Source organism: Podarcis raffonei, chromosome 12 (assembly GCF_027172205.1).
Source record: "Podarcis raffonei isolate rPodRaf1 chromosome 12, rPodRaf1.pri, whole genome shotgun sequence".
NCBI classification, from domain to species: Eukaryota; Metazoa; Chordata; class Lepidosauria; order Squamata; family Lacertidae; genus Podarcis; species Podarcis raffonei.
Genome location: NC_070613.1, coordinates 14,284,675 through 14,861,390, shown reverse-complemented (window position 1 = coordinate 14,861,390; position 576,716 = coordinate 14,284,675). Strand labels below are relative to the sequence as shown.

Sequence of the window (576,716 nt, the reverse complement as noted above, 5' to 3'; positions counted from 1 at the left end):
AAAATTATCATAAAAATGCAGAAAGGAAGTAATAAAGTACTGTCACTACATGTTTTTGGTTGTAGGTAACACCAGAAGAAATTTTGTACTTAACCCGAATTCACTACAAAGCTCAGTCCAATGGGATCTGGGGAGAACATGAAATAGATTACATCTTGTTTGTGCAGAAGAATGTGACGCTGAATGCAGATCCCAATGAAATTAAAAGCTACTGTTATGTGACACAGGAAGAACTGAAAGAACTCCTGGAAAAAGCATCCCGAAATGAAATTAAGATTACTCCATGGTTCAAACTGATTGCAGAGACTTTTCTCTTTAAATGGTGGGATAACTTGAATAATCTGAATAGGTTTGTGGATCATGAAAAGATTTACAGAATGTAACAGCTTCTAGAATATGCTGCTCTAAAAACGATATAGTACCATTTAATACTGATAAATGGCAATATCTGAAGCACTAATTATAAGTTGACTGCAACACAGGGAACGAATTAGGAATAAGAAGATATCCTGTGAAAGGAATTTGATTTTATCTCTGGCTGATTGTTAAAGCTTGAGTCTTTTCTGCCTTTCATTTCTTGAAGTAATTATTTGGATTATTAACAAGCTTTCAATGGGAATGTATTTGTTGATATAATCACTAGAATCTGAGGTTTAATACTGACTAGGCTACCAGTCAAGATTGAAAGTTAAATCTTAGCCAGGATACCCCTCTATTTTTCAGGGTAGGCTGTTTGCTGTACAATAGGGAAGGAGTTAGTTATTTAGTCAGAAATCCCATTAGATACAGGCAAACCCAATGGAGTTCCCAGACTAGTTTTGTTCTTGGCTTAATGCAGGGGAGGGGGACGCTAACATGTGACTCTCCATCACTCCTAACTAGCATAGCTGTTGAGATTTCTGGTCCTAAAGGCTGCATCTTGAATGTCATACTAAAGTCCATGTTAGGGGATAAGAGAAACAGTACTTACATTCAAGAGTTGGCCTATTTCATCCACTCATTTTCAGTTTTCTGGTGCGCTAGCAGTATGGAGTATGTGGTGTAATAAGTAAGTGTGGTGTTAACTGCTCTAATAGTACTTGTTCACATGTAAACTGTGCATGATGAAAACTATTACAGGGCGGAACTAGGTGGTATTCAACATGTCAAGTGAGAATTTGTACTTCAGTTGTCTCCAAATGTGCCTTCCTTTTTTGAATTATTTGCTGTAAAAAGGAAAGGAATTCTTGACTATAAGGCCTGCCTAGTAACTCTTCACTTTACCTTGACTTAAGGGTGTTCCATTTTCAGATATAACTAGATAGTAAAATCTGTATATTCAAACATTCTGCTGTGTTCCAGAAAGCCGCTGGTGTATTTTTAATCATTAAAATGACTGAATCCTAACAACTGAACTTAATACTTCTTCATGAAAAAAATTAATGTGTTCCATTTTAATTTTCCATAACCTGTTAAATTTAGGCTAGTTAATAGAAAACCAATTTTTGAGGAATACAATATGACAAATGTTAATAATTATTGGACAGGCCCATTGAGCTAAATTTCTGATCTTAACAATGCTTGTTCTTGATCAGCATCCCACATCTTGGAAGTTGTTAGAAGCTCAACTGAAGTGTAAAATGCAGATTAAGGACGGTGTCACCAGAGCCAAGAGGACACCAGCACAGTTAACAACCAGAGTCAAAGAAGCTATTATTCCTTCCAAAAAATGGAGGTCTTGCCCAAATGAGGAAAACAAAAAGAAACACCAACTTTGGCAAATGAGACAATAAGGGTTCTTTAAAAAATGGAGCAGGACACTGCGAAAAACATGAACAACAAAACATTTAAATACCTTAGTAGCAGATGACCAGCTAGGAAGACTTGGATGACAAGTCAGAATCCGAATGAATTCTCTGCTTTTGTTTTCACAGCAGAGGATATAGGACAGATCCTGTACCTGAACTAACTTTTGCTATCTGCGGTAAATGAAAAACAGTTCTAGGCTTAATAGACCAAATAAAAACTAACAAATTGCCAGATTGAGATAGCATCCACCTAAGGGTTTTTTAAAAAAATCAAATGTGATTTTCTAACAAAAATTTGTAGCTTTAGCCTCGGATTAGCCTCCATTGCTGGGAACTGGAAAGTAGCCAATATAACACTAATTTTTAAAAACGGATCCAGGAGGAATCCTGAATTGGTCCATCTAGCTCAGTAATGCCTACAATACTAAGCCTAAGATATGTTTCAAACCTGCATATAAAGTTATGTGCTCAGCTTAGACCACTCTGCGTGTATCTTGATATTATTATAAATTGCAATGTTTTGTTACCACTAAATTTGTTAATATAGCTTTATGATAGAACTGCTGCTTCCCATATCTATTGAGATGTAGTTAAAATAGACCTTTGGGAAATGATACTACCAGACCTCCAGGTATTCAGTACAGAGGAAAAGTACCCCAGCAGATTGAGATATGCATCATTTGGTATGTACTTCTGCTGAAGTAACTGAATGAATGTTTGGGTTATTTATTTTATACTTCATTACGACAGAACTAACAATAAAACCACAACTTTACTGGAATAAATTCTCCACAAACTATTTCTTTTATATTATATATGTTGCCTTTAATTTGCATTGCTATTTTCATATTGTCCTTGTAGAGCCAATTATCTTCGTTGGTTTGTACCAGATTTCCTCTTGCCAGAAAACAGATGTTTGGGCTTAAGGTCAAAGACGTGCCTATCTGCTTCCCCTTTCCTGCCCAACCGGTTCATTTTCGTTTGAGCTTTCTTCATCATAGTTTTAGTCTTCTTCACCATCTATACAAATAAAAAAAAAATCATAAGTGAAGCATTCTTTCTCCACTTGAGGCTCATTCTCCACACCAATAATATGACCCAAATATTGCCTTATAGTCCCTTTGAGAAGTAGTGGTTAAGAGTATAAGACTAGTTTCTGAGATACAGCCATAAATGTGCCTTCTATAGAAGCAATTTAAAAATACAAAGGGATTGGTTTCTCAAACACTAGAAGTGTCCTTGCATATAAAAAGGCAAAGCTAAACAACCAGATGAATCCTGAAGTCATTTGGCTATTACACATCAGTATGTAAATTCAGCCATCTGGCCTGGCTGCCTGGTACCTACTTTTCCTAGGCCTTTCTCCCTCCCCTACCTGTCCAGTATTAACAGCACAATCCTACACAGAAGTATTATGTTCAGTGGAACTTACTCCCAGCTATGTTTGTGCATGGAGAGTCTTGGACACCTCAGCCAAATAAGTGACAAGCTGGCCTATTGCCATCACATCCCCTTAGTGTAGGTGTAGCTTACCTGTAGTCCCTCTAGATTTTGTTAGGCTCAAACTCCCATCAGCCCCAGGCAATATGGCCAAACAGGGATGGTAAGAGTTGTAGTCCAGCAACATCTGGAGAGCCACAGGTTAACCATCCACCCTTAGTACATGACGGTACAGATGATGAACTGAACACGGGCTGATTCTACTTCAAATGGCTTGCGCTAAAAGGAACCAATTGATCCTAACAATACAGTACTAAATATGCAGGAAGAGGTTTTTTTAAAGTAATGTAATTTTCTCTTGATGACACCAAAACGTATTACGAGTCAATTTAAAATGCTTAAAACCTCTGCTTAATTACAGTAGCTCAACGTGCAGATTTATAAATGCCTATTTGCAATACTATATCCTATAAAACCGTCCAGAACTCTTAATAAACTTAAGACAGACCTTTACGTCTCGAAGGCCAGATACATCGCGAGGTGTGCGGGAAGAACTGCGACTTCGTGCCACAGATGTAGGTGTTACAGATTCTTCTCGTTTACGTTTACGGGTAACACTCCGGGATCTTCTTGCCTGGGCTACATAATGTGCCTGAAAATTCACAAACCAAGAAAAGCCCAATCAGAACCCCTCATCTTCTAAATTAGTTATCGGGTGCTGCACACTGTTCCTCAGCATAAATATCACTTAATTCAGCTAACAGCTTATGAGTACAAACTTTATTAAATAATAGGATTTTTCGACTCTGAATTCCAGTCTTAATCCAATATTAATCGATTTCCTTAACACAGCTTTATTCCTGGAGCCAGCTTAGCCCAGCGGTTCCATCAACCAACACACTGCTTGGGTCCCACAATCGCCTCCCGCGGTGTGAGACCTGCAGGTGCCACCTGGCTTTAAAACAAACAAACAAACAAAAAAAGCCACAGCTTTATTTCCTGTGGCAGAAAAATGAAGTATAAGAACATTTAGAAATAATGAAAGTAATACCTACAGCAATCAGTGCAGAAAAAAGTCTGTCTTACCTCATTTTTACCAGTCATATCAAGCCCGAGATCAGTCATCTCCTTCTCTAATGTCTTCCGTTCAACCTAAAGACACAAGTCATCAATTATTTTCCCTGTTATCAATACACTTTTATATTGATGTGGCAGAAAGGAGCCTAAGAAGCAATCCAGTACACTGTTCAAAAACTACAAGAGAAATCCTACAGTGTACGTTCCAAATAGATTTCAGTGACAATTTGGAGACAGATAAAAGCAGGAATGGTCTGCTGTTCTCCCCCCCTCCCCTCAAATTAGTTTAGGTGTATTTTAACATGTACCAGAACACAGATTCCATGCATACAGGATGCTCAACACGGCAACACAGAGTATGGGTAGCAAATGAGCCTACGCTTCTGGAAGCAGGTAATAATAATAATAATAAATAATAATGAACTGTTGTGCTTAAGGCAGACATGAGGAACCTTACCCCAACCCCAACGGGCCAGATTTCAATCAGCCCTACGCCTTGTAGGAAGAATTTGGATGAAGGAATGCAACTTGTTCTGGCAAAGGAACAACAGGGAGTTCACTTAAGCTCCTGTTTGTTGTTTTGAAACATGCCAGTGCAGGCAGGTGTGTGGCCTATAGTAAAATTTGTTTGTTGAACTGCTAGAAGCTTATAATGTTGTGTGGGTGTGAGTGAAATAAAAAAATCATGTCTGAAATAGGGAAGGGCCATAGCTCAGACCTAGAGCACATGCTTTGTATGAAAAAAGGTCCCAGGCTCAATCCAGACATCTCCAGGTAGCCTGGGGAAAACTCTTGTATGAAACCCTGGAGAACCTCTGCCACTCACTGTTGACAGTGCTGAGTTGGGTGGACCAAAGCTCAGACTCAACAGAAGTCACCTTCCTACGTCCCAGTTCATTCCACAACTTTGTTCTGCTGACTGCGTAGAGCAGGCCTCAGGCGTGATCCTTGTGTTTCTGACAAGTCCTAAACTAGAACACACCTTAATGGAGATTCTCATTCTTCTCCTATTGCTTACAGGCCTGTTACTATTTCATCTGCCTAAGCCATTATTTTTAATCTGCAGTCTAACAGGCATTTCTAGCCATGACAACTTCGATTTTTGTTTTGTAACGAAAGTGAGTGGGTGGGAGGGAACACATGTAAATCCCTTAATCCCTTAACTGCAGTCAGGCCCCAACACATTCTTAACAAAATGTTTGAAACCTGCCTTTCTCGCCGTTCTCGGCATCCTGGGCCCCTGTGTATCTTTCTCTTTGGATGCCAACATCTTGAGTTTCTTTTTCTCTCGAATCTGTTGTGCCAGCTGTCTGATGCCCATCATTTCCTCATCTTCACTTTCTGAGTCGCTGTCATATTCTCCAGCTGCTTGCCTCAGCTCCTCCTCTTCCTCCAGTTGCTCCAGTTTCTTTAAAGACATCACACACAATGCATTAGAAACTTTTACAATATGCATGCTTCAAATATTCACCAACAGAGCCTTTCAGATAGTTAATGCTCAAACTCCTAACTGCCATATCAGAAGTTCTCAATTTCTGAACCAAGATTAAAGGCAGAAGCAGAGTGATGGTTTTGCGGAGTCAATCAATTCATTCTTCTTAGTTGTGATTCTTCTTAATAAGAGGCTAGACAAGAAATGCATAGCTTGACAGAATGTTCTGTATATTCATGTCATGACAAGAATGCACACATTTTCTGTACACTGAAGTGTGAGGTTAATGGGGGATAACTCCTACCTTCATGATATCTGGGTCAATATAATCTGCTATGTTGTGTCCTTCCCAGATTTCTGGCACCTTATCATATTTTTCAGATGGATTCATTAGATCCCAGTATTCTAAAAGGCGCGGAGGGGAACAACACACAGAATTATTAATTTGTGCAGCACAGAAGCTACTATTTCATTGTTACAGCAGGAAGTTACCTGATAGCAGATGATCCAGAGTTGATAAACCTGTCTGGCAACCAGAACAATCTTCCTTTAACCTTAGGCTTCGTCAAAAAAAACCTTGTAGTTTGAATTATTATCTGTCCAAAAAACTGACTGTCTAGAAAGGTCACTCACTTTCTGACACCTGCTACCCTCCCTCCACCCAAAGCAGCCAGTGGCAACACAGGAGAGAGTAATTCGGGAAAGGGATGCATGACATTAGACCAAAGGCTGCAGGTTGTTCACTCCTTATGCAAACCGACAAAGCCCTCCATCAACTTTAACATTTAGTCCTTGATGGAAAATTAGGTGAACATCAGTATTACCCAGTAGACTAAGAGCATAACGTAATAATTATGATTATGATTATGATTATGATTATTATTATTATTTATTGGTTTCCCCAGCCACTCTGGGTGGCTCCCAACAGAATATTAATAAAAAGCAGTAACATCAAACATTAAAAACTTCCCTAAACAGGGCTGCTTACACAACAGTTGAAGTTAACCTTGCAGTTTTCTACCTGAACTCTCTGCAAAATGGGAACACTACATCAGTGACACCTCTAGTGTGAACATTAAGATTACTGTTACCACTTACTCTTAAGATCCAAAACATACTCGTCTCCCATTTCCATTTCAATGTCTTTCTCCTGCGAACAAGCACACAGAATTAAAATGGGCCCTTTTTAAAAGTTTCACACAAATTTTGCTCTTCTTCTCCTGGGAAAATCTTTCAAAAGATGCTTACCAGTTTCTTTTTAGGCGCATCAACTTCCATGCGTTTTTTGCGGAGCAGGGCACCTTCAGGGATAAAAGGTGGCCTTTCCTAAGATTAAAGGATAAAACCAAGATGAGCTCAAGGAAGCAGTTTAAAAACAAAAACATAAAACATGCAAATCATAATTGCATTTATTAGCATGGGAAAGCAAAAAAAAGACCAAGACTGTTTTGATTAGATGCATGTGTATTATAATACATTGCTGAAACCTGGGGGGGGGGGGAATGACAGAGGTATAATGGGCACAGACACCAACCTTGTTGTCCCTTTTGGATGGGATAGCTAAGTGGAGCCTGTTCAGTACATCGTGTACTTTGTTTCCTTTCATTTTGGTATCAACACGATGGGCCAGCAACCTGTCACAGGCCTGAGAACATGCAAAATAGGAATTAAAGAAAAGCATGCTGATGAAAGCAGATGAATAACACGCAGACATAATGGTTCCCAATTTCTTAACATCAGTTTCACTGAGCAGGAGTACTCCACGGGCTCCCAAATTCCCTCCTTACTGTCAATGAAAAAACAGCAGGGGAAAGGAAACTGGGAGCACCCACAGGTTCACAGGCTTTCCATCTCATTACCACAGTGAAAAGGAAGCACTACATCTGCACCAGACTGGGTGTGTGTGAAATCACCAAGCAAGATGGCTGCCCTAATTCTTTAACTACTCATGAGCTATCAAACCTCCAATCTGAAATCCTAAAAAAAATGACTCTGCAGGGCAAAATCATTATAAATTTCCGGAATTTCTCTTTTACAATTTCCTGGTTTAATCCCATCTTCCCTAATATTAAGCTTAATGTCTCTGATCTAGAATTCACCTATAGAGCAAGCCAGTGCTTGCATCAACAGGCCCCTTATCGCCTGACTTGTCTGCCTTTCCACTAAGGAGGCCATTTTAAAAGAACTTCGCATACTTGTTAGTCTGGAACGGGAGGGCCAAAAGGTCCCCCCAGCACATATAAAACACTCCTTTCTTTTCAGATGACCCTCTCTAGTTTGTAAATTGTTTGGCAATCAACCACCTACGTTCCCTATTAGAGGGAATGGAACAATGAAGAAAGCCTATCATTAATGTTCCTCCTCTTTACAGTTGTCCAAAAAGGCTTCCAGTTCAGCTGCCAGCAGCTAACAGAAGAATAGGTTGGTCAAAACAACCATGAGCAAAAGGCAAAAGAGCTGGTGGTCCTATGCCATAAACATTTGCTGAAATAGGTAGGTTTTATGGTTACACAAGTTGCTTTTCATTGCCTTGGATAAGCGAATGCAACTAACAAATATAATAAATTATATTAATAATAATAATAACCTTTGAATTTGGCTTCACATTTCTCCTGCAGTGTCGAAGTGCAAGGTATTAAAGGTAAAGGGCAAAGGGACCCCCGACCATTAGGTCCAGTCACAGACGACTCTGGGGTTGCAGCACTCATCTCGTTTTAGTGGCCGAAGGAGTCAGCGTACAGCTTCCGGGTCATGTGGCCAGCATGACTAAGCCGCTTCTGGCAAACCAGAGCAGTGTCCTAGTGCAAGGTATTACTATTACTGTATTATTATTGTAGCCTTTCCCTAAGCAGCACAAATCTTTTAAATGTGGAGGAGGTCACTGCTGGGCCAGCCCAATCAGAGTGTCTGGAACGCATCTTATACAAAAACAAACATACATACGACTCACTTCTGTTTTAACTTGAATCACTCCTTCTTCGGTTAGGGTGCTGGTCTCAATGACAGGAAGCCCATCTGCTTCTAAATCAGCAAACATTTTCTAAAACATGACGGACACACGTGAATTTAGTAGTGAAACTAAATGCTTAAACCCAACAAAAATATTGCTGCCTTCTATTGCTAAGGTATCAAAATAAACACAGTATCTTCATGAACTGGAAGATACAACAGTTATGTTAGAATGTGTCACATCGGCCGTGAAATAAATTACACATAAGCAGTCCATAGTTCCATCTGTTTCCCTCCTCAAAAAATTCTGGGCATGTAATCTGTTAACTTTGTGAACTACAGTGCCCAGAATTCTTTGAGGGGGGAAATGTGCTATGGATGTGCTTTAAATGTATTGTGCCTGAAAAGTACAGTGTGTATACAACCTAAACTGTTGCAATTCAACTCATTATTTGGGTATGTCTGACTCCGATCAGTTAAATCCGAAACCACCATCGACTAAAACTAGAAACCGAAAAATGGATAGTGTTTTTCTTTTTTCTTTTTCACATGTGGATGAAATTTGCAGGCAAAGGAACCACTGCAGGTGGATTACACCTGCCAGTTTCAGGCTAAAATGCCTGCTAAAATTCAGGAAACTGGTCCAGGGGCTATCATGCTAGATGATATCACCTTTGGTATAAAAAAACTGGAACAGTCACCAAAGAAAGCAAGTTATGGTTTTGAGCTGTCTGTTAGGAAAAAAGATGACTGGGGGAAAAGCAGGCTACTTGTGCAGTGTAACTCTGCTGCTTACTCCCTGCTCTCACAGCCAAAATTCAGACAAGAATGAAGACCCTCACAAAGAACAACTCTTTGAAATAAACGAACTGCCTCCCCCAAATCACTCTGATTGGGGGGGGGGGAATAATTCACAGTGAATGGAAGCTAAACCTCTTCGTCAAAATGAAAAGATCTTACCAGAACACCACCTTGTCCCCTCTCAGGTTCTGGCCGTTTCCCCAGACCACTTGGTTTCGTTTCTCAAAATATGGTGAGGGTAAAATTGTGGGTTTAACTTTTTAGAAAAATGGAGGCGACGGAGCTACTCAGAAAATTTAGTTTGATCCTGATCCACTTCAACTTGCCTTGTTAATGGCATGACCTGACTCTGCAAAGGAGGAGTCTTCTCCATATCATCCTGATCTACCCCATTACTCAAGGTGCACTCCGAGCCAGTGTATAACCTTAAGACAGACGGACGAACACAATGTCCTACCTGGTTTTCCTCAGAAAGCTCAGAAATCCTCTTCACGTCACATTTGTTTGCTACAATTATTAGAGGCTGAAAGTTAAAAAGGGGGAAATAACAGATTGAACTAAGCATCCGGTCTAGATTTTATAACCAAGAAAGCAGCAGCTCGGCATCAGATATTAAATCCCAGCCCACCTTGTTGACAAACAATGGCTTGATATTGCTGAAGAGTTCGAGCTGCTCTTCCAGGCTGTGCCCACACTGCTCTGATATATCCATGACGTACAGGACAGCTGAACGAAGATGGGCAAGCGCTGTTATTGCCTGCATCTCAATGGTGTTTCTCTCTTCCAGGGGATGATCCAGAATACCGGGGGTATCCACCACCTAGAATGAAGACAGACAGAATTAAAGTTCTTGATCTCACATGCATTGACAAGCAAACCAGAAATTGGGCTAGGGAGGAAAAATAGCCCAATTTCTGGAACAGCGCTTCAAGCACCTCTGCAACTCAAATACTATTATCCTTTCCTCCTAAACTGCAAAACAGAAGGCAAGGATGCTGAAATGGTATCGCTCAGAATACCGAGAAATTCTTGCTCCTCCATGCAATATCAATGACTGCAATCCCATACCCACATATCCTGCGAGTAAGTCCCATTGAACTCAGTAGATTTACTTCTAAGTAAACAAGCACAGCATCTGGCTACAAGACTGCTAGTTGAATAATAATAATAATAATAATAATAATAATAATAATAATAATAATAATAATAATAATTTATTATTTATACCCCGCCCATCTGGCTGGGCCTCCCTAGCCACTCTGGGCGGCTTCCATAGAAACAAAAAATACAGTAAAATATCACACGTTAAAAACTTCCCTGAACAGGGCTGCCTTAAGATGTCTTCTGAATGTCAGGTAGTTGTTTATCGCTTTGACATCTGCTGGAAGGGTGTTCCACAGGGCGGGCGCCACTACCGAGAAGGCCCTCTGCCTGGTTCCCTGTAGCTTTGCTTCTCGCAATGAGGGAACCGCCAGAAGGCCCTCGGCGCTGGACCTCAGCGTCCGGGCAGAATGATGGGGGTGGAGACGCTCCTTCAGGTATACTGGACCGAGGCCGTTTAGGGCTTTAAAGGTCAGCACCGACACTTTGAATTGTGCTCGGAAACGTACTGGGAGCCAATGTAGGTCTTTCAAGACTGTTGTTATATGGTCTCGGCGGCCGCCCCCAGTCACCAGTCTAGCTGCCGCATTCTGGATTAGTTGTAGTTTCCGAGTCACCTTCAAAGGTAGCCCCTACAGTTGAAGTCACTGTAGTCATTCACTTGGACAAACTGAAGCATGCCAACTGATCTTCCTAGGCAGATTTGGACAGGTTTGTTTTACGGTGTTGGTACAGGGTGTTATGTCTTTTGGTAAAGCTCCAGAACATGAAAGTTACATTAATCAATGGCTAGGCAGCTAAGTACAGAGTGTCAACACCCTTCCAAGGGCTAAAAGCCCAGGACATTTTTTTGTAATAGGTTTATATTGCCATAGAGGATTAAAACTGTTTCATCACAAGCCTCGAGTCTAGAAACTGCAGTCGCCCACATTTCCAGACAGCCTGTCATGTGGTCATGTAGTCATGTGGATAGCTGAGCAAGAGTATCATCAGATGACTCAATAAGTGGTGAGCAGACACACAGGAGCATCACCCCAATCAGCTCATCTACAGAAGCACCAAATGAGCTGCATTGGGGTCCGTGGCCGAGACAAGACTGGGCAAACATTATTAAAAAGGAGAAATTCCTTTGAAAACTGCATTGAGACAAGGGCTCAATCTTCAGAGGGCTACAGCTTGGAAGGAGTGGCCATTACTGTAAAAGAAGACTCCCAACCTAGCTTGCAGTTTGTTACAAAGGTGAAGATTGCAAGCAAGGCAACCTCCAGGCAAACTAGTTCAATGCAGACATCATGAATCCTAATCAGCTAATTGGAAGTTCAGAAACTTTATAAGGAACTCTAGGAAGCCAAAATACGATTCACAACAAACAACATAAACACGATGACCAGTATACTAGATAGCACGGCAATTCTTATTGCATAATAGACATAATTTAGTACAACAAAAACAAAATGTAAATTCTCTAATATATTTGAAATCAAATGAACACCGTAGAAGTATAATAAGTCTAGAGCTGAAACAAAGTAATAGATGCTATCCTGTGGGCTAAGCAGTAAAACTTTTTAGATGTTCATGGTGCCGAAGTAGTAAGTGAATAACAACGTAGGACAGTGATCCCGGATAATCTGACTGTTTCGCTGGAATCTTCTTCAGCACAAACCATAGATTAGAAAAACGCACAGAGCAGTGGTCATAAGGATATGTAACCACGATTCACAGCATTACCCTGAAGGAGAAAGATCCGTCCCAACTAATTGCTACAGCAAAGTCCTTACCTGCCAACGCAGATACTTGTAATCCATGTGGCCCACAAACAGAGATTTTGTGGTGAAGGCATACGGCTGCACCTCTACATCTGCTCTCGTCACCTGAAACACAAGAAGTCCCAAAGTTGTAGCGTCTCTCCATTTATAAGACAATTCCATTTTTCAAACAAACAAGGGCCATACTTGGCTTCTTACAAGAGAAATGTCTGAGCCACTGCAGTTCAAACTAGAGCACACTTATTTAGGTGTGGGGTAGGAAAGAGAAGATATTTTCTGTTCTGGAACTCAGAATATGTAAAACCAAGTATCTTCTGTTTAGCACTCGGGGTGGAACTTCCAAGCTCCAGGTCTCTCTATCCAGACCCTGAGATTCTCCCCAGGCTACCCTCTTCCCTGGTCCTACCCCAACCTGAAGGATGGAATGTGTCCTTTTTCACACAGTGCATAGTTAAAATATGGATATTGCTTCCACAGGAGACTGTGATGGCCACTGACTTGGAGGGCTTTAGAAGAGGATTAAATAAATTCATGGAAGACAAGACTATCAATGGTTACTCTATCTACCATAGTTGTGTTCTACCGCCACTGTCAAAGACATTATACTCTGAATACCTCCTGGGAATCACAGGCTTGCAAAGTGCTACGACACTTGAGCCCGGATGGAGAGATTGTGCATAGAAACCTCTGAGTTTTGCATAGCTTGAATGCAGTACTCTGTAACACATGTTGATCTGGCCCTGGCCATGACCACCGCTGATATTGCAGCCCTTAAAAGGGAATGTGATCCTTTATCTACTTAAATATTTAAAATATCTATTCACTCATTAAGAGGCAGCACATCCCTAATTGAATATAAACTTAACTAAGGCTACCATCCTAAACACATTTACTGGGGAGCAGGTTGCATGCAACTCAATGGGATTTACTTCCGAGTAGTAAAAGTAGCTTATGATTGCATGGTACTTTCCTTTGGCTCCGAAGCCATACAAATATCCACAAACCTTGTTTATAAAGCTGGATTTCCCAACATTCGGGTAACCACACAGTAAGAGAGTCCGTGTGTTAGGGTCGATGGTTGGCAAGCGAGATAAATGCTGACGCACTGTAAAAAATAAAGACAACCTCTCATTTGTTGAAGTCTAAAAATGCTTAGCATCTGGGCACTGATGCACAATTACTAATGGCTGAGCTATGGATCTGATAGGCCCAGTGTAAGCAGAAGAGTCCTAAGCAGGCATTTTGAACAAAGAACAGTATCCACAAAGCAGTCCAATTGCACAACAGAACTTCCCTGCCCTCTCTTCGAATGTTCCGTCAATTTGTTCTGGGGCAGAAGAGTTATGGGGAGGGGACAGGGGCAGGCAGGAAATGGAGGAGGAGGGGATGTTTCATTGCACAATTGGAAATGTACTAACAGCTCCTGCTTAATATTAATTGGCAAAAAGTTCCACACCTTAAATGAAGACACACCAGGCTACCTACTTCTTGTAGAAGCAAGGCGAGTCTCATATACTTTCTCTGGCTGAACATGAAGATTAGCCAGGGATATTATTGAATGGGCCCATTTCTGGCAGATTAACTTTATTACTACTAAAGTTCATTGTCTAATGGCAGCCAAAGTGCTGCAATGATTATTGCTGCCAGAAGAGTACTAGAACCATCACTCAGCCATGGCACTTGGGTGATTGTCAGTCTGTCACTTTCTCAGACTCACAGGGCAGTTGTGAAGGTAAAGTTGGGACAAGAAGTTTGAGAGGCCGGTATGAACTTACTGACTGAAGGGTGGCACTGCAATAAAGTAGTAAGTCTGTTCTGCTATCACCCCTGATATACTCCACCTTGTTCTAAGTACTCCAGGCTCTGCTTCTGTCTTTTGATGATTGTACACATCCGTCCCAGAGCAGCCCGCTTCAGCTGCTTGCATCGGTAAAGGGAATCTCCATATTTCATCAGCCGTACATAATCTTTGGCAACGCTGTATTTCAAAAACAGAAGTCAAACCTGTATTGAGATTGCTAGAAGCTTGTTGCCCTCTCCACCATCCTAATACCTGAGCACAGAACTGGAGCGTTTGAAAGGGGGAAATGAAAGGGTAAGTCCCAAGGAAAATGCAGGCATTTCTTCATGTTTCAAAGGCATGGCTTTATAAGGAAGAACCGCAAGTAGAGAATAGGAAGCCTTTTCCAAACAAAATGTGTGTGTGTTAGGTAAGGGTAAAGGGACCCAGTCCAGTCATGGATGACTCTAGGGTTGCGGCGCTCATCTCGCTTTATTGGCCAAGGGAGCCGGCGTACAGCTTCCGGGTCATGTCACCAGCATGACTAAGCCACTTCTGGCGAACCAGAGCAGCGCACGGAAATGCCATTTACCTTCCCAGGTAGTGTGCGCCATTTACCTACGCCAGTGTGGTGTAGTGGTTAAGAGCGGTAGTCCCGTAATCTGGGGAACCGGGTTCGCATCTCCATTCCTCCACATGCAGCTGCTGGGTGACCTTGGGCCAGTCACACTTCTCTGAAGTCTCCCAGCCCCACTCACCTCACAGAGTATTTGTTGTGGGGGAGGAAGGGAAAGGAGAATGTTAGCCGCTTTGGGACTCCTGAAGGGGAGTGAAAGGCGGGCTATCAAATCCAAACTCTTCTTTTCTTCTTCTTCTTCCCGTCGGAGTGGTACCTATTTATCTACTTGCACTTTGACATGCTTTCAAACTGATAGGTGGGCAGGAGCTGGGACCGAGCAATGGGAGCTCACCCCGTCATGGGGATTCGAACCGCCGACCTTCTGATCAACAAGCCCTAGGCTCAGTGGTTTAACCCATAGGGCCACCCGCGTCCCTATGTGTTACAGTGATCCAAACAAAAGAAATGTTTTTTGAAGCATGGACAACAACTAAATATTAAGCTCTTACTTGTCAATCAGATTTTTTGCAATGTTAATTTGCCCCAAAGCCAACTTGTAATGATCTTTGTCATAAAGAACGTTCATCAAATCTGCATAAAATGGATGGATGTCCTGAAAAAAAAGAACGAAATTTATGTCAATATGCAAACTTCTTAGCAGATTGACCTTTGCCAAGGTCCAGAGGGCTGACTACCTCCGCAAGCTCAAGGGAATTTTGGGCCACAGTAAACTGATTTTGAAACTAGATGAAAGTTCAAAAAAGCATTCTATGATGCAGCATAAATCCAGGAGCAGCCCGCTCATATTTCTGTTTACATCTATTGTTTGTGGTGCAACAATGCAGAACAGGGCCTTCTCTGTTGTAGTACCCTAGATATGGAGGTTCCTTCCTATAGGGCAGGAGTAGGGAATCACAAGGCAGTTTTCCTCAACCACATTCACCTGCTGTGTGGCTATCCATTAGACAATCATCCGACATCAATATAATGTCAATGACCATAAAAAGACCCCCACCGCTGTCACAAAGATACTGCTGTCTCCTACACTATCTGTTCTTATGCACCAGATTAAGATGCATTTATTTCCCTAGGCTTATCATTTGGGCTGATGTAAAATGTAAACTGCTATGTGGTCTGAATTACTGATTTCTTGCTTTTTGTTTGGTTTTCATAATGGTTTTATGGCTCTTGTATTGGTTTGGGTAATTAATATATTGTTGAGTACCGCCCTGGGAACCATCAGGTTAAAGGATGGAAGACACACCTAATAATAAGGCTGTGTACACATTACCAGTTTGAAATGCAGCTAGGTTGTTCTTTTTTCTCAATTCAGATCAAAGCTGGTTTTAAGGCAAAACGCATTAAAAACAAAGAAATAACAAGATATATATGGACTGAGGCTAATGTCATCCGTACACCACTTCCCAAACCAGGAGTGGAAAAGTGCACTCAATGAAGAGTAAACAGGAGTGTGTACACAGCCCAAGAGAAAGAATAACCTGCTCTGAAGAAGAATGTCACACAATTCAACTAGGCCAGGGTTTCCCAAACGTGGGCCACCAGCTTTTTGGGGGACTACAGTTCCCATCATCCCTAACCACTGGGTCCAGCCACCTAGGGATGATGGGAGTTGTAGTCCAAAAATAGCTGGAGACCAAAGCTTGGGAAACTGAACAAGGCTAACACAAGCTTCTTGTATGAGTCTGTGGAGCTCACTGAATCCTAGGTTAAGGTTTTTGTATCTGTTTTGATGACCATTGAGAGCACAGACCTAGGCAAAAATGGAGGTTCCGCATCCATAATGCACTGCAAAGAAAGATATTTACTCTCTTTAGCAAGGTCTTTCTTGCTCAACCTAGCCTTCTCTTTGCATAAAAAGCAACTAGAACGATGCAACCCTAAGAAGAAACTGAACTATGCTACACCATTGACCATGTTCGAAACAGCGGATTTTTAAAAAGTGTTACAAATTAAAACAGCATTCATTAGCTCGGCCCAGGTCGGTGTAGGAGCAGGCAAGCTTTCAGGAGCCAAGGAGCAATAAATTCTACAGAATTAGAAACTTGCACACTCAATGATCAACTCAAGCTGTATCAGCAGGTGGCATCTTGTCTACTGTATAATACAGTCTTTAAAACATATGATTATTCATTTTGCCATAACGACTCAAACAAACCGTGCATATATTTTCACAGAACACTATCCAAAATCCTACATGAGTCTCTCCTTCTCAATAAGCAGCAAATCATAGTAAAATAAGGTTAACAGACATATCATGTTTTTAATGTCTGTTGTACAGGGCGAGTCCTTTAAAAGAGACCCCATAGATACAGAATACACATGTTGCACGGGGCCTCTTTTAAAAGACTCACCCTGTACATTGCCCTGAACTTTTCCAGAGGAAGGGTGACTTTTACGTATCCTAAATAAATAACTTTGTCCATACTGTACTTTATCAACATATGTTACATTGTTTTGGGGATTGATAGCCAAACTTCACCCTAAGCTGTCACAGGGCAAGTCGCAACATATGCGTTACATCAGTTTCATAAAGCAATAAAACAAATCCAGCAAACCCAGACTAAAGCTGATGCAAGTGTTCCCCATCTGTTATAAAAATGTCAGCTTGTGGGAACCAGGCAAAAGGGGAAGATTTCCACTTGGCACTAAAAGCTCATTAATGCCAGTGCCACTGTAAGGTACGGGGGAAGAGAATTTCACAACTGGGGGGGCAGCTATCGAGAAAGCCCTATACAAAGTTCCAGGAATCCAGACTTCATCGGGTGATGGTGCGGTCAAGAGAGACGTGCCAGCAGAACTCACCTTATTGGCAGGATACTGCAGGCATTCCCCAAGATAACTGGTCTCCAAACCATTTAGGGCTTTACAGACCAATTTATAACATTATAAAAGAACTTGAAGTAGTATTTTTCGCTCCATAAGACGCACCAGACCATAAGACGCACCTAGTTTTTGGAGGAGGAAAACAAGAAAAAAAATATTCTGAATCTCAGAAGCCAGAATAGCAAGAGGGATCGCTGAACAGTGAAAGCAGCAATCCCTCTTGCTGTTCTGGCTTCTGGGATAGCTGCGCAGCCTGCATTCGCTCCATAAGACGCACACACATTTCCCCCTACTTTTTAGGAGGGAAAAAGTGAGTCTTATAGAGCAAAAAATACGGTACATAACCTTTCTCTAAGAAACCAGATATGGTTTAACCCAAAAGACAGATTTTTGCAAGTTTTTTTGGCCATGTATCATGCAGAGAGTATAACACTGGGCTTAGAATAACTTTTTGTGTTCAACTGCCTCCTGCCAAAGCCACTTACATCTAGTTTTGGGAAATCCATGATGATCTGGGTGAGCCTGTCGTGGTAATTTTGTTGGGTGTATTTTACTTTTCTCATGTAAAAATGACGGATGCGGTGAATCTGGTAATGCTTATGAATTACTGTGGGTGTCTTCCGCTGGGTCTTGGATAACGTCAGGTCTATGAAGTCCTGCAGTTAAAAAACAAAGGGCAAGGAAGATGATGTGTTTAGTGTTTTCAAAGTCACCAACATCACGATAAAACAAGAGTCAAAAACTCACATCTGTAGCTGAAAGCAGAAAGGAAGAGTTTGGCCAAGTGCGCTGCGCCAGGGCAAATAACTCGGGAAAAGCCCTTAAGACTAGGGATCATGAGACATGCAGTCATTGCCTGCTTGCCTCTGAACAAAATGTTTCAACCCACCATTAAAAGAACAGCAATTTCACATAATTTTACTGATACTGATTGTGCTTAAAAATCCACCCCAAACCCCTTCATTGCCCTAACAGACTTGCTCTCTGTTCTTAAGCACATATGCGTCAAAGTTCCACTAATTTCCATCATAACTCATTTCAATATAAAGTGTCAACATCAATCAATCAATCAAGTATTTTGGGGATAAATTATGCGTTCTTCAATTCCTTAATAAAATCTACAGTAGAAAAATACATGAGAGACTGTTTCAAGCTCTCTCATGTTCCTTAAAAGGCTCCTTAAAGAGAACCATAGCAAATCTGCCATCTAGGATCTTGGAGGGTAAAATGTACCAAAAAACCTGATCTTCTACATGTAGGTACTGTTAGAAAATTTAGATACAATACATGTTTGTTAGAAGCTGGTCCACTCCGGCCCATTGAGATTAAGTATAGCTTTTAGATCTACAGACTTAGCCATGGAGAATTAACAGCAATTGGGAAAAATACAAAAAATTTAATATAACAAATACGGCAAGCATGCTTCCTGAGCTCCAGAAATAAAGCATTTTAGGCAGTCTTCACGAACTCAATGTCTTCCATCTGTTTTGGACTACAACTTCCACCAGCCTCAACCAGAATGGCTGTGCTGGCTGGTGGGAGTTGTAGTCTCAAACAGATGGAGGACACCAGGTTGCTTAAGGCCATCTTAACTGCAATGGAATAATGCTTCAGAAAGTTAAAATCTTTTTCTTTCTTTCTTTTTTTTAAGGAAAGCAAATGTTCATGTGATTTTAACAGCCATACAAAAACATGATCCTCCACCATGCTGCATCAGACTATTCCTCCATCTAGCATAGTACCATCTACTCCAACCAGCTACAGATTTCCAGGGTCTCTGGCAGAGATATTTTCCAGTGCTGCAATCTGCAATCCTCCTTGAATCAGAGTCAGGGTGGATAAAAATCAATGAATTTTTTAATGGATTTTTAAAATTTTAATTCGATTTTTGGAGGAAAAATCTTTCTAATGATAGTTTTCTATTTAAGTTACATTATAGTCCAAAGGCTATTCATCAGGAAATAAGGATTTGTTCAAGTTTTTCATGTGTGCTAAAACTCAGTCTAAGTTTTATTTTAAAAAATTGTTTAACCACATCAGTTAACAAACATGGAGGCATATGCTATAATGTTGTTGTTTTAGTCAAATGAATTGTTTATTTTTTTAAAAGATATTTATTGAAATTTTCAACTTTAATACATTAAGAAAGAATCAAAAAAGAAAAAACAAAAAGGTTTAAAAACACAATCCTTATTTTTCTATAACATATTTCCCTGACTTCCCCACACCTCCCCTTCTTATATTCCAATTCAAAATGTTAGTTCAGCAAGTTCTTATCCCTAATTTTAACCTTTTTCTATTTAGTTCATTTTAAAAAACCAATTTTGCCTTATCCAAACTTAAACATCAATACTTATGCATCAATACTCATTCTTAAAACATTTTTCTAACGTCGACCCAAATTCCCTTCCACGAATTCCCCAATTTTCATACAAATAACAAAGTAAAGTAAAAACAAAACAGATTGTAATTATACACCCTTTGGATTCCCAAACTCCACCCCCCCTTTCCCGGTTTGAATCCCCAACAAATGTCCATCAGTCTTAGTCTACTATCAGCCTGGAGATCTCACGTCCGAGGCTCTTAATTCTCTCTCAATTCCTCTCTGCCGGTTTTTTTGATAGTCCTTAATATTAAACACCAGATCTCGGAGAAGCTCTGGCCCAACGGGATCCATGTTTCTTCCAGCCAGACCTCCATACTTAAAAGTGGAGCCCGAATCATGTTTCTTACTCCTTTCAAGTCCAAATGTCCCCAAAGCTCCAACTTCCACCTTAAGCAAATTTGTAATCCTTGGGTCTTCAGATCTCCACATAAGGAGATCTCTCCATTCTTCAATCTCCAATTCAGACCAGATTTTTGACATCAAGTTCTTATTTTCCTTTGTAGCCATCATGTCAGGCCTCTGGCTCTCCTTTATCATCTGCAAAGTTACAGCTCCTCCTTCCTTTTCCTCAGGAACAACATATATCTCCTTCTCCACACTCTCAAAACTCTCAAGTTTCTCTTTTTGTCCAGCTGCACGGGCTTCCTGAGTCAAATACTTATCAAATTCAGTGATGTTATTTACTGTTAAGTTCAGAGTTGCAACGTTTGTAGCCAAAACATCAATTTGGCCTTGTAGCTTTCCCAAGAGAACAAAAACTCTGTCCAACCCAGCCTGAGTTTTCCCTCCTCCAGCCATTCTTGTAATGTCCCAAATCCCCCTCTAGAGGGATTTTGGTAACTTAGTATTCTTTCCAGTTCAAATCCAAAAATCAAGTTAGTTTGTAACAGTTCTTCCTTGTTTTCAACAAATTATAACCAAATTGTAACAAATATAGCCAGCAGAAGCAACAAAAACAAAGTTCTCTTTTCCCGTCATGACAGCTAATTTGACAGCTGTCAAACTCTTCAATACCTCATCAGCAGGCTCTCTCGTGGGGTACTCCCGGGTCCGGGGAGGGGTGGCACTTCAGCTCCCAAAATTAGCTCTTTATCCTCCAGTAAGATTTCTTATATTGCCAAATCGTGAAATTAATGTCTTTTACCAAGTAAAAAAGAAAGGGTTCTCTTGACCTTAGTTAGCAGGTCCTTGCTTTAGATTATTTACAAGACAGGGAGACGGACTTCCTGTTTGCGCCTTCCCCGATCGTGCCTAATTCAAAAGAAAAAATTTTCTTTCCAATTTCCGTACTACTCACGGGTTGTTGCTTTAAAATCCAATTGCTCACAAGAAGAAGTCAGCGCTCTCCGACCATGGCAATGCGGCTTCACTCCACAGAAGAAGCAGTCGACTCTCAGCACCGCGCCGCTCACCCCGTCCCCCGTTCCGAAGCCTTTAAAAAGGCTCCTTCACAGGTCGGGGGGGCGTAAATGGTGCCCACCGAGTCACCAGGTTCACAGGCTTCACCACCTGTGATTTTTTAGGGTCCCCGCGTCGCTGCAGCGGTCAAGACCCAATCCTGCGGAGCCGCTTCCCTCCGGAGCCCGGAGGGAATCCGCCATTAGCCGATGGCGCTAACCCGGAAGTCCCTCAAATGAATTGTTTAAATTGTTATTAATGATTATTTTCCTCCTTCCAATAAAGTATAGCAGAAAAGTTGTCCTAATATATAAACAGTTAACTTATTAAACCTTACAATAATTTCATAATTATCGGTCTATGTATTTCTAATAGTACAACCAAATCAGTAATTTTTTATATAACTGTAAAAACTACAGCTATTATTCCAAAAATGAAACCGTCATCTCTTTGTAAATATTAAGATTATACCAACAAGAATGAGTCTTTCTGCAAATAAAAGATTTAAATCAAATCTTACTGACTAGTAATTTAAATTGTGATTTAAATTGATTTGATTCACCTTATTTTTCGCACCATAAGACGCACCTAGTTTTTGGAGGAGGAAAACAAGAAAATAAATATTCTGAATCCCAGAAGCCAGAACAGCAAAAGGGATTACTGCGCAGCGAAAGCAACACAAAGCCTCTTCAGGGCAGGGGAACGTTCCTCCTGCTGCCCTGAGGAGGCTTCGCGTGGCTATGCACAGCGAAAGCAATGATCCCTCTTGCTGTTCTGGCTTCTGGGATAGCTGCGCAGCCTGCATTCGCTCCGTAAGACGTACACACATTTCCCCTTGCTTTTTAGGAGGGAAAAGGTGAGTCTTATAGAGTAAAAAATACGGTAAATCAAATCTACCCTGATCAGAGTAGCTGGAAATTGAACCTGGGACCCCCTGCGGTGGTTCATGTATGGCATCTCAGCCCCATGACAGATGCCAATTCCTTGCCATTTTTTGTCCAGCTGTGAAATTGCAACACCTCCCATGAATCTGGCAAACCAAGGTAATAGTGAGATGGAGCTTAGGACCCATCCGAATAAAGAGTGCAACATCTAAGAAAAATAAAGAGAGATCATCTGGATGGTGATGCTTGCTTCTCTGCTAGGCCTGGGAACAAGCAAAGGAAAGGGCGCTGTGCTCCTGGCTCCTGGCATTGTCTACCAGAACCATTTAAGGACATACAATGACCGGGGAGAATTTATCAGAAACTGAAAACACATCAAGTACTGATCCTATAGCTTCCAGCTCCAGAACAGAGTCCTCGTTTCACTTCCAAGAACCATGGGTGCGAACCAACACAGAAACACCCATACAGTTTAATTTCTCTCATGGAATGTTACAAGAGTAATTCAGATAAGCATCACCTTGTACAAAAAGCAGCCGCTAGCAGTATAGGACTATTCTCTCATCACTCGTTTCTAGTGGGAGGAAGGAAAGCCATTTGCACTGGGCAAAACAATATTGGAAGAAGGGCAAGTAAGCTGAGAATAGAGCTGCAAAAAAATAAAATAAAGGCACCACCTACAAGAAATATTCTGTGGGGGTGGAGACAGGGAGTGGTGCTATATTAAGACAGCTGGAGTCTTCTGCACACATGGAGAGGTTGCCCAGGAAAGTGAGGAGACTTCACCAATTCACAGTGAGGACGCACCTGCCACATTCATCCAAGACTGTCATCTGAAGTGCCAGCAGGTGATGATCAAAAGAAGCCCTTCTCAATGGTGGCTTCCTTTGAGCATGACTTCCAAGGAAACATGCCTGGAAACCCCTCTGCTATCATTTAAGCACAAGGCAAAAAAGAAAAAAACAGTTCTTTCCCCAGACTTAAAAAAAATAAATTAAGAAAGTCAGCCTTTTTAAAACCAAGAGCAATTTTATTTAAATGTCTGTCTGAATGCAGCTTTTTAGCCATTACGCATGCTTTCATTTGCTTATTAGCCCGTTTTTTAAAATGTATTTTTCTTCGTTTACAAAAGTATGTGCAATGTCTCTCTCTCTCCCCCCCCCAAGTAACATTTTTTACAGATCAGTGTCATTTGTTGAGACATTATTTGCCCATTTTTGTTGTTGTGCTTCTGTCTTAACAGCCACAGGTGTGGGGAATCTCTGGCCCAACCAGACATCACCGAATTACGACTCCCCCCCACCCCTCTCTGCTGGCCACACTTATGGGGTTGTGATTCAGAAGCATTTGGAGGGCCAAAGGATCCCTGATTCCTTGCTTAGCACATTAGGAACAAAAAAAACACATCAATAATTGAGGGGTTTCTGGCAAAACCATTCCTCTGAAATCAGGCCTTTATCTGCAGCCTTTTAGAAGTAGCAGGTGGGAGGTTTTCTATGCGTTTCTCTTCCCTTTAAGTTTTAACGTGGGGTTTGCTGCCTATTTGACTGGTTGTTAAGTCGCAAGATTAAAGCGGCTGACAAGGATTTTGCGTTGAGATTCCTGCATGGCAGGCGGAGGGACTAGATGACCCTCGGAGGAGCCCTTTCAAAACTCTATGATTCTGTGACAAATTTAATACATAAACAGTGTCACTATTAGGGTCATGTGTTTTTCAGAAGGCGGGGAGAGAAGAATAGGATTCCTACCTATTCTTATCCCTCCCTGGCACCCAGGGCCAGATTTAGGTTTGATGAGGCCCTAAGCTACTGAAGGTAATGGGGCCCTTTATATGTCCAGCTGTCCTTTGTCAACAACAAATTGTCGCTCTTTTTTGTGTTGAATATAAGCTATATGGTAATTTATGAACCTAATAGGTATCTAAAGCCATTTGCTCATAGCAAAATATGTATTTTATCAAAGTAACTGATACAGAAATGAGCAAAGGAGTGATATTTTAGAGAACAGGCGGGGCCTATTACTTACATCATAGGAGCCCGCACAACCCAAAACACTGTTGCTGTATGCAGGTTTTATTTTATTTGGTTTTTAAACATATTTTGGAAATCTTTGTCCATAGCGTTTTCTTGGCAGGGATACTGGAGAGGCTTGCCGGTTCCTGCTCCAGGTGGATCACGTTTGGTCAAAACTCTCCACTATGACCTGTCCATCTTGGGTGCCCTGCTTGGCATAGTTCATAGCTTCTCTGAGTTATTCAAGCCCCTTTGCCACGGCAAGGCAGTGATCCATGAAGGTCCGTATAGCTACGGTTTTCCCAGTAGTGATGTATGTGCCTGGCATGTTCTGGTCCATGGGGTCAAGAAGAGTCGGACACGACTAAACGACAACATTTTGGAAATGTATATCCAGGGTTTTTTTGCCTTTAATTTTTTTTTTGGGGGGCCCCAAGAGAGTGGGGCCCTAAGCTATGGCTTGTTTAGCTTACACGTAAATCCGGCACTGCTGGTACCAGATGCAGCAACGCTACAGGCAGAAATTCAACAGGCACAGCTCCCCCCCCCCCAATAAAAAAACACAGTGGAGTAGCGCAGCCGCGAGAACAAGAGAACCAATGAGTGGCCAGGCACATCACGTGGCTTCCCCCTTCTCCGGCACGTGGCCTCTCCCTCCCCCCCCCCCCACCTCTCCCGCCACGCGCTAACCGGGGCCGCCGTGTTCCCACAGAAACGGAGCAGCCGCAGTCAGAAGCCCCCGCGCGCCGGTCGAATCCCGAAAGAAGGGAGCCGTCCTCCTTTTACCTTGGCAGACGGAACCACCATGATTTTCTTGAAGTTGTAGAGCGCCATGGTTGCGGCGTGTCCGTCCGGCCCCTTTGCCGGAGTTAAAGAGAGAGGGACCGGAAGGGGAAGGCAGGACGTCCGGTTTCGTCCGTTCTCGCGAGAGAGAAAAATAAACGAGACCCGAACGAGAAAAGCTCGCTGCGCACGCGCAGATACGGACTTGAGCGTCAGTTACTTATTGGAAGTTATTAATAGGGAAAAACACTGTAGTAGAACGGAAGTGACTCTTCTCTTTTCCTAGGTCTAGAAAGCGCCGTTGGGAAAAGCTGCTCCTGTTCCATCGCCAGTAGCGGTCCTGTGGCGCCGCCTGGACTTCAAAGGTACGAACTGCAGCGTTATTTGCCAAACCGGCATGAAACCCAAGCAATTATATATAGCACGGATCACATTTGATACGTGAAGGTGGGTGTACGTGTGTACGTAACGCCACGTATCACATTACATACATAGGCTACATTTCAAAAACAACGCTTGGAACCTTATGAGTAGGTATCAAACGTACTTCAAATGAAACTAAACAGCAAGGATTACTATGAGAGTCAGGTGGGAAATGGGGAATTGGCACGCTAATATTAATTTAAGGGCTACAGAATTCTTATTTCAAAAACTTATTTCCTGCTGAGTTTTCAAACACAGAGCAGCTAATAATGAATCACACAATATTAAGATGTATCACAACAACAGGACATCTGGAAGGGCCCTTAGAGGAATACAGTGGTACCTCGGTTTACGAACTTAATCCATTCCAGAAGTCCATTCTTAAACCGAAACTGTTCTTAAACCGAGGCGCACTTTCCCTAATGAGGCTTCTGGCCACCGGTGCCCTTCCACCATTCGGATTCTGTTCTTAGACCGAGGTAAAGTTCTCAAATTGGGATGCTATTTCCGGTTTTGCGGAGTTTGTAAACCAAATTGTTCTTATACCGGACTGTTCTTAAACTGAGGTACCACTGTACAACTCTTATGGAGACCAACTGAAAGGGGGTAGGGAATTCTGGACTGGGCAACCTCTGAAATATCATTGGGGGGGGGGAAAGATTGGAGATCTGAGGAGTTAAAATACACATTTGTATAACTCCTTAGCAGTATCAGAGACATATTTTATTCTTGGTTTCTTTTGAATTTGCATTGTTCCCTGGTCCTGAACTAAAATTGCTATACTAAAGCAGTGGTCACATACAAATCTTTATTGAAAATGTGTGTGTGAGGGGTGAACCACTCCCTTGTATGGCAATTCTGCTATGTTGAAGGATCCCTTATTACACAAACAAAATGTCAATGAGCATGCCTCCAAGTCAGCATTGTGAGTCAGTGCACTCACACTGCTGGTTTGTGAAGCTGTGTGCACACAACGTTAGCCACAAACCACATCTTGAGAAACACTGTTTTAATGCATTTCCCCCGGAAACCATCTGATTCTAAAATCTAAGCCATATGAAGACATCTTTCCCACCTAGTTGTGTGGACAGCAGCTGATCTGGAAACATTTTCAACCCATTCTGACATGTAAAAGTGATCTGAAGTTTATTGGAGGTGGGTAGGAACAACCTTACTGCATTATAAACTGGTGATGTATACACAGCCAAAGTGAGTCGGGGACAAGGCCATCACATTGTTTCATTGCATGTGTTTTAACTTATAGGGATATAACTTTCCCCTCCTTTCTTGCCTGCCGTTAAAAAATTATCTCAAGCCCAGTATTGCTGTGTGTGTATGTTGTATGTTAGCTGGTTCTTACAGCTTTAAAGGCCAGTATTGGTCCCTGTGACTTGTCTACTGTTGTGTGCTTACTTTAGAATCATAGAATCATAGAATCATAGAGTTGGAAGAGACCACAAGGGCCATCGAGTCCAACCCCCTGCCAAGCAGTTTCCAACTGCAAATTTAGCTGCACTGTATTTTTGCCTTCAAATGGAGCCCAGGTAGACAAAATCATCTACCGCCCCAAGCATGTGGTCATTAATGCTGATGCGTGGAGTGTGGGTGATGTCCTGATCCAGGATGTTGGTCTTCACATGGCAGGACAGTCTCTCAAACAAGGATGTGCTCTCCCAAATCCACATCTCCAGCATATTTGCACTCCTGTCTCTGCAACATCTGTGCTTGTAGAAATAACGGAGCCGACATGGGAGTTGGGATGCAAGTGAGCTGTGCGGGAGCAAGCTGACTGCTAGCTTAGTGTGGTGCCACACTGTGCCAGAGCCAGTGTGGTGTAGTGGTTAAGAGCGGTAGTCTCCTAATCTGGTGAATGGGGTTCGCGTCTCCGCTCCTCCACATGCAGCTGCTGGGTGACCTTGGGCTAGTCGTACTTCTTTGTAGTCTCTCAGCCCCACTCACCTCACAGAGTGTGGGGAAGAAGGGAAAGGAGAATGTTAGCCGCTTTGAGACTCCTTAAAGGGAGTGAAAGGCGGGATATCAAATCCAAACTCCTCCTCTTCTTCTTAGTGGAGGTATGCAAGATATGCAAAACCAGGAAGATACATTCAGGGCTTTGCCCTTTGCACTTCTCCAATCCCGAGCCCCCTGGGTGTTGCCTAGTTATCTACGCAACTTGCTCCACCACGTCATGTTCCCATTACAGGGGGAAATGAGCAATACTTTTGGCAAAGGAGATAAAGGTCAGGGCACTGAACACTGCTGAGGAGACAAAAGGTCAAGGAGTGGGCATGGCAGCTAGATAGCTGTGGCTTGTCTTATGCTGCGGGGGAAGGTGTGCCATCAGCCTGCGATGCCATCCCTACAATGCTGGCTTGATCATGCCTACGGAATGGAAGATGGCAGGATCCCCAAGGATGTGCTCTATGGGGAGTTGGCTTCCAACTTCACCACCAAAGGTGCACTCTTCCATTGCCTCCCAAGACGCATGGATGCTAACCAATAGGTATCAAGTGTTTAGGAAGCATGGAGGGTGGGGGGCTGCAAGGACCAGCACTCATGCTGTGCCCCATTTCTATGCTCGTCACCTTCCACACCGCCTTGGAATCCTCTCAATAATGGGTGGTTAAGAAATATTCTGAATAAATGAATTAAATAATTTTGTAAAAAAGCAAATTTTGTAAAAACGCTGTGTGTCTCCAGTACTATTCCTCAAAAAGAAGCCTGATCCAGACAGAGCTGCCCCTGGACTCTTTCGCTACTAGGGGGCCATGCGTATGAGAGTCTTCATTTATTTAGACAATTTATATACCAGCTCATTACAGTTGGCTAAAAGGGGTGTTCATAAAACTCAACAAATGCAGTCAAGATCAGTTGCAAACCAACTATAAAATTAAAAATTTAGTTAAAATGCCTGCTAGATTTGAGAGAGAGAGTGAGTCTTCAGCAGCACATGCTGGAAGTTTTGTAGGGAGGGGCTCGTGTCTGATATCAGCTGGGAGTTCCAGAAAATTGACCCTACAATACTGAACACATGCTGAACATGGCTGCTTTGCAATATGATCTGTACATCTGAGCTATGGGCGGGCCCACTAACAAATACCTCAGTGATCGGACAGGGATATAAGGAATCAGGCGTGGACTCAAGTCATTAAGGACATTGTAAATTAATCCAAGAACTTTGAACTAGGCTCAGTAGCATATAATCAGTCAGCACAAGATTTTAAGTACCACAGGTATGTGCTAGCAATAGTGCATGGCAAAAACTCAGTATTATTTGTATTGGCACATGTAGCAGCCTGGAAACAACACTGGCTGTCTGAACAAGTGTACAACATTCTTTTGAGGACCACAACCCTTTAGTCAACCACTAGGCTTCAAGAGTTGTGGGCAAGGGCCTCCAACCAAACTTCTCCTCTTTTTACATAGCAAAGGATCACCTCCACCACAAAACCAATGAAAGAAAACGTTAAAAACCCACAACAGTTTATTCTGCCGTTTCTCGACACCCCTGTGGTATCTTCTCAGCTGCTCTGGGCAAATTATAACATCTTGGCAAGTGTCAGTGTATTTGAACAGCATTTATATTCCAATCAGCTGGGCAATCAACTAATCCTTTTCGCCGTTTAATTTCAGTAATGAATAAATGAACAACACTTATCACAAACAAGGCTGATAAAGCCACAAGAGTTATGGTCCTTGAAGCCTATTTATGACCGGCTTATTTATCATCCTGGAGAATGAATGTCTTTATATAAAGGCTTTTTAATTCATTCACGTCCTTCAGCCTGCTTTGTTGAAAGCGGTGTGAAGATTGAAGCGTCGTCAAGATAAGGGTTCGGGGTTGCGTCTGTGCACCAAGAGGCTGAGCGATGTACATAAAAGAATTCCGTTTTATATTATGAACACAAAGGTGAGCTTGATGGCATGCGACAAGTTAATAATCACTTGCAAATCTGCAGAGGCATTAATGTTACTTATTGAGCTAGAAGCACAGTTCTAAAGGCTTGCACTCCTTTGTTCAATAATGCCTTCTCCCAAACCCAGCTCCTACAAGTCCCCTTCAACTGAATAAATTGGGGTGGGGTGGGGAGGTTGTAGGGTATCAAAGGCACCTGCAGTCAAGTTGGGTAAGAGAGGGGAGGATTCTTCTCAACACAAGTAGTATCTCCAGGTTGCTTAGTCCGTTAGGGGACAAATACATTCTAAAAGGACAGGTTTTATACTGTTTGGTTTGACTTTATTGAACATACAGCAAAATCAGAAGATCCTAACACTATGCACTTGTATATGGAATCAATAAGGACCATCTTGTCCTGGGGGGAAGAAGCAGTAACAACTTTTTCTAAGGTTGTCTTTTCCATTCTAAAGTAACTTTAAGGAGGGGGATATGCTAATTTTAGATTTTATTTACTATGTGTTGTTGCTAGGATTAATGTTTGTACCGTGAAAAATGGTCCAAGGCTGTTTCTCTCTCTTCCCCCCCCCCCCGGTTATCTGTAACCATATATACTTAATGTTTTACTCAATGGGAAAAAATTGAGAAGAAAAAAAGAAACTCTGGTTATTCAATGGTAGATATTCCTTTATTCACCATGTATTCATGGGAGGGGGAGTAACCATGGAAACAATGCCATGATATCTTACCTAGTGGTAAGATTTTCCTGGGAGGGAAAAATGAAAAGTGACCAGGAGCTGGGTAGAAAAAAAACTTATTTTCCTATTATATATATTTTTCCTCATTTCTCTGTGAAAGTAACCCTGCTCAACATAAAAAGCTCATGAACTCTACCTTCACCTCTCCAATAAATTTACATATGGCAACGAACAATTTTAAGCATCATAGTTTCTATTCAGCCAGAACCAATGACAATGCAATGAAAAGAACGATAAAGAACTCAAGCGAGTGCCTTCCTGCTGCAAAAACGCAACAGCATTCAAAAGGCACCTTCTGGGTGACTTGCCGTGCTCCCTTTTTGTAATCTGTCATCTTAATGCTTTAATGATTTTCTCCCCCAGCCCTGTTATCAGAACAGACCCAGCCAAAAGATAAAGAGCTGGATCTGACTCCGTAAGCAGGATTTCAATCAGCTTCACCTACATATATTATTGACAGCAGCCAAGCTGCCTAGGGCTGAAGTCAGGTGCAAGAGCTATCGCTAATATCCAGTTGTACTGCATACCAGAAAGAATTCAAGCCCATCTCCTAAGTCTCATTTGGATTACTTCACTTCTGGGAACGATGCCAGAAATTATGCTGTTATGAGAAACAGTGCAACAGAGCGCTGAAATGCAAGACCAGGAAACCCTGGGTTCAAATCCTCACTCAGCCATAAAATCATAATACTAATTACAAATATTAATGTTATTATTTGTACCCCGCCCATGTGACTGGGTTGCCCCAGCCACTCTGGGTGGCTTCCAACAAATATAATAAAACAGCAACCATTTAAAACTTCCCTAAACAGGGTTGCCTTCAGGTGTCTTCTAAAAGTCAGATAGTTTTTTATGTCCTTGACATCTGGAGGAAAGGCATTCCATAGGGTGGGTGCCACTACTGAGAAGGTCCTGTAATTTTGCTTCTCGCATTGAGGGAACTACCAGAAGGCCCTCGGAGCTGGACCTCAGTGTACAGATTGAATGATGGGGGTGGAGACACTCCTTCAGGCATACAGGGCTGATGTGGTTTAGGGCTTTAAAGGTCAGCACCAGAAAATCATAAATTGTGGAGCTGGAAGGGACCATGAAGGTCTTCAAGTCCAACCCCCTGCAAAGCAGGAATATTTTGCTTCCCATGCAACAGATAGTTAAAAGCCAAAGGCCTTATTAAAAAAGGAATGTCTTTGCCTGGCAACTAAAGATGTGTAACGGTGCACATTAGACCAAAATATCTGCAAATCTTAAAACAATGAAGAGATGCAATTTGGTAAAACACAAACTTATTTTGTTAAGTGATCTAGATTGCCTTGTTTTCTCGTGTTATCATTTTTAATTGCTGTTATGGCTAGGGGCCTCAAAAGCTGGAAGTCACTGGACCTCTGAGAGAGCCCAGTTCCTGCACCTTGCTGGCTAAAGGCTGGTAGATGTTTTCTCAGTGGGAGCTGATGGTTTAAGAAACCAGGACATTTCACACTGCTAGTAACAAGGGCAGCCCTGGTAGCAAACTATCTGGGAACCTCCAGACTTTTTTTGGGAGGTAGGGATTCAAGGGCAACCTGTTTACAGTTTGGTAAGTCCAGGAGGAAATGCATTGAAACGTGTGGGATGAAAAAAGACTAAAGAGAAGACATACAGACACCCAGCAAGCAAATCCGGCCATCAGTATGCGGATGATACCCAGCTCTACCTCTCTTTTAAATCAGAACCAGTGAGGGCGGTGAAGGTCCTGTGTGAGTGTCTGGAGGCGGTTGGAGGATGGATGGCGGCTAACAGATTGAGGTTGAATCCTGACAAGACAGAAGTACTGTTTTTGGGGGACAGGAGGCGGGCAGGTGTGGAGGATTCCCTGGTCCTGAATGGGGTAACTGTGCCCCTGAAGGACCAGGTGCGCAGCCTGGGAGTCATTTTGGACTCACAGCTGTCCATGGAGGCACAGGTCAAATCTGTGTCCAGGGCAGCTGTTTACCAGCTCCATCTGGTACGTAGGCTGAGACCCTATCTGCCTGCGGACTGTCTCGCCAGAGTGGTGCATGCTCTGGTTATCTCCCGCTTGGATTACTGCAATGCGCTCTACGTGGGGCTACCTTTGAAGGTGACTCGGAAACTACAATTAATCCAGAATGCAGCAGCTAGACTGGTGACTGGGGGCGGCCGCCGAGACCATATAACACCGGTCTTGAAAGACCTACATTGGCTCCCAGTACGTTTCCGAGCACAATTCAAAGTGTTGGTGCTGACCTTTAAAGCCCTAAACGGCCTCGGTCCAGTATACCTGAAGGAGCGTCTCCACCCCCATCATTCTGCCCGGACGCTGAGGTCCAGCGCCGAGGGCCTTCTGGCAGTTCCCTCATTGCGAGAAGCAAAGCTACAGGGAACCAGGCAGAGGGCCTTCTCGGTAGTGGCGCCCGCCCTGTGGAATGCCCTTCCAGCAGGTGTCAAAGAGATAAACAACTACCTGACATTCAGAAGACATCTTAAGGCAGCCCTGTTCAGGGAAGTTTTTAACGTGTGATATTTTACTGTATTTTTGGTTTTTATGGAAGCCGCCCAGAGTGGCTGGGGAGGCCCAGCCAGATGGGCGGGGTATAAATAATAAATTATTATTATTATTATTATTATTATTATTAGTTAAACTTGCTTCCTTGCCAAATGTCCACCCCTCTACTAGGCCATTTCCCACACACTTGTTGTTGTTGTTTAGTCGTTTAGTCGTGTCCGACTCTTCGTGACCCCATGGACCAGAGCACGCCAGGCACCTCTGTCCTCCACTACCTCCCGCAGTTTGGTCAGACTCATGCTGGTAACCTCGAAAACACTATCCAACCATCTCGTCCTCTGTCGCCCCCTTCTCCTTGTGCCCTCCATCTTTCCCAGCATCAGTGTCTTCTCCAGGGAGTCTTCTCTTCTCATGAGGTGGCCAAAGTACTGGAGCCTCAGCTTCACGATCTGTCCTTCCAGTGAGCACTCAGGGCTGATTTCCTTAAGAATGGATGCGTTTGATCTTCTTGCAGTCCATGGGACTCTCAAGAGTCTTCTCCAGCACCATAATTCAAAAGCATCAATTCTTCGGCGATCAGCCTTCTTTATGGTCCAGCTCTCACTTCCATACATCACTACTGGGAAAACCATGGCTTTAACTATACGGACCTTTGTTGTCAAGGTGACGTCTCTACTTCTCAAGATGCTATCTAGGCCTGTCATTGCCCTTCTCCCAAGAAGCAGGCGTCTTTTAATTTCGTGGCTGCTGTCACCATCTGCAGTGATCACGGAGCCCAAGAAAGTAAAATCTCTCACTGCCTCCATTTCTTCCCCTTCTATTTGCCAGGAGGTGATGGGACCAGTGGCCATGACACTAGAGTAGCTAAAAAGGTAAAGGACCCCTGACAGTTAAGTCCGGTCACAGACGACTCTGGGGTTGCGGCGCTAATCTCGCTCTACAGGCCGAGGGAGCTGGCGTTTGTCCGTAGACAGTTTTCCGGATTGTGTGACCAGCATGACTAAGCTGCTTCTGGTGCAATGGAACACTGAAACCAGAGGAGTGCACAGAAACGCCGTTTACCTCCCCGCCAGAGCGGTAACTATTTATCTACTTGCATAGGTTGGCAGGAGCTAGGACCGAGCAATGGGAGCTCACCCCGTCGCAGGGATTCGAACCGCCGACCTTCTGATTGGCAAGCCCAAGAGGCTCAGTGGTTTAGACCACAGCGCCACCTATGGCCATTTCCCACACACTAGAGTAGCTGGCTTTTACTTATTTCCTTATTCCTGTGCCTTTAACTGCACTTAATGTGATCAAGCCCCTCAAACTTTTCCCTTCTCTTGATCCCTAAGCCAGGAAAGGCTTCACTTGACTTTTAAGTCCATCCTGTCAGCCCTTTTGTGTCTCACTGTTTTCTTCCTAGTGAGGGAACCACCAGCCTGCCTTCCTTCTTAAAAAGTTTTCAGTACAATTCTCCAGCTAGAGCCCTGGGCTTTTATGCTGATTGAGGTCAACTGGGATCCACCAGCTACGAATGACCCCAATCAATTTTCTCTTAACTCAGACTATTGCTTTACACTCACACACAGTTAGCTCAGAAGTCATTTCTATCTCCCCAGATGCTCTCAAAGACTTTTACACTGACAACAGGACTTTTCCCTCTTTCTCTGTGCTTAACATCCCTGAATTTCTCAAGTGAAAGTCATTATCAAAAAATATTTCTACTAATCTGAATGAGAGCTCCTGGTGACTGAATTTTTAAGCCTAAGGGATATGCTGGTATAATTCAAATTGTATTGAGGTTTATGTTAGAGTTTCTGCAATAGAACCTCTGGTCAGGACCTTACGAAGAGTCGAAAAGTATTTGCTCCCTACCACAAGAATGAATTTCAAAGCTTTACTGAGGAACAGTTTTAAAATAGTTGCAAATAAATGTTTACAAAATATTTAGTAACACATTGCTCTTAAGCAAGCAAGCAATGTGGTCTTGTCTTCTTTTTAGTCCTGAATACAGTTCAGGACTAAAATAATTTTCCTCTCTGTGCTGTCAAAGATAGATCCTAAGCAACTTGCTTCTTCATCATCCCACAACTGAGATTCTGCTGCTCCTGGCTCCATTGCTGACAAAAATACTGAGTTCTCAGGTCTCATTTCCCTGTTGTAAGAGATCTGCAGTTCCGTTTCTGGATGAATCATCAATTAACATAAAGGCTGAAACGGAAACATACAAACCTTTCTGCCACATTTTCCAGAGTGAAACCTCCCATGCCTAATGAAAATGTCTCTTTGCGAAATGTTTTCAAACACAATGCATAAAAACTTTACATTTCATGCATATTAAACTTATATCTTTAACAGTTTCTTACAACCAAGTGGTATATCATTTTAATAAAATAGATCAATAAACAATCAGGAGATCAAATAATTGGAAGGGACTCAAAGATATAGCCTACCCCACACCCCAAACTCACAACAATACTTTGAATTTTATCCCAAGAGGAGAAAAAAGAACCCAACATTGAAAGAGCAGAAGCAGAAGTAAGTTTGAGAATATACACTTGCGAATAGCTCATAGCCTTGACTTGGAGGATAACATATAAACTTTTACTTAAAGATTTATTCCAGTTATATGCCCCTGATATATGCCAAATGTTGCTTCCCTAAGATTCATCTCTGTCCTTGGCATTTTAAGAAAAATTGTTGTGGGGTATTACTGCATGTTTTTAAATTTAACACCTTTGAATTACTGATAAAAGCTGAGGCTGAAATATCTAACAAAATAATTATGTCCTTACCTGATTTGTCAATCACTTCTTTTCTCAGAAGTTTTCTGTTTCCTCCTAAGGATCCAGAGCTCATCTGAATGCATAACCATTCCACCGTTTTTCATTCCATTTTTATGTGGATAAAGTTCCTGTGTACCAAAGAAAGTTACAAATCCATCGACAAGCATATGCAGCTGCTTCTACAGAACAAAAAAAGCAGGTATTCAGCATTGTGAATTTAAAGTAGCTATCACCTTGAGTTTATTAAGGACAAATCTACAGGGGGCATTTGTCCTAATGGCTTGATGTGGAATCTGTTCCATACATAGGAGTTAAAAAGCTTAATTGGGCAAATTGAAAGCTTGATCTTTGACTCTAGACATCTGAGTGCAAGTAATGGCTATACAGAGGTTAATTTTCTCCATCTCATAGGCAAAGAGGCTTTTCTATCTATGTTGTCTCCTTTAGATGCAGAATGTGAGCTCTCTATATAGGATGGCAGTTTATATTTTTTGAAACCATTCCAGCTGCCTGCATCAGTATGTATGGGGCAGTGGTTCCTAAGTTATTAAAAACCAGATTCTCTCATTTGCAATTATCGTTACAAAAAGGCATCAATACTAATGAGCCAAAGAGCTTTGGAGTGTAATGAGTATGTCACTCAATGGATTATAATGCACTTACGGCAGCCTGGCTACTCCACTCTCAGGAACGCAAAGCATAACACACATCAGCCAAGGATTATTTCCTCCCCAGCTCTGAAATAACTTCCCACTTTGACAAAGTAGAGATAAATGCAGATTGTGCTCAAGGCCTGCAAATCCTACAGGCAGGGGATTGTCCGTACCACGAGGCAACCCTAGGCAGCTATGCAGAGACACACTTTTTTAGAGAGAGAGAGAGAGCAGTGTTTTTGTTGTTGCCAATGCACGTGACAGAACAGACAGGGCAGGAGAAGGAAAGATGCTACCGGGCTAGTGGTAGAAGGAGACAAGTAAAAAATTAGGTAACAGAACACTGAGGCTGTTACCAGCTTAAAATGCAGCTAGGTTGCTGTTTTTATAAATTCAGATCAAATCAGGTTCAGGGAACAAACGCATAAGAAATGGCAGGATAGAAACGGGATAGATGTGGGGATTGTGGCTAATATCATATGCACACTGCTTCTCAAACCAGAGGTGGCAGCGCACTATGTGAAGAGTAAATGGGAGTGAGAGAGAGGTTCATTGTGTTGTGGGCTGCAGTCAGCTTCACCACCCACTACATCACTCAGACATAGGATTGCCAGAGTTCCGGGTCTGACCTGAAGTCTACAGGTTTTTCCTGGCGTCCTCCAGATGGCAGGTGGAAGGCTTGCATGTCCAGGAGTGTGGGAAGGACAATAATAAATGATGAAAATAATAATAATAGTAATAGTAATAATAATAATACTGTACATGCAGCTCACAAGCTGTAGAAACTACTGTGTCAGCTTTGACAGTAAAGAGTTAACTATCTGCCATGTCCATTCCTTTGGCTGGGAGGCAGTGCCTTGATAATGGATCACTTGAAAACCAATGAGGACCTTGAAGGACCACTTAAGTGATTTTTCTGCCTCTTGTAGCAATTACAATGGGCTAGATGCTGTATGATTTTTAATTGCATTTTTACAGCATCGTTTATTCGTATATATAGTACCCTGCTGCATTAAAATTTGGATTCCATGGAATACAATAAAATGCAATATAAGAAATAAAAGAAGCAATAGAAACACAATTTAAAATCAATATGAATATTTAATGTGATGGATGTGCTGCTTCCAGTCTTCAACCTCAAATCCACAGACATGTCAGAGACTACCTCAAAGAAGCCTGTGGACTGAAGACAACAAATTGGGAGCCCCTGCCATATAGGCTTCATGCTACTTATCAACTTGTTTCAACCCTTTTGTCTTGAGAAGATTAAAACATTGATGAGTTGCAGAATGACCTAAATTGGTTGCAAAAAGAATGTTAGCACCAGGCAAGTAGATGGTGAAAAGTTTAGGCTTAAGGTAGGCCCCAGGTCTGAAAAGACTGACGTTTCTAGAATGGGGCTTGTAGTATTCTCCTATCCTGGTTCCAGTCAGATCCAGATCTGCTTTGTTTGATAATGGCTGAATGATATAGATACCCTTTGACCAATTAATAAAAATGGGAACTTCATGAAATGAAAACAAAGCACAGCTCTAATAAGAGGTATGACAAGACTCTTGAGTCATATGGAAACGCTGCTATTAAAGTAAATTCAGCAAGCAGTGAACCATGTTATACCGTATTTTTCGCTCTATAGGACGCACTTTTCCCCCTTCAAAAATGAAGGGGAAATGTGTGTGCGTCCTATGGAGCGAAGACACCATAGCCCCGCGGCCCTCTCGTGGCTGGAGAGGTAACGCGCGGCTATGGCAGGAGCCTCCATAGCCGCGCGTCACCTCTCCAGCCGGGAGAGCGCGCGCGGAGCTAAAGCAGCCCCCCGCGACCCTCTCCCGGCTGGAGAGGTGACGCGCGGCTATGGCAGGAGCCTCCATAGCCGCGCGTCACCTCTCCAGCCGGGAGAGCGCGCGCGGAGCTAAAGCAGCCCCCCGCGACCCTCTCCCGGCTGGAGAGGTGACGCGCGGCTATGGCAGGAGCCTCCATAGCCGCGCGTCACCTCTCCAGCCGGGAGAGCGCGTACGGGGCTAAAGAAGCCATAGCCCCGCGACCCTCTCCCAGCTGGAGAAGTGACGCGTGACTATGGCAGCAGCCTCTCCGCTGCGCCTTTCCGCTGCTCCCTGACCTGCTCTTTGGGGCTGGTGGTGGGCTTCCCCCCGCCAGCCCCAAAGAGCAGGTCGAAAGGAACCTGAAGCCTGGAGAGCGAGAGGGGTCAGTGCGCACTGACCCCTCTAGCTCTCCAGGCTTCCAAGGTAGCCGCCTGAACGCACCTTAAACGGCACCTTGTTTTAGAGCGGGAAAACAAGAGGGGGGAAATTCTCCCACTCTCTGCGCAGCGCTTCCTGCCGCTTCGCTGAAGGGGCGCTGGGCAGAGAGCGGAAGAATTTGTTTCCCTTGTTCTCCCCCCTCTAAAACAAGGTGCGTCCTATTGTCCGGTGCGTCCTATGGTGCGAAAAATACGGTAATTTGTACTCTCATCCTCTGCAAGTAGTTCAGCTGCTGAGACCTTGACATTTTGGTGAGATGAGAGTATCAAGCCTAGAAATATAGGAAGCAATCAATAAACAGCCGCAGCATGCTTGACAGAAAGAGTTGAATGTATGAAAAAAATGTTCCCTTGTTGCAATTAAACATCAAATTGATGGGCATCAGTCTCCATAATATGCCCACCATAAACCTATGTTACGAACAACAGATCTCCCTGGATTAATGCAAAAGAAGAGTGTTGTTCGCTTGAAGCATATCCATAGTTATTATCCATAATGGGATTTGGGGCTGTTAGGTAAGCCTGTGAAGCAGTAGGTGGATTACTCACTTCCTTGTTTTCTGTAACTCTTTGCATGGAAATGGGGGGGAAATGGTCAAGGTCTGCTATGGCGTAAAATCTTCCTCCTCCTCATTAGAGGTTAAAACACCAGCCAAGCAGAAAAGCTGAATTAACAAACCTTCCCTTGACGCATATAGAGAGACATGAGCTGGTCAGTCAACTCATTTGCTCAGGACAGAGCTGTTGTTGCTATCAGGTCAGATGCTGGTCTACAAGTTGGTAATCTAAGGGTTTAGCAGACAAAGCAGCAGCAGCTGGTGCCCATTGGCACTGGTAGGGTGGAAGGTAGGGAGGCCAACAGTAGGTGGCGCCAGAGTCAATGAGAGGCAGAGCCAATCCATTCTAGTTTTCTCCCCATCCACCTCCCAGCTCAGTTCTACAAGGGCAACACTGAGTCTAAGGAGGGGGAAGCTGACAGCCAGAGCCACCCCTTAGACTGGTTATAGGAAGGCAGGAGGCTGGTGGGGCAGAACCCCATTTGCCATAATGGAACATCCTCCACTGAAACTGTTTCAACCTCCAAACTTCCTCTGATGAACTGACAGATAGATAGCTACAAAGAGTGCAAGGGCACGCTATTGAGAGAGCCACATTAAGCACATCCAGCACACATTTGAAGAGTGCTACTTCCCCCAAACAACCCCCTTCACAGAGCTACAATTCCCAGCAAATTCCCTTAGCAAACCACCGTTCCTGGGATTCTTTGAAGAAAGTAATGAGCTTTAAATGTATGGTGTGTACACAGTCACTTTTAGGTAAGAAGGAAATAGGAATGCTCAAGGCCAGGAGGAAAAACTTATCCTTAAATAAGGAATACAAATTTGTGCACAAAACAAATCAGGAAGTGGAACGTAAGTGTAAAAGAAACAAAGGCTGTGCACCCACCAAACATTTAAAGCACTCCACCTTGAAACCTGGGAATTGTAGTTTGCCCACCATAGAGCTGCAATTCCCAGCACCCTTAACAAACAACAGTTCTCAGAATTTGAGAAGGAGGAATATTCCTTAAATGTATGGAATGTATGCAATCAAAGGTTTTTGTGAGATGTAAGTGGCACCCTGTTTGCATACAAATATCAGTTGCAGACTTAGGGCAAATCACCATACAGTACTTCAGCGTTAGCTTTCGTTACCTATAAAATAAATGCTTACATACTTCAAACCATTAGTTGTAAATAATGATCATAAACCAGTCTGCGCATAAGAAGCAGTAGAAAACATTTAAAATTGTTATGGTCATTGGTTGATAGACAGGACTGCATGTGATGGGTAAGGGTTAAACTCACTTTGGGCTGTTGTTTTAAACAGAAAAACAGCACAGGCACCTTCAAAACTAAAACTTGTTGCAGCATGTACTTCTTTAAGTAAGATCCTGCTTCATCAGAGGTAATGTTTAACCTGGCCATTTCCCCCGGATTTATCCTGCTTTTTGAGGGAAGCACTTTCCCTTCCTCTGACCGAAAAGCAGCTGATCCTTTGCTGAATCTAAAGGGCATAAAACAGTCTCTAGATCAGCCTGGGAGTGGATCAAGTCTGGCAGTTCAAAAGCAGATCGTCCCAAGCAAAGCAACACGGTTTACTCACGAGTATATATTTATTAAGATAATGCTATAAATACACGCCACTAGTCCAGTCTGACAGCTCTGGCTCAAGAAGGTGTGACTCTATTGAATTGCTGTCATGCTGCAATTAAGATGGGTGTGCTTTGCCCGGCACACCACTGTGAGCTTCAGTGCTTTGGAATGTCTCCTTGCACACTCCTCGAAGTGTCCCTTCCGCTTGGGAGTATGAGATAGCAGCCTAGGAGTGAGCTATCAACTGACGGACCAAAAAATGATAAAGTCAGCAACCTCCTTCTTGAGGATTGTGAAGTGATGGGAACAGCCATTATTGGATTCCCCTGAAGATGCTCAACCCCACACTGTCCGCATTAATATACTACAGACTAGCTGACGGTGCACTCCGCTCTGCTTGCTTTTATGGCTCTCCATTTCATTCTCACGCTGCCAGGCGGCTCTGCTGTCAAAGCAGAAGATGGTCATCTCCCTAAAGCAGAGAAACCAAGAGGGTCCCAATAATCAATATCCCTCTTTCAATCGTAGCTATGAGTGCATATCCCCATATTTTGCCCTTCAATCTCAGCCAACACTGTTCCTTCCTCTAACCTGGGCTGCAGTTAGAACGTCATTCTATGTCAAATGTCCAGTATGCATCTAGAAAAAAATTATATTTTATATTCCACCACCACCACCCAGTCTGGTGGCGACACCTTAAAGGCAACAAATTAAGAGACATTTCTGGGAAGGCAGCCAATACTGGTGGAGGCCAAGGGAGGAAATCAATCTCCAACAATGAAATAAATTAAACACTGCCGCTATCTATCAATATTTGTCTCTGGCTCCAGCCAGCAGTGTTGAGAAAACAGACGGGCTTGTTTTCAAAGATAGCAGCGAGCTGGAAATGGGACTTTGCCTGTGCGACGAAAGGGCACTCGTTGCAGAGAGAAGTTAGTCATCAGATAGGGGACAAGCCTTGCAAAAGAAAAGGACACACACACAAAAAGGAGGATTGGAGATCTAAGGTGGAATTGGGTCTACAGTAGGAGAAAATATGAGAAAATGAAGATTGGCACCTGATGCTTGGAAAAAGATGAGTGGGTGCCAAAAAAGCGAGAGAACCCCCAGAGAGGAGCCTCTGACTGGGATCTCAAAGTGCAGGCAGGTACCCTTTCTTGCTTTGGGTGGGTGCAAAGACAGGAACTATCAGGGGTCAATACAGGGAGCATGGTCTGGAGGCAGGTCGAGGTCCAAACATGTGGCATGTTGTGTGTGTCAGTAAACAGCTAGGTGGTCAGGGGATACGCTAGTCTGTAAGGTAGACACTGATCCAGCACTCTGTCTCTGGCTTTTAAGTCAGAGCACTTCAGAGTCCCACCCAGACCACAGCGGCTGGTCATCAGCATTACCCAAGGGATTGTCCACTTGCGAGGAGCTGCTCCCTCTCATTTAGTGTCCCCTGTCTCCGTGCTGTTTCAGCAATGATTTGACAGTTGTCCTCTAAACTAAAGGATAGTGAAAAGCAAGTCCAGTGAGAGGCATGGCCTCGGGAGAGTCCCAAGAGGCAGACAGAAAGGTTTGGCCGGCTGTATTACCTGTTGTTGGAAACCACAGAAGAGGAGAGTGCTCTTGTGTTTGAATCCTGCTTGCTGGTTTCCCACAGGCATCGGGTTTGGCCACTGTGAGAACAGGATGCTGGAATAGGTGAGCCTTTGGTCTCATCCAGCAGGCTCTTCTTATCTTCTTAGGTATTTGGTCTCCCATGCCTAAGGTTCCCCCTTTATACACTATGTTGGATCTCTTTGTAAAGTGATATATCCTTCCTGACAGTGTTTTGTTGCATCTTGTAATTTAATTAATAAAAATATTTAAGGAAGATTTCTTAAATGTCTTCCATCTCCTCTCTGTCCATCTAGAGCAGTGATGGCCAAAGCTTGGCCCTCCTGCTGTTTTTTGGGACTACAATTCCCATCATCCCTGACCACTGGTCCTGTTAGCTAGGGATGATGGGAGTTGTAGTCCCAAAACAGCTGGAGGACCAAATTTGGCCATCACTGATTTAGAGCAAGGGTAGCCAATGTGTTGCCACCCAGTCATTGTTAGATTCTAGCTCCTATCAGACACAGGCAACCTAGGCACTGGTCAGGGATAATGGAAGCTGAAGTCCAACATCTGGAGGGTACCACACTAACCATTTCTGATCTAAGAGTTCATTGGCTGCACATCCCTAAAACCCTGCCCTGCTATGATCCATTGGTTTCTGTGAGACCTGCTTTCAACTAATTGTGCTTTGCATCACAGCTAAAGGAAGGAAACCCATAAAGTAAGGCAGAACAGCTCCCAACTTAGCCGCTGACATTCCACAACTTTTGCTGACACACAAAGACACTCGAGCATGCCAAGTGCTAGCAAAGCCTTCGCTCGCTTTTAAAAATAACTTATGAGCGATTCAGTGATTAAAGCACAATAATTTTAAAACGTAGGTTTTCAGCACACAAACATACTTTTAAAGTGGGACAAGGTTGTCATTTCAAGCAATTAGCTCATTATTCTTGTGACAGATTGACGATGACCTTTTATATGCCATCACATTATGGAAATTAGTATCTTCATTAAAAAATGTAATAATAACCCCCCTTTAGGAGCTGCAGAAGTCACTTGTTCTCAGTTAGCACAGGCAACATCTAACAGCCCCGTCAGATGAGCAACGCAGAGCTTTGTTAAGTGGTCTTCTGCTCCCGTTCCCTAGAGCAGGCCACTCAACCAGAGGTACACATCATACTGATGACTCCAAGGATGTGTGTCATGCTCTCGTGGGTGTCTAGGGTCCCTGTCCCAGGTGATACAAGCCTCTTAGCAAAACACTCACCAATGAGGGCAAGGGTGCAGCAGAGTCCCAACAAACCAAGGTCAAGCATGGAGACTCAGTCTAGGTCCAAAACATGATGCAGAGTCCAAGTCAGGCAACAGTCTAAGATCAGTATTGCAAGGTGTTCAGGCAAGGTACAACATTGCAAGAAAGGTGGGTGGGGACAAGAATCAGGTACAAGGAGCCAGAGACCAATGTTGTTCTGAACAACTAGAGGACTCAAGAGGGAGGACCTGATACACGCTGGCCTCCTAGCCTAAAGCTACTGGCAGTCAATGGGTTTCAGGGGTTTCTTAATCCTGAGTCTCATGACGACTCTGGGTTTGTAGATGCATGTTATGCCATTACTGTTTGGCTTGGATAGGGACCTTTTGGCACCAGCATTCTTGAGTCCTGTGGGGCAGGTTTGGCTTCACCTCCTCTTACATCTCTTCTCTGTTCAGAACAGATGTGAGGGTGGGATCCAATGAAATGTGGGCATTTAAGTGGAGAAGGGGGGTAAATGTAGGAGGGGCTGAACCACTACTGAGCAGGAAAAGCAAACAGTCCCTCGTGCATTATAGATTTTTGAGAGGATATTTACTACCAACCTTCGCTGGGGCCATAGGAAGTACCAACAGCACACTGGCACCCACAGGGGCCACACTGCTGACCCCATGACTTAGGTCAACATCTGAAATGATGCTTTTCCTTTTTGGGAACTCTCCTAGGTCCTGCAGAAATCAATATCCACCCCATATCTGTTATCTGTTGCCTAATACTTGCTGACTAGCTCGAGATGAATGTGGCTCAGCTGGAATAGGCATCCAGTCTTGCTCGACACTCCATACATTTTCCTCCCAGCTGCCACGGTTCATTCATCTGACAACAGGAGTTGCATGCAGCCTGGCTCCATGGAAACATGGTCAAACACCAGGCCAAGTGACAATCTATTCCCTTAGAAAATTCTTTCCTTAATCAAAAAAGAGCTCTTTCATGTATTGCAATATTATAATCCCAAACGAGATTAGGAAGTGCTCTCTGTAATTGTTTGAAGTTAAAATTAACAACGAAAACTCATTAAATGTTTAAAATGTCAAGGAAGGGGAATGGCATTTTGGAAACTTTCTCAGAGTTAGCCAGTATGGCAATCAAACTTTACATGGGTCATGGCCAGGAGCTTCCTCAAGACCATAAGGGGATGCCATGACATAGCTGCAGCAATGGGAGAAAAAAATAAATTTAAGGAGAGAAGTTCAGAACAGGATGACAAAGGCGGATGAGAGGTATCCTACGCAGGGCTTAAGTACGCTAACATTCGCACATCTGCAGGCTGAAATAAACTGAATAACAGGTTTTCAAATAAGAACACTCCATGATTTTTATACATTATGGGCTACTGGCATTCCAGTCATTCATCCACGTCTATCACTACAGAACAAATTCCACACTGCACTACCGTGCAATCCAGCTCTCCCCATGGACATCTTTTTTTAAGTAGAAGTCACAGGACAAGCACTATTGATGCTGCTGAATGGTCCTCTATTGTACTGTGCTTTTGCTCCAATGAAGCAGAACAAACCCTTATTTTTCTTTGTTTATCGGAGGTGGGAAAAGATGGGGGCAGGGGGGAAAGTAGCATAATGGTACTGCCTGTCCAACATAAAAACACAATCCATGCAGCTCCTGCTCACTTCAGACACACCAGGACTAATAAGGCAGGATCGGAATTATGTTAAATGGAATTGAACTCCTACGGAGCTCATCAGATTCTCTTAGCAAAGTAAGCTGATAAGGTACAGTGTCCAGATTTTACCAGCTTTGCTCTAGAGCCACGAAGGCTGGAATCTCTCACTCTCTGGTTTGATGAAAGCTTAGATCCTGCTTCAACCTAAAGGCAGTCTCTTGAAGAACTTAGCAGCTCATGAGTCACAATCGCCCTCTACCACAGGGTAGCCTTTGGGTGCTTACACGCTGTTGCTATTTTCGAGTGAGATTCAATCAGATACTGGAAAATTGAGGCTGCACTATTAAGGTTCATAAGTGGTCTTCTCCCACCTCCCAAATAATTATTTTTTTGGACTTTTTGCAATATGGAAAATGACAGGAAAATTCACTGGGAAGTGTAGGATAACGATTGCTTGATGCAACATCATCAAGAGTCAATGTCATGTAATCTCCTTGCAAACAAATCAAGATGCCCAGTAAAATAAGTTGCCTGGAGACACCATTCATTCATTCAGAATCATTGTACCTCACACTCTTTAGCGCCCCAAAGGCTCCCAGAGTGACTTACATACAATGACCAACTTGCATAGTTCTGGGGTTGGAGTTGCCTGATGGAGCTGGGCTTTTAGCTCTGCTTCCCATCTCCCCCACTGATTAAAGTGGCAATATCTGCAATATATACACAAGGACATGCAAGTAATACACGGATCTCAACTCATCTGATGACCTTAATAGGTGGGACAGAAGGGCCCCCAGAGTCAAACTGTGACTGTTTACAGATATATATGTATTGCACAAGATTACTGAACGGCAATATTTTGTCACTCTAATCTGCAGAGAAAAATAACTAAATGGCTAGCCAAGGATATGGAAGACTTAGGGCCAATGCGTACCATCACCAGGCATGCATATGACCAAGCTAATTGCTTTCTCACTCCTTATATATCATGGATCCCGTTTTGGTCTCCCCTGTAAACCTTTCACGTGTGGGTTGAATAATGTGCAGGAATGATAATTGGGGGTGGCCCAGGAAGCCTGAGGCATGGGTCTTTTGAACTGGGCCCCAGACATTCTGGACCATCTTAATTTGCTCAGAGGCCTAAATTTGTATCTATGCATATAAAGCAAGAGATGCAAGTTTTATGCAAATAGGCTGTGCCCTGAGCTGTTAAAGTACCTAGCAACATCTCTGGTTAAGTGAAACAGAAATTGCTCATAGCAAACGGTGGTGATAACCCATTTCTTATTACTGTGGAACCAGAAATAAAAAGGGACTATCGCAGAGGGACAGATACATCTGTCAATTTTGGTTTCCAATTTTTCCAGTCTTAAATTCAGTTCTCCACATTCTCTCATCAATTTGTGATCTTAGAAAAAACCCTGCATTTTTGTGCAAAGTGCTTTGTTTGTATGCAATGTTCTCGAACACAGTGCCTTTTTGTAAGCTATTTGCACAAACATATATGCATATTTATGGATATTTTTACCATAGTAGATACACTTTTGTACACATTACTCCACTGGGGAACTGAATTGTAAAATTCAGAGAAGTGAGAATTTCCAACAATGGCTATGTTTTTGTTTGTATACTGTTTTGGAAAGGTGAACTTTATATGCAAACTGAACTGAATTTCTTCCCTATACCTATCCTCACATGCAAGCTTGGTCCTGTGCTCAAATTTGTTTACTAAACCTCAAGGGAAAAAATGTACTGCTAAAGTCATGTTACATAACACAACTGGAAAAAAGTTATGCTTCCCTAGGTGGGACCCAACCTCTGAGACTGAGCTAGTATTTGTTTGAATATTTAAAAAATGTAACAGCAATGTCTGTGAGATGGGATTATGGTCTGGGAGACTTTTTTCTTAAGAAGAATGAATCAAAGCATCATTACTCCACGTATAGCACAAGGCAGATATTACTTAGGAAGACACTGATAGCTAGCTACATACAATTGACTGTCCCAACCAGGGATGCGTGGATCAAAAGTTGTGTGTAGACAGTTCAATGGTGCTCAGATGTGGAGGCATCTAAATCCACATGTAGCAGATGTATTTGGGCACATAGATGTTCTCTGCTAGACCAGGGCAACTAACTATGCCTGGCATAGTTGAACAAGGGCTGGGTAGAGCACTCAAATTAATAAAAGGGCTGGGTAGAGCACTCAAATTAATAAAAGCTGGAAGTTGGCTGGCAGGCAGTGAGGAATAATCATCTGACTTCCCTACAGCTGATGAGCAAGAGCAGGCCCTGTGATTTAGACAGGAGGAAAAGGAGGAGGCGTCAGATGATCAGAAGGAAACCAGACCTCCCACCCAGAAGGGTTTTCTACTGATTTCTGTGCTGGTTTGTTTTCATATGTGTTGTTTTAGTTTGGGACCATAGCTATATTTTATTGTTTCTAAATTTATGAACTGCCCAGTGGACATTGCTAATTGCCCATCATATCTAAATGCTAAAAATAAATAAGCCAAGCTCACTTCTGGTACTGGATACTAGCGGGGAGAAAATCTTATGGGGGGAAAAGACTGGAAGGGAAAGATCACGGGCAGGGAAGGATTTACTACCCCAACTGCACAGTCTTTTTGCTTCAAAAATCAGACCTCCTGATCCTACTTTATGCATGACTGGGAAACAACGTTTAAATATACAAAGAGTAAGTCAGACCACTAATATTTGTCCATTTTTGAGTGTCACATTTTAAAATGGATGGAGACAGCTTGGAGAAAATATACACAGAAGCGTAAGAAAATACAGTCAGGATGTAAGCTGGGAAATGTGTGTTTATTATTGAGAGCAGAAGATTAAAACTGCAAACATTTATAGCTATTTAAAGATGGCAGTATTTAATGTAGAATGAGAGGCAAAGGTCACAATCCAGCACAGATTTGAATCAGTTGCCTTACATAGCCCCTACCTATGCATTTTTACTTGAATGTCAATCCCTCTGTGTTCAGTGGCACTTACATGCTTTTGAATTATGGTGCTGGAGGAGACTCTTGTGAGTCCCATGGACTGCAAGAAGATCAAACCTATCCATTCTGAAGGAAATCAGCTCTGAGTGCTCACTGGAAGGACAGATCGTGAAGCTGAGGCTCCAGTACTTTGGCCACCTCATGAGAAGAGAAGACTCCCTGGAAAAGACCCTGATGTTGGGAAAGATGGAGGGCACAAGGAGAAGGGGACGACAGAGGGCAAGATGGTTGGATAGTGTTCTCCAAGCTACCAGCATGAGTTTGACCAAACTGCGGGAGGCAGTGGAAGACAGGAGTGCCTGGCGTGCTCTGGTCCATGGGGTCACGAAGAGTCAGACACGACTAAACAACAACAACACACACTTGGAAGTTCGTCTAGGGCTGCGGTCAGAGACTGCGGTTCTATGTGTGAGACACGATGGCAGGGGTGGGGAGTTTGTAGCCCTCCAAATGTTGCCGTACTCCAACTCCCATGATCCCTGGCCATTGACCATACTGGAATGGGACAGGCGGGCGTTGAAGTCTAACAACACCTGGAGGGCCATGGGTTTTTAGCAGTTTTTGTTTTAACTTTGTTCACCACCCTGAAATTTTATGATATGGCAGTATAGAAATACTTCTATAAAAAGGTACCAACAAACAACTAAATAACTGAATATGAGCTGACTTAGACCCTGCAATCTTCACCTGAGGTCCTTCTTTGTGTGCCTCCTCCATGAGAGGTCTGGAGGGTGGTAACCTGAGAATGGGCCTTTCCTGGAGTGGCTCCATGCTAGTGGAATGCTCTCCTCAAGGAGGCCCGCTTGGTGCCTTCACTACATATCTTTAGGCGCCAGACAAAACCATTCCTCTTCTCCCAGGCCTTTGTTTAATTAGCCAATCTATCTCAAGAGGCAGCTGAACCTATAGAGAACAGCAGGCAGGAAGACAAACCACTTTCCAAACTTCAGCTAGTCTAAAACATTAGGGTGGAATTGCTTGAATTATCAAAGAAACCCCATTTCTGAGAAGAACTAAAATACAGCTACTTGGCATAACCAGGAATTTTGGAGACTGTTGATAGAGCTGGTTCTCCTATCCTGCTCTTATTCTCAGACTTTGTTGCTTTTGCTTTCGAGTTATTTTCTATTCACTGTCTTTTCCAGGCAGAGCTAGGAGAGACTGCTGTCTGAAATCCTGGAGACACACTTGCCATTTAATATGGACAGTACTGAGCCAGATGGGCCAATGCTCTGATTCAGTACACGACAGATTCCTATGTGAAAACAGCAATAACTATTAAAAGTAATAACTACAACAACTGTCAGCTCTGCTAGAGGTAGTCACCATATTGTATTGCAAGGATTTCCCTATATTAATTGGGCACTCAGGATATGCCATATCCAGACAAGATAGAGGTCCTGGTCATTGGGAGTTTCAGATGTTTGTGGATATTTAGTCAATCAGTTCTGGAAGATCATGTTCACAGTTGGGGTGGGTGGGTCTTCTTTTATCCACGGATATATTTTGTAGATTTGGACTTGCCTAAAGAGAAAAGATCAGGCTTTGGTCAATCCTGCATTATATCCTCCAGTATACCTGAAGGCACGTCTCCACCCCCATGAGGTTACAGGGAACCAGGCAGAGGGCGTTCAAGGTAGTGGAGCACGCCCTGTGGAACGCCCTCCCATCAGATGTCAAGGAAATAAACAACTATCTGACTTTTAGAAGACCTCTGAAAGCAACCCTGTTTTGGGAAATTTTTGATGTCTAATGTTTTACCATTTTTTATGTGCTGTAAGCCACCCAGAGTGGCTGGGGAAACCCAGCCAGATGGGTGGGGTATAAATATATCATCATCATCATCATCATCATTAGCTGGAAAGTGCTCTTCCTATGTCTGCCTTTGGAGACAGTCTATAAATTTCTTTTGCTTCAGATTGTGTCCACCAGAGTTCTAACTTGAGCCTTCAGATCGGATCATACGGTGTGATTCACACTACTCTCCTATTATGTCGTCTTCACAAACTACCCTTTTATCCCTGGGCTGAATTCAAAGGCCCATTTTTCAACCTTTAAAGTCATGAATGGCCTGGGAGTGGGGTGCCATACAAAAACATTTGAGATCTGAGATTAATGTCTAGGCCCTGCTGTCTATCTGCATCACCACTGTTTTGTTTGGTGGGTTATGTATGAAATACAGGGCCTTTTCTGGAGAGACACTAATCTTATGGAAGTTCCTTCCCAGCGGAAATCCGCCTTGCTCCATTTTTGGTTGTTTTTCAAGAGGCAGTTAAGAGCCAATGTTTCCAACAGCTATTTTGCTGTTGATTTGTTCATGATTTGATCTGCTGCTCGTGATACAGTTTTCTTTACGCATTGTTTCTTTTTTTATTGTTCATATTAATTTGTCCTTTTATGTATGTTTTATTTTGTTTTACAGTTGCTTGTAAGCCACTTCGATGATCCCACAGAGAAAAGGAGGGTAAAAATTGCTGGCTCTCAAATCATGTCAACATTTCTAGTTTGAAGTGTGTCACTGCTCCATGTTGACACAATCTACACACTACAGGAAAAAGCTAAGTGGGGAGGGACAGCTTCCATTATATCTGCACTTGAATGGGCCTTCCTTCCTAGTACACATTTACTGTTATAAACGTCAGCACTTCTCAGTGAGTCACTGGAGGATATTTGATATAAAGCTAAAATAGGAAACTGTATATTCTTCTGATTAAATTGAGGATGGTCAGAGAGGTTTGCGATTTCAGCTGCATCCAACAGGAAAGCTTGTAGGCCACAACAGATAATGCTTTGGCAAAGAAGGAGAGGATAAGGAGAAAAGGTGAGAGGTCAGTGGAACAATGAACTATGTTTTTTTGAAAACAGCTACCGGTAATCTGAAAGAACTCAAGTCATTACATTCACCACAGATACAATGATGGCACTTTGCAAGGCACATTTCAAAATCATTATGTCATTATTTATGTGAGAACATTCAGAACATTACTGAAAAGCAAAAATAAATAAATAAATTTAGATGGAAGAAAGTTATATTTAAAGCACCCTCCCAAAGAATCCTGGGGAATTCTTTGTCAAGAATGTACAACTTGCTGTTGAAATGGAATACACAGGATGAAACGGTTAAATCAGCTATGATTAAATGGGCACAAGATATTGGTCATGACATTATGTTTGCTGACTGGGAACAGTTATGGACCACCGGTATAAAGTTCACGGCATGTAATGCCTTAAGAGAGAATATTATGAAAATGATTTATAGGTGGTACATGACCCCAGTCAAGCTTGCAAAAATCTATCATTTGCCCAATAATAAATGCTGGAAATGTAATGAAACTGAAGGTACTTTCTATCACCTTTGGTGGACGTGTCCAAGGATTAAGGTCTTCTGGGAAATGATCTACAATGAAATTAAGAAGGTGCTTAAGTGTACCTTTCATAAGAAACCAGAGGCTTTTCTCCTGGGCATGGTAGGCCAACTGGTGTCAAAGAAAGATAGGACGTTTTTTATGTATGCTACAACAGCAGCAAGAGTTCTACTAGCAAAGTATTGGAAGACACAAGAACTACCCACGCTGGAAGAGTGGCAGACGAAGGTGATTGACTATATGGGACTGGCGGAGATGACGGGCAGAATCCGTGACCAAGGGAAAGAGACGGTGGAAGAAGACTGGAAGAAATTTAAATTTTATCTTAAAAACTGTTGTAAAATTATTGAGTGTTAAAATGTCATGGGTAAGGTAAAGCAGATTTGCAGCGATAAATGATTGGATAAGAGAAAAAAGGTTAAAGAAAGGGAATTATAAGTAATTTAGATCAGGGGTTGCTGAAAAAGTTTAAAACAGGGATGCAGAAAAGGGAGGCATGGGGAAGTCGTCGAAATTGGGTATAAGGAAAAAAGGTTATGAAATTATACATGTTTATATGTTTGTTTGTTTTTGTATTGTTATTTGTAATGTCTTATAATATATGTTGGAAAATCAATAAAAAATTTATAAAAAAAAAAAAGAATCCTGGGGAATTCTAGCAAGACCAAGAAAGCAGAACCCTCTGCACACTTACTTTGGAAAGCCCCATTAGTGGGGCCATGCAGGTAAGAAGTAGAGTCACACAAAGAGGAACAAGCATGTGTGTATGGCATCAGATGTCTACACTGACTGGCAGCAGCTCTCCAGATGTTCTGGCAGGAGTCTCTCCCAACCCTACCTCAAGATGCTGGGGCCTTCTGCTTGCAAGACAGATGCTCTACCACAGATGCCTCTATAACACCCACAAAGGCATCCTGTCCAAGTGTTTTCTGCTTTTAACTCTTACAGAGTAATGCCTTGCTGCTGGGGACCATTCAGTATGGGTTAAATCTCTCTCCAGAAACACTGCCTGAGTGCAGAGTACGTAGAGGTGCACTGCACCCCTATAAGGCACATACATCTTGACTGTCATAAAGATAGGCACTTTAATAGTCTAAGCACTTTTCTTGGCAGTTTCTGCTTTTGTCATACTAGCTGCCATACCCCAGGAGTTGAGTGTGCCCAGGAAGATTTTGGACCCCACCCCCACATCAGTAGACTCTACCCACTCTGGGCCATATCAAAAACTGATATTAAAAATCTCCCTATTTTCAGTCATGATTTGGCATGGGGCACAGGAAGGCGCTGCTTTAGGAATATAAACCAATGCTCCATTGGGGTGCAGAACTGGTTGCACTGTTCTCTGAATGCTGTCCAAAGTGAATAGCTGAAACATTTGTCAATAATGTAAGCTGCAAACAAGATGTCTCCAGTTTGTAGCAAATGCCATGGAAATGCTGGGTGGTCTTCATTTCTCTTCCCCATCTTTCCCGCGGATAACATGGCGATAGCACAGTAGCCTAATTTACAGGATTGTTGGGAGGGTTGCTCACAGTGAAAAACTTTGAACGCTTAAGGGAAATGCTACACAAATATAGAAATAAATTACACATGCTTGTTAACATAAACTGTAACTCCATCCAAGCTGTTTTTCTCAGAATAGACTTTAATAGCTGTTACCAACTCCCTGTTTCCTCCAGGCGCCACTGCTTCAATGACAGGGCAAAAAAGGAAAGAAGGTCGTGAAGGCTTTCCTCATAAAAGGGTCATTACTAACAGCATCTTGACCTTTGTGTACAAAGGTTTCTCAAGAGTGAATGAATAAAATCCTTCTGTCTTATATTGTGACTAATTAGGCAACGCTAGCAAACTCATTCTTAGCATCTTCTTGGTTAGTGGGTTAGTAATTTTCTCTTCCAAGTGAGTAAAGGAGAAACATTTAACCAAAATTTGACTTTTTTCCTTTCACTTCAGGTTAGGGCTAGTAAAACATTTGTAGGGATTACTTATTCTTTAACATTTATTGTATGGCTGAACTAGTCTGCTTATTTTGCAGGGTGGTGGCAGCAGCAGAGGAACCTACTATTTCATTGAGTTTGGCTTTTCTATTATTACTTTGGAATTTAACTACAATTATGGAAGACAGACAAAAAAATAAAATTTAAAAACAGCCTCTTTATTCATATGGCCATACCATAAACAAGTTATTCTTTAGTAGGTTGTATAGCATCTCATATTGCTTTAGAACCTTTCAACCCAATATTCTTAGTTCCATCACATTTTAGGGCAAACGGTGCCAACAGTACACAGTTTAATTTGTAACAATTTCCAGAGAGATAATTTAATCTAATCTGTAGCATTGCAATTTTAAGGACATACACCTGTATTAATTAGAAAACACTAAATTTATCTTGGAAAATTATAATACCTCAGTATAATTTTTAAAAAAATTGTAAGTGTGAAAATGGTACGAGACACTTGGAAGAGAGATTCTTACTATCTCATAGCAGAGTTGGCACAATGACGATTGCTCAAAGCACATTAAAACTTGATTAGACTTACATCTACCCATAACCACCTTCCCTAAAACAAAACTTAGGCTAGAATAAAACAGAGACACTTAGCTTTGCAAGTAAGTGAAGATTGTACTCACAGAGTTTCAGGAGTTACAGCAAACAACTGTTGATAGTAGAATAAAGAAGGAAAGGTTCCAAACAACTTAAGAAAACAAAAGAACTTGATTTCCTTACAGAATAATCATGCAGTCTGCAAGCTGTAAACATCTCTTATTTTGCTGACATGGTTTTCCTTCAGCAGGGAGCCATCTGCATGACTCCCTCCTTCCGGGAAGGCAGAGGGAGAAGGGAAAGGGAGGAAGAGGCAAAGGCTCCTGGGATCCTGTTGAACCCTTCTCAATGGGAATTTAAGCTCAGTGCTTGGGTTAACTCTTTCATGCAAGTCAATAACTGTGTTGTTGTTTAGTCGTTTAGTCGTGTCCGACTCTTCGTGACCCCATGGACCAGAGCACGCCAGGCACTCCTGTCTTCCACTGCCTCCCGCAGTTTGGTCAATAACTGTATATTGCAACAATAACAAATCTTGTCGATCTCTCGAAAAGCCAATCTTCAGGTAGCAGATGGTGATAATGCTGCGGGATGGGACAGATAAGGTTGGCAAGCTAAAACACTTCTGTATACCAAGAAGCAAGTTCCACTGAGTACAATCTATTTTAAAAGTTTATTATTTAATTAGTTTATGAATCACTTCCCATGAATTTAAAAAACAGTAGAAACCCTACATGAAAACTATGATAAAATATAAACGCAGTGAAAAACAACAACACCAGCACATACATAAAAATCAATCCAAACCTAAAGACAAGATACTAACTTGGATTAAGGTTTTAGAAGGCTTTCTCTCAGGACATGGCCAGTCTACAACTCTCACTGCCCCTGACTATGTTCTCTGGGGCTGAGGGGTGTCCAGCAACAGGCTCCTTGCACTGCAGTGCAGTATTGACAGCATAAACCATTTAAAATCGGAGAGAGCAGCAAATCATCGCCTTCTCTAGAAATTGGGCCTAGTCTTTCCTGCTCATAGTTATGCTGGGGGGGTGGGGAAGCAATTTGGTTCCAAACTAGGACTAACTAGGCCCCTTTTCTTTTTCTAGTCGTTACTAAAGGGGCTACGGTAGAGTCCTAGAAAGGGAGATCTGCTGTTGCTCATTGCTCTTTTTAAAATAATTCTTTTATAAAAAAAAACCCGAGGGAAATGTGTGACAGAACTTATTTATTTGCGCGGGCCCAACACCGGCCCTTTCAAACCACCCTTTCCTACGGAAGCCGCATGGAGGACAACCTTCCTGCATCAGCGGCCGTAAATGGAACAGCTCCCAGAGAGAAAGAGAGAATGTGCTAACCGCTACTAGAGCCTTCTGCGAATTCCTCCTCCCCCCCTCCCTTCGCTCCCCCCACCTTCGCTCTCAACTCATGAAAGGGCCACTGACGTCACCCGCTCACTCTCCGCGCGGCTCGCTTCACGTCACGCTGCGCCCCGCGCGCCGTCCCTGCCGCCGGGCCAATCACACGCGGAGAAGGTTACCGGCCTATTTCCACCCCTCCCTCTCTCCCTCCCTCCCCCTTCCCACAGCCTCTCTCTTTCGCCTGAGCGGAGGGGAGGAGATAGTGCGCGAGGCGTATTTCGGAGAGGGGGGAGAGGGGGCGAGTCTCCAGGCGTCGACCAATATCTTCCGACGCCGGGGGAGGGACTTCCGCCCGGAGCCGGAAGCGGGGCTCGTGGGTCTCCCTGGCGCTCTCTCTCTCTTTCCCTCGCGCTCCGTCTCTCTCTCTCTCTGTCTCTCTCTCTCTCATATGCGAGCGAATTGTCTCCGCTGCTTCTTGGCGCCCAGAAGCCCCGGGGCCCGGACACCCGCCGCCGCCGCCGCTCTCTCTTCCTCCTCCCGCCTCTCCGCGCCCTTCCCTCCCTGCTTGTCGCTCCTCCTCCTCCCCGCCGCCGCCGCCGCCGCCACTCCTCCTCCTCCCCCGCCTGGGCCCCGCTGCCGCCCCCCGCCGCCCTCTCTCTCCGTCTTTCTCTTTCTCTCACCCCTTCCTGGGATTCGGCAGCGGCGGCGGCGGAGGAAGAACGAGAAGGAGGCGGCGGCGGGAGACGAAGACGGAGGCCGAGAGAAGCAGCGGCGGCGGCGGCGGCAGCAGCGAAGGATCCCTCAGGCCGGCCTCCGAGCGCGATCCCTCCCGGCCCGCCGGGGCCTTGCTGGCTGTTGGCTTGACAGGTGAGTGGAGGCCGCGTTCAGTAGCAGTCAAGTGGCGGCAGCAGGGCCGCCGCTTCCTCCCGTCACCGCCCCGAGCCGCCGCCATTTTCTCACCCGAGGCCGCTCGCGGTGGGGGGCGGGGCTGGCCGCTGCAGGGAACTGGCCCCGGTTTCGTGGCCTTGCTCCTGCCGGGAGCTCCGCACTGCGTCGGCTTCGGCCTGGTCGCCGGCAGGGAAGCGCTGGGCCCGGCGGCAGCGGCGGCATCTTCACGTGTTTCGTTTCCTTCTCCCTCCTACACCCTCGGATTTGGTGTGGGGGGGGGGAGAGAAGGAGGGAGAGATTGCCCTTTTAAGTTGATCCCAGGCTGGCCGAAAACGGAGGACACCCCACCCCCATTGGGGACCCGCCCCAAGCGGCAAGCCAAAGCTCCCCCTCGCTTCGTTTCCTCAAGCTCCCCCCAAACCCCCACCGCCATAGTCCTCCTTGACTCACACCCTTATCTAAAGTTAGGAATTCAAACACACACGCCCTTCTTCCATACTTGCAAAGGGTTTGATTTAAGTGTGACAGGAGGGTGACTTTCTACTGCTTTCTCAGCGTCTCCGGGCCGTGATTTTGATCATTTGGTGACTTTTGCCGAACTTTAAAGCTGGCAGTGAGTTTGCTGCAGTTCAGTTGAACGCGAGAGGTCTAGGGGGGTCTTGTGTCTAAATGGTTGGCTCTCCTTAGTTCTGCATTTGAAAACATGGTGTGAGGTCGTCTGGGTCTGAAGTTCAGTAGCTGAGAAGGTGGGAGTCTGAGCCTTCCTGATGGACTGAGGAAATATGTCAGTTCCGTGTACTCACTGCGATGAAGTGGATTGTGTGCTGCTGCTGCTTTTCTTTTTCTTGCAAGTGCCATACTTTTTGTGCCATTTATCCTAACCTAAGAGTGAAATGAGTTTTGGAACTCTTATGTTATGATGATACTTCATAACTGCTCCATTCCTGCCAACTTTCATCACTGCACAACCAGCTCAGCCTTTTGCTGCTGAGGATACTGTGTGCTGTATAAGAGCTGTAATAACAGAGCCATTTAATAGCCACTCTGATAGGTTTCCTGTTACGCCATTTCTGGTTTCACTCTAGTTTCTCTAATTTAGCTATTTCGGGTGGCAACTTAGGTCTGCGTTGCTGGATGCTATTCATTTTAATAACAGTTTTGCCTAATAACATTGACCACTGTGATCAAGAAACCTGTGGCCTGTGGTGACTTGGATTGATGGGAGTTGTGGTCTTCCAGATATTGATGGGCTACTTGTTTCTCTTCCATGACCTACAGACATTTGCTGAAAGTAAACTTTATGCAAATGCCTAGTCAACTGGTTACTCCTTTGAGGTGGTTGGGAGTTGTGACTTCAGCTTTTGTGTATAGATATACTAACAGAGTACTTTGTTAAAATGCTTTTTGGACAGTAGCATGGTTGCAATCACAATCTAGCTTGAAAATATGAGAGTAGGCAGTATGTTGAATCCGGCTCATAGAGAGTAAACTAGATTTTTTTCCAAGGTATATAAAGGATTTCCTGTTTTGGTGTAAACATTCTACCTTTGCATCATGGGGTGGATCCAGAATAAGTTGGTTTCATTTTGTTCTCAATGAAATCTGGGACAAATTAATAATGACTTTACATATGTCCCTTTGATTTAAGTGCCACTCAGGCTGGATTTAGCCTTTGTGTTGGACTGCCTGTATACAAATTCTCTGCTTTCTATCAATTGTGAAAGTTTATGAAATAGATCCTTCTATCACAAGGCCAGAATTTTGGTTCAGGACCAAAGCTGCAGGGACAGCGAGATTGAATTTTGGCAACCTTGAGATACAGAAGGTGAAGCCTGAATATTTTAGCTCTTGGTTTGTGGCTCATATGGTCTGGTTTTGTTGGACTTCATCAGAAGACTAAACAAATTTGTACTAAAAGCCTTTAGTCTGTTCAGAGAAGGGAGACTACATGTGGCATCATTCCAAAGACATTTGCAAACCACTTCAATACAATTCTTGCTTGTCTCTTCCTTGTGTCTCCATGGCTGGTGCTCTCTTCAAACTTTTCAGTGGAACCTAGAGGCTTTCTGGGTATCTTTGCCAAAAAAAAAAAAAAACAACAACCCTTCAGTTTAATGTAAAACACCTGCTTATCTATTGTTGTTGTTGTTATTATTATTATTGTTATTATTATTATTATTAATCACCATTATTATTATTATTATCACCATCATCATCATCCCCACCCTCTCTAACGTAAAGCTGATAAGCCATCTAACTGTTGGACTTAAGTAGTAAACACTTGTTCTGAAGCATGGACAGATCTCATTTGTTGCACCCCCCTTAAAAAAACAAAATCAGTTGACAATCTTTTGGTTTCATTTGTGTTTATATTCATGCAAACACCAAAATGCTGGGAAAGTATGGCTGTTAAGGGCCACACCATTAAGACGCATTAGGCAATATATATATGGTATGGTACCCTTTTATTGTCATCTTTCAGGCTTCACTACCTTCAAGCTGGATGGTTAGTGGCCAGGACCCTGAAGATCATCAGGTCCGAGCCCCTGCCACAGATAAAGCATTTTGATGCATATTTCTTTTAGGTAGTTTAAGTGAGAGAATGGTCAAGACGAAGATTGCAGTTGTGCTGATGCCAGTATAATGTGGCAGAAGCAACATAATATTGTGTACTCCAGATTGAGAGCAGCATTGTGGCAATACTTTTCTGTGGCAGGGCTCAGCTCTGTAATATTCAAACCATGAACAAAATTACCTTTGAACATGTGCAGCGTGGAATTTCCCTTTAAATGAGTTACCAGAACACTGTTTGATATGAAATATTACTTCACGGGGTGTACTTTCCTTAGAAAGTTTTGAGCCCTATTTTTGTAAAAGTGTAGATACACCATTTAAGAATAGAAAATCATTTCTGATGTATGCATATTTACTGTACCTTTTCATAAAACTTGTGAGTGCTATATCTCTTTTGTCAAGTTTTCCCCCCTTCTGAGAATAAGATTATGATGGATGACAGAATTACAATGAGACTTAAGGAAGAGAAGTACGTATTAATTACATAAAGTATTGTCCAATCCTTCATATACATTGTACTTCCTTAGTTACTTTAAAGACAAGAGTTTTCTAAGGGGACAATGATACTAACGCTACAATATAATGGAGAACTCTACTCTTGAGTTGTGTTCAGCTGAGTAATTGGAATTCATGTGTCTTAAATTATGTCTGCTAATTTCATTAGGACACCTCTTAGTTTGACTCAACTTGGACACGACCCTTTGCCCTAACCGCATATAGTTCGCATATAGTTACAAAGCAGTAAAGCCTGACTCCTTCCTATGCCATAAACTCATAGGTAATTATGGAAAAAATGCTTTCTTTTTTCTCATTCTGCACTTTTCAGAAATATTAGCCTACCATACAGGATTTTTGTTTCAGGATTGTAAAACCAGCCCATGTGTAGGAGATGTACAGAACAGAAGGGTTAAGAATAGAATTTAGAATAGAATTTATTATTTATACCCCACCCATCTGGCTGGGTTTGCTTCCCTTGGGGCTGCCCTGCGCTAGGAGAGGGTTAGAGTAAATGACCTCCAAGGTCCCTTCCAACTCATATAATCCTTTGTGGATATGATTGGTTGCCAGGTGGGTACTTATAACCTGGAACAGTAGCCTCAGTTGCATAGACTCCCATGTTTCTAGTCCAGTGAATAAACAGATCTGAGACATGGGTCCACTCCTCTGTCACTGAAAGCCATCCAACTCCAAGATATGGTGAAGCTTGAAATGAATCATAGGATACCATACCATATTGCCTAAATAATGCATCTGTTGAGGGTTTGGCCCCTTACATTTGCACTTGCCTGAGCGAACATGGAACGCCCTGGTGGCTACTGTTGGTTGAATTTGATTAAATTTTGAGAAACCTATACCTTCAACTCTCTGATCAAGCAACTTGTAATTGAACATGAGAAATATGACGGGAAAAGGAAAGGAAGCAATGTGACAGCACACCATTTAGAAATATAGGACATCACCTGAAATTTACATTACGCCTGTTTGGGGTTAATTTGTTAAGTGAAAAATGCAAAGTAACCAAATCAGAAAAAGATGTTCAAAGAAATCTCACCATAAGCATAACTGAGGGGCTAAACCCAAATCTTCAATAGTGGTGTCTACGATTTGCTCTCTGTGGCAAAAAATAGTTATTTCTCATTTTAAGGTTCTTTTAGATTTACTAACGGTATATACTAGAGCTTCTTCCCACCTTTCCTCCAAGAAGCCTTTCCTCTAGTTGGCCTACATGGTGGTTCTCCTGCTTCATTTTACCCTTACAACAACTCTGTCAGGTAGGTTAAGCTAAGAGACTGTGTGCTTCATTGCTGAGTGCAGATTTGAATCCTGGTCTTCCATATCCCAGACCTACACTCAACTACTACACTGCAGTGGCTAGCTTTATAAATTCTATTCTTTATATGTTATGTGTTAGATTCTACACGCCCAGTTTATACTAAGTGAGGCTAGTTAATGTTGTATTTTGGTCTTTCAGGTGGACATTGGGCCAGATGTGTACATGTGTGGGAAGAGATCCAGGTAGAAATTATTCAGATGCATTTGTAGCAAGTGTTTGGGAAAGCTGTACTTGTAGAATTTCTGACTGGATATTCACTTCATAATGCTGTGATGGAGCTCCACACATTTATAGATGCCAAGCAGAATTTCTTCGGTGAGGACATCACAAGTGTTGGGAGAAGGTGTACCTGTAGAATTACAGGTTTCCTGCTTAATACACATATTAGCTGTCTGTATTAGTTACCTATTTTAGGAAGAATCTGGTGATCCAGAAACTTTTAATGCCTTCATTGAGAAATTTTATTTATTCCTGTAATTGCTCCTCCCTGTTTCCTTTCACCCTTAACTTCTGTCTTATATTCTCCTCCCAAACCGGCACTTCCTCTCATCCCTGTCCTGAATTAAAGAATTTCCTGGAAAATTACTGGTGCTAAACTGCAGGAGAGTTAACACAAAATATTTAGGACAATTCTTGATAATAGAATAATGGTTACTTTTACTAACCATTTTAGCTTTTATTTTAAATCTTAGGTGATAGAGTACTGATTTTGTTAAATAGCAGTAATATTACATGGTATTGACCCAAAACTCTGGTACGAGCAAAGTCATTAAAAGTTGCTTGTTTTACTTGGCTCCAAATCGGAGAGTTTAAAAAAGGTTTGGGCTCTTACGTTACGTTTTATGATTGAGGATATTTTAATGAATACTTCCTGGTTCAATGCTGCTGGACTATTAATTGTTTCTAATGAAATACAGCAACTGAGATTTCATCCCTCTTTCCAAATATATTGTTCCTTTTTCTAGATGTCTGCTTTAGCCTGTTGATACCCATAATTATTTTTTGCTACTTGAGAAACATTGGAAGCCTCTTCAACCCTTAAAGTGAGCAATGGCTATCTATTCTATCAGTGCAGGAGCTATGGTGACTACCAGTGTTAGAAATAAATCAGGCGCATTTTGCGACTCACGCGTTTGCAATTGTAACCACATGGAGATCTCTGGGTGCCTGGTTGGCAACCAGGGAAAGCAAAATGTCACTTAGAGAAGCATTTGAAATATTGTAATTGAAGCTTGAATTTGTTTTATTCTGGATTATTTTATTTGATTTTTTAATGTGTTGTAAACAATTTTGATATTCTTTAAAAGATAAAGCGGTGCAGAAATGATGCTGCTGATAATGATAATAACAATTAATAAATAATAAGACATTCTATTGCAGCAACTATAACCCATCTGTAAGGTACAATTTAGTGATTATATATTTCTAACATTGCTGACTAGGTAGCGGGGGTATTGTTTGATTCAGACTCTGTGATGGAGGCCAAATTTGGCTGTAAACAACAGAAGTACATGGGTGCAATTTGTTTTGTTTTGTTGGAAATTTAAAATGTAAGAGTTATTTGTGAAGGACTGTAGCTCAGAACATCTGCTTTGTATGCAGATTCAATCCCTGGCATTTCCAGTAGGACTGAAAATTCCTCTGTTATTGAAACCCTGCAGAACCAGGTCCAGTCAGCATAGACAATACTGAGCTAGATGGACCAATGGTCTGGCTTGGTATAAGGCAGCTTCCTATATTCCTGTGTCTTAAGTAAAGCATAGTACAGTCATACTTTGGTTTCCGAACAGCTTCGTTCTCAAATGTTTTGGCTCCCGAACGACGCAAACCCAGAAGTGACTGTTCTGGTTTGCGAACTATTTTTGGAAGCCGAATGTCCAATGGGGCTTTCGATTGGCTGCAGGAGCTTTGGTTTCCGAACGTTTTGGAATTTGAACAGACTTCCGGGATGGATTTTGTTTGACTTCCAAGGTACGACTGTAGTATGAATATCTTTTTTTCTGGACCTGGCAAAATAAAACAAGTAAAAGTGAATAATGCAGTGAATATTATGTGATTTCAAAATATTGTTTGAGATCCAAAGAGCTGATTAGGCTCATGCAAACAGATTGTATTAGCCGACTGTTTTGTTTTTTACTTTCACTGGCTAACCCCATGCCTTGTTAAAAATGTATTTTGAGGTTTGCTATATAGTTTGGTGGGAGTAGATGTTTGTGGGGAGAAGTCTAAAGTTTCCCTTCTTTGGCTTCTTTGGTTACACCTTCAAGTCAAAGTTAAACAAAAATTCATCTGCTGTTCGGATTGCTATAGTTTTACTCTTTGAGAGCTGCTCTGTGTAAATGCAAGTGTTGGGTCATCGTGCTTAAATCACTTGACTGCTGAAACTGTTGCTACACCAAGATGGAATCCAGAGTTACAAAATGGGAAATGCAGGCTGGGAAGAGTGGCATGAGGATCTTTGACAATCATGATTTATTTATAAATACATGCTTGCACAGAACGGATGTGCATGGCTTGTATTGGCCTTAAGTGGCAGGCAAGCTAGAACATTTAAGAAAATAGGCTGAAATTCTGCTTCAGTATGTGTGACACTGGGAGCAAGTACGTGAAACATGAACAGTCATTGGTGGTGGCAAACTAATTACCAGAAATACTTAACAGAGGAAGCTGTCTTTAAACGTTAGACTTCTAAGGTATGTGTAATTGAGAGAACGTATGTGTCACCCAAACTAAAACTTGGTTTAGCTTTTGACAAAACATGTTAGTCAAATGCATAACACATGGAGCACTGTTTTCCAAACTTGAAGTCTATGAAAACATCCAATTGTGCAACTTGTATGCTAAATTATAAATGTTGGTCCAGGCTACTGCCTCTCCTGTACAAAAGTCTAGGTAAGTTTAGCACAAGCTAGAAACTTTGTATTTTCATATGCACAGTAATGTCAGCTTTATATACTCTGTAATCAGACTGTCTAGAGTAAGGTTCTGTAATACTAAAATTTAACCTGATCGAAACAGGCAAAACTAGAATTCTGAACATGTATGACCGTTATTTAACACTTGTATAAAGGACCACTTTGTGTGTGCTTTTAATTGTGACATTGCCTTAGGTGCCTCTAATGAAAATTTATACAATAAATGAGTTGTTCAAAATATCAAAAGCCACACTTGTAACTTGGTAGGCAAATCTGAGCATGGCAGATCAAAAGTCAGACCAGTGGTGACCCTGTTCATTTTAAGTTTACATCTATACTTTCAGGAAGTTGCTCTGATTTATTGGCTACAGCATGATTTTGCTGCTCTGGTGTGCTGCATGGCCAAATGATCTGCAGTGGACATACTAAGCTCAAACTTTGAGAACAAGCTGTATAAGTCTGCGGAAGAAATTGGTGCAGATTTTAGTTGACTAACATAAATTATGTTTCGGAGCCTGAAAGTTAGACAGCCTTTTATAGTAGGCTTACTGGTATTTCAGAGACACGTTGTTAAAATTCTGTAGTGCATATAAATCTGGATAGGTAACTTGAACACTCTTTTGACCCACCATTCATGTTTTCTTGCTATTGTGTCATCCCTGCAGTTCTCCAGCTCCTTTTCGTATCTTCCCTCTTTAAACCAAGAAGCAAAATGAGCCTTTTCTAGTATTGTAGAATGATTTCCACTGACAACACCATTCCCTTATGTTTAAACAGAAAAGAACAGTGATTTCCTTGTTAGCAAATCTGTTTAAAGCTTGACACCAGTTGCCTGCATGGTGAGGTTCCAGCTTCATGTCATAAACAGCTACTTGCTGGTGAAGTATGCTGAACTGAATTGTATTGAGTTGTCCTCCCCATTCTCTCATTGATTAAAATTAAAGGGCAGGGTGGTCTGAAACAGGGCCTGACCAGGTGCATGGCCCTCTGCAACATTTGACGCTCCATCCCTGCAGCTGGTCTTCTGCTGCCTTCCCAAAGGCAGGTAAGTGAGTTGCTGGGCTTTGGGGAGGAAGTCTGAGGGCTCTGTCAGGGTGCTAGAGTCCTCTCCCCTCTTTCCCAAAGCTCAGTTAGCACTTCCCCAGCTTTGGGAAGGAGATAGGAGGCCTCTAGGACCCTGCCAGAGTCTTGTGCCACTTTCTCAAAAAAAACAGTGACTGACTCACTTACCCAGCTTTGGGAAGGCTGGGGGAGGGGCATCAAATTTTGGGCTCACTTCTCCACACCCCCAACAAGCCAGTGTGCAGCCTGCAGGTTCCATGTAAGAGAACTCTTGAGGCTCACTTGGTATGAAAATAGATATAGGGATTTAGATTTAGAACCCATCACTCCACATCCTTAATGACTACTTGACGTGTGATACAAAACTTTCATTGCTTCATAAGCTGATGGTTGTTGCCACCATTGTGCTCCGTGAACACTGCAATAAATTTAGCAACAATATAAAGGACAGGCTTTTCCTTGGTAGTGAAAAACAAAGAGCTCAAGATTTCCTAAAGGCTACTTAAAGCAACTGTGAGAAAGATATTGCTAGTCAGTAGTGTGTGAGCTCAGGCAGGCAATCTGTAAATGGACAGGGCCTTAGCATAACTGGAAATACTGTGGTTGCATGTTGAAAACTCAGTTTCAAATACTTGGTATTATAACTAGTCTATCAACCTCAGTTGACCCAGAACAGCTTGATTAGCCTAACTAACCAACCCTCTCCTAGCATGCTACAAGGTTTAGTCACTTCTCAGTGCATTAGTGAAAAAGGTATACAAATGTAACTAAAATTTGTGTCCACAAAGGAAATTGTTGCATCCTGCTTGGAGGGTAAAGTAATTTTCTTGGAGGATGATATGCTTCCTAGTTTGCTATTTATCTCCATGAAATAATTTCCAACCAGTTATTAGTACAGTGGTCCCTCGGGTTAAGTACTTAATTCGTTCCGGAGGTCTGTTCTTAACCTGAAACTGTTCTTAACCTGAAGCACCACTTTAGCTAATGGGGCCTCCTGCTGCTGCCGTGCCGCTGGAGCACGATTTCTGTTCTCATCCTGAGGCAAAGTTCTTAACCCAAGGTACTACTTCTGGGTTAGCAGAGTCTGTAACCTGAAGTGTATGTAACCTGAAGTGTATGTAACCCGAGGTACCACTGTATAAAACACTGTCCATCTAGTACATGGGTAGGGAAGCTTTTCGGCTTCACGGACCAGATCCTGCTGGAACAGGATTGCACAGCCAATGCAGGATTAATCTCTTTGCTCACATTTACAAGCCGGCGTCGCCAGTGATGTCTGCTGGTGGGGAGGTGCTTTTGGGAAAATGACCTCATGGGTGAAATTGTACCCTCTAGCAGACCAAGATTCTCCCCCAAACCTGGAGGTTCCCTGCCTGTGATCTAGCAGAACATTATAGTTTGAACTTTAGGTGCAGTGCTAATAGCAGCAAGGCACTTTTTATGTTTTTAGCTTTAGGAAACCCCAGATGAGCAGGCAATCATTGGAAGTGTAGCATGTTAGTAATGGCAAGATACTTGTTTGAAAAGCAAGTACCGTATTTTTTGCTCTATAAGACTCACTTTTTTCCCTCCTAAAAAGTAAGGGGAAATGTGTGTGCGTCTTATGGAGCGAATGCAGGCAGCACAGCTATCCCAGAAGCCAGAACAGCAAGAGGTATTGCTGCTTTTGCTGCACAGTGATCCCTCTTGCTGTTCTGGCTTCTGAGATTCAGAATATTTTTTCCTTGTTTTCCTCCTCCAAAAACTAGGTGCGTCTTATGGTCTGGTGCGTCTTATAGAGTGAAAAATACGGTAATTCATGACATCCTGCCAAGCAGTGGTGCAAATGTTTGCTACAATGGTCATAATTAATCATTCCCAGTTCCATAGATGATTGATATACCACTTTTTTACCCAAGACATTAACAGAAACAAAGCCTACCCTGTTTGTATTGCCACACGCTGCTCATCGATATGCTATTCCTTAAGATGAGATCAAGCTGCTTAAAGTCACAGCCTTATTTCAAAACCCAGTAAGGCTCAAGAGCTAATTATGCTATCACATTAAAAGACCACTTCTACCTTTGAAGTCCAGCTATTCCTCAGAGTGCCTTTTTATCATCTTTGTCTGCTATACCTGCTGTGACTCTACCTGGCTGGAAGTACACTGGCCACAGTTACCTATGCCCCAGTAACTTCTTGTTAAGCCTTGCTGTGTTTTGTAATTAGGGCTGCCTTTGAAAATAGCCTGCAACCTAACTCGTCCAAAGTATGACTGCAAACTGCAGCTGGGAGATTTCGATCATATTCATACCAGTGCTTTATCAAGTGCACTGGCTCCAGTCCATTATGTGGCCAAATTAAAGAGGGCACCTGAAAGATTGCTGCCTTCCACATGTACTCCCCTGAATGTTAATGTCCTCTTCACAGACCTTCTTTTGGTGCCCCTGCCAAATAAGTGAGCAGAATGACTAGCGGTGAGTCAGTGGGCCTCCTTGGTGCTGGCAACCCAGTTGTAGAATGCCTTCCCTGATGAGGCTTGCCTGGCACTGCCTTTATGGTCACTTTGGTGCCAGGGGAATACTAGTTTAAAAGTTTGTACATTGTAACACACTGTTTATTTGCTTCATGTTTTTATCCATCCTGTAAAACTGGCTTTATCTGGAACTCCTTTAGCTGTGTTTGGGCATTGTATTCCAAATCAGTGTTAGAAACTCAGATATACTGTATTTTTCGCTCCATAAGGCGCAACTAGTTTTTAGAGGGGGAAATCAAGAAAAAAATATTTTATCTCCCCCCCCCCCCCCAGCCCCAAAGAGCAGCGGACAGGTCTTGGCTTCCTCTTTAGCCATGCAGAACCTCTCCAGCCGGGAGAGGCTGCGTGCGGCTAAAGAAGCCAAGACAGCGAGCGGGATCCATCCTTACTTTTTAGGAGGGAAAAAATGCTTCTTATGGAGCGAAAAATATGGTATAAGCTAGGTGCCAAATGGCTCCTTAAACCAGGGTTACAGTCGCCAATGTCTGGTTGCCATTTTGGGGCGAGATGGTTTTTCAAAAGACTTTTTAGTTCCTGAAATTCATTCTGATTGTACAGATAAAATATGATGGATAGAATTCTACAGGACATGGTATATTAGTGTGCGAAAACAGTCAGGATCCAAGGATCCCCTGGCATGCACCTCCAGATGGTGGAGACGTCAGGCACCATCCTGGCCCCCAGGCATCTTCACCGGGTCGCAAGTGGCTGATAGCCAGGTGCAAAATGTGCCTGGCACCTGGCAAATATCAAATGCTGTTCCAAATGTGTGAAGAGGCCTATGCACCAACCACACGTATGCAGTGAGCACATGATTGGCGTTGGTCTGATGAGGGTGCTTCTACATACCACTCCACTTGTTTAATTCTGTGTAGCATCTTGCCTGATGAAGAAATGTAGAGAACTGACATTTTGGTTGATCCCAATGAAGGTATTGCTCAGCTGTGGATCTTGACCTGTAAAAAACCCTCCTCACGGGGTTCTTATCCCTAGGTTGCAAATACTAGGCCAGGCATCCCCAAACTCAGCCCTCCAGATGTTTTTTGACTACAGTTCCCATCATCCCTGGCCACTGGTCCTGTTAGCTAGGGATGATGGGAGTTGTAATCCCAAAACTTATGGAGGGCTGAGTTTGGGGATGCCTGCACTAGACGCATAGAAGTTGTCCCCGTTGAGGGGTATGGCCAGCACATTCCTTGCTGCCTAGCAACCTTTCACATGTTTGATACTCACAACTCCCTATCGCCTGAGCAGGGCTCTTTTTCACTGGAGCTGTTTTATAATATTATATTTTACTATAACGGTGTTACTAGGTGGCCTACATAAATTCCATGAATAGAATAAAATGATAAATATAACCACACTGTGAAATTCCTGTATGATGAAGTAGTATAATTCTACGAGGCACCAAAAATTTCTCATTTCTTTCTAATTTTACACTAAATTCTTATAAAAGGGGAAGCAGCCTTGACTCTCATTAAACATCCATGGAATTGTTAGAATTTTTCTGAATGAGCAGAAAAGTAATTCAGAAACTGGTGTGGTGATGCTAGAGGGTAAATGCAGAAGTTGTCCTGCCGTGTTTCCTGTTATACCCAATCTTTTAAATATGCAGTCAATGGGAACAAAACACTTTCATTCCTGCTTCTCAGATCTAATGAAGTTTGTGAAACTCATACAGCTGCTTGGCCTTGCCTGGAACAAACACTATACATTGGCCTCACTATGTGGTTGAACTTAGATTAGCACTCTCATTAACAAGTTGCATGGCTTCCATTGCAACCCCATAGGGGTGGTGACTCACAGCCTCTGACTTGCAACATATTCTCCAGCATGCGTCTACTACGTCAACATTAGAAAAATGTTCATAAGAGATTCTCAGATCATTGCTGACTGAATTTTTGTAAACGGTTCAGCCCGGTACGTTTTCAGGAAATTTTAAAGGTTACTTCTGTTGGTTGGTTATGTTTGTGATCATTATCACTGAAAAGAGCTCTTGCCTCTTACACACCTACTCCTTGCCCAGAGGCTGATTCAAAGGGGAAGATGGAAGTGAAGTTTAATTAGTCATTTGCACTTGTAGCAGCTGCCAAGAAGGAAAAAGCCACCCTGGAAACTTCTTTCTTATGGAGTTCATCTGGGGGCTCTGCAAAACCCGGGGGGGGGCTACTGTTTGAGGGGTTGTGGGATTCAGTTTCCTAGTACTCAGAGAGCAGCCATTACTTCACATGTTCCTGAGTTGATTCTGGGTAGCATAGAAGAAGTTCTGCCTAAGTTTACAGCAAACTCTGTTTTATATTAAAGGAAGTAAACTTGTGCAGAAGAGACATGGGTTTTGTTAACTTACAAATCACCAACATAGTTTTGTGATAAATGGTTGCCAGCTTGAGGTTTTTCTAACATTAACAGTTAAAACCTGTGAAGAGGAATCATTGATGAAAAGGCTCCTATGCAATGTTTTCTGTATGCTCTTTTTTGCCTCTTCAAAGTTATGCCAAAAGGATACCCAAATATTCATTTCCTTTGGGGGTTTCTTTACTGCTTTTTATACTTGTAACCCCAGCATTCCTGTGCTTTTTCCTGTTTTACAGTGTAGTTCTGTGCATGTTGACTTGGAAATTAGTTCTTCTATATTCAGTAGAAATTACTTCCTTATAAATCTATTAGAATTGAAGCCTTGAGGTCTAAGTTACGTTGATTTTTAAGAAGTTTTGTTGTGCACTGTTTTTGTTTTATTTAAAAAATCTAGACTATAGCGTAAGTGGTGTATAAGATAAAAACAAGTTCTAAAAACAAAGCATTTCAGAAAACTCTGAAAGCAATGAAATCATTTTTACACATTCTAAAAACAATATAACAATTTGTTCAAATATATGATTGCATATAGATATTTGGGGATTCCTTCTGTGAAGAGGTGTTCGGTTGTTTTGTAGTCTTGGATGGTACTGAAACAGGCAATTTGCAGGTGTATGTTCCAGAGAGATATGGGCTAGTAAATACTTCCATCCTGTTGACAATGCTATACTGAAATATATATTCAGAATTGTCAGGCAAAATAATTTAAGTTCAAAATACAAAGTTTTTTGTGACATACCTTTGAAATTCATAGGTAGTTACTATATTCTGATTTACTAGGTTATGGTAACTTTAGTTCCAGGAGCTGAGAGTGTTCCAATTTGTTTTGGGGGGAAATTAAGTGGCTTTGTTTGTGTGTTTTAAAATCAAACCTATCCATACAGCATCAAATTACTGAACTTTGTAACCATAAGTAGGGTAAATGAGTTGGAAACCGTTACAAAATTAACACGTTATGTGTGGAGTCTGGTAAAGTTCAGTCTGAAGATATAGAAATTGATTCTTTGTGTTATAGAAACTAGGACAGGATACTTCTTGTAACAAACATATCAAACCCTTAACATACAGCTAGTCAAGCTCTATAGTTCAGTTGCATTCCTTTCTTCTTGGGCTCGTTTGATCTGTGTTTCATTAATGCGCTCAGGATTACCGCTTAAAACCTTAGTTTCCTTAACCGCTGTATCAAAACCAAAAGAAACACTACCTTGAATAAATGGAGTAAAATGAGACCAGCTTTTACTTTAGATGACATCACCTGAAGAAGTAATAATAAAAAAGTTAATGGTTAGTGTGATAGACAATTGGGCTAATGTGCAATTAGTCTTGAAAATGTTTGGTTATGACACATTGCAGCTCTAATAATTTCAGGTGTCTTATAATAAAATCAGTAAGATTATTCCTGAAAGATGACTTGCAGAGGTACCTGTCAGATTAATTGTTGTAGGCCAGGAAGAGAGTGTGTGCGCGTGTGCCTATGTGTTTTGAAAATGAAAGTTTGCTTTTGGTATATATTTCAATATAGAAATTAAACTTTGTAGTCCCTACACTAGTGGTGAACTCAAGTCACTTGGGCAAAAGAACTGCTGGGGAGACCTTTCTGTTGCACATTTTCTTGTGTGCAGAGGTCTTTCCATTTCCCTTTTGGTTTCAGCCTCCTGTGCAGCTAAAAGCACTCTGAAAGATCTCCTGATCCTCTGGAATCATTTTTGAATGAGGGATTAGAAGAAGATAAATTATTATAACCCTAGCACAAGTGCAAGCACCCTCTGCTTCTGCAGCTCAGTCATTTTGGAACTAAGACGTCAAGTTTTAAATTTATGATTTTATAATTGAAAAACTTTATTGTGAAATAAAGTATAATAAAGTTGAACATTATTTATAAATTTACATAATTCATAAGATAAATAAAGTTGCATTCTGCCAGTGAACCTATTCATCTGGAGTTTTGTCATGTTTCTTTCCCGTATGTTAATCAAACTTTTTCAGCTGAAAAGTGATGCGCTTCTCCAAATGGGTCTATTTTTAGAGCAAACTTTGTATGAATGTTTCATCTTGTGTTAACATTGAAAATGTGGTTTAAATATTGGGTGTGATTAAGCAGTGTTCTCTGTACTCTTTATTAAGGTAAGCAGTTTCACATAGTGGTGCAGGAATCCTTCAAGAGAAAGTATGAATGAAAACTTTTCAAAGAGCGGGCTTTAGAGTTTTCAACATGTTGGAATCCTTTCGCTTGATCAAAGCTGCATTTTAAAATCCTTCGTTAATACCTCATTTCAGGTTATACCACCTTCCCATGTAGTTCCTCAACAGAAACTTGCTGCTAATGACAGTTCAGCAAAACTGATGAGTCACCAAGCTAATGCTCTCCAAAACAGCTTGATTATTAGTGTTGAGGCATTAAGATTTTATGCTTAAATGGGTAGCCGTTCTTGGTTGGATATTTCAATTTATCCCTTATTGAGGAAGCAGAATAGAGCAAAGCTAAACAATGGTTGACCTGAACCTTTGAATCGGTGCCAGAATGCTAGTTCTATTATTTGCTGCCTTAGAAGTGTTGAGCAATGATGAAGCCCCTAGGAAATGGCTTTACATTGGGCAGTAATGCTTGTTGAATCTGCAGCTTGTTTTCCTGAAATAAATACTATTTTATTAGAGGAGGAAGACATTAAGAAGCCCTTTTTCATAAGGGACTGCAATCAAATTGGATTTGGTTTAAGCAAACATAAGAATCTATTTGGCATTCTTGCTTCACTCCTGCCTTTGGCTAGTGTATGGTGAGGGGGAAGAATGGGGATAGCTGGTTATAGCAAGTTTCTTGGATTAAACTTCCCTCTTCTTACCTTGGAGCTGATTGCAAGGGAAATCTTTTTTGAAAACTTTATTTATCTAATTCAAGCTCGTTCAGATCTTGTTTTCCAGAGATCCTTGTTAGTAAGGGTTTGTCCCTGTGATGAAATCGCTTTCAGTAATTTAACTGTACAAGCCAAGGTGTCACAATACGCAGTTGGTTCCTGCATCATGGATTTTACTGAAGTTGCGCAATAATGACTTAAGAAGCAAGTATGTAGTCCAGTTTTGTCATTGGGATGTCTATAAATGGTCCTCTGCTGCAGTCACTCTGAGCCAAAGGCTTATGATACTTAAGTTGGCAAGTAGTGTTAGCATAGTTTCAGGCCCTAAATAGCAATCAATGTGCTTAATCATAAAACACAATGCAGTTAAGAATATAAAAATAGCAATTGCCTATCATGCCTAATGGCTGATTTTTAGTACTGGCATCCTAATGCATTATTGGTAGCAAACTGGACTGGTAATGGTTTCTTAGAAGGGACTGTGGTGGGGTAACACTGCAGCTTCCCTTCTCACCAGATTTCAGCCCCATGTGATGGGAGATAAAAGCCAGGCTGCATCATGAAGGGTGTGAGGACACAGCTATTAAGGATCTTCCTGGACTTTTGTGACTTTCCATTGGAAATGAGGGGTAGTGTTTGTCCTGACAGTGAAGCATGGACAATGGAGGAAGGGTACTGTGCCAGCAGCCGCTACACAGACTTCTCAATTCATACCATTTTACCTTACTGTGTTTGGGCTTCCCCCAACTTTTCTATCATTGACAGTCCCCCAGGAAAGGGGCAGCGGGGGGGTTCAGCATAAGTTGATCATTAAAAGTGAACTATGAGACCATATCTTTACTACTTACAAGTAAAGAAATACTACATCATCCCCCAGACAAGCAGCAGCAGATGCACATAAATTGCCATCACTTATAAAACAAAAAACTGGGTCTCATTGCCATGCATCAAAAGTGATAGACACACTACAGTAAGCTGAATTCCCCTGGGAACATGACTCTTGAATGAAGGTCTTAATTTTGCACCTGGGTGAATGTCTGAAATGGTTGAATGGAAACTCATAATTCTTTAATTTCTAAATTTTCATTGATCAGTTTGGGAGAATTTTTGTTACTGCCACTGTCTTTATTTTAAAAGCTATCTGAAACATTTTAGTCTTTTTCTTAACTTTGGTGGTCTCCTAGCCACTACTTTGTGATACAGTCAATGAGTGAAGAGCTAATGAACATCAGTATGTGCTTGGTTTTTGTGTTTAAAAGAAAAATCCTCTGGGGCTGCTTCTTGAACTTTGAACCAGGGCAACAGCCATTAGACTTTGTCTGTTGCTATGCATCTAGAATGCTGAGTTGTCTTTGGCAAAACCACAAAGCTGTTGGATTGTTCAGCTCTGTCGCAGCTATTTGTATTGTCCAGAGCACTCTGACCGTGTTCAATTAAATGCAAGTCCTGTACAAAGGTGATCCAAAATGGATTCTTTGTTGTTGTTCTCCTTCTTCTTGTTTTTGGAGGCTGCTAAATGTATTATCTGGAGTAGCTTGGAAGGCCCCATCCCTTCAGATGACTTACTATAATATGAGAATATTTTAATTAAATACAACCAGTAACGTGACGATAGGAGCTTTGCTTTGGAAGCTACTGCAAGCCTCAGCAGTGAAAATTGTAAACTGTAGAGACATCCATTAGGCGTCCAATGATTATATTATCACCAGAGTTAGACTGTCATCTATAGAGGCTTAGCTTCTGAAGCACAGTTCTTATTGTCACAGTACTGACAACATCTTCAGTAAGCTCTCTTTCCTAAAAGATAGTTTAAACCAGGGGTTGTCAACCTGGTCAACACTAGTAGGCGTTTTAGGATTCTAGGTGAGCGGTAGGGGGTTCTACGGCACAAGCTGAATCTTTCTTCTATTGAGTGCTGGTGGGCGGCAAGGAAATTTTACCATCAAGAAAGATGCTTAGTGGGTGGTAGGTATAAAAAGGTTGACTACCCCTAGTTTTAACAGTTAAATGAGTCTGCTTCCCTACCTTCTCTCTCAGCTTGAGGCCAAGGATGAACTAGAACTGGGGGCCCAGCCAGATCACCATAAGAAGCTAATGTTCCTGCCAAGACTGAGCATGGAATAGAGTGGCAATGGCTGGTGTGAAAAATAGAGACCTCCATCTATTGCACTCAGCTCTCAAAAGCTGAGTGCTGGTAGCTTAGCATCTGTCTGATCCTTACTTGAGGCAGGGAGGACAACTGCAGTGCCAGGTTGCTAGACGTGGAGATGAAAAAAAAAACTTAAACCAGTAATTCCAGTACTAAGTGGTAGAGTGCACTAGTGTGCCATGACAAGTTTGTTTGTTGGTATCATGTAGCATAAGGTTTCCACCCACTGACCCCGAGAGGTGACTGTCTTCAGTCACTGTACTTTCTGAGTTGGTTATGGCTTTTTCTGAGAAGCTGCCATCAAGGTGGGTATTTGTGTCATTCCCTTGCATAAAATGGCATTTTTTAATGTGCATGCCTCCAGAGGAAGGGCCCAGAACAAGTAAATTTTTAGAAAGGAATAGTCTTAACATGTTTAAGGGATGGTTGCCTATCATTGATTTTAAAGGCAACCTTTATCTTTTTTTATTACACTGGAAAAAATAACTGAGAATATTAATTTCTGCAATAGGCAGTTCATGTTGTGCTACTAATGAATGGAGTATATTTTGTGATTTTACTATTTTATATGGTTTTGGTTTATTGTACTTTTGGTTTATTGTACCTTTATTTGGTACTTTGAGTGCCTTTGGCACCCAAAGCAGTATATCAGTAAACTATAATGGAACACGGATTTCCTCCATGTAACTAACTGAACTTTGCACGAGTCTCTGACAGCTTGGGAAGTCTTATCCAGTAACTAAGGAGCAACTTATAATTTTTTTTAGAGAAAGAAGTGAAACCTACTCCCCTTTGCAACAACAATGCAGGTGGGTTGTGCCCACCCCCCGGAGTTTTTAGGAAAACTGTTCTAGATACAATCAAAATTATATATTACATATCTGTGCCATGTAAAAGTTGCAGGTGGATTTCAGATTTCATCATAGGCAGTACTTGATTGCTGCCAGCAGTTTGTCATGTCCTGTACATGTCTGTGCAGTTTTTTCAGCTTTGAAGATGGAAAACTGGGTCACAACCTATAGAAGCCCTTCCAAAATATCTGCTCTTACAGGATGTTTCCGTGAATATGAGGAAGGAACCACACTAAGATGTCTGTAACTCTGAACTTTTATCCTGTTTAATACAATTTGCCAGCTACAGTTTTTTGTGGCCATTTCTGAAAGCTGCCATTTTGAAGTTTTCATTATTAAGTACCATTAGCTGACATCTGATCCTGGAGCTTAGAACAAGCAAGCTGAAAGGCCTAGCAAAGTGGAGTTAAGTAGTAGTGACCTAGGAAAGAAGGGACGGTGGACATGAAAGAAAGCACAGCAAAACAAGCGATTGGATTCAGAAGAGGCAATTGTCCAGAGGAAAGATGATAAGGGTAGAGGTGGGAGAGAGAATCAGGATCTGAAAAAAGTGAGGAATCACATATCTGAAATACCTAAGTAGATCTTTGACTGCAGGCCTCTTGTACATTTAATGTTTTAGTAGTTGTTAGTAAGGGCAGAGCGAAAAGTATTTCCATATTGGCCTTAAAATGGACAGTAATGGTTTTTTTACAGCACTGTCTTGGAATATGAGAGAAAATCTTCACCTCCTGAATCTAAACATTTCTTGGCTGCTGTGTAGCAGCTGAAAACAGATGCCTGCTAGCTGTGCAAGGTGTAATGTGGTCTCTTAATGATATACAAACTGCTAACATCAAAAGGGAGAATAAACAGTACTCTAGTGCCGCTTCCTATTCAGAGATGCGCTTTCTCCCTAGGCAGAGGGTGGTGAGAATGAAAGAGTTGCTGGCATCTTTTCAGTAGCTTATTAACCAAAAAAAGCCTTTGCTGGCAGGATGTTTACCTCTGTATAGCAATTATGATAGTGAAAGGGAACATCTTAAGTGGCAAGAGCATGGTGTTTTGCCTGCATCAGTTTGTCTGTCTGGTGAGATACCTGCCTGCAGATAAGAATTTTAGGACTGGCTGCAGTGTGGAGTGTTGTTTGTGTGCTGGCTGAGTGGATACAGCTGAGGTGTGGGTGTGGTCCAGAACTTGATATAAGGATAGGCTCGTCCACAGATGGTAGGGTCAACACCAAAGGAAATGTTTCGAAGACTGACAGGCCCTGGATTTGCTTCCTGGTGACCCAGTGATCAGCTAATCAGGAGAGAGAGGAATTTAAATTAGATGCTGACAGTTCACAGTCAGATAGCGATAGGGACTATCTGAGAGAGTGCAGGCTGGAGATTGTCTGTGGGTTAGATGGGGGCCTGGAATTAGGGATAGAGACCCCTTCTGCCCACCCAAACAGAAAGTCCCTGACTACCTGAGTGGGGTCAGATAGTGAACTGGCAGAAGGTAAGACGGGATTGTCTGTGAGCAGGCAAGGTTCTGTCTACATGAGGAGAAGGGAAAGATTCTGGAAGGGACTGGGAGTGTTAGTTAGACAATAGCTATCCTAGAAAGAATTTTAGCAGTGACAGGTTAAAAGCGTGAAGTTACTTAAGAAAGATCTTAAACATCTCTGTAAAGGGTGTTCATTTGAAACAAAGTGTTGTGCCTTTCAAAAGTAACAATTAAGCTTTAACCTCTTTAAATGTAAGCAAGTTCTTGTTTTGTTCTAAAAGTGCTTCATCCTTTCATAGATCCTTTGGGTGAAAATTAAGTGATCACACGTTCCCCTTCACCTAATCATTACACCTTGCTAAAAATAGTAAATTGAAAACCTCTACTATGGGAATACATTGAGCAGTCTGATTTGGTAGTGCTGGTCAGTCCAGAATAAGACACTGCTTATTCACAACTTGATTGTGGATGAAGAGGGCTGACTTGGCATGTGTTACCAATGCTTGGATGGATGAGCTGGGTGAGCTTCATCTAACTCAACTGTACCCTTTTGGGTCCTCAGTACAACACCAGGCTAGATGGAGGATATGTGTGTTGTTATGGTCCATAGAAGCACCATCTCCTTTACCAGAAAACCTCTTGATCTTAGGATGGTTTAGGATGCTAGTCTATCAAAAATCCTGTTGTCCACCAACATCCCTGATGAGGTGACGAAGACAGTCTTTGGCATTGTTTTTGGCACTTTCTGCATGCATGCGGAGATTGCTCTTGGACCGCCATGTAGCTTCATGGTCTCCATGACAACCATACAGCTAATGGTCATAGAACCAACACATGAGGCAGGGCATGCCCTTTATGTAGTCTTTGACCCAAGTGATATGAGGGAAGGTCCAGATGTAACCGGGTGGGGTGTGGGTGTGCAATGCAGTCCCTTATCATGGTTGGAATGTTACCTGGTGAAGTTTGGACTGGTAGTGGCAGTTTCCCCTGTATGGGTGATGGACCCATTTGGATGCCCTTCTCTCAGGGAGTTGTCCCTGTTGCCTTCAGATAGGGGTGGTATGGCCACTTCTAAAGAAATGATCCCTGAACCCTTTGGGCTGGAGTAACTATCAAGCATTCACAAATACCCCCTTCTTGAGGAAGGTGGTGGGACATCTGCAAGCATTCTTTGATAACACAAGCATTCTTGGATCCGTTCCAGTCTGGGTTCCAATCTGGCCATGGTACAGAATCACGTCTTGCTCTGCATGATGGATGACCTTTACAGATAGTGGGACAAGGGGAGTGTGACTTGCTCTTCCTTCTTGATGTCTCTGCAGCTTTCAGTGCCAAATCACAATAGTGCGGCTATCTGGAATGGGAATTGGGGGCATTGTGCTACAGTGGTTCTGGTCTGCGCAGGGTACAGAATGCAGAAGGTAGTGTTGGGAGAGTGTTTTTCATCCCATTGGCAGTGGCATGAATGAGAGACAAGAAGCTGAACTTGAATCCTGATAAGATGGGCCTTGCTCCATTGAATGCTTTCACCTTATGCAGCAGAGTCTTTAGAGCCAAGAAGTTCGTTGCTGAAAATTCAAAATTAATGTGTCTTCAGTACTGCACTAAAATCTGTGATTCTGAATTATCTGTCTCTATTTTTTTTTAACTGGCAAATTATGGAATGGTCTTGATCAGGAAGAAAGGAACTCCATGTTGTCTTCTGCTATAGTAGATTTGACCAGGAAAGGAGAATGGATTCTCCATCATTGCAAGTAAAAGTTGTCAAGTTCAAATGCAAAAATGACAAATTTCATTTAAAAGAATTAGTGTGCTGGTTTTTTTCACAAGATGAAATGAGATAAGTCTTCTTAGCACAAACATCTGTGAAGCAGAAATATAGTATTCACCATACACAACAGTTTCTTTGCAATTGATTTTATTTTGTTTTCTTGGGGATTGTTCTTGATTATTTAAATTGGCTTCAGTTATTGCTTTTTGTGATTTAATATTTAAGATATGTTTTGTTATAGCTGTAAAATGCAATACAAATAAGAAGCAGCAGCAGCCTGGGAACTGTGATAGAGAAATGTGATATAGCTATTCCCCTATGCATAGAGCTAAACACAGCTTCATTGGAAAGGCTGGGGAAGATCAGTGAAACCAGCATATGTTGTATGTTGCAGTGCAGCTGTTCATATTAGCCAACAGTGCTTTCTTTGTAAATTTCAAAGAGCTGGTGTTTCCTGCTGAAGTGGGTTTCAGGGTACCGAACCAGGAGCATTGGTGAAAGGCTTGTGTGTTCCAACGTTTTTTTCTATAGCACTTTCAGTCATGCTAAATACTTGTTGCAGCAGCTGCCTCAGAAGGTTTAATATTGTGTTAATCCGATTTTGCAGGCGGCAAAGTCATGATAGGTACTTCATTTATTAAATTTGAATTATGAATAATTTCTTATGAAGCCTCTCTCCAGCCAAGTAGCGATCTTACGGCTGAGCAGCAATTTGACCTCCCTAGTCTACGTCCATCATTGTAACCCAGCCTTCCTCCACTTGATGCCAGACATTTTAGACTTAAAACTGCCAAAACCTCTTACCATTAGCTATGCCATTTGTGGTTGATGAGAGTTTTAGTCCAAACATCTGAAGGACATTAGGCTGAGGAAGACAGCTCTATCCACCACACCACACTGTTATCCTAGTGCTTCATTCAAAATCCCTGTGTGGGATAGATACTTGGCATTTGTGCCACCCATCTTCTATGTCATAGGGTTGTATAAATTGTATAAATTGCAACGATGCAGCTAAAATTGTCTAATCTGAATGGCTACATGAAAAATAAAAATCAAGATATGCTTAAAAAAAAGGTAAAGGTACCCCTGCCCGTTCGGGCCAGTCTTGCCAGACTCCAGGGTTGTGCGCTCATCTCACTCTATAGGCCGGGAGCCAGCACTGTCCGCAGACACTTCCGGGTCACGTGGCCAGCGTGACAAGCTGCATCTGGCGAGCCAGCGCAGCACATGGAAACGCCGTTTACCTTCCCGCTGGTAAGCGGTCCCTATTTATCTACTTGCACCCAGAGGTGCTTTCGAACTGCTAGGTTGGCAGGCGCTGGGACCGAACGACGGGAGCGCACCCCGCCGCGGGGATTCGAACTGCCGACCATGCGATCGGCAAGTCCTAGGCGCTGAGGTTTTACCCACAGCGCCACCCGCGTCCCCAAGATATGCATAGCATTGTCAAATTACATTTTGAAAGTCTTTATGTCTGCATAGGCCGAAGTTTGATCATGGGGTGATTTGCAGTAGACACACCAGTTGGCCAGCAAGGATTTGACTACTAATAGCAAGACTAGAGGCTCTTCTACTTAAATGCAGTTTTGCACTATGTATATGCAAATTATCCCAGTCTTTGGCACAGTGAGGTTCAGCAGACAACTGGCTCTGACCCGCCACTATTTTGAACTAGAACCCTAGAGTTCTAGTAAAAAACAAAAAGTAGATCCTACAAAACTGAAGTCTGCCCACGCCTGCTCTATATAAAACACTTTTGCGAATTGCAGTTTCTCAATCCTTTAGCAATATGACCAGTCTGTTTTGGTGATACTTCACACACCTAACTAGGACTGTATTTGTTTTCAAATATGGAGACACCCATGTATAAACATTGCTTACTAATCAAACATGTTTAGTCATCTGTCCAGTCTTTATTGCAAATGCCAATTGTTTCCATGGAGTCAACTGGCCAGTCTATCAGCTTGGTGGGCACGGTTCTATTTCTTCCTTCCTTCCTTTGCAACATCATTCACAGTTACAATCAACTTTACAACCTTAAATTTTGTGTCCCCTTGTTCTTCAGAGAGTAACTTGATGAGGTAATAAGCCAAACTAAACACACAAACCATGATGGAGTAGTTTGGACATACTTTTTAGAATCATTGTGGTAGCTCATCACGTATTTATACAGAAATTTTGTCTTTGCCAGTGAGGCTATGAATCATGTTTTTTAAAATTGAAGATCCAGTATGAACCCTGGACTTTTCAGTGCAGTCTGTAAACTGTTATTGAGTGGCATTGCCTTCTGTTTACCACAATTAGCAATATACAAAATAAGCTATGCATTCTTAATGCCCTTTTTCTTCTATCCTGCAGCTTAGGTGGTGATCAATACAGTTCTCTCTGAGGAGCCAGAAAGCAGGCAGCTCATGACTTCTGATCAGGACCCTAAAGTTGTGGCTGAACCGCAGGTGCAGCAAGTACAAGAAGTTAAAGATAGTTCTCATCTAGTAAGTATCATGGCAAAGACTTGATAAACCTGAATGCATGAAAGTGTGGTTATTTTAGCCACTGTTCTATCCTATGAATCTTATGCCTGCTTTGGGTAACTTGTGATACAAGTTATTTTCTGTATTGGTTCTGCAGCAAATAGAAGTCTTTTCTTGGCTCATTTCATTTAGTTGTGCTAAGCATATGAAACAGAAAGCAACCTTTCAGCTTTCTGGTTCTGCTAGTTATATTCATTCAAAGGAGAAGTTTTGTCACAGGTTCCCTTAGTCTAAAACAGGAATAAGCTACTGTGTGTAACAATTTTTTTATATATATGCTTGCTTTTTTGACTTTCTGCTGCCACACACAGGGCTTTCATTTCAATAGCAAACAGCGTTAAGAGAGGTCTTCTGGAATAGTAGAGTCCACAAAATGAAATTTGGATAAATTGAAATTATTATTACTACTACTATTATTACTATTGATTGATTGATTACCCACCCTTCACTCTAAGGCTCCAGGGCGAGTTACAACATTAAAACACAATATTAAAAACAGTTCAGAGCACAGGCACAGAAACAAGGTGGGTCCGAAACATATAATCTCAACTGTCAAAAGCTGTATATGGGAAGCTGTATAATGAAGGTGCCAGATGCAGCTTTTTTAGGAGGGAGTTCCACAACTTAGTTGCTGCCACAGAGTTAACCTCTCCTGGGCTCCGTCTGCCAATCTTAGCACCCAATAAGGTTTAAAGGGAAGGAGATGACTTTTCGGGTATTGGGGGCCTGAGTTGTTTAGGGGTTTAAACACCAACATAAGCATTTTGAAGTAGGCTTGGAAATGAACTAGCAACCAATGCAGCTGTTTTAAAACAGAGGTATATCATCATCATCATTATATTTATTAAATTTCTATATAAGGTCTGGTTGCTGCATTTGGACCAATTGAAGTTTCCGAGTCTCCTTCAAGGGCAACCCTACACTAAGCCTGTTGCAATAATCCAAACTGGGAGTTACCAGAGCATGGGGTACACCGGCCCACGTCATCTCTGTCCAAAAGGGGCTGTGGAAGGGGAACCATTCAGACCTGGAAAAAGGCAATCCTATCCACTGAGGCCACCTGAGCCTCCAGTGACAATGATGAGTCCAGGAGCATCCCCCAAGTTTGTGAACCTGTGAAAATGGGCATGCTACAATATTCTTGTACTATATATCTGAATTTCAGCACAATCAATCTTGGCGTCAGCCTTTGGGCAAGCAACCTTTTCTTTCCTATGTGCGTAGTAGTAGCAGCAGACTGAATTAATTCAGCAAGGGCAGCTACTGGTGCAGAGAGGTGCTGGATGATATTTTATTGCTGCACAAGCCTTGTCGAGGACATTTGCAAATGGCTTGCCCAGCAGTGGGATTCTTTATTAACAATATCCCACCAAAAGCGTGGTGAAGAATATCTTGTGGTAATGGCAGATATTGGCTCAGCCAAGGGAATTACCGTATTTTTCGCTCTATAACACGCACCTGACCATAACACGCACATCGTTTTTAGAGGAGGAAAACAAGGGAAAAAACATTCTGAATGAAACAGTGGATGTATCATTTTTGTGCTTCATGCTGTGGCCACAGACATGTGATCTGATGGTGAATTTGGGGTGACCCAATGCAAAAATCCTGAGAATTCCTGTGGATCCATGCTTTGTAACCACGTTTTTGCACCATTGCAGCCCCAGGCAACAGTGGGTGCGTGATTTTTCTGGTGCAGGCTGTAGCCATGGACATGCTATGTGATCTGATGGTGAATTTGGGGTGACCCAATGCAAAAATCCTGAGAATTCCTGTGGATCCATGCTTTGTAACCACGTTTTTGCACCATTGCAGCCCCAGGCAACAGTGGGTGCGTGATTTTTCTGGTGCAGGCTGTAGCCATGGACATGCTATGTGATCTGATGGTGAATTTGGGGTGACCCAATGCAAAAATCCTGAGAATTCCTGTGGATCCATGCTTTGTAACCACGTTTTTGCACCATTGCAGCCCCAGGCAACAGTGGGTGCGTGATTTTTCTGGTGCAGGCTGTAGCCATGGACATGCTATGTGATCTGATGGTGAATTTGGGGTGACCGAATGCAAAGATCCTGAGAATCCCTGTGGATCCATGCTTTGTAACCACATTTTTGCACCATTGCAGCCCCAGGCAACAGTGGGTGCGTGATTTTTTTGGTACAGGCTGTAGCCATGGACATGCTATGTGATCTGATGGTGAATTTGGGGTGACCCAATGCAAAGATCCTGAGAATCCCTGTGGATCCATGCTTTGTAACCACATTTTTGCACCATTGCAGCCCCAGGCAACAGTGGGTGCGTGATTTTTTTGGTGCAGGCTGTAGCCATGGACATGCTATGTGATCTGATAGTGAATTTGGGGTGACCCAATGCAAAGATCCTGAGAATCCCTGTGGATCCATGCTTTGTAACCACATTTTTGCACCATTGCAGCCCCAGGCAACAGTGGGTGCGTGATTTTTTTTGGTGCAGGCTGTAGCCATGGACATGCTATGTGATCTGATGGTGAATTTGGAGTGACCCAATGCAAAGATCCTGAGGATCCATGTGGATCCATGCTTTTTAACCATGTTTTTGCACCATTGCAGCCCCAGGCAACAGTGGGTGCGTGATTTTGGGGGGGCAGGCTGTAGCCATGGACATGCTATGTGATCTGATGGTGAATTTGGGGTGACCCAATGCAAAGATCCTGAGGATCCATGTGGATCTATGCTTTGTAACCACATTTTAAATGGGGAGCGAAGGAAAAACAAAGAAGGGACATGAGGTGGTGTGCAGAGAAGCAGCTGGCTAAGAATGCAGGAGAGGGATTTAACGGGAGGGAGAAAAGAAAGGCAAAAGTTTCCCCCCACCCCAGCCATTTCTCTCTCTCTCTCTCTCTCTCTCTCTCTCTCCCCCTCCCTCCCTCCCCCTCTCTCTCTCTCCCTCTCCCCCAGCAGCACCGGAGCACAGAGACTACACTCTGCTTTCCCCTCTGCTTGCCTGGAGGGGAGGGGCTTTCCCTGCTCTTTGTTCCGTTTCAGCAAACACAGCAAGGAAACAGAGGAGGGTGGGCAGTAAGACCCTGAGGCAGAATGCAGGAAAGCAGCCACTTCCTCTTTTCAGATTTCCCTTCTCCGTGAAGCGCGATTTGATTTTTGCCTGATTTTTCGGCTCCAGGGACCACACATTCGCTCAATAACACGCACAGACATTTCCCCTTCCTTTTTAGGAGAAAAAATCTGCGTGTTATAGAGGGAAAAATACGGTAATGTAGCCTGATTATCTTTCTCAGAACAGGCATCATGGTTCTCTTGGTTTAGGAAAACATAGGCTGGCCAACAAAGCTTTAGACATCTGAACCTGCACATCAGGAAATGAGGATTCACATTCACACCCATCTGTCAAATTTGGCCCATCGGGCAGGGCCAGATAAAAACCTGATCCCCAGAGCCAAAAATGTTCCCCATCCCTTCTGTAACTTGTGGACATTCTCTCTTTAGCCAGAATGAGGCAAAACCTGTTGGTTTTCCTAGTCAATGTATGCCACATGGAATGGTTTTTCTTTTGTGGACTTTCTCCTTTTGTGGGCAGAACTGAATTGTTTCAGACACATCCCCCCCCACCTGCCCCAGTTTTGGGCAGCACATCGAGAAATTGAGGTGAATTGTGTTAGTGCAAATGGTCATGTGAGAATAGTATGTAAATTACATGTTGGAAGTGGGCAAGCAGGATGGTCTTTATTGTCGTCTTCTCTCTCCTGCCCCGCAAAAAATTTAAAAAGCGAGGAATTATTGGAGCGGTTTTAATTTGCAGTACCTTTAGAATGAACTCTGAGGCTTTGAAGTGTACTTTGGATAGAAAAATCTTGTTGAGTCCCTAACAGAGTTTCCTTGTTCTATCAATTCCTAATTATAGCAAATTAACATGCAGTATTGCAGTAGGTTAGGATGCATATGCACCCTTTTTTGTTATTCGGTTCAATATGGGAGTGGCTGTTCTGACAAGGCATTCTTACATTTAGAAGGAGAGACAGACAGCTAAAGTTCTGAACACTTTCATTGTTTGGGAAATGAAAAAATGAAGAAAATCCTCCAAATACCTAGTACAAGCCAGAAAAATAGATAGCTGAAAGTCACATTGTTTAGCATAATGCCGGCTTTACATAGAGGCATTTTAGGAACTGGGCTTTGGATTTTGAGTGGCAATAGCATATGAACCCCCTGCACTGTTTAAACAGTGCTATTTTTGGCATCTGGGTGTTGGCTTGTCTGCCCAGCAGCCTTGAAGTGAAGTGGGTATATGCAGTAAAGAGCTCACAGTTCCGGGACTTGTAAAAGGCAACATAAAAATGGGTTGCTGTTTCAGTAAAGAACTCAACAGCAAGAATGAGAAGATGAGTCTTTTGCAAAAATCAACTGAAGAGGAGACGTCAGAAAACGGGATAAGTAAAACTTTAACTTCCATTTTGGAGACCATGGAAAGAAAGGAGCTGCATGTAATCCAAGAGGCAGTTTCTGGAACACCTGCTATTCATAATAATTGCGTAGAGTCAGTTAAATATCCTTCAGGCCATTGTGCGGGGATCGCTGAAGTTGGCCACAACCCCAGTAGATCTTTTAATCTTTATCCGTATAATGCAAGAAAGGTCTTGAATGGGTATGGCAGTTTACAAGAGTGCGGACGAATGGAAGATATGGATGGTGCTGAAAATCTTCCAGAAAGTAGCAGTAGTAACGTTCAATGTGTGAATAATGCAGGCAGCTACCATATTAATAGCAATAGTGAAACAGGATCTACTGTAGCTGGAAAGCCATGCCGTTCATTTGAAAGTACTTCTTCATGTGTGCCGGTGGCTGTAAGCCAAGGAAGCATCTTCCCGAAAGCCTTAAGTACATGTGGAATAAAAGGCAAGCCAGTTATGGGTGAGTGCTTATTAGTGCAGGATAAAGTAGATCCTGTTAAAAGTAATTGTAGTGCAGTACGTTCAGGTAGAGCAGACAGAGAAACAGCAGCTTCAAGCTTTGCTTATCTTGATATTGACAGGCCCCGTATAAGTACCAGAGATGAATTCTACAGTATTTGTATAGTTGATGATGATCTGAGAATGGCTCTAGAAGAAGGGCAAGCTATTGTGCACGGAGACACTGCTTTAGAGGTAGAAAGTTCAGCTGTTCAGGAGATGTACGGTATGACATGGCCTGGGGAAAGTGGGAAGGAATTGTTAGTTCCGAAGAAGCCGGTTCAGCTGCCTGTTGACTTCAGTGCTCTGAAAGATGAATCTCCCAATATAATAAAGGATAGTTTACTGATACCAAACAGTGAAATGGGGGTAAAAGCTCCAGTTGGCTTAGTGAATGGGGATCACAGGTTAAATACTGACAGAATAGCAGCAGATGTGTTAAGGGCACAAGCACATGGGGACGATCTTACTAAAAATAGAACCCAGGAAATCAATATGGTAGATAGTAGTAGAATCTTTGTGAATGAATCCCTTGGTGAAAACAATAATTCTCCAACACCTGTGCATTTGGAGAAAGGCATGAAATATTCTCTGCAATTAAAAAGCAGGACTCATGCATGGACTTCCCTTTTCAATAGTGAGAACAAATGTGTCACTGAAGCTGTAAAGTCTGAATCTAATGAAAATCAAAATACCGAAGATGAAAACTCTAAACAGTTGTTGGGAAGCCTGAAGTTTTCATCAGAGTTTGAGGACACAACTGGTGATTTCCTCTCTGTAAGTCAAAATAACACAAAAAACCAAAGTCAAGTGAATAGGCAAAACTTTACAGGAAGCACAAATGAATTTTGGAGAGTATCTGCCTGCAGTGATAAGAAAGCCCCTAACTTTTCTGAACAGTTTAATCCAGAGCTACTCCTGAAATATGAAGATGTTTCTGATCTTGGAACATTCTGCTCCCATGAGGATCTGAAAGAAAGCACCATTAAAACACTTCCAACATCAGAGAGTGTGGCTTTTGAAGCGGAAATACCCCATGTTTCAGAGTTTACCAGTTATGAAGATGGCAACTTTATAAGGGCTGCTCAGCAAAACCTTCATAACAACCTAGATAACATACCTTCAGAGATGAGTGATTTGACAGAAGGATCATGGGGAAGCGAAGAGACATTAACTTTTTCTAAGCCTCTTAATGTAAATGTAAATGAATATGAAAGAATCCAAAATGAAAATTGCTTGGAAGTTCAAGTTCCACACAACCTCTCTAAAAAGGATGGCAAAACAAATGACTATTCCAGTTCACTTAACGAAGATAACAGCTGCTGTGTCTCTTTAGCACATTCTGAAGCGAGTGAGATGGATTTGAATGATGAACAATGCAAGCTATGGAACAAATGTACATTCCATAGACTGGAAGATCAGCTGAGTGCAGGGACTGACCCTCACAAATTAATAGCAACTGCAGAAGAGCCTCTAAATGGGTTGAAATGGGAAAAACACCATGAAAGGAAAACACATAGTGAAATAGAAACCAAGGCAAATTCTGAAAATTTCACTGTTCAAGATGACTGTATGTTAAATGGCAATAATGATCTAATGCAAAAACTTAGAGTATCTTCAAATATGCAAGAGAGGCCTTTAGTTCTGGAGGAGTCTTTAAGTATCCTGCAGATTGATAAAGCTAATAGTCAGCTTGAAACAGAGAGACTTCCTGCATCAGTTGATGAAAGCGATGCTAGAAATGTAAAAATAGAAACTAGTCACACTGAGACATCTACCAGATCAAGGGGAGGGAAAACAGGATTCTACAAAAACAGCTCTTTACCCAAACAAAGTATAATGGAAACCATGTGCCCTCTTAGGCCTTTAAATTCTGAAGCTTCAATTCCCTGTGCAGATATATTAACAGAAAATGCAAAGGACTTTGCTCCCCAAAATGGCCAGCTGAACGTTGAGGTGGAATGTGCTTCCAGATCAGATGCCGAAGACTCTCTGACTTGTACTGATACAGGTGGGATTTGTATTGACCCCAAGCAAGTAGACAAATATGCCGCTACTCCTTCGTACGAAATACCTCTGGCCTCTGTTAACGATCAAGAATGTGACCAAGGCAATGCAAAGCATGTATTGGATCTGATGGAAGATATATTAAAGGAATCTGATAACACACACAAAATGGATATAGGCGATTCTCAAGGTGATCCGCTTTGTCCATCTGCTCCACTAAGTAGGTTGTTTTCATCGGCCAAGTTTACAGATGATCAGGAATATCTGATGGGATATTTGTGGATTAATTCATCTTTTAACAAAACGGATAGCTCATGCAGTGCTAGTGAGGCGCTCCAAAATGAAACTGGCGACGTGACCATTCCTTCTTTTGAAATGGGAGGATACCCTTACCAGTTGCTAGTACAACAAAACAGTGATATCTGGGGATGGCAAGATAGAGATGAAGGATATGTAAGTATTTCACCATCATAATTTGATTCATCAGGCACTTTTAAAAAGAAAGTTGCTGTAATCCAAGGTGAAGATTTTGATTTGATGTATGATGTTCTAAAACTCCAGCAGTGTTTCCATTTGTTTGAGTTAAGCCACTGTCAATTGCTAAAATGGAGGCATACATAACAGCACATCTTGGTGCCTGTGTTGTGGCAGGCATACACATCTCTTTTGTTGCCTCTCACCCATCCCTAAGCCTCTGAAGGTTGCCACAAAGTTGATATTTACATCTTACTGTAACATTCTCCCTAAAACAGATTGGAAAAATGCTTGGGTTAATTTTTTTTAATAAGATTTTTATTAAGATTTTTACATTACAAAAAATAAAACAAAAAGAGAAAAAAGAAAAAATACAGAATAAAAACTGTTAAAAACAATCAATCTTTCCATTACATTATTTTTCCATTTACTTGTTTCTCGGACCTCCTCATACCTCTCTTTTTTGTATTCCAATTCAATTTATTAGCTCAGCAATTTGTTTCCCTCTTTATTCTACCCAAATCTTTATTCTTAAATTGTTCTGATCTTGAAATTTTACTTATATAAACCCATTTTTTCATATTCTTTTAACTCATTACAGCTAGAAACCACTTAATTTCAATCCAACATTATTCTAAAGTTCATTAATTTTACAGTGTCTCTGTAAATAATCTTTAAATTTCTTCCAGTCTTCTTCCACTGACTCCTCCCCCTGGTCTCGGATCCTGCCGGTCATTTCCGCTAATTCCATGTAATCCATCACCTTCATCTGCCATTCTTCCAGAGTGGGCAGATCTTGTGTCTTCCAATATTTTGCGATAAGTATTCTTGCTGCTGTTGTAGCGTACATAAAGAAAGTTCTGTCCTTCTTTAACACCGATTGGTCGACTATGCCCAGAAGAAAGGCCTCCGGTTTCTTCAAGAAGGTATATTTGAATACCTTTTTCAATTCATTATATATCGTCTCCCAGAAAGCCTTAATCCTTGGGCACGTCCACCAAAGGTGAAAGAATGTACCTTCAGTTTCTTTACATTTCCAACATTTATTATCGGGCAAATGGTAGATTTTTGCTAGCTTGACTGGGGTCATGTACCACCTGTATATCATTTTCATAATATTCTCTCTTAAGGCATTACATGCCGTAAACTTCATACCTGTGGTCCATAACTGTTCCCAGTCAGCAAACATAATATTGTGTCCAACATCTTGTGCCCATTTAATCATAACAGATTTCACCGTTTCATCCTGAGTATTCCATTTCAACAGCAAATTATACATCCTTGACAAATTCTTAGTTTTGGGTTCTAACAGTTCTGTTTCTAATTTTGATTTTTCCACCTGGAAGCCAATTTTCTTGTCCAAATTATATGCCTCCATTATCTGATAATAATGAAGCCAGTCTCGCACTTTGTTCTTTAGTTTCTCAAAACTCTGCAGTTTTAGTCTATCTCCGTCTTGTTCCAAAATTTCCCAATATTTCGGCCATTTAGCCTCCATATTGAGCTTTTTCTGAGCTTTCGCTTCCATCGGTGACAGCCACCTTGGAGTTTTATTTTCCAATAGATCCTTGTACCTTATCCAAACATTAAACAATGCTTTCCTAACAATATGGTTTTTAAATGCTTTATGCGCTTTGACCTTATCATACCACAGATATGCATGCCATCCAAATACATTATTAAAACCTTCCAAATCCAAAATGTCTGTGTTTTCAAGAAGTAGCCATTCTTTCAACCAACAGAAAGCTGCTGATTCATAATAAAGTTTAAAGTCTGGCAGGGGCTTGGGTTAAATTTTAATACATTATTGATGAGCCGATTTTTATCATTGCTCTCAGAAGTTTGAACTGGGAAGTAAATAATTGTGTCCCTATACCTGCACTCTTATCTGAGAGCTAAAGGACGAGGATTTGAAAAAGCATCTTGCTACCATTACGTTGTAAAATTGCTTTTAGCCATTTGTGAGCGGTAGCTTTGTAATGGTGGTCGGGGTCTAATTGAGGGCACGTAAGGAGGACTTACTTGTGAGTAGGCTATATATGGGATTACAGTGCACATGTCTAATCTGGGCAATTCCCTGCTCCCCAAGCACTGTGTGTAGAGAATTACTGTAATGCTAACTTGGTTGCTGTAACTGCTTTGAGCTTGGGCTGTTGCAGGATTTGCTGCCATGTTTCCATGTTGAATAGAGGGGTGCATTTCATTCGTTTTTTTCCAGAGTTTCTTGGGGCACACCTAACTGTTGGAAGCTGGACAGCACCGACGCTCTTTCTCTTAATCCTTTTTTGGATTTGTGTTTTACTTTTCGTTACTGCCTCTGGCAGTGGCAGCAGAGCTCCTCAGTGGCAGTCAGCCAGCAATATTATGTCCCTGGAACATTGCTAAGCAAGAGGTAGCATTGTTTGATTGAGGCTGGGAGGACTATAGGGGGAATACTCCCAAGGCTCAAGTCTTATGCCCTGCCAGGAATAAGCTCCATCAAACACAGTGGGATGTGCTTCTGAGTAGATGTGTGCAAGATTGCATTGAAACTGAGGAGGAGAGTCTTCATCATCACAAACTTGAGCTGTCTATCAAGGCCAGCCAAAACTTGGGTGGCCCCTGCCCTTTCCTAATGTAAAGGAAGACATGACTCATAGAGTTGGAAGGGACCCTGAGGATCATCTAGTCCAATGCCCTGCAATGCAGGAATATGCAGCTGTCTCTTACAGGGATCGAACCTGCAACCTTGGCATTGTCAGCACCATACCTACTGAGGTGTCCGAGCTTAGATTTGTTTCTAGGTTTGTTGCTTAAAAACTATAGAGCAATGATGTTTGGAGTTTTGCAGCAGTTATTACTGCTAGGGTTGTTATTAAGAGAGATACCGTATTTTTCGCCGTATAAGACGCACTTTTCCCCCTCCAAAAATGAAGGGGAAATGTGTGTGCATCCTATGGGGCGAATGCAGGCTCTTTGGCTTCAGCGATAGCAACGCGAAGCCTCCGAAGCCTGCGCTCCGGAGGCTTCGCGTTGCTTCCGCTGAAGCCAGGAGAGTCTGCTCTTTGAGGCTGGCAGTGGGGGAAAGCAGTGCTTCCCCCATCGCCAGCCCCAGAGGATGGGGGGCAGCGGGAAGGCGCGCAACACCTTCCTGCTACTCTCCAACCCAGCTTTGAGGCTGGCGGCGGAGGAAAGCAGTGCTTCCCCCATCGCCAGCCCCAGAGGATGTGGGGGCACAATCTGGGTCGAAAAGCCCGCAGGAGCCGCGCTCTTTAAAGAGCGCGCCGCTCTTGGGGGCTTTTCCCCAAGGAGGGAGAAGGGACTGACTGGCCGAGTCCGTCCCTTCTAGCTCCTGCGGGCTTTTGCGGGAGGTGGGGGAATTCCGCCACCTCCCGCAAAAGCAGGGAGAAGGTCTTGGAGTAGCGCACAGGCTGCGTGTAGCCTGTCCGCTGCTCCCAGAGTTGCGGGGGGAAATCATATATTTTCCCTTTATTTCCCCCCCCCCCCCCTGAAAACTAGGTGCGTCCTATGGGCTGGTGCGTCCTATAGGGCGAAAAATACGGTAACACTTGTCTTGTTATGTTTGTGGTTTTGTCTTTATTTTGAAAGGCAGGCAAGAGCCAAAATGGTCACAATTTATTGTGGAAATTATCCTAGACATAAATTGCTCATAACGATACCAATCGTGCAAGCCTTAATCCTTCAAGGGAATTATTGTGTAAGGGGAATTGTTGCACAAATACACCCATCTTATCATAACCACATGATTAGAAGATTGTAAAGCATGCATTGCGATAGATAGCTAGTTCAATCATTTATGACATGATAGAAATCTAATCTTATAGTGCCATCATCTTTGAGGACATTTTCATAGTTGCACAATATAAGCTATGAATCCTTCTTCATACCTTGCCTCAGCCCATGGGCTTGCTAGGGGGCCTTAAGAAAACTCGTATCAATCACTTTCTTTCCCCCTTCCTCTGTAATAAGAATATGTTTGGACATGCCCTTACAGAACTGGTTCAAAGATTATGGAGTTAATATCCGCTTTTGATCTTGCCAATGCTTAGATTTACTTTTACCTATGGCTCCTTTTTTTTTATAATGTTTGTTTACTGCTCTGGCATGGCAGAAGGAACATTGCCTTCTATTTTTGCCTAACCACAGCTTAGCCTTAAGTCTGAATCTGGACAAACTGGAGTTAATCTTAACTATGAAGCATTGTTTTAGTAAACTACAGTTAAAATTAACCACAGTTTAGGGCTCAGATATAACACTAAACTGGGATTATTATTATTATTATTTATTATAAAAAACAGATAGAAGCTGCCAGTCTCTTCATACCTACACCCAGGTATGGGAGAGTGTTCGGATCCAAGGCTCACACAGGCTTCTCCTTCTAATGCTAAACCATGGAAGGAGGTAGCGCATGAATGTCAGACTTGCACAGGCTCATATTGGTAACACTAAAATGTGGTTTAGTGTAACCATGTGAATGCAGCCACTGTTGAAAATCAGTTGGATGTCTCCATTTGGTGGGAAAAGTGGAGTATAAATCTGATCATAAATATAAATGAAGCCTGAGTGGTAACTTTCATAAATGGAGCAGAGCTTTCCTGACTCCTGCTACCTCCTGCAGCTTCCTGTGGTCCCATCCCAATTGAGTTGGGTCCTTTGGGAAAGGTGTAAGATTATTATTTTGGGGGGGGGGACTGCCGATGGAGGAGAGACTTGTCGGAAATACCTCCTTACAAGAGTACAACAACTTGGAATCTAAGACAACTGATGTCACTTCTTTGAATATTCCAAAGATCTATACAAATGATAAATGTGGATGAATTTGCCTTGACAAGTAATGTAGGTTGAGTTTACATAAGCATCGAATGGTCTCTAGCCGCAAGAACTCTTATTCCACTGCTGTATATCTTTTAACCATTTGTGGGTTGCATTTATAATAAGGAACCACGTAAAATGACAGGCATTTAGTTAACAGAGCGTAACTCAATTGTTATTTCCTAGGAGTCGGCCAAGGTTTCTGAACTAAATCCTAATGCAAAAGTATGGGGGAATCATATGTTACATGTGGAAGCAAGCGGGGCTAATGATGGTGGCGTGAGCAAAACCTGGGAAGAAATAGCAGATCATCCACCAGATTCCTGCAAAGAAGGTACGATTCTAGCTGAGTGTGCTGGTCCTCTGAGCCTTTTCTTTCTAATTTAAAGCAGATAAAGAATTTCTTGGTTTGTGACTCCTGCAACTTTTTCTGCAGGGTTGGAAGCCAACGGTGATGGTGACAAAAAGCACCAGAATGAATCGTTAACAGAACTGCAAGAACCATCACTGACAGCTCCACTGTCAGACCAGACAGATATGAACCCTTTGGCTCTAGATCATTCAGAGTATGAATCTATACACGAAAACACTCAGACAGGTAAGAAAGAGGAGGCTTCCTTATATGTCTTTTAACTTACAAAATGACCCCCAGTGTTTATCCTAAATATGTCTTTGACAGGAACTTATAAATTACAAGCTACCGAAGAAATTTACCTGAGCAACACTGAATTATAGGCATTTGCTACAGAATAATAAACAGGAACAATAGTTGCTCGTACGAATCCTTAATGCATAGTCTGAAATAAGTAGTGCCTATTAATGTAACAATTTTACCAGCACATTTGCATGTATTTATATGTGGGGCTCAGTCTGCTTCATTTAGGACAAACCACTGTTTGCCCCCGGGCTTGTGACTACAGTACATTTAAAGAAATACCAGATTGATCATATGTACAATATTTCAAATGTTCAAACTCGCCTCCGTCATTAAAAAGCAATCTAAACTTTGAAGTCTCAACAGCCCAGACAATGCCTGAACCTTCAATGTCTTGGTTAGTGAATATATTTACTAGATGAACTGAGTATTTTATAGGATCACAGGTTGTAGTGTTGACATGTTATCTTGGAAGTCTAAGTTGTATAATGAAAAGTGCCTACCGTGCATAATTCAGGAGTAGTGCTCGCTAGTTCCCACCATCCCTGACCATCGGCCATGTTTATTTTAATTTTTTTTTAATGAAGATTGTGTTCTTTGGCAAAGGCAAGAAAAGCTGAATGATTCACATTATGCACATTTTATTTGCTTAATTCAGTAATTCTGCTTTTGCTGGTTACAGAGAAAGACAAACTATGCAGGGCATTAAATCTGCTCACTGTGCAACCCACACATGACATTGCCTACATGGTATCAGTCCTCCACAATCTCAGGGTCAGAAACTTGTTCTGCAGACTTCTGCAGATAGTGTCAAATACTGTGTTTGCAGGGTGTGAACATAGGATTTCAACCAATGCACAGCTCTACCATTTTTATACAGTATGTAGACTGAGGATAGATACCACCTGCCTGGGGTACTTTCTGTTTTAAACTAATGTTATTGGGGAAACCTAATAACTCGTCTAGGGAAGTCACATTGCACAAGCATTTTTCTATTGAGCAAGCAGGCAGATAGCATTGGATGTTGTTCAGTGCAGCCTAACACTATAATTCTTGTGTCATTGCTTTTGAGTCCAGAAAAGGAACTTTTCAAAACATTATATAATTCTCTTATCCATCTTAATCAATTTGGAGCTCCCTACTGCTTTTTTTTTTCAACTGATAATCTAAGTTTTTACTTAACGGAATATAGCAAAAAGAATTTAGCTCTTGTGTCTGCTGCAATGTCTGATGGCAAGAATTTCCGTTGTAGTACCAAACACAATGCTGGCTCATACACTTGCTGTTAAAATTATAATGAATAATGCAACTTTCTTACATAAGAGTTTCATGTTGGTCTTTGTACTTTGAAGCTAACAAATGAATATTTTTTTCATATTATATCATAGTGCTGTGTACATATTTCAAGCTGCTTTCTCCACCGTAATATATTTCGAGTTTCAAAGATGACGTTTGAGATACTTGTCTGCATTGAGTGTGTAAAGGGTGTACATAACAGAGCAGAAAAAATAAATACTAGAGGCCTTCTTGATAGCTTCCAGATATATAAAAATCTATTCCTGTTCAAATATTTACATATTTTACATCACCCTTATTTCTTAAAAGCTATTGCAACTGGAAAGGAATCCTAACTAATTTGTCAGTTGTTTCTGTATTGATGGTAATATAAAATGATTGTTGCTTGGCTTTTCAATGGAGCCAACCTTTTCTAATGAGATGGGGTGGGTAGACTGTGGATGCAAGCAACCCTTATGTGTGTCTAAGCTCCATCAAAGTTTCTGCTGAGTCCGTATATTTAGGATCAGGTGCAAGATACTCTTTGTGTCATGAGTTGATATGAAGGGTACTTTATTTAAACTCTTGCCATTGCGAATAAGGTGACATTTGACACTTGAAGGAAATGTCTTTTTATGAAGGCTAGGTTTCCCCCCTGACTTTGTCAAACTCATGTCTTCCATTTCTAGGAGGTAAAGAACAGCTGCAGTCAGAAGGTCAAGAAGACTTGCGAGAAGTACTGAAAAAAACACTGGAGTTCTGTTTATCTAGGTAAGCATAACATGTATTCAGTAGTGACCACTCATGCTGTATTTATTTAAAGCATTTTTCTTGGTAGCAAGGAAAATAGAGATATATACAAAATAGAATTCTTAGATGCCAATATCCAGGTTTGGGGAAAATATTCTTGCAAAATATGCAGCAAAGCAAAGCAAAATCTGCATCATAGAGAGAGACTCATTTGATAAGTTAAAAAAGGTTGATTTATATACTCACAAAGGACAGGTTCATGTGCTTTTCCATGCAGCATTCAGTAAAGGTTGCACAGGCAGTAAAACGTGGCTTAGTTATAGTGGTGAAAGCTCCTAAATTATTGGTGTAGGAATTTAAGAGAGACCTGTTAGAGTGATGTGGTCTGCGCTTGGAGCAAGCAGCTCAGATCTCACAAATTGAGCTTCTCAAGTAGACTGTGAGGTACAGCAATAAGACTTGATTACCTTCCTCCCAGGTTGGAGGGCGACATAGCTAAGCCTGCCGGGGCAGCTTACTCTATGGCATCAAACCCTTCATGCATTAATTAGACTTAGGCATGTTGGTTATCCCACATTTTATCCCACTCTTCATAATAGAAAAGGAAAAAGGCTTCCAGAGCAGCTTACAGATATTTGCCTTTTAGGATGATAGGTTAAGTCATGTGTGAGGAACCTTTGCCCTTTCAGATGCTGTTGAGCTACAACTCCCGATCAGCTCTAGTGAGCATGGCCAATGGGCAGCGGTGATGGAAGTGCAGTGCAGCAATATATGGAGGGCCACATGTTCTCCATACCTGGCTTAAGTAATCATTACTATGGAATAAGTCACTACCCATTTTCACTGCTAAGTGTTAACGCAGGAAAAAGTGTTGTGGCATCTGGATTTAATAGAAGTTCATTATCCATATATGAAGTGGACTCAGACCTTGAGAAGCATGGGAAGGAACCAAAATTCTACAGAGTATATCCATATGGAATCTATTAATTTTTTTGTCAGTTAAATATGTAATTTGTTTTTCTTCTTGCTTTGCTAATTTACATACTGAAGATACATTGGTTTTTTTAAAAAAACAAAGCTGCCACTCACTCATTCTATCTGCAGCTAGGTTTGTTTTCAGTGCTTTAGAAAACAGTAACTATTGAGAATAGATTTAAGTCAATTGTGGCTTGTCATCTGTAGCAGGAAGGTGGGTTTTTGGGGGGGTAGGGTTGGCACTGATATCTCCTGTATGCTGATTGTTTAATGTACGGAGCTGCTTGGCTTTTGGAAATCCTAACTGAGCTATTTTCAAGACCAAAACTTCAAATACTATCCATGCATGAGCCTCTGTGACACCATACTTAATTTGATGGGAGATAAAATATACCTCTCAACATCTGGAGATGACAGCTGGATAGCTCAGCTGGTTAAAATGTGGTGCTGATAACACCAAGGTTTTAGGATTGATCCCAATAAGGGACAGCTACATGTTTCGGCATTACAGGGTGTTGGACTAGATGATCCTTAGAGACCCTTCCAGCTCTACGATGTTTTGAACAAACCTTGTCTGTGTGTGAGCTACGGAGCTAAACTCAGCGCACCAGCTACATAGATTCATAGAATTGTGGAGTTGGAAGTGACCTCAAGGGTCATCCAGTCCAACCTAAAGTGGCCTATTATGGACTTGATGGATCTTTTTGCTGTTCTGTTTCCCTAGCGCTGTAAAACATAGTTTTAAAAGTACCTGACAGGTGGGCTGCATCCAGTTTGGTGCACCTTATGTTGAAAATCCCTGATATATATTCATATTCTCTCTCTCTCTCTCTCTCTCTCTCTCTCTCTCTCTCTCTCTCTCTTTCTCTCTCTCAACCCAGGCAACAAAGCTAAGATAGTTTCATAGGTAGCTGTTTCCTTCACTCTAGTAGCAAAGGGAATTTAAAGTAAATACATGACAGTTCCTTAATACCGCGGGTTACAGACGCTTCGGGTTGCACAATTTCGGGTTGTGCACCACGCCGAACCCAGAAGTAACGGAACGGGTTACTTCTGGGTTTTGGTGCATGCACAGAAGCGCTAAATCGCGCTTTGTGCATGCGCAGAAGCCCCGAATTGCAACCCGCACGTGCGCAGACGCAGCACTGCGGGTTGCAAATGTGCTTTCCACACAGATCACGTTCACAACCCAAGCGTCCACTGTACATAGATGTTGATCGATAAGAAAGTCAAATGCAACTTTTTTGCTTGTGTATGAGTTTTATAATGAAGACTCTGCTTTCCTTCAACAGAGAGAATCTTGCCAGTGACATGTACCTTATATCTCAGATGGACAGTGATCAGTATGTGCCAATAATGACAGTAGCAAACCTTGATCACGTCAAGAAGCTGAGTACTGATATGGATTTGATTGTTGAAGTGCTGCGATGTAAGTAATTGACAAAGCACCTATTTTTGACTTGAAGATGAATAGTGAGTTTTTGTTCTGTGAGGTGCATAGCATTGGGGGAGGGTTGAAGCCAGTGGGTGAGTGCAACATTTAGAAAACTGTACTTAAATGACAATAAACTTGTCATAGCAGTAAATTCATGCTGGGGGGGGGACCTGTCATTTAATCCTCTGTTTTATACAATAGATTTATTGGAGAATGCCCCTCTGTCAAACTGTCAGACTTGGGTATCCTAATGATACTGCTGAGGCTTTCTGCATTGTTGCAGTTAAATGTATATTCAGTATGTGGCTTGTTTAGCTTCAGCCACTACAGGCTTTTCTAAGTGGAAGTTCTCCATGGTTGGTTTCAAAAGATACCTAACAGGTTTCTGCTCCAGCACACCATTTGCAATTTTTATTTAGCAGTTTACTAATTAAACCTGTCAAACGTAATATTTTTGTACCATGGCTAAAGTATTTGAAAGTAATTACCATTGGTGTGAGGCAGTTTGGAATCTGATAAGTGAAGGGCTTGGTTGTCACTCCTGGTGATTTGTTTAGTATAGTACCAAAGAGTAGTATTGGAATGTACACTCTTTCATTTCAAAGTGGGGAAAAGGGCCATACAAGATGGACTTTCTAACAGAATAAAACTGGTAGGAGTGGGTTTCCCCCCTCTGAAAGGCTTCACTAAGAGGTGTGGTGAACACTCCAGGAGCCAAACTGGTTTATTTCAATTAGGGGCTTGAAAGATCTTTCCCAAAGTAAGTTGTTTGCTTGAGAGACTTGACTGGCATGTGCCACATTTGTACACATTTATTTACAAACTGGAGATGAATAAAGTAACAGATCTTACTCTAGTCCTACAAAACTGCAGTGTGTGCAAAACAAAGCCTTGCTTAACTGGTTGAATTCTAAGCAACTGTGTTGTATGTGTCTTCCCCTAGCATTGCCTTTAGTCCAAGTGGACGAGAAGGGTGAAAAAGTCAGGCCAAACCAGAATCGCTGCATTGTGATTTTACGTGAAGTACCTGAATCTACTCCAATTGAAGTAAGTTCCATATACAGCAGTCAAACGATTTGCAACATGCTTAAAAAAAATTCCACCCACCCTATACCTTTGCCATGGTGCTAGGTGGCTACAGCTTTAATTGTGATTCTCTCGGCAACCACTTGTGGCCAAGTAAGCTTTTCTTCCATATAATATTTTCCAAGTAAGAAAATCTTCTTCCATATAATTGTGTATTCATGATATCACTCACAACTTTATAAAGCATACTAGGAAAACAATCCCACACGCAACCAATAACTAAATACCTGTTTAAAAGAAAATATTGAATTGCCATTGAGATGCCATTTATACCTTGTCAGAAAGACGTTTCTGGAGGTTTCAGACAGTGAGTGCCTCTCTACATGCTTCCACCATAAAGTTAAGGCTGCTCCTGGAAGACAGATTCCAAATCAATAAACGTAGAGCAATGGGCAACATTTTGAGTGAGGTGTTCTAACTAGCTCACTGACAGCAGAAGAGATCAAGGAGGTTGAGTAAATGCTCTTTGAATAGAAAGATGTTTTAAGAAATCAAAAAAGTAATATTGGTATTCATATGCAGAGTGATATTAACAGGAAAACACAATTTCCCGAGTCATAAAGTTTGACTTAGGAACATCAATCAAGGGTGTATCTGCTGTTAATCTGTTAATTGAAGGTGAACGCAGTATGTCTTTGTATTTTCAGTTCAGTAAGTAGTATTTGAACTGTACTGGAATAGACCCAATTGAAATCAATCGACTTTAAATTAGTCATAGGTGTGACTTAGTCAGGTGCCACCCTGAAATTGTTTAGGCACCAAAATCAAACCTTTAGGTGGCAGCCTTTGCATAGTTGAAAAGAAATCAGGTCCCTGGAATGATGGGACAGCGTCAGTACCCTGCTCCATAGCCCTTTCTTGTTGAAATTAAGGTTAGTCAGTGATATTTTTGTGCCTGGGTACCTTTTGCCATCAGTTCTAATGAGGCCTTTACATTGCTTGGTCCTAAATGAACCTTCTGTTGTACTTGTCAGTGAACCCTCTTTCCCACCAATCTTTCCTTAGGAGGTCGAAGCACTCTTCAAGGGAGATAACTTGCCTAGGTTCATCAACTGTGAGTTTGCCTATAATGACAACTGGTTTATTACATTTGAGTCTGAAGCAGATGCACAGCAGGTAGGCTCTCACTTTTTTGTTGCGCATATTTAGTTTGTGTCAATTATCGGTTTTGGAGATTGATTACGGTGACTCTTGACTGAGGTGGTGTGAACAGACCTCCACAAACAAAGTTGGTCCATAATAGTTCATGTAAGAAATGGCAGGAAGACATCATATAGTTGCACAGAACAGCAGCCTTCATAATTCAGAGAAATTCATTGTTGTCTAGTCATGGTTTCCATAATTAAGTCTAGAATACATGTGCTTCTTGGAAATTTTAAATCCTACTAAAAGGAGTGATTCAGCCAACTGCTGTTGTGATTACGATAAGTCTTAATTGTGCCTTTCTTGTCTGGGCTGCTCTCAAAAGCTGCTTTAGACCCTAGAGTGGAATTTTTGAAATGGAGTAAGTAGCTTCCTGCTGCCATCTTTACTGTGATTTTAGTACCACATATGATCATTGCCAAGCAGGGTTAAAATGAAACCTGATAATGCCTCTGACCATATCCTGAGGACCTTTCTATAATCCAGTATAAACCTGAATTGGACCCAAGTATTCTTAAATAGGGAAAAACTGATATTGTTCGTTTTAGTATCTGTGTGTGCATAATGATATACTTTTTCTTGTTAACTTACTACATCTGCTGCCTTTCACACAAACATATTTTTCACTTTTAAAGGCTTATAGATACCTTAGAGAAGAAGTGAAAACCTTCCAAGGAAAACCAATTAAGGTAAATAGGTTTTGTTTTTAGTGTTCACTGAAATACTTCTGAAAGTGGTCGTCATTCTCTAAGGCTGATTCTTCTAAGAGCATGCTCTTCTGTCTTCTAGGCAAGAATAAAAGCAAAGGCTATAGCTATAAATACATTTTTGCCAAAGAATGGATACAGACCTCTGGACATGAACATCTACACACAGCGTTATACAACATCATTTTACATACCTCCAGTATACAGCCCCCAACAGCAGTTTCCACTGTACAGCTTAATTGCCCCACAGACGTGGTCAACAACACATAGCTATCTTGATCCATCACTGGTAAGCACTTCAGAATCATTCGTTTGTTGCTTTTTAAATGTTCATGCTGTTGCTTAGTCTTGAATATAACCAGGGCATACTAGATTCAGTTTATAACTCCATAATAACTGGCGTACTTCCTGAATCTGTTTTACGTACTCTTACTTCTCAGCCCATATATTAGCATTACACCGTGTTCCTCATTTTTAGATAATTTTGTAGCAGCAAGTCAGAGTAGCTAAAGACAATGAGAAAGAAGGCCTCTTGAATTTTTTGAATTTTGTTAAATCCCCTTCAGTGTAAATTGAAGTGATGATAGGAACTAAGGACTTGATTATTTATCCTCATAATCTTAAGACCAGGTGTTATGCTCAAGCTACATATTAAGTAAAATTCCATGGCAGAATCCTCCTTGCATTTCAGATTTCCAAACTACATGCAGTGCATAAGAGGTTTTGACCTCAGCCTCTCCCTTACATGCTAACTTTCTGCAGACACAAAAAACTTTTTATGTAAAGGAGCAATTGATTTGAGACATCCTGCCCCACAGCAGTTGACTGTACACCCAGAATACATAGGTCTTACGAGGAACTATGCTTCATTCTCCTTCCTTTTTGCAATCCAGTGGCCCCAGGCACATGTTGAATATTCTCCATGCAAAAGGGTAATTTGGAAGAGAAAATTGGTTGAGACACAGGACTGGGCTGTTTCTGATCATAACCTCACTTCTGATGAGTCCTTCAGATAGTTTCCTTGGAATTCATGAAAACTGTCCAGAATACCTATATTTTTTGAGAAGCCATAGCACAAGCATAGTACTTGGGTCAGAGATAAAAGGCAAAAACATAAAATAAAAATGTTAAGTATGTCTTTTTGAATGCCAGTTGCTGGGAATCACAAGTTGGGGGTGGGATGCACTCAGATCAGGCTTTCAGGTCTCCAAATGCTTCTGGTAACCTCTAGGTTAGATTACTGCAACACATTGTACTTGGGGCTGCCTCTGAAGACAGTTCGGAAACTTAAGCTGGTGCAGAACTGCCTACCAGAGCAAGACAGTTTGAGCATATTACACCAATCCTGGCCCGACTGCACTAGCTGCCAATTATTTTCTGGGTCCAATCCAAAGTGCTGGTTTTGACCTATAAAGCCTTAAATAGCTCAGGGCCACAATTATGTCAAGGGCCACCATCCTGGACCTTGCAATCATCATCTGAGGCCCTTTTTTGATGCTCCCCCTCCATAAGAGGTCCAGAGGATGGCAACACAAGAGCAGGCCTTTTCTGCGGTGGCTCCCCATCTGTAGGATGTTCTCCTCAGGGAGGCTTACCTGGTGCCTTCATTACATATCTTTAGATGCCAGGCAAAAACATTACTCTATAACCAGGCCATTTAAATGTGTGTTTGGCAGGGTGGTTATTGGTTTGCTTTTGTTTTATTTAGTATTTTGTGTTCTCATTTTGTATTTTTATGTTGCGAACCACCCTGTGATCTTCTGAGGAAGAACAGCATACTAAATAAATTAACTAACTGAAGTGGTTCGCCACTGTGAGGACTGGATCCTGGTCTAGCTGGGCTATACACCCATGGGCCAGCGGGTGCTGATCTTAATGTAAAAATCAGTCCTGTGAGGTCATTTCAAGAACTCTTGAGAGTCTCTTAAATCTACAGCTGTGTAACTTGCAGTACTTCTGTTCCATAGGTAACACCGTTTCCAAATACTGGATTTATCAATGGTTTTACATCTCCTACTTTCAAGCCTACTACTTCTCCACTGACTTCACTCAGGCAGTATACACCCAGAAGCAGGCAAGTTCTGGAGATAAGTTTTCATCTTTTGCGCTGTTAAGTTATATCTGTCGTGGGAATTGTTGGAATGGCATTTGCCAGGAGTATGTCTCACTTTGGGATGTTCACTTCTCTTGAATACTATGGCCTCTCCTCACTTTATAATTGTATAAAGAACCATTCCAGTGGTACCTCTGGTTACGAACTTAATTCGTTCCGGAGGTCCGTTCATAACCTGAAACTGTTCTTAACCTGAGGCACCACTTTAGCTAATGGAGCCTGCCACGCCGCCGGCACACGATTTCTGTTCTCATCCTGAGGTAAAGTTCTTAACCTGAGGTACTACTTCCGGGTTAGCAGAGTCTGTAATCCGAGGTGTTTGTAACCCGAGGTACCACTGTAATTGGTTTTTTATTTTTTTAAAAAAACACAGACCTTAATTACAACCCTGGGTTATGTTAATGTTACAGTAGCAATTTGAACAATTGATTAAGGGAAGTGGCCTACGTGACCTCCCCAAATGGAAATCTATGCTGCTAGGAGGAATAATAATTTTACAAGAATTGCAGGCATTGTGTCTTCATGAAGTGCTGTGGCCACAGATCTCGGTGTGATGAGGCAGGCTTCTTCTAAAAGAGACATTGTTGGCTTCTAGAGCCAGAAGAACTAAACTACATGAATGTGAAGCAGTGGGAGGAGAGGGGATGATGGCTGGGAGGAGAATAGAGTCAGTCCTGGAGCTGCAGGGTATTTAATATCCCCAAGGGCAGGTACGTATAGAATGACCACTCTCTCTTGACTGTGGTTAAAAGATGGGAACGGAACGTAAAATCACATACAGTGGTACCTCGGGTTAAGAACTTAATTTGTTCTGGAGGTCCATTCTTAACCTGAAACTGTTCTTATCCTGAAGCAACACTTTAGCTAATGGGGCCTCCCACTACCGCTGCACCGCCGGAGCACAATTTCTGTTCTCATCCTGAAGCAAAGTTCTTAAACCGAGGTACTATTTCTGGGTTAGCGGAGTCTAACCTGAAGCGTCTGTAACCCGAGGTACCACTGTACCTCTACTCCCATCTTATCCACTGGTCCAGGCTAACCAGACAGAGAGTTAACCACGGTTAAGATTGATGCCAAGATCTCCGTCGTGGTTAAGGTGGGCGGAGCGCACATTCTCATGATGGAAGCCATTGCATCTACAGAAGCACCAGGCCTTTCCATAGAAATAGACTTTGTAGAAGTAAATGTATCTTCTTTGTAGAAGATAGATTTTGAGAATAAGACAATTGTTACAACTTGTCCTGATAAAATTACAGACCTTTGTCATGTTATGTAATAAAGTTTCCTTTGATTGCTCTAAAAGATCACGCCACATTTTCCCATGAGTGTTGGGTGGATTCCCGCAACAGCATGAACAATTTATGTATTCGGTAAACATTTGCCTTATGCTATAAAAGGAATAGCCTTTAGAAAGTTCTTCAGCGCGGTTCTGGAAGTTGTCTGCAGATTTTGCACGATGGTTTAAATTACGTCTTTTGTTTCTCCCCCAGAAATCCCAGCAAATCACATCTACGGCATACAATACCCAGTGCGGACAGAGGGCCAGGACTTTTAGAGAGCCCTACAATATTCAATTTTTCTGCTGACCGCTTAATCAACGGCGTCAGGAGCCCGCAAACAAGGCAACCAGGGCAAAACAGGACACGGATGCAAAGTACGACAAGTTATACCAAGCGCGAAGTGGGCAGTGGGCGAGTAGAGCCTGCTGCTTTAGACTCATCCCCAAGCTTAGGTAGAGGAAGGTGAGTCCTGGAACATTTATTAAGCACTTTTGTTGACTAAGTGCTGCTCAGAGCTCAATTAAATCATGTGTTTCCACCATGTGGGAGTAATGAAAAGTGGAAGATGAAACCCCAGGTGAGGAGGGAGAGTGAATTGCGGGGAAAGAGAAAAGAAAATAACTTTTAAAAGCATTTTTTAAAAGGGTTTTTGTATAAATGAGAGGCTGGGAAAGAAATTCCACAGATGAGGTGCATCTAAGAAAACGGGTGTGCAAGAACTGAGAAGATGCTTACTAACAAAAAGATTAGAATCTGTATTGACACAAAGAATTGGCAGACTGAAGTGAGTGGGAAGATTTCTGATGGCTACATAAAGAGGACTGCAACAGTTTGGAATGCTTCTAAAGCAATGAGTCCAAGAGAGGGAAATAATTGCTTGTAGAAAGAGGCATTAACATGGTGACAAGTCGAAGTGAAGAAGTACTGAACTGAAAAAGAAACATCTGATTGGGAAAGTGTTTTGGTGTTAAACTAGGGTCCATATCAAAATATGGCAAACCATATTCAATCTAATAACATATTTCTGTTGCTTTAATTGTTATGTAACTAATTACAATTTGGAAGTTGCAATTTAGCTTACTTATTTATCCTGGCTGCCTTCGGTTATGGAGACCAAGACACTGCTTGTGTGGTTCCCTTGCAGGTACTAGCTAGGCTGAGACCTGCTTAGTTCTACCAAGGTGGTGACCTCATTGGCCTTCAGACCCTGCCCTGGGATCCTAGAACCTTTGTTGCTTGGTGCTCTGTGATTTGACAGGGAGAAATTGTGCTCAGAATGAAGACCGCAAGCTGGCTGCATCTGGTCTTTTCAGGAACACAAATATTTTATTTGGTTGATATTGCACGGGCTAGGGACAAGAATTTTAAACTCAGTAAGGAAGATCAGCCAAGGAAGAACTGGAGGGCACCAAAGACATCTTAATAATCTGCCAAACATTCCTTTTGGTTTCTAAGCCTTCAACAGAGCTTTCTCTGCCAGAGTGTTGAAACTGGAAATGTGGGGGGTGGGGGGTGTTTTTGTAAGAGCTGTTTTTTAGGAAGCCCAATTCCTTGCCAGAAATTTATTTCTGTGCTGCTTGAATGGTCTGAATAGGCATGGCTTTCTGTGTGTTCCATCATTGCAATGTAAATGCTTATTGGACCTTGCACTTCATTAGCATTGATAAGCGGTGGTTTTCAACTTTTCCTCTTGTTTGTTTCCAATAGTAGTGCTCTGGACACCTTTTTATTTTACTGCAAATCTATGAGATATTGAATTTTTGTCATTCTTCCCCTATCCCGTCATCTGAGTGCTAAGAGCAGATTGATAGATTTCATAAGCCTTTGTAGGTATCTGTTGTCAAGCTATTGTCTTACAGTCTAGCCCTTGTGCCTGGTGTGCTAGTTCTTATTTGCCACTCCAGACTCTTATTCTATGAATGCAGTCATTTGTTGCTACCATTTGTAATACCAAAACTGCAGAGAGAAATGGAATCGAATGGAGTGGCTGGAACCCTGAGCAGAACTCAGCACTTCAGTCTTTTTGGTCCTTTATAAAAATCTATTACTAATCAGCCTCATGTGCATTGCCATTATTTGTTACTTAGAAAGCATAAGGGAATTGTGAGACAGTTGCTTACAAAGGATTTAAGTCTCCTGTAAATTTGCAAGAAACCCCAAATTCCTAGTGCTGTAGATATTTATACAGGTACCAAGCCATGGTATGGATAGTAGAACAATGTAGCTTGCCTTGAACAAGGAGCACTAACACTATGCAAGAGAACAAAAGCAACTGCATGATGTCCACGACAATAATGTCTCATACCAAACGTAAACAAACTGTGAAAAAGACACTATGAATAAAAAATGGAGACGTTATTTGTACTTTTCCTTGTTTATATATTTGTTTTGTAACACAAGGAAATCTTGAATAAAAACTTTTTTACAACAAACAGGAGCAAGAGCACCATGTACTTGGCTGTGGCATAGTCAGCCCTTAATCATTTGAGACAAAAGCACAGAAAGACATGGAAAAAATAGTGGTGGGGAATTTGTTAGTTTGTTTATATTCCCTCCTTTTTCCCTGATGGCCCCAGCCGGCTTTCAGATAAAAGCAAACCGAAGAAAGCTAACTGCCCTTATCCCAGAATGTATTATTTATCAACATATTTTTCATTGTCAAAAATTGGAAAATGAAGCAGTAATACAATCTTTGCAACTTAATAGTTGAAATGCAGGTTATTTAACGTGTGTCAGGATTTGATTGTATTCTCTGAAGAACAAGAAGGCTGTACAGGTGAATGACTTCTATCAGCTTCCTATGCTTTAAAGTTCTAGCCAGAGAATAATGGCAGCACCTGTACTTTGGAACTCCCTGCCACTTGAGATAAAGCAAGCGCCTTCACTGTACTCTTTTTGGCGCCTGCTAGAAACATTATTGTTTAAACAAGCTAACCAGATGTTTAGAAAGCTGAGGTAACTTTAATCTGTTTTAACTTTGCATGTTTCAAAGTAATGGCTGTGAATTTTTCTCAACCTTCTTGTTTTATCTGTTTGTAAGCCGCTTTGAGCTCGTTGTGTTTTTTTTACAATCAAGTGGTGTAGAAATTTTAGGAATTCTATAAATAAATAATATTCAGGTGAAGGTTACAAAGACTCAAGCTTGCAGCACACCACAAGTACTGGAATTCCATTCCAAAACCAGGACCTGCCAGTTAGAAAGCATGCTGGGAAAACTAATTGCTTGCATTACCTTTACCTATTTAGCATCCCCTTGCTTTTATGAATAGGCAGGGTTAAGTAAATAATATGACGTGGAGGAAGTTACAATGATGCAGCCAGGGAATTAAGGTGACATACAACATTATTCCACCTCCCTCCCAAAAGATCATATCCTCCAAGCAACTCTGTGAGGTTGATAGGCCAAGAGATAAGTGTCTGGACCCAAAGTCGTGTAGTGAGCTTCTTACCAGCGATACATAGAGCAAAAGTAAGTTTCTTATTACATTGATTTTTCTGCTTCCAGGAAAAACTCGTATGGCTATCGAAAGAAGAGAGAAGACAAGTTTACGGTGAGTTTATTACGGCTGCAGATATCATGAATGACATAGTAAAACATGAAATGATTGACATGATATAGTTACTAAAGAATAAAATACAGTCAGTAGCTCCTGAGGGTCGTGAGGTGAATACCAATGCTGGAGCAGAGTCATTTTTTTCCATCAGGGTTACTGAAAAGCAGGCTTTGCTAAAATGATCCTCACCCACCCATCCACTATTTCTCCTCCCAGCCAGAGACTAGTCTGCTTTCATTGGAAGGAGAAAATCCCCATAACAAAATGGATATTAGATCTGCTTCTTTGTGAAGATAAGGTCATGCAAATCCTCCTTGATCCCCATTTCCCCCAACCCTTGTCTCCTCTTGGTTCCTTTTCCCCTCCCAATTCTTTCTCACCCCAATTCCAAGCCATTTTCCTCCTCTTTTGAGGTGGTATCTTATACACCGTGAGGGATGTTTTGTGCATTTAGATGTGCCCCCCCTTCCTGTGTAGTTCCTCCCCCAATGACTGCATCTGGTTGATGACCAGCTTCCTTTAAAACGTTCTCCACCTGTGCAATGGTAGAAACAGCCTTTTAAATGAAGTATGGGACTTGCAGGTTCTCCCGTTAAGTCTGCCATCATTTTCAGTTTGCCTGTAGCAAACCAACTGGGGCCATGATCAAGCAAGTTTGGGCTCTGTGGAAACATGTTTCCATGTGCATAGCTGATGTGTCCCTTTAGGAAAAGGTAAAGGGGCCCTTGACCATTAGGTCCAGTCGTGACCGACTCTGGGGTTGTGGCGCTCATCTCGCTTTATTGGCCGAGGGAGCCAGCATACAGCTTCCGGGTCATGTGGCCAGCAGGACTAAGCCGCTTCTGGCGAACCAGAACAGCGCACAGAAATGCCATTTTCCTTCCTGCCGGAGCGGTACCTATTTATCTACTTGCACTTTGTGCTTTCGAACTGCTAGGTTGGCAGGAGCAGGGACCGAGCAACGGGAGCTCACCCTGTTGCGGGGATTCAAACCGCCGACCTTCTGATCGGCAAGTCCTAGACTCTGTATTTTAACCCACAGCACCACCCGCGTCCTGTTACATTAATAGGCACTACTTATTTCAGAATATGCATTAAGGATTAGTGCAAGCAGCTATTGTTACTTTTTAGTCATTTCTGTAGCCCTATACGGCTTAGGGCCCTCGTACCTACGGGACCACCTCTCCTGGTATGTCCCACAGAGGAACTTACGGTCTTCAAATAAAAACATCCTGAAGGTCCCAGGCCACAGAGAGGTTAGGCTGGCCTCAACTAGAGCCAGGACTTTTTCAGCTACAGCTCCGATCTGGTGGAACACTCTGTCACAAGAGACTAGGGCCCTGCGGGATTTGAAATATTTTTGCAGGGCCTGCAAGACAGAGCTGTTCCACCAGGCCTTTGGTCAGGGTGCAGCCTGACTCTCTCCTTTGGCAATCTTTACAGAACTTAAGCTTATGGTTGCCATCAATTTGATTTTAATTAATTTTTATAATGAAATGTTTTTAGAATGTTGCACTATTTTATTGTTGTTAGCTGCCCTGAGCCGGGCTTCGGCTGGGGAGGGTGGGATATAAATAAATAAATAAATTATTATTATTATTATTATTATTATTATTATTATTATTCATCTCATATTTCACAAGTGCTTGAACATGAGTAGTTCACATGTGGCATCTGGATCCTGGCCTGGGTCTATGTCTTCATGTATTTTAGTCCCTTAAAATGGTTTTTAAAACTATACAGATGGTTCACAAAGAACTTTCATTTTTGTGGATAGAAATGATAATCTGTATGACTTAACTTTTGTTTGTTAAAGAAGTCTTTGGAGAATATTGGGACATAGATGCATATAGCAGTGTGGCAATAGTTTGTTTGTTATTTTTTTAAAAAAACAAGTAGATGACTAATGTTAAGGTGTCTTTAAAAGTTCATAGTCTTTCAGTGAAGCCTAACACTTCTTACCCGGCACTTTTTTCTTTCACAGAGAGGACAAACGCAGTCTCCACCACCACCAAAGCCTCCATCCCCAAGTTTTGAATTGGGACTGTCCAGTTTCCCTCCATTGCCTGGAGCTGCTGGGAATCTAAAGACTGAAGACTTGTTTGAAAACAGACTATCAAATGTGATAGTAGGAGGAACATCGAAAGAAAGAGTGAGTATGCAGCTGGACTGGGCAGGGGATCTGCAAATGAAGGCATCCCCTCCCCTAGCAATTGCCTTTTTTCTCCTTTGGGAAGCCTGCCTTGTGCTGTGAATTGATCTGCGACACTTGTGAAACATTTGACAGAAAAGAGTTAATGCTAGGTTGCAAATTCATCTGAAGCGGGGCTGGCTTTTTAAATTGGATTTCAGTAAACTGATGTAGCTGAGTAACAGACAGATTTCTTAAACAATACTATCAATACTCTGGAAATAAAAATATTTTGATACGATACTATACTACACTGAAATGTTTAACTGTTTCTTGGGCTCTGTTGGAATCTTTTTTCCAAGTCTGCTTCTATGAAGGGTTTGAGTGTATGTTGCCTTGAGTTGAAATGCATTTGAAATGACCCGAAATTTGTTTTCTTCAGAACCTCAGCGCGACTACTAGTACAAACACTATTCCATCAGGAGTTCCTCGAGAGCCTTTGTTGCCAGTTTCTTCTCCTCTCCCCGGGACGTTTGAAAGGTCTCCTTCCCCATCCCAGCCTCCTGAGTAAGGACTTAATTATACATGGCTTTAAATATACTGCTCTGAATCAACAGTTTGCATTTTCCATCATCAAAAGGTTAGGTGTGACACTGTGTGAATAGCTCTTGAAAAATTCAGTTCAATAACACCCCATGCGTGACCCACAGCAGTAGTCTAGAATTTACTTTTAATCTTGCATGCTCAAACACTAACTTTAAGCCTGACTCTCAAAGAGAAGAAAAAGCATCATTTGCATGCATCCAAAGTGGGAGGAGCGAATGATCATTGGTTCCCTACAGCAAAAGACAGGAATAGAGGCTTCTGCATGTTGACTTTTAGTGTGCTGAATGCAAAGTTGTTAATTACATTCACATCTTGCTTTGTACTACTTTGCAGTGACTCCAAAGTCATGGACAAGCAGCAGAGAGAGACCCCAAATATTGAAAGACTTTCTTCTGTACTCACTACCGCTTGCAAATCAGTACAAGTCAATGGGGCTGCTGTAGCAGTAAGTGCATTTGACATTCATTAAGGCATTCTCTGTTTAATTAGCACCTTCTGTCCTCAGCTATTAAATGATGGAGGAGTTATTTACTGCAATAAAAAAAATCAAGAAAATTCCAAATGACTTGGCTTCCTGAGAACAAAGAAGTTGAGGGGAGGTGGGGTAGAGAAAAGGAGAGCTAGAAATCTGCTCTGCTTTCCTGGTGTCACCTACTTTCTTGGCATTTCTTGATGGCTCTCGTGGCCACCAGGTGGTGAGAACTTCTGGGATCAGTTGAAGTGCCCCAAAATATGCCATGCCCTCAGCAGCCACAATACTGCTTAGTGAGCTGCCTTTCAAATCATTGCGGACACATGTTTGTTGCACTACTGGTCTTACCTAATTTGTTTAAGACACTTATTCCTGTCTTGAGAAGTTGGGAGCTCCAAGGCTGCTGATGGGCAAAATTTTAAAATCATAATAAATGGCCAACAGCTTAAATGGAAATGAATAAAATTAAGAAAACACGAAACGGCAAAAGGAGAATGACACAATAAACTGAATCATGATGAAAAGAAAAATGCCCGTTCTTTATGCCAAGTAGATAAATGGAACAGAATAATTGTTGCCAGATGTCTGAACACCCAGCATAAATGTTGGATTTTAAAGTTGTTGCATGCTAGGAATCAGGAATCAGCAGTTTCTGTCTTGTGTCATCCATGCCTTTTCAACTCTGCTGTGTGTTCTTCCCCCACCTGCCCTGTTCTCCCAAGCAGTTGTCCCAAAGTCTGCATGTCCATCTCTACTATGTCAGTCTGCTTGCCCCTTATGTGTCAACCACTCGAGCTGTTCCAACTCCCGTTGAGACAAACGTGCTTTCCCAAGTTCTTAAACGGCAGCTCTTGTTGGTAAAATGAAAATTCTAAGCACGGCTTCCTTCCCCAATCTTGGAGCGTGATTGAGACACACTTTTGTAGCTGCACCATTCCCCTTGATTGGTCTTACCTTTGCTGCCCCAAATAAATGTCGCTGTTGTGGTATAGCTCTGTCCTGTGCTTTTGATCACGCAGGAGTTGCGAAAACCTAGTTACGCAGAGATCTGTCAGAGGACAACCAAGGACCCGTCACCCGTGCAGCCCCCAAAAGAACAGAAGCCAAACACTGTCACCTGTGGGAAAGATGAAAGGAAACCCACAGAAACACTAGAGAGAAGCAAAGAACCCCCTCCTGTGAAGTCCAATCCAGGACAGCCCAAAGACCAGAGGAGACAGCCGTCAGGGCGCAAGTCCCCACCTCCAGCCGTTGGGAAACGTCTGATGAAAGAACAGAGCACCCCTCCCAAATCTCCTCAGTGAAACTAGTGCTTAGGAGGAGGTTTTAAAAGTTCTCACCATGAAGTAAACCCATGTTGCCACTCAGAGTACAAAGAATGAGTTGCTGGTTAGGAGCTTGCAGTGCGTATTATGTATATGAAATGCCTGCAAGGAAAATTTTTTTTTGTTTCTTTGTAAATCAGATTGTTCCTCCAATTCTCTTGCTCTCCACCCCCCCCCCCCACCAAATTCCCCTTGAGCAAATGGTCTACTCTGTCAGGGTTTAATTAATCTAAACCTTACATTTAGGTTGGTGCTGAACTGGAGGTGATGCCTAAAATCCTTTTCTTTTCCCTAAAGGGAAGACGTATTCATCTGGGGGTGGGGGGGAGATCAATTTTTTTTATTAAGCCTCCATGTGGCTGTGTGAATACAAGCTCTATCTAATGAGTTATTTTCCTAATCTATTAAGCAGAATAATGCTGCTGTAGTTTTTAAATAACTGGTCTGTAAGTACATATCTTTAAAAAAAAAGAAACTCCAGAAGACTAGTAACAGCAGCTAATATTTTGAGTGCAAAGAAAAGCAGGTGTTTTATAAGCAGTAAGACAAGTTTGATGTTCGGTTGTTGTTTTTTTCTTTTTTAAAATTTTGGCTGCTGTAGCACACCGAATAAATTACACTTTTAAGGTTTCAAAATACATACAATTCTAATGTTTTTAATGTCAACCATTTTTTTTCCCCTTGACGAAATGTGAACCTGATAAAGATCACCTTCTCTAAAAGGTTTTGTTTTGATGGACTTGCAAGCAAGTAACCAGCTTCTCAATCCAGAATAAAATGGTTTCCTGAATATTCAGGAAAAGAGAAAACAAAGCACATTGTGAATAAACAATAATAATAATAAAGTACATAAGCCCTTGCAAAATGGCAGGTGCCTGCTAATGGCTGTTTTTCACAAGATAGCACAATAGCACTCTTGTGAGGATGATCTCAATCCCCCCCCCCCCAAAAGCCGGAGTAAATTAATTTTGAGTCACTACTGTCCTTACTGGTTTACCCCTGTGCTCTGTAGGTTTTTAAATCTATGCTCAAAGTGCTTTTTGAAAGAGTTCATATCTTAATCGGCCTAAGTGCTGACACCTTTCTATACCTGCATACATTGGCATATGGATTTAATTATTATTTTTCAGTCCATGGGATAATGGAGTTCTCTCTCTCTCTTTTTGCGTGTGCATGTATGGTAAAGGAAGAGGTCCCTGTTTCTGTCTGGAGTGAGCTTTGTCACACTTACTTACTTTTAGAAGTGGCATGCTTTCTGAAGGACAAGGATGCACTAAATTAATGAGTTTCTAATAAAGTTGACTATAAATTATTTTTGTTTTTAAATGCCTAAAGTTTTTCTTTGAGTGTTTAAGCAGCAGATGGTTCGGATGAAAATGTTTTCCTGCTGAATAGTTTATTCCACACAAAAAAGGAGGTTTATTTAAACAACTGATTTTTTAAAAGAATTATTTCCATCCAATATTTAAAGACTTGAATTTTATTTAAACTTGAAAATGACTTTGCCTTAACTTTTGTATAAGACAGCTTATAGTTACTGAAGTCTGACCCTCTCATGGGTTAGTGTGGGTGGCATATACAGAATTACTCAGTTACAGTATGTATGTATTGTCACTGGTCTTACTGGGTAAACACACTGTAGTACAGGAAGTAGCGGCAGTTTTTTGTAATATACCTTAAAAGATCTTAAGCAGTTGATCTTTTTCAAAATGTTGAAAATCTGTAAATGGAAATAGTCAATACTGTATTAAATATGTGCACTTGGAAGTGTGTGCTTTTGCTTGTACAGGTGTAAATAATCAGAACATATAAAAAGGTACCATTAAAAAACTGATAAAAATTATTGATATATTATAAATGTTGCTGTTGAGCTGGATGTAGATAAACAAAATGTTGTGGTTTGAATATTACTTTAATTTGTTTTTTCCTTGTTTCTTTTACTTTATTCTGGTGTGCTGAGCTGATTCTGCCTCTTCACTGCAAAAGGGAATTGGAGAAAGTCTGTCTTAAAAGCCCTGACATTTTAAAAACTCTCTGGAGGTGTGTATTTTGACCAGTATGAAACATGGTTATGCAATGTAATTTTCAACTCTGACTTATAAGCTGCAATTAATTTTTTTTTTAAAAGAACCGGAATTGGAAAGAAATGACATTGCCACAATTACACAGCCCCAGCGTTTCCTCAACCACTCTTAAGGCCAAAATATTAGCAAGTACATATCTCGGGATTTGTTTCCTCATAAAACATGTAGGGCAGTTGAATTCTTGACATAGGTTGCTGCTATTTTAATTGTCCTCTTAAAAGAAAAAAAAAACCAGCCTGCTTTTTGCACTGCAGAATTTAAAATAAGCAAGCTGGGATCTGTTTGTTCCTTCCTGAAAAGGCACACTTTGAGAATTCAAAATCAACAAACTGGGACTGTTGTTGGGTTTTAATGTTCATCCCTTACCCAATGAGCAGTGGGGAAGCGGCAGCTAGATTGGGGTATGGTTTGGGCCAATGATAAGATTCCTTTGTTTGCCTGTTGAAAGCATGAAGGAAACAGCTGCAGATGAAGTGGGAAGTGGCTGCAGCGAGTGTGTGGAGCTAATCATTACAGCCAACTGAATATATGCAGACCAGCAGGTGGATTGTTCCTGTTCTCATGCATTCGGCTGCCACTTGTGCTAGGATAATACACTGTAATTCTCACACAAATAACAGTCTGTGTAAAAGAGTTTAAAACTTTACTGCAATAGCTTTATAAACAATAAATAAATAAAAAGCAAAAAGTGTCATGCCAAATAACTTCTCCAATCACTTTAATAATTTCCCAGTCAGACTGTATGGGGCTGCTGGAACAGAAGTTCATATCCCACAGAGTGTTTTACATACAGCTATTGAGTTCTGCTAATTTTTATTTTATTTTGAAATTTTAAAACCTCCCCCGAAAGCTGAGATTCTGGTTAGAATGATCAGGCCGGGCCCATTACGATTGGACTCCTTCCCCACCCACCCAACCACCAATCCCAATTTGTAGGATTCCTTTGGTGCTCGTGTATAAAGACAGCTTTTCCTGAGGCTGTCTGTTCGAGAAATGTATTTAAAGCTCGAAATTTTTGCTTCTGGGGGGGGGGGGAATTACAATAATTTTCCACCCAGCTGCCCCCACCTCAATTTTACATACTGTCACACAAAAAACAAAACTTGTCAGGCTCATTTATTTTTTATTTTTTTTATTTTTATTTTTGCTGCCTCTTAGCTAAACACACATAACCAGTGGGCAACGGGATGCCCTTACTTGTGAGTGTGATGCAGTGTATCATGAACAACCACTGACTGTAGGGGTCTGCACCAGCTTCTGTATCCCTTTCAGCTTGCTGCAGCCCTTAGGTATTGTGTAGCCTGTTACACCGATAGCAGCAGACAATCGAAGACACACCTGGCGAGGGCAGCAGCTGCCAAGTCACAAAACAGGAGGTGTAAAATGGAGGCCTTTTTTTTTCCCCTGAGGGTGTTTGTTTTTGTTCTTCTTCCATTTAAGACTGGAATCAAGCTTACATGTAAACTATTGGTAATTTAAGTTTCCTTTTGTGTCATAAAATGTACAACTGTCTAAAACTGTAGGTTATGAAAAAAATAAAGATTTAGGCACTGTTGAATTTCTCTTTTTTTAAATTAAACTTCTTACAACAGTATTTTTCCACTTCCGTTGTCTTTGCACCCACTCGTGTGTAGTTGTCGTCTTGCTGCTTCAGAGACACACACCAGGAGTTCCTTTGCTGCAGCCGTAACGTTTCCGCGAGTTAATGCGCTTGCAGAGCAATAAATGCTACACCCAAAAAACCCCTGGACATCTTGCCCATTTGTGCAAGGAGTTTGCTGCTTCATGGCTAAGCTTTTCGACCAAAAGTCCATTGCGGGTTCATATTGGGCAGATTGTGAGAGCGAAGTTTTGGGTGGTGGGTTTCTGTTTTGCTTTAAATAAAACCTTGTGTATGAATTTTGGATTGAAATGCGCTACGTGACTCTGATTTTCCACAGACCTCTCAAATATTGATCAGTAGCATTTTGCTTATGCCTTAGTTGTATTTGATGCCCCTCCAGTATGAATGGATTTTTCTGTGATACATGCTGCGGTTGAACTACACATAACTCTTCTAGAGCTGAGCGCCATCAGTTAATCCTAAACGTGGGTGCTACTCTAACCATCCATAAGCAGGACATACACATTTTCTGGAGCACCTCTGAGCATTGTTCTTATTTTCTGCCCTCCACCTCGGCAGTGGGAAGTCAAATGTACATCATGACAAGGTTCTCAAATCGGTATTGCCAAATGGTCTGTAAAGGCTGCTTCATTTTCTTAATAGCAGCTACTGTTTCCAGAGGCAATTACAGCTCACCATTCTTCTTGGATCTCTGTCTCCTTGTTTTGTGAAGGAAGAGTTGTTATTTACTCACTGCAACCTTCACGGCCACCTTCTAGAAGGAATAAGGAAATCCATAACCTGTCTTTATTCCCTTGTTCCTTATAGTAAAACACAAGGAGTTTTCGCCCAAGACAGTAAGCCACAAACCTTGATCAATCTTAACTTGCATGAGCTGTGTGCTTGTGCAGGCGACCTGTTTACTCTCACTTTGAATAAGTGCATAAACAAGCCAGGAAGAGGACAGCTAGCTCCCAAATCAGAACCCAGGATTGTTTCTAACAGGCCACAATTGCTAACCAATCTTAAACCCGGTGCTATTTTTCTAGAAAAGGGTGCCAGAACTCACCATGAGTGCCTCCCTTGTTCTCTTATGGCAATGGTGCCTGAACTGAGTTCCAGCTGGAGAAAAATGCCCTCTAAACCCACGGGATTGTTGTTTGATGTTGAACGCTGGTTTGGCACAGAGAAACAAACCATTCTGTTGTGTAACAGATCCTCCAAGTGTCCCTCTTCCAGGGACATCCCTGATTTAGAGAAGCCGTCCAGGTTTGTGATTTGATCCTGGAATGTCCCGCTTTTCCTTATAATGTCCCTATTTTCATTGGAGAAATACTGCTGTCTGAAGGCAATCCTGTATAGGGAAGGGTTTTTTTTTTAATGTTTAATGTTTTATTATGTTTTTATATATGTTGGAAGATGTGTGTGGTATAAATGGTAAAATTATCATTATGGAATGGGATGTTCCTATTTTCATCAGAGAAATGTTAAGAGTGTATGGTGTAATGCTGAGGTAAGTCTTACTAGTTTACTTCCCTGTTTGCACAAAGGAAGTGGTGAAGTAAAAGTGATTGAATTGTGGCATTAGGATTTGTTAAGGGTATGCTGTTTTGTCATGCATTTTTTATTGTTCATTAAGTCACAAACTGCCCAGCTGGTCCCCCACTTCTGGTTAAAGAGTGAGTAAGTGTGTGTGTGTGTGTGTGTCACGCTGATAATGCCAAGGCTGCCGGTCTGATCCCCTTATATGAGACAACTGTATATTCCTACATTGCAGGGGGTTGAACTAGATGATCCTCAGGCTCCCTTCCAACTCAACAATTCTATTATTCCTGCCCCAAGTGTCCCGCCATAGCTGCCTTTTGTTGTAGCCCAACTCCATGTAACACAGGCCTGGCTTCCTCTTAAACTGTTTTATTTATAAAGTTCATTGGATCTGCAGCTAGAAAGGGAGTCTGAAGCTCGGCAGCAGCCAGTAAGGCTGTCTGATCTCTACATCAGTGTGTGAAATTAGTCTGTATCGAGGAAGTGGGTTCAATATTAATGCTGTTATGAAGCGCTTCACCCAGTGTGTAGTCGTGGTCTCTGTAAGCATCCCATTCATCACAGATTACAAATCCAATGTATGATGTGCATGGAAAGGTTCTATTGCAGACAAAGGGAATGCAAAGGCTGGTGCAACAAGCACTTGGCAGCTACAACGCTCAGCCCCTTTTGGCTCCCATGGAGCAAGTCCCCCTTGCCAATGGACTCCCAGCTGAGGTCAGGAAGTGCAACAGCTACTCGTGGATATGTTAAAGTGAGTTGTGGGTGTTCTTCTGGGGAGCACCTAGCACTTCTGTGGGTGAACGACTTATTTTCATTTACTTGTACCTGCACCAAACACCTTGGGGCTTGTTTCTATAGCAGGGGTGGGGAACTTCAGACTGGGGGGCGGTGGCGAATGCAGTCCTTCAGACCTCTCTATCTGGCCCTTGGGGCTCTCCCCGCACACCCATTTGCAAGCTGTGCCTTTCATGATCTCCGAGTCTCTGCCTGGCTAAAATAAGACCTTTAAATCTAATAATACCTTTTGCTTTCCTTGCTGGAGGACAGGAAGGGTGAGTGAGCAGAGACTAGCCCCCACTGCACAATGGTAATATTTACATCTTCCACCCACTTTTGGCTCTGGTCCCGCCCACCACTTGTACGTGGCCCCCCAGAAGGAAATGTGGTCTTTGGAACAGGGAGAAGCCAAAAAGTGAACATATTGACATGAGCTAATGGCTGATGTCGTTTATATTCTGATTGCTTTTGCTGTTAGCATGACACCTTTTCCGCTGTGTCATTCTGATGTCATCAGAATCTACACGAGCATCTTTTTTTATTTATCGATAAGCGGTTAGCACATCATCATGTGCTGGCTTGACTACAAAGAGGAGTAGGTAGCCTCTTGGGGGCCATCTCAATTCAAGATGGGCTTACCTCACTAGAAGCAGTGCCCTAAGCACAGAGGCAGGTAGTGATGTGGTCGGTTTCCCAAGGCAAATGGCGTGAGATCCAGAATCTTGGTGCTTTTTGGGTAATTGCAGAGGAAGGAGTTGGTGGTGCATAGCCTGCCGATTCAGCTGCTCAGCTGAGCACTCTTTGCTTTAAACATTACTAAGCTGAGGAGGGATAAAGGTAATGCCTTTGCAGTGTCCTAAGATGCCATTTTAAATGTCCCCTGTGCTCAGAGCCACCATAAGCACATACGTTCTCTCCCCTGGGAGGAGGAGAGAAATGGGAGGAAGGGCACCTGCAGCCATCACCGCTGCTGCAAATGGGACCTGAGCAGGGAGAGCAAACAAATACTGTGTGGTGTAGAATTTTGTTGGGGGCAGTATTTTTTATGGGGGTCGTAGGAGGTACTGGTGGGCACAATGTGTATCACATTAGTGAGCCCTAGTTTAAAACAGCCTCTCCACGTTCAGTACGCAAATGCACCTTTCCACACTAGGAGGAACTCTAAATACAGTGGTACCTCAGGTTAAGTACTTAATTCATTCCGGAGGTCCGTTCGTAACCTGAAACTGTTCTTAACCTGAAGCACCACTTTAGCTAATGGGCCCTCCTGCTGCCGCCACGCAGCCAGAGCATGATTTCTGTTCTCATCCTGAAGCAAAGTTCTTAACCTGAAGCACTATTTCTGGGTTAGCGGAGTCTGTAACCTGAAGCATATGTAACCTGAAGCGTATGTAACCCGAGGTAAAACTGTAACCAGTTTTGTCATCTGCTCACCTCTTCCCTCTCCTCCATCAGCTTTGCAAGTGTTTGATAAGTGTGTGTGCATTTATTTCACACACACACACATCTTGCACTTTAAAAGATGCACCTGGACATTATCTACTGGTGAGCAGCCCGCTTGAAGCATGACAGGATGACAAGACTGATGGATGTGTGCCTGTCTGAGGACCAAGTTGCAAAGCTGTGATCACAGCACAGTTGAAGAAACCGCTGCAAAAATGTAACGTCTCTGTCTTCACCCTTACTTTCTCTTCATCAGCGAACAGACGGTCACCAAGACAACCAAACGTGCTTGGTAGGATCTCAAGGTCAGCGATTTGGGCATCAACAAGGAAGTGTAAAAGCATCTTATTAGCTTTGCCACTTCTCAGAGATAAAACAGAATTCTAGATCCAGGAGTCTTAATCTGGCGCCTTCCATTGACATTTAGAAAAACAACAAGACCTGACTTTTTGTGTAAGACTTCATGCTCTGGTTCCCCTTAACCTTAAAGAGTGATCTGAAAACATTGCTTGGAGAAATGCCTGCTGTTGGCACCCAAGGGGTGCATGCATGGGTCTCCTGACCAATGTGGTGGTCTCATGTGCCTTCACACCATACCCTTCGACCCAATCAGTTGTGGGTGGCATGGTGAGCTGCTGGCACTGCTGTTTACAGGGCAGTACAGCAGGGGGCAAGGGACATGGGTGGCACTGTGGGTTAAACCACAGAGCCTAGGACTTGCCAATTAGAAGGTCGGCGGTTTGAATCCCCGTGACGGGGTGAGCTCCCGTTGCTCGGTCCCTGCTCCTGCCAACCTAGCAGTTCGAAAGCATGTCAAAGTGCAAGTAGATAAATAGGTACCACTCCAGCGGGAAGGTAAACGGTGTTTCCATGCGCTGCTCTGGTTCGCCAGAAGCGGCTTAGTCATGCTGGCCACATGACCCGGAAGCTGTACGCCGGCTCCCTCAGCCAATAAAGCGAGATGAGCGCCGCAACCCCAGAGTCGGTCACGACTGGACCTACTGGTCAAGGGTCCCTTTACCTTTACAGCAGGGAGCAAGGCTATAGAAGAGGTTGGTGCAGTACAACTGCAACAAAGAAGCCCATCTGGTGTTCCTGTTGGTGCAAATGTGCCACACCAATCTCCCCCTTCACCCCCCAGTAAGCAGCAAGCATGCAAGGGAGCGGAAGTTGGTGGGTGGTGGTGCCCCACCACGCTGAGGCCCACTGCTGTCCATCTTCTTCCAGTCCTTTAGCTGCACTGCCTCCTGAATGCTGTGTGCAAATCATAGCTGCTCCTTATCTCAGAAGGCCCCTCCTTTGTGAATAAGGCCATAATTAATTATTGCAGGATGTCCACCGCCAGCGCTTGTGTTCATGTCCATGTCAGGTTTGGTACTAAAATGTAGAACACGCTTCAGTGTGCTACAGCATCAGAGCATCTATTTAGGTTGTCGGTTTAAATATAACCAGTGGAAAGAAAACGCCATCATGTATCCTCTACTCTGCTGTAAGTTTTAAATGTCTGCTGTTTTAATGTGTTTTTAATATTCTGTTGGGAGCTGCCCAGAGTGACTGGGGCAACCCAGTCCAATGGATGGCATACAAATAATCAAATTCCCCCTCCTTACGGGAGTTGCCCAGCCATGCCCTTATCTAGGATACTGTAGGTCGTAATTAAAGTTTTCATGTGTCCCACCAACCTTGGATCTGCCCCAATCTCTAATCCCACCCGCTTTACAATCTCACAACCCTGAGAAGACCAACTAGGAAGTTGGTACACTGTACTCACAAGTAACATGGCTATGCTGCTGGTCCAGCTGTGTTTTGACCTGCCCTACACCTGATGTGACACCTGAAGTTTGTTTATGTTTCTTGTAAACAGTTTCCCAAATTGAACACCACAGGTGGTTCATCTGCGATTTCTGGGCTGAATCACAGCTGGCTGAGAAGGGGGGATGGTATGCACACAGACTCATTTGTCTGTAGCTTGCTGTGCCAGCTTTTGTACCAGCTTTTTGCTCTGCGCTGGGTCATTAAGTTACCTTCCTCCAAGTCAAACCATTGGTCTGCCATTCTGAGCTAGAGGTGGGGAACCTGTGGCCCTCCAGATATTTTTCAGCCATGATGGGAGTCTAACAACAGTTGCAGGACCAAAGATTCACCTTCCTCGTTCTAAACAAATTGTCCGTACTGCTGGCATTTGCCCATCCAATCACCTGTGGCTTGATTCTTTCAACTGGAGATGTGGAGGATTCATTGTAGGCCATTGCACATGCAAAGCATGAGCTCGACCACTGAGCCTATGGCTGCTGGCAGGCCTCGCAGTGTGGGCAGTGATCCCAATCTATCCCATTTCCCCAAGGAGCTTGCCACTGCTGACAAGGTTTCTGAGAGCTGTGCTTCAGATAATTAATGCTCTATTATATTCTAATTATTCAACCGTTTCCATGAAGCTTTGGGGGAGGGGAGAGATTCCATAAAGCTTTAGAGGTGATCTTTTTGTGCTACTTTGGAAATATAGCTATGAGGCAGTAAAAATGCAGCGGAAACAATGGTATGGATTAGCTTTCTCATAAACTATTGTCTCTTCTTGATTACCCTTTAAAATCTTCCTCTTAATTAACTTGCTAATTGCAATATAATTAAGTTCTTAAGACTCTTATTAATTCTGCCTCTCCAACCCCCAGTGTTCCAATACACTATAAAAAGGAGTATTGGATGCCGCATTTGGGACAACTTGTTTAAAGTTCGCATTAAAACCTGGAAGCTTTTAATTATTTTTTTTGAAATCCACAAAATAACATTTAAACGTATCCACACTCTTTAAATATTTACAAATAGTTGTGCTGAAATTTGATTTGCTTTGACAGCTGAAGAGAGTGCAGATGTCTTAGCAGCAGCTTAGAACCACATTAAAAGCTCTGCTCCTACACAGATGTATTTTAAAGAGAACTCTGGGGACAGAGCAAAACAATAGGAATAAACAATTTGACTGAATGAGCAAGTATAGTTTCCTTAACTGGGGGAAATATATTGTCCTATATGCACACATATAGGCACTTGCTATATGATACAAAGAGTTTCTTAGAATGATGTCACCCTTCTAGGGATCAGCTCTGCAACCACCTAGTCTCATGAGGTGCTGTGATACCCATGAAAGCAGAAGGGAGATGCAAAGTGGCCTTCAGTGTGAAAGGAAAGGGACTTTGTGTCTGTTCAAATATTCTTTTTTATCTTTTACCTGTCATTGTGGGCCATAGCAGGACAGTGCGCACCCCAGAAATGGTCTCTTTCAGCTTCTGCCTTCTGGAAGAAGGTACAGGGTCATAAAGACTAGGAGTAGCCGCCCGAGAAACAGTTTCTACCCAAATGCAAGTCTGGTTTTAAACGCAGTGTAAGGTAGTCTCTACGGGAGTATATGGGACGCGGGTGGCGCTGTGGTCTAAACCACAGAGCCTACGGCTTGCCGATCAGAAGGTCGGCGGTTCAAATCCCCGTGATTGGGTGAGCTCCTGTTGCTCGGTCCCTGCTCCTGCCAACCTAGCAGTTCAAAAGCACGTCAAAGTTTAAGTAGATAAATAGGTACTGCTCTGATGGGAAGGTAAACAGCGTTTCCATGCGCTGCTCTGGTTCGCCAGAAGCGGCTTAGTCATGCTGGCCACATGACCCGGAAGCTGTACGCTGGCTCCCTCAGCCAGTAAAGCGAGATGAGCGCCGCAAACCCAGAGTTGGCCATGACTGGACCTAATGGTCAGGGATCCCTTTACCTTTACCTTACGGGAGTATATTATATTTAATTATGGGGTATCAGAGTTTTTAGGGGGCTAACCAGGCTGGGATAGCAGGCTTGTTGGTTTTTGAATGTCTGATGTAGATTTTTTTCAGTTTTGTTGTTCTGTATGGGACAATGACAATAAAGATTATCATATCGATCGCATATGTTGCAGAAGATACTAGTGTCTCTACTCTGCATATGATGACACATTGAAGGGGTTTCAATTATCAGGAGGGGGTGCATTGGAACCCCAAAGCAGGACTAAACTCCCCACTCAACAGCTGATTTGTGAGGAGTCCAACCCTGCTTTCTGCATGACTTAGCAGCTGGATCTATCCCTGCCCCACACCTGCCACATCGGGTATGGACCAGGTAGGTGTAGTTTTAGTAAAAACAAAAACAAACAAGTGGGAGGGCAAACGATGAGGCCTAACAGGCCAAATTTAGACCGCAGGACAGAGGTTCCCTACCCTGGCCAACGATCAAGGGTAGGGTGCATAGATTTTGTGTCTCCCCCACCCCAGTACAGGTATAGTTGCCCCATAGAATTCAGTGGGAGTCACTGACTTGCATGGGGGAGACTGGGAAGCGGCAAAACGGCACCCTTTCCTGGGCTACTCTCAAATATTTCCAGCCCCTCCCCCAGGGATCCAGCGCCTTAAAATTTAGCACCACGGCGAAACAACTGGGGATGTGATCATCTCCCTCTTCGCTCTTCTTAATCACTTGAGCTCCTCTTACTTTCTCATACCATTTCCCCTTGTTGCCAAGCAATCATAACACCACGAGGCACAGCAGAATTAGCTGCCCATGTGTGTCCTTATTTCACTGTCTAAAAGGAAAGCCACCCTCCACGTAGCTCACAAGTCGCTGTGTGCCCACCCTCCCGTTAATTCACTTGTCGATCTATGGTGTATCAGAGGAATTAATACTATAACGCGTGTGTAGGGTATAATATATCCCCCCCCAAGAGATCCGTTTAAATATCGACCTATACTTAGCAAAACACTAAAAAAAGAAAAAGCAGCAATTTTGCAATAGGTGCATTCTGTATTTGCTGCTCCATCAGCTCCTTAGTGGGGAGAGGTCTCCAATGATAAAGACGAGGCATGAAGAGCCCAGGCTTGGCCTCCTTGTTGACATTTTGGAGGAAGAGATATTTGAGGGAAAGGCCCAAGCTCAATGGAAGAGCAACTACTTTGCATTCTGAAAGTCCCTGGTCCAATTTACAGCAGCTCCAGGTAAGGCTGGGGAGACGCTGGCCTGAAACCCAAAAGACCCACTGCCAGTCAGTGTAGACAATGTTAACCTAGATGGGTCAATAGTCCATAGCTGTCAACTTACAGATTTGAAAATAAGGGACCAGCAGCCTTCAAAATAAGGGACCTGCAGCCTCACCTGTTCCAGGCACTCCAGTCTTCCTGTCCTCCTGCAGTCTGGTCAAACTCATGCTGGTAGCTTCGAGAACACTGTCCAACCAACTTTGTAACCAGAGGTTCAACTGAATAGAATCTGAATCATATGCACCACAAGGCCTATGCAGCCTCAACTTAAGATGGCTCCCCAGCCTGCCTTTGCACTGCAAAGTTTGCAGCAGCACGTGCAACAAAATGCCGTCCAGCATTCAAAAAACTCCTCAGCTTGCATTAACTAGACACACACACACAGCCTCCCCCCCTCGCCATGAGATCACCAGTCACCCACCATTTTAGTCAACCAGCTCCTTTCTTTCCCCCCATAAGTCAATCGAAGGAGCCTCCAAAACAAATTCAAAAGCCCCCCCCCCGAGATCTCCTTTCCTTTTCCCCCACCATGTGCCCCTGCTCCAGACAGACCTTTTCGCCGGCAAGGGTGAGTGGGCCGTCGATGACGTATCCATCCAATTCCGATCCGAGCACTCAGCACAGGTATGTTCAACTTCTGAGCGCCCTCTGAGCCAAAGGCAGAAAGCCCAGCCAGCAGCCAAACGAAGCCTCAAGGAAAACCACCATCACCTCTCCGCTGGGAAGCGCTGAGCAAAGGTGCTTGTTGTCCCCAGGCAACGCAGCCGATTTGATCAGCACAAGGCATGCAAGCTCCCAGTTGTTCTTAGACTTCTTACTGGGTGAGCAACACAGCCAAGCAACACAGCTGGAGCCTCCCTCCTCCCTGGCCGGCAGGGAGAGAGGGAGAGGAGCTGCTTCCTTTGAAATTTAAGGGACATCATTTAAGGGACATTTAAGGGACATCCATCAATAAGGGACAACAGCGGGACATGGCGCTGGAATAAGGGACTGTCCCTCCAAATAAGGGACGCTTGCCAGCTATGCAATAGTCTGACTCAGTGTAAGGTAGTTTCCTTTGCTCCTATGTAGAGAGAAGGCCTGTCACTCTCTCTTGCAACTGATATGTAGGTCAAAGATAATGCCTCATATCCTGGACTTTATCCAACATACACCATTCCTGAGAATCTTAGGCTCAGGTAAGTAGTGGAAATGCAGAAGTCTCATACTTTAAATGCAACAACTGGTTCACATAATTCCCTGGTAATAACAGATGTTTATACATCCTCCTCATCCTTAGGCTTCCATTCTAGCATCTAGATAGGCTTCCAAGGAGTTTGGTTTAGTAATGAGAAAGAACTTGGGAGTTGAGGGGAGAAGTCGAAAGCCCCCACCCCCCAAGCAAAGAGTCTGGAATGGTTTGCCTAGGGTTTCCAGGTGGACTCCTTTACAGTAGCTTCTTGGACCAGGCTTGTTGAGTTGCAACAGAAAAACTGCTCCCTGCACTGCAGACCCTTCTTTGGACTAGATAGTAAAGAGAACACATTTTGTGGGCCCTTCCACAAAATATTTCCGGCACCCTCACCTCCTCACAGGTGTGCTCCTAGTCAGGGTTCCTGCTGGCAAGCCATAGCATCACTTATAAGTAGGAAGCTCAGATAGGGCATCCCACTCCCTCAGTTTTCGGTTTTTCTCTCCCCAGCTTGCATGCAAGTCCTGGCAGCTACGGAGCATGCTCAGACTTAATTCGTCTGTTTGGAGATGGAGATGTCCCCTTATTTTTATTAGTGTATTTGGTGCTTCTGAATACTACACATTTTCCCCGAACAGGCTGAAAATCTTCCTCTTTCCCGCATCCCTACCATTAGCACTGTTCCGGCATCATTGCTGTTACCTGTGCTTGTTATTAAAAGGAGTGGCGGGTATCATTAGCGTGGCACAAACTTATTTCTAAGTTTGCTGCAGTTTTTAGACGTCTTCTCAGAATGCGGGAACTTTAAGAGAATGCGGAAGCTCCCAATAATAATAAGCTCTGAATATTTTGTAAGGTTAAACACAGGGGGCAAATTAATTATGGCTAAATTACTGCCTCAAAACTCTGCAGGAGATCAAAGTAAGCTATACATGGCACTTGCCCAATATAATGATACTTACATTAAAAACTGTCTTCCAGACCCAATTTAAATTAAGAGCTTATTTGAAAAATCAGTTCTTGTTTCCAAACCCCTCCCACTCTTTAAATATTCTCCCAGGTCCTTAATTTGGGGGCGGGGGCGGGGTTATGTCTAAAGAGTAGACAATGTAAGAAGCAGGGTTTTTAAAACTATTTTTTAAATTTAAGTGTTCTCATTCCATACACCCACAATCCATTATTATAAACATACAAACGTTTGCAATTAAATAAATCATACTTAAGACATCCGCAGCTTCATTTGGTTCTAGCGCAGCAAGATTGGCATCCATTTTCTTCCCCTCTTGGAAGTCTGTCAGTTGTGTCCTTCCTTCCCTGTTATCTTACAATCTTGTTCATTATAACACATACTTTTCTCATTTAATGGTCGACTGTTGGTGTCCTGTCTGTTCCCCACATTCTTGTGATCAAAACCTGAGCTGCTTTCAGCATATAGGTGACCAGAAGTTCTGGTGCAGAACAATTGACTCTTTTCCAGCTAGATACTTTATTTTATATATATATATTTATTTTATTTTACAAAATCTGGGTAACGGTTGATGGCAACTGCTAAGCCGGTGTGTTTTGTATAGCCATGCTGCTAGGTCTCGATGTAAATTAAACCCTGCTAACTGTCTGACAGCCTGTGGGATTTTCACATATGAAGACGTGAATGCCCTCTTTGCCAGGGCCCCCAAATATTTCTATCTCGGCCCCCAAGACCACCCTCAAAATTTGGCCTTTAAAAACTTTTTTTAAAGAAATAGAATGAAAAGGAGCTGCTCCCACCCACAATCCTTGATAATCCATCTAGCATTTTTGAGCACTTTGTGTTTGTTCAAAATGCCAATAATCCCCAAAGTGGAAATTTCTTCTTACCTTTATAAAGGGCCTTTGCTGCCTCTAAGGAGCCATTATTGCAAAGAGGTCTTGGAGCTCAGGAAACATATTCTTCCCTGGTTTTGCTTCCATTCCATTTTCTGACGTGTTCTTTGTATAGTATATCGTTTCCTAATGAAATGCTAAGGCTTCTCCTTAAGATACAGTTGAGGCCTAAATGACTTTTTGAATGTTTCTCATAGTCATTTCTTGAGATCTTCCATTTTGTAGTAGTTAAAGTATCCATTTTTCAGCCTTTCAGTGCTTGCTTGCTTTTTTTTAGTGATATTAAGAATTCCCAGTGGTAGACTTTATCACAACAGAGCTTAATGAACTGAAGCAAAAATAGAGTATATTTTGTTGGTTCCAGGTTTCAGAGGGCCCTTGGGCACAAACGGCACCCGTAATGGGTCACTCGCCTCAGGGTGCTCCTGCCAGCCAGGTCCATGCTGCCATGTGGGCCCTCTGTGGATGTAGCGCAGTGGTCAGAGCAGCCTTCCTCACCCTTTGGGTCCCCAGATGTTGCTGGACTACAACTTCCATCACCCCCAGCTAGCAGGACCAGTGGTCAGCAATGATGATAGTTGTAGTCCAACAACATCTGGGGACCCAAGGTTGAGAAGGGCTGCATAAGAGTCTATGAGCTGGGAGACCAGGGTTCAGATCCCCACTCAGCCATGAAGCTCAAGGGGTCAGCTTGGGCCTAGTTACTCGCTCTCAGCCTAACCTCCCTCACAGGGCTGTTGTGAGGGTAAAATGGGGGGGCAGAGAAATTTTGGGGTGGCTCCGTTGGTAGAGCATGAGGCACTTAATCTCAGAGTTGTGTGTTTGAGCCCCACACTGCGCAAAAGATTCCTGCATTGCAGGGGGATGGACTAGATGGCCCTTGTGGTCTCTTCCAACTCTAAAATTCTATGATTCTAGGACCTGGAGGAAAGGTCCTAAGATGATCAGAGCCCCACCGAACTTAAAGCATGGGAAGTCCCAATAAAAATTTATAATTTGGCGGAATATTTGGACTGTATGATATGTATTTGTATAATTTGGAATATTTAATGTGATTTGATTGGATTGTTAAAATGGAAAATTTAATAAAAATTATTTTTAAAAAGATATAAATGCAAGTAAACAATAACAATAACAATTTATTATTTATACCCTGCCCATCTGGCTGGGTTTCCCCAGCCACTCTGGGCGGCTTCCAACCAAATATTAAAAACAATACAGCATGAAACATTAAAAACTTCCTGAAACGGGGCCACCTTCAGTTGTCTTTTTAAAAATATCAAAATTAAAGACTGTTGGGGTACAGTCTCGGCATCTTGCATATTCCACTTTGTGAGAACTTGATGGCACCGTCACATTCTCTGTATTGACATAATCATGCATGGGGTCTAAATTATTGTGATAAACAAACCATGCTGCCCTGGGAACTCTAAGGTGTGTGCTACCTGTATTGCCAAACTTTTACCTTCCAACAAAGCAGTCTTGAGCGTAAGACCTGAAAATCCGCTTATTGGTTTGGGTCCGTGTGTAGACAAGGCCACGTAGTAACAAGCCTCCTGCCATCATATACGAGAAGCACTGAAAAATATATCTCTCTCACTCTCTCTCTCTCTCAATGTCATCTCTGAAGTGCCATTGTTAACTTCAGTGCTGGGACTCAACTACACTCCGAGAGTTTTCTTCTATCATCTGCCCGTAGGGAACAATAGCCCAACCTATTGCATTATTATAGCATCTTGGAATTTATCTTCTCTGAAGTCAAGAGACCATAAATAAAGAAACAACTTGGTTATTGCTTCGGTTAAGCTAATCACAAATTAGCACCAGGCACCGGAGGTAATGTAGTGAATAAGGTACTGAGGCACTTCAGAAAGTTGTTAATTTTTAAAAAAAGATAATGCAGTGCCTCCCACTGCGCTCTGCAGCTATACGTTAAGGGCTGGTGTCCAGCTAAGTTCTACTCAAAGAGTAGACCCATGAAAATGAATGAGCCATGGTTTGTCATGTCCACTAACTGCAACGAACCTTCTCTGAGTAGGACTCACATTGGACGTAACCCTGTGAAAAGAAGCCAAGGGCATGTTTAGCAGGGCAACACTATGCACATCTAGCCATGAATTCTAGGGTGGCCAGCCATGTCTCCCGCTTTGCAGATCTGCTGACGTATTTAGGAGTGCAATAATATTTGCTGCCCTGAGCTGACCTCCAAAGGTTCAAAGGCAGAGTGTGTAGGCCAGGCATAGGCAAACTCAGCCCTCCATATATTTTGGGACTACAACTCCCATCATCCCTAGCTAACAGGACCAGTAGTCAGGGCTGATGGGAACTGTAGTCCCAAAACATCTGGAGGGCCAAGTTTGCCTATGCCTGATGTAGGCCTCTACCTCTCACCTGAGGTACGTTCTGCTAGCAGCACTGAGTTGGTTGTATTTTCCTAAGCCATTTCGTCCATTTTAAATTAAATTAAATTTCCATATTTTAAATTAGTTAGGTTTATGCCGCCTTTGTTATTTGGTTTTCGGCTTATTATTTTATTCATTTTCTTTTAATTAACTGGCCTATGCGGGTTTTCTTGTTAAACTGTTCTGTTTCATTCTGTTGCCTTTTCATGATCTTAAGTGCAGGCCTTTGGGCCACAGAAACCCTATTGGTGCAATTGCATCGCTGATTGTTTTATACTTTGATTATTGAATTTTAAATTATGGTTTCAGTGTTGTTTCGAATAGCTGTTGTTAGGTGCCCTACTCCCTGTGGGTTCTGTTCAGAGTTCGTGAGACTCAGAGTAGACCCATTGAAATCAATGGACATGAATACTTTAGGTTTGTTATTTTTTTTATGGGTAGAATCTGGCTGGATATGGCTCTGCATGACAAGTGTGGGGAACCTTTGGCTCTCCAGGTGAACTGCAAGTTCCATCTTCCCTGGTCATCGGCCATGCTTGCTGGGGCTGATGGGAGTTGTAGTCCCAAAACATCTGGAGGGCCAAAGGTTCCCCACACTGCTGTGTGAGCAAGGTCAGGATGTGTGAAAATAAAGAAATAATTGGATTTCATGGTTATGTAAGCCTCCTTGTGAGGGCATTACCCTAAACTGAGGCCCATAAATAAGGAAATAATAACACTCCCACTATGGCTCATACAAAAGGGGCCTTATGCCCATCATTATCATAAACTCTCACCTCACCAGCCCATAGCTTTCCTTCCACACTCTCCCACCAAAAATCTTAGTATTTTCCCCTTCAATGTTAGCATCACTGTCAAACCAGCACACTATATCACAGACCCTTGTTGTCTTGTTCAGTAAAACTGCCATGTCAAAATGACCTTGGAGCTCTCTTTTTAAAAATAAAATAAGTGCAGGGCCAGTTACATATCACACTGATGCCACACATTTAAAGCCTTCTTACACCACTTTAGCAGTCATGTAAAGGTAAAGGGGCCCCTGACCATTAGGTCCAGTCATGGCCGACTCTGGGGTTGCGACGCTCATCTCGCTTTATTGGCCAAGGGAGTCGGCGTACAGTTTCCGGGTCATGTGGCCAGCATGACTAAGCCGCTTCTGGCGAACCAGAGCAGTGCACGGAAACGCCATTTACCTTCCCGCTGGAGTGGTACCTATTTATCTACTTGCACTTTGATGTGCTTTCGAACTGCTAGGTTGGCAGGAGCAGGGACCGAGCAACGGGAGCTCCCCCTGTCGCGGGGATTCGAACCGCTGACCTTCTGATCGGCAAGTCCTAGGCTCTGTCGTTTAACCCACAGCGCCACCCGCGTCCCTTTAGCAGTCATGACTTCCCCCCAAATAATCCTTGGAAATGTAGTTTGTTGAGATACCTCCTCACAGTGTCACAATTCCCAGAACCCAGTTCCCATGACTTTAAGGGGGAAGCTACTAACTGTTAAAGAGGTATAAAAGTTCTATGAATGCATGTGGTATATAGATGTGACCATATTTTCAATGGTCCCACAACATTTCACAGAGAACTTTAATGGATAACTCAGACCACCAGAGATCTACATGGACCACAGTTTGAGAACTTCAGGTGTAGGGGTTCAGACGCAAGTTTCAGGCATAAGTCAACAAGGGAGGGTTAGCAAACTCGTTTTTTCAGAACAGGAAAGATGATAATATCTTTTCACAAGGTCTGAAGGGTTGGAAGGGAAGGTTGGAAATTTTAATTAATGTATCTGTTAAACACATCTAATGCTTGCCTACATGGCTGGAGTTGGTAGTTTCTAACAAAGGAAAGAAAGAAAGAAAGAAAGAAAGAAAGAAAGAAAGAAGACAACGTAATAATGTGTCAAGGGCAAAGTAAATAATTGAACCTGAATGCCTTGCTGCAGATACCTAATACTAAAGTAAGGCTTCAATCTCCAGGTCTCTGCTTAGTTTTTATAGACTTGAAGGGAAAGAGTGAGTCAATTAATCCTAATAACAGGGAGTAAATTACATTTCAGATCCAATCAAGGTCTACAGAAAAGAAATTAACACTACTTTTCCTCACAGAATGCAGCCAAGACTCCAGGAGCAGACCGCTGGACAATTTATTCCTTGTCGATTTGTCTCGGCCTCTGAAATCTGTGTGGCTTCACCTCTGGTTAGTTTAATGCCATTGAACTCGACAAGATTCCTTAAATAATTGTTTGCTTGCCGCTAGGTGAGAATCAAAAGGAGATGAATCTTCTGTACCCACCCTTGCAATACCTTAATAGGTTATTTATATTTACTTTATGTATATTTGCACAGTGTTTATAATTGTGTATGTTTCTACAGTGTCTGCATTGGCCTTCTCAGATTGCTTCCCCTCATAGACGATAGTGACTTATAATTTTACTAGATTTGCTAAACTCAGCCCACACTGTGAGATGTGTATCAGCCTCCCTGGTACTTAAAATCTGTTGAAGTGGTCCCAGATTCCTTCCTATAGAGAGGCTAGGTGGGTCTCCACAAGGAGCAGGGCCTTTTCTGTTGCAGCCCCAATATTATGGAATCTCCTTCCAATTTGCAAGGGAGGTTTGCACTGCTTCCTCCTGGCTGGCTTTCTGCAGACAGCTAAAAACCAAATTACTGTAGCAGGACAGATGCTTTATGGCTGTTTTGCTATGTGTGTTTTTATTAATGTCTGGTTTTAACCAAGTTTTGTTTTATTGTTTCCATTGTTGCATTTTAAACTTGCAAACTGCTCTTACATTTCTCAATAGACAGCGGTAGTAATATGACATTGGAGTCCAATGGTTAAAAGCAGAGAAGGGATTTAAAAAAACCACTAGGTGTGTTCACATGGGAATCTACAGGACCTTTTCCAGGGGAGGTTCAAAATAATAAAACACTGAAAATGGAGAACCATTTTTGTTTGTTTGTTTTTTAAGAATAGTGCCTGCACATTTTTGCCTCCTATCTCAGGTTCAGCCAGTGCTACAAACTTACCATTTCTTTTTAAAATTAAAGTTGGGAATCTGGGGGTTGTGGTTCCTACAGGGGTGGAGGAAATGACTGCCCCCCGCCATGGACGCCCATATGTAACCAGAATAACTTTTTGGATTCCAGCCATAGTAACCTGAGAGGAAAAAGAAATCTTATGTAGAATAAATGCCAAATCTTCCAAAGAGAGAGAAGAGGTTTTGCTAAGGAAAGAAACGGATACGATAATGTGGTTGAAACTGAAGAGGAAGGTCACCTCAGAAACATAAAAATTGCTTTACTAGGTCAGGAATGGTTTCTCCAGCCAGGTATTTTGTTGCTAGCAACAGCCAGGAAGGTGCCTCTGAGAAGCTCACAAGCAAGGTGATAGCTTTGGTTTATGGCACAGTATAGTGAACAGAGAAGATTTGCCCTGGGACTCGGCTTGTGTTCAAATCCTGAATAACCTTGGGCTGGCCTTTTTCCCCTCAGCCACTCAGGCTTGTTGTGAGCAAAGACAGGGGATAGTCTCACAACAACAGCCCTGCCAGACAAATCTATTTTCTTTTTTTATATCTAGAGTTAAAAGCTTGGTGGATCAGGGGAATCCTGTAGATGTAATGTATCTTGATACCCCTCCCCTCTAAGTTCCAGTCCTGCCCGGGAGGTCGCATTCATAGTCCTCGAGGTACGCTGGCGGCCTACATGTGCGTTGCGGCCTGGGGTGTTCCCTGGTCCGGGGTTCAGGTTCTGGCTCGTGTTCCAAGGATGCTGGCTGTGATGGGGCTATTTGGTCTGGCGCAACCGGCTCGCTCAGTTGTGGTTCTGGTTCCGGTGTCCTTTCGGCCTCGCAGGTCCTCTCTGTATTTACTGATTCTGCCTCTCCTGCTGGCCCCTCGTGCTCTATGGGCCTCACTGCCCCTCTGTTCCCTTGGGACTCCTCTGACCTTTCCTCCTCCTGGTTTTCTCCCGGGAATCGTCGCCGTATCTGGTCGCAGTGGCAGCGCCAGCATTGCCCCTCATCTGTTAGCACCTCGTACGACACGGGGCCAGTGACCCTGGTAACTGTGGCGGGTACCCATGCTGGGCCTGCCCCAAAATTCTTTGCGTACACTGGGTCCTGGGCCTCGAAGGTCCGGGGGTTCCTGCCTTCCCCCACCACTACCTCATCCTGAGCTCTATCGGGGTGAAGGCGGTCCAATCTGATTGCAAGGCGCCGACCCATTAGTAGTTCAGCGGGGCTCCGGCCAGTCGTAGAGCTGGGGGTGCTGTGCTGTGCTAGAAGGAATGTGGCAAGGCGGTACTCCCAATCCCCTTGCGTCATGCGGCGAAGGGTGTCCTTGGTGGTCCGCACCATGCGTTCTGCTTGGCCATTGGTGGCAGGATGGAATGGCGCCGAACGGATGTGGCGGATGGCGTTCTGCGCTGTGAAGGTTTGGAATTCTCCTGACGTAAATGCAGTCCTGTTGTCTGAGACGAGAGTGTCAGGGAGCCCGTGGGTTGCAAACAGCCTGCGTAGTACCCGGATGGCTGCGGACGTAGAAGTGGACGGTACCAGTGCGACTTCCAGCCATTTGGTGTAGGAGTCCACCACTATGAAGAATGTTTTCCCCTGAAAGGGGCCAGCGAAGTCCACATGCAGGCGTAACCATGGTGCTCGGGCGGACTCCCAGGACTGGACTGGGGCCCTTGGGGGATCTGGGCGGGATTCTTGGCAGGCCTGGCAGTGTTTGACCCAGGCCTCTATCTCTCCGTCGATCCCCGGCCACCACACATGGCAAGGGCCTTCATTCTTACTACCCCTGGGTGTGTCTCGTGTAGGGCTGTGAGGACCCTTTTGCGGAGGGGCTGGGGAACAACGACCCTGCTTCCCCATAACAGGCACCCCTTGTGGGCCGACAGTTCATGTTTGCGGGTTGTGTAGCCGGCGAATTCTGGCCCGGGGCTGCTGCTGGGCCATCCCCTCCACACCCAGTCCAGGACCCGGGAGATGACCCTATCTTTCTTGGAATGGTGTGCAACTTCTTGTGCCTGAATGGGGCGGTCGGGAAGCAGCTCCAGGCTCATAACCTCTTGTGCAGGTGCTGGGTCGGGGCCTGTTTCCGGTAGTGGTAGCCTGCTGAGGGCGTCCGCATGGCCCATCGCCTTCCCCGGACGGTGAATCAGTGCATACTGGTAGCTGGCAAGGAAAATTGACCACCTGAGGACGCGAGGAGACAGCACTTGGGGGGTCTGCTTTTCAGGGGCAAATAAGCCAAGCAACGGCTTGTGGTCAGTCACCACGGTGAAGGGCCGCCCGTACAAGAAATCATGGAATTTTTTTACTCCCTTCACGATTGCCAGACCCTCCTTGTCGATTTGCGAGTAGTTCCGCTCGGTTGCGTTGAGTGTCTGGGAAAAGTATGCCACCGGTACCTCTCTTCCATCCGGGAGTTGGTGTCCCAGGACAGCGCCAATTCCATAGGGCGAGGCATCGCATGCTAGCACCACCGGCAGCCTCTCGTCGAAGTGTGCCAAGACCGAGTTTGAGACAAGCAAGTCCTTGACTGCCTGGAATGCGGCCTCCTGGCGCTGGCCCCACACCCAAGGGGCCCGCTTGTCCAGGAGTCTGTGTAGGGGCTCCGCTACCGCCGCCTTGTGGGGAAGGAAGGAATGGTAAAAGTTCAATAGTCCCAAGAAGGCCTGAAGTTCAGTCTTGTTCTTGGGCGCTGGGGCATCACAAATGGCCCGTGCCTTGTCCCCAGTCGGGTGGACCCCTTCTGCGTCCACCATAAATCCCAGAAAGTCCACCTGAGGCACTCCTAGTAGACATTTTTCCCGCTTCACCTTGAGACCCGCCGTCTGGAAACGGTGCAGAACGGTGCGGAGGCGGTCCTCAAACTCCTCTGGTGTGGGCCCGGCAATCAACACATCATCGAAGAAGGGGGTGACGCCAGGAATCCCTTTAAGGAGAGGGTCCATTAGATTCTGGAATATGCCTGGTGCCACGCTGACACCGAATTGCAGCCGCTTTACCCTGAATGCTCCTCTGTGCGTCACAATCGTCTGTGCCTCTGCTGTGGCCTCATCTACTGGCAGCTGTTGATATGCTTGGGCCAAGTCCAGCTTGCCAAAAATTTTCGACCCAGCCAGGGTGGCAAGAACATGGCTGACCACTGGCACTGGGTATGCATGGGCCGTGAGGGCCTTGTTTATGGTACATTTGTAGTCTGCGCAGATGCGGACCGAACCATTAGGCTTGACGGGCATGACGATTGGGGTTTCCCAGGGGGCATTAGGCACCGGCTCCAGCACTCCTTGCTCCACGAGCCGGTCCAATTCCTCGTCTATACGGGGTTTCAGGGCGAACGGGACCCGGCGGGCCTTGAGCCTGACCGGTCGTACTGCGGGGTCAAGCTGTAGAGCAATGGGGGGGCCCGTATACTGTCCCAATTTCCCATCGAAAACCCCCGGAAATTCCTTGCATATGGCGTCCACGTCCACTTGTAAGCTTGTGTGGTTCACCCCGGTGACGGCTAGCCCCAGTGGTCCAAACCATGCCAATCCCAGTAAGCTAATGTAGGGGCCCTTGACCACAAGCAAGTCCAGTTGCCGCGTCCGCCCTCGGTATTGCACCCTGAAGGTCCCCACCCCCATTGTGGGGACCTTACGTTTTTGGAAGTCCCGGAGGGTGAATGGGGCCGGCCTGAGTTTGGGACCCCCAGTAGGACACAGTTTCCTTAAGGTCCTTGCCGAGATTATGGATAGAGTTGAACCCGTGTCAAGCTCCATGCGGCATGGGGCCCCCTCTATCTGTACGTCAACATAAATTTTCTCTACGTTGGGGTGGGGCAACTGGTATACCTGGAAGTCCGTGAGTTCTGTCGAGTTGCCTTGGTGCATTGGGCCCCGGGACCTGGGGCTCTTGGATTGGTCATCTGATGCCTGGCGTCGGGTGGGCCGAGCCCGACACACCCGGGCGATGTGTCCCGATTTTCTGCACTGCCTGCACTCTGCGTTGCGGAAACGGCAGGTCCTCCTCTCGTGACTTTCTCCACAGCTTGCGCAGTTCCCTCCTTCTCGTCGAGGCAGCTGTGGTATGTGGGCTGCTTGAGTGCGCTGCTGTACTCGGTGCACCTCCTCCCTGTCGGATCCTGAGTCGTCGGTGAGGTCTTCGTGGTGGACCCTCGGTTGGGACAGCTGGCTCGGCCGTGCCTCTTGCGTCGACCTCTCGGCAGCTTCCGTTGCCAGGGCCTCCTCCAGAGCGACCTGGAACGTTAGGTCCTTCTTAGCATAGAGGCGTCGTTGCAGCTTCTCATCCTTCAGGCCACCGACGAGGCGGTCACGAAGCATGTTCTCCAGCTCTGAGAAGTTGCAGAACCGGGCGGCTTGGCGGAGAGAGGTCACAAACCCAGTTATGGTTTCCCCAGGGGCTTGCCGCTTTGCGTAGAAGGCATTTCGACGAGCCACCACTGAGGGCTGCGGCGAAAAGTGCCCCTTCAGCTGTTCCATTATTGTTTTGTATGGAACAGTAGCGACGTCTTAAGGCGCAAGGAGAGCCCGGGCGATTTCAAACGTCTCCTCTCCGCAGACGCTGAAGAATATCGCCCTCTTCTTGGCGTCTTCTTCGTCGGTGACCCCTTTGGCTTCTAGGAGGAAGGTGAAACGGGAGGCGTACGCTTCCCAGTCTCCAGATGCTGGGTTGAATGGCGAGAAGCTGTTGTCGGTTGCCATTCTGAGTTCCTTGTGTCCCGGAGCTGAAGCCTGGATACACGGTGCGAGGCAGCGGTGCGGCAGGTGGCGGTGCTGCGGTGCTGTGTGTGGCAGTCAGCTCAGAGGGATCCCACCTTCGTCGCCAGTGAAATATACTCAGAGTCGCGAAGTGATTTCATGCTCTTTATTCAGCTCATAGTGGTGAGGAGGAATGAATGAAAGTCCCCTCAAAGTATCTGCTTTATATACATTATTTACACAATGGGCTGCACATGATTGGCTAATTCCGGAATTCTACTGTAAGCCAATCAGGTTGTGGATTCACTTCTATCTGGGGCATGATTGGGTAGTTCCTGCCAACCAATCATACTGCTGCATTGTTCTAGGACCAATCAGACTGCTGCATTCTGAATCCTATTGTTCTAGGACCAATCAGACTGCTGCCTTTTGGATCCTATTGTTCTAGGACCAATCAGACTGCTGCAGTTTGGATCCTATTCAACTCAGTACATAACAATAAGGCTTTTCACAAAATTATTGTGGAGAAGCTGGTAAAATGTGGGCTGGATGAGGTAACTGTTAGGTGGATTTGTAGCTGGTTGACTGACTGAACCCAAAGAAGGCTCACTAATGGCTCCTAATCATTCTGGAAAGTGACAAGTGACAAACAACTTGGATAAAGGTATTGAGGGGGATGCTGATCAAATTTGCAGGTGACACCTTCTCCTCAGATTTAGAACTGTGGCATTAGGAAACAAGTTACTGTTAATCTTTAATGCTGGCTTTTCAAATAAAGTGCTCGACTGCCCTGTAATACTATTCCCCACACAATATAAATGAGGTTGGATTAATTTTACCTCAGATTACTTGAAAACAATAAACCTGCAGTTGCTGTAGTCTGTGTGCATGTGTGTGCTCAAGTCTCTGTGCTGCTTCCATGTTTCTTTCCCCCCTTGTCCTTTGCATCAGGTGCCACGTGTCGGTGTGCAGGTGATATCGGACAATTGTCTTCAAATGGGCTTTATTTATTTATTTTGTCTGCACTACAAGAGGCCCCTCTCCTGTTTCTTGATTACAAGCCGCAAACGGTAAGTATCCAGAATTAGATTAGTGCTCCACAAACCTTATCTACAAAGATAATCACATTCTGTGTATGCTGGTGCTGGTGAATGGATAACAATATAGTAATAACCAACTTTCTTTAAGCTGCTGTGTCATACTGACAGGTTGATTTGTGTTAAAAAGAGAAGTTTGACCCACATCGCATGGGTCAAACCTGGGTCTGGCACTTGTATCAGTTGGAGCTTCCCTACCTGGCAAGTATACCAGTATGATACACCAGTATAGCATTTGAAAATGCAGTATAAAGTTTGCAAACATCATGAGGACCAGTGTGTAAGGCCTGGGAGACCAGGGTTCAGTGCTCAACTCAGCCATTAAGATCACTGGGTGGCCTTGGGCCAGCCATAATCTGTCAGCTGAACCTAGCTCACAGGGTTGTTGTGAGGAGAGGGAGAACCATGTGCACTTTTGGGGGAAAACAAACCACAATTACCAGGATTCTTCGGGGAAAGCCACACTCATTAAAGTGGTTGTTGTTGTTGTTTAGTCATTTAGTCGTGTCCGACTCTTCGTGACCCCATGGACCAGAGCACGCCAGGCACTTCTGTCTTCCACTGCCTCCCGCAGTTTGGTCAAACTCATGTTGGTAGCTTCAAGAACACTGTCCAACCATCTCATCCTCTGTCGTCCCCTTCTCCTTGTGCCCTCCATCTTTCCCAACATCAGGGTCTTTTCCAGGGAGTCTTCTCTTCTCATGAGGTGGCCAAAGTATTGGAGCCTCAGCTTCAGGATCTGTCCTTCCAGTGAGCACTCAGGGCTGATTTCCTTAAGAATGGATAGGTTTGATCTTCTTGCAGTCCATGGGACTCTCAAGAGTCTCCTCCAGCACCACATTAAAGTGATAGCAGAGTGCTTTACATGTATCGTGTATACCATGAGTACTTCTGGGCACCTGCCTATCTGCATGTGCATATTTGTGTGTGCTGTATGAGAGAATGAATGCAGGGAGTGGGAGAATGAGCAGTACCCAATTTTGGCCACACCCACTTTCATTTGGGCCATGCCCACTGCTGGCACACAGCCCCCAGAGGATTTATTTGATTTTTGTTTTTCATTTATGAATTGCATTCCAATAAGCTTCCCAAAGTGATTCAATGATGATGATGGTGATGATTTTATTATTTATATGCTGTCCATCTGACTCGGTTGTCCCAGCCATTCTGGGTGGCTTCCAGTGAAATATATAAACACAGCAAAACATCAGACATTAAAAAAAGAAAATCCTTATACAGGGTTGCCTTCAGATATCTTCTAAAAGTTGTGTAGTTCTTTATTTCCTTGACATCTGACAGGAGGATGTTCCACAGGGTCATAGCTGTCAACGTTTCCCTTTTTTAAAGGGAAATTCCCTTATTCCGAATAGGATTCCTCTCAAGAAAAGGGAAAAGTTGACAGCTATGCAGGGGTGGGTGCCACTACCGAGAAGATCCTCTGCCTGGTTCCCTGTAATTTCACTTCTCGCAGTGAGGGAACTGCCAGAAGGCCCTCAGGAAGAAAAGCATATGTAAAAACTATTTCAGACCTAAATACAGGTAGGAGACTTGTGACCCTCCAAGTGCTGGTTTTCCCATTGGTCCCCGACAGCATGGTTAATGGTCAAGGGTGATGAAAGCTGTTGTGCAGCAACACCTGGAAGGCTATAGGAAACGGCCCTCTATTGAGTCAGACTACTGGCCCATCAGGGACGCGGGTGGCGCTGTGGGTTAAACCACAGAGCCTAGGACTTGCCGATCAGAAGGTTGGCGGTTCGAATCCCCGCGACGGGGTGAGCTCCCGTTGTTCAGTCCCTGCTCCTGCCAACCTAGCAGTTTGAAAGCACATCAAAGTGCAAGTAGATAAAAAGGTACCACTTCGGCGGGAAGGTAAACGGCGTTTCCGTGCGCTGCTCTGGTTCGCCAGAAGCAGCTTAGTCATGCTGGCCACATGATCCGGAAGCTGTCTGTGGACAAACGCCGGCTCCCTCGGCCTATAGAGCAAGATGAGTGTGCAACCCCAGAGTCGGTCATGACTGGACCTAACGGTCAGGGGTACCTTTACCTTTACCTTTTACTGGCCCATCTAGCTCAGCATTGTCCCTATACTTAATGGCAGTGATTCTCCAAGGCTTCAGGCCATGGAAATTCCCATCTCTACCTGGAGATTCCAGGGACTGAACCTAGGACATTCTGCATACAAAGCGGAGGCTTCACCATAGAGCCACAGCCTCGTATATGTAGATGTCTCCCACCCCTGTTCTATATGAACTGGGCAAACATGAGGCTAAGCATGGCTATTTCGCTTGGCCCTAAAATGCCACGGCTTAGAATCGAGAAACCAGAATGTGCTTCAGACCTTTATAAAAGCTTTGAATAGAAAAAAATGTGACATGCATCCTAGGAAGATAAGAACTCCAAGCCCCAGCATTTCTGAAGCATCTTTAAATGTCAGTTTGTTCTCGAGGTGCACCATGACAATCTGCCCTTTGAATTTAGATTTCTCATAATGTTCAAGTGCCGTGTCTGCGGTTTCAAGTCCACTTAAAACAAAAAAACCCCAACAATACATTTTAACTCATCCCAAGTATCCTTGCTTTATTATTATTCTGGGAAGTGAATCCAGATAAGATCAGGTCTTTTATTTCATATAAAATAAATAAATATCGTGAACAAAAGGTACTGTTTTTTTATTTGATAAGGGAGTCTTACTTCAACAACCTGTCTACCACATTATCACGCAAGGCTGGATTCCTGTGATGTGTTATTTTATTTTATTTTAACGTATTTTTTATTAAAGATTTCTGGGTTTATAAAAGTATGTGCAATGCCTCTTTTTCCAAGTTACATTTCCTACATATCAGCTTCATTTGTTGAGACATTAGTGTTACATTAGGAAGAAAAGGGGGAAAGAGGTGGAGGGGGGCATGGTGAGTGGGGGTGGGGACAGGTGGTGATATTTCTGTTCCACAAAAAACCAAGAATAAGCCCCAAATACATGCACCTCCCCTCCTCAGAGGGAGGATGGGGAATCCCCAACACAGAAGCATATTACATCGCCAACCAAGTACGCCACATAATCCCGTATATAGAAGATGAGGCAAAACAATGGCTACACCTGGAGAGGGACACAATTGAAAATAGCTGCACAATAGCATACCCATTCTTCCCAAACAAACTAAGGAAAATTCCCACAATGCTAAACAGGTTAACACAGATCATGCTTAAATCATGGAAAGCAGAAATAGGTGAACTGTCCCCAACCCCAACCCCACTAATTTGGAATTAATACATATGGAATTGCTTTTATACAGCGCTTTTTTCTGGGGGGGTATGCAGGGGCATGCATACCCCTAAACATTTTGTGAATCTTTGTACTTTTGTCCATTTACTGTATTTATTTTTCCTGATTTGAACTATAAAATGCTGATTTTCTTGAGTCAAAATGAATGTACACCTAAACATTTTTTTAAGAAAAGAAAGCACTGCTTTTATATAAAGAACTATCATTACAGTGGTCTCTTGGGTACTTAATTTGTTCCGGGGGTCTGTTCTTAACCTGAAACTGTTCTTAACCTGAAGCACCACTTTAGCTAATGGGGCCTCCTGCTGCTGCTGCGCTGCCGGAGCACGATTTCTGTACCTCATCCTGAGGTACCACTGTACATCGTTTTTACTGTATATATGGAATTGGGGTGTGTGTGTGTGTGTTTAAAGGCCAAATTTTTGAGGAGGGCTCATGTGGGAGGCGATTTAAAATCGCTGGAGAGAATTCAAGTCCTCCAGTTGTTAGGATTCAAGTCTCCTGCTGCAAGTAGCAAGTGCAAAGGTATGCGGAATGCAAATAGAGCATGATGTGCAGGTATCTATTGGAGGACCCTAACCTAACCTTATACCAATGAGTGCTCATGTGCTTGCAGGTGGTGCTTCTCGGCATGTAGTTTCTCCCATTAGGACCCTAAGCTGACCTTATCCATCTGGTACGTAGCTCCATCTGGTATGTAGGCTGAGACCCTATCTGCCTGCGGACTGTCTCGCCAGAGTGGTGCATGCTCTGGTTATCTCCCGCTTGGACTACTGCAATGCACTCTACGTGGGGCTACCTTTGAAGGTGACTCGGAAACTACAACTAATCCAGAATGCGGCAGCTAGACTGGTGACTGGGGGCGGCCGCCGAGACCATATAACACCGGTCTTGAAAGACCTACATTGGCTCCCAGTACGTTTCCGAGCACAATTCAAAGTGTTGATGCTGACCTTTAAAGCCCTAAACGGCCTCGGTCCAGTATACCTGAAGGAGCGTCTCCACCCCCATCATTCTGCCCGGACGCTGAGGTCCAGCGCCGAGGGCCTTCTGGCGGTTCCCTCATTGTGAGAAGCAAAGCTACAGGGAACCAGGCAGAGGGCCTTGTCGGTAGTGGCGCCCGCCCTGTGGAACGCCCTTCCAGCAGATGTCAAAGCGATAAACAACTACCTGACATTCAGAAGACATCTTAAGGCAGCCCTGTTCAGGGAAGTTTTTAACGTGTGATATTTTACTGTATTCTTGGTTTTTATGGAAGCCGCCCAGAGTGGCTGGGGAGGCCCAGCCAGATGGGCGGGTATAAATAATAAATTATTATTATTATTATTATTATTATTATTATTATTATTATTATTATCCCTAAGTGTTTGGCATAACTTGATTAGGTTACAGCAGAGGTTTCCAAACTTTTCATGTTGGGGACACACTTTTTAGACATGCATCATTTTACGACACAGTAATTTGGTTTTGCTAGCAAACTGGAGCTCAAACCAACCCCACACGCCTACACACTGCAGCTGACACACTAACGTGTCACGACACACAGCTTGGTAAGCTCTGGTTTAGAGGTAACGCAGTAGACAAGCACATTTGTGCATTTCTCATGCTGGTACACATGCCTGGTTAGGGTACCTTATTAACCGATGCAAACGGAGGTCAGCAAATACCAACTGCGTGCCTAAGGTTGTGCACACACACTATACCTTTAAAAGGTAAAGGGATCCCTGACCATCAGGTCCAGTCGTGACCGACTCTGGGGTTGCGGCGCTCATCTCGCTTTATTGCCGAGGGAGCCGGTGTACAGCTTTCAGGTCATGTGGCCAGCATGACTAAGCCGCTTCTGGCGAACCAGAGCAGTGCATGGAAATGCCGTTTACCTTCCCGCCGGAGTGGTACCTATTTATCTACTTGCACTTTGACGTGCTTTTGAACTGCTAGGTTGGCAGGAGCAGGGACCGGGCAACGGGAGCTCACCCCATCGCAGGGATTCGAACCGCCGACCTTCTGATCGGCAAGTCCTAGGCTCTGTGGTTTAACCCACAGCACCACCCACGTCCCTTCACGCTATACCTTTAAATTGCATTAATTCCCACAAATAATTCTGGGCACTATAGTTTACTCCTCTCAGAGTTATGATTCCCAACAACCCTTAACAGACTACAGTGCCTAGAAGTCTTGGGATGAGTGGGGTGGAGAAATGTGCTTCAGATGTGCTTCAAAGTTAGAGTGGCCGCATGAGCAGTCACCAGTGCCTCGTCCCCAAACCCACCATTCCTAACAGAAGAGGCATGTCTCTGCAAGGACAGAGATGGAATCAGAGGCTCTGCGACAAAACCAGCAATAAAGCACCCCTCCTCCAACACCTAGGAGCCTCTGGAATTGACATTACCAGCCTTCCTAGTGCAAATTTCATCCGAATAAGTGATAGGAAATGCTATCTATTTGATGCATCCTTCGGGGATTAAAATCACATATAAAATATCCAATAACTCAACAATGCGCTCTTAAGAAGCATCCGTAAGTGCCGTTTCCCCCAATTTTCTGCGGACGGTTCTAAAGGTCATTGAATAGGTCAATCGAAAAGCAAACCGAGGAGCTGAGACAAAAAAAAAAAGAACTGGCAGAGGAGTCACAAAGCGAGTTCAAAGCATGAGGGTGGAGAAGTGTCAACTATGATGAAACGATCAGCCTTTTTATGCATTGCCGTTCCCTTTTACTCTGTTCAAATGATGATACTGTAAATCCCGGCTCTTATAAAGCTCTCTAGCAGAGCTTTATTTTTCATGGCGCCAGAGAAAGCTCTGGGCAACTCTCGCATTAGGGGAAAGGGTTGTAGCTCAGAGGCAAGGCACCTGTTGCATGAGGGAGGTAGCAGGGTTCAGAACGTCATGGCATCACCAACTAGGACCGGTTGAGGCCACTGTCTGAAACCCCAATGAATGGCTGCCTGTCAGCGCAGTAACAATGCTGAGCTACATAGATGGGGCACGTGGTATGAATATAACAGAGCTTCCTGCATTATAGGATGCCATCTACACTGGCATCAAACATGTGACTACTAATGTATCGGCTGTTTTGTTCTGTAGGCATATATTAAAGATGCTGAACAAAAATAACAGCATAAACGAATTAAAACACTACTAAGACAGTTTAAAATGGAAAGACTGGAACGATTATCCACAGCGACATAATCATAATTCAACATATGAAGTGCTCAATCAATAGCATGTTATTGGATTTCTGTCTGTTTTCTAAGAAGGCAACCTATTGGCATTACTCACATTTTGTAAATGAGACCATGCTGGATGTGACTGTCTCTGAGCTGGGGCCTTCTCCTTCAATGTTTTTCTTTTCTTTTCTGACTTTTAAAGCAATTCTGTTAGCAGTCACAGGTGTTGACATGTATGTGTGCATGCGTGCACACACGCAGACACAAGTATATTGTCATGGGGTGTACCTACCCAATAAGCTTGCAGTGGGTTAATGCCAGTTATGTTTTTATGTTTTCATGACTTTCCTTCCTTCAGAAATGCTAGAATTTCTCCCTGCTACATTGAATATGGGTATTGGGCGGGGGGGGGGGGGAGAAGAAGAAGAAGAGTTTGGATTTGATATCCCGCCTTTCACTCCCTCTAAGGAGTCTAAAAGCGGCTAACATTCTCCTTTCCCTTCCTCCCCCACAACAAACACTCTGTGAGGTGAGTGGGGCTGAGAGACTTCAAAGAAGTGTGACTGGCCCAAGGTCACCCAGCAGCTGCATGTGGAGGAGCGGAGACGCGAACCCGGTTCCCCAGATTACGAGACTACCGCTCTTAACCAGTACACCACACTGGGAGAGGAAGATTTACATGGATGGTCTCCTCATATGATTCTTGTGTACTTCTCTCTGCTTGAAATTATCAGTGTCTATTTCTCTTTTTTCTTGAGATGGCATATTTTTATCATTTTATTTATGTAAGCATTTCTTGCTAATAGCAGCAACAGGATTTGTAGTTTGGTGAGGATGCTGAAGTTTATCATTTTATGTTTATTTATGGCATTTATATGGGACGCGGGTGGCGCTGTGGGTTAAAGCCTCAGCACCTAGGACTTGCTGATCGAAAGGTTGGCGGTTCGAATCCCCGCTGCGGGGTGCGCTCCTGTCGCTCAGTCCCAGCGCCTGCCAACCTAGCAGTTCGAAAGCACCCCCGGGTGCAAGTAGATAAATAGGGACCGCTTACTAGCGGGAAGGTAAATGGCGTTCCGTGTGCTGCGCTGGCTCGCCAGATGCAGCTTGTCATGCTGGCCACGTGACCCGGAAGTGTCTGCGGACAGCGCTGGCCCCCGGCCTCTTGAGTGAGATGGGCGCACAACCCTAGAGTCTGGCAAGACTGGCCCGTATGGGCAGGGGTACCTTTACCTTTACCTTTATGGCATTTATATAGCACCCAATTAACCATCTCCTCTGTCCCCCCTTCTTCATGGAACTACAATTCCCAACGAATGAAATAATGACTATGAGGACACTTTAAGCATGTGGTGCAAATATGCCGCTGGCACCCGTCATCATCAGAAGGGAAGATTAAAGGATTTAAAAATCCAGCAGCTGTAGATGGTGTGGTTTGTTGTTTCCAGCAGGGGGCTGTCTGGGACAGTCATCCATTTGGCCAACTGGAGCTTATTAATGCGCAGTGCAAGAAGCTGGTCCAAGGAAAACACAGATCTCTTACAGGTTGGTGTATTTCGTTCCCTGGGATAGCCATGGAAATAACAAGTATCCACGGGCCCCTTATACACAACTCTGTTTTGACAGAGACTATAATAGCCATTATGCCTCCACAGGGACGATTCACCCCTGTCAAGAATGCTTTGCATTACAAAGCACCCCACCTGAGTTAATCACTCCTAGGCTACTATGAGGCTCCTAAACACACCATATACTATTTCAGATTTGGGACATCATCCAGAGAGCTGCATGGTTAGCCCTCCGCATGCAGAGGGCCTTCTTTGATTCATTTATTTTCCAAACAGAAGCCCAGATAACAAGCTGCGCTTGGAATCCTTCTGAATGGTTTGTCGTACGGTGTGGAGTGCTGGAATTTCAGGCGCTGTGTGGATACACACGATCCTTGCGTGTGCCAAGGGGGCCTTTTTGGACGGGGATCTGTGTGCCCCCGCAGAAACCTTGAAGACTATTCCAGCACCCTTTTAGTTATGGTATTAACTGAAACTTGGTTTTGCTCTGTGCTTATGCACCGGGCTGACTCTGTCTGTGGAAGAGAGGCTCTTGTTCTGTTACGTTATCACCTATGCAGTGCCAGTTCAGTGGAAACAGACTTTGCATTGCCCTTGATGGTTATATACGTTGTTGCCATCCTATTAAAAGTAATGGACCTAACTAAACAGATGGCTCTGGCCTTGGAACGCACGGGAAAGGAATATCATGGGGGTGGTAAGCCAGAGTGTAATTGAACCAAACTATATGGCATGCAAACAAAACAAGGAGGTTAGACATTAAAATCCTGTTTATACCTGAGGCTGCTGAGGACAGGATCCTACTAGACCACTTTGAAGTGGGGTCAAAGGGCATTAATCACCAGGCACTTTCTGTCCGTCTGTCCTTTTTAAAAAAGGAGCGACCAGTGCTCAAATATAGATTATGTGACAATAACAACAAAAACCTACATAAAGAACTGATTACATTTCTCCTGGTTGCAGCTTGACAACTGAGTGCTCAAAATGGGAAAGGTTTATGGTAGATAATCTGTGGTTGTCTGTTTGGATACAAAATGCTTGGACTGTAACAGAAAAGCTTACCAAGCAGGTGAAAGCAATGAATGGAGAGCAATCCTAAAAAAGATGGCACACCTTTATAACCTGAGTATCAGAAAGTAATTCAGATGTTAATCCTCCACCAACGCATGTTCAAATTGTGGCAGGGTGTATTTGGCTAACCTCTGTACTTTACTCTCAGTGTGTGTTTTTTTTATTGCAGCTGTAATGATACCTGGCCCTTTTTAGTGGTAAAATATAGTTGCTAAGATCCAGTATTTTTAACTGTTTCATGTGAGGCGCTTTGGGCTTATGCTTCACAAACAGCAGGTCCTTCTTCCCACGACACATGGCAATCAGACTTTGAAATGCAGTGGTTTCAGAAAAGCAGTTTCTCGTATGATGTGCACTAGACAGTGTAGGTAGCTATGCAAAGAAAATAGGAGGTTTTAAATTCCATATCAGCATGCACAAGTAGATCTTTGGATCCTGGCCACTGGCTTTGATTGTTAGGTTCCAGTAAACACAGTGAGAGCTTTTTAAAATTTCATTTGAGCCTGCCCTTTTAGGCACGTGCCTCTTCTAAAAGCTGGAGGCACCATTTTACAACACACTCACTGGTTTGCTTTGCAGGCCCTGAGAATACCATCAAGCCTTTTGCATCCTTGAAGCCTCCAGCTTCCAAAGCACAGAGATAATAACAGTTTTCAGAGTGGTGTGAAGACTAATTATTGTGTGAAACCCTTTGAAGATAAGGAACACTTAAGAGCTAAGCATCCTTAAATTGTAATCCGGCAAATATGTAAAGGGTCATTACCTGCATTTACATTGTATTCAAAATTTCCCCCTTAAAAAAAGATAAAGAGATAAGGAAGGAGCTACCTTGCGGAGACATTTTGAACAAGATGTGTGTATATCTCATCGCATGGATGCTGTTGTCTGAACCCCTATATACAGCATTTCTTTTTATAGCCCCAAGCCTTATCCCCATGCTTACTGTCTGAAGTGCAGCCATAAATAAATCCATATGGCTGCTGTTGTTTTGCTCATGGGAGCACACCCATAAGTCACTGACATCATAACAAAAGTCAGACATACATGTGCTGAACAGTGCCTGACATTCTTCACATATCTGCCTCTAATTTGAGAGCAGACATGAGAGTAAGTGCTATTGATGTTTTTGCCTTGTTATGTCAAAGTGAAGATTTGGTTCTCTCTCTGGGTTTTGATTAGAACCTTGTTGTTGATGGTGGACAATATCTACGGTTAATAATAATAATAATAATAATAATAATAATAATAATAATAATTTATTATTTATACCCCGCCCATCTGGCTGAGTTTCCCCAGCCACTCTGGGAGGCTCCCAATCAAGTGTTAAAAACAGTACAGCATTAAATATTAAAATCATCCCTGAACAGGGGATCAGATATCTTTTAAAGATAGGATAGCTGCTTATTTCCTTCACATCTGAAGGGAGGGTGTTCCACAGGGCAGGCGCCACTACCAAGAAGGCCCTCTGTTTGGTTCCCTGTTACCTCACTTCTCGCAATTAGGGAACCGCCAGAAGGCCCTCGGCGCTGGATCTCAGTGTCTGGGCGGAATGATGGGGGTGGAGACACTCCTTCAGGTATACAGGACCGAGGCCGTTTAGGGCTTTAAAGGTCAGGGAAAGAGAGTCGTTTGGCTAAAGCAAGGATGGGAGACCTGTGACCCATAGATGTAATTGGACTTCCGTCAGCCCCAGTGATGAAAGGCAAATGGTGTGTGTGTTTGTGTCATGTGAGTTGTCAGGGCCGGCCCACTCATGAGGCAAGGTGTCTGCCTCGCACAGCAGGATCCACAGGGACAGCAGTTCTGGTATCTGAGGGATGCATCAACCTCTGCTGCTACCACCGTGGCCGTGACAGCTGTAGCACGCTCGGAGGCTAGATCTACTGCCTCCTCAACAGCCCCTTCCTACCTCTCAACAACCAGAAACATCATAACCAGACACTGGAGAGACCTGTCAGGAGTAAGCATGGACTAATGGTACCTTTACCACATTTTTGTTGTTGTTTAGTCATTTAGTCGTGTCCGGCTCTTTGTGACCCCATGGACCAGAGCATGCCAGGCACTCCTGTCTTCCACTGCCTCCCGCAGTTTGGTCAAACTCATGCTGGTAGCTTGGAGAACACTGTCCAACCATCTCATCCTCCCTGTCATTCCCTTCTCCTTGTGCCCTCCATCTTTCCCAACATCAGGGTCTTTTCCAGGGAGTCTTCTCTTCTCATGAGGTGGCCAAAGTATTGGAGCCTAAGCTTCACGATCTGTTCTTCTAGTGAGCACTCAGGGCTGATTTCCTTCAGAATGGATAGGTTTGATCTTCTTGCAGTCCATGGGACTCTCAAGAGTCTCCTCCAGCACCATAATTCAAAAGCATCAATTCTTCGGCGATCAGCCTTCTTTATGGTCCAGCATACACAGCGCAAAAAATCAACGACAAGAATCCACCAACAGCATACGAATCAATATGGCTAACCTGATTCAAAAACGCCCACCCGCCCCACTCACACATGTAAACAGAGTCCACCACAGCCAATCACAAACAAGCAACTGCACCCTAGGCCAACCCCAATTTCTCTCACCACCAAAGAGAACCTGCACAAATGACGTGTGGTGTAGTGGTTAAGAGTGGTGGACTCGTAATCTGGTGAACCGGGTTCGCATCTCCGCTCCTCCACATGCAGCTGCTGGGTGACCTTGGGCTAGTCATACTTCTCTGAAGTCTCTCAGCCCCACTCACCTCACAGAGTGTTTGTTGTGGGGGAGGAAGGGAAAAGGAGAATGTTAGCTGCTTTGAGACTCCTTAGGGTAGTGATAAAGCGGGATATCAAATCCAAACTCCTCCTCCTCTTCTTCTTCTGACACAAAACCCCACACATACATTAAGCAAAATAGAAACATCGCCTCCCGACCCCACCCCCACCCACCATGGCCCCTTCCACCTCTTCCCCCCTTTTCTTCCTAATGTAACCCTAATGTCTCAACAAATGAAACTGACCTATGGAAAATGTAACTTGAAAAAAGAGACATTGCACATACCTTTGTAAACCAAGAAAACTTTAACAAAAATATTAAAAAACAACAACAGCCCCTTCCTACTCTTGTTCCCGATGTAGAGCTTTATCCCCCCCCCCAAATTCCTGATGTATAACTTCACTCACCCCTTCTCCACCCTGCTGGTGCCATTTTGTGGTTCTCCTCAGGTTCCAAAATGTCTTGGGCCGGCACTGGGAGTTGTAGTCAAGCAACAGATGGAGGGCCATAGGTTCCTCATCCCTGCAACCTGCTCAGCCTTTATCACAGAATCAGAGCTGGAAGGGACCACAAGGGTCATCTAGTCCAACCCCCTGCAATGTAGGAATCCTTTTGCCCAATGCTTGAACCCATGACCCTGAGATTAAGAGTCTTGTGCTGTACCGACTGAGGTGTCCTTCACACAAAATCACACGCAAGGGCATGTAACAAGCCCAAGCCCCTAGGAATCCTTAATGCTCTATAAGAGGCATTTTGAAATTGTAATAATATTTAGCCCTTTTCTACGGTAACTTCTTCTTTCCAATACACCCTTCAGCCTTTTTCTTTGTGGTTGTCAGTCTATATGTTTGCAATTTAGCATGGAGAGCTGCAATTCAAGTCCACAACCCAACCCCTACCTTTGGGTGTACGGAGCTTGGCACGCAGTTCCTTGAATCCCACCCTATGATTTTCACCATAGTTGTGGCCTGTAGCTGTGTTTGTGTAGGAAATGACTCCCATAGTCAATCCCTGGCCTTTCCTTTTTCACAAATTCTGCACTGTATGTTATCCTGTTGCTCCTACATCTCACCCAGTACCCTGTTGAAGATTATAAAGAAGAGTGGTTGCACTAGCTTTCAGATGTTATGTATTTCAGGGTTGTATAAAATGACACCGGAATTGTATGGGGGAGAAGGAAACCTCTGGTCAAACAGGTTTTGCAAAATGTACCCCCCCTCCGCCCCCGACCCTGCAAGTTCACAGCTGAGATCATAGTGTAGTGTATCTCAGGGTGGGGCCAGCCAATAGGTGTTCTCTCTCTCTCTCTCTCTCTCTCTCTCTCTCTCTCTCTCTGCTTTGTGTAATATGGTTTGTAGGAGGACTTCATTTCCCATAATGTACAGACATTTATTTTGTTCCACTGCCAGCTCTGGTCAAACAGGTTTTTATTTTTTTATTTTTTAATAGTACAGAAACCTGTAAAACCTGTTTAAGAGAAGGTGAAAGTTGACATGAGTGTGCACACCTTAATGGATGGAGAGAGTTATGTTAGGCCTACAGTATTAGGATAATGTTCTGCAAATTAAAACAATAATAATAGCAATTGACCTGGTTGCACAGCAAGGGAGCACACAGGCAAAATAATAAAAATAACATACCAAAATGATTTATTTATTTATTTATTTAACAGCATTTCTAAATTGCTTAATTTTTTTAAATCTGCATGATGTACAACAGATTCAAATATACACAAAAAACATCAGTATAAAGCTACTAAGAAAAAAACAACCAGAACCATAAATTCCAAAAATAGGATGCAGCATCGTAAGATACAAAGGTACAGGGTCCAGCGTTAACTACGAGCAAAAGCCTGAGAAGAAAGGTATGTTTTCAGAATATGTCTTAAAACATATGACTGAAGATGCTTCTCACATTGCAGAGGAAAGAGCATTTCAAAATACAGAGGCAGCAGGATAAAACGCCTTTTTTCTGAGTCCCCACCATATGATAATCTGTAGCATGGCACTGCCACAACCTCCCAAGCTGATCTCAATGATTTAACAGATACAGTGGTACCTCAGGTTACAGACGCTTCAGGTTACAGACTCCACTAACCCAGAAATAGTACCTTGGGTTAAGAACTTTACCTCAGGATAAGAACAGAAATCATGTGGTGGCGGCACAGAGACAGTGGGAGGCCCCATTAGCTAAAGTGGTGCCTCAGGTTAAGAACGGTTTCAGGTTAAGAACGGACCTCCGGAACGAATTAAGTTCTTAACCCGAGGTACCACTGAATATACATGGGAAGCCAGTTTTTTAGGTAAGCTGGTCATATGTCAACAACCAAGTTTTGATGGTGCATTGGTAGCTCATCGGCAGCCGATATACAATGTCCATAAGATTGTAGGACAGTATGTGTGAGTCATGGGGAGTGGTGGACAAGGGTTTGCACTGCTCTTCACAACATAAAACAAACAAACACGCACAAAAGATGGGTTGAGTGGGTGCAAGAAAACCCACAGAGTCATTCATATATATATATATATATATATATATATATATATATATATATATATGTATATAAATGTATATATATGTTACTGTTTAGTTTCCAGCACATTTAAAATGGCTGCTTTCTAAACGTTTCAAGTAATACTGTACTTTTCCACTTATAAGACGCCCCCATGTATAAGACGTCCCCTATTTTTGGGGACTGGAATTTCAAAAAATGGGGGGAAATGGCAAAAAGATTTTTTGGGGAAGGATTGCCCTCTCCAGCAGAAGCTGCCAATCGCCCACCCAATTGCCACAGTGTCGGCCAAACAACACCACCCATTGACACAGCAACCAATAACGTGCCCAATAGCCACTGACAACCATGGCAGCAACCAATCAAACGTTCCCCCTTTGCACTACCCATGTATAAGATGACCCCTGCTTTTAAGAGGGGGAAATATAGTCTTATACATGGAAAAGTATGGTAAATGGTCTGGGCCTTACACATGAGAAGGAATGTATGGGATGCCTCCTCCCATATGTGCCCTAAAATCTTCTGGGGCAGCCTTGCTTTTGGTCTTCCTATTGCCTGAAAAGCACCATGTAGACTTACTTGAGAGCCTCCTTAGTGGTTAGGCCTTCCTTACGGAAGCCCTTGTTGAAGGAGCCTCACAGTAAAGATGGGGAACCTGACATCCAAGGGCCAAATGTGGCCCTTCAGTCTTCACTATCTGGCACTTGAGGCTCTTCCTAGGCCACACCCCATTCCTTGGCCCTACTCTGCACCCTCCTTGAGTCTGGTACCTACCCCCATCCCGGCTAGAATGCAACTGTTAATTCTTCTTGCTTAACTCAATGGCATGTGGGCTTTTGTGTGGCTGGAGGACTGCAGTCTATTAGGCAGAGTCACACCTGCAGTTCCACCTACTTTTGCTTCTGGCCCCACCTGCTTCTGGCATGTGGCCCTCAGAAGGTTGCCCAGAAGGGAATGTGGCCCCTGGGCTAAAAAACCAAATGTTTTCCACTGGATAATGAAGGCCTTTCTCTTTAGCATGAGCATGGTTCCCTTGGGAGGAAATTTAGAACGGGATTAAAACTGGTAATGCAGCTGATTTTATTTTAATGGTTTGTGCTGCAGTATTAGGACAGGATCCAGAGAGATCCTCGTGTACATAAAAGGCAACTCCTTTTGTGTAAGAATGGGAATATTCTCTGTTATTTGCAGATTCCTCCTTCAAGTTGCATGTCCCCATCCTAGTGTATAAATTGAAATAATAATAATAATAATAATAATAATAATAATAATAATAATAATAATAGTCTGTTCTGTAGGATGTTCTCAGTGACTTATCAGGGAAGACATATGGACCAGGGGATACATTGGGAAGGCAGGAAACCTCACTGTGTGAGTGGAACTTGACTGGCTGTTCTTTGGATCCTGTGTCTTGTGTGTGTGTTGTTGATTATTTCTATGGAGACATTTTGGTGCTTGAAAGGAATAAAACCTAAGTGGCAATCTTTTTGGTGAAAAAACAGGAGAAACTAGTAAATAATTGGATGGATATAATAAATGACCACTTGCTGTTCTTTAATGAGACCAGTCTTATCCCTGATGTGACACACCTCACTAGTGGTTTTTTTAAATTTGATTTTTACTTTTTCTAACCATGGCCATTTTGTGGTCAAGGCTGAATTTTTACTATTTTTTACTAATTCTTTTTTTAATCAACAGCCATATCGTTATTTCCTATGCCCTATGCTAGAACTGTTTCCGACTTGTAAACCATTTTGTGGAGGGATTTAATCAGCGGGCTATACATTTGAGAAAGAAACAGTTCTGGCTCTAACGTTAGGTAGAGTGTGAGGTGGCTACCTCAGACAGCTTACTTTGGGGTGGCCGTGAACAGGCAGCGAATAATGTATTTTTAATTTTTATTGCCCCGAAGGAGGATGCGAGCCACTTCTGCTGCCTCGGGTGCCCAAAAGAACCTCTTGTGCCCAAGGATGCCAAGTTGAACAAAACACATTTTATTGAATAAAAAATATTTTATTGGGGGAGGGCGAAGGGACCTTGGTCCCCTAGGAGTTGCCCTAATATATATATTAAAGGCTTTTTCTGTTGTTGTTGTTTTTGGATTTAATGCTCTTTATTCAGCTCATAGTGGTGAGGAGGAATCGTTGTTGTTGTTTCTTCCTTCTCCACCCGCTGCCTCTGCCCTCACAAGAACCGACCCTGCTGCGCGCGCGGGAAGCAGCTTCCAGCCGGCGCAGCGCCGGGCGCCTCAGGAGCGCGCGCGGGCTTCCCTGGAGGGGCTCGGTGCTCTCGCGCTCCCTCTAGGGGACAGCTGCGCCCAGGCGGGTCACGTGCGCGGGTGACAGAAGCAGAAGCGGCGGCTTTCGGCAGCGGCTCCGCAGTTTCCAGCCGCCGCCGCCGAAAAAGCAGCCGCAGCAGCAGCGGCCGGGGTGGAGCGAGCGAGGGAGGCGAGCGGGAGAGAGCGCTGCGCCCTGGCGCGCTGTGCGTGAGTCTGTGGCGAGCTTGCAGCGGGCCCGCTCAGCTCCATGCGAAAGGATTGCGAGGGGGAAAGAGGAGGAGGAGGAGGAAGGAGAAGAAGAGGAGGAGGAGGAGGCAGCAGCAACAGCAGCCATGGCGGGGCTCCACTGAAGGCAGCAGCAGCAGGCGGCGAGGGAGGAGAGGGGAAATCTCTGCGTTCCCTCCACCTCATCCCTGCCTGAGCTGGGCTGGGCTCTGCGTGGATTCCTCGCTTTATGCCCCGCTGAGACCGCCGGAGAGGACCCGGGGCCCGCGTCGCCGCCACCCCAGCGCGCGGGGGGGAGGGTTGGGTGCTTTTGTTTTTAATTTGCCGCCCTCCCTTTCCATTCCGCCGCCCCCCCCTCCGCAAGTCGTTGTCCTCCTCCTCCTCGATTGCGTGTGTTGTGTGTGTGTGTGTCCCTCTCTCCGTCGGTGTGTATTGCAAACAAAGAGCCAGACCCACATCCGCGCAGCAGCGCGAGGGGAGAGAAAGGAGGAGAAGGAGCCACAGCCGAGAGCCAGAGGAGATCTCCTTGGATCGAGTATGGCGGATCGCAGCCTGGAGAGCCTTCCTCTGCCGCTGGAAGTGAGAGCCCGCCTGGCTGAGCTGGAGCTGGAATTATCGGAAGGTAAGGGCATCAAAAAATAAAATAATGCACATTGTGGTGTTTTTTTATTTTAAAGCCGTTTCTCCCTCGCCCTCCGCGGTGCCTCCCCCGTGCGCAGCTGAGCCTCAGCATCCAAAGTGCTGGGAGGATGAAGGTGGAGAGGGAAACATCCATTCCTCTGGGGAATTGAAGGGGGTGGTGGGGGGGGGGAGAGATCTGAGGAGGAAAGGAAGGTAGGGTGGGGTGTGCAAGGTTAGGAGTGTGCTGTGTGTGTGTGTGTGTGGGAGCGTGAGCGAGCGAGCAACTGGCGGCATCTGAAATGATCTCTGGAAGGTTGATTTGTCCCCTCTGCAGTGTGTAACCTTTCGCCTCCAGCTCGTCTCGCCATCCCTTGTGTGTGTGCGTGCGTGTGGATGTGGCATGTTGTAATTGTTTCCTGTGGGTGTCAGTTTCTCCTCGTATGTGTGTGACATAGCCTAAGAAATGGTGTACGTGTGTGTGTGTGAAAAAAAATCCCTGCTGAGATTCCTCCACCTCCCCCCTTCTTTCTCCTTGAAGCTTTTGGCCCAAAAAGGGGAGGGAGGATGAGAAAGAGATTGCTACGTTTATTTCTCCTGCTTTTTAGTTTCTTAGGAAACTGGTTATTAATGTCATTTTGCTGAGGGGGTGGGGAAGAGCCCATGGCGCCTGTTGTCTTCTTCTCCTTCTTCTCCTCCTCCTCCTCCTCCTCCTCTGGTACCATTTGGGCTGGCTGTGTATAAATATATAGGTTGTGTTCGGCTGGTGATAAAAAACAACACCACCCATCTCCTCCTTTCTAGCTATTCTGCTATTCTTCCTGCCACAGTGCTGGGAGAGATAGAGGAATGAGGCTTTTTTGGCAGGAAGATCTGCCGCTCCAATGTTGCTTGCATGCTTTATTACGGAGGATGGAAAAATCTTTAGGGCTGGGCTTGCAAGGACTCTCTCAGCCTGCCAAGAGAATACAGTTTTACTAAAAAAGAAAAGGACAAAAACACCTTCCCCCACCTACCATATATGTTGGTGCAAATGCTATTCGAACACATCCAGTGACATAATGCAAAGCCCATGTGTGAGATTCACTATTTAATCAAGTTTCAGATATGAATAATAAGTGTTCCTTTATTACTTGTTTTTACCAACAGATTATTTTGCTTATTCCTGAAACTGAGTAACAGAGGGGCTTTTCGTTTTGTTTTTAGGCTTTTGCATAATTTAATTTTCTGGTTTTTATTGAAGAGAGTGCAATTGTTCTACAGTTTGGTCCATTCTGATGCTCCAGGAAGTTTACAAAGGGCATTATGCAATTTTCCTATGGTTGTTTTCTTACTCTTTGGATAATAAATACTGAAAAGGGATGGCATTTTAGGTATGCCTTTTGGAACCCCTGCATTTGTTGCTGACTTGGAATGTGTGCATTCAGAAACCACACACATTACCAGTAAGATTTCTTGTGGTTCCATATTTCTCAGGCATAAGTCAGAATATGTCTCTCCTGCTGGCTGTTCAAGTGCTTGAGAAAGGAATTCTGCTAACTCTTGGTGAATATGGTGTTTTGTTTTGTTTTGGGAAAAGGCTGCTCTTTTTTATTTTTTGAAGGTTAATAGAAAAAATGGTTGAAATATAAGGGGGTGGGGTCCCCAGTATGTCCCGAATTGGGGACTGGAATAGTTCAAAACGTGGAATGTGTTTTCTCTTCTTCCATTCCCAGTCATCGTCCCCTCTGTGTCTGTAACGGTTTTATGAGGGCTTCTAGCCAGAAAGTAAAACTGCACTCAGACCATTTCCATCAGCAGGGAGGAGCTGGTGTTGACATTGTATTTTTCTTTTAACACTTTCTGAGGGAGGAGAGGACTCAAGGACCAAATCGCTGGGGTTGCTAGCCTTCTTTACATGCCTTTATGCTGACGGTGCCTTTTGCCAGTTCTGCAAAAACCTCAACTGTAGCAAGGGTTAAAGCAATATTGACTTATTCAAGCTTTCTGCACATCGATTTGGCATTTTCTAAGCTAACAGGGAGAGGCTGGAAGATTGCTACAGTATGTTGAATGTACCACCCTTATGCACAGAAGACTGTGTCAATGTACAGAAGCATGCTGTTAATAGTGGTAACATTTCATCACACATTTAACGCATCAGACTTGTAGATCCAGTGCAGAATTCATCAAAAATAATAAAAGTGCAGGTTGAAATTCTGAGGCAGAGAACAGATGGCTAATGTGTGGAACTCGCCTCCAATGTATATTGACTAAGTGGGATGTGATTAGCAACTTAGACACATAGATGGATCAAGTTCATTCTTGATGTGGTTGTGCAATCTTATGCATGCTTGCTCAGGAGTAAGGCCTACTATGTTAAATAGGGCTTACTCCCTGGTCAGTAAACATACACAAGATTTCAGCGAAAGTGTGCTTATTTCAGAGTGTTTGATGCTGCTGTGAAATTAGTCAACACACACACATATATATTCTTTTGATTTCATATACAGACTAACAAATTTGATTATTGTAGTTTGGATTATTTTAAAGAAATTGATTATCCAGCCAATACTGAAAATCTACAGTGAATCTGCCATTCATTTATGAGTTGTGGAATTATATCATATGGAGTGGCTTTGCTCTGATAAAGTGGTTAAAAAAAAAAAGGCAAATGTTTCCAGTGAATTTAATGTCTGAAGCAATCCTGTGCAAAATTTCTTGTAAGCAAATCCCTTTGAAGTAATTTGGATGTAGAATTGTAAACAACTATGGGATTGGGCCGCAAGGCCTCTTGCTCACTTATTCAGAGTAGAGGCAAGCATAGGTCAGGCAGTTGTTGTTTGTAAGAGGACTAAGTATCTGCTTCTTCCCCTGATCTCTAAAGTCATTGGAAGTGTTGAGCACCTGGGAAAAGTCACTTTATACCAGCATGGCTAATATAGCTTAAATCTTGAAACATTACTGCAGGGCGTGTCATTGCAGTTTTAAGACTGCAAATATCCTTTGCAGATTAAAGGGGAACTTGAGTAGATTTCATATGTGCAAGAGTGTTTGCCTAAAAGTCCCCTTTGAGGAAGACTATCCAAAACATGGAAACAGATGTGATTGTTAGATCTTTCAACCTGCCCTATTAAAGGTTCTTTCTGAGCGACTCTAAAACTTGCTACACTGTTTCACCAGCAGAGTATCATTTTAATCATAGGCTCTCCAATTCATCTTTCTCTGGAAAAATAGCAACAACTGTTACCACTTCGTGAAATAATATTTATACAAGCACTAAGTCAACAACCCCAAACTCACCGTACTTGAGAGTAAACTACTTTGAATTCAGATGGAATTACTTTTGAGTAAACATAGGTACTATGCTGCTAGAAAAGGAACGCGGGTGACGCTGTGGGTTAAACCATAGAGCCTAGGACTTGCTGATCAGAAGGTCAGTGGTTCGAATCCCCGCGACCGGGTGAGCTTCCGTTGCTTGGTCCCTGCTCCTGCCAACCTAGCAGTTGGAAAGCACCTCAAAGTGCAAGTAGATAAATAGGTACCGCTCCGGCGGGAAGGTAAACGGTGTTTCCGTGCACTGCTCTGGTTCGCCAGAAGTGGCTTAGTCATGCTGGCCACATGACCCGGAAGCTGTATGCCGGCTCCCTTGGCCAATAAAGCGAGATGAGCGTCGCAACCCCAGAGTTCAATAGGACTTGATCCCTAATAATTGTGTTGAGGATTGCAGCCTAAGCATATACTTAATATAGCAGGGGTTGGGAATGGTAGGTTTCTCTGTCTGACCTGCCCCTCTGCACCTGCCACTGAGCCTGCATCATTCTGTTTGAGTGCTTTTGCCTGCCTGGAATGTATCTTTGAATTGTGATAATGTCTCTTCATAGCCTCAATGAGGAGGTGTGTCAAAACCCCTGGCTTTTGTGTGGTTAGACTTAATGCCTGGTACAAATGAAAGAGTCGCACCCATTGCTCTCCCCACTTTTAACCACTGGTATGTGGGCCCTGGGATGTTGCTTCTGTGGGCATGCAGCCCTTGGGCTGAAAAAGGTTCTAAACTCCTCCTTTACAGCAGTTATGGGGCATCGTTTTTATGAATTAAGGACTCTGTGCACGTAGAATCTGTGTTGCGTCGTTTGACCTTGCTTCGTCATCATCATCATCATTTTTAATTTGTACACCGCCTTTCTATCTTACAATAAGGCCGTTTACAAGCTGAAGAAACAAAAAGTGTACATCTTATAACAATCTAATGCAATACAAAAATGTGATAATAAAACAGAACTTTAAAATAAGCAACCTCCATCAAAAAAGTAACCTTCAACAAGCATTAGAATAGTATAAAATAATAATATCAACATATAAACGTTAAACAGAAATCCACTCAACAGTTACAATAATATCTAAACTATAATCAATAAAATAACGGCAAGCCGCAGTACATAAAACATTACAATACACATTGAGAAGCAGCGGGTGGAGCAAGGCAGGTGGAAGGAGGCCTTGCCGGATGGAGTCTCTCCCCTCACAGTTCTTCCTCCAGGCACAGCTCCCTTATGCGGAGACCCAGGGCCAGAGGGTGGAGCAAGGCAGGTGGAAAGAGGTCTTGCCGGATGGAGTCTCTCCCCTCACAGTTCTTCCTCCAGGCACAGCTCCCTTATGCGGAGACCCAGGGCCAGAGGGTGGAGCAAGGCAGGTGGAAAGAGGTCTTGCCGGATGGAGTCTCTCCCCTCACAGTTCTTCCTCCAGGCACAGCTCCCTTATGCGGAGACCCAGGGCCAGAGGGTGGAGCAAGGCAGGTGGAAAGAGGTCTTGCCGGATGGAGTCTCTCCCCTCACAGTTCTTCCTCCAGGCACAGCTCCCTTATGCGGAGACCCAGGGCCAGAGGGTGGAGCAAGGCAGGTGGAAAGAGGTCTTGCCGGATGGAGTCTCTCCCCTCACAGTTCTTCCTCCAGGCACAGCTCCCTTATGCGGAGACCCAGGGCCAGAGGGTGGAGCAAGGCAGGTGGAAAGAGGTCTTGCCGGATGGAGTCTCTCCATGTATGTATTCCTGTTCATTTATTTATTTGTTAAACTTGTATGCTGCCCTTCATCCGAAGATCTCAGGGCGGTTGACAGCATAGAAACATAAAAATAAAAAACACAAAATGCATAATAAGAACAAGCCAATAAACCACCCCCTGCAATGAATCAATTCACTAGCAAACGGCCTGATTCACAACCAGCAGCGTACATGTACTTAGGTCAGCTTAGCCGCCTTGAAGTTACTAGAACCAAATCACACTTGATTAATCACACTTGGGTTTCACCGGGCCATATGTTGTCGACCATGCACCCCGCATGAGTAGCAAGCAGCTCTGTCACAAAACACAGAAGACATGTTTCACTTGCAAATGGTGTGCATCCTAGGTTGCATAGAGTACATGGAACTAAGCACAATAACTAGGTTTTTAGAACTAAGCACAAGAACTAGGTTTTTAGATGCCAGGGCCAATGTGGGTTATCATTATCATTATTAGAGGCATGCCACTTTGTTCAGCCAGACCCTTTCCTAAGTTTATGTAGGCACCTTGTGTAATGGGTATGTTGACTGCAAATGGAGCTGGCATGTTTGGCACATACGGCGTGAGTGGCTGCAGTCGGCGTGATCAAGGTCCGTCAAACTCTACCTATGGAATGATGCACTTTTCGCTGCTTCTGTTGAGTGTGATTCACAAGTGTTCCAGAGGGGAGAGACATGAGAGATAATATTCAGATTCCCAGCCCTACCTAGGGATGCCAGGGAGTGAACCTGGGATTTTCTCATTTGTTTTGTGAGACTATATCCCCCCCCCCACCTTTGTGTTATCATTTTAGTCAACAGATGAAGTCATAGAAATGACTGACATCTAGGAAAGCAATTCTAACCAATTAGACACAGACAAGGCTAGAATGATATGCCCCATTGCCTGGACCAGGTACAATGCTCTCCAACTCATTTGGACTACAACTCCTAGCCAGCACCGCCAGGGGGTAAGGGATGATGGGAGCTGTAGTCCACAACATCTGGCAGGGACCGTGTTGGCTACCCCAGTCCACTCTCTAGAGAAGGAACCTTTTTGTTGGTTCTTACAAAAGGCTTTTGTGCTGTGGAGACAATGGATGCAACACCCATAATTATTGTACCTGTACTTGGGGGTGAGGCTGTGACTTTGAGTTCATGGAGTATAAGTCAATCAAGAGCTACTAGCCAGGTTGGCTATCCTCTCCCACCACAGTTGGAGGCAGAATTGTCTCTGCATTCCAGCTGCTGGAAACCACAGGAGAGTGATCGTGCGCTCCAGCCCCACTTGCAAGTGTCCCAAAGGCATCTGGGTGGCTGCTGTGAGAGCAGGATGCTGGACTAGGTGGGCCATTGGCCTCATCCAGCCTCTTCTTATGTTCTGACATTATGCTAGCCTTGCAAAGTACCTGGTTGGAGCGGGGAGCTGTAGTTCAGTGTTGTTATCCTGGGATACTGATTTTTTTTTGGGGGGGGGAGAAAGAAAATGCAGTGTGTTTGTGTGTGAAGTTGATTGTAGCACCGATGCAATTAATGAAGGTCTGGAGTGGGTGAAGGGAGGCAAGGTAAAGTAGGCAGAGAGTTTCAACAGTTAGTTCATACTATGTCTACCCATAGATGGACAAAATGGGAACCATAGTTATGTTGCAAGGTTACTGGAGGAAAGGAAAAACACAAATAAAAAGAGTAAAGCACTTCAGACATTGTTGTTTCCCATCGGTAATAAGTACTACACGTTGAACGACTATCAGTAATCTAAATAATGTTATGCAGGCACATGATGCTGTTACCTTGCAAAAGATAAGTAGGCCTCAGTGCGGTTGAAGGATGGATGAAAAATTGACTTAAGAGTTTTCCAAAGGGACATCAGGATAGACAAATAATGCACAAATAGTGGGTGGGATTTTCTTTTGTCATGTTATAGGCCCAGGTTTTTAACCCTTGATTTAAAAAAAGAGACGTAGTGTGTGTTTCTAAATGGCAGAGTTTAAGCCGGCTGATAACGTTCCTCTTTAAAGGCCCCACGGATGGAATTCAAGATTTCCGATTCAGTTATTTTCTTTAATGTGAGCTGGAAGCTGAGCTGCATCCAGACAAGGGCCTCCAAAAGCTTATCAGGCAACCTATCCATGTCCCCTGTGTGTAAGCTAGCCTAATCTCTCAGAGAAGGTGAAAATGTGTTGTGCACTTTAAATGACACGTCTCAAGGTAAGCACAGAGGCTTAATTTTATGACACTGCTGTAAACTTCACTGGAGGTGTTTCTGGTCTATTTTGAGGACGGGAGAGATGTGTAAAAGCTTTGCTTAAAGTACAGCAGTGGCAGTACGATCTTCTAGGAAAGTGTGATCCTGCAATCACATTCCATGGAAGTCATTCTCACTGATTTCAGTAGGGCTTCCTTCCATGTACTCTCCTGTTCACTGATATTTATAAGAGGCAAGAGAGAGAGAGCAACTCTGTTCAGCCATCATAAAAATATAAACTGGATGGCCAAATATAGTTTGCATGTTCTGCGTTCATGAGAAACGTACTAAACCTAACATTTGTTGGCTGCCTGTCGAGCTGGTCATTTGACTTGTTCTAAGACACTGATAAAGGAAGAAGTCCAATGCAGGGCTGGATTAAGAAACATAATGGCTTTATGGATATTCTGGGAACCCCACATCTACATGCCAACGCTCTTCACTCTCTGAATCAATAGCAACAAGTTTCAATACAACCATGAGAATTGGGAACTGTGGCAGATTTCCATGATGGAAGAGAGGTGGGGTGGACATGTAAGAAAATAAAGTGATTAAAAGTAGGAGCACCTGAGTACATACAAGTCGATGGCCAAGTTCCTCATCTCTTTGAAAATATGCTTGCCTTTTTTCTAGTAGGTTTATTTGGTGCTTCCATAAGTCTGCAAGAACTTCCACTGACACTGAAGTATGACGCTTGTGTGGTTGAATCAAGGTTCTTGAGGTTTGATGTAACAGATCTTAAGTCCCCAAGCCAGCTGTTCTTTGAATATTTATGAGTCTCAAGCTTTTCAGCCCTGAGGTAACAGTTTACAGGATTCATCATCGTATTTTCTGGGATAGTTTGGAGGTAATTGCTGGATGCACACCATATATTTAAAACTTCTCCCCTACAAGGTTCATGGGAACTGTACAATTCCCAGTGCCCTTAACAAACTACAGTTTCCAAGACTATTTTGGGGGCATGTGATTTAAATGTATGGTGTGTCTTGCAGCCAATGATATGAATGCTTGTGGAGTTTTAGAAGTGTATTTGTAAGATTATCAAAGCCCTGAGATAATCTCTTTAAAAAGTGTGTTGACACTTTACAACTACTGAAAGGCTCTGGAAAGAAAGAGTTCTGCATGCCACAAGTGGCTTCATCAATACATTGGGTTGTATCAAAGTGTTACTCATAGTAGACCCACTGAAATTAATGTGCCTATCCAAGTTACTCGTGTCCTTTAATTTCAGTGGGCCTGCTCATATCCAAGTCTAATATTGGATACAATGGAAATGTCATATCGAGTTCAGAAACAAAATAAAAAAATTCCTTCCAGTAGCACATTAGAGACCAGCTTAGTTATTGGTACGAGCTTTCGTGTGCATGCACACTTCTACAGATACGAGTTCAGAAATTCTTACTCCCAAGCAATCCATTTATAGGATTCAGTCGAAAACCTTTTCATTTATTTAGGTAATTTATAACCCACTCTTCATTTAAAATCAATTCCAAGGTAGGGTACAACATAAAAATATATGGCACGCAATAAAATCAAACAATCTGAAAAAATCAAGCTACCACAATAAATCAGGTTTACACCACAGTACCATGAGACTGACAAAATATCTCCCCCAGTTAGCTAACCAGCATAAATAGAAAAATGTATTTTGCAAGATGCCTAAAACAAATTTGTGAGGGGAAGGCATGTTCCTATACCAGCCTTTAAGCTTCTTTTTATTTGTTTGAAATGTTTTAGCTGACATCCCATACCCGTTTATGTAGGGCACTGTGGGTTAAACCACAGAGCCTAGGACTTGCCGATCAGAAGGTTGGCGGTTCGAATCCCCGCAACGGGGTGAGCTCCCGTTGCTCGGTCCCTGCTCCTGCCAACCTAGCAGTTCGAAAGCATGTCAAAGTGCAAGTAGATAAATAGGTACCGCTCCGGCGGGAAGGTAAATGGCGTTTCCATGTGCTGCTCTGGTCAGCCAGAAGCGGCTTCGTCATGCTGGCCATATGACCCAGAAGCTGTACGCCGGCTCCCTCAGCCAATAAAGCAAGATGAGCGCTGCAACCCCAGAGTCGGTCACGACTGGTCCTAATGGTCAGGGGTCCCTTTACCTTTACCTTTTAAGTTCCACTGGGCTCACTGGACTTATTTCTCAGTCGACAGGGGAAGAAGGTCTGTAGCTCAGTGATAGTCACTGGTAGTCATTATCTATAAAGTTCTGGGTGCATAATCAGTTCTTTGCTTGCACCGTGCTGTTGGAATTGCATCTTCTCAGCCTCTCTCTAGAGATTAATTTGTTGTTGTTTTTTGGATTTATTAGATCATTGTGTGCCGCTTGATTTTTGGCAATTTTCCTCTCCCTTTCTGCCTCTTCTTCTGTTCGTTATGTGTCTTCTTCATAAGGGAGCAAGGTCTCCCATGTACCATACTGAGTGCTGTCAGCAAAAAATAAGAGAGCTTTCACAAAGATAATGTGGCTGGCAAGCTTCCCCATGTTAGAAGAGGCCAAATCCACATCCCTAGATATGCTGACTAGTTAAAAGTCAGAAACCTTGGTTAGCGCCCTATGAAGATACTTGCCAACTGAATCCGTACCAAAGGGCTGTTTCTAAGAGTAGGAAGTATGAATAAGCTATCATCAGACTTTCCACAACCCTATGATCTTGGGATATAATCTTACTTCTTTCTGGGCTCGTAAGTACATTAGGATCTTCCAGGATTTCCCCTAGCGTCTTTGCTATCTCTTCCCATGAAATTCTAGAGGCATGCAATAGGTATCCTTCCAACAAATTCTCACAGTCCTCCCTGCTGCTAAAGTTGTCTCAGTTACCTTATTGAATGCTATATTGTTTTTGTGTGTAAAGAGGTAAAATGTGCACACAACACATTCATATGTCCAGTAGAGTTTGCAGATCTCATAAGACTGGAAGCCTGTTTTGTTTAACTTGAACACTCAAGAATATGCTGTTGAAAACACAATAAAGTAATAATAAAAAAACACTTTAAATGATTTAGGTTTAAAATTAATCTGGTAGATTACAGGAAACATGCTCATATTCATGTCCAAAGATGTGTTGGCATGGTTGAAACTCATCATGTACAGTAAATATTTAGAACTAGCTCCACAGCACTGTGGTTTTGCCAGAGTTTGCTTTAGTATTTGGATTAAAACATGACCATTACCTTTATCACTGACACACACTGGGCTTTCTTGTGATGCTCTGTTACATAAATCTGAATTGTTTGTTCTGTTATTAATAGCAAAGCAGAACAGCTTGTAATTTGTTTTATTTGTGTGGTCCTTTGTCAAATCAGTTGTCATTCTTTACCTGTTACCATTACAATATCGTCACACATTTACACAGCCCTTTTCTTCCAATTGCAAGTCTTACTTGGCTGTGACATTCAGATATTTGTGTTCGGTGTGGCAACTTACAGTTCTGCTTAAAAAAAATCTTTGATTTAAGGTCACTGTGTCCTGTTGAAATCACTGGAATTAAACCTGTTAATTAAGCCTGTTCAAATGCAAATAATTCAGTTTAAGTAGGCTGCAGATTGGGCTGCCTATGTTGTCCTTTAAAAGCTATATACTTAAAAATGAGTTTCTATATTTAGTGGCATTTTCAATTAAGGCTGGCAGTTCAAAACATCCCTTAATCAGTCAATGGAGATGGTAAATGTTCCCTTAAGGAAAAAAGAAAGATTAAAAAGAGAATCAGTGGTTGACTTGCAACTGCAATATTTTTGGAATAACATGAGCATGTGAGTAGACTACTATAGAATAATGAATGTTTCTCTAAAGGGGCAGTGATAGCTCCCTTCAGGTTTTCATAGAGTAACACACTTGTGTGTTTGCATGAGAGAAAAGATCCTAAAGGTGCAATATTTCCTTCACGCTGATGAATGCACCAGCTGCACTTTAGTTTTTCTGGTGGCGGCTTTCTGTGTTAACTATCAAGCAGAACATATATATATCTTTTTCCCATTTAGCATTGCTGCTTTAATTCTGCAGCAACTGTCAGGCATGATAGCTTGCTGCTCAGTAAGAAATTGCCACAGTACTGGAGGGCTTGACAGACTCTTAAAGCTTGCAAAATTATGTATGCACTCACTGCCCCCAATCCATCCCATCTCTCTACTGGGCAAGCCTAGCCATTAAGAGATGGCTGAAAAGGAAGGCAGGAAAGAGTACAGTAGGTAGGGACAAAAAGGAAGTCTAGAAGTTGGGAGTTAGTTACATAGCTAAAGGTAAAAAGGTAAAGGACCCCTGACAGTTAAGTCCAGTCGTGGATGACCCTGCGGTTGCAGCGCTCATCTCGCTTTACAGGCCGAGAGAGCCGGGATTTGTCCGTAGACAGTTTTTCCGGGTCATGTGGCCAGCATGACTAAGCCGCTTCTGGCGCAGCGGAACACCAAAACCAGAGAAGCGCACTGTTATATCTTATATCAGCACGGAATCGTCGTTTACCTTCCTGCCACAGCAGTACCTATTTATCTAGTTGTACTTTTTGGCGTGCTTTCGAACTGCTAGGTTGGCATGAGCCTGGGACCGATCAATGGGAGCTCACCCCGTTGCGGGGATTTGATCCGCCGCATCCCTCCAGTTACATAGCTTGTTGTTGTTTGTTGTTGCATTGGAGTATAAGCTTCAGGATCTTTCCTTCCAGTGAGCACTCAGGGCTGATTTCCTTAAGAATGGAGAGGTTTGATCTTCTTGCAGTCCAGGCCAGATAACCAAATTACATTCAATGATAGCCACATGTTAAAGCAAACATACTTTATTTGGCGGTTTGTGTTTTGGAGAAAAAACTTCAATGGACCCTGACCCAGAATGGGCTCCTGATCCAGATTATTTGCAGTAAGCAGCAATTTTGGAAGCAAAATACAGCCAGCAGGGAGTGGTTTTTTTTTTTTTTTAAAGCCCCAGTAGAAAATCAGCAGAAGTCCATACTCTATATTGGGACCTTACAACTGCTTAATATCAGTAAGAAAAGTGGTCCGGGTTGAGCACTGTTGTCTAACACAATGGTTCAGCCCCCAAAGTCTCTTGTTTACTGTGAGATAAGCCTGAGTCGAATGGTGCTTATGCCAGGGGTAGCAGTGCACAGATAGAACTGTTGCTATAAGGTGAGAAACTGGTACAGAATTTTGCATCTGAAGATTTTTATATGTATTTAGGGTCATAGATTTTGCAATTGCAGAGAAAAGTGTGGAAATGTGTGGGGAGCAAACCAACCAACCAACCAACCAACCAGGACCTTCCATTGTTGATTCTAGTGAATGCTTCCTGATCTATCGCTCATCTATACACAACCCTTCTCTTTTCCGCCTCTTCTTAGGTGTCCCTTTCTCTCAGACTTCTGCCAACACCATCCTTGCTTGTGTATTCCCCTCCTGAGGTTGAGATTCATACACTTTCTTGTTGTTTTGAATCCCATCAGCCACAATAAACATGTTCCAAGAGCTCAAGCTTCTAGAAATATATGTTAATATGAACAGTTTTATGCAGTGTCTGCATCTAGTTGGACAGCCAGCTGACATACAGTGTAGTGAACTCATTATAGGCATCCCAGAGCTACTGGATTTGTTTTAAATTGAGGCTCTCACCTGCCTTTACTGTGTATCTAGAAAGGTTATGCAGAATCTGCAGAGACCGGAGAAACTAGATCTTCTCCCTTCCCATGTCAGGAGAAGTATACCCTGTTGTATTTGACAAGAAGCATCTAGCGTGCCCAGGGAGGGAACACAGAGCAGAAGTATCTGTTGTAAGAGTTGATGGCTACCACCATTGCTCTGGCATAATGGTAGCAGTGCAGGGCCTCTTCATCTAGGCTGGTCGCAACTTGGCTTGGCAATTGACACCTGAAACCTGCAAGAGACTACAGAAGTGTTGTAAATGAACAGGGATGTATAGGTTTGTCATGTTTAAACCCAGTGATTATCTTCAGGGGTCTCTAGATCAGTGTTTCCCAACCTTGTGCCTCCAGCTGTTTTTGAACTACAACTCCCATCATCCCTGACTAGCAAGACCAGTGGCAAGGGATGATGGGAATTGTAGTCCAAAACCAGCTGGAGGCACAAGCTTGGGAAACACTGCTCTAGATACACACACACACACACACACACACACAGCCAAAAATATTTTGAATTCTGAAGTGTCCAGAAATTCAGGAGCAGCAATAGAGGTGGATGGAAGACAGTGGCCAGGTACAAAACTCATGGGATTAGTCTTAAGTTTACTAAGACTCTTGAAGAATTAAAATTGGCTAAAACACCAAGGATGTATGCCAGAGGCATGCACCACTTCTCAAAGATACCTGTTTTGCATTTGATAACATTGCATTTTTTATTACTTGTATTAAGATAACTTTTTGTTGCAGTTTATCTTTGAGTTGATCCAAGATCAATCTTTGGAACCTATATTTCAAGCCCCTTTCTGTGCCCCAAAGTGACGCCCCTTAATTGAGTTAATATCTAAATGCGCAGAATCTTGGATCATCTCAACTGTCATTAAATATTTCCTGCTTCTATTGTAAAGCTACAAACTGCTGCTTGCCTTCTATCACTGTGCCATTGAGAGCGTGCTCACTTATGGCTTATGTGTGTGGTACGGAAGCTGTACTACCCAGGACAGGATGGGGTTGTGCAGAGTTGTTAAGGCAGCAGAGAGCATTGTTGGCTGCCCACTCTCCACCTTAGAGCAGATTTATGCCACAAGGTGCCATAGGAAGGCACTGGACATAGTAAAAGATCCATTGCATCCTGGTCACTGTCTCTTCGAGCTCCTGCCGTCGGGACGGAGATACAGGACGATGAAGACAAGAACGAGCCGTCTTAAGAACAGCTTCTTCTCCAGAGCGATCTCGGCCCTGAATGGGAAGCCTGGACTTTGAAAGTCATCTAATCTTCCTTGCTGTACTATACTGTATTGTTTTAATTAGTGTTTTTATGGAGCAATCAAGTAATTTCGTTGTCCCCGAGAGGGGGCAATGACAATAAAGATATTATTTTTTATTATTATTATTATTATTATTATTATTATTATTATTATTATTACATGAGTAGCTTATATCCTGATGGCCATACAAGCCTTGCCACAACCCATCATGTTTTCAGCCACCCTAAATTTTATGTAGTGTGGCCTCCTTTGAAAGATTGTTGTTCTATAATTTATTTTGGCAAAAGTGTGACTGGGGCAATGAGCTATTTTCTGCTATAAAACGTAACTACATTTAAGGGTGGAGACAACAGAGTCTGGAGACAAGTAAAAGTGGTCTGTGGCAGAAATTTGGGGGTTTGCAGAATCTGGTAAGGTATTATTTCCAAAGATCTTGTTGGCAGTTTATAGGATTAAAAGCAGGAATGCAAAAAAGTTTCATGAAATTGCCCAAAATAACTAATCTTAAACAAAGGCTGGATACATACAAGCCGTTGTTTGGCTAGTACTTTATTGTCTATAAGACAAATAGCAGCAGTGGAGCTCATCGGATGCTAAAAGCGCCCTAAATACGTTATTGCCTTCAAGACAGCAGTTTTTCAAATGGTGGCTTGAAAACAATAATAACACACTTAAAAGAATGAGAAAGAAACCTCCAGGCTGGGATTAAAAACCCATCTTTGATGTGTCTAGATGTTACAGAGTAGCATGACAATTGCTGACAGACAATTATTTCTAGTTAGCAAGACAAACAAGTATACGCTGCCATACACAAATGCTATTTATATTCCTAGTTCAGTGTTTAGGATTGGAGAGTCTCTGCTGAATATTTTTTTTGGTTCTAATTCCCAGAACCTTTTAGAATACCAAAAGATTGCCATGTCAGTTTTACTGTTGTATGTTTTCGTATACAGTAATACTAATACAAGGAACCTTCTTAATAATGAATGTCTCAGTGCAGATAGTTCACAAGAGGAAAAACGCTTTGCCTTCTGGTACCATTCCTGCTTCCCTCAGACTCAGCATTCCTTTGTCTCTCTTGTTTCATCAACAAGATTCTCCCTTGAAGCTCATCTTAAATCAGGCCTAAAAATGACTTGCAGTGGTGCAGAGGTTGGTAGGTTGCTGCTGCTTGTGAGTTGAGCATAGCTCCCTGCAGTTCTACGCGACAAGGGAGCCTAGAACATATTTGTTATCCTTAAGAAGATTGATTCCTACTTTGGCTCTTTTTGTTAGACCACTCCTAGAACAGGCATAGTACTAGTCTGTTCAGTTATGTCTCCCTCACTGCAGTCTAGTAGTAATGTACTAGTAATGTACAAGATTAATAAAACAGCTAAGAGGACATCAAGCAAACAGGTAAGAGTTTAGCTGCTGCTACTTCTACCTTTTTCAGAACCTTTTCAAGTTTTGAGTGTGCACATAGCTCAGGGGTCAGCAAACTTTTTCAGCAGGGGACCAGTCCACTGGCCCTCAGACCTTGTGGGGGGCTGGATTATATTTTTTTAAAAAAAGAAAAAGAACGAATTCCTATGCCCCACCAATAACCCAGAGATGCATTTTAAATAAAAGGACACATTCTACTCACGTAAAAACATGCTGATTCACAGACTCTCCGCGGGCCAGATTTAGAAGGCGATTGGGCTGGATCTGGCCCCCGGGGCTTAGTTTGCCTACCCATGACATAGCTAGTCCCCAGCCCCCATTTGGTGAGCCTCCTATTGTGCCTTAAGCAGCAAAAACTATTACCCCCACTTCACACACACACACACACACACAGCCCTCTTGGGTGCTATTTTAAGAATACATCCACCATTCCTTTAAAGAACAGTCTTTTCTCCTATTACTCCGATTTTTGTTCTTATCAGGGACTGAACCATTTTACCTGAGGAACCGCACCAGCTCTTTACTGCTCCTCTTTGGTGTAGCTTTAGATTTTCCTCCCTTTAACCCCCCCCCTCTTTTTGGATCTTTCCCAGTTTCCTTTATCTGTACCTGGCTGTGACCCAGCTCAAGCTGATTGTCAATTAGGCCTCTCAGCTGTGCTGGCCTCAGCTTGCATCCAAACACTCTTGTGGCTGGGAATTAACCAATTCCTCGCCTGACTGGACTGTGCAACACTTCCCTATCTATAAGTTATTATTCTTTTACCAGCCCTTCCCTCCCACCCACACCCACCCCGTTCTCTTCCATTGCAGGCTTAGCCGCAGCAATTAGCAGATGATAATCTGAAAGTAACAATAGGATAATAGCTTTATTAGAGCCAACTAAAATGTCACCTGTACAGTCAAAAGCACATGGTTCCCCCAAAAGAATCCTGGGAATTGTAGTTTGTTAAATTGCAGCTCTGTGTAAAAGCCACATGTTTGAAATGTATGGTGTGGATGATATAAAGAATAAAGATGCCACAAGCAGGTTTTTGAGTTTCCCTGGGAACCTTTATTCAGGATTGATGTTAGGATAGGACCTAAGGCTGTGCCCAAGGCTGTAGAAAGGGGTAAACAATGAGTGGCTGTCTCTTTAAAGGTACAAAAGCTAGCGGCTGTTTGGATTGGGTTTCATTTTTGTCATCTTGAAAGCTTCCCTTGCTGAGTTCCACAGAGTGAGTTGTTCTTTAAGGCACAGGATCCGGCCAGGCACTGAATCCATTCTAGCTGATAACCAGGATTGTGAACTTTGTTTCCTAGCAGGAAGCTTACTCTGGCCTAACCTACAGGAGTTTAGTTTAGCAGGCCGTGTTTATTTCCTCGTCACTCTGCTTCCATGCAAGGAGAAACTTCCAACCTACAGGCGAAACTTGGCCTGCCAGCCCTCCCCATTTAGGCAGCGAGACTTTTTTAGGGAAGCCACACCCACCCACCTGACACTTGAAATCATTCAATCAGGTATGAGTGAGAAAGGATGGGGATTCAAAGGAACAAATGGGAATGTAAAGTGGGCTTTAAATGCATGGTGTGTATGCAGCCATAGAATTTAAGCGCCCTGTGTACAGGAAAAGGAAAAGCACTACATCTTAGAGAAAATCTGGCAGTCTTATGCACCTCTCGGCCGTAGACCAGGTTTGCACATAACTCTTAAGTCAAACCACGGCTAAGTGTTAACATGTCAGCAAAAACCTCCTTGCCTTGCTGCTGCTGTACTACTCAGAGGCAAGCCATGGTTTAGCCTAGTGTTATGTGCGAGCTCAGGCTCATGGTTTGTCGGAGTTCAAGCCACAACTCTGGGTTTGGACATAATGCTAAGCCAAATGACGGATTAGCTCTGGGTAATGCAGCAACAGAGGAGCGAAGCGATCATGGCTTTTCCTGTGAGTATGTGCAGACTTGCACATCCACACTTAAGCCATGCTTTGGCTTGGTGTTGCATGTGGACTGGGCTCAGAAAAACTTACGTTTCTCCCAGCTTAGTTTCCTTTTTGTAAAATATTTACCAGTGCCTTCCTTCATAAGCATGCTTTTAAGAATCGGAGAGAATGAGAATTTTTCCATCTGCAATGATGGGAATAATTATATGTGCAGAAATTTCCTTTCTGCCGAACTCTTAGAAGTTGCAGGAGCCCTTCAGCGCGTAGGACTGGAGACACTGTTTGTGTGGAGTATTGCTGACTTTTGAGTTATTCTGTTCTGGTTCTTAATGTCTACTGCTGTGGCAACTACACAAGTGTGATGGGTTTGACCGCACAATATGAAACAATTTTTTTAAAAAAAATAGTACTTTATATAACCAGAGAATAGAGTTTATAAAAAAAAATTCCAAAAAATAATACCATTATTGAAACCCCACTATCACAACCCTTTTCCTGTTGGGCCAGTCATCACTGTGTGTGTATCTGTATTTTGCAAATTTTGGACCAACTATTGGGCCTTCGAGGCATTGTGGGCCCTCTGGCTGCCAATGAAAAATAGCGTTAAGCAGATGACAACACTCCCAATCCACTGCATCCATTGCAGTGCAGCCTAAGCAAGAGTTTGATTGCTCCACAAGGAGCTGCTTTCTCAACACAGCCCATTATGCTCAGACTAAAGTATGAAATCTTTTGCATTTCAGTGGTTCTGACATGTGTCCAGAGGGAAGCAGCAGTAACGTCCCGTTCTCCCCCCTCCTCTTTCCTTTTCCTGTTTCTAGGGTATAATTCTCTTAAGCAGACAAGGAAATGGAAAATATATTAACATACTTTCTAGTTTTTTGTTCAGATAATTATCTGCATTGGTGTGTTTGCAAAGGGAGCGAGCATGCACAGTCGTCGTTTCTTCATGCAGCTGCAAATGTACTACTGGCAACCAGCAGTCTCAGTGGAGAAGTGTGTTTGGTGGTGGTGATTGTGGTGGTGTGTAAACTGTCACAAAGCCCAGGGTAGACAAAATTCAGGCTTTGTTTTCCACTAGAACCCTGGGATCCACCAGCCAGAACCAGGCTGAGAAGGATGGGCACAGAATTAAGGGAAACGCCCTGGACTCAAGCATGCTCAGGCCAAGAATTTGTTTTCAGCGCTAGAACTGAGCTCTCAGTCCATTCACACAACAACCACACCTGGTTTTCATCTAAGCTTCCCCCTCTTGTTTCAGCAGCCTAATTTAGAGCAGCGGTTTGTGCGGGTGGGGGATAAACTTTGTTGTTGTTGATATAGTTAAACAATTGAGCGCTCTGCATGAGGTAGAAAGTGGTAAAACCTAGGTTGATGCTGCTCTTCGTTTCTCTTTTCCCAGTGCTGCTCAAGAAGGGTGCGTCTGCTGTTCCTGTTTGCTAGTTATATTTGTATTTTGTGCTCTAGGAATGTTGTGGGTGTGGGTGTCTTAATCTCACAACAGCTCTGTGAGGTAGGTTAGGTTGAGAAATGGGAACTTGCCCAAGGCCGAGTGTGCATTGGACATGAGTTCTTCATGCTCAAACCACATCATTGTCTTCCGGTGTTTAATGTTGACATACGTTATTTAGGAAAAACAGTAGGGTAAGTTAAAACCTCCTCTTACACGAATGCGACTTGCATAGCTTGTAACTCGAAAAAGAATCTCTGATGTAGAATGATATTTTACTTTCTGCATGATGGCAGCTGTTTGCATTGTTCAGGTATAAAGCCCAGATTATGTATCTTCCCATCACCTTTACATATTCATGAAGGCACCTGCTATGTAAGTGGTGAGGAATGTTTTTCTGCTTCCTGTCCTGTGTCTCAGTTTATCAAGGAAAAGAGGGTTGGGAAAGAGAGGGAAAGCAACATCATTTGTCAATTTAAGTATTTTTAACTCTGAAGAAGTATCTCATCTGCATAATAGCCTAATACTGAAGAAAGATACCATTATTCTTATTCTTATTATTTTTGTACTAGTGCTATATTTGTGTGATTGCCTGCAATTTAATTACAGCACAGGGTATTGAGTTAAGATTTGGATAAGCCTTATTTTCATAATGTCAAAGTGTTACAAAGCACTGCAGCCCAAGAATATTAATTGAGTTGTTTCTGAGGATTGAGAAGTATATTTTCTGACAGATGTTTGCTAGCCTAGGGACCAGATAAAAAGGCAGATTCCTAACCTTGGGAGAAGTCATGAGGTCATGTATGCCTCTCTTTCTCACTGTTATAATGTCAGCATCAAATGAACTGTGCTGTACCACATTTATTCAAATACATTATCTCTGTTAAATCAATCTTCAGAATGGGAGGTTGGGTGGAAAAATATGGTAGAGCCTAAGCAATTCCATTTCCTTCTCTGTGATGATGAACAGTGGGTAGGAATGGGTGACACTCAGTGCACCCAAGATTAAGGCATATCCACCATTCTTCGGTTACATTAATTATTATTATCTTATTAATTCATTTAAATTTGTGCATATTTAGTAGCATTGGTGTGCATGGTGCTTTACAGAGCACAAGGGGACAAGTCTCTGCCCTGAAGATCTTCTAATCTGGGGATGCAACAGAGGAACGTGGAGGAAGGGGTGAACAGGGAAGCAATAGGAACTTGTTTCAGTTTCATACATGTTTTAATTACAGGCTGAGTGAGTACAACAGAACCTTTTAACATTTCCAGATCTGGAACTGTCCTTCAGTGATGTGTGCTTGAGGTATAATTTTGAATTGGAAAAACGTTCCTAAGCAAAAGTATGCTAATTTGCATGGGACATTTTTCAGCTTCCACTGGGTGGGGGGGAAATGATATCCCAATGCAGGTTTGGGGAAACTCATGTCTGGGGGGTGGGGTGGGCAAATGCAATCCTCCGGGTCTCTTGATCTGGTTCACAGGACTCTCCCTAAGCATCTTCCTCTCTCCCTAGACAACACTTCTCACCAGCGCTGCTCAAGTACTTTCTCTGCGCTGGAATGTGACCTTGAACTATGATCACACTTCTTGCCTGCCTGGATGAAGGGTGGATAGGGGTGTTTTGTTTGCATGTGTCTACAGCTTCCAATTTCTGCATGCCTACTGTGTAACCTACAGGAGAAAGGAAAGATTTGTATCCTGTACTCTTACATACTTTTGATTTTGGCCATGCCCAGTCATGACATGCAGCCCCCAAAAGGTTCCGCACAAAGGAATGTGGTTGTCATGCTGAAATAGGGTCTGAACCAAAAAAGTGACCTAGTTTCACATATTTGTTGTACTCATATTTACCAAACAAACCTAAAAACTTTGGAACGGTCAAGCTTGCCTAGTGTTGTGTTTACAATTGGTATCCATTCATGAACTTGAAAAATAAAGCACTGTGAAAATTTCCACCCCACATCGTAGCTCACCTTTAGCTCAAACTATGCGTTTGTAGAGTCACAGTGCTGCTGTCGCGACCCACGTTAGACTAGGCTATGATCTAGTAGCAGAGGGCGTAGTCCGGTGGTTCTCAAACTTTTTTTCTCTGGGCCATACTCTTAGAATAATTTTTTTCTCGTGCCGCACCATTTTTTTTTTATTGATAAGAAATACATTGGAAAACAAAAAGAAACCACTCCTAGCCGTGCCAGATTTATAACATAGAACACAATTACTTTATCATATGGTCATGGGGCATCTAGAAAATATAAAACAATGCAGCAACATAAGAACATGAATCATTTCCAAAATGGAATTATAAACAAGCTTCTTACATATGTACCTTAAGTATGTATACAAACCTAATGAGGTGTGAGTTTGCTTTTGCCAGATAATCTCATTTATATGAGGTCTAATTTGAGATAAACAAACTCTCATCTCCTCGTCAACACCAGTGAAATTTAAAAATGTTACGTTGTCCTTGGATTTTCCCACCATATTTTCCCACCTCTCCTGCCACACCCTTTGAGAACCACTGGGGTAGCCAAAGTGATGCTCTTCAGATATTGTTGGGCTATAACAATTCTCATCCCTGATCACCGACCCTGGATAGCGCTAATGGAAGTTGGGGCGGGGGGTCCCAAAAGCATTTAGCTGACAGTGTTGGGAGTCCAACCCATCAGCTGAAGATCCTATTTAGAAGTTCATGGGAATCCTTGACAATAGCCATTTGGCTAAGACAAGTCAAATAGCCCCAGATGGGAAAGATTATGTCTTCAGCATTAGTCTAGCCCAGGGGTGTCCATACTTTTTTCAAAGAGGGCCAGATTTGATGAAGTGGACATGCGTGAGGGCCGACCAAAGTTGTTGACCTTAGGGTTCAAGTTGTTGAGCTTCTTTTGGATTCCCCCCCCCAAAGTTGTTGAGCGCCTTCCAGCTATGATTGGACCCCAGCTCCTATCAGTCCCAGTCAACATACCCGGCAGTCAGGGATTATTGAGTTTGTAGTCCTACAACAGCTGGAAGGCTTCAGTTTTCCTGTCCCTGGTATAAGGGATGGGTCCATTTTCTAGCAGATGTGTGGATTACTGAAGCGGTGATGGAAAAACCTCCTTTGTTTTGAAAACCACGCTTCCTAACTCTTTCCTGCCTGAGACCCATTAGCTGCAAGGATTCAGTCCCCACCCCCTGAAGAAAAATCCCTGGGATTTGTTTCCTGCTGGAATGCGCTTTTTATCTTTTTGAACCTTAACTTCTCTTGAGGCCAAGTGGCTGTGAGCAGTCAAAGTTAGTAATTAGCTGTTAGGTGTCAGCAGTTTCTTCTTTTATTAACAATGTAGGTTTGGGCGTGCTGATGTAAGTGTAACACGGCCTGCCAAATTTTCAAACCGCAGGAGAAATACTATGGAAAATTCTTCTTCTTCTGACCCTTTGCTGAGCTGGTCTAAGTAATCTGAAAGAAAAATCCACAAAAGAACTTTCCTTAGCAGGCGCAGATTCTTTGTTCAATTGATAGCTTTGTGGAGCATGTTGTATGTCAAAAATCGGGAGCATAGTTAAACTGCAGAATTTGCCACCAAAACCTGCAGCAATGACTGCCAGCTTCCACTACTCCAAAAGGGGATTAGACAGATTATTTGGTAATAAGTCTATCAATGGCTACCAGTCATGATGGCTGGGTTCTAGCTCCAGTATTGGGTGGAGTTAGCCTCTGAATACCAGTTGCTGAAGAACCCAAGTGGGAGATGGCTATTGTTCTCCTGTCCTGCTTTTGGGCTTCCCATTGGCATCTAGTTGGCCTCTGTGAAAACAGGATGCTGGACTAGATTGGTCTGATATAGCCAAGGCTCTTCCTAGGTTCTTCAGACCTTGAAACAGCTTCATAATGGCAATCTAATAGCACTTAGAGGAAATGTTCTCCTTTTGATTATGTGGCTCTTCAGAAACCTCAAAATAATCTTGCATGAGACATCTGTCAGTATGTGTTTGTGTGTGGCGTTTGAGGGATTTAAATGACAATCATAATAAAAGAATTCTTTGAACAGGCAAGATTTCCCTCTTAAGGAAATGGTATCCGAAGAAGCAGCTCTTTTCAGGGATAGGCAGCTGCATGTGGAGCTATGTTGCGTGAGTCACAGATTCCTTTTCAGCTTTTGGAATTGTATATACATTTCCCTATCTACTCTGCTATGCCATACCTAAAATTATTGCTGAGATCAAATGAGACAAGGACAAAAATCCCTTTATTTTGGTTTAAAATGCTTACTTGAAGGGCACCCAAAAATAATTTGTGAGGAAAAATGTCCAGCTTATTTATTTAATTTAAATTATTATTTGATTAAAATTGTATATAATTGTATTTTAAGTGTGGGAGGCCTAGGGCGACTGCCAAAATCGCAGGTGTATAGTATGCTTGTTTCATGTTGCAGTGTGTGATGTTGTGAGGTGTTTGAGAACAGATAATTGTTGTGCCATGCAGGCTAATATGAGTCATGAACATTCTCTTTTCCTTTTTTAAGATAAGGGATATTATTATTATTATTATTATTATTATTATTATTATTATTAATAATAATAATAATAATAATACAGTGGTACCTCGGGTTACATACGCTTCAGGTTACAGACTCCGCTAACCCAGAAATAGTACCTCGGGTTAAGAACTTTGCTTCAGGATTAGAACAGAAATCGCACAGCGGCTGCGTGGCAGCAGCGGGAGGCCCCATTAGCTAAAGTGGTGCTTCAGGCTAAGAACAGTTTCAGGTTAAGAACGGACCTCTGGAACGAATTAAGTACTTAACCCTAGGTTATTATTATTATTAATAATAATAATACTTTTTGCATTTGTTTTTACTTTGGGCATGTTACAAAGTGAACGACTGGCCTAAGGCTGCAGCTGCTTCCTATCCGCTTTTCCCCAAAAGGCCCCTGGAAACTGCTATGTCAGGGCCCAGAAGAGTTATGGGGAAAATAAGAGAGTGGATAACTGCATCCTTGGCCTGTGCTTTCCTTTGGAGTGGTGCATCAGCTGTTGTAGCAAAGACATGAAGAAAGAATGAGAAATACCGTACCTGACTGCTTCTGGGGATGGGAGGGGGAACAGGGAAGTATCTCCCCCTACCCTGAGGACACCTTGTCCAAGATCCCCTCAAACCTGATGCCGGCTCTGAAACTATATGCTCAGGGAAAAGAAGGGGAAAATTGAGACAGGGCTGCCATGTTCAACAGCAGCCTTTGCTTGTCTCCTGCAGTATCCAGTTCGTCACTGAAATGCAATTTTGAAGTAACTGAATGTATAGAACAGGCATAGGCAAACTCGGCCCTCCAGATGTTTTTAGACTACAATTCCCATCATCCCTGGCCACTGGTCCTGTTAGCTAGGGATCATGGGAGTTGTAGTCCCAAAAACATCTGGAGGGCCAAGTTTGCTTATGCCTGGTATAGAAAGTATTTTGCAGGCATGAGGGTTGTGTGTGTTGTAATGGAAAAAAGAAAGAGACGAAGAACCAATTGGGAAGGGAAATAATGGAGTGTACTGGATGACTGGAATACTAAACAAGAGTACTGGACATGGCAACATTTTGTTGCAGGTCTCACATATTTTCTTTATTTCCCAGGGGTTTTTTTTTAGATGAACATACCAGAACAACAACAACAAAGACCTCAAACTAAGCAATTAAAATTAGCCACCACCAATTAATCAACTACAATTAAGTTAATTAATGTACTGGTCAAAACCAGCAGACCTAATTAAAAACATCCCTTTTACTAAACTCGAAGTTGCTTAAGAATAGTACCGTTAGAAGGAGCATCTATTTTCCGCTGTAGTGAATGGAGCTTTTCTTCCTCAAAAGCAAGAATTGGGAGTCCTATACTTACACCTTAAATATGAGCAGAGCAATGAAGATACTATAATTTGTGCACCACTAGTGTTTCCTTCTTTTTTCATTTTGAAGCCTGTGGGTGCCAGCTCACATTTTGGGAGTTACTGGGTTTGATTCATGAATGAGAGAAGAAATGGAGAGGGAGATGTCCGAAGAGTTCACAGGAACGAAAAATCCTTTCCTTGCAAAAAAATAATAATTAAAAATATGCTCTTGTTAGTGAAGTGTTTTGCAGACTTTACAGATTTCTCATTCTCGTTCATCATACAGTGTTTTGACTTGGCTCCCCCCGCCCCGGGTGCTGATGTCATTGCTGGGCTCCCTGACAATTTCAGAATTCTTGCTCTAGGTTGCATCATTTGCTCTAAAACCGGTCCATTTTGAGCCAGAGTGTCTTCAGTGTTTCCAGCAAACCCTGAAGTTTTTAAACAAGACTTTTAAAAAATGTAAACACAATAAACTTAACAGAAAACCAACACTGAGCCAAATTGTGTTGAAAGGCTCTTTGCCAAATCCTTTGGCAAACACACGCACATGCACAACGTTATTTATTTACATCTGTAGTGGCCATTTTCTAAGCTTTTGAAATATGAAGCAGCAGGAGGAAGTTGGCTGAAATAGTCTGAAATTCCACTCTGCATGCATGGGAAGGGTGCACTTTCCTGCAACGCTGTTCAGGAGCAACATGCAAATAGAAATATGCACCTTTGACACTGGATTGATTTGTTCTGCGCTCAGGTTCATTTGAGGCGTATTAAAATTTGCATGGGTTGGAGCTTGTGTTCTTCCATTGGGAGCATTCATCCATTAGAACTGGCTTAGGTGTGATGAACAACCACTTAGAGCCACTTCTCATGGCAACTGTACGTGTGGCCACTTAGTATAGAACCACCTATCACTGAACCATTGGTCTTAACCAGTGAATTTGCCAGCCCCCTGCAAATGCCTGCCAAGTGAGTGGAGAAGAAGAATCCCAGATGGATTCAGACAGCCATTTTGTTGGGCATTTTGTTGCCCAGTGGAGCACAGAACTTGTGTTTCCTGAACTGCAGCCCACAGCGCATGCTGCATGCTTGGGGAAGGGCCATAGCTTGATAGTAGAGCATCTGCTTTGTGTACAGAAGGTCTCAGGTTCAGCCCCTAGCCTCTCCTGCTAGGGCTGGGCATGCTCACAGCCTGCAACCCTGGAGAACGGCTGCCAATCGATGTAGACAGTGCCGAGCAAGATGATCCAGTGACCTGACTCAGCATGTTCGTAGGTTCCAACATGACAAAAGTGTTTTTTGAAATGATCAGGTGTTCCAAAAGTGGTTTGCAGTTCAGTTTATGGAGCTGCTGTTTTGAAAACGATCCCATGGGCTGCACAGAAGGTCACTGAGCTTAAAGTTGTTCGTTTCAAACTTGATCAAACAAACTTTGCAGCGTGTTTGTGTGTGTGTCTTCTTTGATGTTTTGCTGCCAAATTTATGTGTGGTTCCTCAGGAAAAAGCAGCAACTTTTGCCAAAACTGTGGTTCCTTTCCCTCGGTGTATTAAATTCTAGGCTACTGTTTGCAACATACAAAACAAGCACGATTTTAATATTTGAAGGATTTAAAAGAAAGAGAGAGGGGAAATGCCTAATGGAACTCCTCGGAGTTCAGAAAACAAATAGCAATTAAAATTACAATACCTTTAGGCTTAAATCCTGATTTGCTTTGACACTTCAGTGTCAATATTTTCACTGGTGCTATCAGAGTTTACAGTTGGTGTAATGTCATATGATAGGACAGGGGCTTTCAGATTTCCTACATTCAGGGATCTCTGAATTTCCACAGTGCAATAAGCTGAAACAAGGCTTACCAAGTCTGTGAATGCGCAGGATTTTGGGAGGCTCTTTGTTCTTCCCTGGTCCTTTTTACTTCTGCCCCTTGCCAGACTCAGACAAGGTTTGGGTTAGTGTGCCGTGGTGTCCTCACTAACCATGAGCTGTAGGCAGTAAAAACTAAGGTCAGGGTGGGTAGACCAAAATGGTTGTGAGCACCTGACCTGGAGCCTGCCCCTTCACATGGTCTCACTGAGCCATAACTTGGCTTAATGTGTCGCAAGAGCTTGGAGGAGTGCCCTGTTAGGAACCTCTGCATGCCTGCAATGCAGCCCATTCTTTCTAAACCAGTTCAAGCAGGGAAAGATCAGTATGCCCAGTTCGTGGGCACATTCCCCCTGTCTCTGAACACTGCAAAGCTAGATATGTGCACAAGTTGGTTTTAAGCCAAACTTCTTCTGGGGTCCAAGGATCCCATTTCAAAACTATTTGTTTTATTCTAATGCCTTGGCATAGCTGCCTCTGCCCCATCCTAAATGTAGACCTGGAACCCCCAATGTGGCAGTCATGGGCTCCAAAGCACCTTCAGATACCCCCCTTGGTGTCTGCCAGGAACTCAAAAGATTGGTTTGGTTTGGTGAGGGTGGGGTTCTTTGAGAGAGTGTTGCCTGGCTTTGTTTTAAGTCTGTTTTGTTTGTTTTGCAGTGTTGGTGTTTTGTGTGTATCTTGGGTGAGGGACAGTTCTGAGGGTGGCCAGTTTGTCTTCTGTGAAATGACTATTTTGGGGTGCCACAATAGTATGATAGATTTTGAAATCTGTCATAGATTTCATGCCTCCAGGACCAAAAAGGGTTGGAGATCCCCACTGCAAGACTGTTCAGTGCTAGTTTCTTTGTAGTAAAGATGTAGGATCACATTTTATTACGTTATTAAAAGTCTCCAGTGTGTTATTGCTCTCTTATTTTAATCTGAAGGTGTACATTGACAAGAATATTTAACTTTATTCCTTGCCTGAAGGGGAGCATAAGAGTCTTTTGCTAATTCTGTTCCATACATTTGGTTAAATTGTGAAGATGCCTATGTGGCAATCATCCTGGTAAAAATAGCTGCTGCTTTTTTATTTAGTGCGGAGCACATATACTAATAGCACATATAAATGCGTCTAATTGATGTTTCTAATTGGAGCTGTCTCATAGGATGTTAAATGCATCAGAAGCAGTAATTCTAAGACATGTTTTTGAATTACCTCTCAACCGCCGCAGTGATATTTAAATCCTTCATGAGGTAAAATCATGGGCAAAGACCCCTTGGTGTTATGCCATCTGGTGCTAATGTAGCAATGGCTTGACCGATTAAAGATTATGTGCTTCACACTTCATGGGGGCCCCACAGACCAGGAGTAGTTGCACATTTTGTCAAGCCTACCCACATTTCTGTGAAGGTTTGGAGGACCAGAAGTTGGGGAAACGCTAGAAAAACACACACACACACACACACACACACACACTCTTCAAGACACACTTGTGATGAGATCAGTTGACATTTTGTTGTATAACACTGTGTTTTTCTCAAATTGTAAATTTATTTTGCATTACAGGACACCCTTCACACACAACCCCACATCAGTTCGGTGTGTGTGTGTGTGTGTGTGTGTGTGTGTTTTCACATCAAGTGATGTGCATTTGACATAGAGCTTGCATGCAACAGTATGTCCATCTGCCTTCTCTAGGATTTGTATTGAAGACAGCAGCTGAGCAGTTTACGCAGTAGTTGCTGCTCACAAAGTTCCTACTCTGGCTCTGAGAGGAGACATTTCCCCTGCTGTTGGCATGGTTTCAAGCAGCGAATTACTCCCAGAATCCCTGTGTTTGTGACCACCACCACTGTTTCCCATGAAGGTGTCTCATTAATTCCCCAACTCACGGTTTGTGATCCTAGGACAAAGCACGCCGTAAAAGCTTGAGGTCACCTTTGCATGAAACCCCCTCCACTTGGAGTATGCTAGGAAGGCCCATGCAGTTAATGAAACAAAAGGCTCTCTAGTACATTGCTTAAATTTTATTTAAAATGAACACACCCACCTGTGTTAAAAGCCTGAAAGACCCTTTTAACTTTCTGCTGTCTGCACTGAGAAACTGAGTGGCATTCCAAAATCACAAAAGCCACACCAGACGTCTGCAGAAAGAGCCCCAAAATAACAACCGGAACCCTTTTTAGAGTGAAGAGCCTTTACTGCGATTGTGTCTCTGACTAACACTTAGAAATGCCTTTCTCTTTTGGTGAGGTAAATGCGCAGTATGACACATTCAGAGGCTATTTCTAATCCCAGTTTTGACTCGAGGAAGTGCATGCCAGTCGGTTTGCACTGAAGTGCATGGTCAGAAGATGTTCAGCTTTGATAAAAGCTGCAGTTTTGTTGCTGAGGCATCTGTGTCTTGCAGAGGAATGTTCCATCGACATGGTAATATGGGAGAGACAATGGACCCTTCTGTATTGTATGTGAAGCAGCCCATTGTGCTTTGAGCAGCCTGCCTACTGGGAAGCGAGACGTATACATGGCCCTGGTGCATTCTGCGCGTCCTTTCGGCCTCTTATCTGCTTTGCTCTCCTAGACAACGCTCTCTTGCAATGCCATGCAAAAATCCATTGCTGAAAAGCAGTCTTCCTCTCCTTGTCAGAATCATGCTTGTCCTTTAAGCTGACAATAAGAACCCCCTCTCTCTACGTCTTTCCCCTTCAACGGGATTTGCTTCAAAGTCAATATGTTTAGGATTGTTCTAAATATGATTAGCTGGTTCTAAAGGTGTCTTTTACTTTTTTCATCAACAAACACGCTTCATATCAAAAGCGTGTTTCAAGTGAAGGGGAGCTATATAATGAGGCATGAACATCTTCCAAGCGTCGGAAGTAATCCATACAGGGAAATTATAAAGACTAAAGCCTGAAAATGTTGCTTGCATATTAGTAGTTGGGAACAGGCTGAGTGACTGGGAAGACCTTGCAAATTCCTCTGAGGAGGCAGGTATTTCATTGATACTCATCAATATCTCCCTAGCAGTGATAAGGGAGTGAGGTGTAAAGCATCTAGCATGGTGAGAAACCCCAAGATCCCAAGCTGTTATTTGTACACTGCTGATGCGGCCCCTTTGGGCATTGCCCACTATTGCAAAGTGGCATATAAATCCCCACAGTTCCCGCTATCCAAACACAGTGTGTTCTCATAATGAGTCGATGATTTCCAACCAATGGCTTCAAGTTACAAGAAAGGAGATTGCGACTGAACATCAGGAAAAACATCAGGCGGAACAGTCTCCCTCAGAAAGTTATGGACTCTCCTTCCTTGGAGGTTTTTAAGCAGAGGTTGGATGGGCATCTGTCATGGGTGCTTTGCAGGGGGTTGGACTAGATGACTCTCGGGGTCCTATTCGGGGGGGGTTCTATGATTCTGTTTATGAACAGCTCACACCCTAATATTAGAAAAGGAGAGCAGCGTAGGTGTGGAAAAGACACGTATGACTTAAGTCCTAAAACTGCCCCCTCGGACATGGTTGATGTATCATAGCAGTGAGGAATGGTACGGCTGTCTTTTCTACCACTAAAATTTGTGTTTAATGTATTTTTTAAATTATTATTTTAGCCATTTTTTATTGTATATTTTTTTACCTTCTGTTCTATACTGCATCTTCTGATTGTAAGCCACCCTGCACTCCTGTCTTAGAGAAAGGGTGGGGTATAGAAATAAATTCACTTTATAAACAAATGCATCCCCCCCAACCCCCGTGAGTTTTTTGCAACCTGCTGGAAGCAAGTAAGTCATGCTGTACAAATCTGAAAGAGACTGATAATGCTTGGAATCTCCAGATATAATTACATGGGAAGACAAAAAAACATTCATGATTTAACAACTTAATCAATCAGCAAATAAAACAAATCCCTTATTTAAAGTCACTGAAGCAAATGCATATGAGAATATTGCTTGATGGGAAATGAAATTTCTTTTGTTTGCCTCATCATTACAGCGTAACCATGATAATCCATTCGGTTTTTTAAAAGATAAGTCATTCAACAGCACTGGCATGCCTCTTTCTACTTGCTGGTTGTAGTTCTGTGTCACGGCATTCTGAATTAAGAAATACGGGTGGCATTGTGGCTCTGAACATTTTGTAAGAAAGGATTTCTCTAGCAGATTTGCCTCCTTCTTATCAGTACAAATATTGTAAGTACCTCCCCCCCCCCATTTAAAGCATTTTTGAAATGTAACGCTAATTTCCTGCTACACAAGCTCCATACATTTAAGGCATGGGTAGGCAAACTAAGGCCCGGGGGCCGGATGCGGCCCAACAGCCTTCTCAATCCGGCCCGCGGACGGTTCGGGAATCAGCGTGTTTTTACATGAGTAGAATGTGTCCTTTTATTTGAAATGCATCTCTGGGTTATTTGTGGGGCCTGCCTGGTGCTTTTACATGAGCAGAATCTGTGCTTTTATTTAAAATGCATCTCTGGGTTATTTGTGGGGCATAATAATTCATTCCCCCCCCCCATATAGTCTGGCCCCCCACAAGGTCTGAGGGACAGTAGACCGGCCCCCTGCTGAAAAAGTTTGCTGACCCCTGATTTAAAGCATAAGACGGGCCTCAAAGAAATCTGGGAACTGTAGTTTACCAGTCACAGAACTACAACTCCCAGCACCCTTAACAAACTACTGTTTCCAGGATTCATTGGGGGAAGTAATGTACTTCAATATATGGTGGATATGCAGCCATTGATACATTGACATGGTAGAAATGACCCTTTCCTCCCTTTACAGTGACACATCTTGACAGTAGTGACTAGGGCAATGCCTAATGTCCTCAGGTTTTTCATAGAATTGTTGAGCTGGAAGGGAACCTGAGGACCATCTAGTCCATCTCCCTGCAATGCAGGAATATGCAGCTGGCCTATATGAACGTGCAACCTTCATGTTACCAGCACCATGCTCTAACCCAGTGAACTATCCAGGAGGTTTCTTTAAATAATTGTTTCAATAAAGTAATGTTTATTCTGAGAAACTAACATATAAATTAAGGATATTTCAAAGTGCAGCTAAACCTATGGATTTTGTCTCCCGTTTTGTAGCTATATTTGTTATTACTGTCATGTGATAGCTCAGTCACAGGGATGGCAAGTTCTGATGAAACATGCCTTTATTTGGTGTTCATAACATTTGTTTTGTATTTATTCTGTATTAGGTCATTTTTGCTGTAGTATCTAATTCACTGTAGTCTCTTGAAAGTGTACTTAGTAATGGCTGTGAACCCTGGAGTGGTTTTTTTTTACACTTTTTTCTCTTATTTTTTATTTATTTCATATTTCTTACTGGATTATTTTAACTTCAAAATAAAGTATTGGAACCCCCCCCCCCAAATTACATATAAAACTATTAACGAAAACAGCAATTGCCTGTATAAAATCGAATCCAATGCAGATACAATTTGGTAGCATGCAACACCAATTCTTGCACCCAGTTTGGTATCGCTCCTTCTTATTTTAAGTTGTACATTGTAGTTTGTTCTTTCACTTCAGTTTTTATTTAGTGCTTTAAAAAGTTCTATTTTTTCTGAGCATGGCCACTTAATTACTACTATCCAATCTTTGGTAATTGGCTAAGAGGCTGAAGATAGGCACTAATGAAAACAATGGCAGAGAAATTAACTCCCGGTTCAAATATGGCATCAGTTTAATAGGAGAAGTCCTATTAAAAAGAGAAGTCTTCTCTTTTCAGGAGAAGTCCATATTCTAACATTAAGTGGGAACTTGCAGGAAAATCTATTTTGGTATTTCCCATCAGTTATAATAACCACAATCGTATTTCTCTTTATGAATTCAAGGAGCAGGGCTTCATAAGAGAGTTCATAGTATTGACCGCCTTGTAGGAGACCAAATCATTTGCATACCGAAATTTACCCAAAGAGTATTTGTGCTGAGAATATTACAGGCCCTGGATAAACCTTGGCGTGGATATGCATGATTGATCCTCATAAAACTCCATAGATGAACATTGGAGCATGGGTGCAGTTGGAGCACGTCAGAAGTTGTTCTTTCTTTTCATTAGCTTGCCTTAAGGCCAATTTATATATTATGCAAAATCAAGCAACAAAGCTTTTCTCTGAACTGCATCACTAGGGTCTACATGTTTTGAGGTAGGTGTGTTGCATCTTAAAAGTGCCTGGGGTGGAGGGGGAAATCGAGGCACTACAAAATATTGTTTATCACAATCCCACCGTGGGGTTTTTGTGTGTGTGGAAAAAATCCTTCATCAAGGTCAGTGTAAATGTACAAATAGATAAATAGTATAAAACAGAATGAAGTGAAAAGCACTGTCTCATCTTCTGCTTTTCTCCAATATTTCAACTTTTAAGTTGTCAGTTCGCTTAGAATGACAGCACAGTTTAGCTGTCAGGCAGGCTTTTCTTTGAACAACAGATTTGGACTGCCTTTGTGAAGAGCGAAGGAACTGCTAAGTGAGCATAGTTGATAACAGGGCAGATTCCATTTCATGCTCACTGCCAGTGTTTTTATAGGGTTTTTATATTCACCTTCCAGCTTTAGCACAGACTGCGGTGACTTTCATGTTTCCTTTTGTCAATGACCAGTGTCTAGTCTTGCTACGTTGCTGCACGTTTTTAAAAATGGTATGTGTGTATGGAAATGAATGGTTCCCCCCCCCCCCATAGATTTTGATGTTTGTTGGGAACTTCCTCCAGGAGGACTTCTAACCTTGCTTTTCTGGAACATGAAATTGAAGGAAGAAGCAAATTAACTGTGGTCCGCATTCAAAGAAGAGGCATGTGTACACAAGAGAGAATTGCATGTGCAGCGGAGTGTTGCCTGCAGTTTCCTTCATGGAAATCGTCTTTCTCACGAGCCAAGTCCCCGTTCAGTTGAAAAAGTAGCTTGTCTACCATCTGCTGCCGAGTTTGGCAAGGTGAGCTTGAGCAGCTGAGGTAAAGGCCAAGGTGGATTAATTTTTATGGCAGGGACCACCAGCAAGCCAGGATGAATTCTCTTTCTTTTGCACTTAGACCAGAGGACAAACCTGACCTGAACACTTTTATAAGCCTTGTTTAGCTAGTGATCCTCATAGCTCCTTCCTTTGATCACTAATGGTAAAGGTAAAGGGACCCCTGACCATTAGGTCCAGTCGTGGCCGACTCTGGGGTTGCGGCGCTCATCTCGCTTTATCGGCCAAGGGAGCCGGCGTACAGCTTCCGGGTCATGTGGCCAGCATGACTAAGCCGCTTCTGGCGAACCAGAGCAGTGCACGGAAATGCCGTTTACCTTCCTGCTGGAGCGGTACCTATTTATCTACTTGCACTTTGACGTGCTTTTGAACTGCTAGGTTGGCAGGAGCAGGGACCGAGCAACGGGAGCTCACCCCGTCACGGGGATTCGAACCGCCGACCTTCTGATCAACAAGTCCTAGGCTCTGTGGTTTAACCTACAGCACCACCCGTGTCCCTGCTGTCACTAATGGTAGACAGACGGTATTGTCGTCTGACATTCTTCTCCTTGCCTCCACTTTCAGTTTTGGGACTCATTATGGGCTGTAAAGGCTTTGAACTCTGCACGTAGTTCTCTTCTGCACTCACACACTTCAGATTGTTTTATAGTGAACTGGTTATCCACCCTGTGAAGCAAGGCTAGGGAACCTCATGTCTGGCACCCAAATGCCTCCCCCATGGCCCTCAGAACTCTCTCTAGGCCACACTCACCACTGGCTCTTCCTTGCACTCCAAATGTTTTTGCCCAACTAGAATATGCAGGGTGAAGCAGCTGCCTCAGGCGGTGGAATGGAAGCGGTGGCACCCCAGGTAAGGGAGGCTGTAGCAGCTGCAGAGCATTCCACTGCCCAGTTTTGTTGCTGGTCTTCCACACTGGTGGGACCAGTGGCAAAGTTCTGTGCAACGAGTCTCTTCTTGCTGAGTCGGCAAGAGGCGAGGTCTCCCTCCCCAGCTTCGCCACTGGGTGGGAAGGGAGCTTCCCTCAGCCCAGAAGAGTAGCGAGGCTTGGAGAAGCTGTCCAAAGCTTTCTCCCCATAACATGACAGGGAGGCGGGAGAAGCCCTTGCAGAGTCTCCCCACCCCCATCATGAGGGTGGCAGGGGAAGCTTTGCCTCAGGTACTGAAATGTCTGGTCATTATCTAGTGCTAACCAAGATGATGACCTTCCCTGGAGAGCAAATTGCACAGAGGATGTACCACAGTAGAAAAGGGGCCATACAGCTGGAAGCAACTACGTGGGGATCTGCTGAAAAGATGATAACTGGGATACAGAACTGGCCACGGCAGGGTCTATTCTCAAAGGAGGAGTTAATGTGAATTCTTCAGCTTGTTTGGAGGTGCAACGGGGGCAGCACCTTTTGGAATGAACAAAAGCAGTTTAAAATATTACTCTGATTGACGATGAACGAACTCTTAAAGATAAGGTGACGTTCCTGTTGTTTTCTGGCACTAAGCACGTAGAAAAAGTGCCAGTGAAAACGTGGCATCCGTATGATCCAGCGTGGGCACACAAACACCCTGCAAAGAACTGCACTTTAAAGCTGCCGTCCAAGTAGAGAAAATTGAGAGAGTTTTGCGAATATAGAGTGAAGACTGATGGCTGGTGGTCCTCCAAACCTCAGTGTTTTTTCAGTATCTCCCTTGTGGGAAAAGCCCTTGCCAAAATGGAAGCATCTTTCAATGAAAACTGACTGAGTGATTAAACAGAAAAGCCTAGCAGTAATGATTCCTCCATCCACTTTCAAATCCTTGCAATTCACTGCTTCTGTCAGGTTTCCTCCAGCGGAATATCTTTATCTGCTTCCTGTTGATCGCTTAAAAACAGGAGGCCCAGATTTCCTACTTTCAATCAGAGTTGCTCTTCAGAATGAAATGAGACTAAGTGAGAAAGTTTCCTGTGTGTTCCTAAAAAGGCTGCATTACTCCTTTAGATATGTGGCTGAGCAGGAAATAGATATTTGGGGTCATGGTGGAGATAACTCAATTAAAACATCAGCCTGTGGCGTGGCAGCTGTGGAAAGAAGAACCCATGCTGGGTGATCATTAGGAGATGGACTGAAAATAAAACTGACAAGATCACAATGTCTTTATAAGCGTCTATGGTGTGACCTTACTTAGAATACCACTTATAGTTCTGGTTGCCAGAACCTCGGAAAGGATGGTACAGAGCTACGAAAAGTCCTGAAAGGAGCAACCCAAATGGTCAAGGGCCCTTCCCTCTGAGGAAGGTTTACTTTGCTTGGGGCGTTTTAGTTTAGAAAAGGGATTGCGTGGCGAGTTCCCGCCCCCCACCAAGATAAATAAACACACGAGACACCATAATTAAGGTTAATTGGGCGAATTAGGCCACAACTTTATTGAATTCAGGAATGAGAGGCATTGGCTTAGGCATTGGTCCTATCGACTATCCGGCTCCGCTCCAGCCCTAAATAGGGCAAGCCACGCCCCCCCAGCCAGCCGATTGGCTGGCTGGGAGGCGTGGACGTTGGGATTCCCCTGTTCTCGCGGGGGCTGAAACCAGCCCCCGCTCACGTGGGGAGGGCGTGATGCCCGCAACCCCACCTCCTGGGGCAGGCCTGGAAGTGGCTAAACTTGATAGAGGTTGTTGTAAACAAAATCTGCCCTTCTTCCCTTATGGGGTATCCAAGAGCCCGTATAGAGTCCTTAAGTAGGTTCCCATCAGTAGGAGAAAATAACAGAGGCCAACCAGAGAATATTGAGAAGCAAAGCAGCTAGTAAGCCTGATCTTTATTCAAGCTGTTGCACCAGGGTGCTCCCCTCACACGCAGGAGGATGGAGGAGGACCCAGAACAAAGGTGTGCCTGCCCTTATATAGACATTTTAAATTCCCTGCCCTGGAGCTCAAGACCACCCCTCCATACATCATACATACATCACAGAAGAGGTGTAACCCAAGACCACCCCCAACAAACATCATACCTACATTACAGGAAAGGTGGTCCACAGCAGAAATTTGAATGTTGTTGTTTTTCCTGTCTTGCCAGGTTATCTGATAATGCCTTATCTGATTGCCTTTCCTGGTAGTCTGCCCATTCCTTTGAAATGGTATTCCCCAATTCCTGGCCTTCCTCCTTGCAGAGAAAACATTTGGTCAGTTTGGGAGTCAAAATAGTTTCAGGACGGTCTTCCTGTGCTGCTCCAGACATGGGGTCCACATATCTATGTTTGTGCTTGTTTGGCTTTAAAAAGGGGAGAAGACCAATTCATGGATGTTAAATCTATCAATGGCCAATAAGACATGATTGCTGTGTATTGCCTCTAGGATTAGAGGAAACATCCTTCTGAATATCAGTAGGGAACAGAAGCAAGAGAGTGAGCTATTGCTGTCATGTCTTAAGGCAAACAAGATGGCAGCTCTGTGTAGGCCTTTGATCTGATCCAGCAGCTCAGCCCCGGTTGTGGATTGCTTTTCATTCTCTGGTTGTAATCCTGTGCCAGGTTACTTGGGAGCAAGGCCTATTGAATTCAGTCTGCCTTCCTTCAGACTTGCATAGGACTGAGCTATCAATCTACTGTATGCCTTAGGATGGGCAGAAAGTAGTGTGAAACATTGTTCCTAAGGGACAGTTTGCATAAATGTCCCTCGATTGTTAAATACATTTTTTTATTTAAATATTTATAAGCTGCCTTTCCTGACCAAGAAAATGCAAGCATAAAAATATAATAAAAAATTAACATTCAAAAACCGCAAAAACCAATAATACGTTAAAATAAAATTAAAGCCAGTATTAACAAAGGGGGGGGGGAATTCCAGAGCCAAAGCAATAAACCATTTCATCTAGCGATTAACAATCCAGAAGAGTAGATATTCAGTTTAAATCACCTCTTAGGTAGAAACGAGACACATTTTTTCACCCATATTTCACTTGTGAAATATGTAGTAACAATTGAATTGTGAAATGGGTATAGTAGAGTACACTGTATTATGTAAAATGTTGATTTCTCTGTCCACTTGTGTCATGTCATCATCTCGATAGACGTACATGTTTGGGGCGTGGGATGGGGCAAAATCACAGGCATACATTTTGGACTGCATTCCTTACTTAAATTAGCATCTCCAAGGGGGCAGCTGCAACCTTACTTTCTAAATGAAGGTTACTGCAAAATAACAGACAAAAAGAACAAGTGCATCTTAGAGTTTGGGAGTGTAGAAACATGTGCTGACATCACAAATCAGATTAATTTCAGTTTATTTGGTCTATGGACCATAAACATCAAATACCGTTTTCAAAGTAATTATAGCAAAGAAAGAAGGAAGGAAGGACGGACAATATAGATGTACATAAGTTGTGCCTTACCAAATTTCATAAACAATCAAAAATAGTTAAAAATACAGACAATTGTGACTTTGAACTTCTATACCCTTTTGTAATTTTAACCTGCTTTTGATAGCTGTAGAGTTGGAATCCACCATTAAAATCAATCAAGACATAGAGTTAATCTGAACTCCCCAAGTGTAGAGAAAGTACTGGGGAGATAAAGCAGGATATTGTAACACAGTTTAATTGACAGTACAGGAAAGAGTAGGCTAATGTTTTGACTGAGTTGCTTTTGCAGGGAAAACTTGTTTGTTTGTTGAATTTATATTCTTCCACATGCCAAAGCAGCCCTAGTAACCTTTCGTAACTGCTGGTGGCAAAGCTCTGAACCACTGAAAATGTCCTCACTGTACCTGGGAATATTTAATGTTGCTAAATACCTAGCACAGGATGGGGAACCAGAGCCAACTAGTGGGTCAGATCCAGAATACCCCCATCTCCAATGCCCACCTCTCACATGCCTTCTCTTTATGCGGAGGTTACGTTCCGAGGCACCACCCACAGCAGTGAAATTTCATAGAATTGAAATCCATTGAAAAAGCCTGCAAGTTCCCCGTTCCCCCCCTGCCCCCTCCCCGGTTCTGCCCTTTTAGTGACATTTTAGTGACATCGTTATGATGTTTCTGGGTCATTTCTGGGTTCGGTGCCATACATATATACATGGTCGCACACATATTGAACGTGCATAAATACCTGTGTTAGAGGCACTTTACAGAGGAGAGGGGTGGTGTCTGTTCTTCCCAAAAATTCATTAATCCCCAATATCCAAAGTTGGACTCCGTATGTAATCTTGGTAAGTAGTTTGGCTTGCACTCTGATCTCTTTTTGCCTAGCAGAGCCTCAGTAGTGCAGCTAAAATACCCTGGGTAGCATTTTGAATTGACGTAATAAAAGTGACTGTTATCCAGGAAGATTCTGATAGGTTTGCAAGGGCCTGTATTTGAAAATTTCCAATATATGCTTCCTCTTGTGATTTTCAAAACCCTGAGTGCATTTGCTCACATTCATAACCTGGCAACCCCTTTCTCTCTTCTTCTTCTTCTTCTTCTTCCCGTTCCTTTCTCTCTGTTCTCTCCTCTGTTAGTATGTAAAGCGCCATGTATATTCATCAGGCTATATAAATAATTACAAGTTATTACTGTTGTTATTTATTTCGACAGCATTGTACATGACAACATTATCATTGCACCGGAGCATTAGAATAGCACCACTGGCGCTACAGAGCACTTCAATCAAAATTAATGTCAGCTTAACTGAGGTGTGTAGAGAGGTTTATTTCAGTAAACAAAGGGACAGATGTTTGTCATAATACTGGAACATTTGTTCTGTTACATATATTTTGCGATATTTATTGGCATGTGAAGTTGAAGACTGTCAGGTTCTAATCCGTTCGTAAACAAGGGGAGGGGGCTTTCAAACAACTAGTTGCCACATTGCGGCTGGAAAGTAGTGTTGAGAATTGTAGTGTTGGAACAGATCCCAAAGGTCATCTGGTTGATTTCCCTGGCAAATAGACATTCCGTTGTGGTGGCCATAACCCAGGTTTAAGGTGCCATTTGGAGCCTCGCTTAAATACCTGCGTTTCTAACACTTGATGGCACACCAGTCCAGCTGCATGTTTTGGTAACTATTTGCATGCAGTAGGTGGTAACTTGGACACTTCTGGCTGTCCTCAGCTCAAAAAAGTTATTGTAGAGCTGGAAAAAGATGATCAAAAGTGATGGAGCGGCTCTCATGTGAGGAAAGGCCACAGCATTTGGGCCTTTTTAGGCAAGTAAGAGGTGACACTTAAGGCGTTTGTGTCACATGCGATTCATACCACAAAGTATGAAGCAATGGATTTTCCCCCTGATAGCGGCTCCTGGCGATGAGGACTGTTCTTTTTGTATTTCAGTACAGTTTTTTAAAAAAATGTTTTAAGATGTAAATGGTATTTGTGAAATGCTTAGTTGGCCAAAGTGGCTGTAAAGGATTTAAACTTAATGGTACCATCTCCTCCAGTGATTGGCAGCAGTTCTTCAAGGTCCCAGACAGAGGCTTCCCAGGAGGTCCTTTTAACTGGAGATACAAAGGATTGAACCTGAGGCCTTTTACATGCAACACTTTCCTTTTTAATATTGATGTCCTTTCCGTAAGAGCTTTCTTTTCATCTTTGCAACATGACTGTCTTCTGGGAGCAGCTTCCATTCATGTCACATTTCCTGGGTCTGCCGCTAACAGCTGTTATATGTAAACAAACCTTTTTGTGAAGTTCCCTGAATTCTTCTTCTTAATTTTTGTGTGTGTTTGCTCTTCTGGGCTTCTGTATTTGATGGGTGGTCCCATGCTTCTTGTGTTATCCCATCCTTTGACCTCCAGTCATGCTGGCTGGGGCTGATGGGAGTTGTAGTCCAAAGCAACTGGAGGGCACCAGGTTGGTAAAGCTGATTAACCCTCTGCTATCCTTCAGCTCTCATTTAAAGGGCACTCCTGAAAGTGTCTTATCACACAACAGAAATCTAAAGCTGTTGGATTTAAATAAATACCACCAACAAGCCAAGCAAATCTTCAATCTGGCATACAGTAATTCTCAACTAAATATCTCTATTTCTCCTGCTAATTATGAGAAGCTTTTCAAAATATGCTTTCTAATGCGCAGTAGCAAGCTTACTTTGCACCTCTGCTAATCCTCCCAAGTTGTGGCTTGGCAAAAAGCAAGGATTGGTAAGCTGAGTAAATTTTCAGACCTGCTTTAGGTAGCACAGTGGTGGTTAGAAAATAATCTGGAAAATGTAAGTGGTTGTGACTGAGCTGGATAAGCTATAATTCATATGTACAGGATAAAGGCATTTTCGCACATAAAGCTTAACTTGGTTTGGCTGAATGGGAATGTAAACACGGCATTTCCTAGAATGTACACTTGTTTTGGAATAAACTTCTCTGCTTTATGTCTTGTATTAAGAATGTTTACGAGTTCCAGGTGAAAATGCATTATTGTCACTTGTGAAAATTCCTCCTTGCTGCAAGAGGCAGGAAGCCTGCAGGAGGAAAGTTCAAAGTGATACGATTTTTGTACGCTATAAGCGGGAGAAAAGTAACATGTAGCGCTGTTCAGTAAGCCTGTGATCATTCGAATTAAACAGCCACATTTCTAGGACCATTGTTTCAATTATAAATAGCTCGTTTTCACATTAGAAACCCATATTTTCTATTTAAAGTGAACAAACAACAGGCTGAGATCTTAAACACATCCATCACATTACAGTGGTACCTCCGGTTATGAACTTAATTCGTTCCGGAGGTCTGTTCTTAAATCAAAGCTGTTCTTAACATGGGGCACGCTCTTGCTAATGGGGCCCACTGCTGCTGCCACACCACCGCCACATGACTTCTGCTTGCATCCCGGGGTAAAGTTCACAACCAGGAGCATCTACTTCTGGGTTAGTGGAGCTTGTTACCTGAAGTGTTTGTAAGGAGGACGGGACGTAACCTGAGGTTCCACTGTCCTTGTGAAAATGCCTACAGACAAGGTACGAAATAAAAACAGACCGTTCTCACAGTTCATGCTAAAAATCTCGTTAGAGGTTGCTGATGGTGGATCAGATGAAGAAAGCTGGAATGTGCATTTTGCTTTTTAACTTCAGACATCGGGAATGCAAATAATGTTTGCATTTGAAATATCACCTGTGGAAATGGTTGGCGTGATATTATATCTAAAGTGTGCAAAGTCCCACAAAACATTGACTTCCTGAGAGATGCAGGAAGTTCAGAGAGCCAAGCTTCAAAAACTCTGCAGGGATTGTGTTGTTAAGACAGCATGGCTATGTTAAACCCATTCACAAGAACCTCCCTTGTCTCACTTCGGAGACTCCATTGTTTTAGACACAGATGCTGATTCTTGTAAGAGAGGAAACAAAACTCCTCATATTTTATGTAAAGGATTGTGCCTTTTAGGCAGGTAGGAGCCTTCGAGCTCATTTACCTGTGGAATTAACTCTGTAAGAAGGCAAGCGCTTTAAAGCTTGTTGTTTCCATGGTTCGGGGCTTAAGCAGTGTTGACTTTTTACTGTAGCAAAATCGCTCCTGTCAGTAGATAGCGAAGTGAATTGGAACAGTATGGTTTCAGTCTTCTCCTGAATAATGAAGAGCTGGAGTGAGAGCCACACACTGCGTATTAATTATTGTTGGGTAAACATAATGAATAACTGCCAGCGAGTCAGCTCCTATCTTTAGAGCAAGATGATAAAGGACCAACAGATCAAGTCCCTGTAAATACTTTGCCGTTTATTGCCTGAAGGATTTCTCAATGGCAGGTTTGGTGGGCAGAACTCCCTCTTGCAAACCAGGGTCAGTTGAATGCAGAAGGCTGATGAATAGACCAGCTGTTGATGTGTCTGCATTGTCCTGCAATGTCCTGAAAGAGAGGGGGAAGGCAGGCTCTTGCATGGATTCTTCAAAAGTTTAAAGAAATAAAAGCAGTAATGGTACACTCTATTGTTACAGGGTTGGGTTTGAGTGCCATCTGGTACGTAGGCTGAGACCTATCTGCCTGCGGACTGTCTCGCCAGAGTGGTGCATGCTCTGGTTATCTCCCGCTTGGACTACTGCAATGCGCTCTACGTGGGGCTACCTTTGAAGGTGACTCGGAAACTACAACTAATCCAGAATGCAGCAGCTAGACTGGTGACTGGGGGCGGCCGCCGAGACCATATAACACCGGTCTTGAAAGACCTACATTGGCTCCCAGTACGTTTCCGAGCACAATTCAAAGTGTTGGTGCTGACCTTTAAAGCCCTAAACGGCCTCGGTCCAGTATACCTGAAGGAGCGTCTCCACCCCCATCATTCTGCCCGGACGCTGAGGTCCAGCGCCGAGGGCCTTCTGGCGGTTCCCTCATTGCGAGAAGCAAAGCTACAGGGAACCAGGCAGAGGGCCTTCTCGGTAGTGGCGCCCGCCCTGTGGAACGCCCTTCCAGCAGATGTCAAAGAGATAAACAACTACCTGACATTCAGAAGACATCTTAAGGCAGCCCTGTTCAGGGAAGTTTTTAACGTGTGATATTTTACTGTATTTTTGGTTTTTATGGAAGCCGCCCAGAGTGGCTGGGGAGGCCCAGCCAGATGGGCGGGGTATAAATAATAAATTATTATTATGATGATGATGATGAAGGAGTCTGAGGTATGTATACCACAGATAGGGTCAAAAGGATAGGAAGGACTGCTTAAAGCTCCTGAAAAATCAATGGAGAAGCACGCCAGCCATATCTGTATGGTCAGAAAAGCCCCTGGTGAAGTCAATTCTGAATGGTGAAGTCCATTCTAGCAAAGATTTCCTTTTCCTCTAGCTGAAGGCAGGGGAGGCTCAGTGTATGTTTAAGGAAGCACGGTAGATGTATATTGGGAACAAAGATAAGGAGAAAAAGAAGCAGAGAGGGAGCTTAGTGCTCTGGAAGGCTAAAAGCATCTCTCGGAATGCCTATCCCTGAGGATCTGATGTAAGGTAGCTGTTGAGCTATTTGTAGAAGCGCTGTGCTCATTGTCTCCACCTATGCTCAGCATGCATATTGGTAAATAAACCCGAATATCACAAAAATACAACATGCCTCCAGTTATCTGCCATTTGAATGCTAAATCAGGGCTACGGTCATCAAGATGCAGAGCCAATGTAACATTTCCTCATTTGAAGTGGGCTTGCAAATCATAGTTTTGTGGGGACATTGTGGGTACGGCCGAAGCATAGACCCCATGCCCCTTACACACATTCTTCGAATGCCCGGAGAAGGATACCCATTTAGAGAAATTTATGCTAAAGGTTTATGGAGAAATCAGTTTGTCAGGGTGGGGTTAATTGTCCCCCCCCCCACAATTGTCGAATTGATTTCTTGTGCTTTGTATTTTAGAAATGCAATACAGATTTAGGCAAACATTTTCGCATTTGAAATGCTTCTCAGTGAAAATGTTTCTTATTTGAAATAAGGATTATTGTTTTTAGTTTGCCTATGCCTGCAGTACCATATGCTATTTCACAGGTCACTAATTTGACACCTGCTATGGGGGGGGGGTTTGAATTCCAACATTGTGCTCATCACCTTGTCAGGGCAACAGGAGTCAAATCATAACGCATCTCGCATCATCCATCAATAAAGAAACCTTTGTGTCAGAAATCATTATGTAATGTTTGCCACAGTTGCTCCAAGCTGTCTGATTATTCGAATTGTATTTTCTTACATGAAAAGAGATCAGGTGGGTGGGAAAGCAAAATTATAATTCTGCTTAATTTCGTTAGTTGGTGTGAATATGTAAAGAAATCTGTCCTGACAGAGGAAAGAAATTCTGACTCAACTGAGCTGATATGGTGCTGTTTTTGGCTCCAGATAATTTTTGTACATTTTATTCACATACGATAAAGCTAATTTGTGTTAGTCATCATCAGGCAAGGTATAATTCTGATGGAGACTGACAGATTATGTTAATCATGAATTTGCAAGAAGGGTGAAGGAAGTGTGAGATTTGAAAGGAATGTAACATGAAGTTCTGATTATTTGCCATCAATTCATTTAGACTTTAAATGTGTTTCCCATGCATATCAAGCTTCTCTGTGCAATCATGTGGACATATGCTGTGGTGGGTTGAGGGAAGGTTTAGATTCGAACATGATAGTAAAATTAACAAACCATGTGCTGTCCTCTTTTGATGTAGACTGCAGCCCTAGGCACACTTACCTATCCTGCATTCAGACATAATGGAATACCTTTGCTTACCTTTATGTGTGTGAGCAAACATGAGCCTCCTTTCCTTTCCCTCTTCCACTGTGTGTGGGGAGAAGATTAGAAGCCTCAGACTCAGGGCTTACAGCAAACCATAGTTTGCCATTTCACCCAAACCTGGCAAACTGCGGCTTACACCAATTATTATATGCCCCATAAAGGAGGATCCCAAACCATGTTTGATCCAAATTTTGGACTATAGCCATAGTTTTGATATTTATTTAAGTGCTTTGTGAAAGCTGTTGCTTGGTTCAGATCAGTAACAGAAGCTTCTGATCTCCTTGTCTTGAGCTTGGCCAGGCATGTTCAAAGTCCGTTTTGGGGGCCTAATCCAGCCCGCCGGTCGGTTTAATCCAGCCCCTGTGGCAGATTATTTCCTGGGGTAAAACCCTCAACAACTTCAATCCTGAAAAAGAGTCAACAACTTTGGTTGGGCCTTTGGTCGGCCCTCGCGGCCCTTCACTACATCAAATCTGGCCCTCTTTGAAAATAGTTTGGACACCACTGAGCTTAGCCAAAGGGTGAAGGATAGGAATGGAAACCTGAAACTGAGGATCAAGGTTGCTTGTGTTTGTAATGACAAAAGCAAGAATTGTCATTTATGTTTCAATACAGTTTCACAGTAAGGCTGATGGGATCCTTTAGCTTTATTCCTCCTCTCCCTTCATCCATCCAGATTGCAGTTGTAATGAACCATCCTATAGCACCTTGCAGAAGCAAAATCAACCAATCTGAATTACCTGTTGAAGTAACCTCCAATCAGAATAGATTAACATAGAAAGGAAACTCAGCTTTCAGTTCTAAGCTGCTGCTGTTCCATGCCATAATGAGTGTATTTGAACAAATGCTGTTGATCCAGAACCATTTACTTTGCTTGGCATAACCAAAAGGGAATTTCACAGCGTTATTATTGCCACCTATTAGTTCCTTCCACTTCAAAATTGTTTCTCCACAGTCAGTTTTAGAAGGTTTTGTGGGGAGGGGTAGAATCTCTCTGCTCTTACTGAAATTGGCTTTGTTTTGCCTCCCACCTCCACCCCTTGGGATCATTTGCAAAATTGCGTAAGTTTTTACAACGGTAACTAATACTGAATTAAAGGATTAGATGCATTTTGGGACTTCTCGAGGGCCTGGATTTTCAGACAGTCATTTGATTCATTTTTGGTGAACTGCAGTATAAATACCAGCAGCCATCACTTCAATTAAAATGTAGATTTAAAAAGGCAAGGCAAGAGAGTTTCTTTTCATTTCATTAATTTTAAGGACTCGTTTCTTATGTTAGATCTGGAGATAAATGGGTTGCTAGAATAAGTGTTCTTTTTACAACCCCCAACTAAGTGCCCCCCCATCAGCCTTTTAATGAAAATAGCTTTCATGCTATTTTATTACCGTCTCCCTTTATGAACCTTATTATTTGTTAAATTGCTCCATTTTATCTTTTGGATGGTTTTTGTCATCATTTTATGAATTAACTCGAGAAATTGGACAGATATCTCTGTGTGTATGTTTGACCCTGCCTGCATGAGTCTGGAATTCGACCATCTTGTTGGTTTGATATAACATCTCTATTATATCCTTTGTTTGAAACATATGCATAGACTAGGATCCCAGGATATACTTCATAGATTATTATTTATTTATTACATTTATATACCACTTTTCCCTCCAAGGAGCTCCAGGGGCTGTACATGGTTTTCCTTCCCCATTTGGACTGTTTTTGAGGTTTCACCACAGTTCCTTAGGGCTTTTGTACACATGCAAATTCCTCAAGCTTGCCAATTCCTTCCTCTTTTGCACGAGTGGCGCAATTTTTGGCTACATAAGCAATGGTACTCAGAGGCTGAGTGTGGAAAACAGGGAATGAGTTTGCCATTCCTTTCTCCTCAAATAAGTGGCAGCGTGGAAAATTTATTTACTCAAAAAAGCATTTGTATACCACTTAATATTTCAAAAATCTCAAGTCTTTAAAAAACCCTATATCATTGGAAAAAGAAAAGAAAAACACAACAATAAAACAGCAATCTGGAAAGCATGTAAAAGGGACGAAAACAGAAATTAAAAATATTCAAACATGAAAAACAGGGCACAGTCTTCCAAGTCCAGGAAAGCCTGGGCAAAGCTGAATCATCTTCTGGTGTACTACAGAAAACAAAGAGAGTAGCCTGGAGTATTTGTTTTCTAAAGAGGGCCTGGACAGGCGTCAAGGGTAGGCCAGAGGGCCTTTGGCACCTGTCTGCTGTAGTTTTGACAAGTCAGTAGGAGAAATACCTAATCCTGACCCTTCCTCAACACACACACACACACACACACACGTTTGTTTTTCCTCTTGCAGCTTTTTCTATATTTTCGGCACATATATTTTTGCAACTGCGTACTGTTCCCCAGCACTTACATTGACGTGAGGCACACTATTGTTCTTCCAAGTTCAGTTCATTTTCCCACACGCTCCCTTGTCATCACTGAACACTTATCAGCAAGAGGACGCCTATCGTGCAGGCATGTTTTTAATCTCCCAACCTATGAATATTCTGCCCCTTTGTTTCCTCTAAGAAACCAGAGCAAAATAATCATTTATGTATTCCTCTGAAGTAAAGAAGTTCCAGGTGTTTCCAGCAACAGGGCTAGAAGAAAACTGGTAATAATTAACAATGTTCAAGTGCATGAATGATTAGTATTATTTTAAACAGAGAACTATAAAGTGCCCTAAACAGTGTCTACTGAAAAGGAAGCCCCTGCTTCCTGCCAGGTATGCGTGAATAGGATTGCAGCCTGTATTGTCTTAAACTACAAAATCTCCAGGTAAATAAATAATTATTAGCCAAGATGGTGCTTTTCTGAAGTATTGCCTGCCTTGTCATTCTTTCCATACATCTTGTATCTGCCCCTAAAGACTGTGAGGTAGCTCATGAGATAAATTTTCATGGTCCTCTTTGGATCAATTTGCAGGCATTTGAAGGCAGTTCAGGAACAACTCTGGTCTCTCCGTGAGACTACAGAACGTGCAAGTGACCTGTGGTGGCTGGCCCTTTAAGGAGTGCAATTCCCACAAAGGTGGAGACAAGGAGAGGTGGACTGGAGGCAGAGGCTAAAAGACCTCCATCCATCTGCAGCCTTTGCAGGAGCAGCTTATTCACTCTCTGGTGCTGCAACACCTGAGATTTTTGTCCTGTGGGCTCCTTCTCAGGTCCAGAGTAGGAGCAGGACCATGAAGAAGCAACGTGCTTTGACAGGGGCTGGAAATGAGCTGAGACCTTTTGAGCCTTTGGCACCAAACCATCCTTCCTATGTCCTGCCTCCTTTTGCAGAAGGTTTGGAAGGCACTTGGTTCATTGGACACACAGGTAGGTGCCCAAGAAGGTTCTGTGTAGTTCAGGGGGCTCCAGCCTGCCAGCTTCAAGTTCAATAGTCCCCTGATTACCAATATTAAGCTCAGATGAACCCAGTCTATCTCATTAGCCAGTGACGTTGTTGTCTCTGACTTGATCACTGCTGGGCTCTGGGATCATCACACATTTCTTCATATACAGTGATCACAACCCTCCTACTAGCTGGTACAGTGGTACCTCGGGTTATGAACTTAATTAGTTCTGGAGATCCGTTCTTAACCTGAAACTGTTCTTAACCTGAGGTACCACTTTAGCTAATGGGGCCTCCCGCTGCTGCCACGCCTCTGGCACACGATTTCTGATCTCATCCTGAGGTAAAGTTTTTAACCCGAGGTACTACTTCCGGGTTAGCGGAGTCTGTAACCCGAAGTGTTTGTAACCCCAGGTGTTTGTAACCTGAGGTACCACTGCACCAGCTAGTACAGTGTTCTGTACTTGGTCCTGCTGTTTGAACATTTTTGGGGGGTGAGCCTTTTTACCTTACATTAAAGGCCATTGAAGCAGGTGCAATTAAAAAGGAATTAAGGACTTGGTGGTATGGGCAAATGAAGGGTTTTTTATTTGCTTTTTTGTTTTAAGAACTGCTAATAGGGCACACCTGTAGGCTTCTTCTCCACCTGCTGAGGATAGCATTTTGCAGTAATTGTGGCAGAGTGAACCTCATAGCTTGCCCTGCAGCTGCAGCCACATAGAATTGGGCTGGCCAAGTTATTGGGATCCGTGCTTAATGGCAGATTTGGGTGTGGTGTACAATGTGTTGCATTCTTCACAACCTTGAACTCTGAGGTATTTGATTTTCGTTATTCATGTTTACCTTGTAAAAAAACTTTTTGACTAATTGTTGTCCTCAATTAAGTCATTAAGCCATAGCCTCTTAAATAGCTTTAGCATTCCGGCTTGGTTTCCTGCATAAACTCATTTACTTTGATATGCAAATTTGTATAATTTTGTTTTACTGTTGAAGTCCCCAAAGCATACTATAAGAATGTGTAATTACTGGCAGCCCCCAGACTAGTTTATATAGCTTATAAAATTTAAGGTTTTTTATATTGTTTTGTAGAAGGTCTTAGGTAGAGCTGTTGGCAGTTATCGTTTTTTTCTTTCTTAAGTGCTGAGCTTTCTTTGTTCTATCTACCTTTGTGGATACTACTAAGTACTAAACACTGCATTTTAACTGTTTACTGAGTAGATGCCTACTTTCTCCCCTCTTTCCTAAAAATCCTGAGACAAATACCTCTGGATTTTGGTTCCTTTACCAGGCATGGCCAAACTTGGCCCTCTAGCTTTTTGGGACTACAGCTCCCATCATCCCTAGCTAACAGGACCAGTGGTCAGGGATGATGGGAATTGTAGTCCCAAAACAGCTGGAGGGCCAAGTTTGTCCATGCCTGCACCTTAAACACACTGGATACTTGTAACAGAAGGCAAGGGTAGCCTATTTTATCATTAAGTAGTATATAAGTTAAATTAAAAGACATTCAGTTTTTTATTTACTTAACTACATCAGAGAATTCTAAGAAGAGAGCAGGTAATATACTACAACATATTTACAGCAGTTAGAATAATATACATGAAAAAAATAGAGGCAGGTGGATATACCTTTGCCACAATGAGAGAAATATTATTATTGGGAAAAGTTTACCACAATGGGAAAAGTATTATTTTAGAAGTAAAAAAGAGAACACTGTAGACAAGATGCTTTCATGAGGAAATGGACCAATTTTATTCAGTGTTGTAGGATTAGGAAGTATATAGCAAATAGAAATTATGCCTTTATAGCATTTTGAAAATTAATATTTGTGATGATGGCTGATGTGCAGAATAATGTTGTCTTGGGTTTCAATACTTGCTGATACGTAACCTTCTGTACACTGAAATAACAGCAATTTAAAAAATGCAAAAATACCCTTCAAGGCCTGTGGTGCAACCTAAAAATAAATAAAAGAAGCATTCCTCCTGGCTTCCTCTGGACAACACTGATGATGCAGTCATCTCTTCCTTGTGAGTGTGGTTTTGGTTATATTGTGCATATATTGCTATGCTGGCAAAGGTGTTCGGGACCTGGATGGAAGGATATAGTGCAACAATAAACCGTAGCTTTGCTTCAACAGTTGGGCCTGCATGCAAATTCTGAGAGGTTTAAATTCCGTGTTACCGTATGTAAAACGAGTGCGTTATTATCTCTTTTGGCAGTAAGGGACCTTCATTATGTTATATGGAAATGAGTGGCATCTGTGGGACACTGATGCTCAAAAAGTAGGCACATGACAAACTTAGCTTAGATGAGGAGTAATCCTGGGTCAGGAGCTGCTGGAATTACCGTATTTTTTGCACCATAACACTCACTTTTTTCCTCCTAGAAAGTATGGGGAAATGTCTGTGCGTGTTATGGAGCGAATGCCTACGGGTGGCAGGGGGGATCTGCTGCAGTTGTGAGCAGAGGATCCATGGTTCCCCTTCCTTCCCTCCTCCGTGGCTTGCTTTGAAACAGCAAAGCGGGAGAAGAGCCGCTGAGTGGGGAGGAGAGAGGGACAGAGAGCCTGTTTCTTTAAAGGAGCAAAGCGGGAGAGGATAGGAGCCGCTTACACGAGTGTAAGCGGCTCCTGTCCGGTTGGCTCCTTTAAAGCAAGCAGGCTCTCTGTCCCTCTCTCCTCCCCACTCAGCTTGCTAAATAGCATTATTAGCAGCATCCTTCTCCACATACCCCATGTGTGCTCCTTGTCCCTTGAGTGCTTTTCCTTCCCTCCCCACTTAAAACATGGTTACAAAGCACGGATACACATGGATCCTCAGGATTTTTGCACTGGGTCACCCCAAATTCACCATCAGATCACATAGCATGTCCATGGCTACATCTTGCACCAAAAAAATCACGCACCCACTGTTGCCTGGGGTCGCAGTGGTGCAAAAACGTGGTTACAAAGCATGGATCCACATGGATCCTCAGGATTTTTGCATTGGGCTACTCCAAACTCACTGTCAGATCACATGTCTGTGGCCACAGCACGAACTACAAAAATCATACATCCACTGTTTCGTTTAGAATATTTTTTTTCTTGTTTTCCTCCTCTAAAAACTATGTGTGTGTTATGGTCTGGTGCGTGTTATAGAGCGAAAAATACGGTACCTGTATGGCTGCCCTATGTGGTGGACTCCAGGTGCCAGCCTTTTCAGAGAAGATCCTTCTTGGCTGACTCAACCCACTTGGGTTCACCATTGCTTCATTCTAGGCAGGACTTCTTTTTCCAGCTGAGGCTTGCTTGAATAACATGGTCTACCTGGCCACTACCATGTTTTGTGCTTCTGGTCTTGCTCTTGAGTCCTGACTCCTGACTCAACTGCTCCTGGCTTGTTATCTTGGATTGTGATTGCTTGTTGGTTCTGATCACTGGCTTCTTCTCATGGTTCCTGATTTCTAGATCCTGACTCACCTCTGGCAGATGCCTATGGTTCAGCTGACACCTTGAGTCTTTGGCCCCTCTGACATCACTTCAGAATGGCTCTGCTGAAGTTAACATTCTCGTCCACCAGTCACTATGATCATATCATCCCTTTCCTGGGTATTTGTGTGTGACATGGATGGCATACAAATCACGCAGCATAGTGCAAGAGTTGAGAACTCATGGGTGTCATCTGCAAAAAGCACTCCATGATCCGTTAGGTACATTTTTGGAGCTTCAGTGATCACGTAGCTGCTGAGCCTGAAATCTGTGCTGTATTGGGGTGGTGGTAGTTGCTATTCACACATGAGAGAGAAAAGGCTCCCATTTTGCTATACCTGCGAAGCTCATCTGACCCCTTTTGTTTTCCAAAGTAAGTCGGCACCCCTCACCCAAGCAATGGTCACAAAATTATTGCAGTCTTTAGAGGGCTCTTGATTTCTCCCACCCCACTCACATATTTCCTTATCTTTTAATTCTGCTTTCTTGGGTTTAGGGACAAAAGAGCACTAGCCAGATCAGCTTGGAATGCTGTATTAGTTTTCTCTTTCTTATTGATTTGGGAAGGTTAATCATCATTGCATAGTTCACAATTGCCCTGTATGGGGAAGTGCATGCAGACATGATCCCAAAAGGTGAGGTGTGTTTTCAAGGCGGGGAGAAGAAACCACAGAAAAAAAATGTTCGTGTATTGAGGCTAAATCCTGTTGTTAGGGCAACAGCATGACAGTAGCCAAGACTGTTGCTGCTTATGACACAGGTCTGGCAGGTGGAGTTGTGGGTGGTTTTTTGTTTTTTGTTTGTTTGCCTTTGTGTTGTCAAAATGACTCCCTGCAGCCATTGCATACGTTATGAGTGCATAATTTCTGTAGCCTACTTCTTTTAAATATTCATGATTGCTTTTTAAATGCATTATTATCTAAGCCACTGTAAATAACATTTTAATTTTAGTTTATAAGAAGTAGGGCTTTGGATTATTATTATTTTTGGAATAATAACCACTCCTAGTGCTGTACTGGTGCAGTTCAAGCAGCAGCACCTGTCTGTCTCCCTATGCAACGCAAGGACGATGGTCTGGTTGTGGGGCTGTTTCCCCCGCTGTTGTCGAAAAGCATCTTGTTCTGCTGTTTGCATCAGAGTCTTGGGGCCCATATGAATGTTCACAGTGCCCACCAACCACACTTTAAGAACCACAGTCTTAAACTAATGAAAACCAAAGGAAACCCATTTAAAATAAACAAATTCATTGTTAAACTTTATTTCATTACTCTTCGTTATGAATTCTTTTATTCGTTCATAAATAATTCAGATAGAACCTCATTCTGTAAGATCATATTTTTGCATTGCCAAGAGACTGTCCTATATTTTGTTTTCTTAATATGTACTTAACAGCTTTGTGAACTGTAAATGTCATGGGTGTTTGAGGGTTCCTGGTCCACCCAGGCCCTGCTGCTACACAACCTCTGCTTGTTTTTGTGCTGGAGACTCAAGAGATTGAATAGGAAAAACCATACCCTCAGCATTTGATTGACTGCAGAAAAACGATAGCTTATCTGTGGTTGATATACTTGTTTGTAGGGATAAAGAGTGCTACTTAGTATGCAATTGTGACTCACATGTTTGCAAACGTTGATTCAATTGTTTGTTGACTTATAGATGGTATGGGTTCTTCCCCTATTATAAATTGTTTAGGCACTGAAAAGGAGTGCACTTCTCATTTGCAGTTAAGGGTGTTGAAATTGGAACTCAACTCTCCCCCCCCCCCTTTGGCCCAGTATACCTGAAGGAGCGTCTCCACCCCCATCGTTCTACCCGGACACTGAGATCCAGTGCTGAAGGCATTCTGGTAGTTCCCTCACTGTGAGAAGCCAAGTTACAGGGAACCAGGCAGAGGGCCTTCTCGGTAGTGGCGCCGCCCTGTGGAAGGCTCTCCCATCAGATGTCAAGGAAATAAACAACTATCTGACTTTTAGAAGACATCTGAAGGCAGCCCAGTTTAGGGAAATTTTTAAGCACTGATGTTTTAGTGTATGTTTAATCTCTGTTGGAAGCTGCCCAGAGTGGCTGGGGAAACACAGCCAGATGGGCGGGGTACAAATAATAAATTATTATTATTACTATTATTGTTGTTATTGTTGTTTACTACTACTACTACTACTACTACTACTACTACTACTACTACAGTATTTCCCCACTTTTCTTTTTGACCTCTTTGAGAATTTGCTTTTATTTCTTCAACCACGGTTTCCTGTACTGTTAACAAACTTCCTTTCACTCTGCAGCAATCTGTAAATATCAGCCAAGCAAGGATAACTTTCTTTGCGCCTGACAAAGTGCTCTCTTAAGTCCACAAAAGCTTATGCCGCAATAAATCAGTTTGTTTTTAAGCTGTCACAAGATTACTTGTCATTGCTGCAACGGACCAATAGGGCTTTCCTCTTATAATGCATCATTGTAGAGAAACACAAGGACTTTGAGGATAGGAAAAAAACAACAACCAAGGACTTTGCATGAGGCTCCAAATCAAAGCATTTTCAATTCAGAGATTGATTACTGTATTTTTCGCTGTATAGGAGGCACCAGAGAATAAGACGCACCTAGTTTTGGGGGGAGGAAAACAAGAAAAAAAAAATGAATCCCAGAAGCCAGAACATCAAGATCTGGCTTCTGGGATACTGTGTGGCTGTTCTGGCTTCTGTGATAACAGCACCAAGCCTCTTCAGGGCAGCAGGATGAAGGCCCCCTCTGCCCGGAAGAGGCTAAGGCAGAAGCCAGGACAGGCGCCTCGCTGAAGGGGTGCTGCGCAGTTCTCCCTCTTTGCGCAGCGCCACTCCTTCGCAGGGGAGGTGCTGCGCAGAGAGGGAAAACTGCGCAGTGCCCCTTCAAGCGAAGCTGGAGAAGGAACAGAAGGGTCTCCTCTGGCTTCCAGGCCAGGCGCCTCGCTTAAGCTTTCCGCTGCTCCCCAGGACAGGGACCACACATTTGCTCCATAAGACGCACAGACATTTCCCCCTAGATTTTAAGAGGGGAAAAGTGCGTCCTATGGAGCGAAAAATACGGTAGTTTCAGGATGCAACCTGCTAATCAGAGCTGATAGGAAGTTCACACTGGAAAATTTAACTGTGTTCAAGATACAAAATTTGCATTTGACTCAGTGAGTTGAATCCAGAAATACATGAGTGGAACTCTGTTCATGCAGGGTGTCCTACCTCCCATTACTTCAGCCCCCTGCACCCCACATCGTGAGCGAATTCTGAAGTTTAAGATACTCCCAGGAATGGCAGATGCTGGGATAGGAGGGGCATGGAAATCATGAGAAATCAGTTGGGCCACCTTGTGCAAGCAGAATTGCCTTTCTGCACAAGACACCTCTGGACCCAAGCCTATCAACTCAAATTTTCAGACTTTATATTGCTGTGCTTTGAACATTCAACACTTCCACATTTTAAATGTTATCACCAGAGTCTGACATGCCTAAATAAACTTAATATTATTTTTTTCTTTTAAAAAAATCGTAGTATCCAAATATAAATAATTGGTGGATTTCAAATTTTGAAATTGATTTCTAACATTCAGGTAGAAATCAACATTAATAAATAAAGTTCTGCAAATTATCTACAAGCAGCTTCAAATGTTACATGGAAACCCCAAAACACGCAAGTGCCTGTTCTGATTCTTCCACATAACTCATGAAGGAATTAAGTGGTTTCTTTTGTACCATGAAGCTCAAATAAGAACCTTGGAGGATCAGACACTACTGCCTTAGTTGATTTAGGGCTGCAGGTGGACTGCAGTTTTTTAAGCCAGCTAGTAAAAATATTTAGACCAAATGCTTCCAACCAGGATGTCAGGTGATTGGGTGGAGCAAATCACTTAATCCCAGATCCTGCTGTCGCTTCCAGGATGAGTAACTGCTCACCTTAGAAAGCTGTCTGTTCTCAGTGCATGCCAGACTTCCCTTGCTGCCTTGCATAGCCTGTGATCTGAAGCCTTCTGAGTAGCCTTGCTCATGTCAGTACCTGGCATTCACTCCTCTTCCACATGCAGCTGCTGGGTGACCTTGGGCTAGTCACACTTCTCTGAAGTCTCTCAGCCCCACTCACCTCACAGAGTGTTTGTTGTGGGGGAGGAAGGGAAAAGGAGATTGTTAGCTGCTTTTAGACTCCTTAGAGTAGTGATAAAGCGGGATATCAAATCCAAACTCTTCTTCTTCTTCTTCGTCTTCTTTGTCTTTTTAAGCCTCGTGCATCAATATTTTTGCTCACCTGTGTCCACTTTATTATTTATAACACACAGTACATACATGTTTACTAATAAGTAAGTCCAACTGACTTGCCTAGTGAGTGTGTTTAGGACTGTAGAATAAAACTATAATCCTAAATTTCAATTTGTATGTTCATGTATATAACAGCTTTGTTTACTGTCGCAGGGGAGTATTGATGCCAGTTGTGATATAGGGCCAGGTGTTCATATGGCATCCAATCTATTTAATTTTAGTATCATGCATACCTTGAGGAAAGAGATTAAAGAGCAAACAGGGAAAGAAGTCTCTTGAAACGCATGCAGGGAAAAGGACCAGTGCTTGAAAAGGAAATTGGATTTCTCCAACCCTTTGCAGGAAATGATAAAACAAAAGCTAGTGACAGAAGATTGCATGTAGAAACGATCTGAGGCATAATCGTAGTTTCTGAGTATGTGGGGTGAAAAGGAAAGGCAGCTGTCAGTCTAGGTCAAAGAGTCAAAAATTTGATGTCGGCAGCCAGCAGTAATCCCAGAAAACCGTGCTGGTGTGCTTGCATCCCAAATTACTGTTAGCAGATAAGAATTCCGGGCTGGGTGTGCTTGGTGAAGGCACATACTTCGCGATCTGTAACTGGCTCCGCAGAGTAGCAGCTGCTTGCCTGCCTTTGCAGCAGGTGCCATTGTGAGGCAAGTAATGAAATGTCACTCAGGTTAGAGTTTTAGCTAAAGAGTGGCAAGAATGCCCCTGGGAAATGGGAGCCAGGGCTTTGGGCCGCAGAGCCACAAAACCATGCTTGTGCATGAGGCAGAGTCATATGCCCAGCTTAACAGGTGTCTGAAGTTATCGGTATAGCCACTCACAGGGCTAAACAGGCACGGTGCCTTTCAGTTTAAAGTTGGCTTGTCTGTTCAGCCATGCTGGTTGCCGCAGCAGAAATGGCTTCTTTGGCCATGCTCATGTTTTCCCCTCATTGTGTACACGTGGCTGCAGCTGAAGAAGCCATATGAAGAAGCCATTCTGACCCCCCCCCAGACCCCACAAAATAGAGTTTAAAGAAACTTGCACAGGGTATTTCCCTGCCTTCTCTCCACTGCAGTCTTCTGGACACCTTGAAAAGTGTTTTAAGCTGTAGGCAGCTGCCTCTGTTCAGTATTCTCCAGTTGCCCTTTCACACTGCAACTCCCCACATCCCACAATGTAGGCCTTTCCTTTCAGGACGTGTAGAGGATTCTACCGTCTTATAGACTGCTCAAATTCTGTTGACTGCAGTGGGCTTTAAGCAGCCTGGGTGCAGAATTTTAGTACAAAGGTATGAGCCGCAACTCCTCACATCCCACAACATAGGCCTTTCCTTTTGGGACGTGTAGGGGATTCTACTCTCTTATAGACTGCTCAAATTCTGTTGACGCCAGTGGGCTTTAAGCAGCCTGTGTGCAGAATTTTAGTACAAAGGTAGGAGCCGCAGCCTGGAGCTGGTGAGAATTTTAGTCCAAAACATCTGGAGGGGGCACCAGGTTCCTGCCCCCGTACTATTTTTGAAGAGAGCCAACATCTGATTGCCTTGGAGGCCGACCAGGCTTTCTAAAGCAGGGGCAGCCACCATGGTGCCATCCAGTTGTTCTTGGACTGCAACTCCCATCATCCCCAACCATTGGCTGTACTAGTTGGGGCTGATGGGAGTTGTAGTCCAACACCATCTGGCCCATTGTTGGCTACCCCTGTTCTACAGACCCACGAAACTGGCTTTACTGAAAACGTTTGGGACCCTGGAGCCGAGCACCTTTTATCCAAGGTACATTCCACATGGATTCTATATCCTTTATATACAGTATATACAATATATAATGGTGGAATGCAATGGTTTGGCACGTTGCTTAAATTCAGTGTTGACTGCACACACACAAAAACAACCATCAGCCGTTGTCAGCTTAAAAACAACCAGGAATGCATTGCATTTATTGCCACACATTCAAAACTGTTCATCCCATTCCATTCTCAGAAATGAGTGATCAAGGCATGCATTTCATGGATCTGAGTAATAAGGTTAGCCTTGGTGCTTTGTTGCACGAGAGAGTCTCTCTTTAGTGCAAAGCAGCCATTAGAACACTCCATTCAATATTGCTCACTCATACGACTTGGATGTTGTCAATTGTTTTGCAGCCTAAAGGCCAAATTATACACAGCTGGACAGCCAAGCATTTAGAATGATTTGGGGGTAGGGGAGGGCATAGGGCTTGCAGCCATTGAATTCTGCAGTGTCGTATTCAGAATGTGTATATGAGCACAGCAGTTGTGCTCAGTGCAGCTAAGAAGCGTGGGCAGGTCATCTTATCTTAGCCAGGGGCTAGTTGGACATTTGATAGGAAACCTGTGATAAAGTCTCATTAGCAGCCCATATAGTTCATTCTTTATCTATGCTTGGTGGTAAATGTGCCATCTGCTTGCACAAAAAATGTGCAGAGCCTGCCAGACCTTAATTCACAGGCAACCCGTAGATTAATCAGGCATCTGATGCTTTACAACAGCACTTACTGGGACTATTGTGATGCATGTTAGTTCGGCAGCCTTTCTCCTGTTCAGAACTGGGTCCCATCTTTAGCCCCAATGTGTGTTTTGGAACTCATTTCTTAATTTTCAACCCATATAACTGAATGGTGGTAATTCTCCCACCAGTTGAACACCAGTGTGTTAAGTACAATAATGAAAGTACAAGTAAATGTATGTATCACACAGGGACTCGCATAAATATGCAGTCGTCTTTGCAGTTCATAAGGTTACTTGAGCTAAACAGGTGTTCTTTACAAGTTGGAAATGATGAACACCTGTAATAGCATAAGCAAGCAAGAGAAACGAGCACTTTTAAATTGGACCAGAAGCAAGAGTCTCTGGGGAAATCCCTGCATCTGGCTGATACACCAACAAGCAGAGGTTGAGAATTAGTCCAGGATTCAGTTCTGGTATTGAAAACACTTGTGCACTTCCTGGGTGAATGTATTGCTACCAGAAACTCCAGAATAATATTCCAGTTTGATGAATATTATATTTTAAGACAAATTCCAGTATTGGTGAAGCTGAGTTGCACTGAAGCACCAGTGGTTCTCAAGTTATGTAGAATGTTTCTAGGAAGCTGATCCTTGTCGTTTTTTAAAATGCAAATTTCACTTGAACTTTTGACCAACTAATGGCATTTTAATTGAATAATCATCTGTCTTTTAACCAATCAGACTTAAATCAATCTGCATTTTACAAAACTTCGGTGTAAGCACCTCTTGAGATACTGAACAGGCTTTGAGAACTTAGTTTAATGAGCAAAAATATCACTTATTGTTTGAAGACAAGACAAACTTTAATTCTTATTCTTCTTCATTCTCTAGTATACTAACATGTCAGAACCAAAATAACCTAAAATATAAAAGTGCCCGTGACTCACAATATACACTAATATTGGTTACCACATAAAATCAAGTAAAGCTTTAGTTTATTGGGGCTGCAATCCTATACAGTTATCTGGGAGTAAGCCATATTGAATTAAATAGGATTTACTTCTGAGTAGAACTGCATAGGATTCCGCTGAAAATCTGCCAACTAAAGAGATGTGCAACTTTAAATTCATGTCACACCAATTCTTTTCTGCTTAAACGAAATTATACTTGTGAAACTATGGCTAAAAGTCTTGGAGTTGCTTCTTTTCCAGAAAATAAAAAGACCCATCTGTGTAGACATTTCACAATATCACTGGAGGCCATAAATCAGAAAAAAAGAGTTTGCAAATCTGAACTTTTAAAATGAACCTTTAACTCTGTTATTTCCTATTGTCCTTAAATTCAGTAGCGACATCTTTGTCACTTTTAATTCTTTTCAACAATAGGGCTTCTTTCAATGGCATTGAGAAGAAAGCACTCCATTTGGGCCTTGGTGCCTTGGCAACCTCTTTTATAGATTTCTGTAAATTTTGAGGGGGAGGGCAGGTTCTTCCAGGATAGTCTGCATTGTGTTTGCATGACACTTAAATTTTTATAGTTGCTTTTCTTCTGAGTGATTACATAAAAGACACTGGGAGCCGCAGAGAAGCCATTTGATTGGCACTGTCTGCAGAGAATAAGTAGCTTCTTGGGCTTTCAAATTGTCTTGTGTGCTGAAGATAATTGCTGTGGTGGCTTCAGGTTGAGAGAACTGTGTGTCTCTCTGTCTTAGAACCTGTTTAGATTCCTAAGTAGCACTGGATTATTGCATAGTTTCCTTCTAAGACATGAACAAAAAATAAATAAAACCCTCACATATTTTTGCATGTGTGCGTATTTATACAAAAATCCAACATGCATAGCCCTCAAAAGATCAAGTGAACATACACATACGTAAGAGTGAGTAGATAAACAAATAGATAACAATGTAGGTGGTTAATAAATAAAATAAATAAGTAAATATTGTTATATTTATATTTATGCCTCAAGACAGCTTACATATTAAAATAAGAACTGCTTCCCAACCTTTTTCCGACCGTGGCCCCCTTCCAACCTTGTTTCATTCCTTTACCCCCATGGCGTAGCTTAGGGGGGCAGGGGTGGTGGCTGCCCCCCAATTAAATACAAATCAATACAAACCTGAGGTTCTGCCCCCGCAACAAAAGCCTGTACCCTAATAAAAATCCTGGCTATGCTCATGCCCCCACCATCCTACTGGTAGAAAGGTAGCCATTTGAATGTTTTGTTTGTACATAGAACATGCTTCATTTATATATTTTTATAATTTATACAAAATACAATTGCATAAAGCGATGGGAACATAATGAAATATTGTTGAAGCAGAAAAGTATAGAATCGTGGAGCTGGAAGGGTGGGGTAAAGAGATAGCAAACAAAAGAGCAGGGGGATGGTTTCTCCTCTCTGCTGGCTCAATAGAGAGAAGTGCCTTTGCCCAACAGCGAAGGAAACATTTCAGCTGATGAAGAAGCTGAAAGCCCCTCTTGCAGACAATGGTCGATGACCTCCCCACAACTCTCTTGGGGCTGTGGTCCATCTGCCAAACAATCCTTTCCTTGCCCCTCTTTTGGGAATGATAGGTGGGGTGTGTTCCAACTGAGGCTGGTCAAAGGGGCACGGAGCCGCTCCACCAAATCACTCCTGAAGAAGTCTCCTGAGATAAGAGGTGGGGAATGCCTCTGTTGTTGGAAAAAGAGGTGGGGAATCTGCAAACTTTTAACTGCTGCCCTGGCCTTTGTTGAGCACGAAGGCCCCCTTCCTTATAGGAGCACCTCCCACCAAGCAGAAGCCAATAAGCCCCTGGAACATGGAAGTTTTTTTGGGGAGGAGCAGGGCTTGCTGGCTTGGCCCTGTGTAGCATTCACCTCCCAGCTTCCAAACCACCCTCCCAACCTCTGAAAAACTGCCAGGATGATCCCCACTCTCCTCTGTGGCCTCACAGTTGGGAGGAAGGCATGTTGCTCATTATGCAGATGGGTGGAGCCATGCAAGCATGGGAAGTCTAATGGCTGCAGCCTCCACAGTGTGGTGGACATGGATTAGTTTAACAGGGCATTTGCAGAAGGCATAATGGAATCGAAAGGAAGGGACCTCACAGGTAAACTAGCCAGTGCTAGCACAACAGCGTTCCTGATAGGAACGTTCTAGCCTCTGCTTATAAACCTTTAATGAAAGATTGTCCACCACTTGCCAAAGCGGTCCGTTCTACAGTTGAACATGAGCACGTACCATCAGGACTTTCTTCTGCATGTTTGGTCAAAACCCTCTTTTCTGGAATTAGAATTCATTTCCTGGGTGCTACCCAGTAAACAAGTCTGGTCCAGCATCTATGTGATAGCCATTCAAATATTTTAAGATAGTGATCGTTGTCTCTTCTTCAAGCTAAACACACCCTGCTTGGCTCCTGATGAAATGGGCATTCTGTTTGAAAAAAAGAATATGGTTTACCAGCTGTATAACTATTGTCAAGCTCTCAACAGACCTGTTGTAATTGGTTTCTCAGACAGTACATACAAATTAATTTAATTCCTTATTGAGCACTCATCTACATTGTAAATACTTGCTCTGATTGAATTAGCTTGAAATTTAGGATCTTGATTATAGTTAGGATAACTAAAGAGATAGCCAGCTAATTTAATTGGCATGAAAGTAATTGTCAGAAATGTCCTTGCATTCATGTTGAAGCTTGGTAAAATGATTAGAGAAATCACCTCTACCTTAGGGAAGAGGAGGGGAAGGGATGAAGGCTAGAAACCTTGTCGATGGTTGGCTTCTTTTGAGGATTATATCTTAGAATCATAGAATCATAGAAGTAAAATCAAGGCCGTCAGGCAGTCAAGGAGGTGGCCTCATACCAGGACAAATCAGGAGGATTTATAGGAATAGGTGAAATCCTGTTTGCTTCTTGAGCTGCCTCACTTCCGGACAGACCTGAGACCTACAAAACTGTTGCAACTCTAGGCTGACCTTCGGAATACTACAGAGCCTTTACTTAGTTCATTAGCTGGCTGAGAAGTTACGAAACAGAATTGGTAGGGGACCTTGTAGGCCAATAGAGGGGAATCTTTGGCTTTCCAAGCTTGGCCAATGGTCAGTGGTAGTGGAAGTTGTAGTTCAGCAACACCTGGAGGACCAAAGGTTCCCACACCTATTGCAGTCCATCTAGTCCAAGGCGGTAGACCCAGAGGTAGAAAAAACTGCAACAGCTGGCTGTCCAGCTTCTGCCTGAAGACCTCGGGGGGTATGTGTCTAACCCTCTGGAGCAGCAGAGAAACAAGTCCTTGGCTATGTACACACAAGCTGCATAAAGCACAGAGAGGTTGTCTTCCCTCTCCTCAAACAACATTTCAAATGGCATTTCTATGTTGTCCACACCAGAGTGGGGCCAGAGATGTCTTAAGTTGATGTATATTATCTTTTGGTTTCCCTGCACTTACAACCCTTCCCTGAGCTAAAATGCAGTATCGTTTTTGTGCCTGTGTAAACCTGAGCTTAACTGGGAAGTGCATATGGTTTATGTTTTCAAATTGGATGGAAGCTGGTTTGAAGGAAAATGCATCAAACAGTGGTATTTCGCAAGAAACTACAAGATTGTGGTTAACTTCATGTGTTCACGGCTTCAAACGCCAGAGATGGGCATGCACTGGGCCAGAGTAAACAGTGTTGTGTACATAGCCAGAGTCCTCTAGGTGACAGCCTTTCAGATATTTGAAGAGTGCTATCATATATACCCCCACAGTCTTTTCTTCTTTGTGCTAAACACGCCCAGTCCTTTCTTGCATTCCTCTGAACCTCAGAAGTAGTTTTGTCTACGTCATTCTGAAAGTGCAGATGTGTGCTGCCTTTATCACTCAGCATAAAAGAGAGGATTTTTTCCCTCATTTTTGAACGGAGTGACGGTTACTTATTTTTGAGCTGAATCACTGTTTCTTATTTTCTTGACCAGAATTCACTTTACTCTTTATAAGATACTTTGGCAATCTATTCTAAGAAGGTCACATTTATGAATGTTGGCTTAGGATGATTCATTGCTGTTGCTGCTGCTTTCTGAAAAGTGGAGTGACACGTAAGAGTTGTAAACTATTGAAATAAGCAGGGTGGCTCATAAATAGTAGACCTTGGTTTATTATCTGTTTGATGTAAGAGCCCTGCTTGGATGAGGCCATCTAGCTCAGCATCCTGAAATACAGGGCTCGTCTATATTTTGTTTATTTATTAAAATACGGCAATTTCACACACACACAAAAACAAAACAGCTCACCAGCTGCCTATAATAGAAAATGTTTTTCTTAAGCCCCAGGGGGAACCAAACGTTTTCAGTAAACTTTTAAAGGTTAATATAGAAGACACCTGCTGGATCTGTGTTGGAAGATCATTCCACAGGAGTGAGCCAATAGCACGGAAGCCCGGTTTTAGGTTGCTGTTAAATGAACCTCAACAACTTGGGGGACAACCAGTGACTCTCTTGTGATGGAGTCGGGATATAAGAGTTCAGGCGGTCCCTAAGGTACCCTGGACCTATGTTGTTCAGGGCTTTCTAAGCAAATATATATGAACTTGGTTGTATACGGACAGCCAGTGCAAGATAGTATGTGCCAAAGTAATATGGCCATTACTTAGCAAGTTATGCGATTTGTTACTTGTACAACCAATCTTGTGGACGTTTGCTTGGGAGTTAGTTTTGCTGAGTTTAATGGGATGTACACCCACTTCATGTGTGTAGAGAGTTTTTACTTTCTTTTTTCTGCGCTATCTGCTTTTATTCAGATGTCTTTCTTCTGCCACATAAATAGCAAGGCAAGTTGGCAAGGATATTTATGGCACTGCTGTTGAAAACAAATAGTTTATTACAAAACAACAACACATGTGCGCGCACACACGCACACACATAACAACAAACCCTAAATGTTTAGGCTGCCTTTCTTTGGCAGCTCCTATTTACTAGTTTGGCAAGGATACTGAACTCTTTGCAGGCTTTGGAATATCCTCCCCCCCTCCAACTCCTCAAACAATTTAGGGATGCCAAGTGGGCAAAAAGCCAACAATCTTGCTACACAGGAAAATATGATTTGCAGCCAAGTATGTTTAGCAAAGAGACAAACATCAGCCTGACTAAAACCCTTAGAAAAATGCTCATTTTCAGTCCAGGTGAGACTTGCATTACCTGCAGAGCCTCAGCAAGCCAGTTGTTGGGAAGTTCAGGTAATCATACTCAAAAATGAATTTGCCAGGAGACCTTGGTCACTTCTGATTTCTCACGTCTGTTACAAAATTTGGGTTTGATAATCCTCCACCTGTACCTGCTACAGGAAAAAAAACCCCACACACCTGATGATTATATTTTTGCAATCCATGCATAGGAAGTAAGCGTTTTCTATATGAAATTATTGTATGCCAGTACTTGCATCCTCTAGTGATCTGCAGTGCTGATATGCAAATGTTTCATGACACTGAACTATGTACAGGGTAGAGAAGCTTAATTATTATTTAAAATCTTGCTTATCCCAGCATTGAGGACGAATGAGGCAGCTAACACTTGAAGTTTAAAAACAATGTGTCATAAAAATTAAGCAAAAATGAAATTCCACAGATAAGATGGATAAAAGCAGAGCTAGCATACAACAGGGAACAGACATTCAGTTATCCATGTCAGAAGCATGCCTAAACACTAAGGAGGAGGCCAAACAAATCTCATTTGGTGGGGGAGGGGGTTTCCACAGTCTAGCTGCCACAACTGAGAAGGCCCTGCCCCAAATTCTTACCTGCTACATTAGTAGCAGTGAGGGACAAAGCATTGCCCCCTCTGAAGATCTTAGTAAATAGGTAGGATACGTCTTTGCAAGTAGATTGCTGATACATCAAAACTATCCTCGAGAGGCAGACAGAAAAGGGTTTCACAAAAGAGCAATATGGTTCAGATGTGCACTTGATATACAACTGTTTCCCAACAAATTGACTATGACTGACTGAAGTTTGGAAGCAACCACACCGTGGAATTCGTGAATTGAAGCACCCATGTGTGTGTGTATTTGCTGTAGGTACACATTTGGGTGTATGCTCATCCAAGCCCCTTTGAAATGGCTGGATGTTCTTTGTGATGAGGAGATGTGTAGAGCCACTAACTCTTTTGCTACTAGAGTTGGTTTGGCACCTGTGTTTCCAGGAAACGGTTCCACAAAATGCCCACTCCTCCCGTGGCATCAGCTGCCTACAGCTGCTTTGCTTTCCTGCTGTTAAGACATTGTAGAAATTCTTGTGGGCTACAAATAGTAGGAAAGTTATTAAAAGCACAAGCTAGGTTCGTTCACTTTATATTTTTTTTAATCAAGTGCCTCCCGTCAAGAATGCAAAATCAGTGAAACCAGTCTTGAATTCGCTCCAAGTTAGATTACTACGCAACTCGTATTACTTCAGCTGTTTCCTTTTTCACTTCTTGCCTTTCACATTCCAGTCATGAAATTTTCAAGCTGATTTAATCACTATACACTATGAATGAAAGAGAGGGATCAAAAAAGTCTTGCTCAGAAGCCTTTATATCTAACAAGCTCAATGCTAGTCTGTTAGCACGATCCGGTAAGCTTTGCTGAAATAAGTGGGAGGTCTCCATGGAAAAACTGAGGCAGAGCTGCTGTCATGAAAGATGTTTTTGTGCAGTCAGTTAGTTGTGGACGGCAGTTGCCCAGAAATAATTTAAATAAATGCCAGCCACTTCCTTCATCATATTCTCCTCCTGTATCTAGTCAGTCAGGCCATTCCTCAAGAGTCTGGTTCTGTTCAAATGTAATTTGAATAGAGAGCCAGTGTGGTGTAGTGGTTAAGAGCGGTGGACTCGTAATCTGGTGAATCGGGTTCGCTTCCCTGCTCCTCCACATGCAGCTGCTAGGTGACCTTGGGCCAGTCACACTTCTCTGAAGTCTTTCAGCCTCACTCACCTCACAGTGTGTTTGTTGTGGAGGAGGAAGGGAAAGGAGATTGTTAGCTACTTTGAGACTCCTTAGGGTACTGATAAAGTGGGATATCAAATCCAAACTCTTCTAATGTGTTTGGAATGGATTTCTGCTCATGAAGGCTGAGGTCCTATACAGGCAACCCCCAATTTTGGCGGGGTTGTGTTCCCCACTCTCATTACGTTCCCTTTTCCAGCTACCGTATTTTTCGCTCTATAAGACGCACCCGACGATAAGATTCACTTAGTTTTTAGAGGAGGAAAACAAGAAACAAGAAAGCAACACAAAGCCTCTTGAGCGAAGAGGCAGGAGCGCTCCCGCTGCACTCAAGAGGCTTTGCGTGGCTACCCCTGAAGCCAGAAGAGCAAGAGGGATCGCGATCCCTCTCGCTGTTCTGGCTTCTGGGGTAGCTGTGCAGCCTGCATTCGCTCCATAAGACGCACACACAATTCCCCTTACTTTTTAGGAGGGAAAAAGTGTGTCTTATAGAGCAGTGTTCCCCAACCTTGGGCCTCCAGCTGTTTTTGGACTACAATTCCCATCATCCTTGACCACTGGTCTTGCTAGCGAGGGGTGATGGGAGTTGTAGTCCAAAAACAGCTGGAGGCCCAAGGTTGGGGAACACTGTTATAGAGCAAAAAATACGGTACTTCTGGGTCGCTGCAATGCATGTGTGTTCCAGTGTTGGAATTTTGCCAGACTCCAGGCGTGTTTTGCGACTGGCGTGGGTCCAGTTGTGACCACGTGGAGATCTCTGGATGCCAGGTTGGCAACTGACATTTCCATCTGGCTGGCCCATCCAGCTTTCTTAAGCAGATAAACAGAAGAGCTTCGTTACTGCTTTTATAGCCCACCTTTTTCTCCCAAGGAGTACATGGTTCACCCTCCTCCTCAGCAGATCCCTACCCTGTGCGGTAGGTTAAGAGGCTGTGACTGGCCGAAGGTCACCCAGTGAGCTTCATGGCTGATTGGGGATTTGAACCCTGATCTCCCAGTTACTAGTCCAACACTTTAATCACTACCCCACACTGCCTTCCAGAGTTCTGTGAAGAGTATGTGAATGCTACCCTTAACCTTTGGAATTTAGCGCTTTGAACTTGCATACAAAATATTTAAAATTGCATTTGGTTTGTGGGAATATATATATATATATATATATTCCCTTTATTATGTTTCAGTGCCATTTTTCACTCATTTGAGTCACATGGCGGCTTACAAACAATACATAGCAATAACATAATAGAACATCACAATTACAACATAAATCATATAGAATAATTAACAGGATTGATGGAAGTCAAAAATTTGAATAAGATGTAAAAGTATGTTTAATTACTGTTAAAAATGATATGTTAAAAAAACTAATAAAAATTATATATTAAAAATAAAAAAGAATAATTAACCACCTCCTGTAAAACACTATTAACAAAACAACTAAAAAAAACCTAACAGCCCAACCACAACAAAAATAATAAGATCCACAAAGCCTTAAATGCACACATATGACTCTTTAGGTTGTGTCCCAGTTGTTTCAGGAAGATCATTAAGAGAAAGTGTATGTTAATAGTAACACCAGTTCAGCAGTGACTATGTCTGATTAAACAATTTCTACTTAAAGCTCTCTGTGTGCCAGCGCTGCTGTTCTCTATGAAAGCGCAATCAATGTTTTATGCAACAGCTTCTCGCTGCATAATTCATTATAGATTTTTTTTTTCATATTGACTCCAGAGCGTCTATACAGCGTGACATGAGCCGGAAATAAATTTGCTGCACAAAAATGCTATTGGATGCAATTATTTTGAAATTCTCCCTGGAACAACAACAAAAAAAGATCGCAGAAACATATATGCATATGAATGAGAGAGATCTCCTTTTGTTGCTAAGCGGCTTTCGTAAATATTGCACAAATTTTAGGACTGTGTGGATCAAAAAGGCTTCCTGATCTATCCATTTGCTTTTATCAGAGCTGAGCCATAGGCAGTCGACTAGTGGGATCTGGGAATGTGGAGCCAGAGGTCAGAGAACATGCTAAAAGCTGCTGCAGACTCTCTCTGCCTAGACAAAATTTCAGCTTAATCATGAATCCTTTCTTCTTTGAGGAGAGCCAGTGACTAGCCTGGGCAGAATCTTCCAGGTGTTTGGGAACTGTAACACATTGCTCATAGGCTACAATAAACCTGTAGACTCTTCATTTTTCCAGATTAGGACGTAAGGAGCATGAAAGAAAGTTGGTTCTCCAGCATCAACTGGCAGATGAAGAAGGAACTGGAGGTCCCATCTGGGCAGTATCTTCCATATGCTTCCTCTTGCTCCAGAAAAGCTGGACTCTATGGTGGTGGCTCCAAGTTCTTCCCAAGCTCACGGTGTCCTTTGATGCTTTGGGTCTGAAGGAGATTGGGTGGTAGTGGTGGTTAGAAAGCCAGCTGGAATGGGAATCTCCATTCATGCAGCAGGGACACCTGGACCCAAGAGTCCTTTAAGTCGCTGCAGTGTACAGATCTGCTGGGACAGGGCCCTGCTTCTCCTTTCATATTCAAGGTCAAGGCAGAGCTGAACCCTGATAGTGTTGCTACCTGCACAACTCTCCCCTCTCCTCCCTGCCCCTTCATTGCTCCACCCACATCCCTTTACATTCATTCTTTGCTCCATCCACTGTTGCCTCTGGCCCTGCCTACCCTAGCATGTGGCTCTCAGAAGCTTGCCCTCTGTCTGAAAAACAGATTCCTTCCCATGGTCTAAGAAGATGCTCTAACCCGTATCTGGGCAAGTGGCAGTTCTCTGCAATTGCTTTGGGTTCCTGGTTCTGGCCTTGACATCTCATGGCAGCTGTGCAGTGCTCAACACACCTGTAAGCCTGTTTTAATAATAATAATAATAATAAAATCCAGTATAACAGATCCCACAGTCTCATTTGATAATCCCGTGTTTGTCTAGCTTTCTTGATACTCTTCATCTTTGTTTAACCCGAATAACGCTTTGTTAAATTTAGAAGTGGCTTACCTCTTGATTACTACGTTTCCATTAGCTGCATCTCCCTCCCTCCCCCCCCCGCTCCCATTTTCTATTTTGTGCCTGGGAGGTTTGTGTAATCTAAAGTTTCATAGAAAGAAGTAATCTGTAATCCAATTAGATTTCCTCTAAGCAGCTGTAGAGTCGTTCAGCTAGCCTACTGCAGGTATTGTTTTTGCTCTGGGTGAGATTGGAGTTTGCAGGTGCTTTGAGCCATGGTATAAGCTATGGGTTCAGGTACGGTTGGTAACCAATGTTAAGGTAGTGCTGATAAGACAGACAGAGATGTGAATCCGACATGTGTGGATCAGACAAAAGTTTGGGCCAAAGATATAAAAGGAAACAGTGAGAATGGCCTGTTGATACTTGCTGTCAAACTTAGTCTCAAGAAAGTTGGTATGGCATGGTGCTTAGAATGTTGGACTAGGACCTCTGAGATTAGAGTTTGAATTCCCACTTAACCATGAAGCTCATTGGGTGACCTTGGGCCAGTCCCCAACCCTTAGCCTAATGGACCTCATATGGTTGCGGAGAAGATCAAATTAAGGAGAGATGAGATCAAGGAGCAGGCTTTGTCCATGTTTGGGTACAATTGGGTGCCATTTTAAATCAAGATGGTGAACCTTTCAAGACTGCACTGATTTCTAACCACGGACTTCAAAACTACTGCTTTTTTGGTATGAGTTTGCTAGGACATAAATAATAAGTAGGTTCTTAATGCAGGTTGAATGTTAAACAAGTATTGGCCAAACACCCAGGGCCGTCTTAAGCATATCCAGTGCTGTGGTGCAAAGATCCCTCCTGTGTCCCCCTTTTCCATAGTTGTTGACCTTTTTTAAGGGGAGAGACCCCAAAGTTGTTGACTTTTTTTAGGGAGCTGACATCCTCTTACACGTTATCTCTGCTTGGGAAAAGAAAACAGGAAACACAAACAAACTTTTTTTAGTTGTTCATTTATTAACAATGCACCTATATACACACATCTCAGATGCATATGGGCCAGCCCAAATCTGACAAGTCACTCCTGGTCTTAAATTGTCCAAGCAAAATGGCATAGCTTAACCTGGCACCAATGCAGTCTTAATCTCAGGGTTGGGGTTTCAAGCCCCATGTTGGGCAAAATATCCCTGCATTGCAGGGGGTTGGACTACATGACCCAGAACTCTGTGAATGGTTCTGTTATTCTGCTGTATCTGAAGGGCTGTTCACAGGGAAGATGGAGCAAATTTGTTTTGTGAGAGATGCTTGTGCTGTGATTCTTGCACTGGAGGTGGTTGGTCAAGAGGACCCTCGGTGGTCCCTTCAAACCGTCCGGTTCTGTGATACTTTGATTAAAATACTCCAAGAAATAAATAAACAGGCTTCTCTGTGGCAGTCACTGGAAAGGGCTCGAGGGGCGGCCATCCCACAGAAAGTTTGGTATGTGCCCTGTAGTCCAAGCCCCATTCACCAGGCGAGAGCCGGTGAGCCGAAGGAGCACTCCGCAGTGGCATCGGGGCTGCCCAGAAGAGCTTGAGTACATGACTGCACGCCTGAGGGATCTAGGCAGGTTGAGGCGAGTGCAGGCCGGCCACCTCAACACCTCCCTTGATCAGCCTCGGACTCTGAGCAGGAGTCCAAGACAGCGGAGGCAAGGCTGGGCTGTGCGCCTAGTGGGAAGCGCACAGCCTCTAGGCAGGTTGAGGTGCGCACAGGCCGGCCGCACCTCAACGCCTCCCGCTTAGAGCCCGAGTCCCGAGGTGGCGGCGGGCGGCGGAGGCTGCAAGGCCGGGTGTGCAAAAAAACAAGCATCACTGTGCGATGTTGAAGCCAGCCAACAGAGCCTCGTGAGTAGTGCGCTGCTGGGCTGGCCCTACACCAATGGCGCGCAGGGGGCAGAGCCGAGCAGCCGCCTCAGTGCCTGCGCCGCTGAATAAGCAGAGAGGGAGCCGTCTCCAAAAGAGCTCTGCCTACCTGCTGCTAGACTCTCTCGGCTCTTCCCTGTTCAACTCCAGACTCCCCGCAGCGCCCTCTGCAGTGGGGAGTGCCCTGATTCAGTGCGCCAGCTGCACCACTGGTTAGAGACGGGCCTGCAAACACCTTTAAGTAACCCTGCACTGTTAAGTAGGAAGAAGTCAAGTTATGCTCCCTCAGTTCAGCATTCTTAATGCCCCACACTGAAAACCAGCGCTGAAATTGGTGATCTGCTCCACTGAACTAATAGAAAAAGCAACATATGTGTACACAGTCCTTTGGGCATTCAAATGTGCTCTTCTGGACTGAGACTATCAGCTTTGATTTGTGTGTGTGTGTGTGTGTGTGTGTGTGTGTGTGGTTTCTTCCCTCTGCAAGTGTTTTGTGGCTACAGCTACTAATTATGCTACCACCCCCACAATGCCACGACACACCAAAACACGAAGTGGCAAAGTTTTGTGGTTTTTGTTGTTGTTATCTTCTAATGCTCCCTCCCTTGCAGTGAAGCCATGTGTGTGTCAGCTGCAACTCTGAAGGCCCCAAAAATATTGGAGTGACTCCTACACCATCCCTTTTTGGCACGCTAAACACCTGCTACTACTTCCGACTCTGCACTGTGAGTCATAAGTGACACAATTCCCTAGGTTGATAAAAGAGATTTTTTCTTTTCAAATTGGTGTTCCTTTCTCATAAATCTAGTTCCAGCAATCTGTTGGCTTGGATACTGTCCCTGGCTTTTTAATGTGGGATTAAGAGGTGTTAGAGCCAAACTTCTTCCTTCAGATCAGTCCAGTAGAGAGCGTTTTTATGCATCGTACCTTGTAAATGAAACTACCGATTTACCTAGACTTCCTTCTTTGTACTCATTTCAGCAACTGAATACTGAGTTTGCTAGTCCCAACAGTTAAACCACATGTATACAAAAAATGAACTCCTAAAACAATTTTCATTTGCAGTGTGGTAATGCAAATTATGGCATGTTTGTTCTCAGAGATGTTAGAGAGCTGTGCTGCCTGCTGTGCTACCTGGTAATTCTTCCCTCTGCATTCTTCCCTGTCCTATATAACCTTGGGTTTGGATGACACAGTAGACCAATTAACATGAACAAGCAAATGTACAGGCTGCTAGAAAGGAGATGGCGGCCATTGTTCTTCTGCTGTGCCGAGTGCAAATGCTGGTTCATGGTCTAGCTTTCTCCATGCAAACCATGATCTGTAAACAAGGACTGTCCTGTTGTTTATGCAGCTCATGGTTTCTCTGGGAGGGCAAAACCACACACCCCCAGACACCACATTCAGCTAAACCATGGCTTGGCATAACACAGCAGCTGGCTGAGTGGGGGGAAATAAAGCAGCTGTAATCTCATCTCCAGGATTCTGCACATTTGCGCTAAGCCATGGCTTATTATGTGCCAAGAAGGATGTCGTGCTTTGGCTGTTAATTGAGGTTTATAGTGTGTATGTGCAATTTTGGTATTTGAACTGTATTACAGTGGAACCTCGGTTTTCGAACGTAATCCATCCCGAAGACCGTTCGACTTCCGAAACGTTCGAAAACCGAGGATCAAAGGGCTGCCAGCACGTTCCATTGAAAAAATGAAGAAATGCTCCTTGGAAGCCATTCAATTTCTGAGCCACATTCGAAAACGGAAGTAATTCGGGGGTTTCGGCATTTGGGTTCTGAATTGTTCAGGTTCCGAAATGCTCGAAAACTGAGGTTCCACTGTATTCTTTTTAATTGTAAGTCACCTTGATATTTTTCATAAAAGGCAATGAACAACCTTTGCATGGTTGGGCCTGATAAGAGTTTTAGTCCAGAACATCTGGAGAGCTCAAGGTGAAGGTTGTTGTACTGGAAGAAGCACTTACTTTTTCCTCAATCTATCGCCAATCCAGTGATCCTCGCACCTGCTATTATAAGTGAAGGAGAAATCTACCTAGTCCCACCCACCATTCATATAGTAATACTTTACAGTTATTGCTTTACTTTTTACTGATGACAATAAACCAAGGAAGGATTTCTAGGGCAATTAATGGCTAGCTATAAATAAAATGCTTGGTTGCAAGTTCATTGGGCTGTAATAAGATGCATGCAAGTGCTCTCTGGTGACTGGGTTAATTAATTTGATTTTTTTTGGGGGGTGTTGTTGTTCATGGGTAAAATTTTGCTCCCCCTTATGTTGAACCCAAGTCACTTAAGTCCCCAAATAAGAAAAAGATGTGGGAGAAAAATGAATGATGACGAATATAAGTTTTGGGAAGGAATGAACTGGAAAACGGACTTAAATTCAATCAATTTCATGGGACTATTCATTTATTTCCATGCCTGGTAATACTTATCACTGGATAAACCTTTTCTGAGTTTGCTTTATTTGCCACAAGTCCTGTTTGCACTTACAGGGGAGTAAGTCCCATTGAGCATAGTGTGGCATTCTTATGAGTAAACCCAGTGCCACTTTTACTGGTTAGCAGCATTGCACACTTCCTCTCCAGTTCTTCTTCCACACAATAAAAGATGTACAACAGTTGTGCTTGCTTGTGTCAAGGATTACCACAACTTGGCTTGGGAGTTTTGTGTGTTATTTACAAAACTTTCCTGTCCTCCCTTGGAATGCAAGTGCTCGCTGGGATGGTGATGTTAAATGGATGCTCAGGAGATGGCTGAACAACCCTCTCCTAGGTAAACAATAGTGCAAGAAAGGCCCTCAGTATTCTTAAAGCAAAACAGCTGCCTTTTCATCTTTATACTTACACTCCACATCCAGGTCATGTGTTGCTGTCCTTTTGGTATATATTCTCATAGAGAAGCCGTTTTGTTTATAAAGGTTTACTAAACACTTGGAAGTTAATTCCTCTGCGCAACACATTTCTTCCTCCTTAGCCTCTCTGCATAGATTAGTTTTACATGGAAGGTGGGTGCATTTCATAACGCCTCATTCTTTAAGTGGGAACATGGAAGTTCTTTTTGTTTCGTTCTTCCAGGCAGCTGGGCACTTTATTGCTCAATGGTCTTTACGGTGAAAAATCCATGCGATTTTACATTGAAATATGTAGTCACTTAAGGGTGTTACACTAGATTCGACTGTGTTTAAAAATATATCCATTTGGCATATGCATTTGGACCACAGGTTCAGTTGAATGTGTCAACACCTACCAGTTAGTATTATGCTTTGGGGCAAAATGTGGGCAGGTCTGATTACAATGTGGGCGCCTTTCATTGAATTGCGCTTTGACAAAGGAGAGGATGAAAGTCAAGTGGGGAAGCCTAATAAGATTGATTCTGTTCATGTTGTTTGTGCGCGCGCACGCTTGTAGGATTGCACCTTGGAAAAATGGCTCCCATCCCACTAGGTGTGTTTGGGAACAGGACCTTCCCCTCTTACAAAGCAATAGCAATGTCTTGTTCCCATACAGTCTCATAAAGCAAGCTTTACTTTTCTCAGTGATATACATCATACTTGAACCCTCCTCATATAGTGGAAGGAGCCTTAGATCAACCTGTTGTTGGGGAAAGCTGCCTTAGATAATTCAAGAGCATCCTCATTGTGATGCCTTTATACTCAGACTGCTAAGAGCATTACAGGTAAGTGAAAGTATACTTTGCAGTTTCCTTCAGAACCCCTTTTGGAGGTGTTGTGTTCGTCAAATGTTGACAGGTCTAAGCTTCTTGTGATGGGGCAAGGGTGGTATTTAAATGTGTGTGCACGTGTGTGTTTCTATGTTGTTACCTATCTCAGGTTTTGGAATGGGCAACTCTTCAAACCTGTCTTCTGGGCTCAGTGTGTTCTCAGCCCTCACCATGTTTAGGATATGGCATCCCTGGTCATGAGACAGTCCTCCTGAATTTTGCCCCCACCCCAGTAGATTCGTCTACTCCCCATATGTGGCACTTCGTTTCCTTTAGGGAGAATTCTGCTTTAGCAATTAATTTATTGGATTGCCCATCTGTGGATGGAGGGAGGACAGATAATTGGCTTACCTTGCGTGACTGGTAGAAGATACACAGCACCTACGTGATCCTGATTGTATGAAGTACTATGGGCATCCTAGACAGAGGTGTAGCAAGGTCAGGTGGTACCTGGTGCAAAAAATGTTTTCTCACACACACCCATTGCATTTTATTTTTGCCCAGAGTTGTGAGCTTTTTTTAGGGAAGGTTGGCTGCAAAACCGCCCATTGGGGATGCAGGGTGATCGCTGGGAGTATTTGCATGATCAGCGGGTGGATTTTCATGGCGACGATCACGCCAATTGCGAAAATCCGCCTGCTGGGGGTGTGAGCATTGCCATGCCAATCCGCCCAAGGGGATTTTGTCACCCCCCCTAGGCATGACACCCAGGGCGGACCGCACCCCCTTGCAACGCCCATGGTCCTAGAGAGAATGGATGCCTTCTGCCTGTTACCACACTGTCAAGCAAGGGTTGCTGTATTTTCCTTTTGCATATGTGTTCTTAGAAATAAAACCAAAAAACAATTTAGGAATCATTCATGAGGCTTCCCCCTCTATTCCAGTTACCAATTCCCATTCTAGGTTTCTCACGTACAGTGAAGACCATGTGCCAGCAATCCCAGGAATGAAATGCTGTAGCATAATAATTCTAGTGGGCGGTGGGAATGTATAAATGAACTAATAGCACCTGCATTTTAAGCTGAGGAAACTTTTCAAAAACATTTTGCAATGTGTAATAGGGGTGGAACAAACACACCTAGAATAAGCTCTTTGGATCCCAGCCAAAGTCTCTTGACATCTGTCACCAACAAGCGTTGGTACACAAGCAGTATTGTTGCACTCACCCTGCACCTCAGAGGTGGGGAACCCTTTTACGTTCTGCGGGTCACATGTCAGTGATGGGCAGGGCAAGAGATGTGACTCTTACTTTCGTGGAGTAGGCACATTCCATTCATGGATAAAAGCCAGAGGATTCTTAACCCCCCCCATCTCTTCATCCTCCATCCAGGCAACTAAGGGCCATCATCACAATCCAAAGTAGGTTCCAGCCAGGCAAAAATGCTCAAGGAAGGCATGGATCAGGGCTGGTGAGAAGTGTAGTCTGGGAAGGATGTTTGGCCTGGGGAGGGTCCCAGCAGCCGGATAGAGAGGCCTGGAGGAGTGCATTAGGCGCTCATCCCACCGATATATGTAGGGAGGCTTTGGAGCATGCCTTCCAACATAATGTATGTGTCTTGGACATTTTTATTACCTGAGGCCTGTACACTTAGATTTGTGCCATTTCTGTGCGAGCCAGTTGCTGCAAAGGAAGACCATTTGCAAACAGGAGAGAGAAAAATAGGGAGGCACAGCGCTGATTCTAAGCCAGAAACGCCCAAAGAGGTGAACCTCACAAAGTGCCGAAGATGCAGGAATATTTAGTTACAAAAGCATTTTGCTTTTCTACTGCAATGCAGGATGTGTTTCGAGTTTCACAAGTTTTTATCAGAAGCTGTGGTCGCTTCTTGGCTCCTGAATTGAGGAGTTTGAAAGTGGCCATGGAGACATAATTGTCACGTGTGAAATACATGAAGACATAATGGTAGAAAACTGGAGTGCTTTTGTAAATACAGTGGTACCTCAGGTTAAGTACTTAATTCGTTCCGGAGGTCTGTTCTTAACCTGAAACTGTTCTTAACCTGAAGCACCACTTTAGCTAATGGGGCCTCCCGCTGCCGCCGCGTCGCCAGAGCACGATTTCTGTTCTCATCCTGAAGCAAAGTTCTTAACCTGAAGCACTGTTTCTGGATTAGCGGAGTCTGTAACCTGAAGCGTATGTAACCTGAGGTACCACTGTAAAATTATCCCCCCCCCCCAACTTCTTGTGAGGTTCATCATTTAGCAGGTTTGTTGTTGTTTCTTGTTTGAGCAGTTTATACAGAATGTTCTGTGTGCTTGTGGGATGGAAGAGGTGGCAGCTGTGCAAAAGTGCAAATCGGGGTTGTGCTTAAATCACCACCAGATTTAGGGTCGGAGGGCCCAGGAAGGTGCCTCTGGTGCAGGCCCCACCAACTTTAGTAGCCTGGCCCCCACCTGCCTGCCTTCCTATTTAAATCTTGTCCAAGGGGTGGCCCTGGCTTGTAGTAGACTTCCTCCTACTTGGTCTCAGTTTTTGCCCTTGTGCAACTCAGGAGGAATGGGGACAAAAGTAGAGTAAATTGGCTCTGGCTCCACCTAGTGCTCTCTGCTTTCTGCCTCCCCCACCCCCAGTCCTAACAGGGCAAAACCATCCACTGCTGCTGAGTTCCTGCTGTTTCCTCCGCAAGGAGGTACCCTTTCCATTTTGAGTCCAGCTACACTGTTATTGCAGGGTGCTGTGAGAGAGCTTGGAAAGTGGCTGGATTCATTCTCCCTTCTTTCTGTGACTTTCTGCCTTCCAAAGCCAAGTGAACCCATGAAAAAGATGAGCCCATCCTGGGCAGGCTAAGAAGAAAGTCAAAATGGGGGAATGAGATCCCTCTGCACTTCTGGAAATGGTTAGGGTGTGTGTAGACAAACTGTGGTTGTTGTTGTTTTTTAGGTCTTCTGCAACTTTGCTGGTTTTGAGTAGAAAGAGAATACCATTGGTGTTTCCGTCTCGCTGTTGCTTTCTTCTGAATGCTGTTAAGAGCATGTGTTAACGTTTCCCCTTTTTCTTATTGATTTTGTTTTCCTTTTAGCCCCACTCATAAAGCTGCCATCTTCGAACCAGGCCCTCACGCTGAAAGAGATTTCCTGTTGTTTTAAACAGATTCTTCTTTTCCCCACCTACTAGCGATTATTTTTAAAACGTATCTTCCTGGCTTTCAACCAGGCTTCTTAATGAGCTCTGAGTAGATATTGATGTTTAAGGCTTGCTAGAATAGTAAGGCCAGCCTCCCACATTTCCATTGATTTGTTGGGGATCTGCGTAGGCCTTGATCTTCCTAACTTGCATATTTCATTGACGCCGGACCCTTCTGCTGAATTATGCATGTATTGTGAAGTCAGGCATTGTCCTGGCCCATGTGGTGCATTTTCTGTTCAATGGAATAATTGAATCATTTGGCATCCATTTTCATTTTTGCGTATTTCATTCTCGTTTTAAAATAACAGTGAATTGAATTCAACCCCGTGGATTATATTCAGAGAATGTAGCTATTACTTTAAACCAGACTAATGTCACTTGGAGCCATTTTACAGACTTTATGAGATGGGTGGACCGTAAGCTCCCTGGAGCAAGGCCATCTCGACATTTTATATGTTATCATAGCTCCAGCCATGCTACTGGCACTCGGTCAATGATAATAAAGATAAGTAATGTTCACACATGATAGTTGTTTGGTCTTTATTATGTTTCAAGTGGGCATTAGTTTACACAAATTCACTGCCGTAAAGCGTTCTGTAATTTGATGCAATGTGCTCTCTGGCTTTGGCAAAAGACCAATATTGGAGCAGAAGAACCCATGAGCTATATGAAGACAGATTATTCCAGACACATTTGTTGCTAAGGGTGCCACTCTTTTTTATATAGACAGAGACCTTTGCCCTGACAGCTGTGGAAATGGTAAAATTCAACAGGTGTAGCATTTTCCCCATCATGGAGATGAACTGATGGGAGACACCTAATACTACATGTGTCTGTTAAATGTTTCTTTGCATCTAATAGGTTGGTGTTTAAAATTGCATCAGCTGTGTGTGTGTGTGTGTGTGAGAGAGAGAGAGAGAGAGAGAGAGAGATAATGAAAGGGGTCAGAGCAGATGTGGAGGTGTTTTTTGTTTTTGTTTTACCTTTTCCTTCTGAAAAAGCTCTCCTCTGGTGGTACTACTCATCAAACTACTGTACTTTGAGGGTGTCTCCCTGCCCCCCCCAGTCAAGCAGTGTATAATTATGAAATAAATCCCCTATTGGCACTAACGGGAAATCTCCCCCCTCCAAAAGCAAATACTTGCTTCAGAGAAGAGATTTTTCCTTGGCAGGAGAGGAAAGGTCAAGGTAAATTTATTATTTATACCCAACTTTATTGCATTTATACCCAACTTTCTGCCCCTTTTAATAGTTTTTGCTGGAAATACTTCGATACCTATACCTGTTTAGATCTGTTTCTAGAACTGTTTGTTTTTATACTTATATTAATGGTACTACTCTGTTGATATTGCATTAAGTTTCTGTTAATATTGCGGTGTCCTATCAATTGAGTTTTTTTCTTCGAAAGGAGAGCAGGTGGTACTTTCAGTTTCACTGTAAGAGTAAGCAAGCAGTTTTGAAATAAATTAGAAATGTTGCTTTTGTTGTTTACTGAAGGGGAGGCCATTTTAAATCAGCAACAGTTAAAAAGAAATACAAAACCTGACCGTTTTAAACAAAATTATTGATTTAGATTGTATGTGATATGTTTTAACAATGCAATGAAATGTATGCAAATTATTTATTGTAATTATTTATATTATGCCTTTAAAAATCAAACCAGCTGTGATTCTTGTGCAATATACTTACGAGCAGCAGCAGTTTCTGATAGGCTACTATGATGCCTTGGCTGGTTCAAAGTTTGAACACCTTATTATCACTTGGGAAAAAATATAGCTATAACGTTGCACAACCGTTACAGTGTTTATGAATCTGCAGCAATCAACTCATATTTTGTGTACCTGCTTTTGTGGATAGTTGCCCAGAACTCACTGCTGTAATTAATGTGAGTTCTTGTGTGTCTAATCTGCCTTGAAAAATTAGACCTATATCAGAATGCACTTTCTGCACCATTAAAAAGAGCTGTTTGCAGACAAGGAAAGGTATCCTTTAGAAAATGAGGGTTTTGTTTTTGTTTTTGTCCAGTTGTGCAAGGAGCATTCAGGTGTTATTTTAGCAGGCATTTTAGGTGCACCTGCTGAACAGCACATTTACAATAAAGACACACCAAATTATACCTCTCCTCATTGTAAAGCACGCAGCCTGTTATTATATGCAAGGAATGCTGAGTTTTAAAACTCTGTCCATTTTGATGCTTCGATTTTGTAGATTATTGTAAGCTGGATCTCAAAACACCCCAAACCCTGTCCAGATCCAGGGGGGTCTAGTTTAGGGCATGCAGAAGCAAACCCCCACACAGAGTAGCTGTCATCCGCTTTCAAGCTATTCAAGCAGTGATAATCAAGCCGCATCTGCACTCTAGATTCTGAAGAGTGCAGAAAATTCTTTTTATATAGTGCATTGCTTCATACAGAGCTAGTGCACTGCACACACACAAACACATCTGTATTTCCCCCTTCTGCTTACATCCCGATGGTTGCTGAGTTTAGTCTCCAGGAAATGCAAATGTTGGAATTAGAATTAATTTACTGGGACGATGGCTTTGCAAACTTTTTGCTCACCAATGTCTTCATTCTGGTATCACTGAAAAACAAATCCTAGTTATGTCAGCTTGGGAAAACTCAGCTAGCTTCCTGGATTGAACATGACTCTGACGGGTTCTGCCCTCCGCCGCTTTTCACCAATTGCAGTGCAACCTTGTGCAGAAAAATGGGCACAGCTCTTCATGAGCACACGATTAGTTTCTTCTTGTGGCTTGCTGATGCGACCTCTTTTATGGCACCATCCTGTCCCACCATTCTAAAGCAGCTGCTTCCTAGAAGACCCCCAGGAGCTGGCTCCATATACTTTTGGAAACTTGATGGTCTTCCATTACTCATTGCATGTGGGTTTTGACTCTGTTTACTTCCATGCCCATCATGTATGTACAGCCTCCCTGTTGCTTTCTTTCATGACAATTAGAACTGTGGCTGAAAGGAACAACTTTTCCATAATAGTTCCAGGACCATGAAATGATCTGTGCCAATGTGGTTTCATCACTGCCCATCTCTTCGAGCTTTCGAAAAGTTCAAGTCTCATATTTGTTCACAGACATTGGTCCAGGTTGCATGTAATGCTAAGCCAAACCATGGCTAACCATGAACAGGCAAGTGTTCTCAGGGGAATAATCACGGCCTGTTAGCTCACGGCGGCAGGACAGAAGAGAAGTCAAGCCATGGTTTGGTTTAGCATTATCTGCAAAGTTGGATTCATGGTTTAACTCATTCCAAACAAACCACAAGCAGTAAGCCTAGAACAAATCATGGCTATCGAACGTAGTTTGTGTGAAATGAGACAAGCCACAGGCCTAGCTCCAGACGTAGCATGAAGCTAAGCGATAGTTTAGCTCAGAGCAGCAGGACTGAAGGATAAGTGCCTACATGCAGGGGCGTAGGAAGGTAGGGGGCAGACTATCAAGGAACAATTCCTGCCCTAATAGGGCGGTTCATAAAAAAACTTTTTTTAAAAAATGCCTGCTCCAAAGGTCTTATTTTACTACACTAGGGATTATATAGCTATATATGAAATTTAATGAATATCAGCTGTGGGGTTTTTTTTGGTTATTTATTTGTTTTGGTAAACCACTTTGCAGGTTTTTAAAAAATTTATTAAATAAATAAACAATAAATATAAATAAAATAATACAACCCAAAACACAATCCATCCTGTAGATTTAAGTATCTGTCCATAGTCGCCTACTTGATACCAGAGGCCCAGAATCCACATTCCTTTGTAAGAAAATATGAACCAACGAAAAACCATTTTTGCAGGCAACAAACAAACAAACAAACAAACAAACAAAACCAATGTGTGGGGGGGGGGACGGACAATAATTTTTCCGCACCAGGTACCACCTGACCTTCCTACGCCTCTGCCTACATGCCCACACATTCTTTCTTAGGCTTAGTTTGGCTTAGCTATATGTGTGAACTAGGTCATTGGGTGGCTGAAAAAGAAAGGGTGGAAGTGTTGACTTATCTCAAGTACAGTGGTACCTCAGGTTAAGTACTTAATTCGTTCCGGAGGTCCGTTCTTAACCTGAAACTGTTTTTAATCTGAAGCACCACTTTAGCTAATGGGGCCTCCTGCTGCCCCCATGCCACCGCTGCGCGATTTCTGTTCTCATCCTGAAGCAAAGTTCTTAACCCGAGGTACTATTTCTGGGTTAGCGGAGTCTGTAACCTGAAGCGTATGTAACCTGAAGCGTATGTAACCCGAGGTACCACAGTACAGGTGACAATCATTTTAGGCATGTCCAATTGACACGCGACCGCTGATGCACTGGTCCTATTGGACCCAGAAGAGGGAGTAATGGGAGTGGGGTAAAAATATTTTCAGCAGGATCTGGTGGAAACCATAAGCGAGTATAGGCCAGACTTCATGTGGGATGTGAGCATAACATACAGACCCTAACATAGCAGCTTCCCCAAGCCTCAAGTGGGTGGGGGAAATCTGCAATTCCTAAAACCATTAAGCATTTTTACTTTCGGCTCCTAAGCAAATAGCATGTGCTGTAAATTGAGAGCTGGCAATGGGCAACCTGAATGGTTAGGCTTTTGTGATACTGCATCAACCTGTAAAACAGACACATTGGAGATGGAAACGATTAATTATTTGCTTTTAGCAGTGAAATCAATATAGTCTCCGTGTTGCTCCCAATTAATACAATTGCAGAAGTTGACATTTTTCGTCCAGCTTGAAACACAACATTAGTAGGCTCTTTTTTTTGTTTTGTTTTAGGTTGTTTGAGGAGAAAGTACAAATTTCACGACTTATAATTAATGCATACTGTGAGCGAGAAATACTGCATGCTAAATATCCTCATTGATTCTGCTTTAACGAGAGGCTGTGCAAGAAGAGGCAGGGAGATTGGATGATGCTGTTTTCAGCCTACATGCATCTCCATGAGATTCATTGGCTTAAAAAAAAAAAAAGCAAAGTATGTTAATGTAGTTGGCATGCGCTTAATGTCATTGCAGCTTTAAATTTGTAATTTTGGCTACATGCTTTTGCACATTGCCATGTTGTGCTAGCAAGGCACCAGTGTGCCTAGAGCTTTAGGAAAATTTTAAGCACCTATTGTTGCCTGCCTTCTCTTCTCCTCTTGGTTCCTAAGTCATGGGCAGAAGAAGAACGGAGGCTGTGCTGCTTTTTTGTTTTTTACACTATGTATAGTGACATTGGGACACAGGTGGCGCTGTGGGTTAAACCACAAAGCCTAGGACTTGCCGATCAGAAGGTCGGCAGTTCAAATCCCCGCGACGGGGTGAGCTCCCATTGCTTGGTCCCTGCTCCTGCCAACCTAGCAGTTCGAAAGCACATCAAAGTGCAAGTAGATAAATAGGTACCACTCCGGCAGGAAGGTAAACGGCATTTCCGTGCGCTGCTCCAGTTTGCCAGAAGCGGCTTAGTCATGCTGGCCACATGACCCGGAAGCTGTACGCCAGCTCCCTCGGCCAATAAAGCGAGATGAGCGCCGCAACCCCCGAGTCGGTCACGACTAGACCTAATGGTCAGCGGTCCCTTTACCTTTACCTTTATAGTGACATTATGATTGTAATAATAATTGTAGTTTAAAGCTTTTAATATTAGCACATGCATATGAGCTTATGTGTAGGCATATTACTTATGAGTTCCTTTGCATTATTGCCCATTGATCTACTTAAATAAAATTAATAGGTGAGAAGCAGGTGCTGCATGTAGTTTTTTTTAGGGGGGTGTGACAGGCCCACGGCCCACCCACCATGTATAGGCTGAAATGTATAGATCTCATATGGCTGAAATTTCTTGTGTTCAGGAGCATGCCATGGTTACTTTAAAATATATTTTTTTCTGTAATTTTGTGCAGCTTTGTTCTTCTTTTTGGAGATCTTAACTGTTTTGTATTGTAGTTTTGTATTTTGCTGCAGTCTTTCAGTTTAATTGTTCGTTATACAGTAAATACATAGTATTGTATTTTGGAAACTGCTTAGTGACTGTTTTAATATTAAGTGGTATATGAATATATGAAATAAGTTCTATTGACTACTCAGGGCAACTCACAACAATTTAAAATCACAATAGTGCCTTAAATAATATTTTGAAATGCAAATCAATAAAAAAGGGTAGAGATCACAGATAAAACACAATGTTCAAACCAAACGCCAGGTTCTTAAGCAAGGCAAAATCCTGCCAGGATAAAAAAATCAGTGAAAGACAGCCAGAGCACTGTCCAACAGCACTCCATGGGGCACAGTGTTCCACATTGTTGATGCAGCCACTAAAAAGACCCTGTTTCTTGTCACTATCAGTTATGCCTCCATATTAGATGGGGCACAGAGAAGGACCTCTTTTTCCACTCACAGGCAACTGGCTGGTTGGAACAAGTCAGCCATTGGTAGGATAAAAGCCTGTCGTTGAGGGTATTTGTTCAAATATTCCATCCCTGTAATCCTCACCTTTCTGATGTTGCCATTTTCTTCCATCTCTTTCCTTGATATTACCCCCCTTCCCTCTCCCAAAAGACAGTCCCGTACATAAGCTTATTATAAGGGCAGGATTTAACACACAAACGCGTATACCTACAGATAATTCTAAAAGTCCATTCTTGGTATTTTCTGCAAAACGCAATCCAAACTCTAATGTGGTCTCCATTAAACATCCACTTAGAAACACAGTGGTCAGTGAATGCAGATCATTAAGGCAGTCAGCTGACAAGAGAGCTACTCATGGTATAAATTACTTTGTATGAATTTTTAATGTTCTTCTGAGAATCTCCTCCTTCCTGTTAGCGTGAAGCTTGAGCTGCTCAGGCAAAAATGCATCCAAACGTTTCATCCTGATTACTTCCATCCGTATCTCTCACCTGTAGAATCAGCACAGCTGGGAACTGGTGTGTCCCCGAGTCACCTTTTTTTAAAAAAAACAACAACCACAATGTCTGGATAGAAATAATTCATTCAATTTGGGATTTTGCCACTGAGGTTGTTGGCTGTCGCAGGCAGAGTTGCTGGACTCCATCTCTGGCTGTGCTGCCTATATAAGAAATCAAAAGCAGAGCATCAAGTGTACAGGTACTCTGGGATGTAAGAAACTTTCCCTTTTTATTTGTTACGTTTTAATCCTGCCCTTCCTTCAGGGTGTGATGTATCTTGGTCTTCCTGCTTTTTATCCTTGCTGCACCCTGTGAGGTAGACTAGGGTAAGAGAGAAGGGATTGGCCTAAGGTCAGCCAGTGATCTTCATGTTTCTCAAACTTGACAGTGGTTCTCCACATCTGTATTAACAGTTCTTAATGAAATTATTTTAGCTGGAAATACCAGCTAAAATTAAACTGGCATTCTGAATGTAAGGCATGTGCACCAACATTTCAGTTATGGTCCCTTCTCAAATATTTGCATATTTCATTATTTTGCCCCAAGGGTGCAGTTGGGTGTTTTTCGACACTGAACTTAAGGGTATTATACTCCCACTTCCAAGACCTTTGGATGACAATGTATATGACTTCTTCCAAATGTGGTAAGGCAGCCCTGCTATATTTCCATGCTTCCTGCTCAGTCTGCAGAGAGGCCCCTGGATTTCTGCCCCAACTCCTGCATTGATGGCTCCACTGATTTAAACACACTAGCCATAGCAGGGAAGAAAGGAGTTATGCAGAACACTGAATTCTCTACTCCCTCACACAAGTTTGGAAATTGTCCTGCTTTTCTTGCTTCTGAGGTGTGTTTTTTTTTAATAAACCTTGAACATATTTTTAAAAGCCTATATTTCCAGTCATAAGGGCCATAAATTTGCTTTAAAAATGAAAGCCAACAGGCTGAGTTCTGTTCCAGATTTCTTACTTGTGCAGTGGGACTGCAAATTATACCCGGTCTAGATTATAGACCAACCAAATAACCCTCATGAGAGATTAAAGAGCAGCAGAAACAAGCAATTGAGACTGGCAGACAAGAAAACCCATTGGACAACCCATTTACTCTTAGATATGGGCTAGGGGTGGGGGGGAGAGAGAGAGAGCGAGAGAGATCCTCAGTGGGCAAGCCAATATGCTGTATGTGCATTTACTTATGCATTTATGTATCTCTCCTTAGATAGAACTGAAAACAAAAAAGATGGGAGGCAGAGGATTGGGATGGAGAAAAGTACATGGCACCACCATTTTATTTAATTATGTTCATTGGTGTCGTCTCACCCACATATTTGAACAGCATGATTTACTACATTAAACAACACATAAACGCTTGAAAAAGAACAAGCTACAAATTAGCTATGGGTGGTTGGGTGGGTCTAGGGCAGGGGTCAGCAAACTTTTTCAGCAGGGGGCCGGTTCACTGTCCCTCAGACCTTGTGGGGGCCCAGACTATATTCTTTTTTTGGGGGGGAATGAATGAATTCCTATGCCCCACAAATAACCCAGAGATGCATTTTCAATAAAAGGACACATTCTGCTCATGTAAAAACATGCTGATTCATGGACTGTCCGCGGGCCAGATTTAGAAGGCAATTGGGCCGCCTCCGGCCCCGGGGCCTTAGGTTGCCTACTTCTGGTCTAGGGCAAGAGAATCCTAAACTCTAACTTATGCTGAAAATGGCCACTGTATGCTACATGTACTCAGCCCAGGAGAGGAGAGGGGGGGAAACATACAAGCAGAAAATACGACTATTGTGTAAAAATGGCAGCCCACACCCACAGCATCTCTGGAGACATTGGCAGTAGCAACTAGTTGAGGACTGTGCCAGTGGTGAGTCCTATGTGCTGACCCTGCACAGAAGAAGCCAGTTGGGGGATTGCGTCACTGGGAACGCACAACCAGCACAGCCCCTGTACGTCCAAAATGACACCACAGCAGCCCAGTCCATCAGCCCCGATAGGGCAGTTGGCAGTGACCTCACTGCCTCCAGTCTGCAGTGTTGAGTCTTGTCTGCAGTGTTGCATCTTGTTATGGTCCTTGCAAGCAGGACACATGTCCTGTGAGGTTCTTTCTGTTTCCCCTGAATCCAAGAGTATGCTACTCATCACCTGTTTGGATCAATATATTGCCATTTTAAAAGTATTAAAATGAGAAAAGCAGAAGGTGTGTGGGGGGGAAGTATGTTGTTCGTACACTATAATTACAGAAATAATGAATATGTCTTCTAAGTCAGTCAGAAATTTATTTATTCATCTGAGTGAGAGAGGAAGGGGGAGGAGTAGTGTAGGTGTTTTCCTCTTATCTAAAGATAGCTACTTGGAAAAATGATTTCATGTCATTTAAAAAAAAAAACAAAGAGGAGAAGATTTGGTGCAAGTTGTTTAGGCAGAGTGACCTGACCTCAGTGTTTAAATAGAATCTGTGTACTGTTGCTATGCTGCCTGGAGATTTGGTTACTGCTTGGATTCTAGGCATGCCAAAGTACCAGTTCAGAACATTATTTGGATTCCTTCCCTTTTCCCCCTATGAAAGCCATCCTATTATATTATTCTATGTTGAGATTCCTGCATTGCATGGGGTTGGACTAGATGACCCTTGGAGTCCCTTCCAATTCTATTATTCCTTCCTTCCTTCCTTCCTCCCCCCACCACCCCCCAAAAGCAATTTCTGTATCCTTTTAATTTTGGAGATATTAAGACAAATACTTAGGCTGTGTTCTGCCCATTCTAGCCAATATGGGCAAACCACTGCTAGGATTCATCTCTAATTGATTAACGAAGAAGCAGAGCTTTTCTTTCTTTCTGACTGGACAGAATCTCATTTAGGGAAGTCATGTAGTGTGAGATACTTTCCTTCTAGACTGATGATGTTGTCTCATAATCAAAGATCTGCTGTTGGCAGTGATTTCTGGAGTCATTCTACATTTTCTTTCCCACTGTTACTGCTGTGAGATCTTGCAAGCCTATTTGCAGAAAAGGACGGAGATACTGGATTTCTTAAACTTCTGGTTTTCCCAGTCTCTATTCTGTACTCCGGCTCCCTCGGCCAGTAAAGCGAGATGAGCGCCGCAGCCCCAGAGTCGGCCATGACTGGACCTAATGGTCAGGGGTCCCTTTACCTTTACCTTTTATTATTAGTGTTAATTCAAAAGCACAATATCTGATGGTTCTGGAATTCCAGTCATTAGTCTTAAACCTCAGTTGGTTATACGAAGACAAGTTATGTCTTCACATACAACCACAGGTGATATTGAACCATGTTGATTGCAATAGTACCTACTTCTGTGTAAATGTGTGTCAGTGTTAGAAACTGAGATATGAAAACTAGGAGCTAAATGGCACCTTAGACCTAGTTGAAACAAAATAAAAAAATTCCTTCCAGTAGCACCTTAGAGACCAACTAAGTTTGTTATTGGTATGAGCTTTCGTGCGCATGCACACTTCTTCAGATACCTTTGTGTGCATGTCCAACACGGCTACCTACCTGTAACTAGAGCCTTAGACCTGGGTTATGGGCACCATGATGGCATGTCTAGGCACACTTTTTAAATAACAAGAATACAAAGCTGAAAATGAATGAACTGCAGCTAAAATCTTATGCTCATTTTTCACATGGTCTAGTCCTCATCTGAAGACTGCAAAAAAACAAAGCCATGCTTCCCCTGCCTGCCCCCCTAATATTCTTAAGAGGGTCTCTTCTCCAGAGAGTGGCTGGAAGTGGAGAGGCAGAAAAAGGTCCTCCTTTCCTTCCACTCTGCAGTTTTAATCTGAAATCTTAAGCGCAGTACTGCACCCAGAGCTCACGCTAATGAAATTCCCTGTTGCGAATGCTTCTGGAACAGTGGGAGTTTCGAACGCTGGCATGTGCAGGTTCACAGCCTAAACATCATTTCTGCTGGATATGATGAGGCCACAATAGACAGTAGAAGCTGAACGTTACAAGCTGGAGAAGATAATGTTTTTAGTACACGACTGCCAGGGATTCAGAATCTGGGGGAGAGAGATAGATGGGGGAGAAAGGATTTTCTGTTTTCAAGTAATTGAGAGGCAAAGACATGTACTGTTTCGAAGCACAAAAGCAAGGGACCACATCACCCTGCCATTATCTCTCTTCCAATATGCTGTGTTGTGCTTTGAGGCCTAGCAATAGCAAACTTTCATTAGGGCTGTGCCATTTCAGATTCCATTAAAACCCACAAAACTCTCATCACTGAAAACTATCATGTCAGGGAGAAAGCTGGGCTACAAACCTCCCTGGCACAGTTTTCAACATGGAGGGATGTATTTATGTTGTGTGTGGAGAAACGTTAGGTGAGCCTCCATCTGAAGCAGCATCTCTCAGCTGGGTGTTTCCCACCTGTCAGAACTGGACCTCAAAGGCAGAAATTACGAGGGAGATGAGAGTTTCATTGCAGGAGGATCTTTCCTTGAGCTTTCTTCCCCTAGCTTTGGTAGTATGGGTCAGTAGCAAACGCAAAGCAGCTGTTTTTTCTTTTTTAAAAAGCCACTTTACCTGCATTATGAGGCAGCAGTTTGCATAATATGTAAAACGAAGGTTCCCCCATTTGAGGAACTGGCAAAGCTAGATTTTTCACACTAGGTTTACGATCATAAAAATATTCTCCCCCGTTGCGAAGCTTGAACTTATTTGTTTTTATGTTCGCTTCAGCAGCAGCAGGAGTTGTTGTTGTGTCAACATGAAATATTAGGAGCTGTGTTCTTTTCACCTGCGTACCTGGCTAATCATCCATTTTGCCAAGTGGAAGTCAGGAACGCAGGAGGAAAGGGTGGCTCCTTGAGGGTTTTGCTGTTGCGCTTGTCAAATAGGGTGAATTATTGGCAGGAGGGTGGGGGGAGAAGCAAGTGGGCTGTGGCAGCATCTGCATTCGCTAGGACTGTCACATTTGTCTCCGAACGACTCTTTCCCACTCTAAATCTGCTGCCATAGCAGATGAAAGTGTATAGGGACAAAGACAGTGCTCTACCACCACAACAGCAGATCCACCTCCTGGCTGGAGAGACGCAAAGTGGCAGTTGTGGTTTGCTCAGCAACATGCTGGTGGTGGGCTATGTTGTCACCCCCACCCAAGGGTGTCAGTAGCCTGCACCCCAGGCCAGTCAGTATCCATATATGGTGCTGACAGAGACACCCTCTGTCTCACCTGCTCCCTCCAGTAAGGATTTGTCCTTGCCTGGCTGCAGCTCAACAGAGGCTGAGTACCACCTTTAACCCAATGCCCCAATGGTTGTATCAGTGACTTTGATATGAGTCTTCAGGTTGGAAAGCCAGCACCCCTAAAGTCCTGTATGTCTATTTGGGTGTAAACCTCACTCCATTTAGAATGAGTTTTCTTTCTGGAGAAGTCATTTTGGTATATCATTTAACACCACCAAACCCACACAGGAAAGAGGGCTTCCAAACAAACTGGTCCCCTTTCAGCTTTTGGCATGAAAGTGCTGAGAATGACTGCAGAGTCGGTGTATGAGCAGTATGGGGTGATTAAATAGGGAGAAACGTTTTCTCCCTTATTTAATAGGGGGATATTTAATATATGAGATGTTTTCTCATATGCTCCTCAAAGTACATGTTACAGGAAGTCAGGTGTGTACCTTTAAATCATGTGAGTCGGTGTCACTTGTTTGATATGATGTCATATCCTTTACCCTTCTTTATTGGCTGACGCTTGATGGGATGCTAAGGCCTGTGCTCTTCTTGTAATTAAGTCTTTTCTCTAGGACTCCAGTGTTTAATCAATTAATCAAATTAATTTTTTTTAAAAAAACTTTAAAATATTTGCTAAAAAGATGCTCTGATTTATCAGTCAGCAGATTTTTTGTTAAAAAAATATTTTCAATACAGTGCTTGTAAGAAATTGTCTTAAAACATTGTCTTAAAAATATCAATTTTCTCTTCTCAACAAGCTGGAGGAATGCTTTTTCTAAGTAGACACTGGCTTACAACATGTGTATATCATCTACAATATAAAGAAATATGCTTCTTGCTTTAAAATATTCTTCAGTCTAGTCAGGTATGAAATGAAATAATTGAACTATGAGGGCCAAGAGGTTGACAAGTTCTGTAGCTGTGGCCTGTCTCAGCCTTCTGCAAAATGGAGAAAAGTAACACTCCCGTGTTGTGGATTTTTGCAATGATGTGTATTTGCACATGAAAATTTTGGTAAAGCTTGCTTCCTGGGAGCCAGTGTGGTGTAGTGGTTAAGAGCGGTAGCCTCGTAATCTGGTGAACCAGGTTCGTGTCTCCGCTCCTCCACATGCAGCTGCTTGGTAACCTTGGGCTAGTCGCACTTCTTTGTAGTCTCTCAGCCCCACTCACCTCACAGAGTGTTTGTTGTGGGGCAGGAAGGGAAAAGGAGATTGTTAGCCACTTTGAGACTCCTGAGGGTAGTGATAAAGTGGGATATCAAATCCAAACTCCTCCTCTTCTTCTTCTTCTTCTTCTTCTTCTTCTTCTTCTTCTTCTTCTTCTTCCTGGAGATGCTTCTCAGCTTACCACAGGTAACCTATGCAAGGGGCTCCTTAATACACTATTTTCAACAAGAGTAGAGAAAATTATGGAGCCCGCCAGACCTCTCTCTCTCTCTGGCACTTGGGACTGTTCCCTAGGTCACACCCCTCACTGGTCCCACTCCATACACTCCTATTATACTTTGCCTGGTTGGAATGTGTTCTTTAACTGAGAATTCCTCTTACTTACCTGGATAGAAGATGGAGCAGGTAAGTACAGAGGTCTCTTGCATGGATGCCTACTGTGCAGAGGTAAAGAGTCACACCTGTTGTTTCACTTAATTTTGCCTCCGGCTCTGCCTACTGCAGGCATTGTGGTCTCCTAAATGTGACCCTCAGACAGAAAAACATCGCCCAGCTGTACTCAGACTGTGAAGTATGACACAATCCTGTCCTATAGCCTGGAAGGAGCTACTTCACTAGGTAAAAACACCATCCATCCATGTGAATAGCACATTTTTGTTTTCTTTGCGAGACTTTGCTTCGATCCTCCCTTCTCATTTTTTTTCTAGACTTTTCTAAAGATTTTGTCGTCCCCCCCCCCCCCCCAGTCATTGCAAATTGTCCCCAATCTGCTCTCAGACCTTATGGACATGTTCCTTTTGCTTCACACTCCATCTGCATCTTGCTTCAGAATGTGATTTTCCTCTGCACAAGTGATGCTGACACAAACCCCCACGCATACGTTAAATAAAATAGAAACATTGCCACCCCTCCACCTCTTTCCCCCCTTTTTCCTAATGTAACACTAATGTCCCAACAAATGAAACTAATCTGTAGAAAATGTAACTTTTTAAAAAAAGAGACATTGCACATACTTTTGTAAACCAAGAAATCTTTAATAAAAATTCATTTTTTAAAAAAAGAAGGGAAAAAACGAATGTGATTTTCCTGCATTGAGGTTATCTGTAGAGCACAGAGGGCTGAATGGGGCCTAAGTGTTTAAATCTGTGTCTTAGGTCTGGAAAACAAGCAAATAAAAAGTTAGTACTTCTTCATCAAAGCTGTTCACTTTGTGTAGTGGCACCAATAAGCTTTGGCTGCGATTTTCAACAACAACAACTTCCATACACAATTGTAAAGCCAAGGATAGCCCAAGGAGAGAAGATTTTAATTAGACCCCAGCGCTATCAGCCAGTTACTAACTCTTCCAGTTGCAGGTTATTGCTCGCTGGCAATGAATGACCTGTCCTTGGTTTATCTTTCAAATCTCACATGGAATTGCCTAGGACTAAAAGATAAACCTTCCCCTATTCAGAAGGCAAAATGAAATAATCTAGAGCCCATAGATTATGAAAGGTCAAGTTTAAAGCACTTTGGGGAGAGTGCTGAAATACATACAGTGGTGCCTCGCAAGACGAAATTAAGTCGTTCCGCGAGTTTTTTTGTCTAGCGAATTTTTCGTCTTGCGAAGCACGAAATCCCATAGGAATGCATTGAAATTCAATTAATGCGTTCCTATGGTCAAAAAAAGTCCAAACAAAGCCAAATTTGGTACAAAAAGAGTTTATTAAGTGCTCTTTAAAGTCACACATACTGTAAAGAGCATTTCAAAAATTGAAGGAACAATAAATTAAGTTTCTAAACATGACAGAAAAACATTTAAAAATCAACAAAGTGTACAGTACATTTTCTAAGACTCTGGGGGACAACTCGAAGAAGGTTCCTCTTCCACTCTTTGCTTCTTGCTGAAGAACCTGTCCATGGTCTGCTGCTTCATCCGCCTTTTCAGCACCTCCCTGAAAGACGACATGACCCTCGTATCAAAAGTGTTCGCAAGGTCACATGTCAGGTCCTTGTCAGGGTGCTGCCGCTGTGCAAAAGCCTGCACATCTTTCCACTTCTGGCAAATGTCCCTCAGTTCTTTGGAGGACAGCCGCTGTGGAACGTAGACCTCCGTCGTCACAACCTCCAGGAACTCCGGTGCAAAGTCTTCAGCCGCAGGAACATCAGAACTGGCAGCCTCTCCATGCCTGACCACGCTGTGGATTCCAGATCTTGTCTTGAACCGGTCAAACCAGCCTCTGCTTGCCTTGAAGACTTCTGGCTTGCCTGAGGTTCCTGGCTGTTCCCGGACGAGGTCTGCATGCAAGGCCTTGGCCTTCTCACAAATGACGGCCTCAGTCACTGTGTCCCCTGCACGCTGCTTCTCTTCTAACCAGATGAGCAGCAACTTCTCCACCTCCTCCAGAACAGCTGGGCGGTTCTTCACGATCCTGGTGACTCCCTTGGCTGCATCAGTCGCAAGGATCTTCTCCCTCATCTTCAGGATGGTGCCAATGGTCGATGGGTTCCTGCCGTACTCCCTGGCGAGGTCTGTCACACGCATTCCACCGTCGTGCTTCTGGATGATCTCCTTCTTCATTTCCAGCGTCACCTTCTCCTTCTTCCTCTTGCCGGCCTCTGCAGCAGCAGTCTTCTTGGGTCCCATGGCAGCACAGCTCCTACCTTCGTAAACTCAGAAAAGAAAAAAAATCAGTGCTTCACATCCAAAAAATTCAAAAGCACCCAGCCACCCACCACACAGAAATTCAAACCCATAATTTTTTTTAAAAAAAAACATGGCCCAATGGTCACAAAAAATCATAAAAATTCAAAAAAAACCCAAAACAAAACCACACAAGCTTCCAGATTCTTGCAAACCCCTCCTCAACTGTTCCCCCAGCCACCCACCACACAGAAATTCAAACCCAGAATTTTTTTTTAAAAAAACAGCAGAGTGGCCCAACGGTCACAAAAAATCATAAAAGTGCAGAAAAAACCACACAAGCTCCCAGATTCTTGCAAACCTCTCCCCAACACCAAGTCCTTGAATTCCAAACACCCCAACCCAAAATCCAAAACCCCCCAAAAAAGTTTTAAAAGTTTAACTTACCAAATGGCTGCAAAAGAAGTTTTGGAAAAGCTTCAAAAATCAGCAAAGTCCTCAAAAACCTCAAAAAAGGCTACAACACCGCGTGCTATGTGTTGCTCCTCGAAGTCAAGTCACAACTGCACCTCTTCAAGCAATGCACCCTGGGTATTAACGGTTTTACGAAAAAGGAAACAAACTTGCAAGACGTTTTCGTCTTGCGAAGCAAGCCCATAGGGAAATTCGTCTTGCGAAGCAACTCAAAAAATGTGAAACTCTTTCATCTAGCGAGTTTTTCGTCTTACGAGGCATTCGTCTTGCGGGGCACCACTGTACTAAAGTTCAGCAGGTAAAACGAGATTCAGATTCTGAAAAGGCCTAGGATTGCTATTTACTGTTTTCTACTGCTTTTGTTGGGACGCGGGTAGTGCTGTGGTCTAAACCACTGAGCCTCTTGGGCTTGCCGATCAGAAGGTTGGTGGTTCGAATCCCCACAACGGGGTGAGCTCCCATTGCTTTGTCCCAGCTCCTGCCAACCTAGCAGTTCAAAAGCATGCGAGAAAGTGCAAGTAGATAAATAGGTACCACTGTGGCGGGAAGGTAAACGGCATTTCTGTGCACTCTGGCACTCGTCACGGTCCTCCGTGCGTCAGTTTAGTCATACTGGCCACATGACCCGGAAAAACTGTCTGTGGACAAACGCCGGCTCCCTCGGCCTGTAAGGCAAGATGAGCGCCGCAGCCCCAGAGTCATCTGTGACTGGACTTAACTGTCAGGGGTCCTTTACCTTTACCTTTTTACCTTTACTGCTTTTGTATTAAGCTTTTCGTGTGAATGATTCACATTTTAGTGTCATTTTATTTAAGTGCTGCTCTGGGAGACTGCTGTCCAAAGAGTGACACACACACACACACACACACACACACACACACACATTTTTGTGTGTGTGTGTGCTGGCTAGTCTGAAAGTTCTTTCTAGCTTGGGACCTAATGCTCAAGAAGTTAGAAATTGATTTACAAATGATGCAACGAAAGTGTAAGATCAGGACCAGGATAAATCTTAGTACTATAAATAAGATTCATAGCAGTACATATTCATAACTCCAGTAACTCCTGCCATTCACTCCTGCTTCTGATTACATTTCCATTTAAATGCCTTTGGATCAGTATGGACTACATGACATTTGAAAGATGAATGCACTAAGCAATAGTCCCCTTTACTTTTTCCTTTTTTGGAGGGCTTTGAAAAATGCTTCTGTCTTAGCCTGAAGAAGGATAATATGTACTCAGAGTTTTGCTTGTCCACTGTTCGTTATATTATTAGCACCAAGTTGGCTGCATAAAAGAAATAGCCTCAATATACTTTATATACTTCTCTTTGTGAGGAGCCAGCACAGCAACAACACCTTGAAAAAAGCATAAAGCTTCCATGCATCATTAGCCCTGTTGAATGCAAAATGGCCGCTCACATATGTCAAGATAAGCACTTGCTAATGTCTGCATAATTGAAGCTTGTTTACTTTACAGTGTGGCTCAAGGTCTAAATCCTTTTCAAATGCAAAATTATTATCCAGTGTCTTTTTAGTTTTCCCCTTCTGTGGTTTTTACAAATTGTGCAGAGTCATGTATCCATTGTCCCTGTGTTAAAACTGATTTGCATTTCCTAAGTTTCAAAAATAAAATGTGCAAATATTTAGATACTTATTGCACATTAATATAAATTAAGCTCTTTATTGGAGGAAAAAAATTGGATTCAGTAAATCCACTTAATTCTCTTGTTAATCATTGCATGTATTGCAATCAGGCTAAATTGCCATGTAAGTTACTCCCCCTGCTCAATTAAAAGAAAATTACCTGCATTTATGAATAGCAACCATCTTCTTGTATTGTACTGCTCATCCTACTGACCTGTGACACTCCCAAGCATAGTCTCCGTTTTTGCAGGACCTATTTTCCTGTCCCTTAACAGCCTATACCTGTTGTAGACCATTCTTGATTCCTGCCCTACATCATGCAGCTGCAGGTTTTGCAGGAACATCTTCACTCTTAAGGCAGAGCTTTCCAAACTTTTCATGCTGGTGACACACTTTTTGGACGTGCATCATTTCGTGACACAGCAATTCATTTTTACTAGCAAACCAGAGGTTAAACAACCCCTTTCCAGCCCTGGGAGGAGGGGGGTGGCGGCATTCGTGCAGCACCTCTACACACTGCAGCCGATGCACTAATGTGTTGTGACACAGTTTGGAAAGCTCTGCTCTAAGGGCTCCTTCCAATGGTAGATGTATCTGGTAGCAGCAGAGAGAGCAGAACATGGACTCTATTGTTTTACGGTACCAACATTCCCCCTGCTGCTTCCCATCAGGAAATGTGAGATTGGTCCAGCTTTTCTAGTCAGTATTGCATCTGACTGCTATCGGCTTTTGTAGTTGTGCATCCCTGCAAATCCCTACAGCTAGATCTCTTGAGTGCCTTGCTAGATCCCAGTTCTGCCTTGATGATTGCCCGGCAGTCTTTATGTCTTGGACGCACAGTATCCTAAAGAGAAATGGTATTATCAGTCTATGTCAACAATTAGAAGATGATATGGGGTTTGTGAGTGTTCATAGGCATGAGTGTTCATAGGTAACAGCCAACTTCATCCGATGCATTACCTCATTGGATCACCAGATCCATGACTCACCCACAAACATAGGGAGTGGGTTGTGTTGCTGGGGAAAACTCATGTTGCAATAAAAACCCTACCAGCTATGTGTTTACTATGCTTCTGATAGTTAACACACACTTTCTAAAAAATAAAATTGGAGGCATACTTCACTCTTCTATCCCCAAATATTTGCTTCTAGAATGTGTCTCTCTCTCTCTGATGTTTCTGCACGAGACACGTTTCTGGTTGTGCCTACGATTGGAAGAAGGCAAGTCCTTGCCACCCTTTCTAATGTTCTAATGGTGGAAGTTTTGTAGTTTGGTGTGAGAGCACTTGCTTTTTATGTAGAAGGTCCCATGTTCAATTGATAGCATCTCTGATTAGGGCCCATTGCCTGAATGTAATGTACTATAGATGGAACCACACAAAAATATATCCTTGAAATGGGTTAGGCTTCTGAAAGCCATGTCAGTGGTCTATACCAGCCAAAGAAATAACATTGAGGGCACGCTTTAAAAACATGAATCCCTTCTCCCCCAGTATTCACCAGAAAGCCTTTTAGTAACGTTTAAAAAATGGCATTTCCTAGCTAATCAAATTAAGGCAAAAATGTCTTCCAATGTGAAATGTAATACGGCCATTATGTTAGATTTCCATTCCAAGTAACAGCGGCAACATTATATGGATCTAAGGAGGAGAATAATTCAAAGTTTGTGTGATGAGCCTTGTGTTGACTTTCCTGAAACTCCCATTGGGTAGAGAAACCATGACATCGGTTTGTGACGTCTAGCTGTGCATTAATTCAATATCTCTTTATGTTTGCACTGTGTAATCTGATTTAAAAGAATTAGGAAGTCTGAAGATGGCATATAGAGTATTGAAAGTGAATGTGGCTTGAAGTGTGTTCGATGTTGGAATGATGTTAATATTCCATATATATATATATGTATATTTAGGGCCATTTTCTGCAGCTGTAGTTGAAATGCCACTTAGGTTAGATCTGGGAAGAAGCATTTGCATTAATGAGACTTCATTTAGACAGCTTTGGTGGTCTGAGGACTGTAGTGATACATGTCTTTAGTTATGCATGTTGGTTTCTCCTTTTTTTAAAAAAGGGAATGCAATCAAAGCAATCTGTTCTTGAATTGGCACCCCATCTTGAAATAATGGTTGACATCAATGCATTTTTCCTTTGTGCTGGAAATCAGAGCATTATAACCTTAACACTAATGAGAGAGGCTGAAGGAACTGAAGGAAATAATGAATAGGATTAGGGAGGAGTAATTATAAGACGACGTCTGGAAAAGAAAGAGGAGCCATTTGTCAGTATTATAGGAGTATGTGACTATGCATAAACCAGTAACTGACCTGAGTTTGTAGCTTGATTTTTGTACTTGTTTTACCCACACAGACCCTTCTCTTGAATGTGCTCTGCTCTACATGAGCATCTAGGATCGAGAAGGCTGCACCATTGAGCAAGGCAGCTGCCCTAATTTTTTTTTTTTGTAGAAATTAAATAGAGCGAGTGATTGCCGTTTTTATTTGTGCTGTTTTAGCATCCCAAGATTAAGTGGGGGGGTGGGGGTGGATAGCAGGGCTGGAGACTTTACATTGACTGCTCTGGGTCGGGAGGATTCAGTGACCCACAATGCATTGTGCCCTCCTGATGGCATGTGATGTTTCTGTTCTTCTCTGTGGACCGACGGCACACAGTGCCTCTTTTGAGATGTGGGCGGATAAAAGGAGAGGAAACAGCTGGCTTGGTTTTATCCCATTCAGGTCAGATTTTTTCCCCTTTTCTTTTAGTCAGTATGTAGCCCTGAATGTTTTAAACACAGTAATTGTATACCACAAAAGATCTAGTTATGAAGGCTAGTCCTGTAGCTTGACCTAACCTCAGCTCACAGTAGAGGTCTATGTTTGTAGTATCAGGGATAATAGATATATTTTTTTAAAAAAATGGTTGCTCCTTAATTATGTTATTGACTTGGATCAATCTGCCTTCTCCATTGTGCCCAAAGGTTATGACACATCATCCTCTATCTGTAAAATCTGCAATCAGAAGCCTACTAATGATGATGGGTGATGAAGTTAAGAGAACATATTACATTGTTGTGAAAGACTGAGATAGTAGCATGACAAATAGATGGATTATAATATATAGGTCTATATGGTATATGTTGAGATCCAGTCCCTTCAAAGTTTCATATTTTACTTTGAACAAGGCTGTTCTATTCCGGGATAAAAGCCAATCCGTAGAGCATACCAAAATGTTTGCAGATTGTTAATTGACCTTTTGCCTTCTTTACTTTGTAATGTATGTGTGCTTGTGGAGAAAAACAATGCGAACATTGGGAAAACGAGATTAGAAGTTGTCACCAGGGGTAGAGGTGACAATAATGATGGTATGGTTGGTCAAATGGACAGCTTAAGACTATATCAGCACGCTGAAGGAATCTGTGGTTAGAATTTGCTTCATTCTCCTTAACTTGGAGCGGAACACATGGACCTCTTAGCCATGGTAATAGCAGTACACATATGCCAGTATTCACACACTTTGTGGGGGGTTGGAGTACATGTGCAGAAGTGTGCGCACCGTTAAAAGAGAGTTGGAAGGAGTATTCTCAGCGGCATGAGGAAAGCTGATGTGCAGCTTGTCTCATGATTGTTTCTGTGCTTGCTTACAGTGGATTGCCAACCATTACCATGCTCAAAGTGGCCACATGACTTGACCCTTAGTGCTTGTGTGTTGGCACATCACTGGCCAGTATAGATTACCTTGGTGACCAGCTTGAAACATCTCTGTGACTCATTGATGGATTCCAGGTAGTTTGAATGGTTTTCAAAGAGCCATGTCCAGTTTCTAAAATGGAAGAGAACCACAGCCATTTGAGAGAGGGAGAGCAAGCAATTGTGGTATTTGCTCTGAACATTGCCAGCTTTTGTTGTGGCTTAAAATATTCTGATTCCTTGGGGAAATTGGTACTCTTGGTAATACAAAGTGTGTCTTTCTTTTGTTGAGACGTTTTGTTGCTCCTGCAAAGCACAAAGCATCTCTGATTATGTACAAAGTGCCCCCAATAGGTATTTGAAAAACAGAAGCATTCTGTCCACCTACAAGCAATTTTGACGTAGGCATTTTGTCCTCAACACTGGCCAAAATTCTAGGGAGTTTTAGTGAGCATTATTGCCACTGTACTTTCTCTTCTACCCAATCAAATCACTATTATTTAAACTAATGATAGTGAAGGGTCAGCAAATGCAGCAGTTAGAAGCACTGCCAATATCACATTATCAAGATTACACCCTTCTACTCTGTGTTAATTGCTCTGGAATAACTATTACCTTCTAGTTCTGTATCCATAGACACTAACATAGGTTGGAATCCCTCTTCTTTTTATCAACCTGAATTTTCAAAGACCGCTGGGATTGCTTGCCTTTTTACTGAGTTACCGCCACTCTTTGTGAGTTAACTGTGAAAATCTGTTGAAGAATAATAACTAAATTATCAAGCAATCCTGAATATGTGTCTTTTAATAGAGGAATAAATGAGAAGTTGCCGTGGGCTCCTTCAATGTAATTAGTACCCTATTCTCAAGTCTTCTGAAAATAGTGAGAATTTTCCTGCTACAAAATGGCCTGATGAACCGATTGGTTGCACTTCAGCTAAGGATGAGGCAGCTGTTCTTGAGCAGCTGGATTTAGGAATGGGGTTTGAGCAAAGAGCTAGACTACAGCTGACTGTGGAACCCAGGAGTATCAAAGGACTCCCTTTGTTGTTTCAGATACAGGTCAGTTATATCTGGAAGCCAGGATGCAGGTCCTGCACTCTCTGAAGTGTTAAACACGGGCAGAGGCCATGTTCAGGGGGAACCCCAAGTTTGTAGAAGAACAAAAAAATATTTAAAAGAAGGCAACCACACCTCCCCAGTCTGATACCCCTGTGGGCACTTGGCATGCTCATTAGCCATGAACTGTTGACTGTATGTTGGGAGAAGAAAATGGGAGAGAGGAAGGTGAAAAGGAATGGAGTACATTATCCTGTAAATTTGCTGTAATCCCAAGTCCACGCAGCAATGTTTTGCTTCAATTCCCTCGTTTTTTAATCTACTTTTTAGGGACCTGTAAGTAATGTCTTAGATGATTTACTTGTTGTGACAGGCTTTGTAAAGTTGTAAATAAAGCCAAGTCAAAATCTTCTTTTCTAATTTGGTTTTTTCCCTCCAAAGCACAACCTCCTTTTTCTTGCTCTTCACAAAGGGCTGCTTTATAGTGTTGACGACTAAGCTTGCAGCTGTAGAAAATGCCGTAGCAATGTAAGTCATTTTAAGAGGGATCACTGCTTAAAAATGAACACAAGAGCAGGAATGGTTATTGTTTCCATTAACGCAGACACTTCCCACCGCGTGTTTTTGTGTGTGTGATTACACCATTAGTCAAATGTGCAGCTATTTTTTTTTTTGCCTTGCAGAGCAGATAAGACTGTCTGCCTGTGAAATTGCTTCTCCGCAGATGAGTCAGTGTAAAACTTAGTAAATGTGGTGCCCCATTTTGAATTGTTGTTTGCGAGATTTGAACAGTTCTTAGTGAAATTACTTGCATATCTATTTACTCGTAAATGTGCTTTCATTTAAAACAAAGCTGTTTGGGCACCCATCCTGCATCTTTATACAGCTATCATACCGATCTCATTATTATGGTGACTCATCAGAATCTTGCATGCATGCCTAGGTTTTACAGCCATTGGGTGCCATGAAAGGAGAAATTTGTTTTGCCTGGCAGGCATTGTCACTGACAATGTGAGACATGGGATTATTTTTGCTTCATTTACTTTTTGTCAAACCTTGGTAATGTTTCCTTTCCTCCACCTGTATTTGCCATCTGGCACCATAACTTCGTCTCAGACCCAAACCCCTGTCAAATCGATGGCCTGGAGAACGTGGTCTGAAAAAGCAGTAACAGCAGAATGACCATGCTGGTGAGATGAGCAAAGCAATTCCGACAAACGCCTCTGCAGGGGTAAGGAGAGATCACCTGACCTGCTGTTCCCTCCTTTGGCCAGTGGGATTTTGGCACACAGCTGAATTCTTCCATGACATTCCTCAAGTTGCTTCAGAGCAGAGGTTCAAGACCTGCCTTAACCCTAACTCTGCCTCCAGCCTTAAAAGTCTCAAGAGCTGAAACCAGACCAAACCAGCAGAACACTGGTTTCTCTCTTCCTTTTTTGGTAGACTCATTTTCAAGTACAGCTTAATAGATGACGTATGAATTTCCTTATTTCTGAGGCTTTGGTATGCCATAACGGCAATCATCTTGGGTGCCCTGCACCCAACTGCAGGAGGCAGTGGAAGACAGAAGTGCCTGGCATGCTCTGGTCCATGGGGTCACGAAGAGTCGGACACGACTAAACAACTAAACAACAACAACAAATGGCAATCATTGATAATAAAACAGATCAGTGAAGCTATTAGTTTCCAACAACTTAATATATAGAATCCTGTAAAATACTATGGAGTACTTCATCATGGATAGTGCTATCAATTAAATAGTTGTGATGGCTGCATGTGTAGGCCATGTATAGGGAGGCAGTATGTCTCTGAATATCAGTTGTTAAGGAACAACGGTGGGTATAGGCTGTTGTTCTCAGGTCCTGCTTGTGGACACTGTGGGGAACAGGATGCTAATCGGATAAGGGCTTTGGTCCAATCCATCAGGGCTCTCTTTATGTTCTCTCTAGCAATGGCCTCCCTTGATATACTGATATTGCTAGACTGTACCACTTAAGACTTCCGATGAGGGAACTAAATGTTTCCTTGTTCTCCCAGTGCTACATTCTGTATAAACCACGTGCATATAGAACCAACCATTGGCTAATCAAACAATCTATGGTCTTGTAAGCTCTTGTGCAGGGTTCAGCAAACTTTTTCAGCAGGGAGTTGGCCCGCTGTCCCTCAGACCTTGTGGGGGGCCAGACTATATATTTTTTTGGGGGGGGGAATGAACAAATTCCAAAGCCCCACAAATAACCCAGAGATACATTTTAAATAAAAGGATACATTCTACTCATGTAAAAACATGCTGAATCCCAGACCATCCCGCAGTCCGGATTTAGAAGGCGATTGGGCAGGATCCGGCTCCTGAGCCTTAGTTTGCCTACCATGCTCGTGTGTGTGTGATTGTTTTTGTTTTTTACTATGTTACATATTTTCGTGTTTTTATGTTGTAAACCACCCTGTGATCCTTGAATGATGGGTGGCATAGAAAATAAATAAAGGAAGGCAGGCAGGCAGGCAGGGAGGGAGGGAGGGAGGCAGGAAGGCTATTTCAGCCAGCTTAGTCAGTCAATTAATGAGCAACGCCTTTAGTTTTTTAGAACTATATGGACATTTTATATCTCAGGGAAGTAATGATATTGGGCCATAGCATATTTTTGCTTTTGAGTTCCTAGTCCTCATGCTCAAGATAGGTCGAGAATCATTGTAATGGATCTTAGATCGTCTTAGAGTGCTTACACATAGGCTGATATTTCTGGGTGCAAGAATGCTTTTACACTCTTGATGAATCCTTTGTTGTTGTTTTTTGTTGGTTTCTAGTTAGTATTATCCCTTTCGGTACTGCATTCTTCATCATTCCTTCAGGTTTTGCATTCTCTTCAATTGTACATAAGCTCAACATGGTTTTATTTTGTTTCCACAAAGACTTGAATACAGAATTTATGAAGGTAATCTTATCCATGCGGTTTGGCCCAGATTCAGTTACTGTTGCAAGAAAATTCAGATTTTTTTGTTGTTCTTTGATGTTCGCAGTGTGACTGGTGCATTTTTATCTGTGGCATCACCGTAAAGGAATACAAATAAATCTTGTTCACCTGGCCTTGCTAATTGCAGCTCTCTTCCCTGTTAACTGTTGTTTGAAATTTGAACTCCTGGTGCTCTGAACCTGTGCCAAGAAGTGAAGGCTATTGTTCACTTGGAAATAGCAAGCGTTTGACAAAAGGTCAACCTGCAGACTTCAGCACTATTTAAATTCTATTCATTAACTTCCTAAAGGAAGATAACATTCCATGAAGATGGCCTGGCACCAAATGGATATTCCATTAATAAACACACACAAAAATGAATTCAGAATAAGAAAAATCAAGGATTGTCCTGTCAGTTGCAAAGTAATAATGTAACATGTCATGACTTGAATCCAGTCAAAAGAAATATGCAGTTCCTAGCACAGGATAAATTTAGAACTCTATATAACGCAGTAGATCTGCACGGCCACTGTGGTATATATTAGTAGCAGCTGCCTGTTTCTCTGCCTTAATTATCCAGAGGAAAAATAAGTAAGCAGGCAACTCAGGTAATGAACATATTGGCTGATGTCATTGTGTATCCCTAGTAACTGATATTGTCCTCTTCTCAGTCTTGGTACTTCAGGGGAAGATACAGCAACAAACAAACCATAGTTTTGGGAAGGTCTAAAGCATGGGTAGGCAAACTAAGGCCCGCGGGCTGGATCAGGCCCAATTGCCTTCTGGCAGCCGCCATTTTAAGCAGCCCCTCTCTGGAGCCCTTTCGTGCGCTGCTCCACCGCCACTGCCAGCCCTTGCCACTCGCAAGACACAGGTGAGCAACCACCAGGGCTTGTGGTGCTCTTGCATCATTCCCCCTCCCCAAAAATATATAGTTCGGCCCCGCTCAAGGTCTGAGGGACAGTGGACTGGCCCCCTGCTGAAAAAGTTTGCTGACCCCTGTCTAAAGACTATCTACCAAGGATGGGGGGGGGAGGGGGAGCTTCTAAATTACCCACACGTTTTCAGCTTTCTTCATGTTAGGATGCCACCTTACTTTTTTGATTTCGATGTTTACCTCATGTCCAAGTTGGGGTTTGGGGAAGTTGAAGACCCTTAAAAAAAAAGACAAATAAAAATCACATGAGAAGACTGAATCTCTTCTTTTTTGTAATACTTAGAAGGCATTGGTAGGAGAGGGAGAGAGGGAGGCAAATGCTACCCCCAGCTTGACTTCCCCTGCCCACTGAGCCATCTGCCACCAACTTCTCAATGGGGATGATTGCAAGGGAGAGAAGCAGGCAGGCAAAGAATATACCAGGACCTTCTCCAGCTGGACTTCCCCCTTCAGGCCTTTTTCCACCTCTGCTCTTGAGTCTTGATTCTGAATCTAAAATGTCATTGGACCTGAGAGCCACTTCATAGGTCAGAGAGAAAAGACAAAAACCATAGGAGAGCACTGCAGATCTTTCTTTCTGTTAAATTGATAAGCTTCAGACAATCCCTTGGGGGCTCATGGATCTCAACCCCTTTGCCTATATTGCACGATAGCAGGTACTACATGAAGCAACTGAAACTGGCATTCCTGTAGCAGCTGTAATGCGTCAAAAGACCCAAGGGTGACCCAGTCCACAGCCTATAACTTTTCCTGCCTATTAACTGAATCAGAAATATTTAATGTATAAAGGGCACAGTTTCTCTACTAAGAGGAAGAAAAATCTCAGAAGTCATTTCGCTCCTTTCATCTTTTGTAAGCAGTTAACCTGAATGCCATTTTTGAACGGGTTCAGCTGACGCTAATCCCTCTCCCAATACATTCTTATTAGTGTTATATGCATGTTTGGATTTACAATTCAGCAATTTCTCTTTTGATCTCATGGGGTATCCCTAATGCCCTTTTTATATCTACTGCCAGCTTCTCCAGTCAACAATAAACAATTTTTAATAGGTGGTTTTTGCTTGGCAATACTGCAAAGCACAATCAGAACAGTGTGTGTGTGTGTGTGTGTGTGTGTGTATGAGAATGATGTGCACCTGTAGCTCAACAAGGTGAGAGGCATTAAAAATGAAAGGTTTACCTTAACATTTTTGTGGTGACTCATTTTAAAATGTCAAGCTAAAAATAGCTATGCTGCCAGCAGAAGCATAGAAAACAACCCGTCCTGCTGTGTGCGCCTATCTTTTTGATCAGTGATGGTGTGCTAATGGATTTTCATTTCTTCTGAGTCATCTCTGCATGGCTGCAGGACAAATCCTGCAAAAATCCCTGTTATTTTACTCCGGTCAGGAAATGGAATTTTGTGTGTCTGCCTTTATGCACCTGCACTCGATATTTTTTCCAGGAGTAGTTACATTAATCAATTACAGCATCAGTAGATAATTTTCTTCTGTTCAGCCTATGCTGCACTGACTGCTACTATTTATAGGGCCACCTAGCTTAGTACTTCTGCTTGCTCATGTATTCTCCCTTCTGGAAGCAGTAGAATGAATACTGTTAGTGGCTATGGCAGACCCTTAGGTTCCAGACCTATTGCAACTGAGTCCCATTGAGGCTTCTGTGTCAATTTCTTCTTCTTCTTCTTCTTCTTCTTCTTCTTCTTCTTCTTCTTCTTCTTCTTCTTCTTGTGTGTTTTATTTAAAGACATTAAAAATGGCTAACATCAACACAATGAAACAATAAGATCAAGACTGCAATAAAATAAAACTTATAAGATTTCTGCCAAACTGCACTCAGGGTGGCTTCCCAGAAATGAAACCATTTAACAACCTGTTAAACAAACAATGTAATACAATTGAAAACCAATCAAAACTAGCACCTAGGACAGTAATGGCAGGAATAATCTGTTGCCTCTGAGAGTGAAGTTCATTGAGAGCAAATGCCTTCATAAACAAATAGGTCTTTGAAAGGTGGTAAAAAATGTAATAGGTTCTGCAGCCTGGTCACCTCTCCACAGTCTGGGCTGAGCTGAACATAATGAGATGCAGCAGCAGCAAGAAAATGGTATAAAACAGCAGGCAACCAGCAGAAAACTTTAGCAGAACAGCAAATAAAGAAAACCAATCCAGTAATCTGTCAAGCATCCCTAAAAACTAGGTTTGGGGTTTTCCATCTTATTTTGGCCAATAGGCACTCCTGGATTTTTGAGTTAATATCATGGGCTCCACTCCCTCTGGTCTCTTCTCTCCTCCTCCCCTGGATCAGCCCCCTGCTTGAAAGACTGAAGGAAAATACACACACATTTTGCATTTCTAAAGAATCCTGTGAAATTGGCCTGAGCCTGAAAGAGGGAGTGGGAAAGAGAATCACACTTCCATCTTCCTCCTTCAACTTTATGTACTGAAAGACAAAGCAAAGTAACTGTCTGCACCGTCTTATGACAGGGTGGTGGTGGCAGTGTGTGAAGAGACTTAAGAGGCTTTGCGGGTACCAGGTAAAGACTTCAAATGCATCATTGTGCCCACGGGCACCTCCTTGGTAACTTGTTTAAGTTGAGGGCTGAAGAAAGTTAGGGAAGGGACTAAGCAGGTTCCCTTAGGTCAGGGAGTTGAATAAAGTGGATGTTGCTGCTGTAAATACCCTACTCCTTGTGTTCACTTGCTGCACCACAGTTTGTGGGGGGATCAGAGAGAAGGCCCTTAGATCTTATCAGTCTTTACCATTTTGCAAACACTGAACACCAACACACTTGTAATGAACCCAAGCCCAAGCTGTAAAGACTACTCTTTACAACAGCAAATATGTGGTACACTTTATAATAATCAACCAATCAATTAATGTGCCAGAGAAGCTGTATCTGTGGTAAACAAGTTTGGTCTAAGATGTTCTGCTTCCTCAATCCTCTGCCTCACAGTAAGCAAAGGGACAGTAGAAGACTTTCCCAGTATATTGTTATGCTCTGTAAGTCAGATCCATCTTCTTCTGCTGTTCCTAACAAAACCCAAATCTGCGACCACTTCTCCCGGTCAGTCCTCCTCCTGGTGGCAGAGCTGCTTCTGATTTATTGTGCCAAAATTATAATTAGGGGAGCATTTTAGAAGAAAAGGAGGGTTACATCTTTCAAAATCTATTTGGAAAGAAGGGATCCAGTCTCCCCTTTTAAAATGCAAGCCATTGTCTTAAAGGTCAGAAAATTAAACATTTTTTTCCTACCAAGATTTTAAGACTGTGGATTTCACTGCTGGTTGACTGTCTTTATAAAATTCTTTCCAAGGAAACAATTGGACTCTTTTTGTCAAAGCACGTACAGAAATGCAAATGGCTTTGCATTTTTCCATAACTTGCACTTAATCAGCTGTATTCATCGCCTCCGAGGGGGTGATGCATTTGTGTTCCAGCTCATAATCAGAATTTAAATGTTATGGAAGAAACACTTGAGTTTGTATTTCTCTATAGGCAACTACAACCAGATAACATCCTGGGATTTTATTTATGCAGTAAAGCATTCATTTTACTCAACTTCTCACTGCAGACAATTTACCCAATACGCTGCCCAACCTCACTGTAGGCTAAGTAGTGGGCAACATTTGCAAACGGAAGTAAAATGAGTTAATGCTGAAAACATTAAAAAGCAATAATCATTAGTTCTTATCAGTGTTTTCCAAGGAGCTTGTTACAGGTTTCTAGAAGGATTAGTACAGTACTCTCAGACATTTCAGTTACTGAAAATGCGCAGCTGTCAGAAGGCAATAAATTTTGGTTGCTGCCATGGCCAGGGCTGGATTTGCATCCATGACTAAGAACTGAGAATGCTCAGTATTGTGTAACCTGCCCCATCCAGCCCTGATTTTTCAGGGTCTTCCAGCCCATGAGTCTTTAACCTTTTCGGGCCCTGCACCTGCCCTTGGCCCAAGCATGTATTTGGGGAACCACTAATTAATTTGATAGTAAGTATTTGTATGTTGATGATGTTGTTGTCATGACCTTCCCTAGACCAGGCAGTGACCTAGTAGTAGGTTCCAGCCACCTTTTGAGGACCATTCATCTGATCACTTGTTTTCATGTATCCTCTTTAACATATTAAATGCTTCACTTACAGAATAAAAGCAATCATTATGACTACTCTCTGGAGTGGAAGTATCAGATCAACAGAGAATTCATTCAGCCAGTAAGACTTGTCATAATTGTAAATAATTGTTAAATAGGTTTAACAAGAGATAGTAGAGAAGACTTAAAAATTTTTTTTAATTGATTTTCCATTTTATAATATTTAATCACATCATCATTATTCTCTTCTTTTAGCTTTTAAGAGCATATTGACTCCGCTCCCTCTTGTCTCGTGGTTTTCAAAGTTAACCTCTGTATCATATGAGATTTAAACATTTTCCAATTTACATTTCACTCATTTGAAGTGTCTTAATTTTAAATAAATATAAAAAGGTGAATGCGGTTAATGTTGCAAGTCTTCTTACAACCCTGCCAGTGTTGCAAGTTGCTTACAGTGGTCCTTCAAATATTGTATAAATTTACTCCAGTCTTTTTGGAAAGCTTGATCACACTGGTTTTGGATTTTCCCGGTCAGCTTCGCCAGTTCCGCAAAGTCCATCATCTTCATCTGCCACTCTCCTTTCGTTGGTACTTCTTGTTACTTCCATTTTTGTGCTAAAAGAATTCTTTTCTTTTATGCAGTTGTTGCATACATAAACAGTTTCTTATCTCTCACTGGTATCTCTTCACCCACTATACCCAGTAAAAATGCTTCTGGTTTTATAACAAATGTATTTTTATACATTTTCTTTAACTCATTATATATCGTTTCCCAGTAAGCTTTTGCCTCTTTACATGTCCACCAAATATGATAAAAGTTGCCTTCCTTTTCTTTACATTTCCAACACACCTTAGCTCTTGTTCTATACATTTTATTAAGTTTAGTTGGTGTCAAATACCATCTGTACATCATTTTCATAACATTTTCTTTTAACGCACTGCATGCAGTGAATTTGATACCTTCCATTCCATAACCTTTCCCATGATTCTGAGTATTACGAATCCTTAGCCCATTGTATCATTACCACTTTAACCTCCCCATCTTTGGTAATAATGGAAAAGACTTTTTAAAAGGTTTGTGTCAAAGACCCAGCCTTCTAGTCTAGACCATAATATCAGTGATAAGCACCTTGCATGGTTAAAAAAACCCACGAATCTCGTTGTGTAAAGGAGATAAACAGAGCCATTTATGGGAAATGCTGTAATTAATCTGCAGGAGAATGTGCAGAACTCGTATTTCAGATGAGCTTGGTTCCCTTTTATGCTATCCGTCTCACTTCATCTGAAACTTGGGTACTTCTGTTATATTTATTCTTCTGCTAATGGTGTATTTGGTGGTGAACATTTTTGTGGTTGGCCCTAATGGAGTCCCATAAATGAATACTTTGAATGGGCCTACTCTTAACTCGCTACACTGAGGCTGTGTATTCTCTCTCTCTTTTTAAAGAAATCAAATCCTGTACTAAGTAAAGCTGAATTCTATGGGCTTTATATTATATGCAGATAAGCATGTTTCCCCTTATTTTGCACAATTTGTTCCTCTGCTTTCTACCTGCATTTCAAGAACTGATGCAGAGACTGTGCTTGGGGTCCCCATACCTTTTGAAATACCTTGGTTGGGTTACTCAGGGCAGAAAAGCGGGGCAGTTCTGACATTGGCATTAAGACTTTGAACCCACCCACCCCAATGGAAATATGCATGATGCCCCTTCCTTGTGGGGGGTTTGAGGTCAAGGAGAGCCTTTCAGAGAGCTGTGGGGGATCTCCTGAGTTTGAGAGGTTTCCCTACAGACTGTTTTTGTTGAGTAGTCTCCCTCCTCCCAATTTTGTTGTTGCTGCTATTTCAGTTTGTGTTCTGGCTACTGCTGCTCAATGAATTAGCTTTGCTTGGCTGCTTTAATTTCTGCTTGTCAATGCTGGCCGCGTTGTAGAGCCTGTTTGACCCCCAAAGGCATCATATGCATAGCCTTTTAGCCCTCCCCATGACTAGCAAAATAACTATTTTAAAAATGCATTTAATGCATGCTATTTTGCACACTATTTTTTTTTAATAGTCAATGCTTCTACTCCTGGAAACCTTGTCCATCTCCTTCTCATATTGTAACAGGGCATAAAAAAAGAGAGATATCAGGAAGCTAATTTCTGGATCTGATAGCATATTACTTGTATGAAAACACAACACAATCTCATTCATGGCATCCATCTACTAGGGAAAGAAGGGAGGTTTTTGTGTAGGAGACAAAGCCTCGCCAAATTAGGTTTCCTTGGGGGTTGTTGTTGTCGTTGTTTAAGCATAAGCCTCTTCCTTCTAACAATTTTTATTTCTTAGTGGCAAAAACTGATGTCTTCAAAGAAGAGGAAAAATCAGTAACATTAAAAAATAGTGCAATTCTTCTAATCGGTGAGACTTGGCTGCCTTTCACTTCTCTGAAGAAGAAAAAATGTGTAAATACAAAAGTTTATTTATTTGTTAAATTTGTATCCTCCCTTTTCACTAAATTGTTCTCAAAGCAGCTAACAGCAGTAAAATTCAATATAACAATCAAAACATAACAACGAGTCAGGTGAAACAAATAAAAACATCAAGTTGAAACATACAGTGGCCATAACCAATCGGCCAAAGGCATGTCTAACTGAAAATGTCTTTGCTTGACGATTGAAGGTCATTAGAATAGTGGATGGCTTGATGAAGATGTCAGCCCAGTGTGCAGCAGCTGTGAAAAGCAGATATTTCATCTTGAGGATTATTTGGAAAGGGGATGAAAATAAAACTGCCGATATCATAATGGCTGCTATACAAATCTGTGGTGCGGCAACGCTTGGTATGGTACAATCGGTGCTGCTGCAACAACAACAGTTGTGTACATTTCTGGTTGTCTCACTTCAAAAATGGTATCGCAAAGCTGGAAAAGGCTTATAAAAGGGTTATAAAAGTGGTCAAGGGCCTGGAGAAATCCTGCTGTGAGGAGACATAACACATTTATGACATTTCAGCTTTGATAACAAGTGGGTAAGGGCTGGATAAGATTATTCGCAGGATGGAAAAGTGGATAGACATACCGTATTTTTTGCTCTATAAGACTGACTTTTTCCCTCCTAAAAAGTAAGGGGAAATGTATGTGCGTCTTATGGAGCGGATGCAGGCTGCACAGCTATCCTAGAAGCCAGATCCCTCTTGCTGTTCTGGCTTTTGGGATTCAGAATATTTTTTTTCTTGTTTTCCTCCTCCAAAAACTAGGTGCGTCTTATGGTCTGGGGTGCTTCTTATAGAGCGAAAAATACGGTATATATTCATTCCCTTCTCATAATTTTAGAATGTAGGATTATCCAACTAAGTTGAAAGTTTCAAGACAGACAAAAGAAAGTACCCCATACTCAGTAGGTAAACCAGACACCTTTTAGGCATGGCAGGTTTATAAGCCAAGAGAAGGAATAGAAGAAAGGTTTTGAAGTATTGCTTTAATTTAATACACCTGGGTGGGTGGGTGGGTGAGGTCTGGGGGAGGTGAGATGCAAACATTTTAGAGAGGAATTGCTGGGATATCAGATGCCAGTCAGCGGCTGAAACACATGGAAGATCTCCAAAGAACTTTTATGAGAATCCACTGTCATGCAAAATTTACCGCAGCATGAAGCCACGGTGTTGGGTTGCATGCACGACAGAAGAAAAGCACGATAGACATTTAATTCCCATGTTGCTTGTTCCCATATAAACTTAGCAGGGGGTGGGATGCAGTTCTCGGAAGCACCAACTTTCTATTCACGCCCATATAGAATTTGGGAAATGCTTGCTAGTGTCCATAACAGCAGAAATGAGACTTAGAGCAACACAAGTATGCATTTGTGCAACTGGAGGTAGCATGTGACCTCTGTACGTCTCCTGATTCGCAAAGGTAACTCCTTAATCCCTGCTGAGATACCTTCCTAAATTTTACTCTTTTAGTTCTGTAGAGAAGAAAGTGATGCCTTGCCCTTCACATTCTCTTTCTAGCAGGAAATGAGCCGTGCTTTTTCTTTTCTCTAAAGTATGTTCATACGAACTCACACTTAATTTTTTTAGAAACCCTCCCCATGCTTATAAAAACCTTGAATGGTGGAAGTACTGTAGCTCAGAGACAGCGCACAAGGTTTGTATCCAAAGGACCCCAGTTTCAATTCCTGGAATCCTGAGGTACAGCACAGAAAACCGCTGATCTGAAGCCGCAAGGAGCTATTGCCTGCTGGTGTACTATAGACAGTGGCCCAGTTCACACATAATGCTAAGCTAAACTATGGCGAAGCATAAATGCACAAGTGTGCAGGTACACATAGCAAAAAATGTGACTGCATCACTTTCTTTTGGTCAAACCACTTACAGCCATGGCTTGGCTTAATGTCACATCTGAAGTGAGCCAGTACTGAGTTATATGACCTTAGTATAGGGGTCAGCAAACTTTTTCAGCAGGGGACTGGTCCACTGAGCCTCAGACCTTGTGGGGGGCCGGACTATATTTTTTTGGGGGAAAGAACGAATTCCTATGCCCCACAAATAACCCAGAGATGCATTTTAAATAAAAGGGCACATTCTACTCATGTAAAAACACCAGGCAAAACTTTTAATTCCCCCAAAGATTTTTTAAAAAATAATAATGAATAGTAATGAACTATCAGCGATTTGTTCCTAACCTCATGAGGCTCCGAAACTTGCTTCGAAAAGTAAATGTAAAGTTGCAGTTGTCAGTAATTCAGATCCCACACAGAATTGTTCACGGAATTGCAAAAAACAAACATTCCTGATTTTAAATATCTCTAGTCAGTGTATGTCATTAAAAAAAATGATCTGAATCATTTGTTTAATCTGTCATCACCATCGCCATCATGTTCAGCCTTCCAGATAATTTGAACCACTTTCTTGCAGGTTACTTTTCCTAAGTGGCGTTCTAAACCTTTCACATTCAGAAATAAAAGAATTAAAAAACATTAAATGACTTGGGGCCGTCAGGTTGTGCAGACACCAAACAAACCTTGACATGTGATATTACTACTTTTATCTTGTTGCCTCTGGTCAGCTTGCCTTGTTTTTAATCACAACGTGAGATACCCTAAGGCACAGACGCTGCAGATTTGGAATTTTGTAGGCTGTAAACATTCACAAAGGGCCAGTGATGTTTCACTTTTCATGTCACATTGGTACAAATGAGGAAGAACTGGACATGTCTCTTATGAAGGGGAAATAGGTTTACAAGATCATGTTTTTAAGGAACATGCTACATTTCCTTGTTCTGTAGCAAGACCACATTCTCAGACTCAAGTGTGCACTCTTTTTAACTGAAATGGCTTCAATACAGAAATCCTGGCTGGAAATCATTAGGATAAGAGCCATTCTTCATTATCAATTAATACATTGTGTTAGGTCCCCCCTCCCCCGTCTTCCTTTTATGTTACTAAGCAGGCAAAGAGATATGAAGCCAGCTGTACTCCATCTTGTCAGATGAGTTAAGCCCTTTTTTATATCTAGATGGAAGAAGGGGAGGGGGAATCCTCTTTGAATTTATTTATTTCATGCTTGCATTTTCCAGACCATCTCCCTTCCTGTCTATGTTGCAGGTTGCCAGGAATGATAATTTCAATCTCATTTAAATAAAAATAGTTAAAAATAGTACAGTAGTTAAAGAATAGTACAGTACTCTCAGTCTATCAAAGTAAATGGCTTGGTAGCAAGATTTTAAACTTTCTTAATGGTATCCAGATGTTAATTTTTTGTTGATCATATGCTGCTCACGTTGCTTCTTTCCACAACAGAAATAATCCAGGTCACTTCTGGAAGGTGGGAAAGTGCCTGGTCTAAGTGAGTCCAATAAGCAATTACTTATTTTTTAGCATATCTGCAGATAGTTGACTTACTTTCTCGTCTATGCATAGGCTGAGTTTACATAAAAGCTAAGCGAAATAAGACCATACATAACCCAAAATAGTATGCCATGCATATATCCATAGCTCTGTAGAGGACGTGTTTTTGTTTATTTAAAAAAAAGGTTTTCTCTTCCTGCTTCTCAGTAGGTATAAAGTAGTGTTCTGACGAGTTGAATGCTAAGTTCATGTACCTAAGATATCCTTGTGCACTTGATCTCTCCACATCTTTCAGTTTGAGGAAGCAAGGACCCAGGTAAATGAACCCAGGGCTCCTCAGACTAGGCTCCCAGAAGAATATCTGGCGAGTCCCAAAGTCCTTTCGTTTTTCGATTATCAACCACATACCACTTGTTCCTGAGCTAAAAGGCTCCACTTTCCCCCCTCATAATGTTTATTTCCTAGGTCCTTTGAATCCAACTTCTCTCTCCTAACTTCACTTTTCTATACTAAACAGTATTAGTTGCCCTGTCTCTTTGCAAACCACTTTGACGAGTTTTTTGTTCGTTTGTTTTTACAATCAAGTGACGTATAACTTTTGTTGAATAAATAAATATCCAGGAACTGGATTCAGAGAATAATGGAGCTGTAGTCCTGTTGCTGCCTTATAGAAAACCCTTTGGTAACAAGTGCTTATTCCAGGCAACACTGTTAGGATCACAACCATGCCTTCAATTAGTTCTCTCATTGCCATGTACTTTGTGGCAACTTCTTTAAAAATGCCCATACTTAAAAACTGGAGTACAGAACATCACATGTAATGCACTTAGCACAAATAACAAAGTGAAAGATAAACAGGTCTCAAGGGGTAACTGATATAATAAGTAACTGAAATCCCTTAGTGGCCGTGCAGTGGAACTTAATGCATGTTTACTCAGAGGTAAGTCCCGCTGTGCTTAGGGGAGCTGTCTCCCAAGTAAGTGATAGAATTGTGGCTTTCTTGGGAATCAGCCCCACTGAATAATACAGGACTTTTGAGTAGCTTGCAAAGGGACTGCACTGTAATATATAGAGAACTATAGATTCATATATGTATCTGGCCTGTCTTTGCAGATTTGGCAAGTTCGGCCTTTCTGTTTTATAGTGTGAGATACAGTTTGTGTCAAAATAGATTGAAGAACAGGATGCTGACTTTAAAAAAAAAATCAAGAATGCTTCTTGTTTCTACAGATGCTAGTTAATTCCTTAGCAGATGCTGTTAATCATGCTATTTGTTTTAGCCTAAATAAAGCATGGTTTAGCTCTTGGTTGGCAGAATATGCTCCCCGCTCCCTACCATGGATTCCTTTGGACAATTCTCACAAGACGTTTATTTCTGCTTGGCTCAGGTGGGGAGCAAGATGTCTGTCAGGTGAATAGTGCATTCCAAACTGATTCTCCCTCAGCCTCAGTCATATCATCAGCATAAGCTTGTGAGGTAGGTGAAGCTGAGAGATAGTGACTAGGCCATGGTCGCCCACTGAGTTCAAAACTGTTTGGCCTCCCCAGCCCTAGTCAGACACTCTTAACCACTATGTCCCACTGGCTGTCTTATTACAAGAAATAAAGTGGGCCCGTAAATACCCCACCTTTCTCTGCTGTCTTTTCATTTCTCAAGCCTCCTTCCACCGTCTGAAAGTCTTCAGCTGCCTCAAAAATTTCTGCTCTTTCCCCCTTGCTTCCCATTAAGTTTGGAACTACCTCCCAGAACCACGCACGATGCCCTTGTCAATGTCTACCTTTTCCATAAAATCTAGTGCCCATGTCATTTAATGAAGCCTAAGTGTATGCAGGATGCAGGTGGCGCTGTGGGTTAAACCACAGAGCCTAGGACTTGCCGATCAGAAGGTCGCCAGTTCGAATCCCTGCGACGGGGTGAGCTCCCGTTGCTCGGTCCCTGCTCCTGCTAACCTAGCAGTTCGAAAGCACGTCATGTGCAAGTAGATAAATAGGGACCGCTCCGGCGGGAAGATAAACGGCGTTCCATGCGCTGCTCTGGTTCGCCAGAAGCGGCTTCGTCATGCTGGCCACATGACCCGGAAGCTGTACGCTGGCTCCCTCGGCCAGTAAAGCGAGATGAGCGCCGCAACCCCAGAGTTGGTCACAACTGGAGCTAATGGTCAGGGGTCCCTTTACGTTTACCTTTAAGTGTATGTAACTGAAATAATCACATGCTCCTTACTTGTTTACTTCAGAGCCCGCTTCCCTCTTCTTCCTTGATTGTTTCCTCTGTGTGAATGTTTGATTGTAAAATCCACAGCACTGGCATCAGTCCTCTTGAATTATAAAAACACACGATGCATGATGATATGTGTATCTACCTAGCGGCCTGTGCTGTGGGTTATACTTTTTTCAGACCATCAACATTTCACGAGTACAGATACGGGATATTTGTGGCCATGCAGGTGTTTTTAGTCTACAATTCCAATCCGACTATTGACCATGCTAACCAGGGCTGAGGAGCTCGGGTCCAATAACATCAGGAGGGTCACATATCCATTCCTACCCAAGATATTAACACCCATAATTGTAGGAAGCTGGCAAGTTGGAGATGCTATGGGTGTATAGCACCTATTGTCTTATTTGTGTAAGGCTTATTTGTCAGGAGGAAAAAGCTACGGAGAATCAGCCTTCATTAGAATTTGTTGTCTTGCATTATCCTCACTCTGTGTGCTGAAGAATTCTAGGAGCACTGCTACTGGGTTTAGTTTCCTTTGGATGAGTGAGCAGTGGAGACTTAGAGCAGCCTTATAATATTTGCTTGTTTTACAAATATACATGCAGGAGGCAGCTGGCACTCGTGGAAGGCATAAGATCTCCGCAGGGTACATCTTGGGCAACCCCTCAGTCTGCACCCCCAGTTTCAGCCAATTCTAGCTAGAAACTCTCAGATCTTTGTCTGTTCCTTGTTGGTTCTTTGCCTCTCTTCCCAAACTGCCACAGTGTTGTGCATGCAGGCATGCAGAAACACATAAGCGCGTGCGCGCGCGCACACACACACACACACACAAACCATGAGTTACTGGATTGCTTGGCATCCATTGGAGTGTGCCTCTGGGGGTGAATTCAAATTGCTGTGTTAGCTGCACCAAAGTGACCTCCTTAAACAAAGGAATGGTTCACAATATAACAGCAATGTAAAGTGGGCTGTGTGAACCACCCAGGGCATGGACCTTCAGAAATCTTAATCTCCGTTTGCCAGGAGCAGATTATAATTATGCATGTGCTCTTCGTGAACATTTAGTTTACTTCAGTGCACATTTCCCTTGACTTTTAGCACCTGCCTACCACCTTTGCAACAAACAATTCCAATAAACATTTTAAAATGTTTACAGTAACGTTATATTTTAAAATACCACTGTGCCATAGATATGCTTAGTGACTGCAGTTAAGAGAAAACCCCCACATACTGTTGTCAAACTTCTGAAGTGTGCTGGTATCCATTAACAAGTCAGCATTTGCCAGTCTAGCATCCTCTTAAAAACCACCACACATCAACCACAGTTATTTGATTTTCTCTTTTTGGTATGCGGAGAGGAAAGACCAAGCTATTTCATCATTCAGAACACATTGTTGGCCCCCCCCCCCAAAAAAAGAACACATTGTTGCCTATTGCTGACTTTTAATTGCAAACATAGAATGCATGTGTAGACTAAAAATGAGAAAAGTACCATTTGGCGACAGTCCAACAACCTCAACTTTCGTTTTATTTATTTAGTATATTTTTATATGCAATTCTTACCAGAGTTATATATAAGTTTTACTGAAGAAACTACAACTTCTCTTGAGTCTCTAAAATGTATCACTTCTGAATGTTGTTAATTTGCTATTGAAAGCAGATGGAAATAGACTTGAATGTGGGACTGGTCTTGAATGAAATGTTACATGAAAGACAGTGTCTTTCCATTAACACATGGGAATTCCAGTTAGAAAATAATAATAATAATAATAATAATAATAAGAAGAAGAAGAAGAAGAAGAAGAAGAAGAAGAAGAAGCCCCTGTCTTGTTTGGAGGGCTGTTTGCATGTGTGTATCTTTGGAGAAGGTTGACAATAAAAAGGATTTAATTTCATTAAGGTTCTGATCTTAAAAGTTTACAACAGTTAACAAGGCAGCGGTGCTTCAGATGAGGACAAGTCTGTTCCTGCACTGCAGGATAAGGGATTCAGTTTTGAGAGGATAAAAAACCGAGCTGTTCTTCTGTCTGTACCAAAAATCTGCAGGTTATGATCTCTTCGCCATCCTCCTCCCACTCTTGTGTTGCTGGCATCCCAAATGACATTTAATGCTCAGCTTCCACAGCTTGGTGCAGAAATGTCAATTTCGATCAGTTAGTTTACACATAGCTGTAATCAGTTTTTAACACATTGGGAATATCTGCGTTGAGCGGGGTGTGCGACAAAGCTCTATCTCAGGGGCTTCAAGTTCTTCTATTTTACATCTGAATGGCTATGATATTCTACTTGATTACCCAGGAAAGGCAAATGGAGAGAGCTACATTCCATTGAGGAGAATGCATGGCAACCATTTCTGAGTATTTATTTTCAGCCTGGCTTTTCTCCAGGGAATGCCACATTTCTTCAGGATAGCACAAATGGATCTCCCTCCCTGTTTGTATTATCCTCACAAGAATCTGATGGGATAGGTTTGTCCGGCAGATAGTGATTGGTTATCCAGTGAGTGCCATGTTAAAATAAGGGATTTGAATCAGTCCTAGTCTGGTGTTCTAACTAATAAACTGTTCTCTGTCCATAGCCCACTTCCCGTGTTAATCAAATGAAGAAAGTTGACCCTGCTGTTGTGTGTGCCAGGTAGTCTGAGCTCAATGCCTGTGGATTGAGCAGGAATATCTGCAGTGAGGAAGTTTATGTGCATAGGCTTGCCCTATGCAGTGTCAATATACAGTAGGGATGCTGTGCCGTGAAAGAGCCAGAGCTAGCATTGTGGGCTTGTTGCCCCTTCTTTGCAGGCTGCCCCTATAGAAGGGCAGAAGGTCTCAGGTTCCATCTCCAGGTAGGGCAGAGAAAGGCTGAAACCCTGGTGGACTCTGGCCAATCAGTGCAGACAATACTGAGCTAGGTTGACCAATGGTCTGACTCCATATATAAGGCAGGTTCTAATGTTCATGTGATTAATATGTGAAAAAGTGACAGGAATGAATGCATTTTCACTAGAGCCCCTGTGCCGTAAGGATTGCTATGGAGTTGGTGTCTGCATTAGAGTAATTAAGGGAGTCAGTCAGTGTTCTTGTGGTGAGCATTTTGGCGCTGGGATTTGTGTTGGATGATCAAGGTGACCATGATCTTATGATCACGTTGTTAAGCCTACCTCGTGCCACAGTTTTATTAATGCACAGTCAAGGATACTGTGCCTGTATACAAAGAACTCTGAAAATTAAGGGTGCTTTTCTGTATCCAAACATGGCTTCCTCTGATAAATAATCAGATTTGAATTGTGAATCTGAAAGCTGTCATCTTCAGAGTTCATGTCAGCTCTCGTTTCTCTCTCTCCTTATTCTCTACATAATTCTAGCATAATAGCATTATTGTCACTGTCATTGTAAACATATTTAAATTGAATTAAATCCCATTGATTTCATGGGAGCATACTGCCAGCTTACTGTGGTGAGAATTATTGTGGGGCTTTCTTCTTTTGTAAATGTTACTGTATTAAGGAATTCTAACAGTATTTAGCTATTAGTATTTCATATAGAAAAAAGGAATACATAAAAAGTTAGTTCGCGGTGATGCCCATGGCATAGTGGCATTCTTGTTTCCATTTCTAGTTTGTAGGTGAACTTTCCAAATTTTGGGTTACTCCTTGTATTCTATTTTACAAAGAAGCATTTAGGCTGAGATGCTTTGGATTATGAAAAAATCCTAATGTCATCTGTTAATAATGGATGCTACTCGTACAGTCGTTTTAAGCATTTGTTCTTAAGATAATTGTAGAGAAACAAATGCACATCCTCCCCCCAGCTCTCCAGCTGTTCTAATTGAAATACTTCTAATTGAAGTATTCAAACACAGAAATGCTTAGGAAATTTAGATCAGCTCTTCTGCACTATATTCCAAAGATAAGTGGTTCGAATATATTTGGAAGACCCCTTTTAAACAGAAGCTACCAGTCCTGAGCCTTATTAGTAGCAGTTATCATTGTACATGAACAGGGACGCAGGTGGCGCTGTGGTCTAAACCACAAAACCTAGGGCTTGCCGATCAGAAGGTCGGCGGTTTGAATCCCCGCAAAAGGGTGAGCTCCTGTTGTTCAGTGCCAGCTCCTGCCCACCCAGCAGTTCGAAAGCACATCAAGTGCAAGTAGATAAATAGGTACCGCTCCGGCAGGAAGATAAACGGTATTTTCGTGCGCTGCTCTGGTTCGCCAGAAGCAGCTTAGTCATGCTGGCCACATGACCCGGAAGCTGTCTGCGGACAACGCTGGCTCCCTCGGCCTATAGAGCGAGATGAGCGTCGCAACCCCAGAGTCGTCCGTGACTGGACCTAATAGTCAGGAGTACCTTTACCTTTATACATGACCATAGGCTTCTGCGCACATTAGGAGGAAGCAAGGTCCATTTCCTTGTTTTATATCACCTAGTTAAGGCTTTCAGAAACTATTCTGGCAGGCACAAACCTGCTGGGTTTGTGCTTTGAGTGGCTGAACCCTTGGGGTGCTGGTGGGTTTGGTGCACCTGGCTATTCTTTTACTGTTTACATGGCTTTGGTATTCTTTTATTATTCCAGATTTCGTTGATTTTTAAATGGTTTCAGAATTGTTAGAAGTCACCCTGTATGTCCAGTCCCATAGAAGGGTGGGATATATGGTCTTAAATAAATACTAAATGCTCATCAGTGGAAGACTACAGCATCAGGTGTTTGGTTTTGCCTTGTGGGAAAGGGCCTATGAGAGTTCAAGCACTAGAAATGCCAATAAGATTGGGATAAAAAAAAATCCTGCCAATCGTTATGTATCATGAAAGGAATGTTGAGGAAGGTTGGGGTTGTCAGCTTATTTCATGACAAGACTCCTAACATGGGCCTATCTGCCACATGCAGCCCACTTTTTTTATTAAAAAAAATTAAAGTTATTTCCAGAATACAAAGATTCAGAATACAAGAACAGAAAACAAAATAGTGTTACTTCTTGCAAATGCCCACCTTTTATTTTTGATGTCTTCCTGGGACTGCAAGTACAGGAATAGAGACATTAAGATCCTGGCAGACGGTGAAGCATTTCTGTATTTCATGTTGGTAGGAAATCTGTAGTGCTGGTCTGTTTTAGCTGTGGCAGAAGAGACAGAAATTTAGGAATGGAGATGAGCTGATAGGAAAAGCTTCTCCTGCTAAGTTAAAAGGAACAGGAGCTCTACATGGAAATTCGTGGTGGGAGGCTAGTTATAAGAAATGCCGACTTAATCAGAGATTCTCCCAAAGCATCAGTCTCATTTTTAGGTCATGAGCAAATTCTCTTTCATCGACCAATGTAGAATTGCCTTAATGCTTTATTAAATTCAAAATACCTCCATGTCAGATTAGAGGTCAACATGCTCATGTTGTTTCCTCATGCATTTAGCCTTCGTCTTGCTAAAAAAAACATGTACGTAGTTGCTCTTCAAGGCTTTTAACGGTTTGTTAAAATGATCATACCAATTATTTCTCATGGACTCTTTGGTCACAGATAATCCAGTGTGGCTGAAGAGTAAGGAGTAAGTACTAGTTTCACCTGAGACAAAAACAGCTTATGAAAAGATGCAATTACAGTCTTCAGATACTGGAGAGCCTCACATGAAGAAGAGTTGGAACAACTGTTCTCTCCTTCCTTGAGGAAAGGATAAGAGGTAATGAGTTTAATTTGCAGCTGTGTAAATTTCAGCTGAAGGTTAGGGGAAACTTAACTAATTGCAGTCGACAGAAAGTGGAACAAGTTACCTGAGGGAAAAGAAAAGGGGGATACGTAACAATAAGTATAAAATATACACCAAAATGATGCATTTAAGTACAACACTAGAAAATGATCAGCAAACATAATGAAAATAAAATTGGGAAAGAGTTGTGTAAATAAAAAGTATGTATGTAAAAGAGTAGATTATTGGAGCATGCCTTATCTCATATGGCGATGAATTCCACATAAAAGGGGCCACATCACTGAGCACAGGGCTACTGGATGCAAGGTGAATAATGGGAGCTGTTGATATCACCTGGAAGTCTACCATGTATCACAGCAGGCAAGCAGGAGCTATAAGAAGAGGGGTGGTCTCTCAAGTCGCCTGGTCCTAACTTGCTTGGAGCTTCATAAATAAGTAGCATACACCTTGATCCTGGTCCAGTAGCGTATAGGCAGCTAGTGATGCTCCTTCAGCAAAAGTGCAATGTGTTGCTGATGGTTATATCTAGACAACGACTAACCAGCTTCTGGACCAAACTCAAGGGCAGCCCCACATGGAGCCTGTTGAAGTAAGGAAGAGTTGAAGTTACCAGTGCATGTTAGAAGACAAAGCACCGCATTTTTCGCTCTATAAGACGCACCAGACCACAAGACGCACCTAGTTTTTGGAGGAGGAAAACAAGAAAAAATTATGAATCTCAGAAGCCAGAACAACAAGAGGGATCGCTGCGCAGTGAAAGCAGCAATCCCTCTTGCTGTTCTGGCTTCTGTGATAGCTGCGCAGCCTGCATTCGACCCATAACACACACACACACACATTTCCCCTTACTTTTTAGAAGGGAAAAAGTGAGTCTTACAGAGCAAAAAATACGGTACTCCTTTGCCTCCCCATAGCCCTTCAAAGCAACCCCTTTGCCGGCCAGTGAAGATGGGCTGCACTGAGCTGGGGCAGCAAGCAGAGCTGGCACAGCCTGTGCAAGGTAGGTTGCGCCAGCCTTGAGTACCCCCACTTCAAATCCCACCCCATCCCTGTTCTCCATTGTCCGAAACAAAATATTTTCCAAGGACAGGAGAGACTTGCCCTGTATAGTGAACTATTGCCTAGAAATGGTTAAATCTGAGCTGGATAGTACTTGCTAGCAATATGTATGGTTGTTGTAATTCCTGTGTTTGCTTGTGACATTTGTATCACAGCTCTTTAATCCCTAGAGACAAAGCAAATAGTGTTGTTTTCTGCAGCATCATTTCTATCATTAATGGGCCATTCAGGACTATGGCATTGTGGGGGCATCCCCTTCCTGGCTGGGAATGAGGGATAACTATATTTAAACTTGGTCTTCCTGTTGCAGTTTTTCTTTTTTTCTTTTCCAGGCATGTGATTTATTTATTTTTTTAAAGGGGAAAAAAAACTTTCTGAGTCGGTAGTTCATTCGGGGCAGATTGTTAGGGGATAAAGATCCGTACGTTATGAACTGCTGCTTTTTGAACAGCTTTAGAGTTTTACTTGGACATGTGGAGTAATATATCAGGAGGGAACCACAGGAGTGACTGCTGTGAATGGGAATTTGACAATACGCTTCTCAGCTCATCAGATTTCGCTGCTGTGGGATTCTGTATGTTCTGTCTTTTCGCATTAAACATCTCTTGTGCATGGGCAAAGCCAGGATTTATTTTAGGGGGCGCAGGCTTCATGGTTTTTTGGGGGAGCAGAATCAAGTTATCTGTGACACAAGTGGTCAGTTAGTTTAGTATTTTTATTTATTTGCTTGATTTGCGAGTGGGCAGCTGCCCCCCCCAGCTATGCCTATGCTCTTGTGTGCTGATCACTCATGTGAGCTTTGTCAAATGCAAAAACAGCTAGCTGTTTGTGGCATACAAAATAAACCATGTGTGAGCAAGAAACACAAGTGCCTTAAAAATACCCCTCTTTATTGCACATAACAGGGAACAGTGTAAGGTCTCTACATATGGCTAAACCACCAACCAGTTTTAATGTAATTCTCCCAAAGTTAAATCTCTCTTTCCACCCCCCCCTTCCCCACTCTTCTCCTGGTGTTAGGATGCTGTGATATGTCCTCATGTTCCATGTATTGTTAGTTCCTAATTCCCTTCACTTCAACTTAGGATTTGACACAGGGCTTTCTTTAGTAGGAAAAGGACGGAGAACAGTAATAAAGGGAAGGCTCTACTAAGGATTTTGTTATTGTTCTGACTGGGAAGGAGAATGAGCTTTGTCTAGGTTTGTCCTGCGGAAAGCAGCTGAGGCACGTAAGTAAGGGTAACCCTTGGCACCTATGTCTTTGCTAGGGACTATATGGGAAGCACCTGGTGACTGGCTTGAAGGCCTCCCCCAGCTGCCAGTGCCCTATCCTTGTTGCATTTATTTCATTGCGAAGTAGTGGATATTCTCCATCCTCTTTGTGCCGACAGTGGGTGAATGAAGGGAGGAGCAAGAGGCAAAGCAATGCACTTGCTTTGGACGTGCTTTTCAGAACTGTTATTTCAGTGTGTGGTATTGAAACATACATATAAAAAATATATGAATGCAACCAGAAACACTGTACCATTGTTATTATTCATGTATTAAATTTTATTCATAGTTTGCCATTGGGGCAATTATATCAGAGAGCCAGGGTGGTGTAGTGGTTAAGAATGGTAGATTCATAATCTGGGGAAGCGGGTTTGCGTCTCCGCTCCTCCACATGCAGCTGCTGGGTGACCTTGGGCTAGTCACACTTCTCTGAAATCTCTCAGCCTCACTCACCTCACAGAGTGTTTATTGTGGCGGGGGAAGGGAAAGGAGAATGTTAGCTGCTTTGAGACTCCTTCGGGTAGTGATAAAGCAGGATATCAAATCCAAACTCTTCTTCTTCTTCTATTTGAAACAGCTATGAAAGATCGCAAACTCTAAAGATAGGTCTATTTCCCAAAGTACCATTGGGTACTGTCATGGAAGGCTTAGAGCACACACACCAGTCATGGAACAAGACAAGAACTTCTCTCAAACAAGGACAGAACAGCAACAGCAACCACACCCACCTATATCTAAGTCCAGCGCATCTGGTGACTTAGGTATATAATGACAATATTCAGACAGGCACATGTACATAATTTAAACATATAATTAATAATAAACATGCACTCCCAAAAGAGTAAAATAGAAGATTAAACCCACAGGGAGTTAAAGCCCACAGAGAATCAAAATCTTATACACAGGCAATCCACGCACCCCATCCGCTCCTTGAGGAATAATGTTTCATGAAGGTCAAGGAAGATCTGCCATTTGAGATGTTCTTATGACATTGCAGTTTGTGTACTGCATTGTGGTTGAGAGGCTTTGCAGTTCTACATGGTGGGGGAGTTAATTGAATCATAGTCTGCTGACGGAAGTATGAACAACGGACTGCATTTAGAACAGACGGTGTTCAGCAGCCCACTGAGCACCAGGGCTCTTCTGGAAAGCGGGAGGCAAATGCCTGCATGCTTGTTCAGCCATCAGTAAAGAACCATGTTGATAGCTGTCAGGGAAGCAGAAGGAAGGGGCAGAAGACTTAGATCCAAGTCCATTTTGCAGCTGACGGGAAGAGACAATAGTGACAGTGTGTCAGGAGAATAATATGGATCATTGCGGATGGGGGTGAAGGCAGCTCCATCCTTTCCTGTATATGTTAGGTCCCTTAGATATCAGATCCTGAATGTCAGAAAATTGTGATGGCTGACTTAAGTACGTGTGCTAAACCGGGATGCTGCTTTAATGTATTTTGAAATTTAGCATTGTACCATTGGGTGCCATGAAGGACGTTTGTTTTAGATTCTGCACGTGATGGTCTTATGAGGCTACCCTTCTTTAAAATGTGGTAAGCCAGCCCTCCGGAGCTTGGTGGGGTGGGTGGTTCCTGTTCATTCTGCTGAGTATGGCCCTGAACTTTTTCTCCAAAGTCCTACTCTGATGGCACCACCACTTCTTTGAACAATGGATGCCTTCGTTTGATCTAACCAGGTGAAACTGACCCAAAATCTTTGGTGGACATGGTAGAAATAAAACACAAGTGAGCATTAAGAATAGCCTTGCAGAAATAGATTGCAATTCCTCCTAATCCAGAGGTAGGCAGATGGTAGACTGGGATTTACTGGTAAATTTTTAGGTGATATGCGGTAGATTGACATTGGGCTTTGACTACCAGCTGTTTAACAGTGGCAACAACAGGATTTTCCCTGTCCAGATTTGGCTGCTGAAATGAAGGAAGCTGACCAGGAGTGGAGTTTTTTGTGAAAGGACAGTGAGCTCAGTTAGGTTCTGGTACTGAAAACCAAAAACCATAATAAAAACTAATTTTTTTTAAATCCCTAGGCTTAGAGTGTGTTCAGAGGCACCCTGTTATTTAATTCTAGGAATATGTCTTTGCACCTGGCTCTCATTGATAGAACTTGGGTTCTACCCTAAAAAAATAAATAAATCTGTGAAGTCTTCTGATCTATTTTCTTATCACTTTAGGAAATGGTATTATGATAGCCACCTATTATTTGTTCAATCAGTAAACAAAACGGGGATGATAATCTCGTTAATTACATCTGCTTTTCTTTTCTTACTTCCTTCTCTTCCATCTCTGGAGGAGTCTTTTCCAAAAATATGTGAGAAATATGATTTTCTTTTACAACTTACCCTTTCCCCAGAGAAAATCTATAGTCTCACTGACAGACTCACATTAATCCACTCACCCATGAGACCACCAAGTTGAAAGACCATAAGATCAGCTGCACATTTTAAAAATATTCGTTGGAACGTGTTATGAAATAAATAACAAATATTTTATGGCTTCATGTGGTTTTCACCAATGCGGCTTTCCCCAATCACAACTTATGTGGCTTTTTGCAAATGCACAGCATAAAACAATTAGATTTGGGCACATCTGAGTTCTCTCTTCCTTTTTCTCACGCGAGTACACATAATGATATGCAACATTACTGCAATTATCAGATGTCCAACCACAATAAGTGCATTGCTAGAACTTCTCAAAAGAGGAAAACCATGCAATGGCAATGGCTTTAAATACGTTGTCTGTTGTATCACATGCTTCAAACACTTGTACCCTTGCGGGAAGCCCAACTAAACCAGATACATGAGTTGCATGACAAATAAACAACCATTCATAGGCTTTTATGTAGTGTGTAGCGAAAGATGTTTTTGAATGTCTTTGATGGTTGGCACATGTTGCTTACTGAGCCATACTATTGACCATACTGGCTGGGGCTGGTGGGAACTGGGAGTTCAACAACATCTGGACAGCTACAGGTTATGCACCCCTTATAGGTTGACATACATATACAAAATAACTTGTATCCTGATTGCTTTTGAGAGAACTAATGTACCATGTTCAACTCACATATTTGTGAATGAGTAGAGCATGTGACTCTTAATCTCAGGGTCATGGGTTTGAGCTCTACATTCCTGCATCACAGTGGGTTTGACTAAATGGGCCTCATGGTCCTTTCCAACTATACAGTTCTATGAAGGGAGCGGGTGGCGCTGTGGTCTAAACCGTGGGTAGGCAAACTAATCCGGTCCAATCGCCTTCTAAATCCAGCCCGTGGACGGTCCAGGAATCAGTGTGTTCTTACATACGTAGAATGTGTCCTTTTATTTAAAATGCATCTCTGGGTTATTTGTGGGGCATAGGAGTTCATTCATTTCCCCCAAAATATAGTCCGGCCCCAACAAGGTCTGAGGGACAGTTGACTGGCCCACTGCTGAAAAAGTTTACTGACTCCTGGTCTAAACCCCTGAACCTCTTGGGCTTGCCGGTCGGAAGGTCGGCAATTCAAGTCCATGCAATGGGGGTGAGCTCCTGTTGCTTTGTCCCAGCTCCTGCCAACCTAGCAATTCCAAAGCATACCAGTATGAGTAGATAAATAGGTACCGCTATGGCGGGAAGGTAAACGGCGGTTTTGTGCGCTCTGGCACTCGTCACAGTGTCCCGTTGCGTTGGAAGTGGCTTAGTCATGCTGGCCACATGACCCGGAAAGCTGTCTGTGGACAAACGCTGGTTCCCTCAACCTGAAGCAAGAAGAGTGCCATACCCCATAGTAAAGTTTGACTGGATTCTACCATCCAGGGGTCCTTTACCTTACTTTACCTTCACGGTTCTATGTTTCTATGAAAAACATCACAAGCCTTCAATACTTGCTTCCTGCAACAAAACCGTAAGCCTTTCCACCTCCACCCTGCAAAAAATTCCACTGGAAAGTGTGGAGCTCCAGTAGCTCAGAGCACATGGCTTGTATACAGGAGGTCTGTATTTCAGTTGCTAGTTTATTGTGGCATGGACTTTCATTGGTAACAGGCACTGCAACGTATGGTGCATTCATGTGGCAGAACTTAAGAGACAGTTTCAATGCAGCTGTTTTTGTAACCTACATGGATTTGATTCAGTAAGTGATTTCTATAGAAAAGCAGTTTTGGGGTTTCAGGAACGATACTGTTGCTTTGGGACTGGAGTTGATGTGATTCTAACACTTCCTACTTGGGTGATTTAGTGCTTGATGCAGTGCTGCTGTAGCATCTGCTCAAACGAGAAACAAACTTATAAAGATGCCTCAATCCTACAGTGCCCTCTCCTCAAAAAGGAAACTGGTTCTCCTAGGGTTGGGGGTGGTATGTGAATCAATATGCAAATCACATTGACTTCTTGCCACCAAATGTTTTGTTGCTGCTGCTCTTATGGCATCATTCCTTGGTGTGAAAGGAGAAATAATAGCCTTTCTCCTGTATGACAAAAGTACAGGGGTGAAGATGATTACTTTCAGGGCTTGGAGGTACCCATACGATAATGAGAGCCCTATGGAAGTATCAAATGCTGAAGTGAGGCCAGTAGAGTGAAACCAAGAAAAAGAAGCAATTCATCAGGGAAACAGTTGTCTTCTGCTAGAGGAGGAAATATTTCATTTGCACCCCAAAGGTGGTAACTGTTCCGAAACATGTCTCAAAGTGAGAATAGGAACAAAACAAACATGCTTCTGCCTTCCGGGACTCACCAAAACAAGAATCTCTGGATGAAAGGAGTTTTAGAAAAGTAAATCTGATGGGAACAAATATCAGCACAGTTTGGTTTGTGTTTTGTGGATAAGGTTAGGTATCGGTACAGTTCAACAGAAACATTTTCATACCCAAGTGTTAGGAGCTGTTGGGGCTGGAACCAGGAACTCGCAACAATGTGCAAATCTGCCCTAAGTGGTGGACCACTGGGGCTGCAGATTGGCAAGTCACCCTCGACCAGGGGTAGTCAACCTTTTTATACCTACTGCCTACTAATTCATCTTTCTTGATGGTAAAATTTCCTTACCACCCACCAGTGCTCGATGGAAGGAGGATTCAGCTTGTGCCATAGAACCCCCTACCTAGAATCCTGAAACGCCCGCTATTGGGCGGTAGGGACCAGGTTGACAACCCCTGCCCTAGACCATTCTTTCTCCAATAGCGCTTTGAATATTTTGGGCCTCAAAGACCATCATCCCTGACCATTGACTATTGACTCTTTTGCTTCAGGCTGATGGGAGTTATATGAAGGGCATATGGTTGACCCTATGCACTTAAGGGGTAGAATAACAAAATCATAGAATTGTAGAATTGGAAGGGACTCTGAGGGTCATCTCTTCCAACCTCCTGCAATGCAGGAATGTGAACTAAAGCATCCATGGCAGATGGCCGTGCAACGTCCACTTAAAAACCTCCAATGAAGGAGAGTCCACCTCTTCTTCTGGGAGTCTGTTCTACTGTTGAATAGCTTTTACCACCAGAAGGTTATTCCTGATGTTCATTTCTTGTTTCATTTTGTTTGTTTCATTTCTTGTAACTTGAAGCCATTGGTTTGGTTCCTATCCTATGGAACAGGAGATAACAACAAGCTTGCTTCATCCTCCATGTGACATCCCTTGAGATATTTGAAGATGGCTATCATATCTCCTCTCAGTCTCTTCTTTTCCAGGCTAAACATACCCAGCTCCCTCAACCGTTCCTCATAAGGCTTGGTTTCCAGACCCTTGATCATCTTGGTTGCCCTCCTCTGCACACCTTCCAGCTTGTCAACAACCTTCTTAAATTGTGGTGCCCAGAACTGGACACAGTATTCCAGGTGTAGTCTGCCCAAGGCAGAACAGAGTGGGAATTTTGCTTCCCTTGATCAGGACACAATACTTCTTTTATCGGATACAGAAATGACTCGGTATTTTCAGGATTACCATTGGCTTACCTCTTTAGGAAATGCTATGAAAGCTTCTTTTTCAGTCTGGGATGTTGCTTGGGAAATGATCGCCTTTATTGGCTTGTCCTCTGGTTCTGAATCCAGCTCGAAGGCAGGTTTTGACTCAGCTCCTGACTTCAAGTCATATTGAAAATTATTTATAATGTCTAGACTGCTTTTACAATAAACTTGTTTGAACCAGTGTATTTAAAATTTCAATACCATGACCACTCCCTCCATAACATAACCTAAAACAAAAATATTGGCTACGATTCAAGCTTAAAACCAAAGCACAAGGGCAAAACAAGGTTAAAATCACCAACCCAACTTAACAGTGTTTCTAGTTTTAAAACAGCTTTAACTGGGTAGTCTTCACTGGAAATAATGTTCTTTAGAGAGGGCACCACCACTGCAGAGACCCTGCTTCGTATCCTGTCAAATATAGCCAAACATGAAAGGAGTGCAGAGCCTCTTTTGATGACATTAAGGAGATGAATAGGAAATGAACAGGAGCAAAAACTTGTGCACAACTGGTCTCTTTTCACAGTGAGGTTCCAATGTGAATCATTGCCTGTATAGAAGTAACGAGTGTTTCTGGTTGGGCAGGCAGTTAAACTACAGCACACCCTTTTCAGTTTCACCTTCTGAGAGGAGTTTCATAGGGATTGACCTTTACTCTTTATAACAAAGGGTGTGTGCATACGCACACATGCACAACTCAATGCCATAGCTAATGATCATATATGCAAAGACATGTAATTAAATAGTGCCCATTGCAACACTCCCATATCTAATTTTTATTCCAGGCTGGCATTTCAGGGGAAGGGTAAATTCACCTTTCTGACATGGTATGTTTGCATCTGCCTTAAAGTGAATGTGCAAACTTGAGAACCATTTTCAAGAATAGGACTGTTATTGTTCAGGTCATACATAGCTTGGTCATCTAAATTTTGCCATTCCTGTTCTTATAATCTAAACAAAAGAGGCTTCTCCTCCTGGTATTTGATTTGCTAGCTAGCTACGTCTTCTGTGAATACTGGGGAGCAGATCCTTTTAGCTCACCCATTCTCTGACTTACAATACTATAACTGAAGTGCTAACTTCTCTGGGCAACTGAAGGGCTCCCATTGAGATGCTACAGAAGCCAAGTGGTATCTTCCTAGGATACTCAAGCTACTCCTTGATCAAGCTGATCATCTGTATTATTCTGTCAATGGTGAGAAAGATTTTACAGTACCTTTGCACCTGTATTTTGGAGCAGCCATATTGATAAGCTAAGTGGTCATCATAGCATATGGCTCCTTGCATACCATGGGATGGAACCAGTTTTTCATTTTCATTTTCTTTATACTGAATTCCTGGGAAACGAAGCCCTTGAGATGTTATTGAACTCCCATCATCTCTGACTGTTGGCCGTACTGATTAGCAGTGATGGGAGTTGGGGTCTATCTGGAGAATCATGTCTCTGGTTTAAAGACTTTTGGAAAACTGTCCTTTGTCATTGTTTGTGGCATGATTTAGAGGAAGTGAAGTATATTTAAATATCCTTGATTTCAGTGGTACTTTGGGTGTTTAACTTTGTAATTTACATAGTATGTGCAAAGGGAAACTAATTTAAAAAATGCAAACACTAGTTGCAGATTGGGCTGGTATTTCTGTAGCTGGGCAAACACCCCTATAAGCATTTTGCAGGATCCTTTCTGCTGTGGCTGCCCTTTTCTGTTCATATTACAAAGCTGAGGCACCAATGAAAAGGGCCACCTGAGGGTCAGGCATTGATTTATAGTGATGAACAACAGATTCTGAGTCGTGTGTGTTTGATTACTGGGTAGCTTTTAATTACTGTTTTTGAATTCTGGCAGCATCAAATATACTGGATGAGCCAGATGGGCAAATTTGTCTAATGTGTAACAGATTATTTCAGTGCCGTTTTCAGACATATATAGTCAATTTATGAATGTCCCCCTTCTGGCTTCTAACAATCTCTGGGAATTATCAGATAAATAATTATCACACTCTTTTGTCCCTCAAAATTCTATTTTCATTTCTATTGAAATACTGCTTTTCAGTGATCATGCTTTTGTTCTGTTATGCTTATTAATGTTAATAACTGTAATAGCTCATTAAGGTAGCCCTTAATTGATACAGCCATTAGTCCTGCCTGTCCCCTGTCCCCGCCCCCAGCTTCCAAAGTGCACTTTTTGGACTCTGTGTGAACCTGGAAAAGGCGCTATGGATTTTACGCCCAATCTTGTGATATCTGATATAGACCTGTTCAACTTGTCACACACCAAACCAAATGGGATCCACAAGCCATAGGATATAGTGAATTCCCTGTTTCGTTCTTAGTAAAAGCAAATTAAGTGATTGCTTGCATGTTTGAATGAGCCATTGCAGATCAAAAACCCAAACAGAGCTTTCATCTCCCTTGATATAATCTCAAAAGCAATTATTTTTCAATGGGGCACTTTAATCTGAAACGAGACTTTCAGGGGGAAGTGTACGCATGAATCTATCTATCATCTATCTATCATCTATCTATCTATCATCTATCTATCTATCTATCTATCTATCTATCTATCTATCTATCATCATCTATCTATATCTATCTATCTATCTATCTATCTATCTATCTATATCTATCTATCGTCTATCTATCATCTATCTATCTATCTATCATCTATCTATCTATCTATCTATCTATCTATCTATCTATCATCTATCTATCTATCTATCTAATCATCTATCTCTATCTATCTATCTATCTATCTATCTATCTATCATCTATCTATCTATCATCTATCATCTATCATCTATCAGTCAGTCAGTCAGTCAGTCAATCAGTCAGTCAGTCAGTCAGTCAGTCAGTCAGTCAGTGTTGAGCCTAATACTGTTGTCCTGTTGCTTGAAGATTTAGTAGACCCAACTAAAAATTCCACTTGCTGCAGTGGAAAGGTGGGGAAAATCTTGGATATTCTTTCTGTTAGTCAACCTTTTAATATTTAAACAGCGTTGAATTACATGTTTGGAATTCTTGGTTACTTTGGCAGGGTGTGTGGTCTTGCTTCTTGACCTGGATATAGGTTTTTGTTTTGAGAATTACTTTTCCCATTCCAAATATGGGGTTTTGCACTCAGCCTCTGGGTTTAAATTTTAATTAGGAATGTTGTAAGGTTGCATGAGGGGAAGATACTGGCAGTCTTTCTGTTTTTATGATGAAGCTAGAATTAATCGATTTGGAGGAGGGGGAAGAAAATAAAATGTAATTGCTTTGAACATCCTGCATTCTCGTCTATTGTAGGCGAAAGCAAAGCTGAGATTTCCATTACACACACACACACACACACACACACACACAGTATTCTGCTGAAATTATCAGTTTCCCTGGTGATATTCATAAAGCTGAATGTTGGAGACTGTACCTTTTGTTAATCTTCCCTAATACTTTAGGCACTTAATATGGGAAACTGAAGAAAAGCATAACCGACAAAAACGAAAATTCAGAAACCATTGAAGTGTAGTAGTTAGAGCGCTGGACCAGGATTGGGGAGACTGACCTTAAATCCCCACCCAGGCAATAAAGTGACTAAATTAATTTTGGCTAGTTGCCGTCTCTCAACCTAAACTATCTCAACGTTTCGTCTAAAGTAGGCATAGGCAAACTCGGCCCTCCAGATGTTTTGGGACTATAACTCCCAACACCCCTAGCTAACAGGACCAGTGGTCAGGGATGATGGGAGCTGTAGTCCCAAAACATCTGGAGGGCCGAGTTTGCCGTGTCTGGTCTTAAGAATAAAAAAGAGGAGAGGGAGAGCACCACGCATGTTGTCGTGAGTCTAAATGTAGCAATAAAAAAGAAATTGTTCTAAAAACGTGGACATCCAGTTCTCCAACTTCCAGTTTTTGTTCAATCTGTCCCTACCCACCCTTAAAACAGAATTATATTCTGGCATTTTCAATGTTTGCTGCCCCAAGGACAAGCCAAGCCCTGTAGCTTTTCAAACTTTTCAGCCTGCAGCTCAGCTGGAGCGAAGACACAGTGTCCTGTCCTTCTGCAATGTGTTGAAGCAGCCCATAGCTAGGCTGAGTCCTAGAACTGACCACACTTCCCTTAATTCACATTCTGTTCAACTCACAAGAGAGGATATCTTCTAGTCATTTCATAGAGTGTTTAGCATTTGTCCCTTAGAGGATTGTTTTGATGCTGAGCCCAAGGATGCTAATAGAACTTACAGTTCACACATCCTGTAGACCAGTGTTGGCCAAACCTGGGTCTCCAGCTGTTTGGGGACTACAGTTCCCATCATCCCTGACCACTGGTCCTGTTAGCTAAGGATGATGGGAGTTGTAGTCCAAAAACAGCTGGAGACCCAAGTTTGGCCAACACTGATGTAGACCTTTCACAGAGATCTCCTGAGCTTGATTGTGTATATATGTGTAATAGACAACAGTTGTTCCCTACATTCTCCCATGACAAGGCAAAAGGAAACAGCTTGTATCTGGGATTTGTCCTGAGTATTAAAATTGGACCCAGAGTTTGAGGCTGTTGTATATAAATTTGTCACTGTATCAAAGCTGAATTTCCGAAGGAGAAATCAATTCTGATCCAATCGTTGTAATAACACTGATTACTATATCTGGGAAACATGCCAAAACGTACACTTAACTGATAGAAAATATTCTCTGATGATCATGGAACATAGGCTGAAGGAGATATAGGCTGTTGGAGATTCAACAAGGGAATAGCTGTGTGTGTGTGTGTGTGTGTGTGTGTGTGTGTTGTGGTAAGTGCGGGAAGATGAGATATTTAAGCATGTTGAGGCCTTCTTAAGGTTTCTTTGCACTAGATGAATTTTCTACGGAACAGTTATTATCCAGGCAGAAAAGTGCACGAGTCGTGTGTCCATTCGTATGTGATAAATGCACAGATGCATTTTCCATTATTTGTGGCTGGAGCAGGAAGCCGTAATTGATACCAGACACCTCTTGCAGTCATGCAGCAAAATACAAACACACATGTGCACTCGTCATATGCAAAAAGAGTGTATGTCAGGTGTAGAGTTTTTAATCTGCCGCCTTTTAAGACCCAAGACTCGCCATCAGTCCAAACATACGTTATGGGATTGATTTATTTTTGCCATACATGAGTATGGTGAAAATGCCACGTAGGGGACCTACCTTCAGGTTAGGCTGGGGCCCACTTGTGAGTTATGACCCACAAGTTGACAATTAATGACACAATCTTTCTCACAGAAGTGTTATATGGACAAAATGAAATAGCCCATGTATATTGCTCTGAGCCCCATGGAATAGTACTGAATCCTGATTTTAATGTATAGTTACATGTCTTTAATTATACTTTGGTTATTTTTTAAGATACTTTAGTTTTTAGAAAATATGGGAGTACCTGTATTTAAAGGATTGTAACTAGATTTCTGAGTACCACAACTTCCATTAAAAGAAGTGTTTCGCTGCTACTGTTCTGGAGATATGTGATGAGAATATTTCATATATTTACCCTTTTTGTGTATTTTTATGTTGTGATCTATTTATTAAACTTATTAATTGCCGTATGAATTGTTCCAAGGTGATGTACAGCATAAAACGGACACATTTTAAATACAAAACACAAGAAATAGAGTTGAATATGTCATAAAACAGGCCGTTCCGGTGAATACATCAATAAAGCAGACTAAAATTCACAAAAGACTCTCACCACCATTGACATGATCACCACAAAAAAAAAAAAACAATCTTCAAAATGAACTCCATTCCCAACAGCAGCAATCGACACTCACATGCCAACGATATATTCTCTGCTATTAGCCGCTTCATATACTCTTCGTAGAAAGGCTGGATGGAGCAAAATAAATAATGACCAGAAATCAGAAGATTAAATGAATAAAAATGGCTCCCCGCCCCTAACCAGCAGCAACAGTGCAAACTATTCACTGAATGCCAGTCTGCTTTCATTTTCCATGAGGAAACTAGCCAAGTTGCCACCATAGTTACTTGGGTTGTTTGCCAACATGCCCTGCCAGCTCAGGCTGTGGAGCCATGATCTTGCAGACAAGAGAACCCTCCCAACACACTTCTATGTTTCTCTTATCCTATTTTGAGCTGAGCCTTGGATTTCTCTCTTCTCCACCCCACCCCCGTCCTTTCTTTTTTGGCATTTCTGGGCAAAGGCTCAGGGTCCAGTGCTCCCTGCTTTACTTCGTCCTTGTAAAGGCTTTAGTAGGAAGAACAGAGAAAACAGGCCTCATCTGCGTTGCATCCTGCAGCTGGCGCATTAGTGCGCAGTAGGGATTGAAGGGATCAGAGAATCTCTGTACACATATGGTTGCCATACTAAACATTGCACCAGTTTGAAGAGTTTCACACCAAGGATTTCTGCATTACCAAAAGGCCTGCAAACCACACCTTAGGAAAGCAATATGAAGTCTGAACGGAACTAAGAGACTTAACAGTGAAAAAGGAAGTTCCTGGCTTAAATATTCCCTCTGTCATGAAGTAACTAGCTGGTTATTGGTAAGCTGCTGTCTCTGACCTTCCGGTCTGCAGTATGGTCAAGTTTATACCAACTAAATTTTACAGGATAATGTTATTATCACCATCATTATCCACCCTTCTCCCTCAGGCCTCACGGAAGGTTACAGCAATAGCTCAGTCAGAAGAGCATGAGATTCTTCATCGAGCCCCACACGGGGCAAAAGATTCCTGCATTGCAGGGGGTTGGGCCAGGAGACCTTTGTGGTCCCTTCCAACTCTACAATTATATGATTCTATTATTATAATCAGTTTTTTTATAAAAAATTACAAAAAAGAGAATAACAAAAATAGGGTAGCTCCTGAAAATGTTGTTGTTGTTTAGTTGTTTAGTCGTGTCCGACTCTTCATGACCCCATGGACCAGAGCACGCCAGGCACTCCTGTCTTCCACTGCCTCCTGCAGCTTGATCAAACTCATGTTGGTAGCTTCGAGAAGACTGTCCAACCATCTCGTCCTCTGTCGTCCCCTTCTCCTTGTGCCCTCCATCTTTTCCAGGGAGTCTTCTCTTCTCATGAGGTGGCCATAGTATTGGAGTCTCAGCTTCAGGATCTGTCCTTCCAGTGAGCACTCAGGGCTGAGTTCCTTCAGAATGGATAGGTTTGATCTTCTTGCAGTCCATGGGACTCTCAAGAGTCTCCTCCAGCACCATAATTCAAAAGCATCAATTCTTCGGCGATCAGCCTTCTTTATGGTCCAGCTCTCACTTCCATACATCACTACTGGGAAAACCATAGCTTTAACTATATGGACCTTTGTTGGCAAGGTGATGTCTCTGCTTTTTAAGATGCTGTCTAGGTTTGTCATTGCTTTTCTCCCAAGAAGCAGGCGTCTTTTAATTTCGTGACTGCTGTCACCATCTGAAAATATAGATCTCACTTATACCCATAGGCTAGGATAAAGAAGTTTATATTCAAGATAGGTGAAATAATGCAAGTGAAATACTTTGAATGGTCTAAAATGCTTGTTATAGGTGCTATGACTTGCTGACCTGTGACAGGGTCTTCTTGGTAGCAGTACCCCACTCATGGGATGCCCTTCTGGGTGTAAGGTGTGCCTGTCTACCTCATTAGGTGGAATTTAAAAACATTCCCGTTCATCCAGATGTTTACTGGTTGAAAAACATAGTTTTTGGCAACTTCAGAATTCTTAGAGTCACAGGTATTTGTTTTGTTTAAAAATGTTTGCTGGCCTGGGCTCCTTTAGGAGTGAGTTTTCAGATAAAAACTAAATAATAATAATAATAATAATAATAATAATAATAATGGCATCTGCTGTCCTAGTGCCAAGGCTTTGATTGCATCTATAAGGAGACCAGTAGGTTTCTTTGCACTGAAACTGGGAATGATCTTCTTGGGAATTGCTGTTTCACCATAGTAGCTAGAAATATAGGTCTGCTGTTGCTTTGATTGCATTTCCTTATATGTCTTAGATTTATGGCAGTCTTTTCTGTTCCTATTTGGATGCAGGCTCCGTTGAAATAACAGTGATTTGTTTCAAAGTACCTGTAATTGTATTGAGAAACAGGGTTCAGGCCCAGTTCAAGTGTCCGGGCATCATTCTGATCACAGCTACCCATGTAGTGAACTGTTCATATAAAACAAGAATTGTAAAAAGAAGCCATCACAGTCAGGATCGTCTCATGGTGTGAATACTGGGCACCCATTAGACATGTGCAAATCTTCCTTCTGTATGTCGGCTAGATAGAAAATATTTCATCTTGGCTTTCTTTGGTTAGAACTAAGCAATAAATGCATTCGTTTTTGAAAACAAGCCACCTTTTTTACTTTTTAAGTGAAGATGGCATCTGAATATATAATGCATTGGAATATGTTTTCTACACGAAGCAGGCAAAGTAGCATAGGAAAAAGTCTTCTCCAGCATGGTGCCTGTCAGGACTGGCCCACCCATGAGGCAATGTTAGGCAGTTGCCTCAGGTGGCAGGATCTATAGGGGCAGCAGATCCAGATGTAGCTCTTCCTTCCCCCCTTGTTCCCGATGTAGATCTTCCCTCACTCCTTCTTCCCTGGCAGAGAGGGGGGGACACACATCACAATTTTGGGGTCCGCCTCAGGTGCCAAAATGTCTTGGGTCAGCCCTGGTGCCTATTGTCCTGAACACCTGGCCTATCCGGCAACAAGTCAGTATGCCAAAGTTCAAAGTCTGGGGGGTCAAGCCACACAAGCAAAGTCCAGGAAACACAGTCCAGGGTCACTCCAAGTAAGCCAAGTCCGAAGTCTAGCAGTCAAGATACAGTCCAGTGTCAAACCCAAAGCACAATCCTGTAGTGGTTCAGTAGCACCCAAGTCAAGGGTCCACCATCACGGACAGTTGAGCAGACACAGCACCTCAGCTCTGCTTCCTTTTTGCACTTTGCATGCTGATTGCAGCATCTGGGCTTTATGAGGCCTGTGACCGTCACCTGTTCCAAGCCTCCTTTCAGAGCTAGCAAGCCCCACCTGGCCAGCTAGGGAAATGGGCTGTGGGCCCTTGCCTGCCTCAGCCTCCTAGAGCACCACTCCTACTGCTTCCTATACCTCAGAACCTCAGGGCCTCCTCTGGCTTTGGTGATGGGTCCTGTGGCTCTGCATTGACCCCCATCCTCTACCACCCTTTCAGTACTTCTTTCCCAAACCCCTGCTTGCCCCGGTGTGTCCCAGTCCTGGCTACACCCCTGGCCGGGATCCTCTTCTCCCAGTCGTCCTGCCGATTCATGACACACATACAGACTGTGAAACTCTCTTTCAATTCAGGCTTTATGGAGTCATTGTCTCTCTTTTTTTAGAAGGGAAATGAAAACTTAAGACAAATAAGCTTCTGTTGAAAGCTTGCTTTTACAACTTTTGTATGTGTTTTATTGGGCAGTTATTTGGCTTGTGAGTTTCCTTAAAAAGTGAAAGTTGGTGTGTGTGTTTTTTAAAAAAGCATATAAATACAAAATATCTGCATGTGTTTATTGTGTGTAGAGAGAGAGAGAAAAGTATCGGAATAGTTTTAAGTCAACATAATTCTCTTTTCTGTTGCTTTAGTTTCGTCTGTGAACATTTCTGAACTACTGCCCACTCATTTCTGCTGTAAAATATATATTTTACTAATATGGCTTAGTTGAGGCTCTTAATCTCTCAGGGTTGTGGATTTGAGCCCACTTTGGGCAAAATATTCCTACATTGCAAGAGGTTGGACTAGATGACTCTCAGGGTCCCTTTCAACTCAATTTGACGATCAGGACCTGGGAGAAGATTTATTTATTTATTTGGAAAAGAAAACGTAATCATTCATTATTGCATTTTCTCTGACATGTACTGAAATGAAACTATAAGAGAGTGTTATGACTGAAAACACTTCAAAGTAATAAGCAGCCTGAAAGTTATCTGTCTTTTGGTGTCTACATCAACTCCTGGAGGATCTTGACAAATTACCTGGAAGATGCCTTCCATATGCTCCGCAATCAAGAGAAGGGAGCACTAAGGCTAATACCTGCCTCAGTGCCTCTGAGAGTTCTGCTTATTGAGATGGTCTCAATTCCTGGTGGAGGATAAATTGTGTAAGTGCTTTTTGGCTGGCGGGGATGCTCAGGCAAACATAATACTTTCCATCTAATGCACGGTTTAAAAAATGTCTAGAGACAGAGGAGCCATTTAGCTTCGATCGGTCACCCTTGTTCTTTTTGTGAAACGCGTCTGATAAGATCATGCACTAAGCCATGTTTGTCAGAGGTTAAGCAGACCTCCCCCCATGGGGGCAAGAAGAGTTAGCTGAAAGGGGGTGTGTGAGGGGCTACCCTGAATTTTCCTTACCCCCTTCTTGTATGCTCTGGTTTTGGGGCTAAGAAGGCTGTATGTGCACACTTCTACGTTGTAGGTGATGGGCCAGTTCTGCCCTAGATCTGGCATTTCCTCCTCATATCAACTCTGTAGATTAGTCTCAGAGGGTCAATGTCTGGGTCCTCTTGGCTCAAGACTTGGCTCAAGAGTCTGTGTACTACAGTGCTGGTCTGGAGGTCACTTAAGCCCTTCTCTGTGTTAACCATTGGCTTCCAGTTTCCTCAGGCATCTTTAAGTCATGCTGCATGACTATGTAGTCTTTGGTCATGTTCACAACATACCTCTGCCCATCTGAACTGACCTGAACCCTGAAATTATCACCTGGTGTCTTCTTTGTGTGCCTCCTCTGTGAGAGGTCCAGAGAGTGGCAACACCAGAACAGTCCTTTTCTGTGGTGGCTCCCTGCTTGTGAAAGGCTCTCTCCAGGGAGACTTGCCTGGCAGGGGCTTCCTAACAACCCTCAGCACCCTTAACAAACAACAGCTCCCAGAATTATTTGGCGAAAACCTTGGCTGTTGAAAGAGGTCACATAGTATTTTCAATGTAAGGTGAGGTTGTGGGCTTCCCTGCTTTTTTATTATCTGTGTTTTCCTAGTCATGGGTTGAGAGTGAGCTGCTATTTTCCCTTAGCTTACACCCATCCTGGGAAACATAAAAAGTTTCCCCTCGGCTTTAAATCTAATCTGAAATTCTTCTTAAATCTGAGGAGCTCCAGTTCACAAACAGGACTCTCTGGAGTTATTTATTTATTTAGTTTACATTTGCCCCGGTCTCTTATGGAAGGAAGGGCAGGCTGTGTATTTAATAATTGAATAAATAGCATCCTGCTCTTAATCTGAAGATCTCGGGATGGGTAACAACAGTTAAAAGAAAATAACCATCAATATCCCATTAAATCAGCAAAATGTAAAACTCAATAAAAGCACTATGCAACAGATCTATTCAGTGAACATCAGTGTTAACTCCCAAAAGCCATGGCAGCAGTGATGATGTCTACCAAATTCAAATGGACGGGGAGTAACAAGATGGAATTGAGGAACATCCCTTACCTGCTCCTTCAAAGGAAGCACAATACCATCAAAGAACAGGCCATTCACCTAATTCCCAGACGAAACTGCCCAACAACAGCATCTTTATCTTAAAAGGACTCATGCCAATGTTTGAAACAACTTCATGTATACATACGAAGGACCTACCTCTGACCAGTTCTGTGTTTTCATTGAGTCAGAGTTTTTACATGAAATGAATCACACTGAAAGGAGTATGTTTGCCACATAATTTGTGTGGGAATTGCATCCAACAGAGGCCCTGTACAGATGCAATGCTGCCTTGGTTTATGAGATTGGAGAGTGGACTGCTGCAGTTTCACTCATGAGAATGGAGGTGGACCTCATGAATCTGCACTCTTAACATCTGCTGAGCTAGCCAGAGGCTCAGTGGAGCAAGCATGAAGCTTCTGCCGTGAACAATGTATTAGGGTGTAGCTTGTGTTTGTGAAAAATGGGTCAGTACATTTAAAAAAAAAGTGAAGGCGAGATTGGCACAATGGAAATGTTTGCGTGATCCAGATGGTATTAAGTAGGAAATGTGGTCACAGCACATTAGTTTTGTCTCCATGGCAATGCTAGTTTGGCAGGTCTAGATATTTAGATCTGCAGTGCAGTGCTCACGACAGTGAAATCTGCATATCTGTACTTTTATCAGACTTGAAAGTAACCCTTGTTTATGCAGTCTTTTGCTGAAAAGTATGCCAAAAGTAAACGATAGCATATTTGTCTGAAGAAGGAAGCAATGACAGTGGAGAACGTTTGGTAAGCTAGAGTGGCAGATTTATTAATCATATTTTTTACTGAAATAATTTTTTCAAGTCATACCCACCTGCAATCCTGACCTTTTTATGATTGAAACAAGTAGAACTTCCAAATATATTATCCAGGGCCAGATTGCAGCCTTACTTAAGTAGAAACGTTTTTTGGGTGAGCAGGAATCTTCTATTATTTTCCTGAAGGCTGTGGGGGAGAGAGAAGAGAGCTACTAGCTCTACTCTTATGTTCTCTTGTTTCCTGAACATGCTACCAAGAGGTGCCAAAGGCCTTTCCTGTGTCCAAAGTCCCAGTCGAGCATGTAAAATGTTGTGGCGTTTTGGGTCCTGCTCACCACCTCAGAAATACCACTTGCAGACGGCCAGCCTGCTAACGATTTTCCAGATAGATGGTTAGAGGTCATGGTTTTGTCTCATACCTAAAATGCATAACAGATGTCCATGTGTGTTGTTCATTGAGTGCACATGTGCAAATGGTTAGTAGTTTAACTTGGCATTTATTTTAATTATTAAGTCATTAAATCACATTGCCAGCATGGGAACCAAATTAGTAGAAGTCCACTGACTGGCGTATTATAAAATGGACTGGATGGTGTAGAAATTACAGGTTGAAGATGACAAATCTTTGAATTACAAAGATGTGCAGCATGACCCTATGCATGTCAGCTTGTAAGTTCTGCTTTGTTGAACGAAGCTTGTTCCTCAGTAAGCATAGTTAGGAACTGCGACCTTAGCCTTTCCTCTCTTGGTTGTCTTTACCTACAAAAAATATATGGCAGACACAAGATTTAAAATATCAGTTTATACTGGGAAATTGTGTGGTATGGAGGTTCCTTAAGATTCTCAAATTTTCACACACACACGTTCAGCTCTTTGTTATAAAAGCGAGTATTATAATAATAATAATAATAATAATAATAATAATAATAATAATAATAATATAAATATATAGTAATTGGAAAATTGCAGGTGATCTGTTGTTCTACTGCCTAAACACTTGTTGTTGGAAAAGGCTTATGTGCTGCCTCAAAATAATATGATTCTGGCACCTTGGAATTTGAAACTATTTTTTCCCCAGGACTCAAAGCGTGGAAAGCAAATAAAATGAGACCCAGGTTTGTATAGATTCTGAAGTTCTCTGATTTAGCTGTTTCAGAAGGAGATGATTACAGACATAGAATCATAGAATCATAGAGTTGGAAGAGACCACAAGGGCCATCGAGTCCAACCCCCTGCCAAGCAGGAAACACCATCAGAGCACTCCTGACATATGGTTGTCAAGCCTCTGCTTAAAGACCTCCAAAGAAGGAGACTCCACCACACTCCTTGGCAGCAAATTCCACTGTCGAACAGCTCTTACTGTCAGGAAGTTCTTCCTAATGTTTAGGTGGAATCTTCTTTCTTGTAGTTTGGATCCATTGCTCCGTGTCCGCTTCTCTGGAGCAGCAGAAAACAACCTTTCTCCCTCCTCTATGTGACATCCTTTTATATATTTGAACATGGCTATCATATCACCCCTTAACCTCCTCTTCTCCAGGCTAAACATGCCCAGCTCCCTTAGCCGTTCCTCATAAGGCAGCGTTTCCAGGCCTTTGACCATTTTGGTTGCCCTCCTCTGGACACGTTCCAGTTTGTCAGTGTCCTTCTTGAACTGTGGTGCCCAGAACTGGACACAGTACTCCAGGTGAGGTCTGACCAGAGCAGAATACAGTGGCACTATTACTTCCCTTGATCTAGATGCTATACTCCTATTGACGCAGCCCAGAATTGCATTGGCTTTTTTAGCTGCCGCGTCACACTGCTGGCTCATGTCAAGTTTGTGGTCAACCAAGACTCCTAGATCCTTTTCACATGTAGTGCTCTCAAGCCAGGTGTCACCCATCTTGTATTTGTGACTCTCATTTTTTTTGCCCAAGTGCAATACTTTACATTTCTCCCTGTTAAAATTCATCTTGTTTGTTTTGGCCCAGTTCTCTAATCTGTCAAGGTCGTTTTGAAGTGTGATCCTGTCCTCTGGGGTGTTAGCCACCCCTCCCAGTTTGGTGTCATCTGCAAATTTGATCAGGATGCCCTTGAGTCCATCATCCAAGTCGTTGATAAAGATGTTGAATAAAACCGGGCCCAAGACACAACCCTGTGGCACCCCACTAGTCACTCTTTACATGGAACATGTAAAGTAGCCATGGGAAGTGACATGCAAATTTTGCTTCTTGCATTTATTTATTTAAAACATGTATATAGGGGCTATTAAAACAGCTTGCAAAAGATTCTCAAAATAAAATTACACTTGAGTACAATTCAAGAGCAAAATTTGCATAATGTTCATATGGAGCCAGTATTATTCAGGCATATTTGGGTGTCCTCATTGCCACCCTTCCCTTACTTCAGAGTAGACAATCTATAGGCTTGTGCTACATGCCCCAAAGTGGCTGAATCACACCTGCAATTTAAGACACCCTGCTGGAAGGAATTTGCTAAATTGCTTGGTGCACGATGATTTTCTACCGATCCAGTGTTTATTATCAATACTAAAATAATCATTAATCTTTTTATTTAAAGAATAGGTCTCAGTCATTTTTGTCATGAAGAGTGGAAAACCACAGCTGCAATGTTTTTGGTTACTTAAACTCACACAAATGCCTTGCACACAAAACAGAGCTATTCATTTGACACCAGGAGCCTCCAACACCATTGCCACCACCGTACTTGTCTTTGGATGAGCTCACTGATTTTTGTGAATGAGTGGCAGCGGGCTTCTTGTAGTTTATAAATGTCATTTTGCTTTTCTCATCCAATACATTAATCCAGGCATGGCCAAACATGGCCCTCCAGCTGTTTTGGGACTACAGCTCCCATCATTCCTAGCTAACAGTGGTCAGGGAAGATGGGAATTGTAGTCCCAAAACAGCTGGAGGGCCAAGTTTGGCCATGCCTGCATTAATCAAAGCCTGATTTAGCATCTGAGAACAATGGGATACAGTAGTACCTTGGGTTACAAACACCTCGGGTTACAAACACTTCGGGTTACAAACTCTGCTAACCCGGAAGTAGTACCTCGGGGTTGAGAACTTTGTTCCAGAATGAGAACGGAAATCACGTGCCGGCGGTGCGGCGGCAGCGGGAGACCGCATTAGCGAAAGCGTGCCTCAGGTTAAGAACGGTTTCAGGTTAAGAAAGGACCTCCGGAACGAATTAAGTTCGTAACCCGAGATACCACTGTATTATGTATCATGTGTTCCACCAAAGGACAGTCACATGGTTCCTGTGAACTGAGTTTTATGTGACTAATGTGGAAATTATAGAGGGGTAGCTATGTTTGTTAATAGCAAGAACACCAAATCAAATTAGCACCTTAACTTTTTTTCCCAGTGCGGCATAAATCTTCATGAAACATTTCAGGTTTTCTTTCTGCCCCTTTCCTTCCTGGTAGTCAGATTCTTCAGCCTAGGCATGTACAGAACTTGCCTGAAGACCATCACTTACTGAACTTTTCATATCACTGCATGTAACCTGAAACTCAGTGCTTTTTCAGTAGAGTCAGTTCATGTGTTCAGCTATCAGACATGGAGCAATGAAGATCAAATGATGAAAAACAGAGAGCAGTGGACAAGTACAGTGGTACCTCAGGTTAAGAACTTAATTTGTTCTGGAGGTCTGTTCTTAACCTGAAACTGTTCTTAACCTCAGATACCACTTTAGCTAATGGGGCCTCCTGATGCCGCAGCCGTACAATTTCTGTTCTCATCCTGAAGCAAAGTTCTTAACCTGAAGCGCCTGTAACCCGAGGTACCACTGTATCTCTAAATTGGCCCTAACTGTTGCAGGTTTGCACCATCCACTCGGATCCCACTAACCTGTTTGGGCTGGTAGAAATCAACATGGTGATTTTAACAGCTTGTGTGAATTGTAATTCTCTTGTTCCTCTATTAAATTTATCTCTTTGAGCTACTATAGACTCACTGGGTGACCTTGGTTAAGTTGCTCTCTGCATCCCTCACTTCCTCATCTGTGGAAGTGGAAGTTACAATGACCTACCCCACAGGGTTCCTATGAAGATGAGGGAAATAAGTACTGAAAAAATCACTTCACGATGTTAAGAGGGCTGTATAAATGATTCATGATGACTTAGTGCTTTCCGTGTATGAGTAATTTTATATTTTCTGAGGGAAGTTAATGGGGTAGTTATTGCTGCCTCTAGAAAGCAGTGTGTGTTTATATCTCAAAAAATGAGGGGGAACTGCCATTATGGCTATTACTGTAATAAGATCTATTTGGCCCTGGCATCTCTAGTGAAAAGGATCAAATGGTGGGGGATGAGAAATAACTTTCTCTGTCAATCAGGGTAGAGAATGCCAGGCTAGTGGATCATTAATTTGCTTATCTTTTTATATTAAAAAATATTTGTTATCAGTATGGAAAAATATAACAAGTACACCAAATTAACAATAGCAAGAATTTCACACAGTGGGCTATCCTAAAGATTAAAATGACAAAGAGCCCAAATGGGAAAACTAGAATAGGAAGATAAGTCAGAAGTGCAAAAAAGTGAGCTAAATCCAGGAAAGAGAACACTTACAATTTGTTCTAAAACAAGTCATATTACGAAGGGATCTCTCTTGTTGTTTGTGTATTGTTCACATGTGTAGTAGGTTCACAAGTTGCATAAAATGTCTCTGGCTTCTCTTAATTACTGACCGCCTGGATTTGGCAGGTTGATGAGTGTGACATAGAAAAAGACTCTTTCCCATATTCCTATCCTGTGCAGGTGCCTGTGGCAAAACGTGGACCTCAGCCTCCTCAAGATGTTTGTCAATCTTACATTGTCATATTCGTGTAAGGTTCCAGTCATGTTGCTAACAAGACACCAGTCATTTGCACATAAGAATTTAGGTAGGGTTAATAGTATTATTTTAATAACTTAATTGCTCATGAATTAGTCCAATGGGAAATGACTTGAACTCTCCAGGTAAGAAATAGTCTGGCACTCTGGAAACAGCTGCCCCTATCTTTTGTTCTGGAACCCTTATTCAACCCTTATGCTGGGATAAACAACAACCATTAATGCTGCTGTGTGACAGTTCTTCACCTGTTTTGCCTCTGGTTGCTGGTGATGCTGATGAATGAGATTACTGTTAAGTTGTGGGTGAACATATCAGACGACACAGCGATTCTTCAAACAGCTCTTGTTTATTCACAGGCCAGAACAGAACTGAACTGAAGGGTTCAGCCAGCCTGTTTAAATAGAGCTCCACTAGAACACAACAGTAACCATTTTCTGTAACTATCCAATCACTGAACGTCACTTTCAGTCCCTTATTTCCATATGTGGACCTGAGTGAAAACTATATACAGTATCCCCCTGCTGGCCCAGGGTGAGAACTTCAGTACATAACAATTGCATAGCCCTAACATTGGCCCGAAGCAATTCCAGGCTCATGGGCCTATGAAAGCAATGGTTGGATCAGTGTTTGTTGTGAGGAAGGAAGGGAAAGGAGATTGTTAGCTGCTTTGAGCTACCTTAGGGTAGTGATAAAGCGGGATATCAAATCCAAACTCCTCCTCCTCCACCACCCTGTGCCTTTGACATTACAGGACGTTTGGTAGTTTTGCTCACGCCCCTCATCACATGTTTTACTTCAAGCAATGCAAATCCTTGCAGGCGAAGCTGTCCCTTGTGATTGGGTTGCACGAGATCCCACTTTTTTATAAATACAAGATAAAAACAGGGTTGAACTGCTGTTTGCTATCTGAGTAGCTGCTAGCACCTTTAGCCCTGCTGTCACATTAATATCTAATCGCACAAAGGGACAAAATGCAATGTGCAGTAGAATGCCATCTGTGGCAGCAAACTGTGGGAGCATTTGCTTATGATGCCTTGATAACATGCTATCAGTTTGCCTGTCAGACATAGTCAGCCTCAGCTGACAGCGGTGGTCTGGGTGCTGGCAAGTGCATTCCAGGGCTTGGGATTTTGGGGGTTTTAGGAGAATAATTGTTAGTCACAAGGAGTATGCTGTAAGGTACATGAGTAATGGGTATATCGCATTTTGTCCTATCGTCCTGGAGTGAACCGTTGCTATTCCATGATGGTAAACAGTGTTATACGGTATTTTAGTTTCTACTGACAAGAAAGAAATAGGAACCAGGATGAATAGAAATATTGAAAGGAAAGCTCCATAAATAATACTACGTGATGGTTGCACAAGCATTCATATTGCTCTGTGTACATCCCACAAAACAATGTGTGTGTTGTTGCTCATGAAAAATCTACATGTTATTTATTTATACAATTCATAGGTTGCCGCATAACCAAAGTTCTCCGGGCAGTTTGCGGGGATTAAAACACGAAATTCCCATACAATATCGCTTCAAAGTAAGCTTTTAAAAAGCCCTTAAAAATGGAAAGCAGAGCAAAAAGACTGTGCGGTAGTAATTCAATTAAACCAAGCACCAGAGATTAAAACATCCATAGAATAAAACCAAAACATAGTTTCAAAGGTCTGGAAAAACAAATATATTTTCACCAGAAGAACAGGATGGTAGGCCTTTTTCTGTGCAACCACTATTTTAAAAAATCCCACCTTTCTAAATACAGTGGTACCTCAGGTTAAGAACTTAATTCGCTCTGGAGGTCCGTTCTTAACCTGAAACTGTTCTTAACCTGAAACACCACTTTAACTAATGGGGCCTCCCGCTGCCGCTGCGCCACCGCTGCGCTATTTCTGTTCTCATCCTGAAGCAAAGTTCTTAACCTGAGGTACTATTTCTGGGTTAGCGTAGTCTGTAACCTGAAGCATCTGTAACCCGAGGTACCACTGTAGTGGAACTCAAGGTGGTGTGCGAAGGTTTCTCACACCATCTCTCATTTTGGTATTAGTTCAGCCCAGTACTGCTTCTCTTCAGTGGGTTTACTGTATCAGAAAATCAACCTTGTTTGAAGTGACTGTTAACAAATGCAATTTTGCCCAAAGGCACTTTATAGTAGAATCCTATAAGTCTCTACTCAGGGGTAAGTCCCAGTAAGTTCAATGTGATTTATTTCCAGGTAACTGGATAGAAAATTTCTACGTACCTCAGTGTAGCGGCCAATACTCTTTCATCCCATCATTAACATAACTCAATTTACCTGTGCATCAACAAGATAATATGGCACCTGGCAGATTTTTAGTTGGGCAGTAGCCAGGTTGAAAATGGGCAACAGTCAGACTCCAATGAGGATAGTCTCAACCAATTGAGTGCACCAATTTTCGCTTTCTTTCTTTCTTTCTTTCTTTCTTTCTTTCTTTCTTTCTTTCTTTCACCAGTGAGCATGATATTTAAAACCAGGCTTTGATCAAACTATAGCTTTTATAAACAGTGACCTTGGTTTTGGTCAGTAATAAAGTTTTGGCCCTAGGTTTCTACTTGAGATTATGCTGATTATGCTGCCGTGTTTGGTGTGAGGCTAAATTTCTTTTAAAAAGAACTCAAAAGCAGTGATCTCATTATATTCTTATGCGGGAATCCAGTTACCTTCAAGCTCGTTGGCCTTGAAAATCATTTATTTCCTTTCAAGGCCTTTTAAAACAGCTTTGTGACTTACTCATAAAGCTGCCTCTAAACCTTTTGAAAACTTAACAGCTATAATTGATTAGCATTTTAGATAAATGTTAAGCCCCATTAATTGCTTTGTTACGATGCTGGCTTTTCTGACTTTATGTAATTTTGAGATGCAAGTTCATGCTATAGAAGGCTGCAGTAGACTCAATTTGATGTCTGAGAATGGGGTTAGATGAGGTGCAGCAGTCTAAATTTGGCTCTGAATCTTAAGTTCTGACCGTAAGATTCATCCATCAGGGTTCTGGCAGGCAAAAAAATAGCTAGCCCTTTGCAGGGTTGAGAAAGAAGCACCCTTCAGACGCACCACAGATATCCCAGTTGAAACATTCTTTGCTCCAGGAAGCCAAATAACAAAGTACTATTATCTATGTTGAAGGGACGCGGGTGGCGCTGTGGGTAAAAGCCTCAGTGCCTAGGGCTTGCCAATCGAAAGGTCGGCGGTTCGAATCCCCGTGGCGGGGTGCGCTCCCGCTGCTCGGTCCCAGCGCCTGCCAACCTAGCAGTTCGAAAGCACCCCCGGGTGCAAGTAGATAAATAGGGACCGCTTACTAGCGGGAAGGTAAACGGCGTTTCCGTGTGCTGCGCTGGCTCGCCAGATGCAGCTTGTCACGCTGGCCACGTGACCCGGAAGTGTCTCCGGACAGCGCTGGCCCCCGGCCTCTTGAGTGAGATGGGCGCACAACCCCAGAGTCTGGCAAGACTGGCCCGTACGGGCAGGGGTACCTTTACCTTTACCTTTATTATCTATGTTCTGCTGACTTCAGATTAGGCTTCTGAGATCCTATATAAATGGGGCTGCCTTTCAAAACTTCTTGGAAACTTCATGTTGTCAGAGACTGGTCCAAGGGAACACATCTTTTGAAACGACTACACTGGGTTTATTTCTAAGCACAAATCAGAGTGTCAGGGTTTACCTTTAAAGCCACAGGTGGCTTGGGACCTGGATGCCTGAAAGACCACCTTCTCCCTCATGAACCTGCCCATGCTCTGGACTTTTGGAGGCCCTTCTGCAGGTCAACCTGCTCTCTGGAGTTGTTGTTGTTTAGTCGTTTAGTCGTGTCCGACTCTTTGTGACCAGAGCACGCCAGGCACTCCTGTCTTCCACTGCCTCCCGCAGCTTGGTCAAACTCAAACGCTCTGAAGTTAGTGTATTGCAGACGAGGAAGTCTTTCTCAACTGTGGTGAATTTTTGGCATGCTCTCTCCAGGAAGGCTCGCCTGGCACCCACCCAAGTTATGTCTTTTATTTCTCCAGACTTTTAAGAGTGAATCTGACTTGGCTGTTGTTGTTTTTTGTTGTCGCTGCTAGTCAGGCCATTGCTCAATTTAAATCTGTCTTGTCTACCCTGACTGAAGCAGGTCTCCAAAGTTTCAGGCAGGAGGTTTTCCCCAAAGGATGCTGGGGATTGAATTTGAGCCACTTTCATGCAAACCATGCACTCTTGTCACTGATCCGCACCTATTTCCTTTGGAGCTTTTGGATAGTTTTATTGTTTTAATCTTCTTGACAATACCCTGACAGCACACACACACACACACACACACACACACACACACACACACGTATGAAGCACAATCAGTGAATGAATAAAATTAATTTGGGCTACACTCAGAACAAAATCTCCAGGATCCTGACTGCGGGAGGTTTTTGTTGAGCTACAAGGATGGGAGGAGAATAGATTGTTGTTGTTTTTTCTCTCTACTCAGACACCTCTGGCATATCCTTCCATTAACAATTCATTTGCTGCTGTTATTTTCCTGGCTCAGTGCCTAAATATTCTTTGTGTTGTTCTAGATATGTATTAGGAGTAGATGGCAAAAATCCAAAACATGCAGGTAGCTCCTGTCCTGCAGCCTGGGACACCTCAGTCATCTTACTTATTTATCACAGCCCCCCATCTTTGGCGCTGAAATATCCTTCTTGAGCTGGGGACTCTGCGTTGGTGCCTCCACCACTCCATCATCACAGGGAATGTCCATCTTACATGGTCTATATACCACATATATCAAAGCTTGTTTGTCCTAGTTGCTGTAACGACCTATGTTCTGAACAAATTCCGTCTTATTATTTTTAGTAGGAATGGTTGCACACTAAAATGGAACGCTAACCTGTAAATTGAAACGCTATTTTACTTCCAAGGTAAAGAGCAGGGGAAATGAGCTGCTAAGAATAACGATAAGAGAAGATAATCAGTGAATGAAGAAAATAGTGTTCCCTGTAGCCTTTTAGAATTCTCAATTGGGACAGCATCGCATGATGGGGTTTCTCTGTTTCTCAGACCCTTCAGGGACACAGTAGCATGCGAAATGTGTATCATCACAGAAATTTCACCTCAAGAGAAATTCAAAGCAAACAATTTTTTTGTGTTGGTGGATCGCACAGGGGCATTTGGATACTATGTTATAAAATAAGGGGCTCCTGCTTTAATTGCAACTGCTTATATGCCTTAATTAGTACAATATTCTCCGGTGCAGATGTTCAACACTGTTTTCCTTGTTTTCCTACTTCATCTTAGCCGGAGAATTCATTCCCTCTCTCCCCCACCATGTTCTGCCAACTCCATCTTTCCACTGAGATAATGCCCACTGATACTGAAAAGAAGAAGGGGACTTTCCCACATGCCAAAGGCATTTTCCATGAACTTGAGACATGCCTTCTTATGAATGCTTTAGTGTCCTCAAGTTGATAGGCCTGCCGCTGCTTATGCAGAAAACCACATGATCCTGAGCTCCCAGGACTGCACCATTTTAAGTGGGGAAGAAAGTATTTAAATTCTTTTCCCACTTTGAAAATTTCCTTCCCGTTAAAAGCCAGCATATCAAAAACAATATTCTATCCTAGCCTTCCTCTTGGCTATGTTTCTGTGAATGAGCATTCAGTTCCCTTTCTGCAGTCTGGAACGGGACGGGCCTGGGTGGAAATTTCAGGCCATGTTATTTTCTGCAGCTTGTTGCTTGGTTTCTTTCCTTTGCGTCCGGACTACATTTACATGAAAAGAAATTTGCCCAATTCAGATTTCTGGTATTAACCTTTAAGACAGTAAATGGTTTGGGACGGGATTGCTAAAAAGACTGCCTGCACCCATATGAGACTGCACACAATATGCAAGGTTTTGCTTGGAATATTCTGCATTAGTCTCCCATCTGAGAAATACGCCGTCTGCCTCGCAGCGGCCTTTTCCTGCCAATTGCACCTGAGTGAAGCTGTACGAAACAGCTTTCTTCACATAAAAGCAAAAGCCTTTTAGCTGTCATTTCTGAATTCTCCCCCTGCCCACCTTGCCAAGCGCTTAGCCTCTTAACACTCTCAAAGCTATCTCAGCTTAAACTAGGTTTCCCCCCCCCCCCTTTTCTTTCATTCACACCAGACCAAGGACAGGGAAGTCAGCCTGATTTTACTACTGAAAAGCCATGATAACTGAGGACATCGCCGCAACCCCCGCTTCGTCTTTTTCCAGCCTTATGCTGTAAAATATTTTAAACAACCTGTCATTTAAAGCAATGTATTCTCCTATCCTCCATGTTTTTAAGTAGCTTTCAAAGTAGCAAATAGTAATTCATGTCCTCTGTTGATAATCCCTGTAGGGTTTCAGCAGGCAGGTGTTTTAACTACAGGCTCTTCTACGGTTCGTTTCAAGTCATGGTAAAAAGTATCCTGTAGAATAGCATGACCCCTTTCTTCAAACCTTCGTATTTTCTAGTTCACTGATTCCCCAGCCCTTCCATTCCTTTCCCTTTGCATCTAAACATTGGCGCAACGCTCCTAAGATACAATTTCCTTTTATCCTTTCTGATTGCCAGTGGGGTTTGAATTCTCCTTAGGACACTTGAAGAAATGATATTTTGCTATATGCCTTGGGTAGGTTGTTTTTTTTAACATGACTCTACTGTGTGTAATTAATCATCTTGCATCAAGTCATTAAAAGTAATTTAATATGAGAATCATAGAATTGTAGAGGGTCATCTAATCCAAAGCAGAATTGCAACTTTAAAAAAACGAATATATTATTCATGTCAGTTCATAAAATGGAAACAGTTGTGTCTAAGAATATACAAATGTGGGCTAATACAAACCACGAACTTTGCTTAAATGTTGACCAACATTTATGTATTATTTTCCTGTGTGTTCTTTGCTATCCTTTTATCCTGGATATCTAATGATGCATAACTTGTGAAAGTTTCCCAAGTTTTCAAACTGTGCACTTTCAATATTGCTTTCTCGTGTTCCAAATTAATTCATTGAATAACATTTCAATATTTTTGGCTTTTTCTCCCATTTGGTAACATGGATTGTTGTCACTGTTCCCATACTTAGCAGCTGGGCCATAGGATTGGCTGGGTCTCCACCAACAATCTTGCCACATTTCGTTCTTATTTCTGCTGGTCACCACCCCTCAAATCATCTTTGTGCATCTCTGGTACATGCAGGCCTCCTGGAATTTCTTATATTGCTTATATGCTCAGTGCTTATATTCTTATTAACAAATGCTATATTTGTGCAATTGTACCTATGTGTCCACATTTTCTCCTAGCAGAATTTGACACCAATTCCTTTACCCTCCTCCCCAAAAGAAACATCAGAGGAATATTGAGCTGGCAATTTGATATAGCTGTTTTATGAGATTATAAAATAACCAAGTGCTGTACTTAACTAATGGATGAGAGGGATAATTGTTTCATTTGTCATCAACAATGGCATTTGTACAGTCACTTTCCATCCTTGCTGGTGAAATGTTTAGGTACTTTGGTTTGGGAGCTGGAAAAATGTGATAGCCACACACAAAAATAAAAAGTATTGGCTACTTAGCAAACTGATCACCAATAACAGCACTGCCATGAACCATCTTTCATTTCAGAGGGACTTCCACTATTCCGAGCAGAATTGTGCCTGTTTCTGCCTTGATGTCTTGGGCTTTTCAGCAGAGAGGTCTATGCACGACCCATTAATTTCCTATCAACGTAGGGTTAGTGGGTCCCAGAAGATCCCTTTATTGATGTTTGGCATTTCCCCAGTCCCCGCGCAGCATGAAACATCACTTTACTTCATTATCTTTTTTGAAGGAAGTTTTATTAAAGGATATACCATTCCTTTAATGATGTTTGCCATGTTATTTTTAACTTCATCTGTTAGTTTGTTTAGCTAATAGTTAGATCTTCCTACACTTTAAAGCTCATACTTATGCATGAAATATTAATGGTAGAAATAATGATCCACTGTTAATGTTTCCAATTATGAGAAGAAAGGATTCAGGAAAAACAATACTGATATTAATTTTATAATATTATAAATAAATGTTGGAGTAAGTGCTACACATAGCCATAAGAAATAAAGTCCTTCCTATAGCACACACAAACACATCCTTCTGTTTGCTCAGGTTTACGGTTTTGGTAGTTCAGTCATAGTTTGTTAAATATGTGTGCTTTTTAAATATAATTCTGATCTCACCAAAATGAATATTTTAAAACAGATACCACATTAGTTTTCTTTAGTAGCTAATTGGATTGATACTTTCCTCCCCGAACTTTATTTCCTGAGGCACTTTGCATAGTTACATATACTCACAAGATAAATTGATAATTTCCTGGATTAAACCTCGTTAATGGAATGATTGCTACAAATGCATGAACTGACTGCTACAGCTGAGATTTTAATAAGCACATTTTTATTTAAAGTCCTCTTCAATTAATAACCTTGATTGTAAAATCTTGTATCACCTATTGTGATTGTAGTGCGGAAGCCCCTCACCCCTTAGTTCACCTAATGTGATTGTTTGGAATATCCAGTTGCTTAGGGAACAAAGCAGTTTTCAGTCCAGCTTCTGTAAGGAAAGAGAAAATCGTTAGTTTGGAATTAGAACCCCAGGCAGGTATTGAGAACTGCTTCTGGGATATAGGGAAACTATAGGACAGGGAGCCCATAGGCAAAGAGCCTGAAGGTAGAGTGCCAGTTAGGTAAAGGACTGAGGAATACATGTGATTCAGATTGCAGCTGAGATGCTACTACACTGGAGGTCAGAAGCTGCTACTCAGATTTTTCGCAAGGGAGGGCTTCATGCTGAACTAATAATAAAATGAGTTGGATTCCAGAAAGGCAATCAATAGACGTGGCAGTCAATAGAAAGTAGTATTTTTAATAGGGTGGAACTAAAAATAATTTTTAAAATACACGGGAAGTTATGCATGGAAAATACATTGGGCTGTTGAAGCAGATAAACCACTTTATTACTGGAAATAATAATGGAAACACGGATAAACTTTAGGCCTCGGTCCATAATCAAAGGTGAATTGCAGACCGTTCTGGTACACCCCAATATTATTTTGATTCAGACATGATTGTGCTGATAAATCAATAACAGAAAGGTACAACTTACTCTTTATTTTAGCACATGCTGAAAATAGAGATGATAAACAAGGTCTCTTTCTGTCTCTGTGTGTGTGTGTGTGTGTGCAGCTAGCTTTTGTATATTCTGTCACATGGGCTTCCAGTAGACTTTCATCCAGTGTACTGATCTGAGCCACACTCAAATGAACTCCAGCCGTTCTGTAGTATTGGGTACTCCCCTGGACAAGATTTATATAGATATAGATATTGATAACCCTTCAGTGACAATTAGTTCTCAGACATTTTCTGGACGGGAAGGTTGGTCTTCCTTCTCTACAAAATAATACTTTTTGTCCCAAATCATGGTAAATGGATAGAAAGGGGCTAGTTTTTCAGCAAATAAGCTTAGCATTGCAGGGATTAAGGGGTGACTAATGTTTCCACCATTTCAAATGTAATAATTTTCAAAGAAAACTAAGTACCACATCATTCCTATTAAATTGTCATGCCTGACATAATGACATTACACTTGTGAATGAAAGATAGCTTGCATTTCTTAATTTATTGTGATCATAATGCTTTTTAGAATAAAAAAACCAGGAAGAGGAAAACATTTAAAAATTAGCTTGCATGTTTAGGCTGCAGTCCTCTACTCACATGGGAGTAAGAATTGAACTCAGTAAGGCTTCCATCTGAATAGAATAAGTTGTTAGGTTATAGCTATACAGTGGTACCTCAGGTTACATACGCTTCAGGTTACATACGCTTCAGGTTACAGACTCCGCTAACCCAGAAATAGTGCTTCAGATTAAGAACTTTGCTTCAGGATGAGAACAGAAATCGTGCTGCGGTGGCGCGGCAGCAGCAGGAGGCCCCATTAGCTAAAGTGGTGCTTCAGGTTAAGAACAGTTTCAGGTTAAGAACGGACCTCCGAAACGAATTAAGTACTTAACCCGAGGTACTACTGTACTGTATTGCGCACAATCCACTTGGAACTTCTGTTGCACATCTTCCATTAATTTCAGGCTTTATGCAACCTGAAGCAATAAGGCTGCCCATATCTGACACAAACTCCAAAAAATGTGAACTGGCCCGGACAGGGAGAAGAGACTTAGGAATGCTGAACTGGAAAACGAAGATAGGTATTGAGTTGCTTTTGTCTACATTTCAAATGCTTCTGTCATCTAGAAATTTCAGAATTTCATTTCACATCTGTTGAGCTATGACTGCACTTGATGAAAAATCCTTCACGGCCGAAGGAGCAAATTAAAAAAAAAAAAAAATCGATCATAAGTTAATGGAAGAATATGGAGCTGAGACAAGTGTCGCTGTAGTTTCTAGAGAAAAACATCATGGAGATCAGCTATGTTTTGTAGCCTTAGAGCAAGTGGTGTTTGCTTTGGCACAAGAAGTTTAAAGCACTTGTCTTATCGCTGGCTGTATGCCTGGGCATTGCATTGTTCACTCGAAGACACAAATAGTTCACGTACAGAACAGAACATAAGCAGTGCCCCTAAATGAAAAGGCATTATTACGGATTCCTCTTTATGTTCAAATTACGATGTCAAAGCTTGAACCTTTCCTAAATTGCTTCATAAAGACAATGCATAGCAAATATTCAATGCAGACTTCAGATGACCAGACTGCTCTTGACTCCATGTTTATAAATATCAAAGAATCCCAATACTGTTGTAATAGAGGACATTGATGGAAACTTGCATTTTCCACGTTTGCTCCTGGGCCAGGCTTGCACTCTGATCCGATCAGTAAGGGGGCTCTGCTTGCTGAAGTTCTCTGCCTGCAATTTTCCTCTAGCTTTGTCTTGTTGGCAGGATCTTTCTCTCCTCACCTGATAGAAGCTGACAACAACTCATAGCACATAAACACTGTTTCTTGCATTACTGTGAGAGGAGCTTACAGACTCCTAGGGAAATACGGCAAGCCTATTTCTTCTTACACTGTGAGGGCGAAGGAGGTTGAAGAGCAAAAAAAAAAGGTCTATTCTATAAACGCATTGCCTGCACTTAACATTATGGAAAGGCACACCAGGCTTATCAGGAAGCATCAGATTAGTATTTATGTGTACGTAATGTGGAGAATAACAATACATGAGCAAGTGTCTTGGATTCTGATTGGTTTGCCATTTGAATAATTGACCCAGGTGGCAGCCAAGCATGCTAAGCTGCAGATGAGAGCACATAATGGGTGTCAAGGTCGCTCTTCCAGCAATGGAAGCCATAATGAGAATGGGACCGTTGGGATTAAGATATGCGACATTGACAAATCACCTTACACATGCTCTCTTTATGTTATTTTATTGAAAGATAATTTGTTTTCCTTTCTGCTGGAGTGCTTCATGGGAGAGAAACTCAGCTGGAGTGAACTTTCACCCTTGCAGTGAGCCAGGATGGTCTCGTCTGGGACAGAGTTTATTTTGCAGAGCAGATGCATTAAAGTATTGCAGAGTCATTTCTGCTAGAAAGATGCAAGATCCTTTAGTAAGGAGGAAAAGGGGGCGAGTTTTTACTGTGAAATATAGAGCGTATTTGCTAACTAAATCCTAATTTACCCTTTCGGTTATGGCTTCTAGGTTTGATGGTTTTTCAGGTAATACTCTACCTGCTCAATCAGTGATTTCACTACCGGCAGCCAGGTTGACAACCTTCGTGGAAGCCATATGACAATTGTTTTAACAAAGAAGCCAACTTGGATTATAACTGACAATAATAAGCCTTAAGTAGGGACAATGTCTCTAGCTTTCAGCATTCTGTAAAGGCTTTCAGAATTCCTAAAGACAAAGACTTTCAAATATATTGAATATTTAAATAAATAAATATTATTTATTTTCCATGGAGGTAATTCGGGAAGGAGATATCTCAATCCTCCACCCTGAATTAGAGAATGCAAGATAAGTAGGTCACCTGCAGCTTAGTATTCTGCAATACTTCTATTTTCTTTTAAATATTCACAAAATAATTTAGCAGATAGGTGACATAAAACACATTGTGTCGGGGAGAGGGGTGGGTGGGTTTTCATTACCTGCAGAGCCAGTAATGGTGTCTTTCAAAACTTTGCTTTCAAATTAGATTATATTTCTGTATGAAACAAACATACCTGTTACATAAGATAAGAGACACAGTGTATGACGAATACCAAACCAGCATTTTTACCAACTCAACTTTTTCTAAGAAGTCATATATTCTGATCATTTTTACAAAAAGTTGCCAAACTTGCATCTTTGATTCTGTTATGCTAGTTTGCTCGAAACAGTAAACCTGTTTATGTCTGTATAGATATGCAAAAAAAAATACAGGACAGCGTAGATAATATCCTGTTAAAATAGCTAGATTTATTTATACATTTATGTTTAAAGCATTTCTATACTGACTTCCATCAAAAAATAATTAAACTACATTAAAAACAATAAGAAATACAGCAGCATTACAGAGCTAGAGCAAAGGCAAAAAAGATGGTAATCAATGGCCCAAGAAAACTTTTTTTAAAAAAGCAATTGCCATTAGCCAAGTATAACAGGCAGCTTCCTTATATAAAAGGGGAGGGTGCTTCAAAACAGAAAAGGCACCCCTCCTGGTCTGTACAGGAGATGCATATTTAACGATGGTTTGCTTAGTGCACATGTGATGCTTAAACGTAGTTAGCACAAACCAGTTTGAAAATCTGTTTCAAGCTGCGGTTTCTTGTCCAGTTTGATGGTTAACTGTGGCCAAACTGTGTTAAGACGCAGCACTTAACTGTAGTTTAATGCACATGCACCCGTTCAGCATGGCGGCACAGAGGAGATTGGAAACATTTGCTTCCATGTTCAACTAACTGTAGTTTGCAATGTTCAAACTGGGATATGTTGTGTTTAGTTTAAACTGTGGCTGGTTTGAACTAAGCCAACTTCAAATGATGGATTACAATCGTAGCCTTTTCAGATAAACCATCGTTAAATCTTAACTGCAGTTCCTGGTTCAGACAGAACGACAAACAAAAAATGGAAACTCCTTCGGGAGGAAGTGTAGGATGAGAATTCAGTCAATCAGTAAGCAAAGGCTTCCTATCTCTTCGCAACCACAGCAGAGGAAGAAAATGGACAGGGAGCATGTAACTCTGTTACAAACCATGAACAAAACGATGCAAACAGAACACTTAACCAGGAAAACAAACCATGATCAAGCATTCTGTGTTTATGCAGCCAATGTTGGTTATAGAAATTGTGTGCCACTGGCAACCCTGCACCAGGTACTTTGTGTATATGTTAGTGTACAGCACAGGGTTTTTCCCTACTTTTCAGGATGAAACAGTGCTTATCATCAGTTTGTACTTTGTCTGGTGCTAAAATCTACGCATCATCTTCATGCTTACCTTTACATGTCTTCCATGTCAAAGCAGTCTGTACTTTGGCTACTTGCCTACCCAGAGTTTACAGTGGTACCTCAGGTTACATACGCTTCAGGTTACATACACTTCAGGTTACACACTCCGCTAACCCAGAAATAGTGCTTCAGGTTAAGAAATTTGCTTCAGGATGAGAACAGAAATCGTGCTCTGGCGGCACAGCAGCAGCAGGAGGCCCCATTAGCTAAAGTGATGCTTCAGGTTAAGAACAGTTTCAGGTTAAGTATGGACCTCTGGAACGAATTAAGTACTTAACCTGAGGTACCACTGTATAAAGTTTGTAAAGTGTGTTGAAATAGCATTTCGCAGCCTACCACTTTGTTTATTCTAATTTATTTGACTATTCCACAGAAACAGCATTTAGTATCCGGTGTGACATGAAAGTTAGACGGCCGTTATTGCAGAGGGAAATCAGTATTAAGTTACAGGAGTTTTCCTGTTATTGTCCTGGCAGCATTCTGAAAACAGGAATTTCAGCAATTGTCTTTGGAACTGGAACAAGAACATAACAGATCCAGGTTAGGGAACAAAGTATACCTATAAACTGTATTAGGAAAACATAAGTCTTGCCGCATTGTAACATAACTTATTGAGAAACAACAGCTGGATTGTGAGTGAATAATAGGAAATTTCTGCCAGATACCAATGGTAGATATTTTCAGACACGGTCAGATATATGCAAACATGGAACTGCATAGGGGTTAAGTTTGTGTGTGTGTGTGTGTGTGTGTGTGTGTGTGTAACCTTAAGTACAGTGCTGAGATGATTGCATGCGAGCAATTACAAGACCGTGTTTGATGTTCATTTATTTTCTTAAAAAGAGAATTGCTTTTGGTTTTGCCTAATCCGTTCTGTGGATCACTTGTTGCTTTGTTTGCAGTACAGTATCTTAATTATCACTTCAGGTTTTGTTGCTTTATTAAGCAAGAATAATTGGGCCTGTTCTGATTTTGAATTCAGCAGATTTATATAAAGCTATGTTGATGCATGGATCTGCTCTTTTTCTCAACTTCATTCTCTTTATTTTATTATATAAATACTATATAATAGTGGTGTGTGTGTGTGTGTGTGTGTGTGTGTGTGTGTGTGTTTGTATACACATACGTACGTAGGTGGCACTGTGGTCTGAACCACGGAGCCTCTTGGGCTTGCTGATCAGAAGGTCAGCGGTTTGAATCTGCATGACTGAGCAAACTCCCGTTGCTCTGTACCAGCTCCTGCCAACCTAGCAGCTCGAAAGCACACCAGTGCAAGTAGATAAATAGGTAAATGGCATTTCTGTGAGCTCTGGTTTCCATCACGGTGTTCCATTGTGCCAGAAGCGGTTTAGTCATGCTGGCCACATTACCTGGAAAGCTGTCTGTGGACAAATGCTGGCTCCCTTGGCCTGAAAGCGAGATGAGCATCGCAACCCTATAGTGTCCTTTGATTGGACTTAACCATCCAGGGGTCCTTTACCTTTACAAAAAAACCTTTTTAAAGTATATATAAATACTTATTATATATTAAATAATACACACACACACACACTTTTTTCGGTATCTCTCAGTACTTGTGCTAACGTAACCCTCTTAATCGGGTCAGCAAACTTTTTCAGCAGGGGGCTGGTCCGCTGTCCCTCAGACCTTGTGGAGGGCCAGACTATATTTTGAAAAATAAAAAAATAAACAAATTCCTATGCCCCACAAATAACCCAGAGATGCATTTTAAATAAAAGCACACATTCTACCCATGTAAAAACACCAGGCAGGCCCCACAAATAACCCAGAGATGCATTTAAAATAAAAGGACACATTCTACTCATGTAGAAACACGCTGATTCCTGGACCGTCTGCAGGCTGCATTTAGAAGGCGATTGGGCTGGATCCGGCCCCTGGCCCGTAGTTTGCCTACCCATGCTTCTAATCATAGAAATGGGTTGCAAAACTACTCATGCCCTGGGACCCTTCCTATTGCTGAAGCAGGGCCCTGCCTCTCATGCTTAATGGAAACATCAGAGCAAGCTGGCTGGGCGATGCAAGAGCGGGCGCAGCTGCTGGGTGTGTATACACCACCCATTTATGCAAGTATGCACTTAGTGAAATATTTATATCCCATATTGTGTCTCCCAACAACGGGAGCGTCAAGGTGTTTAATGCCATTAAAAAAAAACAGCACACCGTAAAACGATTTAACGGACCACCACAAAACAATAGTATCAGGAAGAACAGAAAGAAAAATGGGGTCCTGTTCTTTTTCAAGCAAAGCCACAGTGGAATTGAACAGTTTCTGGAACGTGTCAATATTGATGGCAGCACAAGTCAAGAGTCGCACAACATACAGGAACATCAGAGGCTGCCTTATGCAGAATCATTGGTCCAGCTAGTTCAATATTGTCCACACTGGCAACAGCTGTATTTCCTAGTCAAGTCTGGGGATGCTGGGATTGAAACTAAGCATGTGCTCTTGTGTTGTGTTTTGGCTCTGGCATAAGGCCCTGTTCCTCTTTACTAAAGACCTTAGAAGGCAGACATGTAAAGAGGCCAAGCACCTTCTAGTGCCCTTTCCTAAACAGTTTATGGCAAAGGTTCCCAAACCATGGTAAACATCTGGAGTGCCATAGGTTTCTCTGTCCCTGAGTTAGGTATATGCTACTGGTAGGGCCTGCTTAGTGGTGGTGCCTTAGTTGTGGAATTCCATCTCCTTCTAGTACTAAATTTGATACATTTGATGAGCCAGGTAATGTTATTTAAAACATACATTGTTAGCTGTGTTTAAAATGTTTTATTTAAAGGTAGGCGCTTTTTTTTAACAGAGAAGAGTTTGGATTTGATATCCTGCCTTTTCACTCCCTTTAAGGAGTCTCAAAGCGGCTAACATTCTCCTTTCCCCTCCTCCCCCACAACAAACACTCTGTGAGGTAAGTGAGGCTGAGAGACTTCAAAGAAGTGTGACTAGCCCAAGGTCACCCAGCAGCTGCATGTGGAGGAGCGGGGAAGCGAACCTGGTTCACCAGATTATGAGACTACCGCTCTTAACCACTACACCACACTGGCTCTTAACAGAAATAAACAGAAGTAAAGATACATGCCCCTCTGTGCATATCCCCCTAACTGTGTAACGATGATTATATAAAGCAGACTCTTACAAGAAAGAAAGCTATTGTCATTTTTACGTTGAAATATAAATTAGGTATAAATTAGAAGTAAAATAGATCCTGAATATTATTTTTTCATATGTTTTGGAACGGGCTCTACAGCAGCAGTCCCACTGAACAGAGTAGGCCTTATTTTTGTGGAAGCATTCATAGGGTTGTGCTACAAGGATCTTAAATTCTGGAGTACTCGCTCGCTGCTAGCCCTGCCTTTTAATCAGGGAGCAAGTGTTAATCTGAGATTAAGACTTTAATCAATCATTCATACCAGTTAATTAATTAAAGCTTCTGCCCCTTGTTCTTTCCTTTGCTGATGTATCTGGGTTACATTGGGTTCTGCACTGGTGCGTGTGGAAAATGAGTGATTAAAACGGAACAAGCAAAAACACCAAATATAAAACCCATAATATTTCCAAGAATATTAAGAACCGGGCTCTGGCAATTCTTCAGGGAAAGGTACTTCCACAATTTGTAAGACAGAGTGATTCAACCAGCTATAACTGAAAGGTATACAGTACAGTGGTACCTCGGGTTACATATGCTTCAGGTTACAGACTCCACTAACCCAGAAATAGTACCTCGGGTTAAGAACTTTGCTTCAGGATGAGAACAGAAATTGTGCTCTGGCGGCACAGTGGCAGCAGGAGGCCCCATTAGCTAAAGTGGTGCTTCAGGTTAAGAACAGTTTCAGGTTAAGAATGGACCTCCAGAAAGAATTAAGTACTTAACCCGAGGTACCACTGTATGTACTTTCCATCAGGGCCCCCCAAGTTCAATTCCAGACGACAACAACAACAACAACAGCAACAACAACAAGGATCTCAGGTAGCATGACCAACAAAGATCTATACTTGAGGCTTCGGGAGTCCTATCCAGTCAGAGTAGACAACACTTGGTTGCTGTGCTTTCATTTGTTTTGAAGGAGGAGGAAGGAAGCAACGTGAAAGATCTCTGCTTAGGATTGTAGAGTTGCTGTAAATCAGAGTAGTTAGTATCAAGTACCATACTCTGACTTGGTGGCTCGCTGTATTTCCATAGTGGCTCCTCGGCAGCTCAGCAAAACTTCTTTCCTTGAGAGCCAGTGTGGTGTAGTGGTTAAGAGCAGTAGACTCGTAATCTGGGGAACTGGGTTCGCTTCCCTGCTCCTCCACCTGCAGCTGCTGGGTGACCTTGGGCCAGTCACACTTCTTTGAAGTCTCTCAGCCCCACTCACCTCACAGAGTGTTTGTTGTGGGGGAGGAAGGGAAAGGAGAATGTTAGCTGCTTTGAGACTCCTTCGGGTAGGGATAAAGCGGGATATCAAATCCAAACTCTTCTTCTTCCTCTTCTGCTTTCCTATCTTCTGAGATCGCAAAAATAAAATAAAAAGGGATTGGTAAGCACCTGGAAGGCACAATAACAGGATAAATCAACTTGTATCTAAAGCTGCACATAATCCTACCTTGAATCCAAGAAAATCGGTTGTATTCAGCTAGGCTTTTTTCAGAGCAGAACTATTGAAATCAACCTACCTAAACTAGTCATGACCATTGATTTCAGTAGGTGCACTCTGAGTAAAGGCTAGCTGAATACAGCCCACTACATTAAAAAACAACAACCTACTGTTGCTGATGCTGCCAATCAAAGCAGATTTGGACCTTTAAACAGCTAGTGTGAGAGATGAAAAATGGGTTTTCCAGCAGCTGCTGCAATATATATATATAAATACTCTTCAGAGATAACCCACCAGCCTTATAAAGCAATAAAGGAAAGAAAACAACATTTCAACAGAGATCCTAATAGCCATAAAATTCCAAAAATGGAAATGATTTGCTTTCATTACATAAAGTGTCCGTTAGAGCTTCAAATAACGAAATAAACGTTGAGAATGGAAAGCTTCCCTGTTGAACTAGTCTCTGTTTACGTTTCAGTAATCCAGGCCATAAAAGCAGTGTGGTGCAAATGCTCCTTTCTTAGGAGGCTCTCAGAAGACCAAGGGACCACACAGTGCTCCCTGTATAGAATATTTACATTTTGAGCAGTGCATCTGTACCTTTGACTTTCAGCCATGGTGGTGGCAATTTAGTCTCGCCACCTGGCTGTCAAAATATTAGAAAATTTGGCTCAAGAATGGGATGGATGGCTCAGGTGTCACTTTATAATCTTTGGACTTTAGTTCAGTAAAGTTTCTTTAAAAAACTAACAACATGGCAAGGTGCTCAAAATGTGCCGCAGTGATTGAACTTTAAAGGTAAGTAGAAACATTAATAATTTGGGAGGCCAGAGGGGTAGGGAGGTTCAGGGTAGAGGAAGTAGAAAAAAGATGCATAAACTAAATCGGCCGCTTTACGTATTATTTTAGTTTCATTTCTCAAAAGAAATTGTAAGATGTTGTATGTGCACTGTAAGTTTATTTTGTGCAGAAGAATAGGTTGTGGATTACTGACTTGAGGATACAGTAACCAGGCTTAACATATAAAGGCCTTTTAATATTTTCTGGAATGCTTTTTGGATTTCGTTAGCAAGGAATGTGAACAGTAAAAGTTGTCTATCCTTTTTAGGACCTCTTTAGAAGGTAGTTGCAACAAAAGAGCAGTAAAAGATGTTTAACCTTTTTAATACTCTTAGGCAAAATCTGAGCATATTCTACATTTCAAAGTTTGAAAAATGCAGTCATTACAGTCACTTATTACTAAAATGCAGCCATTATCTGACTAGCTTGTAGCAAAGAAGAAGAAAAGTTAGTACCATTGGCAAATAAAACTGGGGTAATGTGGGTAAGAAGAACCTTGGAAAGTTTGAAGCTACAATAAATTCTCTATTTCAGAGAAGTTGTTGCATGCATTAATGTCTGCAGCGGTACTGTACAAATCCTATTATTTCCTCTGAACTGTTCAATCCAGTATTTTTCTTGTAAATACAGATGGGATTAGTCTTACTGAACTGAAACAATATTAGATAATGCTGTGTTGGATAAGAGAGCTGTGGTACTCGACCACACATTTCCAATCCAAAAGCTGGGATTCAGAGAGCGAATTTAGGTTTTGTAAGTGCCCACTTGGTCTGCCAAGGGAGGGGAGGCTGTTCTCTTAGCCCAAAGCCCCTTTAGACATGTGGGATGTTGCTTCTCAGTTATTCTGCTCCTGGCTTGAGTCTCCATTAGGCTACAAAATGCATCAAGTTTCCTTTTGATGTCTTTCCTCCCCTTAACACTTTCACAGATTTGCTTCCTCCCAACTTCAACCCCTTGTCTCCTTGTGTATTTTTGGAAGGGCAGACAGAGAGACTGTCTGCATCATCAGTGGGAGAAATCAGTGAGTCATAGCGCTCAGTTTATGAGGAGCATTGTTTCATTCGAATCTCTCTTGCCAAGATGCTGACAAGGAATTTGAGTCATCAGCAGCAAACAAGCTGTAAAGAACTTGAATCTGTAGGATAGAATGGCTTCGGGAGGGAAGGAGGAAGGCAATCACCAATAATATCCACAGCTTGGGATACAGTTTTCGAGAAAGGTTGTGCTGGTATTATTATTTTGCCCATGTATCCGAATCTTCACTGCAATCTTGTATAGTATTCATATTCTTGCCTGCAGGTCTAATGGAAAATTCTGTCTCCAGTCTGGTTCTTTATGTGTGGTTTATTGCAACTGAATTGTTTGGGTTCAAACTGGAGACAACTCTAGGGTGTTGTTTCCCAGGTTTCTGATAACTGATTCACTCATTTCATTTTTGAATTTTTGGGGGAAGAATTTGATTTTTCACTCTCTGGCAGTAAATGTTTTGGCCCTACAAGTAGGACTTGCCTGCTGTCAGAGACTGCCTTTGTACAGATTAGACTAATTTGTCCATCTAGACTAGCGTTGCCAACTCTGACCGGCAATAAATGTTCGGGGTTTCACTCAAAAGTGTTTCCCATCACCTGCTACCTGATCCCTTTTTTTAACTGGAGAAATGGCAGGGGGTTCTACTGCATGTGAAGAGTGTATTCTCTCGCTGATATATAGTTCCTTCTACTAATTCTATGCGGTGTTAAACCACAGAGCCTAGGACTTGCCGATCAGAAGGTCCCAGCTCTTGCCCACCTAGCAATTTGAAAGCACGTCAAAGTGCAAGTAGATAAATAGGTACCACTCCGGCGGGAAGGTAAATGGCGTTTCCGTGCGCTGCTCTGGTTCGCCAGAAGCGGCTTAGTCATGCTGGCCACATGACCCGGAAGCTGTACGCCGGCTCCCTCGGCCAATAAAACGAGATGAGCGCCGCAACCCCAGAGTCGGTCACTAATTTACTAGTCGGTTTACTAATTCAGAGTCGGTTTACTAATTCTATTAAATACCTTGTATTATCTGAAATAAGGTTGTGTTACATTAAATATGAAGGCTATTCACTATGATGTTCTACCTCCACGGTTGGAAGCAATATGCCTCTGTATACCATTTGCTGGGAATTAAAAGTGGGGCGAGTGCTGTTGCTCCCAGGTCCACCTTGCAGGCTTCCCAGAGGAACAATCAGCCTGGAAATTACTGATCTAGGGGCTTGTTCATGTGGCACTATTCTGTACATGCAAGCAGTCCTAACTATCCATGGGAATAGACTATCCATTGGTCATTTCTTCTCCATAACTGGCCGCTAGGGAATAGATTATACCCTCCCCAATTCTTCTGCAGTTAGTGATAAACCAAAATGTAGGATCTTGCTTTCAATAACTAGTTTTATTTCCTTGTCATCCCGTCTTCGGGTTGTATTTCGGTATATGCCAGAAGTATAATTCTGCAAAGGAAAAAAAAGTGTGATGAAACATATGCTCTGTCCAGTTAATGTTTTCCTTAATAGCATCTTCAAATGAAAGCAGGATATCACTTTCCTGTTTGTGTGCGCACGTATTTTTAATAAACACATCTCTGAGCAAGACCTTGCAAAAATACATTGGATAGAGTTGTCTGTGCACTATGGGGGGCGAGGGGGGGGAGTTCAGAAAATGTATTTTGTAATGCCACATTGCATGCACTGTATATTAATGAGCGCCTAAGCACCTGCTGCCTGCATTTTCCTTTTGAAACCTAAATTTAAAAAAAACAGCACTGGGATGAATATGACCACAGAAAGGGGACTGGGTCACTGAGTGAAGTATTTAAACTAGGTGGAGAAACAAAGCACAATCTTCTTTGTGTGTTTTGTTGCATGTAGTCTCAGCAGTGCTTGGAAAATTCATTTTTAAAAAGGAATTGGAAATTAGGTCCAGTTCATCCTTTTGCAAAACAAACCAGTTCAAGTTCATCCGATGAACTTTTTTAGTTCGCCCTTGGCAAATTCTCTTTGGCTTTCAGAATGTTACAAGCTGCTGTGCTAAAGTACTGTATGGGGTCCAAAAGTAAATCAGCGGGGCACACACAAGTACCGTATTTTTCGCCCTATAGGACACACTTTTTACCCTCCAAAAAGGGGGGAAAGGCTTCGGGCTTCGCGCAGCTCTCTGCAAGCCGTGGGAGAGTTGCGCAACTTCACGCAGCTCTCCCACGGCTTGCGGAGAGCTGCCTGTTCTGGGGGCTGGGGTCGGGGGAAGCTCGGGCTTCCCCAGCCCCGTGCCTGGGGGAAAATAATCCCCCCCTTATTTCCCCCCCCCAAACTAGGTGCGCCCTATGGGCCGAAAAATACAGTAATAAGATAGCTGATATACATAATGTCAGCATAATTGTATTTCTATACTAGAAAAGGCTTACCCTATGTAATTTGTACCAGCCACACAAGTGTTAAAGACACAGTGCATCATCCACTTTCTTCCTGTGTTTCTTGCTGCAAGCTGCTCCTGTGGGAAGAGACACAATCTCTTCAGCAGGCAAGAAAACGATTTATAATCAATATCATAGTAAAATAGAAGTCATTCGGGTTTCCTGTGATCCAGACATCCCTCTACATTTTAAAAAAATAAATTAGCAGATGTGATGTGCTCTTGTCCCTCAAAGACTCTAAATATTATTTCCCAATGTGATGTGAAAACTGTGAAATTCAGTATCTCACTTTGTTGCGGCTTTGCCATTGCTACCTCCTTACTGTTACCAAACCAAACGTTGCAAGGATGTGGAAGCAACAACAGTTTTATGTAATTCCTAAAGGCACCAGAGTCCACCCAGGCCCTACACCTGACAGCCCTAAGACCCATAGCTCCCACCAAGCCTTCTCCTCTGGCCTCTTTTCTCAACTACGCTTCCCTCCCCTGATGCTCTTATATATATCCCCCAACTTCCTTCCGCTCTGTGGCTCTGGGCTCTTGACCACTTAGGCTTCTTATGCTCTAAGGCCTTATCCCCATCAAGGCAGCCCATCCCACATAGATTTCCTTTCAGGAAAACCCCTATATGAGGTTTTAAGCCCAGGCAGACAGATAGCATATCCCTTTCTTAAAAATAAATAAATAACCTGGACGGTGAAGCTTCCTTTGCCGAGTTCTTGGTCCTCTGAGCATTTGCGGTGTTGTCTTCCATCACGTCAGCTCAGCCAACTGCTGAGAATGCCAATAATATTTTCAGCTTAAACTTCAGTGGGATGAAAAGTCTCATTTGCTCGCTTGAGCAAAGGGACTTAGTTGCTTGAAGTACCTGCCTTATGTCCTGAGGCTGGAATCTCTGAGGTAGCAAACAGGAATGTGCAACGTTGGCTGCTGATAACAGAAGCCGATGCAGCGCCTCTAGATTGGCCGGTCCTGGTGAAAATGCTAGGAGCCTGTCCTTCTATTTACTGCATCCCTGGCCTCCGGGCTCCAGCTTCTAGTAGCTGAATTAAGAGACCCTGGTCTGAAGCACACATCTAGATTCAGACCCGAGAATAAAACAGAATATGAATTGGGCTATACCGGGGCAATTGTCTTTAATGAAAAGACTGCCAAAATGAAATTAAAATCCATGTCACCACCTATGCTTAAACACTGTAATCCATTTATCAGAGCAATACACTAAGGTTCTAATCTTTTTCTTCTTTTGGGGGGGCTTCATGCAGCTGAGCACATAGGGTTTGTGCATTTCGTTTTACCTGTCAGAAAGCTCATCCCAGCCGCAGTGCTGAAGGGATAGAAATGTTGTCTTTTTATAGCTTGATCGTGGGAAGTACGATGTGCTTCTGCTTTGCATTTTGTCTTGAAATAGTGCTTGGAAGCTTAGCCAAATGTTTATATTGTCATTTAAATAGTTCACCAACAGTTCCAAATCTTTTGTGTGCCCTTCATGCCTGATTAAAGAATCCCATTAATAGTTGAGGAAATGCTAATTGGTAATGTCTTTTGCCAGCCATTACGTCCCAAGCATTCTATATAATCCACTGTTGATTAACTTAATGAAGGCTGATGTAGTTTTGTGTGGCAGAGTATCTGAATGACAATGCAACCCTCTCGGTTCTTGGAATCTCCACCCGTCGGTATAAACTACTCTGGGTGTTTAGTTGCCAAAAATGTCTCCAGTGTAAATTAGATTTTTCTAGGCAGAATGAACGTAATATGCTTTCAATTGTTTGTTCATTACAATCATCAAGACAAACAGTGGCAAAGTGTATGGTACCTCAACTTAAGCAGGCAGGCTGTGTCTTCATTCAAGCTCTTATTGATTTCTCTTTTCTTTCCTTGGCAGGTGACATCACGCAGAAGGGCTATGAAAAGAAGAGATCAAAATTAATTGGGGCCTACTTGCCACAACCTCCGGGTATGTAGAAATGTACAAGCAATGCATGGAGCTGTCGTGTGTATTGATCATTAAGCCAGAATATTAATGTGTGTCTTTGGGGGAGATTATCTGAGGCACAAAGGAACCTGTCGCTGTCATGCAATGGATGTAGATTTCCCCACCAGCCAATTCTCATGAAGAAATGTGCGTCTCCTTGTATAATTAAGTGGTTGGTGCACATACTGGATGAGATTTTAAAATCCTTTTGGTGAACTTTAAACAACGAAAGAAGCAAACTATTTAGGAATAAACACTTGAACCAGAGGGCAAACATTGAACATAAACATATAAAATATGCAGACGGATCCCACAAGATTTCACTTGTGGAAACCCAGAAGTAGTGATCATCAGCAAGAATGGATTCAGAAATGAATCATGCATGCAGCAAAATCCTAGTCAATTAGGATTAAAGTGGCTTATACCTAGGCACTCCAGCGTTGCAAGGCTGTGGGCCACAACTATAATCCTTTTGGGGTGAAGCAAACTTTAATAGACGTGCATACAACAAATGAAAAGGATTTGGGATGACTCCCATACCAAGATCTTGCAACTTTGGGGGGGGGTCTTCTGTTTTTTCTCCTGACTGTTCTCTGATGCAACGGTATATGACCTTGTACAATTGACGAGGCAGGCTCTACCGTTTTGTGAGATAAGGATAAGCAGTTCTTGCCCTTATTTAAAACATAATTAGATGGCATCAAGTTTCATTTCAGAGGCAAGATGCCTCATATTATCGAATGCTGACAGCAAAAGAATGGGGATGGCTATATCCATCTTGGCTTGCATCTCTGGGATATCCAAATAGTCAATATCAGAGACAGCATGGTGGGCTAGATGGAATGTTGGTCATATCCTCCATGATGATAATTTTTTCTTCTTAAATAAATGGGATTTCTTTGCTTGGGGCTAGGTTGCCAAGTAAAGAGCATACCACATTAACATTTTCATTCCCCAGGCCTAATAAACTTGAACTGGGTTATTCCAAATGCTCTTTAAAAGGGGGTGGAATACATTAGGGTACGCACTCTTCCACTCATGTGTACTAAGTGCAAATTTCCTGGAAAATATGCAAACTGACAGGGAGAATTATAATTGGATGTATATATGAAAGTGTGTTATAAGTTCTATTGATTTTTTTAAAAATGGGAGTCATGTAATAGATATAGCTATATAAACACAATATCCAGTTCCCATGTTCTGGAGTGGCAGAACATGTAGCCTTGCTACAGTCTTGTTGCAGTGGAGTCATTGTGGTGGAATTTCCAATATTTTTGAACACCCCATCATTAAAAGCTTCTTTTCCCTTTGGCAATTTCTCCTTGATTCATGATATGTTGAGACATGAGGGGAGACTGGGCAACTCCCCTGCTTTTTCACTTGCTGTGGCAGTGGCACCACAGGGCATTCTGTGCAGGTCAGGCTTTGAATCCACAGAGTGCTAAGACAGACAAGAGTGGCGACTATCCTTAAGTGTTGTAGTTGCGCAATAGCAGGCCTTCCAGGCAGGGAGCCCAAGTTCAAGTTGAACATGTTGGCTGACTGAAACAGGGTCAGACTCATGCCTGCTTCTCACCTGAGGTGGTGAAACTTAGTACTGCGGATAATGAAATGTAGCTCCAATCCAAATCAAATCAAAACTCTCCACATAAAAAACAGGCCTAGTTTAAGCTAGAACTCTTCTCCTTGACATCTAGTTTTTAATGTAGAATATATTTTGTTTAGAGAGGAGAAGTTAATCATGTGGACACCACACCTCCTTAAAAAAAGAAAATAAAAGCTAGCACACCATGAATAGGGAGCCTCTGATTCTTCAGATGTTGTTGGACTCCAACTCTCCTCAACCCGACTTTTGATTCGGTTGGCAGGGGCTGATAGAAGTTGTACTCCAACATCTGGAGGCCACAGGTTTACTATCTCTGCACTACACAGAGTATACAAAGTCCAGTGCCTGTTTCTCATTATCTTGTTGCATTAGGGCTTCTTCTTCAGTATAATGTAGAAATTAAAGTTAGCAATTAAGTTTAAGTGGAAATAATCAAGCCTTTCCTCCTTGTTCTCTTGATCCTGCAGGTACAAGCTTGGAAATAATACTGAAAAGTTTTGTACATAAGTGCACACAGATGTATAATCAGAACTGTATATGTTGTCCAGTGTTGAGAGAAAAGAAATCTGTGCCAAGATAATAGAAATTATACACTAGGAAAACTCAGTTATACCACTTATTTATATTATTCAATTTATGCAAACATAATTTTGTCTTCTTTCCATAGATCATCCTGCCATTTTAAACACTCTGCATAATTTAATTTAATTTGCTTTTGCCAGTCATGGGAACAGATAAGGAACTGTAAAGAAGGGTATTAAATCTCTGCTCCCAGCCCCTGGAAAACTTGTTCCATCACTGCTCTGACTTTCGAGAGCTCAGCAAACACTATTAACACACTTTAATACATAAATACATAACCAGAAAGGCTATAAACTTGTTCTTTATAAAACAAGGTTATAAGGATGCTATTGAAGCAAATGTTCACTCTTTTGTCGAAATGTGAAAAGGACAGAGGGTACCCCTGTTAAAGTATGTTGTTTTTATTGTGCCAACAAGATGAACATGTGTTAAAGTTACAGCCTGTTTTTCTTAAGAGTCAGAAGTTCTTTAATGTGTTGTTCGTTCCTATATATGTGTCTCCAGTCCTTTCCAGACAAAATTGGTGTTTTCATACGATGGGAGACTTGCTTTACCCTCAATTCATAAGAATGGGCAATTGTCGCTCCCGCCCCCCGACAAATTGTCATTAAATGCAAATGGAGTTGCAGAATGGTTGGAGCCACGGTCTGTGGCCTGTTTTAATCATTCGTTCGTTCGCCATAATCCCTTGGGAAATGGAAGCATTGATAACACTGGGTTTTTGACCTCGCATTTCAGAAGAGACTTTTTTGTTTATCTTTAAAATGATGTGGCTGAATTCACCAGATAGATTTTTTGCGGGGGTGGGAAGGTTGGGGTAAGATGCTTTCCCCCTTTGGTGCAAACGTGCCCACCAGACTGACAGTAAAACCACAAGGCAGTTCCCCACTGTCCCAGCATCCAGTCTTCTTGCTGCTGCTTTGCTGACGTTACAAACACCAATGTTGGCAGAGTGGGAAATTGATTCTGTGGCTCCGTACTGTAGTGTTTGTATGTGCCTGGGGTGTGTACACTTATGTGTGTGCCCGCGTGTGGGCTTGCGTGTGTGCACATTTCACTGCATGGGGGCAGAAGCTCCATCCGTTGCTGTAACAAATGTAAAAAAACTAAAACGTGACTTAATTAGTTTTTTTCAACTTGTTACAGCGGCGAATGGAGCTGCTGCGGTTCGGTGTAGACTACAGCACAATGAAGGGGCCACGAGAAGGACGCTGCGCACTGGCAACATTGGGGTCTGTGACATCCGGGAAGCAGCAGCTAGAGAACGCACAGCCCCACACAACACAGCGGCAAACCGGCCTCTCTTTTACTTTCGCTTTGGTGAGCACAAAAAATATATGCATATCTTTTTATATATCTATGTGTGTGTTTTTTTAGCAAGCCTATTAAGAAAGGTATTATTTCATCTGATTTTTTTTTTTAAGGGCTTTGGGATATATATTTGATGTGGCTAGTTGAAGAGGTCAAATAATAAAAGGGCACCCTTGAAGTCCCAGAACTGTAACACACACCGCCTGTTTCCTTACAAGAAGCACATGTCTCTGGTGCAGATCACATGCGGACCCAATATACAAAAGAGCATGATCTGCAGTTGCTATTTGCTGGACTGCAAGAACACCCGCATTTCTGCTTCTGTTGCTGAGTGGTGAAAATGAAGAGTTTTATGTGTGCATGACATTACAAAGCCCTTTCTCAAAGACAGCTGCAAAACACAACTTCTGACCCAAGAACTGGATTGGTGGGAAGGGGAGAGGAATTAAGATGCAGGAAGACATGAATGTCTGAATGATGGGTTTGCTATTACTCCATTCTCGGATCCTTTGGGATCGGCAGCACCCATAACCGCCCCCCAACATGGCAATAAAACGAATCCTTCCTCCACATGACACACTGTCATGTGCCCTCTCCCTGTCCCATCTCATGTCAATCTCAAACAGCTTGCTGTCTGAATTTTACATTTGCTGGCAACTTTTTGGGGGGGCTGTTTTGATCTCCAACTTCCTGTCGCCCAGCTTTTTATGGTATTTTCAGCGTAGAACATACCACCGCAAACAGCTGTAGGCGCTGACTGTTTCATTGCTTTCATGTTGGAAGGTATCAAGGACAATACAGCCTTTGTCTTAAGACCTGAAGAATTATAACTTCCTTATAATTCAATGATGAGTCAAGGATCCCACCTCCCTTTTTTTAATAAGGTGGGATGCTTATAGTAAAGCTATACAGCTCTCTTTTTGACGAACCAGTAGCTAAGACTCAGGCATGTGAACCCAAAGGCCACTTTGCCTTGAACGCACTAGGTCGCCTTAGGGCAAGCATTATCAATGCCAGTGTTGTCTTTGAGGTTGCTTTTAGATGGACAAAGGGGAACAAAATTAGAGAGCATTCAGGAACTCACTCTGGACACAATACAAAGTGCAAAGCTAAATATGTGCATTTATTTATGTATACAGTATGTTCATTTTAGTCATTTTGATCCTATTTTAAAAGTACACCCCCCCGGCATCTAAATATCAAGCAAGCACAGCTCAGTTTGCTCAGATTAACAGAGCTTCAAGATGCACCATCTCCTGTCCTCACTGAGAGAGATCCTGCCTTGCTCCTTCTTAGGCTTGCTCCCACCATGGTGAGATCTATGGAAAACAGAGCAGGAGAGGATCCAGTGAGATATCATTGCATGACTTTGCAGAATGTAGTCCGCTGTGGTGGGGAATGAAAGTCCCCCCCACTCTCGCGCACACTCGCTCCTCAAACGCCTGCTAGGCTTTCCCTTTCCTCCATGTAAACATAGCCTGACATGTAGGACCTTGTGTACAGATCATATCAGGTGGAAGCCCTCTGTGTCCATAGGTTGCCCTTACATTCCATGTATCGCCTGGCCCTGTAAATAAGAATATATTGCTTTTGTAAACCTCATCCATGTAATTTAGCAGGTTGCAGCGTTCGCAGTGCCAGGCAGGTGAGCGATGCCTCCCTCAACACCACCTTGTTGTTGACAGCAACACTCCACTGACTTCTTGGCATTTAATATTCTGCAGCGGTTTTGTGTCTCTGTCTGCATCCTGAAGGCTTCATGTTTTTGTGCTCTGTATTACCCTGGGCGGAGAAATTTAGACTTCTTCTTTTTTTTCTTCCTTCCTTGCGTTGGCTCTGACTTGCCCTGCTGAGTGCCTAATAGCAGTTTGCATTCCAATTCCATTGTTTGAAGGAAAAATCAGGGACAAGCCATGAAGCAATATTTATATCTCCTATTTGGGGGGGGGGGGAGGCGGGAATGTAGAAAGGAGCTTTTGAATCCAGCGTCCCATTTTGACCTTTAATAACGGCAGCAAATTGAATTAGACATTTCCCATTTTAGAGCTATAAGCCAGAGAAATGTTTGTGTGTGGACGCTCTTTTGAAAAAACCAAAAACCAAATGCTGACCGCTAAAAGAAAAGCACACAGGAAGAAGAACCAATTCCAACGAGAATGAAAATGTTTATCGCACTAATTTTTGTAGATTCAGTGCAAAGGAGAAAAGTTTGCCGGCAATTTTGTTTGGTACTACTAATAGCATATATAGTTAAAGCTATAGTTAAAGGTATGGTTTTCCCAGTAGTGATGTATGGAAATGAGAGCTGGACCATAAAGAAGGCTGATCGCCAAAGAATTGATGCTTTTGAATTATGGTGCTGGAGGAGACTCTTGAGAGTCCCATGGACTGCAAGAAGATCAAACCTATCCATTCTGAGGGAAATCAGCCCTGAGTGCTCACTGGAAGGACAGATCCTGAAGCTGAGACTCCAATACTTTGGCCACCTCATGAGAAGAGAAGACTCCCTGGAAAAGACCGTGATGTTGGGAAAGATGGAGGGCACAAGGAGAAGGGGACGGCAGAGGATGAGATAGTTGGACAGTGTTCTTGAAGCTACCAGCATGAGTCTGACCAAACTGCGGGAGGCAGTGGAAGACAGGCGTGCCTGGCGTGCTCTGGTCCATGGGGTCACGAAGAGTCAGACACGACTAAACGACTAAACAACAACAACTGACAGCACCTCCAGTATTTCACAGTTGAAAAAAGGGACACTTTCAGAGAAGGAGAGATGTTGGGTCAATGAGGCAGAACTGTGAGCTCCTGGTTACAAGTCCACCACCTCAGTTAGAAACATAGGAAGCTGCTTTATACTGAGTCAGACTGTTGGGTCCATATAGCTTAGTAATGTCTACATTGACTGGTAGCGGTTCTAGGTTTCATCCCTAGAGATGCCAGGGACTGAACCGAAGTCCTTCTGCATGCAAGGCAGGTATTCTACCACTGAGTATGTTCCTTCCCACCAGTGTATAATATTTAAAAATGCGTAGTATGCCATATGCCTTTAAGCAGAAGGACTAACACCCCTTTTACTATATATATATATATGCGCAGCAAGTAGATAAGTTTTCAGCAATTCACAATAGGTTGGGGTGTAGCACTCAGGCGGTATACTTTGGTGTGCAACCGGGGTATTAGAAGCGTCCCTTTTTTCACCACGGCTGGCATGGACTACCTACATTTCAATAACCGGAGCTGCTTTTTTTGTCCCCTGTGGTTCATATCACCATAGTATCTAATTTGTCGACCGAAAATAGAGCTGTCGCCTGCTCCTAGCACAGCCACATGATGCTGTTTGGAAAGAGCTGCTCAGCTGATTATTTCAATTAGCTAGTATTTATTTTTAACTCTTTGCCAGGGTGGTGTGCATCCCACGTGTTTCGTATCCTTCCGTTCCCTGCTTACTACGACACATGCCCTTAATGTTGTCTCTCCTCAAATGCCGCTGAGCAAGACATCAAACATTCTGGATAAAGACTCTTTGTAGATCCTGTATATAGAACCATCTTCCATCAACGAATGGGAGGCAGTAACATCTGGAGATAGCAGATGGGGGTTGCTGAGCTAAAGAGCTGGGGAGTTCTTGTTTTGGAAAAGCTCGGTGATGATGTCTCCATGCACTGGTGACTGCATAGCAAGTTCCATAGCTCACTTTCTTGAGACATCTGGATTTGTTTGATTTGACACCCAATCCTGTGGAAATTTACTGCTACTGCAGCCCAAGACAATCTCACACCAGCAGTGTAATCATAGGAAAATGCATTACACCAAGTCAGACTATTCGTTCATCTATCTCAGGGACAGCCAACAGGTTGCACTCCAGATGTTGTTAGACTACAGTCTCCATCATCCATGAGCCTTTGCCATGCTGGCTGAGGTTGGTGGGTGTCCAATAACTTCTGGAGGTCCCTACATTGGCTACCGCTCATATAGCCCAGTATTGGCAGTGGCTTCCCAATGACTCTTGCGCCACCATGGGTAGCTTGCAAGCTCATTGGTCTGTTTGGCACATAAGACTTTATATATTGTATTGTGATTTTCAGTTAATCTGCATGTGTTGCGCCAGTCTAAGTTAGGGTCCTCAGTTCTCTTGAGGGTTGCACTTCTCAACGTCTGTTCTCCCATTCTGATCTTGCCAGGTTCCTTCTCTATCCAACGTCTGTTTCAAACGAAAGCCTTGCTTTAAGGATGACGCCCAAATAGCCTCAGTCTATTAGTGTACCATCTTGGGTGTTTTGGCTCAATATTGCAATTTACTCTGGCACTTGGAACAATTTACATTGCACTTGAACCTTTGCACCAACAGGTTGCACATGCACTCTTTATATTATTATTTTTTGGGGGGGGTCCCTCTAGCATAATTCTCCCTGCGTCATACGTCAGATCTCTGCCTGTGAATACTGTACACCAGATAAAATATGACCTCCAGAGTTAAGAGTTGGGATATGATCATTCCGCCTCAATGTATAACTGTTGTAAACTGCTATGTTGTTGTTTTTTTTAAAAAAGGGCAGTAGTATTTTTTTTATATATAAACAACTGCAGCTGATTGAAGTAGATGAATTTCAGGGTCTGCATCCATGTACCTAATCCTAGTACTGAAAACATCAAGTATCAATAGTATTATAAAATAATAATAACATAATAGTTATTTGTCTGATTTGCACAATCCTTATTGCTGGGCAGGCTGTTAATAAAAATAAAGTGTACATAATGCAACAAAGTCTAATTTCCCCCCTCTTCCTCCCCCAAATGCAGGCGTGGATCAGGCACTGCCACAAGAACGCCGAACTCCCGTTACCCCTTCCTCCTCCTCTCGATACCACCGACGCAGGTCCTCAGGGTCACGTGATGAGCGCTATCGGTCAGGTATGTGGAAAAACTACAGAAGTATCAGGCTGAGAAAGAGCCTCTCTGCTTAAATAAATCGGTATCATGTTAACCATGTTAATATTTAACCACTGCTGGGGAAAAAAAATAAGTGCATACATATTTTTCTTTCCATTTTATTTGCCCCCCCACCAAATCCAAAGATTCCCAGATTACATCATTGCATAGCACTTAAGCAGAAAGCAGCCTTTTTCATGATGTTGTTGCTGTTGCATGCATAGAACTATCAGTCTCTGTCAAGTATGTAGACATTCTTCTTTCCCACCTAATTAGTAATTTTTTATCTTGTGATGCCAAGCCTTAACCTGGAACCTTTTGCACAGAGCATGTAGAACCATAGAACCATGGAAGGGGCTGTGGAGGTCTTTGCATCCAGGGTGGGCTTCCAACTTGCTGGATCTACTTTGTTTTTACAAAGTCCTATCCAAGTTCTAAGGGACGCAGGTGGCGCTGTGGGTTAAACCACTGAGCCTCTTGGGCTTGCCAATCAGAAGGTCGGCGGTTCGAATCCCCGCGACGGGGTGAGCTCCCGTTGCTCAGTCCCTGCTCCTGCCAACCTAGCAGTTCAAAAACACATCAAAGTTCAAGTAGATAAATAGGTACCGCTCTGGCGGGAAGGTAAACAGCGTTTCCGTGCACTGCTCTGGTTCACCAGAAGCGGCTTAGTCATGCTGGCCACATGACACGGAAGCTGTACGCCGGCTCCCTCGGCCAATAAAGCAAGATGAGCGCCGCAACCCCAGAGTCGGACACATCTGGACCTAATGGTCAGGGATCCCTTTACCTTTTTACCCAAGTTCTACCAATCAGAACCAAGTGCAAAAGACATACAGTTAGAATTAAAGAACAGGGTGTCCTCTGAACCCATTATAAGCTGATGATTCCCGCCCCCCCCCCCAGTATGAGATCTAAACTGAGGTCTGGTTTGCCTTTCTTCACTTAAGCTGCCTCATTTAAGTAGGAAATAGTTTTGCTGTTGCTATAAGCAATGGGTAGGTAGTGCCAATCTACCACAGATCACCCGGAAATCTACCGGTAGATCCTAATCTGTCTCTTACCCTGCTCCCCACTCCCCATATCTAATCTAACCCACCCCCTGCATAATGTAGCAAAGTCTTGCACAGAGTTAAAATTCCCTTCCTTATTTTAGTGAGGAGTAAAGTTGATGAAACATTGCTTCTGATGTTTGGGCAGCACATCCCATCTTGGCTGAAAGGGTACAGATTTAACAGGGACAGCAGAGAGACAGGAGGCTGGAGACTAGTAGAGCTTGATACTCCTACATGCAGCAATTCGCTGGCAGACTCCCACTTTCTGCCAGTGAGCATTGTTAGGCACGGGTAGAGGATCTTGTGACAGTGTCATTGGTGGCAGAGCACCAGGCTTGCTACTTCAGTTCTGTGTAGGTGCAGAGCTGCTATGTAGATAACAATGCAGCTCTGAGTGGATGACATCAGTGGCCTGTGCTGAAATATCAGGCCCAGAGCCTCTGCTGCTGCCTTGTGACACCCACAAGCAAGAGTTCCAAGGGCTGTTTCCCACGCTCAGTGGCTCCTTGCAGCAAAAGCTGGTAGTTCATTATCAAAGCGCAACACAAGCTGCTGCTTCATACATAGGAAGACAGACTTGGCTTGCACGATCTTAATCGTATTTGCTCAGAAATAAAACCCCACTGGTTTCTATGGACATTGCTCTCTAACAAGTCTTCTTCGAGTTGTAGCCTGGAACTCTGAAGTTGGGGAGAAAACATCAAGAGATTATTGGTGCTCTCCACTGTAGTGTAGAGGTTAAGAGCGGTGGACTCGTAATCTGGGGAACCGGGTTCGCGTCTCTGCTCCTCCACATGTAGCTGCTGGGTGACCTTGGGCTAGTCACACTTCTCTCTGAAGTCTCTCAGCCTCACTCACCTCACAGAGTGTTTGTTGTGGGGGAGGAAGGGAAAGGAGAATGTTAGCCGCTTTGAGACTCCTTCAGGTAGTGATAAAGCAGGATATCAAATCCAAACTCTTCTTCTTCTCAAAAGAGGATATTTCTAGTTTGTGACTTCCGATGGCACTTGTGTACATTCTTTCCACAGATTCAAACTCTGGTTCCTTTGTTTTTTTGCCAATTGACAAAAGAGGGACCTAGAGCTCCACTGATGGCAGAACTTGCAGCCTTTATAATTCCAAGTCTTCTCAGAAGTTGGTTGCATTGGGTTCAGTGAATGGGTATATGCTTGCAGCCCTGCAAGCATATACCCACTTATAAGGTATAGGGGGAGTAAGCCCCACTGAACTCAGTGCGACTTGCAGATACCTATAGGATTGCACTGCTACTCTTGGTCACAAAAGTAAGCAAAATATAGTGTTGCCAACTAACCAGAAGTAACAGCCTGGTTCTGTTCCTGTGTCTTTTACAGCAGCTTATTCTGTAAAAACCAGTAGGTGGAGCTTTTCTTGGCAAGGAGATAAATCGACCTCTGCCATTCAAGCCATAGTCACAGACCCAATATAATTGGGTTGGTAAAAATGTTGGCAGCCCAGGCAAAGGAATGCATGGCATAGCAGCATGTCTCCCCAGAAAGGAAGAACCAGTAACCACATCCAAAATAAATGACTGTACCCTGGGTGGGCCCCCATTTCTCAGGGATTGATTGTTAATGGCATCAGCATATCAATTTCCCTGGCACTGCCAGCCACCTCACTACTTGATAACAGTAGGCTAATGACCCTTGTACACAAGAGGGTACAAATCCTATAATTCAGCCGCTTTGATCATAGCACATTAAATGCTTTATCACCTGTCACTACCAATTAGCACGTGTCATTATCCTGTTGCTAATAGACACTTGGCACCAAAATTAATTATATAGTCATAATACCTAAAATCTGAGCATTCCCAGCAATTCTCACTAAGCGCACCCGCGATTTCTCTAGCAAGCAATGACAGCGGGCCAAGTAAGGTTTCACTTAACCCATAACAGTCAAATATGTATTAGATTCTTACTTATATTTGGATGATGAATTTGCCTAAATTTATCATTAATGAGTAATAAATATTAGTATTATCGTCACCTGCAAAGATGAAGCTATCACCATTTATAGGTTGTTTGGACATTCTGTCTTGTAAGTTTAATTGAAGTCAGTAGCCAGAATCCAGATAGTTAGCATGGGATGCCTAGCCAGTCTTTGGTGAGATAAAGATAGAGATGATAGACACACACACACACACACACACACACACACACACACACACCATGCTCAGTCTTCAATTAGGCTGTTTTTACTCTTCCCCCTTCTCTTTAACACCTTCTGCGTTTCTGCAAACCTTGGGGTTCCCCCAAGCTCTGATCACCCTCCCAAAAAATCTCTTTGTGAACTGTACTGTCCTTGTTACATAAGGATTTAGCACTCGGGGGAATGAGTTCTCTATAAGCAATATAGGATATTAAAATAGCTATAAAGCACTGCTGGATATATGGAGGTGGTTGCATGATCCTCTGCCAGTGTGCTGTTTCTCTCTCCAGATAATGTATTTGGGGACAGAATTGAATGTTAGGCTTCTCCATGGGAAAAAAAAAAATCAGGCTCTTGCCAGCTGTCAAACTGGGGGACACCCAAACCGTATCTGCCTTCTTTGAAAGCTGAATATCCAGAGCAGAAATAAAGCACACATCACACAGGGGAGAAAAGGGCTGCAAGCCTTAATCAAAACAGCAATCGGCTAAGGGTGCAACCCTGCTACTTGTGTGAGGAGGGCAGGGTGCAGACTCCAGCTCTGCTCAAAGAACAGTAATGATAGGTATTGCCATGACAGCATGAGACCCTTCCAATTTCTCATAGGGCATGGGGCGTGTGTGTGTAAACCTTCCCAAGCCCATAGGATAGCTGTGGTCTGTGGGGCCTCCCCATCTGGCCCATGCCACACCACCCTGCCCTGTGGGGCAATAAAACTGGGGGGGGGGGGAGCCTTCCACTTTTGGCTGATCTTGGTAGCGAGGGAGGGAAGGAGTTAACCCTCTCCTTCCTGCGTGCTGCAGTTTCCATGAACATCTTGCCCCTGGAGCAATTAGCATTGAGAAGTTTTCAGTCCTAATTGCTGTGGGGAGGGGGGCAGGGAATAAATGAATGAATGTGACAAAGTGTGTTTAAGGTCTGTAAATGTATATGTCAGTGTGTGTGTGAGAGGAAGTGGATGTCCCCCCAGAAGTCATCCGCAATGGAATGCAGGCCTCGGGCTCCCTAGAGAGCCATATATTTATGCTTCCAAGGCTTCAGCATAAGTGGGACCTGCAGGTGGGACCTGCAGGCCAAGTCTTTGCCTCCCTGCTGATCCGTAACTGTGAGCAATGTGGAAGAAGGGACTTCACTGTTTAGCCCTCGTTGTACAGCTGCTATCTCTGGGGTGGGTTGAGGGAAGGAGTAAGCCAGACCATCTTACAGCATCCTTCCTGCCCCATCTTTCACCTGTGTGGGGGCCTTTTATCCCCTGTACTCCATTAATGGCTCATCAGATTGTACACTAGTAATGTAGTTGATGGGGACTAGTTTTAAGTACCACTCATGATCGATGAGGGTTAAGGAAACACTTGCTTGTCTCTCCACCATTTTAATTCTGGTGTGTTTCTGTAGTAAGGGAAAGAGGAAGAAATATTGCAGGCAGCCTTTCAATCAGACAGCGACTAAATTGTAAATTAACACACGCATCCTCAATATCTCAGGAAAAAGAGAATCGATATAGAGGGTTTTTGGTAATGTGCAAATTGGTCTATGTTTAATTGGTTAAAAGACAGGTGGTTAATCAACTAAAAATTGGGGCTGGCAGACCTAGAAATAAGCCAACACTACTGGCAGGAGAAGGATTTCCGCGTCGAAAAGGTAAAATGAGATGAATATCTTTCTCTAGTCTGTTATTCAAGCAGAAACAGGATACACATGTATCACAGATAATTTAGTGAAATGCATAGGGTTGAACTTGATGTCTTTAGAAGTCCCACATTTGGTTTGCACCAGATTAATCAGGATGAATTTACACTTTTTAGCTAAAGCAGTAAAAGAATAGGAGACCCAGGCAATATGATGAATAGGCTCGTTCCCTTGCAGTCACACGGCAGGCTTCATAAGGAGGTTGAAAGAATCTTGGCCTACTAACATGGAAACTTTAAATATTTACTAGGTAACACTTGATTGTACTGAGAAAGGCATGCAGTGCTGTGAGCCAAGGTGGAAGTAATAAATCACCTACAGGCTACAGTGCATTAGGGTTTTTTTCTGTGTCTCTAGAACTGTACTGAAATTACCAAGATATGGAAGTCTTTTCTGTAAAGGGGAAAGCTTTGTTTACTGTATGCAATAAGAGACAGGAAGACTTGTTCCATGCTTAAAGAGAGCAAGTTCAGTTTCCTCTGGACCTAGGAAGTTGCAGAACCCGCAAGGAATCATTAAGTTATAAAGCTGTTTATGCTTCTGAGGCAGTTATATTTTCTTCTGTGAAGTAGAGGAGTTGTTAGGTTTGGAAACTAGCTTTGCTGCCACTGCAGGTGGTTTGGGGAAGGGGTGCAGATGGATGAACTAGGAAGCAAACAGGCAGGTGGGAATGTGACTGCCTTATTAACCACTGCAGAGATCTTCATTGCAATCCAGTGTCTGCACTGCAAGATGATAGGATTTGATACGAGAGAGAAAGATGATAATACTTATTTAGAAGAGAATTTACGCACCACCCTTTTTGCAAAACATCAAAATATTGCAGGTGATGTGGACCTCATCCTTGAATGGACTTCTGCTTTGGTAGAACATGAGGAGACACATTTCCTGTATTCTCTGCAGAATACTACCCTCCTTTGTTGTCGGAAGTTCTGGTTGCCACAAGCTCACTTCATAATCTCTCCATGCGTTTGGCAGTGTGCCTGTGGCCAAAGCCAACCACATATAGTGGTACCTCAGGTTAAGTACTTAATTCGTTCCAGAGGTCCGTTCTTAACCTGAAACTGTTCTTAACCTGAAGCACCACTTTAGCTAATGGGGCCTCCTGCTACCGCTGCACCGCCAGAGCACAATTTCTGTTCTCATCCTGAAGCAAAGTTCTTAACCTGAAGCACTATTTCTGGGTTAGCGGAGTCTGTAACCTGAAGCGTATGTAACCTGAAGCGTATGTAACCTGAGGTACCACTGTAGTGAAATTTTGGTAACATAAATGATGGCGTGAAGCTGCCCCAACGAGCAAGAGCGTTAAATAAAATGGGAAGTGTTTTTGTGTTGGACAGAATTAAAAATAACTAGACATTTACCCAGTGTTTCAACCCATATCTGCTGCATTCATATGGATAGAAGTGGGAGTCTGGTTTAAGGAGCAAAAACATGTGAGCTGGAGGAACTGAATCTTCTCTGTTCCTGTATAGCCCATACCTGGGTTCCAGTAGCAAGTGAGGCTGACATTCATGGGTGAAGGGGCTAATTAGTGGATGCAGGGAAGAGCTTTTTCCACACTCCCTTTTTGGCTCTTGAAATCTGACCCCAACCCTGCATTCTACATGAATGCATAGAATCTGACCTCAAATGCATAGAATCTGACCTCAAGGACAGAGAGAGCCCTGAACGTCAACCGGGGAGATCTCACTTAAACTTCTACACAGCCATTAAGCCTTCTGGGCGATCTTGAGGTGCTCACTATTACTCAGGTGATCCACCTCTCCAGGTTGTTGTGAGGATAAAACTGTGCAAAGCATTGGCTTAGTAGTAGTAGTAGTACTAGTAGTACTAGTAGTAGTAGCCACATCTACTTTATCCCTAACTTTTACTATTTATTGTCAGGCCACCTAGAATAAATGCTTGACAGGTTGAGTAATGAATCTTGCGCAGACATCCTCAGCGCAAGTCAAGCAATTAGCCTTCCCAATCTTGTCACTTCATTTTGCACTGTTTATATTGATTCTCTAAGAATAGCAAGAAGCACAAATTGAATCCAGTGTATGAGCCAACCAACCAAGAAGGGAAAGGAGATCAAAGGAAAGGAAACGGAAGGGTAATATCAGCTAGCATACATCAGAGTGGTTATGTTTTATTTAGCGGATCATATTTTTCTATTCTGGCTTTTCTTAAGAAAAGAGAGAAGCAGGCAGGAGAAGCAGAGAAACCCCCACAAAACAATAGCAACCCGATTTTTAAAAAAATATAAAGGAACCTGGAAAAAAAACCCTGAAAAGCGGTTGTGCTGTGTTCAAACTGAGCAACAGAGAAAATACAGTTTGAGCTGTAGCAGCAGATATAAAACAACAGTTTATACGCCAAAGGTTTGTTTTCAAAGGAATGCCCTGAAATCCTTTTTAAAGTTAATAAGGACATACATTGGATAAAATGAGCAGATACATTATTAACTGCCTGTTCAATAGGCCATTGTAGGCCATGGGTCTAAGCATATTTACTAGGAATTAATTAAAATTTTATATGACTTCCCAATAAACAAGTGTTTGGGTTAGATGTTGGTGGTGCAGAATGCTTTGCTGATAAAAAAAATAAAATTTCTGAATTCTTCCGCAGAACAGTACCTGTGTGGTAGAGTATTAACACCCTGATTTAACCTATGTGGAATTGAAAATAAATGCTAACCCTATATTACACTAATACAGTGGTGTCTCGGGTTAAGTACTTAATTCATTCCAGAGGTCTCTTCTTAACCTGAAACTGTTCTTAACCTGAAGCATCACTTTAGCTAATGGGGCGTCGAGCTGCTGCTGTGCCGCCAGAGCACGATTTCTGTTCTCATCCTGAAGCAAAGTTCTCAACCCGAGGTAATATTTCTGGGTTAGCAGAGTCTGTAACCTGAAGCATATGTAACCTGTAGAGTATGTAACCCGAGGTACCACTGTACTGGATCCCGCCCCCGGTGGACAGTTCTCTGTTTAAAGGTGCGCTCCCTCCCTCCCTCTCTCTCTCTCTCTCTCTCTCTCTCTCTCTCTCTCTCTCTCTCTCTCGTTGTCCAGTCCAGATTATTAGCAATGTTTCAAGTCTCAGAGTGGGAAAAAGCTCCCCTTTCCCTGTTTTTTAGGACCCTGAGACTGAGCAAGCTGCACTTTTGTATATTAGAAGACGGCATGGCTTCTTTTCAATTAAGTAAATACTCGATAAGGAAAACTATATGTGGAAGTGTACTTTAAGTAGTCTGGAAACTTGGCATTAATGGTCTTGAGCTCTTTTTCTGAGAGCATAAACGGTTAAAGCCAAGATTTTATATTACTTGAATGCTAAGTATTGCGGCTTCCGTTTTGTGGCGTTTCCTAACTTGTGCTGGTTCACTGAATTTCAGACAAGCTTCTCGACAGTTAAGTACAGTTGCTTTCAGTTGATCTTATTTCCAAGTAATGTGTTCAGCATCCTGGTTTTCATAAGCTCACCCTCACTATATTTATTCAGAAACACTTTTGTTTTGTTTTGTTTTCATTGGGGCTATTTCCCCAGTAAACTTAGTATCCTTATCATTGTTGCATTACACTAGAAATATACTTTCATACCCTCCATCAGTGAAGATGGTTCAAAATTTATCCTTTAAACAACAAACAAGATACAAGTACTTTTCTTAATCCATGTTTATATGTCAAAAAAAAACATAATCCGTGTCTGTTTTTCCTTATTCTGTTCGTTTTGCTGCCCATTTGTTGTCTCTCAGCAAAAGAAACTTGTCTTCAAAGAGAGCTTGTCTGTCTGAAACATGACTATAATCTTAAAGGCTATTTCACAAATGCATTCTACTCACTGTGATCTAATTTTGAGCCTTTATTAGCTAATACAGCTATAGAAGTGTTCTGTACTTATGGCATAAAAGCCAACACAGGATTCAGAATTGGATCATTTAGATGCTTTCCAACCAGTCTTCCTTTTATTTCTCAAAAGATGTATAGGTTAGACCCAGATACAGTCATACTTTGAGTAGATCCATTGAAATCGGTGGGTCTTAAGTCAGTCATCACTAACTTTCAGTGGGCCTCTAAGTACAATTATATCTTTATCCAATCCCATGAATTTTATGAAGCAATTCAATAAGGCAAAATATATTTCTATGATCAGCAAGTGATGGGGGTTCTCTGATATCCTTGGGCTGTTTCTGTTGCTAGTACAAAATGCATTAAGTCTGAAATGCAATGTTTCATCTGATTAGTCTTGCTTTGTTTCCAGATAAGTTCCAAGTTGGATGGCAAACTAACTTAAACTATGCAGTTTGGGGTTGAAGTGCTAAGACCCCCTGATTTTCTCCCTGGCAGTGCAGCTGTGCTTTAACAGCTGCATGGCAGGCAGAAATTCAGAATGGAAGACAAGCTTATAGTCGGAAAAACTAACTTGTGAATTTGCCAGCAGAAAGAGGAGCAGCCCTCATAAAGGAACATCACTTCTTTGAGCTCTAATAGAGTAGAGTTTGAATATTTGTTGAGATAGTAATCCAATTTAGTAATCCAATCTATATAGTAGAGATGGCTTACCTGCAGCTCTCCAGATGTTGCTGGACTACAACTCCCATCATCCTTGACCATTCACCATGCTGGCTGAGGATCATGGGAAATGGAGTCCAAAAGCATTTGTAGCCCCAGAGTTTCCTCATCCCTTCTATATAGTGATGCTTTGTAGGCAAATATGTTGAGAATGACTATGCTCTGGCATTTGCTGATCAAACTGTCTTTCTTTCTTAGATTTATATACTGCTTTAGATTACAAAAAGTGACTTTAGAATACAGTCATACCTCATGTTACGGACGCTTCAGGTTATGGTCTTTTCAGGTTGCGTCCCGTGGCGACCCGGAAGTACCGGAAAGGGTTACTTCCGGGTTTCGCCGCTCACGCATGTGCAGAAGCGCTAAATCGCGCCGTGCACCTGCGCAGATACGGCGCTTCAGGTTGCGCTCTTTTCAGGTTGCGAACGGGCCTCCGGAACGGATCCCGTTCGCAACCAGAGGTACTACTGTAGTTTACAATACAGTAAAAACAATAAAACAGTTAAAAAACCCAATCTAAATAATAGCAAAAACTAATGAAGAACAGCAGCACCAAATGAAGCTAGCAGCCAACTAGCAACCAGAGAGACATCAAACTGAAAAGGTTATAATCAGTGTGTAAAACATCTTCTTTGCACTGTAGCTCTCAGTTTTTTCCATACAATAAACCATTCTTGTTTATTGTTTCACAGAGAGTGTGTTTAGTATTATTTTAACACATTTTAGCATTAGCACTAATACATGCCTTCCTGCTTTATTTCTCTGAGAACCGCTGCAAAATTGGGTTTCTCTTCATCTTCCTCCTGATTATTATTGTTATTTCCTTTATGAAGATGTGAGGCATCTTGAAGCAATATACAATGCAGTAAAGCATATACAGGTTTCGTATGCTTCAGGTTACAGACTCTGCTAACCCAGAAATAGTACCTCGGGTTAAGAACTTTGCTTCAGGATAAGAACAGAAATCGTGCTGCGGCGGCGCAGCAGCAGCAGGAGGTCCCATTAGCTAAAGTGGTGCTTCAGGTTAAGAACAGTTTCAGGTTAAGTACGGACCTCCGGAATGAATTAAGTACTTAACCCGAGGTACCACTGTATAAATAATTACAAATGTAAAAACAGTTTTAAAATGTGTACATAATTTTTTTAAAAGCTGAAAAACAAATACACGTGAAGGAATGTTTTGAAGGGTGCATAAGTATGTCTCTGACTAAGGAGTTTACACGGTCAAAGTTACCTGTGTTCGTGACCTCTCCTGCTGGCATTCCAAACTGATATTTAGGTTTTCATTCCAGATGTTCATACAGAAGCAGTCCAGGCAGCTCTTGCAAAACATAAAGAAAGGAAGATGGCAGTGCCTATGCCATCCAAGCGACGTTCATTGGTGGTGCAAACATCGATGGACGCCTACACACCTCCAGGTAAGAAACTAACACAACATCCATTAACGTGAAATTTTAAAGCTTTTTTTAAAAAAAAAACAAGTTTGCTAATCGCAAGTTAGCATTAATGTAATATGATAGTATCACAATTGGATGCATTTTAAAAGTACGGATGTGGGACAGTCTCAGATTGGCAGTAGTTCCGGCCCCACTCAGAAACAGTGTGATAGGGTCATGTTTATTTGTAAATAAGTAGTTTTGTGATGAATGGGACTAACTTCCAAGTATGTTTGTATAGGATTGGAGGTGGACAATATCTGGTTTTCAACATCGCAATATATCGTCTACTGTGCAGAGGCACTGGCTGGCATCACGGTTTTTCCCACATTGTGATTTTTGCATGGCAAGCGCACACAAACCACGATTCGCAATGCATTGCCAGGTCAAAAATTATGAAACCGATATCATGATAAGGACTTGGTTTTGGACAATATATTACCCAGCCCTAAAACACCAAAGATTTCCAGGTCAAAAACAATATGGACTTCAGACTGGTTTTGGACAATATATTGATAACTGGAGCCCAAATCAGCCTGGCTTTTTGTGCACGTCTGAGCAGCCCCACCTATTAAGATGCACAGATGGGGCATGGCTTTGAATCCCACTTCCATGAGAAATCATTTCAAAGAAGGGCCTCTTCTGTTGTGGTGCACAGGGCCCACAGGACAACAACGGATCGTGTTTTTGGCATAAGTCAAAAATGTCCTTGGGACGCGGGTGGCACTGTGGGTTAAACCACAGAGTCTAGGACTTGCCGATCAGAAGGTTGACGTTTTGAATCCCCGCAACAGGGTGAGCTTCCGTTGCTCAGTCCCTGCTCCACTCAACCTACTAGTTCGAAAGCACATCAAAGTGCAAGTAGATAAATAGGTACCGTTCCGGTGGGAAGGTAAACGGCGTTTCCATGCGCTGCTCTGGTTCTCCAGAAGCGGCTTAGTCATGCTGGCCACATGACCCGGAGCTGTACGCCGGCTCCCTCGGCTAATAATGCAAGATGAGTGCCGCAACCCCAGACTCGGCCACGACTGGACCTAATGGGCAGGGGTCCCTTTACCTTTACCTTTACTAAAATGTCCTTGTAGCCAAGAAGTTGAATGAACATAAATCTCACTGAATTCATTGGGATTTAACTGCAGCCAGGTCTGTGGGCATAGGTCTGGATCTTCATTCTGCCAAGCCTTCAGCACCAGACTAATTTGCACAGTTTTTGCATTTAAACTGGGCTGAAATGATAACTTTTTAGTTGAAAGGGGAGGCTTTAAGGGTGCAGTTCCCTCCCAAACATTGCCTTTCTTGCTGCTGTTACCCCCCTCCAATTCTGCTTTGGCCAGCCTTGTGCCCCCCCCCCCGGCCAAAAAAATATGACTACTTTTGAAGGTAAAGTGTACTTCTTGGGTAGAGAAACACTTGTGCTTCAGATGACTAAAAGGGTAAACATTGCCTTATTTTGACAGATCTTCCTCTTTGTCAATTCTGCAGTATTTGTCGTCTTCTAACAAAACACATAGTAAAACGTGTTGCATGAAACTCTGACTATGTTCAATTCAACTGTCTATATTACTGCTTTCAAATTGCTCACTTTTTTGAGGGGGGGGGGAGAACCACTGTGCCTCGGACTGTGCCACTTTGTCTCCATGTTCATTGTCTTCCCATTAAAGCTTTTGTCACCTTTTTGCAATCTTAGATACCTCATCTGGTTCAGAAGATGAAGGCTCTGTACAGGGCGATTCACAGGGAACTCCAACGTCAAGCCAAGGGAGTATAAATATGGAACACTGGATCAGCCAAGCCATCCATGGCTCTACCACATCTACAACATCTTCATCTTCAACGCAAAGTGGCGGCAGCGGTGCTGCACATAGGCTAGCTGATGTAATGGCGCAAACGCATATAGGTGTGTTTACTTCCTGTTTTATCTCTCTTTCCTTTCCCCCTGCGTATACAGTGTATGTCCTTTGGACCTCAGAATGCCCTGGATTTCTTTGAAAGGTTTTCTACCATTTATTGAAACAAGTGAAAGTCATTTTGTGTATGTTTCCCATCAGGTCTTCTGTTGTTGTTTTCTTTTTAAAAAAGAAAATCCTCTGGTACTGTTAATTGGATGGTAGACTTTCAGAATTCAGAGAATGAGTGAGATAATAACTTTTGTAGGACCAAGCAAGATTTGCCATGGTGTTTGTATGCTTTTGGATTGCACAGAACACTTCCTCATACTGGCTATTCAAGGGTGAACATGGGAATATATATCTCTCTCTTTCTGAGCAAGCACATGGTATTAAGTATCTGTGTGCAGACTGATGTTTTAGGCAAGATTGTAATGGAGAATGTTTGGGGGAAAATTCTGTTCACATGACTAGCCGTGTCGGATGACCATGCATAGGAGGGGCAGAATGGGATCTGGGTGGCAGGCCCTGCTCCATCGTCTGCATGGTAAGGTATGTTCACATGAATGGGTCATACAAACATATAAGCTTTTTGCTTGCAGTTGGGCCTCCTGCAAATGCAGGTTTTGTGTTGACTTGGAGAATCCTGTATCTGTAGGGTCTGTTCAAATAACCAAATGATGGGGGGCAGGATGTGCCAGTGGCTATCCCACTCTGCCCTCTTGCTTGAGATTTGTGACTGTACATGGGTGATCATCTGAGCGGAGCTAGACCTACAAATCAGCACCTAGTTCATTGAAGGCAAGTGTCATCAATGCCCATGAGATTTACTTGTAAGTAAACATTCCAGCCTAATCCTAAACACGTTTACATGGAAGTAAATCTCACTTTTTTTCTATAGGATTTACTCTTTAAGTAATAAAGGGGGAGATGCCAGCGACGGTCTCTGAGGGTGGAAGACTATTGCAACCTAATGCAATTTATTCTTGATGATTTGTATTTGGTTCTATACATTATGAATTTGGTCCTATGCATTTCTGTGATTTACTTAAAATATGGCTTACTCTTAAGCTGTTACAGCTTTAACTGGCCTAGAATTTCGCCTTGTATTGAGGCTTCAATAAGAAGCGATGGGGGTGGTTCTGAAAATATGAAAGCTTTCCCAGTGACCTTTTTTTGTTTTTAGCCTTTTTAACTAGGATATGAGGAAAAAAAGACAAGGCGACAAGGCCCTTACGGCTTCCGTAAGTGTGTGAAAGAGAAGATTTTGGCAGGTGTAGCTTGCCATAATGAAATCCCCTCTTCTACACAGCTATTAAAGCTTCAGGAGCCCCCTCCTCTTTTATTTTCGTTATAAGAGAGGTGAAAGTTAATTTAGGCACGGAAGGTACAGAGTTAGTATGAACCGAACTGGATATTTCAGTGTTTTGAGTGCGGCATCTTGAACTTCTGTTCCTTCTCTTTTTCCTGGGAAGTCCGGAAGACTCTTCCCCCTACTTTGGTCATCAAGCAGTTCAGCTACTTTGGTACCTACATTTAGCCCTTGTAAAACGTAAACCGAACATTACATAGCATAGAGACAGTTGAAGTACATGTTCTGTGAAAGAGAAGAGGGGCACGAAATGTTCTCTCCCCGCTCCTTAATTCTAGAGAGTGAAACCAAGACTAATAATAATTTAAGATGCAATCCTAAAGCCTCTCACCTGGGTATAAGCTCCAGTGAATTCAGTATGATATGGTTAGGCTTGCAAGAAGCCTTTCTAGAAGTAGTGTAGGAAAACCTGAATTAGCTAATGCCATGCCTGAGGACTGAAATAAGGAGCTGGAAACAAACAAAAAAACATTTTGAATTTTCCTAATTTGAAGTGTTTCTTTTTGCAACCTTTTAAAAAGTCCTTAATTGTATTGGACAATTGGCAAATGTCCTTATTGGGCTGCAATCCTATGCACATTTTCCTGTGAGTATGCACCATTGAGCACAATGGGATTTACCTTTAAGTGGGTATGTATAGGATTGCCCTATTAATCTCTCTACGATATTAATCTTCTTCTAATTCGCAACTTTCCCCCATTCTTAAGTGAATGCTGCATTCCTTCAATGTATCTCTCAACTTGAAGCTCATCTCTGCTCTCCAAAATATTTTTCAGGAGCCTCTTAGGTTCTCTACAGGTGATTGTCCCTATTTGGAATTCCTCTGTGACTTCCTCTCGGAGTACAGGAGGAAGTTATGACGAATTAAATTTCATCCCATTTCTGAAAGGTTGCATTAGTCACAATGTCTGAATGTTGCATTTAAATATATCTTTATAAAAATAATGTGGCATGCTGTTAATTTTAGACTTGGCGCAGTAACTCTTGCTATTTCTTTTCTTGTATGTTTGTTGGTGTTGGGGGAAAGATGTTATTCTCAAGAGACTGATGCCTGAATTCATAGTTCCCCAGAGTGTAGAGACCCTAGAAAGTTGGGTAGTGGATCAAATTCTGAACTCCTTTGCACCCTGAATGAAGAGCGCTGGTTGTGATTAGAACCTACACACATTACATCTGTGAATGCCGGTCCTTCTGATGCAATAGGGGAGGGGGGAGATAGCACAGGCTGGGTTCATGTACAGGTACATAGCTGTCAACTTTCAGATTTGAAAATAAGGGATCAGCAGCCTCGAAAATAAGGGATCAGCAGCCTCACCTGTCCTGGGTACAGTCTACGGGATATCTAACAATCCGGGATAGCAGTGGGAAGCAGCGGGAAATCACGCTGGAATAAGGGAATTTCCCGCAAAAAAAGGGAAGGTTGACAGCTATGTACAGGTGCCATTCAAGGCAGGTGTGCGCACACATGACAAAGTGCACATAAGCCTAATATAGGTTCTTCCAACCGACCCTTTCTACCAGGAGACTGTGTGAGCCAACTGGGAGCCTATAGATTCTTAAATGCATTTACTAAGAATATTTATAGGCTGGGTTTTTTAAGCCCATAAGTGGATAGAAACAAACAAGTGGTTGATAAAGTGAATACAAAACCCAGTAGGGCCAGAAAAACCATACCTGATCCCATATGGGTCTGCCGAATCAAGTAATTTCCAGAGAACAAGGGCCACAACTGAGAAAGGCCTCTTGTGTGTTTCTGCCAACTGTTTTAGAAACGTAGGAAGCTCCCTTAGATTGAGTCAGTCCATTGTCCCAGCTAGCTCAGTCCTGTCTTCATCAGTAGTGGGTGAACCTCAAACTTGCAGGATCTACTTTGCTTTTTCCCATGCACAAGTTAAGGTGAGCGCATGGCAAATGTGTCCAGGAAACAAGATATTTATTCCATCTCCCACAATCCCACCCACTCCATACTTGGAATTATAGAATTGTAGAGTTGGAAGGGACCCCAGAGGGTCATGTAGTCCAACCCCCAGCAATGCAGGAATCTCAACTAAAGCATCCATGACAGATGGCAATTCAGTCTGTGCTTAAAAAAACACTTAGATGAAGCAGAGTCCACCAGCTCCTGAGGGAGCCTGTTCCACTGTTGAACCGTTCTTACTGTCAGAAAGTTCTTCCTGATGTTTAGTCGGAATCTCCTTTCTTGTAGCTTGAATCCATTGGTTCAAGTCCTCCAGAGCAGGAGCAAACAAACCTGCTCCATCTTCAAGATGACAATCCTTTAGAGATTTGAAGATGGCTTTTCTCCCCAGTTTGGGTGACTGCTCAGGCTTTCAGTCTTCATTGTGGAGATTTCTCCAGACAGCAAGCATAACACACAATGGGCTTGTCATGTGAATCACGCTTTCACTGTCTGAATGCATAGACTGATCCTATTGGCACTTTGTATAGAGGAGTCAAGTCACTAGTTCCCTTTAAAAAAAACAACCCCAGACTGTGAAAGGAATCCGAGGACCAGATTGGTACCAGACACGTCTGTAGTTTTGACTTGCAGTTCAATTCCAGCTTCTTAATTAGATGGGAGACAGGTGCTCAGAGCGACCTCTCTCTTCATGATGGGAATGCAAGATGGGTCTCCTTAAATGCTTGTTAGCAGGTAGCGAATGGGAGTAAGCTGCTTTCAAGTTTCTCTCCCAGAGCAGAGAAATTGTACAAGCCCACATTTTTTATTTCATTTTTTGAAAAATGGAATAGAAAGTCTGACTTTAATAGGTCCAATGGTAGTTCTTTCTCTTATTATAAAGAAGAGAGATTCCTGCAGACTGTGTTCCTGCCCACAAGGTAGAATTTTAAAGAAAAGCAGTCCAGTAATCGGAGTGCTTCATTCATGCCCTAAAAATAGGACAGCACACTGGGGCAATCTCCCCTTCCCAGCACCGTTACTCAGAAATAACAATGTACTTTTGATGACGCCGAAATACAAATTCCCATGTTTCCCTTTGGAAAACACCCTCTGTAAATTACTCTGACTGTGGGAGACGTGGTATTATGACAAACTGCTGCATTCTGAAAGTGCTAATTGTGACAAATATGAATTTTTCAAAGGCAGCACTCAATACCTCTGGCTGTGAAGAATGGAAAAATTCCATTCTGAACTCAGTAGGGATCAAGGTCCAAGGTGAAATCTTTACCCTCTTGTTCAGATGCTAAAGAACCCCCAAGGAAGTGTATCGAGCGGGTATGGGGGACCATAACAGGAAATATAACTGGGTTTCAAAGTAACCGCAAACTTGCCCAAGGGTTGTCCAGACCTTTTATGCAGTGCTATTTATTTGAATTGTGGTTTGTTGACTTACGCAGGTGTCCATAAATGCAGCAGGTGTAAATTGTCTTTGCAGTTGGAAATGAAGGGGGCATCCTAGACAAAAACTGATTCTGCCTTTCTCTTTTGGGGCAGAGAGACTGGACATCCCAGTGCATAGCAACTCAGAAGTCAGCCCCACTGAATTCAGTGAGACTTGCTGTCAGGAAAGTGTGCATTGCTTTATAGCTTTGGAATAGCCCTCTTGGGGTGTAACACATGTGAAGAGGCCAAGTGTAAAGAAAATGGCAGCAGGAGGCCCATGTTTATCCCTGCCCCGTCACATGGCTCATATTGCTCCCCACCATTGCCATGTTGGACACGACTTCTGAAGCAGGAAGCCTGCATGATTAAGAAGCCTAAATGGCCAGGATTCTAAACCACACATTTAGGCTCCCTAGGTAGAGCAATGCGGGAGGCAGTGGAAGACAGGAGTGCCTGGCGTGCTCTGGTCCATGGGGTCACGAAGAGTCAGACACGACTAAACAACAACAACAAGGTAGAGCAAGCACCCTGCTTCAGAGGTTATGCCCAGCACAGATGTGGGTGGGAATAGCTGCACACCTATGGGGACAGAGCTCAATGTGAGGAACTGCAGCCTTTTTGATCATGCTTCCCCTCTTCAGGCAAGTAATGGCCTGATGAGGTCTAATGTTAACCCTTATTGATAAGCACAGAAGAAGAAGAGTCCTGCTGAGACCTTGGCTTATCTTGTCCAGCATCTTGTTCTCAAAGTGGCCAGCCATATGGGAAATCTGTAAGCAGGGCATGAGTGCAACAGCACTCTCCTCGATTGTGCTTCGCAGTAGCTGGTAGCCAGAGACATCCTGCTTCTGAAACAGAAGGTATTGACATTGAAGACAACCGTGCATGTCTTTTTTGTGTGAACCATTGGGACTGTTACTATTGGGACCTTGTGTGCTAAGTCCATCTCATTCATGCTCAAGTACTGTTTTAACTTTGCTGAAGCATCCTCAGGATGGTCCCACATTTTCTTACATTGACAGCAAGTTCTCATGCCTCCATGCACCGCAATTAAACTGAGGGGAACTGCTTCTAGGTAATTACTAGAGCTCAGTTCTGTTTGACCAATATTACATCCTCCATGTAGTACAGAGAGTAGTTCAGCAATTGTCGTTGGCAGCGAATTTCCATTTGCAAGTTAACCTTTGAAATCCTTTGAAACAGATGCATAATGTTCCAAACAGAAATTAAAACAGAATTAGCAGAGAATTATTGGAACAAGTTGCCAGGCTATTGGTAGTTGCATAAGCTTCGATGTACAATTTGTCAAAAATACCATGTGTCAAAGTATTGCTGTGGTGTCCCATATTTTTAGTCTTTTAAAATGAAAGTCAACACTGAAACTCCTAAACATACTAATACTAAGATTCCCTTACATAAGAAGCCTCAGTCGTCCCTTAAATCAATACATACATTGGACTCACTAAGATTATATCAAGGCTATTGAGCAAGAGTAGGATAAAACTCTTCTCTCACCCCACTCTCAAAAACCCTCTGGGACCGTATCAAATTCTAACCAAGGTAGTGGGACAACATAGTTTTCATGTCATTCTTGTTTTGCTTTATTTGTATTGCTCATGCACATGCTGGAAAGGCAAAGGACCAGTGCCAAACTGCCTTTTGAGGGTGGTCTTTCAATAAGCACATTATTTTGCCACATTATTCTTGTTTCCCAGCGCCACTTATCTTGTACCACCCAAGCTCTCTACCTCTTACTACTGGGTGGTGCCCACTGTACACACCTTGGTCTGGAGACTGGGAATAGTGGTGGGATTTGCTGTACAAATGAAAGAGTGCAGGCTGATTAAAAAACAGAAGACATGGTCAAAAACACAGAAGTTGAAGCCAGTTAATGGGAATGGTTGGAATTTTAACAGAGCAACGAAGGTAACGCTTTTGGTAGTTAGTGACCATTGGAAAAGCAAAAGTATGGAAGTGCCATTGCATAAAGAAAGAAAGTATTGGATGACCAAACCTTGTTTCTTTAAATGAGCTAATTTTAGACTGCGAGTAATGCTTTGTTCTAGTAACTGGAATTAAAAAGGGAATTCCCAGTTCCCAGCAGTGTTTATTTTTGGTAATGGAAAGGTGGCTACGCTCGTCAAAGAATTGTAGAGCTGGCAGACACCAGAACACCTTTTGGCTGGCTCAGAAGTTGGCTGGATTCTTACTTTATTTTTTTCATGTGCAAAATGGTTGAATCGTGTAACTCCACTGAAGGTGGGAACTCTGTCCTATGAATTGAGGACAACTTCTTCTTCTTCTTTACCCCCCCCCCAAAAATTGATCATTTGAATGAAATGACATTTAAATAATTCACCATTCCCAGTGGCCTAACTATTCTTCTATATGAGTATTTTTAGTTGCTAATTACTGTGGTGAATTTATTGTATCTAAATACAATATACCCCTATTTTGGCCCAGTTGCTGCTGCACCACACTTCTCCTAATCTGCTCACCTAAAGTACCTGCCACGTGGCAAATTAATAATCTTTCTTCATCCTCCCCTTTGCATCACTCAGGCCTGACATGAAATGAGAGCCTGACTGGCAACCAAACAGAAGCAAGATGCAATTGAAGTATTTTAATTTAATTCTGCAGCGAATTGTAACTTATTCCCCTAGTAAAATGATGCAGACCATTTTGATCCGGTGGCAGAAATATCTGTAGTTCTTGTTGGAGAGCAGCTGTTTGAACTTGGTGGCTTACAGATTGAATTTATTGAAAGGGACCGGGATATGGGGCAATGCAAATGAATATGCTTGTGAAGGGAAGATGTACTTTGAAGTCTTACAGCTGTCACTGTTCCTATATTTATCATCAACATATGTTGATCAGAGTCATTTTTCTTCTGAAACAACTTAATTTTACTTAATGGGCCTGCTGAGCTCTCGTAGCGGAGGTTGAGTCCTCAGCATAGCTTGGCGGCCACCCTCTCTAAATGACTTTTATTTTGGATCTGGTATGTCATCTTAAAGCCATTTAGGCAGTGCATACATTTACAGAGTTAATTATCTCTTTCCGATATGCAAAACATGCAATGCACAATTTCAGTGACAGACGCAATACGCAAAATGCATTCTCGCCCACCACCACATGTTTTGTGTAGTTCAAGAGTTACAGTGAACAGGTGCAGATGGGGAAGTTTGCATTCGGTATTCCTTCTGCTGTTCAGAAGCTTGACCCTTGCGAAAAGTCATAGTTCAGAAGGAGGGATGAGTTCCAGTCATTCTTTCCCCTACATCATGGTTGACGGTGGCACTGAACCACTTGGCTAACTTCATCACTTCTTCCAAGCTTTGTAGCTGGTTGCCCTGCCAACAAACTGCTACTAAGGAATGGTTTCGAGTAGACGTCCCTCTTGTTCATCTTACCATGGATTGGGAAGAACAGAAGGCAATTCCACATAGCTTTTTATAGACAGCACGATCCGTGCCTGCAGCGTTTAATTTTATTTTATTTTAAAGTAAGATACTCTCCTTCCTAGAAGTAAAGTTGGAGCAAACTGTGCAGACAACCTTCTAAGCAATTTCTTATAAGATAAGCAGATCTAGTTGCTCCCACCTTTCAGTGTTTTTAGCCAATGAGTGAAGTCTGATTGACAAGTGCATTGTTTTGACTATAAGAATCGTTTTCTAGCCTTTAGAATTTCCATAGATCCAGAGACCTGCTAAATACTGAAAAGAGGCTTAGACATGTCCAGGAGATGCTGGTCCATTTGGGTGAATGGGGCACTGCCCCACTTAGCTCAGCCTACCTGCAGCCTGCCCCCTACCTGCCTTCTTACAAATAGTCCAAGGGGTATCACTGGCACTCAGTTGTCTGCCTAGCCTTTTGCTTTGCCAGTTGCAATGGGCACATGCCACCTCTGGACATGCTTCCTTCTATGCACGAGCTGAAGTCCTGGTACTCGTTAAGAATTCGCTGTATAGTTAACTCGCAGTACAGTAGTATATAGGTCTACTCAGAAGGAAATCTCTCTGTGTTTAATGGGGCTTAGTACCAGGTAAGAAAGCACAGGGTTGCAGCCTCGGCTTCCTTGTGAGGAAGCTGGGGGGAAGGTTCATGGTGAAGGGATCATTATCAGTACAGAACTGAGCAGAACTAAAATAGAAGCAGCTTGCATCCTGAGACAAACGGATGCCAGCAAGAACTTGGTTTAAAGTTATTTTATAAAAGGGGGGGGGGTTAATAAATTCAAATAATAATTTTGACACAATCAAATTGTAAATTAGAGAGAGAGAGTGTGTGTGTCAGAGCTGCCCGAGGTCCCAGCTCACAAAGGACCAACGCCGCTTCGTTGTTAAGTATAAAAGTCTTTATTGAAGTTCAGTTTCACTTTCACAGCCGCAGCGTGCAGCCCTACGTCTCAAACTCTAGACCGCTGAAGCTCCGTCTGAATCTCCTCCCCCCTGACACCAGTTTAAGACTCTAGCCTTGCTCCACCTCTTCCTCTGCTCTTTCCTCCTCTGGTTCCGCCTGTCCGTCGGGGTCTCGCCCTTCCTAGACTCTTCTGACGCTGAGTCCCCTGAATCTTCCCCCTCCCTCCGGCGGGCTTTAGGACCTGGTTCCCAATCCGGGTTTCCTGCTGTCCCGCGCGCCTGTACATTTGAACTTGGCGCGCGCGCCCAGCCTGCAACCTTCCTCCTGACCGTTGCACTGCTGCTGTCACTGCTCCCCCCTTCGGGGAGGCTAGCTGGAACTGACCTCCCCTCCGTTCCCCCACTTTCCGATGGAGGCGTGGTCAGCCCTGACTCATCTTCTCTCCCCGCTGGAGGAGACGCTGGTCCTGACACATGTGACTCTTCCCCCCCACTACGCTCTGGTGGGGAAGCTGGTCCTGATCCCCCGCTGCTGCTTTGGGAGTCCCCGCTGGCCCCTTGTTTCTGGTGCGTCCCCCCTGGGACCCCCCTTGCCCTGACCATCGGCGCCCCCTTCTGGGAATCTTCTGATTCGCTGGAGAAGCTCATGGAATCTCTCGGGTCACTGTCATACTCCCCTACGCTGCCCTCGGATTCCTCCCCTTCACTCTCCATTTCCTCTCTCCCCTGTGCTTCTGCTCCTGAGCCCCTGACAGTGTGTATAGCGTTAAAAAATCCTGTTGGTTACCTCAGTGATTTTGCTGTTGGGGCAGAACACTGGAAAATAGGAGAAGGCTTTATTTTGTTTTATTTTTTTAACTGAGCAATTTGGGGGAAAAATACTGACTGTGCCTACTAGGTTCACAGCTGGAGGCAGCAGTGCTTCTGAATACCTGTTGCTTGAAACCACAGGAGGGTAAAGTGCTTTAATCCTGTTTGCTGGTTTCCCAAAGGATTCTGGCCTGATCATATTTTTTTTTAATGGAAGCAAATTCCACAGACCCTTACTCCTAGTGACTACAGGGTTATGACAACTCCTCTTAGGAATCAGTCCCCTGTGCATATTAACCCAAACTCAGTCCGCAGAGCATGTCTAAGCTCACCGTTGAACACCATTGGAACTTCTGCATCTAAAACTCAGGCCAGGTTAAAACTGGTTGAAGCTCTGGAACTGTATTAATGCGGGTGGTGGGAAATGAGCAAATCAACGATGAAGTAATTGAGTTTAAAATGTGAAATTCCACGGGCTTAGGGTATTTTCTTTCTTTCTTTTCCCATCAAGGTTGGCGAACAGTTTTTAGCTTGTTTGTTTTCTGAGAGATGTACAAGTTCAGAATACTTTTTAGTCCACAAAAGCTTATGCCATAATAGATATGTTAGTTTTTATGATATCACAAGACGTATTTTCTAGTACCTTATATCATGTGTGCCTTTTGGGGGGGGGGAGAGAAGGGACACATATTTTGGGAACTGTATCTGGACCCCCAACCACCTTAATCTGGCTTTGGCATAGTTTATTATTCTTCACAAACCTGGGAGTTAAAGAGCAATTCATCATCAGTGTACAAAGGCAATTGTCGCTGTACATAAATAGCTGAAGCTCACACACTTGCGGGAAAATATTTCAGGTATCTTGTACAGTCCTTCCATTCATGTGCACTTTGAAGTGCTCCTCATGTTTTTGAATCAAGCTACTCTTCTTCCAAAGATGGCTCTTAAAGATTGTAACAAGAAATAACTCGGAAATAACCTCAAATAGATATTCAGGCTAAATGCACCCACTCATGATGCAAAGGATGATTGTGGAATCTTCCTCCAGTTGATTCCACTCTAGCTATTTTCTCAGTAGGCACCTGTTGGCAGGACATTTACCATCTTGCCCTGTTACATCTGAGTTCACCTCTGTGTGAATTGTGTTGGATTTGTGTACGTTTCCGAGCACGATTCAAAGTGTTGGTGCTGACCTTTAAAGCCCTAAACAGCCTCGGTCCTGTATACCTGAAGGAGCGTCTCCACCCCCATCGTTCAGCCCGGACACTGAGATCCAGCGCCGAGGGCCTTCTGGCAGTTCCCTCATTGCGAGAAGTGAGGCTACAGGGAACCAGACAGAGGGCCTTCTCGGTAGTGGCGCCTGCCCTGTGGAACGCCCTCCCATCAGATGTCAAAGAGATAAATAATTACCTGACATTCAGAAGACATCTTAAGGCAGCCCTGTTCAGGGAAGTTTTTAATATGTAATGCTGTACTGTTTTTAACACTGATTGGGAGCCGCCCAGAGTGGCTGGGGAAACTCAGCCAGATGGGCGGGGTATAAATAATAAATTATTATTATTATTATTATTATTATTATTATTATTATTATTATTATTATTATCTATTGACATGGATGCCTTGGAATATATTGTACTGAGTGGGCAGACATGTCTTAATCCCATGATTTTTGCCTCATTGCTTTGAATGTTTATATCTTGCCTCTTCTTTGGTATTCTCTAGGCAGCCAACCAAACAAAAATTGCACAAAGCAATTGGAAGTGAGAAACCCATGCCAAATAATTATAGGAATCATAATGTGGTTGAAGAAAAGAACGATTGCTTGTTTTATGTGTTGTTGTCCCCACTGCCCATGATCTGGGTCACCAGCAAGGCTGGCAAAGGCAGGGAGTGGTGTGATTAGCTTGAGCTAGAGATGGTTTTCCTGCAACCACTTGATTCCTTTGAGCGCTGACGTCTTGAATCTATAGATAATGGAGCATGTATTCCTTTTTAGAAATCTATGCCTTGGTTAAACTCAATGGCAATTATTCCTAATGGTTTCAGTATGGCTTAGGGGCATGGCACCATTCCTTCTTGATGGGATGGCACTTTTGATCACTTAGCCTTCTGAATAGGAAACTTGTTTAAGCATGAGATGGTGTCGCTTCCTGCCTCCTGTAGCTATGCACGATTCAAAAAAAGACTGCGCAGAGAGTGAGTGCAAGCCGAAAAGCGGCCGAGGGGAAAAAATAAATTGGGAAAGCAATGGTGGGTTACTGAGCTGTGAAAGGAGAGGATTAGCTTGCGAATTGTTTAACAAACGTCACAAGGCAGGTCACTCACCAAGTCATGCTGGCTTCTGGAAATGCAGCCTGTGCTGTTGAGAAAGAATCAAAATAGCAACTGCGTCTAAAAATAGGCTAGTGGCGAGCCTGATGCTCTTGTTCCACACAATTCGTTAGAAGTCGCACACCTGTAGGACGCTGGCAAAAGTCGTAGGATCATCGAGTTGGAAGGTACCTCACAAAGGTCCTCTAGTCCATCCCCCTGCAATGCAGGAATCTCAACTAAAGTGTACATCCTGAAGAAACCAGAGGCCTTTCTCCTGGGCATGGTCGGCCAATTGGTGCCAAAGAAGGATAGAACTTTTTTAATGTACGCTACAACAGCAGCAAGAATACTCATCACAAAGTATTGGAAGACACAAGATTTACCCACCCTGGAAGAATGGCAGATGAAAGTGATAGACTATATGGAACTGGCGGAAATGACTGGCAGAATCCGAGACCAGGGAGAAGAGTCGGTGGAAGATTGGAAGAAATTCAAAGACTATTTACAGAAACATTGCAAGATTAATGAATGTTAAAATGAAGTCGGATTGAAATGAAGCGGCCTTAGCAACAAGGTCAATAAGAATATGTAAAAATGGATTGATAACGGATGAAAATATAAAGTTATAATATGTTGAGATATAGAATTAAGATAAAAAGAAAGAGGGTAAGGATTTGCTGAATTAACCATGTGAACGGGAATACAAAAAAGGGAGGTGTGAGGAGGTCGGGGAAATAAGTAAACGAAATCTAAGATATGAAAAGATTGATTTGTTTTTAACTATTTTCTATTTATTTTTTCTGTATTTTGTATTTTTTAAATGTATTTTTGTACTTTTTGTACTTTTCTTTTTTTTCTTTTTTCTTTTTAACTTTCTTCTTTCTGTAAAACTTTAATAAATATCTTTTTTTTAAAAAGTGTACAGATGACCAAGTCTGTTCATGTTGTTGTACCTAGCCTAACACATTTTTTTATTTAAAATGAAATCAAACTGTGAAACTATGGCTGCAATATTACTGAATGCCGTGGGCTGTCAACCTGCCCTTGTTCGTATGGAAGTGAGCCCCAGTGATTCCAGCAGAACGTACTCCTAAGTAGGAGGAGGAGAAAGTAGGAACTTACTCCTATGTGTGCCTAGAAATTAGAGTCTTAAGCTGACACAAAAAGTATTACTCAGTAAAATGTAAGAACAAGAGTCTTCTGTCACCTTAAGTACTTAACCAGTACTATGGCACATGGACCAGAGTCCACACCATCAGATGTGCATTCAGTTGTTGTATTACTCTGAACACATCTCCTCTGACCACCACCACTGGGTCATACCACAAACTCTTTTTGTAACTACCCTTGGTTTCAGAAGCTGTTTGCCATGTAATAGACCTTTTTTTAAAAACAACAACAACAGTATATTAATGTTTTACTTTTAGATGGCTGGTTCTCTCCTATACCCCAGCTTCTTCCAGTCTAACAAATAACTAATGCATCTTAAAGTATGGGTACCTGAAATTATTTTTAGTTTAATGTTTATCCCGTTTTCAATTCGAGGAACGTTCTACTTTTTCGTGGCTATAGACTCTTGTGCAGCTTGAGTGCATAACTTGTGCACCATGAGCAGGAGAGTTCTGTTGCTCTCAGGTCTTGCTTGTGGGATTCCCAGAGGCGTCCGGTTGTCCACTGGGAGAATGGAAGAGACTAGATTGGCCTTTGGTACGATCTACCTGGGCTCTCCTTGCATTCTTATGTGCTTTAAGTGAGACTATTTTCATCTGAATTCCTGAAACTTTGGTTCTAAGTTAAATGCAAAAGTGTATTAACGGCAACAGCATGTTACAAGAGTGTTAAGTTTATAGAACGAATGTTTGGATTGTGTAGTGAGACAACTTCACTCAAAAGTATGTGAAGAGATTATTAAAAGGTTTGAATTTATTTCTGCAGAAAACCATTCCGCACCTCCAGATGTTACCACTTACACCTCAGAACACTCAATACAAGTAGAAAGACCACAAGGTTCAACATCGAGGGTGGCACCAAAATATGGAAATGCTGAACTTATGGAAACTGGCGATGGTAATTATGGCTTGTAAAAATGATGTAGGAGTGCATGAACCACAGGAGGGAATGTTTGGCTAAATAGGCCATTTAATGAGAATATTCCCCCCCCCCCAAAAAAAAGAAGTTTGGGTGAGTTCACATTTCTGCCAAGAAGATGACCAGGAAAGAGAAGAAAGTGTGAAATGTCTGTGTTCGGCATGTTTTTAGGTACTGGAAGGAGAACCCCAGAGACATGAAAAAACTCAGGAAAAGAACAAGTTGTTTCATAAGAGTACCCACTATAGCTAGTTAGTGAAATTGCTTACTTGTTAGAGGTGTTGGAATTTTCTTCCTGGACCAATTAACAGGATTTTTAAAAAGGCAGACAGTACCTATATACCTAAATCCAAAGTAGGTTCATATCTACACTGGGAGGCATATATGATTTTAGATGTCCAGTGACAGTGGACCTTGGCTCAACCACTCTTGTAACCCATGACCAGCAGTTCCCAGGTATAAAGGTCATGGCAGCAAAAAGGCTATTTGCCATTTTGCACAGATGCTGCTCATCTTGGAACTTTGTCCAGTCCATAGGTAACAAGCTGCCTATTTGAATTTGCCTTCAGGTTGATATGCTTTTCTCCTCTGCTTGGAACTGGAAGGCATGCCTACTGCTTGAAAACTTATGTCAATTTTCTTTTCTGCAGGAGTTCCAGTAAGCAGCAGAGTGTCGGCAAAAATTCAGCAGTTGGTCAACACCTTAAAACGACCCAAACGGCCCCCATTACGAGAGTTCTTTGTAGATGACTTTGAAGAATTATTAGAAGGTAAAATAGTTTGACTCCCCTGACCAAGTTTTTTGTACTGGGTTTGTAAAAGTACTGTTCATTTTTTGTGTGCTTGGAGAAATGTTTTACAGCAAGTGAGCTTGGATTCTGAACTCAGATTTTAATTGCACAAACTGGTTTTTTATGCATTTGATCTGCCAGCCTGGTGTGTGTGTTTGAGAAAGGAGCAGTGTGGTTACAGGGTAGGTTATGGGAGGTGTACAGAAGAAGATCAGAAACCAGGATAGAGTTGTTTCACATTGCATGTACATCATTTGATTTCTCAAAAGCAGATGTTGACCTAACTTATCAATAGGCATAATAAAGCATGGCATTAAGAAACATGAAGTAACGCTCTCTTACAACTGTAAGTTCAACAGCCAGACCCAAACCAACCAAAGCCAGAGGGAGCGCAGATGTTGGCGATGCGTGGAGAACAGCTGGGCGTGGTTACGAATTGGCCTCCATCTCTTGAAGCGGCATTGCAACGATGGGGAACCATTTCCCCAAAAGCTCCTTGTCTAACCACTATGGACACCAATGGAAAACCACTATATATTCTCACTTACGGTCAGCAACCTTTTGAATTTCCTTGCAACTCCCCATTCCCCAAGTTAAGAAAATAGAACTCTGTGTTTTCGTCTTTGATCATTACGAAATATGCATCTTATACTTCCTTAGGTCCTCAATATATATATATATATATATATATATATATATATATATATATATAAAACACATAACATAACTATTGTGGGTTTTTTTGAGGCTATGTACTTATACATTTATCTGAGGGAGTAGAGCTGATGGGAAAGTATGTAGCTCATTGGAGGGGGGCATACTTTGACTTTGTGAAGCCCTATGCTGGATCCAGAACTCCCCACTTAACAGGCTTGCTAGTTGCAAGGATTGGGGAGTGGGGTGGGGTAGAATCTCCTTGATAGATTCTGGAGATCCTGTGTCAATTGGCGTTAAAGCACAGGGCTAGGATATTAGTCTGATTCCGTATAGAGATGTCCTTATTAATATCAAAGACTGGCTGGTTTTCTTTCGGTGGATTTTATTGAAATGCAAGTTACCCTGCAAAGACTTCCCATGCCTGAAGATGTGCAAAAGCCTTGAGTGTTGTGAGTGAAATTATTGATATAAAAATTCAAATTTCAAACCATTGCAAGGGTTCAAGAAGCAGTGAGTCATATGCACTGCATACTCTTCACACAATGTGTTTGCATACACATACCAGCACAGAAATAATTAGTGAGACTAATGTGCACAGTATCCCTGAAGTAATTCCTTCTGCCTTTACTCAAATGTACAATTATCTGTCTGAAATACATACTTCGTAGCCGCCTGTGCAGTTAGTTTTGCAGAGGCTTCTATGGACCTCAGCGCAGGACATTTTGCTTGTACAGTGTGAGTTGGGCTACTCTCGGGCCCATCCTGTTGGCACTTGGTAGCAGGGGCCAATCCTCACCCAAGCCATGTCCTCTTCTGGGCGTGGCAACCTGGTTGTTCCTTATTTAATGCTAGTGGAATTGGAACCCATGTCACAAGAGTCAAAAGATGCAGACCATATCAATAAGCTGTTGTGTTTGTTGTGATACTGAAAAAAAAACCATTGACGATTATTTGCAGCTGTCTTTTGGCAAACGTGGAACTGCTGTACATAGGTTTGGTAAGAGTATTCTGGTTTGCTGTGGCTGAGTTGGTGCCGTGTGGTGGTGACAATCCTACTGTACATTATATGGGAGCTAATTTTGTAGTTTGCTTTTCTGCTGGCACACCTGTCTGCCCACAAGCGCTACTTGGGCAGCCTTTACACTTAACACATTTGTGATAAGGCACTAGTGAGGAAATGACCTGGCCAGAAGGCTTTGTGCCAAATGATGCAAAAGGACTTCAGTCAACCTCTGCTTTTTAAGAATTCTGGCAGACTTAACAGTTTGAAAGTAGGGTTACTTGGGATCAGATAAAAACAGTATGTTCCCCCTATATACATACTAGGGATGGGGCCTGCTCTCTTCAGGTAAATGATGCCAAGAGCAAGCTTGGGTTTTCAGAACTCACTGAATTGCATCTTAAGTAAGAGCTAGTAATCTGCAAGCATGCTATCACTTTGCTTGGCTCTGCTAAGAGAAAGTGTGAAACTTCCTTAGGCCGCAGTGCTTATGTAGAAGAAGGGCTGAAGCTCCGTGGCTGAATTCCTGGCAGTCTGCTGCCAGCCAGTGTGGGCAGTACTGAGCTGCCTGGACCCAATAGTCTGACATGGTATACGGCAGCTCCCAATGTTTCTAAATGCCCATAAATTCCAATTAAAATTACTAAAAGTTGCTTAGAGCCAGTCTAGACATTTTGAAAAAGAACCATGTTGACAACTCAAATGGGATATCTTTTGTTTGAGGTACACTACATAGGGAACACACATGTAGAAAACAAGCATCTCAAGGACGCGGCTCCCTAATATTTATCGGATGAGGTCCTAGACTATCTGCCCACCTTGTTCTGAAGCAAGTACTTGTACCAAAACTGTTTCGTGTAAAGAGCTTTGTCTCTCTTGAGATGGTTTCGCCTCAGGTGCATTTCTGTTTCCTCATGCTGTACATGCAACTTAATTCAGTAAAGTTGATAGGAACTCAACATTTCTTCTTCCCTAAATTCTGCTTGCAAATGTTTGGTTTTATTTATTTAGTTTTGAAGCATTCCATTGTTAACCTTCTGTAGCCATAGGTTTCATCGTGAAAGGCACCGCTTGGAAACAATCACAGTTTGGTGTGGAAAGATTTTGGCATTTTGTAGGAAGTGGAAATAACCTGTATGAATGTTCTCAGTAGGCTTAATGAAATTGATCCAGACTAAAGGTGACTAATGCCTTGGTTATGGCCGCAATTGAATCTGGGCCAAACGTTGCTACCTCTTGAACTTGTATTGGCACAGCCACAGAAGAACATTTTCCTCTACGCAAGCCATGCTCTTACCCAATTTTCAGAACAGCTTGCTCAGGAAAAATCCCCATTAATTTTGCCCTTCATAAGTAGCCACGATACCGCTTGCCAATAGGAAAGCGGCTGAGAACAAAATAATTAACTGGGCCAGGCACACTGAAACTGAACTGATTCCCTTGTGCTGACAAGACAGCAGTTGCATAGTTCTCCCACTTTCAGCTCCATAATATAAATGGAAGTTTCCACTTGGCTATAAAATTAAATTGAATTACAATTAAAATGGTAGTGAAGTTATGGTTCACCAGTTTCCATCTTCTCAGTTTGTTCAATACCTGTCCTCTTTACTATCAAGTTTAGCTTGAGGATTGGAGTGATCATTCTGTGATATTATAGCAGGAAGTACAGTGTTTGTGGTATGTTGCACATTTCTCCGTTGGAGAACAATAAAGGCTTTCTGCAAATGGGTGCACAAGGTGTGTTTTGAATCATTTTGGAATGAAACTGTACAGCCCCATCTTAATGGGAATACTTACACACAGTTGTTTTGTGAATAGGCAAACTGTGGACCCGTAGTATGAAAGTCGCATACAACATACTACATAAGTTGGGCACGAAGCAAGAACCAATGGTGCGGCCAGGAGACAGGGTAAGTGCCTGTGCTTTCATTGCAAGCCTTAATAGTATGTCACGTTTGACATCAAAGACACATGGAGGTGAAAGCTATGTATTTGAGTTGGGGTACATAGTGAATTTTCTAACCTTGGAACAGATCAGTCAACTGTCCATGTTTTAGTTCTGTGTCACACGTCTAAACGATTGTGTCCTATTGCTCACTAATGGTTGGCTGGAAATTTACCTCAGAAGTCTATTTATGGTCAGGGAAAAAATTCCTTTCTCTCTTTTCTCTCAAACAAGCTACTCTGTGACACAAAGGCTTCCCTATATGAAGAGTGTTTATCATGCGGATGAAATTAATTTTGGTAATGGGGCTGTGTGTATTGGAGACCCTGAAACAATGAGGGCCTTGTGAAGAGACCAGGCTTGAACCAAGGAATGCTGCTAGATAATTAATAAGATACTAAGCAAAACTGGTTAAAGAAACAAAATCCTACTTGAAAGTAGGGAAAGTTGGCATAAGAGCATAGCTACTTTGGGGTTGGGGGTGCCAGGTGATGCGTTTTATAACTTTTAGGCCTGTCCTCATCATTTCTGTTCAACTCTACAATGACTGGGTAGGTCACAGTCCACAGTATCTAATGTGGAATCCACTGGTTGCTACTGGATTTTACCTCCTATCAGCATAGGCAGTGGTCAGGAAATGTGGGAGCTTAACCTAAACAACTTCTAGTAGTCTCCATGTTGGCTACTGAGTTCCAGAGCTTCTCTCAGGAATGTGAACCACACACTTGCCTCAGTTCAAAAATAAAATAAAATATGGGGACAGTTTTCCATGTTTCCCTAATGCTGAGGGGAGGCATATACTCTGCACACAACATGCCTCTTTAAAATTTCCTTTAGGACCCCCCCCCCCTTTAGGATCTTCTTCATGGAAATCCTTTTCTTAATACATAATCTTCAGATTCCTTACATTTCCCTGCTTCAATGCAAAAGCAAACAAACGTGTCTGCATTATTAAATAAAATATGTAGGGTGGGGGGACATTTTGCACATTTCCCTTGATTTTGCATATTGTGATGCGAGCGCACTTTTTGTATAATGTTGCCAGCTAGGCTCGTACACTGCACTTACTTCCTTTTAGCAAAAGTCTCTGATATACCCATACAATAAATACCCAGTCTCCCCCCGCCCAATAAAACAGCGAGTTGATCCTGAAAAACCAAGAGGCTCACTTGAAGACAGTTGAACTCACAATATCCCTGCCTAAAGTCCATTTTTGCCTGTTTCTGCTAAATACTTGTAAGATTTGGCTTCCTTCAAGTGAGTTTCCACTGCCCCTGTATTGCCAACTTGATTTTCTCTCAATTTATGCTCGCTGCTCATTTGCCTGTCATTGACTGACCTCAGCATCCAATATTTGCTTTCAGTTTTCCCACGTGACACCACCTCTGCTGCTTGCTTCCTATCCCTTGCTAGTGTCTGTCACTGTTTTAGTTTCCATCTCCTGCACATTCCTGAAGGCTTCTGTGCATGAACTGCCACACACACACACACACACCCGTGTCAGTGCCAAAATTGGACCAGTCATCAGACACATTCGAAGCTGCTCCTATACGTCCGCGCACACACAGATACAGACAATTCTCTTATCCTATGTGTATCATCCTGATGGGAAAAGCTACTTATGGCAATAAATTCAAAGTAAAAAAAAATACTGTAGGGGAAATAGTACTGAGAGGTACTCTCTGCATTGGTTGCCTTTGAGGAGCTTGTAGTTTATGATGGTAGTGCCAATTTTTGGGTTTTTTAAGGAGTTCTGCAGGTAGCTGCCCTGATCACATCAAGCCTAGGGCAAAATATGAAAGCACGTCCTCCTGGGATCTCCAAAGTCTCACTTCCTGTGCATAAGAAGCCTTAAGTCTCTGTACAGCTGTTTCTTCAGCCCAAATTTGCACAAGAACGCTCATTACTCCGTATAGAAAATTCTCTGTTACGGAACGTGCTTATTTTTTTAAAAAGTCCCTGTTTCCTGTAGGTTGGGGCAAGCTGCCTTCTAAATAGGAAAAACAACAAAAACACCCGCATACATTCAAAGCAAGCGACTAACAGCAATATGCTAAATTTCTGTGCACACAGAGTCCCTGCCTCCCAGCTTGAGAGCATTTTTCTAAATGGCTCCATTCAACAAAGCTGGAACATTGGTGGTACTGCTAAGCTTTCGTTGATGGAAGTTGGGCAAGTGACTGGCATTGTGCAAAGAGAGCCCTCCCAAAATAGTGAAAGGAAGAGTTTTAAGCTCTGAGGAGTCTCCTTAATCCCATTGGTTTTGCCCTTCCCCCTGTAGTCTCTGGCAACTTTATCCCCAGTTATGGCATAGGTACGGGGATTTTTCTTCCTCTTCTTCTACCCTTTAAGCTACTTAACTTCAGAATGCTGCCCTTGTACTTGACAAGTGGGCTGGTGGGGGGCTGGGGAAGTTGGTTTGATCCCTACAGAAAATAAATTATTTCCTCATTTTTGTGTTCATAAGTAATCATAAAGAATTAAACTAAAGAGAACTGTGGGCAGATGTTGAATTTAAATCACTCTCTGCTTTGGCATTTAGCCAAGACGGGAATATGGAATCTTTCGTCTTGATTTATGACAGTGTTTAAGTCTCTAAGCCATAGCAGTAGTGGGCTGAAGCCGCTCCCAGGGAGAGTAAGACAAGGGAAGCCATGAGCATGACAGCACAGCTAGGCTTTCCCCCGCTCTGTGCATTTCCTTTGATGAGGATTACCAAGTGTTACAGTGAAACTGTATTTTTTTTTACTTCATTATATCCTGGGGACTAAGGGCAGGTTATAACATACATATACCAAAACATTAAAAGGTATCCCAAGTTCCCCTACTGATATAAATCTTGCTTTCATTTTACGGAATTTCCAAAACTAAATTTCCCACGCATAGGCACCATCGCCCAGTTTGCATGATCTCTTGCTCCCCCACCTGACTTTTTAAAGGCAATGATAATGGTGCCAAGACAGGCCATGCAGACTCCTTTCCTGAAATGCAGCTTTTTGTGCGTGGTGAAGACGAGGAGGTGGACAGCTTCAACATGCAAACATGTGTTAGTCCAGTGCATGCACCTGAGCCTTGGGCACTAAGAGGAAGGTCATGCAGCACATGTGGAGGAGCTCAGACTTTGTCAAGGCTCTGTCTGAAGTCAATGCCTTAACTACCATGCTGCCATTTTGAGAGCATCTCTTCACTACCCCTGGTCCCCAATGGAGACATCCAGAAAGGAGAGAGGGCAAAACTGTGAATGTAAATTGTAACTGGGAAAATGCTGGGGTGGTGGGGTGCGTGTTCCTTTTGCATGAGCTTGATTAGAAATGTGATTTTCAACAAAGAAATAGCATCCTTTGCGAGTCATTGTAGGCAGGCAGAGAGTTTATCGATTTGACCTTTGGCAAATGATCAAAATGAAAGCATAATGCAGGTATTAGTTGAAACCATAGTGGGTTTAAAACTAGATGCTTTCCCCCTTTCATTATTTTTGGAAGACGGTCTGTTGAAATGAGGGTGTGTGTATCTTCTATTTTGAGTTATATTATTGACCTTGAATGAAACTGTTTGGAAGCGTACCATCAGAGCAGTTTACACCTTTAAAGTATAGCTTATGCACCTAAGCCAAAGCTATCAAAGAATTGTTCTTGTTAGAAGAATTGGTTTGACTTTATGAAATCTCATCTCCTCTACCCTTCTCTCTTTGTGTTTCTGATATCGATCACTCTAGAGAGGCTTCCTCTCAAAAACTGAAACACCAAAGTGAAGTTGTGTGTCACACACATGAAATGTTTCTTGTGCATTATCTAAAGGTTGGAAAATGTGTTGGGAGTCTCTGCTTAATTCCTTTCCCTCCTCTTTTGCAGGTAGCACTAGTATTTCCCAATAATGACCCTGCTGCTTTTATGGTAGCATTTTATGGCTGCCTGCTTGCAGAAGTTGTCCCTGTACCTATTGAAGTGCCACTTACCAGAAAGGTAAGAGAAACAGTTTCTCGTTGTCTTTGTTACAATTGCTGTCAGAACAAATTGCCAAATGACATGCCCGTCTGAGTAGGTCATGCGTTTTGGGATAAAATGGAATCCTTATGTAACTTATTTTTTTTATGAAAGGTCACCCTCCTAAACATGCTCCAGTTATTCTTTCTTAGCTCTGCTGGGTGTCTTCTAGATTTTACATTTTGATTTTGGGTTGGAAGTGGCTGCAGGCTGTTGTGTGCAACAGATAACAAGAGTAAAGTGAGCATTGAAGACTTCCTTGGAGACACACAGATAGGAAAGGCAGCCGTGTTGACCCAAAAGAAAAAGTCTATAGTAGAGCCATAGGCTTATGATACCAAAATGTCCATATAACAAGCAAGCTTTCAGGTTGTCCAGTACGCTTCATCAGGCTGGCTGTTATGTGTGGACAGGGAGCAGCAGGAACTAGGTTGGTGTTAAAGCCATAAAATCTGCTGTGACAAGATGCAGTTTAGGAAGATGAAGCACACTTACTAGATTAGGGTATTCTAGGGATGCTGGTATGAAGAAACCTACAATGACCGATTCCCCTACTTTTGAAAATACAAAATCTATTGCTAGATTTCCTATACCAAACCTCAAATTTTGCTTAAAAGTCAGGCTGCTGGAGAGTTCTAGAGAGCTTCACAGCTTGCTCACTACTCTTTGACCTGCTGTTTGGCAAATTAAAGTATTTCCTTACTGTTGGTTTTGGAGATTTCAATTGCAGAGAGTCTTCTTTCACTTCCGCAGTGCCCAGCATTCCACACCAGGACTAAATTTCCAAAATAATAAGGTGGTTTCTATGCACAGAAATAAAGGCTCCAGTCGCACATAGAATCATGAAAACAGGCTAAGAATCCTCTGCATGAAAGCTAAATTAGTTGAAATCCTGTTGGAGATGGATGACCTTAAACTAATGGCTGCAAAGTTCTATACTAATCCAAACGGAGCTAAGTTTACACTTGGGCTGAGAAGCTTTCTGCCTCTGCTCATACTATAGAGCTAAGAATCCAAAAGCCTGATTATTTTTAGTGTAAATCCAGAGATGTCTAAGCAATAGTTACAAGCTCCACTTGGGTTTCATATGAAAAATTAAGATTGTTGGGGTCTTGGACAGCACTCAAGCAATCATTGGAATCCTGCTAGTGGCACTTCATAGGACTTGGGGACTTGACAGAGTTAATTCAAACGGCATTAAAATAGTGGTGACAGGCCTAAGTGTTTGTTCAGTGTTTCATGGTTGTAGGTTGATGGATTCGGATCTCATGATTGACTTTGAGCAAGTGGTGCAAATGATGCTTTTGGGCAAAAAACATTTTCAAGTGTATTCATTCTTAGGAGGTATTGGATTAGGCATCTGTGGCTATAGAGCATAACATCAAAATTCTTAGGTGGTAGAGAAAACTGCTTAACTCTTTCTTTGCCTCAGTCTCCTCTCACAAGGGAAACTGTGCTCAACATGACAGAGCAGGAGAAGGCATTACAGCCCAAGATAGGTAAAGAGGTTGAATGAGCACCTAACTGTTCTAAATAAATTCAAGCCTTCAGGGCTGGGAGAATTATATGCATGAATACTAAAGAAACTTGCGGATGTGATCGCCAAGCTACTGTCCATATTACTTCTCGGAGAACAGGTTAATTGCTGCAAGACTAGACATGGCTAAATGTTGTCTCCATCTGAAAAAGCGGGGGCCAGGCAGCTGCTGACTGTTGAGGCCAATGCTCAAAAAGATTTGGTGACAAATAAAAAAGCAGTCAATCTAAATAAATTTAGAAATAAACAGTCTAATTACAGAGAACCCGCCTGGGTCTCTTAAGAACAAAGCTTGCCAGACTAACCTTATCTCTAGTTACTAGCCTGGTAGAGGAATAATAATAATAATAATAATAATAATAATAATAATAATAATAATAATAATTTATTATTTGTACCCCGTCCACAGGTATGCTGTGGGTATAGCATTTCGGTAAAATATTCAACAAGGTCCCCCGCAATATTATTGTTGGCAGGCTGGTAAAAATGTTGACTGGCTGATGCTACTGATAGGTGGATTTGTAATTGGTTGATGGACCATTCCAGAAGATTGCTCATCAGTGGCTTTTTGTCACACTTCAGAGAAGTGGAAAACGGAAAAGTGCATTGTTCTCTCATGAGCCTGGTCTTAATATGTATTTTTTAATGAATAATTTGGATGAAGGAGTGGAGGGGATGCTCATCAGATTTACAGGTGGCACCAAACTGGGTGGCGTAGCTAATACATTAGAAGACAGAACCAGTATCCAAGATGATGTTGACAGGATGGAGAACTGGATCAAAAATAACCAAATGAGTTGAATAACTTAGGTAGGGAGAATCAGATGCACAAATGCAAGATGTGTGATGCACGGCTTGACAGCAGTATGTGCCAAAAAAAGAGAGATCAAGGCATTTTAGTTGACTTTGAGCTAAACATGAATCAGGAGTGTGATACAGAAGCTAAGAAGGCTAATGCAAATCTCTAGGTTGCCTCCACATAAATATAGCATCCGGATGGCAAGAACCATTGGTCTTATTGTATTCTGCTTTGGTCAGGCTTTACCCAGAGAACTGACCCCATTCTTGGCAGAAGTTATTGAAAAAAAAAAGGTGTCCCAATGGCAAGGATTCTGGAGACCAAGTCCTATGAGGAAAGATTAATGGAGTTGGGTATGTTTAGCCTGGAGAAGAGACTGACTGCTAAGAATGAAAGCCCCATTCAGAAATTTGAAGGACCGTCACGTAGCAAATGGAGCATGCTGTCCAACTGTTCCCACTTCACTCCTGACATAAGCAGGATAAACAGACCTGGAAGCCTTAATTTCCCATTACTTCCAAGCCTATGGTCTGCTGCTCTCTAATAAGCTGCAGTTATTAGCCAGCCCTAAGCCATGGCTCATTTTTGGCTTACCAATTGCAAATTGTTAAGGAGCAACGAGAAATGATCCTGGATTCAGGCATACCAGGAAGCCATTGCTTCCTGTTTTGTTAATCCTGCTTACACCAAGGGAGAATCAAAGCACGAATGATGGGACAATGTGCACCAGCACTTTCCTATTTCATTGTTAACTGTGCTAGGCCAGGATTTTGGGCTTAATCTTAATGTGTGAACACATCCATTGATTCATATTGCATTATATCAGCACTATTTTAATATCCAGGTTCTTTCCTTGCTTTTCTTATGTTGCAATTTATACTGACTAATGCTGAATTGTGAGGCCTACGGTGATAAAAAAAAAAGAGTGTTTCAGTGTGAAGTTCTAGTTTCCTGTGCGTTGATGTGTGGGGTGAGAGGCAACCTGATGATTATGTGGCCCTGTAGGAAATTTACCATGAACACATGTACAGAGTTGGAGTGGGGTTGATGAAACTTAACTGGGTCAGAATAACTTGCTTTTGCTGGGGTGGGGAGAGTCCTTCAATGGGCTCAGGTGTTTTTTAAGGTACAGATGGACTCTTCTGACTCATGCTGGTCTTTTCACATGCATGTTTACGGTTGCTAGATTCATCATAGCTTTGGGATCAGGGTCTTATAGTATTACGCAGAAGGAGAATTTCTACAAGGATGTTTCTTTAGGCATTGCTGCAAAATGACAGGTGAAACAGCACCTTCCAGACTTTCGTCTCTTCTCTTCCTTCCCCCACCCCCTCCAATATAATATGCATGTCCTCTGTTCCCTTATTTGAGAACTGGCCCCCCAAGATTGTCATTGGGTTCTCCTTTGTGGAAAACTGAAAAGGCAGCTGAACAAAAAAGTGCCATAATCATTCTGTGTCTTATTCTAGCCTGGTCTGTTGAAATTTTTCAAAAAGTAACTGGGAGACTTTAGACAGTTGGCTTAAACCTTGCCAAGACTGCTTTGGAAACGGATATCGCTCTGTCACAAAAAATAATGAAAAAGGGAACTTGAGGTAATTGTGTATTTTGATATAGGAAAATACAAAAGCAACTTACCTTAGACTCTGGTTTTGACAACAAATTGAAGTTTTTAATTGTAGTAATCCGTGTGATTGGTTATTGCCTGAACTTGTTTATGTACAGCAGGAGCTGGTAAAAATTGCACTTCACCCCAGGAAAAAGGTCAATTGCAGATTTCTTTCTGACTTTGATTGGAGGCGTATCATACCCAAAGACTCAGCTACTCTTTAGTTGTTTTCAATTATTGGACCTCTCTGTAGCATTCCTTCAGCAAATGGAGCCTTGCGCATTTTGGAGGTTGCACATAAAATATAGAATTGCAAATAGAATAAATATGGCAGGCAGGCTCTGCATGGATGGTGGACTGATGCAACAGTGTAGTGGCAGAAGGCACTAGGTAGGGAGGTCGATAGGTAGATAGACAGCATGACTTGGTTTGCACAATGTAGTGATTTTGTTGTGTTGGGTAGCAGGAAAATAGGCAAGAACGAAGCAAGGCTTTTAGAAACAACTCTCCTTTAATGCTACATAGTATGTTAACGTCTCAGATAGCTTGCACTGATGAGCCACTAAAGCAAGAATGCTACAGGAGCTCAAGAGGTTCAACAAGCACTATGTCCCTTTGGCATACATAACAGGTTTCATGCCAATTGTATGGAACTCCTCTTCCAACAACGGTGTCTGTATACTAATGAGACGCCTTCCCTATGCACAGACACCCGAGGTGGGGAATGTGGCCAAGTGTATGAGCTGTAGCTCACATGGTTGGCAAAGCCAATTTCGCTTTTCTTCCCTGTTTCCCAATGCCTTTGCCATATCTTTCTTTATCTCAGGCTGTGTACACATTGCCAGTTACTCCAGCTCCAGTTTCTACTGCTTGTATTTTAATCTTGAGTACACATGATGTTAGCCACAATCCATATGCACCCTGTAATTTCTTGAGAAATGTTTGTTTTTGATACGTTTCCCCCCTCAAATCAGTTGCCATCTAATTTGAAAACACAAGCCGTGGTTAAGCTGAGGCTAGTACAGTTCCAGCTGCCACTGTGCATGAACAATAACAGTGTATGCACAGATGGCAGCTTCCTTGAACAGGAGCTTAGGGTAGGGTGGAGGGTGTACAATCCAGGGAAACAAATCAGATAATCAGGTGAAGACACTCCCATGCTCTTTCTGGTGTGTATGGCAAGTGCAAATGCTACTTGAAACGCAGTAATTTAGTCTTTGGCTCCTGTAGCCCTCTTGACTTAGGCTTTCTGCTTCCCTCCTTGTATCTACTTACTTCCTCATCTTCTCACAGTTTTCCAGATGTCCCTACAAGATCACCCTCTTCTCCCTGGGCCTCTGCTTTGTCCTTACCTCTTTTCCCACGCTACCCATTTTGCCTTAATACATTTCCTGTTGAATTTCTTGGCATAGTCGGAGTCTGGTCCACAGTGTTTTTACAATGGATGAATTTTACCCGTTTGTTGGTTTTGCCAAGAAACCAGTTCCTTTTAGGAGAGGGGTAGGGAGATGTGGCTAGACTTCCAACTCCCATCAGACCCAGCCAGCAGGCCCAGTGGTTAGGGATGATAGGATTCTGCAGTCCAACAGTATCTGGAGACCCACAGGTCCCGTCCCTCTATTACTTTAGAATAATAGAAAATGTCTTAGGCCCCACTACATGTGAGTGAGTTAAACTGAGGACACAGACTATTCAGTTGCTTTGAAATCTGTTAATTCAGCTGATTCATTAGTATGTTTGCTGGTATGCTCTGTGTGTTGGCACAAAGGCACACAAGCCATCTTACGGTTTTCTTCAGTGTGTTGCTCACTTTCTGATGGAAAAGGATCCAAGGAAGGCCCAAGAGCTCCTGAGCAGAATTTATGAAAAACCCGAGTGTAATGGGAATTGGGGGGTTGCTCGTGCGTAAGTTGCCGCCACTCTCGGCGAGGTTGCCTGGATAAACCTTCCCTTGGCTGGACAGTCCTGAATCCGCGTCTGTCTCAGTCACTGGCAGAATCCGTCAGTGGGTGTTTCCTGAACTTCTTCCAACATAAAAGTTCCTTGACAGATAGTCTCCGCCTAGCCTCCCTGCGCGGAAGTCTTCTGCGCAGGGTGGGTGTGGGCAGTGGAGGACCCGTGCTCTCCCCGCTGGTCTCTGGTGAAGAGTCCTGGAGCCATCTCTCCGAAGCCCGCCTCTGCCCGCCTTTCTCCCTGGTGTAACGCTGATTTCCTTCCCCGCTCGCTGAGTCCCCTCTTTTCCTGCTGGGACCTTCTCCGGCATCGCTTGGGAGCCCTTCCTCCACTCCTGGCTGCGATGGCAGTTCCCTGACACCGAGTCACACAAACATGACACAAATAAATATATTTTAGATGAAAAATCTACATAGTATGTGGGGCTCTCCTTTTCCTTCATCTTCTCCTTCTATATAGGGATACTTGTGTCTGTGTAGTGTCAACCTGTATTTTTCATCTGTAATCCCAAGTCTTCTGAAGATGAGGTACAACAAATCTTCTTACTGGTTTGTATTCACTAGAGTTGCTCTTCTTCTCTTACTCTGTTTTCCCTCCCGCTCTGAGTCTGGTAGGCACTGCAAATTCACAGCATTTCTTGACTTTCAGGAAAGTCAATGACAAATGACTCTAGTGTAGTTGGCCAGTGGTTGGCATAAACTCTCGTGTATGTCCGGGATCTTCCATGAGCTTCCATGGGCTCTGTTGACAAAAGTAATGGAGAGGACATGATTGTGGGAAAAGTCACTTTGCCTTTTTGGTTGTTAAACCTGGCTATGGACAGAGTGGCTATTAGAGTGTCTGGATATCTGCACTGAAAGGTCTTCAGTGCAAATAACACCATTAAACTCTGGTGGTAGTTACTGTTCCAAATGAGCCTTAATGGAGATTTGTATCTGTAGCATCTGTTGAGAGCCCATATATGCTAGATTGCCCAAAGTGGATATGGTGGGTCATGTGCAAATGGAAACAATTCCATTTGGGCCCGACACTGAGCTTTGTGCCCAAGTGGCAGATTGATCGAAAGGCCCAAGTGATTAAAGCTGGGTTTAACAGTAGCTTGATCCCTGCTTTGAAATGGACTTCGGGCACTTGGTATGAACCTAAAGTCATATATTTTAACTTGCCTTGGAATAAGTCAGAAAACAAATCATAGTAGGTTTGTGAGAACATGTCAGTCTTGGACCATTATTAATCGAAATTTGAGTGCCTAATCTGGGTCTTAATAACCACTGATGTGGCTTGTAAATGATGACACTGGCAACTAGGTTTAATTACATTGAACTACATTTTCTGGAAATAACGAAAGGGGGGAAAGTTAGTGGTAGGCTGAAAGCATTGATCACAGGATAATACAGGATTCATTTTCAGCATATCTGCATAATTAATTAATATATGTATATATGCTACATATTAGCGTATTGATATATTATTAATATTAATATATGCCTTTGTTAACACCTTTTAAACTTTTGTAAATTTGCCAGAGCCTGGCTAGTTCAGATATTCCTTGGGCTAATGATAGCGCAGCATGCAGAGAGTTATTCCCCAAAATGGCATGATTTCATCCTCTTGTCTCTTTCTATTTATCTTAACAAGGGGACTCCTCCTTCTGTCTGGATTTTCATAGAAGCCAAACCAAATGAGAGCTCATTTCTGAAGACTTTTCTTGCAAAAGTATGTCTTTAACTTTGCCAAGCTGGAAATAAATCTCTTAATAATTATTGTAACAAACAGAAAATGCGAATAAATAAAATTGACAACTTGTTGGATGTCTGAACTTTGAAAAGGTTATACAAATCTATTATATACCAGTTTCTCATCCACCATGCCATTCAAAAAAATCAGCATACGCAAACCCATCTTTGTAACAAAACATTTTCTCAAACCTGGGTATGAAAATACTGGTGTTAAGCTTTGGGGCGTGATGCATGTCGTTACCTCGGTTTGATTGCTTTTTTTATTCGGCGTAACGATACATTAAAAAACAAAAAGACACTTGAATTGGACCTATTGTGGAAAACACAGATCTATGTCTAAAAGCTTTACTTTTTATGTACGACTTTTCTCAATAGCCTCAAAGTTTCCCCTTTTGTCTTGTTTGCTTCAGTTCCCCAATGCATAATTTCTTTGTTTTGTTTTCGAGAACATCATGATATTTAGTTCGCACTGCAAAATTCTCTATTATGTTTTCAATTCCTTCTCTGCCTAGAGATCTATTGCTTATTAATATATATTTATATATATATGGTGTTTAGTTGTTGGCTGGTATGACTTCAACAGATGCATGGGGTATATCCAGGAACTTCATATGCACATTTTGGGTTGCTTTTAATATGTTGACTGCCTGCGCGCATTGAAATGCGGAAGCCTTGATAGAACTGAGGGAGCACTAATTTGTAACCATTGTAACTATCCTTTGGTACTAGTTTTCCCCCAAGATATAATCGGTGTATGATCAAAGGCAGAAGAGGTGGGGAGAAAAGGTGAAGCATGCAGTGGCTGTTAGGTTTATTTTTACTTGGGGTTATGTAAACTCCAATTCCACCCCATCCCACTCCAAAAAAAATCCATTGTGGAAATTGTGCCTGAAGAAGAAGAGTTTGGATTTGATATCCCGCCTTTCACTCCCTTTAAGGAGTCCCAAAGCGGCTAACATTCTCCTTTCCCTTCCTCCCCCACAACAAACACTCTGTGAGGTGAGTGGGGCTGAGAGACTTCAAAGAAGTGTGACTGACTCAAGGTCACCCAGCAGCTGCGTGTGGAGGAGCGGAGACGCGAACCCGGTTCCCCAGATTACGAGACTACCGCTCTTAACCACTACACCACACTGGCTCTCACTGGTGTGAATTATGTACATAGAAGCTGAAGAAGACCAAGGGTCCCTCCATTCCAGCCATCTTGTTCTAGCAATGACCAGTCAGATTCCTCTAAAAAACCCCACAAGCAGAGCACGAAGGCAACAGCCCTCCACCATTGTTTATTCCCAGCATCTCTGAACACAGACGTTTCGTGGCTGATAGGCATTTCCACCATGAATTTTTTCTCACCCCTCCCCTCTTATTTTAAAGACGTCGTGGCCAGCGGCCATCGCCACATCCTCCGGCAGCGAATGTCATGTATTGTGCTTTCGCTTGCCTGATTCGAACTTGCTGCTGGATCAGTTTTGATTTGGGTGGTCCCGAGTTCTCACAATATGGGAGACGGAGGGAAATCTGCCTTACCTGCTAAGTAGACAGGAAAGCGAACTTGCTAATAATACCTGTGCATGATTATGCTGCCTGAACCCGGTTGTGCCTTTCCCCTTCCCTACCACAAGCTTCTGCAGGGTTCACAAAAAACTGTCCCAAAGCCTTAGCCCTAAGTACTAGAAATGTTGTGGTCCTCCAGATTCGTTTCTTGAAGTAAGGTGAGATTTCTTGGGATGCGGCATCCTTGTCATGGAAATGCAGATGCGCTGAACGCAAAGAGGCCTGCTCAGACCGTTGCGGTAGATATCTTTTCAAAAGTGTTTGGTTTGGCTAGGTAAAGCAAATGCGTTTTGCATAAATGTGTTCTGAAGCAGCCTTTTCCATTACTGCCCTTGCAGTGATTTACTTCTGTGGTTTCTTTCTCGCTTTGTCTTCAACCAGGACGCAGGAAGCCAGCAGATAGGCTTCTTGCTCGGAAGCTGTGGTGTGACGGTGGCCTTGACTAGCGATGCATGCCACAAAGGACTGCCTAAGAGCCCTACAGGGGAAATACCACAATTTAAAGGTAGGCTCGCTCTTGCTAAGTCACAGTACTGTATGCCTGGTTGCATGTACACCGCATAGTGAAGAAGAGGAAGTGTATAGAGCTGCATTGATTTTCAGGCATCAGACAGAATAAAAGGCCTAGATGGTGTTTCTTCTCCCAGCAGCTCCAACTAGCCTGGCTAATGGGCAGGCATGTCCAACAACATCTGGGGGGGCCACAGATTCCCTGTGCTAGATGAGCTAGTTTTCATACCACATGGTTTGATATGGCATAATGCTGCTTCATTCATTTTAATAAACCATTTTTATTAAGTACAATTATTATTATTTTTTTAAAAAACATTATGGTCAATGAATGCTTTTAAAAATAAAATAAAAGCAACACTTTGTGTTTACTTCTAAGGCTGGCCAAAGCTGCTATGGTTTGTCACAGAATCGAAACACCTATCGAAACCTCCTCGAGACTGGTTCCCACATATCAAAGATGCAAACAATGACACAGCTTACATTGAGGTGAGTCCAGGTCTTTGGAGAGCTACTAAAAGTCAGTGCAGACAAGATGGGCCTACATGTTATAAATCACCTTCCTACATTCCTAGAATTTCAGATTGAAGAGCTCCAGGGATCTGGTGTGATCAATTAAACACCCAGACTCATTCCTGCCATTACAGCCAGTTCAAACCTAAGAACGTATTGATATGAGGAAGGTTTTTGTAATGGCTTTGTCTGGCTCTTTAGGGAGTGGGGATAATGGAGGGCTGGAGACTTGTAGAGAATTTGCAGGATATGTGAATGAAGAAACAGGGTTTGAAATCTTGGTGGCTGAATACTGGTTGTTTAATCATTTTTTAACTGGGGGTGGGGTGGGGCATATCATTTGTTTGCTGAGTTAGTGTTGCAGGGCCAATGACTTGCTCCTGCGTTGAGTGAACAGGGTGGGAACAGAGGCTCTGGCAAAGCTTCACCTTTTTATTATACACATCAGCCATCCATTCCCCCAAGCAAATAGCAGAAAGCAGTTGTAATTCACAGGAGAGCCCTTTTTGTTGTCTCATTCAACAGGCACATCCCTCCCCAACGTATCTTGGCTAGCATGATGAAAATGGCGGACACGCATAATCCACAGAGGCACTTAGGATTTGGGCCTTGTAGTCTGGATGGAGCCGTCCTCCAGGCTACTTTCAGATGCCCATCCCTTTAGGTCCTTGGGTTTTTGTGGTTCCCTGAATCTTGATGAGAAAAAATTTCTCTTGCAGTACAAAACATGCAAAGATGGAAGTGTTCTCGGGGTTACTGTGACGAGAATCGCACTTCTGACCCATTGCCAAGCTCTTACACAGGCATGTGGATACACAGAAGGTATTTCAGCATTGTCTCTTAATTCCTGAAACATTTTTTTTCATGGTTCTGTGCAACTGGCATAATAGTTCTTGAAGATGATAATGACAAAGCCCCACTCTCCTCTGCCCTAGCAGTGATTGGATTGGCTCAGACTAAGCCATCTTCCCCCACCAACCATGAGAGAAATAATTCATTCTATTTCTTGGTTAATCTGATTTGGGTTCCAAGATCTCCTGCCATTGTAGTAGCCCTTGAGGAAGCCGTATTTCCTAGGGGCTACATAGGGCTAGGGGTGCGGGTGGGGAAGAGCTCTCCCTCACACTTGTTGACACTATAACAGCAACACCATCCAGGTAAGTTGGTGGAAGGGAAAGGGTTTTGAAAGGTGATGAGTGAGAGAGTGAGCGCTTGGGGTTGGCTAGCTGGCAGAACTGATGGAGTGGGGATCCCATTTCTGCTTTAGATTAAAATCCTAGTTGGAGAAGAATTCCATGGGTTGTGGTGCTTGCCTCGCATTAAGGTGAGCATCACTAGCCTCTTGAAATTTGTATTTCCCAGTTCCAAAAGGCAAGTCTTGGTGGCATCTCGGTTGTCTTTAATTTTTAATATTCTGTTCTTACTGCTTTGTTTTCAACATCGTCCCACTCCCCAACCTTTTAGAATATGGCCTCTTTTGAAGTGAACCATTGGTTATGACATGCAATGCAAATGAAAACATGAGTGGGAGGGGAAAGAAGAAATGGTCTGGCCAAGAGCAATCAGTCAGTAACGATTTATCTCAAATGGTTCTGCAGCTCATCTGGTGGCAATTTTTTTAGCATCAACATTTTATTACAATCACTTCTTAAAGCGAGCTGTTTTTTTGTTTTGTTTTTTTGCAGACTCAGTAACTAACCTTGTTTTGTTGTTGTTGTTTTGGTCACGCAGCCGAAACCATTGTGAACGTATTAGATTTCAAGAAAGATGTAGGATTATGGCATGGGATTCTTACGGTAAGATAACTGCTCATTAAAGTAGTGGTTTAAAAATGAGAATGGAGTGTTTTACATTTCCATCGGAAGTCGGAGCATTCTCTGAATGTTTACCTTCTGATGCTAGATGGACTTTTGAAACATTAGGAAACTTGGTAGATGCAGAAATCATTGTTGGCGAGATGAGTGAACCAAAGACCTTCTGAATCCACAACTCTCTCCAGTGGTGGACAGGCTGGGAAGTGCCATCTCTTCTTGTTCTTCACATGTGGTCTTTGAAGATGTACTGTCTCTGAACGTGAAGGTTCTAAAAGGAAAAAGAACAGAACTTCCTTTGACTCACCCTTGAGCCTAGAATACTTACAAAGCCAGCTGGAGGTTTTATATTTGTATTCATAAGAGAAGGAGACAAGAGAGAGGCCAGAAGAACGATTGAAGTAATAACAGCAGACAGTAATTCAGTTCCATAAGTATTATTTTTGGGGTTGGGCTCTGGTGAACCTTCATCTAAGAATCAAAAGCGAAAAACTCTGGCAGGTCTGTTCAATGCAATGCAGCAAATATTTTGATTTCCAGCTCCACCCTTGGTTGACTTCCAGCTGTGGGGTGCTCCATGCTGAGGAAGGTGTGTGTGAATGAGAACTATTCCTTCCTTAGATGTGGAACCCCTAATAATTGGAAGCGTGATGAGAGTTGCTTTCAAACATCTACAGGGAATTAAAAGGCAGAATGCATGATATTCTAGCTGGTGGCTCCTCTGAAGGGAACAAAATTAGAAATGACAAAGAAGGGGATTTCCTAATAGGGCAAAGATGGCCACCTGCTGTCCAGGTCCTCTGAGCACTTGTCTCTAGAGGTCTCAAGGCTCTTCCTGTGTAATAGTTTGTAGCCACTGAAGTTAATGCATATTTCTTGTGTATGATCATAGGAGCAAGGGCTTGATTCAGGACATTTGCTTTTTCTACAAGGTCATCATAGAACTTCGTTGTAAAATAAAATGTTCATATGAGCAGAATGTTGATAACCAAAGTGTTGATAGTCAAAGTGTTGGTGCTGACCTTTAAAGCCCTAAACGGCCTCAGCCCAGTATACCTGAAAGAGCGTCTCCACCCCGATCGTTCAGCCCGGACACTGAGGTCCTCCTCTGAGGGTGTTCTGCTGGTTCCCTCACTGCGAGAAGCGAGGTTACAGGGAACCAGGCAGAGGGCCTTCTCGGTAGTGGCGCCCTCCCTGTGGAACACCCTTCCTTCAGATGTCAAGGAAATAAACAACTATCTGACTCTTAGAAGACATCTGAAGGCAGCCCTGTATCAGGAAGTTTTTAATGTTTGATGTTTTAGAGTGGCTGGGGAAACTCAGCCAGATGGGCGGGGTATAACTAATAAAATTATCATCATCATCATGTTGATATTATAAAATATTAAACATAGTTGAGATTTTTTTTATTGGTTTGTTTTGGTTTTCAAAACACCAAAAAGACAAGATTACTAACTGCACGTCCTGCAGACTTTGGTCTTCTGCTCAGTTTGAAAAATCCCAATGATTTAATATGCCTGGGCTAATGGTAATATAATTGTGGCTCTGCTGCTCAATTAAAAGAAAGGATCAAGAAAGTGGAGGAATGACTGTAATGTTAAATAGTTTACAGATAGTAATGTTGAACTATTATGATTCTAATTCAGTGCCTTTCAAACTTGGGTGTCCAGTTGTTGTTGTTGCACTACAACTCCCATCATCCTTATCTAGACAGATCAGGAACGTGGGAATTGTAGTCCAACAACAGCTGGACACCCAAGTTTCAGAAACACTGTTTTATTTCTTGAGAGTCTGTGTAACCAAAGTAGTGAGCAAAGTTTTTTTTAAAATGGTTTCAGAAGTTGTGCTATATCTGAAGACATTTGTGATAGCCGAAGCGTTAAGCTAAGAGTTTACTAACATTGTTGCAGTTCTCCAGCCAGTTTTATCTTATTTCTGGGGTTAATATCTATATTTTTAATTTTCTACGGAGTCATTTATTTTTATACATATTGGCTGATTTCCAGCCCAGTCATATAGCTGGACAGTCTCTCTCCACCCCTCCCACCCAGGCAATGAAACATGTTAGCTTATTTTAAACAGTTTTCTTTGCATTCCTATTTTAAGCCTCTCAGACGACCTTTTGAGGTTATTGGGGCAAATGTACTGTATAACTTATTTTTAGGAAGGATTAACTACCTCTTTTGGAGTTCCTAGAGATGTCAAAGCCTGGGGGAAAACCCAGAAAGATTGGGGGTGGGGGTGGAGAATCAGTTTCCCCCTCCCCTGAGGCCTCTCGTTTCTTTTTCCCCAGTTGTTAAACTCGGTATATAGGGAAAATTAAGGGGAGGAACAAAAAAACCTCTTGTGAGCTATTTCTTCTTTTGAAATAATAAAAATGCTTTTAAGGCAGGATTTCAAAATACTGTTTTTGTCAAAGTTTGCTCCCCGCAAATGACAATGTAGGACAGTCTGCAGTATTAGGAAATTACTGCCCATCCCACTGAAGAAAAACGCAACTCCAAATCCAATTCTGTGTGAAGTTATGTGTAGTAGATTTTACATTCTTTAAGTAGAAAATTGGCTTAGAACTGATAAGAAAACAAGACTGTGTACAGTATATTGAAATTTCCCTCACAAAATTTTGTTCATTTCCTGAAAAATACCTTCCTTCTTCCCAACAGCTTCAGGATTTCAGGAAAATTTATACTCAATCTTCAATTAGCTGATAAAGATTTCTCTCTAGTTTCTCTGCTTTTTACTTGATGTGAATAGCGTGTCTTGCCCTCATCACTCCGTTGATCATTCCAAAGCTATAAATCGCTATTCAAAAGCCATAAACATAACTTAATTTAGGGCCACACAGGCCTGAATGTTGTTTAATTACTGAACACTTGACTTGCACCTGCATGTGTGAATTGGTTCCATTCAGAATCCTTTAGGTTTTAGGAGATCTTGGAGGCTATGAAAGTTTCGGTCTCTGATGTTCTGTTCCACAACAGCTCCTTCACCCTGCAAGTTATCACCTACAATCAATCGCTAAGCGATGAGCAAACAAGTCCCTTAGTCTGTAGTGACTTTATTTACTTCGCAATTCTGTAAAAGGGTTTGAAAACGAGAACTGCTTTAGAAATGCACCATTCGTCTTTTTTGGTTCATATATTGAGATCAAGGCTAGACACGTCAAATTCAGTTAAACATGTAAACTCATACAGGGAAATCCAGTAGGGAAAAATGGGACCCCACGGCGCTATCTGGTGTCACAGTGTTATATTGCATATACCTCACATATAAAGTGCTTTTTCTTTACCAATCTAGCTGAGTCCCTAGTCTTAAACCCTTTTAGATAGGTAACTAAAAATATGTAGCACTTACAGCAGAGCTAGAATTTGTTTTAACAAAGAGTTGTGGTTTGTTTCATTACTGCTGAAACCTGTGTTCCCTTCACTTAATTTCAGAGTGTTATGAACATGATGCATGTCATAAGCATCCCCTATTCCTTAATGAAAGTGAACCCACTTTCGTGGATACAGAAGGTCTGCCAGTACAAAGGTAAGGGCTGCGTACCTGTGCATGCACATCCATTCACACACAAACCCACAGGTGCTTTGAGAGGATGGAAGTTAAGCAGCATATAAAGTTGTAAAACACGGATAGAGTATCTGTGACCCTTCCCATCATCTCTGACCCTTGGCTATGCTGACTAGTGCTGATGTATCGTCAGAGCTGTAGTTTCCCCATCCCTGGTCTAAAACAAAATGGTGGTGATGTTGGAATAGCAATTGTACACACCTGTAAATTAATTTGTTTCTGTCACTTTAAGTTGATGTAGGTGCAATAGCAAGGGTCATTTGGGACACACACTACTTGACACATCTGGAAAGCCATTGGAGTTTATTTCAGCTTGTGTGGTTCACTAGTGGTTTCATACTGTTAGAAGCCTGTTTCTGTTGTTGCATGTCTGATGGCTTTGGCAGAGGGCTCTACTTAAACAGGGTCCTCCCCAGTCTATACTGCTACAGTTGTGCTAGGCTTCCCTGTTTGCTAGTCAGTGAAGTTTGCCAAGCCTTCGTCTTCCAAGATTGCACCTGCTTTATTCAGCCACCTCTGTAACAGGTGAACCCAGGCAACCTTTCTGTGCCTGTAACAGAATTCCTTTGTGGCTTGTCTGAAGGGCCATAAAATACAAAGTCCAAATTGAGATCTCGGAAGTTTCCTATCCCTCGTATCTATGTGACAGGTCAAAGTAAATAATACATCTTTGGTATCTTCTGGTTGTTTTGCCATTGTTTTCATCGAAAGCAATTTCTGCTACGCTTGGACAAGTTTTGAACTTCATATTCCCAAATCTTCTTTCCTCTTTTCCTCTCGGTTTCTCCTCCCCCTATCCTGGTCCCCAGCGAAAGTTGCCTGTGTGAAATCCAGGGATATGCACTGGGCATTAGTAGCGCATAGAGATCAACGAGATATCAACCTCTCCTCCCTCCGTATGCTAATAGTTGCTGATGGCGCCAATCCATGTAAGTGATGGCTGTGGAACAAAAGCAATTTTCCCCCCTTCCTTTTTTTTTTGAATGTTATTTTGTATTGTTTTTATGCATCCTATGTTTTCTTTTGCATGTATGAGCAGCATAAAAATAAGAAATAAATATAAAAGTTATGGGTTTATGACTGGGCTTTCTCTGACATATAAGCCACTGACTTTGACTGGTGGGTGGCTTCCTCAGATATTTGTTACTTATGTAATAATAATAATTCCTTCTGTCATGAATAGCAAAAAAAAAGGTTAATGAACATTTTGAGGTTTGCCGCAAAGCGTTTTTAGGAGCTAATTCATTTTGGATTGTGTGTGTGTGAGGTTTGTGTTTTGGTTTCTTTTCTTTAGCAAATCCTGGAGCAAACCTGATATTCCATAGAAGCAAATCCAATTATAAGTGACATGACAACTTGTTATGTAAAGGCTGAATCAAATTTATCCTTAAGCAGTACAAAAGAACAGAAGGTTTCTCCACAAAACATTTGAAACTTAGGGGAAATTATTTTATGTTCATACTTGGGCACACAGATCAAAGTACGAAATAAATAGATTTTTTTTTAATCTCATATGAAGGGTGTGCTATGTGCTATCAATAGTAGCCAATTCCTCTTTCTGCTCTTAACTTCCATCTACCTAATTGTATTTTAGTTATTACAGTTGTTTTTATTCTATACTTGCCCAAACAGGTCTACAAATCAGAAGCAGAACATAAATAATACCAAAAAGAAATCACTAAGAGCCAACACCCACAATTAAACACAAAGTCATTAAATCTCAGATATCCTTGGAAATAAAGCTATTTGCACACAGTATCTAAAAACTAATAAATAAGGAGTAAGGTGAGACTCTTGAGGAAGCAAGTTCCACAGCCTCAGTGCCACCACTGAGAAGACCTTGTTAGATGTTTCCACTCTCAACCCCTCCAACAGAAGAGTCTCCATAGATAACTTGATTGGTTAGACAGATTCATATGGGAGATGGTCATCTTTGAATTACCCAGACCCTCAACCTGTCTAGATTTATACAAGTAAAAAAACAACCTAGCACATTTAATTGGAACTTGGAAACATGTATTTTGTACTTTGATGTGCATACCAAAGTACGAAAAATAAAAGTGAGATTAAGCCATTTAAAGCAGTTGGGGACAGTTTCTCTGCTGAAACCATACATGAAGGAGAATGATCTCTTTTTAAGATGCCAACGTCCTATAACTTGCTATGGGAGTTTTTGTTTTTTATTTTAATTAAGGTATAATTAAATAGTAAGAGCTGTTTTCAGCTCTGTACAGGACACGCCCAGTGGGATTCTAAGTCCCCTTTCCCCTTTGAAGAGCAAAACCCCATACCGACTGCTTTCGGAAAGCCCTTGGTTTCAAAAGCAGATTGCATGATGTGGATTGTTCCGTTAGAAGCCTTCCTGGGCTCATGAAACTAGTTGTGTAGTTCTATAGATCTCACCTCATATGTCTTGAAAATTGTAACTAGGCTGGTAGCAAAGAATCAGTTAGATTCTTTTGCCACCTTCTGTTCATAATTGCTCTATTTTTGTCCTGGAAGCATTGCTTATTGCATATAGACCTTATATTGATGTCAGATTTTCTTTTTACTCCAGGGTCTATTTCCTCTTGTGATGCATTTCTTAATGTCTTCCAAAGCAAAGGCCTCAGACAAGAAGTCATTTGCCCTTGTGCTAGTTCGCCAGAGGCTCTCACAGTGGCTATTAGAAGGTACTGTATATTTAAATTTAAAATGAGTGATCCAGAAGGCAACATAGCTTCATGCATACAGCTGTCCCAGAATTGAATAAATGGAAAATATCAGTCACTGGACCTCTAGGAGCTCTTTGCATCAGAAACTTTAAGTCACTCTTTCTTGTTATTAATTCTTTGTTATTTTCTTTCTTTATTTTTAATTAATCAGTTTATAAATTTAAAAGGTTCTGATATCTTGTTTAAGTGTTTCTCATTAAAGTATTACAGGATACAAGACATTTATATATTTCAGACAGCTATATTAAACTTTTTGTATTCTAATTTTTTTCCTTTTCTTTCAAAAGTTAATTTTCTCAACTTAAAAAAAACTACATACAAGACTATTGCTCTAAAATACTTGGTTTCTTTTGATAGCTTTTTGAGTGTTCTCTGACATCTGAATATTTCCAGGATCATCTTCTTATTCCCTGGCTTTATAGAGTTTCAATAAGGTTTTTGTATTCTGATGTCCATGGTTTCACCCACAAAACATACATGAAAGCTATTTACCTGAGGAGGTACATGGTGTTGTTGGCAAACAAGTAGCTTATAGATCCGGTGTAGCGGCTACACTGTTGGACCAGGTAGACCCGGGTTCAGACTCCCCACTTGGTGGATAAGCTTGGGCAGGGCACCATCTTTTGGCTTATCCTATCTCACAATACAAATGTCAGCATAAAATTGACAAAAAGAGAAGGTCCCACAGACAGAGAGCAGACTACAAATGTGGTGACAGGCTTTGCATGGCTCTAACTTAACTTTCATTGACATGTGGCATTTGTGCCATGGCGAATTCTTCAGTAACAGACCAGCAATGATTCGAAATCATTGTCAGGCTACCAGATGATGGGTAGCATGCAGAACATGTTGTTCTTGATTCTTCTTATTGGATATTCCTTTTTAGGCAGGACAAAATTTGTGCATGTATCTATAGAAACATGGGCTGCAACCTACAAACAGTCAAAGCATTTTTTAACCCCACAACAAAAACTTGAAGCCCTATTCATGATGCATGCCTAACATCCCTGGACTTTAAGGACTTTGCAAGTTAGCACCAAGAGTTTGAAAACACAGCAATAATGCTCTCTGCTCATCCATTTGAAATGTTTTGAGTTGCTTCCAGAAACCATGCACTTAAACACAATGGAAATCAGTAAAAATCATAAACCAATTATCTATATGCAAGATATAGATATAGATAAAGTTTATTTTCTTTTTGCGGTACTTGTACAGCTTATTTGTATCTGTGTTGAGTGATGATGGGACAAAGCTCACCTTAAAAATATACACAAGGTGGTATTATGTTCAGCATGACAGTTGCAGAAGGGTACAGGCTCAGAGATAATGTTGATCAATAGCGTGGTTGAGCCTTCCTTCTAAGTGATGGATATGACATTAATCACGGCTGCCCATTTACCAGCTTCTCATTTGTTATGCCTTAATGCACATTAAAACCCTCCCATAACTGGAGTGCTCAATCCTTTTTTGCTGGTATCATGTTGGGAGGAAGGGAAAAGCCCCTTAGCATCTTTTAATTTAAATTTATGGCACCAGCCATCTTTCCCCCCTCTTAATGAACATGGTTAGCTAATACCCATCTAGTATTTCATGCATCGCAGGGAACGCCATAGTAATTAAAGATAAGCCCTGCAGGCAGCAGTTTCTTGGTACGGATTGCAAAAGGCAGAGACGCACACTCACTTCACTGTTGGATCTGGAATATGTCTTGGGATCTGCCTGCACTATGTGAAAACATCTGCCATAACTAAAAATGGCATTGCGTTGAAAGAGCCGTGTCACCAAAACAAACACCTTGACGCATTTCCCCTTTTGTACTTTCTCACCTTCAAGAGTCCTATGAAAGATGTATGTTGGTGTTGACATAAAATAGGCTAGGCTCGGCCGGTTTTGTGTGTCAAGGCAAAAAGATCAGAAATGGGACAGTTTAAAGAGCTTTAAAAATAATAATCTTGTGGCCTCTGTGTATTGAGATACACATTGCAGATTGAGAGTTGCTGTCTATTTGACGTTTTCCGCATATTTGCAGGCCAACAGACGATAGCAATCAGCCGCCAGGCAGAGGCGTCCTGTCCATGCACGGTCTTACCTATGGAGTCATCAGAGTGGATTCTGAAGAAAAGCTTTCTGTTTTAACAGTGCAAGATGTTGGCTTGGTGATGCCAGGAGGTAAGGCTCACCCCCCCCCCCCCAGCTTTTGCCAGAAAATAGGAAATCTGCTTTAAAAAACAAAACAAAAACTGTGTTGTTCAAAGACATGCCAGATTTCCACAGCGTAGATAAATAGCTTTAAACTAAATGTTGTACTTTCCCTACTCTGGAATCTCTGCAGTTTTATATATATGAAGAGGGTCTGAACTGCGGGCATGCCAAAAAACTCAAAGCAAATTTAACAAAAACCATAGACCTTATTCACGATTCATAGACACACCATTTTCCAAATAGTGCCAACTCCATTAGTCAGTTTTTCAGAAACTTTTTAAAAAATATTTTCTTCCCCTCTCAGTGCCCTCGTATTCCTCTATGGAACATGTGTATACAATTATTATAATTTATTTATTTTTTAAAAAAATGCAGGTTGTGATAACTTTTAGATTGATACCCTGGCTCTGAACTTCCAAAAGTGGCATGAAGCTTTAATTCCTTTTATGTAAGGCCAGGTTTTTCCATGAAAGGGCCTCTAATAAATCATATGTGAAAACACACCCCTTTTTGTCTTCTTTGTTATAAAACTGCGACAAGGTGATGGTTTCTTTCTTCTTCTTTTATGTTTGGAACTCTTATTCTCCCTCCCCACCCGAAATGTGTCTCTTTATCTGATTCTACAGCCACAGCTAATGTGGAGCTGGGTGCCTTGCTGTATCTTTTCACAGTGGATGGAAATGGTTGCAAAGCCAGGACTCCTTGCACTTATAAAGGCATTCTGGCTCTTGCTTAACCTTCTTTCCTCTGCCACATTGGCTCCTTTCCCATTTCTAAACATATGCTTGTCTCGGGATTTACTGCAGAAGCAATCAATCAGGAGTCCTATATGGCATTCCCCTTTTATGACCAAGATTGGAAACAGCAGAAGTCTTAGGAGGCGGAGAAACTTTTAGCATAGTGGAATAATCTCCTGTGAACTTGTAGTGCAGGCTTGTTCCTGAAGACTTCTTTAATTGACAGTGTCATGTCTCCCCAGCCTTAAAAATGTTTTTTTTTTAAGAATGCCCTAATAATAAGTATTAAGGTAAAGGGGACCCCTGACCATTAGGTCCAGTCGTGACCAACTCTGGGGTTGCGGCACTCATCTCGCTTTATTGGCCAAGGGAGCTGGCGTACAGCTTCCAGGTCATGTGGCTAAGCCGCTTCTGGCGAACCAGAGCAGCGCATGGAAATGCTGTTTACCATCCCGCCGGAGCGGTACCTATTTATCTACTTGCACTTTGACATGCTTTTGAACTGCTAGGTTGGCAGGAGCAGGGACCGAGCAACGGGAGCTCACCCCGTCGCGGGGATTCGAACCGCCGACCTTCTGATCGGCAAGTCCTAGGCTCTGTGGTTTAACCCACAGTGCCACCTGCGTCCCTAATAATAAGTATTGGGGCTGTTCTTCTCCTTCTACATGCATCCTCCTTAACAGTTTTCAGTGGTAAATTTGCATCATAACAGCCTCCATGGCCACATTCCCAGGGAGACTCCAAAAGTGCAGATGTTACTTCACATCCTGAGCAGCTATATGACATGACTGCAATTATGTGCATAGTTATCTGGATATAAGCTGCATCTTGTGGGGTTTTTTTGTGGCTGCTTGTAAAACACGCTGAGTTTTAACGAATGAAATGCAACCTTTAGGTTTTAATTAGAAATGCAAACAGTCTTGCAGGCAGGTGATTCCATTTGAACTGTTAGGGTGAGGTAGGGACCCTACCAAAGAAAATGAAATAAGTCCCCCAGCCTCTGCTTGGTGGTTTTCTTCATTCTCTGACTTTTTCTAACACCCGAATACTTTGCTGTCACCTCATACATTTTCCTTCTCTGAAAGAAGTCCCAGAGCTACACCCAACTCCACTTCGCTTTCTTGAAACAGAATGCCTAGTGTGTAACCTCAACCCGAGATTTAAGGTGTGATTTTGTTCGGAGAATTGCTTCTGTAGCTTTCTCTTCTCGCTATAGCACTCGAAAACCTTCTTCTTTAGGAAAAGGTGTGTGTGTGTGTGTGTGTGCTGGCAACAGTGGTTACCGTGACAACCCTTCCCGGCGCTGAATAGAAGTTTGGCCTTTGGTAGGAAGCTAACTCAAGATATCTTTCGTATTAGCTGTTTCAGAGCTTGAAAGACAGCGCAAGCAATTAAAGCCACATCTAACACCCCATGCAGGGTGCAAAACTAGATTTTAAAATCTCTTAATATTTGTATGAATACTGTGCGATAAAACTATGAAATCAACTTGACAGTTTGGTTCTATTATCTACGTGCATCTTTTGCAAGACTTGCAAACCTTATTTCTTTTTTGTAAAAAAAACCTACTTTTTTGCCTTCTCTTAATAGCCATAATGTGTGCCGTGAAGCCTGATGGAGTTCCTCAACTCTGTCGGACAGATGAAGTAGGGGAACTCTGTGTATGTGCTATTGCAACAGGTACATCTTATTATGGACTCTCTGGAATGACCAAAAACACATTTGAGGTGAGTTTGAGTTCTACAAGTCTGTTCCTGCTTGGCCCTTCACGTTTGAATAATGCTTTTGGATTAGTACTACTGCTAATGATTCAGGGTTTGTTGGGGGTTTTTTTGGTGGACATGCAAAACTACTGACAAACTTTCCCGGCGGTTAGACAAGTGGTAAGGTAAAGGGACCCCTGACCATTAGGTCCAGTCATGGCTGACTCTGGGGTTGCAGTGCTCATCTCGCTTTACTGGCCGAGGGAGCCGGCGTACAGCTTCTGGGTCATGTGGCCAGCATGACTAAGCCACTTCTGGCGAACCAGAGCAGCACATGGAAATGCCGTTTACCTTCCCACCGGAGCGGTACCTCTTTATCTACTTGCACTTTGATGTGCTTTTGAACTGCTAGGTTGGCAAGAGCAGGGACCGAGCAACAAGAGCTCACCCCGTTGTGGGGATTCGAACCGCCGACCTTCTGATTGGCAAGTCCTAGGCTCTGTAGTTTAACCCACAGCGCCACCCACGTCCCTAGACAAGTGGTACATCTAGCCTGTTATAGCCTACAGTCACAGACAATAGCTTTCCTTGGGTTTCCAGTAGAGGTCTTTCCTATTGTCTCCTACCTGATAATTTAAATGGAAATGTCAGGGATTGAACTTGCTATCTTCTGCATGCAATTCATATGCTTTGCCACTGATCCCCACATCTCACTCAATTGGAACAAGAATTTATGGAGAACTTTTTTTAAAAGAGGAAAACACTATCCCTTTCGAAACGTTAAATATTTTATACTGGAAACCATTTAATAGGAAGGGAAGGGAAGGATTGACTGTAACATGGATGCACACTTTAATGTGTGTGTTTTATGCATGGTTTTATGATACAAGGATGAATGTACCTGACTCTGTGCATCTTGGGAAAGGGGCTGCAGATAGATCAGAACTGAGCTCATAATTCTTCTCTACAGAAGCCCACTCCTGGCTTCCCCTGAGTTTCCTTCATTTCTGCAGCCAAATTTAGGGCAGGCAGGAAGGAAAAGCATTTCAGTTGTTGCTCTTGTTAAACAGCTGGAAGTCAGGAGCCCTTGTCAATGTACTACAGAATCACCCAGAGATCCATCAGTGGATCCCGACCTATTTTCTGAACACTCTTGCTCTAGAGCCGACTCAGTAACAAAATAAAAGTTGATGTCCTGCCCTTCTCTCTCTCTCTCTCTCTGTCCTGCAGGTGTTCCCTATGACCAGTTCAGGTGCCCCAATCAGCGAATACCCTTTCATAAGAACTGGGCTGCTGGGGTTTATTGGCCCAGGTGGGCTTGTCTTTGTTGTTGGCAAAATGGATGGGCTGATGGTCGTCAGCGGACGGAGGCACAACGCAGATGACATTGTAGCCACGGCACTCGCGGTGGAACCAATGAAGTTTGTCTACAGGGGAAGGTTTGCGTCACTTTTCTCCCCCAGAAATAAATAAATAAACATTGGATTGTGGAAAAGGCATTTGCATTGTTTAGAGCAGATGCTCTTTTCATTCCAGAAAAAGCCATAGCAAAAACATTTTTATTTTTTTAAAAAAATATTGTTTATTTTATGCATTTATATGCCACTGTATAAAGAGCTTTGGTATGAGACCAAAAACAAGTAAATATTTCTACAGAAAGGCAGATCAGTAAGAAAACATAAAACGAATCATGAAAATAGTGGCAAAGCTAAAGCAAATTTAGAGCAGGAGCAAATTAAAAGGCCCAAGGAAATTAGAAAGGGCTTTTCCTGGTACTGAAATGACCTCAGAGTAGGCGAGCTTCTCTGGGAAAGGGAGTTCCATTGATGGTGTGTCACAAATAGAGCCAAATGCATATAATTAAAAATGTGGACACTGGTGGCTCTTTGCTGTTGTGTTGCTTTAAGCCTTATTTTTCTGCCGCATTGATGGGCTTGATCATATATAGAGCAATAACATCTTCTGCGATGACTCTGTGTGTTAAGCTTTGGAAAATCTGAAACAAACTCTTCTTTTATAAAAGCTGTTCTTCAGCAGTGCTCTATTTTAAAATCATGTAGGTGTTGCGTGCAGCTGGCTTTTTCTAGAATAAATAAGAACTGGAGCCCCAATCTTCTCAATTGCATAACTAATGAGTAATGAGTCACAGAGGATAATGAAATACAGTTTTCTCTGCACTTGGTATTCTTACACAGTTATCTGTCCTGGTTTGCCCACCCCACAGAATAGCAGTGTTTTCAGTGAGCGTTCTTCACGACGAGAGGATAGTTATCGTTGCTGAGCAAAGGCCGGACTCTACGGAGGAAGACAGCTTTCAGTGGATGAGCAGAGTGCTTCAGGTACAGTTGCTTAAGCTGTAATCCGCAGGGTCAAATGGAAAGTTCAGGTGGCCACACTTTCCCTGGAAACATGAGCCTAAATTTATCCATCTATTGCCACTCACATACAGAGGTGAGACATCAATATACAAAACAAAAGCCATATTCTCACTGCCACCCAATTAATCCTTCTGTATCCTCTCTGGAATCTTCCACTGCACAAAGAGTCATATTCTTTGTTTGGACAGGCTTTAAGAGTTAATTTTAATTCTCCCCCACCGCCTCTTGGAACAAGCGACTTCTTCTCCCCTGTCTTCTGATTAGAGTAGCAGTAACCGTGCTGTGGACTTGCATGAACTTTAAGAAAAATCAAGGAATGGCGTGTGAAAGGTGGTTTTTCGTGCTGGTGGAAAATACACAGCAGGGTAAAGGTAAAGGGACCCCTGACCATTAAATCCAGTCGTGACCGACTCTGGGGTTGCGGCACTCATCTCGCTTTATTGGCCGAGGGAGCCGGCGGACAGGTCATGTGTCCAGCATGACTAAGCCGCTTCTGGCGAACCAGAGCAGCGCATGGAAACGCCGTTTACCTTCCCGCTGGAGTGGTACCTATTTATCTACTTGCACTTTGTCGTGCTTTCGAACAGCAGGATACGAAGCACAAAAGTGATACCAGCCTTGCTTAGTGGCTCTTCATTTTTTCACTTTGGTGTGGAGAACTCGCTTCAGGTCTTGGGTTCCCTGCAACCCACAGGCTTAAGCACCCTCCCTACTGTATGTTTGCACAGAAGGTGCCAGATATTGGTGGTTGCATATAAGGTCCCTTGACACATGTTTCTTTTTTGAGGCCTTGTGCACTCAGAGAGAGCATGGGAAGTTTTATAAATGTGGCAGCATAGCATTCCAGGTTCTGTTGCATACTTGATTGAAAAAAGAAAATGCTTCAAAGTGGTTTTGTTTCAAGTGTATTGAACCATGTGGGGTAATGAGAGTCATAGCTCATAGGTAGCATGGTACTGAGTCGGGGAGGTGGGAGTTTTTAATTGCCTTGTGCATTTAACTTCACATTGTATTTAGTAGTGTGCCCTATAGTAGCAAGGCTGAGCAGAATAAAGCAAGTCATAATTAATTCTGTTTACCTGGGTGGTGGTCTCTCAGCCTTTATTGTGTCACATGGATTGCCTTTGTAATCACTTTTGGTAGAGGTCCCTTTTAAGTAGAGGAATTCTGCAGGTGAAGTAAGTTTCTTTACTCATGCTTCAAGAAACATTGATGGGAAATCAGAAATGCTCCCTTGCTAAATCAATGGTTGGAGCTAAGGCTGGATTGGTGAGTGTGGCAGGAGCTGGATATCACTGTCCCCTGTCTTAAGTCATCCTGGATCCCACAGAGAAAGCGAGACAGGCCGGATGTTGCAGGACCACGGATAGCTCCAATTGAGCAACTTGCTCTGATAGGGTTAAGAGCAGTCTGAGCTTTTTTAAGCATCCGCCTCAGTTCTGTATCCTCCCTTCTGGTGCACTCCTTGCAATGCAGATGGCTCAGGAGAAGGTTACAGATCCTAATGCTATGGAAGTTTGCTTTTGTGGGCTCTTGTCTATCAGCCCCAGACACAGTGGTCTTCCAATCTCCATGAGCAGGCTTGAAGCTCTGGACCTGGTTTGATTCCATAGCTGGAGGCGCCTGCAACCTCAGACTCTGAACCTTGATCCCTGCTAGACCTTTGGGTCATTACAATGACACTCTGGTGGAATCCATGAGTTTATTGCATATTTGTCAGTGTTGGGACACACAGGCTCTCTTGCTTTATAGTATACACCATATTGTGCTCCTTGGTGTTGTCTAAAGCTATAATACTTTGAATATGTGTGCTGGTAAGAGCAAGGTCTCATTTGTTATTGTGAGGACCACCAGTAAGTTTTGAGATTCTGGGCAGTTTTGAAGAAGCTCGTTGTATTCCATAATCGGCATACTTTTGACCTGGAAGATCATGACGGAGAGCAGACCGTTCATCCAGGATCATCTTCTACAGCTTTCATACAAAACAAAAAATTTTTTTTCTTCCAGTAGCACCTTAAAGACCAACTAAGTTAGTTCTTGGTATGAGCTTTCGTGTGCATGCACACTTCTTCAGATACACTGAAACAGAAGTTGCCAGATCCTTCTATATACACAAATAGTGAGCTAGTAAGACTTAGACAGGAACATGTTCTTCTCTTTCTCTTGCCTCTGTAGCAATTTGAAATCCATTATTGTAGGAGGATATACATACATACATACATACATACATACATACATACATGGTGAAAAAATCATTGAAGTAGGCTATTTCCGCTTCAGTATACAAGACTGGATTAAAATCAAATTTAGTTTCTTCATAGGTATAATTAGTCTTGGCTTGTAGTGCACGGCTGATGTGCACAGTGACTAAGGAGCCATGGACCATTTGGTTTTGACATGTTTTGTGTCTCTGAGTTTGCTTATTTGAGATCACCAACTGAGTAATCTTGACAGTCTCAGACTTTTTATACTTCTACCTTGAATTCACAATACAGTGGTACCTCGGGTTACATACGCTTCAGGTTACATATGCTTCAGGTTACAGACTCTGCTAACCCAGAAATAGTACCTCGGGTTAAGAACTTTGCTTCAGGATGAGAACAGAAATCGTGCTCCGGCGGTGCGGTGGCAGCAAGAGGCCCCATTAGCTAAAGTGGTGCTTTAGGTTAAGAACAGTTTCAGGTTAAGAACAGACCTCCAGAACGAATTAAGTACTTAACCCGAGGTACCACTGTACATTATTAGATACACATGACATTATTGTTTTCGAGCAGGCATGTCCAATAGGTCAATCGTGATCTACTGGTTGATTGCATGCATGGGTGTCTCAGGTCGATCGTGGGCTGAAGGAAAGTGATCTCCTGGGTGTTCCTTATCTCCCTCCCCTTAAAAAAGCTCAACAACTTTGGGTAATCCTCCCATAAAAAAACTCAACAACTCCTGGTAATGACAGTGGGTGGATCACAGCCAGTATTTTTATACTGGGAGTAGGTCGCAGTCTCTTGGGAGTTGGACATGCCTGTTTTAGAGGGTAGAGAATTTCCAAATACCTTTTTACAGCTCCTCCTTGCACACCTGACCTTGCATTAAATTCCATTTTTTAATGTTTCTAGGCTATAGACAGTATTCATCAAGTGGGAGTTTACTGCCTAGCCCTGGTACCAGCAAACACACTCCCAAAGACTCCTCTGGGTGGAATCCACTTATCCGAAACGAAGCAGCTTTTCCTCGAAGGAGCACTGCATCCCTGTAATGTGTTGATGTGTCCACACACCTGTGTAACAAACCTGCCTAAACCAAGACAAAAACAGCCAGGTAAGCTCAATGGCTCCATGAATAATAGGCTTACTGGATACTTTAGGAACATTGGAAGCTGCCTTTCTACTGGGCCAGATCAGTGCTCCATCTAGCTCAGTATTGTCTACAGTGATATGTTGATTAGTCATTGAGACACCGACTTTAGTACATAGGTATTGCAGAAAATTATTCTGATCCAATTGAAGATACAAGCTGTTGATGCTCCTCTGTGAACTTGCTGCATGTTTCCCTTGCTACTCAAAAAAGTCATTGGGCTGTGGTGTTTGTTGAGCCTCCCAGCAGTAGTGGAAATCTGGAAAGGCTCACCTTGATGAGAAGGAAGGAGAGGCTGCTGGGCAGTAGGCTTTTTATTGTCGTGTTATCTTGGTTCATCTAATCTTCCCTGCTCCTCCAGCTCTAGGGAGATTAGCTGAGAATGATAACTAGAGGTAAAAACTCACTGGTCAATGATGTCTCCTTGCCTGTCAGGAGTTCTTCTTCTTCTTTTTGTAAAGCTTCTCTAACTTTCCTCCACCTCTACAAGTCATCGAAATTCTGTAGATGGGAAGCTATCTTTTCTTATTAACATATGCTGGGTAGAAGAGTCAAGGTTCTGGCCTCACCTTAGCCATATTGGTTGACCTCTTCTTCAGGGGTGGAAATGTTTTTATGTTCTTGTTCTGTTGTCATCTAGGTATATGTGTGTCACTTAATGAAAATGCTTGTCAGTCATTCTTGTTTATTATGGTTGTATAGGAATATCAAGGGAAAACCTGCCCACAAAGGGAACCTATTCTGTTGTGTGCTGAACATTTGCATCTAAAGTAGGAGATACTTAGTGCATTTAGCAAGTTTTAGCACGTACTGTTTTGCCGCATATAGCGGTTTGAGTTTTGCATTGTTGTACTTGCCTGTTGTTGTTGTTTTATTGTACTGTAAACATCTTTCTATAGAAATTGGCCCTGCCTCTGTGATGGTGGGGAATCTCGTCTCTGGAAAAAGAATTGCTCAGGCAAGTGGCAGAGATTTGGGTCAAATAGAAGACAACGATCAAGCCAGAAAGGTAAAGCAGATAACCTTCCTTATAGGCTGTGGGGCTCCACAGAATGGCATTGTTGTTGTACGATACGTGCAGCGTTTATTGGACACATGCGGGCAAAGTCAAAACTGGAATAGAAGTTTTTTTCTTGTCATTTCCAGATCTCGTAGTAAGGTTGCAATTTGCTTTGAACACATTCTGGAAAAGCAGGATAGAATTACTTCAAATAAATGAATAAATTCTAAAAGCCAGGTTTCACTGAACTGATGGTTGTGTGAACAGGCCTCTATTTCATTGCCAGTATATGATACAGAAACCAGATGTGGCTATCACTTTATAGCACTTGCAGACTTGATTCTAAAATGCATATTTTTTTTGTCTTTGAGAATCTTTGTGTGTGTGTGTTTATGGCTGACGTGATAATTGTTATGAATAGTATTCAATTTTAAAGTTGCCCCAATAATTCCTATAAATGTTCATTGAATATATCTCTTGGATATATTGTTTCCTGTTCATATAACCCATGCAGGCGTATCTCACAGTCTTAAATGGTTTTAAGCCTCTTAAGACAATAGAGCATTGCTATGTTGATTGATGAACAAGATGTAGTACAGCAGTTTATTTTAAATTCTTGGCTTTAAAATACTTATATCCTGCCTTTTCAGTTTTCCATTCCCAAAAGTATTAAGCTTATTCCTCCACAACGATATATGCATGTGTATAACTGGCAGCTGTGTCCAAGAGGGGAAGGGGCAGGTCTCTAAAAATGCTTTTAAAAATGTTTAATAGAGTATTATGCTTCTTACCTCTCCTCTCCTCTCTGATGTTGTCTTCCTCACTGCGCACAGTTCCTGTTTCTCTCAGAAGTCTTACAATGGAGAGCACAAACAACTCCTGACCACGTGCTTTACACACTGCTAAATTGTAGGGTAAGGATATCTGGGTTTTATTTACATTACTGAGGTATCCTTTGGGCAGGGGCTTCGAACACAAAACAATTCCCTTTAAAGCCTTAAAATAACAAATCCCAATAAAATTGTCTAAAATTGACTTGTACCCCAAGCAGAAAAAAACATTTATAATACTTGTAAAAAACTTCAAACTTCTGAAAGTGTTCTTGGGAATGCGGTTTTGTCACTGTGGAGCTTTCACTTAGAATGCCTTTGCTAATCTTATTTCCACCATGGCAGGTTTGTGCATGGATTGTACAGGCTAGAATATAATAATGTTTGCTTTCTCTTTGCACCATCCCCTGCCCTTCTTCTGCTGTCAGCCTGCCTATTAGGTGGAGCTGCTTGTTTTCTTAGGTTTCAGTGCAAAAACTGTTGGGGGGAAATCAGTACATTGTGCTTGAACTCATCACATCCTGCCTTTGCTACACTCTAGGCCTGCCTTTAAAAAATAAATAAATACCCACAACTGTTCAGAGGTAGCCAGATCACCCTGAGATCCATTAACTTTATTAACTGTGCAATTATCATCTTCTCAGGTGATGATGTGACGATCATGAATAGCACCAAATCCTTCATTTGCAACTTATCTTCAATTGGGTTCCCCCCCATCAAACATTCCATCTAGTCTCTATGATTAAGCCATTTCAGTACATAAAAGCAGTCGATGCATGATAATGGAGTGTGCCACCGTTCTATTGTGCAGTGAACACTTATCTTTTTGAGGCAGATAGTTAAATAAATTCTGGAGTTATGAGAGAGAGAGAGAGAGAGAGAGAGAGAGAGAGAGAGAGATGTGCATTATGAATAAGAATTAGTTTCTTCAACAGTTGGGAGGATGTGTGTTTACATTTAGAAATTTGAGGAAAATAATAGCTTCAGGTGCTTCAAAACGTGTGACATTCCTTCTGATAGTTTTTTGGTTTGTTTCTTTGGACATTCAATTTGAATACTTTTTTTATTGCCTGTAGAAGCTCCCAGTTGTGATGGGGACTGAAAACTGTGGTTTCCAGTTAAAACGTGAAACCCAGATGCCACAAGTACAGGCTCTTCCTCTTGCTTGAATTGGGTGGAGAATTCCCCAGCTGCCCATTTACTGAATCCAATCATTTTTCTGCCACGAGGCTGGCAGGGAGGGAGCAGTTGTATATGTGTCTGTAACTTGAAACAATCTGAGGCTCGTGGTTCAACTTCAGTGCCCTTCCTCCAGTTTCCATTTCTTGAATTTAGCTTGTGGGGCATGGGCACGGTCTCTTAAACAGCCTCTTGAACTCTGTAAGGTACTGGGAAGTCTGTTCGCTTTACTATTAACAACAAATATATGAGGTCACCCAAGTTGTCTTTGTGGAATCCACACGTGTTTGGGAATTTGGAGCAATGTGGGGGTGGAATAATAATAGGAAGTAGGCCCAGAAACAACTCAAAAGGCATGGATTGTTCAAGTGAGCACATGGTGAGGCCATCTTACTTTATTCAGTGAATTTATTACGATTCCATATAGTATTCTCTCTCTCCCCACCCGCCTTCACCCACACAGCCACCCTCTCATTCTGAAAGAGAGAAGAGCCAGTGTCTTCCATGCAGACAGTGTCCAGTAATCTCACTTGCTTCTTCCCTGCTCCAAAGCCATTCTGAGAGGAGTTCCAGGCTCTGGCAGTAGAGAAGAGGAGGCAAAAGATGGCCTCACTCCCAGAGTTCAGTGAGATTTGCTTTGGGTCTGTGCTTGCTAGGTATAAGCATACAGGCATGTCAGCTTAGTCCTGTGGATCGCTCTTAGGACCAGTTGAACAGAGGAGCAGGAGATCTCCCTCTGATTCCATGTTTCTTTTAACAGATATAGCATGAAGATGAGTGCAAGAACCTGCCCCTGGGGAGGCTACGTATTTTCAATTTGGCCCGAAAATGAAGGCCAAACCAAATGTCTTGGCCCTGGCTTTACCATATATGCCAAGCTATTGGATTGTGGTGTCAGCCTTGCCTCCCAACTGAGTCTCTTTGTGGGTGGGTGGTTGAGATTCCCAGAAGCCCTTCATTCTTGTAAAATTTTATGTGATGTGCCAGCAGTTCCCACACAGTGTGGGGGATTGCTGCCCTGTTCCTTCTCTAATAAGTTTGGTGAAGACAAACGTTTTCAACGCAAGCTCCCTCTTTTGTCCCCATTCAACCCTCTCCTGAAGCCATTATGTTGTTAGCTGAGTTCGTTCCAATGTGCAAGTTAATGAACTTCCAGGAACACCCCTTTTAAGCAGGCTTTTTTTATTTTTTTAGGATTGCTGCATTAATATGCAGGCATGAACTACTGAGCAGCTATAAGGGTAGAAAGCATTGCTGCCTCTGTCTTGATGTTAAGCTGATTCTGATGAGTGATTTGGAAGGCTCTGTTTAAACCACTTTCTTCTCAAAATGAATCCAATACTGTTTTTAACCTGAGCCCATTCTATGATTGAGGTCCCATCATGTTTATTACAATGTCATTAAGAGTCTAATATGGCCCAAAAGCCTTCTCCACTGCCCCATTCCTTTTCCAGCACTTCCTTGGTTCTTGGGGAAGCAATCAATAGGCCCTAGATGTTGTTGTCCATATATCTGGCTGCCAGTGACCAGGGGAAAATGTAGTTCCCATGGGTCCTAGCTAGGATGCCAGGATCTACAGGAGCTATGTTTTCCTGAGACTTCTGGTGGTCCTGGACAGTACTGCACAAATGTATCAGCACCTAGGGTCTAATGGAGGCCCCATAGGGATGCCTCCCTCCTGGTGTAGCTCTTAGGCAGGCACCCCCAAACTTGGCCCTCCAGATGTTTTGGGACTACATCTCCCATCATCCCTAGCTAACAGGACCAGTGGTCAAGGATGGTGGGAACTGTAGTCCCAAAACATCTGGAGGGCCGAGTTTGGAGATGCCTGTTCTTAGGTCAGTGCGCCTGGCTGTTAACCAGAAGGTTGGTGGTTCGAGTCCATAAGGGACAGCTGTGGGCAGGATTCCTGCATGACGAGGGGTTGGACTCTCATGATCCCTTCCAACTCTACAGTTTTATGATTCTGTGAGGAAGGCAGCTGAAAAGCTTCTTCCATGTAGTCATCACATAGTAGGCCCGAATCTTGAATTGGGTTTGGGCTCAACTTGTGTGTGGTGGTGTGTGGTGTTAAACACTTGGTTTTCATCGCTGTGCTTTTAAAAAGAAAAGGAAAACTTCAATCTCTCTGCTTCTTTCCCAATACAGGGGACAATAGCAAACTCTCTAACATGTGTTCAGCTACATAAACGAGCTGAAAAGATAGCCGTTATGTTGATGGAAAGGGGACACTTACAAGATGGCGACCATGTTGCTTTGGTCTACCCACCAGGTAAAGAACAAAAAATGTGTTTTCAGTGGTGATTCTTAAAGACTTTGTAAGTAGAGATGCAAAATTTAGTCAATATGCTGACTGAAAGGCTACAAACACGTGCATTTAATTTATAGGGCTTTAGTGGAGTCATGATCAATTTTCCCCACTGCTCTTTATGAAGCTTTGGCATGTCTGACTTTTATCTGGACTGCAGCAATTGATTTCAATTAAACACGTACCCTTAAAACCAAAGCCTAAATTGGGCTGTTGTTGATGTTGGGATACTGCCAGGGAGATAAAGTCCATCTTGGCCCCCAAGCTCGGTGCCGGACGATCCATCGACCTCCCGTAGTCAGGCAATATCAGCAATTCAGCGACACTAAGCCTCAGGCTTAGTGCACACTATATCAGCAGAATTCACACAGCAGGAAGTTGCACAAGCAGAGAGCAGAACATGCATATTTACAGTTTATTAGGCATTGGTCAGAACAAAGAAAAGCATGACCGTCTGTTCCGACTGCTCAGGCAAAACAGGCCAAAAACGAAACGAACTTACAACATAAACATCCTGTGAGACAGGAACTTACGCAGGCTGTTATACAAACATCCTGCTCCCTTTTAAGGTGGAACGGAAATATCCTAACATCCTCCCCCTTTCCGTGTAACCTGTAGTACCTGTGGTTCAACCCAATTGCAACCTTTGTGCGTAAACCTTCAGTTGTTCTCTGTTAACAACCTTAGACAACAGATCAGCAGGAATTTCATTTCCTGGCATGTAGGACACCTGAATGAGTCCTTTCTGAATACACTCTCTTGCACGATGTAGCTTAATCTGCAAGTGCTTGGTCCTTTGCTTGCAACTCTCTGAGTTCAGCAAAGCCAAACAAGATCTATTGTCTTGATACACATGTATAGGACATTTCACAGAAACCCCAATGTCCTTAAACAGTTGCATCAACCATTCACAATCCATGAGTGAAAATGACAGAGCATTGAGTTCTGCTTCACAGGAACTTAGGCTAACTGTTGTCTGCTTTTTGCACAACCAGTCAAACAGGCAGTGATTGTACATGTAGCATACTCCAGAAGTGCTTGTACCATCCGTGGTGTCACTTCCAAAACTTGCATCTGCAAAGATTTCAAGACCTCCAGTCTTCTGACTGGTGAACCTCAGCCTGTAGTGCATAGTCCCTTTCAAATAGCGGGCTATGCGCTTCAGAGCTTTCCAATCCTGAACAGTAGGATTGTTGGCATGTCTGCTAAGCAGGTTAGTGCTTACAGCAATGTCAGGTCTTGAACATCTAGCAATGAAATTCAACTTGCCTAGAATGCATCTGTACAGCGTTGTGTCAGAAAACGCTTCAGCAGTACTATCTACCTGGTAACCTGTCACCATCGGTGTGTCTGCTGGGTTTGCATCAACCAAATTCAACCTGGTTAATACATCAGCAATTTTCTGTGTTTGGTGTACCAGAAAATTACCTGCTTGGTCCCTCTCCACCTGCAGAGAAAGATAGTTGGATACCTCACCAAGATCCTTCATGTCAAAGTGCTCCTTCAGCTGAGCTAGGGTGCTTTGGTAAAAAGCCTGATTCTTCCAAAACATCAGAAGATCATCAACAAAACATAAACAATACAGTTTGTTTTGCCCCTCCTCCTTGACAAACACACATGGATCAGCTTTGCCCTGGTGAAAACCTAGAGAAAGCAACGTTTCAGTGAGTTTTGTGTTCCAACACCTGGCACTCTGCTTGAGACCATATAAGGATTTCCGCAGTTTACAGACCATTCCCTTCTGTATCTGCATCCCATCAGGTGGAAGCATGTACAGCTGCTCGTTCAAAATCCCGTACAAAAAAGCTGTATTTATGTCATGATGGGAAACACGCAGTTTCTCCTCCGCAGCGATCTTGAGCATCAGCCGAATGCTCTCATATTTGACCGTGGGTGAGTAGGTCTCGTGGTAATCCTGCCCTGGTACCTGTGAAAAACCTCTGGCAACCAATCTGGCTTTGTGTCTGACAACCTTGCCATTCTGGTCTGTCTTGGCCTTGAAGACCCATTTGCTGCCAACCAGTCTCATCCCTGGGACTACCGGTACCAGTTCCCAAGTCTGGTTCCTGTTTAAGGAATCAACTTCAGCCTTCATGGCATTAAGCCAAGGCTCAGCATCTTTAGAGGTTAACTCCTGGACCTCTTTGAAGCTTGAAGGTTCCCACACCTTCTCTGAGCTACTAAGAACAGCAGTTGCCGTCTTAGCAAACTCATCAGCAAATCTCTTTGGAGGTTTGCCTTTGGTCGCCCTTTCAGACCTGCGAACTAGACGCAAGTCTTCTTGACTCATCTCCTCTTTCTTAGGAGAAAAATGACCAATGGTGAACAGTGGTTCTTCCAGTTCATTGTCAGACTCATCAGATGGTCTGACTGAGGCCTTTGCGCTCTTGTAGTCTGCTGTGTCATCACTGTCACTGACAGCAGCAGCAGCGCCGCCCACTGAACTGGAATCCGAACTCTGATCATCATCATCCTCCTCATCATCCTCAGTTTCCTCAGCTTTCTCAGCATGATCTGCTTTCTTCACATCACCTTCATCCTCCTCTGGGTAACTCTGGAAAATTCCCACATTTTCCCCCCACTTAGGATTGTACTCAACACTCCTTGTGAACTTTATGGATTTAGAGTTAGTCATCCATACCCTGTATGCACCTTTTTCGTACCCCATGAACAAACCATGTGCCCCACGCTTCCCAAGCTTGTTGCTTTGTGGGGTGTGTACCCACATGTCAGAACCAAAGATTCTCATGTGTTTGACATTAGGTTGCTTACCAAACATCTTCTCATAGGGAGTGCAGCCAATAGGTGATGACAGTCTCCTGTTAAAAGTATAAACAAAATTTGCCAAAGCCTCCCCCCAAAACTTCTCAGGGAGATTGGCATCATGCAACAAGGTTTTTATCCCTTGCAGCAACGTTTGATTTGCTCTCTCCGCAAGCCCATTCATCCATGGCGATCTAGGCGTTGACAAGTCATGCTGGATTCCCTTCTCAGTCAGGAAAGCTTCAAACTGCTGAGAAGTGAATTCCCCGCCTCGATCAGTAAACAGACAACCAATACGTTTACCATGAGCATTCTCCAACCAAGCACAGAATGCCTTGAACTTAGGAAATGCTTGCGATTTCTGCTCGAGCATAAACACATGAATGTACCTGGAAAAAGAATCAATTAGAACCATGAAGTACCTTGCTCTACCCAAAGAGGGTGCTAGAGGACCTACCAGGTCTGCATGAACTAGCTGGTAGGGTTTGGAAGCCTGCCTGCTAGACTCCTTGCCTTTTGGAGCAACCTTCACCTTGTTCTCTGCACAAGATACACATTTCATGTGATATTTACAAGGTTTGATGTCCAAACCTTCAACCAACTCAGGCATCTTGGCTAGCGCTTGCCAAGAGAGGTGACAAAATCTGCGATGTGCATCGTGAATGCAACCTGCATGAAGAACCTTGTTAGTTTGTGCAACACAACAAGTATCAGCATTAGACATAGCAACACCATTGTCATCATAAGTTAGACAGAACAAACCATCCAACAACTTTGCATGCCACATGTCCTCTTTGCCTTTTCTGATGACACAGATAGTCTTCTTGAAGGATACCTCAAAACCACGCCCAGTCAGCTGTGGTACACTTATCAAATTGTCCACAGCTCCTGGAACAAAAAGAACATTACTAATCGTAGTATGCAGACTTTCAAGTTTCACAGTCCCAACTCCTGTAGCTTGCAAAGTCCTTCCATCAGCCAGCTGGACCTCTCCATCTTGAGGTGTGAAGGAGATGAACAGATGGCGGTCTTTGGTGAGATGGCGCGTGGCCACAGAGTCAACAATAAACCTGGCCTTCCCCTTCGAAGCAGATTTGCTGGCAAACAAAACCTTGTTTTCCACCAGCGTGGGCTTTTGCAGCTTGCCTTTAGCCTTTGGTGAAGCTGTGCCAGCAAACATAGCCGTGTTTTCCACTGGCGAGGGCTTTTGCAACTTGCCCCCCTGCTCCTGGCCATCAGACGTGCCTTTAGCCTTTGGTGGAGCTGTGCCAGCAAACATCGCCTTGTTTTCCACTGGCGTGGGCTGTTGCAACTTGCCCCCCTGCTCCTGGCCACCTGCAAGCATCTTGCTCTGTTTACATCTGGTCTTCCGGCCTCTGCAAAGGCTCTGACCTTGGTTCCCACGAGAAACAGAGCTCTCAGCTGCCGACTCCTTGGCTCCCTCTGGAGGCTGGAATGCTGCCTGGGATGACATCACAGTCAGCTCCCCCTGCAGCTTGCAACCGGTGCCTTCGGCATCTCTGCATTCACTAGCATTCTGGGAAACAGCCAGGACCTCCGATGCATTCAAACACTGGGCTGGGATTATTGGCTGGTGGGCCTTTTTCAAAGCATCCCACATATCACGTGCCGTGAGATTTCCAGCAAGCGTCTTTATTTCCTCCAGAGAGACGGACAAGACTATTACGTCTATGGCTCTCGAATTCTGAGCCTGCCATCTCCCTGTCAGAGGAACTGGAGGGGCTTCACAGACAGTATGCCAGACTCCAAACTGACGCAGCAAACTCTCACACCATTTTGCCCAGCTCTGATAATTGTCCCAATTTAATTTTGGGCACTCAGCAGCTTCAGAGGCTTGGAAAAACTCCATTCCACCTCTTTGCTTTAGCCGTGAGCCTTTATGCGTTCTAAGACTTCTTATCTCGGCAGCCCATAAATCACGATGCCTCTGGCTCGGCTCCCAGGCCAATTAGTCTTTGCCGGACATCAAAGGCCTTCTTCCGCGGCAAACAGAAAAGCCTCTGCTTTCGCTTTCCCACACATACCTCAGCAGTCTGTCGCAGTCTTACTCTCCTGCAAGTGCCGTGAATCTGGGCCCATAACCTGTTGTTGGGATACTGCCAGGGAGATAAAGTCCATCTTGGCCCCCAAGCTCGGTGCCGGACGATCCATCGACCTCCCGTAGTCAGGCAATATCAGCAATTCAGCGACACTAAGCCTCAGGCTTAGTGCACACTATATCAGCAGAATTCACACAGCAGGAAGTTGCACAAGCAGAGAGCAGAACATGCATATTTACAGTTTATTAGGCATTGGTCAGAACAAAGAAAAGCATGACCGTCTGTTCCGACTGCTCAGGCAAAACAGGCCAAAAACGAAATGAACTTACAACATAAACATCCTGTGAGACAGGAACTTACGCAGGCTGTTATACAAACATCCTGCTCCCTTTTAAGGTGGAACGGAAATATCCTAACAGTTGAAACCTACCACCACCTTCAGAAAACTCTACACGATAATAGTGCTATTGAAGAACAAACTATAGCAGCCTCATATGCTCCAAAATATGAGGTGAGAGCGAGCTGAATTTATCCCTCAACTAAAAAAATAGTTACATCAGCAGTCTGCTAAATGGAGCCAAATGAGTACACACAGGATGATAAACAATGTGAGTCATAGTGAGATCAGACCCATTGAAGTCAGAACAGTGTTACTCACAATAGATCTCACCTACAGTCTTTTCACAGTTAACTGTGAATGTATCTCATATATATGTGTACTTGGAAGTTAGTTGTAATGGCTTCAGTAGGGCTTGCTCCCAGATAAGTGGGTGCAGGATAACAGCCTCAAAGCCCCTCACTAAGACGCCAGTAATGGTTGTTACAAAATAGTTATTCAAAGTCTTACTTCCATGAGATGTTGCAAAGTATTTCAGTACATTTTTATCTGAGCCCATGATTCTCTGACGTTCTTCAGATGTGTGTGCTTTTGTTTTTAAAAGTTGTTTTATTTCATTGGGGATTCTGGAGTGCAATAGCGTGCAAGAAAATGATTGTGTCTTGCAATGTTCAAAAAATTATTTTGGACATTATTTTTATTCATTTAGAAGATGTCTGTACTGCTCTTCAGAACAAAACTCTCAGGGCACATATAAAATTCAGTGTATAAACATACAAAGATTACAGAACAACTCTCTGTTTATCCAAACAGATGAATAAAATTCAGCACAATGGATAAAACCATAGTTAAAAGCAGCTTACACTATATGCTGGATTGCTTGCTGAAACCAAAAACACCCTGCTTGGCACCAAAGTGATATCAAAACTGGTGCCAGGCAGTTGTATCTCGGGTCATGGGACAACATAATTTCAGATAGCAGGGAAATTCAGAGAATTATCTTAAAATCTGTTTTAATTTTAATTAGCTGTTTGATGGCATCCATGAAGGCTTCAGAGTGTATTGTCTTTAAAAAGAGCAGCTCAGATCAAAACGATTGGAGAAGCTTAAGAAACACTAAAACAGGAAAGATGCAGGTTTCCTGAGGTCTCTCCACTGTTAATATAGGCTCATTGATGTTGTTTCAACATAGTATTTATGCTGGGTAAATTACTTTCACTTTTGTGTCTACACACGCCTTCAAACGTGAACGTCATAATCAGTTTCTTCTCCTTCTCTTCCTCCTCCTCCTTCTCTTTCTCCTCCTCCTCCTCCATCATGCAGGTATAGATCTGATTGCTGCATTTTACGGGTGTTTGTACGCAGGCTGTGTGCCAATAACAGTTCGACCTCCGCACCCCCAGAACATTGCAACAACATTGCCTACGGTCAAGATGATTGTGGAGGTCAGCTGACTAGTCAAAATGCTTATTTAAAATTTTTGTATCTGGGATCCAGTGGTTTCCAGGCATGACTATAGATTTTTTTGGGAGGGGTTATATATAATGTATACAGACACCCTTTTTTTAGTTTCAAAAGTTGGGTGGGATGGGGAGGAAAGCTTCTCAAGAAGCACAAACCATGGTCCAGGTGTCTACTATAACCAGTCTGAGATGGCTTCAAATCCTCACTCAGTAATTTTTTGGTCATGTTTTCTGCATTTATAATAACATTGAATAAAACTATTATTATTAAGTAATTATAATTTATTATAATAATTATTTTGCAAAGGCATGAAAAGGAATTTTACAATTCAAAATACTGAAAAACAAAGGAAAGAGTTACAAAAGGCAAAACAGTAAAATGGTACACATGACTAAGGCCAACTCTATGGCCTGGCCTCCTCCTTTTGTGATTTCCCAGCTGAGTTTTCTCATGTTGTTCTTTCATCTTGACCAGGCTTCTTCAACCTCAGCCCTCTAGATGTTTTTGGCCTACAACTCCCATGATCCCTAGCTAGCAGGACCAGTGGTCAGGGATGATGGGAATTGTAGTCTCAAAACATCTGGAGGGCCGAAGTTGAGGAAGCCTGATCTTAACCTACCTGACAGAGCTGTTGTGAGGATGCATGGTTATTACAATTCCAAAAATGACGATGTGTGTGGGTGGAAATGTGCATAATTTTATTATCCCTTATTTTGCGTAAGGTTTTCCTTTTTCCGTGCATGACTGTTCTGCCATTGTAACTGAAGAAGCTTTTCTTCAAACAAGCTAGTAGGAAGCTTTAAATATACAGTGGTACCTCGGGTTACATACGCTTCAGGTTACAGACTCCGCTAACCCAGAAATAGTGCTTCAGGTTAAGAACTTTGCTTCAGGATGAGAACAGAAACTGGGCTCCAGCGGCGCGGCAGCAGCAGGAGGCCCCATTATCTAAGGTGGTGCTTCAGGTTAAGAACAGTTTCAGGTTAAGAACAGACCTCTGGAACGAATTAAGTACTTAACCTGAGGTACCACTATCCGGTTATGTGAAACGGTGGCCTCATAACCATTTTCATGTGAGGTGATTTTGATGTTATATCTCTTCTTCTTTCCCCTCGAAACCTACAGGTGAGTCGCTCTGCCTGCTTAATGACGACACAATTAATATGTAAATTGTTGCGGTCACGAGAGGCGGCAGCAGCGGTGGATGTCAGAACGTGGCCCCCTATCTTAGACACAGGTATGCGCTGTCCTCTGAGGCCCCTCTTGTTTCTAAGTATTTCAGCTGCGTTTTGCAGGTGCTGCGGGAATCATGCCTTCCTTTTTCTCCCCCAGATGATTTGCCAAAGAAGCGGCCTCCTCAGATCTACAAACCTTCTAACCCCGACATGCTGGCTTATCTCGATTTCAGTGTATCCACAACTGGAATGCTAGCAGGGGTGAAGGTAGGGACGACGCTCCCCAAAGCGAATGTGAAACACGGTGTGCGAGCTGGGGTGGGGAGTATGGGTGGAATATTGTAGCGGTGTGGATAAGGAGAGCTGGTCCAAAAGTGGACAGGGCAGGTGCTGCACCCTGGACCCATGTACCGTATTTTTCACTCTATAGGACTCACCGGACCATATGACGCACCTTGTTTTAGAGGGGGAGAACAAGGGGGGGAAAATCTCCCCCTCTCTGCTCAGCGCCCTTTCAGCGAAGCGGCAGGAGAAACGGAGCCCCTTCCATTTCTCCTCCCACTTGGCTGAAGGGGCGCTGTGCAGCTCTTCCTCTTCTGAAGCCAGGAGAGTCTTGCTCTCCTGGCTTCAGCGAAAGGAACCTGCGGAGCGCAGCGGGAACTTGCGCTGCGCTCCGCAGGCTTCAGGCAGCTATCCCTGAAGCCTCCAGAGCGAGAGGAGTCAGTGCGCACCGACCCCTCTCGCTCTCCAGGCTTCAGCGAAAGCAACACGAAGCCTCCAGAGCGCGAGGGAGCGCTCCCTCTGCGCTTCGGAGGCTTCACGTTGCTATCGCTGAAGCCAAGGATCCTGCATTCGCTCCATAGGACGCACACACATTTCCCCTTAATTTTTGGAGGGGAAAAAGTGCATCCTATAGAGCGAAAAATACGGTATTTACAAGTGAAAAGAAGATATATGTACCAAGGCAGCCCAAGTTGTCTGCATGCAGTCTGCAACAGGTGCCAAGTCCAAAGGCAACTCTTTCTTGCACACCTTCCTAGCATCACAGGGGGCATCGCAGCTCCAGGCCAGACTATATGCAATGGGACAAGCCTATTTTCTGATGCGTTGTTGTGTATAAACAATACTGGGGAGTGAAGAACGTACGTGAAAATGGGGAACGAAACCCTCCCCTCCCCCTTATCTTGTCATGTTTTGTCGCTAGAAGCACTTTCCTCCCAGCACAGAGCTTTCCAGTACCAGAAGTGAGCCAGGTTGGAGAATTATACTGTTTAAGCAACAGAACGCAGTGCAGGAAATGTGAAAGAAGAGGCAGTTTCTGAATCTGAATTTATTCCATTCTGTTGCTAATCGGCTGTAAGCCCCTTTGGTCCACTGATGCCTCCTCCAATTGAATGGTGATCTCCCAAGGGCTCCCCCAGATCCGCTAGCTCTTCATTCTTTCTGGGGAACTAACCTGGGGCTTCCTGAGTGCCAAAGCATGTGCTCTTCCCACTGAGCTATGGCTGTGCCCTTCTGGCATTCCGCACCCCCTCGCCCTTGCTCAGTTGAAAGATGTAGCCCATTTTCTCTTCAGTGCTGCACATAATTTCCAGCCTTCCTGAAGATAACCTAGAAATCAAAGGCACTGATGAGTCACACTCCCTTCCTTTTCTTTACTTAGTTGATTGAATATACTCCTTGGGAAACACATTAATTTTCATTATCTATAAATGATTCTGCATGTGTTTTTGCGGGTGGGATGTAAACTGATGCTTATTTTTACCCATCCTATTACCGTCTTAAGGCCTGGCGGTGGTTCAGAAACAAACCTCTGGAACGATGCCGTTCGTCATCTTAATTACTGCCCTGTTACCTTCTTCCAGATGTCTCATGCAGCCACTAGTGCCTTCTGTCGTTCTATTAAGCTGCAGTGTGAGCTTTATCCTTCCAGAGAAGTTGCAATCTGTTTGGACCCTTACTGTGGACTTGGGTTTGTCCTTTGGTGCCTCTGTAGGTAAGTTCCGCTTCTGGAGCCTTCAAGTATCACCAAACAAAATGTTGCTGCTATATCTATGTGTGTGTAAGAGAGATGAGAGAGAAGGGACCAGCCCCCAGATGATGTGACCAGTGTGTGTTTCAGAGAAGGGCATTGTGCTTGTTTTGGTGAAGGGCAGGCTAGATGTACAAATCATCAATAAAAGAATGGATGGATACTGCTAGAAGCAAATTTGACAACAAGCCCATCCTGGATCATGCAGCCTGCACTAAATGTAGACATTAAAGCCGAAACCTAAAGAAGCACCATTGTATCTTTTTAACGGGAACAAATGGGACCTTCAACAATGGAAATGAACCAAGGGGGACCTGCAACAAAGTGTTGCAGTGTAGAATGCTCCTTTTCAGTGTTCTAGCCATACGCTTTCCCAAGATACATGATTACAACACGCACCCACCCATTTTTTTGGTTTTGCTCCCCTGCCCATCACTCAGTCAGCATTCTGGGGCCGCTGAACATGCTCAGTTCCTTTTTTTATATTGAATATCAAATCAATTTGTAGTAAAAACAGCATCGATCACACTTAGATCAATCACTCACAAAAAGAAAAGTTGAGCAGGGACACTGTCAAATAACTGAATCATCGAATGCATCATCAAGGCTTCAGCTATCCATGACATAGCATCTCCATAAATAACCACGAGCGACTGGAGGTCTTGCATTAACACCACTTCTACTTGCACAGTTGATATATGGGAAGCATACCTTAGCAAAAGGATTATGTTTAGTTTGACCTCTAACAACCCTTCTGTGTTGCCTTAGGTGCCCGGAAAAAGCCAAATCCCAAACTTCACTTTGTCACCCAGGCAGAGATGTTCCTTTGTTGTCTTTCCAGTGGGTGGCAATCTTTAAATGGCCAGTGGTAAACAGCATGGCAATTAGGTCCTTATGTATGATGGAAGAGGTCTAGATCCATGACAAAAGGGCTCAGTTCCTTATTGAGCTGATTTGTCTCCTCACATAATTTTTAAAAAATATCTCCATAAGAGTCCACACTTGGAGAATGAATCTATGAGAAAGCCCTCTCCTGGGCCTGTTTATGTAATACTTTGCCAGTAGGGTTGTATTCATGATTAGATAGGGATCTTGCAAAGCTAGAGATCTTGTGTTCCTATCTTGTACATAATTTGTACATACAGTATGAATTTAAAGTAGGGAGAAAGTATGATATAGTTAGATATTATCTGTTAATCCAGTATGTTAAAAAAAAAATAGACTGTTTCTCCATAAACATGTTTGGTTGTCCAATACTGGCTCTTCAACAATACGTCAGTTTTATTTATTGATAAGGGGTGGTATTCAACTTAGTTTTACTGTTAAGTAGACCCACTGAAATTAATGGACCTAACTTAATCATGTTCATTAGTTTCAGTAAGTCTACTTTCAATAAAACTTAGTTGAATATCACCCAAGATTTGTTACCCAGCCTTCACCGTAAGCCTCAGGGCAGATTACAGCAATAGAAAATGCAATTATGAAACCAGATAAAGTCATTGTAATTATAGCCTACATAAAATTGTTCCAAATGGAACAGAACGATTATCATTACTATGATAGTCCGAACTCCATCAAACTTCTCTGCTATTGTTGGAGTAGTGTTCTGTTTCCATATCTTTGCAATGCAGATGTTTGCAGCTGTCAGTAGGTTAGCCACTGTCAACCTCTAATGCTAGATGCTTTAAATAACCTAGAAGTAGAATTTTGGGTTCCAGGGGGTAAGAAATACCCTGTCATTTCATTCATTATTTGTTGCCCCAAAAGCATGTATTACTGGAGATCACCAGACTATGTAGATGAAATTTCCCCCCAAATATCTGCATCTGTAACATTTATCCTCAGTTCCTAGATATATCTGCCTCAGTCTTTGTGGGGTTAAAAAGTTTCCTTTCACATCTGCTGAAATCAAATTGTGCAAGATCTCTGCCATTTATTTTGACTCATTAATAGTCACTCCTCGGTTTCTGTCCCTTTGCCATTTCCTCATAAATATATCTGGTTTGTTTGCCAACTCCAGAATCATATTATATGATTTCCCTGTTAATCCCTTATTCTTAGTGTCCGATCATAATGCTTCACATTTGCTTGCCTGCCTCCCTTGAATATTTCCTGAGTAATGCAGTTACGGCTTCTCTCATCTGAAAATACTGAAAGAGAGGTATTACAGCGCCCATAGCTCTTGCAATTTCTTCATAGGACATAATGTTGCATCCATTCATTATATCTTTAATGGAATCTAGGCCCCGCTGAAGTCATATGTTCGTATTCCCCAGCATGCCAGTTGAAAACAATGAAACATTTAGGTGCATTTTGTTTATTGCACCCAAATACCTCGCTGCTGTACTTTTGTTATTGTTGAAAACTCACCTGTTCTACCCAGTTTTCCACCAAAGAATGTGCTCTATTTATATATAAAAAAGAGAATATGTGATATATTGGATGCTTTAGTGGTAGGTGGGAAAAAAACACCTTTGTGAAGCATAGGAAGAGAATAAAAGATAAAGCCTGATTTGTTATTGGAGAGATTATCGCGCTTGGAAATTTTGACTTTAGAACCTACCTGGTTTACTGCCTCATACATTTCAACTAGTTGCTTTCAGTGTGAAAGGGAGAATGTGCCATTCATATAAAACAATAGAAAAACTCTCAGCGGACTCATATTTGTAGTAAGATGAAAATTCCCTAAATTCAGATGCCTTCTCCCTGAAAATTAAGACAGTCTTCAGGAGGTGTTTTTGCCTCATACCTCAAAACATTTGCAACTAACCGTGCCAAATTTTGGCACAGCACACATTGAAGCCTCATGCAGCTCATGAGGCTTCAATGTGTGATGTGCCAAATTTTGGCACGGTTAGTTGCAAATGTTTTGAGGTATGAGGCAACAAGTGAATCCAGTAGGCTGCATCTCATTTCCATCTGACCTCTCTGGAAAGTGCAGCATCAAAGGCTACCGCTTTGCGGAAGAGACAATCTATAAGGGAACTACCAGTCTGACTTTTAACACACAGAAAATGCAAGGGGTGTGTTAGCTGCTCCCTCCTGCTTGTTGGCTAGGATTGTTCATAAGTCTTATGTGTGTTTGTAATGAATTCTGAACTCCGCTCACATCCAAATATTGGAGATAACATGCAGTGCTTTCCTTCTGCATATGCAAAGGTATAATACAAACTTGAGCTCATCTGATTAACCTGATTATGACTTTGATGTCAGTGCCATCAGTCGCAGGTGCAGCAGAGTAAAACGTGATTGAATCCCCACCTACCTGGGGGTTACAATCTGGGCACAATCAGCCAAAAACTAACTGCCTATCCTGTTGTAGATGCTATGAAGTTGCGTTGGCCTACTCCACTGTGATGTCCCAGAATGCAGCATTCTGAGACTTCCAAACCACTAAGGAAAACCTGCTTGGAGCATGGAGTCAGCCCGTTGGTAAGTCTCGAGTATATTGCATGGTTTTGCAAAGTTTTGCTTTTGTTTTTATTTTATGTCCTAAAGGGTATAAAATAATAATGAAAAGAAACCTTGCAAAGCAGAGCAATAGACCTTTATAATAATCATCATCACTATCTCCAGATTCCTAACAATTGGCCACACGCTCCAGCAGGGTTTCCTGGGGATCGTTGTCAAAGATTGATGCATTCTGAGCACAGCAATAGTTGTCAGGCCAACGTGAGTTCATGGATACTTGCGTTTCCCGCCCCCCTTTTAGCTGTTTGTGCTGAACATGTGTTGTTGGAATTTATTGTGATGTGATTTCACACTACCCTAATATTTTCTTTGCAGCTTGTCTCTTAATCATTTACTTCAAGTAGATACTGAGTTTTGGTTATTGTTGTTTTTTTGGACTGTCTAAAATGTCTGTTGTGGTACCCCAGCTATGGAATGCTCTTTCCAAAAAGACTCATCTGGTGCCAACTCAGATGGCTTTTGGGGCTCCAGGTGAAGACATTTTCATTTGCCCCGGCCTTTTGATGTTATCTATTTCAGATCTACTTTAATGCTTTAAGTGTTACTTATTACATTTTGAGACTTTGCTGCTGCTGCTGCTGCTGCTGTTTTAACATACTGATGCCGTTGTTTATGTGTTAATCTGCGAACTGCTCTGATGGTTCTTGGGACTGAGGAGCAGGATATAAATACTTGTAATAATTTATTTCCACTGTTGTCAGACCTTTTCCTTTGATAAGTTCTCTTGCTGAAACTGAGGCAAGGGACAAAAAAAATGGACCTAATGGCTGAAGGGGGAAGAGCAGTAAATCAGTGATAGAGCAAATGTTTTATATGTTAAAGGTCTCAGATTCAACTCTGGCATCTCCAGATAGAATTGGGAAAAACTCAGGAGCTGAATTCTGGAGAGTGACTTTCAGTTACTGTAGACCAGAGATGGGAAACCTGCGACTCTCTGAATGTTGTTGGACTACAACTCCCAGCAGCCCCAGCCATCATGGTCAGTTATCAGGAATGATGGGAGTTGTAGTCCAACAACATCGGGAAGCCCATAGGTTCCCCATTCATAGTGGAGATAATACTAAACGACATAAACCAATAACCTGAGTTAGTATAAGGCAGATTCCTATGTTCCTAATATCTAGAAGTCTAATGCTCCTAAAAGCCACAGCCTTGCCTTCTTGTTCCTAATCTCTACCTGAGCTTCATTTTACTAACTCTGGTCAATTCCTGTGATCGTTTTGATTAAGTAGTTTATAAGTTTGCCTCGCGTCCACACGTGAATGTCCTTCATTTGATTTGCTCAAGGGCTTATAAATTGCAGCTGAGCTCCGTTCAAAAACAGTGTGTTTGCAGCAGCAGGCAACTTGAAAGTTGTATCTGTGGTGTTTTGAGGAATGGTGGCTCATTCACACATCCATATCAAGTGACGTGTGTGTGTGAGAGAGAGCTATGGTAAGAATGACTCGTGTTAGCCCTGATAGTCGCTAGACAGTGGCCGTTTTCAGAAAACACCAAGCTAGATAGGAAAGTGCCTTACACCAGATCATTCTGTCTGCCAGTCTAGTCCAGAATTGTCTGCTTAGACTGGCAGCAGCTCCCCAGGGCTTCTGAGAGAGCTACTTCCACATCACCTACTACCTGATCCTTCTAACTGGGGATGGCAGGGACTGAACCTGGCATCTTCTGTGTGCAAAATATATTCTCTACCAGTGAGCGACGGCCCCTTCTACGAAGCTACCTGTTGACAGTTACAGTTACCTCATGAGAAGGATGGTGGCGTGAACTGGTCACTCACTTGACCCACGCTTTGAAAAACTCCCAGTGGCATCCCATGAGTTTTCCCAAGTGTAGCAGAAGGAAGGATTTTTCAGGATTGTAAAAAAAAGTTGGATATGGTGAGATGCTGTAGCACTAACTAGACACTATTGCCCGAACTTGTGTAGGAGAAATGGGGCTGCATGTGTTAGCCCTGCCTGCAAAGTCCCCACGCATGCCGACTCCACCCATGGTCTTCCCCAGGCCATAGGCAAACTCGGCCCTCCAGATGTTTAAGGACTACAACTCCCATCATCCCTAGCTAGCAGGACCAGTGGTCAGTGATGATGGGATTTGTAGTCCCAAAACACCTGGAGGGCCGACTTTGCCTAGGCCTGGTCTTCCCACATTGAGCAGTAAGAGGTTTCCAAGCATCTTTGGGCGAACACACATTGCATCCTTTGCACAAATGAGAATTGTTGACAGTTCAGGTTCCCATTCATTCATGTGGAGGATTATGATGGGCTTTTGCCAGAATGGGCTTAGGAACTTTTTTTTCAGACCGGAAGATTAGACTCGGAAGGGACAATGAGGGTAGTCTAGTCCAGGAATCTATTGCCCAAGGTGGTCCTCGAATCAAAAACCCTGAGATTAAGAATCTCATGCTCTACTAACTTGAACTATCTTAGGCCCTATACTTGTATTGAGATTCCCTGTTCAGGCTTTGTGCAAGAGCTGAGTCAACTCACAGGGAGGCTATTTCAACAGGGAGTAAGTAGGTAGAGTGAATGGCATTGGCAGATCACCATAGACAAGCTTGCATCCTCACGCACTCTTGAAATCACCCTTTCTGCTATTGACAGAGATTGACCTCCACAAAAGCAAATTTAAAGCACCCCCCTATTTATAAATATATTTTTTTTGTCATTTTGATTTCTGCCCTATGGGATGTACTGCTGTGTGTCTCTTGAAGCTACAAAAAAACAGCTTTCCTTTTCAGCATATACCATTGTCTGGTCTTTTGGTACAGATTTCCAGTCGTGCGTTTAACAAATCTTATATCTTTGCAGCGTTTATTCAGGACACCAGTCTATTTTGATTCCTCCCTCAGAATTGGAGACCACGCCTGCCCTCTGGCTTCTGGCTGTGAGTCAGTACAAAGTGAGAGACACCTTTTGCTCTTATTCCGTCATGGAGCTATGTACCAAGGGTCTTGGTTCGCAAACGGAATCTCTGAAGGTGAGGAACCCAAGCGCTCCCTTTCCCTTTGCCTTTCTTCTTTGTAGGCAGCATACGTACGAGCCGAATGCGTTCAGTGAGAAGAAATGAGTCGAGGAGTGAAGTGAGAAAAATCTTTGAAAGAGCGAATAGAATAATTCCTCTTTCCAGGAAGTTTCTCGCCTGCTGTTCCCTGGTTATTTTCATAGCACAGGGTTTCAAAGTACCGTATTTTTCACTCTATAAAACGCACCAGACCATAAGATGAACCTAGTTTTTGGGGGAGGAAAACAAGGAAAAAAATATTGCGAATCTCAGAAGCCAGAACAGCAAGAGGGATCAGTGCACAGTGAAAGCAGCAATCCCTCCTGCTGTTCTGGCTTCTGGGATAGCTGCGCAGCCTGAATTCGCTCCATAAGACGCACACACATTTCCCCTTACTTTTTAGAGGGAAAAAGTGAGACTTCTAGAGCAAAAAATACGGTAAATGAACTAGGTGGTGTTTACCTTTGCCCTTTCTGCCCTGCAGCTGCACTGCGGCCACGCTTGCATCCTGTGACCGCACTGCAAACCCACTCCTCACACCAGCAATTAGGCTTGGAAAAAGTAAAGCCTAATTGAAGTGTGTGAGATCTTCCTAGACGGGTGTAATCTCTACAAAGGTCACACCCTAACAGCTTTTATACCTGCCCCCTGCAAAAAAAACTTTTTTAAAAAAAAAACTTCACTGGACCTAATAGAAGACATTTTTTTCCAAGTCTCATCGCAGTGACGAAGGGGCAATTTTGGGGGCTGCAGCTTTGAAGAGAAGGGCCAGCCCTTTCTTCGCTAGCTGTCTCCCCCTGCCTCTGAAAACGCCCATCTCTTATTCCAATTTTATTGTACTAAATAGAAGGAGACTTTCAAGTCTTAATTGCAGCATAGGGTCATTTTTAGTGACAGCGAGAGTTAACCTTTTCCTCTCCAGCCTTGACTGCTCCCAAAACCACTCCTCTACCATGCTGTAATTAGCTTTAAAGAACACTTCTGTAGGCTCTGATATATGACTCATTCCGTATCAAGTGATCCAGCTTTCTTTTACCTCGTGTCATCCAGTTTTCTTAATGTTTTATACACCTGTTCAATGATCAAAACCAAGTTTAAATCTGAGATTTTTAATTTTTTTGTCTCATCCCGTTTGTGAGTTATGAGGGTTTGAAATTTCAAAAATAAATAAATGACAGTTTGGGCCTTGCCAGACTACACAAAAACTTTAAAAACTCAGCCCAGAATTGAGATGTCAAAACTAAAAACACCAATCTCTTCTGAGCTTCATGGGCTTTAATATATGTCACATGATGGATTTACGTTAAATTTTAAATTTAAGTTACAAAATTGAAAAATGTAAAAGAAAATATATTAAAAAGTCTATGTGATTAGAAATTTCCCAAAAACGTATTTGTTATTTAATATTTCTAAGAGCTACCTGCAAAATTTCATCTTGGGATCTCAATGGGATCACATTAGAAAAAAAAACATTTTGCACATACATGTCAGCCTTATTGGGTTCTATTTAGGATAAATGGGTCTTCTTGGAGTAAAATATAACAGAATAACCCCCTTATCCCAAAACAAGGCTGTTCCACAACACAGACTTTGCTCTGCTTCTGTTTCTCTCCCTCTTCCAATTCTGAGTTTTAAATTAACTGTTCCAGAACTCCAACCAGTTTTTAAGAAAAGGTGTTCTTGAGTGGATGGCGACATTTCACCTTGCCGGAGGACGCTTCTCTTCCTGCTCAAAGCGCACTTGGTTCAGAAATTTCTGAAATGACCTGACTAAATGCCAACAGCTCCCATGGGATAACTTGAACTCTGTACCTCGTTTCCAGGCAAGGGGACTGGACCTCTCAAGAGTGCGGACGTGTGTGGTTGTGGCAGAAGAACGGCCTCGGATAGCTCTGACGCAGTCCTTTTCAAAGCTTTTCAAAGATCTGGGCCTCCACCCCAGGGCTGTCAGCACATCATTTGGCTGCAGAGTCAACCTGGCTATATGTTTGCAGGTAAGAATCTCTCTCTCCTTTCCTGACAGCAATCTTAGAAGCGACCCTTTTGAAATAAGGACATGGCGATGTTCCACACAATACAGCTTGGTTAACCATTGCATGCCATGCTTAAATGTTCCTCTTTCATAATGCAAGAAGTGTAGTTTTTCTGTATTATTATTTTTTACTGAGCATTTTCCATAAAGCCTTCACATCCCATTTAGAGCAATTATTCTGCCCCAAACTTAAAAAAGCAATGCAGCAAAAGTTTGTATTGTAGTTCTTACATTTGTAACATATGAAAATCAGCCTTGTTAAAGTTGCTGTAGCTGTCCTGACAAGTGCTTGAGTATCTAAATATCTATATCTTCCTTTGTGTAGAACAGTAATTTGACAGGGGCATGGTTCTCATGCACATAGCATGGACTACTCATCTTAAAATAATGCTTGCTATTGTGGCTTGTGTCGAAGGTAGAAGAAACGTCTGTATTGATTCTCCAGGTAGAAATTGGCAGAAATAATTTAATAATAAGAAGAAGAAGAAGAAGAAGAAGAAGAAGAAGAAGCATTTATATAGTGCTTTGAGGCATTCAAAGCCCTTTGCACACATAATCACAGTTATCGCTATTACAACCTAGCTAGGTAGGTCTATGTATTTATTTCCAAATTGCAGATGTGATTCCAGCTTGCTTATGGCCACCTCATTAGCTCATGATGGACGTGAGATTGGAAACCAATGGCTTTTTAGGCAGGAAGACAGTGTGGTGCTATTATAATCATTCTGTCTGTTCAAGCATTTCAGTTTGCCAGATGAAGCTACTTCCCTTTGACCCACACTGTTCTGGGGGTTCCAACATCCTCCCCACAAGCAGATTGGGGGGGGGAATAGGGGGAAGAGAGAGGGGGCAGTTCCATGGTTCTAGTGGGATTTGTCACATTGGTTTCCGCCAGCAGAAACCATTTAGTTGAATCCAGGTCCTTGTTTACTCAGCTCAGTTGTTTTGCCACTTGAGTACAGTGGTTCTCATGGCCAACTCAAAAAAATACTGTTTTGGTACCTCAGATTTCCCTCACTAGAACTAGAACTCATACAATATGGCTTCCACACATATACATAAACACATGCATGCTGCCTCTTCCATAAAACCGAACACTGGTGTCTGATCTAATAAAGCAATATTATTAATTTTTTAAGCTATTGTATTATAATATGACATGGAGATGAATGAGAGAAACAAGAACAGATAAGCAGGCTTCAGCATGATGCTGAACAAGACGGATTATTCTTAAAGAAAATGTGATAAGGTCTCATCAGTTACAAATAAAACATTCATTGGGTGGCAGTGGAGTCAAATGACCTCTCTCCGCTGCCACAACCATTTTCTGATACCTCCCCTCCTTCCATTTTGCTTTATTTTCGTACTACCATTTATTTCAGGTTCATAGGTGCGTCTGTTCCTACATGTTAGTTCTATAGGTTGGGCTTTTTTTAATGGGTGGAAATTTTCACCTCCACCTTAAAGCTCCAGCCCAAGAGGGAAATTGTTCAGAGGGAGCGTGTGGTTCAGTCATGACCCCAGCTTGGCCATTGCAGAATACACATCAGACATTGCATTTTGCCATCCATGGAATGCATAAAAGAGAAAAAACTGAATCAACGATATGCAGTCCTGCTTTTAATAGTGTGATTTTATTTATTTTTTTTGCTATTAAAAATGTTTGCTTTTATACTAATGTCTCTCTCCAAGAAATGTCAGCTTCTTCATTCTGGGAACATTAGGCTGCACTTCTGTTTGTCATAGAGGAGAGGCATTGTTCTAACTGTGCTCTTCAGATATACACCCACAGATGTAGATATTTCTGGCTATAACTGGGTGTTTCTAGGTTTATATCTGAATGCTCGAGTTACAACAATTCCTTTCTCTGAGAAACAGTGATGAGCGAACGAACTGGTATCTTTAGCTAGGTAGCATTTCATATATATTCCTGCAAGTTGAAGGGTTTTTGCTATGGAGACAACCTCGCAATCATCCCTCCTGCCACCAGCCACATCACTGTGGCAAACGATATTGAACTCTGCAGCTCACTGTGGAAATAATAAATTGTTGGAGGGAGCAGCTGTTGTGTTGCAGCAAGCTGCCCTAAGCATTGCAGAGAACTTCCTCAAGCTGTTGCAGTGAGAACAAAGCACCAGCCAGAACTGTCCCATTCCACTCGCCTCTTTCAACAAGCAGTATTGATGGATCACCCAGGGTGATAGATAGATCACAAAACTGGATGGGAGAACTGTTGTGGTTTACAGTGATTGTTCCAGAGCTAGATGCACTTGAGCATAGAACCGCTATGCATCAATGTAGCTTCAGGAACACATACCGTGCAACACGCATAAGGTCTCATTTCCACTTTTGCGTTCCCCAGTGAAAGCAGCCTTCCATAGCCTGGTGTCCTCTGTGTGTTTCGGACTACAGCCCCCATCATCCCTGACCATTGGCCATTCTGGCTGGGGCTGATGGGAACTGGAGTCCGATGACATGTAGCACATACCAGGCTGGGAAGGGTGGAATGGAAGGATTTCTGTTAGCGTGCATAGGACAGGCCTCTTGACTGAGATCGTGAAGGGACTGTACTCAGCAGAAAAGAAAATAATGGGCCACGTGAACCAGTGGTCTTCTGTGTATAAGGTAATTTCATATGCTACAACATTATTCATATGTGTAACCCCCAGTTTTCTGCACTTAGGAAGCACAGCCTGTAAATGCAGAACCTGCTTATCAAAATGAATTTTATATAGCAGCCTTGCTTCTTGGAAACAGAATATGCCCATTTATGGAAAATCCAGCATTTTTAACATGGCACTGTGCCCATGAAAGAGACGACGAGAAGAGGAAATGTGGGGCTAAGCAGTTATCAGTGTTGCTCAGAGGACAGAATTGCATCCCTTGGAACAGTGCTAACTCCCAGAGCTTTGTGTTACCCGTCTCTGCTTTCTGTGTCGCCCCTTGTGAACCGCTTTCCAATTTGCTATCTTCAAGCAAATGACTGCTTTGAGGGGGAGGCGTTCAAGTCTGTAGTCTGAAGCTCCTTTCCCCCAGAGGGGAGGGGGTGAGAGAATAAGATCAGCTGATATGCTCTGGTAGAAGTAATATAAAGTGAGGATGTGTTGCTGCACTTTCGTTTGTGGAGTTTGGGTGAAGAATGTCGCAGATGATAGAGGTAGAGTCTTTGAATGGAGAGAGAGTGAGTCTGGAACAGCCCAGTTACCATCATCCTGACAACCTTGTGTGTGAGCTGTACCACTTCAAGTATTTAGGGGAGAGTCTCATAAAATAATTCAGTTATGTAAAGCCCCCACCTGCAGTCTGGGGAGTTATGGTTGCAACATGGGTGTAATACATAATTAAGAGCTAGGCCACAGTGCCCATATAGCTAATTATCACGGTAGGTCCTTGTTAATGCCAGTGAAAAGACATATGGCCCTGGTCATCAATTAATTTTGTCATTGGGCCACAATGAAAACAAAGAGATTGTTAGCAGGCCAATCCCCACTTCCAAAATGACTTTTGCCACTGGGACCCAGCCACACCCCTTTATTTCCCTTGGGTTGGACAGTTGTGACATTACTTGGCACCAAGTTGAGAGGTTTCACCATGACTTCCTAACCTATGATGTTGATGGCAATAATCCAGAATATCTGGTGCATGTTTAGTTTCTTTAAAATACCACCTTCTAGACATCAAATACAGAAGAGCCTCATGTTACATAGTCTTTCTATAGTTTAGCATTTCTCCTCTGGTAAGAGCCTATAGAAGAAGCTTCTAATTTATTCATTCCTGTGAGCAGATTGAACTTTTATGGGTGAGAGGAATAGTAAGTATATGTTCGTTTGTCATAGCTGAATAGTTCAGAGCAGCAGGGCATTGCTTAATGCCCCAGGAGAACAAGCTGTTGCCTCTGCCTTCTTTCCCTATTATTATTATTACCATTTATTATTATTTTACAAAAATAGAGGGAAACCTATGGCAGCTAACATGGTTCTTAAACTAGCTGGGACAACAATTTCCAAGCATTGTGTCGGAGGGCACAATAAAGCAAGTGATGAGAGAATCACTGGTGTACAATGAGAAATCCATTTAAAATTTAAAAATGAAAGGCGCATGTGAGCCCAAATCGCTCACCCACATAAAAGAGGCTGCTCATTCCATCTCTGTATGATTCACTGTGCTGACTTTCCAAATCCCTGTTCGCTGAAAACAGATAATTCGCATCTGTACCAAGGGCAGCTGCATCATTCAATTCTCGCACCACAGAATAACTTGAAAAAGAGCAGGTTCAGTATATAGTGACTCATACAGAAACTGGGCCAGGAGTTGGGTAACTTATTACACACCTTCAAGCTTTTCAGATGTAAAATGCGAAGTGTGCCTTTCTCATTGTAATTCAGAAAAGAAGTGTTCTTCTGCTTCTCTCTGTGGGGAACGCTGAGAAAGGCTGTAGCCTGCTCCTTGTGTTTTTGCTTGAAAGGTAGAATGAATTCTCAGGACACGCTGTTCACTAACAATGTTGTCTATGCTGTCTCTTAAATGGCTTAACTCTGTTTGTCAAAGGTTAGCAAGTCTATTACTGTCTCTTCGCTGTACTAAAATGTTGACACCTCATTTTCTTTTTTGTTTTAAACCTTTAAGCAGTATAATGGTTTAATTTGTAAGATTCCTGTATTTGACATGGTTTCTTCCTTTTATTTTACTCCCTGCTTTTTGCATTATCCTCCCTTTTTATTTTCCTCCCGACTTCCATCCCCCCACCCCTCTTTTTTATTATTTTTCCATGTGTGACTGTCTCTCCTCCTCCCCATATCCCTCCTGTTCCTGCTGCTGTAGCCACACAGGCTGGGGAAACTGGCCGAGCAGGTAGGGGATTTTTGGTGTTCCCTAAAATATCCACCTATCCACTCCTAACAGTGGGGCAGACTAGATGGGAGTCTGGAGATTTTTGTTGTCTCGGGGTGCACATTGTCAAAACCCTTTTGGCGCTGGCATTTGTGTGGGACCGGAAAGGGGGAGCAGCTTACCCTTTTGATCTGGACATCGTAGTCTTCGTCAAAAGTTGGTCGTTGCCGTTTCGGCAACGTGCTTGAACGTTTAAAGCAGAAACAAAAAAAACCGGTTTGCGCTTTTAGCATTCTAACTGCCTCGATTGATTTTTTTTGCAAACTGGTTCTGGTCAACTATGAAAACATTTCCTAAGGTAATATTTATGGATTTACTCTTCCCCTCCCCTCCCCTGACCCCTCCATTAATGATGCTTGAAATGAGGTTCTCCGCTCGGCGCTAGTCTGTTACACTGCTGAGTATATATACCAGCACATTGAAAACTATACCCTCTTCTGCCAGCTAGATAGGACTTGTGTCTTGTGTTGGCTTTATAACAAGCTGGAGTGACTTAGTGTGCATGTTGCCTCTCCTGTAACTCTCTCCTGCTGTCTTGGTGGTGGGATGCTGATCGGTGTTTTCAATGAATGTTACTTGTTTAGATGTCTCTTTGGTATTAGATCTGTCAAAGGAAAAAGGAGGAAGTAGTATAAACTTCCGGGAAGGAATGTTGTGTTTCCTCTTTCACCCTGGCAGTGAGCCAGTCTGTGTCCCTTTTTGTATGTGCCCCCAATATGCTGGAAAAGCAATGGTTAAAGAAATTGGAGTTCTTGTGTTTGCATCCTTTTTTAGGCATGCCTTGTACACTTAAAATATCCATAATAAACATACGAAGTGACATTTGTTTGTTGGCACAGAAAGCTTTGCAGGGGCTGATGTGGCAATGCATTCGGAAGCTGGTTCTGAAATCTTCTGATTTCTAATCCAAACAAATCTACCGCGGACTGCAGTATTTTGTACTTGGTTGGTCCGTGTGCTCCTAGCTTCCTATTTCGGCAGCAGTCACATGTTTAGCAGATGCTAAGGGACAAAAGAAGCAACACCAAAACCCAGACCTTGGGAGCTTAAGGAATATTGTGGGGTTAAAGGGCAGGTGAGGGCAAGGTCGGTGGAAAAGTCAACTTCGTAAGCAGAACCAGTGCTTCCAATTATGAAGGCTATTTATTACTTTTAGAAGAGATGACTTGGAAAAATAGTAAAATAAGCACTTTATTAAAATACAGTAGGGTGGTTTCAAAAGGAACAGAATAACTGCTAATAGTTCTTCAGTCCATATCTGTTAATCTTGCATGTCCTACTCTTTAATACCACCAGGTTTTTTAAAAAAACACTCTTTGCATGTGTGAGTGTCTCAACAAATCCATACTTCCCACTTGACCGCTTGCTTCTGCCATTACCAGCTCTGCGTCTCCAGCTGATTCTGCCTTCCATACTATTTTGCTAAACTTGTAGTACGTGTGCAAGTTTCACTTGTTTATATTGACACTGGTTTTCAGTAACACAGGCAACCGGAAACTTGCGTTGGCAGCCAACAGGTTAAAAAAGAGTATGGCCAGCAAGGTATGGTTTGTACTCCCCCATCACTGATTGTAACATATTCAGTGCTTTTTATCATTTTAATAAAGGCTTTTCTTTTTTTAAAAAAACAAACTTTAATTGTAAGTAAAATGCACAACATCTGTTCCACGCAGAGTGCTAACTAAAAGGTTTTCTTTTGCAGGGGACATCAGGGCCAGATCCAACCACTGTGTATGTGGACATGAGGGCCCTCAGACATGACAGGTATGATGACATTTATTTATTTTTTAATGCAGTGTCTGTAGCTGGAAAATGAATATACGGTTTTTTGGGGGGCAGGGGATACAAGTAAGTTTATCGTCAGAGATAGCAGTGGTGTTGTTTTTTATAAAGGCACTTAAACCACTATTATTTTACCTGTTTTTCACAGTTTTATCCTAGCTGACCAGATGCAACACTCAAGGTGACACTTGTCACATTTGGAATCTCAATATCAATTAAAAAGTCAAATGTCACCTTATAAAGCCAGTGGTTGCATGTGTTGTAACACTAGTAATCAAACTCATCTGAGGCTTTTAAATAAACATGTGTACACACACACACACACACACACACACACACACACAGTGTGTGTTAAGTTGTGGGTGAACATATCAGATGACACAGCGATTCTTCAAACAGCTCTTGTTTATTCACAGGCCGGGACAAAACTGAACTGAAGGGTTCAGTCAGCCTGCTTATATAGAGCTCCAGTACAATGTAACTGTAACAATTTTCTAAAACTATCCAATCACTGAACGTCACTTTCAATCCCTTATTTGCATAACTATCTACAGTATCCCCCTGCTGGCCCAGGGTGAGAACTTCAGTACATAACAGAGATAGATAGTAGATAGATAGATGATGATAGATAGATAGATAGATGATAGATAGATGATAGATAGATGATAGATAGATAGATAGATAGATAGATAGATGATAGATAGAGATTTGACTTCTCATCTAAGGCCAGAGAAAGAGAAGCATTCTGTCTCTCAGTAGAGAGTTCAGCAAGGTAGGTCCTATATTTGATTAGGCCCAATTGCTTGGTTCCAGCAATCTGCTCAACTTCAAGGGAGGTTGTTACAGAAGCTCCCTCAAAGACCTAAGCAAGCAAGAGTTGCTTTTGCAAAAAGTGTGAAGCAGGCTGGTTCTTTTTCAGGTGGGTGGGGTATGATCCCTTACCACAAGTGTGTGTGTGTGGGGATTTTGTTGCGTATTTTATATGAGGTATAAAAGGTGCTTTTGAGAATGCAAAAAAGTGCCACCTCGAGGGCAGATGTGAAGGATTATGCTCAACAAATGGGGGGACGACGACCGCTGCTTGTACCAAAAGTTTGTAAGTTAACACTGCAGAGTCTTAAAGTTTATTTCATTTTAAGGCTCCTTAGCAACGCAGTACTTAAGCCAGTGTACTTTTGCTTATCCAAAGCTTCTCAAACTCTTCTGATCTGGTTCATTGTAAAATCAAGCCAGCTAGTGCCTAGGAAAGGCATGTTGAAAGCCTAAGAATGCATCCAGTTTAAGTAAGTGGTAGTTAATGAGAGTATTTGACTCTCATGATAGTAGCTTCATACTTGGCACTTGACCCTGAATGAATTCATTAGGCGTTAGCTTTAGAATTGCAGCATCTTTTGTTTAAGGTGTTTACTTCATTCTTCCCCGAAGTTAGCGAAAACTGTCATGAAAGAAGATGTGAAGCAATGCTGCCATTACGTTCCGTGAATTATAATTCTCTTCTCACGGATGGTGAGAGATGTCCGCTTGGGAGAATGGTCTATTATTGCCTCTCTTTTACTGAGGGATTGTGTGTGTGTGTGTGTGTGTGTGTGTGTGTGTGTGTGTGTGTCTCCTCCCCCCCAAAGTACTTTGATCCACTTTGCTTTCAGGAGCAAAACATCATACAAAGTGTTTGGTGCTGTTTGGAAGCTGAAATGTGGGGCGGGGCAGGCATTAATAAATTTCGATGTGGGAATTGGGTTTGCTTTGTGACCCACCACCACGGAGTGTCTACTTGTGCGACTGCAGTTATGATTAAGCTGTGCCACGATAGCTGGGGATAATTATATGTGTTTACTTAGATAAGTGTTTCAGCAAGCATGTTAATTATTTCTCCGTTCTAGTGGTACAAAAAACCCAAAACACACACACACACTAAAGGAGCAGCTCAGCATTTGTTTGCTTGGAGAAACTTTCAAAGAGTACCCCCCCAGACAAGCGCCTGAGAGAATTTAGCAATCATGAGGCCTCCAGGAGCAGTATAGGCTCTCTTGCGCATTGCCACCTTTGGAGGGTGGAAGGAGACCTAACATACAGAAAGGCAATAATCGCCGGAAAGAATGCAAGCCCTCTGTCCCTCCTTTTTCAGCATGGAAGGATTCCCAGTTGAAGCCACCTCTCCTGTTCTTTGCCTTGCTGTTGAGCAAAGAGTGCTGCTTCAGTGACTTGTAGCCAGCCGATTGCTCCCTTTTGAGAAATGGGCAGTTTTCCCTTCGTGGCCCTTTTATGCCTCTGCTATTTCTGTCTGATAGGTAAAGGTAAAGGGACCTCTGACCATTGGGTCCAGTCACGGACAACTCTGGGGTTGCGGCGCTCATCTTGCTTTATTGGCCGAGGGAGCCGGTGTACAGCTTCCGGGTCATGTGGCCAGCATGACCAAGCCGCTTTTGACAAACCAGAGCAGCGCACGGAAATGCTGTTTACCTTCCCGCCAGAGCGGTACCTATTTATCTACTTGCACTTTGATGTGCTTTCGAACTGCTAGGTTGGCAGGAGCAGGGACCGAGCAACGGGAGCTCACCCCGTCGCGGGGATTCGGAACTGCCGACCTTGTAGCAGCCAGAAGACAAAAGTCAGAGCCAAGAGAAGCTGCAGGATTGGAGAGGGGAAAACAGGTGCAGGAGGAAGGGGAGAGAGATCAGACTGGTGGAGGGTCAAGGATTCCCTCCTCCTTCTGCCCCCACCTCTCCTGCTCCACTGTCTCCCAGGACCAGAAGAGGACTGAAGTGGGAGGAGCAGAAGGTGACATGCAGGTGGAGTCTTTGGCTGCTTGCACACAGCTCAGATATGGGGGATGCATAGGTCAGGGACCTGTTGTGGCAACTGCTTCATCAGGTGTACACCTAGGAGTAGTTGAGAAACATAGACTGATGGGCACGCTTTTCCCTAACTTGTGAGTGTACTTTTGACAATAAATTTCGGCAATAATTTTTCTCTCATGCCGGACAACGCCATGACAGGTGTGCTTCCTAAACTAGCCTGCTACCTTCAGGTATGGTGGAGGACCAGTCTTGAAGTCACACTCAGCTGCTAGTCCCACTGGTTTTTGAAGACGGGTTGGGGAGGGTGCAGCCTTGTCCTTGGCCTCAGGCAGCCACATGTCTTGGACCAGCACTGGGAAGTGAATCTGAATCACAGTGGTTGAGAATATAGACTTTGTGCTCCATTGTAGGCAGGCAATGGAGAACTTGGGACACATGTTTCTTTTCAGAATACTGTAGTAGAAAATTTCTCTTCAGCCCCCCCTCCCCCCGGGCTATTGATCTCTCTTCCAGGCCGAGGGCACAGTTTGCAACTTGCTATGTGGCATGTTCAGGTTAGTAGTGCATCGCTTCGCTCTTCCCCAGTATGTCGAGCCAGTTAACGCTTTTATTGGATTTTAAATTACGTGTCTCCCATGTGCTGAATTCGGCAAAATGCATTAGGCGATGCTGGAGAGAGTATTAAATATTCAGCAAGCTACTCAGGGCTGTGGTCTTGGCAGCGAACTGCTCAGTAGGTTAGTCGGGCAGGAGGACTATGCTGATTCCCCCCTTTCCCCCTCCTCCTTAATCCCAAGAAAATGAAGGAACATAGAGATACGCTGCTAGTAGTGAAAGAGGCCTGTGACTCCCAGAAAAGACAACTCAGAATGCTGAATCTCTTTCAGTGGCTGCAGAAGAGAAGCATTCTTTATCAAGGAAATAACGGCTGTATAAATGAGACTATTTCCTATGCATGTAACTGACTTCAAACCAGGCAGAACACCAACACACACAGACACACACATGTAAAAATGCAGCACAGACAAAAATGCGGGCAGCCTAAAAAATACGCAATGCCTTCAACCAAACAACCAACTTCCCCCAAACTCAGCTTTTAAAAATTGAGAGGGGCAAGGGGTTTTGGCAGGTACCAAGGTATGGGTCTGAGGGTGCCCCTGTCCTTTGAGTGCCAAGGTGGGGGGGCCCAGCAGTGCAGAGCCTATATACAGATTATACCAGCTGCTATATGTGAGCAGTGACTTAGGCAATTTGAATACATTCTTGTAGAATTTACACCCGGGTGGCCATTCAGTAATAATTTTGTTAGTTGGAAGAAATCAGTCAGAAGAACTAGATTGCTTCCAAATGCAGAAGACTGTGGGAAGCTGATGTGCTCATTTTTTTCCTGGAAACCTTGCTGCAAAGTGAGGGTACCTCTGAATGTCAGATTCTGGTGACAAATTGGGAAGTTAAGTTGTCTTCATGCTGTATTTCCTAGAGGCATATGCGTGACCGCTGTTGGATAGATGTTTGGTTTACTCATGCGGGTTCTCCTTACATTTTTGCTTTATGTGGTGATAACACAGCATTTAAGTGAGTATTTTAATCAGTGAATCTCCCTGGTTCATTTTGTAACAGAATTCAGCTAACAAAGCTGCCCCAAAACATGGGAAATAGCTCGCATTTCCCCTCAACCCTGGATCTGAAACTTGGGCCCTGGATGCTCTTCCAGTGAGGGAGCACTACAGAGTCCAAATATATCCCTGTAAATAAGTTCTTCCCATCCAGCTTACCTGGCAACAACAGTGGCACCTTAAGTCCCAGGCAAGGAGGAGTTCCCAGGGCAACTGATATCCTTACTAGCAACTTCAATGCTGTGGGAAAATTTCATTTCCCTAGGTCCTTGGCATCTAGGACATTGCCATTGCAGCATACAACACATAAAGGAAGTAGGCCAAGGGACAAACATCTGTGACCTTCCAAGTGATAGACTGCCAACTCCCATCAGCCCCAGCCCGGTTGGTGATGATGAGAGTTGTAGTCCACCAACCTCTGGAGGGGCCATACCCTGAAGGTAGGCACAGGTGCGCCATTTTGTTATTCATCTGAGCCAAAAAAACCCCCACCATATACGCTTTTCACAATGCAGCTGAATACGGTAATGAACTGGCCAGCTCGTGTTACAAGCTAGGTGATTGCATTCCTGCAAGTGTGCCCATCTAGTTAACAGTAATTTTAGAAGAGATGGGTAATTTTAGAAGGGGGTGGGGGTCAGTTCAGCCCCCACTGGAGGTTATCCTTAACCATGCGTGTAGCAGTTAATGTGTGTGTGTGTGTGTGTGTGTGTGTGATTTGCAAGGGAGAATCAAAAGTGGGGTGCTTAACCCTTTCCATGCATTACGATCCTCCCCATGTAAGTCCTTTCCACACCACTCCCCCTCCCACCCCACCCTGTGGTGTCTGGCTGGGGTAACGTAGGAAATGGGAACTTATTTGCAAGGGAGAATCCATGGGAAGGATTAATCTCCACTCTCCCCTACGTTGGTGTTTGAAAGGGAACGGGGGACGAGCCTCCCATTTACCTTATTGCAATAGCTGCGCTCCTGGCTGATTCCGATTAATAGGCAAAGGAGTGTGACCCTGGGTATGCAAGCTGTGATTTCGATGAGGCATGAGACAAGGTACAAAAATGAAGGGTCCTCCCCTGTCCCCAGTCAGTGATCTTTTAAGCCTTTGGTCAGTTTGAAAGATGATCCCTTTGAAGAATGGGTTGCTGCTTCGGACCTGAGTGAATCTAGAAACCTACCTACATCGCTTCTCTCTCCTTGCATTGACAAAAGAGACTGTGGTGGGCAGGATTGGTTTGGGAGTTGGAGAAGCACTCTTACGGAGTCTATTCCTCTCAGTAATTACCGGATATGATCCATGTGACCTTTTACAGCAGGGGGTGCATGAATCACATTTCAGACTTGCCTGCTCTTTTCCCCATCTGTATCATTTGGCATGCCCATGGCATTATAAGAAGCATGTGGGCGGAGGCTCGAACAGCCTCAGAAAGTGCTCAGGAACATGGCACATCAACCAAGGAAATGTGTGTGTAAAAATAGGACAGTATGAAAATAGGACAGTGAGATTTGAGGAGCAGGGGAAATAAGAAAAAGACTAAAATGAATCAAGTATGGAGGCACTTTTTTTTAAGGCCATGTTGATGAGCTTTGATTACAAAATTCTGCTTGGTAGTTTGGCCCTGCATGGTTTAGAAATAGCCTTTTGTCCTGTGCATTAATTCTTGGGTTAAGAAATACAAACAACAAGGACATGTACAAAGGAGTTCTGGGGTGATTTGCACCTGAGCTCTGGAATTGTTTTCCTCCTTGGGCCCACTCAATGCCCAATCTAAGCATCTTCTGGTTGGCATGAAAGAAATATCCAGCTGGCAAACAGAAGAAGGCACAGCAATGCCATGGGCTATTCTAGTATATATCATTTTAAACATGCATCTTTATTTTCAGGCTTTGTTTTTTCCTCCTCTTGTTACCTGAATGCATATGTTAAACTTTGATATTTTGGTAGTTCTCCCACTCTTGCTGTTTTGAAGCAGAAGAATTACAGGAGCTGGGCTCATGAATGTATGTTCTGTGTTTCACATGTCGTGTGTGTGTGTGTGTGTGTGTGTTATGTGCGCACACTGCCCACCACAAGTACAGAATTCGCAGTTCTCTGAAGGGTTTGAACTGGCCCATAATTCATTTCCTGTGTGTGTATGTGTGAATTAGCAATAACGCTATTTTACAGCACTACAAGATGCCCTGTATCCTGAGCAGAAGTCTGATATCTCCTAGATCCTATATGGGTTGCAATTGCAGACTTTGGGGTCTCAAATTTTAGCAGCACCCTATGTGCCACCAAAATTTAGCACCCCCTGCCTCTTGCCTTCCATTCTACAGAACAGTTGCAGCATCCCCTGCAACGCCTCTGAAGCTCTGCGCCCAGTGCAAGCAAACCAGTTGCACACTGTTAAATCCACTTCTGTAGGTTGCTATGCTATGAGTTGTTGAGCTGCCACCCCTTCTGGAAGATCTGGATCTGGCAACCATCAATGGAGTTCCTAGTGCATTGAAAATTGACTGCTCTAATGTTCATTGCATTAAGCATTACAGGATTGTAGTTAGCATGCCAGCTTCCTCACTCCGAATCAAAACTTGCAGCAATGAATGATCACTCATGTGATCACTTTAATTCCCTTGTTCTTCAGGCACTGGGGGTTTGGAAGAGGAAGGGGAACCAGAAGTTAACTCCTAACACAGTTTTAAAGACTTAGCTGCAAGTAGTTCCCTCTCTGTACAGCATAGTCAAGAAAATGGATTACAGTGGTACCTCGGGTTAAGTACTTAATTTGTTCCGGAGGTCCGTTCTTAACCTGAAACTGTTCTTAACCTGAAGCACCACTTTAGCTAATGGGGCCTCCTGCTGCTACTGCACCGCCAGAGCATGATTTCTGTTCTCATCCTGAAGCAAAGTTCTTAACCCGAGGTACTATTTCTGGGTTAGCAGAGTCTGTAACCTGAAGCATATGTAACCTGAAGCGTATGTAACCCTAGGTACCACTCTACTTATGTTGGTATAAATGGAACCGTTCTGCAAAAAAACAGTGTTATTCACAGATATTAAAATAGTTTGACTCTTTGGTTTTCAGGAGATGGTTTGAGGTTACTGTGTTTGTTGGTTTTAAGCCTGTCCTATTGTGAGTACACCTCCATCTTGGATTCTCACAGTCTGTTTTGTATAATTCATAACCCAGAACCTCCCTGCTGTCAGAACTCCTGCCTCTTCCCACATCTACCAGTCCTTCCCAGTATGTACCAAATAGCTCAATGGCACCCGCTGTTGCTACCTATTCTCCTCCTAACTGCTGGCAGAGCAGTTCTTTCCATTGCTCTCTCAGTCCTGGGACTTCCCTTCATCTGCCGTTGGAATGACATCTGCAACAGCTTTTGCAGGGGATGGTGGTTTGAGAAATCTCATGAAATCACAGCATGGATCCTCAATTGCGCAGTGGAATTTAAATATATGTTGTGAGGAAAAGGGTTTGTGACTTGGCTGAATGCACCTTTAGCTGGGGTTTTCTTACAGCTGTAATGCGGTACTCTACATGATTAACTTTCCATGTAAAACCCTGAGTAGGAGTTGTTTAAGAGACCTAATAAAAAATACCTTCTGATGGGCTCTTGCTTCTGTGGGCAGGAATTTTATCACAAGGTTTAGCTTTTCGTCCCGTACTGTATGATTGTCGCTTGGGAAACGTCAGCGCTTGTTTAAAACCAAGCAGTACTTGTGTGTTGTTTTTTTAAAAAGAAGAAATTGTAAAATGTGCTTAATCACCTTTAAAGATGTGGAAGATACCAGGGAGAATATATTATAACCTTCCTCTTGCAATCATCTGTTCTGTTTTGGACATGCTCAGTATAGTATGGTCTAGCCTAGTGAATAGAGTGCTGTGCTTTTAAACCAAGGTGTCCTGAGCTGGACTCTCCCCTCAGCCACAGTGAAAATAACCCCATGCAGTTCATGCAGCCCTTAGCTACCTGGAGGAAGGCTGAGCTATAAAAATAATACAGTGGTACCTCTGGTTAAGAACTTAATTCGTTCCGGAGGTCTGTTCTTAACCTGAGGTACCACTTTAGCTAATGGGGCCTCCCACTACCACAGCCGTGCGATTTCTGTTCTCATCCTGAGGTAAAGTTCTTAACCCGAGGTACTATTTCTGGGTTAGCGGAGCCTGTAACCCGAAGTGTTTGTAACCTGAGGTACCACTGTAAAATAATAAAAATAAAGAAGTATTTTTAAGTAAATGTGAATGTCTCCCACACTTTCACTTTTCCATGTTACACACACACACACACACACACACACACACACACTACAATCCATTAAAAGCAATCATAAGTTCATTTAAATCCTTTAAAGCCAATAATAATTTCGTAATCTAGGACTGGGTAAGAGGACATGATTGTAAGATGCTTGCAGTATACGAAACATAGGTTCTCTGTCTGTGAAATAATAAGTTGGTAAATTTAAACTGAGGGGAAATGTCCTGCTTTCCATCTCTGATTGTGTTGCAAAGGGTAAACAACCAGTTCCACATAAACTAGCCATCTGCCCAGGCAAAGGAAATGAGCATCTCCATATTTGCCTGGCTCATGTGAGGAAAAGACCCAGTCCTCCTTCTTCCTCCCCAATTGCATTCCTTTCCACTATGACCTACCCACTGTGATGTTCTGTCACGTGGCATTTTTTATTGTGGGGTTAAAATCCACCCATGAAAGAACCACCCCCACCCCACCATGCTCCACCTTGGCAAAATCTCAAAAGTTTTCTATTCCGCTTTGCATAGCTTCCTTGCTTTGAGAGAGCAGGCACCAGGACTGAAGACTGGCAGTAGGGGAAAGGCAAGAGTTTGAGAACTTAACAGTACGGCTGACATTTATGTGCGGCACTGCAATTTTTGTACGCTCATCATAGTTGTCCTATGTGTTTTGCTTTTCAGAGTGCGTTTAGTAGAAAGAGGATCCCCTCATAGCTTGCCCCTCATGGAATCGGGAAAGGTAAACGTTTTTCCAACTCTCAATATTTTAGAGAAGCTGATAAATGCTTTAACTTTGAGGTACATGTGTATGTTGGGGTGTGGGGCCCGATAAAAGTAGTGTTCCAGAGAAAGATCAAAAGTGGCAGCTACTTGCCCAGATGTGAGATCCTTTGTGGCCATGTCTGCGCATGCACCTTCAGGCATCACTCAGATGCCTGGATTTGTGCGATTCACGTTGTGCCAGTAGCAAGCCGTGGGGCACGTCCTCTCACCTGACCTCTGGTTGCTCTCACTGTTACTGCTTACTGAGAGAGAGGGACAATGCAGCAGGGAAGTTGGTGTGGTGCAATGGCACCAGCAGAAAATGGTCTCTGTCAATGTGTTTGCACCGCACTGGCCTTTCCCCCTCATTGTCCCTCCCCCTGCCATTAAGCAGGAGCAATATGACCGACCAAAGATCACATGACAGATGGCACCCCACCATGCCGTCTGCTACTGCATTGTGCTATCTCCCCCCCCCATACTCTTGCATTGGGTATGATATGATGTTAGTGCCATGACATGCCTCCGGTGACAATGTAGTTTTCCCATTATGGTGGCACTACATATTTTATGAAGTGTGCCTAATGTTTCAGCAGTATGAGGTAATATTTGCAGTATATTCCTGGGCTGGAGAGAGACGACAGGTTTCTTTCGGTGAGTGGTGGATGACCAGGGAGTTGGAGACAGTATGGGAAAGGCATAGTTTCTTGAGCAGTGTGCACGGCCATCCCATGATTGTCTTTGGTTGCTGGGTTTGTCTTGGGGTTGCTGCTGCTGCTTATATGTGTGATGGTTTCAGAAATCTACAAAAACTGTTTGAGAGAGAGCCTCAGAAGAGGGGGGAAATGAACACATACCTGGATGGCTTAGTTGGTTAGAGCATGGTGCTGATAACGCCAAGGTTGCAGGTTCAATCCCTGCAGGGGGTTGGGCAAAGATAACCTGCAGGGTCCCTTCCAATTCTATGAGTGTGTTAAGGCAACAGTGGATCTGCTGGACATCCTTTGGGGGGCCCGTTAGAGAGCCTAAGGGCAGGATATGAAGTTCTTAAAAGAATTAAATACAGACTACTGTTCAACACTCCTGTAGAACTCTATCTGCCTTTGCCAAATAATCGACCACATCAGCCTAGCGACCTTTAGGAACAAGGATTTTAGTGTGAACATTCATTGGAAAAGTGTAAGCTAGGAACACTTGATTGGCACCAAATTTGGAGTGGCATAATGCTTTGCAAACATGGGACTAAGTTTGGTTGGTCTTTCCAGTGGCTGCACATCTACAAAAAGCATTTGTGGATTGTGCAAATCACTACTGGCAGTTGACTTTGTGAGCAGCAGCTGGATTCCAGGTGTTTGTCGTTCATGAGTGACTGTAAGCAAGCTGTATGCTCTGTCCATCAGTGTGAAATGTTTCTGTGGGTTTTCATGGTTGATCCTCAAAGCAGGATCTTGGGGGCCATAATACATGTTTGCAGATTTGCCTGTAAGCAAACAAGGATTCACCATAGGAGCGCAGGAAACTTACTGCCTTATACAGCGTCAGATCACTGGTTCATCTAGATCACAATAGGCTGCACCAATTTGAAGTGGGTCTCCAAGATTTCACTGCAGGGTCTTCCCCAGCTCTTCTTGGAGTTAACAAGGATTGAACCTGGAAACCATGGCTTGCAAAGCGTGCGCTAGACTACTGAGCATCCCCATCACTACTGTTGTTGTCAATTATTATCTTGGGTGTAAAGAAAAAGGGGAGATGGATCACTTGTGCCACATGATGAAAATGTGTTTCGTAATCATACATCCACAAGATTAGTTCTCTCCCTCCCCCTCCCCCCCCCCCGCATGTCACTCACTCACTTGAACATGCAAAACACAGAATGCAAAGCCTTCTTTAGGAGTTTCTCGAAAGCCTTCGGGAGACAAGAAGAAATGTTCATAAAACAATATGTACATCATCTGGCTCACGACCAGGTATGACTCATTTTGTCTTTCAATAGATTCTCCCTGGAGTTCGCATCATTATTGCTAATCCAGAAACAAAGGGACCCCTGGGAGATTCTCATCTTGGAGAGGTGAGTCACAAGCTGTGCCTCAGTTGGTACTGAACTGCATGAGTTGATTAAAAGCTACCTTCCTTCCCTAACAGCCGCCTTTAATAAGTATGTGACAAATGGCCCGCTCTGGCAGGTATGCATCACACAGCTCCAGGAAGTTTAAACTACTTTGTGCTTTGTCATAGCTGAGAACTGAGAGTACCATTTCTAGGTTCTTTTTTTAAAAAAATAAAAAGTCTGCTAGTTTCTTCATTCATATTTTCTTCCTCAAGTTACTCATATTTCAGGCATAATCTCAGAAGTTTGTAACAAACCTGGCCAAACTTTCACCTTGCAGAGCTAGTCTTTGCACACTTTGTCTCAGTAATGCAAAGCAAAATTTTCATTCCTATCTTTAAACTAAAGATTGCATTGAGATATAATTGGCTAGGATCCTTTTATTGGTGGAAAACCTCATGGAAGGAGCATTCCAACCTAACATAAGAGTGTTATGTGAGAAAATGGGCCCCACATCCAGAAAAAGGCTTTTCCAGGACCTTTTATGGCAGACTAAGTTAGCTGAACATTAGTCCCACACTGATTTTCAGTGGAAACCATCAGTGGGATTTAACGAAAGTTCAGCTGACTCAGTCTGAATACAGCTATAGCTCCCCATGTTTCTCGGACTGTAGTGCAACCCCAGTGGCTCAGTTGGTAGAGCATGAGACTCTTAATCTCAGGGTTGTGGGTTTGAGCCCCATGTTGGGTGAAAGATTCCTTGTTTGCATGGGGTTGGACTTGAGGAACCTTGTGATCTCTTCCAACTCTACAATTCTATGATTCTGATGCATTGATGCATTTCATTGTGAGATGTCTTCCATCAGCACTTGCTCCAGAGTTCATGGAAAACTATTGGATTTTCTCCTCCACATTGCGCTTCGGATCCAAGCCATTATCTCTGCCACTAAACATTGGTCTTGTGGATTCCTGTGCTGTCCCCAGATCTCATTAATACTCCCCACACCGTCACCACAACTCCATCAGGGCCTCTGGGACTAGTGAAAGGAGCATCTGTGTGATCTCAGCTGCCCTTGGGATGGAGCTCTTACATATTCCTGATCTGTGAAACAGCTTTTACTCTGGCTTCCGTCACCGATAGTGAATGGGTGTTTCAAAGGAGTGCCACAATTAATAGATTCTGCCTAAGTTGTATTTTCGTGGTTGAATCAATGGCATTTGTAGTGCTCTTGAGAATGCTAGTTGTGCAAGGATTTAAACGGCCTTGGTCCATTATATCTGAAGGAGCGTCTCCATCCCCATCGTTCTACCTGGACACTGAGGTCCAGCACCGAGGGCCTTCTGGCGGTTCCCTCACTGCAAGAAACCAAGTTACAGGGACCCAGGCAGAGGGCCTTCTCGGTAGTGGCGCCCGCCCTGTGGAACACCCTCCCACCAGATGTCAAAGAGAACAACAACTACCAGACTTTTAGACAACATCTGAAGGCAGCCCTGTTTAGGGAAGCTTTTAATGTTTGATGCATACACTGTATTTTAATATTGTGTTGGAAGCCGCCCAGAGTGGCTGGGGAAACCCAGCCAGATGGGCGGAGTATAAATAATAAATTATTATTATTGTTATTGTTATTATGCCATTTAGATCCTCTGTGCAAATGCATTATGGAGGCCACTCGCTCTTCAGCAATCTGTGTATCTTTGCTGTTGGCTGGTTTAGATAACTGGGTGGCATGAGTACGAAGAAGAAAGCTTATACCTTTAACCATGAGTACAAGCGAAAGGTATATACCAGATCCAAGAGTTAGGAATGTGTGGGGCAGCAAGGCCAATAGTGCACATATTTCGTATGTAAGTTGCATTATTTTGGGCAACATAAAAAGTTGGTTGTTTGACCGGCTTTCTGCTCTGTGGAAAAGTTTGAAAATTATAATAAAGGCGATTAACTTATATTTTTTCCGATGTGATCCCGACCCCAGAAAGCTAATAACTGGTTATAGGAACACCACAGAGACTTGATCTCAGCCACTGCATGTTACCGGTGCTTGCCTTGGCAGAACTACTCCTGGGGATGGCTTTCAGTGGGTAAGCTGGTGCAAAGGACTGGATTTTCCTCAGCAAGCTGATGGCTGAGTTGAAGGGCTCCTATTGTACTTAATATAAAAATGTCTGCAGCAGAGTATGCTTCGGAGCACACCAGTGGAAACATAACTTTTTCCTCTCCACCTAGATATGGGTTCATAGTGCTCACAATGCCAGTGGCTACTTCACTATCTATGGTGATGAATCCTTGCAGTCAGATCACTTTAACTCAAGACTTAGTTTTGGAGACACTCAAACTATCTGGGCACGGACTGGCTACTTGGGATTTCTGAGAAGAACAGAGCTCACAGATGCAAATGGGGGTAAGTTCTCGCACTGCCTTTTATAAATCTGTATGGTATCGAGTGCTTTCAGATCAGGAGTTGGCAAACGATTTGGGCCCATGAGCATATTTGTAAACGGGACGAACTATTGGAGGCACCTCTCTCACACTGCAACCAAGTTCACATTGCAGTCTGTCCTATTGTCTACAATACAGTGGTTCTTTCAAGCCTTAATTTCAGCGGGGAAGGGGTTGGGGGAAAGGTAAGGCGCCAGGAGACCCCTGACTTCCTGAGCATTTCCTTGCTGGATTTGCATTTCCTGCCATGGCTACTCCACTGCAGGAGCTGGGAACATGAGCACCGTTCCTGTAATCCGGCAGGAGAGATTTTGCAACCATCTCCTTTGCATCTTTGGGGGATATTTGCCTTGATCTGCATAGAGAAGGCTAAGAACATAGCACATTTCAAAAAAGAAGTCCCCTTGCTCCACACACCCTTTTCTAACCTTCCCTACAATGAGAAGGTTTGCGTAGGAAGCTGCCTTTGTGCCATTGGCCTACACTGGTTGGTAGTGGATCTCCAGGAGGAAGTCGTTCCCAGTCCTTTCTGGAGATGCTGCAGATGGAACCACATGCAATTTATTACGATTACGATTATTAATAGTATTACTATTGTTTTGGTATTTATGAATGGCTTCCTATGAAAGTATGTGCTCTGCCACTGAGCTGTAGCAGCTGCATGTGTTAATCTGATAGAAAGCAATGCTTTGTTTTTCTGCTTAGCTGTCTTGAAGCCAAATGGAAATTTATTAAACCCAGGGAGGTGGAACCTCATCCTTTCCTCTCTCCCCACCTTCAACTCTCCCTGGTCTTGTTCTGCACCCACCTTCTGTGATTCTACCCTAGCTGCAGTGTCTCCTTGAGTAATACCTGCTGCTTGCCTGGGTGAGGGATGAAGCATGTCGTGTGTGTGGATATCTCTTGACTGCAGCCTACTGTACTAGGGAGAGAGTTGTATATGTTGCTTCACCCACGTTTTCCTCGGTCAACACCTACCGCTGTCATGCAGCCCCTGGAAAGTTGCCCAATTGGGAATGAGGCCCTTGGGCTGAAAGAAACTCCATTAAACCAATGGACTCTAGAAACAAAGCTAAATCTTCCAGGTGGTGTTGATGCGGCTTTCTTTGCCTCGCACAGGTGATTTAACGCTTCATATAAATGATTTCTCCCTCTTTCTCTCTTGAACCAGAGCGACATGATGCACTTTATGTGGTAGGTGCGCTAGATGAAGCCATGGAACTGCGAGGAATGAGGTATCACCCCATAGATATCGAGACGTCTGTAATTAGAGCACACAAGAGCATTACAGAATGGTAAGTACGTTGTCGTTTTGTCCAATGTTAGGGCCGGACCTGGCATGTTCGGTAGCAGGAAGAAGAGGGAAATCCCTGATCTGCGTGTTTAGGACTTGTGAGAAGAATCTTAATATAGTTTGGGGGCTGTGCTTCGTAAGAGGAAAAGCTTAAAATATGTATACAGTGGCTCTTAAGATCAGGAACAAAATGGCAAACATAATACATTCTGGCTTTGCTATTGCAAAAAACCCCAAAAAGGGTTTTGGGCAATTAATCAGGTTTATTATGGCCTCAGCTTTTGCTGGAGTCCACTTCATCACATACATGAAGTGTTTTCCTCAGATGTCAAGTATATATACACACATAGTTATAGAGAAACAAACGTAAGCAGTGGGGTCAGAGGTAAATGAAATGCCAGAAATTCTGACTGTGAGAATAATTGCATCAAATGTACATAAAATAAACACAAAATGACTGTTTCAAAGCAGTGTTGGTGGTAGTATGTCCATTCTGCCTGGTGTTGCCTGTTTTATCACCAACTCTGCTTTCTGAATGGCCGCTGTGCTTATTTTGTATACATTTCAGCTTTAATGTCCAAGGCACAGCGAATAACTCGTTTGCTAGCTCCCTTCCACAGGACCATTTGCCCGCCACAAAAGTTCATCTAAGGCAGGAGTAGCCAGTGAGCTGCCCTCCAGATGTTGTTGGACTGCAAGTCCCATCATCCTTCACCATTGGCCATGCTATCTGGGGCTGGTGGGAGTTAGAGTCTAACAATGTTTGGAGAGCACCATGTTGGCTTTCCCCAATCTAAGGCCCTGATCCTGCCCTCATGGTCCACTTTCTGTTTAAATAGTCAAATTACCAATCCGAGCCTTGGAAAGCACAAATTGCTGAAAGAGGCCAAAGCTAAGGAACGTTGCTCCCCCAACCTCCTCCTCCTGGTCTGTATTTTTCAAGCGTAGGGGGAAAATAACCACCCTCACCACCTCATGATAAAAGGGGGCTCAAGTGCTTTGCCCTCAAAAGCCCCCCAAGGGCACCCTTGCACCCAACCACACTGGCGGTCCAAGGATTAAAGGAATTGTTGTGCATTGACAGTGGAACCACTGAATGATAGGGTGATGTGATTTTCCTACTTGCATTTCAGTGCGGTGTTTACCTGGACAAACTTGTTGGTCGTTGTTGTTGAGCTGGATGGATCCGAGCAAGAAGCCTTAGACCTGGTTCCTTTGGTCACCAATGTGGTCCTGGAGGAGCATTACCTGATTGTAGGGGTGGTGGTTGTGGTGGACGTTGGTGTAATTCCTATCAACTCCCGTGGAGAGAAACAGCGTATGCACCTACGAGACGGATTTTTGGCGGACCAACTAGATCCCATCTATGTGGCCTACAACATGTAGTCTGGTATCTATTAAGGTTTCCATGGACTGTACTCTAGATGTATAAACAAATTTTTTTGGACGTCCACTAAACGATGTGCTGACAAGAAAACGACGCCACTCTTCAGAACGGAACTGTTTCTATTAGGACTTTTTGACGCGCTCGTTATTGGCAGGACATAAAATGTGAAACGTGTTTCTTTTACCACTACATTTTAACACAGAAGGACTTTGGGGTACTGCCTTCAGTTTGTTGGAAAGCCCATTATTAGACTTTTTAAAAAAGATTATTTTTTGCTTATTGGGATGATACTGCTTTCTGAGTAATATGGCTTTGTATTTTATGTTATACCGAAGTAGCTAATTTTTCTCTTTTTTTAAATCTGCCCTTCAAGTGGATATTTTTAAACAGCTCATATTATGACTGAATTGTTTTGGTTTGCTTGTTTTTAAATGTCCATAAAAATCTTTTCCAATATGAATCCATTACTAATTTTAAGCCATTTTCTATCCCATTGTCTTAGGAAACTACATTGTGGTACGAGGAAAATACCCAAAACAGCACCTTCTCAAATTAAGAGTTTTAACAGCTTTCTCTTCTGGAAATGCTGAAAAAGGCAAAGGCAAAAAGAGCCTTTGATTATTAGTGTTAGAATGAACAGAAATTTATAAATAAGGTGTATTTCGGCAATGAGCTTGCAGATATCTTTGTACTAAACTAAAAAGATAAAATAAGTTAACTACTTCTGTAATTATGTACAAAACCTTTAATTTATTTTGATCTCTTTAGAAGTATAAAAGAGAAACATTCAAGAATATTAAGCTCTTGTAATGTTTGCTAATATAAAAAACAAAGGGGTTGTATTATCTTGAGTGGATAGTATCACATCAAATATATATATATGAAATATAAATTCACTAATGACAAAAAAAAAAGATTTTAAAGTTTTAAAAGGATGCAGTACTCATCACTTGCATGGTGTCTCTTTTCCCACTGTAGATAATCTAACATTATTCACAAACTTCGAGGAAAAACCGGTCCTGGATTGCTAAGTATCCCTGTCTAAAAGAATCTCCCAGATACCAGCAAGCGAAACCATTTTGCTACCTTTAAAGGCAGTGAGTTAAACGTTGAAGGTCGCAATCCTCTGCCGTGCCTGCATAGAGGGCAGGGCATAGAGTGGCTCCCGTAGCCGTGCTGGAATAAATTCCTGCACCTTGCCCTCTCTTCCAAGCCTGCTTCTCCGCAAGGCCGCTGAATTGCAACTCTGCTGCCCTTGGCCCCTAATTTGCCTCCAGCGCTCTGCCGCTCACCCTTCCGTAGTCCGTGGCTCTTCTCCAGCCCCCTGTGTGCTCTAGGAGCCTGGAGAAGAGGAGGAGGAGCAGCAGTGCTGGAGAGGCAGGAAGTGGGGAAGAGCCTCGGTTTCAGCCTAGGAAGCCTTGGAAGAGTCCAGCCGGCACGGTGGTGGAGATCAAGAATGGGTTCCTGCGAGAGCCATTCCGCCTCCTGCTCTCTGTGCATGCAATGCGGTAGGATTTGCTGGTGGCCAAAGACTCTTCAACAGTGCACTACGAAGGATTCTCTTATTTGCCGCGGAGGTGACAAATATTTGTGCAGGCACGTATGTCCATACACTTCTTAGACGTTAGAAAAGGCAGGTTTGAAGAATATCACTGTTTTTCTTAGCTGCATAACATTGTTGCACAATATTGGTCATCGTCCTTTCTTTTTTTAAGTTTGTGGGGGTTTTGTTGTTATTATTTTTTGGTAAGGACGATTTTCTTGTTGTTTTTGTTTTGTTTTTGGTGGTCGTTTTGCACAAGAATTATGCTTTTGTTCATCTGTTTGCCTTCCTGCTGCCCTCTGTGTCTAGGTTGGGCGAGGGGACGGTGGCGATCCATCCACTTCACACTTTGTAGAAAGCTGTTGTTTTTCAATAGTCTTTCTCTTAATAACGCGTTTGTTATTGGAGAGTAGCTTAAAAGCCGCTCTAAACTATTTGGCACAGCCTGGTGCATCTGCTAACATGTCCTTATGCCAAACAGAGGAACTGATACTGGTGTAGCAAGTAATCCCATCTCTCAGTTCCAAAGGGAATCTGCCAATTGGGGAAGAACAGGAACGCATGGATCACAGCTGCCTTTTATTTTCTTTCTAATTTCACTGTCTTCGGATAAATGGAATTGTCGATCTCTTAATTATTCAATTGTTTTCCTCCCCCCATTTTTTTGTTTGTTTGTTTTGAAGTGCATATTTTGGGTTGTTCCAGTGTAACCTGGCTGACCTGTGTCTGATTTTTAAGGGTGAACATTAAACAGCAGCAGTCCAAGAATGCTTTTTAAATGGTTTGAAATAATGTTAACTTGCTGACAGAATATGCATGACTAAGACAGAGGCAGGACTGAAGCTACAAGACCTTTATATAACATGTACAAGGGATTTTTATTTATTTTTTTTGGTCTACCTTTGCAGATTTCATTTGGTTCTGAAGACCCCAAATTCATTAATTGTTTCCCCATTTTTATTTTTGCAGGGGTGGGAGGGTCCTTAAAGATGAGGGATGGTTTTTAAGTCTGCATGCAGAATACAGAGCATCTCACCATGGCAAAACTTTTTTTTATTTTATTTGGGTGTGTGTTAATTTTCAGTTGCCCCCTTTTTTCATATTTTATTTGCCCTGTGAATATTTCTACCCATGCTCCGAAGACCAACCCTGAAGCATTCTGTCAAAGTGTGGGGTTTTTCTGTCCCCTAAAATAATATATATTTTTTTCTGTTTGAAATGTCAAGTTGCTGTAAGGTTCAGACAAGCCGTTGACTGATTATGAGCATAATTACAGTGTATGAACTAACTTGTGATGATGTCCTTGCTATTGCTGATCTCAGTGCTGCAAAACACAAATTTAGCTGTCATTTTATTAAAGCATCACTTTTAACCTTCACCAAGTCAACTTTCCACTCCTGGGGAAGGGGACAAAGGACTGCAATGCAGTCGTACGACACAGTTAATAACTGATCTCTTCTGCAACCTGCCATCTGTGGTTGTTTAAATTCTCAAACTTAGGACAGTAAATGTCGATGAACTGAATTCCTAGTTTTGTCGTGCAAGTTAAGGGGAAAGAAACACACGTACCATCAGATTCAGCAATAAAGAAGGATTGTTCTGTATTAGAAACTGTACTGTAGATAAACCATTCATGAGAATGTATAAAATGTTTGTCTTGTGACCTTGTGCTTTTGAAGTCAGACAAAAACCATGTAATCAACCTGATGCACATGCACACTAAAATAAAAAAGAAAGAAAGAAAGAGGGTCCACAATGAACATTTAAACACGAAAACTAATCAAACAGGAGCAGATTCCTCATGGTGCTTGTTTATTATATATATTTAATCCTGCTTGACACTTTACCCAAGGGAAGACTGTCCCTTTTATCAGTTGAATGTTAGCAGCGTTATTTCATAGAGTGTGGTGACTGGTTAGAGAAATTCATGTAACTCAGCCAATCACAGTTTCAAACGAAAATTTTTATGTGCAAACAAAACAGCAACCTTCTTGTATGTTAAACCACCAGTACGCTTTGTACATCTGTGATAACGCCTGTTTTATATTCAAATGAACAAATAAAAGCTTTTATTTTTGTTGCTCTGAAAATATCAGGTTTGTTTATATAAAAAAAAGAAAAAGAAATTAGCTAAGGTTTTTAAAGGAGATTTTCCAGAGCTTTGGGCCCCACCTAACACTCTGGTGAAAGAAAATGGTGTTTTTTAAATTTTTTGTTGACTTGGGATCATTGCATATGTCACAGAATAGAAAATATTCAACATGGAGCTAACTTAAGCCGTATTCAGTCACTCTTATAACTGTGTTGAAGCAATTTGTCCTTCTCTTTGGCATCTCCAATTCTGACCTTCCTGCAGTGATCAAGAAGGTATAACACAAAGCCTCTTTTCAATCCAGGACTGTGTTAATGCGTAGAACAGGTGTAAACACTTAGAATCTGGTTTCAGACACGTTCCCATCCAACACAGGGGTTAAATGGACATAGACATGGGATGTTGGGAATGGGGGCCAGCATGTGCCCCCCCCCAGCTCCCCATACCAATTGAGAGGAGAAGCAAGGAAAATTGGGGGGTGAGTTGGCTAGCACTCAGAGAGAGAGAAATTTGCCTTCTGTGAAACTTATGTTTTGACTTCTGTGAAATTGGTGTTCTGTTGAGTGTAGAAAACTCTCAGTGTGTTTTGGGGCTCAGACCTCACCTCTGACTTTTGCTTGGTTTATTGGGCCTAGTTATTTGTGCCTCAGACTGACCAATTTGCCTCCTGCGCAATGGGTGTTTTGTGACTGACCGCAGCCACAAAGGCAGCCATTTTGTGAATTGGTGTCTCCCCTCACGGCAGCCATTTTGTGATGGCGCCCACAAAAGTTCCTCAAAATTCCAAATGTGCCTATCAGTTCTAAAGAGAAAGGGATCTTTGCTGAAGAAGCAACATTCCTCAGTGGGGTTATCCATTGCAAATAAAAATCAGTAGTGATGAGTGCTCGTAGTGATGTTGAGGATAGCTTGAAAATGATTGTTATAACATATTTTGGCTGGAATGCAGTAATACTTAATATGTGTTAGTTGGCTGATGTGTAATGGAATTTTTAAAATTCTGATAACATGCAATTGTGTCAGGCAGCATTCGCTAGAGAACATACAGTGGTAATATTTTGGCTGTCAACAGCTTATGAAAGACTGCTCAAAAAGAAACGGATGGGACTTCAGAAATTCCAAAGCATATGGATTTTGAGGTAAGACTATACATTTTTTAATATACACACATCTTCTTTTATAATCTCAAATTTTTGGAAGAAATGTGTGGGGCACAAATTGAGAGGATCAATAACTGCTGCAGAAACGACAGCAACAGAAATAGCCAAGAAGAAAAAAATATGGCAGCATGAAAAATGGTCTCAAGGAAATGTTAAATTCTTCTGAATTAAAAAGTTTGCATAACTTTCATGCTACAGCTCATCGAAGCAGATCCTCACCTGTTCTACATGAACAAATGTCTGATGAGGGCTACAGGGGTGACCAGTTGGAAAAAACTTATGGGGCTCCTGTATCTTTAATAATTGAGAACAAGAGGGAATTTCATTGGGTGTAGCTTGGCATACAGATGCAGCTTAGCTTCTTCACAAATATTAAAGATAAACTATTTTTTATCTCACCACCCTACACAGGCAATAATCTGAATTTCATTTTATCATGGCCCTGGCCCAGCTTTAATTAGGCATAATTTAGTTAGCGTTATTTAATAGGTGTACAAGAATATAGATAGGGATGTGCACATTAAATGCACATTAGATTGTGCATCCAATCCAAAGCAATGTGATTGACTGTGATGTCGTTTAGATGCACATCCAATTCAAACCACTGGTAAGTAAAAGCCAGGGCAGATGTTACATTAAAAAGGATCTTCCATTTATTTATTTATTTGCATTTGCAATGGAATGTCTGCAGTGGGTAAATGGGGAAGAACATTATATTTCTCCCAGAAATAAAGAGTACTTGATGAAGGGGTGAGGTGCTCTCAGGGCTTAGCTAGAAGCATCGGGTGTCTGGACTAGCTATGCTAAGGGCAGGGCCGGCCCACCCACAAGACAACTGCCTCGGGTGGCGGCATCCAACGGGGCAGGATCTGCCTCCTCGGCAGCCCACCATGCTGTCCCTACAGTGGCCTGTCAGCAAATAGGAAGGGCAGCTAGTCTCCTCCCACCCTAGCGGGTAAATTGTGGGGGCTGCCCTTGGGGGTCTCCTGAGGTCTGCACCTTACCAGTGTGATTCAGAACAGGCCCCTTTGATTTAGAACAGGGCCTTTGATTCCCCTTAAACCCATCAGGTAAAGGTTGATTCGATTCCCCCTTTCCTCATTTCTTCCATCTTCCCAGGTGAGGAGCAATTTTGTGGTTCATTTTGTGGTGCCAAAATGTCTTGGGCTGGCCCTGGCTATTGGTGTATGTTTGCCTAGCTGGACAGAGCTATATTGTGCTTTAAATATGAGCGGAGGCGTTGTACGTTCCAAAGGACATGACATTTGTATCTGGGATTTGTATATTGTACGACCTCCATTTCCTCTTTATTGCAAGGACACCTCTATGCAGCTTACCACTGACCCAAGTGATACGCAACTCTGGTGTGGAGTATCTCCACCAAGTTGGCACAGACCACACAACAGCTGTTGCTGCCTGCAAGTGGTGCTCCTACCTCAAGCCTTGTTTTTGAGGCCCTGAACAGAGAGAATAGTTTCATTTAAGCAAAGGACCACGTGATGGTCAGCTTAGCAAACACGAGATTGCCCTCCAGTGGTCGCAAGCATCCACTGCATCCTTCGTCCGCACCTGTAAGATCTGTGACCAGATACAATTTTGTGAATAAGGTGCAGCACGATGAACTTAAGGCTGCTATGAACTGCAGTAAAGAAATACAGGGAAGAGGGACATCCCCATCCCCACCCCAGTCATGGGAGAAGCTTTTTAGATATGCTGACAAATGCAAGGGTTTTTTTTGCACGTGGTTATATTAGTTGTGATCTTGCAGACACTGGGTGGCCGGCTTCTTAAAATGTGGTGTTGTGAATGTTTGAACAAAGAAGTTGGGGGTTCAACGTGCTAATAAAGTGCTGAGGAACATTTTGTGAGACTAGTAATGGCAAAACAAGCATGTAAGCTGCGATATAGGAAAAAGGAAAAATCTTTAAAACTCCATAAATCACAAATAATTAAAGTGAAATGCTAGAAGATGCTAGTTCAGGGCAAGGGTTGGCTAGATCAGCTTGTGTCAAGTCTCCATGTGTTACTTCATAATCTCATAATCCACTTCTGTGTTAATCTGCAATTTTTTAAAAATTAGTTAAATATGTACTAAATTGAAAAACAAATACTGAAATACATACTTTATCTCATTGTACATGCTTCTAAACATATTTTATCCAGGGGGCGTGTTTAGGAAGAAGTATAGACAGCCACTGAAGAATCAGTAAGATGATATAACATAAGCTCATAAATCTGTTTTCTTAAATTTGAAAGAGCTTTATTCCAAAATGCTTCTAGGAAAAAAGGAAGAAAGCTAATGGTTGAAAGATGAATGTGGTTCTCCAAAAGAGTTATGGCATTTCTCCCTCCCAGGCTGTAGCTGCTGCCCTGTTCGGTCACCTTGGGCTCCCTAAACAATTATTGTTTGTCCTGATGATTTAAGAGGAGACCTACTGAGCAAAACCCTTTACAGCGAGCTCTTTATGTAGTTTGACAACGAAGCCTCCTTTTGAAATGAGCACGGGGGATTTCGACTCGCCTTCTGACTCCCTTTCAAAGGAGCCCTTTCTTGCTCTTCTCTTGCTTGGCCATCAAAGGTTGCAAAGGGAAAAGGGGGTCTGCTGTGCCCTCAGGCACCAAAGCCAGACAAGAAGACACAGATTATGGAAGCGAGCCTGCCCCATCTTGGTGCCTGTAGCTCAGCAGGGCACACATGTTGTACGTGCTGGAGGTTTTGGTCCAATTCGCTCCTTCTCATTCACTGAGGCTTTTATCCAGACAGGCTGAGACATGACAATCTCTGGAAGCTCAAAATCCCAGAGAGAGAGAGAGAATATCAAGGGGACTTGTGGGCAACCTGTGGCCCCTAGCCTTATTTTTTGCAGACCCTGCCCAGCTCCCTGAAACTTCCATCCCTTCATTCCCATTAGTTTCCTCATTTTCACTGGCTTAAAGTAAAACCGCCTGCTCATATTCTTCCTCACTAGAGTGAGATTTGTTCTGTTTAAATGAGAATAGTCTTTTGCATGTATCCATATAAATTGTCACATGCAAATATTATGCAAATTGGTACTCTCTATGTTGTTGTTGCTGCTGCTACTGCTGCTGTTGCATTTCCTCTTTCGTGGCCACCCTAGTATAGCCCAAAGTGGTACAGTCCATTTTGCCACTGCATAACTCGTCCACAAATGGATGGGCTATTGGCCCAAGACAGAACCTGAAAAGCTACAATATGGGGTTTTCTCATTACAGCGGCCACTGTAGGGAGAAAAGCATAGCCGCAAAGGACACCGATTTTCATAACACTAATATATGCATATAGATGCAACTTTAGAAATTATTACTAAGCTAAGTAGAAATACACTACACACTGAGTGGAAGACTGCAGCCAGGTGACCTCTGTGCTGTCCAGGGGCTAAGGCAGGGGTCAGCAAACTTTTTCAGCAGGGGCCAGTCCACTGTCCCTCAGACCTTGTGGGGGCTAGACTATAGGTGTGAACGAATTCCTTAGCCCCACAAATAACCCAGAGATGCACTTTAAATAAAAGGGCACATTCTACTCATGTAAAAACATGCCAATTCCTGGACCATCCACGGGCCGGATTGAGAAGGCGATTGGTCTGGATCCGGCCCCCGGGCCTTGGTTTGCCTACCCATGGGCTAAGGTTTAATGGGCACTTTCAAGGGCCCTGATCTCCCTTGCTACTTGTTCTTTTTATCTTTAAACTGGACTTGGACCAAATAGCGATTCCACTGGGCGGTCAGGGTCCTCTGCAAAGCAGGACACATGGGCACAACCTATTTAAAAGGCAATAAACTCCCAACCAAAGACAGTAATAACTAACTGAGCCATGATACCACCTTACCCTGCCTGAATCTAGCAAGCAAGAACAGTACAGTAGGCATTAGATGCTGTACAAGGTTGGGGGAGAGATTTGATTCAGCTTTTATTTATGCACAACCTACCTACCCTGGACTCTCCAGAATAATACGCAAACTGAAACATAAATTATCCAAATCTTGCAACGCAGTTTTTCCAGTCAAGTAACGTGCACATAAATGCATATACGAAAGGAAAATGAGCATAAAATGTATGTATGGGTAAAACAACTTACCAAAATGTGTAACCGTCTATATAAAGGGGAAATAGTGCTTTGCAAAAATGTGTTGATTAAGAGAAATCCACACCAATATGCTGCTGAACTTTCATGGAGGCTTGCTTTTTTAAAAACAAACAAACCACAAACTAATGTGGAAATATGGAACTTAAAGTGGGGAAATCAAAAACTGAGAGTAACCGAAATTGACAAATTCACCTATTCTTAATGCTGCCTTAACCGATCTAATCCCTTCTCCAGTCAAGTCTGTCGCTCCTCCAGGGCCACCTGTGGGTTAAGTATATCCAAAAAGGCCTGCAGCACCAGAAGGAAAGTCTATATAGGCCAACAATCTGTTTTTCCATAGGCACCAGTGTTTCCTAGTTGCATCTGCACAGCAGCTGTTATTTAGAGGTACACTGCCTTGGAGGTTTTGCTTAGCTGACAGCAGCGGCTTCTCTGATGCTCTGTGAATTAGTCATGTATGCTAGATTGATGGGGGGAGTTTTAGGGACTCAGGGCATTTTTAAAGGGCCCTTAATGGGGCATTTCTCACCCCAAACTCACTGCTAAGAAAGAGCAGCAGAACATCTCTTCCCCACAGCCTATCAGAAGAGCTTCATTTCAGTATCTGATTACAAAGCCTTGGTCTTTCAGGGATGAGTGGAACTAAGGGGGGGGGGACCTTGCAGTTTGCTTCTGTTTAAAAAGGGGGGGGCAGAAACTGATTTACATGATAGTTCTGATTGAAAATTCATGTGGCAATAGGCAGATGAAGCTAATGTCTGGAAAATGTGGAGCTATCGCCGTACTAAGCAACAGCTAACTGCAAGTGTGGAGTCCACACAATGGACAATGACTGGGCAACGGGATGAAATTGTTGTCTGTTGCTACAGTAAAAGGGGTTGAGCAATCCTAGAGTTGGAATTATTGTTAGGACGGAGATTCCCTAGTGGAGTAATCGCCACTTCCTAAGCTCTGTTGACTTGCGTGGGCCTCTTTGCACGCGAGGTTCCAGGCTTGTTCCCATTCTGGTGGGGGAGCTAGATTTTCCAATTTTCCTTTTCCTCATTCAGCCTCCTCCTCCTCCTCTTCCTCCTCAATCTCGCCTTGACACTAATACAGGTGTGGGCAAACCTGTAGCTCTGCAGATCTTGTTGGGACGCCCATCAGCCTTGATCTTCATGTCTGATGGCCAGGGATGATGGAAGTTGAAGTTCTGCAACATTTGGAGAGGCGTGCATTAGCCTGCTCTAAATAGCTCCAGGGTCGGTGTGTTTTTCTAGGCTTTCTATGGGCACGTTGGGGGAACGAGGGGGAGTGGGCTCCCTTTCTTTGGAGGTTTTTAAGTAGATCATCATGTATGGTCTAGTTGAGATTCCTGCATTGCAAGAGGTTGGACTAGATGACTCTCAGGGTTCCCTCCAACTCTGCCATCCTATGATTCTAATTAGATCTTTAATTATGGCATTTATATCCCAACTTTCCTCCAAGGATAAGGCAGTGTACATACCCTTCCCCCTTCTTATGTTTCTATTCTGAGAGAATTGGTGACTGGGTAAGTTCTCCCAGTGAGCTTTCTGGTCAAGTGGGCATTTAAACCCAAATCTCTCAATTTCTAATTCAGTGTTGCTGGTGTTTCTAATTAATATAAAAAACTGCAGGTGGAAAGCATTATCTTGCCTTTTCTTGGGTGTTGTCTGCTAGGACGCATGTGCATAATGTCATGTTAAAAAAGAAAATGTGCCTCTTGCTTCAGAACTGCTGTTTTTACCCAAGCGCAAGGCACATCAATAGATCCATTGACTAAACCTCACATAATTTACTGAACAGAATTTATTTACCGTAGCTTGCTTGCAGTGCTAGTTTTCAAAGGGTGACGTGCGAGAAAGCCAGGAGCCAAAGATGGCAGCCTTGCACTAGAAAATGTAACCATGGGCTCCAAGTAGAATATGCTGGGCTGTAGGGATTGATGGCCTGCTAGAATGTTTCTATGTCTTCCCTTTGGAGCCTTTCTGTTTTCAGTAGTGAGGGGCTGTAGGGCACTGTCAAAAACAAGTCTATAAATATCTATTATTGGATGACAAACGTTAATGCTAATAATTTTAGGCATCTGAACTAAGTGCTCCCCTGCCCCCACATAATGTGAAAGCGAAGGTCAATGATCCTGAAAATAACTGATTACGGATTATGCTGAATTTTAAAAGAAGAAGAATTGGTAGGGTATAACCTTTGTGTTTGCAGACACAGATGCAGTAAATGTTATCATGCTTCTGTTTCATGCCTGATTATCTCCGTGACTAGAACTGCCAATTTCGCTTGCGCTCCTATTATGTGTTGTTGTTGGCTGTTTTTGTAAGAATTCTTCCATACGCCCTGCCAGAAGTCTTGTATTTACTCTGGAAATAACAGGACTGTTCTTTGGAGCAATTATTTCAGAGCAGTTGCTGTCCTACAGTCCTCTCTCCTGCAAGGTTCAATTTATTCACACAGGATACAAAGGGTTAGGAAACTATCTCCCCTGGATGCTGTGGAAGATGGTCCTCACCCTTGTTGGGTGAGATGGAACAGAAAGTAGATGGTCCATTCACACAAAAAAAACCTTACAGTCAAGAAGTGATATATGAAGAGGCTGTCCCACAGTTACTTTGTGGCTGAGAAGGAACAAGGGTTTTATGATCCCAGTTTCCATTTTTCAAGCTCCTTGGGTGCATCTCTTCCAGTTCTTCCCACCCTAGTCATTGGGAAGCTGAGCATGTTTCAGTTACGCTCTGCAAAAGAGTTCAGTGAGATTGGCGAAGGCTCCTGTGGGGTTGTGTTCAAGTGCCAGAACAAGTGCATGGGTCTTATTGTTGCAATCGAAACATTTCTGGAACCTGAGGATGACCCTATTATTTTTTAAAGCACTTACAGAGATCTGAATATTATTGGATGTGTGAAGTCCATTAAGCTAGGACTGCCTACAATTTGTTTTTCCAAAAATCAAATCGCGTTTGTCTTTTTAACCAATCTAGTTGACTGACCCATTTTATCATTAAAAAAAATTAATTATCACTATGCCTCAATATAGGTTTACGTCACGAGCGGTGCGCTTTGCGAATGTGTGAACCTTCCAAGTCATCCACGTAAGTTGTTTTCAACTGTTCTTTGTACCATATTGCTATAAACCAGCCCTGGCATCTTATGGTGAAGGGCAGTTAAGAAATCAAAATTCAGTCATCATCACCAATGTGGTACCTGCTGTATGTTATGGACTACAATTCTCGTGATGACTAGGCTGATGGGGGTTGGAGTCCAAATCTGTAGGGCACCAGGATACCTTTCCTGCACTACAGTGTATGGAGCTGAACTTACTTAATTCAGTAGAGAATCAGGGTGTCTTGCTCTCTGCTGGTGGAGTGTTTGTTCAGAAACCGCCAGGGCCGGCCCACCCATGAGACAGGAGGTGAGGTGACCTCTTCGGGTGACAGGATCCACAAGAGCAGCAGATACTGATGCAGATCTTTATTCCCCCCCCCCTTTGTTCCTGATATAGATTGTCACTCACCCCTTCTTCTCTGCCAGGGAGTGTGGCACCATTTTGTGGTTTGCCTCAGGTGCAAAAATGTATTGTACCTGCCCTGGAAACCGCATACAGGCAATGTGACAAAATGGCGCCTTCAGTCTAGGGAATTTTTAGGCCACATCTGTGGGACATATTGCTCCAGCCCAAACATTTATTGTTGCTTTAATTTATGCAATTTCCTGCTTAATTGCAGAAGCTGGCTCACGTTAGACCACCAAGTGTGCAAATATATTTAAAAGAATAAACTCATATTTTCCTTCCAACCCTGTAACAGCATGTTTACACATGGACCCAATATAGCTCCACATATACTTGACTGCTGAATCAAGTATCTTTTATATATGAATGATAATTACAACCTCTAAACAGTTTGCATGAAAATAGTATAAAACATTTTTTTATAAATACTTTTTTTATAGCCAACAAACTATAAAAACAAGTAGACATAATTTTCTTGGGTTGTAGTCAACTTTTTACTCAGACTCACTGAAATTACTGCCAGTGATGTAACTTTGCTTCATTAATTTCAGTGAGTCTGCTTAGAGTAAAATTTAGTTGAATGCAACCCAAGAAAATGATCAAAATATAGATAAAATCGACTTAATTTAAAAACAAAGTAAACATAAATAAGATAACATGTCTGGGTAGGTCTTGCCAAAACAAATAAGTTTTTGGCAGGTGTCAAAAATATTCACAGCAAAGGTATTGGCCTGTCTGTGCACTGCGGTCATCAGCTCACTGCCTGCCCATAATAAGAAGCCTTGCCTGATGTTAACAGATAGATGCCTCACAAACGCAGAATGAAATATTATATGCCACTTGTAAAACAAGTTTTGCACCTTTGCCTGCCTGCATGCGCAAATTAGCTGGCATGTGTGTGATCTCTGCACCTTAAGAAAAATAAATATATAAACCCCTATTCATAGCAGATATCAGAGCAGTTGACAACAGTTAAAACTATACAAGAAATGCCATAGAGCCACTTCTCCCCACCTGCGCCCTTTGTGGGTGGTAGGGTGACTACTTAAAGGTAAAGGTAAAGGTACCCCTGCCCGTACGAGCCAGTCTTGACAGACTCTAGGGTTGTGCGCTCATCTCACTCAAGAGGCCGGGGGCCAGCGCTGTCCGGAGACACTTCCGGGTCACGTGGCCAGCGTGACATCACTGCTCTGGCGAGCCAGAGCCGCACACGGAAACGCCATTTACCTTCCCGCTAGTAAGCGGTCCCTATTTATCTACTTGCACCCGGGAGTGCTTTCGAACTGCTAGGTTGGCAGGCGCTGGGACCGAACAACGGGAGCGCACCCCGCCGCGGGGATTTGAACCACCAACCTTTTGATCGGCAAGCCCTAGGCGCTGAGGCTTTTACCCACAGCGCCACCCTGTCAAAAAAAGAGGAGCAAAAGTGGACAGGGATTAGCATTGCAAAACTCCACATGCTAATGTTTATGCCTGGATCCATTCCCCCCCCCCTCCAGAATGAATGCTGTAGTTTCCAATGGAAATGCATGACAGAGTTGGAGGCTGCAGGAGCAAGCAAGCCATGCTCACCCCTGCTGTGTCTCTGCTTGGTGTGAGACAGTAAAGTGCAGGAAATGACAGTAGCCCCACGGCAGATCTTGTCAACCCCCCCCCCCCCCCGCGCCCAGATTGCTTTGCACATTAGCTCACATTTAAATCATGACTAACTTAGGTCATTCCTAGGTTCTGATGAGAGTGAAATCCCTACGGATGTCTGCTCAGAAGACTCATCCAGTTCAATAGATCTTTCTTCCAGGTAAGTGTGTTATAGGACTGTAGTGTCAATGTGGAGCTATATCCAGAAAACACTGGCATAGGGAAACGATTGAGCATTCTTAGAAGAATGCTGAATACAGTGGTACCTCGGGTTAAGTACTTAATTCGTTCCGGAGGTCCGTTCTTAACCTGAAACTGTTCTTAACCTGAAGCACCACTTTAGCTAATGGGTCCTCCTGCTGCTGCCATGCCGCCAGAGCACGATTTCTGTTCTCATCCTGAAGCAAAGTTCTGAACCTGAAGCACTATTTCTGGGTTAGCGGAGTCTGTAACCTGAAGCGTATGTAACCTGAGGTACCTCTGTATTCTTTTCTTATTGTGTCCCGTTCTCTACTAGCTCATAGTTTTTGCACTGCCAAAGCTATACAGACTTTTAGAAAACGTGTCTGATTAGTGGAAAATGTCAAGTGTCTTGTGAATGACTTAAGCGCGCACAATGGATTCTTCACGTAGCCCCTTTAATCCTAAACTTCCTCTATTAACACTTAAGGAAAGTTAAAGGTTTTCTCATGTGTTAAAAGAGGGGTGTGTGTGTTTTCTACCAACTGCTAAACGTTCTTAGTATACGGATGCCCAGTTCGTTTTTCCTTCTGAGACATCTTTTTTAAAAAGAAGAAGAAAGAATTACTAGCGCAGTTGGAAAGCAGATGTGCCTATATAGGGATCACATATGTGAATTCATTCAGCATAGTTAAAACAGGCAGAGAAATCTATGACTACTGTAAGGAAACCCCAAACACGTTGCAAGGAAATGATCCAAAAGGAAAGAAGAGAACTGAAAGCTGAGGATTGTGCACCATCTAAGGGTACCCAATAGGAACTCACTTCAGCTCCTGCCGCTGTGAGGGTCAAAATGGCTTAGTGTGTTCGATTAAGACTGGAAAACGCCAGGATCAAATTCTTTTCGCAATTACATTCTGTGGCTAGTTGCCAACTCATCAACAACCTACGTCATGGGGTGGTTGTGAGGAGGTGGGTTGGGCTTCCTCAAGGAAAGGCAGTACAGTCGTACCTTGGAAGTCGAACGGAATCCTTTCCGGAAGTCCGTTTGACTTCCAAAACGTTCGGAAACCAAAGCGCAGCTTCTGGTTGGCTGCAGGAAGCTCCTGCAGCCAATCGGAAGCCACGGAAGCCCCATTGGACTTTTGGGTTCCAAAGAAGGTTTGCAAACCAAACACCAAAACATTCGACTTGCAAGGCGTTCAGGATCCAAGGTACGACTGTATATAAAATGTTCCTAGATATTGTTCCATACTACATGTGAGAGGCCTTTCTCAACAGTGGCCCCACAACTCTGGAACTCTCACTACAGGTAATAAATTTAAAATGACAACAACAACACTATTCAGCGGCCAGGTTGCTGACTGGGGCAAGGCACGGGTTGAGCATATTACACCAATCCTGACCCAACTGCATTGGCTACCAATTAGGTTCTGAGCCCAATTCAAAGTGCTGCTGTTGTGTTTTTTACCTCTTTAACAGGTCTTTGGCTGGTTGACAACCAATGCCCTTTTTAAATGTGTTGGGGAGGAGGGAATATTGAGTTATTCTTGTTTTTATTATCTTGTGAATGGCTCCGAGACCTGTGGGTATAGAGCAGTAATAAATGCTACTACTACTACTAATAATACAGTGGTACCTCGGGTTACATACGCTTCAGGTTACAGATTCCGCTAACCCAGAAATAGTGCTTCAGGTTAAGAACAGAAATTGGGCTCCGGCGGTGCTGGAGTTAGCGGAATCTGTAACCTGAAGCGTATGTAACCCGAGGTACCACTGTATTAGTAGTAGTAGTAGCATTTATTACTGCTCTATACCCACAGGAGGCCCCATTAGCTAAAGTGGTACCTCAGGTTAAGAACAGTTTCAGGTTAAGAACAGACCTCCGGAACGAATTAAGTACTTAACCCGAGGTACCACTGTACTACAACAACTCTTGGTTCTGTAATAAGTTTGCAAAATGACCAGGCTAACCTTGAGCCCTGACTCCTCTACCCACTGTGAAAATGGAATAAGCATGAATGTGCATTAAGGCTTTGCTAACAGTGTGGATTATGAGCGGTGCAATGCGTTCTGAGAGGCCAAGCGTTGTAACATTAACAGGGAAAACCAGAAAGCATTTGTTGGCTTTTCAAATACATTTATTAACCAATGTTAACACATTTAATGACTCTATATATTGCTAGTCAGAGCAGCTTACAAAATGCCAGAATGCAGCATAGAACTGGACAGCCACAATGAGTAAATTACAATGTGCATAGTGGCTAAGCTCAACACTTTAATATAGCTTTATGATTTGCAAGGGGGGGAATATTTTTATTTTTATTTTAAATCAAGATTCCTAAAACAATTATATTTCCCCCCCTAAAACTTATACAAAAACCAGGCCACAATTTTTTTTTGTTCTTTTTCTGATTTTTTTTTTATATAAAAAAGGAAACACAGTTTTCACACTGTAGTAACTTGAAAATGTGCAACCGTGTCAACAGAGACAAAAAGGGAGAGGGGGAAAAAACCCCCAAAAAGAACACGAATCGTATTTTCATGCAGCTATCAGTTAAATATTACATATCTTGGAATGATTTTACACCAAAAGAAAAAAAAGAGAGAGGGAAAAAAGGAAGAGTTTTCACACAAAAACTTGCTTTTTATAGGGCTGGACCGAAGTTTATTTTGTGTTGTTGTTTTTCCCCATGGAAAAATCGTAAAATAATCAAAGGGCACTTCTGAGTTGCACTCAAAATAGTGGTGAAACTTCCTTTATAGTCGCAACGCAGAGCAACGAAAGCTCATTTCCTAAAGGATGTGAGGTCACTAAGATAAAGCTGGTAGACGTGCTCACACAAACCTATAGCAACCTTTTCCAAATGCAGAGGCCCTGATGGTTTTAAGGTGTTCCTGGACCTCCACGATTTCCCCATTCATCTGGGCGAAGGACTCAGACTGACAAGAACTCCTCCTCCTCTGCATATATGAATGAGGCAGGTTTTGCCTGTAAAAGATCGTACGTGCATACGCATGTGCAAATATCTCTGAATCAGGGGGGAAATACGCCCATCTTACTACCATATCTGATTTCAGCGGTGGTAACAGCAACTTGGAAATTATCTGGTAGTATCTATTCCTGTCACCGCTGTATCTCTCATGATTTTCAGTTGCAGTGAAGATCACAGACGGCTTTGCATGAGCTTAATCTACCTACTGGCCCTGACAATACCAGAGAAAACTAAGAGAGCTTTTTCTTCCATTTCCATTGTGTTACCGCTTTCAATAAATATCCAAGCGCTAAATAAATATTTACAAATTATTTTTCTACCTTGAAGGGGGTAAAAAAAGAAGAATGCTATGGGTTTAATGGGCATTAGTTGAGTCTAAGACCACCTTTTTGAAAGAACCCCTAAAAAACGGTGAGAATCTTTGAAAAAAAGTTGGTTAAATAAACTTTACACCTATTATTAAAAATTGTCTCTGAACATGGATGCAATTTATATATATATGTATATATATGTGTGTATATATATATATACCTATACATAAAACAAAACAAAAAGGAAGGAGGGAAATCAGTTTTCAACTATCGATCCATTCCTATTGGTAACGCTTCTTAATCCAGACATTCCGCAAAAGACAAACTTTTTACAAATCACAGCATCTTTTAATACAGGAAAAGTAACATGCATTATTCTTCATTCTAAGTATAGAGATGGCAATAACCAATTATTATAGACATAACTGCTTCTGTGAAACTTAAGTGCTTCCCCCATCCCCCGACTTTAATTAATTTACTGTTGAGTTAGTAATTGTAGATTAACGGGCAGTCAAATAACATTCCATATGGTGGGGAACTGTGCAGAATGGGGGATTGTAAGGGGACAAATTATTAAGCCAGTTTTCTACTTATGCTTCATCCTTTTAGCTCCATATGTGACTAACGATGCAAAATTGGGTGTCTTTCCCCCCCAAATCTTTTCTTTTTTGGCTTCCTTTTTACAAGCATTCATGTTGGAAGGAGGATGAAATGTGCAAAAATTTAAAATTTAAATATTATTATTTTTCTAAGATCCAGCTCAGCAAAAAGGCTACCCTAGTCCCCTGTGATATTTTTTTTAAGCAATAAGATCAAAGCTAATATTTTTTTTGTTATAAAAGCTATATATTGAAAAAAATAATAATAATAGTGAAACAAAACACAACCGGGGGAAAGTCGTTTTAAGAAAAAATATGCAGGACTAGTACCTGCTGTGTCAACCCTGTTCCCAAAATTCAGTCATATACCCACTGGCACAAACCAACAGATAATGCCTTTAAACAGTAAATTAAGCTGAACAAAACCAGCTCGTGTGATTAACAGGTAAATGTTACATCAAGGTAGTATGCTTTTTCTTTCTTTCTAAGCAGTTTTAAATGTCTTACATTCAGATCTCTTTAAAATGTTCCTGTCATTATATTTCTTCGTCTCTACGAAAACCTAAAAACTTCGCTTTCATTTTTATTTTTTTTAAATTTGCTGAAAACCCAACAAATTGTCTAGGTTAACAATTACAAAAAAGAAAAGAAAAAGTAGAAGAAGCAGTGTGCTCCAAGGCTGGGATTCAAATTGCCTTACGGACAAAAGGAAAAGGGGGGAGAGAAAAAAAAAGGAAAAGAGGGGATTTTTGAGAGGAGGTTTAAACACAAGACTGAAAATTTTAACTGTGCAAAAAGTTCTTTACGAAAAAAGTGTTTTAAAGGCTGGTAGGGGGAAGAAAAAAAAGAGAGGGGGAAAGTGGAAGAGGGGGGACGAATTCTAATCAACAATTCTGACCCCTTGGGAAACAAACTTTAGAAATGAAAAGAAACCCAAAAAAACCTGCTGCGTCAGAGGATAGCACTGCACTGGGGCGATTCCTTCGCAGAGAAAGGGGGCTCTCATCTTTTCCTGCGGCAGGTGCGTTTGTGCTCAGCGTGCCAATGTTCCTGCTGACACTTGATGGAGCAATAGGAAGTGTTCCAGCAGCAGTGATACATAGCCTCCTCTTCACAGTTATAGCACTGAGGGGGAGAAAGGAAAATAGCAAAAACAGTCAAGTGAAATTTAGGTGCGCGGCTTCTCCTCAGTGCCTATTGCTCATTCGGCAGCTGCCTGTCGGTCCAGGACCTGCCTCCCCCCCCCCAAAAAAAAAAACAACCGCTGATGCTATTTGGTTTCTGGAAAAAATTGCAAGTTTGAAACCGGCCCACCAGTTCCATCTGGTGGCACTGGGTTCGGATCCAGATTTAGGGCTGACTCACAATGCATCCCTTGATGACTTGCAAGTCAATCAGTGAACTGGCACCTCTGAAAGCAGTTTTTTTTGTTTTGTTCAAGGTGGGATAGAGGGTTTGTTCTGTGTTGTTCACACATGCAAACCACCAAGTAACAGACATGCATGACAATGCTGATGGCCTTTGATCATTCATAGATTGAGGGCAGACCTAAACTAATATAATCTAACATGGCAGAGGATGACTTTTAACAGGCATCAGACTGTGGACTGGGGTTCTACATTTCATGACTGCTCCCCATCTTAGCATTTTCAATTTAAACATTTTTATCCTGCCTTTGCACCCATACGGTACTCCACGGCAGCAAACAACAAATGACACAATACACCCAAACAATTTTTTTAAAGGGATCAATGCTAACAAAAGAATAAAAACGGCAAAAAGCAGCCAAAGAGCATCAAAAGAAAGCATCCTCCAAAACAAAGAAGCAAGGATAGCAGTAGCCAAACAGGTCAAGCGGCGTCAAGATGCGGAATAGCAGAAGCTTAGACAGGTAGCTGAAAATAGGCAGGGAATGGGGCAAGCCAGCCTCCCATGGAACAAGGGCCAAAGTGCCAGAAAAGCCATGCACCACCTGCCCAGGTTTCAGCTGTAGGTCTAAGCAAGGGGACTGTTTACTATGGAGGAGGGGGCTCTGTGACCCTGCAGGTGTCACTGGGCTCCTACTCCCATCAGCCTCAGCCAGCAAGGCCAGGGGTGACCCCCAGGTCCATAGCAGCCATCCTGCTCTGCAACAGAATGATGCTCCAGGAGAGCAGGATAGAGCTGTCTTGGCCTCTGGCGACTGAACTGCCGCAGCAATGTTTTGGGTGGCCTCTCACTCCTCCTGTCGCTTTCGCTAGCTGCAGATATTCTACCATTAGGATTTGCCAATCTTCCGTGTTGGGTACTGTTGTGTTTTTCCAATTTCTTGCTACTAAAATTCTGGCCACCGTTATTCCATACATGAACAATGTTCTTTTCGATTTCCCTATTTCTTTTGGCAAAATGCTTAATAAAATTAGACTGATCCATGTATTGTATAAATATAAGTTTGTAGGGAGGTAAAAAGAAATTATATAAGAAATATGTAACCGTGCGGTATAAAGTAATGGACAGATAAAGTACAGTGAGATTATCTGGAAGTCAGTTTTAAATTTCTTCTCTATAAGTTTTATAATTGTGTTCAGTATCAGGAGTATATATGATGATAATTATATTAATCTTCTTGTATCTTATAGTGTGGTGGTTTGTTTGATTTTTCTGTTATTTGTTTGATTGTTTGTTTACTTGAATGTACGTCTGTTTTCTCATAAATGTATTTATTTTAAATTAATAAAGATATATTTAAAAAAGAAAAAAAATGAACTGCTGCAGCTCACCAGGGCCACCTGTCACCACCTCCCTCCTCCTCACAGAAGAAGGTCTAAGGGCAGAGGGGTGGGGAGGGTTGCCGAGGTCTCAAGGGAGTGCCACTGGTGATGTGTGTAGGGGGCACCAGAGGCTTGGGTGGGATTTGCACTCTGTTGCACCTCCAGCGTTCAGGGACACAAAGGAAAAGCAGGGGAGGGTCACAAAGGGCTGAAAATGCCAGGCTTTGCAACCCTTCCTGTGTGTCATGAGAACTGTGCAAAGCGTGACAATGCTTAACAAAGGGAACAATCTCTTTCAACCATGGCACGTGTGCAGGGAGGAAAAGGAAGCGCTGCAAAGCAACTGGGCATCAAGGAAAAAGGGAAAGCAAACGATGACTCCTGCAGAGATGATGGAGAAAAGAAAAGGCCCTTCCACGCCCCCCGTTGGCACTGCGGAAATAAAGCCACAAAACAGGCCACCGTCCGTCCGCCCTGATGACGACGCTGCCTGCATGCAATAGTTAGTGATTTGTAGCCAGCGCTGCTTACCCACTGCTTCTTCTTGGTCTGGGAAATCAGTTGCTTGTGCTGGCTGGCTAGCTTCTTAACCTCTTCTAAAAACTCCTCTTTGCACTTCTCCTTCACCTGCTTCGTCTTCCTGTCGCACTCTGTCTGCATGTTTGCAACAGCTTTGTTCACAGCCTGCCTTTTTTCCTCCTCCATATCTGTACGCAGCTGTAGGGGGGGGGTTTAAAGAAGCAGGTGAGCAGGTGAATGGACATAGCAGTTTTCACACACACACACCACACAAAAAACAAACACCTGACTTGCAACAGGTAACACTCCACATTGCCAGTTGCTTTCCAACGTGGAATTGACCCCACATCACCCCTTCTGATTCACACTGTGCCCACTTTCCTCTAGATGAGCTAGCACTATTCTTGGCAGTTCTCCTCAGCTGCCGTTTGGAGTTGCAGGCATTGGCCTGGGCGCTGGAGGAAAGCTGCCAAGTGGCTTGTAGGGATCAAGTGTGCTGGATCTGCCCCAGCAAAAAAACCCCTGGAGATTTCGCCAGGCTGTGTGCCCGCACTGGGGCAAAAGGCACAGAGCAGCTGCACCAACTGATCTGCACAGCCTGAAATTCAGGCAAGTGCCACAGCTGTGTTTTTGGCACGTGTAATGCATCACGGCTCATGCTGCCGCATTGCTCCAGTTTAGAAGATGTATATGTTCTGTCTCAGGCTGCAACACCCATGGCACAACCAGGTGCAGATGCAATCTCATTAAAAGCAAAGGAAAACACTCCTCTTTGAAATCTTTGTTGATTGAGAAGCCAGCTATAACATCATGTAATGTCTTGCACAGGATTTTTTTTTAAAGAACGAACTGCTTTGAGGGTTAGAATTAATCAACATCCTCAACAAAGATTGTTCTCTTCCTGACGTCCCTGCTTCTGCTCCTTTTAAATCCCAGGCCACTCCTTCATGTGGGTGATTGCTCGACTTTATGGGTTCTAATGCAGCAGAGGTGGGCAACCCCAGATGTCAAAGAGATAAACAACTACCTGACATTCAGAAGACATCTTAAGGCAGCCCTGTTCAGGGAAGTTTTTAATATGTAACGCTGTATTGTTTTTAACACTTGATTGGAAGCCGCCCAGAGTGGCTGGGGAAACTCAGCCAGATGGGCGAGGTATGAATAATAAATTATTATTATTATTCCCACGGGCCAACTTTGGCAAGTGGGTGGGGAAGACCCACCTGTCAAAGGGGTCTGATTTGCCTTTCCCTCGGGGAACGCGCTGGCAAAGCAGCACCAGCAGGACTCGACCATCGGTTTACCAGCTGATGAGAAATTTCTACCTTGCTGCCTGCAATGGGTCTTGCTTCAGCAGCACAGAACACACTGAAGCAGCCCCCAGCAGGATCAAACCCTGCCCCGCTACTCGTCAGTTGATGCTACCCCAGTGACATCAGCTGGTAGACAGGTGGGTCTGGTTTGGAGGAAAACGGCTTTGTTGGCCAACCTAGAATCCCTGGAAGGCCAAGAGTAGCCTGCAGGCTGGCATTTCCTCACCCTTGCACTAGCGCAATAACAACAATAATTTATATAGTGATTCTCTTCCACCTTAGCAAGCCTTACAAAAGGCGTGCAAGGCAAGGCATTTCTCACTGGTGTTCCATGTTTCTGCCACGCAGCCAACGTGGTGCCCTTCAGATGTTGCTGGACTCCCAATTCCAATCACCCTTGATCGCTGGCCATGCTGGTTGGGCTGATGGGAACTGTAGTCTAAAAAACACCTGGAAGGCACCCTGCTGGCCTTAAGTCACATTGGGAGCAACATGTGTGGCTGAAGCAACATTTAAATCAGCTCACATTCTACACACCAATGTCCGCCTACAGGTGGTGGTCCTGTACTGCTCCCACAGGGCTTGAGGCCAGGGACTCTTCTCCAACGGCCTTTGCTTTTAGAAGAGTTTACCTGGGAAGGGATCGACTAGGGGTTATCACCCCTGTGTGGAACAATAAGGACACTCTGAAGGAAGGGGGAAACTGATACCTGGTGGTGTGAAATTTGAGGATGGTATACAATTGGAATTAACGCTTTCCCTGTGGCCAGAATTACCTTCTCAAGAGCTTCTCGCACCACCCTCTCCGTCTCCCTCTTATGATCAGCCTTGAACCTTTCTTTGAAGTCGCTGAAGATTTTGGTGTATTTGTCATGGCACATGTTTTGACATACTCCGTCGTTATTGGTCTGGGTGCTCCGATGCAGCATTTTTGGAGAAGAGGCACTTAACTTCTTTGTCTGGGTTGACACGGAAACTTTTTCGATGGGTTGAGGCATTGTGGGGATTTCCTGGCTCGAACTAACTGCTTCCGTCTCAGGCTCAGGCTCCTGGGGGAAACCAACAAAACGACTCCTCTTAATCACCAGTGGAGACTGGGTTTCAGATATCATCTGGGTTTCAGATATACAGAGTGGGAAGACATTGAAGCAATGTGCAAATCAGGTCCAAACACACCTGAAGGCAAAAGGAGCAATGCTATATAGTATTACAGCACTACAACAATAACACAGGTGACCATGCCAGTGCTGCAAAACTACCTAATAAGGAGGGGGAGAAAACACATCTAGCATAGAAATGAATTAACTTGCCAGCTTCTCCTTGAAATCTTTCAGTCCCAGCTGATCATTACAAGAATTCTGCAACTAAGAAACAGAGACTTTGGTTTTTTCCCCTCTTCCCTTCTCAGTGCTTTTTCCTTCTGTGTTGTGTCTTTTAGATTGTAAGCCTGAGGGCAGGGACTGTATGATTAGTAACCCCTTAGTAACCCCCTCTGAGCCTTGTTTGGTTGAAGAATGAGGTGAAAATGAATGAATGAGTATTACTACACACACAGAATAAGCGCTGTAGGTTTACAGAACCAGAGACTAGGCGTCTCTTGACTTTGGCTGTACAGTAGTCGGGGTTGGGGCAGATGTAACACTGGCCATGAGATAGGAAGCAGGCTGCAGGTTAGTGTACACACTTTCCCTCCCTTCCCAAACTCTGCTTAAGGCGGGAGCCCTGGTTATGTACAATGAAAGTTGGCACAGATGCAATGCTAAACCATGGTTAAGGCAAACAAGGGAAGCAAGGAGGAATTTGCACGGAAGAAGGCAAGAGAGAGTGCTCTCCATCTCCTAACTGCCGTTAAGAGATTGGCAGTGTTACATCTGCCCCAGGCCACGGGACTTGACGTTGTGGAATTTTGAGCTTTCCAGTCACTTAAGTGACAGAACAAGTGGGTGTCACTTTTAGCAATCAATCCTTAACGAAATGAGAGCACAATTTATTTACATAGAACTGCATTTAAAAGATCCAGATTGGAGAACTTGGTCCAAATAGGTAAGACAGCTTCAAGCAGTAATTTGGAACAGTAATGCACTCTTTTAAGAAATGGCAATCACTCTTCCGACATTCACACAGTCAATAGTAATGGAGTATAAACTGAATTTGTGAATGATAAGAAAGAAAGGATGCCTCTCAGAATTTTTTTCTCCTGCCTTATGCATAGGTGCATGTACCAAATTTGCTGTTTCTTACTTCCTTTTTGGGTTCCACGCTTTGATTACGTCTTCCTTTCTTTGCCCTTGGTTCCTGAGTAACCTTTAGCTGGAGATATTGTTGAAAAAACAATGTAGTATTAATTCAAATGCCATAAAACACTAATTCAGAATTGCTGATAAGTAATGAGTATTTTACTTTTATTTCTCTGCAAAAAAAAGAAGTTGACTATATATAAAAACACAACCTACAAAATAAACGGTTCATTAATACCAATTAATTTATTTCTATATGCTGAACTACGTAAAGCAAACTAAAAGAATACCAAGCCTTTGAAAAAGCCCCCAAGGAGGATACAGTGCTAAGGATACAGTGCCAAGCAAGCATGTTTGAACCGCAAGGATGTAACTAGATCTCATGGTGACATTGCCTCAGTTATTAAGCTATCATATGGCCATAAACTTTAAGAGCAGGGTTTCCCAAACTTGGGTCTCCAGCTGTTTTTGGACTACAACTCCCATCATCCCTACCTAGCAGGACCAGTGGTCAGGGATGATGGGAACTGTAGTCCAAAAACAGCTGGAGACCCAAGTTTGGGAAGCCTTTTTTTAGAGCATCTGGGAAAGCCCATCTTCAAGGCAACTTGGAGCTTCCTTCCAAGAGCACAGATTGGAGGCACACTGAAATCTGGTTACATAATAAAATTAGGATAAATGAGGGAGGGATTCAGAGCAGAGTGGGTATTAACGTCACATTATGAACAGCCAACTTTCATCCATGCTAGGCCACAAAGAGTACAAAACCTGAAGCCAAATCAAACCAACTAAAATCTCAAACTTCATCTGAATCCAACAAGAAACAGACTACTAAATAAAATGTAAATCAGTAAGAATATGGCATATTTGCGGCGGCGGTGGGGGGCATAAAATATGTTTCGCGACTTCGCTTTCACTGACAATCATTTAGCTTTTAAACAGTGCATGAACCATTGCTCCAGAACCTCTATTAAGAGACTGGAATCCACAAAGTGACAGCCGTGCCAACATTCAGAGATTATTGATCAAAACTGCAATACAGATTAGGAATACATGCAGCCATTCACCTTTGTTTTGCATGAACTGCCCTACAGATAACAAACAACTCACGCTTATATCCCTCTGGGTAACATGTCCTTGCAGAGGAATTAAAAATCCAACCCTGCTGTTGACACGGCAGAGGCAGCTGCTGTTAGTGCCACGACTGCAGCAGCATTAAATTGCACGGGCACAACAAATGAAATGGTTGCAGCTGTCCAATAGGTAGAAGGATCACATTTAAGTTTCCCAAATTCATGACTGAGTGGGGCTGGGGGGAATCGCATTGCACAAACAGGCTCATAAATACAAAACAAAGGGGAACAGAATTTCGTTAATATAGCCATCAATGCATGTTTTACGCATCAACAGCAGGACATGTTCACAGGACTGACACGCAATCAAATAACGTATATCATGCAAAAACAGGAAACCAGATCCTATCAGCTTTTGGCTCATCTGGCACAGTATTGTCTACACAGACTTGCTGTGGCTCTTCAGGGTTTCAGACAGGAGACATTCCCAGGGCTTAGGTGGCGCAATGGGTTAGTGCATCTGGCTGTTAACCAGAAGGTTGGTGGTTCAAGCCTATCCAGGGACAGCTGTAGATAGGATTCCTGCATTGCAAGGGGTTGGACTAAGATGACACTCAGAATTGTAGAGTTGGAAAGGACCCTAAGATTCTAATGGGAAACGCCAGGGAGTAAACCTGGAACCTACTAATTGTAGAGCAGATGTTCTACCACTGAACAACAGCCACCTTGCTTCTGGTTTCTAGTCTGCAGTGGAAACCTGAAAGCCTGTGGACGCCTATCTTTTCATTCCTTGCTCAAAACATTCTTGGAGAACCAGGATGTCAGGAACAAACTTTATAGAGTATCATTCTTGCTACGAAGTACGGAGTGTTTCTGAGGAATAACAGCTGGCGCAGAATTTGTCTTACTCAAAACAGGAACACGCTCGGTGAGAAAGCAGACTCAAAAGAACAGCCTGACTTTGTGCACGAATCCACGGAAAGTCAGCCTTCACCTGCAAGGCTGATTTCCCAGGACGACTCACCTGCTCATTGCTGGTGGAAGAGATGCTGGATTCTGCCTCCTCCTCCCCTTTATCCTCGTTCTTTGATTTCCAGAACCTGCCGTCTCGAAGGAAGCGCTGGTGTAGTTCCAGCTCATCACATGCTTTTTTCCAGCCCATGCTACGTTTTACATGCAGCCGATGTATATTAACTGTGATCTCTTGAATATTTTCTGAAGGAATCCAGGCCCTGGACAACGTAAATTAAAAGTCATTCTTAAGAAAGCTCAGCTGCATGTTTGATTTATGCACACCTCTTGAAACTGGCTAGGGCACAATTTCTAAAGTAGTGGTTTTTTTCATACTGAAAGTCTATACGTGAATTATCATAAAGGAAGATACCTTACAGTCTTTTGTTACAGGAGACCCTACCTGCCCGCGGACTGTCTTGCCAGAGTGGTGCATGCTCTGGTTATCTCCTGCTTGGACTACTGCAATGCGCTCTACGTGGGGCTACCTTTGAAGGTGACCCGGAAACTGCAATTAATCCAGAATGCGGCAACTAGACTGGTGACTGGGAGTGCCTACCGGGACTACATAACACCGGTCCTGAGAGATCTGCATTGGCTCCAGTACGTTTCCGAGCACAATTCAAAGTGTCGGTGCTGACCTTTAAAGCCCTAAACAGCCTCGGTCCAGTATATCTGAAGGAGCGTCTCCACCCCCATCGTTCTGCCCGGACAGCGCCGAGGGCCTTCTGGCGGTTCCCTCATTGCGAGAAGTAAGGTTACAGGGAACCAGACAGGGAATTCCTGGGCTAACAAATAATGCTGACATTTAAATCGGGCCACAGATTTTCCACCTGAAGCTTCCCCCATCCCATTTTTAAAAAAATAGTTAGCATATAAGAAAAGTGTTACCAAACGTGTTTCCCCTCTAGCAATGGTTCTATATTACCCTTTTTTCTTACTTTGCTTTTATTGCTTTTACAATAAAATGGGTGTGCTTTGCAATGGGGGGCCGACCTATTGCTGTAATATGGATTTTTTTTAAAAAAAGACAACAACAGCTCCTTAAATTAGGATATTTTTATTTGTATGTGGTTCTGACCTCATCCCATTTTGCACATGTCTAAAATGCCTTACAACTGTAAGTACCCATCTTTTATTCAGATTGCTATATGAAGAAATGAATCAAATTTGCAGATGACACCAAACTGGGAGGGGTGGCTAACACCCCAGAGGACAGGATCACACTTCAAAACGACCTTGACAGATTAGAGAACTGGGCCAAAACAAACAAGATGAATTTTAACAGGGAGAAATGTAAAGTATTGCACTTGGGGGAAAAAAATGAGAGGCACAAATACAAGATGGGTGACACCTGGCTTGAGAGCAGTACATGTGAAAAGGATCTAGGAGTCTTGGTTGACCAAAAACTTGACATGAGCCAACAGTGTGACGCGGCAGCTAAAAAAGCCAATGCAATTCTGGGCTGCATCAATAGGAGTATAGCATCTAGATCAAGGGAAGTAATAGTGCCACTGTATTCTGCTCTGGTCAGACCTCACCTGGAGTACTGTGTCCAGTTCTGGGCACCACAGTTCAAGAAGGACACTGACAAACTGGAACGTGTCCAGAGGAGGGCAACCAAAATGGTCAAAGGCCTGGAAACGATGCCTTATGAGGAACGGCTAAGGGAGCTGGGCATGTTTAGCCTGGAGAAGAGGAGGTTAAGGGGTGATATGATAGCCATGTTCAAATATATAAAAGGATGTCATATAGAGGAGGGAGAAAGGTTGTTTTCTGCTGCTCCAGAGAAGCGGACACGGAGCAATGGATCCAAACTACAAGAAAGAAGATTCCACCTAAACATTAGGAAGAACTTCCTGACAGTAAGAGCTGTTCGACAGTGGAATTTGCTGCCAAGGAGTGTGGTGGAGTCTCCTTCTTTGGAGGTCTTTAAGCAGAGGCTTGACAACCATATGTCAGGAGTGCTCTGATGGTGTTTCCTGCTTGGCAGGGGGTTGGACTCAATGGCCCTTGTGGTCTATTCCAACTCTATGATTCTATGATTCTATGAATCAGGCAGACTTTGTCTCATTCTTTTATCTAAAATATGCTAGAGAGCATCCCCTGCAGCAATTCTGAAAGCGAAATTTCTTGTGAGTCACTGGACAGTCCCTCATATCTTTTCTAAAATGAAGTGAGTTAGGGAAAACAAAACATGGTCTATGTGGCTTGTAATTATTCTTTTTTTCAGTTGGACCTTAAGAAACAAAGAGGTAGGCTCATCAGAAGCTGCAAATATGAACATACCTTTGGTGGTGGTGACCAAAAAAGCGAACGTCCACCTGATTGTCCTCTTTCTGCATGACTTTGGCAGGCCAGAATCCAAAACCTTTCATTTTAGCCCAAACCAGCTCATGATTGGGTATCTAGAAATTAAAGAAAGATGTAAGTTGTAGAATGATGGCTGGCTATGGGACTTAAAAGTATTACACTCAACTGCAGAATCAAGACGAAACTCATCCATGATAGTGCTGAACTATGTCTTATACACAGAAGACATCAGGAACCATAAGATTTCACCTTTGTGAGCCTAACCCCACAGTGCCAAAGCATTATGCCCTATCCCTTTCGCTGGAGGCACAGCAAATCTGAGCTTCCTAGCTTAAATTTAAGTACTCTGTTAGAATTCGTTTGTACCTAAATGCCAGGTTATTTGATGCCAACAGAGGCTGACCGACATGTGAAGTTCCAGGCGCTTGAGCATTTTGTTCTCTTGCACATGGGAAATGCTCCATGTGCCCTTAGGAATCTGTGCAGGTTCGCCAGAGTTGCTGGATTAGAATCAAAAGTGTAAAACGAGTTTCAAGCCGGTACATCTGAATGCTTAACTGGTGCTTGCTCCCATCATCTAGTACTCAGAGATTTCATTCTGCAATCACAGCTGGTAGCCATTAATAGACCTTTGGGTTTGGTTTTGTGTTGTTTTTTAAAAAATAAATATAATGTTCTTTAAAAGGTTATCTGAGCTGCTGGCCATCACCATATATTGTGGCAGCAGATCTGAAAAATTAATCGTGAGTAGCATGCAAAAGCAAACTGGAGGAGTAAAACTTACACAAGGATAGCAGAACCAATTGTCGGGACGCGCGTTCGATAAATAGAAACAGTTCTTGCAAAGCTGAAGTTCATCCAGCTGAAACGGGAAACAATCTGTAAGTATATTCTCTAACATGATTATATTTCACGTGGTCTCTGCCTTTGCAAAATTATACTAGCTGTACGTGCTAAGCAAATGTTTGGCCTTAGCACTCTTTTAATTGTGCCGAGTATGAAACCAAAAAATGTCTTCAATTTTTTTAAAACAAACTATGACATGAATATGAGAATAATTAGTAAACTTTAAAACATTTCCTACCCTCTAGAATAATTTGACTATGGAAGCACTAATGCAACAGCTGACAATGTTTAACTCTATTTAGATGTCTCCTTTTTTATTATTATTAAAGTGAAAAAGTGGCTTCGATTTTTGAAGCAGGTGTCAAACATCTCTGATCTGGATGAGTGCAAATGCATGAACTGGAAGCTAAAACACTTCACTTCTAATTCCGTCTCTTTCCATTAACTAATCAGCCACCTCTCACAAACTGAATAAAAATAAAATCCATTTTTCCTCTTCTGTTTGCATGATTTAAAAAATGCAGCTATGTAAGCCCACAGTTATACGGGAAGATAGAATAGCCAATAAGCTTGCTAAGAAATGGTGTATTTTTAAAGCTGACAATATTTACAAAACACAAAAGGGCATCTCACTTGGGGCTCTCGATGTTGCATCAACTGTTGCACAAGATTTACTTATTTCCAGGAAAACTTTCAAGACAAATGGAACCATTTAGCATATGGAAACTGGTAGGCAATTATCCTGACACCAAATAGCACTGCCAGCCAACTTACTTGCTGGATATTACTCACCTCGTGGCAGGTGTCTTTGTAAAGCATTCTGGCTATATCAGCTTGCTCACTGTCCGCTGCAAATAAAGGCACACAAAACTAAGTATTTGCACACTTTTCATACAACCACCTATCTCTTATTAGTGTGAAGAACCAAATGGATACATTTATAATGGCTATTTACTAATTTCTGTTCTGATTCCTGAGAGCTTCTCAACAACTCTACAATTCTGTAGTTCTTGCACTGGTGCTGTTTGCCACGACTATAGGCCAAAGTTCCCCAGAGCAAATATTTACACATGAAGGGCACATTCGTAAACGCACAACAGAACTAAGGAATCTGAGGTGCACGTTACAGACCTCCTGAATTTTCTCTTTTTACTGTGGGGAACACAACAGATGTGTTTGCCAGACAGAGGATAATCTCTCAGTGATATATCCAACTATGGTGAGAAAGGGGTGTTTGACCTTTAAAGCCCTAAACGGCCTTGGTCCTGTATACCTGAAGGAGCATCTCCACCCCCATCGTTCAGCTGAGATCCAGCGCCGAGGGCCTTCTGGCGGTTCCCTCATTGTGAGAAGTGAGGTTACAGGGAACCAGACAGAGGGCCTTCTCGGTAGTGGCACCCACCCTGTGGAACACCCTCCCTTCAGATGTGAAGGAAATAAGCAGCTATCCTATCTTTAAAAGACATCTGAAGGCAGCCCTGTTTAGGGAAGTTTTTAATATTTAACGCTGTACTGTTTTTAAAACCTGATTGGGAGCTGCCCAGAGTGGCTGGGGAAACTCAGCCAGAAGGGCGGGGTATAAATAATAAAATATATTATTATTATTATTATTATTATTATTATTATTATTATTATTATTTGTTCCTTGGTACACGCACTATGCAGTTGGGCTTGCTAAAAGTCATTTAGAACTATTATGTCTGAAAACACCTGCCTGCAACACACCTGCTCTCTCAGTTTGTGATGTGCTAAAATTTCAGCTGAGCAGGCTGGTGTCTGGAGGAGCTAAAGGGCAGTTGGTGTGTTTTTGCTTTTGAGATCTCTGTGGCTCTAGCCACATTTAATCCTTCCGGCACACGCACTTCCGATAAGCACGCTGGCGAGGAAGAGACAACGCCGGAGAGTAAAATAATGCATTCAGATTTGTAACTAGGGCCAAGCCAAACATTTATCGTTTTGATTTTTCATGTCTGCTGCTGTTGCTCTTTTGGCAAGCTAGAAATTCCTACTCAATAAATAGGCAGTCTTTCTTGAGGGGAAAATGCCCACGTGTTTTTTGAAGATGCTCTGAGGGTAGCAGTTTCCAGAGCGTGTGACTGTGAAGCACCGAAGCAAACCCTAAAGGATATAGGTTTGGAAGTACTTGGCAACTTGGCAGCCAAAATAGCTGTACAGTCAAGAAACGCTGCTCCAGTCACATGGGACTTGGGAGAGCTTGCGCAAGATATATAAAAGGGAAGCCAACTGATCTCTAGCTGAGTTGGCCTGTGGAACCTCCTCCCACAAGCTGGGGTCATTTTGGATTATCTCAGGACTAGTTAGCTCTCTCGGGGATGAGGAGCACAGTCTCCTTTGAACCTACTTGGGAGATTCCATAGCCCCAATGGAAAGCAACTGATGCTTTCGAAGGAGCGGAAATGAAATTGAAATGGCAGGAAATATTTCGGCTCAACCCTATGAGGTGTGCGGCTTATGTAAGATCCTATCGCACTGGTTCGTTTTGACCTTACCTCCGTAAAAAATCACTGTGTTGTGTAGAAGCAACTGAGCGTCTGCTTTGAACTCCTCGTAGCTCCTGTACTTTCCTTCGTTTACTTTCTAAATAGATTGAAACAGTCATAAAAGCATGCATTTGAGATGGCAACCAATCACATCCAGGCAAACACAGGCCAATGGCCTCTATATTACACATTTCGTGGGAGTAAAAAAAAAAAGCGGAACTGTACACAACCCAGAGAACAGATTTTGTACACTTAAGGTCCTATCTTCAACCCTTAGCATTTTTTATTGACAGACACCCTGTGACACATTTGGAATAGGCCTTTATGTGTGGCACAATGCTTAGCTGACTATTCAACCACTTGTGTCATTGAGCTTATCAAGGCACAGGGCGGGGAAGCAGCAGCAAGTTTGGCGAGGCACAAATGTGCAAGCTAATCTGGCCCTTTCATCAGTATATATGCACCACACTGACCTTGCCATCACCTCACCCAGCCTCTCCTGGTAAACCACAGCGATGCCACCGGACAACGCTGCACCCAGCCCCATGGACTGCTGTTGGCTTAATAAACATGTAAGTGCTACATCTAGTCAGGATTTATTGGCACGTGGTTTACCCAACATGGAGCATGTTGACCTCCTGGATTGGGATTGATCTAGAATAAGCGGTTTGAGGGCTGCCAACATTAACATGCACATCCACCCACACCCACCCACCCAAATCTATCCCTATTCCATTGCCGTTCATCGTCTTTTGAAAAGGCACACACACAAAAGAACAATTCCAATTACTACAAGGAAAAATCGGGGCAGATCTACTGGGAAACTAACAAAGCTTAAGCTTCAGGACTCAGGAAGCAAATTTTAACCTACACTGCTTAAATTTTTTTGGGTCTAGCAGACCCAATTTGAGTCACATGACTCAAATCGGTTTGTTTTCTGCTGTGCGTATTTCAACCATCCCAAAGTTTGAGAGTCCACCGTGGTGATCTGCCGTGGAACACATCCATCGAAGAAGACGACAGCAGTTACCAGACCTCATTGCTGTTTGTGAACAGTTTAAGCTTCAGGGCCCCCCAGAATATGGGGGAAGAACATACCTCTTGTATAGTTGGAACATCAACGGCTGTGTGCACCAGCCTACGGTACATTGGGTGTTTGTTGTCTTTGCCTTTCTTGTTTAGATCAATAGCCTAAAAAAAGCATCATAGTACATCAGTTCAGTAGCTAGTTAGTGCTGTAACAGAAAAGTACTGACATAATTCAAATGTACTCAGATGGAGGCCCTAAAGCGTGTCTGTCTGACTAGTGTGGATGCGCATGGACAATGTTAAGTTTTCTGAGCTTGCTAATTCAAAAATTCCTGAGGTCACCTTGCAAAAAGCAATTCTTGTTAAAACAGCCATGCTATAATTATGGGGCAAAACCCACAGCATTTTTCTTTCCATCTGGAATTTTTAAACAGCGATTCCTTCCCAAAACACATTTATTAAGCTTCAAACAAATTGGGGTGGTGATTTCCAAGTAAATTCTGCTAACTTGAATTTGCATGCAAAAAAAAAAAAGTTTATTATTTATTGCATTTATATCCCACCTTCTTCTCCCCCCCCCCCCCCGCCCCAGCAAAAGGTGGCATACATACAAGGTTCTCTCCCTCCTCATTTAACAACCCTGCGAAGGAGGCTGGGCTGAGAGGCAGTGACTGGCCCAAGGTCACCCAGTGAGCTTCATGGCTGTGCAGGGATTTGAACTCGGGTCTCCTAACATTTCAAGTTGGAAACTGAGCCCACATTTGATTTCCAAAGCAAAATACGCAAAAGTCAAAACCACACTTTCTGTCAAATTTTATGTCAGGTCGGCAGGTGTGCCAACTCTAGAGGGGTGAGGTGTCTTTGGCCCTCTCAATGTTGAGCAGGTCTGGCGCATGTGTGATGCCACACACAATGCACACTGCATGCCGCAGCTTCAGTGGCTGGCTCCTCCAGAGTGCTCGGCCCCCTCTGGACAACATGGAATCCACATGACATCACATGCATGTGATGCACACCGGGCTCCCTCAGTCTTGGGGAGAACCTGGCACCTTTGCAGGTCAGCCAGAATAGGGCCCTACAGGAAGTGAAAGGACACCCAAACCATGCTGCCAGAAGAGCATGGCCGCTACAGCAAAGCTCCATGTGGCTTCTCAGATGACCTGATGGGAAACCAGAACAGGAGTGGAACTGTGCAGTGACAATATGCTTGTGAAACCTTGGGAGCATGTTCTGCTATGGTATATAGGGCATTAGCAGCAGGCCCTGGCTAGAAGAGGAAGCAGAGAGGAACAATGGAGGAAGCTGGCATGGAGAAGGCTATTGAGGAGAGAAACAGACAAACCAGTGGAAGAGATTACAGGGGAGAGGGACTCTGCTGCTGCAGTGCTGCCTAAAGAGGAAGGAAGGACAGAGAGGAGGAGGGAAAGGAAGGAGGTGAATGAATGAGTGAGCCAGGGAGGAGGGAATGCTATAGGATACAGGAAAGCTTTAACTATTGCAGACAGGGGTCCTGTAATACCTGGGAGTTCTCCAGCTCTCTGAGTAAGAGCCGCACCAAGTTCTCTCTGAAAGGAAGAGATCGTCTGGGAGTCTGAGGGCCTGATGCACCTTCTCAAGGCTATCTCATGCATTGAAGTCATGGCCATTTGTTACACAGACACGTGTTACCCAGTGTCACCCAGCTGTTAACAAGAAAATGCTGTTGTCTGCTGAGGTGCTCAAGCTTATCTGGGCCACGGCATTCTCCCAAATGCAATATAACTGATGGAACAAGTCCATTCAGAAGCTAACCCACATGGAGTTGTCTGGTTGCAACCTGAAGATTTCACCTGCATATCTGCAGCTGAATTCAAGCATGAGGTCATGGCCCTGTTGAAACCTGTTTTCCGTGCAATCCTTTTGCCCACCATCCTCTAGCAGAGGGGGGAGATCAAAAGCAGCTGGAGAGGTGAGGGAGAAGGGTGTAGAGTGGGGAGAAGGCGAGAAAAGCCACCACTGCCTTGTCTTCTGCTTCAGAAATGAATCGAAAGGCACAGGGAGAAACATTAGAATCTGGGGCTTAGCCATAAAGAGCAATTTCACCATCAAGAGCATCATGTTTCAACACTCACTCGTTCCTTCATCCGGGAGACGATGAAGCGCAAATAGGTGCTCATCTCTTGCTTGCTCGTGTTCTTCTTCTTAATGCTCTGGTAACAAACGAACAAAAAGGAAAAGAAGCAGTCTTATTAAAGAATTCAGACTTTTAGCAAGTCTCTTAAAATCTTACAAGGCAAAACACGTTTAAAGATCCAATGGCAAAACACCGAGCGGCAGGTTAGCTCAAGCAAGCTAGATTAATCTTCACTTGCAGATCGTGATTAGGCAAGAATCTGCATGGAGTGATCCTGATGCTGGCTTAGAAGGCACTGCACATCCTGTCTGTCCCTCCTCTAATTTCTTAAAACCAGAAAGCGAAGAAAGACTCTCTAAGAGGGTTGTCGTCGTTTTTTTAATTGTGAGGAATCTAATGGCCGCTGTGAAATGATGCAATAAGCATCCTAGGCTGTTATCCCATGCCTAAGCACACTTAACTTGCCCCAAAGTTCGCTGGGTCGATGCATTTGCTGAAACCTACAGGATTTATGTCTATGTTAACTTGCTTAGGACTGGCATTTTACTGTGCAAACGGCTTAATACAATTACTTTAATTGCCCTTATAAGCATCCCTCCCTGTGAGGTTAAGCTGCTAATTCGAGTTTTACAGTTAAGGAAGAGAAACTAGGATAATGTCTCTCTCGATTTCATCTTTATAGAGTCTAAGACTGAACTGGTATTTAAACCAAGGTCTCTCGTGTTCTGCTCCAGCACTCTACGTGCTATGCTAACGCTGGTGAGAAACCCCAATGGCATCTAGATACTTGATTAGGGCAAGTATCTGGGGTGGGGTGGGGATGACCCTGGGTAACGTATGCAAAGGCGTATGTTTGCCTTGACATGGCATTAGCCTTGACTGAAAACTACAGACTAGAGAGGAAGGCATCTTAACAGGGAACAGTAAGTCCACATCAACGCAAAAGGAAGCTGGGAAGAAAGAGAGAGAAAGAGAAAAGAGGACATCTAATAGTCTCAACATCAACCAGTAGGTCAACCATGGTACTGTAATGAGCCGCCAAGTGGGAAGTGGGAGAATAGCCTTGTATATATTTTGTTGAGGGATCAGAGAAGTCTTAAGGGTCAACTTGACCCTGGTTCTCTACTTGAACTAATAGCTTCAAGTTACAAGAAAGGAGATTGCGACTGAACATCAACTTTCTGACAGCAAGAGCAGTTCAACAGTGGAACAGACTCTCTTTCTGGATGTTGTGGACTCTGCTTCCTTGGGGGTTTTCAAGCAGAGATTGGATGGCCACCTGTCATGGATGCTTTAGTTGAGATTCCAGAATTGCAGGGGGTTGGACTAGATGATCTTCAGGAATCTCTTCCAACTCTATGATCCTATTCCTGTCAATTGGGGGAGCAAAAAGCTGCTGGATGAAAAACACTTATTTTGTTTTGTTTAAGTCATGGGGACTGCAAGTCATAACCTCTGTGGATATGAACCCAAGCTTGTAGAGAAAAACTCTGTGTTTATGTATGAGGAGTGGCTCAAAAGCTTATGCCGTTTTAAAAGTGAGACTAGGAAACCCTGCATGCACAGGGATCCTTGCTGTGTCACAAATGTCAACTGTCCTATTTAGTGGGGGGAAATGTCACCACTTTGAAAAACTTATAGTAGCATTTTTGGTCCCACCCTTCCCTCTCTCGTGGTTCAGCTGCCATGGAACCTAATCCAGATTGCGAAACTGAAAAGTCGCTCCTTCCTTTTACAGAAGATCAGAGCTTCACAACCACTCTTGTACAATAATATCAAACCAGAGGGTTGTGCCAGAAGGGTGCTCTGAAACCCAAACAGCTTTATTCTAAATTCTTAGTGCAACTTTCTTAACCACAGTTTCCTATGTCAGTTTCCAATGAATGCAAGCTGTTTGGTATATTGGCTGCATTCCTTAAAATCATTATTCCTGAAAAGTTCCTCTGAAGCCAACATGGCTATCCAGATTCAATGTGCTGCTATACTGCACATGAGTAATTTTGCAATTTAGTAATTTTGGTCTTATTGCATAAGTGAAACTTGCAATGCACAACACAAGGTCACCTGTTTAGTACCTGTCTCAAACATTTAAAGCACAATTTGCTAACTATTCAACTTTTCCATCATAGAGTGAGTTCTGGGCTAGCTGTTATGCAGGAGGAAATAAAAATGTTGGATTGCTTATAATGTATTTTACACATGAGGGGGAAAACCACCCAAAAAGTGACAACACACACACACCACGCAAAAAAAAAAAAAAGGTTACTCCTTCAAGTTATTTCTGTTTTTCCTTTTTGTAGGAGTGCACTTTAAAAAAAAAACTTTCCTGCAAACAAATGTGTTTATTGCTTTCAGCACTGTAATAAATGGAAAAATTGAAATAATACATTGGAAAGCCTTTTGAAAGTTTTATTTTGTGGTGGGGTGCTGATATACTCCTGCAGAAAAGCAACCTTTATTTAATTTATTTTATTTTTAAACACCTGAGGGCACAAATTCTGGAACCAAAGTACTGTGAGTTCCAAGATGATCAGAGTTTTGGTAATTCAGAAACACACACACACACACACACACACACACACACACACACACATATATATGGGGAAATTCTGTAAGCATCCCTACATAAACCACAGTACTTCCTGAGAAAAATCTTGGTATTTTCTTTCAAACTGCATTAAGGGACGCAAAAGAATTGAGGTACTTTTGCGGGGTGACAAGCAATACTCTTTTGAGTCTCCCGGTTCCTGTTCTCTAAACAAAAACAGTCAGTATAGCTGAAAATAAGTATGTTAGTTCAGGTTATCCCACTGACATTAAGAATAGCATGGTTTATCAAACTAAAAACTGATCCTGCAATAGTACCTCTTGATCTGTTTCAAATATTATGGAGCAGTACTAGGGAAAGGAAGCACGGGACATTTATGCTTCCTGTCGCTATCTCTGAATGACCAAATTCATTCTCAAACACTACAGCAAAAAAGTGACCAAGGAAGACAGCCAAATTTGGATTTAAGAGCCAGTTAGGAGGAGGCAGACCACTTCTTGAGAAATATCTACACAGCTAGCATGCTTGGAAAAACAAAACTGTTTTAGGGTAGGGTTCGTTTACTATAAAGCCACTGGCATGCTGCCCCTGGCATAAACAGAATTGCCTGTGAATATTCTGGCACTGTCTCCTGTGGGCTAATGCACCAGTGACCCTATACAGTATGCTTAATCTGTACATGTGCTGTATATATTTTTCAAAGACCAAAGCCAACAGCATTTTTCAGACATACATTGAATTATTCAAAGTCTGTCAAATGAATTCTTCAGCTCTACTATCTAAAAAAGGCTGTAACACGAATAAACACTTCCCATGGCCCTTAAAGATTCAACAATCTGGCTTAAATGTGTCCAGGAAGGGACTCGTCTAGAAATATGGGAGGGGGAACCCAAATGCCAAACTGTTTTTAAGATTAGCCAGCAGCGATCTGCACACCAGGTTCAACAGTCCCAACGTTTTTATAAAGGACAATATTCAGACAGGTCTTGCTATCGGTTTTAGCTTCTGCTGCCATGCCAGCACGGGAAAGCCCTGTCCATACCACCAATTAAATATTTTCAGTACTGACTTTTGACAATTCCACATTCATGGTGAATGAGAGACAATGTCTGTGTGCTGGAGCATGTTGTAATTGATTCAGCGCCAAGCATTCCAGAAACTGCTCCACATATTGGCCCAGTTCACATATGACACTAAGCCAAATCATGGCTTAGCGTGAACGAGCAAATGGACAGGTTCCGAAAAAGAATATGGCAGCTGCTTTGCTCCTTTCTCCAGTCCATAAACAAATATTGGCTTCAGCTCATGGTCTGTCTGGAGCGAGATAATCCACAAGATGTTAACACTAAAGGAACCATGATTTAGTTTACAGTAGCACAGCAGCAGAAGAACAGAGTGCCTGTGATCTCCTCTCCAGGAACCTGCACATTTGTTTGTTTATTTTGTCAAGGAATACCATACTGTAAAAAAATTTTTAAAAAATAATAATAATGATAATCTGTTACTAGCCTTGATGAGCCTATTATTTTCAGACTTTCACTCAACCACTACATTTTAAAAAATGGATAAGTTTTAAAATATGAACTCAAGAATGGCAGTTGCTTGATGTGCTTCTAGACATGTCTGGACTTTTACAATTCCTGAATGGGAGAATGCCTGGGTAGCTCATGTACGCTGTTAACAAATACAAACATTACCCTGAAAAAACTTGTTGGATCTCAATTCACAAAGGGACTGGAAAATAAAACGGTTTTCAAAGCACATATGCTCTTTACTGTCCCTGTAGAATGTGGTAATCTTATTTGGCTTTTGACTATAATATATATATAACCACAAGCATAGAGGAAGGGAGGGAAGTAGTTCACATCTATGCTTCCTTAAAGTTGCATTAGGGTATTGCATGTATGCCATTTGATGAACAGCTATTATTAAAAGGACAACACAGCCTGGGTCATATTAATATAAACTGAGGGTTTGGGATTTAAAGACACCTTCTGAGGGAAAGCACAGGTGGGGAAGAACTAAGCTCCTGTAAATATGCATTGAATTGCCCCCCCTTCCTGTTTTCCAAGGAGTAACTGGCTACCCAGTTATGATGCAAAGGTCTGCTCTACTGCCATCATCACTTTAAACAGTCTTTTTCACCAAGGAAATTGGGGGACGAGGTGCAACAGAAGGAGCCAAGCCAACTGATACTACCCACTGCCTATTTCCTGGTGCCCAAGTGAACCACCTGTTTCTTAGCTCCACAATGAAGTCTTGAGTGGTGTGTATGCATTACAGCATGGGTGCGTACTTTGGATCCAGCAGGGGGTCCATGTTGGCCCACACAGCTATTTTTCCCAAACCATGCCAACCTGCCCAACAGGTGATACCACTGTGACGTTAACATATGAAAGTGCTGGATGTGAAATAGTTAAACAGGTTACCCAATCAGAACCCAGAGGGTGGAGTCAGAGGGACTATAAAACCAGCTCTGGGAGGGGCGAAGGGGGGAAGTTCGTTGGGAGTTGGGTGGTTGGTTGGAGTGGGAGTGAATTGGGATAGAGTCTGTGGGTAGGTTGAGTTAGTGTAGCGAAATAGGCTGAGTCAGGAACAGTTAGGAGCTAGGAAGACAAGTAAATATATACAGTGGTACCCCGCTAGACGAATGCCCCGCTAAACGAAAAACGCGCAAGACGAAAGGGCTTTCCGATATTTTTTCCACTTTGCAAGACGAATTTTTCTATGGGGCTTTTTCGCAAAACGAAATTTTTTTCGTGGTCTCCCGTTTTTTTCGTCTTTTCTGAAAGGCGCTAAGCTGCTTATCTGTCAATTACCGCTTATCAGCTGATCCGCTGATAGCGGAGCTCCGCAAGACGAAAATCCCTGCAAGACGAAGGCACCCGCAGAACGGATTAATTTCGTCTTGTGGGGCACCACTGTATAGGTCTGGATAGGCACCCCATGATTGCAATGGACCGATACCATTTATGAAATCACACTGCAATAAATAAACAGAAGTTTATGTTCCAATTTAACCCTGACTGGACTCAGTATTGTACCAGGTAGGGCCTGGTGGTGGCAGCGAGAAATAAAGTGGTGGCACAGGGATCAATAGACAGTGAAGCGTCTGGGGACCCTGTGTGACCGCCAAAGTCACTGAGGGATGGGATGGGGGTTAGGTTCTGTTGGGGTCTGAATGCGCTGGTGCACCCCACACCATCACCTCCATGGGCCACTTTGACAGGCAGGTGGGCGGGACCATGTCAGATGACTAATAGGCAAGTGGCCTTGGTCCTCTGTCAATGTTAACCCACAGGGGTGGGGGTAAAGATCTGGCCTGCTGGGCCAAAAAGGTTCCCTGCCCCTGCATTAGAGAGAGGCAGGGGTAGAGAGACTTTATGAATCTCTAGTTCAACTGCTCATAATAGTAGACACTCAGAAGAAACGTTTGTGCAAGATGATGGGGGAAATGCAGAAAGCTGACTTGGTCATTCAGCTGCTGCTATCCCAAGTACAGCCAGCAGCCTCTGCTTCCTGCTAGGGAGAGCAAGAATGGTGCGAAGCAGACCAGACCAAGTGTTGCCTTTTCCAAAACAAGGGCATTCGTGGCCTGGCGACACTGCAGTCTGCAGGAGAATATGCACTCACCCGTAAAATTAAGCATACCAAACAAACATGATAGTATATATTAAAAAACCACCACCCCACTTGTCTGTAATGTGAAACCTACACCTGCAAACTTCAGTGGTGGTGTTCAAATCTTTCTGCATCAGCTGTTCCTCTGCTGAGTAGCGACTGGTATTTGCCACCATTAAGTAAAGCTTTGTAGAATATGCTTGTTGCTTCACTACTGGTGTGCATAGTGGGACACCAACTTTAAGAGATGCAGCTGGCCAGTGTTAAGGCAGAGTGCCAAGGGACTAGCAGAACAGGCTGCGTGGAGTTGTTTTGCCAAAATGGTACAGTGTTGGACACGACTAAATGACTAAACAACAACAACAACAACAACAGTGTCACAATTCTTGTCCTCTCTTGCAGGGATCTATGTGGGGTTTTCCTTTTCTTTTCTTTAAGGTTGTGTTTGTGGCCTGATGGCAACGAATTCCAGAGAACAATATACACCCCTAAAGTTATACTGAAATTGCCTGAAGATATGTAGAAAAAAAGATGGAGCCCGTAACACCCAGGAATATGTGCCCAATTTTACAACATGAATCCCCAGCGCTGAACTACAGGCTGCTGTTCCTAAAAGCAGCTTGGCTACAGCAGCAAAGCTGGAAGAAAAAATCTGCCTTGCTGGACAGTGCTGGGGATGGCAATAAGGATGATCAGCAGCTATATGGATTAGATGTTTCTGAGGGCAGCCATTTGCAAAAAGGGAATGGGTTACTGCACTACTATGAATTGTGTAGAAGGTATAGCTTGGTGAAATTCTCCCTTCTAAACAACTATACAGGGGCCCTCTCCTCTTTTGATTCCAGCCACCCTACATTCACTTGAGTAAAAGCAAAAAAGTGGGCAGGTGGGACAGGAGGCAGCAGAAAAATATGGAAGTGGGGAGTTTTTTGGGGCTAAAGTGAGGCCTCTTGAAGAGATATGATCACATCATGAGCAAGGCATGGGAGGAAGGAAGGAAGCAGGCATGGCTAGAAAGCAGCAAATGGGAGGACAAGGTCAAAGGCTTGGGAGCTCTCTCTGGTAAGGAAGGAAACCAAGAACTAAATGAGGAATCAGGCGGAAGTAAATTCATTCCCTGTTCCTGAGGCCAAATGGGACCCATGGCTTACCCTAGCCCTCTATCAATGGACTCCAAATTATATTGAACTTCCATTACTTTTGCTACCAGACTCGTTATTGCGTATAAACAAGAGGATACTTGCAACAATACAAGTTACAACGATAGTTTATTCACAGCCCCAAAGCTTTTCAACACATCTTCCATGTATATATACACGTATATATAGGAAAGTTAAATGGGAAAAGCAGAGGAGAAAAGCCTACCTGCCTCATCAACTGAACTTGGCAAATATGAAATTCTCATTTCCCATCTCTCCCCGCTGCCATCCCAGCCCCCAAGCTATGACTTACTGGGCGGGGAGAACCAAAAGCTTAAAGACTCTGGTATTTGTATTTGAGTGATTTAAAGAAAAATACTAAAACAGAGATTTGGACTGAAAAGACCCTTGCATTATAGAAATTCTACAGAACCTAAAATATTAGCTCAATCTATAATGTCTGAATAAAAACTGCAGTGGATCTCAACCCACAGTTTTATGTAGCATTTATAAACATCAGTAAAGTTCAAAAGAAAAAAAATATATATATGCATTTTGCTGCAGCATAATGCAAACCTTCTGGAGTAGTTATGCAAATATGCACATATTCTTTTTATATTTGATCTACATCGTCTGCGTTATGAGAGAACCCCAAATCTTAACACATATCTGGATAGCTTGGGCAAATGTAGGAAGCGCCAAACATCGAGGCAAATGCAAAAGATAAAATGGCTGTGAATCAAAGTTCTCTGTGTGCTCTGATGGGGTATGTGTATGTGTATGAATCTGATCTGTGCCCACAGATTCCAAGCACCATGAACTGAATTGGAGGAGGGAGCTCTGTTACTGAAACTGACTGTGGAACTCCCTCTGTATAGACTGGAGCTTTCCACACTTGGGACAGATTGCTTGACCAGGACAAACGTCTGCCAAGACTGATTTGAGGATTCACTTAGGTATTTCTGGAATTCCAGCTTATGCCACATCATGATTTGCTTCAAATGTCTGCCTCAAGAGATGCTCATTGACAGCAGGCTTTTCTAGATTTTGCCCAGGCACATCCAAATTTGACCATATTCCGGATTTGCACTTAACATATGCATTGTTTAGGCAGGGATGGCGGAACCTGTGACCTTCTGGGTGTTAGTAGACTACAGCTCCCATCATTCCAGATTACTGACCATGTTGGCTGGGTCTGTTGAAAGTTAAGGGTCCCAGTTAAAAAGTCCAGAGAGCTACGGGTTCGCCATCCCTGCAGAAGGCAAAACTGGGTGTTTTCTCCTGGCCAGAAACATCTTCTTGAAACTAGAAACAACAAATACCAAGTCTCTATTCAGCACATGAAAGCTCAGATGTACTCACCCTGCAAACTGGGCATTGCCAGTGACTACTGCTGTCTCTAAGCCTGAACTCATCAGATAAACACTTGGAATGATATACACGAAAACACAGGTCACATATCAACACCTCTCCGGGCAAATGGCATTCAAAACAATACCAGTCATGAGTTTCTGTCTCCCAGTCCTACAAAAAATACAAAATAATTTGATAGAACATTCTGTCAGTATCTGAAACAGCCATGAGCAAAGCACATTTCTTGAAGTCTAGTAACAGTTAGGCATTATAAATATATATTTTTTTAAATTACCATACCTCTTTAATGGTTTATTCAATTCTTTTTTAAACTTGAAACCCTAATTTTCCCCCCCAAATGTTTGGATGACTGAACACTAAGGTTTTAACCTCCAAGAAAGGCTTGTTATGAGAGTGTCTGGTTAGCAACACAAACACAACATATACGCAATGTCCCCAGCTATACAGAAAAACTGCCCTGCTAAAAGAAATTAATAGTGCAAGCTTGAATAATGCAAGCTTTATAAAATCCCTACACGACCTCTATCTTCTTGAAGAAAGGTGATGAGAGTACTCTCTCGGCGTTAGGCCGCTCAAACCATGATTTTATACCTGTGTTAAAAGCGTGGACTGGAATCCACGTCCAGCTGTTTGGGACTTGAGGAATTTAGGGAACTCCTTTCAAGCAGAGTTCAGAAGATAATTCGCCTTACCTGAATTCTTGGAAAGGAAAAAAGGAACAGGAGTTGCTATTGCAACCCCAGGCCAATCTGTCTAAGCAGCTATGACTTCCTTTCGAAAGCATCAAATTATTCTATATAGCTTACCTCCCCTGACTAGGCAAAAGAAGCCACTGTTTTCAAAAGACAGTCAGAGCTGCAGAGGAAGGTGGGCTGTTGTAGGATAAGAGCAGGATAAGTGGCTCCTCAGTCTCCTGATCTCTCTCCAAGAGCACGGAGTAACGGTAAGCCGATACTGTCCTGTGTGACTGAGCTGAACACAGGTGGACACCCTCCTCTCCTCAAAATCCCATGCAGCTGGAAGAGGACTTTCTTCCACCTAAGTGTGAACCAAGCCTGAGAAAGCTCAAACTCAACTGAAATGTGAAGTACATATAATTGCCAAATCTAGATCTTTTGCTGGAGGTTAGTGCTATATGGATTGAACCATCTCCCTCCTCCTTCCAAATTCTGCTGCCTTGTAGTTTGTTGTTGCTCTGATTGGGTTCATTGGAAAGGTTGCAGTTTATAAATTCTCATTTCCTTCACTGAAATTGGCTTTTTAAAAAATCGAAATAGGCCTTCAGGACAAAACAGAAAGATCTGTTGAAGTTGACCTATTCTGGGTCAAAGCAGAGGTCCATGTAAGAGCTCAGCACTCCTGGTGCAAGTTCAACTAAAATCCACAAATGGGGCGAAGTTTTGAAATTTATGAGAACCTACAAGCAGAGCATAACAAAACAGGCATCTTTTTAAACTTTAGAATATGGCAATATTAAGCAGCTTCTTTTTTTCCTTTTAACATACCTTTTGCAATGCGATTTCAATCAATCCAAATATTGGAAAGTTTGACCTAATTTTGTTCTTGGTCCTTCAAACGTTTTCAACTGTGTAAATGAAGCCTATAAATAGGATTTCTCAATACAATTCAGAAAAAAGTAACAGTTGTCTCTCATCTCTCCACTTCTATTTCCCAACTCTGAATGAGCCACAATCCAGCCAAAGCTAAGTCCTCTTTAAACCCCATTGATGTCAGTGGGATGGAATTAAGCATCAATGGGTAAAATATGTTCAAATGCTCTTCAATTCTTTATTTAAAAAAAAAAGAACCTGAACTCAATATAATAAATAAGTGTACAGTGGTACCTCGCAAGACGAAATTAATTCGTTCCGCGAGTTTTTTCTTCTTGCGAGTTTTCTGTCTTGCGAAGCACGGTTTCCCATAGGAATGGATTGAAAATCAATTAATGCGTTCCTATGGAGACCGCCTTCAGACCAGACTGTCCCCGGACCTCTTCTGAAGGCAGGCGGGGGGAGAACGGCTTTTCTTCCCACCGCCAGCCTTCAGAAGCATTTTAAAAGCGCAGCCTCCAGCATTTTAAAAGCGGTCCGGTTTAGCGGGGAAGCGTGAAGGCAGGCGGTGGGGAGGAAAGTCTTTCGCCCCCCGCCGGCCTTCAGAAGACGTCCGGGAAGGCTGGCGGCAGGCGAAAGACTTTCCTCCCCACCGCCAGCATTTTAAAAGCGGTCCCCGGAGATTTCCCTATGGGCTTTCTTCTTGCGAAGCAAGCCCATAGGGAAATTCGTCTGGCGAAGCACCTCGAAAAACGGAAAACTCTTTCTTCTTGCGAGTTTTCCGTCTTGCGAGGCATTCGTCTTGCGAGGTACCACTGTACATGGTTTCCATTCAAGTTGAACTCCTAGCCATGTGCACTGCGAGGGAAAACAAAAACAAAAATCCCTCAGCGCAGCACAATCAGCTATCCTGGATCGTGACCAATGCCTTTATGCTACAAATAACAAAGAAATAAATATTCTAGTGGCAATTTCCAACTGTTTTCCCTGCAGGAACAACTGAAGCTGTTGTCTGAGGCGAGAAGATTATTGGGGGTGTCAGCGAAGCCTCAGAACCAAGTTTTGCAAGAGGCATCTGCAGACATGCTGGGCTTGTTCACGCATCCCTTTAAACCATCCTTTAAAATAAGCAATCGTTCAATATGAAAGAGTGTTTTGCTCCTCCTCTGCTCCTGCCGCACCAGGGAGGGAAACAAACCAGAGGCTGGATTCATGTTATGTGCAAATCGGTGCTTGTTGTATGTTTCCCACAAGTAAATCACAATTAGGAAACCAAGGCTGGAGGAGCAACTCAGAAATGTTTGAGCAGGCATGCTGCTCAGTTGCCTTAAGGCATGGTTCAGAATAAACTTTAATATGGTTTAATGGGACATGTGAACCAGCGCACCGCAAGAGGCCCTCGTGTGTGTGACTCAGATCTTGCAACACCTAGGGTGGTGAAATCTGAGCTCATTTTTCTTCCTAACTCTACTTCAGTAATGTATTATGAATTAAGATAGGATGACCGTGTGAATAAAGAACAGGGCTGCTGCGCCTTTAACAGCTGCATGACAGTATATATCTGCTAAAATTCATGCTTCTACACAACTATTAAAGGTACGACCCTACCTGCCCGCAGACTGTCTCACCAGGGTGGTACATGCCCTGGTTATCTCCCGCTTGGACTACTGCGACACACTATACGTGGGGCTACCTATGAAGGTGACTAGGAAACTACAACTAATACAGAATGCGGCAGCTAGACTGGTGACTGGGAGCAGCCGCTGGGACCATATAACACCAGTCCTAAAGGCCCTTCACTTTATGTTTCTGAGCACAATTCAAAGTGTTGGTGCTGACTTTTAAAGCCCTAAATGGCCTCGGCCCAGTATACCTGAAAGAGTGTCTCCACCAACATCATTCAGCCTGGACACTGAGGTCCTCCTCCGAGGGCCTTCTGGTGGTTCCCTCACTGCGAGAAATGAAGTTACAGGGAACCAGGCAGAGGGCCTTCTCAGCAGTGGCACCCTCCCATCAGATGTCAAGGAGATAAAGAAGTACACAACTTTTAGAAGACATCTGCAGGCAGCCCTGTATCAGGAAGGTTTTTTAATGTTTGGTGTTTTACTATGTTTTTATATGTAGTGTAAGCTGCCTGGGAAGTCCAGCCAGATGGACAGGGTATAAATAATAATAAAAAATTATTATTACAGGAGACTTGTCCTCTTTTTCACCTGGTCTCCCTAAATTTTAACTTCTGTATAATGTTATGTTATGTGAAAAAAGGAAATATCTCATTCCTTCGTTTGTTATTTCATTCTGTGAATATGAAGTGTTTCTCATCAGTCTTTGAAGTTGATGTGTCTGCATCAAGTCTAGGAAACAGTCTCATCCTCTGAGCCCACCAGCAATCTCTCTAGACATATTACATATTATAAGAAGCCTGTCTCAAGTTGGGAAATTTTCACTGGCCCTGACTCCTGTCAAATTCAGGGAGTATCAGTTCTTTCACTGCCTTAAATATATTGGCCATAATCTATCAGAATCCAGAATAACTGCATTGTGCATGGATGGAGCACACCTGGTTGCTTCTGCCTGCATAATGCCTTAACATGGCCAAAGTAGAAAATTAAGAAAATTCCACAGAAACCCAAATGTTTTGGGCCTGGAAAAGTCAGAGTAGGACCCTTGAAATCACTGGCCTTACATTAGTTTTGCTAACTTAAGTCCTTCAATTTCATTGGTTTTACTCAGAGTACGACTTAGTTGGATACAGCCCATTGATTAGATGTGTTCTTTTACCCTAATAACAGATTCGGATCAGATGAGCATATGTGGGGCTTTCACTCATACAAAGGTATGATTTGTGAGAGCAGCCCATGTGATTTGCACAATCACAGCAATTTTCTGCTTTAGAAAAACAAAACAAAACACCAATGCTCTTAACTTTTCTTTAGACTCACCATCAACTACAATATTAAAAACAGAAAGACACGTGCAATGTATTCTACACCAGTAGCATAAAATAAAGGTGTTGACTTTTACTTTCTGTTGCCTTTTCGTATTATAAGCTCCTCCCTAGAACTATACTAGAGCTATACTCAAAGCACTGATCAAAATGCTTCAGAAAGAAAACAAAGAACACCTGATTTTTACATTTGATATAATATTTACCAAAGACTAAAGGGATGTTAATCTTAATGAGCTTTCTCACACTGGATTCCCCTTCCTCTTCTTTGAACAGGTTTGCCCAAATGCTCATCAGCAGTAAAGACCCAATTTAAGAAGAAAATGTTTTGGCACAATCCACCACTGGGAAGTCCTTCTTCAAGGGTCATAAAAAGAACTTAACTGGATCAGGTCAAAGGTCCATCTAGACTCATGGACACCCAGTTGCCTATGGGAAGCCTGCAAGCAGCCCCTGAGTGCAACGTTACTCTCCTCACTTGTGACTACGAGAAGCTGGTATTCAGAGACGTATTGCCTCTGACAGTGAAGGTAAAGTGTGGCCACCATGGCTTGCAGCCACTGATAGCCTTAACTTCCCATTTAAATGAAAGAACACTGTACAATAGCACTACTAGGGCTTGTTCAACTCACATGGATTTCAATAGGACTTGTGCAAAGGAAACTCTGGATGAATTGGGCCCTTACTATTAATTAGCTAACAAAAACAAAACTAAAGAGGCAATAAAATTTGAGATATCCAAATTGCTAACACAAAGTTTATATAGTAACTAACTCAAGCACAGAATGCCTTATTGCTGCGTTGCACCTAAGAGCTTTTTCACATAGCTTCGGAGCAACTTGGGATCCAGGTGACTCAGGTCACAATCCTGTGTCCTGGTATAAAATCCCCTAGTATAAAATCCTTGGTTGAAAGAAGATTGTTCTGCTTAGTTGTCTGACGTACTAGGATTGAACCATCTTTATAACATCCACCACCCAACATAGCAGAAGTGCATTATGTTGCAACACAGGTACAGAGCCTTAAAATGACAGGTGGTTGTTCGTTTGTTTTTTACCATATGCTTGAGTAGCATTAAATAAATATAAACTGAAGGATATCCCAAGTGTGTCCTTCATAATGACATTACCAAGTCAAGGACAAAAGCTCAATTCAGATGTCATGTTAAACCATGGTTTATTGTGACAACGACAAACTGCAACGAGCTTCAGATCATATTCTCCCCTCTTCTCATCCAGTACAACCACAAGAAGGTGTTCCGAAGATTTTGCTTCCGTTTTCACTTAACCACAGTTTGTTGTGTCATCCAAACTGACACACTGTGGTTAACCTTAACTAAGGTTTGCAAGAAACAAACCGACTTCATATACTGTTTTGTCTGTTTGGATGGCAACATGTGTTTAAGCAAAAACAGAAGCAAAAAAAGTCTCCAAACTCCTCCTTGCAGCTGTGCTGGATGACAAGGAAGGGAAGGTGCACAAGTATAAGGTTCACCTGCAGCTTGTTCTCACCCTCGTGCCAAACCATGGTTTAGGGTGACATCCAGATACATTGAATAATTACACAGGTTGAAAAAACAAGCATTTTCTTTAGCATTTTCATCACCAATTTTTAAAGCTTAGTTTTGGAGAAACGTTTATAGAGAGAGATATAAAATGAGAAGGAGATTCACAATAAGAGGGAAAAAATTGCATAACCATGTTGAAGAAGGTAGAAAGGGGGAGGAATATGAACTTGGGTAGGAGGCTAGTTTTTGTGCCAAGGGGCCTGCACCACTAATGTATAAAGCTCCAATTAAAAAACAGCAATTTAAAATTAAAAAGGTAGTTTAAAAGGTAATGGTTTTAAAATCTAAATTTAAAAAGAAATTCAGTAGTAAAATTACAGGGACAGAAGATTTTAAAATCTAAATTTAAAAAGAAATTCAGTAGTAAAATTTCAAGGACAGAAATGCATTCTAATGCCAAAAGGGTAATTTTGGCAAATGTCTCTTCCTGCTATCATGTGTATCCTATCACTATTTTTAAATATCAAGATCTTTTGTTTCTAAATGCCTACCATCTGAATATGTGTTGGAACATTTGCAGGGCCAGGGATGTACATGGATGTTTGCCATGTGATTTCCTCGCATGAGACAGGAGGTATTTATATAACTTTAACATCTGGCCGCCAGTGTTCTAATAATGGCAGATCTAGAAAGTACGAAAGTCCTTCTCTGCACTTGCCACGTCTGCCACCAGGTGTCATCATCTACTCCCAGAAACAACTGATAAAAGGGAAACCATTGCAACTTCACATCTTGTGGCAAAACATGTGAGTAACCACTTCCAGCTCCCCAGGAAGAAGAAGAAGAAAAATAATACTTTAAACGACAGTCCTGTGCAGGCCAATCTCAGAACTGCATGGAACATGGATGAAAGGCATTATTAATACAACAACTCGCATTTGCAGAAGCAACAGTTCTAGACTATCCTTAATGCACAACAGAAATAAGAGAATATAACAAGGAAATTCAAAGACTACATAGTGCAAAAGTTGTTCACCTTGATTTTTGCTGTTGTCCGGGAGAAAGGCTGCATACTGTAGGCCTTTCGAAATAAAAAACAAAACAAAACAAAAACACATGGTCTCTGTGCTGGAACCCATCTGAGGCACATAGGACTAAAACGAATTGAAACATGGATATGGGGAAAGCACACTGTTACAGATAGCATCCTGACTATACAAATACCCCCCCTAAAGCAAACTATATGGACTGCTTTATCTGCACCCATTTACCCCTCTTCCCTTTTTGGCCCCCTGAAAGCTTTCCCAAGCAGTTAAAATTAATTAGGGAAACACACACTCAAAGCAAGGACAGAGCCAAAATGGTCCAATCGCTGGCACTGTTTGGAATTAGCAGAGGGATTGACGTGCTCACTGAATAAGCCCTGGGGAAAAGCAAATGCTTGTATCCTATGATATACCGCATTGGTGGTCAACCCTTTGGAATACCCAGGAAGTGCTTTGATGTTAATGCTTTATCAGATACTTGTCTCCACATTTCATAAATTTTAAAAATGCAAGTTAAAAATAAAATAAAAAAGCGGGGGACAATAGCACCTTGGGAGTGACTGTTAAAAGTAATCAGAAAACCTGGTGCAAATTTGTAAGAGTATTATCCTTGTGTGTAGAAGGGGGGGCTCGTGGGGCCACTGTACTAGCTAGCAGACAATGAGGAACATGATCAAAAAGCTGACTGATAAACATTGCCATTGCAGGGAGAAGTGGGGTTGTTTTAAAGCAAAATTACACAGTGCAAGTGGAAAAAGAAATCTGTAGACTATAAGGGGAAGTGTTTATGTGGTTCTGGGACTGCACTTTAAAAACAGGTGAAGAACTCATTGTGATACTAACCTTTTTTATTGGTAATCCAGAGTAGGTGTGCTTTTGATTTTTTAAGTGTATGTGTGTGTCTGTACACACACATGTCAAATATAACTTTCTCACCCATGAAGCTAAACATAGCCCTCCAGTCATCTACTATGGCCTGGCAGGTACCTGTCAACCCTCAGTCAAAGGCCAAGAGCACAAAACAACAGGTGGGATCACCATACACCAGGTGGGTTCACCATATACGGCTGGCGGGCTGCATTCACGATGTGCTGGATCACAACTCTCTATGCAATTATATAGAACCTCCCAAAGACCAAACATAAAAGTAAGACATCCCACTTAGGATTTTACACAGCTGGGGGGCACTGCCACTGCGGTTTGAGTGATTGACAGCAAAGCTGCAATACTCCCGAGGATGTGCACTGGTTTTTTTGCTCGTCTGTGGATTATCCTTTAGCAACTAGTACACTTGTAGAGATCCCTTTCTCTTTATTGAAGGAAGGAATATTTAGACGGAACTTTGGCTTTGAGACACCCTGTATTACACATGAATGTGATTTTGGCACTGCACGCATTATGTAAAAGCTATTATTTAAAGAAACGGACACTTTGTGGAATAACAAATGTCTTATTTTTTGCATTTGGTATTTGGGAGGTTCTATAGAATTGCATACAGAGTTGTGAGAGCTGTGCTGGATCACAAGACATGGAGGCCTGGAACAGAATAACTGGCCGTCAGGGTTACTTCGCATGTTACAAGAGTACTTCTTGTATATTATTCCTATTTTCTAAAGCCCCAAGGTGAGTGAGATTATACACATATGCAGCTGGATCACAGTGTACTAAGGATCAAGGATCAAGGATGCAAGCAAACTTTTTTTTTAAATGCAGCTCATCTGCATCAGAACTCAATGAACCAAAGGCATATCTGGTGCATTCAAAGACTATGCCTATGCCCAGTAAATATTTTGGACACATGAAAACTGAAAAACAAATGATGCAAAAATGAAAACCAAGAGTCTTCATTCTTTTGTACCAAGAACAGCATTTGGTAGTGGAAGGGGGCAGTGTGATGGCAGTACCAGTAATTAAATATTTTTTTAAAAAAGAGAAAAAGAGAAAAAAACTGTGTTAAAGTTTCTAAATGAATGTCAGTCAGGGTATTTATTAAACAAACTGAAGCAAAAAAAATCAGCTTCATTAATTACAGAAGATATGTAAAGTTTGCATTTATACAACACCTTTCATCTCAGCATTCCAAATTCGATTTAATTAAATTAATCTTTGCTATAGCAGTGTGGTGCAGGAATAGTATTAGTGTGGAAGCTATGATGGGCAAAATCCTTTTAAATGTGGTCCATATGTACATGGGAAGAGAAAGAATCTCACACCATCTTGGACCCCCCCCTTTTTAATAGAAGCATACAAGACTGTACATATTCTGCAATTCCATGCGAGCACAGAAAATCCACAGAAAATGATACTTGGGTGTACATTCCAGCATTTTGAAAAGCTCAGTGTCCTTTCTCCACCACCTTCTGGCTAGGAATATGGGCAATGCATGCTAAAGTCAGAAGTTTAAATTTTGATGGGGCAGTGTTTCAGTGCTATATAAAGCTAATGTGCCTTTGCTTGAGTAACTGCAGCATAATAATTATGCAGACTGGGGAAAAATGAGATTTGCTTTATTTATATATCGCCACTTCTGTATGAATTACTTTGGCAATCTTGGGGGGGGGGCGGGAATTTTGTTTTTCCTTTAGTGCAAAGTGCACACAACCCTACGTACATCATGTCTGACACATACCTCATGGGCATTACTAACCAAACTGAACACTTGAGTCCAGCACCACAAAGTTGATATGGTATTATGTCTTAGGCCATGTAAAATGTGTCAAGAATATTAAGGTTTCTAACTTGAAAAAATTAACAGCTGAAACAGGGACCAGCAGAAATTCTCCAAGCAAAAAGGGAACAAAGGGACAAAAGGTACTTGTAAATATATACAGCCATTTTGAACTGCTGTCTACACCTGAACGACCCTGTTCTCTTTTCACTAGATCAGTGTTCCCCATCCTGGTGCCCTCCAGCTGTTGTTGGACTCCACCTCCCTTCAGCCAGAGCCAGCATGTCCAATGGTCAAGGATGATGGGAGCTGTAGTCCAACAATCTCTAGAGATCACCACGTTGGGGCAAGGTTGGCTAAATTAGCTCTTCAAAATCTGTTTTTGTTTTCTAAGGCAGGGTTTCTACTACTCTGGTATGGATGTAATTCCTTAACATTTTAAATGTAGAGGTAAAGGGACCCCTGACTGTTAGGTCCAGTTGATTCTGGGGTTGTGGTACTCATCTCACTTTAAGGGCCAAGGCCAAGCTTCCGGGTCATGTGGCCAGCATGACTAAGCCGCTTCCGGCGAACCAGAGCAGCGCATGGAAACGCCATTTACCTTCCCGCTGGAGCGGTACCTATTTATCTACTTGCAAAGATGTGCTTTCGAACTGCTAGGTTGGCAGGAGCAGGGACCGAACAACGGGAGCTCACCCCGTCACGGGGATTCAAACCGCGGACCTTCTGATCGGCAAGCCCTAGGCTCTGTGGTTTAGACCACAGAGCCATCCACGTCCATTTTAAATGTAGGCTGCAATAATATACATACATTCCTGGAAGTGAGCCCCACTGAAAACAATGGAACTTATTCCTAAGTAAACATGCATTGGTTCGTATTATTATTAAGCGATTATCCTTGTCCATAGCTGTCAACTTTCAGATTTGTAAATAAGGGATCAGCAACCTCAAAAATAACGGATCAGCAGCCTCACCTGTCCCGGGGACAGTTTACGGGATATCTAACAATTCGGGATAGCAGTGGGAAGCAGCGGGAAACGGCGCTAGAATAAGGGAATTTCCCACAAAAAAAAGGGAAGGTTGACAGCTATGGCCTTGTCACATGAGGTTACCGGCATTCTACTATTCTTCAAGGAACTGGTTTGTAAATGCCTTCATTCAGCATTGTAACCTTATTTCTGAGTCCATAATTTACCTAAAAATTAGCCATTTAGAATTAACTTTTCAACAGCCAATCTTTTCCCAGGGTCCTGGCATACTGACTGATACTGTACAATTAAATGTAAATTAAGTTTTAAATAAGCATATATTTTAGAAAGTTCTGATTGAGTCAGGCTATACTGTTGCATTATTCCAAGTGATTTGTAATAATTTTTCATCTAATTTTTCACTGAATGTAACATCTCATCATAGATAAAAGCACCCAACTTTTATGACCCAAATGCCATAAATCTGATAGGGAAGGGAGCTTGGGGTTGGTCTCTGTGGTGATTCGCAAGCCAGCCTGGGGGCCACTCACCCACCCAGAGGTCCTGGTCTCTCCTAATGCTCAGGACTTTAAAGGACAAAAACTGCACCCCCCCATCCTACCCCTACACCCAGTGAGCCTCCTAAACTCTTGCATGGTAGCTCCTCTGACGGCATTCATCCAGGACCCTTCTGCAAAAAGAACATAAGAACAGCCATTCTTGGTCATACCCGTGCCAACAGCAACCAGTATTAGGTGCTTCAAATATAACCTACCAGAACAGGGCAATTAAAGAGCAAACATCTATCCCTAGACATCCTGGCGAAATTCTCCCCCCTCCCCGCTTTTGGGTCATATTTTAAGACTGATACCCTATGGCCTGGATCCGTTGAACCTACACGACAAGTTCCGTGTGCTCTGGGCTTAGGTTTCCTAAAGAGCAGCTCCCCTCCTTTGAAACTGGGGGGAGCGTATTCAAAAGGAGCTTGTGACATGGTATGTTGTTGAGGGGGGCGGGAACTGAATTTTCAGACTGAAGAAGGTGTTTTGATCCTGGCCTACTTCCATTCCTTAAAATTAATCTATGGCTAAAAAGTAGTAACATAAGATGAACTGCTGGATCAGGCCAATGGTTCATCTAGTCTACGATCCTGTTCTCACTGTGGCCAACCAGATGCTATGGGGAGCCCAAAAGCAGAATTCAATCTCCCCATATGTATGTATGTATATACATTATCTATACACACTGGGTTGCATCCAGTGCTGGTCCTACTCAGGGTAGACCCATTGAAGTTAATGGGCACGACTAACTTAGTTTCACTTATTTCAATGAGCCTACTCTGAGTAGAACTAGCATTGGCTAAAACCCATTACAGTCGTACCTCGGAAGTCGAATGCCTTGCAACTTGAATGTTTTGTCTCCTGAACACCGCAAACCCAGGAGTGTGTGTTCCGGTTTGCAAACCTTTTTTGGAAACCAAACATCCAACACGGCTTCCAATTGTCTGCAGGACAATCGGAAGACGAGCCTTGGTTTCTGAACCTTTTGGAAGTTGAACGGACTTCCGGAACGGATTCTGTTCGACTTCCGAGGTACGACTGTATATTGTTTTTTGTAAAAAATAAAACTTCTTTCATTCACCTATGAGGCTCTCATCTGGGAAATAATTAGTTTTGGTCCTAAAACAGTGGTTCCCAAACTTTCCCCCTCATGGTCCACTTGAAAATTGCCAATGATCTGTCTTCCCAGACCACTTAATGATTTTTTTCTGCCTGTTGTAACAATTGTAAGTTTATTTTATTTTTTTTTATTGTTTGCTCATTGTATACTTTTGTATTACAATCGGAGCTCCGTGGAATTCAAATTACAATACAACATAATAAATAAACGAAGCCATAAAAATACAATGAGAAACCAGCAGGAATTTTTAACGTGACGAATGCGCCATCTTCAATCACAAATTCGCACACAGCACTTCAATGAATCTTGTGGACCACTGGCAGCACACGGGCCACAGTTTGGAAACCCCTGTTCTAAAACATTCTTTGCTGGAAACCAAAACTCTTATAGCTACATGAGACTGCGGAAGGGTAATAACTTTCTATCCAGTAAGTAAAAAAAAGCAAGCTGTCCTGAGGCCCCGTGCACAAGCTGCAAGAACGCACTGCAAATAGCAAGATTGCAAGTCAACGTACCAGGAAATGCAAGGTAAAGCCTTGTGGGAAATATACTCACAATCTCATCTCCAGGCAGCCAGTATCCTTCTTGCTCAATACCAGCTTTAGATCCCTTACATCCCACTGTCAAGGTCTCAACAACTAGGCCGTCCTTCACTGCTAAACTAAGCTGGCGTGTCGTCTCTTTGGGGTGCATACCATGAACCCGAGACATATACCTGCAAAGAGAGCAGAAAACAAGTTCTTACAAAAGCATCTTAATGTTTGCATCTACTTTCCGATACAGAGGTGTCTACTCAAACATCCTGAAACACATTTTAGTTTTTTCCACCCATTATTTCTGCATTTCTTAACACTTTCATACTCCGTGTACGCTGTTATCATACATGCCGAGGAAGTCCATAATTTTTAGGAGTCCCTTTTTAGAAAACTATTACAATTAACTTAAAAACATTTAAGGTTCCATCAGAAGTAACTATCCTTGCTGGAAACAGGCTGTGGTAGGATCTCTTCCTGCAAGAGAGTTTGGTCTTGCTTTTATGGGGAAGGAAAGAACTGTCACATTGCTGTGGAAAGGGAAAGGGCAGAAGTCTTCGTTTTCAACTGGCCATTACCCACCAGGGCTAAGAGAAGGCAATAATGAGATTACACCTCCTATACCCACCCAGCACTCCACTTGAGACTGAAGACCTACAAACAAACAAAACCTGCCAGTGATGTCAATTAGCATAACAACTTTCATTCAAGCCAATGCACAACTGCGCTGAGGGAAAGCTGCCTAACCCTTTTAAGGGGGATGACTATTGGGAGAACGCAAAGGAAACCTTCAGCTCATCATGGGCTGGCCAGCAACTTGGGAGCATGAATGGAAAAGCATCAAAGCAGAATCAAAGCTTGCCAAATCCCTGGTAACACGTGGTAAATGTATCATGGGAACTGGCAAAAAAGAAAAATATCCGAGTCTAGTATTATTGTCAAGGGAACATATGCACAGTGGCTGTGCAGTTTAAGACAATTGGAGAGCTGCCCCTCTAAAAACAGAGGACTGGAGTGAGGAATCCTGTTGTTTACTCTGATTTGCTAATTCCTTATTGCAGCCTCTTCTTACTGTAGTCTTGTATGGATGCCTGATTATCGTCTTCCAAAGCAACTACTCTATTCCCAATTTAAGAAAGGAAAATGAAATGTCAGCGGACAACAAAAGAGGTTTAAAGATGCTCTCAAGGCAAATCTATTAAAAAAATGCAGTATAAGCACAGATTATTGGGAAATACTGGCTTGTGAGTACTCCAATTGGGGAATTGCCTCTACCAAAGGCATCTTGGACTTTGAAGAAGCACAAACTCCAGACAAAAGGGAGAAATGAGCTAAGAGGAAGGCACATTTGGCAAATCCTCACCGTGATCAACTACTGCCCAGAAACCTATGTCCCCACTGTGGAAGGACGTACGGATCCAGAATTGGCCTCAGCAGTTACTTACAGACACATTGTTAAGACCATTTTCATGGAAGACAATTTTACTTGGCTATGCATGATCACCAAAGAAGAAGAGTCTTGGACAATTTGATTGCATGTAGAAATTAAATCAATAATATCTTCTTTTAACTGAATGGCAAGACAATGCAAAATGAGAGAACCTGCTGCTGCTTCTTTCTTTTAAAGGGCTATCTCTCTCTTTCCACACAAGTGCACATGTGGGTATCCCATGCTTTCACATAGTAAATTACACACACACACAAACACACACCACATTGGATGTAACAGGTTGTTTTGGTGGTGATGAATACTATATGTACCCTAGAACAGTGTTTCCCAAACTTGGGTCTCCAGCTGTTTTGGGACTATAACTCCCATCATCCCTACTTAGCAGGACCAGTGGTCAGGGATTATGAGAACTGTAGTCCAAAAACAGCTGGAGACCCAAGTTTGGGAAGCCACTTTCTTTACAAAAGCTTTACAAAAGCTTACAAAAGAATTAGGTTGTCCTGCAGTATTAAGAATAAAAGGACCTTTCTGAATGGCTGACCATATAACAAGGGAAGTAACAAAACAAAACAAAACCTACTGGGCTTGACTTTACCAGGGAGGAAGCAATGGAAAGCTGAAATGGAGATGAACTGAATTTGGAAATCCATGATTCCAAGTCTCAGAATTTTAGTGCATGTATTGTCATGGGTATGTATAGCCAAGAAAGCAGGTATAAAAGCACTAATTTAATGTAGGTATCAATGCAATTTTTATTTTGTTTTTATTTTATTTTTAAAAAAACACACCTTACAGATGTTCTATTTCCCGCCAGAGAAACATCAGTGCAGAAGAAGAAATAATAATTTCAGAAGTATACAGACAGAATAAAATAAGATGGCAGGCAAGTGCTACTGAAGAAAACAGCGTAAAACACCAGGACAGTTTTGTTTTTAGAAAAGGAAAGTAATCTTTCAGGTGGTGGTGTAATTTAGCATGAGAAAACGTCCAACTGCTCTCCTGATACTCAGATAAGAACCAAGTCAAATGGTGCTGGCTCCAACCCCTGGCCTTAAGCAACAGAGACTTGTCAGCCAATGGACTGGAGCCAGAAGGCTGTCTGCTTATGCCGACGTTCTAGAACTTTCTGCATGTCCGCCATTTTTTAGTCGCCCTCCTCTGCTGCCTCTCTCATTGAGTGATTGCAAAGAGGCCATGGAAGAGGGGGAAGCAGAAATCTTAAAGATGCTAGAGTGACAGTCCTGGATATTATCAAAGTAAAGCAAGGAGAAAACTCCCGCGCATGTTAGTTACTAACGCAATGAGTTGGCTTCTGCTGCTAATGGGGCACAAGGAACCATCTTGCAGGGCAAGCAGAGATAAAGCAACTCCTCGTAGCTGTTCTCTTGAAAGATCTGATTATCCTTACCTTGGAGGAAGGGAGCTGAGGCAACTTATTTGCGTTCAGCCTCTGGTCAACAGATTGGGAAGCATTTTACACTCCTTAGGCTGTTTTCCAGTCAGGCGGGAGGAGGAAAGCAAATATGTTTGCAGATGGGTAAGTGCATGGCAGAGAGACAAAGTTAATTCCCCTAAGACACCGAACCAGCCTTTAAGCGGCCAGGAGGCTGAAACAACCCGTCTGCACTGCAACTTCTCAGGCAGGGGAAGTTAATGCTAATCTCCACTAGCTAAAATAAAGACCCATCTGCTGAAATAAAGAGGTTCTTCCTGATAATCTGCTTGTTAGATTCCTGATCTGGCCAGATGAGGCTGTCTGCCCACAGGGCACAGAAGGGAGAGAGAGAGAGAGAGAGAGAAAGAGGGAGGGAGAGGGAAAGAAACTTAGGTCACAGCTCAGTAGACTGGTATTTATAGCTCAGGCTTCTCGGGATTTACTCATCTACAAACAGAGAATACAAAACCCATTTAGATTACTACAAGGTTGCGCAGCAGGAATCCTGCGCAAGAGAACAAGCTCACCCTAAAAGCTACGATATAAACAAGCAACTCTACCTATTCCTTTTGGTTTAAATAACGCATAACACACCCAGTTTCTTACCAATGGGGGGGGAAAACCCCTCAAGTTTAAAAACTCTTAAACTCATTTGAATTATGAGTAATGCCAACCTGTCAAGCAGATCTGTATAAATACGAATGCTGAAGGTGCCAGCTATTGTTTCTACCATTTAAATTTCATTACGCATATGGCTATATTATTTATTGATTGTATTTTTATACGGCAGAATAGAAAAGGAATAAAACAATTGAGACGTATGTCTCTGACACTCCCCAAAATAGTCTCATCTCGCGGAACCTCACCAAAATCCTCTTGTGGTGTCACTTTCATTCCCGTTACACAAAAAGAGGAAGCGAAGCTGAAATCCTTTTGAACGTTCAGGGGGCTCTGCACTTTTGGTGAACTCATGCAGGGCAGAAGGTATCCTTGCAGCAGCAAGATCTCGCTCTCACTGCCTGCCAGCTGAATCATACACACTTGGTGCGTGCAATAGGAACTTTGCAGATATGCAACATACTACACACAGAGTTGAGCTACATTCACCGAATGTACAAGGCCTCCTCACCTCATTAATATCTCTAAGAGGCTTTAGGGACTTGCTATCCAAGGGCATCAATACAGACTCACGATGGGAGCTGACATCTGAATCCACTAGTTTTCAGGTTACAGGAAAAAATGTGGGCCAAAAAAAAAGTTCTATCTTCAAAATAACATCAAAACAAGTCCTTTCAAAATGTACACAACCACATGAGGGCAAGGTACACACAGAGTGCTGTTCTGGAAATATTACACTTTTTTGCTACCATTTTGTTTGCATTGGTGGAAATTTTTATTTATTTACTGCATTTTTTTACACAGCTCACCTTTCAGGATATGAACCCGACCAAAGTGGTTTTTACAAGCAATATTCAATTACATATTTACAACAACTACAGTGGTACCTCGGCTTACATACGCTTCAGGTTACATACGCTTCAGGTTTCAGACTCCGCTAACCCAGAAATAGTGCTTTAGGTTAAGAACTTTGCTTCAGGATGAGAACAGAAATGGTGCTCCGATGGCACGGCAGCAGAAGGACGCCCCATTAGCTAATGTGGTGCTTCAGGTTAAGAACAGTTTCAGGTTAAGAACGGACTTCCGGAACTAATTAAGTATTTAACCCGAGGTACCACTGTATATTAAATATAAAAGGCAAGCTTTCAAACTTGTACAAAACAAGACTTCTCTAGCCTCGGAAGCTTGAATTCTATTTCAACCAAAAGAAAAATGTTCTATTGTAATTCATCCGGTTTCCTCTTACACTTAAAAGACGCAAGGGACCATCCCAGTCACTATCGTACTGTTAAACAGTTCACATGCCTAAAATCAGCGGGACTACAATCACACAGCTCCCGTGTCCGCGTGCCACGTTAAACCACAGTTAGCGTTTAATTATGGTTAATGCAAATGAAGAGCTGGTTGGTGGGCCCTGATCAAAAGTCCATGCTTTGCTACTCCTATTGCATTGTCTGAGCCACCCTTGTGGTTTGCTTGTTTCCTATGAGCAAACCATGAGTGGTAAGCCAAGAACAAACCTTGTCTACCACACAATGTTAAGAGAGAAACATGCCAAGAGCTCTGGTCTGGGAAACACAGCAAGTCTAGGCTCGCAGTTCGCCACAGGCAAGGGAACTTTTGAAAAGTGTGCCCTAGCGTTCTGTTCATTCAAGTGAAACGACAGTTAAAAATTAACCATGGTTTAACGTGACACGAGAGCCTACGCCACTGCACGGAATCCTTAAAAATAGCGAATTTACTTAAAAATACAAGGCTTCATATGCATGGCCTTGAATAGAGAGATGCACAGCAGATGGAATTACACTGAAATCTGCCTGACATTTTCGCAGAAGCTGTTGACAGACCTAAGAGGTGATCCTGTTTGTTCACGCTTTAAATACCTCAGGCAACATGCAACCTCATATAATGCTCATTATCTGGTCAGTTCTGTCAGAAGTAATGATTTTAATGCAGCTAAGGCTGGCTTGTTCCAGCAATTAAATTCACTGTACATTCACACTCAAACATGCCATTAACTTACAGCTCAGGCGGTTAGACTGAATATCCCACCTACACAACCCATGAAAGCAGTTGTGCTGCTGAACTCCCCTTCTGCCCATATTTTCCATAATTCGCTGCAGCTGCTTCTTACAGATCCTTCATTTTTCTTATTTTGCCTCACTACAGAACTGGGGACCAGGCACATGGAACAGTTGTAGCACCTAGAATTTCTGTCATTTACTCAAAATGCTTCTGTTCCTGCAGGCTTTTGGCCTGCGAGATTAAAAGTTTATTGACTGCCTAATTGATTTAAAGTATTTATATTCCACTCCTCATAATATACGTGTGTGTGTGTGTGTGTGTGTGTGTATCCCAGATAAGTTACAATGTAACTTAAAACAAAGTAATAGCATGCACACACATACACACAAAATAAGTAAAAACTAAAAAACAATAAATGATACATAAATAAACAACATAACTAGCACAATACTACACTTAAAGTGTCAATTAAAACAGCAAAGCAAAAACCTCAATTTCAGTATTTTGAAATATAGCATCCTAGCAACACAATTTTATATGGACAAACCAATTTAAATGCATGAAAGAACAAAAAATTATTTACTTATGGTGGAAATGCAACAAAGTACAAGAATTCTGGACTACGGTATAGCAAGTAGCAGGTGGAGTTCTCCAACACCTTTGGACCCCATCCTTTGCTTACTGAATTATGTGAAAGTAAGCCCTGCAGCAGTAGCAAAGGTGAGACGATCCTTGGGCGAAGTAGCTTGTAAACTGCGCCTATAGACTGTAATTCCCCAAGCAGCTGTTCCATAGAAGCTGGAGAAGCTTTCGTGAGATTACTACAAAATTAAATGTTTGGGGATGATAGTTATGGCAGCCATGCAAAACGAGGATAAACGATACATGTACAGACAAAATAGGTGCACATTTTAATTTACAATAAAAAAAAAAACAGTGTTACAAGAACAGAAAGCCATTGTTTCTTGTGCCAAAAGCAACAAGCCACAAGAATATCAATTTCATGCAGCTCACCTTAATGGTGAAGCAATGAACAGTATGAATAGGGGTTTGTTTTAAAAAACGCCAGAAGAAAAGACAGCATCTTATTTTTGCCTCTGTAAATGAAAGGGCTTTTGATCGGTTTGAAGCTGATTTCAACAAGGGGCTTCCCTTAACATCGTAACTGCTAATTTATTCCTGCTATCATCCTCAAGGGGAAAAAATGCATTTTTTACTCTGCCAGCTCACCCTCTGGGTTTTGTTTATCATGGAGTTGAAAGGTCAATAGATACGGCATGCAGTCTGCTGCCCATTATTGGGAAACTACTCAGGTCTCTTGGAGTAATAATTTCTCACCCCATAGACACACCTTTAGTCAATGGTACAAAACCAAAACAGTTTTAACACTGGACTGGTTCAGGTATCACATGAAGGCACAATTTGCATGACAACAGCAAATCACAATGAACCTTGAGTATGCAGGCTTACCCTCTCCTCTTGAATGAGCCTGTGAAGAAGAGTTTGACAGCTTTTGATTCCAGGTTAGATTAACCATAGCTTGGTGTGTTGTCCAAACTGACAAGCTGTGATGAAGGTTAACCATGGTTTATTTGAAACTAGCAAACTTCAAATAATGGATTATGAAGCTGGCTTGTTTAAACAAACCTTAAGTCAACATGAGCCATAGTTTAGGGTTCAGGCAGTGTGCTAACTATAATTAATGCCTTATTCAAGGTTGTGTTTACTTGGTCTACAGATCATAAACATATAATTTATCAGAGAGCGGAAATGAAAGTTTCAATCTCCTTTTCACGGTTATACTGGATGAATGGAGATTGTGGGAACCTGAGCCTTCTCATCAAGCTAAACTTTAGTTTGACATCTGAACGCAGCAACTCTTATTGTAGATAAGCTTTCCATGAATTCAGCTCTGCTTTCCTGCCTACCAAAATGATGTGTTGTCTCAATTAGTTCCTGCTTTTCTCTTAATTAGTTACTGTTTTCGTTAGTCTGTTTTAGATCCACCGGTACTTAGGATCAAATCTCGTGATCTCAGAAGTGCCATTCAAATAACAAATGCAGACCCTTTCACAGAACAACACATTTGGGAATATGTAAGCCAATGCAACAAAATCACAACCCACCAACCAATTTTACAGTCCAAACCCCCCTGAAATGAGACATGCTAGTTTCAAGGCTAATGAAATCTATCCAGCACTGAAACAAGACAGCAAACATATTGAGACATATCCAACGAATGTGTCCCACCAATGCAAAGATTTAAGCTTGTGCAACAGAATTGTTCGTCCTCTTCTCCCAACCCTCCCCCAATCTTATCCGGAGAGTTGGAGAACCAAAGATTAGAGTTGGGGCTTGCGGGGTGGAAATTTTCCACGTGCAAGCATAAATCCTTGAGCTGATGGGACACGTTAATTGGATACGGCCCATTATCCCACCCTCCTTCCCTCTGGTAACTGGATGGAACGCAACCATCATTTAGAGGACTCTACGTAGACAAAACTATGAAAAGATGCCAGCCAAATGCAATATGAAAGAGGAAATAGATTTTATGAGAAAATCTAGCAAGTTTATTTATCAAAATATTTACATACCGCTATGTTATAAAATTGTATCAAAGCGGCTTTCATCAATATAACATAAAACCATACAATAAAAAGTATATTAAAAAGTGAAAAGCGGACACCAAGTTGTTACATTTCAGCAAAAAAAAAAAATTTTTTAACAATGTAGCTTATCTAAACCTGAAAGCAAGGTTAATGATAAATTCAAGTGTAGTCTTTCCTTAATGATGGTAATGGCTTATTATTTTTTGTTTATGTTAGTATTAATCTGTTATGACATGAAGTATGCTAGAGGGATTTGGATTTTCATCAAGGTCAACCACATTAGAAAATGAAAGACAGTTTAAAAAAATTGTTTCTATAGTCGAACAAGACATACCCTGTAAACAAGGCCATTTACACATATCAGCAAATCAGCCCCAAACTGGCCTGCTGTTGCATTTTCTGCGCTTATTATGCAATATGCAAAATTAAAGTACTAGTTAGAAATTCAAGGAATGCAATAGCATTATTCGCTAACCATCTCCCTGCTCCATTGATGTAAAACTTGAGGAAACTTTCAAATGGCCTTTCTTAAATGGTGCTTTCACATTTTGCGAGATCTCTCGCAAATTGCTATTTTGTTACCATCTCATTACACTGCTTCCCTCGGCCTATCTGTTTGGCCTACTTAATACTCAGACTTGCTGAACCAGCATTCCTACAAAAATGTCCCTCCACAAGGCAGACACTCTCCTCCTCCAAAGGAAAAGCCCAGACAGTAAACAGAAAGAACCAGGTGTATAGTGCAGTCTGCAATCTCGCAGCTGGTAAAATTCATTTTTTAAAATAAATTAAGCTGGGTATTTTTTTTATTAAAAAAATCCCATTCAATCTAGTTTGATGTACCCAGTAGCGATGCTCAGTTTATAACTCTCCAGAAATCCAAACTCAACTTACCTGGGAGTAAGTCCCCAAACTTAATTCAGTGGGACTTACTTCTGGTTACGACTGTGCTGCAAACCGAGAAGACGTCAGGTTTATACACCTTTTCTGCAATTACTGTACACAGTGGTTCACCCCCCGATATAAATCCATTAAGAATAATAGTATCATCACATCCCTGACATGCCATAACCATCATGTTATTCAGAACGGAACAATTCACTGTTATTAAGAACACAGCCAATTCAAATAACCAACACAGTAATACTCAGTTCCTACACCACCAGTACGCACTGCTCTGTCTTCCGCTTCATTAGCTGGTCAAATGAGTAGTAGGGTAGATTTTGCTACCCGTTGGACAGATTAATATGTTTGCTGTTCTCTGCAGAAACTACCAGCTCCTGCTGCGCAGGAACAAGGTGGGCTCTGTGTTGAAAGTTTGCACGCTTCTCAGATTTGAGGGAGTTTGCAGAGGCTCTTGGGTGATATGGGAGTCATGCTGCAAATAAGGTTATTTGAGGAGGGGGGAGTTGGAACAGCAAGAGGACTAGATGCTCATGGAGAGAAGATAGAGATACCCTTGAGAGCCAAGCCTCTTGTCCCTGGTGTAGCTAAGCAGCCTTCTCAAGCCTGGGACTAACACGACAGCTGCCAATCATTGCATCTGCTTCCCTGCCATACAGCAACCATGCACCAGTAACGTTATTTGTACTAGCCTTTGGGAGTTCCATTTTTAGATATTTTAATTGTTTTATTGCTCGTATGTTTGCTGCCCTGGGCTCCTTAGGGAGGAGGGGCAGGAAATAAGCTGAATTTAAGAAATCAAGTGTCAGTGTTGCTAAAATGCGATGGCTGTAGATTAGTATTACACTAGTATTATTACTAGTGTAGTTAGCTGCAAGGAAAACACCCTATCTAGGATTTTTAGACTTCTCTTAACCTAAACAGAAAAGCAGGACAAACTATTTAACGTACAAAATCAACAAGCAATGCCCAAAGGTAAAGGTAAAGATAAAGGTACCCCTGACAATTAGGTCCAGTCATGACCGACTCTGGGGTTGCGGCGCTCATCTCACTTTATTGGCCGTGGGAGCAGGCATTTGTCCGCAGACAGCTTCCGGGTCATGTGGCCAGCATGACCAAGCTGCTTCTGGCGAACCAGAGCAGTGCACGGAAACGCCGTTTACCTTCCTGCCGGAGTGGTACCTATTTATCTACTTGCACTTTGATGTGCATTCGAACTGCTAGGTTGGCAGGAGCCTTCATCTCCCGCATTTGACAACCAGCAGCCAGACGTTTCTTATATAGAGGCCACAACAAAATGACGTGACATCATCACGTTGTGAGACGTTAACAAAGGTGGCATCTAAAAGCAAGAAGTGTTTGTATGTAACTGCCGTCTTTAGTAACAATTCATGGTGCACGATATGTGGTAACCCCACTGTGCCTGCAAGCAGACATGCAGGTATCAGCAAGACGCACCCACACTGCATGAAACAATTATTCTATTCAAGCATGGTCTGCTGTTGCCTATGGTTTACTCCTTAGCCTTGTACGCCTCCTTCTGACAGCTCCTACAGCCAAGCTGGTGCCAAAGGTATTGCTATTCTTTCCTTTGGACCACGTCAGCTTGGCTTCACCCCTGGAGTTTGGCTTCACCCCTGGAGGCACACTCCATTGTCTCTAGAGACAGACAGATGCCAACTCGCTCACTGGTTTGCTGCTGCAAGAAGGAGCAGGCACTAGTGGAGATTGGAAGCTTCCCTTTGTTGTTTTCAGCAAACCAGTTTGCTGTTTCACCTGAACCCAGGAAACTATGGTTTGTACAAGCCAAAGTTTGCCCATGAACCAAGATCGCGAAATTCAATCAGATGATGACTTGTGGATCCAGTTTGGGTAAAAAGACAAAATGTGGGTTGCCACAAAATAGGAACAGGAAGCATAGTGGAGTACAGGCTACATGAACTAGGGAACAAATGAAAGTTTCTTTCACCAAGTCAAATTATTTTTCCAGCTAGCCCATTATTGTCTACTCTGGCTGGGGCACAGAGGGCATCTCCCTTTTTACTGCTTCCTCATTGTAACTGAAGATGCCATGGATTGAACCTGGACCTGTCGCATGCAAAGCAGATGTTCTACCATTAAGCTATGGTCCTTTCTAGAGATTTGGCATTATAGTCTGAAAGCAGCCAATGGCTGTAGTAGGGAGAAGAGTTGGTTGTAGTAAGAGTTCCGTATGGACATAAAAGTTGCAAATAAAAATTTTCCCACAGCTTGTCTTCACATGCAGTTATTAAGCAGGAAGAGTTATTTGGTTTTGTTTTAAAGATTGAAAACCTTTTACTATATAGGGTTGTGGTCAACTTAGTCAGAGTATACCCATTGAAATTAATGGACCTAGGTTAGTCATGTACATTAACTTTGGTGGGTCTATTACAAGTATAACTAGGATTGAATACCACCATTAATACACAATCTTTGTAGTAGGGATATTATTTTCCACTTGAGAACAACTTTTTCCATCTTCCTATCATGTGTCAGGTGCTATTAATGGCAGGAGACTGGACAAGACAGACCACAGGTCAATTTCAATTCAACGCAACCGTTTCCTTTTTCAAACTCATGGTCCATGACTTGAAATATAGAGGACAAGAGTACACAGATTCATATGAGAGAATAATATATATATTATATGGCAAAAATGTTTCCGTGCTACTCCATTTTTAATGCTGATACCTTCTCATTGGGTCATACCATTTTTATTTTTCTTAGTAGTATTTAAATGACACTTACTTTGTAATACGGTCAATGTTAGCAATTTGCTTCTGGTTTCGGATGATTTCTATAGCCGCCCAAAGATGCTGGATAGCTTTTGTATCTGCCTGACGCCTTTTCGTTAAGCGTGCCATGACCCCTTTACTTGTTCAACTGCAGTGGAAAAATAACAATAATGAATTATAAAATAGATTACATGGTGATTATATTGCACCTGCCACAAATAAGATTATGAGGGAAATTATGTTAACTGCAACAATCTGATTCGGAGGCTATTGTTTTATAAGCTCTATTAATGCAAGCTCTATATGTGTGGTTTCAAACTCTTGGTATACAGATAGAGCAAAGTTTTATTCTCCAGAGATAATGCCCAGGATATGCTTTTTCGCTGCACAAACTAACTCTCCTGTCCTCAGAAATAGTCTGGCTCCATAATAAAGTTTCTGCCATGTAGCAGAGGTCAGGCACTGTATTTACAAAAATACTTGCATGCCACAATTTCATTAAAAGTAACAAATTATATACACTCAAGGCTGGAGGAAACACACACACAATTTTAAAACAGACCACCAGCTAACTATTACTATTATTAACTATTTTCAGCAAATTTTTAAAGCTTAATATAGGATCTCTGTTGAAAGATCGTTCCACAGGACTGGGCCAATGACACTAAAGGGCTCGGTTTCTTGTTGTAAAGGCTCCGTTTTGTGTTGATGTGAAATGAGCGTCACAAACTTGGGGGGCAGCCATTACACAAAGTATGAGGAGCCTCTGCACCTTAAGATGTTGCTGGACTACAACTCCCATCAACCCACATGCTGACTGGACAGATAGGAGAAGGAGTCCCACAACATCTGTAGGGCCACAGGATTTCTGCACTATATACAATTAATATTTGCATGTTGCAAAATCCAAGAAAGATAACATTAAAGCAGTAGATATCTACATTTCTTACAGCATGAAACATCCAATATCCCTTTAAATGTGTTTGTGGGAGAGGATGGGGGGAGAGGGGCTATTGGTTTGGTTTATTCTTTTTTAAAAACATGTATATTGTGTTCTTATCTTGCATTTTTACGCTGTGAACCTCCCCGAGATCTACAGATGAAGGATGGTATACAAACTTAATAAATATTAATAATATTTAAATAATAATAAGAAGAAGAATTGAAATCACTTTTCATTTCACTAAAAATGAAACTGTGGGAAAACCCTGTTTAAATTGGTGAGGCGCCAGAAGGTCAGATATAATTGTTTCATGTGCTGAGTTCAGCCTGTGGGCTGTCACATACATGGCCACTCAAATAAATACTCTTTTATTTTGTCTAATCAATCACTTCCCCTCAATACAAGAATTTCAAGAACGAAGTAATGAAACAAACAAGAAATATTTTGAATTAACCCTTAACATATAGAAAGTTAATAATATCAGAGGTCACAGGCACCAGGATTTCCTAAAGTCCATCACACTTTTCCACCCTAAGAAAATGAAGTTCTACACGCTACCTGTAGCCACAATATGGTCTCTTACTAATATTAAGGGGGGGATGACGTCCCTAGAGAGGGGAATGCACTGCCAGCAGAATCCAAGGGGACCAAAGCTGTCTGTGCCCATTTTACAGTAAACCTACATGATGTTCACCATAACACACAACATCTCGGTCTTATCAACATTTCCTAGGCGAAAATCAGACCCCGAACAACAAATGTCTTCAACTCCTCAGGATAACCTGTTCCCTACCCTCCAACTCAGTTTGGACATTCTCTCCAATAGGAGAGTAGGATTGTCTGCTTGAAATTCTGAGGAGAGACTCCACAAGCAATCTAAGGAGTTGGCAGTGCAGGAGAGACTTTTTTTTCCTAACCCTAATGCAAACTATAAACCTTCTGGAAGGATTTTACTGTAAAGTCTCTCCTGCCCATTAATATGAGCATATAAATTATTAGGAATAATAAAGTCAGTAGCAATGGAATTCCTGCTTTAAATGCAGAACTTAGCATTTAAAGCATCATCTATTTTTTTTAAAAGTGTGCAAAATGCTTAGAGCCCAATCGTTTTCAATTAGACTTAAAAAAAATAAATCCCTCTTTATCCACACATCCCCGGCCCCATGCTGCAATTTGCCCATCCATCTAACTATAAACAAGGACATAACAAGCAGCTGGCATTGTTTACAAAAAATTTCCAGAAGCAGCAGGCAAAAGGTACAGATAAGCCACAAATCGCCCACAGCGCCGTACCAGGCTAGAATCCCCCCCTTTTAAAAAGATTAATCCTGCATTTCGATCGCTACATAACTTTGTTTAACGGTGCCACTTTCAGAGTAAGAAACTGTTCGATAAACGGCAGGTTATTAACATATATGCAGTTTATTCTAGACACCAATGAGTGCCCTAAAACTGAAGCCCTCTGATGTAATATTAGAATTAGAATGCTTACAGCAAAACAAGAGGTATAGTTAGAATAAAGTAAGAATTCTACTCTACAATAAGAGCACTGTTCACAGTCTATATTTATTCCAGTATCTGCATATGGCTTTTGCAGCGCACAAGATCCGAACTGGCCCAAGCTAGAGAGCACCTCTCATTCCTTGGTGTGTTCTTTGGGGTTATGGGCCCAGGAACTTTTTGGTCACCTTATGACTTAATACTTAAATTTGGAATAATAATAATAATATAGTTTATTATTTATACCCTGCCCATCTGGCTGGGCTTCCCCAGCCACTCTGGGCGGCTTCCAACAAGATATTAAAATACTATAATACATCAAACATTAAAAGCTTCCCTAAACAGGGCTGCCTTCAGATGTCTTCTAAAAGTCTGGTAGTTGTTGTTCTCTTTGACATCTGGTGGGAGGGCGTTCCACAGGGAGGGTGCCACTATCGAGAAGGCCCTCTGCCTTGTTCCCTGTAGCTTTGCTTCTCGCAATGAGGGAACTGCCAGAAGGCCCTCGGCGCTGGACCTCAGTGTCCGGGTAGAACGGTGTGGGTGGAGACGCTCCTTCAGATAATATTGCAATATAGCAATATTGCACAGCATCTAGTGTCTTACTGACATGCATACGGTCGCTGTTAGCATAATCACTCTCCTCAGTTGCCCTACCAGCTTTCCTTGGCATGTGATGCTGGGGTTAAGAGTGCTGGACTAGGGCTGAATCGAAGCTCAAATGCACACTCTGCCATCCAACCAGTGGTGAATAGTACCCAGTAGAAATGGCAGAACAGAAGGCAGGAGGTGGAACCAGTGGCAATGACTGGCCAACTAATTCTAGTTTAATCCCCATTCTCCTTCCTGCTGAGGTCTACCAGGCAATATTGAGACTATGGAGGAGAAGGAGGAAGAGCCTGACAGAGATGGCTGATTGAGTTTATATATACCATATTTTTCCATGTATAACAAGACCTCTACTTTTTGGGACTCCAAATAAAGAAATGCCCCATACGCTCTATCCGTGTATAAGACGACCCCCAATTTTAAAATTGAAAAAATTGGGGGGAAATACGGTAAGCAGTGACACAGAAGGCCTATCAGTTAAACAACTTCCATACTCTATTTTAAGTCATCCAGTTGTTATAATCTAGCAATACTTAACATATATTTCTTTTAGCAAGCCACTCTGAGCCCCACACATACATCAAACAGAATAGAAGTATTGCCACCCAACCCCACCCCATTCACCACTACCCCCATCACCTTTCTCCCTCTTTCCCCTTTTTCTTCCTAAGGTAACACTAATTTCTCAACAAATGAAACTGATCTGTAGAAAATGTTAACTTGAAAAAAGACATTGCACATACTTTTGTAAACCAAGATATCTTAAATAATAATATATATTTTCTTAAAAAGTAAGCCACTCTGAGAACTTGGTTATAGGGCAGCACATACTGCCTAATATAAATCACAATTAATTATGGCCTATGGGTACCACATCCAATCATATCACTTTGAAGATGTGTCTGGGTGGAAAAGTGAGTGGAGGATTTTCCTGAACTGCATCATCATCCCTTTGCCTGAGTAGATGAATTTGGAAGACAGGCAAATTCTCAACTTAATCTGGAGCAAAAGTGAAACCCAACAAGAATAAAGCAACAGGACTCATCACCTCACTACCATCTTACAAATGCAGCCTAACTGGTTTATGGTTTACAGCATAATTTGCACAACTGCTGCACTGTGTCAAAGTTGTGCAAATTATGATCCAGTTTCAAAATGTGCCTGTCATAATATTAGTGACCACAGCAGCTTTAAGGAGCTGTGCAATTAATATTCTTATTTGGGCTGGCTTTCGGTGGCAGGGTTAAGAGACTGAATATTTTTTATTTTACTTTTAGTATTTTATACCACATATGTCAAAGACCTTGGGATGGCTCCAAAGCAAAATAAACAGAAAAAAATGTAATAAATCGGGGGGGGGGGGGAGACATCCCATACCTCAACTACTGATAAAGAGTGAGCTGTCTATAATGCTGTATGTTGGGAAAGCCAATGTGGTACTCTAGAGATGTTTCGAACTACAACTCCCATCATTCCTGATCACTGGCTGTGATGAAGGCAGTTGTAGTTCAACAACTACTGGTGGTCATTAGTCTCACAGATGAATCCATATAGGTGCCATTCCCCCCCCCCCCAACATAGGCTCTCCACAGCCTGATGGGTTGAACTGAGAGCAGGGGGCCTACAATGAAAACTGAGTTGCGCAGTGTTGAGAAAACCAAAACAACTTGTTGTGTAAAAGATTTAACTCCACACTCTTAGCTCTGGTTTTGCTGTTGATTCTAACCGGAACAAGGTCCTGAATAGGCCTGGAGTAGACCTGCCAGTTAAACCTCCTCCCTCCAGCTAATTACTACAGGTTACACAAGCTTAAAAGGTTAGCATTCAGGGAGATGAACCAGGGGAAAGCATTGAGTGATGAGTGGCAGGATAAACCCCAAGTGAAATCAAACAAGAACTGGTTTGGCCAGTATAAGAAATCCTTAGGCGGGCAGAATATCAGCTTTTCCAGGAAGAATTTTTCCAGCTCAGCAGCAGGCTCCTTCTTATTGATTCACTCGTCGTCAGGTCTTTTAACAGTGTGGTTTAGCAGTTATGGAGTGCAGAGTTAAGGCCTGGGAGACCAGCATTCAAATCTCCACTCAGCCATAAAGTTCACTGGGTGACCTTGGGCCTTTTCACAGCCTCCTGAGTGCAACCTCCCTCACAGGGTTGCTATGAGGATAAAAATGAGGAGGAGATAACTATTTAAGCCACCTTGAAGCACTTGGAGGAAAGGTCGGGTATAAATGCAATAATAAATAAATATTTCTTTGCCCTGACACTTGTGGCATTTGATAGATTTATAGTGCTCGAAGGAAATGCTCTGCAAGAAAACCTCTGCATTTTTTGGGGGGGGGGGAGCCCCAACATTTCCCCCCAAAGTCAAAAATCTGTGAGTGTGCACATGCCCGATCCCTGTGCATACCCATATTTTTCTCTTCAACTTCCTCTGCAAGACCACCTTTTAAACTAAAGGGAATTGTAAAACTGGTTTGTGGTTTGTCGCTGGTTACTGCAAAAAAGGAAACAGACAGAAAACCACAGTGGTGTGCACATTATGTCTTAAAGCACGCACTATTCACCTCACTGGATGAGGACCTTAATATGTGCATAAATATGCAACTAAATTAATCTTAATAATTCAAGATTATGGCCACAGTAAACATGTGGCAGTTAACAAGACATTTTATTTATTTGTTTTTTAAAAAAAACATGTGGCAGCGTCAAAGCCAATTCTTTCTTGAGTTGTTCGCTAAAGCAGTTTTCTTCAACAAATCTACTCAATTTTTTTAATACAGGAAGGTCGAGACAATCCTTTCACTTTCCCAAAACAAAGCAGAAGCTGCCTGAACACGTTCTAATGTTTTGTTTGCATTCCAACAAGAAACACAAAACATGGCACAGCCTTTTGATCTTTCTCAATCCCCTCCGCCAAAAAGTCTGTCCTTACGTCTTTCAAAGAGAAGTTGGTTTAAATTTAGGGAGTCAGGTGCAGAAATAGGCACGTTTCGCTATCTCTTGGTCTCACAGCCTGTACACATTTGAAGGCCAGAGGAACGGCAGAGAGGGGAGGAAAGGTGACACACAGTTTTCTTTGTGTTCTGTACTTTTCCTGACTTGACATGAAATACTGAATGACTGACAGGTATCCTCATCCCAAAAGACAATTAATTTCTCCCTTGAAGATATCAGTTCATTTTAATACATTAAAAAGAAGAACATTTGTCCACTGCCAGCCCTTGAGACCGAGGTATATCTGAATCCAAATCCAGAATAGCAGCAGAAAACGCTACCTGGCGTCCATCACATGGGAGAATGAGCAGTAAAATTTCAGGACAAACTACAGAGTGAGGATTGGTGCTGCTTTCAGGAAGAAACCCATGTTCTCTGTGTCAGCTGAAGCAGAAGAAGTCTCAGTGACCAAAGGCTATTTACTAGTCTACAGAGCCATGTTTCTGTTGGGATACTGCCAGGGAGATAAAGTCCATCTGAGCCCCCAAGCTCGGTGCCGGACGATCCATCGACCTCCCGTAGTCAGGCAATATCAGCAATTTAGCGACACTAAGCCTCAGGCTTAGTGCACACTCTGACAGCAGAATTCACACAGCAAAAAGTTGCACAAGCATGAGAGCAGAACATGCATATTTACAGTTTTATTCAGCGTTGGTCAGAACAAAGAAAACATGACCGTCTGCTCCGACTGCTCAGGCAAAACAGCCGAAAACGAAAGGAACTTACAACATAAACATCCTGTGAGACAGGAAATACGCAGGCTGTTATACAAACATCCTGCTCCCTTTTAAGGTGGAACGGAAATATCCTAACAGTTTCTAGGATCATCACTGTCCCAAACATTAGTAATTAAAAGGTAGGTATTCTGCTCACAGGGGCGCGGGTGGTGCTGTGGGTTAAACCACAGAGCCTAGGACTTGCCGATCAGAAGGTCAGCGGTTCGAATCCCCTGACGGGGTGAGCTCCCGTTGCTTGGTCCCTGCTCCTGCCAACCTAGCAGTTCGAAAGCACCTCAAAGTGCCAGTAGATAAATAGGCACCGCTCCAGCAGGAAGGTAACCGCGTTTCCGTGCGCTGCTCTGGTTCGCCAGAAGCGGCTTAGTCATGCTGGCCACATGACCTGGAAGCTGTACACCGGCTCCCTCGGCCAACAAAGCGAGATGAGCACCGCAACCCCAGAGTTGGTCACGACTGGACCTAATGGTCAGGGGTCCCTTTACCTTTACCTATTCTGCTCGCATCCCATGCTGGGGTGACTTTCTGTATGGATAAACTTGCTATAGCTATGATGAGGTGCAAAGGGCAGCCATTGTTCTCAATACATGGTATTGGCATTTAACCTTCAACCTATTCAAGAGTACACCTTTGGATTTTATTGTGGGTCTTCTCTTCACCAGAAAAACCTGCCTCTCATACAGAATTCAAAATAAAAGAGTCCCCGGTCTCATCAAAATTTACGTTGCTAAAGTAATTCTCATAAATGGAGGAAGGCTTCCATGCTGCAAATTCTGACATACCAAAAGGAACCGCTCACGAGCAAAACAAATTGTAGGACACAACTCTTCTTTCAAGCTCCTATGTCTGTAGTATCATGGAATTCAAACAGTTCAATTATTTAGCATTTGCAAACACAAGGTTTCTCCTTGTGAAAAATAACTTTCGCTATGGGTTTATCTCATGTCTTCAGCTAGCTGAAATCTTTCTTAGGCTATGCACAGTACAAGCCTCTGAATATAACCGTAGTGTTTTGTGTGTGTTTTTTTGTTTGCTCTGCATGCTCATTAGAACAGCAAAACAACCATAGCTGTTAAAGACCAATTCTTTCTTCCAAGGACAAACATTCCACAACTCCTTAAGGGCGACTAAGCCCGTAGCAAGTTTCAAATTTCAATCATTTTCATAAAGTCCACTGGGAATGTTATGGTGCTCACTACACAAAAGGAGTTTTCTCAGGCTTCGTGGGGGGAGAACAAACAAAATGGCTGACTATATGGAGAAATTAAAATGGCTGGATTATTTCAACAGATAAAAGGTCAGCTACAAAGGAAAATGTCAGTCCCATTTACAGTGCTACCTCAGCTTACACACGCTTCAGGTTACAGACTCCGCTAACCCAGAAATAGTGCTTCAGGTTAAGAACTTTGCTTCAGGATAAGAACAGAAATCAAGCTCCGGCGGCGCGGCAGCAGCAGGAGGCCCCATTAGCTAAAGTGGTGCTTCAGGTTAAGAACAGTTTCAGGTAAGAACGGACTTCCGGAACGAATTAAGTACTTAACCTGAGGTACCACTGTATAAGAAACTGCAGCTCTTGCTGCTGGAAGGCCACTAAATGGACACCTTTTTTTCAAGAGAAGGAGGCCCAAAATGAAAGAAGCTGAAGCCAAGCTTTCTTCATGGTCCAACTGGAATAGGGCTGGGAAGAAACTGTTTTGTTGGTCTTGCTGTTTGCTGCCCTGGGCTACTCCGAGAGGAAGGGTGGGATAGAAATTAAATAAATAAACATAGTGTGCGTCCCAAGTTCAGTCCTAAGCAATCCCTGATTGAAGGAAGTCAAGCAGCCCTTCTAGGAAGGAAAGAAGTTAGAATATGAACCCTGGTGTGCTTCCCAACACTGTCAAGTCAGTACAGTGGTACCTCGGGTTACATACGCTTCAGGTTACAGACTCCACTAACCCAGAAATAGTGCTTCAGGTTAAGAACTTTGCTTCAGGATGAGAACAGAAATCGTGCTCCGGCGACGCGGCAGCAGCAGGAGGCCCCATTAGCTAAAGTGGTGCTTCAGGTTAAGAACAGTTTCAGGTTAAGAACGGACCTCTGGAACGAATTACGGTAAGTACTTAACCCGAGGTACCACTGTACCAGGATAAGCAATAGTTAGCAAGTACTTTAGTCTGAACCATTATAACATATGTTCCTTCTACACTCTCATATTCTTGTCCTAACAGCATAGTTGTCCGTCAAGATGACTCCATGGTAACACTACAGAAAAAATCACACACACACACACACATTTCAGCAGCTCTTATCATACCAGTAGTGGACCAGCCCCCAGACCCCTTGCACAGTGAACTTGAGGAAGGGGCACAGAATGGGTCGAAGCCCGAACCCTGCAAAAAAGGATTCACTACTGATTTTTTGAGTATTTTGAGTTGTTCCTATGGATACAACTATTGTGTTTACAGTATCAGTGGTTGCTAGAAGATGGCGTTTATTGCTTGCTTAGGGAAGAACACCAGAAAGATTGTTTTCTGGGGGAGAGGAGTTTTTCCAAAGCCCAAAGGTCCTACCCACCCACCCTTCTCATTATCTGTGTGAGATGGCTTCATGCAGGAGGGCATCTTCCCAGTGGAAGTGAGAAGAAAAACAAGTCACTGCTGAACGAATGCAACTCTTCTGCTCCACACTGGGGAAGAGAAAATATAAATCTGCCATAAACTATGGGAATTAGGGGCCTCAGGTGTTCGTGGATTAAATCCTCCCTTCTCACATTAGTGTAATTTCTTTCTTTTTCTCACGCAGCTGCATAAATACAGATGAAAAAGGTCCTGGACTGAGGGCTCCCACACCATCTTTTTCATAGATGCTTTTTCACTTGCATCATAGATATGCTTGTTCTGTGAGATATATATATATATATATATATATATATATATATATATATATATTACACACACACACAAGACTGTCAGCCAATTAAAGAATTTTAATTGATCACATTCTCTAGTGAATTTCCCTCCCCCCTTTTAGTTTAGAACTTTTATTTCTTTAAGTTAGACCTATGTTTGTGTTAGAATATTGCTTTATGTGTGACCAGAACTGCAAGTGTAAAGTGCTGTGGTTTATTGCTAAAATTACATTTATTTTCAAAAACAAAATCCTTCTTTTTCTATAGTCTCCATGTGGGCATACCTTTATAGCTTGGGGAGGGTTCAGATACACACATGCTGGGCAGTGGTCTGTTTGGCTCCAGCTAAATATCCTTCTTGGGGGAACATGTTTTCGGGATCATATGAGAAGCAGTTTTGAAAACGGTCCCCAGTTAGACATGCCTTATCAGCCCCCTGTGTTAACAATACTTATCTTTAAATTTCCCTGTTACTGTGAACACTAGAATCAAAACACCATCAAAAAATAAAACTCATGTACCCTTAGCTTTCAATCCCACCAATTAAGTTTGCCATCAGTAATGAAAATTAATTGCCTCAGTTAATCAGCTGAAGTTTGAATTAATTAACAGTGCAACCTTCTGCCTTCCTACTCAGAAGTAAGCCCCAGTGAGTTTAAAGGGCCTTACCCCCAGGTAAGCACACACGGCACAATCTACTGATTAAACTGATCAAAGTTTTCAGGTTTAAAGAAAAGATCAGTAATTACATCAGCAGTCACTGCCTCCTCTGGCAATTATCTCAAGAGTTTTCCTCTACTGTTTTTGTTGTGGTCTCTCAGACCACTTGTGGCCTATAGGTCAGAGTTTCTAAATCACTGGGTTAAACAATTTGAGCAATTCGTAAAAGTTAAGAGGAAGTTGGCATGGTAAGCATCACAGCAATATCCTTCGTGAGGGGAAACAGATGGAGTATTCCAATACTCTGAGCATATCTGTGTGATGTTTGGGAGGCCCTGCAATGTGTTGTGGTTGTGGTAGGTGTAAGCCTACAGTAGGCTGAAATACCTGATAACCTTTTAACTCTAACTTACTCAATATAATCCATGGAAAGCTAACCAGCATACCCTGATTTTGTAATCACAATCTTCACGATTAAGCATCCAATGGGCTCACCCTTTTGCCATTCTTCAAAGACCTTGGCGGCAAGTATATAGGGCAATGAAGGCCTCACTCCATTGTCAATGGTTCCCTGATTGTGTTTATTTTCTTAATCTGTGTAGAGAAGACTATAGCCACAGTGCCGGACCATAAATGTCTTATGTCAAGAAAATACCGTATTTTTCCATCTATAAGACGCTCCCCATTTTGGGGGGGCTCCGGTTTAAGAAAATATGGGGAGATGTATCCGTGTATAAGACGCCCCCAAATTTTTGACATTATTTTCTGGGGGGGGGGACCTAGTCTTATACACAGAAAAATACGGTATTCTAGAAGGCATACCAACCACTTAAAGAGAGAGAACTCACTCAGAAAGTGATGAGTGGAAGAAAAAAGGAACAAGGTGTTAGCAGCTACGCAAGACAAATGATTGTGCAGTTTCTTTGAGGCTGTGCTAGTGCTTAAAGAAACTAAAGGAATGCAAGTAGTTATGCACGAGCAACAATATAAACTCCTGCAAAGTCCCCCGAGCTTTGCAAGATACAAGTCTCATACTCCTACCTGACCTTTCCAACATTATGAAGACGTGTATACAGTATTCAGCCATAATGTGGCTGCTTCGGTTTATTTACTTTTAAAAAGGAAAGCAAATAAATGTAGCGCTGGAAGTGATCCTAACCCAAACCCTTTAACTTTCTGAAATCTCAGTCTCTCTCTTTTCCTTCTTGTATGTTTCACTGGACATAAAGCTGGTATCCGTGCTCTTAACACTGTTACACTTTGAGCATGTTAAGTTGCAATCTCGGTTTCCTTACTTGCCTCTTTCGCAGGAACGCTCTTCTACAGATCCTGGACAATTCAACATATTCAGTGTGAAGACTATGAGATGCTGTAGTGGAGCCAAATTATAGTGCAGCAGGAGATCAAATCCAAGAGTTTGGATTTGATATCCCACTTTATCACTACCCGAAGGAGTCTCAAAGCAGCTAACAATCTCCTTTCCCTTCCTCCCCCACAACAAACACTCTGTGAGGTGAGTGGGGCTGAGAGACTTCAAAGAAGTGTGACTAGCCCAAGGTCACCCAGCAGCTGCATGTGGAGGAGCAGGGAAACGAACCCGGTTCACCAGATTACGAGTCTACCACTCTTAATCACTACACCACACTGGCTTTCCTGCAGCCAGGAAAGTTGGGGATAAGGAACAAAAACTTGCCACATCTCTAAAGATGCAAATCTGATTTGCTTTTGCCATACTCAATCCTGAAAAGCTGGTTTACTTTCTCTAACCAAGAAGATGACATACAATACAAGTTATTTACAGGCTCACCTACTAGTTGGGTGTGGAGCTTCAGGCCTGGGGAACAAATGCAGCTCTCCAGTCTTTGGGGCTCTCCCCAGGCCACACACCCTCTCAACAGGCTACACCTCCCCTTGAGTGCTTCTTTTCCTGCCTGGGTCATGTAATTCAATCATAGTTGGAAAGGGCCACAAGAGTCATCTAGTCCAACCCCCTGCAATGCAGGAATCTTTCACCCAACACAGGACTTGAACCCATGACCCTGATATTAAGAGTCTCAAGCTCTACCGTGTGATCATGTTTCTTGCTTGTCTGGAAAGAGGATGTGAGGGATGTGTGGTGTGTGAACTTCACATAATTTTTTGACTTTGGAGCTGCTCCAGCATGCTTCTGTAAGCATCTTGAAGAACTATGTACCATTTAAAGGCTGCAAGCATCCAAGCGTCTCCACCCCCATCATTCTACCCGGACACTGAGATCCAGCGCCGAGGGCCTTCTGGTGGTTCCCTCACTGCGAGAAGCCAAGTTACAGGGAACCAGGCAGAGGGCCTTCTTGGTAGTGGCACCCACCCTGTGGAACACCCTCCCACCAGATGTCAAAGAGAACAACTATCAGACTTTTAGAAGACATCTGAAGGCAGCCCTGTTTAGGGAAGCTTTTAATGTTTGATGCATTACTGTATTTTAGTATTTTGTTGGAAGCCGCCCAGAGTGGCTGGGGAAGCCCAGCCAAATGGGTGGGGTAGAAATAATAAATTTTGTTGTTGTTGTTATGTAGTACAGTAAAAATTTGACTTTGCCTTTCCAAACATCCAATGTCCTTTTAAAATGTGTTGGGGAGGGGGGATTATTGGGTTGTTTTTGGTTTTTATTGTGAATTTTGTGTTTTTTATAGTGATTTGATGTTGTAACCACCCTGAGACCTGAGGGTATAGGGCAGTATACAAATTTAATAATAGTGGTTCCTGCATTGCAGGGGGTTGGACTAGATGACCCTTGGGGTCCCTTCCCAACCCGACAATTCCAGGCTTCTGTGGGAAAGACTATGTCGGGAGATGACAAAGCCTTTCAAGTAAGATTTGCAGGATCAAAGCTGCACAATCCAACCGTACTCAAGTGTTTCATTCTATTGCTGCAACTCACTGGTGGGCGTCACTAAAACTGTATGGGTGTGTTTGTGTATTTTTGTAAATAATGGCAGAGCAAGGGCTGGAGTAAGTACATTTGCTGCTGAACGGATTTGTTTTCTTGGAAGTGTGTTTTTTTAAAGCACGGTACTGAAGGACAGGGAAATACCACTCAGAGAATAAAAGACACAACTTCCTGATAACACACAATACAGCAGAGGGCTTAGAAGAACTATTCCCCTGGCCGAATCACCAGCTAACATTGCTTTTATGTATTTCAACACAATGGCAATGTTATACTGGAAGCTAAGCAGCTCTGGCCTTTGGAAACTATCATTTAAAGGTATGATTTACACATAAAGCCGAGGGCTGCCTGTTTTATAAATCTGCAAGAGCAGCTAAAACGGGAGTTTCTAGGTTCTATGGGAAATCTCCACTGCATGACCAACAATGCAATCTGTTGTTGTTTTTTTATAAAAAAAAAGGTAGGGAAGAAGAAGAGTTTGGATTTGATATCCTGCTTTATCACTACCTGCGGGTGGCGCTGTGGGTTAAACCACAGAGTCTAGGACTTGCCGATCAGAAGGTCGGCAGTTCAAATCCCCGCAATGGGGTGAGCTCCCGTTGCTCGGTCCCTGCTCCTGCCAACCTAGCAGTTCAAAAGCACGTCAAAGTGCAAGTAGATAAATAGGTACCGCTCCAGCGGGAAGGTAAACGGCGTTTCCGTGCGCTGCTCTGGTTCGCCAGAAGCGGCTTAGTCATGCTGGCCACATGACCCGGAAGCTGTACGCCGGCTCCCTCGGCCAATAAAGCGAGATGAGCGCTGCAACCCCAGAGTCGGCCACGACTGGACCTAATGGTCAGGGGTCCCCTTTACCCTTTAAGGAGCCTCAAGGGACGCAGGTGGCGCTGTGGTCTAAACCACTGAGCCTAGGGCTTGCCGATCGGAAGGTCGGCGGTTTGAATCCCTGCAATGGGGTGAGCTCCCGTTGCTCGGTCCCTGCTCCTGCCAACCTAGCAGTTCGAAAGTACATCAAAGTGTAAGTCGATAAATAGGTACCACTCTGGCGGGAAGGTAAACGGCGTTTTCATGCGCTGCTCTGGTTAGTCATGCTGGCCACATGACCCGGAAAAACTGTCTGTGGACAAACACCGGCTCCCTCGGCCAGTAAAGCAAGATGAGCACCGCAACCCCAGAGTCGTTCGCGACTGGACTTAACTGTCAGGGGTCCTTTACCTTTAAGGAGTCTCAAAGCGGCTAACATTCTCCTTTCCCTTCCTCCCCCACAACAAACACTACAAAGAAGTGCGACTAGCCCAAGGTCACCCAGCAGCTGCATGTGGAGGAGCAGAGAAGCGAATCCCAGATTATGACTCTACCGCTTATAACCACTACACCACACTCGGAAAAGAAAGCCATGACCACACGGATTTTATATGAAAGTACTATACCAAGATGAGATTATTATTTTTTTAGTGCTGCACAATCATAGGGGGAAGTGGAAGAGGGATGTCAAAAATATCCATTGTGGTTTCACCATTACGTTCTGGCTGTTGTCCTACCAACACTGGGGAAAGATGCATCTGCATAGTACCTTCCATGCATGGCTTTCAAACTGTATAGTGGGCCGCTATCTACCCCACATTTGTTGCATGCATGACATACCCTGCATCAAAGCAGTGTCTTGACTGAACTTTGTACTGTCCCCTTACAAATGGACTGGTAAGACTACTCTGTATGAGTGCAGAATAGAATACATGTTTATAGTACGGGTTAAATATAAAATCCCTGCACACAGAAAATCTGATATTAGAAGAAGAGTTTGGACTTGAGAACCCGCCTTTCACTCCTCTTAAGGCAGGCATAGGCAAACTCCAGCCCTCCAGATGTTAGGGACTATAATTCCCATCATCCCTAGCTAACAGGACCAGTGGTCAGGGATGGCTGCCTTAAGGAGTCTCAAAGCAGCTAACAATCTCATTGGAGTCCATAGTAGAGTTTCCCCTTCCTGTTCTACACATTCCAGTCAGGATTAAATAATTCCAACCATCATTCACAACTTTCATCATTTTCACCTATGCATGTTTTTAAAAAATGTTTTGAAGTAAAAATACTTGTAATATTAAAGAGAACAATTCAGATGATTCAACACAGTAATTATAATGCTCATTCCCAAAAAAGTGGTCCTTGTCCGCACATTTGTCATACCGCTGTCACGATCAGCAAATTTTATTACTAGTGATATATCCAAAATTCTAGCATCCCAAACATGAATTGTCTTTTACAGGATATGAAACATTCAGGGGGCCTTTTTTTGCCGCTGCTAATGAACATAAAATAAATTCTAAATCTGAAGCACGGGTGCCTTTTGAATCAGCTCTTCGCACTGAATAACCTGAAAATACAGACAAGCATGTCCAAATTACAAGCAAATTCTTAACTTTATTGTGTTTCTCCATTGTTTTCAATTATAATTTAAATTAGAAGGCAAACAATAAACTGTGCTTTCCATTTAAGAAACAGCAGTAACTAAAACAGCTCACAGCTTCAAACTGGAAACATTTATTCATCTGCTGTTAATATCTGGCCAACAGCCAACATGAAACTGCTTGCATCTGCATTGTGCAACGTTTTATTGGCACTTTATGGTAGAATATCTACTATAAAACAAGTTTAGGGCAATAGGAGACATTTTTACAGTGAAAACAATAATTCTCTTATCCACAAATTCACGTTGTTCACGGACTAACTCCTTGCTGTTTAGAAAACTACTGCAATGGTCATCAGCTCATCTTCCTATTTCTTTTTAGACAGCTCTATTTGGTGTGAATTATGAAGAACTTCCCAAGATGACACAGAAGGCAGTTCAACAGCAAGGGAAGAACGCAAGATGGGCAAAAAGAAAAGAGATGAGTGGGGAACACTTAGAAATCAAATGTCTACGCTTAGCCTTGAAAAGGACTGCCCTCTTTTTGCTTGTAAGGATTTGATCAAGTTGACCTTGCATTGCAAGTCATAGCTACCACAAAATGGAATGAGATGAACACCTAGGGAACACCTCACACTGCCAAACAGAGGCTATAGCTGATGCCCAAACTTAGAACACAAGCTGTATCTTTAATAGCGATAAACGTCTCTGTCAATTTTGGTTCTCTCAGCAAGACACTCTTACCTGGAAGTAAGCCCCACTGAACTCAGTAAGACCTACTACTGAATAGGTATGTACATGATTAAACTCTCAAGTAAGAGCCTCATGCTTCACAGGATCTGGAAAATAAATACCTTTTCCCTCAGAGCATCTGGCAACATACATCCAGTAATATCACATATTGTTTGTAGGACCTCAGCTTGATACTTTTACCTTTTCAGGCAATAGTTCTTGGTAGTTTACCTCTTTCAGCTGGTACTGGACCCTATACAGATAATTTTCTCCAAAAGAGAGGTACCAACTCCATCTTAATATTATGTGAAAGACAAAGGGGAAAAAACAACTTTCTGTTTTCCATTTATACTGCCCGAGATGCTCCTTCACATTGCCAAGTTCTTTATCTTGCTGCTTCACATAATGAATCTCTTTATTGTGGGATAAGTTTTCCCGGCCACAGCCGATTTCATCTGATGAAATGGACTGTGGTCGACAAAAGCTTATGCCATAATAAATATGTCAGGGCGGCATCCAATGATGGTCACATTCAGAGCAGATCCATTGAAATTAATGGGCATGGCTAACTAAGGCCCACTAGAATTTAGTTGGATACATCCTATAACCCTTAAGTCTTTAAGGTGTCACAAGACGAGATTTGATGTTTAAATACTGGCTTATTATTCTGTTCTGACACATAATCTCCATTATAACGTGCATTCCAGGCAACAATCGACTGACGCACAACTGAACACATCACAGAGACCTGGAAGTGGCCAGAAAAGGGAGCCTAACTGGGCGGGGTTGTAACAGAGTGTAATGGTCTTATGCACACACCGCCCCGGGGTCAGGAATGTAACCCCCTATGCAAATCAGCCGTTGCCTTTACTTTAAAATTCTGAAGTAAACCTCCAATCCTGTAATAGTTTGATAGTCTAAAATTCTCATTCCTCCACCAATCTGTCTTATTAGCACTAACTTTATGCATTTAGACCTCTTACCCCAAAATATTCACAAGCAGTAAAGGACTGATGGACACAGTTCTGTTTAACTCAGAGAATCCTGAGGAGCGACGTAGGGTATATACAGATTACTTTATACCAGCTAGATATTCAAAGACATCTGTCAAGCAGAATTCAATAAGCCAGGAGAGAGGGGAAAGGGATTAAAAAGATCAATAAATCAAAATGGTGAGGACCCAACAATCTATTTTATCTACGTAAGAGAATATGCATATTTTTTCGCTTCCTTGCTCCATGGCTTCCCGCTTTGGCTTCAAAGGCTTTTAAAGCATTCCTAAGCTGCAAAGACCCCTTTGGGAACTTGTTGGGGGAGTAAGAGAGAAAAGGAAATATTACTCAAGCTTGGTTGGGAAAAGTCGCACGACACCAGGCTTAGGCAAACTTGGCCCTCCAGCTGTTTTGGGACTACAACTCCCATCATCCCTTGCTAACAGGACCAGTGGTCAGGGATGATGGGAATTGAAGTCTCAAAACATCTGGAGGGCCGAGTTTGCCTATGCCTGCACTACACAAACAAGTCAGACCAGTGTATTTCTCCGGATTGCAGCCGGTGGAGAAGAGAAGTTAAACAAAATTTTCACCAGGACTCTGGAAGTTCCAACTGCAATTCGAGCATTCTGTATGCTGGCAGGATGCAAAAGGACAGTATACAGAAGATAGAATCCAGGGCAAGACTATGTATGAAGCTCCATAAATCCAACAGGAAATGAACTTTGGTATGTGGCCTCATTAGAAGCAATATGTGTTTTTTACCCCCTATAAATGTCATCTAAAGCTGCCAGTCCATCAGGCTGTGGGAGAGGGAAAGGCAGAGATGACACAAGAGGGCCTCTCTGCCAATTTTGGGCCTCCTCTCTCTGAGGGCAGGGACTGACTTATTCCTGGCATTTGAAACATTTGACTTAAAGGTAAAGGGACCCCTGACCATTAGGTCCAGTCGTGGCCGACTCTGGGGTTGCAGTGCTCATCTTGCTTTATTGGCCAAGGAAGCCGGCGTACAGCTTCTGGGTGATGTGGCCAGCATGACTAAGCCACTTCTGGTGAACCAGAGCAGCGCACGGAAACGCCGTTTACCTTCCCGCCGGAGCGGTACCTATTTATCCACTTGCACTTTGACTGCCAACTGCTAGGTTGGCAGGAGCAGGGACTGAGCAGCGGGAGCTCACCCTGTTGCGGGGATTCGAACCGCCGACCTTCTGATCAGCAAGTCCTAGGCTCTGTGGTTTAACCCACAGCTCCACCCGTGTTTGTCTTAGTAAAGGTAAAGGTAAAGGTACCCCTGCCCGTACAGGCCAGTCTTGCCAGACTCTAGGGTTGTGCGCCCATCTCACTCAAGAGGCCGGGGGCCAGCGCTGTCTGGAGACACTTCCGGGTCACGTGGCCAGCGTGACATCGCTGCTCTGGCGAGCCAGAGACGCACACGGAAACGCCGTTTACCTTCCCGCTTGTAAGCGGTCCCTATTTATCTACTTGCATCCGGGGGTGCTTTCTAACTGCTAGGTTGGCAGGCGCTGGGACCGAACGACGGGAGCGCACCCCGCCGCGGGGATTCGAACCGCCGACCTTTCGATCGGCAAGCCCTAGGCGCTGAGGCTTTTACCCACAGCGCCACCCACGTCCCTGCTCCACCCGCATTCTGCTCCACCCGCGTCTTAGGGTATATCAAAGCTCATCGGCTTCATAACAGAATTTCAATTTAATTAAGGAAGGAGAACTATGTCATCTTCCAGAACACACACCTCACCAGGTTATCTTGGGCAAGCACCTGCTTTACGTACAAATAGGTTTCAGGGTCAAATACTGGAATCTCCAGATGGGGTGAGGGTGGGGGGACATGACTGAAACCGGGGAGCCACTCCCAGACACTGTAGACAATAGTGAGCTAGATGAAACAATGATCTGACTCAGTTTCCTCCGCTCCTGTTCTCTGCCTTATTTGACCTCACAGGTTTGGTTTTTCTCGTGAGGATAAACTTCCCCTTAAGAGACCCCCAGAAAAACATTGGGATATAAATGTAGCAAGTAAAAAAATGCTTGTATAGATGCACGCAACACATTTCAAAGTAGTTCACTGCAGCATAAAATCACAGCATTGGATGAATCTAGACATCATATAAAAACCACTCCATAATTCCATTCCAGCTGCTCATTACAAGAACTCTGCAACTAAGAAATAGCGCCTAAGATTGCTTTTTTTCCTCCTCCCTCCCAATCCCTTTTCCTTTTGTGTCATGTCTTTCAGTTTGTAAGTTTGAGGCAGCGACTGTCTGTCTGTAAACCGCTCTTGGAGCCTTTCTTTGGCTTTAGAACAGGATAAAAATGTTATAGATAAAAGAATAAATAAATAAATCAGCTGAATAAAGGCAGAATAATCCATCCGCAAAAGCCAATAAAAAAAAAACCCCACATCAAAACCACCCAATAATTTTAAATATCTATTACATCCATTTACAAACCATCTATTGCTTTTTATTGCGTATTTTAGGTGCTCTTGTAAAGGATCACTGTGCTTATTTTATTCTAGCTCCAACTGAACTGCTACTTTCTGGACATTTCCCTCTGAACCCAATACAGCTTCCCTCTCCCGACTCACATAAAGTCCATACCATAATAAAATTTGTCAATCTGTAATGTGCCACAAGACTATTTGTTCTTTCCCCCCCCCCCTGCAACAGATGAACAGATCCCCTTTTAGAATCTATAAACTGCTGTAATCAGGAAAGTGACACCCTAGAGAATCAACACAGTCTTCTTAAATTTTATTATCAGTGACTGATACCCAAAAATCCTCTAAACAGGTTTGGTGGCATTTGTGCATCCCGGGGCTTAACAACTTGCTCCCCTACTCCCTAAAAGCAACATCTTCTCACTCAGTATGGAGTAATAGTGTTGGGAATCAATAAGAGATAAAATATGGCTAACATTTATTAATAATAATAACAATTAGGGACCCCATCTCAGACTTTTCCTGGGGAAAAAGAAATGATTGATTCTGAGACACTTTAACTTAAAGGAAATACAGTACTGTTTAACTGAAAGTGGAGAAGATGGATGTTCGCATGGACCGAAGGTTTTAAGTAATCATATTTTATTCTTTTATGTAAACAGAAGGAAAATCAGAAGTTCCTTTTCTGTATTTTTTTGCTAATCTTTCTTTTCTTTTGATTTATTTTATTTTCTCTTTCTCTATATTTCCTCTCTTTATTTCTATTGTTTGTTTCTTTTCTTCTTGTTTTTCTCCTTTGTTTTGTTGTTCTCCTTCCCTGTTTAGGGAAGTTTTTAATGACTGATGTTTTAATGTATTCTTAACCTTTCGTAGGAAGCCGCCCAGAGTGGCTGGGGAAACCAAGCCAGATGGGCGGGGTATGTATGTTATGTATGTATGTATGTATGTATGTATGTATGTATAAATAAATAAATAAATGTTTGTTTTCGCAATTTCACTGTATTATGGGAAAATCTCATTTTTTAAAAGAGCAAATTCATTTTTGTGAGCTTCAAATTTTGGAAACTCAAAAGGGGTGTGTATGTGTTAAGGGAGGCTATCTTGCTGAAAAAATGATAGCAAAACAACTTCAAGGTCTGCTGTCTTTGCAGGACCAACCACGCAACACAAAATCAGTTTATGTAATGCACATTCAACTTTGTAACTCACATTCCCATGCCATTGCTTAGGAAAAAGGTACCAGCTAATATACAAAATGGCAATTCGAGTAACATTGTTTCAATATTTAAAACAAGAAGATAGCATTGTGCAAATGTGTTTCGTAATGTGAGCAAGTACTGTATGTCTGAATGGACGCCTCAGGATAAAAACTTTCCCGAGAGAGTAAACTAACACCACTTATTTTGGGTTGCCATCTTTCAAAAAGTAAAACACCGGATGCAAAAGTTGTTCAGCTTTAAGGAAATTCGGCAAAAACTAGACATGGGCTACCATACGTCCAGATTTCCCCAGCCATTTCTGCCTACACACTTGATTCCGACTACTGTATTCCGGCTATGTCCAGGAAATTCCAGACCTATGGCAACCCTAACTTATTGCAGCCTCCGTTCTGGACTACAAACCCCATCAGCCTCAGCCAGCATAGCCAAAATGTCTGAAGGGCACCAGGTTGGCTAAGACTGTCGCAATGTCTCTTTGAAACAAAATAATAAAAAAATCCTTCCAGTAGCACCTTAGAGACCAACTAAGTTTGTTATTGGTATGAGCTTTCGTGTGCATGCACACTTCTTCAGATACACTGAAGTGTGTTTCTGAAGTGTGCATCTAAAGAAGTGTGCATGCACACGAAAGCTCATACCACTAACAAACTTAGTCAGTCTCTAAGGTGCTACTAGAAGGAATTTTTTTATTTTGTTTCGACTACGGCAGACCAACACGGCTACCTACCTATATCTAGAACAATGTCTCTTTGGTCACTCAACAGACAGTTGAATGCCCACAGCGGTCCTGTTGCCTCTTCGGATCAGAGGATCTGGTTCGCATTATAGTCTTTAAAATGTGTTTGCATGAGCTGCTACAGAGGGGTTTTTCCTGCAGTCTCTGTTATCCACGTTTAGCCTGTCTCCAACAACCACAGTACTGCCTCATGCTTTTCACAGTTGCCCCTTATCATATGCAATTGTTTGTTTCACTGTGGCACGTGTATTTTAATGTTAAGTGCTTCGGAGGGTTGTTCCTCTATCAGTGTATATTAAACGTTGCGTTGCATACAACAGTGTATTTGCATTTATGTACCACCTTTCTGTCAAGGCACCCAAGGCGGCTCAGAGCTTTAAAATGCCTAAACAAATGAATCACATAAAAAGTAAAGTTGACCAGGAGTTGGAGGACAGTTTGACAAGAGCAGATTCCCACCCACCCATCCCAATGCTGTTGGCATTGTTTTGGTTGTTAGACACAGTGGTACCTTGGTTACATACGCTTCAGGTTACATACGCTTCAGGTTACAGACTCCACTAGTCTGGAAGTAGTACCTCGGGTTAAGAACTTTGCTTCAGGATGAGAACAGAAATCGTGCAGCGGTGGCACGGTGGCAGTGGGAGGCCCCATTAGCTAAAGTGGTCCTCAGGTTAAGAACAGACCTCCAGAACGAAATAAGTTCTTAACCCGAGGTACCACTGTACAGTCATACCTCATGCTACGTTTGCTTCAGGTTGCGCGTTTTCAGGTTGTATCCCGGGGCGACCCGAAGGTACTCACGCATGCGCAGACGAGCAAAATGATGTCACACACATGCGCAGAAGAGGCAAATCGTGACCCGCGCATGCGCAGACACGGGTTGTGTTCTTTTCAGGTTGCAAACGGACCTCCGTAATGGATCCCGTTTGCAACCAGAGGTACTACTGTACAGCCACCTTCAGTATATGCTTACACTATTGTTCGTAATCCTGGACAAGGAAGATTCTAGTCAGTTTGCCCAGAGAAGCCTGGCATCTGTCACCCCTAACACATGGCTTCCCTCCAGAAACCTGGCTCCTTATAGCAGTGTTAGAAACTCAGATATATAGGTGCCAAATGGTGCCTTGAACCAGGGTTTAAACAGAATGTCTAACTGCCATTTTGGGGCCAGGTAGCTCGAAAGTTGTATTTTTCAATACCATTTTTTTGTTCCTGAAATTCGTTCCGATTGTGCAAATAAAACAACCCAGATAGAATTCCAAAGGATGTGCTGTTAGCGTGTGAAAACAGTCAGGATCCAAGGATCCCCTGGCATGCACCTCCAGATGGTGGAGACGTCAGGTACCATCCTGGCAACGGGGCATCTTCAATGGGGAGCAGGTGGCCGATAGCCAGGTGCAAAATGCACCTGGTGAATTCTGAACATTGCTCCTGATTGCACTCCAGATTATTGATTAGAATACAATAGTGGGCACTGAACTGAGAGCAGCAAGTGATCAGTAGGTGGACTGGATTTTATATACGTGAGGTTATTTAATCCTAGGCAAAGGGGCCGCTGACAAGAACACACAACATTGCAAGAACAAAAGAAACACCTACTTCAAAAATTGTCAGGGGCTTATGATGATGAAGGCCAATGATTTATGCAGACGTCAGAGATGCTGGGATACTAGACAGGAACAAGGAGAGGAAAAAATGGAATCAAATGACAGCCATGTGAGTTTACAAACGCAAGCCAGTCACCTGAACCAGCAACTGCAGGGCTATGATGCATCTGCTGATCTTACAGCTTTGTTCTGTCTATAATGCCTTTTTTATTTATTTGGGAGGCCGAGTTGCCTCTGGAAGAAAATTCATCCATAGGGCAGGAATACCGTGGCAACTTCTGATTCCCATCATGGCAACAGCTGTTGGTGGATCTGATTTCATGCAACTAGTCTAATCCTTTTCCCTTTTCAAAGAAATTTTTTAGTGCTTTTTCGCATCTATTCCCCCCCCCCCCCGTTTTTTAAGGTCACCTAAGCTATTGACCATCACAAGATCCTGCGAAAGCAAATTCCCTTCAATTATGTGGAAGAAGAATTTATTCCATTTTGTGTGTGTTTGTTGTGTGTGTGTGTGCTACTTACTCTAATAGGGACAAAACAAAATCTTAAATCTTGCCATAACAGCAAATAAGGGCTTACTGGGGTTGCGTTCAGATGGCATTTTATTCCACCTTCCCAACATTTCTTTATATCTTCCTGTTTCATGTGATGTAAAAGCCCCTTCTGGAAATCTGGGGAGGGGGGGAGGAATTGTTTGCAACCCTTTTAACTTGGAAAATTGCAGAAGGTTGCACTGTAATTTTCCTGATATGATGAAATGTGGAGCAGTATCCCAGTACCCAGTTCTTTCCTGCCATTTAAAATTTTGTGAGATGTGGCAGCATATCGATCAAAGAGTCACAGTTCCATAACACAGCAGCTACTGCAGTGCAAAAGGAACGTTAAAATCAGGATAGAAGCGCTAGCATTATAACCAGTGAAACATACGCAATAAGATTCCACACCTGAATGCCGCCTGGGAGGCAAAATGCACAGGACTGCATCAACACCACGCATTTAAAGCACATCAGTTTGCTCAATGAATCCTGGGACAGTAGCTTGCTAAGAGACAGTAGTTTGCTAAGGGTGCTGGGGACTGAAGCTCTGTGAGCGGTAAACTACATATCCCAGGACTCTCTGGGGGAAAGCCATGTGCTCTAAATGCATGGTGTGGGTATCATGAACAGGAATGGGATAACAACAAATGGCTGAAAGTAGATCTGCAGAGTCAATGCTTATATTTGGGACCTTAGAGATATATTATTATAGTTGTTGTATTTTATTTTTTTATATCCCGCCTTTTCCCCAGACCAGGACTCAGGCAGGTTCTGGCTAAAGGCAGAAACTACAGGGAAATCAGCCAGACCAGGGAGAAAGGTTCCTAACACCAAACTATCAGAATGAAGAATGTGCTAAACAGAGGCCCAGGCTGGCTTGCTTGCAGGAGTAAAAAAATAGGCACTGCTGCTCTTTGTTAGGCTGCCTTTGCATCACCCTGTCCTGTGTGTTTTGACACACATTATACCAAAACGGAAAAAAGAAAACTTTCAGTTTTTAAGCCTGCAACAGATAAAGAAAAAGTATCTTCATGCAAGAATATTTAAAATACAGAACTGGCAGTGCAGAGAGTGGCTAGAGCAGGCTAGGAGGAAAGGACTGCTGTGCCTTCGGTAGCCAACGTGGTGCCCTCCAGATGTTGGGACTCCCAACTCTCACCAGCATGTCAGCAGTCAGGATTGAGGCAGCTGTAGTTCATCACATTGGCTACTTTGTGCTAAGTGTTTGCTAAAACAGGCTGCTGTCAGGTTACTGGGCGCTTGGGTTGTGAAGCGGCCATAGCTCAGTCGTGGAACACACGCCTTGCTATTAGGAAGTTCTCCAGGCAGGAGATCTAGGAAGAACCTCTACCTGAGATCCTGAATAACTGCAAGCAATCACAGTAGACAGAACTGGGCAAGATGGACCACAGGACAGAAAGTTGCTTGTTCACTATGCATTTGGATAGGTAACCAAATTCTGCATGGTGGCTCCTGAGATCAAGGAGCAGGTTTTCGTCTATGTTTGGATACAACTGGATGCACTGATTTTTTTTGTTTCTTCAAGTTACAGAGCAGCACTAGGTACGAGGCTGCTAATATATTCATAAACAGGACACCAAAAATATTCTTGCGTGGGGTATAAGTAAAATATTTATAATTCTTTGGCCACACCACTTCTTCCATGTCTTATTTACAGCCATTTAACTGCAAAAGAATCAACCCACCATTTTGCAGTAGTACCATGCCCTGGCTCACAACACTGGTACAGAGCAACACGTCACAATGGTGTACTGCTATAGCAATGGCTCCTGACCGTTTCTCTGCAAGGACAGAAAGCCACAGTACGGAGCCTTTTGCTTTTCAGCAAATTTTAAGATGCAGCTTACCAATACGACCCAGAGTTGAAACGGCTGCAACCCAGCCAAGTGTCACACCTCACTTTGTGGAAAACCACAGTTGCTGCAAGCCCTGAAGGGCAAGAGATGATGACAAATTATGAAATAAACCTGTTTCGGCTTTCTCACAAGCAATCCAGAGAGAGGGGCCAACAATGGAACAGAAACGGATTGAAGTGGATCCAAAAGAAGGAATTCAGCTGTGTGCTAATGCGACCATGCTGTCAAATGCAAGCTTTTCTGCTCACTTGCTGCAACACACTGCTCTGGGGTTTCTCTTGACCCCCAGAGTCAATTTGGGAGGGAATTCCTGTTGCCCTAGCAGGACTCACTGCTCCCACAAGAGCCACTATTTCGTTGAATCTGGCCCAAAATCTCCTCCTGAGGGATGCTGCTTGCAATACAACATCATATATGTCAAATTATTATCAAGCAGCTTGGGGTGTTGTTGTTTTTGAGGATTGCATTTCATCCTATTACCAAGCCCAGAATTTGTTTGTCAATAGAAACAGGTTCTTAAAACAAGACTACAACATGCAGCTTTATCGTTCAGTGTTCATACACCTTAAGATGTGTATCAATGCTTGTTTCAAGGTGGAACTGGCTGTGGCTTCAGAGAATGGACAAGAATGAGGGGAGGGGGAGAGAGAAAAAAAAGGATTGCAGAGGAAGTGCTTTTGTCTGCCTTCTACAGAACATCAAAGGCTACTTCCCTGCTTCCTTCCATAGCTATTGATTGAAGGGAGAAATGGGCCCATGTATATATTTGAGAGGATGGTTCACATGCGTGCAGACTTGTGACTGGATGTGTCTTGGGATGCTACATATGTGCATATTTGACTATCCCTGGGTGCAAAGGAGAGCAAATGTCTATTTATCAAAGTAGAGGAAAGAGAGGGAAGGAGTGTGTATTTTGGAGCGGGGAGAAGAGAGAGACAAAAACAGATATCTTGATTTTGGTACAGTCATGGTTCCAGACTGAAGCAGAAAAAAGGAGGAATTGAAGTTCCCAACATGCCACGTATTACTGATGTTTCTATGGACCTACAGATCTGTATGTTTTCTTAGCACCAACTGTTAAGTAGGATGTCAGAGAACTTCATCAGAAACAGAAATGAGAGCAGAAATTGCTGCAATTTGCATGTCCAGGTGAGGTCAAGAATAGAAATCGTGCAAGCAAACAGGGGCTGTACTAACTACCTTTATGTTTTTAGACTACATACATTATGCAAACAATGGTAATGTGCAATATGTACATGATTTATTTAATCACACTCAACACACACGTCTCAAAGTGATGCACAACAAAACTAGCGGAGAAAGAGTGAAAACAACACAAAAACCAAACAAACAGATATATTTTAAATAAACACAAAAAACCAATACAAAATAGACACCCATGGCAGAGACTCATTCATCAAACTGAAAATCTGTCAGGGGGAAATGTCTTCAGTTTCTGGAAAGTGGGGATAGAGGGTGCCTGTCATATCTTGATGGGGGCAGCCATACAGAAAGCCCTGCTTTGTGTTACTGTGGAGTGAGCTTCTGATATCTTTAGAACTTGCAGGAAAAGCTCTCCAGCAGACCGCAGTGACCTACTGGATATATAAGGGATAAAGTGTTCGAAACTCCCATTGTTCTAGGTGTATTTTGCGACAGGCAATTTCATTAGCGTGAGCAGTTTCTGAGCTCTGGGCGCAGGACTGTGCCTAAGATTTCAGATTAAAACTGCAGAGTGGAAGGAAAGGAGGACCTTTTTCTGCCTCCCCACTTCTAGCTACTCTCTGAAGACTGGAGAAGAGACCCTCTTAAGAATATTAGGGGGGTAGGCAGGGGAAGGACTAGACCATGTGAAAAATGAACATAATAATTTAGCTGCAGTTCGTTCATTTTCAACTTTCTTGTCATTAAAAAAGTGCGCCTAGACATTCCGTTGTTGCGCCCATAACCTAGGTCTAAGGTGCCATTTAGCTCCTAGTTTTCACATCTCAGTTTCTAACACTGAAGGGATAAGGCGATCCTTCAAGTTAACAGTCCTGAGCGGGAAAAGGCTTCATATGTTAGCACCAACACCTTGAACTTGACCAGGTAGCAGACTGGCCCTGGCTACAAATTCCTCAAGCAAGGTGTTATATGGCTGCAGTATTTTGCCCCCATACACAACCCAGCCAAGTTAGGAACAAACTGAAAGAAACTCTGATGGGAAGGTACAATGCAGCTTCAGGTTGTGTTGGGGGCCACACACAGAGCCCAGCTACGCTCTGTGCCCTAGCCAAGGTATGCCACAATCCCCCGATGGAGTTTGGCCACCCATGTAGAGGACTGACCAACTCAGATAGGTTATAGATCTTAAAATGGAGTTTTAACTGCTAAGAGGGATAATTACTGAACGCCGAGATTTGACTCCACTCCCAGCTGAGACACATGCAGCAAGAAGCTCACAGTGAATACCCAGCTGCATGAAAAGGTTGCAATTTGATCCCTGTCCTACCAAGGTCTTTAGAGACAACCACCACCTTCTGGATGCAGTCCAACCATCTGAAAAAAGTTGAAAAGTGTGTCAAGTGGAGTAGTGGGCAGGATATCTATATTCAGCATCAAGGAGATGCCTGCATGATACTGCTTGCCCACTACATGGGTGGTTTGTGTTGTCAGCTATCACAACTTGTTTTTAGAGGTTGGGAAGTTTGGATCTAGGCACCTGCCTACCCACAACAGGTGTCAAAGATTAAAGCACTCATCATTTGTTCAGCAAACCCCTCTTGTAGATAGCAAACAGATCACTGATATTTGGTACAGTGGTACCTTGGTTTAGGAACTTAATCCGTTCCGGAAGTCCGTTCTTAAACCAAAGCGTTCATAAACCAAGGCGTGCTTTCCCATAGCAGCAGAGGACTCAATTTACAAATGGAACACACTCAACAGGAAGCAAAACATGGTCATATTCCAAGGCAAAGTTCACAAACCAAAACACCTACTTCCGGGTTTGCAGCGTTCTTAATCCAAGTTGTTCATAAACTAAGTTGTTCTTAAACCAAGGTACCACTGTACTTCGCCTGAGGCCTTCGGGTTTAGTTTGTTTCCCAAGATCATTTTTTGCACAGGACTATAGTTGCAGTTCCAGACCTTTCTTTAGTCTTATCACTGCTTTCCCCTGACTCTTGCTGTGGTTCAAGACAACTCTGTTCCTATTTTGGTCACACCTTGACCTATATGTTTTCTTCATTCCAGTTTTATCCTGCCTTTCTTCAAAGGAGTTCAGACTGGCGTACACACCTCATACAATCCACTTTTTAACCTCACAACAATCCTAAGAAATAGGTTAGGCTGAAAAAGAGTGACTGAACCAAGTTCAACCATCGAGGTTTATGGAAGAGCCGAGATTTGAAACCGAGGCTCCCTAGCCCTGGCCTTACACTCATTAATCCGTAACACTCTTCCAAGGTTATAGTAAGGTTATTCACAAATAGTTCTCCAACATTGCCTGTTTTAGTTATAACAGATTTATTCATTTGCTGACACATTAAGATCTTTTAAATATGTATATATGTATATTTGTTGGCCACGTTCCAGTAGCTTTAGTACAGAAATTATTTCAACAATTTTGCCTTACAGAACCTTTTATTTTGGCTGCCCGAAATGTCGTATTTTGAGATGCACCTCTCCAACACCACGAACCCTTCAATTTTAGCTGTTGTGGGCCGCCCTGTACTCTTGAAGAAAAATGGGGAAGGAAGGCAGTTTTTAAAAATGTGTGCAGGCTTTCAACAGGAAGCCATATAAATGGAATAAACTATTCCTGCATTGGTATGTAAGCAAACACTAATGAACCACATAGCTTTCAGAAAAGTTCCCAATCAAAATTTAAAGACTCCCTAGTAAATTTAGAATTTGCAACTTACATACCATAACAGGAAGGACTATAATGAATCCCATGGAGTCTTGGTCACTGGATTTTACTCAATGCAGGTTTTAAGGAGGTAGGAGTAACATTTATTGTAACTGATCTAGTTTCTCACGTGTTATAAGTAAATCCAGACCCAAGTCTGGATTATCAGATCAAAGCACCCTTCTCATATGTTATCTAGGTCTAAGATGCGAGTAAGTGAACGGTAACATCTGAAACGAGTCTTGAGCAATAAGACTAATCCATTAGACTAATCCAGTGCAATGTCCACCCTTAAATCTTTACCAAGAAGAAGTGCTGAGATCTATTCCAGGCATGCAATACAATCCTATGCACATTTACTCAAAAGCTAAGTCACACTTTCAATGGAACTTGCTCCCTGCTATGAAAACATAAGGTTGAAGCCTTACTTACACATCCTTCTTTAAGATATGAGCAGATAAGTGGCCCCCAAAATAAAATTATAATGGTATTAAAAACACATGAACAAAAATCACTTGCAGCCACAAATTACTAGGACAGTAGTTCAAAACAAAAACACATATTAGTTTCTCAAACTCCGCTTATCATTTGTGCTTTTTCATCTGTGAATATGGGAACAGGCACAGCATGTTGTTCCTACTATTATTCAAATAAAGATCTCGATACAACAAGTTCCAAAGTGGATCATGCAATGCACCAGGAGAAAGGGGCAGTTCTTTGCCAGCAGCTGATTGCCACGTACAGATCTGGGACTGCTTAAATCCCATTCACATGCATGCAACACCCATTTAATTAGGCCTTTCATCCTGTTGATGCACGTGCAAATCGTGTATCCTTGCTCATGCTCTACTGCTCTGGATCAAACCCCTATCATTAAGGAAACGTGTAACCTGGGCAAAAAGCCAAGGCACACAGACGACTGCACAGCTCACATCCAAAGAAACAGCTTTTTAAGTCGAACTTAACTCAATACAATCGGGATTTGCTTTGTAAATAGTCATTGCATTTTCAAACTTGGTGAAGCTTCTCCTGATTTACATTTGTGGATTTCTTTTGCTTTCATTTAGTATCACCAGCTTTTGATGGCTTTCTAGCTAACTGTCAAGTGGAAGGTTCTTATGACGAAACCAACAGAGGGCATGTTTTGCAAACAGAAGTCCTAAGGTCTAAATCCTGTTGTCGCAGGAAGGAAGACTGGGAAAGACATCTGGCTTGAGGACCTGGAGAACCAATGCTAGCCTGTTTATACAATTCTGGGTTAGATGGACCAAGTGTGTAAGAATGCAATTCTAAGCAAACTTACTCTTGGGAGTAGACCCTGCTGAACCGAGTGAGGCCTGCTTTTGAGGAGACATGCACAGAATTGCACTGCATCAGGTTAATAGGAAGGATAGGCAAGGGGTGAGAAACATTGCTTGCTTCCAGATATTTATCTATTTTCTTTGTAAAAAGCACCCTCTATAATTTTCTTGAAGAATAAAAGGTAATTGTTAAATACAGTACAAATGTGGAATCTCCCTTGTTAACATCACAAAATCTGAGCCATGCCATCTAGTTTCTGGCAGATATTTCTATTTATTTAAGACATATTTTTTTTGCACCACCCCATTGCATATCAGAATTCACGGCAGTGTACAGATATGACCACCACAGCTATGAATATCAAATAAGATGCATGACATGTGATTGATGCTGTGGGTTGTACCCTATGAAAGTTCATGGCCAGATATCCAATATAGCTTGATCTGCATGAGAAGGAAGGCAGTAATGCAGTGGCGGAGCCCTGAAGAACTGGCAGAATGGATGATAAAATTTCAGATGAAGGCAGGGGAGGCATAATTTTTTAATCCTTCCCTGTGGGGGGGGGGAATATTCCTGAAAATAAGAAAACTAGCAGAGCCAGAAGAGAGCTGGGAAGGAAACCTACGTGTGCTCCTCCCAAAACATGAGGGAACATTAAAAAAAATATTATTCCCACTTGCAACCTGCAATGATTCCATCTATTCTACCACCTTCGTTCAGTTGCATGTACAGTGGTACCTCGGGTTACATACGCTTCAGGTTACATACGCTGCAGGTTACAGACTCCGCTAACCCAGAAATAGTGCTTCAGGTTAAGAACTTTGCTTCAGGATGAGAACAGAAATCGTGCTCCGGTGGTGGTGCAGCAGCAGCAGGAGGCTCAATTAGCTAAAGTGCTGCTTCAGGTTAAGAACAGTTTCAGGTTAAGAACGGACCTCTGGAACGAATTAAGCACTTAACCTGAGGTACCACTGTATAGGCCAGCCCTTAAGGAGCCATAAGATTATTTGGCCCAGTTCACACAGGTTGCCAGGATACTACCCCTACACAGGCTGAAGAAGTGAGTGTTAGGTCACAATGCATGTTAGGTGACTTGGGCTTCTGAGGGTGGAATCCCTCTCCTCCCTGATGGTGCCAGCCCAGGAAGTTACATGAACACAGTCATCAAGTTTATAAAAGTATATGCTTCTATCATTCTCTCCATAAAGCGGCCCTTTCTGTTTCCCCTTATCGTTTTGTCCTGTTCCAATTCATGCATCTTTAATGATTAAGAATGTGTTCTCCTTCCTTCTAATGTATTCTTCCTCCATTTTATATGTGGGTAAAGGATCCCCATACATGCTCCCCGCTCGCAATCTTCTGAAACCCTACCTCTTCTTTCCGCCTCTTTTTATAGACAAAATTTAAAATTATTAGGGAGCTGGGATTTTTGCCGCTTTTGTGCAGCAGTACCGCGCTGCAAGCAGCCAGCATTCATATGCGTTCAGTGTAAATAAATAATTGTCGTACCATCCAGTCGAAACTGCGGGAGGAATTCAGAATGGCAGAACATAATTACCCAGCCTGGAAGCCAGCCAGATCACGGTGGTTGACATCCCTGTTCTAGTGAGATCTTTGAAAGTGCAGTGATTAGTTACAATGCTTCACATAATTAAATGAGAATATGAGTGAACGTTCAAAACGGAATTCAGAAATATCTGTCACCAATTCATTATCTACCAGAACGGCAAAATGGTGCCATTTTAGTGATTTATCTTTAATGGCACCAGCACTACAGTCCAAAAATACATGAGCTGGAGCCATCGTTTAAATACACGAGGAAGGCGGGAGACAAACACATCATAAAAAAAAGAAGACATTTCCCCCCTGTAATTTGGGAGTTGCTTTAAGAAGCAGTAAATGCCCTATCGCAGAATTTCATTAATTCAGCACAAGATTGGCACAGTAATTACTAGGAATAATTTTTATTGGTAAAATCTTGGAGAAAAGCTGTTTTGTTTGGTTTTTCCACCACCATGAGGGAAAAACAAATCACCTCATAACGTTTTTAATTTTAACAAGTTTTCATCAATACAAATTAAGCGGCACATAATAAGCTTCGGCAACATATTCAGATTGTTATTACTTAAAAACATCAGATCCAGATATTAAATTTATTATTAAACTATGGTGCCATATCTAAAAAGGCAATTCATTAGTTAATATGAAGATATGTAATTGGGTACTGATTGCCTCTCACTATATTTAAGTAGTGGAGAGAATTTAGCAATGGAGCAGCGTCTACTGATTAAAAGCTGCGGAGGGAGGGGGAAATCAAGCACGACAAGATGACAAAAAGATTTGGGGAGGGAGGGCTTAAAAACAAACCCACAGCAACAAAATGGCAGCGAAGGCTGTTCCCTGCACCCATGCTGTCATGTGATGCAACTGTGCCGTGAAATGCCAATGGGAGTTGGTGCACAAAGTTGGTGGCACCTAGGCTAAGGCTTGGATCCTAACCTCCCCCCCCAATCCCATAAACTGAAGACGAGTTGTACTCCATGCGTGCAACTCTCCTACTGCACGAAATGAAATTTACAATCTGGGTCTATTTTATATCTGCTCCAAGACTGGATTCTGTTCCTAGATTGTATAAAAGGTTCTACTCAGTTGCAAACCAATATCTTTTAATGATTATAACGTACTATGACATATTGTTACAATTAATTAGTACACATCCTTGTTCAGGAAATGTATGAAGTATACAATGCCAAAACTGATTTAAATCAATGGCTTACAGTACAGTCAAACGCACACCAGGTCAGAAGTGAGTCCCAATGAGTTCGGAGGGACTGCAAGGTAGGTGTGTAAAGGGATCGCAACCTTAGATCATTTTTTTTCTTGGCAATTTAAATAATGGTTTTAACTCGCCTGGATTTAAATTAATCCACTCAGTTTCCTGGACAAAGAATGTGCCATCTGTAATAAATACTGAAGTGGTTGCCCTTGCTTTAGGAGGGAGGAGTGCAAAGTAAAAGTCAATGTATCGTGTATACAGAAGGCCCATGGTTCAGTCCCCAGGATCTGCAGTGAAAGATTTTTAGGGCAGATCCACACCATATATTCAAAAGTGCATCCTTCAGTATACCTGAAGGAGCATCTCCACCCCCATTGTTCTGCCCGGACACTGAGGTCCAGGCACCCGCCCTGTGGAATGCCCTCCCATCAGATGTCAAAGAGATAAACAACTACCTGACATTTAAAAGACATCTGAAGGCAGCCCTGTTTAGGGAAGTTTTTAATATGTGACATTTTAATGTATTTTTAATCTTTGTTGGAAGCCACCCAGAGTGGCTGGGGAAACCCAGCCAGATGGGCGGGGTACAAATCATCATCATCCACACATTTAAAGCCCTCGACTTCCCCCAAAGGGGAACTGTACTTCGTTGAGGGTACTGAGAAGTGTGTATTTGTAAGGGGCAAGCCACACTTCCCAGGATCCTTTGGGGCAAGTAATGTGCTTCAAATGTGTGTTGAATGCGTTTTAAATGGTGTGGATCTGCCCACCGATAACAATAGGGCCAGGACAAATTTGCCTTAGACCCTGGAGAGCGGGTGTCAGCCAGTGTAGACATGTTTTGACTAGATGAACCAATATTTCCATAAAAGGCAGCTTCATATAGAAGATTACTGTATGACTCGAATACTATATTATACCATTAACACAGTGCTCCTAAATATTATTCTGTAATTTGATTATTTAATTCCTATACGGCTTAATATGTTGAAAAAATATCTCTTAAGTGGTGTACAAAAAAACTGAAGCGACAACAGAACAAAATATTACAATAATAAACAGTTTTGTACAGAAATGTTACATTAATCCTAAACTACTAATATATATAAAATCAACATCAATTCCTTTTCCTTCTGACACACATTCAGCCTCCGGGTTCTCACCCAGGGTCCAAATGAACACTCAGCTCTCAAAAGTCTCACAATGAGACTCTACCCATTTGTCTGAACTCCCCTGAAATAATTGTAGGAAGCAATGTTCTGTTAAGAGACTCTCACCTCAAGCAGCACTCTAAGTTTTGTTTCTGTTTTTTAGTGAAAATAGCACAGAAATAGGTCAAGTTTCCCCTTAAATTTCTCCTATGCACTTTTCAATAATACAACAAGCCGTCTAGGGATCACTGAATTGGTAGAGTCTCTTAATCTCAGTGTTGTAGGTTCAGGCCCCACATGGGGGGGGGGTCCTGCATGCAGGGGGTTGAGCTAGATGACCCTCAGGGTCCCTTCCAACTCTACAATTCTATGATTCTATGAAAAAAGGCACCAACAATGGGAAACGTCTCTGTTTGCTAGGGGCAAAACGGGGCATTAATGAAGAATTCTTTGTGATATCACTCATCGCTTAATGCAGTTCTTTGGTAATCATCTAATGTAACATCTGGGAGGACAAAGGGGTGAGTATGTTTGCTAATGTTTGTTAACATTTCCTTCTCTCCCCTTTAAGTTGCCTGGTTACGTCTCATCCAACTAATCATAAATGCAATACCTGAAAATTCTGTGGGTTTTGAATTATTAGATCAGGGGTCAGCAACCTTTTTCAGTCTCAGACCATGTGGTGGGCCGGACTATATTTTGAAAAAAAATATGGATAAATTCCTAAGCCCCACAAATAACCCAGAGATGCATTTTAAATAAAAGGACACAATCTACTCATGTAAAAACATACTGATTCGAGGACCATCCGCAGGCCGCATTGAGAAGGTGATTGGGCCACATCTGGCCCCCAGGCTTTAGTTTGCCTACCCCTGTATTAGATTTTCCTATCGTGGAAAACAGCCAAAACTGTTGACTACTAAAGGGTATCTCCTGTTTCAAGATCCACCAATTGTTATTTGCTTCTAAGCAGTTAGTACAACACCCCTAAGAGCAACCTGTCTACATTCATAAAAGTCAACTTCAAAAGAAGAGAGAAAACCCCAAACCTTGCTCAAATCTAACAAGGACCACTGAATCTCCTTTTTCCCAAGGTACCTGATTTGCCAGTGAAGAAATGGAACAGGGCACAGAGGATGTCCCTTTCCTCCTGTTTTCAAATAAAAAGTTGTTTCTAAGAAGCATTGTTACTGTCACAAAAAGGGACCTCAACTTTGCCACTGGACTTTGTATAGCCTAGCAGCAAAGCATATTCTTGCTGCTGTACCAGAGCAGGATTAACTTGTGGCTGCGCAAACTTGTTTGATGAGCCTAGCAAAACCCCAAAGAGATAGAGGAGATAAGATTTAAGGCAGTTTGCGAATAGGAGGCGTTTTAAAGGTTTGTACTTCCTTTAACCTTAGGTACAGCTTCAACATTTTTCACTCAATTATTATAGGAATCACAATTGCCTTCTCGCTCATTTCTTTTCTCTGAGCTAATAAAGTAACTGGCACAGGTATGATCGATTCACGCTCCTTACAATTTCTGTCCCAATCCTAAATGATATACAACCAAAAATTTAAAAAAAGAACAAGGAAGAAATACCTGTATAGTAACTCCAAAGGTCCGTGACTTGCTCCCCTTAAAAGTGGAACAGCAAAATACAGAGTCTGGGAACATGTGAAACCTATTATGTGTTATGGCGATTTCGTCCTGTCTGCCTAAGCCCCTTTTCTCCCAGGCACAGGGTAACAGCTATCTGTTGTGACTGGGAACAAAGGTAATTTCCCAGAGGAATGCTTAAATATCATTGTTGAATTTGTTCTCTCCTAAAGCTTCTTGAAGAATAGCCATTTGCGTTCAAGGTCATGGTTTTTAACCCATAAAATACTCAGAACAGTTTGGGGCCTTAAAAGAATTGCCTAGAGGTTCGGGGTGGATAATTGTAGTTGACGTATCTTCTCAGGCAGAACTCGGGTGTTCAGTGCTGTGTCAAGCCAAGCAAAATATGCAACTGTGGGAACTAAGACATGGCCCCAACCTTCCCAAATTTTCGTTCCAAACCAAGTTGCACACGGAACAGTTTGATGCTTCTTAAAACAACTAAAAAAAATCTAGGGCCTCCTTCAGAGCAACAAGGTATATGAGCAAACACAAGTCAGAGACACAGTTGGGGGGAAATACGTACACAGCAAGTATGTTGATAAATAGTCCCAGTGCATTTTGATGTTTTATACACTTCTTACTCTATAATAAAGAAACATGTTTCATAAAGTGTTTGGTCTGAAATAGGTATCTATTTTGCACCCACAGTACAAAAAACATTTTCATGCAAGGAAGACACAGAAGCAGTTTTTCACCATGTCTCATGCTTGTTTTAGGGTGAGGGTGGGGAAACCTTTGCCCCTCCAGATGTTACTGAACTACAACTCCCAACATTCCTGGCAGCTGGCCATGTTTTCAGGGGCTGATGTGAGTTGCACTTCTGCCACATCTGGAGGGTCAAAAGTTCCCCACCTGTTTCAGGGCATTCAGAGAACTCAACTATCTGGTGGTAACAGTGACTGAAAAATAGTCCTTGATAGCAGACTAATGGGACAACTCTAACCCCTAGCAGGCAGCAGCGGGGGCTTAATTAGCCACTGTTACGTCAACAGCTGTTCCACTTGCAAAAGCCATGGCGGAAGGATTATTAAAAAAACCCTCTTCGCCATGCAAGCTGTCGTACCCCCATCAGAAGTCAACAGATCTAGGCTGGGCTAGTGTCCACCCGTCTCATTTAGACCCCCTCCAGCATGGTGGATCAGAGGTTTTGATTGCTGGGTGAGACACAGGACTGGAATGTTTTAAAAGGACACACACACACACACACACACACACACACACATAAATAAAATATTCGTCCCCACCACTACCACCCAACATGGACTGTTTATGGGCTCTAAATAGTTCCCAGCAGCAGTGGTACTTTCCCCTTGGCTTGTCCCCCTCTTCAACTCCCTATCTCTACAACGCATTGCTTCCTCTGGTTCCTGTTTTACAGATCATTCCCTACTTTGCTCAACTTCCTTTAGCCACTGTCTCTTGGCCAGCTCTTCTAGGATTTCTCTTCCCTTAGCAAAGAGCACTGTGAGTTTCTTCAGAACCAATTCTCTTATTAGCCCTTTGTGGCAGCACTTCTCTTTTTCTCAAATCCAATTCCCCCAGCTCTAGCCGTAGGGTCCTCTTTCTCAGTCCACTGCCTATTCTGCCTTCAGCGTCCTTGTTCCTGGTCTCCCTGATCATTATATTCCTGGATCCTTTGCCCAATCCTCCTTGTGTGACATTTGAATCCCAGCCATACAGACAACTTTCCCTTCTCTCACAGAAGCTGGACTGCAAGCTATTTATTCGATGTCACTGAACCAATTCAGCCAATCATGCTTCATTACCACAAGTGCAGTACAGTATAATAAAAACGTATAATAGGTACATTTGTTAGGTTATTCTTTCACAAGGTTTCAAGGCAGGTTACCAACTACCAATTCAGTGTTGCTCAGGGTTCCTAAGCGACTCCACATCTCTTTCACAGCAGTGAGATTTGGTATGGTTGTCAACAAATTAAAGAATGTTTAGCTGATTAATTATCTGCCTTTTAACCAATTAATCCATTGTGTTTATATTCATTTGTGCTGTATGAAACTTCTACTAGTGTTTTTAGGAGACAATGAGAAAAGTATAGTGTAACTTAACAAAGGTAGTACTTATGGTTATGAGGAAAAAACATCTTAAGTATTTTCATTTTATTTCACAGTAACATACAATAACCCCAACAGATACAAAAGAAGTATACCATTCATTTACCAACCCACGGATTAAAATTTCTCTCCAACCAATTAATCAACTAAAGCTTTAGTTGATTCAGATTAGTCTACAGATTAAACAGATTAAAGCCCTACTACTCTGTGTTCCGAGCTATAATACTACAGCTCCACAAAGATTGATTGGCAGCAGATAAAGGACAAAATGTACAACTTCACAGAATGTACAATGACAGTTTAGAAACCAGTGCCACAAGATGCAATGCTGATCACTGGCTTGGATGGCATGATGACAGGGCGGCCAATCAGCCACAACAGCAAAATACAACCACCAGGTTTGGAGCTCGTGTGTGTGTCTAGCTATCAGTTCCTGCTGTGGGTAATCAGGAAGGGAAGGCTGTTGCCTCCACGCACTGCTTGTGGTCTCCTTGAAAGCATCTGGCTGGCCACTGCAGGATGCAATGCTAGACCAGATGGACCTTTGATCTGATCCAGCAACTAGGTCCTTATATACTTATTCAGAGGTATTCGTTACTCCCAATAGTCTCGGCAGTTCTGCTGCTCAACAATCGAATATATCCAGCGCTCTTGGGGCTCCCTTTTTGTAATTCAAATGTTTCCTTGTGCCTGGATCCGTAAGATTTGATTATTTCAAATTTGTATGTTCTAATCTCATATCACGTGGTCAGTGTGCTCCTCTCCTTTCTGTTCTTTGTCTCTCTCAGTTGTCCTTTCCCTCTCACATTTCTTATATGCATCTACTCTTCCTTTAAAGGTAAAGGGACCCCTGACCATTAGGTCCAGTTGTGACCGACTCTGGGGTTGCGGTGCTCATCTCGCTTTATTGGCCAAGGGAGCCGGCGTACAGCTTCCGGGTCATGTGGCCAGCATGACTAAGCCGCTTCTGGCAAACCAGAGCAGTGCACGGAAACACCGTTTACCTTCCCACTGGAGTGGTACCTATTTATCTACTTGCACTTTTACATGCTTTCGAACTGCTAGGTTGGCAGGAGCAGGGAACGAGCAACGGGAGCTCACCCCGTCGCGGGGATTCGAACCGCCAACCTTCTGATTGGCAAGTCCTAGGCTCTGTGGTTTAACCCACAGCGCCACCCGCGTCCCTACAACTCTTCCTTTAGACAGCTGCATTTTGTCAACTTTCAAGTCCCAGCTCTCATTTCCTATGTCTCCACCCTCATCAGCTACTGCCTTCTCAAATGCCTGTACCCTGCTTTTCCAGGTCTTTACTTTTTCTACCCCTTCTCCAACAGACCCTTTTGCCTGCCCACCTCTTCCCAAGCATGAAAACAGCATGACCAACATCTACCAAGGCACCATCTCTCTCCCTGTCTCAAAGAACCAGTACTTCACCAGTCAAAGCTGGGCAGGTGAATGAAGGAGGACACTGGATGACTTACCCCCTAAATGATTTTCAAGGCTACACCAATGCTGTTTACATGGCAGAAACACATGCTTACATTTGTCAGTCCTTCCTCCTTGCAATCTCAAATTGTGTTTTTCTAGGACTGGTCAAGCCACTGCTTGTTTTCAGCTTAGCTCCACCTACCACGACGCCTTATCTCCCGAGTGCTTACACATGTAAACCACTGTGACTGGAACCATTTTGAAATCTGATGTATCAATTACATACTGAACTGAAAATTAAACTCGTCTCAACAGAGGCCACCGCAGCTACCACCTGGACCTATTCAGTGCTCACTGCAGAACAACATGCCAATTTTTAAAGCTGTCAGTTATATCAATTAAGCATCTCTTTGCTGAAAGGCAAGTGTAAAGGTCAAAGTGGCTGATGGAAACAAGGAGGAAACAAAACCTTCTGCACTGTCAGACAGGGCACAGTGTTGGCCTTGCAGTTGCTTCTGTCTCATTCTGCTTCTAAGATGCTTGGGGCTAATAGACTTGCCTATTGGACAACTTTATACATACATTTGGGCATGCTGTTGCGTTCATTGTCATCGAGCACATGATGCTTAACAGCAGAAAACACCTACTATGGTTTTTTTGTGTTTTTTGCCTTAACCGATGGTCAATGTTTTGTTTTTAACTATTTATTTTGTGCTTTCATCCTGTATTTTTATCTAGTGAACCGCTCTGAGATCTTCAGACAAAAGGCGGTATACTGTATAAATCTAATAAATGAGAAAACACACAACTCCCTGTCTCTTTCCTTTCTCCTTTGCTGAATGGAAGGAAGCAAAAGTGTAGTACAGCAAGCAAGGATTTTTTCAAGAGACAGGGACACACTCACTCATTCAAATAAAGAAGGCTTGGAGACACAAAACAAACCAAAGTTCTCAAACCTACGGGGAAGATAAATTTGGGAGCAGAACTGGAGTTCATGGAACTTGTTGCAATCCAGCACTTCTCATCAAGATGGTAGCTGATGTGAAACTCAAGAAACTAAAGATTCCCACCACCAATATATCTGTCACTGGAACACTGTAGTAGTAAGTTAGAGGACTGATATTCCTTGTTCATCCTTAGTTCCAGGGAATGGTCCAAAAGCAGATGAGGCATCAAAGGAGCAGAAGCTCTGCAGGTCTTGGTCTGGCCATGGGAGCCCTATGAGTTCCATGATGGAATAAAAGTGATGTATAAATGTAATAAATAAATATTAACCAGGTCCTGGAAAAGAGGGAATGAACTGACCTCAATATAGTTCCCTACTTAGTACCATCAACAAGCAACTGTGCATTTAGCCCCATATTGTCGCTTATGGGTGGTATCCCTGAGCTGAACAATTTTCCAGGACTATTTGTCAAATAACTTGTGTAGTACCATAGATAGATAGATAGATAGATAGATAGATGATAGATAGATAGATAGTGGCATTATTGCACATTGTAAAGGCAGTACTTTGAAAAGAAAATGGATTTTTACAATCTCAGAGGAATTTGTTCTTCTTAATTTCACATGAAATTATGCACATCCTAAATAGGCAAGAGAAAGGCTGAGCTGGGAGGTAATACTTGCATGGATAAACGAAGAAGGAATAAGAGACACGTGAGATGAGTGCATATTAAGGATTTTTGTTTGGTGGGGTGTTTATTCAGTGACAGTTTTAATACATTTTCTGAATCTGAGGGAGCAGAATGTCATGGCACAGACTTTCCCCCAGCGAGATAGATATAGAGATATATATATTTAATGTAGATTTTACAACACAATTCTATGTGATCTATAGAACAGAAAGCTTACACCCTTTGAAAAGTATCTACTTATCCAGAATCTTACAGAAATACATTAAGTACAAGTGCTATTATACCATGGCATCAGCATACATGTCACCTTCCCAGCTTCCAGGAGCTCTGTGGTTCTTTTGGGGGGAAGTGTTTACTCTCAGAGTTCTGGCTTCCTTCTCATGTACTTTTACACGGATAAACAGTTTGCAGAATTCCACCGTTTATTTTACTTATTTCATTTCTATCCCACTGGCTTCCAAAGAACTCAAGGTGGTGTACACAAAGTTTCTCTGCAGTCTCCCATCTGTGCACTGACTTACACTTGCTTAGCTTCAAGCATGGAACGTGTATCACTAAATAAAATTAATAATAATAATATGCAACTCTGCTAATTATTAAAGAATGAAAATAGCAGCCATTCCAAGCATTCGTAAAATTATAGAAATGTGAAGGCACCAACATGAACAATGGATAAGGGTTTATGGAGCATTAAGCCACGGTATGAATTACATTTGTGGTACAAACAACTATGATTATTTCCAATCAAGTGTCATGGTTGTTCTATAGTGTTCATGTTTAATTTGTGGTAAGTTTAAACCACTTGTTGATGGGTTTGGTTTGTGTGTTATTTTTAAAATTAAAATAGCCATTAATTGGAGGGATGCTACATATTTTGTAATAAGCCACCACGGCAGCAGGCAATTAGCTTCCAATATAATAAAGACACACTGAATAACTACTTACAAATAAACCCTAAGAATTCCAACATATACCAATAAGGATAAGAGATAAGTGTTTATTCATAGACCAACCAAATATATAATAAAGTAACAGATCAACAGGAAACAGAATGTCCTAAAGTGTGAAATATTCTGCAGCGTTCTCACATTGCAAACCGTAAGGTCCCCCATAAACATTTCCAGGCAAATTAACAAATATTTATTTTGCTCTCAATAAATGCATAAAATGGAAGCCTATGAAACCGACAATTCTGACTGTATGTTAAACTCATATAAAAGAGACAGAATTTTTTTTTGCATTCTCTTAAAACACCAGTACATGCTCCAAATGGCTGGTGAGAGAAGCCTGGGCTTTTGTGATTAATGAAAAATGAACTAACTACTGGTTGACTTTTGTTACCCTCAGACCTACTCGTCTCAATTTTTCTGAAAAGCAAATCGAACAATGCTTGAAATTAAACAACAAAAGATTTCTTAGAAAAGATCTCCCTTTCTTCTGTCTTGCTATCTGACCTGCAGGATGATTAACCTAGAAGGTCAAAATGCAAAGTAAAATTGCCCTACACCATAACACATCAATATCTGATTTACTGGCAGTTTCTATATTTTAATGCCATTTAATCAATTAGTGTTTCTTAAGCGAGTGCCATTTCTACTTCTGCAAAACAACTGATTTATGGAAGACCCATAATCAAGCAATTCTGTTGTTCTTAAACAAGAAAGCATTTCCAAGGCCCTAGTGCCGGAAAGGGCGTGCTGCTTTGTTTTGCTAACAAAACTGCGCCAGAAAAAAATACAATGAAATACTGCATTACTGATTTCTCCAAAAGCACCTTACGTATAACCATTTACACATTGCCTGGCCCAATTTCATTCCGCTCCAACATTTACTCATTTCCATACTTTCGGTTATCATCCATTTGCGAACATTAATCTGGTTTAATTTATTCTAGTGCATTCCTTACACTAATATAAAATTGGCTTGTGCTCAGAGTTCTTTTGAGAGTTCTGATTTAATCTTCTGCTGTAAAGATGCCCCCAAGTAACCCCACACCTAGCACACTGACACAGCTATTATATATGTTATGGCTGAATAAAGGAACGCCTAACATTGAGAACTAAGAATTCAAAATGCTTATTACCCCAAGCCCAGCATAAATATAGCCCAACTTTAGCTCTGAGAAAGACTGAAGGGTGAACAAGGAGACTTCTAACAAAATCCTTACAAAGATGTAACTGCTCATAGATGTTACTCTGTGTTAGACAATATAGAAATAAGGGTTGTATTCCTAGACACAGCAGCAAGTCTCCAAGGTCGTTTTTAAATGGAAATGCCAGAAATTTAACCTGGAACCTTTTGCGTAAATAACATCTGGGCCGAGGGCACTTCCACCTCTCCAACTGTCTTAGTGGCATCTCGCCTATTTCCCAGGCTGAACAACACGGACTTCCAAGTTTTCCATTCTAATGCTCCTGCCCTCCCAAATTTCTGTTGCGTTCTGAAAAATAACGTTGACTCTCCTTCAGAATAATCTTGTCTCTCCTTCATTTTATTTGTTTATTTAGGACTATTTATGCCCCTTCTACCAACCAAAGTCCTCAAGGCAGCTCACAATATATTTAAAACACAATAAAACAGACAGTGATGCAACACTTTGTTCCTGATTACGGAATCCTACTACTCAGAGGTTGTTTTTTTAAAAATGTTCTATAGAACACTTGCACTATGCCACGTTGTAAAAAATGTTATCTAAAAGCAGGTTGTTGCGAGTTGCCATGGGGCGCTGTTAAAAAACTGAATCCCACTCCAAATTCCTGTTCCAACCACGAAAGTCAATAGGTGGTCCTCTCTGTCATCTCTCTGTCTAACCTAGGTTCCAGGATTATTGTGATAGTAAATGAGGTTAAGGATAGTAAAGGATTTTGCACATGGAAAAGTGTAATATAAAATTTGAAGCTCAGTGTTCTACCAAGGCTTGTGCTGTCCAAGTTATTTTAGAAACAGACCAAACTCTAAAGCCACAGCTGTCATATCTTCTGCCATTTATGTGACATTCCTCATAAAGAAACAGAAAGTAATCTGTTTCTGAAGAGTATTGTGCAACCAGACAGAAAGATCAAGGCCTGTAGTGCCTGGTTATCATTGTTTATATGTACATCATTTGAAACGGCAATATAAAAGGAAATCCCTAAAATCCCCCACCTGAATAAAATTTGAGTTCTCCATAGGATTTTGCACATGGAAAAGTGTAATATAAAATTTGCAGCTCCGTGTTCTACCAAGGCTTGTGCTGTCCAAGTTATTTTAGAAACAGACCAAACTCTAAAGCCACAGCTGTCATATCTTCTGCCATTTATGTGACATTCCTCATAAAGAAACAGAAAGTAATCTGTTTCTGAAGAGTATTGTGCAACCAGACAGAAAGATCAAGGCCTGTAGTGCCTGGTTATCATTGTTTATATGTACGTCATTTGAAATGGCAATATAAAAGGAAATCCCTAAAACCCCCCACCTGAATAAAATTTGAGTTCTCCATAGAAATTAGGAATTACAGAATTATTAGGATATCCCCAAGCTGGGTATAAACAACAACTAACTCTTCATAGAGCACAATTTGGAGGCAGGGCTGATTACCACTAATACAAACAGCATAAAAGTTGGCAATAAGATACCCCTTAAAAATATGTACATCTTTCCAATAAGGGTTATGGGCTATCTACATTTTCTGTATTAGTGAATGGAAGGAAGTGTGGTGAATAACCGTATTTTTCCATGTATAAGATGCCCCCTATTTTGGGGGACTCCAAATTAAGAAAACACCCCTCAGCACCACCCGTGCATAAGATGAGCCCCAATTTTAAACCTATTTTTTTTTGTTAAAAAAACAACCCTAGTCTTATAGACGGAAAAATACGGTAATTATACCGGATTAAGTATCACAAAATACAAATATGTTATCCTGCTGGTGATGGAGTCATGAAGTCAGGATCTGGCTGAAATTGCTAAATTCTCTCAATGCTGTCAGATGCCCTGCAATATGAGATGCATCCTAAAGTAAGGGGTGTCACATATATGTTCTTTATGTTCATGCTTCATGGGACCCCAGCATATAAAGACACCACAGAATATAATGAAACTCCACAGCTGTGGAGTGCTTCATATTTCATATATCGATATGATAATACAACATAACCTGCTGTATTTCTGTGCTGCAAATTCCACCCTATTCATTACTTGTTTATGGAACAGTTTAAAATAATAAATATTATGGGAATTTAAATGCTGGAATTTGAGCAATGGGCGAAACAAAAATAATTAGGTTTTCATGGAAGAGAAGCAATCTCCTGATCCAGATTCTTATACTGCTGTGGCAGCAGAATATGCATGATTCATTATTTTGGAAATACAACTAAAATGGGTGGGTGGGATCTATATTTAATGTATTGAAATCTTTTAAAAAATATGTTTTCAATGCTTAAAGATGCAGCAGGACCAATTTCCTCAATGTTTTGTTTTATTATGATTCATTAAGTTTTTCAGGGGGGATTACACAGAGTAGCTTTTTTACAATGTGGCATTTCATTGGTGGAATATAGGACTTGGGATTAAAACATCTAACAGATTTATTTCAGTATGGTTTTCGGGGTTTTTTTACCTTTCTACTCAAGCTACACTATGAAGGAGATGTTATAGTAGGAAATGCCTCATCAGAGGACACATAATTAGTTGTAGGACAGGGCTAGAGAAAAGAATGTCTCTGGAGGGAGATGTGTGATGGCTTCACAAACCCACAGAGAAAACAAAACAAGACACCACAGCTCTTGAAGGCACATTTTGAAGCAGTGCTGCTGAAACTAAACAGGCCCAGATTTGATCAACTACCTGGAAACTCCATGTATGCCGCCTTTGGCTACACAAAGCAAAGATGGAATAAAAAAGTAATAAATATATTTACAATCTCATTAAACATTTAGACGCATTAGGCCATTATTCACTTTAGAGGAGCACTGAGAGAGCATAACATGATACAACAGCATGCCAGCATAACTACTCAACTGTTAGAATGGGGTGGGGATCCTTTTTCAACTCGAAGTCCGCATTCCCTTCTAGGGGGCCACACGCAAAAGCTGGCTGGGGCCACTGACCATTCAATGTTGCCTTGTACAGTATGCTTCTTTCTACAAATGCTCACACACATCCCTCTTTATCCTCCAACTGGGCAAGCATTAGTAAAGTTCAAGGCAGGCAGAGCAAGGTTGTTGAGAGGTGTGGTCTAGGGAGAATCCTGAGGGCCTGGCAGAAAGGCCTGTAGGACCACATTTCACCCCACAGTCTAAATTCCCCCTTCCTGTGTTGATGGCACAACCTTATCCTTGCAACACATCGGGGAAGCGTTTGCATGCTTACGTTTTGTGCAACAGGGACAAACCCCAGCCACCAAGTTACACAAACCAGCAGCCTTGAAGAAAGAAGACCTACACTACATTAATTTGGAATAAAAAGCAGTGAAGAACTCCAGTAGACCAGAAACAATCCTTCATCCATTAAAAGGGATGTACACCATGTTAACATGAAGCAACCAGTTAAACAACTCAGTTCAGAATCCATCAAAACTTGATTGAAAGGGTGAGGGAAATCCCCATTTGAGCTTCAAACACTCCTTCACAACCCTTTCAGCGAGGACACCAGTAGCCTTAAGAAGTCAAAACTTATGAACATTATGTTCTCCCGAATATGTACCCATTAACCAGGGCTTTTTTTTCAGCCAGAACTCGCCAGAACTCAGTTCTGGCAACACTGCCATTCTAGAGAACAAGGGAGGTGTTCAAGGAGAGTTCCAGCACCTTGTTTTCTAGAAAAATAGCACTGCCATTAACCTTTATGTTATTGTGTTTTTTAAAATAATAAAAAAAAACCTTTTGGGGAGGGAAATCAAGTAATAACCTGTGCATTTATCTCCCTCTCTTTTTGGCAAACACCCACATCCTGTAGGCCTGACAATGCAGGGCATTCCTGCATCAACCTTTCCCATTTGGGGAGAGTCAGTTTCACCCAAAATAACCCTCATGCACTGCCTTACCCCACGGGGGGGGGAGGTCTTTTTGGGGGGAGGGGGCCAGCTATTCTTAAGCCTTGTCCACCCCTAACAACAATGAGCATAACCTTCCCACCCTTTTCCTTGTCTGAAGGGTAAAACCTGCCCTATTATTCCTCACCAAGGAGGGCCAGGCAGAGAGACCCAACCCACCGTCTCCCCTCACCTTTCTTTTTTGGGGAGGGGGGAAGTGGGCGTGGGTAGGCCCCTCCCCCCTTCCCCCGGTGTTGTGGGGCAGGAGGGCTTTCAAGCAGCCCCGTCTCCTCCCACCTTGACTTTCCCTATGGGGAAAGCTTCCCCTTCTTCTTCCCACCCCACCCCACCCAGCCCGTACCATTACTCGCTCCAAACCTGCCTCCAAAAGCAGCCACAGCCAGACGAGATGGGAGAGGAGGGAGGGACGCGCAGGGAAGCAAACAGGCGTCTTCCGTCTGGGAGGCCCAACCGCGCAGGGGAGGGGAAGAGGAGAAAGGTTGAGGCCGGGGAGGGTTGCGCCTTGCCCGGCGTGCCCAGCCACTCGAGGTCCCGGCTCCACGGTTCTGGGCAGGCCGCAACCGGAAAGTAATTCCCACCACCCTCGCCAACGCCGCTCCCCGCTTGTCTAACACGCGCGCGCACCTTTTTTCCTCTCCCAGGCTCTCCGCCTCTGCCCCGCGAAGCCCCTTCCCCACCTTGCCCGCAGGTACATCAGATGCAACTTTTAATACCGGCTAGAAAACCCCCATAAAATCGTTAAGACCCTCAACAGGGTGTGTTGGGGTGGGGGGGTAGAGAGAATTGTTATGGATGATAAAATCGGCGACCAATGCATTCCCGCCCCGTATTCTTGTTTTGCACGACAAAAAAAGAAACCAAACACGATTCAGGGAAGAAGACGAAAAATACCCAACCAGTGGGCGCCACCAATTATTATTATTATTATTATTTGCAGCCGCGATCTCCACGCACACGCATTTGAGACCTTATATGTGCTGCATGTATCTCATCTGTGCACTGCACGCATATATACATATAGAAAGGGGCATGTTTCGCAGGCTCAATCTCCCCCCATTACAAAAAAAATAAAAGCAAAACCCTTTCCTCTTGTGGGCTCGGGTGTGTACATGATTTTGTAGAGGTTTCTTTCTCTCTCGTTCTCTCTCTTTTTTTTAAGGCGCCATGTTTATAATCCTCCATCATATATTTAAAAAGAAAAAAGAAGACGCCGGAGACGCCGCCTTCCCCTCGCCTCCCTAACCCAGCCACCCACCCTAATCTCTCCCAGAAAGGCGCACATCCTAATCTCTCCCACAGGGCTGTAAATTTCAAAGTCGTGCCTCTCTTTCTCTCTCTCTCCCCCCACAATCGCCCCCCTTTGCTCTCCTCCTCCTCCTCCCCAGACCGAAGAGCGTCTCTCTCACCTTGTGCTCTGGGCTGCTGCTCTTTCTGTGGCTGCAAAAGGAGAGGGAAGGAGAAGAAGAGGAGAAGTTAACCCAGGCGAAACTTTTCAATCCTCTCTTCCCCCAAGGCTGCTGCCTCCTTCCTCCTCTCCTCCTCCTCCTACATATTTCTTCCCCCCATCGGAGTTTTATTGTGTCTGAATTTTTCTCTCTCTCTTCTCTCCCTGTCTGTCCACACTTCCAGCTTTCTGGGGGTAAACAGGGTTTAAAAGAACGGAGCCGCGGATCTTTGGGAGAAGGAGAACTCTAGCGGCGTCGGGTGGAGTTGCCGTTGGCTTCTTTTTCTTTCCGCCCCTCGCTTTATTATGCCGGGTTAAAGGGAGAGAGAGCAATTCAAGAGCACTGGTTCTCCTAACTATTGAAAAGAAAAAAGAAAAAAAAAAGCCATGATAACATACATATGTGCTCTCATCTCACAAAATTAGAAGGTTGCCACGGCGTGCGTAATTTTTGCGCATGGTCCACTCTCCTCTTTTTTGGAGTTCTTTGTCCATCATAAATTAAAAGAGGTGTTTTGGGGGGAGTGGGAGGGAGAGAAGGGAAAATGAATAAATGCAGCCTTTTCAGAAATATATTTGAGATCAAGGGGTTTCTGCAGGCATCAAATGCCAGTGTGTGTGTTATAAAATATACATATATATATAACGAACGTGGATTATTTTATTGGTGGGTTCAGCATGTTTTGCTTCCCATCCCTACAAGTGACAGTGACGAAATGCTAAAATAACCATCAGGCATTAGTAGCCTCTTGTCTAGGTCTGTAAACTTAATTAACGATGACGATTTAACATTATGTAATTCATCTGATCATGATTATGCTTTAATCAGAATAAGTCCTTTAATAATCCAGTGCATTTTGAGCCACAAACATGGCAGGATAATCCGCAAGGTGCCTGGTTGTAAGGTGGCAAATGTTATCTACCAATCAATTCACTTGAGGATGTTTTCGCACATTAACTAAAAATGAATGCCAAGCCTTTCTTGTGAATGGTGTTAACGAAGGGCTAGTAGTAACTGAAATGTATTACAGCCGGTCTAAAAATCAAATTCTAATTGTACGTGTGAGAAATGCAGACAACTATTGCTTTTATGGGCGGAGGTTTTTGTTTTTGTTTGTAACTAAGTTACATATTTTTGTTTAAACTAAACTGCCCTATGATCCTCAGATGAAAGGCAGTATAGAAATTTAATTAATAATAATAATTACAAAAACTATAGGAATTGGGTTGCTCTAAGTCAATGGTTCCCAAACATTTTTCCTCATAGACCACCTGAAAAATGCTTGGGTTGTTGACAGAACACTATTCTGCCTGTTCTGGCAATTGAGAACCAGTGTGGTGTAGTGGTTAAGAGCAGTGGACTTGTAATCTGGTGAACCAGGTTCGATTCCCTACTCCTCCACCTGCAGCTGCTGGGTGACCTTGGGCCAGTCACACTTCTCTGAAGTCTCTCAGCCTCACTCAACTCACAGAGTGTTTGTTGTGGGGGAGGAAGGGAAAGGAGATTGTTAGCCGCTTTGAGACTCCTTCGGGTAGTGATAAAGCGGGATATAAAATCCAAACTCTTCTTGTAAAAATTTTAATCATATTTTAATTGGTGCATTCATTTCCTTTTATTTATTTTATTTCTCATCTATAATATTTTATTGTACAAGTAACTCACAACTTACGCACATTTAACTTATGCATCCATTCAACTTTACACACTTGGCAGAAAAGGGGCAAGCATCCTGGGAAAAAAATATTTAAGTTGAGAATCGGCTGTATTACAATTTGGAATATTTCAAATGGTTTGGGGGGAAATGAGGAAATTTGTTTATTTACACAATTTATTTACATTACTGCTTGGCTATAATAATCTCTAAGCGGTTTACAAGGATGCAATACAACTGGCCAATTTTTCCTGGACACAGTAAGTACCAACCCACCGTTCATCTTCCCAAGGTGCAAGCTCAGTTTATTGGCCCTCATCCAATTCACCACAATTCCCAAACAATGATTGACAATTTCCATTTTTTGTTGAAAGTTTTAAGGGAAAAAAAGTATTTCTGTACTGAAGCATTTTTTGAACTTGGAACGTAAAAGTCAAATTGGCACTCCGGACACAATCTATATTTAAAACTATGCACAGAGAGATTGATTTAATTGTGTTTAATGTCTTTAATTTATAGGTTTAATTTTGCCCATACAGTTCTTAAGAAAGATGTTTGGAGCCGTGCTCAGTTCTCGAACATCTTGTAACAATTATTCTCTCAGTGTTACTTATTGCATGTCATATATGAATTTATGTAGTGGTCCTGCATTCCAGAAAATCTCAGGGAAAAATCCCATATACAGCTTCATTGCTAATTCAAAATCAGGATCGCCTCATTAGTGAAAATAATATGTTGTAATAATGTAACCACATTTTAAAAATGCATCTCAAGTTTATTGATTCCCAACGTACAAAGGTTTCAAAGTTTAAGATGTTTCTTCCTTTGAGGAAGTTAACATACATGTATGCTTATAATGTGGGTGGCTACGTTTAGCATGCGAACCTCACTTGCTCTCCCTTCCCCTCTCATCTTTCAATGCAGCTGCAGGAAGAGACCAGAATTTTCTTCATGGTGTGTTGTCCATACCCTAAACTATGGTTAAATTTAGCTATTGTTAGCAAAAACAAGGTAGCTTCATAAACAGTGCTTTGAAGCTGGCTTGTTTCCACTAAATATATTTAAGATTAACTAAAATTGTCTGGGTTCAATCTTGAAGATGCTTCAGAAGCGTTGATTACAGTACAGTGGTACCTCGGGTTAAGTACTTAATTCGTTCCGGAGGTCCGTACTTAACCTGAAACTGTTCTTAACCTGAAGCACCGCTTTAGCTAATGGGGCCTCCTGCTGCTGCTGCGCCGCCGGAGCACAATTTCTGTTCTCATCCTGAAGCAAAGTTCTTAACCTGAAGCAATATTTCTGGGTTAGCGGAGCCTGTAACCTGAAGCATATGTAACCTGAAGCATATGTAACCCAAGGTACCACTGTACTTCAAAATACCGCAGCCAGGGTATTACCTGGGATGGTGCACGGTTTCCATATCTTGGTCTTGAGAAATCTACACCAGTTATCAATTTGCTTCTGAGTTCAGTTTCAAGGTGCTACTTTTAAACTATCCTTCCTGGCTTGGGACCTAGGTACCATGTGGACAGCCTTCTCCAATACCAATCTTCTCACAACGCTGCCATCATTTGCCGTTGAGTGGTTGAAAACTAGGAAGAGGACATTTTCATCCATAAAACCCCAGTTGCGGAACATCCTCCCCAGTGGTACCCAGCTTGTAACCATTTAGCTTCCAGGTTAAGATGTTTTTATTCTCACATGCATTTCAGTTACCGGTAATTGAATGGCCCCAAAATGAGGCACTGGAAAGGTGTTTGTTCTTTCTTACTCTGCCGCAGGATTATTTTGCCGCTATTGTAATTTTAGCTTAATTTGCGAACCAGTCTGGGATGGATTCTGTGAAGAGAAGTACAGAAATTTCCTAAATAAACAAGCAACCCATTTTTCACTTCTTAAAAACAGCATTCTGCAGAACAAACTGACATAGTGCATCTGGGCAAAATGTCACAGTTCGGACTTTCCGTGCTGCAATGGAAACAAGGCAAGGTGCTATGCGGGGAGGGGCTTTCAAGGAGATGGAAAACCCAGCCTCCAAGGAGCATGCCACAGCTCTCGCTGCCACCACAGCAGTGGCAATAGTAGCAGATGATGATGCATTCCTTAGAGGCCAGACCTGCTACCCCTATGGGTCCTGCCCCCTGAGGCAGTTGCCTCACCTTGCCTCACGGATGGGCCAGCCCTGCTGTCTATATTTTATCCATGTGCCTGCCCCTCTCACAAGGCTCCATCCACAGTGCTTCTGTAACAACTTCATGGAAAAGTGGAGATCTGAAAAGCAAGAAACTGAGAGGAAACCAAAACTGACACATTTACCCAGCCCTGTTTGGGATTTTCTTCAACAAACTATAACAGCATAAGACTACAGGAAGCACCACATTCCCTCATGTTTCCTTTACCGTACATATTATTTTCCTAAAGTTTTTGCCTTAATTGATATACACAGTTTCTGTAATGGCCAGACATAAAAGTTCATTTAAACCTCATTCAGCTCACTTTCAAAAAATTGAGCTGTTACTGTTTGCACTATTTCAGCAATTTGCTCAGAGGGTCTCTTCGCTTCCCCTTGGAATAAAAGCACCTCTTTCCGCTGCTATTGTGCTGTTGTTTACAGTTATTATTATAAGGGGAGTCACGCCTGATTCAAACTGTTATTTTCAAATAGGTACCCAGCAGAGTGAAGCTTCGGCACCAAATTCTGATTTGTGAGGTTAGCATAAAATCCCGGTTTGGAGACCTACTCCTTTACTGATTAACCTACTTCATGGCTGACTTCGTTCCACAGGATCACGCTGTGCTCATGAACAGAGCATGATGTAAACCAGTCAGAAGTTGGTTGGCTTGGAGGTATTCCAGACTTTGTACTATTAATCTCCTGAAAGCTCAGAGCCTTCAGAGCAAAGCTGAGCACAAATGCAGTAGCGCAGTCATTTCTATTAAGACCTCCCATAGTCAAATCTATCCGTTGATGGGATACTACATTTCCTGCTATTTTACTACTTTGGACCCTGCCTCAGAAATGTGCAGGGCTGAATCTGGGTGAGGAGCTTGGTTTTATTTCTCTGCTATTTCACAAACCACTTTTGAAGCCTAGAACGGCTTTGAAGCCAGGTTGCAATAATACATCATAAGGCTTTGAAGCCAGTTTGCAGCACATCACAAGGAACTGCTGCCATTCACAAATATAACAGCAACATCAGTGTGGCATTTGCAGAGCTCTTCCATGGTGCAACGAGTTGCAGATAAGTTTAATCTTTCCTAAAGCATAATAATATATGCTTTGCCAGAGTGGTGTAGTGGTTAGACTGTTAGACGAGGACCTGGGAAACTAGAGTTCAAATCCCCACTTGGCCATAAAACCCACTAGGTGACCTTGGGTCAGTCCCTGCCTCTTAGCCTATCCTAACTCACAGGGTTGTTGTGGGGGGTTAAATGAGAAGGAGAGAAAGATTTACACCACCTTGCACTCCTTGTAGAACAAGGTGGATATAAATGCAACAAATAAACAAAGTGTTTTAAAACAGAGGTCACCAGTGTGTCACCTGTAGGCATACAGGCCCTCACCACTGCCACCCTGCCAAAATTAGGCTTAAAAGCATTTCGTTACAGCTGATAGAATGGGTTTCCATGTGTGCTTGATTGTGCTGTGTGTATGGTGCCCACAACATACTTGGTTTGCAAATGTTCCCCATGGGCTGTCGTCGGCTATAGAACAAGCAACCACGGGAAGCTTCATTCCCTGCTATGTGCCAGAACTGGCCTGTTGCCCCAGGGCCACAGAGCTGAGAGGCAGGGCACAGTGACTTTTCCATAGTTCAGAGAAACAAAAGGATGGATAGTGCACCTGACTCCTTGGAAATCATTTGATTGAAAGGCAGGAGGTAGGTAGGTAGTGTGATGGCCTGGGACTTGGACTTGGACTTGGAATCAGAGGAGACTCAGTCTGCACCAGATCCTTTGCCTCAAACATCATCTGAACCAAGTCTGGGGCCTGATCCTGAAGAGTCCCAGTCTGCACAGGTTCCCCTGTAACAAACACCAGCTGGGCCGAGTCAGGGGCCTGAGACTGCCCTGGCTCCAGATGCGGGGATTACCTCATTGCCTTCAGCTGGGCCATCACTTACAGCTGCTCCACTACCGGTTTGGTCAGGGGAGGCTGAGGCGGCCCCTGGGTCTAGTAACCCACCAACGTCTCCCGAGCTGCAGAGTCTAAGGTCTGAGAGAAGGAGAGACCTAAGTACTCACAGGAGGAGTGCTCACTTTCGGGCAAAACAGGAAGGTCAGTCACCGGGGGATCAGGACCGGCTGCCAAAGGACGGGGGATCAGGACCAGCCGACAAAGATAAAAGGCCGTCGGACCCCGCCCCAGGTTGTGGGAGCAGCGTTGCTGTATGCTAGATCCTGCCAGAGATCCTGTACCTGTCCTTGCCTGGTTTCCTGCCTTGGCCCTGTCAGACTGACTCCCAGATTTCCATTTATTCAAAACCCAGTTAAAACTATTTAGTTTAATTAATTCAACAACACTGATGGACTTGATCCAGTGATACCAGCTTTTCAAAGTCTGACAGTCGTTTACGCCTCCAGTTGCTCCCCACTTGCTTCTTCGTACCCCCCTAGGTAATCCCACCCCCGGGGCAGTACTGTCCACTTTGGAACTGATGTAGAAGATCCGCTACTGAAAGCAATCAGCCAATCTCCCTATGAAAATTACTATTAAGAACTGATAAGTGCTAGGATGGTTAAGGCCAGGGGTCAGCAAACTTTTTCAGTAGGGGGGCCAGTCCAATGTCCCTCAGGCTTTGTGGGGGGCCAGACTATATTTTGAAGGAAAAAAATGAAATAGGAATTTTCCTATGCCCCACAAATAACCAGAGATGCATTTTAAATAAAAGGGCACATTCTACTCATGTAAAAACACGCTGATTCCTGGACTGTCCATGGGCCAGATTTAGAAGGCGATTGGGCTGGATCCGGCCCCCGGGCCTTAGTTTGCCTACCCAGGATTGAGGCATTCGCCATCAGTTCCTCTGTCCAGACAATCTTAACAACTTCAGGGAAAGAAGGGCTTTCATAGCACTCTCTAGTGGGAAATAAGTGGACAAGAAGAGAAGGAATGTAAGAATTGGCATGTTTGTTCATTTCCTACAGATATGAAGATGCTGTTCCTCCCAAAGCCCTTGACTGCTTGCAGCTGGTATTCTGTGGCCTCTGAACAATTTAGCCGTCATGGTTAATAGATAGGCCCATTCTCCATGGAGTATTATGCTATGCAGTCACTTGTTTTGCTACTTTATGTGCCAGGCGTAAACGTTTCTCTACAACTAGGCCTTTGGCTGATTAACAATCTTAAAAGGTGTTTGTGGGAGGGGAGGGCTTCGGTTTTGTTTTATTATGTATTTTGGTTTCTTGTTTTTGTATTTTTACGTTGCATACCATCCTGCAATCTTTGGATGGAGAGCAATATACAAATTTAATTAAAAACAACGACAGCAGCAGCAGCACCTTTTTTGGGGAAGAATAAGAGTTAGGTAAAAGAAGAAGTTGCAATGTAGTTCATTTTGCTTGCTTTCATTTTTAACCACCTGCAAATTCTGCAAGCTCTTATTCATTTCAAGATGGAGTAAGTTTGGGTTGCCCGATCCAGTTCAGAGTGAGTGCAGCACACATGATTTATATGTTTTCGAACCTACGTTAGGAAAGATTTATTGATTCCAACTGGAATAGCCCCACCGCTCCAGAGCCCCGGATCTTGGTAATTTAAGCTAAATATAAATCCAGGCCAATGTGTAGCTTGACATGCCTGTGGGCCCTGTTATTCATCATAGCATTTTCTGCATGAATTTCTGTACAGTTATGAACTAGTGAATATGTTTTATAACTCTTCCTGGAATTGTTAAAATGCTGGCACAGGCACTGCAGTCCAAATTAAGAAGGTGTTGAGATAGGATGTGATATCATATTAGCTCTGTTTGAGCTGATAATTTACATGCTGAGATGATAATGCTTTTAACTGTTTCACCACCATCTTGTGTTTAAAAACAACCAACAATCAACAGACATTTTAAAGTTGCCTGGTGAGAGTCAGAGTCTCCTCTTTTCTCTTTGGTACAGGGATTGTGGTCTTGAGCTTAAGTATGGATTTGTAGGCACAACAGAAGTGCACCAGCAAGCAATGGGTCTCTCATTGTGGTGTAGTGTGGTGTAGTGGTTAGAGCAGTGGACTCGTAATCTGGTGAACCGGGTTCGCTTCCCTGCTCCTCCACGTGCAGCTGCTGGGTGACCTTGGGCTAGTCACACTTCTCTGAAGTCTCTCAGCCCCACTCACCTCACAGAGTGTTTGTTGTGGGGGAGGAAGGGAAAGGAGAATGTTAGCCGCTTTGAGACTCCTTCGGGTAGTGATAAAGCGGGATATCAAATCCAAACTCTTCTTCTTCTTCTCATTTACATCAATATATGGTCCAACCTTATATGAGAGGTGGGGTGGGATGGGGTGGGAATTCAGCCTGAGGATTGCATTCCCTAATGCACAACTTTTCAGAGATTGTGTGCTGGCAATGGGGAAGACCAGAAGCAAAATATGGGTGGAACCAGAGGCAAAAGTACACCCACCAGCAACAGATGAGGTTCTTACCTTTATACAGTAGGCTACATTCCAGCCCTGCAAAAGTCAGAGGTTTCTACATCCACACACCATCTCTTCATCCTCCATCCAGGTAAGGATTATCACAATTTAAGGGCACGTTCCAGCCAAACCAAAACACCTGCGGTTGCAAAACAGGGCTGGTGAGGGGGCATGGCCTGGGGAAAATCATACAGTCTAGACAGAGATATCTAGAGGCCATACTTAGCGCCCCCTGCCTGAGGTTCCCCATTTCTACTTTATATGACAATGTGATTGTTTCAAGCATCATGGTCAACCTACATTGCTGTTGTTGTGGTTACTTGAATTGCTATCCCACCATTCCTCCCTAAGGGGCCCAGGGCAGCAAACAGATGGAAAAATAAACAACAACAAAGCAAAACATTCTAAAACAAATTAAATCATTCTAAAAACAATTACGGTTAAAAGCATACGGTACTTCCATCCAGTGATTTTGAAGTTGCCAGGAATAGTATTCTTCAGCTACCCAATGGCTGGGTAAACAGGAATGTTTTCAAATTCCTCCTGAAAGTTAAGGATAGAGACATGCACACCTCACTAGCAAGGACATTCCACAACCAGGGAGCCACCACTGAAAAGGCCCTGCCATGGGTCAGCACTAACCGAGCAGAAGCACCTACACAAATATATCTATTAGTATATTTATTTTAAAATATCCTGCCTTTCAATAAAACATTTTAAAGGCTATTTTAAAGTGCAATGAAAAATAGTTAAATGAAAAACACAATTTTCCAGCAACAGCAAGCTTCTGAATAGGCAAACTTGAAAATCGTTTAAAGCATGGGGAAAACAGAACAATTTTTGCCTGATGCCTAAAGCTTGCTAAGTTTGACTCCAGGTGAACAGATACATTGACATCAAGATTTATGTGCCATAACAGCAGCATATTGAAATATTTTGCATCAGTGCAGTTATCTCAATACTGCCATAACAGTTGCATTATATATCAGATCTAATTTCATTTGAAAGCAGCAAGCATGGAGGGCACTGTGTGCGATATTTCCCCCTCAGACTGCAGCTGTTTTACCATCTTAAATCTTAAGGTGGCACTGTAAGTAAAGATTCCGGAGCTGAGCAAAAAGGAAATTTTGATAACTTTGTTCCTCCTACACTGATGTTCTTTGTCTGAACTAGCAGTGAGTAACCAAAAAAAGGATATGGAGCCGTGCTCGCTGTGAAACATCAACTCAGCATGCAGCAGCAGTGACTGCACAGCCAGATTTGATGCCAGAGATTATTAGGATAGGTAAAGGGACCCCTGACCATTAAGTCCAGTCGCGGACGACTCTGGGGTTGTGGCGCTCATCTCGCTTTACTGGCCGAGGGAGCCGGCGTACAGCTTCTGGGTCATGTGGCCAGCATGACTAAGCCGCTTCTGGCAGAACCAGAGCAGCACATGGAAACACCGTTTACCTTCCCGCTGGAGCGGTACCTATTTATCTACTTGCACTTTGACATGCTTTCGAACTGCTAGGTTGGCAGGAGCAGGGACTGAACAACGGGAGCTCACCCCGTTACGGGGATTCAAACCGCCAACCTTCCAATCGGCAAGCCCTAGGCTCTGTGGTTTAGACCACAGCGCCACAG

General features: G+C 42.6%; 5 protein-coding genes, 2 long non-coding RNA genes and 1 other non-coding gene across 19 annotated transcripts in view; 5 read left to right on the top strand and 3 right to left on the bottom strand.

Annotated features, from left to right (window-relative positions):
- Positions 1-1,399, top strand: part of LOC128424173 (isopentenyl-diphosphate Delta-isomerase 1) — a 6,965-nt gene extending 5,566 nt beyond the window's left edge. For both annotated transcript variants that reach the window (XM_053410064.1, XM_053410065.1), the window contains exon 5: positions 66-1,399. In XM_053410064.1, coding sequence (XP_053266039.1) covers positions 66-383 — 318 coding nt within the window. In that variant the 3' untranslated portion in view covers positions 384-1,399. The remainder of the gene's footprint in view (positions 1-65) is intronic.
- Positions 1,400-2,597: 1,198 nt separating this feature from the next.
- GTPBP4 (GTP binding protein 4) lies at positions 2,598-25,180 on the bottom strand. The gene is made up of 17 exons (XM_053410056.1): positions 25,063-25,180; positions 18,082-18,252; positions 15,262-15,365; positions 14,195-14,331; positions 13,358-13,458; positions 12,366-12,458; positions 10,115-10,306; positions 9,944-10,009; positions 8,687-8,776; positions 7,271-7,381; positions 6,985-7,062; positions 6,835-6,886; positions 6,041-6,141; positions 5,515-5,712; positions 4,314-4,379; positions 3,736-3,879; positions 2,598-2,807 (listed from the first exon to the last, which is right to left on the bottom strand). The coding sequence occupies exons 1-17, from the start codon at positions 25,108-25,110 to the stop codon at positions 2,655-2,657; spliced, it is 1,905 nt and encodes a 634-aa protein (XP_053266031.1). The 5' UTR covers positions 25,111-25,180; the 3' UTR covers positions 2,598-2,654.
- A 9,510-nt stretch (positions 25,181-34,690) lies between these two features.
- On the bottom strand, positions 34,691-54,292 carry LOC128424174 (uncharacterized). The gene is made up of 3 exons (XR_008332943.1): positions 53,982-54,292; positions 35,413-35,531; positions 34,691-34,828 (listed from the first exon to the last, which is right to left on the bottom strand). It is a non-coding gene; the product is annotated as an uncharacterized LOC128424174 (long non-coding RNA).
- Positions 54,293-55,584: 1,292 nt separating this feature from the next.
- LARP4B (La ribonucleoprotein 4B) lies at positions 55,585-116,399 on the top strand. The gene is made up of 17 exons (XM_053410055.1): positions 55,585-56,117; positions 80,845-80,978; positions 93,437-93,584; positions 93,687-93,848; positions 95,870-95,951; positions 98,198-98,334; positions 99,284-99,387; positions 100,432-100,542; positions 101,205-101,258; positions 101,359-101,565; positions 103,244-103,350; positions 104,880-105,131; positions 108,175-108,220; positions 110,208-110,375; positions 110,797-110,921; positions 111,294-111,405; positions 112,452-116,399. The coding sequence occupies exons 2-17, from the start codon at positions 80,898-80,900 to the stop codon at positions 112,734-112,736; spliced, it is 2,181 nt and encodes a 726-aa protein (XP_053266030.1). The 5' UTR covers positions 55,585-56,117; positions 80,845-80,897; the 3' UTR covers positions 112,737-116,399.
- Positions 116,400-156,259: 39,860 nt separating this feature from the next.
- Positions 156,260-452,027, top strand: DIP2C (disco interacting protein 2 homolog C). Of its 4 annotated transcripts, XM_053359327.1 has the most exons (39): positions 156,260-156,963; positions 328,856-328,927; positions 332,280-332,453; positions 337,242-337,352; positions 348,129-348,254; positions 349,960-350,169; positions 364,293-364,424; positions 365,096-365,215; positions 365,588-365,785; positions 368,712-368,803; positions 372,690-372,800; positions 380,358-380,435; positions 382,391-382,514; positions 382,899-383,008; positions 383,752-383,854; positions 384,764-384,828; positions 388,281-388,374; positions 389,223-389,342; positions 390,971-391,085; positions 393,157-393,296; positions 395,657-395,793; positions 397,000-397,208; positions 397,994-398,108; positions 401,261-401,462; positions 402,398-402,507; positions 403,332-403,412; positions 406,656-406,779; positions 413,299-413,420; positions 414,565-414,676; positions 414,772-414,881; positions 416,480-416,610; positions 422,925-423,093; positions 424,941-425,111; positions 431,742-431,803; positions 441,149-441,206; positions 443,223-443,297; positions 445,501-445,675; positions 446,885-447,008; positions 448,141-452,027. In XM_053359327.1, exons 1-39 carry the CDS (start codon positions 156,879-156,881, stop codon positions 448,391-448,393), a joined length of 4,920 nt encoding a protein of 1,639 aa, XP_053215302.1. In that variant the 5' UTR covers positions 156,260-156,878; the 3' UTR covers positions 448,394-452,027. The 4 variants fall into 4 exon arrangements, with proteins under 4 accessions (XP_053215302.1, XP_053215305.1, XP_053215303.1 ...); XM_053359330.1 differs by lacking the exon at positions 332,280-332,453 and having other exon boundaries at positions 156,261-156,963; XM_053359328.1 differs by lacking the exon at positions 380,358-380,435 and having other exon boundaries at positions 156,261-156,963.
- Positions 442,085-442,163, top strand: TRNAI-GAU (transfer RNA isoleucine (anticodon GAU)). Its single transcript has one exon. It is a non-coding gene; the product is annotated as a tRNA-Ile (tRNA).
- Positions 452,028-452,048: 21 nt separating the features above from the next.
- LOC128398338 (uncharacterized) lies at positions 452,049-463,766 on the top strand. Its single transcript, XR_008327092.1, has 4 exons — positions 452,049-452,507; positions 453,057-453,168; positions 460,339-460,393; positions 462,538-463,766. It is a non-coding gene; the product is annotated as an uncharacterized LOC128398338 (long non-coding RNA).
- Positions 463,767-467,260: 3,494 nt separating this feature from the next.
- On the bottom strand, positions 467,261-567,037 carry ZMYND11 (zinc finger MYND-type containing 11). Of its 8 annotated transcripts, XM_053359775.1 has the most exons (17): positions 566,779-567,036; positions 541,019-541,088; positions 517,632-517,766; positions 505,845-506,004; positions 499,964-500,008; positions 492,912-493,073; positions 484,240-484,317; positions 482,198-482,290; positions 481,109-481,196; positions 479,391-479,446; positions 478,537-478,614; positions 477,729-477,847; positions 475,453-475,660; positions 473,360-473,428; positions 471,895-472,167; positions 469,818-470,003; positions 467,261-467,661 (listed from the first exon to the last, which is right to left on the bottom strand). In XM_053359775.1, the coding sequence occupies exons 3-17, from the start codon at positions 517,745-517,747 to the stop codon at positions 467,539-467,541; spliced, it is 1,854 nt and encodes a 617-aa protein (XP_053215750.1). In that variant the 5' UTR covers positions 517,748-517,766; positions 541,019-541,088; positions 566,779-567,036; the 3' UTR covers positions 467,261-467,538. The 8 variants fall into 8 exon arrangements, with proteins under 8 accessions (XP_053215750.1, XP_053215753.1, XP_053215755.1 ...); XM_053359778.1 differs by lacking the exon at positions 473,360-473,428 and having other exon boundaries at positions 566,779-567,037; XM_053359780.1 differs by lacking the exon at positions 492,912-493,073.
- Between the last annotated feature and the right edge of the window lie 9,679 nt (positions 567,038-576,716).

What these genes read in the sequence shown, in the direction of transcription:
- LARP4B (XM_053410055.1), top strand. Translation starts at nt 80,898, where the DNA reads ATGACTTCTGATCAGGACCCTAAAGTTGTGGCTGAACCGCAGGTGCAG. An exon ending in ACACGAAAACACTCAGACAG is followed by an intron (nt 93,849 to 95,869) that starts GTAAGAAAGAGG and finishes TTCCATTTCTAG; the next exon opens with GAGGTAAAGAACAGCTGCAG. An exon ending in GATTGTTGAAGTGCTGCGAT is followed by an intron (nt 98,335 to 99,283) that starts GTAAGTAATTGA and finishes GTCTTCCCCTAG; the next exon opens with CATTGCCTTTAGTCCAAGTG.
- ZMYND11 (XM_053359775.1), bottom strand. Translation starts at nt 517,747, where the DNA reads ATGGCACGCTTAACGAAAAGGCGTCAGGCAGATACAAAAGCTATCCAG. An exon ending in GGCTGCCTGGAGATGAGATT is followed by an intron (nt 500,009 to 505,844) that starts GTGAGTATATTT and finishes TTATTTCGAAAG; the next exon opens with GCCTACAGTATGCAGCCTTT. An exon ending in GGACAACAGCAAAAATCAAG is followed by an intron (nt 493,074 to 499,963) that starts GTGAACAACTTT and finishes TATTTTTTGTAG; the next exon opens with GACTGGGAGACAGAAACTCA.
- DIP2C (XM_053359327.1), top strand. Translation starts at nt 156,879, where the DNA reads ATGGCGGATCGCAGCCTGGAGAGCCTTCCTCTGCCGCTGGAAGTGAGA. An exon ending in ATGACACAGCTTACATTGAG is followed by an intron (nt 383,009 to 383,751) that starts GTGAGTCCAGGT and finishes TTTCTCTTGCAG; the next exon opens with TACAAAACATGCAAAGATGG. An exon ending in CCCTCATGGAATCGGGAAAG is followed by an intron (nt 441,207 to 443,222) that starts GTAAACGTTTTT and finishes GTCTTTCAATAG; the next exon opens with ATTCTCCCTGGAGTTCGCAT.
- GTPBP4 (XM_053410056.1), bottom strand. Translation starts at nt 25,110, where the DNA reads ATGGCGCTCTACAACTTCAAGAAAATCATGGTGGTTCCGTCTGCCAAG. An exon ending in TGGATTTCCCAAAACTAGAT is followed by an intron (nt 15,366 to 18,081) that starts GTAAGTGGCTTT and finishes CTTTTTTTTCAG; the next exon opens with GACATCCATCCATTTTATGC. An exon ending in ACAAGTATCTGCGTTGGCAG is followed by an intron (nt 10,307 to 12,365) that starts GTAAGGACTTTG and finishes TCTTCATTCTAG; the next exon opens with GTGGTGGATACCCCCGGTAT.